This window comes from Mirounga angustirostris, unplaced genomic scaffold, assembly GCF_029215605.1.
Source record: "Mirounga angustirostris isolate CCGP_5_RB_7025 unplaced genomic scaffold, mMirAng1.0.hap1 SCAF_17, whole genome shotgun sequence".
NCBI lineage: Eukaryota > Metazoa > Chordata > Mammalia > Carnivora > Phocidae > Mirounga > Mirounga angustirostris.
In genome coordinates this window covers 48,712,302-49,219,621 of record NW_026991725.1, presented here as the reverse complement: position 1 = coordinate 49,219,621, position 507,320 = coordinate 48,712,302, and the positions used below count along the sequence as shown (strand labels likewise).

Sequence of the window (507,320 nt, the reverse complement as noted above, 5' to 3'; positions counted from 1 at the left end):
CTGCAGGATGTGGTCACGGTCACGGGGGAATTGGTGGGGAGGGGTCAGGGAAGGTGGCTCCCATGCGATTCTTGACAGATTGGGATGGGGTGTGACAGAGGGGCGCTGAGGATGACCTCAGGGGTTTCGGTCCAAGCCACCAAAAGGATGGACTGCCATTTCTTGCAATGGGAGGGCCGTGGGAGGAGCGTGCCTTCCCATTCCCCGCCACCCGCCCACCCTCTCTGCACCCCCTTTCCCGGCTCAGTGCAGAGTGGGGGGCAGCTTCTGGTTCCAGGCCACGGGAGGAAGGGCCATCTTGTCCTTCAGCCCAGAGCAGGGGAAGGTAGGGGAGTCGGGGTGAGTGCTGGGGGCTCCTGGCTTGGGATGGGTGCGACAGGGCCAGCCTCGGAAGAGAGCGCATCTCTCCGCAGCCAGGCCAGGATGGGGAGTCACAAACTGAGGTCCTCTGATTGGAGGACGGGCCTTCTCCCCAGCAGTCTTTGGGGTTTGAGGAGAGTTTATGGCCCCAGCTCAGACTTAACAAATCCATTCACAATACATCATCTCCAACAACTTGTTTGGTTAAGGAGCATAAGCATAAACTCTCCCTCTGATAGAAGATGTTTATGCAGGTTTTCAAACAAACCCCCAGGTCATGACCCTCTCTCAGCAGCATCAACACAGATGTCTGTGGTCCCATCCCGCGGCCCGGCCCCTCCTGGGCACAGCGGCCTGAGGAATGCAGGCCTCAAGTACCAGGCTGCTTCCCACCTGGGTCTGGCTCCTTCCTCCTCTCCCTCGGCCAGGGCAGAAGGGCCTGGGGGCCTCTGGCTTCCTCCTGCATTAACCCAGGATGCATCCCCTGTCTCCTTGCCCCCCTGGCTCTTCCAAGGTCACGGCGAACCCAGCCCCTCACCGACAGCCCGGTCGCTCAGGCCGCCTTGGGAAAGCAGTCGTTGTAATGTAATGAAAAGACCCCGAAGGGGGAGCCTGGCCACCCAGAGCTTTCCTTCTGGCTTTGCTGTTTAGCAGCCATTATGACCCCGGCAGGCTGCATGCCTTTTAGGGCTCCGTGCCTGTAACATTGGCCTCCCCTGATCTGCAGGCTCAGTGTGGACAGGCTTGGCACCAAGAGTCACTTCTTTTTTTTTTTTTTTTAAGATTATTTATTTATTTAGAGCTTGCAGTGGGGGAGGGGCAGAGAGAGAGAATCTCCAGCAGACTCCACACTGTATGCGGAGCCTGATGCAGGGCTCAATCCCCCGACCCTGAAATCATGACCTGAGCCAAAACCAAGAGTTGGATGCTTAACCGACTGAACCACCCAGGAGCCCTGCCAGGAAGCACTTCTAATTATCTCCCAAACCTGGTTTGGAGACAAGGGGTGAAGCCTCTGGCCTCACTTTCATGGGCTGGGGTGGGTTGGTTGGTTGGTTGGTTGATTTCTGAGTGTGGTGACTGTTCTATTTCCAACTGCTCTTGAGAACAAACACCTTGCTCCAGGATAGTGAAAGTCTAGGGAAAAAAGAAAGGTCTTCTATTAAGAAATAATACGCTCTCACAAACTGATGGGAAAAAATAGTAAGTACACACACACACACACACACACACACTCCCTTACCATTAAGGCCTCCTGAGAAATACTCTGGAACCACAGGGGTCAGGACTGAAAAATCTAGAACCACTGGGCGATAATCCCGAATGACCACATTTAAATGGCATTGAACATGGGCAGCCCCTTCCAGTGGGTGGCACTGGCCTCACCACTCCCAGTTGTCCCCGATTCACCTGCTTTGCTCACTCTCTCCACCTGCTGGCCCCTGCGGGCAGTTTAGGTTTTGATTTCTGTCCAAGATGAGTAATACCAAAAACTAACATGTATTTAACACTGACTGTGTGCCTGGCTCTGTTCTAAGTGCGTTGCACATATTTACTCAGTTTAGCCTCAAAATAACAATGAGGTAGACACTATTATTATGCCCGTTCACTCAAGGAATATTCACTGAGGGCCCCAACCTGCCGGGCACCCAGTCGGCAATGGAGATGCGACTGGGAACAAAACAGACAGAATGCCTGCCTTCTCGGAGCTTTTGTCCTGATGTGGACCCACACAGCACACGGGGTAATTCAAAGTGAGTCAGAAGGCGTACCTACAAGGAAGAAAAATAAAGCAGGCCTTGGGGTGTGCGGATGGTTGGGGGCAGGGGTGTGCTCTTGTAAACAGAGAGGTCAGTCCAGGCCTTGCCAAGGAAGGTGAAGGATTAGAAGAACATCCTAGGCAGAGAGAGGTTAAGAAACACACCTAGGGTCACGCAGCCAGTAGGCTGCAAAGCTGGGATTTAAACGTGGGCTGGCTCCGGAGCCTGGCTTTTAACGACTGCAGTGTAGAGCTCAATGCAAAACGCCACTCCTGCCCTGGGGACCCTTAGAGTTTGGGGGGAAGACAGGCCATGAGCGTCATGGTTCCTGGAGAGCTGGAGTAGGGGAGGAGGAGGGAGGGACAAGGGGCCGCAGTGAAGGCCAAGGATTTGGCTCTGCTTCTGACCTCCTGTCCTGTCCTCCCAGAAGGCCAAGATGGATTGGCCACCTGCTGTCAGCTTTTTCTTTTAATCTCAGGGTGGGGGTGGGGGGTATCTGGGAGCCTGGCCCCCCACCCCCATCCCGGCCCCTCCTCCCTCCAAGGACTGGGGTGAACCGGCCACAAATCCTCTAATCCACCAGGACCTCCGAGTCCGCGTCCAGCAGCAGTGCCCGGCCCTCGGCGGCCAGGACAGCGTGTCGCTCGCACCCGCCGGTCCAGCCGCCGCCGCCCGGCCAGGCACACGCGACCTCACCCATGGGGAACAGCAAGAGCGGGGCCCTGTCCAAGGAGATCCTGGAGGACCTGCAGCTGAACACCAAGTTCACGGAGGAGACGCTCTGCTCCTGGTACCAGTCATTCCTGAAGGAGTGCCCCAGCGGCCGCATCACGCGGCAGGAGTTCCAGAGCATCTACGCCAAGTTCTTCCCCGAGGCCGACCCCAAGGCCTACGCCCAGCATGTGTTCCGCAGCTTCGACGCCAACAGCGACGGCTCGCTGGACTTCAAGGAGTATGTCATCGCCCTGCACATGACCTCGGAGGGCAGGACCAACCAGAAGCTGGAGTGGGCCTTCTCCCTCTACGACGTGGACGGCAACGGGACCATCAGCAAGAACGAAGTGCTGGAGATCGTCACGGTCAGTCTCGGCCGGCCTCCCCGTGGTGGGCCTGGGCTCACCTGGGGTCCGGGGTCCTACGGCGGCTTCTCCTGCTGCCGCCGCAGCCGCCAGGGGTTCAGGGGGACACAGCGGGGGCAGGGCTGGCTGGGCCGAGCTGGGGGTCCAGGCGAGAGCATGGGAGGAGGGGTCTCCAGGACACTGACTTTAATAGAGGCTGGCCGCTTCCCCGCAGCTTCGTCTTCCTCCTGAAGAAGAATCTGGGTATTTCCTGTTAATTACATGTTGTTTCCTTCCTTCCTTCCTTCCTTCCTTCCTTCCTTCCTTCCTTCCTTCCTTCCTTCCTTCTCTCCTTTCATCCTTCCTTCTCTCCTTCCTTCCTTCCTTCTCTTCTTCCTTCCTTCTCTCCTTCCTTCTTTCTCTCCTTCCATCCTTCCTTCTCTCCTTCCTTCCTTCCTTCTTTCCTTCCTTCCTTCCTTCCTTCCATCCTTCCTTCTCTCCTTCCTTCCTTCCTTCTCTCCTTCCTTCCTTCCTTCTCTTCTTCCTTCCTTCTCTCCTTCCTTCTTTCTCTCCTTCCTTCCTTCCTTCCTTCTCTCCTTCCATCCTTCCTTCTCTCCTTCCTTCCTTCTCTTCTTCCTTCCTTCTCTCCTTCCTTCTTTCTCTCCTTCCTTCCTTCCTTCTCTCCTTTCATCCTTCCTTCTCTCCTTCCTTCCTTCCTTCTCTTCTTCCTTCCTTCTTTCCTTCCTTCCTTCCATCCTTCCTTCTCTCCTTCCTTCCTTCCTTCTCTCCTTCCTTCCTTCCTTCTCTTCTTCCTTCCTTCTCTCCTTCCTTCTTTCTCTCCTTCCTTCCTTCCTTCCTTCTCTCCTTCCATCCTTCCTTCTCTCCTTCCTTCCTTCTCTTCTTCCTTCCTTCTCTCCTTCCTTCTTTCTCTCCTTCCTTCCTTCCTTCCTTCTCTCCTTCCATCCTTCCTTCTCTCCTTCCTTCTTTCCTTCCTTCCTTCCTTCCTTCCTTCTCTCCTTCCATCCTTCCTTCTCTCCTTCCTTCCTTCCTTCTCTTCTTCCTTCCTTCTCTCCTTCCTTCCTTCCTTCTCTCCTTCCATCCTTCTTTCCTTCCTTCTCTTCTTCCTTCCTTCTCTCCTTCCTTCCTTCTCTCCTTCCTTCTTTCCACCCTTCCCTCCCTCCTTCCTTCTCTCCTTCCTTCCCTCCTTCCCTTTCCTTCCCTTCCTTTTCCTTCCTTCCTCCTTCCCTCCTTCCTTCCTTCCTATCTTCATTAAAGTGTCCTTCCAAACCTTCCACGGCGCATATTCAGATTCTTCCACAATTAGTTTTAAGTATGTAACACGTTCCGAATACAAAGTAGAAAAAGGCCAGCTTTGAGGGACATGAAATGTGGGTTCCAGTCCTCATGGTCTTCATCGCCTGAAGCAGGGTCACTTCACCCCGGGGCAGCTGGGGGCTCGGCTTTCTCACCCGTCCTGTGCTCTGGACTGAGTCGCCGGCCCCTCGCTAGCTTGCACTTCCAAACCACGCTCTCCTCCCTGCCCACATGGGCCCCGCATCAGATCATTTGTTGTGAAGATTTTAGGTGTCTCCGGAATAGTTTTATTTATTAGGTAAGGAATTTGTGAAATGTGGAAGCATATGCCAAAGACAATTGAAATTGCCTTTAATTCCATCATCCGGAGGGAGCTACTGTCAGTATATTGGTGTATACCTTCCCGACCCTTTATCTGTATATGTATATTTAAAAATAATTTTGGAACAGTGACATATCAGACCTTTTTTCAGTTACCATTTTGTCATGTTTTCCCTATCAAGGTATCTTCTTCAAAACCATTTTGTACAGCTGCTTAGAATTCCGTCTTACAGAAAGACCTTAACATTATTTAACCAGCCCTATAGTTTTGGACAATTGGGATGTTTCTATTTTTTTCTTCTGATGTCCTTTATATTGCCCTTCACTTGGTATCTTTTTCTGGCATTTTTGAACCCCCCACCCATGTCCTTGTTTTATTCCCCTAATTTTTTCCTGGTAAGAGGGAGAATGTCTTTTGTATTTTATCTCATCTTTTGGTACATTTGTCATCCTGCTTGTGTTTGCACGGTTCTCCCCCGGATTAGGAGAGACCATAAACCAAGTGGCCGAGCAGGCAGCCTGTGGGCAGTGGACTCGGCCCGGGTCTCCAGTTAAGGGCGGGAAGTCACTGGCATCTGGGCACGCTCCCCTGGATTGGCAGGTGGCCTGGGACAGGGAGCAGGACCTCAGAACCACCTACAGGATGCAAGGCCCTGCAGTGGCCTCCAAGCTGGTGCTCCTTGAGGAAAAGGAAGAGGGAGGGGAAGGGGAGGGAGGGGGAGGATCTATAGGACCCACGGCTGAGGCAGTGAAAGGTGATGCCAAGGCTCTGCAGTTCACTAGATCACATGGTCACTGCCCCTGGGGTCCGAAGTTATAGGTTCTAATCCCAGCGCTGTCACCAACTAGCTACATGGCCTTGGAAAAACCTCTGGGGCCCAGGGGAAGGACCGATGGCTCCGACAGTCTGTCCTTGGAGTTAGAAGCCGGGCAGGGCAGGCAGGCACTCCCAGGGTTTAGCTCTCCGGCCTGCACGTGGTTCCCCTGGCTCAGGACCCAACCAGGGGTGTTAAGGGGGCGACCCCCCTACACTTGGGTTGCTGGGCACCCCCGGGCTCTGAGTGCTGCCAGCCAAGCCTGCTCCCTGGAGCTTCTGGGTTTGCTTCTCTTGCTGTAGCACGAGGGGGGAGTGTGCTAATTTCACAGGCATTACCGCCCCTGCCTGAGTGTCTGCAAGGTGCCCCCTAACTCCCACGCAACTCACCTGCCTGCACCCCGAGCTTGCCCCAACGCTGAGCGTGCAGGCAGGCAAGGGCTCGGGACCACCATCGGAGTGTCCACTCTGGCCTGGCCAGGCCTGGAGTTACTGAGCTGGTGGGGTCCTCGTAACCTGGAGCTGGGAGGGCACACGGAGACCCCACCTTGTCCCTCTCCCTACCCCAGCCCCTAGGATGCCCTCCAAGCAGTGCAGTGTGAGGATGAAGGTTCTAGAACCAAACCGCCTGGGTTAGAATCTCTGCTTCTCTGCTTCTAGTCCAGGAGACTTCTAGCAAGCTGGTGCACCTCAGTTTCTTCATCTGTAAAATGGGGCCAACAATACCCACGTCATAAGGTTGCCGTGGAGGTTGCAGGTACAAATGCTTAGAAGTGTGGCGTACGTTAAGAGTTTGACAAAGGTTAGCCGTTATTACCGTCGGCGGACCCGGCTGGGCAACCAAGGTACCACATGGACCCCGAAGAAGCCGGTTGATATTCTACGATTTCAGGGCTATAGTGTTCAGGTAGCGGTTCCCAAACTGCCACCTTGAGGGCTGCTGTGGGATCATCATCAGAAAGCTTTTTGTTTCTTATTCTCATTTTTTTAATAAAATGAAAGTATTGTGTCTACATGGTCAGGAAATCCAAAAATTCAAATGCAGAAAGGGCCTGAAAGCCGCCTTTACCCCTCCACCCCGTTCCCTGTCCCTTCTGAAGATCTCAAAAATACAGATACTCCGACCCCACTCCCCCGCACTTTGGTTCAGCGGGGCAGGCTGGGGCCTGGGCATCTGCATTTTAACCTCTGCCACGGGGGACGCCTGGGCCCGGAGGTCGTCAGCCCCTGCTGCTCCTTCTGATGAGAACTTCCTCTTTATTTGGTGCAGGCTATTTTCAAAATGATCAGTCCTGAGGACGTGAAGCACCTTCCAGAAGATGAAAACACGCCAGAGAAGCGAGCCGAGAAGATCTGGGGGTTCTTTGGAAAGAAGGATGATGGTGAATTCCTTCCCCTTTCGTAGTGTTTGGTTTTATAGTCACGGGCTGTTTCCCAGAGAGCCCCGATGAGACTGGTCCTCCGAGGGCCCTTGTCCAGGCAAGACCGGGGACACTCCATCCCAGTATGCGCTGCGGGGCTGAGGGCCTGGGGTGCAGGGGAAGGGGGTGAATGGGGACGGGGCTGTAAGCAGACCGGTCAGTAGGGTCCAGCTCTGCTGCTGATGGGGACCAATGTCACATCCCCTTTGCACCTCCAACCCCATCACCACCTGAGCTCTCCGGGGCGGAGGGAAGGCTCTGAATTCTGGAGCGCTGGTGAAGGAACTTAGCGACTTTTAGAACAGCCTTAGCACCCAGGGAAAGAAACGGTCAAAAGTCAAGACAGCAGCTCTTTAGCTGTATAAGGCTGGCCTGGGGGGTTAGAAGCACGGCCAAGCAGTTTCTGTTTAAACGGATTGCTCTTTACTTGGGTGCGCTTTACTTGGTTTTAAGAATGCTTTCTGCACAGTTGGGACAAGGCAAACTTCAGCTCAGTCTACGTCTGAATTAGCATCGAGTCCCAAGGAAGTGGGATCACAATTTACCTGCTTTTACTCCAGGGAGTTAGTTTGGGTCCCCCCGAGAAGCACCGCCAGAAGGAATTGGGTTTAGATTAGATTTTTTTACTATGTTCTTTTTTTTTTAATTTTATTTTATTATGTTATGTTAGTCACCATGTAATACATCATTAGTGTTTGATGTGGTGATCCACGATCCACTGTTTTCGTATAACACCCAGTGCTCCATGCAGTAAGTGCCCTCCTCTATACCCATCACGGGGCTAAGACGGGCCTGGGAGGGAAAACGGGGAAGAAGCTGGAGGATGCTGGGAACGCCCAGACTGCAGAGAAGGTAGGGCCCCTGTGCATAGAGAGGCAAGGGCAGAAGACTTAAAGCCGTAGTACCACCGTTTTGAGAAAGCTTTGGCAAAGCCCCCCCGGGGCATCCTCAAACCCCCTTCTTCCAGGCTGGCCTGTCTCGGTCCGCTGCCCTGCTCCCTCCGTCTTGGGCTGGAAGCAGCCCATGGGGAGATGGTCTGTCACTGAAACCAGAGATAGATTCCAGAACAGGGCAGCTGGTCTGCTGTGGCATGATGCTCATGGCCAAGGCAGGGAGGATACGGTAGAGGGGGGCGGTGTCGGGCAGGGGGGGCAGGCGGGGCAGGCTGCAAGCTCACGTGGCCATGGGGGGCCTGGAAGGTGAAGGGAGAGAAGTGGACAGGAGCCCTACGACGTGGCAGGGACTGGCCAGTCGTGGACAGTGGACATCTGCTCTGGTGGTTTCTAGCTGGTTGCTGCCACGTGGGAGATACCCAGCCCACTGGGGCCTCATCACCTGATTCTCTAAAAGAGAGGCGGGCATGGGAGCTTTTGAACATCTCAAGTGTCTCACTTGAGGACCTGCAGTGGGGCCCGAGCGCCTCTGCGGGGCCAGCACGGTCTCCTTTTGTGTCTCCTTTTGTGATGTCGGGGGCAGGCCTGAGCAGGACGTTACCTAAGGGCAGGTATAGATGGCCCTGGCCCCACTAATCTGCAGTCTAGGAAGAAGACTGAGAAGCAAGGGGGGCCAGAAGCAGGGGGGAGGCAGGTGAGATCTGGGCATAATATTTAAGGAGGGGCTCATTCTCAGCTGCTAGCCCTGTGCTCGCACCACCCTGAAAGTGAGCGCCTCCTTCACCTTTGCTGGGTAGGTAGAGTAGTCCCAGTCCTGATGTGACCGCCCCCTTGAGCACCTTGCCCTCCTCCCCTGCACACTGTGGTTCCCCCACTGGCTCTTTAACCCCGGTCTGGCAGGTGCCAAGTCCCCTGTTCTACTTGCTAACGTGAAAACCGACCCATGGGAAGGTCACGGCCGCGGCCGGTGGGCAAGCGGTGATGTGTGGGGGCTGCCGTTTTCAGAGGGTCCCTCTGCAGACAGTGCCTCACTCCACATTGGGCTCTGACCCTGGGCGTTTCAAGCTCTGTGTGAGGCTGATGGGGCAGCTGGGACTTTAAAACCCAAATTTCACTGCCCAGACCTGTGCCTAAGCCGGGAGGGATTAAGGATGTCCGAGTGGAAATCCAGGTCGGTTCGGCCAAGCTGTGGTGAGCCCCCTCTACGTGCAGGTACTGTGAACCTCAGCATAAGCAGAAAGGAACCCCTGTCTCTTTCCAGAGTTATTTAGACGTGCGACTGTCTTCCCCATCAGACCAAGAGCTTCCTGGGGCAGGGGCTTTATCTCCCTCCTTCCTGGGCCACCCCCTGCGGTGGCCTCGGCTCCCAGCACAGTGGCTCTGGGACAGAGGAGATGTCAGCCCCGAGCTAGGAGGGAGGCGGAGAGACCGGTCCACAAGCCAGGCTCTCCCGGGCACCACGCTGGACCCCTCACTTTTCAGGCCCTACTCCCCGGGTGGAGCGACAGAGATTCTGTTTGCTCTGCTCCGTCCCCCAGAAGCTCCCCCAGAGCTCCAAGCTTGGGTGCTAGGGTCATAGTCAAAATATTTAAGAACCAGCAGGGCAGAGGCACTGACCAATCAGAAGAGTCCCTCACAAGGCCCGTCATTAACCCTCTCGCTGCTGGTTCCGAGGGAGGTCCAGGGGTCCCGGGAAGGAGCTGGGTATGGGGGCGGGGGAGGTATCCTCAGAGGTGGCACCTAGACTCAGTGATTTCATAACAGATACTTCCCCACGGGGCACGCTGGCCAGTGTCAGCCTCGCCCTGCAGCCTGAAACAGCCGATCCTGACTGCTGCCTTTCTCCCCCCCACGCACAGATAAACTCACAGAGGAAGAGTTCATCGAGGGGACGCTGGCCAATAAGGAAATTCTGCGACTGATCCAATTTGAGCCTCAAAAAGTGAAGGAAAAACTGAAGGAAAAGAAACAGTGATGTCCACCCGCTGCTTGGCCCTGCCCCCTCCCCTCCCCAGGCACAGAAACCCACGGGGTGAGCATGCACACATGTCCCAGGGGCCAAAGGGCCTTCCTTGGCCTTAGCCTCCCTCTTGTTCTACCCGCCACCTCCTCTCCCCCGCCCGCGGCCCGTGCCTCCGTGATAATCCCAGGATTAGGTCACCGGAGTCCTCAATATCACCCTCCCGCGTAAGCTCCTTTGTGGGTTGCTGGGTAAGCAGGTTCCAATAAATGCGAGAGGAGCTGGGCACCCAGCTGACGGGTCGTTCTTGAACTGGAAAAGGAAATGTTTTCTGGCGGCTCAGCCTCGGAGACAAGGACGACCCTGCAGTCACGGGCCAGGGTGCTGGGACCGTGGTGGAGATTGGAAGCTGCATGGGGTGGGGGGTGGGGGGGACTGTAGACCTAGAAGAAACCATTCCAGGCGGTGAGGTGACCCTGGAGACGTGCTGAGCGCTGTGGGAGGGGCTGGCTCCTCCAGAGGGTCAGGGAAGGTGTTCCCAGATAGACACGTTGAAATTAAGGCCCAGTGGACTGCGGGTGGGGGGCGGGAGGTGGATTGGCAGGGAGGGCAGGAACCTCAGTGTCCCAGAGGGCAGCCCACACAGAGACCCTGAAGCAGGAATGAACATGCCAAGTTCCAGGGTAGGAGAAGACCAGTGAAGCCAGAGAGCCCAGGGAGGAGCCCAGGGAGGAGGAAGAACCAGTTGTGAGTTATACCTAAAGGTAGGCATGGACCAGACCACGCCAGGCTTTTCTGCAGCCCATGGAAAGATGGGGGTTCGCAGTGGGGGTAGTGGGTATCATTGTGGGGTTTGAAGTAGGAGGGACTTATGTTTGTGGTGGAAATAAGTCAGAGGGGTAAGACTGTGGACAGGAAGCCGGAGATTACACTTATATAGTCACCCCAGGGGTCCTCGGCCGCAGGGGACGGCTCTGGAGATACTCAGGAGGTAGCATCTTCCTGAATGGCTGCAGGGGGGAGGGGGGAGGAGCAGGGATGGCAGCGAGGTGTGTGGCCTGGGTGCTGGGTGAATAGTGATGTCGTCTACCAAGATGGGAAACTCAGGGAGGGTCCCTGGTTTCAGGGGATAATGGCAAGTTCAGATTTGATAGGGTGAGAGAGGTGGGGGCCCTCATTTTAGAGACGAGGAAAAGGAGGCCCAGAGACAGCAAGCAGCTTGCCCAGTGTCAACCAGCTAATGAGCAAAGGTTGGCCAGGGCTGCCCACTGGCCTACACCACCTTGTCAGAGCTCCAGGGCCTGGGACACCTTGGAATTCCACCAATGGGCTCTCAACATCCTTGTTCTCATTGTTGTGAAGGCCCATCTACTCTCTAGCCTTAAGTTCCAAAATGAGGTCGGAAAAGTATACGGAGGTCCCAGACACTTGACCGACCTATATGCAACCCCCCCAAAGCAGGGGGGTCTTCACTTGTGGGTGTTGTGGGTGAGCCCCCTCTCTCCTCCCTGCTGGCTTGAGTTTAAAAGCAGAGACACTGCATAATAACCTTGTTGGTCTATGGCTCAATGAGAGGCACAAAGGGGCTACTGGATCTTCTAGGGCCAGTGGAGAGCTCAGCAGTGCTAACGTAACTAGCACATCTTCTGTTAGCTTGGGGGGGCAGGGCCACCACTCCAGCTGGGTCTTGTACAGTTCCAGGATTCTCTGTGGGAAAATGCTGAGAGAATCCAGAAGCGGTGCAAAATCCCAACTAGACTGAAGAGAAGGGAAGAAGGTGGGGGTGGTGTTGAGCCACATCATCAAGACTCTTCTGGATCCAAGGGACTGAAGACCCAACATGGATCGCTGTGGCACAGATAGGAATTTATTGACTCATGGAACAGAAATCCCAGGAGTAGCACTAACTGTAGGTCTGGCTTAATCCAGGGGGCTCCCACAATGTCTCAGGGCTCTTCTCCATCTCCTGGTCCTACTCTCTGCCGTGGCGTCTCCTTCTCAGGCAGGCTTTTCCCGTTCTGGCAAGATGGCCACCAGCAGATGCAGGCTTACTTCTTCACGGTTCCAATATCAGCAAAAAAGAAAAAAAAAAAAAATGGCTTTCTGCTGAGAGTCCCAGCCCGAGTCCCAGGACCACCTCTCGTTGGCTCTCATTGGTGATATGCCCATTCCTGACCCAGTATGTGGTGCCAGGGGAGGTCCTGCTGGGATTGGCTAAGCAGATTTTTGTGGCCAGCCTTGGGGCTGAGGGTGGAGTTGAGACAGCTCAGACGTCATGAGCTGGGAGTGGGGAGATGTATGGTTCCCAAGAGGAAAGTTTGGGTCTTATTAGTATAAGAGGAATAAATTGTAAAAATAGATGTCCATTCTAGGGACCTTGGGGAAAGTCACTTCACGTCTGAATTTCTGCTTCCTCACATACATGTAAGTTCAAGGGCAGAAATGGGTCTTCTGAAGAGCAGTAATCCAAACTGCTCTCAAAGGCCTCCTGTGCAATGCCCCTTGGCTATGTCTTAGCGTCCCTAGCTGGCGTCCCCGACAGATTCATCAGTAGGTTCGTCAGCACCAAGTGCAATTGCTACACCAGACCCCATTCTCACCGCAACCGAGGCTACATTACTTCTGATGTGCCCGGGCTTTGCGCTGGGCTGCTGGTGAACCTTCCGGGTTAAAATATATGGTTTGGGCCACGGCGAATGGCATGTGTCATGGAAACCGTTCTTGTCACTGTCTCCTGGCAATGGCTCTTTTATTATTTTTATTTTTATTTTTTTAAAGATTTTATTTATTTATTTGAGACAGAGAGAATGAGAGAGACAGAGAGCACATGAGAGGGAGGAGGGTCAGAGGGAGAAGCAGACCCCCCGCCGAGAAGGGAGCCCGATGCGGGACTCTATCCCAGGACTCCAGGATCATGACCTGAGCCGAAGGCAGTCGCTTAACCGACTGAGCCACCCAGGCGCCTGGCAATGGCTCTTTTAGACGTCATCTGTGGCTTCCCTTTGCTCGCCAGAGCTCAGACCCTGTCCGCGGAGCCAGATGGGGACACAGACAACATACCGCCCACTCTACCTCCATTTCTGTCCCTTGGAGGCTACACAAATTTATCAGATGAGGCCGGGTAAGGCTCAGCTGGGATGCCCACCCTTCAAAGAACAAAACAGAACAAAAAACCTCCACAAAACTGGACCAACCCCACCTACATCGATTATCACTCAGAGTTCTGAGAATCAGTTAAGTCTGTTCTTAGGGAGGGGCGCCTGGGTGGCTCAGATGGTTAAGCGTCTGCCTTCGGCTCAGGTCATGATCCCAGGGTCCTGGGATCGAGTCCCGCATCCGGCTCCCTGCTCCTTGGGAGCCTGCTTCTCCCTCTGCCTCTCTCTCTCTCTGTCTCTCATGAATAAATAAATAAAAATCTTTAAAAAAAAAAAAAGTCTGTTCTTAGGGAGGAATTTCTTTTTTTTATTTATTTTTATTTTTTTTAAAAGATTTTATTTACTTATTCATGAGAGACAGAGAGAGAGAGAGGCAGAGGGAGAAGCAGGCTCCCAAGGAGCAGGGAGCCGGATGCGGGACTCGATCCCAGGACCTTGGGATCATGACCTGAGCCGAAGGCAGACGCTTAACCATCTGAGCCACCCAGGCGCCCCATTAGGGAGGAATTTCTGAACTGTACGTGTCACAGGTGGAACGACCTGATTATTTGGACGTCAGCAGAGCACTATGAGTTTTGGGGGGAGGTTTCACCTCGAAACCTTGTCCGATGTCTTCAACCTTGGTCACATATTAAAACCAGGCTTTGGCCTCCAAAACACAGGCAACAGAAGAAAATAAACAGATAAACTGGACCTCATCATGACCGAAAGCTTTTGTCTATCAAGGGACACCATCAAGAGCATGAAGAGACAACTTACACCATGGAAGGAAATACTTGCAAATTATATATCTGATAAGGGATTAAAATCCAGAATAAGCAAAGAAATTCAACAATTCAACAACAAAAAAACCCCACACGGCCTGATTTTTAAAAACCGGGCAAAAAGGCGCCTGGGTGGCTCAGTTGGTTGAGCGACTGCCTTCGGCTCAGGTCATGATCCTGGAGTCCCGGGATCGAGTCCCGCATCGGGCTCCCTGCTCGGCGGGGAGTCTGCTTCTCCCTCCGACCCTCCCCCCTTTCATGCTCTCTCTCTCTCAGTCTCTCTCTCTCAAATAAATAAAATCTTAAAAAAAATAATAAAAAAATAAAAACCAGGCAAAGGGTTTGAAGAGACATTTCTCCAGAGAAGATAGGCCAATGGTCGATATTATCACACGAAAAGGTGCTCAGTATCTTTAGTTACCAAAGAAACACAAAGTAAAACTACCCTATCACGTCATACCCCTCAGGATGGTGATTATCAAAAAAAGTAGAAAGTAAGTGTTGGCAAGGACCTGGATAAATTGGAACCCTTGTGCGTCGTTGGTGGGAATGCAAAATGGCACAGCCGCTGTGGAGAACAGCTTGGTGGCTCCTCACGATGTTAAAAAGAAGGGCCGTATGACTCTGTCATTCTCCTCCTAGGAGTCTACCCAAAGAATCGAAAACAAGGACTCAAACAGAATCCTTTGCACACTCATGCTCATAGCAGCATTTTTCACAGTAGCTAAAATGGAGAAGCAACCCAAGTGTCCGTCAACTGATGAAGGGACTGAAAAATTTGTCCATACAATAGAGTATTATTCTGCCACAAAATGGAAGGAAATTCTAGTCCATGCTACAACATGGATGAAACGTGAGAGCATTGGGCTGAAGGAGATAAGCCAGTCACAAAAAGACAGATACTGCGTGATTCCACTTATGTAACGTGTCTAGAGTCGTCACATGCAGACGAGTGCATAACAAAGCAAAGGTTTGTTTGACAGGAAGTCAATGCAGAGACAGGAAGTACAATGGTGGTGGCCAGGGGCTGGGGTGGAGACATGGAGGGTTGGTGTTTAATGGGGACAGAGTTTTGGTTTGGGAAGGGAAGAAAGTTCTGGAGATGGTTGGACAACAGTGTGAATGCAGTTGAAGCTGCTGAACTGTAGACTTAAAAGTGGTTAAAATGGGGAATTTTATGTTATATATATTTCACCACAGTAAGAAGAAAAAAAAAATCACTCAATTTCTTTTTTTTTTTTTTTTAAGATTTTATTTATTTATTTGACAGAGAGAGACACAGCGAGAGAGGGAGCACAAGCAGGGGGAGTGGGAGAGAGAGACCAGGCTTCCCGCTGAGCAGGGAACCCGATGCGGGGCTCAATCCCAGGACCCCGGGATCATGACCTGAGCCGAAGGCAGATGCTTAACGACTGAGCCACCCAGGTGCCCCTCACTCAAGAATTTCTAACGATACCTATGCCCAGGCTCATTCAGACCAATTGCATCAGAATCTCTGACTCAGGCCAAGCCATCAGTGTTTCTAGAAAGTTCCTCAGGTGATTGTCATGCCAGGATTGAGACCTACTAGGCCAGATCTTCAAAGCAACAAGCGGAGCGAATGATCTAGAGGGTGGTTGAGATGAGGGGAGACACTTGCCTCCCGCCCTTTTGACCCCTGACCTCTGACCTCTGCCCCTTCCCCTCTGCCCACTCCCCTCGGTCCCCGAGGAGGCTGAGTGCCTTTTCTTCCAATCCTCTCCGGGAATAGCACACCAGATTCTCCAGGGCACGAGAGACCCTTAGCACCTGTACAAAACACGTGTCAAAGAATTGACCCAATACAAACCAAATTCATTAAACTTTTTACTTTAATCTTTAGCAAGACAAGAGCAAGCGGGGTGCGTGTGCGTGTGTGTGTGTGTGTGTGTGTGTGTGCGCGTGCCACCCCATTTATGGAGTGACAAGAGGGGAGGATATATTTACAGATGCTTTGGGGGAAAAAAATTTCCGTCTCCTATTCGGGGCTGGGTCCTGCATAACGGACCCTGGACAGCATCCGATGCTCCCAAAGACATCTCTGTCCTGTGTCATCGACGGGTCTGTGCTGGGTACCGACTCTGAACCCGCTATGCTGGGTGCAGACTGGGAACAAAGCATGCCCCAGCTCTCTAGGAGCTAACGGACCTGACCAGGAAAGGCAGGGACACTGAGATCAAGGAGAAATTAGAAGGACGTGTACTTTAATGATTGAACGACAGATAATCTGGACACCCAAAAATAAACCTTTGCTTTGTTATGCACTTGCCTAATGCCTCTGCTTCGGTTTCTCCTTTTGGAAAGCAGAGCTGGGACTCGGGGTGGGGAGAGGGCCAAAATGTGCAATCAACCAAGATAAATAATATTTTGGGGCAATCGTTGAAAAATAGAAATTCATAGCACTGTGAATTGCGTTAAGACTGATGAATCACAGACCTGTACCTCTGAAACAAATAATATATTTTATGTTTAAAGAAGAAGAAGAAGAAAGAAGAAGAAGAAGAAGAAGAAGAAGAAGAAGAAGAAGGAAGAAGAAGAAGGAAGAAGAAGAAGAAGAAGAAGAAGAAGAAGGGAAGAAGAAGAAGAAGAAGAAGAAGAAGAAGAAGAAGAAGAAGAAGAAGAAGAAGAAGAAGAAGAAGAAGAAGAAGAAGAAGAAGAAGAAGAAGAAGAAGAAGAAGAAGAAGAAGAAGAAGAAGAAGAAGAAGAAGAAGAAGAAGAAGAAGAAGAAGAAGAAGAAGAAGAAGAAGAAGAAGAAGAAGAAGAAGAAGAAGATAGTAGGATGAGAAAAATGAAGGGGGGGAAATCGGAGGGGGGAGACGAACTATGAGAGACTACGGACTCCGGGAAACAAACTGAAGGTTTTGGGGGGGGTGGGCGGATGGGTTAGCCTGGTGATGGGTATTAAAGAGGGCACGTATTGCATGGAGCACTGGGTGTTATACGCAAACGATGAATCATGGAACACTACATCAAAAACTAATGATGTAATGCACGGTGACTAACATAATAAAATAAAATTAATTAAAAAAAAGAAAAGAAAAATAGAAATTCATGCCCAAAAGTCCACGACGGGCGCAATACCAACATTTTCAATAAAATCAGGATCAGACTCTGCATTTGCATGAGCTGGCCTCGCTTGTCTTACCCTCATCCTGGCCCTGTTATAATAAAAAGTTGTCTTTAGAAATGGCCCATCCACTGTAGCTTGTGGATTTTAGTTTTTAAAATGTCGTGTTAAAATATTACTTATCTCGACAATGGGTTTTTTTTTTCAGTGCTGTCTTAAATCTTGTACCCAAGCTGAGTTCCTCACCTGCCTCACCCTAGTCCCCGCCCTGCAGCGGAGTGTCCTTGACAATGGAGTTGCCAGGTGAAATTCCAGACCTGCAACTTAATTTGAATTACGGATAATGTATACCCCACGGGAAGTACTTACACAATAAGGTTATTCATGTATCTGCAATGCAAATCGAATTGAGCATTATGACTTTTAACTGCTAAACCTGGCAACCGGACTTGATGAGTACCCTACTGTAGGCCCTCCCGCTAACATAAGGCAGTATCTAGCCCCTGGCACGTACCCACCCACCTACACATGCATTTTGCACACTCTAAAAGCCACACTCCTGGGCGTTAACCCGTGTTTCCCTGGAATGTTCCTTCTGGGGTTTTCCTTCGGGCCCCCTGCTGTATTGTTTCAGTCACTGAGCCTGACCCTAATCCCCCGGGCCCTGCTCAGCCTCCAGAGCACCCTCCATGCCGGGTCTGGAGCATGAGAGACCTGGACATGAACTTCATGCCAAAGTGCGCGCCGCGCGTGGGGAGACGGGTGACTGCGCGATCCCCGGGGAGCAGAGCCTGGGCGGTGGGCCTGCAGCCTAGATCTCGCTCTCTTCGAGAATCTCCTCCATGGTGTGGGTCAGGGTGAAGTCCCCCTCGCTGCTCTCGGACACGCTGCTGCCCTGGGGCCAGGCTGCGTGTCCCCGCGGGGGCCGGGCGCCCTGCCCCCCGAGGCCGTGCACGGACAAGTGCAGGAGCTGCCCATTGCCGCCGGATGAGGGCTGCAGCTTCTGCAGCGTCCCCGTGCCGTCTGCCTGGGACAGCTTCTTGGGACATTTCCCCAGGAATCGGAAGTTCTTCTCCAGGACCCAGGCCCTGCAGCCCGAGTGGCGGGCAAGCAGGAAGCGGACCCAGTGCTTCCGCAGCTCCGCCTTCACCTGCGGAGGAAGAAGAGGGGGGGTTACTGTGCTGGAGTCAGGTCACCGTGTGTGTGTGTGTGTGTGTGTGTGTCCTCTCGGCAAGTGTGCCACCGTGGGGAAACGTACCTTCTAACTGGGGGAGATGAGCAGAGAGAAGCGAACAAGCCTACATGTGTGGCCACGGAGCAGGATAGTGGGGCAAGGAGACAAAACTTAGAGATACCATGTTCCGGAAAGGACTGTGTGGAGGGGGCATAGGACACCTGCCTGGTGGACATGGCACCCCCCGCGGGAAGACGGGCAGCAGGAGTGAGCAGGAAGGAAGAGGGTTTTGCTGTCCAGAAGCCTGCATTCTGGTGGGTGAAAGGGGGCTGGAAATGTCACCAACTCCTAAAGCCAGGAGGAAGCCACCTGCCCTCCCCCTTTCAAGCCTCTTTCCAGCGGAGCAGAGAACTGGTAATAATAATAATAATAATAATAATAATAATAATAATAAAAGTCACCATAGTTAGCAAGGACTGGGCCCTTTCCAGGAGCCCAGCAAGCCCAGGGCCACACTATACAGCAGGGACAGCTATTATTCCCATTTTACAGATAAGAAGACTGAGGCCCAAAGAGCTACAGTAACCCAACAGTCTCAGACCTGCTAAGTGGGTGAGGCACGGCCAGAATCCAAAGTTCAAGCGGGTTCCCCCTGTCACGCTTAATGTTCTCTGGGTGTCCCCAGCAGGGCCAGGGTTGGGTTCTGAGCCTCTTTCATGCATCCCGACACCTTCTCCCGGCTGTCTGGGCTGCCTCTTGCTCTCCCTACTGGGTGCTCACAGTGCATATTTGCCCCAGTCACTACACATTCCCCCATCACATAACCAGAAACCTCTGGGCGCAGCAGGATGCCAGCCCCAGCCTCACCGGGACCTGGATGGCAGCTTCGGAGACGTACCTCTCCATTGGCAAAGCAATACTGCAAGGCCATGAGTAATCCCTGCAAAGAGAGGAGGAGGTACCGTGAGGTTTGACTCAGGACAAGATGTGTCTGGGAGTGGCCTGGAAAGTGCAAAGGCCCGCCTCGTCTTAGTAGCCCCCAAAGAGGTAGGCAACTACATTGCTAGCCCTAACTAGAGTTTGTCGTACTGGTTACATTAACTTGGGTTTCACTGGGATCTCTTCTGACTTTGACCCCCACTACCCGTATCAGCCCAGGTGTTTGCTTAGATGCTTGTAGGTTAATGATGATTAAATCCCAAAGACCCTATGTTCTTCATTCAATTATCCAAATACTGTACAAGACCACTATCCCATTTCTACTTGTCTATAGTGAGCAATGGCTAAATTTTTGCCTGAATTGCATCATTTCCTTTTGGGAACTGACCCTGCCCTACTCCCTGGGCTTCTGGCAAGGCTGTCAATCATAGTCCCCATGTTCTAGGATGGCCATCACCACCATAATCAGCCCAAATGGGCACGGGACCCAAGCAGGGCCAATGTGAGTTCTTTTCCCTGGGAACAGAGGAAGGGTTGCACTCTCGTCCCTGTGTTTGCCAACTTTACAGTCAAAGTAAGCCTAGAAATGGTAAGAGACGGATGCCCGATCTTGTTTGGGTACCTGGATCCAGCTACACCTGATCCTGAAATTTTCATTTATGCGAGATAATAAATAACCCCTTCTCCTGTCAGAGCATTTCTTTTGAGTAGATCATTTCCTGCCTGTGGTTTCTCATCACACGTAGATTAAAATAAAAATCCCCCAACCACAGAAGGCACTAAGGTGACCTGGGCTCTGTGTCTGCCTCGCTGACTTCATCCTGTGCCCTGCTTGCCCTCAGCTACTCTATTCCAGCCCCATTGGCCTTCTGGCTTCCTCCAGCATCTCAAGCTAATGTACTAGCTACCCATTGCTGTATAACTCAGTGGATCAAAACAGTCAAGATTTACCATCTCACACACTTTCTACGGGCCAAGAATCCAACTGTGGCTTAGCTGGGTATTTTGGCTCTGGGTCATCCTTCAGGTTGCGGACAAGATGTTGTCAGTGTTCTGAAGGCTTGACTTGCTTCCAAGATGGCTTACATGCCTGCCACGTTGTTGCTGGTTGGTGGTAGGAGGCATCAGTCTCCCCCACAGAGCTGCGTGAGTGTCCTTATGACATGGCAGCTGGCTTCCCCCAGAGTGGGTGATCCAAGGGAGCCAGGAGGAAGCTACAACCTTGATGACCTGGCCTCAAAAGCCACAGCTTCATGTCCACAATACCTCAACGGTCACGCAGGTCCACCCTACTCCATGTCAGAGGGCACTCCACGGGGCTGTGAATACCAGAAGGCGAAGATCCTTGGGGGCCATATTGGAGACTAACTAGCACAACTCACTACTTACTGAGGTCCTTTCACGCTTTCTGTCTTCTGGACCATTCCTCCCTCAAATCTCTGCAATGCTTCACTGCCAGGAGTCTGGAATCAAAGCTGCTCTAGCCAGTGTTTGTCTTCCAGCGTTTCCTGACTCATCTGCTTCCTGATGTGATACCCAGCTGCGCTAACTTGCATACCACAGCTTCCCCCGTGACGTGAGCATCTGTGGCCCCTGGGCTATGTGTCTAAGGTACTGGAGCTCCATACACGTGCAGGAACCAAGTACTTGAGTGTCTATGGAAAGAACCCTGTAAAATGCCAGGACTCACAAGGAAAGGACACATTTCCAACTGAAGAGTGAAGGTCACAGTGCAGGCTCTCTCCCATCTCTCTTGATCATGTTTCTCTTGCCCCCTGTGGCTAGTAAGGGCGGCCTGGTACTGGAAAAGGAGCTGAAATTGTAAAGGAGTTATAACATGTTGTCCTGGGGGGAAATTCTTATGCTCTTCCTAATGGAAGCTGGAGATCTTGCAAGCTGGCTATCCCAGCATCAGTCACATGTTTGGATTCTGCCCACCAATGAGGGATTTTCTTTCTCTTATGCACCTTTTATTCCATGGCGATAGCTCCTAAACAGGGGCATGGTGGTACCAGTTTATCACTGTCACATGTCTCAGTGGAGGTTCCCAGCAGCCATGTACAGTTGGCAGGGTGGGTTATATTTGCCTCTGGGCATATATTAGAAGGGGTACCTTTCACGTGTCAGAATCCTCACAAATGAGCTGGCGAAAATATGATTCCACATCACAAACATGTCTTTCACCTCTTTGGGTTCTTGATTCACTGTTTTAGGAGGCTCCTGGAGTCCAGTTAACTCTGATTCTAGATAAAGTGAGTGTGAAGGGAGTGGTCCCGCAGAACAGACGGCTCTCACTTCCTATGTCACCACCGCTTGGCAATCTCTCCAAAGATCCCTTGATGGTGAAATTCTTTAAGAAATAAACACTTGGAAGAGTGAAGGAGCCTCCAAGCATCAAGGAGAGGCAGCTATTGGGTCCATGCCAATTCCTGCTGATGCACTAAGATATGACTCACCGGATGTGCTCCCACACATCCGCCCATGCCTACTCTCACCTCTGCCTGGTGGGATGAAGGGGAGCAGGGCAGGGGTACTCAGAAGGTGGGAGGCTTCTGTCCATGCACAGGCTCTGTCAGTGTGTTTCCTGGCTCAGTCTGCAGAGCAAATCGTGGGTCCTCATGTTTCTCAGTGGGGCATGGTGGTGGGCAGAGCTCCAGCTGCAGGACCAAAGGATCCAGCATGGTGGTGAGTCTCCAGAAATTACCCCAAGGATCTCTCCCCTCCCTGTAGGCATATGCTACTCCTCACATGAAACCGAGGACCTTGTTTTCCCTCCCCTTGAATCTGGGATGGCCTTGTGACTTCCTCCTACCAGGATAACATGGTGGAAGTGACATTCTGGGACTTCCGAGCCTATGCCTTAACAGCACTGGAAGTTTCTACCTTCTCCCTCTTAGAACATTCGGGGAATGTTCTGAGAGTCCAGCTTCCAGGCTATGAGATGCCCAAGGTAGATGGAGAGGCCATGTACAGGAGAACCGAGACTCTGTGATTGAGAGCCTCAGCTGAGCCCCAGCCAACAGTTTGTGTCAATGTCCAGCCATGTGAGTGAATCATTTGGGATGTTCCCAAAGATGGGATGTTCCCAAATATGTTCCCATCTGAGCTTTCAGATGTTTGCAGCCCCATTCAAAAATTGCATGTATCAAAAGTATTGCTCTGCTGAGCCCAGGTGGCCCAGCTTATAGAATCATTAAAGATAACAACACGGTTCCTGCTTTAAGCCATGAAGTTTTGGGGTAATTTGTCACATAGCAATCAATGGAAGGACTGAAATAAGCTCCCTTGCCAGAGGAGTCTGATAGGCTGATTCCTTTTTTTTTTTTTTTTAAGATTTTATTTATTTATTTGAGAGAGAGACAGAGCATGAGCATGAGCATGGGCAGGGGGAGGAGGCAGAGGGAGAGGAAGAAGCAGGGAGCCCAATGTGGGGCTCAATCCCAGGACCCTGGGATTATGACCTGAGCCGAGGGCAGATACTTCACTGACTGAGCCATGCAGGCGCCCTGATAGGCTGATTCTTCCTCAAAATTTGTCCCCATAGCTCCCCTTGAGCATCTGGTCCTCAGAGGGCCTTGGGTGTGTGAGATCAGTTGACCAAGGGCTCACACGACCAATCAAGCCCTCAGAGGAAGAAAGGCCATTAAATACTGCTGACATAATAGGTATGAGTTCTTGTTTCGTTCTTGACATTTTTAATTTGGGATTACCTTTTAAAGAAGATGAACACCAAACAACATAGGAAACCCAAATTATTAAAGCTTCACCATTGAAATACTCCCCCAAAGACTGAAATACATTAATACGGTTTCATAATGGGAAAAAAAAAGAAAGGCTACCAATGGGTCCTGTGTCTCAGCTCAGAGCCACACACAATTCAGTTCCAACAGAAGGAAAAAGGAACCAAAGTTGCCCAGACCACGTGACCCAGGCTCTGTCTCTGGCCTTTGGGGAGAATGCAGTGGGCAGGAACATTCTCTCCACTTTGTCCCTACAATCTCAGCACCTGACTCTGCCCAGTGACAGTAGCTTTAAGACTCTGATACAGGGAACGTGGCGTCTCCTGGTTGGGATCCTCACAGAGCATCATGATGGAGTGCTTCCCTGCAGGGGCTTAACCTCTACAAAGAAACCTCATCTCTGATGGCTATTGGCATATGCAAGTTCTCCCGAGTCCTCTGTCGCTACAGCGGTAGGATAATTTCTCCCTTATGGTGACAATGTGAGGGTTCTATGAAATCAAAAGCGTTTGGGGGTAAACAGATGTTTTCTAGTGTTCCATTTTAATTCCTCTTCTGGTATTTTTTTTTTTTTAGTTAGTTATTTAGTTTGTGTGTTTTCCAGAGATAATAGCATGTATCTTAACATATCATATTAATACTAGCATAATTCTGGCAAAATATAGAAAACTTCCTTCACTATAGCTTCATTTCCTCCTTCCTCTAAAGATCTAATGATCTTTATAATATAGTTTATGACAAGAATACAATTTGTAATAATTATTTTATACAATCTAATGTCTTTAAAAACAGTTAGAAGAAGAGAAAACACATATATTTATAGTCTTTTGTATTCACTGTTGTGTTTATATTTTCTAGCGCATTTAATTTCTTCCTGTGGATTTGAGCTACTGACTGGTGACATCTTCAAGCCTGAAGGACTTCTTTTGATATTTCTCCTAAGGAGGGTTTGCTATCAACAAATTCAGTCTTTGTTTATCCGAGTATTTTTTTTTTTAATTTTACCTTCATCTTGAAACATAGTTTCAATCCTTGGTTGAATTGTTTTTCTTTCAATATTTTGATTACATCATATCACTGCTTTGGGACCTCTACTGTTTCTGATTATAGTCAGGTGTCACTTTGTATTGTTGGTCCCTGTGTGTAATGAGTCATTTTTCTCTTGTTACTTTCAAGAGTTTTCTCTTTGTGTTTGTCTTTCAACAGTTTGTAACATTTCTAGGTCGGGATCTCCTTGTTTTATCTTCTTTGGGATTCATTAAGCTTTCTGGATTCACAGATCAATGTTTTTCATCACCTTTGGGAAGTTCACAGCCATTATTTCTCCAAATGACTTTTCTGCCCCTTTTTCTCTCTCTCGTCCTTCTGGGACTCCCATGTGTAAGCTAGTATGCTCAATGGTGTTCTGCAGGTCTCTGAAACTCTTTTATTTTCTTCACCTTTTTTTTCCTGTTTCTCAAATTGGATCATTTCAACCAACCTATCTTCAAGTGCTTTGACTTTTTTTCTGTCACCTGATTCTGATATCAAGCATCTCAAGTGAAATCTTCATTTCCATTATTGTACTTTTCAACTCCAGAATTTTTCCAGATTGTCCTTATTTTGTAATTTCTCTCTGTATTAAGATTTCCTAATCGATGAATCTTTGTCATCATACTTCTCTTTAATTCCTTAAACATGATTTCTTTCAACCATTTGAACATATTTTTTAAGGATTTTATTTTTAAGAAATATCTACACCCAACATGGGGCTCTATTTCAAACCCTGAGATTGAGAGTCGCATGCTCCATCAACTGAGCCAGCCAGGCACTCCTGAACATATTTATAATAGCTTCTTTGAAATTCTTTGTCTGCTAAGAGACCTCTCAGAGAGTTCTATTGACTGTTTTTCTTTTTCCTGAGTATCGGTCACACTTTCTCTGCATGCCTCATAAATTTTTTTTTTTTGTTCAAAACTGGAAGTTTTATAGAATCTGATCCCCTACTCCCCACTCCCTGGGTGGTTGCTGGTGTTTGTTTGTTTAGTAATTTTCCTGGGCCACTAGTTCTGTGAAATTTTTCTTCCCTGTAGTCACAGCCACTGATGTCTGTGCTCATTTCAAAAATTTTTGGTTTTGTGGTTAAGTCTGACTTCCTGCCCCTGTTTATAACAGCTTAACAATTAGTCAATGATTGGTCAGAAGTTGTGCTCAACCACCTTAAACCAGTAAGGCTTCCACACTCTCTGACAATGGATCTGTGTGTGGCTTGGGGGACCCATTCCAAGTTTAGACAGTTTATAAGTCTTCTGTGGCTTTTACTTTCCACCTCCCTTGTCTTCTGGGTGTGTGTGCAGGAACTTGTGTTCAGCCATCGACAATGTGGATATTCTCTCTGGTATCTCCTGAGAGTATATGCAACCTTGTACGTGTACACAAGCCTCCAGCCCACCAGAGAGATATGTAGGAGCTGATCGAGGCCCATGATGGGTGTCTCATTCCTCAAATCCTCCTGTTAAATTTCTGGCTAGCTTGCCAGGCTGTTTCTCATCCCAGCTAGGATCACCGTCTCAGGCGGTGACATTTTCATTTCTCTATCCTTTGCTACCGAGATCACTACTGTATTTGACAATGGCCAGGGTGTGGGCTTTTCCTGCTCTTTGACTGATCAACATCAAGTCAACCCCTTTCTGCAGTGAAGCTGCTAGTTCTCACTAGAATTTCCTCACTGATGGAGAAGAGGTTGGAAGACAAGTGCACTTCAGGCTAAGCCAACAGACCCCACTGTTCTTACTTAGATTTAATAATTTTTCTTGAATAAACTCTTTTCAACATTTTGTATGCCTTTGGCTGGTTTCCAGGGCCCTCAAGGGGTTGCTGTTGTCAATTTTGTGCAATTTTATTGTTGCTTTCTGGGGAGGAGATTTGCCAAGCACCTCTCTCCTCCATTCCATAAATCCTGCCTTATACTAGCATTTTAAGATTATTAGTCCCAAGGTTACCACTGTATGGGGACTCTGCTGCTGGCGCTGTTTGTGATGGTCTCTTGCATTCATGGCCTTTGCTACTGAGCCATGCTTTTCAGGGAGAGGTTTTTGTGGTCTCCTCCCTTTCAGTCCAGGCTGGGTCTGGGATTTGCTTTAGTTTTTTTTGTGTGTGTGTGGGGGGGGGGTGGAAAGTGCACCAAGTGGCGGGGGCAGAGAGAGGGAGAGAGAATCTCAAGCAGGCTCCACAATCAGCATGCAGCCCAACCTGGGGCTCAATCTCACAACCTTGAGATCATGACCTGAGCTGAAATCAAGAGTCGGATGCTTAACTGACTGAGCCACCCAGGCACCCCTGGGATTTGCTTTAAATTTTAGAATGCAGCAGAAGTATCATTGTGTGAATTTCAGACCTAGGCATTTAGAAGGCCTGGAAGCTCCTGCTTTTGTGCTCTTGGGAGCTCTGAACAGCCATGTAGGAAGTTCAGCTTCCCTGCTAGACAGAGAAAGAACCTACAGCAAGGGAGAGTCCCTAAGACTGTATGGAGCTAAGGGATGTAGCTGGCAGTGAGAAATGAAGCCCCAGAAATTTGATCCAAATGAAGCCACTCCAGCTAGCCCCAGCCACGTGAGCCTTCCCAGCTCACGCACCAGACATAAGAGTGGTGAAGCATCTTGGAAGTTCCAGCTCCAGCAGGCATCGCGTGGAGCAGAGGTGAGCCATCCTTACTATGCCCACCTGGATTTCTGGCCCCCAGAATAATGAGAAATAATACAAATTATTGTCGTTGTAAGCTACTAAGTAACGGGTAACAATTTAAGGAATGGATAACCAAAATATTACGGTGAAGGAAGCACAGCTCTCTCCAACACATCTTGACACAACTATCAAGCTTCAGGAGCCTCCTGGTCTCGACTTACTGGTTCTTACCAAGTTGTATTGTGTTCTGAGTATGTCACCTGAAGCATAGACAATGTTCATTGTGCACAATGCCTTGCAGAGAACCCAGCAAAAATAGGCCCATAATAAAAGTCTTCACGTTGACGCTCACAGTTAATATGATTGTGAGTCACACCAACTATTATAGCTCAGGAAACAGACCACTTTCCCCTTCTTAGTCACTGAGTCATGCTGGCAGGATCAAGGCACCATTTTTGGTCTACACACCCTTCTCATGCCAAAGACCCTAAAGCTGTAGAGCCTGTTGACACTACAACTTCGTTTCCATCTGTGGGCTTTCTCAAATCTCAGCCTGTCTGGGTCAAGGGCGTTTGGTTTTCTCCAAAGCAAAGGAATCCTGGTTCGGATGCCTACTTACATGGAAGGAGCCCAGAGTCAACTGAATAAAGAGTCGTATGAGTTTTGAAAATCCTTCCACTTGATCATCAGTGATGAAAGAGAAGAGAATCTCATGAACACCCAACAGAGGAATGAGGACCAGTGTTGACTTTGCCAATCTGCAAATGACAACCAAAAAATTGTCATGAAGGTCGCTTTGGGAATAGGCAATGTTTACTGCTCTTCTGTGCATGACTTTATTGTAGCTCTTATCATCCTGATAAATAGTTGATCTTCCAGTTTGTCTCCTTGGCAACACATTGAATGCCTTAATGGCCAGTGTGGTCTTGTTTACTGATGCACCCTTACACCTGACTCATGGCAGACGCTTGGACAACACAAATTGAGTTAATGAATGAATGAATGGATGGGTGGATGAATTGATGAATTCTCCTATATAGATTATGAAATGCCTCTAGATCTTAATGTTTTGACTGATGGATAGATTTCCATGTGCATGGCTGTCACCCTGGGACACTACACCCTTACCGAGTTTGACAGATCTCCTAGTACCTGGCTGGCAGGTGCCTCTACTTCTTTCTCTATTCAGGACTTCCAATGTCAGTGCTTTACTGAACCTGAGAAGGGAAAGCAAATGACGTGTCTGGGGTCACACAGCCACTAAGTGACAAATCCAGCCCTGGAAGTGAGGCTTGCGACTTTACACTCACACCCTGCACACTCCATGCAGAGCTTGACCGTCAGCCCCCATGCCGCCCCTCAGCCCCAAGACAGCAAGGGCTGCAGGAAATGAGAAACTGATCCTCCTCATAAAAAGTGCTGTGTGGAAGCTTGCTGTTGTATACACTCTACATAAAAAGGACAAACATTCCTTTGTACCACCCACGTGCAAAGTGCACAGCTGGGACCCAAGCATTCCATATCACATGTTTGGTTCCCAAACATGGTTTACCATTAGAATTCCTTAAGGAACTTTAAAAGATGGATAGATGATAGATAGATAGATAGATAGATAGATGATAGATAGATAGATAGATGAATGGATAAATGGAGAGATAGATAGAGAGATGGATAGATGATAGATGGATGGAGAGATAGATGGAGAGATGGATGGATGGAGATATGGATAGTTGGACGGATGGGTAGATAGATGGATAGATCGATGGACAGATAGATGATAGATAGATAGATAGATAGATAGATAGAGAGATGGATAGATGGATGGATGGATAGGTAGACGGATAGATAGATAATAGAAGACAGAAAGATAATAAATAGATACAGCTAGCTAGCTAGCTTCCTCAGCCCCAGTGTCAACCTCCTGAGTCAAAACCTCTGGCTACTGGGTCTTGGGAATGTGAATTTTTAAGGAATTCCCCATGGGATTCTGAGAAGCAGCCACAGTTGGGAATGACTGCTGTTTTACTATTGAGGCGCTTCTTAATTTAAAACTACCTACATTAGCAAAAGTGACTCATATCTAGGGCACAAACAAAGCTACTGTCTTGTATATACACATTGGGAAAAAAAAGAGTTTAATCCCTAATGACTTTTTAGCCCAAGTCACTTGTCTTAAAGGGCCAGACTTGGAGAGATCTCTCCTCACCGCCGAACCCCATGGAATTAAAGATGTAGGAACATCAGCAGCTCATGGATGATGTCCTCGGGAAGGCTTAACTGTACGCAAGATAAAGTGTTTAGTATGGATCCTGCATCCGTGAGAGCCATTCAAGCGTACTGTTATCAAGGAAATGAAAGAAACCTCACCTTGCGTTCCTTGCTTGGCCCCTGCGAGTGCCTGAGTTTGCGACGATTGCTCTGGGTTATCTGGGTTTCAGTGACACATACTTACATACTTAGATGCAGATCCACATCTTACCATCAACTTATTCTTGGGGCCATGCTATGACATTATGTGTTTTGAATAAACTCTTTATGTTGGGATAATTTTAGATCTGCAGAAAAGTAGCCAAGAGAGCACAGAGAGTTCCTGCCTATGCTTCCCTCAGTTTCCCCTAATGTTAAATCTTCCCCTAATGTTAAATCATGGTACACTTGTCAAGACTAAGAAGCCAATATTGGCATGTGACAAATAACTATACTCGATTTCACCAGTTTTCCCACTTATTGTCCTTTTCATGTGCCAGAATCCCACATTTAGTATGAGATGATTTTTTTTTTAAAGAATGACCATCTTAGAATAAAAAAATTAAAAAAAAATAATCTAAAGAATGACCATCTTTTTATGAAGCTTTGGGCCGTTTTCATAACTGCCAGCTCCCTTGTTGGATGTGAAGGGGTTCCCCATTCCTGAAGTCATTCTAACTTCTCCTTAGACAAAACACCATGTGTGTCCCGGTTCAGATGGAAAATACATAAATATCTATGGCCGTTTACTCTTATGAACTGTATTTATACTTATTTTTCAGCTATAATCATTTGTTTATTTAAATTGTTTGGTTTATTGCAGTCATTCAGCGATCCAACAAATATTTATGGAGCATGAACCAGCGCAGTGGGAGAGGAGGTGTGTGGTCAAAGGCAGCAGAGCATAGGGACAGTATCTGTCCCTGGGTTCAAATCCCAGCGCCACCAGTAACTCGCCATGTGGCTTTGGGCAAATTAGTTAACCTCTCATCTGTAAAAATGAGGATTATACTACTGATAATATAATACAAAGCATTGAAACAATAAAAAAAATTATTACTGGTAATAATACAGTGGACAGTGTCGTTTTAAAGATTACCTGACAGGTGGCAAGTGCTGAGAATAATGGCATCTAATACTTGATGAATGATCAATAGTATTTAGCCATCACTGTTTTGGTTTTTTTTTTAAGATTTTATTTATTTGACAGAGAGAGATACAGCGAGAGAGGGAACACAAGCAGGGGGAGTGGGAGAGAGAGAAGCAGGCTTCCCGCCGAGCAGGGAGCCCGATGCGAGGCTCGACCCCAGGACCCTGGGATCATGACCTGAGCCGAAGGCAGATGCTTAACGACTGAGCCACCCAGGCGCCCCGCCATCACTGTTTTTAAAAGAAGCCGTCTTTGCCTTCAGGTTGCTTACAACCTCAATGACTTTGATCAATTTTACTTCCATTTGTGACATCTTTTGTTTTTGGTTGCCCACCAGAAAGTCTTTTCGGAAAGGGCTCTGGGGTTCAGCAGCTTAAGGAATGATTCTCCTTTATAAATTCATCAAGAGCTCTGCCCCACACACCACATGGAACATTAAGACCAGTCCTCCAGGGGGATAGTCACCTGGGTGCTGGGACCCACAAAAAACAGACAACTCTGACCACAGTGAGCATCACTGGTCTCTATCTGTCCGCATTCCAGGGGCCTGGCTCAGCTCTCGCGCTCCGGGCCAGGCAGGTGCGCCATGTAACTCTCCTCCGCTGGAATGGGGGAAACCCAGGGACAGGCCTAGGACTACAGAAGGTTCTCCAGCTCCTAGCAACTTGTCTTTTTGGCAAGACCTAGATATATTTAATTTAAACTTTCCTAAAATATACTCCTGGAGGGGGGCCAAATCTTGAGAGCTACATTCTGAAAGTTCTCAAAATCTGGGAGAGATGGAGGCAGGCCTGTTTCTACCAGAGTTTGGACAAAACGCACCGGCCCCCATTGCCCCTTCCTTCTCACCCTAGCAGGGGGCGACAAAGGAAAACAGACTTGGAGGGGGATAGGGAGGTGGAAGAGGGCAGTGTGAGCTGAGGGGTGACCCACTGGGGTGACAGAACGTAGAAATGAGGGTGTTAGCACTGCTCGCAGAGAAAAATGGGCAAATGCATTCATCAGTGCTGGAGGATTCACCAGCCCAGGCAGTAAAATAAGATGGCCTGGTGTGTCCTGAGAGGGCCCTCATTTTTGGCTCATTAATGAGCATAAACTAATCAATTGTACTATGCTCTGCATGGAGAAAGAGTAAGTAAACAGAAAGCAGATGGCCAACCAAAAAGGTGGGGAAAATCACAAAGAAGCAGCCCTATTTGTGGAGACCCTGGGGAATGAACCCTGCTTTTATCAGGCAGGTGGCACCGCAGGGCCGTGGTGGTTTCTCATGGTCAGTAATCCTTCGCAGCGACCACTCTGCATTGAGGATGTGATCACCAGCAACCTTCTGGTGACTGCTTTGAGTTTCTGGATTATTTGTTGTCAAGTGTGCTAGGAGTGCAAGCACCAAAAGGAAACCTCGCCCCACCCCCGCCTTTCCCAGCCTCTAAGAATGAACAATTGTATAGTCTGGTTTATGTATCAGTCTCTTGTGAGTTCAGCTGACATTAGTCAGCCCTCCAAAGTCTCAGCCACTCGGGAACACTGATAGGTCCCCAGCTCCATCCCCAGGTGGTGGCAAAGTCGCCAAGTAAGGTGTTTTACCCTGGGAAGACTCAAGGTGAGCCATGCACCCAGGTTCCTCTTTTCAAGCTTTATCCTTGAACAAGGGTGGGGAAGGGAAAAGAACTTTCCAGACAGGTTGTATATATCAGATAAGCTATTCCTTCTCCCCCCAAAACAGCTGTCCTGAATCATTGCTCAGTCATGAGGTTCTCCCCAGTATCGTGATTTATGCTTCCCTAGATCCCTGGCTCCCAGTTGGGTATGCACACTTCAGGGTTATGCAAGACAGTCCATTTGGCATCAGAAGAAAATATAGTAAGGAAAGATAATCGAAGTTTTATGTGTTAATTTTTAATCTATCCTTTATAATTTTCTATTCTTTGTTGTATTTTATAATAGCTGTATCAGTTCAACAGACCATGTACATATATGGTGAGGGGCACGCTCAAAATTTCTTCACTGAAAAAGATGCATGATCAGAAAAGTTTGGAAACCACTCTCTTGGATAACTCCAAAGGAGATCCTGCAGAAGGGGATACCGAGGCTGCTTAGAAACACATCTGCCATAGCCCCACTAGAAAATTCCATGCGTTATTTCACGAGAGCAGCTGACCCCAGTGGTCCTGCACTCTGTGTGTCAGAATCTCTTGGGGGAAGTCTATAAGAAGTCCATGTGGTGGGGCTCATTTCCACACCTACTGAGTCTGAATACCCAGTGGAGGGCCTCAGGAGTCCATGCTTTTGGGCTGGCTGGCAGGTGATGCTTACAAGCAACCAGAATGGAAAGCTCCTATAGGGGGTGCTGTGGGTCTAGAGCATGGGGAAAGCCCCAGTGGTACATGGTGGGCTTTGGGAGCAGAAAATAGCAGGGTGCAGGCTCTCGGTCTGCATGGAAACTGGTGTCTTGGGATTTATCTTCTTCCTGCTTCTGTCTCCTGGGAGTGCCGTCCTCTGTTGGGTTTCCCAGATGCCCCAGTGTCCCCTGAACAGACCCACGATGGGAGGACTAGAGCAGCTCTGACCATGGTTTTGGACCTCCACCCTCAGAGAGCAGTTAGAGGCTGAGCCTTGGGACAAGGGCCAAAGAAGCTTTGAGTCACTTAGAGTCTCCACCAGAGGCGCCAAGAAAGTCGGCGTGTCTCTGTGTTGTCCAAGCCAGCCCAAGTGCCTTGGGGATGGGGTGTTTGCAAAATATTTGGGCCAATTATAGCATATATTTGTCAGTGCTAAACAATGCGTGTTTGTCCATTGGGATCTCCTGGACAAACCCACTCACCATATCCGATTAGATTGAGAGCCCACACCTTTGGTCTTCCTAAAAAGCAAGAGATGGGTGTCCTGTGCCAATTCTCATTTCACACACCCATTAATCCGGCCCAGGGAGGCCGAGTGACTTGCCCACGGTCACTCAGAGGATCTGCGGCCGTGGCCAGCATCAGCCCTTCCGACATGCGTTCACACCAATATACTAGTTTTGGGGAGTTGGGATGTGTGCTCCTTATAGACAGGGTCCACACAGTATCTTTCTTCTGTTCCCAACACAGTGCCAGGCACATGGTAGGTGTTCATGAAATGTTTGTTAGATAAAGGGAAAAACTACCTTTCCAGCACACCTAGGTCAGGCCTGATTTTGGTGTTAGTGAGAGAGAAATAGAGTTCCACCCGTCCTCACTCACACCTCTGCCTGTGGCCAAAATCCTTACACTTAGAACCACTCTTTTGGCTCAACCAAGTGGCTCAACCACCCATTCTTTTTTTTTTTTTTTACTTTATCTCTTTTCTTCTTTTTTTTTTTATTCTTATGTTAACCCCCATACATTACATCATTAGTTTTAGATGAAGTGTTCCATGATTCATTGTTTGTGCATAACACCCAGTGCTCCATGCAGAATGTGCCCTCCTCAATACCCACCACCAGGCTATCAACCACCCATTCTTAGGAGCATTTTACGTTTCCTGCTACGGGGAATGTGTGCAACCTTGACCACTCCTTTCATTTCCATGGGGCCAGAAGGCCCTCACCAGTAGCAAAAGCCCCACACAACCCCAAGACACCTTTTTCAGAGGTTCTCTTCTTGATATTCTTGTCTTAGAAGATAGACATACTGATGAGGTGGCTCATGCCCCTCTTCCCAGAACATTAACCAGAATAGCCTGAAGGGTCAAAACAATCTTGGACCACTGGAGGCCGACCTCAGGCCACTTACCTGTACTTATAATCTCTGAAGCACATTTGATGGGCTTTGAGCTTAGAAATGAGAAGCTTGACAATTTTCAGGAAGATGAAGAAATTGACCTTGGAAAAAAGCAGATATGGGCAAATAAGTGGTGGACTCCACATGGTTATGAAATCAAGGTCACCCTGAGCCTGGCCATCGGATCCTTGTCCATATAAGCCAGGGGAAATGTGGCAGTCAGATGTTCAGGTAGTACGTGCTCGTGGTCATCCCCAGTCTTCCTAAAGCCACCTCAATACATCCACACATTATTTTATTTAATACTCACATTAATGCTCTGAAGAAGCCGCACTATTTTTATTTTGTGGTACAATGAGAAAACAGAGGCACGGAAGAGGCAAGTACAATTCCCAAGGTTGCACAGTTAGTAAGTGACTGAGCTGGTACTGAATATACCTTTACCTGAAAATAACCTGTTCTTCACTTAAACAGCCTCCCTTCTGTAAAGAACTCCAGCCCTATCGGTGTCTAACTTGAGTCCTGTAGCTGCCATGGAATTTACTGGAAAGCACACATTCTCTTCTCCCTAGACTGTATTCCACACCTGTCATAGGCTGGGACAGTTCCACCCTTCATTGTCAGTCTTGATAGAAATGATTAAATATGTCTGCAAATTCTTCAACACTGTTCCCTTTGAAAAGCAGAGCCTAATTTCCCCCTTCCTCTGGGATGTGAGCTAGACTTAGCTATGTGCATCTCATGAAAAGAACATGGTGGGAGTGAGGCTATGTGACTTCTGAGGTTAGGTCCTCAAAAGGATGGCATCGACCTGGTTCTCTCTCTCTCTCTCTCTGGGAAAAGCCAGCAGCCATGTTGTGAGGACACTCACAACCTGTAGAGAGACCCATCTGGGGGAACTGAGTCCTCCTACCAACAACCAACACCACTTGCCAGCCATGTGTATGAGCCACCTGGGAAGCTGATTCTCCAGCCCCCGTCAAGCCATCAGATGGTCGCAGCCCCAGCCAACACCTTGACAGCAACTACATGACACATCATGAGGCTCTTGGAGAGGTAGAAGGGCAAGTGGTTCAATGCGGCTGGGGCTTGGAGAATGAGAACAAGATTTGTGAAGAGTAAGACGAGAGTGGAGGTGAGGGGAGAACCAGCTCCTGCAGAGCCTTTCATGGTCACATGGAGGAGTTTGGGTTTCCTTCTGAAAGCAATGGAGAGCCAGTGATGAATGTCAGGCAAATGAGTTAGCCGATCAGATTTGCTTTTCTGCACTTCAGAAAGATCATTTTAACAACCATGCGGCGGCGGTTGGGGGGGGGGCGGGAGGGAGGGCGCGTATGAATTGGATGAAGGTAAAACCAGAGTAGGGGAGACTGGTTGGGAGCAGTTCATAGTTCCCAGGCAAGAATGATAGAGAGGTGATGTGAAGCCGTAGGTGTGGTGCACCAACGATGGGGAGTACAAGATGGATTTGAAACTTTTAAGGAGTTTGAGTCAAATTGCGTTCGATAGTGGCTGGATGTGAGGTCAAAGATGACTCCAAATTTCTCAGTAGAACTCAAATGTGCGGTAGTGTCATTCACTGAGAGTGGATAGAGGAGGAAGAGCAGTGCAGGGGGAAGAGGGGGAGGTCTAGTTATTTTGGATGCAAGAGATGTCCCAAAGCAGTGAGATATTTATGTCTGGATCTCAGCAGAGAGGTCCCAGCTGGAGCATGGAGCAAGCATTGGAGGAGGCGAGATTGTCCAGAAAGGCTAGGTAGACTGGGAGAGAAAAAGGGTTAAGAGACTCACCTTGTAATGAAGGGAAAGGTGGCAGAAGTGGAGGCAGTGCAAGAGATTCAGAAAGAGTAGCCAGGGCAGTGGGAGCAAAGAGAAGATTCAATAGGAACGAATGAAACCATCAAGTCAACAGATGGTTCATCCAATTCATTGGCTCAAAAAAGCTGTCAACTGTATGTTCAATTTGGTTTGGTTAATCAGTTAACTCCAGGGCAGTGGGAGCTCACGGCCGTAAGAATTTAAGGAGGTAAATGCTACATGGGATTTAAGCAAACTAAGACTGCATTTAGCAACAGGGAGCTGAGAAAAGGTGCAGTTCACAGGTGAGAGCACAAGCCAGATTGCAATGCTTTGCTTTGTGAGCTAGACGTGAAGAGGGAGACAGCCAGTGTAGACTACATTGAAGAGGCTTGGCTGTGAAGGGAAGCAGAATGATAGAGCAGTAACTGACAAGGAATGCAGAATGGGGATAATGTCTCCCCTCTTTTATGTGCAGGGCTGGAAGACGTTTGGGATTACAGTTGTTTTTAAAATGGAAAAGACTTAAGAATGCCTCTATGCAATGAGGAAAGAGCCAGTAGAGATGGTGATTGGGTGACAATTAGTATTTGTACAATTATACAATTAGTAATAATTATACAATTAGTGCTCAAAACTAACAGTCTGCAGTTTCGGGCAAGAGACTATTTATCCAATCCACCAGCAAACAGGGATGGAGCTTCCCAGCCAAAGAATATTTAGTAACAGAACACTTAAATACAAACTAAATGCAACCAAGTAATTTCTTTCTTTAATGGGATATCTGCTTTTCATCACAAAGAGAAAACGCTGTGTCCTTGGCTTTAGCGATTTGTTGAACTCAGGCATTTTTCTCACAAAGTGAGTTTAACCGGGGAAGGGAACATATTTCAGCAAATTAATTTCAATCGGGACTGTATCCTAGGAAATGAAGAGTTGTGATGAGGAGCATGTGGATTTGCTGTTCTTTGTGTCTTCCAGGGACCAGGCATGAGAAAATGGGCATCAACCCATGGGCCATATGGAGGCACTTCTTCAATGCCACGGAATGAAACACCAGCCTGGATGAGCCTGTGTCCATCTAGGTGTCCCGCAGGACAAGAGTCAGCAGGCATATTTGGATGGTGCTGTTCTTCATTCGTGCACAAGCAGGAAAAGGGGGCTGAATAAGGACATTTCTCAAGAACCCAGCCAACTCCTCTTAGATTCTGTCATCAGAATGGGGGTCCTTAGGACCCCAAACATGTAAGGCTCCTTTTCAGGTCCTAGACAGTGCGGAATGCATTATCATATATAACATTCTTGGTGAAACTCCTGTGGCACCCCAGCTCCTGTGCTTAGATCTGGGTCTATAGGCTGGCAGAGGTGATTGCTAATATGGTAGGGGGCTCAGAAGGTGGCTTCATCTACCCCTAAACTTCTCCATCAACCTCCATCCTCTCCTCATCTGGCCTGCCGTGTGGACTAAAATGCCTACTGTTAGAGCTGCTCCTTTGGGTTAAAATACTTCATCCCCAGAACCCTGCTGAAGTGCACACATCACATAGTAGGTAAGGAACACCTAGGAGAGGAGAGGGGTGCCCTTTCTCCATCTATTATTCATTCATTTGCTCATTTTTACAGTGAATAATTCAATCACTACTTATGATCTGACCTACTTTCACCACGGGAAGCAGAAGATGGGATGCAACAAAGCTAAGTTTTAATGGGCTGGGAAAGTACAGGGTATGGAGAGATTCCCACTGTAACTCTTAGAGGAGGGAAATGTGGAAATGAGGAGATGTTTTGGGGACACGGAGAGCCCCTGGGCTCCTGGTGAGGCAGAAGACTTAAAAAGGGACAAGGCCAGTGAAGACTAATTTTACTGATTTCTCAACTTTGCCAAGTCCTGAGGTTATCAGAGAAGATTCAATAGGAATGAATGAAACCATCAAGTCAACAGATTCATTGGCTCAAAAAAGCTGTCAACTGTATGTTCAATTTGGTTTGGTTAATCGGTTAACTCCAGGAATCATGGTGTGGATAGAACAATCTTGCAGTGTATGTATTTTGTAAGGCTGTCCATGAAGGTTTGGACTAATCAAAGCTTTACAGATTTTCTACTGGGAGCAGAGGAGACTAAGATATAAGAATATTATATTATTCCAGGATGGTTCTGTTCTAAATGTACACTCAAGGGTAACAGGTTAATTTAAGTAGTGGAGTCTTATATCCTGAAGAAGATGGGAATTCTCCAATTTCTATGTCTCATGAAAGACTCACAGAGCATCTAGACTCTATGCATTGTCACATTATGGTTATTTCTGAAACATAGAGAATCAAGAGGGCAGCAGATAAAGTCAGCTGGGATATCTGGAAACCCAGTGTGACGTTCATTCACATCAGCCCAGATGCAGATCCACAGATGCAGACCCAGTCTGGGGGTGGTGGGAGAAGCCCAGCTATGGTAATGAGGATGCTCACTGGGGAGCCTGAGTCTGGGGATGGGAGATTCTCCTTAGTCCCATAGCTCAGTTCACCATGCACAATTGGCTTGTCCCAGAAGCCTCTGCTCCATACTCCAGAAAATAGGAACCAGCCTCAAATTTGGACAAGATGAAACACGTGCCCTGAAATGCCAAATGTTATGAGCAACATCTTGATTACTATGATATTTTTAGTAGCTGGAAAATATGTGGGGTGGGGTCAGGAAATTCTTTTTTTGCCCCTAACACAATAAAGGTTTTGTTTTTTGCTTATGAAATACTCGATCGCAGTGAGGGGGAGCTCTGCTCCATGCAGACATTCAGGGACCCAGGCTCCTGCCGTTTGTGGTTCCAGGAATCCTATTTTGGGCCTTATATCTACTCCATGCAGATACTTATATCTGCTCCATGCAGACATTCAGGGACCCAGGCTCCTGCCGTTTGTGGTTCCAGGAATCCTATTTTGGGCCTGGGGTTATACCTACTCAGGTCAGTGGAAAACTGTAACATGTGGTCTTTTAAGCAGACGTGGAGACAATTGTTGGCTCAGTCATGGTCTGATGAGTCTCAAAATCATAATTATTAGGTTTTGAACTGCAGAAACTATGGGACATTCATCCTTTTTTCCCCTGAAAGAAATTAGCACCAAGCCATGCACACAGCAGGTGCTCAATAAATATTAAATGAAGGTGCAAGAGAGCAAATGCATGTGATTCCAGTGCTAAGGAAGCCCACCATGACAGTTTTGTTTCCATCAATCTAGAGTGGAGTCCAGGCTGTTTTGTTTTTTTCCCTTAACCTCTTGAGCTGTTCTGTGCAACCACTGTCTAGTCCAGGGTCCCTCAACCTCAGTACGATTGACGTTTGGGGTGGGACAATTCTTTGTTGTGGGGGCTCTTTTGTGCACTGTAGAATGTGGAACAGCATCCCTAGCCTCTATGCATTAGCTACCAATAGGACCCCCACCCCAGTTGTGATGATTAAAAATGTCTCCAGACATGGCCGAATGTCCCCAGAGGGCAGAATCCCCCTCAGTTGAGAACCACTGGTCTAGCCCAACTCTGATTTTACGGAAGAAACAGAAGCCCAGAGAAGTCAACTCACTTGGCTCAAGGGCACACCACAAGTCAGCCACGAAGCCCATGCTCTGTGTAGGGTACGTGAATCCCACCATCCTCGGAGCGTACAGAATAGGATCCTAGAGCCGGCGTGGGGCCGGGGGTGGGGTGGGTGGCAGGAAGACATCAGGTTCAGCAACCCATTTCTCAGGACAGAGTTTCTCCTCTTGGAAATTGATAGAGATGAATAATCCAAAGCCTTTCTCTGTGTTCTGTGTCAATGTTTTACCAGTTTATATTCTGATGTCCTTCCTTGTGACCAAAAGGAACTTTTCTCACTTCTCTTCAAACCCATTCCTCTTGTCCAAGCCCCTGTACACAAACAACCATAGCCAGCAAGGGTCTCTATAAGACCTTCGTAGACCTGAGGATGATTATGGAAGTGTCCCTTCCAAGCATGCCTGTTGACGTCCCTGAATTTGAGAGGTAGATTAGGAAAGAGCTTAGTCTCCAGGGAAGAAGAGAGTTCACCAGACGTGGAGCCATCAGATGGAGATTGCAGGGGGAAGGGCAGTGTGTGCAAAAGGCATAGGAGGAGTGAAACACCAGGATGGATGTGGGGAAGGGTGAGTTTCCCCATATAAATTGAGCATGGGGTGCTTGCGGTTGGATGGGTAGTCAGGGAATGACAATACTCACCATACTAAGGACTTTGGAAGCATGCCCGAGGGCAATAGTATGCCATGAAAAAGTCACCCATAGAAGAGAGACATCATCAAGTTCTGCTCAAGAAAGACCACTCTGACCACAATGCGGAGGATGGATTGCCAAGGGCAAGAGTGAAGGAGGGAGACCAGACAGGTGTGCACAAGAAATCCCAAGAGGCTGAAAAACAACAGAGACCGTGGGGTGAGGTGAGCAGGAGGAGCAGAAGGTGTAGATGGGAAAGAGAGGAGCCACTGTGAGCTAAGGTGACTCTGGCCCTTTCTGTGTTGCTGGTAACAGCTGGGGTGGTAGAAGGAAGGACATGTAAAGGTCGCTTTATCCAAGAAGAGAAGATAGAGCACATTGTCTTGTCCTGGTGAGAGAGAATGTGGCTACAGTAACTCAGAAGCAGCAGGAGAAACCAGCGCACCCGTCAGCTGGCCATGCACAACCAAGCAGCAAGGCCCAGAGCAGTGGCACCACCCTGGTCGAATCACTTGGGAGCTTTTAAAACTGCAACTGTCCGGGCCCCACCTCCAGAATTTCTGCTGTAATCCTCTGGGGTATGAGCCACCACATTTCTAATGCCCAGCCAGCTTGGAGAACCACCAGTGTGAGGGTAAAGAACCCCACAGACTCCCATGTGCGCCCCAAATCTGGGGATCTTGTTGCAATGCAAATTCTGATTCAGCAGGTCTGGGGCGGGGCCTGAGAACCTGAATTTACAACAAGCGCTCAGGTGACCACACTTTGAGCAGTGAGGATGCTCTCCAGCCCTGGCTGCACATTGGAATCCTTAGGTCACACCTGAGATCAATGAAACACAGATCTCTGGGCGTGAGACCCAAGCAAAAAAGAATTTGTAAAGATACCCCCGTCCTTCTAAGAGCAGCCAAGACCAAGAACCACTGATGTGGCCTTTAGAAAAGAGCAGGGTAAACACTAGGGTTTCAGCAACACTGAGCCTGAGCTCCATCCCAGGGAGGGCCTGCTGGCCTCCATCCTGCCTTCTTCTGCCTGGTTAGCGGGAACCTTCCGTGCCGGGGGGTGTGGGTCACAGGTGTTCATCGAATAAGTTCATGCAGGGCTGCCATCTGCTCGGGCTGGCTGCCAGGATGAATGGAACATGGGGCTTACTGTGGCCGCAGACAGGTTTTGGACAGATACGTGCAATGAAGCATTGCTGGGACCATAGCAGAAGTCTGTCCGGGGTCTGGGAAGGACGCAAAGGAGGGTGTGACCATTCTATTTCCTGTGGGGAGTGTCTGGGGACAGCAGTCGGGAGATAAGATGGCAGAGGGAGGAGGTACCAAGCTCAGGAGGGTCCAAGGCGAGGTACTAATGTGTGACAAGCCTGCATCAGGCACGTGGGTAGGAGGCAATAAAGATCTGGGGGCGGGGGGCAGTAGCACTGGGCTGTGGTTACAAGTGCTGGTGCCCCCAGTCAGACCCTTTGGGCTGAGATCCAGCGCCCCCACTTACTGGGACTTGAGGTAAGTGTCTTCCTATCTTCTCGGTGTCCTCGTGAGTCAAAGAAACAATAATGGCAGCTACCCATAAATGAGTTAATATACACCAGGCACTTAGATGGTGCTGACATAGAGGCAGCACTCAGTACAGGTCATGGGCGGTGGTGGGGGTGTCTGCCAGGACGGGGTGCTGGGGTCACAGTCGGCAGTGTGGCTGGAGAGGACAGGAACGTGGAGAAGTGACACGGGGGAGGGGCAGGGCAGAGCTCATGATGTGGCTCTCGCTTGGGGTGTGCATGGCCAGATTCACTGTGTGTGGAGGGACCGGAGAGGACGCAGCCAGCACACCCATGCCACCGCTAAGCCTAGACATGACACTGGTCTCGGAATCATCAAGAGCACCTCCACACTCCCCCTCAACTTCTATGGATGCTTTTCCCTCCCAGTCCCGAGGCTCTTTGGCAGATTGTGTCTCACACAGTATCATCCAAAAGAGCTTTATGACTCTGGGTCCTGCAGTCCCTCCCCAGCTGTAAAATTCTGGGGCCACTGGGAATAAGGGCCCGTCTTCCTCAGGGTCTCAGAGAAGCAGCATCTCTTGACTAATCCCCATCCCTGCTTTGGGTAATATTGACTATGCTTTTCTCTTCTAAAGAGGCTTCCTTTCACCCCCCCTCCCTCCTGCTAATGGTATTAAAATCCAAGCCAATAACTTTGCCATCCCTAAGCTCGTCGGTAACTGAAGGTGCCCGCGTCCCCAGGGGCCACCAATACAAGGTCACTGAGCTGGTTACAGGTTTCTAGACATAGTCTGAGGACCCAGAGAGAAGGAGGCATGTAGTTCAACCCTGCATTTGAGTCCTGAACCAGAACAAGGAGAAGCCTCTAACTTGTTCCTTCTCTTCTCAGTCAACACATCCTACTCACAACTCAACAACTCCTTCTCAAGGGAACTGGTCCAGGCTCACTCCAAGGCAGAGAGTTTTGGTAAGGTGGCAGGGGAAGGGGAGTGGGGTCCCCCACAGCTGCCAAGCTCAGAGAGGAAAAAAACAGGAGTGGGATGGTCCTTACCATTACATAAAGCAGCATGGGCCCTCGGATGATCCACCAGATTATCTTATTCCTGTTGGTTCCCCAGCACCTATGGCAAAGGGGCAGAAGAAGACTTAAAAGAGAGACAAGGTTGAATGAACAGCCTCTTGGCCTCTGGAAGGAGGATGCTCACACTCAAGACTCCCCCCTCCACCCCACTGTGAACAATGAAACAATAACCAATTTTGTACCCATATCGAGGGTCACTGCTAACCTATGCAGTGACTTTTTGTGTTAATTTGAGCTAATTTTGTGCTAATTTGCATGTGTAACTAAGCTAACAAACTAATCACTACAAGAAAGATCTGTGATCATCTTATCTGCATTTCTAAGTATATTCTAGGTGGCCAAAATGGAAGGGAATGGATATTCTCTTTGGGAAAATGGTATAAATCCTTGTATTGGGGCATATCTGGGAATTACTGGCTCATGGAAGCGTGAGAGCAGGTGAATTTCCTACCCTGTGTTCTCCAGCTGTGCACGGGCGATACTCCAGGGTACAACAAACAGCAGCGGGAAGGCTGGGGGTGAAAACAGGGAAATGCAGTCAGGAGCTGGTTGGCCAAACCTGCCTGCCTCCCACCCCAGCCCGATGGGCCAAAAGCATCTTGGTAAAAACTTATAAAAGCCCAAATATCACCGAACTGCAGGCTGAGAGCTGGAGAGACGTAGGGTGGCACAGAGCCCATCTGTTGTTTTACTGTCAGACAAACCAGGAAAGCAGAGAGGAGAAAACACTTGCCACATGTTGCAAAGCATCTCAGAGTAAATCCAAGACATTAACCCAAATCTCCCAGATTGTAGGCCAACCATATTTCTTCTGAATCCTGCAGCCTCACATTCTCCAAGAGTCTGTGGCAACTGGGGTTCCAGACCCCGACTTGAAGACTCAGTTGGCGTTATGGACTGAATGTTTGTGTCCAGACCCCACCCCATGTTGAAGCCCTAACCCCCAATGTAATGATAATTGGGGATGGGATCTTTGGAGGTCGCTAGGATGGGATCTTTGGAAGGGAGAGTGGTGGTCATCTTGATGGGATTAGTGCCCATATAGGAAGAGACCAGAGAGCCTTCTCTCTCTCTCTCTCTCTCCACCATGTGAGGCTACAGTCAGAAGGCAGCTATCTGCAAGCCAGGAAGACCTCTCACCAGAACTCTGATCTCAAACATCCAAGTCTCCATAACTGCAAGAAGTAAATGTCTGTTGGTTGAGCCATGCAGTCGATGGCATTTTGTTACGGCAACCCGAGCAGATCACTACAGCTGGGGACAGGGTAGGAGTAAGGGCATCTGATTCTATCAAAAACCTTGTCAGTTTTTGAACGTATGCATCGGGTCTCCAGTGCTTGTGTGTAACTGCATGTGTGTACACACACCCCTTTCTTCAGTATCTTGTCGCGGGAGGATTCTCTGTCCCAGAGCCTCCCTCCAATTGGGAAACCAAAGGCTCTATCAAGTTCCTCTGTTCTGATGGGCCCCTAAGAGAAGAGGCTGGGGGTTCAGGTCACTCACCCCAACCCACCAGCATGTATCTGGGCCACAGCCGCCTCTCAGAGAGCACTGTGGGCTCCAGCAGCGTGTGGAGGTAAAGGCCTTCGACCAGCAGCCATGAGTGATTGGCGCCCACGAAGTAGTGCAGCAGGACCTGGGCCGAGCGGCAGGAGGCAGATACCTGCAGAGGACAGAGCATCTGAGAGTGAGGCCAGGCATTCTCATGTGGACCCGAGAGGATGGAGAAGGGCCTCCCCATGCACAGCCATCCCTCTGCCTTGCCTCACCCCTGGAATCTGCTGACCATCTCAGAGAGGCTGGCAACAATACCAAAATGGGAGGGAGGGCTTCCGGTAGGTTTCAAAGCCCAGCCTCTTCCTTGACATTCTAGATATTTGTAGACAAACAAAAACAGAGAGAACTCATCAGCAGCAATTTCCCTAAAAGAAACACTGAAAGGTATGCTCTTTGATCTTAGTTCAACTCAGCTAGAAACCAATAACTAAAAAAAATCTTTGTATGATTGGAAAGGAGGAAATAAATTTCTAAATAATCCATGAATCAAAAAAAGAAATAATGATAAAAATTAGAACTTATTTCTGAACCGAATGAAAAGAAAATACTGGATATCAAAATGTGTGGTATGCAGCTAATACCACATCGAGAGTAAAACCGATAACCTTAAATGACTTAATTTAAAAAAGAAAAAGGCTGAAAATGAATTATCTTAAGTATCATGTCTGAAAAAGAAAGCAAACTTAACCTATAGAAAGGACATGGCAGGAAAGCATAAAGATAAAAGCAGAAATTGATGAAAGAGACAACATAAAGAGAATCAACAATGTTAAAATTTTGTTCTATGGAAAGTCTAGTAAAGCCAAAAAACATATGGCAAGGATTATCAAAAGGGGAGAAAAGAGTGAAAGTATAAATAATCAATATCAGGGATGCAAAAAAGCAATACCTCCATAGCTGCAACAGACCTCAAAAAGATCTTAAGAAACTAGGAACAATATTATGGCAAGAAATTTGAAAAGTTAGATGAAGCACACAAGCTCCTAGAAAAACTCAAGCTACTAAAGCTGACACAAGAAGAAGTAGAGAATCTGAATGTGAGTCGAAACTAGTCCATAATTAAAAGCCTTCCAATAAGGAAAACTCTGAGCCCAAATGGCTTCACTGGAGTGATCTATCAAATGTTTAAGAAAGAAAAATACCCGTCTTAAATAAGTTCTTCCAGAGAACAAAGAAAGAGGTAACAAGTCTGATTTGTTTTAAGAGGTCAGCATAAACTTTATCTTCTTTATCACAAGAAAAGAAACTTCCTCACAGGTGCAGATGAGGGAATGCTGAACAAAACTCAGCATCAGCTAATGAATCCAGCAATATAGGAAAATGAGTAATGTGTCAGAACCGAGTTGGGCTTATTCCAGGATTTCAGGGTTAATTTAACAGGTTACTACCATCATTATTAACAAGATAAAGGAAAAACCATCACAACAGAAGCAGATTTCAATGTGGAAAAGCTTTGCTGCTTTAAAAAATAGTAATAATAATAAATAATAATAATAATAATGGTAATAAAGGCTGGTCTGGTTCAGTTGTTTTATTCACGGATGAAGAAATTTCCCACCCAAGGACACACAGCACCCTGTGGTGGACTCTTCCATGACAATTTCCTTTACCTGCCCCAGTCTTGGGAGGTTTGGTTTTTTTTGTTTGTTTGGTTTTTGGGGTTTGTTTTTAAGTCAGATGATGCTTCTCTAACCAGAAGGCCTTTGACACCCCTTTATCTCCCTCTTCCTCTTCCCAGCTCCACCTTCCCGCCCCACGATTCCCAGGATTGATCCACCAGGTGGGAGGCTATGGTAGGGAGGGACATACCTCCGACATGTAGGATATCCACCCTTTGTCACTGTTGGGTCTCCTGGAATAAGAGTTGGAGTGGATGGCATCCTTCACCAGCACAGCCAGGGCTCTCAGGATGAAAGAAGCAAACAAGTTCATGTGGATGTAGTTGCGTGTGCAGTGGAGTTTTCTGTGGAGGGAGAAAAGCAGGTGTCTTCCCTCAGGAAAGAATGGTTCAGACCAACAGGTGTGTGCCCGAAACACCTGCCCACCTATCACTAGAGGGCAGACGTTGATAACATAGACTCCAGAGCGATACGGCTGGGTTATGTGATTTTCTCTGTGCCTCATTTCCCTCATCTGGAAAATGGGGATAACATTTACACATTGAGTAAAAATTGAGAAATTGAGGCAGAAGGGTTAAATCAGCTGTCCAAAGTCCTAGAGAAGTAAGTGGTGGGGCTGAGATTCAGACCCCAAAATTCTGAGGCCAAAGCACCACTCTCCAAGGCTCTACTACCTGTAAGGACAAGAGTGCTTACCTCAAGGATTGCAGGAGTACCAGTCCGTTAATGGGTGCAAAGTACTCACACAGTACCTACACATCATAAGTATCCAGAAAATGTCAGCTCTCATTACCTCCTCCTCACCTACCTGAAGCCTCCTGTAGGCTTTTTTTTTTACTGGCTGGTGTAAAACTGTGTGTCCTCAGTCTCTCTAGCCAAAAGGACCCTTTTCCATCACTGCCCTCACAGCCCTGCTGCACAAATAAAGGAAAAAGCATCACAACAGAAGCAGATTTCAATGTGGAAAAGCTTTGCTGCTTTAAAAAATAGTGATAATAATAATAAATAATAAATAATAAATAATAATAATGCAGCCCCCAATGCAGCACAAATCTGCCTGGTTTTAGAGCTATTATTACTTTTTAAATTTCTAAACAGTACTTGAGTCAGGTCTTGTGTTTTATTATGTATGCACCTTTCTCCCAAATTAGATTGGGTGCCACTCAAAGGCAAGGACTAGATCTTACTTTCTAGCACATGAGACAAAATGGACATCTGGTCAACCAGACTTAGGCTTAGCTAAAGTAACTTTCTCCAGGGTTGGGCAGCTACTTTCTCTGAGCTTGCTTCTGGGATTTTAGGAAGGTGAGTGGAGGAGGTCATGGATAGCAGAGGGTACAGGCTATGGAATTCTCCCACTGCTCAAGAATTGCTCTCTGGATGGGGCATATGGTCATGACTCTGCTCCAGGAGCCATAGAATATCCTGGGATTGAGGGGTCAGACATGGAGTTAGAGGATACAAGGAGGGGAGCTGTTATGGAGCTAGCATCCAGGTCTCCAGAGTGCCCATCTAGGTCTCCTGCATCTTTATTGAATGCTCATTCTGCCACATTATACTCAATTAATTTGCTGAATGAAGGCCAAGAGGCAGCCTTGGAGGGCTCCCTTGGGGGTCCATAAATATCTCACTTGGGTGATTTCTAAAAACATGATTTAGCAAAATGCACTCAGGCTTTGAATTCTGAGAAATAATATAAGGGAATGAAAATGCTCAGTCTCTGAACTGCCTGGTTGTGAACCTGCTCCCATCACTCACCAGCTGCATGACATTGGGCAAGTTACTTGATCTCTCCATATTTCAGTCAACACACTTATAAAATGGGGCTAATAATAATGCTAATATCCTAGGATTAGAATAAACCTTAATTCTGATTAGCAAGAAATTTAAATGACTTAATACATGTAACGTGCTTAGAAATGTGCCTGGGGAGTCACTCAAATGACTGATAGCTAATTGGAGTCTGGGGGCCCAGCTCTACCACTTGCTAATTTGCTTTGGGGAAGTTTCTTAATCTCTTCTGTAAAAATCATGCCTCTGGTAGGGTGGGGTAGACAGGAGGTTATCCAATCCCAAGGAGGCTAAAGCAGAGTTAAGACTCCCAGATTCCAGTTCCAGCTGTACTCTGTGACCTCCAGTGACCCAGTGCCTCTCACTGGGCCTCTAATATCTCTTTCCCCTTCACCTGCACCACCTGCAAAATAGAGTTGTTGGGCTGGAGACTCTCTCAGATCCCTTTCAACTCTGATGGGCCATGACATCAGCCAGCCCAGTCTTCTGCCTTCTAGAGGGAGCCAGTGAGCAAATTCCAGGGTGGACACCTGAAGATGTGCAGGCAGAAGTTCCACTCACCGAAGAAACAAGAGGAGGGTGAGTGCCAGGAGGAGAGAGATGATGGAGAGAGAGTACCCCACGGTGTACAACACCTTCAATGTCGACAGCAAAGCATGGTGTTCCACCTGAGCATAGACAAAGAGCAGATATGACCACCAAGCCAGGCAGCTATGATCTCCACCCCCTAGTTCCATGCCCAGGATGACCAAGGGTCTAGGCATGCACTGTAGCCTTGTTGACACCCAATTAGAATAACTTAGACTGCTCTCTGGCACATCTCAGAGGCCAAAGAGCCTTGATGAATGAAATACCCACTGGGGGTCTCACCTCTATGGCTGGTCCTATAGCCCAGCATTGATGCACCAAGATTCACAGTATCATGGAAGAATTGTGCCCAGAACAAGAGGGTACCTTAGAAATGAGGACAGTTTTTTTGTGGGGTTTTTTTGTGCCTGGGTGTGCTGTCCCTAGAGTGTAGGTGTTCTTCTCTCTGGAAGATGGGGCCAGGTTCTTATCTGGATGTTCCCTCCTAAAATAACTTGTCATGCATGACCACTTAGGTGAATACCTCATAGAACAGTGGAATATTTTCTCTGAGTCCCAGGGTACCTCGATTGTGAACAGAGGATAATTTATTGGAAACTCTGTATTATTGTGATTTTCCAATGAATTTCACCTTCTCACTCAATCCATCATGCTACTAGCCATCAAGATGATGTTTCTCACTAAATTTTTGTACAAGAACCCACAGCAAATATGTATTACATGCTAAATCATGGCTTAAACTTCTCCACATAACACTTTTATCAGCTTTATTGAAACATACCTGGTGTACCATAAACTGTACATATTTAAGGAATAAACCTGGATGAATTTAGAAATGACTATATCTGATTTCATCATCACATTCAAGATAATGAACATTTCCATAACCTCCCAAAAGTTTCCTTGTGACCCTTTATAATATTTCTTCTCTCATTCCCTCCGACCATCTTATGCCCGAGTAAACACTGGTCTGCTGCTCTCTCTGTCAAATAAATAAAAAAATCTTTAGGAAAAAAAAACTGGTCTGCTTTCTGTCATTAGAAATTAATTTTCACTTTCTAAAATTTTATATAAATGGAATCCTATGATATGTACTCTCCCTCCCTCCCCCTTTCTCTTTTTTCTTTCTTTCTTTCTTTCTTTTCTTTCTTTCTTTCTTTCTTTCTTTCTTTCTTTCTTTCTTTCTTTCTTTCTTTCTTTCTTTCTTTCTTTTTCTTTCTTCCTTCCTTCCTTCCTTCCTTCCTTCCTTCCTTCCTTCCTTCCTTCCTTTCTTTCTTTTTCTTTCTTTCTTTCTTTCCCAAGCTTATTTACCTCAGAATAATTATTTTAAGATTCATCCATGTCATAGCACGTATCAATAGTTGACTTTTTATTGCTGAGTAGTATTCCATTGAGAATATACCACAATTTATTTATCCACTCACCTATTGATGGACATTTGAGTTGTTTTCAGAGTTTGGCTTTCACAAATAAGGTTGTTATGAAAATTTCTGCATAAGTCTTTATGTGGATATAGGTTTTTATTTCTCTCAAATAAATATCTAGAAATAGAATGGTAGAGTAGTATGGTGTATGTTTTAACTTAAGAAACTGCCAAACTCTTTTCTAAATAAGTTGTAGCAATTTATGTATCCACCAACAGTGGATTAGGAGTTTCAGCTGCTCTAGATTCTACTAACACTTCATATAATCAGTCTTTTAAATTTTAGCCATTCTACTGGATATGTAGTACTATCTTACTGTGGTTTTAATTTGCTTTTCTCTAATGATTAATGCTGTTGAGAATCATTGAATGTGCTTATTTGCCATCTGTGTATCTCATTTGGTAAAGTATCTGTTCAAATATTTGGCCATCTTTTAAATTGGATTGTTTATCTTAATTTTGAATTGAAAATGTTCTTTATATATTGTAGATACAAATCTCTCGTCAGATAAGTGTTTTGCAAGCATTTTATCCCATTCTATGGCTTGCCTTTTTATTTTTTTAACAGTGTCTTTAGAAGAGCAGAAGTTTTTTATTGTGATAAAGTTCAATTTGTCAAATTTTTCTTATATAGTTGTGCTTTTTGTGTCTTATTTCAAAAATCTTTACCTGACTAAGAGCCCTCATATTTTCAGCTGTGTTTTTTTCCTAGAAGTTTAATAAAATGAGCTCTTAAATTTAGGTCTATGATCCATTTCTAGTTAGTTTTTATTCATGGTGTGGGGCAAAGGTTGCAGTTCTTTTTTTTTTTTTTTTTTTGCGTCCAATTGTTCTGGTGCTATTTTTGGTAAGATTACTCTTTGCCCCACTGAATTGCCTTGGCATTTTTGTCAAAAATCAATTGCCTGGGTCTTATAGACAGAATAGAGTTGGATTTTATTTTGTTTTATCTTCTTAATGCAATTTGATAACCTCTGAATTAGGGTGTTTAGATCATTTACATTTAATGTGATTATTTATTTGGTTGAGCTTAAATCTCTTGGTTTTCTCTTTGTTCCATCTTTTCTTTGTTTTCTTTCCTTATTTTGGTTTGAGTGTATTTTTTTATTCCATTTTTTCTTCCATGACCTACTAGCTATACCTCTTTGTTTTGCTTTTTAGTGGTTGCTTTCACATTTACAGGATACATTTTTAACGTATCATACTTCCATGTCTCTCATCCTGGCCTTTGTGCTACTGTGCCAATTTTACTCGTACATATATTAGACCCCATAATACATTGTTACTATTTTTACTTTAATTTATCACATCTCTTAAAAGATTTTTAAAAATAAGATAAAAAAAAGTTTACCCTCATATTTACTATTTCTGGTACTCTACATTCCTTTATGTTGATAAAAAAAATTCCATAGGACGTGTATGTCTTTCTGTGTTAAGGAATTTCTTTAACATTTCTTATAATGGTGACCTGGATGCAGAAATCTCTGTGTAGCCTTTGAGTCTTTCCAAATCAAGCCCAACTATATTTCCATCTAGAATTATTTTCTATGGACCCCATCAAGAGCTCTATAATCCTGTCATATCTCTAACTGCTCTTGTTGGTCTCTCTTCAACTCCAAACTAAATCTATCCTTCTAAAACCAGCACCAACCTACCTCTTACAAGAAGTCCTCCATGAATGCCTCTGTGTGTACTGTCAACTCTGAACTCCCAAGGCACTTGTGGTCTGCTTCACAAATTGGGGCATTAGTTATATTATTCACTAATGGTTGTTTGCATTTGTTTTGTATTTCCAGATAGGCTATAAATATCTTGAAAGCAGAGAAATGTTTAGTGTCTCTCCACACAGAGTGGCATGATTTCTTTAAATTGATGATTCAGGCGGCATATCAAGACCTTCATGAGTCATTTGAGCATCATTTATATTATATGGATATGTGAGGATTTATGAGGTTAACACATTTAATTAAGTAACCTAATAATCTGTTTCTGAATTATTATTTTTTAAAACATGTCTGTGTTTTATGCTTTCTGGAAACAAATTAGGGGAATTGCTTGTTTTTTTTTTTTTTTTTTTGAATTGCTTGTTTTTTATTCATCTGTGTTTTAGTTTGAGTTCCCACAGAAGTACATCCTGAGACAAGGATTTGAATGCAAGTACTTTACATGAAAGTGAACAAACCCTCAGTAGGGGAAGGAAGAAATCAGGAAAAATAAAATGGTGCGTTATCAAGGCAGTTACCACTGTGGGCAGCTGGAGCTTAATCCCACTGGGGAAGTTCTGGAAGCCTCAGAGTTAGCCATTTACATACCAACTCCTGGACCACTTACATAGCAACTCCTGCCAGTCATTGGTTAAGGGCTATTCTGTGGCGGGGTGGGAGGGGGACGTTAATTCTTTGGTGCTTCTGGCCTGCCCTTGAGTGGACTAAGTGGGCTCTGAGAACCAGCAAAGACATGCATGTGCTAGTGATAAGAAGTTAGACAATTGTGTACTGAATTGGTTAGGGCAAGGGGCTATAGATGGGCACCAACAGTCCCCGGTACAGTTGGTTTCATTGCACTCCTTCAGAGGAGTTTCTTAAACTGTTCTCTATGTTCAGAGCTCCAGTAAAATCTAGCCACTTCCCTAGTGACCCTAGAACACCCAGATGGTTTCCAGCTCACTCTCAGTACCAACAGGTGAATCTTAAGTCACTTAGACTTCTTTATGAAATGCTTCATAATTAGCGTGTACCATGCATGCACCAAGGAGATAGGCATCTTCACACACTGCTAAAGGGAGGGCAAAATGACACAACTCCTATGGACAGGAATTTGACAATATTTAACAAAATTATATATGCCTCTACATTTTATTTTTTATTTTTAAAAGATTTTATTTATTTATTTGAGAGAGAGTGCACAAGAGAGAGCATGAACAGGGGCAAGGAGAGGGAAAAGCAGGCTCCCTGCCTAGTAGGAAGCCACACATGGGGCACGATCCCAGGACCCTGAGATCATGACCTGAGCTGAAGGCAGACGCTTAACCGACTGAGCCACTCAGGTACCCCTGCATCTACATTTTACTTTTTCTTGTAAAGATTTTATTTATTTATTTGACAGAGAGAGACACAGCAAGAGAGGGAACACAAGCAGGGGGAGTGGGAGAGGGAGAAGCAGGCTTCCCGCTGAGCAGGGAGCCTGATGTGGGGCTCGATCCCAGGACCCGGGGATCATGACCTGAGCTGAAGGCAGACGCTTAACGACTGAGCCACCCAGGCGCCCCTGCATCTACATTTTAATCTAGCAACCCCATTTCTGGGATTCTTCCAAAAGCAAATATGAACCAATATACACATACAAGGTTATTTGAGGTGGCATCATTAGTAATAAAAGACTGGAAATAACCCCAATGGTCAGAGGACAGTGGCTGAATAAACTATAGTAGATACACACAGTAGAGTACTATGCAGTTGTGAAAGAAAAAAAGAGAGAAATGTTTGTAGGTACTGATATAGAGTAATTCCAGGACACGCTGCTAAGTGAAAAAGGCAAGATGCAGGATAAAGTATCTGGTATACCTCTTTCAATGTAAGAAAAATGGTAAAACAACATATTTGCTTAGTTTTGCAAAAAGAAACATAAGATGTATATTATAATTTGATAAAAAGGAAAGAAAAAGAAAAAAAGGAGGGAAAAATAAGTCAGAAAATAATAAAAATGTTTATCATTCGGGGGTGACCACAAATAGGGTAGAGACAGTGATTGGAGCGTGGTTTCTCTGACTGGACTTTTTTATATCATCTTGGCTTTCAAGCCCTGTCAATATTTTATTTATTAAAAATAAAATTAAAGGGGTGCCTAGGTGGCTCAGTCGTTGGGCATCTGCCTTTGGCTCAGGTCATGATCCCAGGGTCCTGGGATCGAGCCCCACGTCAGGCTCCCTGCTCAGCGGGGAGTCTGCTTCTCCCTCTGTCTCTCCTCTCCCCCTTCATTGTGTGCTCTCTCTCTCTCTCAAATAAATAAATAACATCTTTAAAAAAAATAAAATTAGGGGCGCCTGGGTGGCTCAGTCGTTAAGCATCTGCCTTCAGCTCAGGTCACGGTCCGCGGGTCCTGGGATCGAGCCCCGCATCCGGCTCCCTGCTCAGCGGGGAGCCTGCTTCTCCCTCTCCCTCTCCCCCTGCTTGTGTTCCTGCTCTCGCTGTCTCTCTCTCTGTCAAATAAATAAATAAAATCTTTAAAAAATAATAAAAAATAAAATAAAATAAAATTAAATTAAAGACAGAAGAAGGCAAAGAGAGAAGAAAAAGGCCAATCCTTAACACTAATAGAAACAATGGAATAAAACTGTATATCTAATCAGTACCATGACCGCATAGAGAAAACAGTTATTTCAAATAATTATGAACACAGTACTCTGAACATGGGATACAGTCTAAGGACAAAACATGCTGAAAATCTGTTTTTTCCCCCTTTAAATCTATATGCTACAAAGCTCTTAGGATATAGTAGTGGTGGCAGTGAACACACCTAGCATTCAGATCCTGGTTTCTTTCTTCCTTTCTTCCTTCCAAAGATATTTATTTATTTATTTATTTATTTATTTATTTATTTATTTATTTATCAGAGAGAGCGGGAACACAAGCAGAGGGAGAAGCAGGCTCCCCCGCGGAGCAGGGAGCCCGATGTGGGGCTCGATCTCAGGACCCTGGGATCGTGACCTGAGCCGAAAGCAGATGCTTAACTGACTGAGCTACCCAGGTGTCCCGGGATCTTGGTTTCTTTCTTTCTTTCTTTTTTTTTAAAGATATTTATTTATTTATTTATTTATTTATTTATTTGACAGAGAGAGAGATAGCGAGAGAGGGAACACAAGCAGGGGGGATGGGAGAGGGAGAAGCAGGCTTCCCATGGAGCAGGGAGCCCAATGTGGGGCTCGATCTCAGGACCCTGGGATCATGACCTGAGCCGAAAGCAGATGCTTAACTGACTGAGCCACCCAGGTGTCCCGGGATCTTGGTTTCTTTCTTTCTTTTTTTTTTTTTTAAAGAAATTTATTTATTTATTTATTTATTTATTTATTTATTTATTTGACAGAGAGAGAGATAGCGAGAGCAGAAACACAAGCAGGGGGAGTGGGAGAGGGAGAAGCAGGCTCCCTGCCAAGCAGGGAGCCCGATGTGAGGCTCGATCTCAGGACCCTGGGATCATGACCTGAGCCGAAGGCAGACGCCCAACGACTGAGCCACCCAGGCGCCCCGGGATCTTGATTTCTAATAACATTCGTCCACTTAGAGAATCCAGAACTCTGAAGAAATAGCTGATTTGGGCCCGGAACAGGGAAATCATGAGATGAGTTTGGACCATTTTCTTATGCCAGAAAATAAGGAAGTGCTCTAAGACCAATGAGATTATCACAAAAGAACACAAGAAGGCAGTTTGGAGGGATTTCACTAGCTAAATTTAGAAAAACATTGAGCATCAAAATTATAAGTGAATAAAGCAATTTGGAAGTTCATAGTGATACTCAAAACTGGAGGGAAGGGGAAGAAGTCTTCTTTTCAGAAGAATGCCAGCTAGTAAATGTAGAAGAAATGACAGAGCTCGAATCAACTCAAGCCAGCATCATCAAGGAAAGTTGTAACACTGATGGTTTGTTAGTGAACAAGACACGCACACACACACACACACGGTTCCAAAGTATCATCCCACCAATTACTGACCAGATAGAAAAGGAGAAAGTACCTATACCGTGGAGAGATCTGGCTGTCACTACCAAGACCAAGTGATCACACAGAACATCACTGTAGTGACACCTGACATTTTGGTCTCCTAGCGTGATGCTATGCAGTGTACCCAGAACCTATGAGGATTAACTTGAGCCTTACCAAGCCTCTAAACCCAACTTCCGGCTTAAGGAAATACAGAAGATGCAGGAACACATGTAATAACAACAAAATTTTCTGGGGGTCTTCAAAAAGCCAGTGTCCTGGGCTGTCATGCGCTGGAATGGGGGAGATTCTAGATTAAAACTTGCTAAAGTGATATAAAATGAACTCCAATATATGAACCAGGACTAGACTCTGGTTCAGGGGAGAAAAGCTATAAAAATTGGACGGGAAAATTGGGGAAATTTGAATATGGATAAAACATTAGCTGATATAGGGGCGCCTGGGTGGCTCAGTTGTTAAGCATCTGCCTTCGGCTCAGGTCATGATCCCAGGGTCCTGGGATCGCGCCCCGCATTGGGCTCCCTGCTCAGCGGGAAGCCTACTTCTCCCTCTCCCACTCCCCTTGCTTGTGTTCCCTCTCTCGCTGTGTCTCTCTCTCAAATAAAGAAATAAAATCTTTAAAAAAAAAACATTAGCTGATATAATGTTAATTGGAATAACGGTATTGTAGTTACGTGGAATGATGACTTTGCTTAGGAAAGATCTGATGAATATTTAAGGGTGAAACCTCATGATGCCTGCAAATTTTGTTAAATATTTCACAAAGAGAGAGACAAAGCAAAAGCAAATGGTGTTGGGGGGGATGTTGATACATTTTGAATTTAGATAGTGGGTTTGTGAGTGCTTCTTTTATTATTCTTTTAATTTTTCTATGTGTTTGGATACTTCGAAATAAAATGTTAAAAAATAGGTATATATCAATTGATATATCTTATGTGGTATGGGAAACTAAATTTTTTCATTAAAATTATATACACACACATATATATACACACACAAACACAATTTCCTTAAAGAGTATCCTTTATCATGCATAAGGAACCCCACCTGATGAGATGGAAGAAAATCACATATTTTGTTTGCTAGCACCCTGAAGAGCAAAGATCTACTATATCACTAGCCTTTTGTGGGCAAAATGTCAACCCATTATTAGAAACACAGGCCAACATGGCCAGAAGCTGTTTTTTTATGTTTGGGGGATTTTTTTTTTTTTAAGTACGTGAATTCTTGGAAATATGGCCATTTGCAGAGGGGAGGAGGCAATGCCCCAGTCCTCACCTTTCTAAAGAGAGAAATCTTAACTTCCGGTCTTGGGAAGTACAGTTTTCAGCTCTGGTTTTGCTGTCCCTGCCCCCTGTGGGCCTGAGCCCAGAGGAGGCTGTAGGCATCCCACACCTGCTGGCAGGTCCCTCGAGATCACCTGAGTCCCAGCCTCAGCTGCACATTGGCATCACCTGGGGAACTAGGTACCAGTCTGATGCCCAGGCCCCACCACATACCCACTAACTCGGAATCTGTGAAACCATTCGCTGAGTACTTATTAAGTGCCCACGGTATGTACACGCTTTTATGCACCCCAGTACTAGTCCAGGGGTGAGAAACTGAGTGGCCTCAGGGGTCCGCACATCACCCTCGTTGCAGAAGAAATTCAGGGGCCGCCAGAGGTTGCTATCATGTGACTGTGGACCTTCCCCAGGGGAGTCCGGGCAGACTAGCTCTTGGGGGACGGCCCTTTGTGTGGCCACCAAAGCCAACCGGGGGTGGGGGGTGCCTGGTGGAGGGTGGTTGGGGCCCGGGGCCCATCATCACCGGGCCAAGCTGACTCACGTTGTATTGGGAGCTGTGGTTCTCGGAGCATTCGGAGTCATCCTGCCAAATATTTGTGGAGTTTTCCAGCGTCTGCCAAGTGCCCGGAGCCAAGCAGTATCTGTAGGCCCTTCCTGAGTTTTCTGAAAGTAAACACAGCTCTAGGGGAAAGGTCAGAGCACGCAGCCCGTTCCTGAGCACGTGGTGAGGCCCTCGTCTTCACCACAAAGCTGTGGAAAATCCCAGGGAAAAGGGATTTTCACTTCCCTTGGGGGGGGGAGGGGCTCATTAGCATCTCTCCTGTTTATTTGGGATGGAAAGAAAAACACGGAAACCTCTATGTTTCGTAACAAACCATGGTCCACTAATGTCTGCTGTGTTTACCCAAAGTCTCTGGAGCTAGAATAGTCCCTGGTGACTCAGGGACGGGAGAGCTCTCAAAGGTGCAGCCCAGCTGGGAGATGCGGACCTGGGGCTTCCTGGTGCGCCGTCAGAGAGGGGCGTCGTGTCTCAGGATGTGAAGAGAAGAGGTGAAGGGGGTGGACAGAGCCTGCTCGGCCACCTACAGGGATGGTGGCCTTGAGCTTGTCACCCTTCCACTGTCCAAGACTTCCAGTGTCTTCATCAAGAGCTGAGGATCATCATGGTAATGGTACCAGCCCTCCCCAGTTTGGGGGAGGTTAAATGTGTGTGTGTGTGTGTGTGTGTGTAAGTGACAGGCCAGCTCTGTGTCCACGATGATGGCTATTGTGACCCAGTCACATCCATTCCCAGAGCCCTCCCCCAAAGGGACTGCCCTCCCCCCTGGAAGACCAGGGACTGGACTTGCAAATGAACAACAGAACTTGTCCGAACTTCCCACTCCTCACCCTGCACGGCATGGACCAATGGTGACTATTTGCTGAGTATAATGGATGGACACCCATGGGGTACTTCCCCTTGCCCACCTAAAGCCTCTGTGAGGGTGTCTAATGGCCCTCTCAAACACCATTCCCCAAAGCAAGCTCTTCATCTTCTCCCCAAATCGGTGCCACCCACACATTTCCCAGCCTCTGTTGATGGCAAACCCATCATCCCAGTCCTTGGGCCCCGAACCTTGGAGTCATCCTTGCTTTCTCTCTGTCTCTCCTACCCTTCACCTGGCCCATCAGCCAATCCTGTCACCTGGACCTTCCAACTACCCAGAATCTGAACACTACCTTTTGGCTTTCACCCCCTGCTCCCTGCTCCCTGGTGCCACCACTCTCTTGTGACCGGATTATCACAAATGCCTTCGACGCTCTTGCCCCACATGGTCTACGGTTAACACAGCAGTCATGCCACATCATTCCTCGCTCCAAATCTTCCAAAGACTGCCTGAAAACAAGTCAGAGCACTTCCCGGGCCTCCCACAAAGCCCTGTAAAGTCTGGCTCCCAATACTCTCTGACCTAACCTCTTACTGGCTCTCTTTCCCCTTTGGGGCAGCTACACCCACCTCCTTGCTCTTTGTGGGACACACCAGACGTGAGCAGTGGGGGCCCTGAGCCACCACCCAGATGATGGTGAGCATGGGTGGGACCAGACAGGGTGTGAGCTCATTTCCTCTCCTCCACCTTTCAGCCCTCTCCGTCCCTCATCTCCTGCTTCATCTGACAATCTTGATGGTTCATCTTGCCTCTGCCTGCATGCACACTCTCATGGTCCCTTTCTCTGGATCCCTGCAGTCACTTCCAATGTCAGCTCCCTGCCCCCCACCCTGTTCTTCCACCCAGAGAGCCATCAACATCATATCCCCAAACCACAAATCATATTAAGTCTTTCTCATGCCTCAGCGCCTTCGTGGATCCACGGGATCTCACCCTTCAGAGGAAGGTTGAAACACTTGGTGTCAGACAACTTCTATGCAATCAAGCTCCAGGCTTATGTATAGTCAGGCACCATCCCGCTTCCTGCCCTCCGACTGTAGTGTGTGTTCCTCTGGTCTTATCCGCCCAGACTTTTTCTCCTTCTTTCTGCTCTAAACCCTTCCACTGCCTCCACGTTTTCTTCTCACTGTATGGACCCCTTTGGATTCTAACATTTAACGCACAGGATGTTGAGTGGAAGAGTAACTTCCCACCTTCTGTGAATCACACTCCCTTTGGGACACTCTAGAGGCCCAGAACCCATTAAAAAAAAGTCTTTAACTCAACTTCTTTGTAAGTTTAGATTTTTGACCACTTTTTCCCTTCAGGTTTAATAGACCTCCATTTTTAGTTCATGGGAAGAACGGGTAAGCGGAGGAGCCAGGCAGTGGTAGTCTGTTCCATGTGCTTTAAGATCCATGGACATTCAGGTCTTAAAGACCTTCAGGAGTCTGAGGGCTTGACCTTGGTCTCAGCTTCAGTTCCATTTACAAAGGACCTACTGTGCAGCTGACTCTGTGCCTGTCTTCTCATTCATTCCTCAACTGGACCTCAAGAGTTGCTGTTGTTCACTTGACTTAATAGACAAGAAAACAGCTCAGAGGGCTCAGGACACTTGCCCGAAGTCACAGAGCATAAAAGAGATGGACGGGCTCTAGACTCCACGTGCAGTGCTCTCCCTACCCCACTAAGCTGGCTCCCAGAGGGGTGCTTCCCTCAATTATCCAGACTCTCTGGTCCAGCAAACTCTGGTATCTTCCCTTAAACATCACTCCTGGGTCACTTCCAACTGGGTTTCACCAAAGGATAGTTTCATAGAATATATCACTAGCCCTCCTATCCAGAAATGTACCTCTCTTCTTTGGAAACTCTCTCTTTGCACTAGAGGCCTCAGGAAATCGAAACCAAATTTTAACCGATGATTTACTGAGCTGAAATTAAATACACGATATTACCATGTCACCTGCTCAGTAGCCCATTCCCACTTGGTTTTGCCTGGAAATTTGTAATCGCTTATGTTTCTTGAGAATAGTTTTTTCTTATTCTTTGATGACCTTCAGTTCAAGGCAAAAGAGTTCTAACTAGTAATTGTTTCTCTCCCCCTTCCAGAATAAACTAACCAAGAGGCTGGCCTGCTGGGGCAGGTGGGGGCAGCATATCCTCCTGGGGTCCTACATAATAGCCACTTCCTTCAAGCAAGATGGGGGCAAGCTGAGCGGTTAAAGACTCCATCCAAGTCCCATGGGGCTTTAAGGCACCATCCAGTAGCACTACTTTCCAATGCTATCGCAAGGGTAGTTTTGATGCCCTTCTTCTCCATACAGCAAACCCAAGTTGTGGATGTGAGCATCCCAATCTCTCCCCCACCTCTTTCTCCTCTCCATAACGACCCTCACTGCATCAAATTCTGTGGTAGCTGGGCCTGGACTCTCCAATCTTCAAAGAAAAGAGAACTATTGTATTAATGGAGCACCCAGACACAGAAGAATTTCAGGAAGGCAAGAGGAGGTGCCCAGAGAAGAAAGAGACCTTCTGTGGGGAAAGAGGACTTGAGAAAAGCACTTGGTTGGAGTGTGCTCTCTCTAATCGCTCCCTGGCTGGTCTACCCAGGAGGGGCCAGCCTTTAAAGGAACTGCCAGGAAATGGTAAAATAAGACTTACTACCTTCACGCCACCAAGGTAAGTATGAAGGGCAGGGAACAGAGACATTTCCCGGAGAAGAATGAGGCCAGCACACATATCGATCAAAGGTTCCGTTACAAAAGGTCCCTGTGAAGAGAAAAGGTCCCGAATGAGAGCAATGTTGGAGCACCAGGGCCACTGATGGAGGTAGAGCTCCCTTCCTGGCATGGGAAGCTGGTGTACCCTATTCAGGAACTAGCACAGGTGTCCCACTGTCCAGACAGGTCAAGGATGAGGAACAGCGTGGGGAGGAGGGGATGCTTAATGCACCCCCAAGCACTGTGGCTTTGTCTACCCAACCTGACCTTTGGCAGTGGTCCTGTCAGTTATGTTAGTGTGCACGTCATGCTGATGTTGGTTTATTTTACATGGGCTGAACTATCACACAAACTCGGGGTCAGAAGGACACTTGGAAGTTCAGCCAGTGCCTTCTGTTCCATAATTAACTAAAGAATTGTCAAACTTTCATCAGTAAATGCTGGAGCACCCTTACTGTGAAATGTGCAAAATGACCTGTGGATCTAGGGGGATCTGCGAAGTTGATGCTCTTGGCTGCATGTATCCAACATAACCTCTATCTGGTCATATTTCTCCATTTGAAGACCAATCCAACAATCATTATGAGACATTTGCACCATCTCCAATTCAGGGGACAATTTACACCCTGGCGCTTGGCGATGAGACACTAAAAACACATGGCACAGCCTTATGGACCTCCTGGAATGAAATGAAGGGGTTTCAGGCTGGATCCCAAATGCCCATATTGCAAGCTCCTCACTCCTGGGAACTAAGCATCATTCTTGTCTGTTCCTTATTGGGGCTAGCATGCAGGGGCCACTCAGTTTGAACAACCACGTTCCTGGCATCAGGACCCCACAGATGCAGATCTGCCAGGTTATGAGCTGGCTCAGGGCATCTTGTAGACCTGGCTGCCAAACGTCAGCACATGGTCTGTGTGAAACAGTGCTCACCTGGCCGAGCTGCTCATGGCATGACTCCAAATAAAGAGGACATGCCCTACTTTGATTTCAAAAAGCAGTATTCCCTAAAGTGAGGGCTAGTTCTTATAACAGATATCAACCTTTGATTGCCACTAAAAGAAATATTCAGAGGGAGAGGGGTATGGCTTGAAGGCTGAGATTCTTTGGGTCCGGAAAAGGAAGAGAGAGTTTATGGTATCCTGTCCTCCTCCAAGCCCCTGAATGAAATCATCTGAAAGCAGCCAGGAAGATAAGGAGAGGCCAGATTTCATCATTTAAAAAAGAAAAAAAAGAATCTGGATGCACCCAAAGAGTTAGCATGAGGGCAGGAGAGGCCATGGACTGATCAAACGATTAACATATTTTCTAGAACACTCTAAACCTAGTGTAGACCTGGATAGGAGAAATATTATCACTCAGATTCAGATAACACCCCAGGGGATGAAGACCTCCTCCCACCCACCTACCTGATAGAGTCCCAGGTTAATCTACGACAGTTGCTCATGTCATGCGATTTGGTGGTGAGTGTGCTGTGACAGATGACTTTAGATAAATAGTCACATCTATGCATCTATGTATACCCTGTCTCACATGCTCTTTTATAATGAGAGGTGGGGGTCTCTCCTCCCTTCCCTTGAACCTGGGTAGGCCTTGGTAACCATCTGATCCAACTGAACGTGGGAAAAATAGCTTCCAAGGCTGGGTCATAAAAGGCAACATGGCTTCTGGTCATGGTTGCCCTGGAAGCCTCACCACCATGCTGTGAGGACCCTAGTCTGTATGGACAGGCCACGTGAAAGTGTTCTGGCCAACAGACTCTCAGCTGGGAACCACCATCAGCCATCAGTTGTAAGTGTGAACAAGCCTTCAGATGATTCCAGCCACCAGCCATTGAGCCTTCCAGCTAAACTCTAGATACTGTAGAGCAAAAACAAGTCATCCCCACTGTGCCCGGTCTGAATTCCTCACCCAAAGAAACTGTGATGATGATGATGATGATGATGATGATGATGATGATGATGATTGCTTTAAGACCCTAAGCTTCGAAGCTCTTTGTTACACAGCCATAGATAACTCATACACCTGCTTACCAGAAGGTTCCTTGAGCAAGTCTCTCAGACACTTCTCTTTGTATTGAGCCCACTTGCGAGTTGTTTCCTCAAGGCGGGATCCTGTAACCTGGGCAGAAGAAAACCATGGTGACTCCCAGTTCACTACAGAGGCGGCCTTGTGATCATTTCACCATGAATCTCAAAACTTCCCACTGAAGTGGCCATAATGGCCAGCACCAAGAAACAGAACTTCTTTGGCATCTTATGTTCTATCTTAAAGGTACATACAAATTCTACGTTCACTCCATAATCTAATCATATTGGTTTTCATACAGATATGAAAGACTTTTTCCCCCAAAAAATCTTCAAGTGAGGCTGACATTTTAAGAGGAGGCAATATGCTCATCTTGAATGTCACACCCTATCAGATGAATAGTTGCATGCTCCTAAGACTATGTGGATCTGAAGAAGAGAAGCATCACAGTAAGAAGGGCCCAATAATGTGTCAGGGAAAGGCTAGAAGAATTGTGGGGACCTGGGCCATCCCACCTGGCTGCCTGTGGGTCCAAAGTCAAAGACCAGGTAGAGAGATGGTCTGCTACTATACTGAGGCCTTGGGGTATTTGCCTTTCTGACATTAACTATCCCCTCCCATAGAGCCTTGGGCTTTCCAGATAACTGAGTTGTCTAACAACATCTAATTGTGTATCTGTACTACTCGTTTTGTTTTGTTTTTAACACAACAGGGGGGTTTAAAGGGGTTTTCTCTTCTTCAATTTACTCATCTTTATTGAGCACCTGAGGCTTTGCATCAGGGAGGAATTGAAGGGGATGCAGTGATGGACAAAACACAGTTTCTGCCCTAAAGGACTTAGAATCTGCTAAAGATAAGACAATGTATGATTGGCTGGCTATCAAAGTCGAGTGACGTTCATACCCTATCGTTCTCTGATCCCAAAGAGGCTCATCCCCTAGTGGCTCAGTATTGGCACCATCAGTCACAAACCAGAAACCAGGAGTTGTCCTTGGTTCCTCCTTCCTCCTCCTTCCACATCATCCAACCAGGCACCAGATTCTGTCCTATGCCTCTCTCCTGTCTAACCCTGCCTCGCATTTCCTCCACCTCTGGCCTTGTCCACACTGCTCCAGAGGGATAGGTCCACAGGGCTGTCCTGCCTAAAGTCTTCCCCTCATGGCCTATAGAGCTGACATCACATCTCAGCCACCCTGGGGCCAAGCCTCTTGACTCCAGTCATGTTCCTCTGTGACTCTGCATCTTTGCATTTCCCACTGGACCTCCCTTCCACCCTCATCTTCATCTGGCCCACTCCCTGCTTACCCCAGAAGGTTCAACTCAAGCCTAATGACCCCGATCATACTTGACCACCTCTGTCACTGAAGTCTTGAGCTAGGAACCCTTCTCCCCAGCGCCCTGTGACCCCACACATGACTAAGTCTTATGTCCCATCATGTTGTATATCATTGGTGGTTCATTTGTCCATCCTCTTCGCTACCCCATACTTTCCTTGAGGGCTAAGACATGCCCTCCATCCCTGAATACAAGCCCCTAGCACAGGCCAGGAGTTACTGTCCTCATTTTCCAGCTGAAGAAACAGAGGAACAGGTGTGGGTTGGAGTCAGAGGGAGTATGAACATGGGAAGGGCTAGATATGTGATCTGGGATAAGATCATCCAGTTCAGTTGGCTTTGAGGCTTTGTGTCCTCTCACAAGGGGTAACAAATTCAAATGCTTTCTTGGGCCAGGTAGACAGCCTGAAAGAATGAGGTGAGACAGGTATAACAACAGTGAGTGGAGAAGCCCAGTGTAAACTGGGGCGATGCTCCACCAAAAGGCACTCAAACCCACACACAGATACACAGTCAGCACCACAACCACTATGCTCACCCACCCCACCCCCACAAAAAAAACCCCAACACCTATGAACCCAATGGGTAGTAAGCTTCCACCTTCTGAGTCATTAGTCCAGTCTACTCTCTGTCTCCTCTGCCCAGCATGGCCCACCCCCCGATACTATGGAATACTATGGAATGCATGATGGGGTCTGTGAATAGCTCCTTTGCATCCTTTCCAGAGAATCACAAGGCCAACATTTTGAAGAAGAACTGTATAGTCATGGTTAGACCAGAGGTTACCAAACTTTCTCAAATCATGGTGCCCTTAGTGACTCCATCATTTTCCACAGTACCCCAAGCTGAAAGAAATACCTAAAGTCCCACTTTTTGAGTAGTTAGGGCCAAACAACTTAAGTATTTGCATCCTAACAACTGAGTGCCTACTGGAGATTGCACAACTTCCCAAACTTGGGAATCGGATTGGGCACCATCGTGTTCCACACTGATGTTTATGCAGTACTTGCTTTTCATCACAGCAACTGCAAGAAAAAAATAAAACAAAAACAAAAAACAGCTTTGCAGAGATACAACATCATCAAAGGGAATGGAACGTGATCTAATGCTGAAACCGTGAACTACTTGAGCTAGTAATTTGCAGGGTCTGGCAGATCATGTATCTCTTTGCTTCCCTCGAAAAATTAAAATATCTTACAGCAGCCCTGTGAGCTCAGAGTGGTGCCTTGAGGCAACTTAGCACACAATCTGGAACCCATGGGATGAGCCCATAAGTAATAATAATGATGAGGAGGAGGAGGAGGAAATAACTGGCATTTATCCTTAGGCTTCAGTTTCCAATAAACTTTCAATCTCCCACAATACTTTCTGTCTCTGAGTTATAGCACAAGAGTCAAGATGGAAGCTTATTAACACGTTGTTTAAGAAAATAAACATCCTAATGGGACTATAGCTGGGTCTATATTATTTTTCACAAGTTCAGCAAATAAGTTGATAACCAAATCATCAGCTTCCAGAATCCTCCAAGCCTCCGAAGTAAGACCCTTTCTTGGATAAAGTGCTATTTATATTGTCAGGGACCTCACTGGAACTGGCGAAGGAAGAGACAATAAAATCAGTCATGCACATGAGCTGTGTCCCTGGACTAACCCTCTTTCCCTGCCCTTTGCCATGACTGATGGCCATGGTCAGAAGAAGAAAAAGGAGGGGAAGGAGAAGGAGAAGAAGGAACCCTACAAAGCACCAAATTTGGTCAATCTAGGGGAGCTGGACAAACAGACTCTCTTCCCAGGTACTTGTCCTAAAGACACGAAAAACACAAGAGGCAAATCCAAGTTCAGATCCAAACAAGGTAAGGAGGAAAGGAAATAGCACAAATGGATGTTTTCTAACTGGAAAAATCGACTTCACCTTGATTCCTCTTTCCCTTGCGCAGGCAACCAGCATCAAGGACTAACTTGGCTGAGGAAGGATCGAGGGAAAGGGAAAAAAGACCTTCTGTGCATTGCTTTTAATACATTCTATTGTATTCTTCGTTCAAGAAGGCATTCGCCTCTCTGTAAATCAAACAAAAATTACAAGAAAGCCCCCAAAGGGGAGAAGTTGGAATATAATCTCAGTATCAGAAATTACCATCTCCTTCCGGACTCTTCTCTCGGTGCACATGCTTCTGTTTACTTTTTTTCTTTTTCTTTCCATTTTTATTTTAACCAAAAAAGGAAATCATCTAGTTTTATGCTTTCACCAGAAGATGCACTGTGAATATGTATCCATTTCGAGAGCCATACTTCTAAAACACCATTTTAACAGCTACGTGATGTTCTGTGAATGACTGTGATATGATTCAGTTTTCAAATCCTCCAGCATCAAACACTTACACTGGCTGAGATGCTTGCTAATATAAATGCTGTTGTACTGAAAATATTCACAATTAAACATTTGAGCACATCTTTATTTGCTTAGGAGAGATTCTTTCAATTGGAATTTCTGGGTCATAGAGTATACACATTTTTAAAGGCTTTTGTTAATGGACTGCCAACCTATCCTCGCCAAGCTTTTTTTTTTTTTTTTAATTTAAAAATATGCACCTTTTTACGCTCCCATCGGCAATCTAGGAAAGAGCCACAAATTCACTTCTCAAAGAGCCTTAGAGAGAGAGTTTATGTTTTTTGAACCCAAAGCAAACTGCTAATTAACTTAAATGAGTCCAGCCGGGGAGGAGGGGTGGTGGTGGACTGCTCGAATTTAGAAACTAAACTATCCCTGAGAATCTCTCATTAAGTGAATTTTAGGAAGACTTCCTGCCAGAAAACATGCCACGGTCATTTATATTCCGTGCAGGGAACGCGTCTGTGAGCAAAATCCATCATGAAAGTCTAGCAAAGCCTTGTAATGTAAACATCTGGAGGAAAAATATGCGATTTAAGACCGAGAACCAAGAAGTGTGTGTAGGGGGTGCTCATTGGGGTTATAGACGCACCCGGGAGGACAGACAGACCAAAGAGGTTCTGAGGACAAACGCGGTGGCAGAGAATTTGGCAGGTGTTTTCTGCCTGTCAGGTTCCAGGTTAGAACCAAAGAAAGCCCGATGAGGTGAACACTTACAAGATCGGGCACCACGGCCCTCCCTAGGTGGGGGCAGGAGGGATTTAGAATCCCAAAGCTACACACAGGGATGAACTCCACCCATGGACCAAAGGAGGAAGAGAACCTTTCCTCAAAGAACTTTCATTACCTGCATTTCTCAGATGAATGGGACTGGGGTTCCTTCACGTCGTGGTCCAATATGAAAATAGAACCTCAAATGGGAAAAGGGGCAAAAGTTTAGTCTCCCTGGATAAGAATAAAACAAGCTGGGGCACCTGGGTGGCTCCGTTGGTTAACCGCTTGCCTTCAGCTCAGGTTGTGATCTCAGGGTCCTGGATTCGAGCCCTGCATCAGGCTCCCTGCTCAGCAGAGAGCCTGCTTCTCCCTCTCCCTCTGCCTGCCGCTCTGCCTACTTGTGCTCCCTATCTGTCAAGTAAATAAAATCTTAAAACAAAACCAAACAAGGTACCAGAATGCCCACCTGCAGAGGCTGGTCACATACATTATAAGACAACCGTGAAGCCCTCAAACATCACGCCCTGGGGCTACCTTTGCCGCCACAGAAAAGCGTCTTCATCTGTAAGTGGGATTAACAGGAGGGACTGCACTGAGGGGCACGAAATGAATTAATACGAGGGATACAGCTAACACTGGCCCTAGAGCATTGTGTGTTCAATAGAAGGGTTAGTTTGTGTTAGCTCTTAGTGTATTTCCTTAAGACATAAGCAGATAGCGAGATAGTATTTACAGTCTGATCTTATGTTTGTTGGGGGGAAAAAAGGCCCTATATGTAAATAAGTAGCAGGAGAAAGGTCTGGAAGTATAAGCCCCCAAAGGCGAATGAGGGTGATTTCTGGGTGGTGGGAATACAGCGATTTATAGTTGGTATTTATACCTCTTTGGATTTTATATGTTTATTTTTTTAAACAATGAACATTCTATATTTTTATACTAAGAAGGAAGGAAGGAAAAGGAGAAAGGAAAGAAGAGAAGAACCCCACAGTCCATCAACCTTTAAATACTCAGGCCTGAGAAAATTGTAAAAGCAGACAGGAGCATATATGGGACGAGTTTAAATGCTATTTACAGAGTTCGCGATGACACTGGGAAAATGTTTATAAAATGGTGTAAAGGGGGGAAACCGGGATACAAAACACTTTATGCATCGTAATCCCGGCTGCCCAGAAACACGCACAGAAAAAGGATTTGCAGGAAATATGCCAAAATATGAACAGCGATGATCTCTGAATACCAGGCTTATGGTTAATCATTACTGCCTCAGTACTGTTTTATATTTCCCAAACTGCCTGCGAGAGCCCGAAACTGCTTCTAGGATCAGAAGAGATGCAGAGCTGACCCTAACAGCAAGCACCATGACAATCCAAATCATAAACCGCTCTTACTTGCTTGATGGAGACCAGCAGCAGCAACAGGGCGAGCATGGGCCTCGCAGGGGCCGGGGGCGAGCGCTTCTTGGAGGGAGGGGGAGGCCTGGCCCCCCGGGCAGCGGTGGTGTCCATGGGCAGCGCGCGGACTCGGGGCGGGGGTCCCCCTTTCCTTCTCCCGGGCGCTGCCCCACCCGGTGCCGGCCTCGCCTTTCCCCCCGGCCCCCTGCAACTTCACAGGCGCGGGCACCTTTCTGGAACAGTCCACGATGTACCACAGGCGGCCCCCTCCGGCATTCCTCCCGGCACCGAGCGGGGAAATGTTTGCACAAACCCTCTCCACGCCGCGCGGAGAGCGTCTGAACCCGTCTAGGGCCACCTACCGATGATTCTCCCGGGTTTCTCATCAGCAGTGGCTCATCCCCCGCCCCGGCCCCCCCAAAGGCAGGGAGATTTTTCCCAGACCTTCCCCCAAGTCAGCTGTGCTCCCAGAGCCTGCCTCGGCAGAGGCGAAGCCAGGCGGCCGGTGGTTCTGCTCCCCGAGCCCTGCTCAGTGCACGAGGCCCGCGGGCCGGAGCCTCGGGGTTCCAGCTGCTGAACAACAACTGGCTAAGAGGATGGGCCTCGGGCCAGTTGTGCGGTGGGCGTCTTGGCGAGGGAGCACGTTTCTTGCAAAGGCCCCAAGGGCAGGGTCTCCTCCGTGGGGGGGGTGGGGAGAGGGGGGCTGTCTATGCAAACAGTTCGAGGGAGATAGCAGCTTCTGGCCCAGGCCCTGAAGCAAAACCCCAATCAGGACTCAGGTCCCGTCTACCCGAGAGCCAAACGACGTGCGGGAAAGTCAAACACACCTCACGGTGGCCCCTTGTGCCGCCCGGCCCACCCGGCAGAGGCTTGCATGCAAAGCACCACCAGCGCTTGCTAAAGAACCCATTTGTGCGGGCTCACCGCTTTCACATGTGCAGAATCTTCCAGCCCATGACCACCGGCTTCATCGGTCCTCGCAACAACCGGCTGAGGGTGTGAGGATTTCTCCACCGGACAGCGGGGAGAATGAGGCGCAGAGAGGTTAGGTTGCTGGCCCACGGCCCCACAGCACTAAACGGCAGGGCCAGGAGACCCAGCATCACCTGACGCGGCTTACCTGGTCAGGTGCTGATTTTCCCTTAACTCCCCACCGACATTCCTATTCTCTAGCAGGCCCCTCGCGGGGTCTCTGAAAACCTCTGCTCGGCCCTTCTGGCCCCACCTCTCCACGTCCAAGCTTCCCAGCCTCCAGACCAGAGCCGGGGAGGATGAGGTCCTGCCCAGCTGAGACGCAGGTGGGCAAGAGACAAGAAGACCCTGTTGGGATTTAGGTTAGTTTTGTTTTTCTCTCCATTCAAGTCGGACAGAGGAGCTCATCTTCGCTAACTTATCTGAGTGAATGAATTCTGAACGGTTAGGGGAAAACAAGTAAGCATTGCTTCCTAGAAATCCTTGGAAATCTTAAGATCCCCACGTGGCGAGATTTTAAACCTTAGAGGTCAAATGTTCATAGTGAACCAAGACCCCGAAAATGGACTGAGACAATAGTACGGACTCTGGAATCAGTGTGGTCTTCTCTGGGATAGCAGGACAAAGAGCGCCCAACGACGCTCCGATCCTTTCCTTACGGCTGGAAAGCCATTCTGGAACAACACGTTAACGACTATGTCTTCCAGGCTGCACACCGGCAAAGGAAATGCCTGTCCGGTAAGAATATTCTAGCAAATGTCTTTGAACTTATTCTCAAAAACATTCTTTTTCTGAAGGGAGAGGGGTTAGGGCCACCCAGGACCTCCCCGCTGTTAGACAGATGCCATCTAGTGATAAGACGTGATAAATCCTCTTCCCGCAAGACCAGTGGCCAAGGCTGCAAACACAGCGCTCACAGGACGTGTCCCCTTGCCCGCGCCGGCAGGAAGTAGAGAGTCAGAGTGACCCACAGGGCACCGCCCTTCTCTCCTACCGGCCCAGTCCAGTGATTCTCCATTATGTCTGCAGGTGTATCTGGGGGTCCTCAGGGAGTGCTAATATGCAGTCTAGGACCTGTGTGTTTCAGATGCCGCATGGACATCTTCTGTGACACTCTTCCTGCCCTCGCTCCTGCATCGATGTCCTCTGCCCAAGAAGCGGCTGTAGTCCCCTCTGTGTCACCACTCCCGGAGGGCCCCCTTGGCGAGGGCAGGAGTGAGGGCGCCAAGGGCTGTGCCTGCCAGCTTTTGAGGCCCCAGGACGGTGCTGAATGCTGCACCCTGCGGGGTGTGTGCCGCCCACCCCACCCCTGCTCTGCAGAGCACTTCGGTCCTGGGCCAGACTACCCGCACCTCGAGTCTCTCAATCCCTGAAACAGGACGTTGTCCTTGGCCATCCCTGTCTCTCTAGGGCTGGGCAGGGAACAGGCTGTGTGGGCTGTGAGATTGCGCATTTCTGGCACCCAACACTGAGTGCCCTGATGAATGTGGAAGGCAAGGGTGGGGCGGACTCACCCAGACACCTGCCCAAACGCCCTTGGTCTTCAGTCAAGCACCAGCGCCCTCCGCAAGAGCCGAAAGGTGGAAGGAACCTGAGTGCGGACAGGGGAATGAATGCACAAAATGTGGTCTATCCGCACAATGAGAGGCTACTGAGCATTAGAAAGGAATTAATTCTGACACCTGCTGCAACATGGGTGAGCCTCGAGGACATTACGCTGAGTGAAATAAGCCAGTTGCAAAGAGACAATACTGCATGACCCCACTCACAGGAGGTCCCGGGTGCGGCCACATTCATAGGGACAGGAAGTAGAGTGGCAGGTGCCCGGGCTGGGGACAGGGATGGGGAGTAAGTGTTCACAGGGGCAGAGCTCCAGTGTCACGAGATGAAGAGGTCTAGAGATGGGATGCACAATAATGTGAGAGTGAAAAATGGTCACCGGGCGCCTGGGTGGCTCAGTTGGTTAAGCGACTGCCTTCGGCTCAGGTCATGATCCTGGAGTCCCGGGATCGAGTCCCGCATTGGGCTCCCTGCTCAGCAGGGGGTCTGCTTCTCCCTCTGACCCTCTTCCCTCTCGTGCTCTCTGTCTCTCATTCTCTCTCTCTCAAATAAATAAATAAAATCTTAAAAAAAAAATGGTCACCAGGGTAAATTTCATCCTCTGCATATTTTACCCCAGGTTGAAAAAGACAAAACCAGAGAGCCAACCTCCTCCTGCGCACCCTCTCCCTGGGGAGGACTGAAGGGCCGGCTCTGCTGATGGGAATTTGTCCCCACTCTGTGCTTTCTCCTGTGGCTTCTCAGGCCACAGATGCCACATGCTGGGGGGCACCCAGGATCCCCCCCGGGGGACATGAGAGAAGCCTGTAAGGGTGCCAGATGGCAGGGCTGAGAGGGGCGGGTAGCATCTGGAGGCAGGGAGGGGGCCCGCTGCTCATCCCGATGCCACACGCCTCCTCCAGCCATGGACAGGGCCAGGCGGCAGCAGGTGCTGACCCTCCTCCCCGTCTGCCTCGCCCTGGCCTTCTCCCTCGCCGCCATGGGCAGCACCCACTGGTGCGAGGGGACCCGGAGGGTGGCGAAGCCTCTGTGCCGGGACCAGCTGGGCAGGATGCACTGCATTCACTTCATCGGGGGCCACAGCAGCGGTGGCAGGAGGGACAACAGGAGCCAGGCTGTCCAGTACATTTGGGAGACGGGGGACGACAAGTTCATCCAGTGCAGGTTCCACGTGGGGCTCTGGCAGTCCTGTGAGGAGGGCCTCGGCAGCGCAGGTAAGCACGGCCGCAGGGGACAGGGGTGGGTGACAGGTGCAGGAAGCTTTGGAGCTGTGCTACCCGGCTCTGAGTCCCAGCCCGGCCACTGACTGCCTCTGTGTCCTTGGGCAAGCTTCTTCACCTCTCTGAGCCTGTTTTCTCGGCTGTAAAATAGGAAGGATAACGGTGCTCGTGACCCAGAGTCATTATAAAGACTGAATGACTGCGTTCACGGTCTTGCAACAGTGCTTGCTGCGATGTGTTAATAAACACTCGCTTTTACCATTTGCTACTGTTACCCGATCCCTAGAGAACCCGAAGTGGCCCTGTCGCACTCTACTGTGTCCTTGCACTTTTAAAGGGGTCCTGGAATGGCAGGTTCTCTTAGAAAACTGACTTTTATCATCATCGGTGGGAAGGGAACTCCCTCTGTGGAGCAGCTACCAGAAGTAAGATTCCTTAACAAGCTAGACCTTTGTCTCTGGAAACCCTTGAAATAACCCTACAGAGTAGTATTGTTTTCGCAGCTCACAAATGAGGAAACTGAGGCTCAGAGTTTCAGGTCACATGGCTGGTAAGCCCAACCCCTTTCTCACCGTATTATTACGAAGCTCTGATCTTTTGAGCTTCTGTGGGTTTGGCAGAATGGTGGTGAGGGAAATGGGGGAGGGGGAGAGAGGAGAGAGAAGAGGGAGGGGAAGGGTTGATATTTGGAGCTCTTATATATCAGAAAAAAAATTTTTTTTTACCTCCTAAGGAACAGAGGAAGGAGGACCTGGACTCCCCAATGTCAGGTAGCCTGGCCGCAAACCCAAGCCCATGCTTGGGGCCAGGATGCTCTTCCCTTCCTGCTAGGAAAGCACACCCCTCAAGGTGGAAAGGAGAGCCCCCCCAGCCCCTTTTCTCTCTTGATCTTGGGCTTAACACGTTAAATTTCTTGACTTTTTACTTTCCCTGGAGTTTCTAACTGCCTTTTCCCATCCTCATAGCATTAGTGGTTTATTCCTGAGGTCTAAGTAAAAGACTCCAAGTAGGAACCCTCTGATATGCTGCTTACCCCTCTCCATCCTGTCCCAGTGGGGGCCACAGAAGGGCAGTGCCTAGTCTTACTCTTCTTCATGTCCCAGTCAGTGTGAATGGCCTTTGCTTTAAGTATGGCTCATACACTGCCACAGTACCTAGAGATAAGCCTACCAGAAGCACCTCCCTACCCCTGTCCTCTGGGGAGTGCAGCTATCTTCCTATAAGTCTGCTCTCTCTACCTCCACAAACAGGCGCAGGAGGCTCATGATCCCGCATTCTGGAAAGCACCAAAGGCAGTCTCAGATTTTCAGTTTGGAAACTATGGCCACCAAACCCATAGGCAAGTTGCTTGGAGACTTCCACTCCCTTCCAAGTCCCCATCTGAGGACTGCCTACTTCATTTTCCAGAGCTGCATGTAAGCATCACACGGGCTATCAAATGTTTGCTGTGTATGATAGTCGCCCAGGACGTTAATACAAATCCAGGTGCCCAGCCCTGGAGATTCTGATTCAGTAGGTCTTGGATGGTGTCTAAAAATCTACAGTCCTTTTTTAAAAAATATGTTTAACCAAGGTAATATTTACACGTGGATAAGAGATAAAATCATTTTGAAACGCTTATAAGGAAAACCAACAGTCCCCTGCTGCCTTCCAGCTTCATAACCTAATCCCACCCTTCAGGGAAACCACTTTTAGCTTAGTTGTTTCTTCTGGTATTTGCTTCCATGTTTCAAAAAACATGTGCTGTCTTCATGTTAGACATTATTTATTGAGTTCCTGTCATAATAGATAAGGCTAAATCTCTCATACGACCACATCCCACACCTGTTCTGCCATCTTCCTAATAAATCAATAAACCAATAATTTATTTAGAGTATATAAATATTGTTCATCACAGAACCAAAGAGGTGCTATCATTACATTAAATTTCTTGTACAGCTTTTTGCTTTTCCTAGAGTTCCTAATTGCCTTTTCTTTTCTCATCCTCATAGCATTGCTTTTTATTCCTCTCAGCTCTCCTTTCCATCTGGTGTTATCCGTATTTCTAATAAGCTCCCCTGGTGATTAAGACACACACCAAAGTCAGAGAAACATGACCCAGGGTACAGCAAAGCCCTCTGGAAAGAGGGCACTCACAGCAGCATGGAATAAATTTGCTAAAAGCCATTTCCTTGTTAAGCACAGGAAGAATGTGCTAGGAGAATGGAAGGATAGAAAGACGAGTGAGCCACAGTGGTGAGACCTGAGATGAAACTAAAACAAGGAAAAAGATGATAAGTTATCACAAAGACTGATCTATGATATGGGAATAGAAAGGACGGAGAAGTTCCTTACAGCTCTGGGCATGGCGAAGTCTTCATAAAGGAGGTGGCCACGGTACCCAGACCTCCAAGCAGGACTATGATTTTAATAGATGGAGATTAGGGCTGAGATTATTCCAGGCAGACAGGACAGAGTGAGCAAAGTTCTGAGGCAGAACAGTTCTGGTATTTGCATTAGAACACAAGGCAGGGTGGAAGAATTTAACTCACATGGAAGAATTTAACTCACATGGCTCTTCAGTGTCACCTGAGGCAGCTTCTCCTCCCCTGCAACACAAGGTCACGGTCACTCCAGGACAAGGAACTGAGCAAGACAATGTTCCCTGGAAAGAAAAACCTAATAACCTAATTGAGGAACATTAGAAGCTTCTGTAATGTTAGGGGAGGTTGGGTCACAGTGGAACCTGAACCTGAGGGCGGGAATTAGAAAATTAGACAGTTGGGAGCTGCTTCCCCAATGACCAGGGAACTGGGAGAAAGGATTCTGCAGGGGTTGGACTCAAGGGAAGTCTGGGCTTTTCAGGGACTGGAAGCCTCATCTCTTAAATGATGTCAAAGCTAGGGGCTTCAGGCAGGGCTGGAAGCAGGTGCAAACTGTCTTCTGGCGTATGGCACATGCCTGACATACTCACACAAACACTGTGCAGATAGATGATGTAAACTGTCCCTGAGCTTTCTGATAAAAAACTATTACCAGGTCGGGGGAGGGGGCCTTCTCGACCTAAAACAGGGACCAATGGCTGTGTGAGGGTCTTTCAAACTTCTTCCTCTAGAGACCAGGAGTCTCCTTGGCACTTCTGCTAACGCAGGGTGTGTTTACTACCCACACACACACACACACACACACACACACCACCTTCTCATGGATCACACCACTAAAAGGTTTTTAAATATATTGTCAGGAACACAGGCTGAATTCTAAGGAGGGTTGAGGTTCTCAGTGATTCATGCACAAAGCCAAGTAGAAATAAAGAGTGTCATTCTTGACCCCTTTTGGATTTATGTGCATCATATATACTTGATGTCAAGCCAGAAAGAGGCTTTAACAAGTGCCTCACTGGATTTTCTCAAAGATGACACCCCCCCCAAGAGATGCTTTTTGAGATGCTTTTTGTAAAATTAAATAAAAAGTTTCTCGATTGTCAAAAAAATTGGAAAATGTTGCATATTACATTTTCTTCTTGAAAATTCGCAATGCACACTAACATATTAACATTTCTAAGAAGTCTCACAATAAAGAAGTCTGTTTACTATGTATTACATATCCCAGGGTTTCCCAAAATTAGTTGACCCCAGAAAAAGAGTCTGCTCGGAGGAACATTCTTTGTGAGAGACTTACCTAAAACAAGAGGTGCATTTTATAGATGGGAAAACCGAGATCTAGAGGCAGAAGTGCCCCCTCGAAGACTGAACAGTTAGATTCTAGTAGAGCAAGACATAGAGCTCAGATTTCTTAACCCAGACTCCCTGTTCCCCCCCAAACATGCCCAAAACTTGACCGAAAAGCAATTGTCTTATAATTGCCAATGAGTACATTTGTATCCATCAATCCAAGAAACCTCTGCTCACATTTTAATATGTTTCCTATTATAATAATGTTGTCTGGGTAAACCACAGTCTCTAAATATTGTCATCACTTTATTAAGAACCAAGAAGAGGACATCTTCCCCAGAACACCTTTTTTTTTTCCTTTAAGAGAAACGTGATCACCTTCACATGTTACAAGATGCCCCCAGAGCAAAAAGTTTAGAATTAAGTTTTTATTAAATAATAGCAAACATACAAGAGAATAAAACAAAAGATATTCATCACAGGTCGAAAAACAATGCCCACAGAAAGTGGTAACAGAAGCGAATGGAGCAAGGCCATCAGGGAATGTCAATGACCTTGACACCTCATCCCCAACTCAAGGGGTCAGCCCCTTGCTCAGTTCAGCTTTATGGCCACATGGACTTAAGCGCTCGGTGTTGTCAGAACCTCTGATTTCTCGGAAGTAAGATATTTGTATTTCCATGTGAAAATTCCCAGTTTTAAAGTATCTTGAAGGGGGACCTGGGTGGCTCAGTCGGTTGAACCTCTGACTCTTGGTTTCAGCTCAGCTCATGATCTTGCAGTCGTGGGATCCAGCCCCACATCAGGCTCCGTACTCAGCAGGGCGTCTGTTTCGGATTCTCTCTCTCTGCCCCTCCCCCCCACTCAATCTCTCTCTCTCAAATAAATAAATTAATAATCTTTTTTTTTTTAAAGATTTTATTTATTTGACAGAGAGAGCGAGCGAGGGAACACAAGCAGGGGGAGTGGGAGAGGGAGAAGCAGGCTCCCCGCTGAGCAGGGAGCCCAATGCGGGGCTCGATCCCAGGACCCTGGGATCATGACCTGAGCCGAAGGCAGACGCTTAACGACTGAGCCACTCAGGCGCCCCAATAAATTAATAATCTTAAAAAAAAAAGTATCTTGAAAACATTGCATCGGCCCGAGAAAGTATGTCTGTAGCAGAATATAGCCTGGGGCCCCCAGTTAAAGATCACTCCACACAAACATCTGCTCTTAGTGTAATTTATCACAAGTGCCTGGGAGATTCGGGGTACATGAAAGAAAAGGATTATAGCTGGAGGTGAATGGGAAGGCACCCAAATGGTGCTCGGAGAGAGGGTCAGAAGGGGCGCGGGCTGCTCAGGAGACCTACCAGTAAGCACTCCAGCCTGGAGAGAGTACCCCTTGATCCAAATAAGCCCAGGAAAGGGGCCTCGGGAAGCCCATCCACCCCCAGCTCTGCGGCACCATGAGGCCTCGTGAATGTTTTCCCTCTGAATCAGCTTCATCTCCCTCCCTGCAAAAGCTGACCCTCCAGGGAGCCCTTGCCTGGAGTGTGATTTGGGGACATCCCCTGCTCAAGCCACCTCTTCCTATCCCCATTCCTGCTGCCAGGATATCTTTCAAGGGGGGCGGCACCTCTGATTCCCTCCTCTGAAATGGCGAAGTGATGAGTCAAAAAAATGTGCTGGTTTCCAATTCTTCACTGTTCTGCTAAACTCCCAAAAGGTCAAGGACAGAGGGGCCTGGGCACCCCATGGGCGGTGGGAGTGGAGGATGAGCAGACGGGGATGCGAGAGCCCAGTGCGGGGGACCTGGCCGCCGTGTCCCAAGCTGGCTTGTCTCCCCGCTTGGCTGGTGAAGCCCTTACCACCGAGCTATGTAACACCCGCCTCTCTGGCTTCATGGGATTTATGAAGATTTTTCCTTTTAATCCTGCTGGCCTCATTCAAAAGGAACACCATTTCTGAGGATTCAGATTAATCAGGGGCTCACTACGGCCTGACTCTTTGCCCAGGCTGACCTCAGACTTCAGAGCTTTGGTGAATTCTCCTAATCTCCTTGGCTGGCCTCCACTTTCTCTTCGCCCCGCCCCTGGTTCTGTACCTGGCCCCCTCTTTATTCCTGTGACAAAGGGCAGTCCTCTTGGGAAGGCAACATAGACAATTACTCCCCCATGCATTATGTAGAAAGACAGCAGGTGGTGCTGTGCAAAAGGATATGGAGTCTCAGGTGGGAGAGCCCAGTCTCCGATTCTGACTCTACCAACCTGTCTGAGCCTGGCCTCCAAATCTGTCAAAGACTATGGGTACTTGCCTTTATGGATAATGAAACACTCCCCCCCCCCCAAAAAAAAGTGTCAGGCAGTTCATCAAATACTTGCAAACTTTCTCATTGGAGGACTTGTATGACACCCATTTCACAGATGAAGAGAGCGAGGTTTAGAGTATGAAGTCTCTCTGAGAGCAGCGTGTGAATGTAGAGATGTCCCCCCCCCCATGCTGTGGGGGCCTCCTTGGTAGAACCAGGGGGACGTGGACAAATTTGGGGGACTGTGACCATAACATCACAGCCACTGCCTCAAATCACAGAATCTGCGAGGAGAACGGACCCATCGCCTCAATCCAAAGTTGACTTAATTATAAAGCTGAAGAGGCCACTGTGGCTTTAGATCGGCAGATGGGTCCCCAAGGCTGTCGTCCTCACCCCAGCTGTGTAAAATGTTTGTTGTGGATGGTTATGTGACAGGTGAGAATGTATCCCAGCAGTGCGGCTCAAGCAAATGGCTGTATCATAAACCCAGGCTTTGTTCCTCTTTCTCCTATAGCCCAGCAGAGGTGCACTGCAGACGTGCAAAGCAATGAGGCCCCAGGGCACTTGGAGTTTCATGAGGACAAGCACGGCAAATCTCAAGGATTATGGTCTTTAGACAAGCACTGCCACGAATGTGCACCTGCTCATGCATAGGATCCTTCCCGCGTGAGCCTGACCAGGTGGAAAGTGAAGCCAAGGGAAGGGCTCAGTGTTGGGAGGACAGGGAGAGGAGGCTGGCCATAAAAGAAGAGGAATTTTGACTCAGTGCTGGAGGAATAAGGAGCCACAGTAGGCTCTTGAATAGGGGACTTATCTGGGATTTTCTCTCCTCCTCCGAAGAAGTAATTTCCACAGTCGAAAGATGCTCCCCTGAGCTTATTTCTGTCCCTGAAAACTTCCAGCAAAGGCAGGTGCCGTGATCCTGGCCCTCAGGGTACTTAGAGTCTATTGTAATTAATAATGATGGGTGCTAGTCACATGCAAATAGGGCCCAGCGGAACTCATTTATTTCAGTGCGATTTCAGTGCGTATTATGTCATTAAATCCTCAAAGCGAGGCTACTGCAGGGACTCCCGAACCTGTTTTAGGGACAAGAGAGCCATTCCTTTGAAGAGGCAATGATCTGTGCCCTGCCTTGCCCTGTTTTAGTTCCTGGCAGCCCAGGAAGACCCTGAGATCATGACCTGAGCCGAAATCAAGAGTTGGATGCTTAACCGACTGAGCCATCCAGGAACCCCTGCTCTAATTCATTTTTAAAAATCAATACCTGATAGACACTGGGGAGGGTATGTGCTCTGGTAAGCGCTGTGAATTGTGCAAGACTGTTGAATCTCAGATCTGTACCTCTGAAACAAATAATGCAATATATGTTAAGGAAAAAAAAAAAGAAGAAGAAGAAGGTAGCGGGAGGGGAAGAATGAAGCAGGGGAAATCAGAGGGGTAGACGAACCATGAGAGACGATGGACTCTGAAAAACAAACAGGGTTCTAGAGGGGAGGGGGGTGGGAGGACGGGTTAGCCGGGTGGTGGGTATTGAGGAGGGCACGTTCTGCATGGAGCACTGGGTGTTATGCACAAACAATAAATCATGGAACACTTCATCTAAAACTAATGATGTAATGTATGGGGGTTAACATAAGAATAAAAAATAAATAAATAAATAAAAACACATTAAAAAAATCAATACCAACTTTGTTACTTTCCCTCTAACTGGAAACAAACTATCTGAGGCTCACACCATAACGGATGCTGTTGGGGAAGTTGAGAACCCCTGGTCTCAGGCTCGCAGTATCTGTCCAGATGGGCTGGATTATGCTGCAGTAACAAACAACCCCCAAATCCCAGTGGTTTCAGTCAACAAATTCATTTCTAGTTCATTCTGTGTGGATTTTTCAGGTCGGCAAGGGGTGAGCCACAGCCCTTGTGGCTCCCCACAGCCATTCAGGGACCCAGGCTGATAGACACTCCATCCAGACGTGTTCTTCTGTGATCACAGAGGCAGGGAAACAAGAACCAGTGGGCAGTCCATTGGCTCTTAAAGCTTCTGACCAGAAGTGACGCATCTCACAGCAGCTCCCTATTCACTGGCCAAAGAAAGTCATATGGCCAAGCCTGGACTCACGGGATGGGATGGGATTGAATCATGCTCCCGTAGGGTGGGTGGGGGGCACTACACGTCTATGAACAATAAAGCAATCTGCCACGTTCCCCAATCCTTGTTCAACATGACCAGGGATAGATAGTAACACAGTCCGTCGCTAACTGTCACAGCTACTCCTACTTATGACTATATTCTCCTTGTGTTCTAGGTGAAAAGTGTAGGAGTTTCCAGAGTATAATACCAGCTGAAGAACAAGGTAAATACCTTACTCGTGTTCTGTCCACCAGCCACAATTTGGATAATTTTTTCTGTCCATAATTTGGATAACTTTTATTGTTTTTGTTGGGACGCAGGAAAAGAGGAGAGAGATATTTATGGTTTTCCCATGAAGTCAAATCCAGAAGCTAGAACCGCTGGCTCTCTCCACATGCCCTATAGTCAGTGGTGCTGGAAAATGTCAAACCATCCATTTTGCCGGTGGGAAGCCCCGACGGGTAGTGTTAGCTGTTTTCCAGGGTATGAATAATCCCGCCGTGGCTCACTGCAAACTACTAATACAAGGTAAATGCAGGGCTGGGAAGAGATGAGCTCCAGCCACCACTGCCTACAGCACTTTGTCTCCATAACACTCATCAAATCCGCGATGACTTTCTCCGTATCTGTTTCCCCAGCTGGGATAAAGGTTTTGTGAAGGCATGAATCATGCCTGTTTCATCCACTGCTGGGTCCCCAGCCCCTAGCTTGCTCTACTGGAGGACTTCCAGAAACATTAGCTTCCCTCCCTGTCCTCTTGACCCATTCGCCCCCACCTCCAACACAGTTCCCTGGAGCCTCAGGTGGGATCCCCTCCAGAGGGCAAATAATTGGCTCACATAGAAACAAACAAGGTTTTGGGATCTCTAACCAGGGCTCTTAAACTCTCAGACATCTCTGTCCTCTTGTTTAAGTGTGTGTATCTTCTTTAAAAAGACAAAGTCTTCTGGTGAAATCTAAACAAGACATTAGCTGTGGAGCTAGAGAATAAAGACCCCCAGCATCTCTCGTGTCTTCACATCAGACTCTTATTCTATTTCTTTTCCCTCCCAGCAAAGGACAATATTTACACAATCCTCTCTCAACACCAAGGAGCCCTCTGTGACTGCCAACTTTCAAGATTCAACAGACATAGCTGTGGTTTTTTTACCCCTTGGTGTTTGGTTTTTATTTTTAAATTTTTATTTATTTCTTTTGTTTTAGAAGTGAACTAAATCAAAGGGCTAGACATGGCAGTACTTCTGAATTCTCAGTGCTCAACATCTCTGACATTCTCACATTTTTGCAGGTGTTCTGTGGTTGTCCATTGGGGCTGAAATCCTGAATATCCTTCTGTTGTTGACAAGTGCCATCCTCCTGGGCTCCAGAGTGAGTTATCATGGCTCTGGGCTCCACTGGCTCAGGGTGGACGCATCTGTGGCCATCCTCATGGTGCTCGCAGGTACTTGCCCACAGCAGTATTCAGACAGGCTGACTCCCCGCACCCTGCCCCAGTCGGAGGGACAGAGCTTCAGCCAAAGTGCAGGCTGGCTCTTTTCTGTCGATGGCCAGTTCATCAAGACAGCTGGCTGGTCTACCGGAGAAGTCGCTGAGTTAACCCCATTGCGGGGAAAGCAATGATGCTTTGGGTGACTGATGAAAAGAAATGGGGTAGGCATGGGGCTTGGAGAATAAAATGTCTTACTGTGTCTTTATCACAACTCTGGGAAGGAGATACACTGGCTCTGAGAACAGAAATTGCCTAATTTAGTAGGGTGGTTGTGCATGAAAAATTCTGCCTGGGTTCAAATCCCTGCTACCTAATGGTTGTGTGGCCCCAGGCAAGTCACTCAACCTCTCTGAGCCAGCTCTCTCAAGAGACTATGGTGATGACTAGGTAAGAATGCACCTAGTATGTAGTAAGAATGCAAGAAATGGTCACTTGTTAAAAATCATCATCCAAGTTTGGTGTACATATAAGAACGAAGAACACCCTTTTTGGGGGGTGGGGTTCTTCTGTGTCCTCCAAGCAACTTTTAGAGCAACTTCATTTGGTCTCCTGAGTTGGCCTTTCCATCAAGAGAAGAACCCCAAACAAATGACTTCCTTCGATTCTCTGTCCCGATACTTGAAGCTCTGTTAATAGTGCATCAGCCCAACTGGGAGCTCACTTCTGTGCTGGTAAGTGTCAGGTGTCTTTCCCAAGCCTTATCACCAGTGACTAGGATGATAAAATCCAATTTATGGATCTTCATAGCAAAGAGGCAGGCCATGGACTCTTGGAGACTCTTCCCCAGGTTCTGGCATCCCCGAGAGCCCCCCAGGATCATGAGAGTAGGCTTCTTTCCGGATGTCTGATCATTGGGATCTGCGAACACAATGTCAGGTAAAATGTTTGAGGATTTACATCACAAAGACTTCAGCCAGCCCTATTAACATATAATTGCCCCAACAATTAAAACTATTTCTATTTGGACCCCTGAAGCCAATCCCTAACTGGCCACCATTTGCCATACATTTATTAAATTAAAACACCATATGTGTAATTAGAGTCCCTGCAAAAAGAAAGACAAAACAACAAAACAACTAGGGTTTAAAAGTAAAATTCAAGAAAGCTTTCTTGAACAGAAGACCAAATTCTCTATATAGAAAGCTCCCTCCAAGTACCTGGAAAAATAGACACAGTGCACTCAAACCCTCAACATATCCTCCAAACCTATGGGGAAAAAAGTCTTCGGGGGTCTCCAGGCAAAAAAACCAAGACACTTACAAAGGAAAGAAAATCCCCTTGGCAGCTGATTTCTGTTCCTCCTGAATACTGCCACGTGAGTCTAGTGTGGCCAGAACATGCTCAGATTTTTATCTAAAGTATCCCAGTGTTGAAGCCTTAGCAAATCATCCACATGAAAAAGAATAACATGACAGAAGACTGTAGAATGTGGCGTCAGGCCAAATGTAGCTCAAGGACCCCTCATCTGTGCTGGGAAAGAGAGAATGGAACATCGGAGCCTCTGAGCATAGGGAGACAGGGGTATTATAGACTGGGGAGAGTTCATCATGGGAGGAATTACCTGGCCACTGTGCGAATTCATGAAAATAAGGAATTAGTGCATATGTGAAACATGAAGGCAGCTTGAAAGGACTCAAGGAGGATGCTACTGGCTTTCTTTCATCCAACTCACATAAGGTAGAGAAACTCCATTCCTAACTCTGGCTCACAGAGCTCTCCTTATGCAGGGCTTCTCAGCATGGTGGCCCACATGATGTACACAACCATTTTTCAAATCACTGTGAACCTTGGACCAGAAGATTGGAAGCCTCAGACGTGGGACTACGGCTGGTCCTACTGGTGAGTTCTGGCTGTGGTCCTCAAGTCCTGACGGGCTGTCAGGGATGCACACGGGTTTTATAGGACTACGGACCTTGGCCATCATTCCGCCATCTGACTTTGGATGAATTTCTTAACCATTCTGTAGCCCCGCTCTCTCCTCTGTGAAGGGATGATACTTGTCTCATGCATTCATAGGCATTTAAAGAGATTAGGTTTGGTAAAATCTTTGACCCAGAGTCAAGTCCTCAAGCCACGGAGACACTGATGTTATTCCATTCTTAAACACAGCTGGGGGGAGAGTCCCGAGTAATAATGCCTAGTAAATACTTCAGTGTTGGGAGACCCAGCCCCAGTTTCTAATGGACAAAGCCAGGACATAAAAGTTCTGTCTCTTAACGGAAAGACTCAGCCATGCCATATAAGATCACAGCGGTTCTTTTTGATATGGATCTCCGAAGTACAGCGGCAGTTTTATACACACACACACACGTACATTTTCATCCTGTATAACAATCTCTTATGTTACTTTTCTCTTTGTAAAACAAATAACACATTCTAGGTTTACTCCCTCATCTTACCGTTCTGGAGTTTGGTGAACATGTCCATATACTGTTACCCGCATGATTTATTAGATTTTGTACTCTTCCCAGTTTGTGTCTCAACCTGAAGAAGTTTTTTTTTTTTTACAAACATTTCTTTGTAGCATCACACCATTCCCTCGACCTGTGTGTCACTTTAGTTGCCTCCTTCCAGACAGGTGTCATTGTTTCTGAGGTGACGTCACTGATGCTACCCACAGTGGAGAACCCAGCTGCACTAGAGCTCAGATCACTGTCAGGTGGGCCAACAACTATAGTCAACTGATGCTGTGGGTTGAAGTAGATCCCAAACATCAAAGGAATCTGTAGAATGGTCTATTTGTTTCCAATATCATTTTGTTTCGTTTCCAATTACTTGTAATTACTTAACTCTTAATCAAAGAAATAGATGCAAATAGTTTTTAAAAATCAAATAGTATTAAACAGGGGCACCTGGATGGCTCATTCTGTAGAGCACACAACTCTTGATCTCAGGGTCGTGAGTTTGAGATCAAGCAGAGATCACTTAAAAATAAAATCTTTAAAAAAAAATCAAATAGCATAAACATAGCAATCTCTCAATTCTGTCTTTCCCTAACCCACTCCTCTAGCCCCACCAAAGCCCCCCATCTTTCTCTCCACTCGGGACGGCTATTCTGAGGCATGTCACATGACACTTCCTTTTGCCACTCCTTTGTACAGGAGAGCTGTTTCCTAGGTTCCATATCATTATCTTACTTATTTTGCATTCACATTTTGTGGGGGCACATCCCCCAATGATAGAGAAATTATTTTATTTCTTGCATATTTGGAAAGGTACTTATTCGATGCTCCATATTTGATTGATAGTTTGGCAGAGTGTAGAATCCTTTGTTGAAAATCATTTTCCCTGAAAAATGTGAAGGCATAGTTCCATTTCCTTCTAGAACTTACTGATTCTGGGAAGAGTTCCATACTCTTCTGATTCATGTTCCATTATAAGTAGGCTGGTGTTTTCTACTCTTTATTACTGGTGTTCAGAAATGTCAGGATAATGCACCTTGGAGTCTTTCATTCACTTTCATTCTTCTTTCCTGTGCTTGATTGGTCCTTCAATCTGAATATTCATGTCCTAGAATTCTGGGGATTTTTCTGTTATTATTTCATTGATTATTTCCATTCCTTAGCTTTCTGTTCTCTTTAGAAACTTCTTGTTAGTTCAATATCGAGACTCTTGGATTAATCATCTAAATGTCATCGTATCCCTCACATTTTCTAGCTCCTTCTTTTTGTAATCTTTTCTGAAAATGTTCCTCTCTTTGTCATCTAACCTTCCTATTGAATTATTATTTGGATCTTACTTGAATTTCCAAAAGGTCTTTCTTGTTTTCTGGTTGTTCCTTTTTCATATATCCTGATCTTGCTTTGTTCATGCACCATCTTCTCATATCTCTCTGTAGATAATGATCAAAGGGTTTTCTTCTGGTTGCTGTTTTCTTCTGTTCCTTGTGCTATCTCTTTTCTTTAGATGCCCCCCCCCCCGCTTTTTTCTGTTTACTGTTGGGCCTTTCCCCTAGATGTTGGTATCTTTGATGTCAAGTTATATTTAAGGATGACTGGAAACTCTAGAGTGGGCTTAGAAATTAGTTATGGGTAGGTTTCTTTGTAGGTAATCGGATAAGGGGACTTCTATTTTACCTGGGAATTTCACCCCCTGAAAACACACAAATGCCAGTTGGCAGAGGTTGTTTCTCAGCAACCATTCCACTGGGTTCCATAGAAGGTGAAAAGTATAGATCATCATATCAGAATGCAACAGGCTTCCAGAGGGTAGAGATAGAAAGTAACAACACCAATGTCGTGCCCTGGGTTAGAGCCAACCACCACCACAACTAAAAGCAACACTGGTATGTTAGCAGATACTATGCTGAGTACTTCCCAGCATTAGTTCATTGAATTCCTCACAACCACCCTGTGTGTGGTGTTACTATTAGTCAAGTTTTGCAGATGATGAACCTGATCCAGAGAGATGAAGTCACCAGCTCAAGAGTGCACAGCTCATAAGACATAGGGGCAAACCCACAGTGCAAACTTAGCACAATGTCCCCGGAGTCCGTTCTCTTAACCACTGGGCTACAACAACACTGTTGGCTGGTCTCTGAAACTTGTGATCCAAAGGCCAGGTCCAAATTGGGTGGAAAGAGGCGCTGGTTTTTCACCAGACTGACCACCAGCAGGAAACCCTGGAACCACAGCCTCTTTCCTGCTCCTTCCTAACTGTGCCTTTTGTTGACAGCCTCGCGTGGGTTTCCTTTGCCCTCTGCATGGCTGTGTCGGTCATGGCCATGAACAGATACACAGCAGCCCGCCTGGAGTTCATAGAGAAGCATAGGATACAGAAGGGCAGTCGGCACTCTCAGCAAAACTTCCCAGAACCCAAGGCTTTGGAAAGTGTTTGGGAAACAAAAGCTGCTCCCAGCCCTGACAGGCATGCCCTCGTGAGTGTGTCAGAGCACCTGCCACCAAATGACCCAGGCAAAGTGTCCATGTGCTAGCCAGTGCTTGTGGATGTCAAATCTGCACAGACAGGCAAGCCAGACACTTATGTCCGCAATGAACATCTCTGGGGTGGGCTTCAGAAGGCTGTGGTCCAGGTAAACTTTCTACCCACCATCTTACCCTTTATTAAACAGCTTTGGCTTCAGCTAATGATTCCTGGTAAAATGTCAGTGTCTTTAAGTGAGATTACGCTTACAGAAGATATCAACCATTGACACTCTAGTATAAATGAGCATCTCAAGCTTTCATGACAGTGGGCTTAATAAGGGTAACCAAAGAAGAGGGAACATGTAAGCACTAAAGGTAAGAGAAGTTGAAGAAAGGGGAAAGCAAGGTTCTAACTACAAAGGGTGTGAAATGTGTTGCCCGCACTTGTTCGTTGACAGAAGAGTCCAGAAAATTTTCCCTTAATGAGCACACACAAATTGATAGTATGTGTGACTATCCCATACTTTCTCTGTTATTTTAATTAAGAAAGCACAAATTTAAATTGAAGGAATTGGTTTTGTGTTACTTTAAATATATATTTTCTTTGCAATTTCCTAATTTCTACCTGTAGTAGAGTCTGCTTGGAAGGATAATCAAATGATAAAACAAAATAAGAAGAGTCGAATGGAATGACATCTTATCACAATTAAGTAGAACAAATGTTGGAGTTGTTGTGCTTAAATTGCCAGGCGCTTTTGCTTCTAAAAATAAACATTGCTAAATGTGCGAGTTTTGTTTGAAGCAATGGGGTTCTGCATGTGTCTTAATGTGTTCAGTTACAGTATTATATAAGTTTATCTTGTATTTTAAACTAACATATTATCGAGGCCACAGGTTGTTAGACACATAATTTGGGTTTTTTGGGGAAAAAAAAAACTGCTAAATTATAATAACCCTAAATATGTCCTAACTTAGATTCATTCTTAAAAAAGTATATGTTTAGTGAACACATTATTTCTGGGGGAAAAAACACAAGCCCTCTGAATGTTTCAAATAAAATCACTCAATCTACTTATGCTAAATTGTATTTATACTCTCACAGAATAAGGGGAAATCGGCTAACTTCTTCAGGTTTGGGGCTCTAGTCAAGTACCCGTCTAACAAATGATGGTCCCACGGGATTTTATGTTTTGTCGAACCAAGCATATCTGAAGCGATGTAAAATGGAATTTTGCCAGAATAAACCCAACTCAGAAAGGCGTGCTGAGACTCCTCTGGGCCATTTCTTCACCTGGAGCAGGGGGATCTGTACCCAGTGGCTTCTGCCCTCCATAGTATATGGGTTATTTTCTACGGTTTGTCACCCCTGTGTATCCATGTAGCTAGATGCTGTGTCCCTGTCACAATATGAAATCAGAGTCTGATCCTAGAAAGAAGGAAACATGGCAGAAATGTTCACAGAGACACTCGGTCCTCTTTTATTTTTATTTTTTATTTTTTTAAGATTTTATTTATTTATTTGACAGAGAGAGACACAGCGAGAGAGGGAACACAAGCAGGGGAGTGGGAGAGGGAGAAGCAGGCTTCCCGCGGAGCAGGGAGCCCGATGCGGGGCTCGATCCCAGGACCCAGTGATCATGACCTGAGCGGAAGGCAGACGCTTAACCGACTGAGCCACCCAGGCGCCCCCTCGGTCCTCTTTTAAACAGCAATGCAAAACCAAACGTATCTATGTAGAATGTGGCTGAAGGTGCCAAAGAAGAAATGAATTTCTTTGCTACATCCTCTGAGCTCCCAAGGCACTTTTCTTCCTTTTAAATGCTTTAAATGTTGATTTTATTACAATATAACATACATAACCCTAAGAACACACAAACCCTAAGTGTACAGCTTAGTGAATTTTCAGACAGTGTATGTAGCCTTGTAACCAACCACCCCTGAGATCAAGAAACAGAGCCACGGTGTCTCATTTTCATCTAGCTTTGCTCTAAGACAGACCTAGGTGGATTTTGATTCCTTAGTCCTGAAATAATCTATGTATCTGTTCCCCTCTTAAAGATTTTAAATTACTTCTCTATGGCAAGGACTGTTCTCTGTACCTCTCCCAACATTTGAAACAGTGGTTAGCAAGTAGAAAACCCTCAGATATATGTGTGTGTGTGTATATATGTGTGTCTAGAGAGAAAGAATATCATGTGAAGATATATATATATATATATATATATATATATATATATATATATATATATACTATCAAATAGACCTTTTTGTTTTTTACTACTTTGTAGATTTGAATGTCGTTTATGATTAAGGGCATGGATTCTGGAGCCAGAGTGCCTGACTAGAAACCCTAGCTCCTCGCCTTGACCTTGGGTGAATCACTTATCTCTCTGTGCCTCAGATTTCTCATCTGTAAAATGAGAGAATAATCCTCCCCATTTCAAGGATCGTGAGGACTAAGCGCATTAGGATGTGTGACGTTCTTAGAATAATGCTCGACACCTAGTAAACACAACAGGAAGATTAACTGCTCAGATCTGCCATGTGCAAAGCACTGTGTCAGGTCCTGTGGGTATTTAAGGAAACAAGATAAAGTCTGAGCCCTTGCCAATGAGTTGGGGAAACAACGGTGAAATCTCAGTGACCATGTCCAGGAGAAAGCCAGGATCGAATGAGTGCCAACCCACCAATCATTTTTAGTTTGGACACCATCCATCCTTAGTTAACCATTCAGTAACTTTCATCAGGTGTCTAGAATGTTGCAGGCACCACGCCATTCCTCCTAGAAGTAAGGACTCAAGCTTCACTCTTTTCTGGTATTAGCAAGACGCCCATTTGGGGTCAGTTGTTAGATAACCAGTCCATATCTACTGCCTACTTATTGCACAGACAAGGCAGTTTCCAGAGTGTCAAGTGTTCTAACAAACCCATCATGAGAAGCAGCCAACAACGACTCTCCATGGACTTCCCCAACCAGGCTCGGGGGGACTCAGAGGCAAAGGGTCCAAATCTCCCCTTACAAGGTGGGTGGCAAAGAAGGGTGACAGCTAACTCCCAGTGCTTGGGCAAGAATAAACAAGGTGTTCACAGATGAAGAACCGAGAAAAACAGAAATCTCAGGTGAACCTAAACTCATTGTTTGGCCCTGAGTCTGTTTTACTGATTGTTTTCATGGAATTGACAACTCAGCCTCATTGCTGTCATCAGACAAATCCTCTTGGGGAATCACAGCTGGGTGGTCTGGGCTGAGAGGGACTTCTCTGAAGACCAGAATAAGGTTAGTAGACCTACCTAGTGAGATGCGTCATGTTTGCTCATGTCAGCGTTGTTCACTCCTTAAACGCTGTGAGGTGTACATATATGTAAAAAGCACTGGGTGTGTCATGGAAATACAAGTGTGGCTGAGAACATGCCCCCGAACCCATGACGCCATACCCTGGCCCTATAGAAACAATTTAGTGTTGTTCCCCAGGAAGAAGGTTGGGAGAGACTGGAAAACAGCCAAGGTTAAAGTTTAAGGGACATGTCCACCACTTGGTGGTTGACCAACAATATCATTCACTTTTGTTAAGTCAACTGTGCTACATCAGAGAGACAGAATATCTGGGGGGGGGCATGAAATCCTAGGGCTTTTTTTTTTTTTTTTTTTACTTGTCACACAAAGCAGGAGAGAGACATCTTTTGCACAGTGAAAAGACGGAAGAAAAGAAGGCAGCAATCTGAAAACAGGAGAGTTTGGAGGTCAGGCGAGGTTAGAAGAATGTCAGACAGGATCCATCTGCTTCTACCTTTCTTTGATTATTCTATTTTATTTTCTCTTTTCAACTAAGAAATATTTTAATATACATGAGCTGATGTAACAGAGGTGCACGTGGACACTGGTCAATGGAACAGAAGTAAATGCTTTGTCATGGTTGCCACAGATCTCTCTTTTTTAAAAAAGAAAAATACATTGTAAGAGATATAATGAATACCTCACATCCTCTCCCCATCTCTTCCTCCTTCTCTCTCCCAGGTCATAACCACCATCCGGAACTCACTTCTATGCACTGTTATGCACATGTACTGTGCACATCTGTATCCACAAACTACAGATGAAAGGGTCTTGTTTGGCTTCACATTTTATTTTATCTTTTTTAAGATTTTATTTATTTTCTTGACTGGGAGAGAGAGCACGCACAAGCAGGGGGAGTGCGAGAGGAAGAAGCAGACTCCCTGCTGAGCAAGGAGCCCAATGCAGGGGCTCGATCCCAGGACCCTGCAATCATGACCTGAGCCGACTTGGCTTCACATGTTATATGAATGGCCATCATCTTAGACTCAGATTGTCTCCTCAAACGAGGTCGGACAATTTTTTAACCAATTTTTTTATTATGGTAAAATACATATAAAATTTACCATCTTAACTATTTTTCAATGGCACAGAGCACATTCTGCTGTGCAACCATCACCACCATCCGTCTCTGGAACTTTTATCATCTTGCCAAACTGAAACTCTGTCCCCATTCAACACTAACTCCCTACGGTCCCCTCCCCCTGGCCCCTGGTACCACCATTCTGCTTTCTGTCTCTATGACTTTGACACTCTGGTACCTCCTATAAGGGGAATCACACAGTATTTGTCCTTTTGTGACTGACTTATTTCACTCAGGACAATGTCCTCAAGGTTCATTCATGTGGTAACAGGTGTTACAATGTCCTTCCTTTTTAAGGCTGAATATTCCAATTTTTTTAATATGTCCGGCGAGTCCAATGACCCACCATCTTGCCCCATCCTTGCTTCTCCTCTTCAACAGCCCTGTTACCCCCGCGATGTTGCCTCTAGGCATTGGGAGCACCCACTCTTCCAAAGGGAGCTCAGGAGTGGGAGCAGTTTTGAGCAGCAAAACAAGTGCTGGTCTTGTCTGGAAAGAAGGATCAAGCTAACAGGACCTGCGTTTCAGCCCAGAGAACACGCATGGGGGGTGAGGAGGTGACAGACACAGCAATGTCCTGGTTATGGAAGTATGTGCACACATGTTACCTGACTTAGCCCTGGCACCCTTCACCACCGAGTCTTGCGCAGAGTCCTCAGGAATGGGTGCTGACATGCACTGAGATAAGGCAATGAGATGAACAAATACAGGTGAGGAAAAAATTGCCAAGTCAAAGGGAGAAACTCAGACCATCAGGTGCAACGATGGGCCAGACCCCTTCTGGGTGTTGTATGCATGCCACCTCTTATATTCTATTTCTGCATGATGATGAAGGTGGTAGTATTAGTGTTTGCATTTCCAGAAGACTGCTGTGAGGTTCAGGTTTATAAGGGTGCGCTTGCGGCTGCGCACAAGTCAAGAGCAGAACTGAGATTTGGACTTCAGCGCAGATGGATTCCAAGCCCATCACGCTGCCTTTCTGGGGGCAGAGTGAGAGACAAATCCTCTTGTCTCCTCCTCCCTCGCCAGGTGGGACTGTGGAAGAGCAGGGCCCTGGGGCTTCTTGGGGGAGGAGTAAAGGGGTTGAAAATGCAGGGAGGAAGCCACTGAGGGAGCACTTTCCTCTGATCCAGAGACGGGTTAGGGCAATCTGAAGCTACCCTCATGGCTTGAAACATGGCTTCTGCTTGGAACCAAGGGGACTGAAGAGGCTCCTAAGGAGAAGGCAGGCTGGGGCCTGCTCTGATCTAGACTCTGATTTTCACACCCCAGATTTTCCAGGATGGCCCCCAACCCCACAGATGCACATTCACACTGCTCAATCTTAGTTCTCAGTTCTTGGGCTAGAAAATACCATTATTTCAGGGTCAGGCAAATTCTCAAGATTCTCTCCTAACCGTAAGGTAGACTGGGATTTGGAGCAAGAATCTCTCTGTAGACTGAAGAGGGTGATTTTGGTTGGAATCTCCCTTGTCTGTGGCAGTCAAGCTGAAAGAAAAGGAAATCCCCACCACCCTTAGCAGATGTGAGTTTTCACTGGTACAACTAAAGTTCCCCTGAGAGCTGTGTCTGAGCCCAAACACAGTTCCACGTCTGAGATCCCACTGTCCTGTCCTGCCTCTTCCCCATCACTAGTGTCATGCGGCAAAGTGGTAGCTGCCTAACATTATTCAACCAAGCTCTGAGGATCTTGTAGCCGGTGGCCCCGGGCATCTCTTCGACACGGTGAGGCTGTCATCCAAATGTCAAGTTGTGCAGAAGACTGTGTTGTCAAAGCAGAAGGTGCAGGCAATTTGGGTGGATCATGAGCCACCTTGGAGGGCTGGCTTGCTTCAGAACCACTGACAGTAAGTCTGAAGGAGAACTGAATTCATGATAATCTTCACACAGAAGTTCCTGTCAATGTCACCAACGGCTCCCCACTACTAAAGTCAAGGTCACTTCTCAGACCTTATCTCACTTGACCAATAAGCAGTATCAGATGCAAATGGTCACTTCCCCTCTTCGAACACTGTCTTCACTGGACCCCCAGGACACCGCTCTCTTGAGTTTCCCCCAGCACACTGGCCACATCTCTTCGTCTCATTTAATGACCCTCCTTCAAGTCCTCAACCTCTGGATGTTGGAGTACCAAAGAGCACAACCCTCCAATTTTCCCCCTGTCCACACTCATGTCTTAGGTGACCTCATGCCATTGTATGTCTGGCAATACCACCAACCTGTGATAGCTCCCAAATGTAAAACCTGAGCCTAGACCTCTCTTACCTGGACATGCCTCCAGATTGGCTTTACCAACTTCCTTCTCAACACCCCCGCTCAGGTTTAACAGACAAAAAAGAAGTTGTAATTCACCCACATCCCCAATCTCTGCTTCCTGTAGCCTTATCCAACTCGAAGAAGAAGAAGAAGAAGAAGAAGAAGAAGAAGAAGAAGAAGAAGAAGAAGAAGAAGAAGAAGAAAGGAGAAGAAAGAAGAAGAAGAAGAAGAAGAAGAAGAAGAAGAAGAAGAAGAAGAAGAAGAAGAAGAAGAAGAAGAAGAAGAAAGAAGGAAGGAAGCAAGAATGGTAGGAAGGAAGAAAAATTATAGTAACTTTATCCTATTAGTCACTCAAGTCAAAATCTTAGAGTAGAGGTGACTGGGTGGCTCAGTCAGTCTTGGTCTCAGCTCGGGTCTTGATCTCAGGGTCATGAGTTCAGGCCCCACGTTGGGCTCCATGCTGGGTATGGAGCCTACTTAAAAAAAATCTTGGAATGATCTTGACTCTTCTCTTTCTTTTATTCCCCTCTATCCTACCTATGAGCAAATTCTGTCTGCTGTACCTTCAAATATGTCTGAAAACAGGCATTTCTCACCACCTTGACTGCTACCAATGAAGACAAACCAAGGCCACCATCACTGCTTACCTGGGTTACTGTTGCAAAAGTCTCCAGCTGGCCTCTCTACTTCCATTCTTGTCCTCACACAACCTATTCCCAGTACAACAGGTATACCTGAAAGTCAAATCACATCTTTTCTCTCCTCTGAACACCCCAAGGATTACCATCTCATTTAGAGCAAAAGCCAAAATTCTAATCATGTCCTATAAGATATGTAGGCCCTCCAACAAACACATGATAAGATGCTCAACATTACTCACCATCAGGGAAAGGCAAATCAAAGCCACACGAGATATCATCTAACACCTGTTAGAATGGCTACTGTCAAAAAGATAAGAAACAAGTGTTGGCGAAGATGTGGAAAAGAAGGAACACTTGTGCACTGTTGGTGGGAGTGTAACTTGGTGCAGCCACTGTGGAAAACAGTATGGAGGTTCCTCAAAAACTTATAAATAGATTTATCATACAATCCAGTAATTTCACTATGGGATATTGACCCAAAGAAAACAAAAACACTAATGTGAAAAGATATATGTGCCCCTATGTTTACTGCAGCAGTATTTATGATGGCCAAGAGATGGAAGCCACCTAAGTGTCCATCGATAGATGAATGGATAAAGAAGATGTGGTATATATACATAAAATGGAATATTGTTCAGCCATTAAAAATAATGAGATCTTGTCATTTGTGGCAACATGGGTAGATCTTGAGGGTATTATGTTAAGTGAGATAAGTCAGAGAAAAACAAATACCACATGATTTCACTTATATGTGTAATCTAAAACCCAAAACAAACAAAATCAAACTCTCTTTTTTTTAATGTTTTATTTTAGATTTTATTTATTTGAGAGAGAGAGAGCAAGAGCACGAGCGGTAGGGAGAGGCAGAGGGAGAAGCAGACCCCTTGCTAAACAGGGAGCCCGACGTGGGGCTCCTTTCCAGAACCCTGAGATCATGACCCTAGCCAAAGGCAGACCCTTAACCGACTGAGCCATCCAGCTGTCCCGCAAAACCAAACTCTTAAATACAGAGAACAAACTGGTGGTCTCCAGAGGGGGATGCATAGGAAGATGGGCAAAATAGATAAAATGGACTCAGAGGCACAAACTTCCAGTTATAAAATAAATAAGTCATGGAGATGAAAACCACAGAATAGGGAATATAGTCAATAATATTGTAATAACACTATATGGTGACAGATGGTGACTACACTTATCAAGGTGAGCACTGAGTAATATCTAGAATTGTTAAATCAATATGTTGTATACCTGAAACCAATATAACATTACATGTTAATTACACTTAAATAAATTTTTAAGGATATGTAGGCTCTCAACTGCTGTCTAACCTCATCCTACTCACCTATTCCTGTCACTCTGCTCCCATGCACTGGCCTCCTTGCTGCTCCTTGAGAATCCCAAGCATATTCTGCCTCAGGGCCTTTGCACCATGCTTGTCCCTTTGCCTAGAACTTCTGTCCTCCATATATCCTCATCACTTCCTCAGGCATCCACTCAAGCATCATCTTTTCACCAACACTCCATGAAGTGAGAGAGACCTATTCTCCCTTTGCCTCCTCCCTTCCCCCGTGATAGGCCCTGTGATGTGCCACTCAGATTCTTCTTCACTGATGGACTTGTTACCCTAGCTGCCAGTGGTGCAGTCAGCGGATAGCCAGCTCTCAGCCCCTTCAGGGATCACCCCAGTTAGAGAGACCTGACCTTGGGCCCAAGCAGGTAGAGAAGGCACTGGCCCATTGCATTAAAACTCCATGACACCCACCTGTGCTGATGGACTGCTTTGGCTTTCTGTTAAAGGAAAATGGTAGGGCTGGCTTTTGGATGAGTCTGCCTGATACAGTGGCATCAGCCGGAGGTGGACAATTCTGCTCAAGAATGTCTCTGACACACGGTGGAGAAGGAAGACCTACCATGCACAGAACTTTGAGAAATACCTATTGTCCACTTCCTTTGGGAGGAAACATGGCCTGAGTTACAGATCTGCACAGACATATTGGTAGTTGGCTAATGGATTGGCCAACGGGTTGGAGACTATGGAAAAAAATTGCTGAGAAGGAAATTTGGGGGATAGATGTGTGGACATTCCTCTTGTAATGACACTGAGTATCAAGATGTTTGGTCCTGTGAGCATGTCCTCCAGAGACTAAACATTGTACAGGGGCTGTTGTTAATCAGGTGGACAAAATAACCAATGCGGTTGGTGTTGGTCTACCTCTCTTCCCAGCCTGCCCCATGCTTGTTCAAACACACCATGGTGTCAGAGACTGGAAAGAGAGCCATCGAGGTATTTCTTCCTGGTTTGGCCTTTTATCATAGCCAGTAGCTACTACAGAACCCACTGGGCAAACCCCTCTCCAACCCCCACTCAAGTTCTAGCTCTCATTGGGCTGCAGTAACTCTTTTTCTATCCCTTGTCTGACGAGGTACTCACAGCTTCTCACTGTTGCTGGCCTCTGGGTCTTAGCAGCCCTTGTGTGTTTCCTTAACCCTTCCACAGCCCTGCAAGTGACCCTTCCATTAAAGTCTCTTGAACCATCCAGGATGATTTAGTTTTCTGTGCCTGGACACCAAGGGATTCCCTGGGTTTTGTTTTTCCCTTATAGGACTTAACACTTCCTGACATACTGTAGGATTACTTCCTTGCAGATCCATTGTCCACTTCCCAACACTAGGTGGTTAAAACGCTCCATGAAGGTAGGTACTGTCTTTATTTCATTCAGCGCTGTGTTCCTCACACTTAGAACACTGCCGGGCTCATGACAGCTGAGCAATAAGGAATGGTTGAAAAAGAAAGTAAAGAATCAATGAATGACATTCACAGACAACTTGGAACATCTTCTGGAAACATTAAGCTGAAATCTGACGCCATGATTATGTTTACTAGTCTTTGGGTGGAATGTTGGCCTATGACCACTGTTTACAGCAGCAGAGAAACTGCACCTCGAACATCTGTACTATTGCATGGAAGAGGCTGATGGTCTGTGGTGTACCTGGTCGTGGATCACCATTGCCTTCCGCGAGTACTTAAATAGAAAACTGCCATTAACTATTATAGGAGACCCAGGTACTTCCTCTTTTATAAAGGATCTTGTACCATGGTGTGGTTTGTCCTCAAACAAAGCACTTGTGAATTGTTCAACCACAGCCATGGCCACACTTGGACAAGATAACCCAAGAACTTCTATGTTGACCAAGCCAACCTTGGCATGTAAACATTATACCGTTATTAGTATTTTCAGCCTCTCCAGCAAGCTGTTCCTCTAAAAGAAAAAAATGCTCATTGGGAGTTTTCCCATTCCTAATTTCAGTGAAGAGTTTTATTTAAAAATACCTCCATCCCAAGTGCCACTCTCAGGAGAATGAATTAAAAATGTGCGGTATCAGGGCACCTAGGTGGCGCAGTCAGTTAAGTGTCCGACTCTTGGTTTTGGCTCAGGTCATGATCTCGGGGTCCAGGGATGCAACCCCGCATCAGCTCTGTACTCAGCTCAGAGTCTGCTTGGGATTCTCTCTCCCTCTCCCTCTGCCCCCCCCTTTCTCTCTCTCTCTCTCCCAAATAAATAAATAAATCTATTTAAAAAATGTGAGTTATGTCCACACAATGGAAATGAGTGATCTCCAGGCTCACACAACAATATGGATGAATCTTACAAACATAATGGTCAGCAAAACAGTAACAACTTTATGAATCTATTTTTTTTTAAAAAAGTTTAAAAATCACAGGTAAAACTAATACATGCTTTTAAAAGCTAGAAAGTAGTCTCTCCTCAAGGGCTCGAAAGGGACATGCTGGGGAGCAGGTTGACAACGCTCTGTTTCTTGATCTGGGATGTATTCAGTTTACGGAAGCTCTACTTATCAGATATGCACATTTCTATATGTATATTCTATACCCATAAAAAGTTGGGTTTTCTTTAATGTCCCTGGACATCCTAACTTCTAAGGAAGAAATGCTATTTCCTCACTCCCACCCCAGGGCACTGCCCCTCACCCTTCTTCCTGCTCAGCCCAACACAAAGTAGGACTGATTTGTCTTCCTATTTCTGGCCGTTTGAACACTTGAACAGATTTTTAGCTTCTCATGTGTCTTCATTTCTAATCCTACCGCATTCCCTTATGTAACTGAAAAATTTAGCATTTGGGATAAATTCTTAGTATTCTTTTTTTTTTAATATTTTATTTGTAAGTAATCTCTGTGCCCAGCTTGGGGCTTGAACCCACAACCCTAAGATCAAGAGTTGCATGCTCCACTGATGGAGCCAACCAGGCGCCCTAAATTCTTAGTGTTCTTAATCATTCAGGAGGACAACAGTTATCCTCTTGTGAGCTGAGTCTATGCTGGGTTAATACACAGTATCTTAGTCTGTCCTCCCAAGAGCCCTGCAAGATGAGATTGCTATGCCCATTTTACAGACGAGGAAGCTAAGACCCAGGGAAGTGAAATAGTTTAAGTAAAGAGAAATACCCCCAAACTCTGCTCATGTCACACTTCCCAGTGGTTCATTCTGCAACAGGCTCCATTCTGCTTAACAATTTTTCTATGCTTTTGGTCCCCAACCAGAAAGGGAAGGCCAGATGGCTCAAAGCCACACTGGTCTGAGCTACCTGGAAGCTTCCTGATACAAGGGTTATAGGAACGGAGGGCGGAGATGTTTGCGTTGACAATCCCAGGTCCTGATCTCTAATGTCCAGTCCTGAACTGCAAAGGAAACCTCCAATAGTCAGGCATGTCAGAGGGCTTTAAAAGTCCTGGCAAGAACTCTGAAATCAGACCCGACCAGCATGTGTCCCTGAATATCAGAATAGACACTATATTTATCTTGAAAAGCCCTTCAGTGCACTGAGAGCTATAAATAGTCATTAGGACCTAAGCAAGGGGCCTTAACACATGGATTTCCTTCCAAAAATGCCGACCCATTTTAATTAAATTTGTAATTAACCTCCGGGAGGGCAGGCCCCGAATTCCGTTTGGTTTTGGACACACCGTGAGTAATTTCCTATTCACTGAACATTTGGGGATTAGCATGCTTACTGGGTGTTTAGCCCAGAGGCGGCCCTCCGGGAGCTTGCACAGAACCTGGCTCCCTGGAGAGGACACACGGGTGCCCGGTGAACGCACCCTGTAGCCTGGGGCCTCCCCCTGTGCCCGATGTCCTCATCGGAGTCTCTTTGCGAAGCCAAGTCCTTTCCCCTCCGTTTCCCCCAGAACAAGATGGGAGTCACAGCCGTGCTCATGTTGCCTCTGCTACTCCTGGGAATCAGTGGCCTGCTCTTCATCTACCAAGAGGTGTCCCGCCTGTGGTCAAAGTCAGCGGTGCAGAACAAAGTGGTGGTGATCACCGATGCCATCTCAGGACTGGGCAAGGGTAAGCCAGCCTCGCCCCCTACCCCGTGCCCACTCCCGACCTGAGGGACGAGAGGTGGCAGGACGGCGTGTGGCCAACCTGCTAGGTGGGAGGGCGATGGACGCTGTGTCCTCTCCCAGTGTCCCTCATTAACCAGCAAGTGTCTTCCCTTTTGGGGACTGCAGCTCCCATGTCCGAGAAATGAGGGGATTGGGATGACCGGCCTTGCAAACTCACAACCTCGGGGCCAAAACAGGTCTGCAGATGTGATTTGTTTTTGCCTTCATGGGGTTCTGGAGATTTTGAAATGCAAAGTCCTCAGCTGGGGCAGCATGCCAACGAGGAGCCCAGACTTGGGCGCTGGGTTGAGTTCCGGGCCCCATCACTTACTAGCTGGTGACTGCACAGGTCTGCTTTGCATTTCCCGTCTAGGAAAGTGAAGATACTAGTCGTCTCTACCTCATGGTGTTGTTGGGGAATGAATGAATGAATGAATGAATGAATGGATGGGAAGCATGTAGAACCACTCAAGTGTTCATAATGGTAATAATGATGATGAACACATTTAGGCAGAATATGTGTGTTCTAGAGTGTCATACACCCCACTCAGCCCTAGCGCATCACACTCAGGCTAATTAGCTCAACCATTTACCTCCTGGACTTGAAGGCATGTATGTTTGTGACCCCTGAATTGGATAGTTTCAGGGGCTTTATGCTGGTAGCATCTGTGACATGAGGGTAGTCAATGTCCTTAGGTTTGTAAGATTCTGACCCTATCACTCCTACCACTGGGTGTACTTGTTCCTGTTGTTTTTGTTATTTTTAACCGAACATCGAACTCACATGGCCAAACGTTCATTAGGTCGCTCAACAAGCATCCACTGAGTCCATCAGGTGCTGTGTATTGAGATGAGCATCGCCCCTTCCAAAGAGCCCCATCATGAGAACGTTTGCAACCTCCTGTCTGGGAATTCTCTAAGAACTTCATTCCCTTGGGTATCCCAACGGGAGCCAATCCACATGCTTTGAAGGCGGGTTCAATTTCAGTGGGTGGTTAACTCAGGCTCACCATGTGACATAAAAAAAGTAAAGCACGAGGCAGATAAACTGGGTTCTCCGTGTGGCCCGCCATGGGTCCCAGAAGCAATTCCCAAGGAGGACATCCTGCATCCTTAGACTCAGTGCTCAAAAGCAAGGAAGGGTACAAACTCCAACTTCTGCATGCACAAGCCATGCAGAAGGGCTCATGCATTTGTCAACCAGACCAGATACAGGACAATAGGGAAGAAGGTTTGCCCGGGGGGAGACACTCACCTGGACACACTCAGAGTCAGTCTTTGGGGAGACCTGCTCTTCAAACAGTACCTGTCCATAGACCATCAGACCAGCTGCCAACATGAGACGCCTTCCTCGTGAAGCCTTCCCTGCCACCCTGCTCCTTCTTGGATGGTCCTCACAGAACTGGCTTTTGGGGTCCCATGGCTCCTCCCCTCCCTGTGCTTTCCATCTATTCGTTCATTCATTAACACATGCCTCACATCGTGCGGGACACGTGTGTTTCTCAGTTGGTCCACCAGACACAAGCTCCCTCGTGGTGGAGTCTGTGTTTTGTTCATCCGGTGTCCCACCACCTAGCTCGGAGCCTGGCATAGAGTAAGCACTCAAAAAAAAAAAAAAATTATTGAATAAATGCCTTTAAAAGCCACCATCTTATGAGGGAAAGACACTCACATGGCTAAGTATGTGGTTGTATATTTGTTTTGTCAATTTCTGGCCAGATTCCAATATGATCAGAGAACACATTCTCTACGATTTCAATTCTTTTAAATTTATTGAGGATATGGCCTGTCTCAGTGAACGATCCGCAGGTGCCCGGAAAGGTGTGCATCCTGCTGTCTTTGGGTCAAATGTCCCACAAAGTGTCGATCAGATCCCACCGGTTGAGAAGGCTGTTCAACCCTGTATGCTCCCGATTTTCTGTTACTAGTTAGTGCCATTCTATCTACTGTTGGGAGACGTGTATTTGTTTTAGTAGCCTCTTTATTTTTGAAGTCTCATTCGGTTAAGGTGACGCACTGTACAAATCGAGTGCCCGGGAAATACACCCCAGGGGCAACACGGCATCTTCAGAGGAATGCGGTCCAGTCTGTGTCGTGACTCACGTGTCTTATGGACCTACCCCGGAGAGAAATGCAAAGCAGGGAAAAAGTAAGTCCAAATATTTAGACGTAACCCGAGAAGCTGGGCGTGTGTGGCCTTAAATAAACGCCTCCCCAAGATCGTGCGGCTGACCACAGCGATTACGTGTTCGTGCGGCTCCGTTCCTGAGGTCTGAGGCAAGAGAAAAAGTGAGGGTCACAGCACCTACGACACCGATCCCACAGCACACCCCCCATTCCCTGGAACCTGCGCGCACCTGGCGGGTAGTGCTGGAGAGTTGCAAGGAAGCAGTACGAGGACATCGGACCCTTGCCCAAGCCCACACAGCTCAGCCACATCGGGAATCGGGTCACTTTGTACCCACTGTGTCTGCAGCAAGAGGGACTCTCGAAAGAGTGCGCTTGAACTTGAAGTGTTTCTGAAGTTGAGCTGCTTGCCTCTCAATCAACGGCCTTTCACGATGGCCCCCCCCCACCCCCAGCTGTCCTTTTGCCTTGTCATCTCCCTGAAATCTGGAGGTGGCCCCAGCGAGGCAAGGAAAAGGGCTCAGCTTGTGTTGGCTGCTCGAAAAAGAGAAAGCTTGGTGCCAACCTTCCCGACACGGGATAAACTGAGCTGTGGTCATGAGCTGAGCTGATCAAGAAGCAAACCAGAGCACAGGAGTCTACCAGGGCCTGCTTTAGCAGAAATGACATATTTGGGAGGGTGCCTTCAGGCTTACTGTCCCCCAGCAGTGGTCACACCACCGGGCTCCAGGCTCCCGCACCCCGCACCCCACACCCCGAGTGGCTGCTACGCAGAGTTATGGCAGAAGGGAGGGAAGGCTGGGCTTTTGGCCTCCGGATGAAGTCTCTTTTGGTGAATTCTGTTATAAAATACAATATATTAAAAAGGATTTTCAGGTAAAAAGAACAGGAAACACACCTAGAACCCCACCCACTCGGGAATACTTCATCCTGTCTCCTTTTGCTCCTTTATGATGCTTATAAGTGTAGTTTGCATTTATGGTCTGATGGGCACGGTATTCTGGGCTCACAGGAGTGTGGGGGGGGGCTGGTAGCTAGACAGCCCTCCCACCCCACTCTCAAATTCAGGCAGCAGAGAAAACCCTTCCTCTGCGTCTTGATTTTTTAAAAGCAATCTGATAGTCTCATAAGTCATGATCACTTCTGATCACTGTTTGATTATGCAAAACCCTTTGACCATGATAGGTCCCCTAACCTACCATCCATCCATCGATTCAGAAATTGGGATGCCCAGTCAAATACGTGAGAAAATATGTGGATTTTCATTGAAGTGAACGCCCCCTTCCACCCACTCACCCAGGGCAAGTGGCCGCCCAGCCTGCTGCTCTTCCTGACCCCTCTGGGGCTGGAGGGGCAGGAAGAGGACAGAAAGAGAGCAGGAGGAATCCTTACCTGGCTGACACTGTCATGGGAGTGGCCTGGCACCACCTGTTTAAAACCAAGTCTGGCTTTTTCTCTGTGGCCCCTTCTGTGGGTCCTTCCGAGGCCCACCCTGGGAATATCCGCCCACCCTTTCTGCAAGGCATGGACACTCCAGTTGCTCAATCCTCACCCGGCCTCTGGTGTTAGGGCAGGTGCTTCTCCGGGGCCCTCTGTTTTGTTTTGTTTTGTTTTGTTTTGTTTAAAGATTTTATTTACTTATTTGAGAGAGAGAATGAGATAGAGAGAGCATGAGAGGGGGGAGGGTCAGAGGGAGAAGCAGACTCCCTGCTGAGCAGGGACCCCGATGCGGGACTGAATCCCGGGACTCCAGGATCATGACCTGAGCCGAAGGCAGTCGCTTAACCAACTGAGCCACCCAGGTGCCCCACTGATTATGATTTTTTGTTTTTTAAAGATTTTATTTATTTATTTGAGAGAGAGAGAGAGAGCACATGAGAGGGGGGAGGGTCAGAGGGAGAAGCAGACCCCCCGCTGAGTAGGGAGCCTGATGCGGGACTTGATCCTGGGACTCCAGGATCATGACCTGAGCCGAAGGCAGTCACTTAACCGACTGAGCCACCCAGGCGCCCCTGGGGGCCCTCTGTTTTAATAAGACCTGACCAGAGTTGATATCAAGAAAAGAGAGTTTATTACTTGCCATAAGCAAGGAGATCACTGGGGCTAGCTCCCAAAGCATTGTCTCCCAGAGCAAAAAGCACAGTGTGCATTCATTGACCAGCCCCATGAACGCATACACCATGTCGGTATCAGCACATGCAGAGGAGGGGGTCTTAGGGGCACCCGCCTGGTGTAAAATCAGGCCTGGACCTACACCCCACGTTATGCTAATTGGGAACAAGCCCCGCCCACGGGTGGAGATTTCAACATTACCATGAGCAAGGTCCCACACCTTTTATCTAGTTGCCCTTGAAATCCGGACTCCTCTGGTTTTAGCCAGCTCTGTGGTCCCCTCTGCCTCTTCCTGGGACCTTGAGTTCCCGCTGGTCAGCACCTGCAAAAACAGCTAAGCCTTTGGGGTTGGTTCTAATTAGCTAACACCACTGCCCTGCTAATGGAACCTTGGGCAGAATTCAAAATAGCTCCCGAGCAACTCAGGGCTTAGGTCTGGTCCACCGTGCTTGTGGGGCAGGGCCTTTGGGGTGTAGACCAATCCCCTGCGGCAGCCCGCCCCTCCTCTCCTCTGCTCTGCACATACCTGGTGGCCCCCCCTTCTCACATTAGATTTTGCAGGTGGAACTCAGACCCCCCCCCCCCGCCCCTGCTTTGCAGGGAACTGAGAGCTTGCTGTTCAGATGGTCCTGGTGTGGCTCCTTGCAACCTGGGACAGAGATAAAGGGCAAAACACATCGCAGTCCCCTCCCCAATTCCTCCATCAAAGTCCACTCTCTCTCTCCTCTTCCTTGTCCAATTTGTGTCCTATTTTGGGGGGCAAGGGGTACTGAACTCCATAAAACAGGGTTTTAGTGATTTCCTTTGAAAATGTGCATCTTGGGTTCGCAACTAACTTCAGAATTTTATATCTGTTTGATCTCGGCGCTCTGGTCAAACTTTCCGTTTAAAACCCCGTTACACATGCGAATGCACAATTTAACATCCAATTATACACACACAGAGTCAAGTGCATGGCAGGGAAACATCAGTTTTAAAGGCTTCAGAATATTCGATAAATATCATCATTTATCGACCAAGCTCCTGTGATATTGGACATTTACCACCATTTCCAACTCTTTACTGTTGTAATAGTACCGAGATAAACATCGTAACTATGTCCACGCAGACGTTCTTAATTTTCTCCTTAGAATAAATGCCCATAAATGAAATAACCAGGTCCAAGTCTACAGTTAGTTTTAAGGGTTTGGTCCAATTTTTCTTCCAAAAGATTGTGGCAATTTACACTCCACCAACAGGGAATGTGTGACTATCCCCAATTTTGTTTCTGATTATCTGATAGATTAAAATTAGTGTCGTGTTTCAAACTGCATGTCTTTATTCTTGGCACTGAACTATTTTTTGTACATTAGCTCTTTGTGCTTCTCTTATGAATTGCTTACCCATCTTGCTAGCCAATTCCTTCATTAGGGTCTTTATCTGGTTTTCTTATTGACTTATAACAGTTCTTTGTAGCTCAAATAAATTTGCCCTTTTCTGACATATGTATTTTAAATAGGCTTTCTCGGGGCGCCTGGGTGGCTCAGTCAGTTAAGCGTCCAACTCTTGATTTCGATTCAGCTCATGATCTCAGGGTCGTGAGATTAAGCCCTGCATCCAGCTCTGCACTCAGTGGGGAGTCTGCTTGGGATTCTCTCTCCCTCCACCCCTCCCCCTGTTCATTCTCTTGCTTGCTTTCTGAAATAAATAAATAAAATCTTAAAAAAAATAAAAATAAATAGGTTTCCTCAGTTTCTCTTGGTCTTAATTTTCATTTCTGTTTTCTGCTCTCAGAAAGGTTTTTTTTTTGAGGATAAAAAAATCTATAAATCATTTCTGTTATGATTTCTTCCTTTGGGGTCAGGCTTACAAGATCTTTCCCCAAAGCAAGGTTATATATTAATTTCTCCTTTCTTCTAGTTCTTTTATGGCTCTGTGTTAACATTTAACTATTTAATACATTTTACTGTATCGCATTCTCCCCAGTAGTTAGCTAGGAGTTCAAATACCATTTATTTTATTTTATTTTATTTTATTTTATTTTATTTTATTTTATTTTATTTTATTTTTCAAATACTGCTTTTTCAATAGTGTGTTCTTTACCCACTGATTCATCATGCTAACTTTACGGTATACTAAATTCTTATGAATTCTTGGCTCTATTTTTATTCAGTATTTCTATCCTTACTTGAGCCACGAATAGGCTGCTTTAATTTCTATAGCTTTATCATCTATTTTAATAACTGATAGAGTAGGTCAATTCCTATTGTTGTTCATCAAACTGTGCTTTGCTTTTCTTGTGCATTTGTTATTCCAAACAGGGCTTGTCAAATATCCCAAGTAAAGTTTAGGATCTTGTCATCCCTTTCCAAGACATGTTGGAATCTTGATTTACTGCATCAAATTCACTTGGAGATGGATCGACATCTTCATTGAATTCCGCCATCCCGAATGGTCATGGACAGCCTCCTTCTCAGTAAAGCACTTACATTCAGAGAAATCATCCCTTCCCTGTGGCCCCAACTCAAGGCAACATTAGCACAGTTATTTCTTGATTCAGGTTTCCCTCAGTCAGCAGCACTGCTCACATCCTCCCTCCTCCCTGCTCTCAGTCACACGCAGTACACCTGCTTCTAGACCTCACTGAAACCTTCCATCCATCCTCCACCCCTGCTCCAATCTGGCTGAGCCTGCATGGTCCAGCACCACAGCTGTTCTCCAATACAACAATCCCCCTGCCCACGATGCCCTCTGATCACACCCCGGCCGGACCCCTTCTTTCCACTCGCACACAACCATAAGATCACTTTGAGCCATTGCATTCAGGATATCCAGGCTCCAGTGGGCACCCAGGGCTGCCCAGCTATCCTTTGGCATCCTGGCTCAGTCAGGCCCACTGCTGGTTGGCATAAAATAGGCGGTCATAGGTCCTGAGCACCTAGTAGGTATTGGTGGTGCCCTTCCCAGGTCCCTGTACGAGGCCAGTTTATCTGTTCCACAGGTGCTGTGAATGTCGGCTGCATGGCTCACAGACCTGCCCTCTGCCAGTGAACATTGCCTCCCCTGGGAGTTACACACCCTTGGCCCCCAGACCCGGAGGAAGACAGCACACAGTCCGTAGACCCAAGCATATAAAAGGCTGGTCCTCTTGCCTCCAGGTGGGACACCTCTGCAGTTGGGTTTACACCCCAGAGCCTTCCTTGGATCCAACAGAGGCTAGACTTTACCTGAGATCTTACCCCCTCATGGATTTTCTCTGAAGAGCACACCCTCAAATCTTGATTGCTTGAGTCCCTATCTCTGAATCTGCTTCTGGGAACCCCACCCAAGACACCACCTCATGTGGTTCCCATGGGCATTAAATGAGCTAATATATGTAACTCTCTTTCAAGAGCCCCTAGAACAAGTAAACACTCAAAATATATTAGCTTTTATTGTTCTTAAATATCAGTATTATTGCTACACAAGAATACTGGGTATCTATTTTTTTAAGTAATCTCTATGCCCAACGTGGGGGCTGGAACGCACATCCCTGAGATCAAGAGTTGCACGCTCAGCTGACTGAGCCCATCAGGTGCCCCCATAAATATTTTGTGTCTACCAGTCCTTGCCCAGTTGAGAAAGACCTATGTTGGGTGAGCCAGGAATGCGTTCAGAATAAAATTAACTAGACACAAGGCAGGTTTACTTTTTAAATAAAAAGAATCCTGGCTTGGGCGCCTGGGTGGCTCAGTTGGTTAAGCGACTGCCTTCGGCTCAGGTCATGATCCCGGAGTCCCTGGATCGAGTCCCGCATCGGGCTCCCTGCTCGGCGGGGGGTCTGCTTCTCCCTCTGACCCTCCCCCCTCTCATGTGCTCTCTCTCTCTCATTCTCTCTCTCACAAATAAATAAATAAAATCTTTAAAAAAAAAAAAAAAGAATCCTGGCTGGAGTATCTATCCCCAGAGAAAATGTGCAGGAACCTGGCGGCATTATGTCTGAAAAAAACCCACGATGGTTGTTTCCAGTATCTTTAGATTAAGATATATCGAGGGCTTTGATCCTGGAGGGCTAGTAGACAAAGTCATCCTTCTGTCCAGCTTAAGGAAGAATATCCTAATGATCAGAACCATCCCAGGAAGGAAGGGCTGTCTTCACTCTGAGCTCCCCTTCACAGGAGGTAACCACGCGGAGGCTGGAAATGACAAAAAAAACTTTCAGTCCTGGGAGGAGGTTGAATGAAATGACCTAGGACTCATGGCTTTAGGACTTTGGAATTCTTTGAAATCTTGAATTCCTATGAGAGAGGCCCATCGACCATGGCTTCATCCACACAGTGCGCCCCGCCCTCTTTCCTTCTTCCCCCACAGAGTGTGCTCGGGTATTCCACACTGGTGGGGCAAGGCTGGTGCTGTGTGGCAAGAACTGGGAGAGGCTAGAGATCCTGTATGACGCCCTCATCAGCGTGGCTGACCCCAGCAAGGTAAGGCCTTCTGGCAATCGGCTTGGGGAGGTTCTGGGCACCCTTAGCCTTCACTGACTGCTCAGCGTTAGCAGCTCATGGACCAGGTGGGTGAACTTTGGTGATTGCTTTGTGGGAATGGGAGGCAGTGTCCTTCCTAATCTTGACCCAGGCCTGTCTGCCAGGCACAAGGGCTGGCTCATCTGGAACATTCTCCATGCCAAGAACTTGCTCTCTGGCAACTCACCCTCCCCACCCCCTATTGTATTTAAGTCAGAGTCAAAGATGATCCAGAAGCTTTAGCAAGGCACAGGTATGGGCATGATTATAAACGCTTACGGCTGATTTTTTTTTTAAGATTTTATTTATTTATTCATAAGAGACAGAGAGAGAGAGAGGCAGAGGGAGAAGCAGGCTCCCCACTGAACAGGGAACCGGATGCGGGACTCGATCCCAGGACCCTGGGATCATGACCTGAGCTGAAGGCAGACGCTTAACTATCTGAGCCACCCAGGCGCCCACGGCTGATTTTTAAAAATAATATATCAGGGGCGCCTGGCTGGGTCAGTTGGTGGAGCATGCGACTCTTGATCTCGGGCTCGTGAGTTTGATCCCCATGTTGGGTGTAGAGATTACTTAAAAATAAAATCTTTAAAATAAAATAATACCTCAAGTGATATTTCCTTCCAAGAAGTCGGGGAAGTGAAGTCACTTTCCACGAAACCACTGGGAAGTGAGCACTTTCCGGGAGACTGCAGGTTTCAAAGTGTTTCTGGAGCATTGTTTAGAGAATTACCTTCAGAGCTGTCTTCACGGTTTGGTTCAATTTGGACTCGATGTTGAATTGCTTTTCGGAGATAGCCAAAAATAATTCACAGCAAAGTCCGGTATTTGAGGAGATGAACAAATGGGACAACACAGCATTCAAGTTCTGTTTTGGGGGATGTTAACAGGCATTGAGTTAAAACGAGGTTCTGAGGTCAATTGAGTGGGACATACTGAGTAAAGCCAAGCTTGTCTGGTGCGTTCCTTTACTGCAGGACTTTTCAGAGCCTTTGATATGCTAATGTGCATTGTGTATCCCCAAGAAGGACATGTAATAGTCCGTGTTTCCCAAACAAATTTGACCAGGGAACCTTGTTGGGACTAATGTTTGTCAAACGCTGGGATTGCATTTGTCACATGGTATCCTCAGTTTTCCAACCTGTTCCCTGCTCTAGACCATGAGAGTCTCAATGGCAGTTGAGTGTCTAGGGCTGAACACAATGCCTGGCATGTAGATCATGCTCCAAAAATACTGCATGGAGTGTACGATTTGGGTCAAAAACAAAATGTGGCTACAGGGCACAATGATGACTCTTAAGCCAGTTTGGAAAGCCATTTGCAAAAAGGAGCTCATAAATATTGTAATGGCGTCTCCATTGGAATCCATGCTCGGCCTCCTCTATGAAGGGTGATATTCATTTGGCTTTATCAGTTCTGGCCCCTTTGGCCAACAGTTCAGACTTTACTGCATTTTTGCACATTTGGATTACTGGTGGTATAACCATGGTACCCACGAATGGATTCTCCAACAGCTTCCTTCCTCCCAGAGCCATCTCCGCTCTTTCCTCTTCATTTTTATTTTGCAGTCATTCCATAAGCTCTGAATTTCAAAACGGTTGGTTCTCAGCTCAGGGGCCCCCAGAGTCTGCAAGAGGGACGTCTTCCCACACATGCCTTGACTCTCTCGTTGGTTCAGCAGACATTCACCCCAAAACTGGTCCTCTTGGACCTCTCGGACATCAGCTGTGTCCAGGATGTGGCCAAAGAGGTCCTGGACTGTTATGGCTGTGTGGACATCCTCATCAACAATGCCAGCATGAAGATCAAGGGGCCTGCCCATAAGATTTCTCTGGAGCTCGACAAGAAGATCATGGACGCCAATTACTTCGGGCCCATCACACTGACCAAAGGTCTCGTGAGTTTGGCCTTCCCATAGATTTCTGGGCCACTGGCTGCTAGAGAAGGCTCTGTTACATAGTCAGACGGTCTTCCAATTCTGGTTGGAGTCTCCAGCCCCCCTCAGAAAAATCCCTACTTATTTGGTGAAAGCTTTCAGCATTCTGGCTATAAATGTTGATAAAAGAAAAGGGATTTTGAAAGTATCTTACTAGTATATTCCAACCTCCCTCTCTGGGAAATCCCCCTCCCCACCCAAGCCCTGCTCTTTATCCCCTCTTCTCACTCATGTCCATGGCTCCCCCCACCCCAATCCCACGTCTCTGGACCATTGTCTTCATGCTTCACATATATTTTGATATATCGACCTTACCCTTGATCTGTTCCTACCCATGTCAGTTGGTCAAGGGTAGAGATTCTGCCCTCAGAAATAAAGAAGAAAAGGGTTTACCCCCCAGGCTAAAAGAGACCCAGTGTACTGTCAATCCCTTTGCTGAAACAGGGAGGGCAGAGTCCCTTTCAAGCGTAAAATGGCTGCTCTGTGGAGATATTTCACTGCCAAGTTCAAATGCAGCTCTGGAGCCTAGGGGGTTGGGGCTGCAGATGACATGGAATAGAACCAAGCACCCCCCACCCGCAAAGTTTATCAAGGCAGAACCCCAACAGGGAAGATACATGCATGGAGAATTTCTGATCTTTGAACGTGGGGTTCAAGAAGTATAATCTTAGAGCTGCCTTCTTTACGGCCACAGTCTCCATGATAATGGGGTTTGGGGCACCAGGACAGAGGAAGGGAAAGTTATCTGAAGCCGAAAGATGACTTTCCAGAGCTTCTGAAATGATCCCCCAGAGATAATGGTTTCCCCCAGTCCGGTCCCTGTGGACACACCGTGCAGGCCAGGCAGCCGGTGACAGGTGCTGGGCAGCCTCTGAGAGTTCCGGGTTCATTGACATCAAAGTGAAGGATGCAGGGAGTGGAGGGGGGGAAGGCAGGGCCGGGTCATCTTCTTGGTTGGGCCTCTAACTTGCTAAGAGACCTGAGTCTAGTCACTAGCTCTGGGCCTCAGTTTGCCCATCTGTAACACCCCAGGGCTCAATGTCAATGCCATTCTGAAAATAGTCTTTTGATTTTTTGCCATATCCCCATTCCACCTGCACTGTGATTTATCTCACTCTCTAAATTTCTGCATTTTCAAATGAGTTCATTTGAAGGGGGAACCTTTGTCGTATCACCATAAATTAAAAAAGCCCCCTTCCCTCTCAATAAGTAGAAGAACTCTGAAAACAGAACGAAGTAGCGGGTTCTCCCACGGCGCAAGGCTGAGGCCTTTCCTCTCTTTGCTAAAAGATTCCCACCTGCAAGAGAGGTGTTCGAGACACAGTAGAATTGCGGTGGACTGAAATGGGATGACCTGTGACCTTTCTCACCACTGAGATCCGCACATGGGCGGGTCACTGAAAACCACCCAGAAATGACCAGCTGAGCCTAGCCCACTCTTAGGAAACATGGGATCAGTGATGTCCACGCTCCTGCCCACCTGTGTCCTGCAGTAATCCAATCGCCAGGGAGGTAGAAGGGCCCTGGGCGAGGAAGCAGGTCTGGGGGAGGGGTCTCCCACCTGTAACCGCGACTCCTTGTCCTGTGCCTTTCAGCCCTGCTTCCCGACATGATCTCCCGGAGGACAGGCCAGATTGTGTTAGTGAATAACATCCAAGGGAAGCTTGGAATCCCATTCCGCACAGCTTGTAAGTTGCCCCGACAGAAACATTTCGTCTTAGGTTATAATCTTATAAGACAAGGGATGTCGTGTCTAGCACTAAGTACGTGGTTATAAGGGAGGGGACGTCCAGAGGTGAAACGGTCTATTGGTTTTACTTTCATCCCTTCAGTTCCCATTTCTGAGCACCTGCGGTATATGCAGGTGACCAGGGGTCCCTCTCCGCCAGAGGCTCACGTCCCCACAGGTGGTCAGGGCCGGCCCTGGCTGAACCCCATCAGTGCCTCTTGGCCTGAGCGCACAGCCCCGGCGCAAATGCCCTACCTCCATAAAGATGTCCTTGAAGGACAGGAAAGGCTGCAACCCAGAAAGAGGAGATGGGTGAACATCATGCAACGGTAGAGGGACGGAAGCTTCGGAGGACGGAGGAAGGGGAGAATGAAAGACGCAGAATTGCAGGAGAGGTAGAAAGAAGTCCCAGGGGCAGGAGTCCTTTAAAAAAGTCCAGAGAGGAGAGAGACTTCTCCATAGATATTCTTGGGACCCAGCTGGGGAACCTCCCTCCTCCCATGAGGTACTTTGTGGGAGGGCAGGGTGCAAAGCTTATACATTTCTTTTCTTTTTTTTAGAGAGAGCGAGCAAGTGTGAGCAGGGCTGGGGGGATGGGCAGAGGGAGAGGGAGAATCCCAAACAGATTCCCCACTGAGCATGGAGCCCAATGCGGGGCTCGATCCCACGACCCCAAGACCATGACCTGAGCCGGAACCAAGAGTCAGATGGTCAACCGACTGAGCCACCCAGGCGCCCCCGCTCCCAACTTCTTTTTAATTCCCTAATTAGTATTGTCATATAGTGGTTTATAAGAAATATATATTTGGTCTTTGTCCCATTTCTGGCACAGAGCTCTTAAAACCCTTGAATTTCCTAAGTGATGAGAGTGATCGAAGTGTCTTTTGTTACATCAGTGAGGCGATTTTGGCCGTCACCTAAGGAGGGGGGCTGCTTGCCAGAGGAGCTAACCATGTAATTAGGGGGTGGGATGTTCTAGTCCCACCCCAGCCTCTGAGGAGCAGAGAGGGGCTGGAGATTGAGTTCTGTCACCCAAAGCCCATGATTTAATCAGTCATGCCTATAATAGAGTCTTCATAAAATCCCGAAAGGACGGGCTTCGGAGAGCTTCTAGGATGAACACGTGGAGAATCGGGGAGAGGGGGGTGCCTGGAGAGGACATGGGACCTCTGAGCCCCTCCCCCACACCGCATCCCCCCACCCCCTGCATCTCTTCCGGTCGGCTGTTCCTGAGTTCTGTCCTTTTGTAAGAAACTGATGACCCACTAAGTAAAACCTTTCTCCGAGTTCTGTGAACTGTTCCAACAGATTAGTCGATCTCAGGGAAGGGGTCATTGGAACCTCCGATCTCCAGCGGCTCAGTCAGAAGCACAGAGGACAAGGGGGACTTGTGATTGGCCTGAACTGAGCGGGGACAAGGGGCAGTCCTGGGACTGAGCCCTTAACCTGCGGGCTCTGACTTCATCTTCAGGTAGACCGTGCCAGAATGAAGTGGTAGGACACCCAGCTGGTGTCGGGGAGTCAGTGCTGTGGGCAAAAGCCCAGGCGTTGGAGTGAGGGGCGGAATTGTTCAGTATTTCACTATTTAAGTACGAGGACATTTCAGTAAAAATCAAGCTTTCCAGCTTCCCGAGCAATAGAAGATCTAGCACCACGAGACCCACCTTCCCTTCTCTCCCTGACTGCCCCTGTTGCCCTCTGTATGCATTATTGCTTGGGGCCCTGCTGAAAACCGAGTGACCACTCCTCCAAGGGGTTCCCCAGGCCGGGCACGGCGGGATGGTCCCACCTTGCTGGATCCTCACAGCAGCTCCGAGAAGCTGTCATGTCACTGTCCTTGTCTTTTGGGAGAGGCCCCTGGGCCCCTCGCACCTGTGTTCCTAACCCTGCACGGTGAGGGTCAGGTAGCTTACGAGGGCCGTCTGGGGAGCACGCATCCCACTCCTCACTAGGACTGCCTCGGAGGGGGCTGGGTCTGCCGGCCGTTATCGGTGTGGAGGCAGGGACCACAGTACCCCCACCCCCGCCTCATTCAGCCTCCAACTGACACCCCCGAAATGGGAAGCTGAGATTCATCATACCCCAGATGTGGCTCTAAGCCCCCAAGGCTTTAAGGAATGTCCACTCTACTCTTGTTGAAATTCCTGGAAACATTCTTATTTACCCAACCCATGGCCTCATCCGTTTGGAGTGAATTCGGTGAGTAGCTGGGTTGGACAGGACCTCGGAGGAAAAGGGCTGGGAAGTGGGAGGGGATACCTGCTCCGGGCTCTCCGGGGCCACCAGCTGGTACCCCCCCCACCCCGCCCCACACCTACCCCCGGTTGGTTTCTCTTCCAGATGCTGCCTCTAAGCACGCGGCCCTGGGCTTCTTCGACTGCCTCCGAGCCGAAGTAGAAGAATACGATGTTGTCGTCAGCACCGTGAGCCCCACTTTCATCCGGTCCTACCACATTGATCCAGGCCAAGGAAACTGGGAGGCCTCCATCTGGAAATGTGAGCGTTCTGAGGGAGGCCGGAGGTACAGGGGCCTGGGAGGGGGCCAGCCTGGTGTCATCGGGCCTGGGGGTGTGTTCCTGAAGCCTGAGACTAGGGTGTTGGTAGGGACCCCGCACCTGGCTAACAGCAGTCCCCCCAAACTTCAGTTCCGAGGCACCAGGTAGAGAGAATCCTAACCTGCAACCGGCAGACCGAGGCCCGAGCTAGGCTCTGTCACTCATAGGCTCTGTGACCTTGGCCAGGTGACTGCCTGTCTCTGGGCCTCAGTTTCTTCTGTGGAATGACCAGATTTGGTTTTCAAGACCTTCCAACCCTCCCCCGCCCTTCCCTGGGAGGCCGCACAGAGTCAAGGCTGAGTCTGGCACGGGACTGCCTACACTTGGAGCTTGCCTCTGTTGTACACTCAGTGTTCGAACACGGGCAAGTCCCTTCATCTCCGTGCCTCAGTTTCCCCGTTAGAAAGTGAGGAATGATGGTGGTACCAGTCTTGCCCAGGCATTGGGAAGACGGGAGGTTCCAGCTCAGAGAGGCTTTACGACAGCAACCAGCACACAGCGAGCGCTCTGTAAATGCAGTCTAATTACTGCTCTTCTAGAATGCTCTGAACTGGGAGCTGCTTCACCCTGCCCGAGGCTCTGTCTCCGCTAGGGAAGCCAGATGAACCAAGATGTGGGCAGGTGGTTCCAGGAGGCTCTTGACAAGCTCAGCTTCCCAACAGCTATAAACAACAGCTCCTTAATTTATCGGGCACCTTCTTCCTTCAGCTCTGTCTCCTCCCTGCAAAGGCTCGCAACCACCCTGTGAAATGAATAGGGCAGGAAACTATATGCCCACTTTACAGATGAAAAAGCTGAGGCTCAGGGGGTGAAGAGTGCCCCCCAGGGCGTCACGGCCACTGGAGGGCAGAGCTGGCTGGGAGCCCACGACTCCAGGCCCGGCCCCCTCCCCTTTCCCCCTCCTTGGGCGCCCAGAGGCTGTAACCCCTGCCCCTCCTGGGGCTGTTCAGTCTTTTTCAGGAAGCTGACCTACGGGGTGCACCCTGTGGACGTGGCCGAGGAGGTGATGCGCACCGTGAGAAGGAAGAAACAAGAGGTCTTCATGGCCAACCCCATCCCCAAGGCCGCCATGTACATCCGCACCTTCTTCCCAGAGTTCTTTTTTGCTGTGGTGGCCTGTGGGGTGAAGGAGAAACTCAATGTCCCAGAGGAGGGCTAACTGCTGGAGGCCAGATGGGTCACCTCGATGGGAATAAAGGCTTTCCTGGCAAGGTGCTGGTCCTCTGTCCTCTCAACATGGGGGCCCAACTCGAGCCATGTCCCTAACCTATACCTGCCTATGTGTTCTCCACCCCAGTAAGGATGGCCCGGATGCCAGCCCAGTCTCTGCAGGGTCTCTGGGTCTCTACTACTTGACATTCCCAAGGCACACTTCCAGAAGCTTCCCGACTCCGTAGGGCGACACCGAGCAGAAAAAGAGGAACCATAATGGGTCCAACCCCCATATAGACATGCATGCACGCATGCACGTGCACACGCATGCATGCATACACATGCACGCACGCACACGCATGCATACACAAGCACCCGCACACGTGCATGTACGCGCACACACGCATGCATACACGCATGCATGCATACACATGCACGCACATGCATATACATGCACGCACACACGCACATGCATGCATACACATGCACGGACGCACGCATACACATGCACACACGTGCGCAATGCATGTATACACATGCACACACATGCATGCATGCACATGCACGCACACACACATGCATACACATGCACACGCATGCATGCATACACATGCATGCACACACGCATGCATACATGCACGCACACACGCATGCATACACATGCACACACACGCATGCATGCACGCACACACTGTGCCCATGAGCCCGCTCAGGAACTTAGGAAGCCACCTCCAGTTTATACAAGACTGACCTGCCCGTGTCAGCCTCCATCAGAAGCAGGACTTGGCAACCCTCCAGGGCAGCCCTGCCAAACAGAACTTTCTGGAACGGTGGAGATACTCGATCATCTGCATTGTCCAAGGTGGTGGCCATGAGCCACAGGTGGTTGTTGACCTCTGGAAATGTGGCCTGTGTGCCAGCGAGGCTGAATTCTGAATTTTATCTCATTTGCAGGAATGTGAATTGAAACAGCTGCACGTGGCTAGAGGCTCCCACGTTGGCTGCACGCGGCAGAATCCGCTTCTTGCCTGGAATTAGTGGGTCCGAGGAGGGCCCCAGCACAGCTGTTTTTAAAACATTCCTCAGTTGATGCTAAGGTGCCCTGGGGGGTTATCTACCTCACGCCAGCCTTTTGATGCATTCTCAAAGCGAAACTCACTCAAAACCGGCATTCTGGTTATTGGTGGGCATCTCTCTGACACAAAACAGTTTTTCTTTTCTTACACAAAACAGTTCATGATTCTTGGGATTTTGGAAAAGCATATGGTATTTTTTTTGCACTAATATCGTAACTGCTGACTCAAACTTTTCCAATATTTATAAATGAAAGAGGGTTCAAATGTCCCCCTGCCGGACCTAAGCCGTTTACAAAGTTGACATATATACTGAACACACAGGCACGTGTACAAACCCAAATCTAAGCAGCGAAATGCCCAGGGTCATGTGATCACTGTGGATCTGAGCCCACCCCAGGATAAGGCTGATGGTCAGGATGTGGCGCCAGAATTTAGGAGGGTCAGCTGAGCAGCAGGTAGGGCAGGCTGGGAGTCAGCCTTCTGTCTTTGGGGGTTTTTATTCCTGTTGCTGGAGGATCAGGAGCTATAGCAGTGCTCGGGCCAGAACCAGCGAGAAAAACAGCTGCAGGAAACCGGAAACCTGGTTGGTGGGCACAGAGAGAGATGCGCCTTCGGGGCAGGAAGCCCGGGAGCCATGAGGACTCCAAAGGGGGGCGGTTTAGAACTCCGACCCTGGGACTCCCCCGGAGAAGCCATATGCAGAACAAGGCAGGAAGAAGGACCTCCTGTGTCTGTGATCCCGTGTCTGTTCCGATGTCCCCCTGCCCACTGGCTGCCCCGCAGATGAGGAGGTCAAGGCCCTGCAAGAGGACGCAGCCTCAGCAGGACTGACTGGCCAGCACCCCAAATGCCCTGAAGTTGAATTTCCTGTCCCTGTACTTTGGTTTCCCTCCGGCTGGCTGGCCCCTATTGCCTTTCAGATGTCCCTGTGTCCACTCGGAGTCTGCTGCCCTCTGGCGATGGGGTATCTCACCGCCTAGCAAAGGAAAACCCACTACCCTTCCTGAAACAGAGGGGGAGAAATTGAGTAAGTTGGGGGTTGGGGGAAGTGTCATGCAATATGTGGAGTGGCCACCAGATGTCACTGTGGCTCTTACATCCACCTTCTCTCCACTGACTCCCCGCACAGCCCAGGTGTAATCCTGCAAAATTCCGGGCAGGTCCCAGTTTCCAATGAGCATCCCCCTCTGGGACCTTGTTTGGACTTCAGGAAACTTGAGTCGCTGGCAGGGCTGACAAATCCACTTCACAGATGAGGAAATTCAGTGTGACCGTGCTCTGTGAGATACTCAGGGCAGAACAGGGACAGCTTGGGGACGGTTAGGGGACTGGACTGAGTCAGAGTCACGGAGGCCAGTGACCATCCCAGACCACAGAGTGATGCTGCAGGACCCCTAGCTCCCCCCTAGTCCTAGTCCCTTTGAAATGCGACCTTACTTGAAAATAGGGTCATTGCAGATGTAACTGGTTAACATGAGGTCAGACCGGAGTAGGTCAGACCCCTAATTCAAAGTGACAGTCGTCCTTATGAGAGCGGTGTGAAGACAGACACACAGGGAGAGTGCCACGTGATGACCAAAACAGAGACTGGACTGCTAGAGCTACAAGCCAAGGAATGCCAAGGATTGCCAACAACCACCAGGAGCTCGGATGAGACCAGGAGGGAAGAGCTCTCCCCTATGGGTTTCAGAGGGAGCACGACCCTTCCACCCCCTTGACTGCGGACTTCTGGCCCCCTGTGTTGTCTCACAATACGTTCCTGTTGTTTTAAGCCCCCGAGTTCGTGGCAATTTATTACAGCAGCTCTAGAAAACAAATACACCCCACTTGAGTGTACATCTGTTTCCAGCCTGGATCTTGACTGATAGCCAATGCCCAGAAGAAATCTGTGAGGCTCCCTTGGGGACAGTCAAGAACTGGAAGAAATGGGGCCAATCTCTCAAGGAGACACGAGCACCCTCTAGGTATGCTTACTACTGAGCCCAAAGAACTAGCAGCTCTGTATGTCATCAGAGAATCAAGTAGCACTTAACCAGAGGGCCCTACTTGTTCCAAAGTTGCTAGTGGGGTTTCCAGACACCAAAATAAAGCCCTCTAGGGTTCAACTGTCCATCTCCAGAATATTCCAAGCAAGCGTACTCAGTGTCATCAGCAGAGGAGTTGGCTGTGAGGGCAGGGCTGAGGATGGAGGGTCAGAAACACAGAGGCTGGTGCCCTGGAGGAGGAGCATCCAATCAGCATGGTGGGCCAGGTCCAGGGCAGGAGGATGGACCCCAGGTCAGCCGCCTAGCAGCAACCAGGCAGATGTGGTCTCCTGAGCCAGGAAGGACCCCGCCAGCTGCCAGCCCCTTTCACCCTTCCTGAAAATAGATGGTCTTCTTGGACTTGGGATCCCTCAAGGGATGGTGGAGACATAGGAATCAGAGTGGGTCACCCTGGTTGTCCTGGGCCTCTCACACTTGTTACCACCCCATCTCCCATTTGAATCCTTGAGAATTCAGTAATGACTTTGGGGGTTACATGTGGCATAAACTCAACTCAAACATCTACTCACCTAAGTCACTGGAAATCCTATTTCAGGCATGGCTAGATCCAGGCAACCAAATGGCGCCACGCCACCAGGATTCAGTCTTTTTGTTTGTTTGTTTCTGCATTTTTGTTTTTTTTTTTTCCTCATCTCTCAGAAACATATTCTCCTGGGTAGGTTTCACTCTCAACAGATTCCCCCCTTCATCAGGACAAGATGAACACCAACATTTCCAGGCTCACGCCCTACCTGCTTAAAACCTAAATAGAGAGAGATTCCTCTTTCCCAGTAGTTCAAACTAAGGTACTGACACCCACTAGGGCCATGTGATCATCTTGAAATCACCACCACGTGTCAGATTACCCAGGCCTGGGCCACGTGTCCATTCTAGGGCAGGAGAAGAGGACAGATGTGCAAAGCTATAATATAAACAAAAAGGTCCGGAAGGGGTCCACCTCCACGGCTTACGGGTCGGGTGATGGGCGACATGTTACATGGCTTTTGCAACATTAATGTCATTGATAAAATGGGGACAAATCTAGTGCTTATTTCACAGCATCTTGACTATCTGAAGGTAAAGGGGTACTCATGACAAGTGTTCAGCCCCACACCATCAACATCAGAGAGCTGTTCTTACAGCATCCTGCTGTAAGACCCATGGGCCATACACGTCAAATACAGGGGTCACATAAATAAGGATGAGAAAGGGCATTGTAGGCAAGGGTACCCAGTGATGGGGACAGACGGCCTCTGACACCTGACTGATTTCCCCTCCCTGGCTCTGGAGTCTTGTTAAGTCTTATTCTGGAGAATCGATCACAGTGAATTAGTGAAAAAGACCGACCTAAAGAAAAGTTGAAAGTAATGAGCCAAAACAAAACACTGACACTAACTTGAATAAGTCCTTAGGAGTACTTTTATTATTTATGTGTTTTATTTTAAATAGCGTCCAGTGAGAACCTACCACGTGCCAAAGGCTACAGACACTGCAAAGATAAAACAAGGCTCAGGCTTTGGTCTCAAAGAGATCCCAACGAACATGACTGCCTAAGATTGACCAAAATGCCTTACATCAGTGTGTCCATTAATTTTATTATTTCATAACTAACTTGCCCATTTCTTTTTGCTTTTTATAATTATCAAATGGATACATGTTCACTCTGGAAAAGTCCCATGCAGAAAAGTATAATATTGAAAATGGAATCCCCACCACCTCTCAGAATTCTGGCCCTTACATATACAATTAAGGAAATACATAAGTAAGGAAGAAAAAAAGCCAAGTTAGTGGGTAGATGGCTCTCCAGTCTTTTTTTTTTTTTTTTTTTTAAGCATCATACTATACCATACTGTTCCACAGCTTGTTTTTTCTCTTAGAGGTTTATCTTGGGCGTCTTCACTATGTGCATATATGAAGGTCCACTTCCTTCTCTCCTTGTAGTTGACATGCTGAAAATCCCTATAAATATCATTTTATAAAGTAATACATCAAAACACAAAGAGAAAAAAATAACAGAAGGCTATAACGTGAAAAGTAAAATTCTACATCTTATCTCTCAACTCACAATCCCAGTCCCTGAGGTAGCTACATTTTTTGTAAACTCTTTGATTGAAGCATGTGATACACGTGGAGAAAAGTGCCCGGAGATTAAGCAGACAGGTCAGTGGGTTTGTGCAAGAAGAAGACACCTGCTCAACAGCACCCAGAACAAAAAGCAGAACATTACCAGTACCTCCAAAATGCCCGTTTAATATTGCCCATTTGTCTCCATTCCCTTTTAAATAACAAAAATTGGTATAGAACACTTGAAAGTAAAACAGACACAGAGTATAAAAAGTCAGAGTGTAACTGACTCAGAGTATAATGGAGAACTACAGTCTTATACCCCAGCTCTTCCCTTCTCCGGAGTCCACGTCTTGGGGTCACCCACCCTCGCCTCTTTGAAGCTTCCTTAGTCTTCTGATTCTTACCACTGTGTAGACCCAACCTAGGCCAACATGTCACATTACACGGGATGTGACAAATCCCGTTCGTAGAATGACATTAATTTAAACCCAAAGTGAGCCACTTGCTGTAATCAAGACAATGTGTATTGTTGAAAAGTAAAAACAGAGCAAAGATTCCAGAAACACACGCACTTAATATGGCCCATTAAGACAGAGGTGCAAAAGCAACTCGAAGGAGAAAGGATAGTCTTTTCAACAAATGCTGCTGGAATATTCAAACTCTGTATGCAAAAAAAAAAAAAAAAAGTATCTCAATCGAAATTCTCATACCTTATACAAGATTAATCCAAAATGAATCATAGATTAAAATGTAAAACTATAAAACTTTTTGTTTCACGAAAACAGAAAATCTGGGGGACCTAGGGTTAGGCAAAAAAGGTTTTTGACATGACCAAGAGCAAAAACTCTAATTTTTTAAAAAATAAGTTGGACTTCATCAAAATGAAAACATTTGCCCTGTGAATAACACTTTTAAGAGAATGAAAAGACAAGCTACAGTTTGCATTAAAATGTTTGCAAACTATGTATCCCACAAAGGATTTGTATCCAGCATATATAAAGAACCCTCAAACTCAACAATAGGAAAACAACCAATCCCAAAAGTGGACAAAAGACTTGAACAGATACTGAATCAAAGAATATATATGGATGAAAAATAAGTCCATGAAAAGTTATTCATTGTCATCCATCATCCTAGTCATGCAAATTAAAATCACAGAGAAATACCACTCTTTTACCTGTTAGAATGGTTAAAATTAAATATACAACCTTAAGTGCTGACAAGGACACAGAGCAACCAGAATTCTCATACGTTGCTGGTGGGAGTACAAAATGGTGCAGCCACTTTGGAAAACAGTTTGGCAATCTCTTAAAAGCTAAACCATGCACATACCATGAGACCCAATGATCCCACACCTAGGGATTTGCCCTCCAGAAACAAACATATGTTCATACAGACACATGTACATAAATGTTCATAGATGCTCTATTTATAACTGCTTAAATATGGAAGCAATCCAACTTTCTTCAACAGGTGAATGACTTAACAATGTAGCTCATCCATACAATGAAACACTATTCAGAAAAAAAAGAACCAACTATTGATACATGCGGTAGGCAGGAGCTTACACGAATCACAAAGGCATTTTAAGTGAAAAAAAAGCTAGTCTCAAAAGGTTGCGTATTGTATGAATCCCTTTATAGGACCTTCTCAAAAAGATACAATTATAGAGAAGAAATCAGTGATTGCCAGGGGTTGGGGGGCATTTGGGAAGAAAGAAGGAGGACTATGAAGGGATAACACAAGAGAGATTTTGCGGGGGGTGGGGGGGTGATTTGGATTGTTCTGCATCCTAAATGTGGTGGTGATTACGTGAACCTGTGCACGGTTAAAATGCAGAGATCATACACGTTCCCCGTAAAAGTTCACTTTACTGCATGATAATTCTTAAATTTTAAAGAGTGAACCCAAAGTTCTAGCTGATGAATAACTCTTGTAAGCAACAGGTGATCTGAGCCAATTGTCACGTGACATAGCAACTATATTTCATTAGTACTATGGTTTTTAAAAATATATTCTTAAGGAAAAAAATATATAGCTGCCAAGTGGGCTATGACATAATGCTGAGATGCCATCAATGTGAGACACATCCCAATTTCAGAGATGGTGAAGTGTGAAAACAGGCATGCCCAGAACCAATGAAATAAAGTATTTCTTTTAATGAAGAAACTATTGCTCAGTCATTTATGGAGAAGCATGCTAGTTAGGGTTTTCCTCTATGACTGCTCATGATCCCAAGGCCATCTTGGACAAAGTTACAGTCCCCTTGCAGATGCCCTTGCTTAAAACTTTTCTCCCTCTTTTCCCTGAACAGAGAATAGCAGTGGGAAGGGTAGCAAGTCATATATTTAGAATGTCACTCACCCTTTTCTGAGACCTGACTCCAGCTGCCTGCTCCCTAGACAAAGAACAGGGAAGATGGTGAGAACTCCCATGGTCTGAAATGACATGAGGCCAAGCAGAGGGCCAAGCTCTGCTGTAAGCCTGAGGTTCTGTCCACCTGCACAGGGTGGCTGCCATGGCCTGGTGGTTGAGACCATCTGCTGCGGAAACAGTAAGACCTGGACCCTGTCTTGGCCTCTTCAGCATTGTGCAATCTCAGGCGAGTCACCTGGCCTCCCCAAACCTCCACTTCCTCAGCTAATTTTTTTTTGTTTTTTTTTTTTTAATTATGGTAAGAACAGTTCACAATTTGTTCGGAGATCTACCTTCTTAACAAATGCTTAGGGTACTATACAGAATTGTTGGAGATAGGGACAATGTTGTACAGCACATCTCTAGGGCTAACTCCTCTTGCTTAAATGAGACTTTATGCCTGTTGATTAATACATCCTCATTTCCCCCTCCCCCAGCTTCTGACAACTACCATCCACTCTTTGATTCTATGAATTTGGCTATTTTAGATACTTCACTTAGGGAAATGGAAGTTCTTGCTTCCTGGGGACTGATGCAGGGATTAACATTGATGATTAATACATGAAAAGAGTGAAGGGAGGTGCTTGCTTCTACAAAACTCTTGCCAAAAAGCATTCCAGGGATAGACACAAAAGGCTGTAAATAGGGGTGATGGCTAATCCTATATGTCATCTTGGCTGGGCCACAGGGTGCCCAGAGATTTGGTCAGACATTATTCTGGGTGTTTCTGGAAGGGTGTTTTTGGATGATATTTACATTTAAATGGACTCTGAGTAGAGTAGATCACCCTCCATAATGTGGGTGGGCCTCATCTAATCAGTTGAAGGCCCAAATAGAACAAAAGGCTGCCCTCTCCAGAACCAGCCTCCTTCCTGAGTCTCCAGTATGTCACCCTCCCCATTCATGTGAGCCATTTCTTTGAAATAAATCTCTTCATATATATACAAGCATCTTATTGATTCTGTTTCTCTGGAGAACCCTGACTGACAGATAACATCTGTAAGCCAAAGAAGAGTTCTCTTTCACTTCACCCCTTAGTAAAGGGGTATATTCATAGTATATTAGTGATAATATATACTTAGTAGTCTATCAGTGACAATATGGAACAATATTTTCCCCAAAGAGTGCCTACAAAGAGAAAGTAAGATCTGTGCCTTACATAGTCTTGTCCACACTCTGTGCCCCCCTGTATAGGAAACACACAAGGAAAAGAGAAAGAGGGCAAAGAGAAGCAAGAAGGTAGAGGTGTTGCATCTTGGCACAGGTAAGAGCTCCTTGAGGTCTGCAAACCCTAACTTCTTACAAATGCAGGGAAGCCAGTATGACCTCCCAGGCCACTCCTCGGCGAGGCAGCCCATCCAAGTCAGTGAAAACTAAAAGAAAGGGTATCCTTTTAGGAAGCCAGGGTCTGTTTCCTCACCTTGATTCTAGTCTAATCATCAAGGGCAATTCAGAAGAAATTGAATCCCTCTTCCATTTGGTACCCTTTCAATAACTGGTAGACTACCGTCCCAGCTCATGATTCTCCTCACCAGGCTTTGTTTAAAATCCCCAACTTCTCCAACCCTTGCCCATACAACATGGTTTCCAGTCCCCTCACCACCCACCTTTCGAATATGGTAACAATTTGCTAATGTTCCTCTTAACACAAGGCCCCAGGAGCTCAAAGCACGGTCCAAATGTGGTTTGACTAGCCCAGAAGATGCAAGGATGCTTCTGCCTATACAAAGCTGTGCTTACAGAATTGACTTTTTAAACCTAAAACTAAGTTGGATACATGGATCGATGTTACATTTCACCCTTGAGATTGTGTCAGCTCATAACTGTTGAAGGAAAAAATGTCTGCAAGATTGGTCTGTGCCTCCATCAAGCTATGGATAAAGTAAGCCAGAAATGGACAGCACAATGGCTTGAGCCCCATAGCATCTCTGTCCTTATTTGATGCCACTGTTGAGACCATGAGCAAGAAAATAAATTCTCCTTTTGAAAGCTTTCAATATTTTCTTTCTTCTTTTCTCCAGTCTCAGAATGGTTGACCCTCAATCCTATTCTCCTAGTCTCCATATACACCTGTCATGGTCATCTCTCAGCTGAATCATATTTCATCTGTCAGGGTGTGACTGTGGCCAAGGCAAATAATCATGCCCTTTTCACAGCTGCGAATGGGCTGGAGTGGACCAGATGCATTCCAAATTCCCTTCTAATTTTATGGTCCTTTAGATCTGTGATATCTTAGGTCCCGGTATCTGTTTGACAAGCTCCTCCCACCCACCCACCCACCCGCCCAAATCTACTCACCGGTCAGAAATATCTGCTGCCCTCCTGGCTCCCACAAGGGTCCTTGAGCAGAATCTGACCAAGTTGTGGGTCAGAGCAGGAATTTTGTTTCCTCTCTTCTTTTTGGCTGTCTGAAAATAATCACAAGATATCATTTAGAGTGAGTGAATGGTTCTAGGCATACGAACATTCTAAAGAGAGCTGAGCCAGTGGATCTGTCTACTTAGAATACCAACTTGAATCCAATCAGTAAAGTTTTTGGGTTTTTTTTTAAGTTTGGGGAAGGTTGGCAGAATTTAATAATGCATCTTTGGGTCTTCATAATGACATATAGCTAGTTTGACTGGATATTTTACTTCTCAATAACCTAAGTTAAGTTATTTCATGGATGAAGCTCAAAGAGGCAAGCCTGCTATGAGACAAAGGACCTGATCTGAGCTCAGTGAATGTGCAGCCCTGGGCAAGTCACTTGAACTTCTGGTCCTAGTTTCTTCATCTACAAAACAAGAGCCTCAGAGTAGACCGACCTCAAGGCCTCTTCCAGCCCCTGGTCTCACTGTTAACAGAATGAAGAGACAAGGGGCGCCTGGGTGGCTCAGTCATTAAGCATCTGCCTTCAGCTCAGGTCATGATCCCAGGGTCCTGGGATTGAGCCCCGCATCAGGCTCCCTGCTCAGCGGGAAGCCTGCTTCTCCCTCTCACACCCCCCCGCTTGTGTTCCCTCTCTCGCTGTGTCTCTCTCTGTCAAATAAATAAATAAAATCTTTAAAAAAAAAAAAAAAGAGGGGCACCTGGGTGGCTCAGTGGTTAAGCATCTGCCTTTGGCTCAGGTCATGATCCCAGGGTCCTGGGATCGAGTCCCACATCCGGCTCCCTGCTCAGCGGGAAGCCTGCTTCTCCCTCTCCCACTCCCCCTGCTTGTGTTCCTGCTCTCGCTATCTCTCTCTCTGTCAAATAAAAAAAAAAAAGAATGAAGAGACAAGACACAAACCAGCAGAAAATATTTGTAAATCACCTACCTGAGGGAGAACTTGTATCCAAAATACATAAATATCTCTCAAAACTCAACAGAAATACAAACAACCCAATTCAAAATGTGTGAAATGTTTGAACAGACACTTTACCCAAAGAGATAGAAGGTAGCTAAATAAGCACGCGAGAAGACTTTTAACATCCTAAGGCAACAAGGAAATCAAAACCAAAGTGAGACATCACCATACACCTAACAGAATAGCTACAGTTAAAAAGGCTGAACCATACTAAGATTGGTGAAGATATGGAGCAACTGGAACTCTCATTCCCTGCTGGTAGAAGTGGAAAATGCTATAACCACCTTGGAAAACAGTGCCACCGTTTCTTAAAAAGTTGAAACATGCACCTCGCTTTTGACCTGGCCATTCCATTCCTATGTACATCTCCAAGAGAAAGGAGAGCATATGTCCACCCAAAGACTTGTACACGAATATTTAGAGCAGTTTTAGTAACAACCAAAGAAGTGGAAACAACCCAAAGGTCCACCAACTGGATGAATGGATAAACAAACTATGGCATACCCATGCAAGGGAAAACTACCCAGGCATAAAAACAAGTCAACTATGGATTCATGTATCAACATGGATAAATCTCAAAAAATTATGCTGAATGAAAGAAGCTAGAAGTGCATACTGCATGATCTTTTTTTAATATAGTATTTTAGAAAGTGCAAGTTGATCTGCAGTGACCTAGTGACAGAAAGCAGATGCATGATTGCTTGGGGACAGAGGGGAGCAGCTGGGGTACAGGGAGCAAGGGAGGGAGAAATTACAAAGGGATTTGAGGATACTTTGGGGAGTGATAATACATTTATTATCATGATGGTGGTGATAGTTTCGTGGAGATAGGTGTCAAAGCATATCAAATTGTACACTTTAAGTATGTGTTTATTGTATAATAACTATGCTTCAGTAAAGCTGTTTATAAATGAAAATTTTTAAAAACTTTAAAGACTTCAGGAGGAATTAGAAATTCATACTACGAGGGGCGCCTGGGTGGCTCAGTCATTAAGCGTCTGCCTTCAGCTCAGATCATGGTCCCAGCGTCCTGGGATCAAGCCCCACATCGGTCTCCCTGCTCCACGGGAAGCCTGCTTCTCCCTCTCCCACTCCCCCTGCTTGTGTTCTCTCTCTCACTGTGTCTCTCTCTGTCAAATAAATAAAATCTTAAAAAAAAAAAAAAAAAAAGAAATTCATACTACAAAAATAAAAATCCACAGATTACTTCCTCGTTGCGAGGGATGAAATGGAATGCACCATGGAGCATCAGTCAGTCATCACCATCATGGAGTGGTAAATGTCAGCACATAGTTAGGCAGGGTCGACCAGATATTATGTGTCTTATGATGGACACAGTAAGAATACCAAACCTCACCTATGAGGTGTACTAACAGAAATCCTTAACATGAAGACTGATGATGTTAAACCCTCAAATCCAATTCCAGGTATAGGGTACCAGGGATAAAGGAATAAGCCAAGGGACACCCTGAGGAAGCACCATCCAGAACGGGGGACATCTTTTGTTTAACTGGCCTGTTCTCATCAGCAGGCCAGTGTGGTGAGAAAAAGGGATGAGGTTAGATTGGGAGCTTTAGAAGACCTAACTCCAGATACAAAGTGTGGAGCTGGATTCTGGAAAGGGAACTGGGACCCAATTGTGGAAATCTGAATATAGCCCAAATACTAGAGAAGACGGAAAGGTATTGCCATGGGAAGGTGAAGATCATTAACCATAAAATGCAGGGTACAAGACATACACACATGGAAAGACAGAGCTTTGGCATTAACGGCAATTTTGGGGTGGTGGGAATTTTAAAATTTTTGTTTATCTGTATTTTATAATGATCTAAAATGCACATAACACTACTTTGAGGGCAGGAAGATTTTTTTTTAATTAAATAAGAGCCTCAAGAATTATTTTCATGAGTGTGCTTCATGAAAACATGAAAGTGAGGCTTAAGCGTTCCCCCAGTCATGAGTTCCTGATTGGGACCTTGGATCAGAGTTGTTTTGTATCTGTCTACTGACCTGGAACATTGAACTTGATCCGAAATGGAGTAAAACCAGACCACACAAGATGTACACTTGCTTCAAATGGCACATTTACTATTCTGGGGTAAGCAAAGGTTGTATACTGCACACACACACACACAGGGCACCTCATTCTCTCTGAGGTTGAGCAAGAAAACTGCCCAGCTCTGTCCTCTGCTGGGATCATGGCATGCTGGACTCAGGGGATCCAAGAGCCCCTTATGTAACTTGGTACTTAGACCTGAGATAAAAACGTCATTTTGGGGGGCATTTTCCAAGAAAAAAACTAAACCTCTCCCAGTAAAACTATGGTGGTAGTTCTCACAGTGTGGTCCTCAGAAAAACAGCGTCACCCAGGACTTAGAGATACGAAATCTCGGGCTGTACCGCAGACCTGCTGAATGGGAACCTGGGGGGCAGGGCCTGGTGATCTCTGTTGTAGTGAGTCCTCCAGGTGATCTCACTGAAGTTGGAGAACCACTGAACTGTGCTGTCCTCTCCTCTCCCCTACTCAAGCTCTGTGCTGATAAACATTCCCACCAGAGAAGAACGGGCAGTAGAGTCACCTCGTAAGCCCTTAGATCTCACAGATTCCTAGGACTTACAGCAGCAAGTAATATGTGTATCACACTATATAAAAACCTATGGATGTGGGCGCCTGGGTGGCTCAGTTGGTTGAGCGACTGCCTTCGGCTCAGGTCATGATCCTGGAGTCCCGGGATCGAGTCCCGCATCGGGCTCTCTGCTTGGCAGGGAGTCTGCTTCTCCCTCTGACCTTCCCCCTCTCATGCTCTCTCTCTCTCAAATAAAAAAAAAAACCAACCTATGGATGACAGATCAGATGCATATTTATGGTGCTGTTTATAGGTGATTTTATGCGTATTGAGAATAAGCCCGTGCTTTTTTTAAGTCGTTCACAAACCTTTAAAAAAATATACTGTTCATCCACTTTAAAATGAGACTTTGGGTAGTAAAAATGCTAATGCCAACTGGTGGCTTTAAAAAAAAAAAAACCTAGAAGATTAAGAAATAAATTAAGAAGAGCGTACATCAGCGTTTCTCAATCTTGGCACTATGGACATCTAGGGCCAGATAATTCTTTGTTGCTGGGGGCTGTCCTGTGCATTGTGGGATGATTAGCAACGTCCTTGGCCTCTACTCGCTAGTGGCACTGCTCTCCTGTTCCCAGGAGGTGGCAACCAAAAATGTCTCTAAAGATGGCTGAATGCTCCCAGGGAAGCAAGATCACACCCCTATCCCACAGGTTGAAAACCATTGTTATACATAAAGGTTCACAGAGCTTGACTTTGATGTGATCAAAGATATCTCACTTACCCTCCTGATGTGAGCTGTTCCTAGAAACTCATCTCTACAAAGAGAGAACGACAGAATATCTCAGTTACTTGCATCTTTTAGAGAAGGAACTAGGGGCTGGGGTGAAGGCATGGCCCTGCCTTCTTCCCTGCACCATGAACTCATCCCCTTATCCCTCTAAGCCCACCTGGAGCCAGCCCACCTGCTTCCTGAAGCTTTTCCCAGCTACACCTTTCCCTATTGTCAGTCTGGTTTCCCCCCCAGAATTGGAAGGGAACTAAGAAAGGGTGGTGTCCCAAAAGTCAAAGAAAAAGTGCTTTCCAGAAGGAATAATGAGCCAGTGTGGAGCGTCATAGAAGTAGAACAAGCCCAGGACAGAAAGGAAAGCATCATGTCTGGCATTTATAGGAAGCCATCAAAATGGCCATTGAGGAAGACACTGACAATTTGACTCAGCGTTGGGTGTGGATGGCTGGTTTCAACAGTTTGAAGGATGAAAGACAAGGGAGGGAAGAGGGAACATGAGCAGGGGAGAGAAGTAGAGGGCAAGGATGGGGGAGGCCTTGCCGTCATGGCTCACAATCTACTCACCTTGCCCTCCTGGCACCCACTAGGGTCCGGGGTCCAAACCTCACCATGTTGTGTGTGAGCACATGCCTCTCCTCCTTCCAGCAATGAATCATCTGTACAGAGTAGCAACGTGCCAGTGAGTCACAAGGACTGGCTTCCCCCCTTCTGAGCTGAGAGGAACTTAATACGCCCTCACTGATTTACATATGATCTCAGGGGACTGAAAGAGCTATAAAGTAAACTCCGTGTCTGTCTCCTGTTCCAGAATTCCACAAGCCTCTTTATCTTGATGGGTTCCTTCCTGTGTGCTTCTTCAGGCAGACTTTGCATACAAACATATTTGCTATCAAGGAAGCACAATAAATCCTGCCCTACCACTGCAATGTACCCCAAAAAATCTCGTAAATTGGACCCAAATGTTCACTGCAGAAGAATTCAGAAAACTATGAGAGAAGAATGTCTCTAGTCAAAGGGGTCTGAACTGGAACCCAGAGTAATCACCAATCATCCTCCAGCTGTTTTGTCATCACTCTTATTTTCTTTGTAGCACATAAGGAAGCATTTACTTGGTTTTTTTTGTCTGTCTTCCTGACTAAAATGTAGGCTTCATGAGAGGAAAGGCTTTTTCTGCCCTGATCAGCAGAGTATCTCTGAAGCCTAGAACTGTGTCTGGCATGTAGTATATAATCAATAAATGTTGATTGGTGGATGGATGGATGGATGGATGGATGGATGGATGGATGGATGGATAGATGGGTGGTTGGATGGACAGATGGATAGATGAATGGATGGATGGATGGATAGATGGTTGGGTGGGTGGATGGATGGGTGAATGGATGAATAGATAAATGGATGGATGGATGGATGGATGGGTGGATGGGTGGGTGGGTAGATGGTTGGATGGGTGGTAGATTGTTGGGTAGGTGGATAGATGGATAGATGGATGGGTGAATGAGTGGATGGATGAATAGATAAATGGGTAGGTGGGTGCTAAATGAGTAGGTAGATAGATGGATGGATGGGTGGATGGGATGGTTAGGGAGGTGGACTGATGAGTCCATCTGTCTCTATCTCTCAGGCCTAATTATGCAACCCTACCTAATAAAGGCCCACCACGGTTTCTATTGTAATCTAATTCCATCCTAACTGAATGGAGAGTCTTCAATTTAAACAAACAAAAAAATACATTGACTCACTTTTTTATCTTTTGTTCCACATGCCTCCTCACTAGGAAACAGGAAAGTGGATCCATTAGAATATTTCCTTCTTTTGATCAGTCACGAGTAATTCAGAATATGAAGCTACCTTCTCAAATCTACAGAATTATTTAAACCTGAGGTTTCTTGGTGAGAAGAACTTTGCCCCAGATTCCCCCCGATTCCGTAAACCCTGGAGGAGAAGGGGGGCCTCAGACTCATTCTATTTCCATGCCCTGGCTTGGCATTACCTGGCTGTCAGGAAATGAGGGAATTATGGCCATTTCTAGAGGTTCCATCCAACAGAAGGGGAGAGGGCTCAGGTCCACCTCATGTCATGTGTATTCAATAAGGACATGCTCATTTTTGATACTGATGCATTTTGAGGGTTTACATAATGAATAGCCTAGTGTATGCATAAATATCCTCCCGCTTTCTCTGTCCGCAATGTAAATCATCTGAAAATGCCAAGCCAGCTAAGCCTTCTCGTACAAATGTTTTAAAAGCAAGCAATTCAAGAATTTGATCCGGCTAAAAACTTGGACTGGTCTCTAGTGACTAAAAGGGGGCTCTTCCTCTCAGCTCAGCCACAAAGTCTCAGCCTGCCTCCCTTCAAAGGCAGTTCTTCACCCACCAGTTCTATCAAATCCCTCCTGATTATCTGTACTTCCCACTTAGAGACTCAACATGTTCCTGCAAATCCAAACAGAAAGCCAGTAAGGCAGAACCTAGCTACCCATGCATCTGGTCCAACAGGACCATTCTGGTGGTTTGATCTGTCCTAGAGGGAAATGCAGAGAGGGAAAGTAATGACTTGGAGGAGTGAACAGCAGAACTTGGCAAAGTAACATGGAGTGAGCAGAGGTGATCTGCATTAGAGTCCCCAGGACCTCTTCCTCCTCAGCCACAGCTCCTCCTGCTGCCCTTCAGTTAGGGGCTAAACACTTCCTGACTCTTCCCATGAGAATGTAAGAGTGAATTCCCAATAACGCCACAATTATTCCTTTTAAATTCCTCTGCAGCATATCGTAAGACCCAAGAGATGCTGACTGTACATGCGCGTGCATGTACTTTTAAAGACTTAAAAAAGTCTAGATTACCTTTTGCCAAAGTTTTCTAGGGTTCCTGAAGTGCCATCATCCCAGTACTTCTAAAGAGGCGTGTTTACTCACCAGGGAGCCAAGGTCTTGACCTTCTTCCTCCAGACTGCAGAGTAGATGTTCTCCAAAGATGACTTGACTTTTCTTACCTCCAAGGGCACTGACCCATGGTACATGCTCTGCAGCTTTCTGAAGGCATTCAAGCCCCTTCCTCCTTGGAGGACTTTCCAGCATCCGTAGAAGTAACTGAAGATACCAAGAGGCCTTCCTTCCAGTATAAGAAAGGTGAGAAAGAATAAAGAGGGATTATATGGGGAAATATCTTTTCTGGTATTTTTTAAATTGAGCTATTTCTAATACACAATAAAGTATACAGACCTTCTGTGTCCAGCTCAGTGGAATTTTACGTGTCTGTACCCACGTAATCACTGCACAAATCAAGTTACAGAATGTTTCTAGCACCCAAGAGTGTTTCCTCCTACCTAGTCAATAGCTGTCCCCCAGAAGCAACCACCAATGATGTCTACCACCCATAGACAATTTTTACCTGTTGGGTTTCATAAAAATGAAATCATAGAGTGTACTTTGTGTGTGTGTGTTTTGCTTCTTTTGCTTACACGATTTCTTTATGAGTCAATTCCGCTTGTTGCATATGTCGATACTTTGTATTTTTTAAATTGAAATATAGTTAACACACAAGGCTACATTGGTTTCAGGTGTGCAACACAGTGATTCAATCTCTCTATACATTATGCTATGCTCACCAGAAGGGTAGTGACCATCCGCCACCGCATTATGCTATTCCAATGCCACTGACTGTATTTCCCTATGCTATACCTTTCATCCCAATGACTTACTCCTTCAATAACTGGAAGCCTGGACCTCCCACTCTCCTCCACCCATCTTGCCTATCCTCCCATTCCCTCCTCTCGGGGCACCCACCAGTTTATTCCTTGTATTTATGCACCTGTTTCTGCTTTTTGTTTGTTCGTTCGTTTGTTCTGTTTTTTTTAGATTCCATATATAAGTAAAAGTACATGGTGTTTGTCTGTGACTGACATATTTCACTTAGCGTAACACCCTCTAGTTCCGTTCATGTTGTCACAAATGGCAAGATCTCATTCTTTTTATGGTTGAATAATATTCCATTGTATATATACACCACATCTTTATCCATTCATCTATGGATAGACACTTGGGCTACTTCCATATCTTGGCTATTGTAAACTAATGCTGCAATAAACATAGGGGTGCATATATATCTTTTTGAATTATTGTTTTCATATTCTTTGGGTACATACCCAGTAGTGGAATTACTGGATCTATGGTATTTAATTTTTTGAGGAACCTCCATACTCCTTTCCACAGTGGCTGCACCAGTTTTCATTCCCACCAACAGGGCACAAGAGTTCTTTTTTCTCCACATCCTCACCAACGCCTGTTGTTTCTTGTGTTTTGGATTTTTGCCATTCTGACAGGTGTGAGGTGATATCTCACTGTGGTTTTGATTTGCATTTCCCTGATGGTGAGTGATGCTGAGCATCTGTTCGCATGTCTATTGGCCATCTGGATGTCTTCTTTGGAAAAAATGTCTAGTAGTTTGTATTTTCGTTTTGTTTTGTTTTGCTGCAAGGTATTCCATTAAATGAGCATTTCACAGTATATTCCCTCCAGGGATATTTTCTATAGACCTGAAGTTGCATTTACTCATCTTGTCATCTGCCACATCCGTTCTGCTCTTAAATCCACCTACTGCTACTCCATTTATGTTTCATTTTTAGAATTCCCATTTGACTAATTTTTTAAAGATTTTATTTATTTATTTGTCAGAGAGAGAGCACAAGCAGGGGGAGTGGCAGGCAGAGGGCGAAGCAGACTCCCCGCTGAGCAAGGAGTCTGATGCAGGACTCAATCCCAGGACCCTGGGATCATGACCTGAGCCGAAGGGAGACGCTTAACCAACTGAGCCACCCAGGAGTCCCCCATCTGACTATTTTTAAACAAAGATTCTAGTTTTCTGGTGCAATTTCTATGTTCTTGAGTTAATTAGAGTTGTTTTCAAGTCTTTGCCTGCTCATCCTAATATCTTAATGGAAACTACATTTCACATGCCCTGCATTACATGGATTTCATCTTGGCTTGCAGCTCAAAGCAATAAAATCCTAACCTGAACTGCTGAGCATCACTGCCAAGAGAATTTCCAACAGATCCTTCTAGTTCCTTCATAAATGATCTATGGGCTCCTTCAGAGGCAAAATGACCCACCAAGTTTTTTTAAATAAACCAATTCTTGGCAGGTTAATGCGCTGGCTCTATTATGTTTGAGAACATCCTGACTGAGGTCATTCCAGGGCTCCCATGAAGCAGTTCCCAAATGAAATGGCTATAGTTTTGCAACAACGGGTCAGAAAACATCAAAGTCAAAAATTGCTTCATGCCGGATTCCACCCCCCCCTCTTTAAGCAGGGCTTTATGACTTTAGATTCTCTGTCCTCTCAGCAAATGCTTCCAGTAAGAATCCCCCCTACCTGGTTCAAATCTTTCATTTGGATTTGGGTGGGATTCGTGCATCTTGGTTTTCTAAAATAGAAAAAGACAATAGGTTATAAGATAGAAATTTTCCTGAAGTACAGCTTTTATTCTGTTGCTTCCTTGGTCCAAAGAACTCAGTGGCTCCTCACTGCCCATCCCAGCACCCACAGACCTCTCTTTCAGATTTGTATTTAATTAACATCTTATGCAAACCTACTGCTTCAGCTAAGCTAGCCTGCTCCCGAAACATCTCTAGTGTCACATGCTGGCTTACATGTGACAATACACCCCCACCCCCAATCAGGAGTTCTTCCTCTGCATATCCCCTGTAAAACTCCTTATCTGAAGTACACAGTGTCTCATTCATCTCTGAAATCCCGGTAAGTAACATAATGACCAGTAGACAGTGGGAACTCTAAATATGAAATCTCCACCATTATTTTGGGATGTGTAAATACCAACGTCATCTTATTCTTTACTGAAAATGACTCTAAGATCTCAAACTCTGAATTCCACCCTCCTCCCCTCAATCACTAGGTCATCAGTGGATCACATGTTAGAGGGAGGTTATGTTATAAAGCCAGTTCAAATTCCAAATATTAAGAATTGTCAAATTTACTATAAAGGCGTAAAACTGCAATAAATCTTGTGTTCAAATTAAAAAAAAAAGAATTGTCAAATTTTCCCTCAAGAAATCCTACAAGTCACCCATAAAAAAGAATGTTGATCATTTTAAGTGTACTATGACTTCTTTCGGGAAGTTCAACACACCCAAAACAGCCAGCTTGTCCTGACATTGGACAAAGTGGCTGTTTCTCAGCTGGGAAACATGGTAGATGCTTGGCTTATGTTCAGAAGCCATGCTGCATGAAAAAGATATTTCCATTCATTTTTCATGTGTTGGTTTTGTCTTCTTGCCTCGGGATGCACAGTTGGTTTCCCACCAATGACCTGTTCAAATGATGAACTCCATTGGGGTCCCTTACTTCCCACCTCTCCAGTTCTGCCTCCCCTTCTTGAACCTGCTCTTCAACAACATGGGGATCTGGGACCAAGTTCTCAGCTTACTGGCTCCACCTCTGCTTTCCTTGTCTTTCTTTGAAACCTTTCCAATGGTCCTACCACTTCCCTCCTGTTACATCCATTTTATCAATCTTCAAACCTGTGTTTTCATTGATTTTCTTTAATACTGTAATTTCTTCTTTCTTGGAACTTCCACAGCCCATCTGAGGGCCTCTACTATGGTCCTGGACAATTTTATTTTGCTCAAGTTGCAAATCATAGACTAGACTGCAAGTGCCTTGCGGGCAGGAGGTATATCCCATCCCGCTCTGTACCACTCCCAGCATCTGGCATGGTGCCATGAACACACTAGGTGTTCTATGGTGTTTATGAAATGAATATGAATTAATGACATATTAGGAAGCATATATACCATGGATTCAGGATGGAGCAGAGATGCAGAGAGACCAATTGGCAGCTGAGTATTCTGTACATAAGGAGTTAAAGCCTTCAAAGTAGAAATGGAGGGAGTGACAGATAGACACAAAGGGACATCTTTGGGGTTGGAAACAGGGTACAAAAGAGGGCTCCCAGGTGTCTAAGAGATTGAATTTACTATTTATAGAGTAGGGGCTATTTTTCCACGGGGAAGGGGAAGACCTGTGAGCTAAACATGTTGAGTCTGACGTGCTATGGACAGCCAAGTGAATATGTCTAGCATGAAGTCAGAAATAAGAATGAAGTTCTCAGGCAAGGGACCTAGATCTGACTGTGGATACGGGAATCCTCGGTTGAAAGTGAAATGGAGGAGACCCCCGAGAGAGAGTGTGGACACAAATGCAGGTGGACAAGGGCTCACTCTTGTGACATCCTTGGGACACACACACACACACACACACACACACACACACATAACCAAGTAGTTTTTAAAATGTCTCATTCGGGCGCCTGGGTGGCTCAGATGGTTAAGCGTCTGCCTTCGGCTCAGGTCATGATCTCAGGGTCCTGGGATCGAGTCCCTCATCAGGCTCCCTGCTCCTTGGGAGCCTGCTTCTCCCTCTGCCTCTCTCTCTCTCTCTGTCTCTCATGAATAAATAAATAAAATCTTTAAAAATAAATAAAATAAAATAAAATAAAATGTCTCATTCATCTCTGAATGTAGCCACCAGCCACATGGAGCTTTTAAAATTAAATAAAATTTAAAATTCAGTTCTTAAGTCATACCAGTCATATTTCAAGTGCTCAGTAGCCACATGTGGCTAGTGGATATCATACTGGACAGCACAGATAGATATAAAATTCCCATCTCTGCAGAAAGTTCTAACAGACAGCACTGGTCTATACTGAAGGAAAAAAGAATGACAACTAGAATGAGAACTGCTGCACCACCCTAAGGATACACTAGGGTTGGTTTGCTAAGTGAATATGCTAAATCTTAGCTCCTTTGCTATTTGCAGCAAAAACTTACTTAAAAAAAAAAACCAACTTTTAATTATGTGACAGATGGCTCCATGTAGAAAAATATCAAAAAGTTGGAAAGCAGAAAGAAAAAATTAGAAACCCCCCCCAACCTATCTACCCAGATCGAGCCATTGTTAACATTTTTGAGTCAATCTGTCCAGTCTGGCCTTTTTAAATATTTACATTTGAATAATAATGGAAATCATATTATACGTATAATTTTGTAAACCACCTTGTTCACCTGAAAGTATATCATTAACATTTTCCCAGTGATCAGCCATCTCTAACCTGGAGCAATTCCTAGAAGTATAAATGCTAGGACACAAATGTTTTAAAGACTTTTGTCACATCACACAATTTTATAGAAAAGTTTCATTAATTTTCGCTCCCAGCAGTAAATGTCTGAAAATTCTGGGTATCCTCTGCCTTTTCTTAGCTTTTCCCAAGGTCATTTATTTTTTAAAAAGTTTTATTTAAATTCCAGTTAGTTAACATATTTATTATTTGTTTTGGGTGTATAATATAGTGATTCAGTACTTCCATACAACCAAGGTCACACGATTGCTTTTTATCTTTGTCAGTCTTGTTTCAAACACTTTTTGTGATTGTTGGCCAATTACACTTATTTTATGTACTTTTTGTTTGTGTACATACCTATTTTACTATTTGCCTATTATTTATAAAACTGCACTTCATATATTAAACGTTGTGTCAGTCTATGTATATAGAGAGACAGAGGTAGAGCTTTATAGCTATCTCCCCAAGTTTTTTTAGCTTGCTTCTGATGTACAGAAAGTTTAAAATCTGTATACAATCAAATAATTGTCTTTTTCCTCTGATCGTTCTTCCTTTGCTTTTTCTATTAGATTTACCCAGGTGCTCATCACTGTTTTTTTCTTCCAGTTCTTCCATAATTTCAGTGTTTGGAAACAGTTATTTTGACACATGCTGTCCATGCTACCTCGCCATGTTCTTGAAGATGAATTAGAGAAAAATCATATTAAAACAGTATTTAGCCATTATTTGCCCAAGTAGTCTTCTTACCACTCATTTAAAACTCCTTTGAGTTTTAGGTGGTTGACTGACAAGTAGGCTACTAAGGGTTAGAAGAGATTTGAACAAGAAAAGAAATTTTAAGAATAACATGGAATCAATAAGGGTTACTGCAATATTAATCAGTCCTTTCTTCCAGCATGCACTGCACTGGATAGGAAAATTTTGTATATCCCATCCCTCTGCCAAGGCAGCTCACCTTCCTTCTATGGGGAATCACAAGAAGCAAGACCCAGCATGGCCGCACGTATCCCTCAGAGATGAGCGAAGGGTGAAGGCAGCTGGGGGACTGAGGAAGGTCTGATGGGGGGCTATTACTGTGATCAGTCTTCTGATTCTGGAAAGAGAAAGGATGCAATACTTACACTCACTGCTTCCGAGTCTGACTCGGTTAAAGAAAAGGACATACCCTGCTTCCTTATTTACTCAGTGTCCCCTCCTGTCACCCTCATCTCTGACCTCCCCTGGAAAGTCAAAGAATCTCCCAAATGACTATAGGACAGGGGCTCAAGCTGAGCCCCCAAATCAATCCTTTTGAACCCAACTTCCCATGGCTAGAATTTTATGTCCTATTGTTTGTTGGACAGTTGCTTTGTACCACAAATACAGTTCAGAGATTGTTCTGGGGCAAGGTATTTGTATCTTACATTGATAAATAACCCCATACTTTTGGGAAGATTTTCACACACATTCATGAAAAGGCTACTTGAACTAGATGTCCAAAATCCTGAAGTTGGGGTTGTTGAGTTACTGCTATAGGGGACTATAGAAGATCACTTAATTCTTGTTCCCTCGTCCCAGTTATGGCCCTAACCAGCTCCCTGATGTAGGTCCCATCACCTTCGAGGTCTTTGTATCCTCAACCTGGCCCAAGATTCTGCCCTGGCATCTTACTTTCACCTCACCAACACCCACCATCATTGTTGCTTGGTTTGAAGAAGATCACATCTGCTGAGAGCACAGGAATGCAAACCCAGACCACCCCTGAACAGCTGCATCCAAAGCAAGCAGATGAAGATTGGAGGAATAAGCAGCACACATCACAGGGCACCCAATTACTCAGTCCCGTGCAAAATAAGGAACTGGTTAAGTTTGCATTTTCTTCTTTCTGACTATATTCATGTGTTGTGGAGACAGACTCAGGTAGTTCAATGGGTGTCTAGGGGAGAGCTTATTTTCACAGGGAATGAGGACATAGACAGTCAGGGAAAACCATTCATTCTGTTGTAGACAGGTAATGCATTTGACTTTCACTGTATTTTCAAAAACTCCTATTTGGAAATCATGAAAAACAAAAGAGATGGATAAATGGGTCGGTGACAGATAATCTTCCAATCATGTGAAACTTGCTTAAGTAACTAGTTCAGAATGGTTCTTACATCCTGAGAAAGGCGTAGTCAATCCCCTAAAAAATCACTTTACGTAAGTTACTGGGTGAGTACATACGCTGAGCCTCAGCCATCAGCCACAAGATCAATCCAATAAATGCACGGCTGCCCTTCTGCAGAGGATAGGACGCTCATATACTCTTACTTTGCTGAGGAGTAACCTGACAGGGGTCATCCAGCTAAACCCACTAAGACAAGGTGCTTGTTAAGATGCTCAGTCACCATTCAACCCTTGCTTTATTTGATGTTTTTTATGAAAGGTACATTTAATTCATTTATCCTTGTTAAAGTGCATGAGCGTGTGTGTTTCCATATGGGCGCCTGTAGAACTCTGGTTGACTCCAAAGGACAGTGGGGTTGTTGCATGAGGGCCCACCATGCCCAGGTAAGGAAAAACACAGCAAAACCATGAAATGCTTCCTTAGAACAGGCCTAGAAGCTCAAGAACTAAAAAATTATAACTAACAATCCACTCTCCTATCTTGAAAATAACAGAAACTCCAAGACTGGGTTACTCTTGCCCTACAGAACTTTCTACAGCATTTGTGTTTAAATAAAACACTCTTTTCTCTCTGTCTTCCCCAGTGGCTGGATAGATGGATGGATGCATGATGGGCAGATAGATGACAGACTACAGACTACATAGAAGAGAGAGAGGGAGAGAGAGAGCAGGAGAGAGAACCAGCCTCTTTCTCATCCTCTCATCCCATATCTTCAAGTAAAAGCACTATTTGTTGGCCAATGAGTCATGGACACTGAAATGGCCGCTGCTTCATAAGTTTCCACTTACCTTCCCCTTGGGTCCGGGAAGTATCTTCAGTCTAAAGAAGGAAAAGAAAAGACCCGAAAGAATTTGTTTTCCAAGGAAACAAGGCAGCACTGGGGTCGGTAGCTCCTGTCAGCTCTGGGGACTCCTTTTCTCTCAGGATCCCAATGGCAAGACGTGTTCAGATTTTGGCAAGCCCGTCTTCCCCTGGCTCTCCCTCGCTGAACTCGTGGGAAAGAGCTCCTTCAAGGTGTGGTGTTGGGAGGGTGGGATCTGGGACAGGGAGCAATTGCCCAAGCAGGTGTATTGGGAGAGGAAACAGATCCAGTCGCCTCTGGAAGAAAAGTGAGCCTTTGCCCTGGGGGCCCCTTGGGGGAGCCGGTAACACCGCCCTCATCGGGGAACCCCCTCTTACCTCCAAGTAATGGTGAGGCCATTCCTGTCCCCTGAATCAAACCTGTACTGCCTCTCGACTGGAAGATTAAAAAAAGAAATAAGAAAGAAGGAAATGAACCACGTCCTCTCTGCACCCCTCCAAAAGAAGGAATCTGAGTCAGAGGACTGTAAAAAAAAAAAAAAAAAAAAAAAATTGCCCACCTGAGGGAAATACTCCTGGAACTTGACATTCAGAAGAATGCCCCAAACAAGGTAAACTTACTGTTAAAGGTTAAAAAAATAACATCTGCAATATTTTTTTTTCAGTCTCCAGATGTTTTTTTCGGGTGAAGTACCTCTAAGTGTAAAGTAATGAGTATGACTGTTTATATGCTACAGAGTATCCAGAAAATCTGGAAATATAGGAGAAATCATGTGTTAATTGTACTTTTCCCAGGCGAACAATTGGACACTTTGGTGGTTGAATGAGCTAGTCATTACCTTTGCTTTTACCTTTCTCCCTGCCCTGCTTGATTATTCTTTTTTAAGATTTTATTTATTTATTTGAGAAAGAGAGAGAGAGCACAAGCAGGAGGGGCAGAGGGAGAGGGAGAAGCAGGCTCCCCACTGAGCAGGGAGCCTGACACGGGGCTCGATCCCAGGACCCCGAGATCATGACCTGAGCCATGATTTTCGCTGGTGTTGGCTTTGTATGCCTGGGTCAGTAAGACCTTAGGAAACTTGAATCACCAACAAGCCATTGTTGTTTCTACTACTATGGGGCTACGTCATCCATGCATTGAATTTATGTGCATGTAATTTATGAGAAATCAATTTTGATGGCTTGGCAAAAATAATAATAATAATAATAAAAGGAAGAAATAGCCGATGCATGCTGATAAAGCCTGTAGAAATACATTGTAGGTTATTTTAAGGGTTTTCCAGCATTCGAGAAAGAACTAGAAGGCATTGTTTAGGTGGCCAAACAGAATTAGTGATGGGTGTGAAGACATCCTATAGAAGAAGCGGAATAAATTCCTAAAGAAGAGTCCGAGGGACTAATCAAAGCAACTGCAGGATGCCATGGGGACACAAAACTGGTGCCCTGCCCTTCACGTGTGACATAAAGTAATCCCAAGGGCAAATTTTGACTCTGACTTTCTAACAGACTCCCCATGTAAGACGCATTCCACTGCACAAGCCCTAAAGAAATGGAATCCTTCTCAGATGCTGCACGTGTGTTTGTGAACTTAGGGAATTCATGGGTGCTCATGAGCAATGTCTCAAATGTCCTGAGAAACAGCAGGATTTCCTCACAAAGAAGGAAAAGCAGATATAAATCCATTAGGAATTTGTTTTGAACCAGGATTCATGAAGTACATTGCCTCTCACTCGGCAACAACTATTTTGAAGAATAATGGACAGGTACGCCCACCCTTCACCTGAAATCCCTCAATTTTAATGATATGTTTCTATTTGGCTCTGAATGTAGATCATGAAGATGTTTCAGAGCTTTGGACTTCTCACAACAGCTATACGCTAAATATATGCTGGATACTCATTCTCACTTGCTTCAGCCAAAAAAATAGAAATTTGATATTTAACGGGCGCCTGGGTGGCTCAGTCGGTTGAACGTCTGCCAGGGTCCTGGGATCAAGTCCCATATTGGGCTCCCTGCTCAGCAGGAAGCCTGCTTCTCCCTCTCCCTATGCCACTCCCCCTTATTGTGCTTTCTCGCTCATACTCTCTCTCTCAAATAAGTAAAAATCTTTATTAAAAAAAAAAAGAAATGTGACATTTAAGAAACATTCAAAACAGCATTTAAGAACCAGCATTGTTGGGTGCCTGGGTGGCTCAGATGGTTAAGCGTCTGCCTTCGGCTCAGGTCATGATCCCAGGGTCCTGGGATCGAGTCCCGCATCGGGCTCTCTGCTCCTTGGGAGCCTGCTTCTCCCTCTGCCTCTCTGTCTCTCATGAATGAATAAATAAAATCTTAAAAAAAAAAAAAAAAAAAGAACCAGCATTGTTGTTGTTTTAATGAGGGATAAAATCTGGGAATTTAAGACCAGCCTGGTCCAACACTACAGCCAAATGGAAAACCTGTGAATGCCTTGTTAACTCATTCATTTCAATGGCTATTTCTGAGCATCTACTCAGTGCTATTTTCACAGCTCCTACAATGCCTTGGAGACTAGAAGCCCTATCACAGAAATTACACGGGGTGAAGATACATTCAGATTGCGAAGAATACTACTAGGGAAATAAACAAAGGGGATGCTACTTTAGAGAAGGGGAGGGGAGGACTTCTCGGAGGGGTGATATTTGAGAACTTCCTGAAGGCTGAGAAAAAGCCCAGAGCTGGGAAGGGAAGGACTGTTGCAGGCAGAGAAGCAAAGACCAGTGTGGCCAGAGCCCAAAGAGGGGACGGGGTGCAAGACGGGGATTATCCATGATGGGTCCTCCCAGTGGAAGGTTTAACGCAGGGAGAGTTGTGATCCAATTGCACGTTTAAAAGCTCACTCTGGATGTTTTGTGGAGAAGGCATTGTAAGAGGCAAGACTGGAAACAGACAGACAGGCAGACAAATTAGGAAGCTAAGACAGTCGTCCAGGAGAGGGTTGGTGGAATATGGACCAGAGTGACAGTCATGCAGATGGGGAGAAGTAGTTTGATTTTAGATGTTCTTGCATCTCAGAACAAATCTGTGCCCATTGACTGGGCTTTGCTCCCCGACTGCTCTTGGCATTTGAACATGGCTCTCATTATGAATCTACTAAGCTCAATACCGTGCCTCCCATTTATACCAAGCGTTCCATTAGAAAAAGTGGGTCAATAGTATCTTATCTGATTCTCATAACATCTGAATGAGGCAGAAAAGTCAAACATTAGTCCTACCTAAAGAGGTTAAAAGTCACACAACCAGAAAGCATCTCGCCTAGCCACTCTGATTTCGAATCTAAGTTTCTCCCCTCCCCAAATAATACCCTGCCTATCCATACAAATCAAATAAACAGGTCTTGCATGGCATTGTGACGAGGTAGCCCCCATATTGATGAGGAGTGTGGAGTCCAAGGCCAGAGTAAGTTAGGGAAATATCCCAATATGTTCTGACTGTATGTGGCTGGATGTACCAGATACACATACAAACCTATTGGGTATGGATATGTAGGCTTTCACAAGACCAGGGGAAGTGACCAGAAGGGGGCTTGTCTAAATTCTGGAAGATGGTCATAGGGGATGGGAAGGTAGATGGAGCTTGGCAGGATACAGAGAATATTAGAACTGAAAGGGAATCTAAGGACAAAGCAATGCTATTTCATAGATGAGCCACACAAGGTCCAAAGAGGGAAAAAAGAAAATGCTGAGATCAATCTGTTGAGTGGATGAAAGGCAAGTGGGTGGGCTGGAAAAAACAGCAGGATGAAAAGCCATTGAAAAAGTAATTCTGTCTAAATCTGTAAGAGAAAGAGGGAGACTAGAAGAAAATGAGGTGAGGAATAGATCAGAGAAAGAAGGAAGGGCAGGAAAATGGCACTCACTGTGGGTGACAGTCACTGTGTCCATACTAATACCCGCAGGCAGACACCCTATTCTTCGGTGAGGGTCAGGAGCTCCCCGTGGATGCCCACTTCTGGGCGTCACCCTCTGAAACCAGAGTCTCCGCCTCTTGCGCTCTCGGGCAGCCCCTGGTTTCTGCTTCTTGTCCACTCCTTTGATGGAATGATTTGTATCCTGAGCCACATCAGTCAGCTTTTTGCCTCGGATCCTTTCCTTGAACTTCCTGTCCTTATCATTGGTCTTTCCCTTCCGCCTGGTAATTCTGGAAAGGTAGAAATTTGCAGGAAATATTTGAATGAGGGGCTCCCCATTGGCTGCCAAATAAGGTCGAAATGTCGGGCACCAGGGTGGCTCAGTCGGTGAAGCGTCTGCCTTCGGCTCAGGTCATGATCCCAGGGTTGTGAGATTGAGCCCCACATCGGGCTCTGCACTCAGCAGGGAGTCTGCTTGAGACTCTCTCTCTCCCTCTGCCCCTCCCCCCACCAAAATAAATAAATAAATCTTTTTTAAAAAAAGAATATGCGTTTTTTAAGCACACATTATACATTGGCCGAAAAACAAGAAATAAACTAGCCACGATAATTTCACTACGAAAAAGTGTTGAAAAATTAAAACTTCTTCCCAATCTAAGGAAATATTATCAAAAGATCCCTTAACTTCTTAAAGGACAATCAAGGAAGGATATTTACAATAAATGTTATACCTAAAAGGTTGAAAGGTTAAAGTCATAAACTTGACCTAAATGCCAGCAGGTAAGCAATGTACTGCTCATCCTAACTGGTGCAGTAAAATAAGAAAATTAAGAAGAAGTAGGAATATTATCCTGGGAGAGACAAATTGACATTAATAAGAGAAAAAACTAATAAAAAAATGATAGTCAACAAATTGACCAGATACAAGATCCACTTAAAAAAAACTAGTATCAAAGCCATTAATTAAAAGTATAATAGAAAAAAAGATGCACTGCCATAGCAATAAAAACTATAAAATATTTGCAAATAAATAAAAGACACACATAAGACCTAGATGAAGAAATATGGAAGGATGGGGAAAAAAGACCCACATTAAAGAACCTAATCATGTTTGTTCCTGCAAACAAACCAAAACCCCTGGGGATAAAATGAAATGTCCATCAATAGGGGTTAAAAACCAATGGTACCTACGCCCTATAGGCCCACAGAGCATGAGTTGAAAAGAAGGAGTTGCGTCCTTACACACCAATATGGAAACACCCCCGAGCCCTACTGTTCAGTTATAGAAGCAAGTTGCAGAAAGGCAAATGTATGTGTGAACACACATACAAACCAAAATTACATGCTTCTTCCTAGAAAAGCAATGCACAACAAACTGCGGAAGGAAAAATTCCAAACAGGTGACTAGAGTCACTTCTGGGGAGGGCAAGAGGATTCACCTTGGGCCAGGAGGAAGGGATTCACTTAGATACTGTACAACATTTTGTAAATAAACTATGTCATTTTAAAGCAAAACAACTCAAAATAAGATAAAATAATAGTATAATATAGATAACGCCTTAGAATTGTTTTTTTTTTTTTTTTAAGATTTTATTTATTTGAGAGCGAGAATGAGAGATAGAGAGCACTAGAGGGAAGAGGGTGAGAGGGAGAACTCCCTGCTGAGCAGGGAGCCCGATGTGGGACTCGATCCTGGGACTCCAGGATCATGACCTGAGCCGAAGGCAGTCGCCTAACCAACTGAGCCACCCAGTCGCCCAACGCCTTAAAATTGTAGTTGAGGAATCACATTGTGTGGATGACTGCTATCCCAGTACCTTACATATGACAGGAAATAAACATTTATTAATCCATCAAGAGATCTATTAGTCTGTAATGAAGAAATTTTTTTAAAAAAGATTTTATTTTTTAAGTAGTCTCTACACCCAACCTGGGGCTCGAACGCACGACCCTGAGATCAAGAGACACACGATCCACCGACTGAGCCAGCCAGCCACCCCCCTAATGAAATTTTTAAAATAGCTTTGTGGTTGGGGCACCTGGGTGGCTCAGTCGTTAAGCAGCTGCCTTCGGCTCAGGTCATGATCCCCAGGTCCTGGGATAGAGCCCCGCATCGGGCTCCCTGCTCCGCGGGAATCCTGCTTCGCCCTCTCCCACTCCCCCTGCTTGTGTTCCCTCTCTCGCTGTGTCTCTTTCTGTCAAATAAATAAATAAAATCTTAAAAAAAAAAATAGCTTTGTGGTTAACCAGCCAGAAATGTTGAAAGAATTCCTTTGAGGGAATTGATCGATCATGAGGAAAATAGCCCTAGAAACTGGATTTCATATCAAAAAGTGAACAATTCAGTGATTCCCTTGACCCATATTTATACTTTTCTGTAGTTCTTGACTTTCCATAAGTATACTACTTTCATTTCAAAAGAAAAAAATACGCTTTAGGTCCCTTGCCACCCACGCCAATGCCCCACATCTCACCCAGATTCTGCCCGGGTCCTTGTGCTGTGTTCGCTTTCTGGAAAAGAAAAGATCACCAAAGTTACACTGTGCTAACTGGATTAGGGCTATTCGCTTAGGGTGGTATTTTTGTGGTGAATGCAATCTCTTCATGGGTCCTGGGTATTTTTCCTAAATGACTTTTTCCGTGTCACACTTGTATTCAAAATTTTCCAAAGTCCGTGATTCTTTGTTTTTTTTTTTTTTTAAGATTTTATTTATTTACTTGAGAGAGAGAGAGGCAGAGGGAGAGGGAGAAGCAGACTCCCCGCTGAGCAGGGAGCCCAACGCAGGGCTCGATCCCAGGACCCCGCGATCATGACCTGAGCTGAAGGCAGATGTTTAATTGACTGAGCCACCCAGATGCCCCAACCCTGATTCTTTTTAAAATCAAACCTAAATACCTCATCGTGGCATTCAGGACTCTTCAAAATATGGGGTCCCTGAAGCTTGTGTGTAGGTTGTAAAAAAGAAATCTATCTATTAGCTATACTACCATATACAAATACTCTAGCTATATATAGATACATTGAGATAGATTTCGACTCACCTGATTCAAAGATCTGAAAATCAGAAACAACAGTGCCCTTCGTTACAAAACAACTATTTGGAAAGTCGACTTCGGTTCCGTGTTGTGGACTAGCTGCTCGTCGCCCCAGAAAGTCTGCGTCTCCAAACCCTGTTATCGTCCTCACTGTCTTCGGTCTCTGACTCGGACCTTCCTGCCTGTGTCTCATGAGGACGCTGGGCTTGCGATGGGGCCACGCACATCATCTAGGTGATCACCCCACCTCACTGTCCTTAACTTAATCACATTTTTTTCCCTGCAAACTCCGTTTCGCCACATAAGGTAATGGTCTCAGGTTCCAGGGATTAGGACGTGGGCATCTTTGGGAGCTAACATTCCGCAGATCACACGGCCTCCACTATGTATCCCTGCTCCCTAACTGGGGCTTGGAGGGGGCGGCCACAGGGCAAGGAGCGGCCCTTACCTTTCCCTCTGGCCCCCTGGAGCCCAGCACAGAGGCCAGCATCTGTGAGGCCAGGAGGAGGGATGGCCACAGGCTCTGCACCTGCTGGAGCAGACCTCTGCCTCACTGAGGACGACTTCCTCGCCTGGGTGACCCCGGGAATCCGCGTTGTTGGGGACACAGCCATCAAGCGATGGCTTCCTTCTGCCCCCCATCCTCCGACGTCCTGGGCCCTGTCGCAGGAGAAAAAAAAAATTACACATGGTTGAAAGGCCTTTTGGTCCCTAGACTGCCACATGCACAGTTTAACAGGCCCCGGAGACAGCTGATGGCTCCCTGCACCTCCCAAGGTGGGGGCTGCCATCCTGGGTTCAAGGACCTCCTCACGCCTGTGATGGGACGAGAAGGCGGGAGAACCTTCAGCCCCTAAATCAGGTTTTTCAACCTTTTGACACGTTTAAGTAAACGTGGAAGTCCTCCGCTTGCCTCTCGGTGAAATTCAGGTTAAACGAATCTAATTAGATTTCACGAAAACCCAGTGCAGGTGTTTACGGCGCAATCTCCCCAGCTGGGAATCAGTTTTTCTTTCCCAGCTTGCTAGCCTCTTTTTCCAATTTGCAAATATACATTTAAAACACTGGAGATGCGGGGCGCCTGGGTGGCTCAGTTGGTTGAGCATTGGACTCTTGGTTTCAGCTCAGGTCATGATCTCATGGGTTGTGGGATCGAGCCCCACGTTGGGCTCCATGCTCAGCTTGAAGATTCTCTCCCTCTCTCTCTCTGCCCCTCCCCCCACTCGCTCTCGCTGTCTCTCTAAAATAAATAAATCTTTAAAAAAATAATAAAATAAAATACTGAATGTTTGCGTGAGCTAAGTGGGCATTTTGACAACATGGCTTCTCCTTTGGCATATGTCTAATCGTGATGTTTAACGGACATCCTTGCAGTTTAAGATGACACTTTTAAAATAAAACTCTCTCCTAATGATGACTTGAGCCCTGCCATTCGATGGGGGAAATAGCAGAACCTGTAGGATCTTACTTGGAATTGACATTCTCTACTGTCATTTTGATCCTATTCATTTTTAAATTTTCTTTTTGTTTCACTGGAAAGGAAAGATGATGCTCAGTTTTAAATGTTAAAAGTGTAGAAGTTGCTTTGTTACAATAAAACTAAATGTGTACACAAAGGGAAAAAATCAAATACTGAAGATGCTTCCCCAATGGCTTCATCCTTTGCCCCCATTTAGTTATGAAAGCACTGTTCTCAGCTTCCTCCATCATGGGGAGACTCTCTCCCCTACAGACCATGTGCCAAGACATGGTCTTTCCAAGACCCTACTTTAAGCCTGAGCACCGGCAGGTTTTCATTGCCCTTAACATGCTTCTGGATTTTTCCAAGTAGCCCACAGATGCGCTCAGCCTCTGTGCTTCCTCACATTCCTGGCCAAGACGGCAGGGAGCTCGGTTCTGAGTGTTCTCCAGCACTCGAGTCTACCGAAGCGTCGCCCTCCTGTCCTGTAAAACAAAGAGGGACTCATAGCTGTGAGCTTGTGGAGAAAATTCAGCCTGTCGGGTGGCTGGCCTCTGCAGGGTGAAAGGGGGAGGCCCATCCCTGGCCACCTGGGACTGACTCAGAGAAGTTTCCAGAGTGTCCAGGAGGAGACTGTCCTGAGCAGACAGTTTCAAGGGGACTGCTCCTACCATCCTGGGCTGGGGTATCCAGGCTTTTACTTTCTGGTCCTCTTCTGTTGCTTAAGGAGCTAGACTAGGTTAAGCTTCTCAGTCGGGTGAGACGGACACACAGCTCGCTGAGCACGGAGCCCGATGCGGAGCTCGATCCCAGGACCCCAGGTTCATGACCTGAGCTGAAGGCAGATGTTCAACCAACTGAGCCACCCAGGTGCCCTCTCATTTGTTTCTAATGGTGTTTATTGTTCTTTTATGATGATCAAATAATACGAGGCCCCTTCCGACTATCAATTTACCTGGAAGACATTGCTAAGAGAGGATCCTATCTAAGATTGTATTTATAAAACCGCATCATGGATTTGCAAATTAATGTGTCAAGTATCCTACCCCCGTCTCTGTGGGTGTGTTCAATATTTCTCTGTGGGTGCCTATTACTTTTGGGTCAACTCCAGTCCACACAGCAGACTGGACTCACGATAAAGAATTTCACCTTCTGGGGCGTCTGGGTGGCTCAGTTGGTTAAGCGACTGCCTTCGGCTCAGGTCATGATCCTGGAGTCCCTGGATCGAGTCCCGCATCGGGCTCCCTGCTCGGCAGGGAGTCTGCTTCTCCCTCTGACCCTCCCCCCTCTCATGTGCTCTCTCTTTCTCTCATTCTCTCTGTCTCAAATAAATAAATAAAATCTTTAAAAAAAAAAAAAAAAGAATTTCACCTTCTGATTCCAGACATAAAGAAAACAGTGAACCGTTGTAAGGTGTTACAATGTTCACAATTAAGAAAGGGATCTCTGTAGGTACCAGTAATGGAAATGAAATTGAAAACCAGACTACAGCCAGAACTGAACAGCTCAGAGGACTGGAACCGCACAGAGCTTGGAGTTCATGCCCGTAGGGGTCTTCTTACACCTTTGTGGGGTTAGGAGAGGAACCCCTGCATAAAGGTAGGACCCATAACAGGTTCCCTGCTCATCCAGAGGATGGGACTGGGAAAAACACATCTGGTACCAGTTATCAATATATTGCCTTCTAATGCATGCTTCATTATCTGCTCTGTGAACGCGCATCTGGACCCTCTAAATATCTCTCCTTTTCTAGCTGGTATGACGCTAAGCTTTGTCAGTAAAGGACATCGGAGAGGTATTGCAGAAAACAGGGGGTTTCTCATCCTAGCTCTGGATGCTTCTCTCGGCAGGCTCCCGTGGCACACGGATGACTTCCCAGTGCGGGGTATGCATGGTAGCTAGCAGCTCCCAATAGCGGGCGCCCTCCTCAGCAACCCCTCCGGAGGGGCACCTCCTGTGAATGGCTTTCCCGCACACCCTCGAGGGCAAATTCCCTGCAAATTTTGTCTGTGCAAAACCACACACCACCTCTACTGTTCACCGGGCCACACCTGCCCTGCAGCTCAGGCGAGCAGCTCAGCCCTAGGGAGGTGGGGGCTCTCCCTTGAATTTCTATCCCCATCCTACCGGCGGAGGCTGCTCCTTCTAACTGGGACTCCTGTTCTCTTTACTTCTTACAAGCCAGTTCCTCAACACGGCAATCGTGCTATAGTTAACAGAGTATATTTCTCTATATTAAACTTGTCCAAATTCCCCTGTGGTTTCTGTCTCCTGGTTGCACTCCAACAAGGTCGGGGACCGAGCAAAGGCATGGAAAGAAAATGGTCCCACCGTTCTGTCACTCTGGGACCCAGCAGAAAATGCTGGGCACACAGACAGCAAGTTGAGGGGTGGTCTCCTTTCCTCCTTCCTAGAGACCCAGGGTCCTGGTGGGGAGCTGAAGAGAAGGGCTCCCTCGATTTCAAGAGAGAATTAAGAATGTCCTATGTCCTCCTCACCACAACTGAACCTTGTCCACTAATGACATGTTCCCAGCTGAACTACTTTCCTTCGTCCTGCACGCTTTCTAAATCTTCCTTTGGTATTTATTACGCTCCCCTCGATGAGAAGGTAAGAGGCATAATAAAAACAAACACCAACTGAGCATTTTTATGTGCTAGGCATGATCGTGACTCTTTCAAATAAGTATGATCCTTACGATAACCCCGTGGGGTAGACTCTGCCACCACCCTCGATCTACAGAGGAGGAATGTGCCCAAACTGCAAATCTAGTAAATTACAGATCTGGTCACTGACTCCAGAAAGTTCGGCTCCAGAACCACTTTCCAGTGCAATCAAAGAACTATCAGAGTTAGAAGGACCCTTCCTGTTGCAAGGACCTCTTTCTGCATTTTGCATATAATCACAGTGAGAACAGGGAGATGAGGTGACTGGTTCTAAACTCAGACTTGCCACATCTCCAGTTGAAGCTCTCCTGAATTGTTCTTAGTCTCCTCAGTGCTGTCTCTAAGCCTGTCCCTTTTTCCCCACATTGTGAGCCTCTTCCCTTTACCAAACTATGCCTTCCTCTGAGCTGCCTTTATCTTCAGAAGAATCTCGAAGGAACTTGTTTGTTTTGTCAAACCTTCCCCAGGAGGCGCCTTACTGTGTTTTGGCTGCACTTGAGGGTCTGAGACCTTCCTCCAGGCTGGTGTGGATGCTTCTATTTGAGGTGTCATTGTCCTCAGCTCCTGAAAGAAGATGAAGATGTGGGGTCACCTTCGCAAGGTTGCCATGGGTGCAGTGGTCTGATGGGACAGCGCCGGGGGGAATTGGACAGTCACCCCAAGCAGGTGCGTGCCATTCTGAAAAGCTCATCACTGATACCCAGCTTGAGTGATTCACTAATGGCAAGAATTAGGGAAAACTGAAAAGCCAATCACACATTTCAATAGTCACCACGTAAGGAAAGGCGACATCCCTAAGAAGTTCTCTATATTCTGCCACTAACTCATCTTTCTCTCCATTAAAAATGTCTTTCAGTATGCAAGTTCCTTCACATCAGAACGTAAATCAGTACAACCAGAAGTTTTTCTCCTACAAGATGTCAGATAAGGATATTCAGGGCATCATTTCTTTTTAGAGCATTATTGCTTTTATTATTTATTGAGTTATTTAATTTTTTAAGGAGGGGGGATATGGGGAAAGGGGCAGAGGGAGAGAGAGTCTTAAGCAGACTCTGTGCCCCATGGGGCTCAATCTCACAACCCCGAGATCACCACCCTGAGATCATGACCCAAGCAGAAATCAAGAGTCGGATGCTTAACCCGACTGAGCCACCCAGGCGTCTCAAGAGCATCATTGCTTTTAATAGCAGAAATGGAGAAACAATGAGAATGCCCCTTTGTTAAATTTGTGACACATTTGCATTAGCAAGTTGTAAGCAGCATTCAAAAAGAATGGGGCAAATCTGAAGTTAGAGATCTGGGAAAAAGCTCCAAAAACTTAGATGAAAAGAGAAAGCAAGCGTAAGAGCACAAACTTGCAACTAACAAATAATTAAGTCCGGGAGATCTAACGCACAGCATGGTGGTTATAGACGGCGATACTTCAAAGTTGTTAAGAGTCTAGATCCTAACTCTTGCCACCACAGAAAAAGAAATAATTACAAATAATCATGTGATGCCCAGGAGGTGCTGGTTAACACTAGGATGGCAATAATATTGCAATTGTATAAATGTATCAAATCAGCATGTTGTACAATTTATTTTTATTTTTTTATTTTTAAAGATTTTATTTATGTATTTGACAGAGAGAGAGACAGCGAGAGAGGGAACACAAGCAGGGGGAGTGGGAGAGGGAGAAGCAGGCTTCCCGCCGAGCAGGGAGCCCGATGTGGGGCTCGATCCCAGGACCCTGGGATCATGACCTGAGCCGAAGGCAGATGCTAGGCAATGGTCTAGGTCGATTATGTCTCAGTAAATTTAATAAATAAAGTGAAGTTCAAATAAAAAAGGAAGTGGCAAGAACAATAATTATTGTATGCTTTTATATGATTTTTTAAAAAAAAATTAAAAGAAGAAGGCAGAGGGGGGACGCCTGGGTGGCTCAGTCAGTTAAGCGTCTGCCTTCGGTTCAGGTCATGGTTCCAGGGTCCTGGGATCGAGCCCCACATCGGGCTCCCTGCTCTGTGGGAGACCTGCTTCTCCCTCTCCCACTGCCCCTGCTTGTGCTCTCTCTCTGTCAAATAAATAAAATCTTAAAAAAACAAAAACAAAAACAATGGATCGTGGGTCACCACATCAAAAACTAATGATGTATTGTATGGTGACTAACATAACATAATAAAATTAAAAAAAGAAGAAGAAGAAGAAGAAGAAGAAGAAGAAGAAGAAGAAGGAGAAGAAGGAGAAGAAGAAGAATCAGTGAGCCCCAGGAATGCAGGAGTAAATGTTCCTTGGTGGGATGGTCGTCATGGTTTACCTCCTGAAGCTAATAATCAGATAGCTAGAGCTGCCGGCCATCAAGTTATGCCCACGGAGGCTGGAAGCTAGAGAAAGAACAAATTCAGGGGGATTTCTGAAAGACTATAACATACTCTCTAATAAATATGTGTCTTAGAATCCAGCCTACTCAAATCTGTATGTCTTCCTTTTGGGAATAAGCCTTATAAGAGAGGCTGGGAAATAGGGGGTCCTCCCTCTCCTCCAAAGCCATATAACTCTCCGCACCCAGAGCCAGAGCATGAAGGACCGTAGGCTGTCCCAACCCTGCAGATTTCCAGTCTCTGACACAGAGGAATATGGTACCAAGACAGAGAGATCTGCCTAAGAGCGGGCTTGCTAGCCTTGCTAGACGCACCAACCACGTTGGAATGTGTCCAAAAAGCATCACCAGCTGATGTGCAAGTAGGTGATCAGTTCCGACAGTCTATGAAACCCTCTACGAAAATCAGAGAAGGTTCCTGCTCCTCTTAATAATCTTTTCTCAGTGAATGGTGCTTGATCCCTTGCAAAGCGTAGCAACTGTTTCTTGTTCAGTGTTACGAGCGCCCACTGTTAACGCATTCAGTTCTCACATCAACACCGCAAGCTGGGTGTATTATTATTGTCACCTCATGTGATGAAGCTCTGACTCAGACTGATGAAGTGAGTGGCCCAAGGTCACCAACCGGGAAGTGGCGAGAGTTCGAGGCCACACTTGGTTGGTTCCAAATCACAGACTCCTAACCGCTTGGTCAACACTCACTTTCCAGCTTTCAGATCCGTTTTCCTAAATGATCCTATGAAGTAACAAGTGATGGCATCATAATGTCGGTGGTGTCCTGGCAGACTGGCACTCCAGGGGAGGAAAGAAAAAAAAAGAAGGCCTGATTCGTAGCATTTGCTGATCTCTCTCCTGTAAATAATTGCACCATGGCTGATTTCGACGTACAGATGCCTGGAATATTTTTTTTTTATTCTTATGTTAATCCCCATACATTACATCATTAGTTTTAGATATAGTGTTCCATGGTTCATTGTTTGTGCATAACACCCAGTGCTCCATGCAGAATGTGCCCTCCTCAATACCCATCACCAGGCTAACCCAACCTCCCATCCCCCTCCCCTCTAGAACCCTCAGTTTGTTTTTCAGAGTCCACCGTCTCTCATGGTTCGTCTCCCCGTCCGATTACCACCCCCTTCATTCTTCCCCTCCTGCTACTTCTTCTTCTTCTTTTTTTTTTTTCTTAACATATATTGCATTATTTGTTTCAGAGGTACAGATCTGAGATTGAACAGTCTTGCACAATTCACAGTGCTCACTAGAGCACATACCCTCCCCAGTGTCTATCACCCAGTCACCCCATCCCTCCCACCCCACCCCTTACTCCAGCAACCCTCAGTTTGTTTCCTGAGATTAAGAATTCCTCATATCAGTGAGGTCATATGATACATGTCTTTCTCTGACTGACTTATTTCGCTCAACATAATACCCTCCAGTTCCATCCACGTCGTTGCAAATAGATGCCTGGAATATTTAACAGTGGGCTCCTAGGAGCTGGTGACAGCCTACCCCAGCACGCCACTGCAGAGTTCCTGTTACACGGATGAACAGACCAAGTCTCCAAGACATCAATGTACACGCTGTGAGGCCACATGATTAACAGCGAACCCTGAATTTGAACTTGGATCCTCTACAAAAAGGCCGTTGTTCGCGTGCACGACTCTATTTGTACTTACCATCCTAGGGAAGGAAAAAAGAAAGCATCACTACCTGACACATGGGTCAGACCGCTTTCTTGACAAGTGGAGTGTTCTTTAAATTTGATATTCCCCCCTGCCACCCCTGATTTAGACACTAATGGGGGCTCTTCATCTGCTGGATGGACTGAATTGGAGGGTCCTCGATCAGTGAGCAAAGAAATGGGAAGAAGGGATTAAGAAAAAGGTAGAATGGGAGAAGAAGCAGAGATGTCAGCTCAGGTGGAAAGTAAACGGAGTGAGAGAAACACATTCCGGGTGCCCACAACTGTGGGCGTGACCTGCTCTGTCTTCCCGGATTCCTAGCCTTATGCAAAGAGCACTGCGTGTTCCTCCTGGAGGGTGGACATTTTCAGTCCATGTAGCTTGGCTGGAGCTGGCTGCAGCCCCTGGCTTGTGGCCTCGGTCTGACAAAAGGGCGTGTGAGACAGCCCTGGGCACCGGGATGCCCCATGCACCTGCAGCCAATCCACTCAAATCCAGCCTGTTGGAGGGAATTCTGGGATGTGGCTAGAATGACAAGAAATGGGCTATGTCTGGAAGTCCTTTGCTTGAATAGTACCCCCTGGCCGGGACTTGTGCCCCCCCTCTGCCAGCCCCCCACTTAGGGTCGAACCCACCTGAAAGAAACTAGGATTTGGGGTAACGTGAAAGTGATTTCATGAGCATGACTCTTGGTATTTCTTACAGATTTGTCAGTTGATTTGTCAACATTTCAGTTCAGAACATTCCCTGGGTAGGAGCTGCTTGGGTTCGGCCAGGAACAAAAATAAATACAGCCCCTAAATGGGCTGGAACGGCAGACAGATGAAGTTACAGGATCTCTAAAAACGGAGTCAACTTTAGTCCACTTCTAAGGCAGTGGAACAGAAGGCTTTTAAACCTCCTGAATCAATTATATGTCAACGAAAGTATTTACCCGGCTTCCTATGAATGCCTCTCACTAGCCCTCTTGGGATCTACCCTCTGACACCCTCCGATATTGTAAACCGACTTGTTCCGAGGACTGAGGACCTTTGGTTCTCAGAGCATGCCTGACTTGAATTATCTGCCAGCATCTCAGGCTCCTGATAGCAGGGATTAACTAATGTTTGCTAACTAGCTCCTTTCGTACTCTCAACCACCCGATGGATCGGGTCCTATTATCATCATCCCCACTTCGCAGATGAGGAACGCGAGGCACAGCGGAGTTAAAGTAACTTCCCAAATTCAAACAGCTAGACGGGGGCTTTGAACGCCAGGCACTCCGGCTCCAGAGTCTGGTCTCTCAGGGTCTGTGCGAGGCAGTAAGTCAAGACTCAGGGCCAAGGTGAGGGAGGGGGGATCTGGTCCAGTGTCCGCCTGGGACTCTCGAGTGGCTGCTCAGACCACCTAAGTGACTCAGGTCCGGTCCTTCCATCCTCCCAAAGTCTTGTGTTCTCTAAGGGAGAATCCCCAACCATAGTGCCCTGGTCTGAGTAGAATTACCCTTGAGTTCCATCCTCCATCCTGTGAAGACACCGAGCCTCTGTCTTGGTCCTGGACCACAGCCTATATGTCTGCGTCCAATCGGAGGCCTTTCTTTGCAGGAAATGTGTGACCACAGAAACCTTCGGGACAACGGCCCCCAAGGCTCTATTGTGACCTCATTGTGACGTCATACCAAGTGATGTGGGTGTCACTTTGGAGGTATTTGGGGACCACAAAGGGCCATGAAGATGAACTTTGATCTACGGCATCGTAACATATAGCCATAGGTAGGGAGGACATTCCAGAATTCAGCTATAGAAAGCCAGATCTGTTGGCTTTGGTAAGCCCAAGGGACCTCAGGCATCCCCGAGGAATACCTGGGAGGGCAGATGTAGCCACCAGGGTCCATGTGTCATTGCCTCTTACTAAACCTCCAAGTCTGGCACCCAGGGAAGATGCTCCAGCCCGTGGTGCATTATGGACAACACCACTAACACTTGGGACCCGCTCATGGTATCCAAGGGTATCCCCAAAGTTGAGACCTTCTAGGGGAGAAGCCAAGGGGGTAAACATCGGAGTCACCACCCAATCCCTTAGAGGACCAAGGAAGGGAGGCTGAGCTTAGAAGGGCATGGGAGCCAAAGACGACAAATGAGCACCAACACAGGAGAAAGAACCGGAAATAGCAGCAGAATGCCTAAACCCCCATAGCCCAAGAGGTCACGTGTGTTGCATGTTGCCTGAGATTTGTGAACTCACACTTGAGAACGTGGACGTCTTTTGAAATCCGAGCACACGGGTCTACTGGCCTCCATATCGCCCTCCGGGGCCAAGTGGCTGGGTCCTCCTGCTTCATCATCTCAGCTTTTCCTATCTCAGAACTGTGGTTCAAAGCAGTCTTCCTCAGGGCACCTGGGTGGCTCAGTCGGTGAAAGTATCTATTGATTTCGGCTCAGGTCATGATCTCAGGGTCATGGGATCAAGCCCCATGTCAGGCTCCACGCTCAGCAGAGAGTCTGCTTGATATTCTCTCTCCCCTCTGCCCCTCCCCCTGCTCACACACTCTCTCCCCCAAAATAAATAAAATCTTAAAAAAAAAAAGGTGGTCTTTCTCACTAGGGAAAAAAGGGACTTCATCTTCCTTCTTAAGGAAAAAAATAAAAGTAGCAGAGACATACCAATGAGTCACGCAATATGTATGAAGGAAAACTTAATTTTTGGAGTCGGATATCTCATACAAATGGTTCCCATCAGAGGAAATATTTCTAGAAAACAGACCAAGTACAGACCCAGGGTTGGGCGTGGCAGCTTCCCAGTAAGAAGTGACAGGATATTTGTCAGAACAGCTACCGAGGATCGAATAAAGCTTGAGGAAACGGGACAGTCGACCACCGGGGCGTGGAGACAGATTCAGACTCTTGGGCCTCGTAAGTACGAGCCCTCCAGACAGAGAGACCTGAGGGGACTCCTGTTTCTTTAGAAAAGAGCAAAGTCATTTTATTTAAAATGTCAGAAACAACTCAAGTCCCTACTTTGATATCGACAGCAAGGAGCCAAGCCAACATAGCAGGAAACGAACAAGATCACTGGTTGGGGTGCCTGGCTGGCCCAGGCAAACTGTTGATCTCAGGGTTGTTGAGTTCGAGTCTCACGCTGGGTGCAGAGATGACTTAAAAATAAAATCTTTCGGAAAAAAAAAAAAAAAGATCGGTCATTAAACGTGAATAACTCAGACAGCCATTTGTATGGTTCACCAATGGGCTTTTATTAAAATTGTACATAGATCTCAGACTTAATTTTTTTTTTAAAAAGAATTTCCTCTATGCCTAAGTATCAAAATAGTTCTCTTTTTTAAATACCTTGAAAAACAGTAACATAATTATTTTGCTATATATTAAATATCTTCCTACACTCTCAATCATTTCTGTTCCATCTCTCCTAGAATCCTACTTGAAGGTCACTACCATGTTTTTTTGGCATCTTGAAGGCTTTATCCCAGAGACGCATTAGAGATTTGAGAAAGGTAAGCAATGGCAAGAACTGATTTGATGTCGAAGACTCTTATTTCCGAGGCTTCCCTGCAGAGTTATATGCTGTCAGGCTGGGCCGCATCCGAATCTCTCTCGAGTGTAGGTACTCAGGCTGAGGAATTTAGGGAAATAAATCCGTTCTTGCCCTGAAAGGGTAATGTTGACTCAACAGCACCATCTTGCGGCCAACAAGTATAAAAGCACCCAAAGGTACAGGACGGTATTCGGACATGCTGTGTTGAAGATCTAGAGGTGGGGACCAAAAACAAAAATTTTTTTTTTTTTTTTTCAGGGTCACAAGACAACTGGCTTCTAGAAAGCCCACGCTCGACACAACACAAGCTTCTTCCAGCTGCCCCGTCTCGAGGATCACCAGCCTCGCGCGGGACTTGAACACACACCATCAGAAACTGGACTCGGGTAACGTTTTCTTCCGGCTTAAGGAAAGAGTGTGGTATTTCACCTTCTGCAAGGTGCCAAACGGAGTGTGGTCCCCGGGAACCGTCCTCTGTGGCGGGCCCAGGGCACCGGCCCTCGTGGGCCTGCCGGCTTTGCGAGGGAGGCGGAGAGAGCTGGGGGCTGACCAGACGTCCCTCTCCTGGAGGTTGGCGGGGGCCCTGGCCAGGCTCTCTCGGATCTGGAAGGAAGGAGAGGAGCCTCGGGCGTGCTCATCCATAGCCGGGCTCAGCCTGCTGCCCACCAGGGACCCTGGGGACGCCCGGAGGGCCACCTCCGCCTTGTCATGCTTGGTCTCCTTCTTCCAAAACACAGATCTCAGAAGGGTGAGGGTCCCCTGTGGGAATCTGTCTGTCTCAGGGTCTCTGGCCTCCACACTGGCCCTCATCCTGGCCAAGGTATTCTGGCGCTTGTCTGCGCTGTTTCTAGATAATGCCGCGGCGCCCAGGGGCTCCTTGGCCGGGGAGGGTGCCCCGTCGCAGCTCCCTGCCAGGCCACTTCCCTCGCAGTTCGCGGTCTTCTGGCCCTCAGGCTGAGCTCGTCTGTCAGTCCCTGCTGAGGGCATCATGGCGAGGGGCAGGTCAAACTGTTTGGGGAGCCTGATCTCCTGACTTGCATGCTCCTTGGCTTTCCTCGCTGCGTTTAGACCATCTGGGACTCCAGGGGCGGCACAGTGGCTGGGGTGGCCCGAGGGGCAGGGCACTCTGGCCAGCGCTCTCTCGGTGGCTTGCCCACCACCTTCCCCCTTAGCAGAGCCAGTGGCATCTGACTCCACGTCCTCGCCAGCAGCGCCCGTCAACAGTGGCACGATGGACTGGCTCGTGGATCGGGGTCTCCGCCTGGATTCCAAATACTCCACCAGTTCGACAGACGCACCCACTGGTTTCTCCCGGGGTCTGAAAGACCATCGGAGGGGCATGGTCTTGAAGGCCCCCTGCTTGGCTCTGGAAGGGGTCGGTTCTTTCATGCTGATGCTTCGGCCTCGTACGCCCCGCACCAGAGGCCTGGACTCCAACCCTCCTGAAAGAGACACCAAGAGCATCAGTGCCCAAGTATCCCTCCAGGTGCAATGAGGGACTACAGTGATGCCTGTCATCTAGCAGACATTGATCAAGCATCCCTGATGCATCAGGCAGTACCATGCTGGGCGTCGATGACACAGCAGTGAGCAGGACCCTGAGGTTCTAGCGCTCGGTGCATCGATGTGTGCACCCTCTGTCCCACGGAATCCATTTACATATTCAAAGCCACAGGGCAAGCCAGTGTCAAAAAAGGGAGCTACATGCCCGGACAGCACAGGCTGCTGAGAAAGCCCGGTCTCAGAGGCATCTCGCCCTAAGGCGGAGCATCATTTTCATTTATATTTAAATATTTGCATGAAGCAGAATGCTCAGCAAAAGCCCCTCCTTTTCTGGGTCAAATTAGGTGCTTCTATCTTTCAAACCCAAGAATCTCAGATATCCTACCCTGGGCTAAAAAATAAATAAATCGTGCATTTAATTTTATCAGATCTGTGCCATTTATGTCTCCACTGTGTTTCGCGACACCTGCCTATGGTTGGAAAGACATTTCTGACATGTAATGTGAAATGAGAGACTCTAGAAAAACAGTGTAATCCCACCTGCAAAAATATATACACGTGTGTGTGTGATGCATGCATGTGAAGACGTACAAACAAGTATGGAGCAATAAATACTAAAGTGACAAGACGTCGAGGGGGCCACGGGATGCTGTGTGTGACTGATTTTCTTCTTAATTCTTTCCTAAATCTTAACGTTTCTAAAGGGCATACGCACATAACATGGCTGTGTATTTCTTTTTAAGACACAGCCATGAAAACAATTCCATTTATGATGGCATCAAAAAGGATAAAATACTCAGGAATTAACTGAGGAGGTGAAAGACTTGTTTAACACTACAAACATTAATAAGAATGAAATTAAAGATGACAGAAATGGAAAGACATCCCATGTTCATGGATTGGAAGGCTTAATATTGCTAAAATGACATTACCCAAAGCGATCGATCTACAGCTTCAGCGCAATCCCTATCAAAATCCCAATGGGGATTTTTTGCAGAGATAGAAAAATCCATCCTAAAATTCATATGGAATCTCAAGCGACCTCCACAGCCAGTCACAAAAAGACAAATACTGCAGGATTCCCCTGCATGCGTGAAGAACTCAGAGTGGTCAAAACCAGAGGCAGAAGTATACAGGTGGTGGCCAGGGGCTCGGGGAAGGGGAGAGCATGGTGTTATTGTGAAATGGGCGGAGCCTTTCAGATTTACAAGATGAAAAGAGTTACAGGGATGGATGGTGGCAATGACCGGGCATACCACCACTGAAACGTGCACTTAAAAATGGTCAAAATGGGGTGCCTGGGTTGCTCAGTCGTTAAGCGGCTGCCTTCGGCTCAGGTCATGATGCCAGGGTCCTGGGATTGAACCCTGCATCGGGCTCCCTGCTTGGCAGGAAGCCTGCTTCTCCCTCTGCCGCTCACCCTGCTTGTGCACCTCTTTCTCTGACAAATAAATAAATAAATAAAATCTTAAAAAAAAAAAAAAGGTCAAAATTATAGACTTCGTTATGTGTTTTTAACATAATAAAAGCAAAAAAGAAAAGCAACTCACAGTCATCAGTCACTGTACCATTATACTGCCTTGATGTGTAAGATGCCTATCATCGCGGAGGGAAAAAAATCCTTCCCCCATCGAACCACACAGTGCAAGGACAGTCCCGTGCATTTAGACAAAGACCTGATGTCAGCCACACAGCCTTTCGTCCACAGACGACACTCTCATTGGTGAGTATGAGAACAACCCTCCTCCTCCTCCATAAAACACCTGTCAGCAGCAGAGCCAACTGGGATGAGCTAGATGCAGAGGGACCTGGGGCTCTCAGGGGACGGGCGACAGCTCGGGGCGTGCCGGCCGGGGAAGTGGGGCGCACCATCAGCCAGGCTCCCGGGGAAGAGGTGACTGGAAGGCAGTGGCCAATGCCCACCGGTGCCCCGAGGGGTCTGCCAACATCTCAGAGGTTCCTGGGGACTTTTACCTGCCCCGGATCATTCTGGCAGTTTTTAATCATTTTTTTTCACTACTTGGTACTGTTGTCCTTAAAGCATTTCCTTAGATCAGTCAGCAAGAGATACAACGTCACCCAAAATATTTTGCAGCTTCACTTTCGATGGGCCCTGTCATTCCCCCATCAGGGTCCCATCCCTTGGGGGAGAAGCAATGCGCTGGGGTCTCAGACACACACACACGGCGTAGGTTTTTTTTTCCCCTCTCGTCCGCAACCCTGGGCAGGGCAGAAAGCGAAGCTTTTATTCAGAGGACAAAGCTGTGACTTTCAGCTTTCCAGAACGAGAGGGCACAGCCTGCAGCCTGGCAGGTGGCTTGGCAGCGCGTCCCCTCTTCCCGGATGAAAGGCCCGGGGCCTGGCCCACATCACCCCCGCAGCTCCCTTGCACGGGGACTGCAGATGCCCACGCAAGCCCTTCCTCCCCTTTCTCCCGACGGCAGCGGGGGGAGGCAAGGTGGGCATGGTGCATGGACAGAAGGGACGAGAAAGAGCCCGCACTGAAGCTGTGCTTTCTGCTCACAGAGCTCTCCCTTCTGGGGGAGGGGAGGGTGCGCCCCCTGATCCTCCCGGGGCGGTGGGGGGGGGTGGTCCTGGAGGCTGGGAGCCAGAGGCAGAGGTGGCCTTCAGAGATGCCCGAGCGAGGGTTACTTCCTGCCCTGGAATCGGTGGCCTTGCTCACGCTCAGTCGGCTTGAGAAGCGGGAAGCGCCTAGAGCCTTAAGCCCCACGGAGGACGTAAGTAGTTCAGGTCTTCCTGAAGGTTATATCAGCCCCAGAGCCTGCATGATGGTCTTCCCAGGTCCTGCAAGGCCTCCTAACACAGACGGCAGCTGGACAGCTTGGGGTCACAGCCCCCACCCACACCATGGCTCTGGAAATGGCAGATGCTACCCTGAGAAATGTCCCATCTGTTCCTCCGTGACTTTGTATCCTCGGCTAATGAAATCAGGTGTCACTCTGACCTCACGATGTGTGCTGTGAGCAGGGGCAGCCTCCGCCCCCCCCCCCCCCGCCCCCGGCCATCCTTAGTCTGCCTGGAACAGGACCAGCCGCCTGGTCCACTGGTCTCAGTCTGTCCAAGGGTTTTCACTGTGCCTCTTACAGCCACCCACGGACGCATTCAAGGGACACGCAATGAGAGCCTGCTGGGTGCCAAGGACAGTTTTCGGTTCTGGGGATACAGCTGTGGAAAAAACACCAAGTGCCTGTCTCCGTGGGAGTTTGCCAGAAAGCAGCAATATTTGCTACCGTGGAATGTAGTGCTGAGAGCTATGACAAAGAATGAGGGGGTACAGCGGGGTCAACGACTGAGAAGTGAGGACAGACCTGAGTGAAAGGGAGGAGGAAGCCGTGTGGAGATTGGGGGGGAAACCAGCCTGCCTGCCAGCAGAGGGAGCAGCATGTGCAAAGGCCCTGTGGCATTAGTGAGCCCAGTGGGTCAGGGCAGCAGCAAAGAGACCACCATGGCTGTACCCAAGGGAGAAAAGGCTCCCCGCCAGGGGTCTCCATCTTCTGAGCCCCCATCTATATTTGGAGACATCTCTGTCTCTAGGTGCAGAGGACAACCTGGGGCAAGCCGTCCTCTGGTCCCCTAGAGGGTAAGGACAAGCTACATGGCTGAGCCAAGCCTTGTCTGCCTCCGAGGCCAAGTCAGCAGCATAAGGCTGGTGAAGGGGAAAGGGCTGCCTCAGGGGTCAAGGCCCCAGCCCCTTCCATCACTCCAAGAATCGCCTCCACTCAGGAGGCTGTGGAGGGGAAGCCCCAATGGGCAAAAACAGAAAAAAACAACACACAGAAGGGGGTCTGGGAGTCAGAGAGTAAGAACCAACAGAACCATCAGAACGGGGCCCTAATGAAACAGAGCCACTGGAAGGAACAGACAAAAAGAGAAGCTCGGGGCACCTGAGTGGCTCAGTCGTTAAGCATCTGTCTTCGGTTCAGGTCATGGTCCCAGGGTCCTGGGATCGAGCCCCACATCGGGCTCCCTGCTCAGCGGGGAGTCTGCTTCTCCCTCTCCCACTCCCCCTGCTTGTGTTCCCTCTCTCGCTGTCTCTCTCTGTCAAATAAATAAATAAAATCTTAAAAAAAAAAGAGAGAGAGAGGCTCTTGGGGAGATTCAAGTATAGAACAAAAGAGGGCTGAAACAATTTCTAGGTTTTACGATGCAGTAAATGCATGGAAGGGGCAAAGGGTCACTGTTGAGACTCAACTCAGTGGCCAAAAATATAAAGGGAAAGCAGCATCTCATGCCTTAGAGCAAAATGACAAAGAGAAATCACAGGGAAAAGCTAGAAGATCCGGAGAATGGATCCAGGGGACCCGCCAGGCAAATAACAGAGGAGTTTGAAAAGTCAGACAATAATTAAACAAACAAAAGAACAATTTCCCTAAAGAAAAGCCTGTGTCTGCAGACGGACAGGCTCTGGGGGTTCTAGGTAGTGTATGAACAGAAACGCAGACCTAGGCATATACTGGTGGAATTTCTAAATTCCAAGGTCAACGACAGAATCTCAAAGGCTTCCAGCCAGAAAGAACAAGTGATTCTCACGTAGAGGAAAGGAAAAAAAAAAAAGGCTGCTCACCTGCAAGCCTGGGGCCCGGCGGACCGTGGGAAAACATCTAGAGACACTGGAGAGGGAAGAATTCAAATCCAGGAGTCCTCCAGCGAGCCAAGCTGCGACTCATGCCCCGGCCACAAAAAATATTTGTGCCTCCACAGAAGAAGGAGTGTCACCCATCCCTGGAAAGAACTCTGACCAAACACTAAAGATTCAGGACCCAGACCTCACGACAGAGGGGGAGAGAAAGAAGACAGATGCGGTGGCCCAGCAGAGCCTGCCACCCGTGTACCATGCACCCGCCTCGGGGGCAGATGGTCTCAGGATGGGGAATACAAAGTGATGTTAGCGTGTGTGGGATCCGCAAAGGTACAGCGCTCACAGCCTGAAACCGAGGGCTGAAGCGTCTCAGAGAATCTAAGAACTGGGGATTGAAATGGAGGAGGGCGGTTCCTAAAACAGAGGAAACACGTGCAAGCATTTCAAAGCACTCACTTTGGAGGGGGGTGGAATGACGTGGAAGCATTATTAGTCTCATCTCACTGCGGGGAATGAAATACCACGACTCACAGAATAACATGACCTGGCTTCTCATAGCCGCAGAACAGGAAAATGCATTTGATCGTACACACTGCGAAGGATAAAGGGACAACTGACAAGATGGAAAAGCAGGGCAGAACTTCCAGACAGACAAAGGAAAAAAGGAACAAAGAGCAACATGATCAACTCAGCAAAAATAAGGAAAAAAGAAAAACGAAAACAGTAATAAAAATGAAACAAAATCAAGTTTATGGTTCTTACAATAAATATGAATGGACCAGGCGCACCTGGGTGGCTCAGTCGTTAAGCATCTGCCTTGGCCCCAGGTCATGATCCCAGGGTCTTGGGATGGAGCCCCACTGTCTCTGCGCAGCAGGGGGTCTGCTTTTCCCTCTCCCTCCCCTGCCACTCCCCCTGCTTGTGCGCTCTCTCTCTGTTAAATGAATAAAATCTTGGGCGCCTGGGTGGCTCGGTTGGTTAAGCGACTGCCTTCGGCTCAGGTCATGATCCTGGAGTCCTGGGATCGAGTCCCGCATCGGGCTCCCTGCTCAGCAGGGAGTCTGCTTCTCCCTCTGACCCTCCCCCCTCTCATGTGCTTGCTCTCTCTCAAATAAATAAAATGTTAAAATATATATGTATGGATGGACTGAATGCTCCCCTTTAAGGCAGGCTCTCAATTTTTGACATTAAAAAAATAACAAAAAAATAAAAAGTAAAACTGCAACAGTGTTTACTGGAAACCACTTAAAATTAACCCTAAAGGAAAAATTCATGAAGCAAAAGATAATAGCAAAATTATACCAGGCAAATGCAAACAAAAAGGGGGGAAGGGGGAAGTGACTAATCTTGAACAAGGCAGAATTTTCTTTTTTAGAATTTATTTATTTACTATTTTAGAGAGAGAGCATGAGCAGAGGGAAGGACAGAGGGGGAGGAGAGAGAGACTCTAAAACAGACTCTCCACTGAGCATGGAGCCGGATGTGGGGCTCGATCCCATGACCCTGACATCCTGACTTGAGCCAAAATCAAGAGTCGACACTTAACCGACTGAGTCACCCAGGCGCCCCCTTAACAAAGTAGAATTTAAGATGAAAATCATTAAGCAAGATAAAGAGCCGCATTATAACGAGAACAGACAATTTATAGTCATCAGCTTACAGATACCTGTTAACAAGGCAGCAAACAATATAAAGCAGAAATGATTAAAGTCCCTGGCATACTTGATGAAAAATATGGCCATACAGGAAGGTTGCAATAGACCTCCTTTCTAGCCAGGCAGTCCTTGATAAAGTCAATTTAAAGACAAAGTGAACTGAATCCAAAAATCAACTCACCTCATTTAATAGTTACAACACAAAGCTCGTATCCCTCCAATAGACAAAATAGGCATTACTTCATGTGTACGCACAGAACACTGACAAAATAATAATTGTGTACTTAACTTGGTCACAAAAAAGGGAACGCTTTTTGAAAACCACATTCTTGGATCACAATCCACAAAATTAGAAAGAATTAAAGGGAGACCCCCGCCAAATCGTAAGTGCTTGAAACTCCCGGATAACCTTCAAAATGGAAATAAAAACCAGAAATAAGGGTGCCTGGGTGGCTCAGTTGGTTGGGCGACTGCCTTTGGCTCAGGTCATGATCCTGGAGTCCCAGGATCAAGTCCCGCATCGGGCTCCCTGCTCAGCAGGGGGTCTGCTTCGTCCTCTGACCCTATCCCCTCTCATGTGTTCTCTCTCTCTCATTCTCTCTCTCTCAAATAAATAAATAAAAAATCTTAAAAAAACAAAAACAAAAAAACAGAAATAACCCAGTCTCTGGAACTGGTAAAGCACTGATAAAGTGAAAAACAAAGCCTCCAAGGCCCAATAAAAACCACAGAGAAAATTTACCATCAGAAGCACATCTGCCGAAAAGATGAAGTCCCAGGGCCCCTTTATGGATTGGGGGTGGGGGTGGGGGGACAGTCATTGGTTTTCACAGGCTCTTGCTTTTTTTAATAAAAGTTGCAAAAGGTGTTTTTATATCCTCCTTCTCGAGGAGCTTCTCCCTATACTCGTCCCCAATGACAGAAGTTGCAGTCCCCACAAAACTTGGATCCATCCCTGTTGGTTAAAATGCCTTTAGGGGCGCCTGGGTGGCTCAGTGGGTTAAGCGTCGGCCTTCGGCTCGGGTCATAATCCTGGGATCCTGGTATCGAGTCCTGCGTCGGGCTCCCTGCTCGGCGGGGAGCCTGCCTCTCCCTCTCCCTCTGCCACTTCCCCTGCTTGTGCTCTCTGGCCCTCTCTATCTCTCTGTCAAATAAATAAAATCTTAAAAAAATAAAATTAAAATAAAATAAAATAATATGCCTTTAGAATTCTAATAGCATAGCTACCGGAAGGATGGAGCTCCCCAGGTGCCCATGTTTCTCTCCAGAGAACTAGAGTACTCCTTTTGACGATGACAAAATTCTCCCCCAAACCCACAGGGACAGGGCGTGGTACCAACCACCACTGAAACCTATGTGCTGGAGTCGGAGCTTGCCCAGGCCAGAAAATAAAAAAACGAGGCTGGATTTTTTTCAACCGTCTCAACAGGTTCCAAAATCCCACCACCATTTCAGTCAAACCTCAAGTGGGGACGCTCCCTTTGGAAGCAAGGCCCTTGCTGAGGCCACATGGAATAAACTCGATTTTAGAATTTATACCTAGCAGCATGGAGCCAGGATGCCGGCAGCCAGAGGGAGCTGGGGGGGTGGTCTACGTGCAGCCCTGCCCCTTTCCAAGGTGGTGAGCTGGCGACTGGTGGCTTCCAAGGCTCAGCTTTCTCATTTCACCCTCCTGGAGATGCTGATGACTGGCTGAGATAGGACTATTCTTCAATATTACTGCCCTCCGCTACCCTAGCCCTGTCTCTCGGGGGAGTTCTCGAACGCTGGGCCTGACCTTTGTCTGGGTACCATGTTGAGAAGTTGGGCCATCTTTTGAAGTTGCCTCCCTGGGGGAGTGAGGGGGTGGGTGTGCAATGCATTTGTCCCCGGGAGAAGGGAGAAGTGAGAAGTGGCCCGAGGCCCCACGCCACTGGGCAGAACCGGGACGGGTTTCTGAGCTCGCCCGAGGCTCACGCTGATGGGGATGGACAGGCTTGGGAAAGAATGCCTTTTCTGTTCGCCAGGCGCCACCTTAAATGTGCATCATGAGAGGGAAGAGGAATGCTCAGACTGGGTGAGTCAGAACATAATGCATTAAACCATTTGCCTCCCCAGAAACGCATTCTAAGGAAATTTGACAAATGTCAAATGCACGTAGGGGCGCTCCTATCAGTATTAGGTCTAAACGGGAAATATGGGGAACCAACATGCCAAACCTTGAGCAACAGTTAACCGAACTGTGATACCTAAACCACTATCCACCAGGGGGTAGGATTCAACGCTGCTCTAAAACCACCTGGAGCTTTAAGATTACACTATCACATTTATTCACTTGCAAATATGTAACCAGAGTCCGCTACACACACAAGGGACTGTGTGGGCCACTCTGATACAATGATGACCTGAACCATAGAGAAGTCAAGGCCGAGCAATAAACACACTCGAAGTGTTTCCCTCGATGATCAAGCCAACCTTTCCCAGGTCAGCCTCAGATCAGTTTCAGAACCCACGGAGAGAAGGAGGTGGTTCTCCCCACCCCCACCCATCGTACTTTCTTTCTTTCCCAGATCCCTGCTTTTGGTTTTTATGGACCATAGTCAACAGTCAACAGTCAACAGATAACAACAACGTTTGTCTGTCTCTCTCTCGCTCATGGACACTTAAACTTCTGTGCAGAGAACTTTATGTGTCCCAGTTGTTTGAGGGTGTTAGAAGTTGGAATACCACTCCCTCTGGAAAGGAGGGAGACAGTGATGCTGGAGAGAGACACCAGGGGGGAGGGGAGGGCCTGGAACTTTCTGTCTTCATCTGGGTGATAGTTACAGGAGTGTGTACGTGTTATGATAATTCATTAGACATTTGTGATGAATGCACTTTGTTGTATGTATGTCATACTTCCATTAAAAAAAAAAAAAATCTTATTTTAGCAACGAATTCAGGAGCTAACAGAAACATGGAAACTGTAAGTAACCAGAGCGTGCTGCCACTTTCTGAGGGAAGGAAGACACAGCCTGAATGACAGGCACGCACGCGCACATTCGCAGTTTTTCCAGAAAGACTCTGCTTTTGTAGGTATCCCCTGGCTCTCCTGCCCTGTTGTCGCTTTTCCCTCTGCAGAGGGGATCATCTGAATCCTAACTGGCTCATCTGGACGCTAACGTGCTCTACCTTGGTGTTCCTCGGCGGCTACTGCGTCTTTACCTGCAGCTCTGGATGGAGCCCGTGACCCACCGGCCCGTCTTCAGCCCGGTGTCTCCTCCACCTGTCACCGCGGCTTCCGTGCTCTCCAAGCACATGCAGGGGCAGGTCCCCTGGGGTGACCCTCCAGCCCGATGGCCGCTCACCCACCCTCCACAGTGCATGACACCGCTGGGCCACTGGCTTCCTGCAAGGGCGTCCGTTTGTGTGTCCGTGAGCCACAGGTAGCTGGTGTTCTTGCTCCCTCCCCAGGGGCCGCCCCGTGCTTTCTTGGCTGGCCTCTCTGTCTGCTCAGTCGCCTGATGTGGGGGGAGCTGCAGGGCTTGGGGGCAGGCTCTCCTCTTTTCTGTCTTCCCAGTTTCCCTGGGCTTTCGACGCCATCCACGTGCTGACGGCTCTCAACTATTTACCTCCTCTCCTTGGTTATCATCTCGACTCGGATGTCTTACAGGAGTGTCTCCAAATGACCGTGTTGAAAAATGTTTTGGTTTCCCTCCAAAACTGACCTTACTCGACCTGCAGTCCTGGCCACCTAGTTAGACGCTCAGCAAAGAGTCCTCCCTGAGGGCGCCTGGGGTGGCTCAGTTGGTTGGGCGACTGCCTTCGGCTCAGGTCATGATCCCGGAGTCCCGGGATCGAGTCCCACGTCGGGATCCCTGCTCAGCAGGGAGTCTGCTTCTCCCTCTGACCCTCTTCCCTCTCGTGCTCTCTGTCTCTCATTCTCTCTCTCTCTCTCAAATAAATAAACAAAATCTTAAAAAAAAAAAAAAAAAGAGTCCTCCCTGACTCCCCTCCTCCCCAGCAACAAATCCCGCGAGCTCTAGCTTCAAAGGCACCCAGAATCTGACCACCTCCTGCCCAGCACTCGAGTGCCTACGTTACTCTCTGGCTGGGACAACCACCGTCAGCCCTCCACCTGGCCTCCCACCCTTGTTCCCGCCCCCTGTGATGAGGACATCTAACAGGGCGGGGCGCCCTCTGCCAGGCAAATTTGTCCTTCTGATGATCTACCTCTTCCCCCTCGTCCCTGCTTCTCATCACGCCATCATCTGCATTGATTCATTCACGCGTCATGCTGCCCGTTAGACAGAAAGCTCCAGGGAGCCGAGAGGGAATGCACCTGCAGCTGGAGGGCGGGGGACGGGGGGCGGAGCTGAGGGCCGGTCACAGAAGACTGGCACTTTACACCCAAAGCCGCGAAGTACCAGCACTTTCAGAAAGCTGAGGAGTAATGGTCGTCACAGAAAAGGAAAATCAAAGCAGGCAATCTGACCGACGCGAAAGGACGTACCCTTTTCCTGATCAGAGAGGCTGGTGGTGAGGATGGGAGGGTCCGGCTCCTGGGGCCGGGAGGGGCCGGGGCTGGAGCTCCAGGACAGCAGGCTTCCCCTGGCACTGCTGTGATCGCTCTCCAGCCGAAGGAGCCAGTGATCGGAGAAGGAGGAACTGGTAGAGCCTGCAGGGAAGCACACAGAGGAGGCTGGACCCAGCCTCACCCGGTCGGGGTCCCCGGAGGAGCCTCTCGCGGCCAGACTCCCACCCCCGAGGCCCTGGGACTGCAGAACCAGAGCAGAGGGACATAAACAAAAGTTGGGACCAGAGGAGAAACCCCACAACGGCTTCACTACGTGACCAAGTGAAAACGTAGGGAAAGGCATTCGGGCACAGAGAGGTCAGCGCGTTGACAAGTACTGAAACGCGTCTCCTGGCGTTAACTTGCCACGACTCCGGTTTTCTAAATAGGCTATGTTTTTCATTCATTCATTCTGTGTCCTACAAAAAGCCACAGGCTTCATTGGGGTTGATTTAGACCTCTTGGGGCATTGTGGTTTAATTTGGCCACCTTCCAATAATTTTTAGGAAGAAAATAGGAGTATTAAAAAAAAAAATAAGGGGCGCCTGGGTGGCTCAGTTGGTTAAGCGACTGCCTTCGGCTCAGGTCATGATCCTGGAGTCCCGGGATCGAGTCCCGCATCGGGCTCCCTGCTCGGCAGGGAGTCTGCTTCTCCCTCTGACCCTCCTCCCTCTCATGCTCTCTGTCTTTCATTCTCTCTCTCTCTCAAATAAATAAATAAAATCTTAAAAAAAAAAAAATAAGCTCTCTCATTCCAAAGATAAGGATAGGATTGTGAGTGAAATACATCACATAAGAAGGTCAACTTTGACCCCCCCGCCTTTTTTTTTTCCCCCCTCCAGACTTCCAAGTTTGAGGCTGTTTAGTGAACATGTTACTGGGTACGGTCAAGCCGCTAAGTTTCCTACTGAGGCCACGCATCCCTAACCACCACCCCGCCCTTCCTAACAGGATGAACGCAGGTGTGTGCACAAATGTAATTAAAGTCTGGCTCAAGGGGCGCCCGGGTGGCTCAGTCGGTGGAGCATCCGACTCTTGGTTTCGGCTCGGGTTACGCTCTCAGGGTCGTGAGCTGGGGCCCCGCGTCGGGCTCGGCTCTCGGCGCAGGGGTCTGCTTGGGATTCTCTCCTGCCCCTCCCACTCATGCTCTCTCTGTCTGTGTCTCTAAATATAAAGAAATAAACCTTCTAAGAATATTTTAAGTCTGGCTTGATGAGAGACCGGAAAACTGAAATCCCCAAACCGCCAAGAGTCCCCTGCTACACAGTATTATTCCTTTCCCCTTCTTGGGTTTCACCGTGTCCATCACCCAAACCTACGAACGGGACACTCGCCTGTCGTACCCAAATCTCCGCGCTGCAGGAAGAGCTCCCCGTTCCAGATCACATGCCTCCTCTCCTGGTCCCTGTCGTTCGATTGAGTACCTTCCAGCTCCCCTCCCCTTACTGAGAGGTAGCACCTACCTCTCAGGGAGCTGCTGGCTGACCAGAGAGGGATGCTGTTCCGTTTCTGATAAAATAGGATGTAAGCCCCGCGGCTATTGACCTCATCCTCTGGGAGCGGCTCTACCGTGCTGTCGTCGTAACTATACCACTGGCCATCCAAAGAGTTCCGGCAGTAGGCTGCAAAGGTCCAAACCCCAAGTGTCAATTACTGGAGGCCCCCCGCTCCCCCCCGAAAAAAACCCCAGAAAGGCGTTTCTCACGAACAGAGCTGAAAAATGGACGTATTTGTAACAGAATGAGAAAAATTGGTCCATTCCTGGCCAGAACTGCATTTTGCAGAATCAGAAAGATCAATCCGTTTCGCTCCCCGAGGCTTATTGCTAAGTGTGCTGTGACTTTAGCTGAGCCCTTATGTGGTGGCCCTTACTCAGGCAAAATCTCCAATAACAGGGAGCCCTGAGTTACTTAGCCAGACAATAATGTCAACGTTCACATGGCTCCTTGAGAAGTTTCGAAATGCACATCTCTGATTCAGTGTGTGATAAAAACAAACTCATTTGGGATTATGCTGTGCTTCTTTCCTGCCTAAGAACCGAAGCCAAACGTTTAACGAAAAGACCATAAATAAGGTTCTCACCACCTTCTAAGCAATTGTGACAAAATACTCTCCTTTCCCTCCACATCTCAGTGAATGGTGCCATAACCCACTAGCCCCGAGTCAGCCCACTTTTCTGTAATGAGCCACAGAGCAAATATCTTAGACTTTACAGGTCACGTATGGCCACAGACGATCTCTGACATAGATTCTCCTTGTTCTTTTTTTTTTAACATCCGTTTAAAATGTAAAAACCATTTTTAAGTCGTGGGCTGTACAGAAACAGGTGCCGGACTGGATCTGGCCCGCGGGCCAGTTTGCTGAGCCCTGGGCTACTCCAGATCAGGCACCTAGGGGCTCATCTTTGCTCTTCCCTGCCCCGCACCCCCCCGCCCCGGCCATGCCCCAGTCCAAATGCCGGTCTTCCTGATTCTACTTATGCATCTCAAATACCTTGATTGTCCCCTCTGGAGTCCCAGCCAACACCATCTCTCACTTGAGCCCCAGAAATTTCCCCGAACTGGAATTCCAACTTCCACCCTTGCTCCCTTCTACCTGGTTTCCATAGAGGAGAGCTACACCCTCAATGTGTGAACTAGACTATGTCTTCAGCGCTCTGCCTAAAGCCTTTCACTGGCTTCCCGTTACCCTTTGGAAAAAATGCAAACTCTCATCCATGGCCTCCATGTAGTACTCACCTCTCCAGCCTCATCCGTGTTACTTAGCCCTGGGTCACTATACTTCCGCCATGACAGGCTTTCATCATTTCTTAAACACACCAAACTCTGCCCCAGGGCTTTTGCACATGCTAGTAGCGCTTCCCATCATGGTCCTCCTCCCATTATTCACCCGGCTAGTTCCTTTAGCTCTCGGCGTACAGGCGCCATCCTCAGAGAGAGAGGCCTTATCTCTAGCACAGACACGGTCAGTCGAATACCCTTTATAATGCCAGGCAGTGAACGAGCTAAAGCAACAAGCATCATGTCACTGTGTGTGTCCCCATGAGGCCAGCACTCCCGTCTGTCTTGCTCATCACAGAAGCTCTGGCACCGCACACAGAGTCTACACAGAAGGGGTACTTGCCCCCGCCCCCCGTTCTCTGGCAGGTGCCTGGTGTATGATGAGGGGTGTGCACATGCCCAGGGCCCGAGGGAGCTCGGCATTCCCGGGGCAGCTTGAAGCTCGGGCCACGGACACGACGCATGACCACGGCAGCCACGAGCCGAGAGGCAAGGCTCACCTGTGTAATGCCCACCTTGCAGACTGCCGTGGTGGTTGCAGACGGCATATAGGTCGTATAGGAAGTCCAGTGGGTAGCCGGCGGGCAGGCAGGCCGGGGGCTTCCAGGGGGGCCAGGGGCCCGTCACAGGCGGGGGGCTGGTGCTTCTCTGGGCCACGTGGGGAGCCATGTTGAGGCCAGAGAGCGGGAACTTCACCAGTGTGGACAGCTTGTTCCTTCTCTCGCCCACTTGACAGAACCTCTTGAGGTGGATGATGAGGATGTCCGGCAGGGTCCACAGGCTCAGCTTCACCATGCCCTGCTGGAGGGCCTTGCAGTGCGGACACTTCCACGCATCGTCCTGAGCCAGCTGGAAAGGAAGCCACGGGGACCGTGAGCCGGCCCGGCCCGATGCACCGTGGCCAACCCACCAGTCCCGGCCCGGGGGCGTGGACCCTCCGGGCACCACCTGCTCCTCCTTGGTGTAGAACTGAAAACACTCGTCCAAGGTACAGCTGTGCTGCTGGTGGGCCCACCGCTGCCGCCACACGCTGTCCGCATCCTGCACCCGCTCCTCCTGGAGGCTCCCGAACAGGCTGCGAGGAGAGGGGACCACGGGCGTCGGGGCTTCTCGCCGCCAGGGGGGCTCCCACCTGGACTCCGCACAGCACGCGGGTGGGAAGGCATCCACCAGGGGAGGCAAAGCTGCCCCGCCCGGCGCCTCGGCCGCACTCGGGCTCCCGGGAATCCCGCTCTCGCCCACCAGCTCCCGGAGGGACCCCGCGCTCGGCCGATCCGCCTCGGCTTCCTCGTCCAGCGCGGGGCCCGGGACCTCACAGGGGACTCGTGAACGCTTGCTGGACTGAACGGGGTCCTTTTTACAAAGTAGGGCCACGTGCACTTGGGGTGACAGGCACAGCCACGCTGAGCGCCTGAGAGCGTGGACTCGAACCAGACAGCCTGGGTTCGAATCCGGGCTCCGGCACGCGAACGAGCTGCGGGACACTGAGCAATCGGGTAACCTCTCTGTGCCTCGGTTTCCACAGCTGGAAACTGTGGATTATGGTAGTGCCAACCTCACGGGGCGGGACCAAGAGGAAATACACCGCATCTATGCGGAGCGCTCAGAGCCGGGAGCGGGTCGGCGTCACCTAAGTGGTTACTACTCTTACCACCACCGCTCCTCACAGTCATGGTCATGGTCACGGTCACTACTGTTTACATACAGACACTTGTCATTAGGGTCTCTCAGATGCAGGGCCCATATGGGATCAAGGACGTGTGCATACTGCCTTAGGCATGTCGGGGGACCCCGGGCACGGGAAGATTTATTTGCACAGGCAGGCCCCAGTCTCCTCCGCGGGAGCCCCAATCTGTTGAACTCACCGCTCCTTGGCACAGATGTCCCACTCCACGGCCAGTTTGACGTGGGGGGGGCCCCCCGGCCTCCTGAGGTGCAGAGCCCTGAGGGGAGAGAACACGGAGCCCATCAGAAAGCACGGGGTCTCCTTCCCACAGCTCCGCCCCCAGGCCCGGGGCCGATGTCCCGAACACAAGTGCCCGAACTAAGGGTGAACTAGGGGTAAACCAAGGCCGGGCGGGCAGACGCGTGACCAGAAGGGCCGTGGCCTGGGGGAGGCCTTCCTTCAGCGTGGTCCACTTTCCAGGGCTTCTCAAACTACCTACGACGAAAGACCCGTTTGTTGATCGGTTTCTAAACCACTACAGACGGATCCTTTGGCAAAATACAATAAAAATAATGGGGGGGACAAAATAAAAGTCCAATTTAAAAATTATTATAATTTTAGATTATAGATAATTTAATATGTATCTATATACTGTAGATAATATATATTCATCATATTTTCAATTGCTCTGTCCTTTTGTCTTAACACACCTCAGTGCTTCCTCTCAAGTTCTGTCATGGGCCAGGGACAATGAGTGGTCAGGTGGGCATCAGTCTGTGGAACTCACTTGGAAGCCAGAGTCCCGTGAGGGGGGCCCCTTTCAGAGCTCCCCAAACCCCTGTGCTCCCCTTTCCCGTTAGACCAAAGCAGGATGAGCCAAAGTTTCTCCAGCTTCCCTAACTCTGTAAAGCAGCTCCCAAGCAAGAAGGGTGCTTAGAAACTTTGGGCTTATGCCCTACTCTGCTGGTTCCTGGTTTTTAAAAAGGAGAGGGGTCCTTCCTTACTATGATCCTGACACCTAGTCGGATTCTGACACCAATTCCAGTGTGGGCTTTCTGTCAACACCACCAAGCAATCAACTCAATTCCAGCATCATCTACCAGAAGACTAGCATCAGATTCCCACAGGTGAAGGGCTCCGTCCTACAGGACTGCCCCCTCCCACTTTAGACACCAACCGCAAGTCTGGGTTGTCATCTGGGCGTTCTGACCCCCTGGCTGCAGACGGGAGGCTCCAGGGCCCCCTCCTTGGGTTTGATGAATTTGCTAGAGCAGCTCACAGAACTCAGAGAAACATTTCACTTGCTAGATCGCCAGTTTATTACGAAAGGATGTAACTCATGAATAGCCGGATGGAAGAGAGGCAGAGGGTGATGTGTGTGAGAAGGTTGCAGAGCTTCCATGCCCTCTGTGTGCCCACCACCGGCCCTCCCAGCACCTCTGAGTGTTCACCCACCTGGAAGCTCCCCAAACCTGCCCTTCTGGGTTTTTATGGAGGCTTCATTATACAGGCATGATTGAATTGATTAATCAATCTCCAGCCCCTCTCCCTCCCCTGAGGTCTTCGGGTAGGAAGGAGAGTTCCAACCTTTATCCCACAGTTGGTTCCCCTGGCAACCTGGCCCCATCCTTAGGTTCTTTCCAAAAATGACCTCGTTAATGTAAACTCGGGTGTGGCTGAAAGGGGCTTGTTAGGGAGAATAAGGCACCTTTATCACGTATCACTAAAAGCATTCCAAGGGTCTTACGAGCTCTGTGCCACAAGACCAAAGACATATTTCTTATTATAAATCAGAATTATCACACCTCTGTTAAGGATTCACTCGGCTTTGGCTGGCTCAGTCAGAAAAATCAGAGATGTTTATTGACAATTTTGTGTCTGTGGGGAAAATGACCAAAAGTACTAGACAGTTTATAGAGCAAAACCACCTCTCAGATACTTTGCTGCTCATGTGCATTGCTCGGCAGGGCCGTGCAAGGTGAAAGCCGTGGGGTGGGGGGGATGGGGGGCACACTGGCATTACCCCTCAATCACAGACACAGTGTTCTACAGCTTGAACCAAAGACTCCGTGGCAGAATTCTCCCCTACCCCAGACGGGACGGTCAGGCTAAATTCGGCAGCATGAGCTCACTGAACCAATTTGGGTTTCTCGGTCAGACTGAAGTGGGTTCAGATTCAGGCTGGGCCATCAGCTACCTAAGTAGGAGCAAGTTAGTGGACCCCAAGTGGCTCTGTTGGTTAAGGGTCTGCCTTTGGTTCAAGTCATGATCTCGGGGTCCTGGGATTGAGCCCCGCTTCAGGATCCCTGCTCAACGGGGAGCCTGCTTCTTCTTCTCCCTCTGCCCCTTCCCTCTGCTCATGCTCTCACTATTAAATAAATTAAAAAAAAAAAATATGAGCAAGTTAACTCATCTCTGGGAACTTCAGTGTCCCCTCATCTTCGAGATGGCCATCACAGCCCCTCTCTAGACATAAGGGCTGAAAGCACAGAATGTGTCTAAGGATCTAACATACCAGGAGGTGAGTAACCGGGAGTAGATAGGATGATAATCAACGTACGGACACAGAACCTCCAAGGACTCCAGTCAAAATACAGTGACACCTCTTCTCTTACCAAATCTGGAATGTGCCCCCTTACCTGTCCACTGCCCAGTGACAGAGGGGATGGCTGTCCTGTGGGGATAAGTAGCCGCAGGCCAGAGAAAGCCCCACAACCCGGACGGAGAACAGAGATCCCGGGTTCTGACGAGACATCAAACAGAGACAGTGGGTCAGCATCGTGTTGACTGCACTGAGACTCTCAAGGGCAAATAAGTTAGTCAAAGACTGTCCTCCTTTTTGTTGATGGTGTATTTTGAGTATGCCCTTAAAAAAAATTAGTATTCAGGGGCGCCTGGGTGGCTCAGTTGGTTAAGTGACTGCCTTCAGCTCAGGTCATGATCCCAGGGTCCTGGGATCGAGCCCCACATCGGGCTCCTGGCTCCGCGAGAAGCCCGCTTCTCCCTCTCCCTCTCCCCCTGCTTGTGTTCCTGCTCTCGCTGTCTCTGTCTCTGTCAAATAAATAAATAAAATCTTTAAAAAAAAAAAATTAGTATTCAAAACCTGCAGATATAAAGATCTTTTTTTTTTTTTTTTTTTTAACAAGATGCACACTAGGGGCGCCTGAGTGGCTCAGTCGGTGAAGCGGCCGACTCTTGATTTTGGCTCAGGTCGTGATCTCAGGGTCAATGGGATCGAGCCCCGCGTCGGGCTCCGCACTAGGCATGGAGCCCGCTTGAAATTCTCTCTTCCTCCCTCTGCCCCTCCTCCCTCTAAAAAAAGATACATGCTACACCTTTTAGCATAGCAATCTAACACGTTTAACATATTAAATTAATAGATAATTTACCTGACTTTAAGATGATTATCATCATCACCAAATGGCCAAAATGAGGCGAGTATCTAAAAGAAAGCTAGTGTCTACTTTACATACCAAATGCTTCAGAAGTATTTATATGCTTCAAACAACAACAACAACAACAAAATAAGCCACATAAGGAAATACTACCTATGTTTTCATTCTAAGATGTATGTTTTTTTTCATATTCTAACACTTCTGAAGTTGGAAGGGAGCCTTAAATGGCGTCATTCACAACAGTCAAAATGTGGAAACAACCCAAGTGTCCATCAACAGGTGAGTGGATAAACACAATGGGGTCTACACACACAATGGAGTATTTATTATTCAGCCTTAAAAAGGAAGGAAGTTCTGACATGTGCCCCAGCGTGTGTGGACCTTGGAAATACTCCACACCAGACACAGAAGGACAAACACCGTATGATTCTGCTTCATGAGATACCTACAGCAGGCAAATGCATCAGGACAAAAAGTGGGATGGGGGTGATCAGAGGCCAAGGGCTGGGGGATGGGGAGTTTGGTTAAACGGGCACAGAGTTTTCGTAGGGATGCTGAAAATTTGGGGTAAGGATGTGGTGATGGTTTTACAACATCATGACTATAACTAACGTACACTAACGAATGGCTAAAATCAATGTTGTGTATATTTTACCACCATTAAAAATAATCAATAGAGCCTCCAAGTAAAATAAATACAGTCCCTTTTTTTTTTTAAGATTTATTTATTCATCTGAGAGAGAGAGAGAAAGCGTGTGAGTGCCTGGCGGGGAGGGGCAGAGGGAGAGGGAGAGGGAGAAAGAATCTCAAGCAGACTCCGCGCTGAGCATGGAGCCCACGTGGGGGTCGATCTCACGACCCCGAGCCGAAACCAAGAATCAAACGCTTAACCCACCCAGGCGCCCTGCAAATACAGTTCTTAAAATAGTCACTGATTACCTCCCCGAGCAGGAAGGAGCATGAATTATGAAGAAGTTAGCTTAAATTAGAAAAACAATGAAATTTCCTTGCAAACTCTGACGATGATAAAAGGTAGACACACATCTACTTACAAAGCACTGGTGAACTATATAGGTTGAATTCAGACAGGGGAGGAGGGGGAGGGCACTGGAATTCCAGGAAAGAGCAACAGTGTGTGGGCACGACCCAGCACAACCTCAAACAGCCATGACCCCTCTTCTGGCTGTGACAGCTCGCATGTGCGGGGAGCAAGGGGACACTGGTAAGGTGAATTGGAACCCAGTTGCCTTGAGTGTGAAGTCCAGGGTCCATGCCCGATTGGACCATAACCACACTCCGGTTGACCTACAGCTTCAACAAAGACAAAAGCAGTGGTGGGAAGCAAGCTGCCTCCAGAAGCTTGGATCCAGGGGTGGCCACGGAAGGGTGTACTTCCTAAGGAGACCGTTTCTTAAATCTGGGGGCGGCGAGGTGGCGGTGGAGGGCGGGGGGCGGGAGGGGCTTTTTTCCTAACTGAGCCTTGCTGTTTGGAGAGCAACATGATCAACACAATCAAGACACCAATACCGCATGCAGGCAGCTTACCCCGTCTGCACACAAAGCGAGTTTACAACGTGACCACAGAAATGTCTCGGCAGTGATAAATCTCCGTTTTTCAGAATTCAAACAAACTCAATCTGTCTAGCAAATTGGTCATTTTTGGAAGACATTCTCCTGTCTTCCATTCTTAGCTAGGAAAATTCCTTTTAGGGCCTTCACTACTTTTCATCTCTTCAGCTCCAGGTTGAGAATTGTGAATGCGTTCAAATCATGACCATAGCGAGCCAGGATTTTATATGGTACTTAAAGCATTATGGGTTAAATGGGTGGGCTATCCTAGGAACCCCACAACCATTTATAACACCTTCCTCCTACAAAAAATCAGGCCACACATTGCCCAATGAGTCTGCAGAAAAGCATCCCTGACCCGCGGGAGGTTGCCTCTATTAGAATTTTGCTGGCCCCACTGGTTGCCTTATGGGTTTCTGCAAACCTATTGACCAGAGAGGTGCAGAGGCAGGCGTACATGTGTGATCAGGTGGAGAATAGGGACGGCTGAGTTCAACGTTCACATAAAAGTGGTTTCATCCACTTGCAAGGATCAGGAGCACAAGGTCTGCAGAAGGCTAGAGCTATTATTACAAGATATTCTGACCTATTTAGAGAGAAGTCAGAGGCTCTAATTTGGACACCACGGGGAAAAAAAATCCTTTAGAGATAGAGGTTGGTACGAATGTAGAGAAGGTGTTTGACAAAATGTTATTTCATGTACTTCCTGAATCAAACGTACGGTCTTCCCCGAGCAGGCAGGAGCATGAATTATGAAGAAATCACCTCTGACAAGTTCTCCCGTAGGGAAGCAAAATTCTGGGGCTCCTGACCTGTCCCCCAAAATGTCAACATCTTCCGAACCATCGGAATGGTTTCTGCTACTCTAAGGGCCAAAAGGAATGGTTTTAGCGTGTGTTGTGTTTATCTGTTAACTACCAACCTGAGAATAAATAAAGGAGCAAGGCAAAAAGGTGTTTTGCCTCAAGTTTTTAATCTCCGTTTTTTAAAAAACCGGACAATTTTTTTTTCTAATATCTAGATGTTCGCATTTGGACATAAACACCCATTTTCATTTTCCACAGAAGTTAGGCCTCAAGTCCCCTGAAATTTTGGATGCAAACGTGTAAGTTACAATTTATTGTAATACACCACGCTCCAGGAAGAACCACAGATAAGCCATAAATATAGAAAATAGAGAAGAGGGCGCCTGGGTGGCTCAGTTGGTTAAGCGACTGCCTTCGGCTCAGGTCATGATCCTGGAGTCCCTGGATCGAGTCCCGCATCGGGCTCCCTGCTTGGCAGGAAGCCTGCTTCTCCCTCTGACCCTCCCCCCTCTCATGTGCTCTCTCTCTCTCTCATTCTCTCTGTCTCAAATAAATAAATAAAATCTTAAAAAAAAAAAAAGAAAAGAAAATAGAGAAGAACAGTGTAAATGCTATCCCAGTGGTGTTTTTTTTTTTTTTTGCAAAAAGCAGTTTTATACGGCAATGTGAACACTCTCATTAACAGCAAATGCCCATCTATCCCGAGCTCCTCCTAGATCCCTACCCCCTCTCCATCCCCCACAACACACATACTACACACACGCACACATACACACTGACCTGGATGGGGGCCTCACTCTTCAGGACACAGCGGACCTTACTGAGAATGCACTCTTGCAGCTGGACCCAGGAAATGGCTCTGTCTTCCCTTAGCAGGAAAGGTGGCCCAAACCTGAACGATTCAAGGGCAGCAGGTTAGCTCAGCAAAGGAAAGACCAACACCACTCAACAATCATGAGCGTTTGCTCTGCTCAGGAGCACGTCTCCACTGAGTACGGGTTGAGCACCAAGCACGGTTCGAGAATGCCCATCAGAGACCCTCACTGCAGACGGACACACTGCGATATATGCAGAGGTCCAGAAATGCAAAGCCAGAGAGAGGCATGGTGGTCAAAACAGACGGCTGCAAACGATCAGCCAGCTGGGGAGACTCTCTTCCCCACAACAAGGTAAGAGAACTTTGTAGCCAGAGGAAAGCGAGGCAGGGATTAATCCAGAGGGAAGCCGGTCCGGCGGACGCTCTGGTTATGTGCATCAGTATTCTCGGGAGAATGTTTTCCATGACCCAAGCTGATGAACGCACTGCGGTGAGCCTACACTGCCCGGATCGCCAGCACAGTCCCGGCTCAGCCACGGGTACCACGGGACGAATCACCAACCACTGATGTCCCGTGGTTGCACCACACAAGGTTCTACGAAGAGCCAATGGGAGTATGAATGTGACGCTGCTGAATAAACTTTGCTGAAAGCCAGCACGAACCTGAGCTGGTGTGTCTGGAACAGCAAAGGGACCGTGTTGTCCACGGTCGGTTTATTCACCTTATCCTCTACTGTCAGGCATTCAGATTGTTTCTGATCTTTTAATTTTAACAGTGCTTGCTTATAGCAGGAGCTCTATATGTCCGTGTGCAACACCTTTGTCTGCACATGACTGTTTTTTTTTTTTAATTATTTTTTTTTATTTGCAAGAGAGAGAATGAGAGAGAGCACGAGAGGGAGGAGGGTCAGAGGGAGAAGCAGACTCCCTGCTGAGCAGGGAGCCTGACGCGGGACTCGATCCCGGGACTCCAGGATCATGACCTGAGCCGAAGGCAGTCGCTTAACCAACTGAGCCACCCAGGTGCCCCCAATGCATTTGCTTTTTTTTTTTTATTATTTGAGAGAGAGAGCATGAGAGGAGGGAGGGTCAGAGGGAGAAGCAGACTCCCTGCTGAGCAGGGAGCCCGATGTGGGACTCGATCCCGGGATTCCAGGATCATGACCTGAGCCGAAGGCAGTCGCTTAACCGACTGAGCCACCCAGGCGCCCCTTTTTTAAAAGATTTTATTTATTTATTTGAGAGAGAGAGAATGAGAGAGAGAGCATGAGAGGGGTTAGGGTCAGAGGGAGAAGCAGACTCCCTGCTGAGCAGGGAGCCCAATGCGGGACTCGATCCCGGGACTCCAGGATCATGACCTGAGCCGAAGGCAGTCGCTTAGCCAACTGAGCCACCCAGGCGCCCTCCAAGCTGGGTTTTATACAATGGATTATGCGCCTTCCACCTGTCACATGATGTAAATATGTTTCTCGTTTGTACGTAAAATTTTAAATGCGTCTAAAACAGTAGCCTTTTCCTTTAGAGCCTCCTGCCTGCCTTAGGTGTTAAAATAGTCCTCCACCCAAAGACGTAAATATTTCCCTACATTATCTTCAAGTTATTTTATGGTTTCCTTTTAATCACTCTAGAATTTAAACATGTGAATCTATGGTGGAAGTAAAAAATTGATTATATAAAATAAAATCAATTTGCCCCCCCTTATATACTACATAATTTATTCACTCTTTAATAATATGAAATGTACCATTTTTATCATACAATACCTAAATATACTTCAGCCTATTCTGTTCCATTGATTTAAGTGCATATCCTTTCAGCTATATGATGATTTTTTTAGCTTTAAAAGTTTTTCTTATATAGCCTTTATTATAATTTTTTTATAATTACAACTTTATTTTGGTTTAATAATGCAACCCCTCTCCCTTTCTCCTCTTTCCTTCCCCCAATATTTTCTGACTGTCCTTATGAGTTTATTATTCCAGATGAATTTTACAAACATTTTATCAGTATAGGCATGTTTGATTAGAGTTATAGCTTTCGAGCGTTTTATTTGGGCTAGTTACGAAAATGATCTGGTTTTGTCTGTTACATTACCATACCTGGACCCTTTCACTTCTGATCACTTCCCAGTTCCTGGCTTTCTGGACAGGCCACAGTATAATCTGCAGACAGTGGTCATTTTTTTCTCTTTTCTTATGGCCAGTTTTTTCCCCTTGTCTTACTGTACTGCCCAGGCCTTATGACACCGTATAAAATGATAGCAGTGAGAGCCATGATAATTGTTCCTGAAATTAATAGGAAAGTCTCTGATGCTTAATTGTTAAGGACAACGTTTGCCATCTGTTCAAGGCAGTTACTGATGATCCTCTTGATCAGAAAGTACCCTATTCCTCACTGATTAACCTTGAGAACGGATGTTTGATTTTATCAAATTAGAATTATCCTAGATGGAATCCCAAGCACGTGTCTACACAGCCCAGACATCACATAAGATGAGGTTATACATACCTGCTGGCCTGCTGCCCTGACCCCACCAAGTTACAGAAGAGGACTAGCACCTTGTTCTCGCTATGGACGGGCAGGGATGACTGCAGACCCTCACGGGCTACCAAGCGTGGGGAGACCGACAGACCAGATGGATGAGCTAAAGAGAGAGAATTATGTTTATAGTCTTAAAAAAATTCGCTGGGCCACAACCCTGGCTTCTCTAGCCACTTCTTCTCTTTGAGCATCTATCAATCACCATTGGGAGACACTAGAGTGCTTTAAGGAAAGAGATATTAAGGTACGAGACACTTGTGCCATTTGGTACCTGGTACACGAAGATCATATACGTGGTATTGAATTTGCCATTGTGTTCAGCCAATAATAGTAAAACACGGGCACGGATGTTAGTGAAGCCTTCCCAAAGTTGATCCAAAAAATACTCCTAAATGACTTTGGTTGCTTTTATGCCTGGAACAGAGAGCCGCAAGTTGGCTCTGGCTTTCTCAGCCCACAAAAGAAGTACAGAGAGAAGGTGAGAACTTTTACCCTTGAGGATGTGGAAGAATTAGACTCTCCTCAATTTCCAATCATTCTGAAAATCAGACTTTTAAAGCACAGGGGTGTCACCTTTGATTGAACTTGAAATGAGGGTCTTTTCATTGAACTAGGATGTGATCAGGGCCAGTCAAGGCCCTGCTCCAGATTCCAGGCCCAGGGGCTCCCTGTTGACTCAGAGCAACGACAGATCCCTGGTTCCCACAGTCTGCCACCAAGGCTGGCTGAGGATATGGACCAGGGTACAGGATTCACCTGGGCTATATGGCAACACCGGCAGAGGGTCCTCCAAATAAGGGCCTTCTTGACCAGAGAATTGGGCCAGAATATATACTGAACTGCAATCAAAGGCAGTCAGATACTGATCTTCTTGGCCAGTCCAAAGTTCAGCAAGTGGGGCTGTTAACAAAAGTCATTTAATAACCTCTTTGGTCATCTACTGCTCCAACTTGTAAACATTTGGCTTCAAGCACAAACCTTGAACTCTAAGAGTCCTGAAGACAAAGATCGCCCTGAATAATGATCCTCATTCTCAGAGGGTGTTCTCGGGACCAGCAGCAGCAGCATCCCCTGGGAACTTGTGAGACATGCAAATTCTCGGGTCCCACCCCAGACCTACTGAACCAGAAACTCAGTGCATAGGACCCAGAACTCTGCCTTAACAAGCTTCCCACATGATTCTGTATTCATCAAGGTTTTGAGAACCCCCGACTGATTGAATAATTTTTAATCATCAACCATCTATACAGCAAACGTCAGAGAAAATAAGCCTGACAGGTCCAAGTACCAAAACAAAACGTCTTATGCCTTAGCACACAAGGAGTACCCTCTCAAACGTGTAACTCATACTATCCCAATAAAATTATGCGAGGCACTACTGTACCTGAGAGCATCTCCTGGCCAGGTGGTGGGGGCGCGTGGAAGGCATACACATTATCTCCCTCTGAAATGGTATTCAGGTCCTCTTCATCAAAGAAAGACCGCTGGAATCCACTGGGACACAGTTCAACCAAGATCACCTGGAACGAGGAGGATCATTTTCCCTTTTGATTCCTCAAAGGGAACTTGAGCCAGAAATCTAAAAGTGACTAATAGTCTCTTACCCTTTCCTCCCTTCTAAGCAAGAAACACTACTTATTAGTAGTAATAAAACAGAGGAGGTATAACAATTAGATTGACTATAGACTATCTCAATGGCAACAAAAGAATCTCAAACTGCTGAGGGAAGAGATGGGGGAAGACAATTGAGGGGGGGAAAAGAAAAAAAATCTCAAGTTTATACCCAGCTAAACTATCATGCAAGCACTAAGAATAAAATAAAGCTCTCTTCAGACTAAAAGTTAAGAGTGTCTACCATTTACGATCTCTACTGAAAGAACTTCTAAATCGTTTTGCCAACTTTTTTCACATCCTGGCAGATGAGGTACATATTTTTATGGAACACTGAGGTAAGCAGAAGTTGCCCTCATAGCAGAGAAGAGGGGTGACCACCTTAAGGATCCTGTTACCTTGGGCACTGAAGGAATTGACATCTCAACACACCTAAGCCATTCAAGGCACACTGGCTGGGAAATTCTCTTGTAAGAGATACATTTCAGGGTTAAAACAAATAAACTGACTCCAGGAAAAATAACTTGCGTTGTAAGAAGAAATGATGAGCCAAAGAAAATGGTAAACATTGGCAAATGTAAACACACACTGACTATATAAATCCGTAATAATAACTCATACTAGTACTACAACCAGGAGGAAAGGGCGGGAGGGATTAAAATACTGGACAACAATATCCATCCGCAATAATAATAAAAAAGGTGGAAGGGAGATTAAAGCACACCAAGATCCTTGTGTTGTTTCGGAAAATTAACATAGGACTTTGCTAATAATTCTACATGTCGGCATGTTAAGAATAACCACTAAATAAGCATAGAAATAGAATATATAGGTCCCAAACCAGAAGAAATGGAATAAAAATTGCTCAAGAGAAAAGAAGCAGTAAAGGAGAGGGAAAGGAAACAAAGAAAAAGCAGGGTAAATGGAAAGCATAAAATAAGAGAATATAAATAAATCCCAATATATTCATGGTTGCAGATAATGTAAAAGGAATAACCCTGCCGGTTAAAATATCAAAACAGGGGCGCCTGGGTGGCTCAGTTGGTTAAGCGACTGCCTTCGGCTCAGGTCATGATCCTGGAGTCCCGGGATCGAGTCCGGCATCGGGCTCCCTGCTCAGCGGGGAGTCTGCTTCTCCCTCTGACCCTCCCCCCTCTCATGCTCTCTCTCTCTATCTCATTCTCTCTCTCAGATAAATAAATAAAATCTTAAAAAAAAATAAAATAAAATATCAAAACAGATTTTAAGTTCCAATCAAAATGCCTACACATGCACTTAGGAATCCCTAAGTGACTCCTATCTCCCTGAACAAACACATCACACTCTGCAAATTCCTGACAATTCTTTGATTCTTGTAATTATTCAAACTCTAAGTCGCATCCCCCTTTTGGCATTTTTTTTTTTTACGGCCATTTCTTCCCCAAGACTCTCACCTACTGTCCTATTCTCTCTCTTGCTCTCTCAATATACCCCTGAAGAGAGCTTTGAGTTCACTGAGCAAGATACACACCTTTTTCCTCATATTCATTTTTTATGAATCCTCATAAACACGGTGATACGATTAGAGACATTGACTGGGTGGGGGCAGGAAGGAGCCCACACAGTGAGTAATCATGGTGGCTACATGTAAAAATTCAACAAACTATAACCTCAAGGCGTGTGCCCTTTATTATATGTGTGTTATTCCTCAACAGGAAGGCTAAAACACATTTTTTTAATTTGAAAAAAATGCCATGAGGTCATCAGGGAAGTGTAAAATTTGCATTTTCTAGTTAAAGACACAGGGGACCAATTGCTTACTTCGTCTAAGGTCACAAAACAGAAGAGCCCTATTCCAAACCCTTCCCATTACGCACATGGCTGTTGACCACAGTCACCGCCCCCCTGCCCTTGCCTGGGGGCCCTGGTTAGGAGTTCTGCCCTCAAAGTCACAGTAAATCCAACCTCTTTACCAAGACTCCTTAAAATAAAAAAATAAAATTAAAAAAAAAGTAGCACATAGCTATCCCACTCTTTCCTAAACCTCCTCTCTCGTGTTACACATCCTCAGTAGCTCCTCATGTTTCATTTACGGCCCCTTCAGTCTCCTGGTTTATATTCTCAGGAGTGAAAATACACAGCAGTGTCTCAGGCTCTAAATCAAACCACTGGCATCAAATCCTGGGTCAGCGTTGACTAGCTGTGTGACCCTGGGCAGGTTACTTAACCTCTCAGTGCCTCCTCTTTGCTCACTGATAAAAATGAGGATAATTGGTATCGACTGTACCAACCACAATGTGGTTGTAAGGATTGAACTGGCTATGAATACCAAGGTCACAAAATGGCACCCAGCACTTGGGAAGCACTACTGAGCGTTCGCGGTCATTGGAATTATTAGCATCGTGATTGTCATCATGGTCTTCATCCTTTTCTGGTAATTCTGTGTAAATGCAGGGAAAGGTCAAGGCTCAGTCATCAAGACACCAATCAAACAGAAACTCATGAGTCACGAGGGAGTCACCTGGGAACCAGAAATTAGTCTACACAGCCCTACACAGCTGGCCCAGTTAGCGTTCCGACATTCAGTGACCAGGCCCCCATGCCATTCCATCACACCTCATCCGCAGGGACGCCGCCTTCCTCTGCAACCATCTTCCTCAGGGCTGCCACTGTGCTGAGGATCGGCACGGCCAGGCCCACCCGCAGGAACTGCTGGCTCTTAGAGGGGAAGACCAAGGTGACGCTCAAGAATCTGGAAAATAGGAAGGCGTCCACATCCTTAAAGGACAGACATGAACTGTCAACACCATTGACATTGGGTCAAGTCCAACACTTGGGCTCACATCTCTGCTTCCTGCTTGGGTCACTGTACTTTAGGTATACTGTCACCAGGTGGCAGCGGAGAGCCAAATCTCCAAAGGGTCTCAGCTCAAGTATAGTTTTCCATAGTGAAAAATTAAAGGTACTTGATTAAGAATCACAGTACAGACCTGTGATCTCAAGGTTCTGTTTGTCCAATAGATCACGGTAAGCCAAAACAAAGTTGGAAATCTGAGATGGGAAAGGGTCAAGCTTCTTCTATCAGGGTTCAACACTATTATGATGCCCTCCTTACTGAAACTGCCCTTAGTAATAGGACACTTTCCCTTCTCCCCCTCCCCGCCCCCACACTCTCTGGAATCTCTCGTTCTACTTCCTATTGTCCCCACCAGCACACTGGGGCTCCCTCCTCCAGCTTCTGCTTCTCCTGCCCCTTCCTGGAACACCTGTTGGATTCACGCAGCTCACTGCCACAGCTGGGACTGGAACCCCGGGCAGTCCAGCCCCAGAGTCAGTGGTCCCAACCCCTGTCCTCTGGCGCATGAGGCCAAGAGTCTTAGCTCACATCCATCAGTAGGCATCCCCTGGTCGGGTCACCCAAGAAAGGACAAGCCAGTGTTATAGGGATAGCACGGATGATGAACAGCACAGGAACTTGGAGCAGAAATGGGGTATTACGTAATGTTGCCAGGAAAGGCTTTATGAAGCTTTGGCTCTTCATCTGCATCCTAAAGATGGGGGACTGTCAGCAGGCGGAGGGCAAGACAGATGGTATTTTCGGAGATGGAGAACACAAGGAAGAAATGCCACCGTCTCAAGACCAGTGGAGGACTCACCAAACTTCCATGACACTGACGTTGGCCAGATGCCTTAATGGCTTTAAGACCTAGACTTCTGGAATGCCTGCCCTGTGTGCCTCTTACGCTTAAAAAGCCGAGCCCACCACACCTCTTACCCGACCCTACTACTCTCCTCTTTTCTGTTTTTCTCCTCTCCTTCAACACCCCCTCCCCTTTTTCCTTTGCTCCTTAGAGACACCGTTTCCCTGCACCTTCACAGTGAGCCAAAAGGCCGTGGAAACAAAGCCGGGAAAAGCAGGTGGCGATAGGCTCCCCCCCCGCCCAGATTTGCCCCTGGTTCTGCTGAGAGGTCCAGACCGGCCACCGGCCCATGCCCGCTTCTGAGCAGGCCCAAGACTTCGGAAGCCCCGCTACGGCGTGACAGACGGAGGCACTGCGGATAATCCCTTCGTCAGCTAGAGAAGGGACGCGGCAACCTTTTACTTTGTCACATTCGGTCGCCAAACATCACCAGCCTTCTAAGGCTGGTTTCTACAGAAATGCTGGTTGAGACTCGCAAGAGACCGAGCCGCAGGTGCGAGGCCGTAAGGTACCCAGGGAGGACTAAGGACTGAGGGAGTCAAGTTCACGCTCACGTACCTCGTCTGGCGCAGGGGGATGGGGAGTGACACACACAGGAAGGGGTCGAAGGTATTGCTCTGTTTCAGGCAGTGGGGACAGGTCAAGGAAGATCTGTAAGGGAAAAAAATAAAGTTTCAAGCTGAATCGCACTCAGTTTGGCAGATCCTCAAAAAGTCAAATATAAAATTGCCATGTGATCCAGCCATTCCCCTCCCAGATACGTACCCAAAAGGAGTTGAAAACAGGGATTCCTACAAGTACTTGTCCTCAAGTGTTCATAGGAGCGCTATTCACAAGAGTCAAAGGGCGGACACAACCCGAACATCCATCAGTGGATAACTGGATAAATCCACAAGAGGTAAAGCCACAAAGATGGAAGGCGGATTGGTGGCTGCCAGGTGCAGGGGAAGGGTGGGGAGGGCTTAACGGGTATCGGGTTTTCTCTTGGGGTGATCAAAATGGTTAGGAACTAGACAGAGGTGCTAGATGCCCAACACTAACGTACGTGCCACGGAACTCTACGCTTTAAAATGGTTAACTTTACGTTACGTGATTTTACCTCAATTTTTAAAAAAGGTTTAGTCACACGTGGCAATGCGCTGAGTTTGGGAAGGGAAGCAAAAACCCCGCGAGACAGAAACAGTGGGCTGACTTGCAAGCTGGAAGGAATCTTAGGACCATGCCTTCCCCTAGTTCTTAGCTTCACTGTGCCCTAGAATGACAAAGGAAGCTTTTCTAAAAACGCAAATGTCTCAACCCTCCTCCCATAGAGTCTGTGGGGGGTGGGGTGGGGGGCCGGGAGAGGCTCAGGCAGGATGCAGAACCACCAAAGGAGTCCACCCTCTTCATTGTACCAGTGAAGCAACAAAGCTCAGAGAAAAGCAGCTAATAGTAAAAGAGCTAATATCGAAACAGCGTTTACTAAGAAGTGGGCATTATTCTGACCACTGGGCTTGTATTAACCCACTTACTACCCATAACCACCAGGATCATCCCCGTTTTGCAGACAAGAAGACTGAAGCACAGAGACGTTAAGCAACTTTCCCAAGGACCACACAGCTCTTAAGTGGCAAAGCTAGGCTCAGGTTCCAGAGTCTGCGCTCATCACCATTCCTCCAGAGTCTTTAGTATAAGCCGATGAAGCACTGATTGTCAAGAGTAGATATACACACAGTTGACTTACATTCTTTAAACTTTCAAACTCAACACTCCCTTACTTAAGAGCATGTTGTCCCTGAAAGTAAAATGCAATTTTTATATTCCACATGGGGACTCCAGTTTAATTTCCTTAACCATATGACAGACCATATTCTTCCAAGACATAAGGGATTTCTGGATGCTATGTGTGCATCCTGAAATCTACACGGCCTTCTTCCTTGGGAAAATGGACCACCACCCAGCCGACAGTCATGCTCCTATATGATAGTCAGCAAGGAAAATGGGGCTGGTATCACACCCAGGTTTCAAGTCTCTGCGGGGAGTCCAGCTGCAGCGGTTTCCCGCTGAGCAGAGAGAATGGGAAAAACCAGGGACAAGCAAGAAACCCCGAGGTTTTCAGGGTGCTGGCCAAGGCGACCCTAAGCGAGCTGGTCAGAGCAGGTCAGCTCCCCAGGGGACAAGTTAACACCACACCATCCATGACTTTAGGTAACAGACCTGAGTATTTAATATCCAGTAACTTGCGGCTTCCGGTAATTTTCCCATTGGGAAAATGATGGTAATGTGTTGGTAAAATGGTGTATCAGACACCGAGCTCCAGGTGGTAGGGAGACCCGATGGTTGTGGGGTCCCCCCTGCCACCCTTTCTCCTGATCCTTCTCCTACCTTCACCCATTGCGTACCTGAGAAAGCCTAACAGGGATTGCCGCCTGTCATGGGGACCAGACCAGACTTTCTGTGGATAAAAGCCACGAGTGACAAAGAAATGAAAACACACACGCACGCACACACATACACCCTCCCATAGCCCAAACTCCAACGCAGCACTAATCCTTGGTTATTAAACTCACCGATGTTTTTAGGTTGTGGTGATAACCATATGGAACAACCAATTATTTCTCCTCTAGTCCATAACCTAGTCCAGCACCCTGACCCCATTCCTCCTCCTCTCCTCCGGCCAAGGTGAAAAACCTGACACCCTAAAAAGGAGGGGAGGGATAACCTCAGTGAACAGGGGTCTCTGAATTAACCCACAATAAATCCCCCAGCTTCCAATTTCATACAGAAGGGCTGACATCACAGCGACTTTCCATCTCTGGGCCCACCGGCCACCCCAGAAAATCACTTCCCACAGCTCAGAAGCCCTCACCTAGACAGACATTTTTTTTTTTACTCAATTTTTTCTTTACTCCAGACGATCCGGCACAAAGCGGGTATTTTTAGCTGTCACTGGTTCCTTTTTGGAAGCTTGAACACCTTGCTTCTTACTCATCATCCTACAGGAACCTACCCAAAGGGCGCTTGCAGTCCTTAATATCGGATCGGCTTAAACGTCCCTTCCTCAGGAATCCTCCCCTGACTCACCCCACACCAGTCAGAGACCGTGTGATATTTTGACTTATAATGAGAAATATATATTTGGTCTTTGTCCCAGTTCCTGGCTCAGAGCTCCTAAAACCCTTGGGATTACCTAAGGGATGAGCCCCGAGGCAAAAAGGTCCATCTTTCTAATAAGCCCCAGACAACCATATGCAGTTCTGTTAATGAGGTGGTTCTGGGATGGCCCCTGGATCACCGAGGATGGGGGCTGGTTGCCAGGGGAACCAACCCAGGATTAGAGGGTTGGCACTTGCAGGGGAGGAAAGGGGCACCAGAGGTTGAGTTCATCACTAAGGGTCAATGATTCAATCAATCACAGGTAGGTAATGAGACCTACACAAAAACCCTAGCAGGAGGGGTTTGGAGAGCTTTGAACCCCTGGAGAGGCTGGAGGGCAGGGCCCCCCGAGAGGGCACAGCAGCCCTGCACCCCGTCCCACACACCTGGCCCAGCGCAGCCCATCCCCGCTGTTCCTGAATCGTATCCTTTTATAACAAATTGCTCATCCAGTGAGTAAATGGTTTTCCCAAGTTCCGTGAGCAGCTCTAGCAAACTACGGAAACTGCGAGGGGGTCGGGGGAACCTCCGGTCTGTAGCCGGCCAGTCAGAAGCACGGGAGACAATCTGGGACCTGGGGGTCGGGGGCGTGGGGGGGAGCAGTCTTGTGGGACTGAGCGCTTCAGTGTCGGGTGGGAGTTACACTGTAGGACACCCCGTCCCTGTGTGCGCAGAGCAGAACAGCCTGGTGTGGGGAAAGCACCCTGCACCCACACATCTGGTGCCGGCAGGTTTGTAAGCATGGTAGGAGGAGAGAGTGTAAAAGAAAACAGTTTTTTTTCCCTTCCCACCAGGAACACGCACCTCAAAGCACCTGCCAGCTATAAAAACCCAGGAGTCACCCTAGCTTCTCCCCTTTCCCTCAGTGCCTCCCCCTTGCACCTTTAAATTCATGAGCAACGCATCTGGCCACCCCTGGATCCCAGGCACCCTCCCTCTCCCAGGGTCCCTCAGCTGCTCCAGCCTCCCTCCAGCCCCCAAAAAACCACCAGCGTAATCTCTGAAATTGAAAAGGATAGCACACCCAGCTTCAAATTCTGCAGCAGCTTCCTGGGCCCTTCAGACGAAAACCCACACCTGGCCAGGACACCTGCCCCGTCCACTGCTCCAGCCATACCTCCCGCCCCTCCCTCCCTGGCAGCTACCTTGCCCTTTCTGTCCCTTGCGGTGCCAACGTCATTCCAACCCCAGGCCCTTTGCCTCGGCCGTTTTCTCTGCCTGGATGACCCTGTCCCCAGATACGTGAATAGCTGACTCCTTGTCACTCGGTTCTCGGCTCACATGTCCCCCCCACCAAAAAAAGAAGCCTTCCCAGACCACCTTATCTAAGGCTGGCTGCCTCCCCCACACCCCGAGCTGTGTCTTATCACCATCACGAGCTGCCGTGACGTGTGTGGTGTGTTACCGAACACCTGCCCCAGCAGAACGTGAGCTCCATGAGAACGGGGGCCGGGCCTTGTTCACAGCTCCCTTCCAGTGCCGAGAAGGGCAGTGGCCCGTAGTAGGTGAAACAGTAAACATCGAGGGCGTATCTATCTGGAATTAAATATCCAGAGAGCACATGGGGGTATTTGGTTGGTATTTCTCGCTCATGGGCAAGGAGTGATGCTCCTCGCTGTAACCAGTGGACCAAGCACAAGCACAGATGCTCAAATGTTGGGAAGAAGGGAAGAAAGTGAGCATGTGTGCCCAGGACGGGGAGTGGGCAGAGAGAACGGAATGAGCCGAGAAATAAGCAAATTGATTGTACAAAGACACCAAGAGCGGTACCTGGTGGCAATTCTTGGTGTCCCTGCCCCACAGTCTAACCTACCCTGACCTTAAACTCCCCTTATGTTCTTTCTCCTCCTCTCTTCGTCTCCTGTCTCATTTTCGTTTCAAGCAGCCTCCGCTCCGGGCAGGTAAGTAAGGCCGATGCCCTGGGCGTAGCTTCGGTGGCTAGAAAAGGTCGGCAGCTGTGAAACGGAGGTTGGCTCTGTGCATGCCACCGCAGGAAAGAAATGGGCCTTACTTCGTGTACAACAGTAACACTTAGGCTCATTTCGAAGAGTTTTTTTTAATTCCCCAGTATGCTAAGCTACCAAGGGTAGCGTGTCACCAAGAGGAGGTTCTCTGTAACTGATGGCTTCCCCGAAATTCTATCACGCTCATTCCCACGTGTGAGCAGGTTCCGTGCTGGCTGAAGACGCTCTCACCCGTTCAATCCTAGTCATCCTTCAGAGCCCATCAAAAGGCACGCCTCCTCCGAGAAGCCCAGGGGGTTTCTCCCCGTGTTGCCCTCTCACTGCAATCACTACCTTCACTAAATCATCATAGTACTGGGAAATATGCTGCCTTATCCGAATCTCTGAACTGTCACATATATAAAAAGCCCAAAGAGAACGTTTCTGAAGTCAAAGGCCGTGTAATTATTTTCTACGTCGTCCATGCTGCTGGGAAATCTTGAACTTGGAAGAACTTGGTAATCTGGGCTCTCTGGCTGCAGGAACAAACAAGAATGATTGCCTTGCCTGCTGGGGAAGCCCTGACCTCCACAGTCACGCTCTAGAACCCCCTGGGGTTGGGATGGGAGGCCCAGGAGCCAGCAAGAAGGGAAAGAAGAAACACTAACCGCCAGACCCGAGAGGAGTGAGTGGTTAACTGGGATCTATAATGGGAGAGAGAAGGGCACTGGTGTTTCTGTTGTCTTGTCATCAATAGGAGACCAGTTATCGGCATACGAGTTTGGGCGACCCATTCCAAGCCCATCCATCCCACTCTTACCCAGATTCTTACCTATACTGAGCTTGAAAGTGGCTCTGCACAAAGCTTGGGCCTAGAGAAAGCTGAGCCAATGGTGACGGGAGGTTCTCGGGGGTTCTGCTGGCTTCCGGCTGAGGCTGCAAAGAAATGAGGGAAGGAAGCAAGGTCAGGCCCGGCTCCCAGGGCTCCGGCACCTCCGGACCACTGAACCCTGGCCCTTCTGTTGACTTTCCACAATTCACAGCTCCTTCGGCCTCCAGACCTCCCAAACTCCCCCCGACAGAGAAGGTGCTGAGGGAGCAGAGCTGAAGCGGGAAGCCTGGGAATGCTCCCACATCCTCGGCCACCTCTGCTGTGACCTCTGTCTCGACTGTCCTGTTCGCATCTCCATCCTGCTGGGCCCCGCGTGTCGACACCGGGCAGGCTGGTAGGCTCTGAACACCTCCGCACCACACCTCCCTGCTTCCACCACCCCGCCCCATCCGCATCTCCTCGGGAGCCCTCTGCACGCGAGCACCAGGCACACGAGGCTTCGCTCCTTCACCCCACATCAGTCCTACTGTGCCCCTCTTTGCATCCTCTTCTGTACCCACCTTCTGGTGCTCCTGCAGCAAATTCGCACACACTGGCAGCTTAAAACAAGCAGAAATGTATTCTCTCATAGTTCTGGGGACCAGACATCCAAAATCAGCATCCCCATGGCACAAACAGGGATGCGGGAGCTCTGGGGAACGCACCCCTTGCCTCTCCCGGCCTCTGGTGGCCGTGAGAATCCCAAGGCTGGTGGCCCCGTCACCCCGGGCTTTATGGCCAACATATTCGAAAAGCCAGGAGAAAGGGACGCACGTGAAGTGTGTGGGTGAAGCATGCCAACATCTGAAATGTGGATTTAAAACACATCGCGAAGCAGTAAGGGGAGGAAAACCATAGACTGAGGAATATATAGATGGACAAATACAGGATAATGCAATTTTAGTAAAATGTAAACTATAGAGTCTAGGCGGTGGGCAGGAGGTATTCACTGTATCATTCATTCAACGTTTCCATCTGTATGGAATTTTCTGTAATAAAAGATTGGGGCAAATACTCAGGACGGAACATTCTCATTGGCCCCGTGGTTTTGTGAAGCTCAAGTTGACCAGCACATAGATGTGTGAAGGGAGGTGGAAAACGGGGCCACGCTGGGGGGGTGGGGGTGGGGGCCCCCTTCCATGTCCTAGAGATGACTACCCAGTTCAGTAAACAGCACAAAAGCAGGATTGAGAATCTGCCTCCGGACTCCAGCGGCCAGGGTCCCAATCCCTCCGAAATGGCACTCCTCTGGGAGCGCTGCCCAACCTCTGAGCCAGCCAAGTATGTTACTTAACCCCTTGGCCCCCCGATTTCCCGGCTTCTAGAAAGGGATGCTGAATGACAGTGCCTACCTCAGGGGGATGTCCTGAGATTCAAAGAGTTGACATACATGTAACTCAGAACAGGGAGCACGGTCTGTGGTCGCCAAGACACGGCGGGGAGTATCCGATGGGTTTCGAACCCACGTGGTGGCGCCATGCGTGGAGAGATGCTTTAACTGACCACCGTGCACAGGATGCAGGAGGGCGAGTCTGGGGGAAGGACACAGATCAGGAGGCTCGAGGGCCCGGGGCATAATGGGAAGAGCTGGAGAATGAGCCATGAGCATGGGAAGGGGGGATGGACTCAAGATGCCCTGTGTCCGCGGCGCACAATGGAACACTCAGTGGGGCAGCAAAGGAAGGGGGAGGGGACAAGCAGGAACAGCTCCAAGCTCCCATCTGGTGCCCGGAGAATGCATGTCTTCCATTAGCGTAGGAGGGGAAATCGAAGGCAGAAGTGGGTCCGAGAAGGGCATGCCAGAGTTTGAGGTGATGGGGGGCTGGAAGGGGTGGACCCTGGATGCAGAGCAGACGCTGGCATTTGTGGCTGCTCAGGGCTGAGGCCCCTTCCTTGGTCACGGCGCCCCTTCTGGAATACTGAGCCCAGTCCATGGGGAGGTGGGAAAGCTCTTTAATCGGGGGTCCCGCCCTCCCTTCGCAAGGGACAGGAACGTGACCCAAGTGAGACTGATGGGGTGGTCCTTCCCCGTGAATCACTAGCAGAGTGACCGAAAGCCTGAAAACACGGATTCCAGCAGCGGTGTCTGGGCCAGAGTCCAGCAGTTTCTGCCACTGTGAACCACCCCCCAGCCCTCACCCCCCTCCAAGGGCTGTCTGATTCTCACCGGGTCCAAGCCTGGTTCTCATCTCCCCTCTGATCCTGCCTGCTACACCTCCATCCTCTCTCCAGTCATCTGAAGTTGGTTGCCGTTACTTGCAGCCAAAGACCTCACAATGATACAGGTGCTTCTGCATCCGGGTGATAACGTGGGGGGTCAGGCGTGGCGGTGGGCAGGATCGCCCAGGAGCGGGTGTAGAAGGAGGAAATCCCCAGAGGCAGCGGGGTCATTCGAGAAACGTGGACCAGGAGGTCCGGCCAGGCTGGCTCCACTCTGCTGGCCAAGCTACCCTGGGCATCTCTCTGAGCCTCATTCCACGTCTAAAAGGGACAGGAGTGGGGCACCTGGGTGGCTCAGTCGGTTAAGCGTCTGCCTTCGGCTCAGGTCATGATCCAGGGTCCTGGGATTGAGCCCCGCGTCGGGTCTGCTTCTCCCTCCCCCTCTGCCGCTCCCCCTGCTTGTGCTCTCTCCCTCTCTTGCTTGGTTAAATGAATAAATAAAACCTTAAAAAAACAATAGATAAAAGGAACAGGAATGTCACATCCATCTCACGAAGGCACCATTAAAATTTTAAAAAATTATGTGTGTCCTGCAAGGCACACACTAGGTGCTTTATAAATGGTAGCTTCCTGGTCCCCCCCCCCCCCCATTCTTGATTCTACAAGAGTGGCAATTCCTGGAAAATTAACTGCCCAAAAGACTGCCTACGTGAGGCTGTCTATAGGATGGTAAAAATACGCCCTTTTCACCGGATGAAATCATTTGAGAACCCATCCGGATGACAGAGAAGAAAGTGATCCTTATGTTTTCTCTTCCAGTTTCACATACATCTAGCTGTATGGCCTTCACATGTTTTGAAACAGAAATAACCTCAAAAAGAAAAAAAAAAAAGAAAGAAAAAAAACCCGCTCAGTTACAGAGGACAGTGCCTTTCCTCCTGGAAAGGGAAAATGAAGTTTCGTGCCGGGTCTGGCTTTACCTTCAAGCGTCCCCAGCCAGGCCTCCGCAGGTGGCCCAGTTTTCTGAGAGCAAATTTCAGGAGATGCTTCCACCCCAGGTGGAGAAAAAGATCTTCTCTGGTCTCAATCAGGTCAAGCGAAGAACCGGGCAAGCTCCTCTCTGTGGCCAACAGCCACCCCACCCCCCGTTCTTGCCTGGGTCCTGAAGGCTTGGCCCGTACAGGAAATTGAAAGCAGGCAGCATGGCCCAGAACAATCAATGAGCAAGGGGCAGAGGGGCCTGAAGGCAGGCCAAGCGGTTGGCAGGCCCGGCCAGAAGTCTGGATTTTGTGCGAGGTACAACAGGAAGCCGCCGGAGAAATTTAAGAAGGAGAGCGACATGATCTTTTTGTCCTTTCTCAAAAGGCATCTCCGACTTCAGTGTGGAGAACATCTAGCAGAAGGACGCCTTGGAGACTGGAAGGCCAACTGTGGCTGCTTTGGTGAAATGGTGAATAGTGAAATGCTAGTAATGGTAAAGAAATGCTAGTAATGGTGAAAACCATTACTAGCAGGTCCTCTCGGCTTAGGGAAATGCTAGTAATGGTAAAGAAATGCTAGTAATGGTGAAAACCATTCTTAGCAGAATGCTAGTAATGGTAAAGAAATGCTAGTAATGGTAAAGAAATGCTAGTAATGGTGAAAACCATTCCTAGCAGAATGCTAGTAATGGTAAAGAAATGCTAGTAATGGTGAAAACCATTCCTAGCAGAATGCTAGTAATGGTAAAGAAATGCTAGTAATGGTAAAGAAATGCTAGTAATGGTGAAAACTATTCCTAGCAGAATGCTAGTAATGGTAAAGAAATGCTAGCAATGGTGAAAACCATTGCTAGCAGGTCCTCTCGGCTTAAAGAAATGCTAGTAATGGTGAAAACCATTACTAGCTGGTCCTCTCGGCTTAAAGAAATGCTAGTAATGGTGAAAACCATTCCTAGCAGGTCCTCTCGGCTTAAAGAAATGCTAGTAATGGTGAAAACCTCTCGGCTTAAAGAGACTCAACATTAAAGAAAGGCCTGGGGGCGGCGTGCTGTGCTTGGGAGCAAGGGCTCCAGAGCAGAGGGTCTCAACCAGTGGGTGCTTTTGCCCCCCCAGGGGACACTGGTTGTCAGTCACAACCAGGGGAAGGGTGTCACCAGCATCCTGTGGGTAGAGGGATACTGCGGAGGCCACATTGCACAGGACGGCCCCCCTCACCAGTAAAGAATTACCCAGCCCCAGATATGGACTGTGCAGAGTTTGAGAAACCCGGCTCTAGAAACCCATTTCCTAGACGTGGGTCCTGGCTCTCCCACGTACTTGCTGTGTGACTTGGGGGAAGTTACTTAACCTCTCTGTGATCTTTCCCCACCCACTTCCCTAACTTTTCATGAGCTGTGCAACATGAGCCAGCCTCACAGACATTACAGCAGGGTAGCTACATAACGTATTCAACCATTCAAGAGTTTACTGGAGGGCGCCTGGGTGGCTCAGTCGGTTGGGCGACTGCCTTCGGCTCAGGTCATGATCCTGGAGTCCCAGGATCAAGTCCCGGGATTGAGTCCCTGGATCGAGTCCCGCATCGGGCTCCCTGCTCAGCGGGGAGCCTGCTTCTCCCTCTGACCCTCCCCACTCTCATGTGCTCTCTCTCTGTCAAATAAATAAATAAAAAATCTTAAAAAACAAAACAAAACAAAAACAAAAAAACAACAACAAAAAAAGAGTTTACTGGATGTCTCTTATGCATCAGGAGTGAAATAAGTCACAAAAAGCATCAAGCAGGATGTGTGGCACAAAACGAATATTCAATACACAGTATCTTTTTAAAAAATACATCCTTCTGCTTTCAAAATGTGTTCACTGTAAGATTATGGAAATACAGTGTGGACATAGTTTTGGTGGGCAGGCATAGTTTTCTGCTTAGCATTCTTCTCTTTGGAGAAGCGACCCAGCCCAAATACTCTAAAGAAGATATTGAGTACTGGGCGTCTGGGTGGCGCAGTCAGTTAAGCGACCGACTCTTGATTTTTGGCTCCGGTCATGATCTTGGGGTCATGAGATCAAGCCCCGCAATGGGCTCCACACTGGGCGTGGAGCCTTCTTAAGATTCTCCCTCTCCCTCTGCCCCTCCCCCCAACCCCCACTTGTGCATGCAAGCACGCTCTTCTCCCTCGCTTTCTCTCTCTCTAAAAAAAAAAGGCTAAGTGAGCACTGTAGAGGCTCCTCTTGCCACCATGTGTGCAGAGCCAGTCTGAGAATGAAGCCAACAAGAAACAAAAAGCCAAAGACCCGGGGGTATCATCTGAGTCCCTGGATCCAGCCTTACCTGAAGCTGGTACAAGCCTTGGATTACACAGTATAAAAGCCAATAAATGCCCTTCCCTTAAGTTGGATCAAGGTAAATTTCTGTCGCTTGCAATGAAAAGGATCTGAGTAGGATCAACAGAAAATCACTGCATTTCAAAGAAGAATCCCCCATAAGCCCACAGCCCAGACACACAATCCCATAAAACACTGTTAACTTTTGAGTTGTGGTGATGTTTTTGCTTTGTTTCATTTATGTGTTTTAGGGGTGGCTGGGGTGGCTCTTGTTAAAATAAGAAAACAGGCTTTCAAGCCAGACCCCCTTGTATGTGAGCCCTAGCTCTGTTTCTTCTTGAGCTGTGTTGCTTTGGGAGGGTTACTCAACCTCTCTGATTCTTGGTTTACCCACATATACAATGGAGGTAATAATCCTAGCAGCACTCCATAGATGACAAGAGTTACTCAGACTATAGGAGATGCCTTAGTGGCTCAGTCGGTTAAGCGTCTGCCTTCAGCTCAGGTCATGATTCCAGGGTCCTGGGATTGAGCCCCACATCAGGCTCCCTGCTCAGCGGAGAGTCTGCTTCTCCCTCTACCTGTTTCTCCCTCTGCCAGTGTTCTGTCAAATAAATAAAATCTTAAAAAAAAAAAAAAAAGAGTTACTCGGACTGTATATAACGCTCCCAAGACATGATCTGAGGAGCATACAATCACTACTTTCCTTGTTCGATGCATTCTGCAACTGCCTTCCTGAGCATAAGGGCTGTTCTTGCAGCTCTGTCCAACTCTGAGCTTTTAATTACATTATACTGTTTAAAAGAGGTCTATTCTTATTTGAGACATCTAAGCTTCTGCCCTCCTTTTCTTAAACTTGCAACTGGTTGTTTTATAAGAGAAAGTAACAAAGTTACAGCCGGCTTTGTGGACACGTTAAAAAAAAAAAATTACTCAGCTTCCTGAACCATTCATTTCTTTTTTAAATAAATATGGTAGAGTTAAGGTGTATAATGTGACAATTTGATATGCATATACATAGCAAAATGAAGCCTACAGTCAAAGTAGTTAACATTTGCATCTTCTTGGCTACCTTTCTGTGTGTGGTGAGTGCCCCTGAAATCTGGTCTCTTAGCAAATTTCTGGTATTCGAGAAAGAATTATTAATGATAGCTATCAGGTGCGCGTTAGATCTCTAGCCTTGCTCATCCTACGTCACTATGACCACCATTCCTTCTCTATTACTCTAGCATGATGGGACACCAAGCAAATAATGCAGGGATCGGCAGGTGACCCCCGAAAGACATGCTTCCAGAGGGTTCTTTTTAAATTGAGAAGCACAGGAATAAGGTGTCCAGATTTAAAACAAAGAAAGTTTCTTGTTCTTGTGGCTGCATCTGGATCAGTTTTGAGACACATCAAAACCAAGGTGTCTGATTAATTACCAAAGCTTGTGACACCTCTTTAAATTACAGCCAATTATTCATGGATGTTGTTAGAGTAACTTCGCTCACTCAAGGGGATAATGACTTCACTCGCTTTGGCTTTTTTTTTTTTTAAAGATTTTATTTATTTATTTGACAGAGAAAGACACAGCGAGAGAGGGAACACAAACGGGGAGTGGGAGAGGGAGAAGCAGACTCCCTGCCGAGCAGGGAGCCCGATGTGGGACTCGATCCCGGGACTCCAGGATCATGACCTGAGCCGAAGGCAGTCGCTTAACCAACTGAGCCACCCAGGCGCCCGACTTTTTTTTTTTTTTTTTTTAAGATTTTATTTATTTGACACAGAGAGAGAGACAGAGAGCGCACAAGCAGGGGGAGAGGGAGAAGCAGGCTCCCCGCCAAGCAGGGAGCCCGATGCAGGACTTGATCCCAGGACCCTGAGATCATGACCTGAGCCAAAGGCAGATGTTTAACTGACTGAGCCACCCAGGTGCCCCTCGCTTTGACTTTCTTAAGTGAGAGATAAAAGGACAGCGTGAGAGCAGAACCCTCATTGATCTTTATTTAGCGAAGCCCGCAGAGAACACAACTGATATATCAATTAACTGTGGCTCTTACAGATGATTTAGTGCTTTCTTACTCCCAGAGATTTGGGGCTTCATCAAAATCTAGGAATGCTGAGTGCACACATGTAATCATCCATCCTGTGTTTGGAGAAAAAGGACTGGAAGAGGTAACATCGTACCACCTGAAATATTGACGGCTGGTGCAGCTGGTTAAGTGTCTGACTCTTGGTTTTTGCTCAGGTCGTGATCTTGGGGTCGTCGTGAGATCAAGCCCCACGTCGGGCTCCATGCTGAGCATGGAGTCTGCTTGAGATTCTCTTTCCCCCTCTCCCTCTGCCCCTCCCACTTGTGCTCTCTCTCTCCCTAAAAATAAATAAATCTTAAAACGAGTGGAAAGAAAAGAAAATAATGATTAAAAAAACCTGAAATACTCACGGCCTCCTATGGCACCATACTAATGCACAGAATATAGACAAAAAGGAGATTGTCAAACTTTAAAATGAAAGGAAAACCCTATTCACTAGATTCCTGGGATGACAGAGGATGAGAAATCCTGCCATGGGAGGAAATGTCACGCCTACAGCCAACAGAGCTAAGAGAAAGGAGCATGGAACAGCTCTGCGAATGCAGGAGCCAAAATACACAGGAGCCCAAGAAACTGAATTTCAAGACCGAGGACATATTCAAGGGAAAAAAAGAAAACCAGATACGACGTGGTGTTTCATGAGTGACCCACCTTCTCGGACCCCGGTCCTCGGGACGAGCCCTCCAAGTCCTCGTGCACCCGATCCAGCAACCAGAGCAGGAACTCCAGGGCGTCGTGCTGGGCATTGCCTTGGAACTGAGAGCCATACTTGGAAACAGCGTTCTGGGAGGAAAGTAGAAAACCAGAGGGTCAGTTTGGCCCCGCGAACAACCAAGTTGGGACCTGTAAGCACCACTCAGCCCTGAGCGGGGCTGACAACATGGAGACAGCATGGGCTGAGAACGTTCTGGCCTGCACCTGCTGATCTATGTCCTGTCCTTTGGAAACCCACAGGGCTGTCTCGGGTGAATATCTGGACGCTCTTGTCCCTTGATGGCGAGGGCGCTTGCTTCCCTGGCCGCCTCCATCAGTCTATCTCTGTCCCTGGCACTCAGCTCCCACCACCGGTGGAAGCATCTTGTCTTACTCTCTCCGTCGGTGACTCATTCACTCCCATGGCTTTGGTGCTCTGTTTGGGAAAGACCGCAGGGTGGCGGCACGGTGAACTGGGCTGCCCTAAACACGCATGCACCCACCCCCCCATGCCTCCTTCTAGTGGGTGTGAAATCACACTTCTGTGGTCAGATCACACGATGGCTGAGCCAGTCCTCCACCCCTTCTGTCCATCAGTGCCAGATACTATTGTAGGGACTGGGGTTACAACAGGGAAAACAAGGCAAACAATAGGTTCGGCGCTTACGTTCCCTCTGTGCAGCAACGTTGTCATTTTCTACGGGAAGGCATATTCCAGGTTTTGTTTTTTTTTTTTTAAAGGTTTATTTTAAAGGGTAACATATGGACATACTTAAAGAATTCAAGACATAAAAAAAGACGATCATGAAAAGTCTTCCCTTCACCCAGCCCCCCGGCACCCAGCATTTTCTCAAGCATCTTTCCAGGGAACTTTTTTTTTTTTTTTAAGATTTTATTTATTTATTTGAGACAGAGAGAATGAGAGAGAGGAGGGTCAGAGGGAGAAGCAGACTCCCTGCCGAGCAGGGAGCCCGATGCGGGACTCGATCCAGGGACTCCAGGATCATGACCTGAGCTGAAGGCAGTCGCTTAGCCAACTGAGCCACCCAGGCGCCCCAAGATCTTATTTTTAAGTAAACTCTACACCCAACCTGGGGCTTGAACATACAACCCCGAGATCAAGAGTTGCACGCTCCACCCACTGAGCCACCCAGGCGCCCCCCCCCTTTTTTTTTAAATGCATGTGCAAGCATGAACATCTGAGAGGAAGCAAATCCCCTCGTCTGCGTGTTTGCACACATGCACGTGCACACAGTATACTTGTGGTTGTTTGACCCCACCCCCAGCCCCACCCCCTTAGATGCAGCCAGGCGTCAAGCCCCACCCCGTCCTGGGAGCCGTCGGAGCTGTGGACTCACATGATCCTCATCACTACTGCCAACCGAATCAAACCAGCCTGGGCTTTTTCCTTTTTCCTTCTTTAATCCTTCCACTGGGATTTAAAGGAAATTTTAGGATATGACAAAGCACAATTCAAGACTGAATTAGCTGAAATACTGGCTGGGAGTCTTTATCCCTGTCACTCCAGTTCGGGGTTCACTGGAGGATCTAGTTTGGATTCTTCCTCCAGGCTTCTTTGTCCTTTGACCTCCAAGTAGGGCTGCCAGATCTCGCAAATAAAAATACAAGGGGCTCAGTTAAATTTGAATTTCAGATAAGCAATGACTGCATTTAGTATAAGTATGTCCCATGCAGTATTTGGGATATATTTACACTAAAAAGTTATTCGTTGTTTATTTGAAATTCAAATTTAACTGGGCGTTGTGTATTTTACCCAACGCCTAGCCACCCTCAACATCCCACTCTATCTATCCTTAGTACCAGCATTCTCTCTCTGGGGGCAGCAGCCGCCTCCAACTCAAAATCTCCAAAACCTGCTCTTCCTCTTAACATCAGTGTCCTTCTTTCAGATTCTCTCTTGAACCCACGTCAGTGAGTGCCAAGCATTCTGGAATCCCGTTCCCAATTTGTCTCTGTGGCCCCTCAGTAGAAACACATTCCCACCAGAGTCCTAATTGCGGCTGATCCACACAGGAGCCCGGCCCCGGGACTCTCCCCCCTGCCAGCCCTCAGCCTACACCGGGGCACAGCCCAGCTGGGTAACTTCATGCCTCAACTCAAACCTCCCCTGACTCACCACCTAACAATCCACCCTCCTCCCGTCTGGCCCCGTCCCCATCTTTCACCACCTTCCCACGTTGTTTGAGAGCTCCAGCTAATCCAGCCTCTCAGATGCCCCAGACCTTATTTTTCCAATTCTACAGTCTACACCTTGATGTTTTCTTCCTTCCATGTGAACCCCATTCCCTTCCGGCGAATCATGTTAATCCCTTGAGACAGACGATCTTCATTTTAGCCTGGCTGGGAAGCCATACAACCCTTCCAGAAAGAATGTGAGAATTCCAAGATAGACAGACAGACAGACAGACAGGATAGGGCCTTGAAAATGTCCTTCTATAGAAACAGAGTTAATTCTGCTTTGGGGGATTTGGCATAAGGAAATGAGAGCTATGAGCAAAGATAACTGCTAAGTACTGAAGTCTCCTGGGGAAAACTTACAGCACACTCAGCTGGCCTTAAAAATTATGCTTGAGAAATAATGAGAAGAAAATCAATGATCCTATCATTTTCTTTTAAAGTGCAAAAATACCTACTTGAGCTATGGATATATATATATCCATAGCTAGAAAAGCCCAGAAATACATGGCAAAATATTAACAAATGGTTATCATTGAAGGATGGGGACCGTAAGTGATGACTGTTGTTTTTTTTTTTGTACCCTGCAAAATTTTTTTACAGTGAATTTTGTTCTTTGGTTTTTTTTCTGATTAGAATGGTCTCTGGCAGGTATCTGTACAGAGTTTGGGCTTTTTCAAAATAACCTGACCTATTGATTCCTAACAGAAGACACTCACATAGAAAGTCTATGAAAATGTGACCGGAGCTGTATTAAAGCGAAATCCTCCCTTGGAAGAGATGGATGGAAATATCTAGTCCTTCTACCCTGCAACCTGACACAGCTCTATCTGCGTGTGCACATGCGTTTCTCTCAACACTCAATTTTTAACACATCTCTTACAAAATTATTCCTAATTATTTCCTATTTCCAGGGGTTTTCGTGAATGAAATCTAATTTTCATACATTCTAAATGGTGATTGCTTTTGATTTTCTGTCTTGACTCTGACCTGGTTAGTGACCGCCGTAATGCTACAATAGGGATTTCTAGACCCATCTAGCAATTTCCTTTCTGTTCAATCTCTTTTGTCCCATTTCCATTTCGTGTCTTACTGTTTCATCCAGAACTTCCAAAATATAAGAGCGATCATCCTTGCTTGTAAAAGGCAATGCGTCTAGTGTATCACGTGAAGCATACTGTATGTCTAAAATTGTACGTCTGAAAGTGATGCTTAAGTACATAAGCTAAGATAAACTCCAGATGGCTGAAATCCTTAATATAGCCATGGGAAAACTAGAAATACATAACACAGAACCTTTATCAAAAGGTATGATGTAAATAAATCTACAACTTCCAGGATTGGGGATAGGAAGGAGAGTTTGCGGAAAATATCTGTGGCAAGGATGAGGGTTGAGGAACTCACAGAAACAAGTAAAAAGAGCGTTGAGAGCAGGCAGAATGGACAGTCAACATGGACAGGAAAATCCAGGCGCAGTCTCACCAGTAAAGAAGCATAAAAAACCTGTGCCTCACTCTTAATCAAAGAAATAAAAATAAAAGTGAGATGCTATTTCTTTGTGTTCAGTGAGTTGAAACATTACACTCGCTAAAGATCAGCCTTTAACCGTTCCCAACACTGGAAAAAATGATCACCGTGTGACCCAGGATAGAGATGTTATCTGATGCTAAATACACCAATCATATTGCAATATAAATGTATCAAATCAATTCGTTGTATACCTTAAACTTACACAATGTTGCATGTCAGGGGTAGCTTGATTTTTTTTTTTTTAAGATTTTATTTATTTATTTGAGAGAGAGAGAATGAGAGACAGAGAGCATGAGAGGGAGGAGGGTCAGAGGGAGAAGCAGACTCCCCGCCGAGCAGGGAGCCCGATGCGGGACTCGATCCCGGGACTCCAGGATCATGACCTGAACCGAAGGCAGTCGCTTAACCGACTGAGCCACCCAGGCGCCCCTAGCTTGATTTTTTTATTTTATTTTATTTTATTTTTTATTTTTTAAGATTTTATTTATTTATTTGACAGAGAGAGAGAGCGAGCGAGAGCAGGAACACAAGCAGGGGGAGTGGGAGAGGGAGAAGCAGGCCCCCCGCGGAGCAGGGAGCCTGATGTGGGGCTCGATCCCAGGACCCTGGGACCATGACCTGAGCTGAAGGCAGATGCTTAACGACTGAGCCACCCAGGCGCCCCCAGCTTGATTTTTTTAAATGGGTGCACTGCACGGGACATAAGTTATACCTCAACGATGATGATTCAAAAAGAAAAAAACACATAAAAATAAAACAGTCCCATTGTTGCTTTGACCACATAAGTTCACGTCAAGGGATCAAATTTAGGAAATGGTCAGAGCGGAGGACAATGATTTAAGCAAAGGGATCTTCAATAGTGTGATAACTAGAAACTTGTACAGTAAATGCCTCTGCAGGGACTGGTTCATTGAGGGAAATATTATGCAATCATTTAAAATTAAGTTTTACAGAATGCTGTAATGGCCAGGAGAGAGCCTTATGACAATATTTACGTGAAAAATGCAGGATACAACACTGGAATTTCCAACGTGTAGACGCTCTGAAACGCAGCAATGCTTCCGAAGGTTGTCTCTGGAGGATGGAGTTCCAAATCACTTTTTGCACTTTTAGCACCTTCTGAGTTTTTATACTAGGCACGTATTTAATGACATCATTAGAGAAGCAAAGTGTCATAGATAACACTGCGGGCAGGATTTGTTTCGATGTATTTATTCATGTGCTATTCAAACAGAGTGGTCCTACTGTCTATAGGCTGAGTGCCTGGGAGGTCAGGAAAGAGGACACTGCGAAGCCAGCCCATCTGCATGGCTGGGGTTGGGGTAACTCACTCCAGCATGCTGGGCCCTTCTCCATTCCCCTCTTCCTCGGTCTGAAGCTACCAATCCCTCCTCAAGACCCAACTCCTTGGGCGCCTGGGTGGCTCAGTCGGTTAAGCGACTGCCTTCGGCTCGGGTCATGATCCTGGAGTCCTGGGATCGAGTCCTGCATCAGGCTCCCCGCTCAGCGGGGAGTCTGCTTCTCCCTCTGACCCTCCCCCCTCTCATGTGCTCTCTCTCTCTCTCATTCTCTCTCTCAAATAAATAAATAAATAATTAAAAAAAAAAAAAAAGACCCAATTCCTTGACAAAACCTGTGGCTTGTCCCCAAACAATTCTCCAGTCCCTCTGCCCAGGCACAGAGGCTCCCATTAATTAATTAATTATTTAAAAGATTTTATTTATTTGATAGAGAGGAAGCGAGCATGAGGTGGGGGGTGGGAGCGGTAGAAGCAGACTCCCCACTGATCAGGGAACCCCATGAGGGGCTGGAGCCCAGGAGCCCAGGATCATGACCTGAGCCAAAGGCAGAGGCTTAACCGACTGAGCAACCCCAGAGCCCCTTCCGTTATTTTATTTAATCCTGCATTTATGCTGCCCCGCCCACAGAAGGCCCCCCCAGCTCCACCTGCCCTGGTGATTGGCGATCCTGGCGATCAGTGAACGGCAGGAAATGCGCATCCCCACCCTCCCCTGTCCTTACTTGACCTCTCCTGAAGGTTGCTTCTCCTGGGACACCCCCTCCCACGTTCCCTGCATCCATCACCTGCTCCTGCCGGAACTGCTGTGAATGCCTTGTATTTTGATTTTCCAGCACTTGTCACCAGCTCCGATCACGTGCCTGTGTGATCATTTCATTAACACCCACCTCTCCCGCTGGACAGGGAACTCCTAGAAAGCGGCCCCAGGAGGTTTTGCACTCAGGGCTTCTCATGCGTTCCTTGTTCCTGGGAGAGCGTTGGGACGCTCCAGAAATATTTGTTGGGCGAAGGGATGTTTCGTCATCTATAAAATAAGAGGAGCCCACCTAGATTTGCATCAGCAGGGTTTATTGAAAGCCCAGATGCTGGCCTCCTCTGCTCCATCCAAGCTCTTTTTGGCTACCCAGAAAGTCCCAGGAAACCTCGGATGACATCACCCTCGTTAACAATTAACAACCTGACTATCCTCCAGTCCCCCGGGGCTCCCAGGGAGCGTCCAGGTCTTGGGGATTCGAGAGCAGGGGTGAGACAGGAAATCCTAGTGAGTCACTGAGAGCGGTTACTAATTTGCAAGATTTTTTTCAAGCTACTCCAGTCTCTCCCACTGGGGCAGGGCTTGCGTGAGAATGCACCTGGCAAGAGGAAAGGTCTGCAAAACATTACCTCCCTCCCTCCCTCCCTCCCCCTGGTCTCTGTAGGTGAGCAGGCTGAATGGTAGGAATGACAAAAGCTTCCCAGGGGTCAGGCACTGTTGTAAGCGCTGTGCAGAGAACTCAATGAATCCTCCCAATGATCTGATAATAAGGTAGGTACCGCTGCCATCCCATTTCACAGAGGAGGAAAGTTGAGGCACAGTGGGATTTGGTAACTTGCTCGAGGTCACGGAGTTCCAGGGACCTTGCTCTTAACCACTACACCCTACAGTGGTCCCCCACATCCTAAGTTTTCTGTGGTTTCAGGTACTCGCGGTCAAACCTGACTTAGGTCAGAAGATCAACTGTGTGTCAACGCCTACATCCCTCGCCTCTCCTGGCCTCATCACCTAGGCATTTTATCACCTCGCATCCTCGCCGGAAGGATGAGTACAGCATATAATATTTGCAGAGAGAGACACCACATTCCCACAGCTTTTATTACAGTATATTGTTATAACTGTTCTTTTTTTATGGTCAGTTACTGCTGTGCATCTCCTCCAGTACCTGACTTATATAAAGTAAGCTTTACCGTAGGTATGTACGTGTGTGTAGAAAGAAACATAGCTATTAGGTAGGGCTTGGTATTTATCTATGGTTTCAGGCACCCACTGGGGGTCTTGGGATGTATCCCCCAAGCATAAGAGGGAACTACCGTACTGCCTCATTATTGAGAAGGCGGATGCTGCCAAAAGGAAATATTAACGACACCCGGTCGACCCACTAACTCCTGCAGAACGGTGCTTTAGTAGCGGAAGCGGGAGAGAGGAAAGGGGAGGCTGACACCCTGTGGATCACATGGCAAGGACTGCTCTTTCGGGCTGAAACTCAAGAGCGGTGATGCCTGTGGAATGAACACTGACAGGTTCCCCTCCCCCAAGAACAACCCCTAGTCTATGGGGAGCTTCAGCTCTCCGCCCAGAGCTGTGGTTTTGTAGCAGGAAGCAAGTCATGCGCATCAATTATCGGGAACTCTGTAATCCAGCTGGGATCCCAAACACACCGCTTAAGCCCGGGGGATGTGACATACATAACTTCCAGCGCTTCGTGACCCTACAGCGCAGGGTAAGTAGACGGTGATCCTGGGGCCAGTGAATGCAACCCCAAACCAAGGCATGGTGGGCGATTTAACGTGCACTAAAGAAAAGGATGCCAATTCCAACAGAGCACACCCACTGCCCCCCTCCCCGGGGCACTCAGCACAGTATCCGGCGCACGGGATCTCAGCTTCCACTGGGTTCAAGAATAAAACCCAAACTCCTTACCACTGCCTCTAAGACCTTGCAGGATCTGACCAACCTCATCCACGCCCCCAGGCCACTAGTTCTCTTTTCGCGCCCCCAGGCCTGTGGCCCCGGCGCTCTCTGTTCCCTCTCCCCGGGCACTCCTGGCGCCGTGACCCGGCTGCGTGCTTCTCATTCAGATCTCAACGCCAGCGTCCCCCTCCTCCTTCCTCCGAGGCCCTGGCCTTGGGGGTCAGGCCTCCCACACCACACGCCTGCAGACTGGAAAGTGCCCGTGGCGCTAGAAAGACCCAAAGGCCTTCAGTACTTCAACCCAAGTTTGTTGAATGCAAAAATGCCGAATCCCTCAAATCGACTCCCCCGCCACCACCACCCCACCCCCCAAAAAAAACACCTGGGAGAAATTCAGAGAAGACGTTTGCAAGCGATAGCGCAGAACATCACCTCGAAACAAAGGCGTGAGGCGAACGGCGGCGCGAGGTGCCATCTGAAGGCCCCCAGAAGACCCTTTGCGGATGCGGCGCGCGCTTCGGCCCCGCGGCCCCGGCGCGAGGAGGGCGCGCTGCCTACCTTGAACTCGGCGGAAAGTTGGGGCGTGTACTCGCGCGTCCAGAGCGCGCGCACTAGCGCCGCCAGGTGCTCGGTGACCTCGGCGCGGCCCGGCGCCGCCCGGTAGCGCCCCAGCGCCAGGAACTCGGCCAGCAGGTCGGTGTTGCTGAGACACTGCACCACGGCGTTCATGAAACAGGTGTTGCCGTGGTTCTTCAAGCCCTGCGCGCCCGGGGGCCGCGCGCCGTCGCCGGCGGGGGGCTGGGGCTGGGCGCCAGGCGGGCGCTCCTCCCCGGGGCTCCCGCGCGCGGCCGGGGCGGGCCCCGGCGCGCAGGCGAAGCCCCCCTCTCCGTCCCCGTCGCCATCGCGGGGTCCCGGCTGGGGCTGGGGCCGCGGCCGGGGCGGCGAGGCCCCCGCGCGGGAGCGGCTGCCCAGCGCCAGCAGGAAGCGGCTGAACAGGCGACGCAGGGAGCGGCGGCGGCGGCGGCGGGGCCGGGGCGCGGGCGGCCCCTCTCCCGCCGCGGCCCCCGCGCCCGGGTCCATGGCTCCCGGCCCGCGCGCCCTCGGGCCGCGAGGCGGGCGCCCCGCTAACCGGCCCTGACGGCCCCGGAAAGGCGGCGGGCGCCGGCTACCTGCGGGCCAGGTGTGCCGGGACCGGGCGGAGGCGGAGCCAGGGGCGGAGCCGCCCCGCCCCGCGCGGGAATCCGGCCGCAGGGCCCGCCCAGGGCAGCGCCACCGGCCCCCGCCCGCCGGCCCCGGCCCCGCTGCGCCGCCCGCGAGCGGAGGCGCGGGACTCGGCGGCTCTGGGTCCCCACCCTTCCTGACCTCTTACACACCGACGCCCCGAATTTCACTCCCACTCCCGCCAGCCTGCAAGCTGTCGAACAGTAGAGGGGTGGTACATTGGAAAGCGCCTGGTGGGTTGCCCAGCCCCGGCTGGACTCAGTTTCTGGAAATCCCGTGCAGGTGAATATGCAGAACAGGGAGAGGAGGACTCTCCAAAGGGCCGCCTCTTGGCGCAGCGAGAGACGCGCACCGGCAGCTGGGGCCGGCTGGGGGAGTGCGCGGCGGGGTCCGCCCGCCTGCAGGAGCAGGTGTGTGCGGACAGGTGGCGCCACCTCCTTCCAGCCCGCCTGCCCGGTCCGGGAGTCCTTCCAGAACTGGGAGCCGCGCGTTGCCCTGGGAAGAATCATCCGGGATGGCTGTGGTTTGCTTGTTCAAACTGCAGGCCAGGTCAGAGTCGCTTCCCCAAAACTTGCAAGCGAGACTTCACCGTCCTCGCTTCAGCTGGAGGAGAAGCGGGCCCAGGGAGGTTCGCGCCTGTACGGAGGCCAAGAAACCGGAACTCGACCCGCCTCTGCGGGCTGCCGAGCCCACAGGTTGGCTCTTTCCAACCTCGGTGTTTGCTTACCAGGAAGTTTTCCGGCTCTCAGGCACGCCCCCCTGTGCAGGCCCCTCGCCGAATTGGTGCCCAATCAGAATTGGCTTGGCCTCGCCCCGCCCTCGGTTCCCTGGGTGACCCTGGGGGCCTCTGCTCACTTGACCCTGTAACTGTCAGGTTTATAATTAATCAGGCACAGTCTCGCAGAAGAATTTCTCATCAATGTCTGGCTCAAAAAAGACATCAGCAGGACGCATTGTTACATCAACGCCCTGAAATGTTACTTATTTGATAAGTGATCATTTATTAAAATATCTGCCTTGATGTGTCACATAGGGCCCCAGCAGGTGATCTCATGCACAAAAAAAAAAAAAAAAAAGGAAGCATTACTTAAAGAACGGGCTTAGAACAAAAAAGTGTACTGTGCATTGGAGACGTAAAGTGTTCTGGAAAATGCCATGATTTACCCTCTCTGGAAAAAAGACACCCATCCGGATGATTAATACACAAGGGCCATTCCCTTGCCTTCCCTTGCCCAAAAAAGCATCTACGAAATTTCACCTTTGACGGTTACCCCAGGATCTCCAAGAACCCACGGTTTCTTTGAGAAAGCACCAAAATTTACATTTAATTGTCCACTCCGTCAGGGATTCTGCCGATGCTTTAACACATTACTTCACTTAATTCTAAAAATAACCTTTTATGCAGGTATTCTTGCTTTACAGAAGGCTAAACAGAGGCTCAGAGAGTTGGAAGGAAGGAAGGAAGATCCTAAAATCCTACCCAAGATCTGGACTCAAACCAAGTCTTGCCCCATTGCAGCTTGACGAATGAAAGTCTGATTAGGAACGTAAGCGGACCCTCCTTATTTTTAGAGAACAACAGCAGTGCTGTCTGTGGACAAATTATGCAGAAAGGCCGTGGGTTTTGCCGTCATAGAGCAGAGATTAGGACAGGAAACCAACAACAGGGAATTTATTCATAATAAAAAAACTTTCAATTACAGTCTCGACAACTTATTCTTGAACACATTCCCATTTTAATATACAATTTAAGAAGGTAAAAATGCATCCTCTGAAGAAAAGGAGAAACTTCAAGATAAAAATATTTTGACTCAAAGACAGAAGCACGGATGTGAGAAATCAAAACCAGTCTTAAGAGTTATCTGAGGTCAACCTTCAACAGAGCCGTAGGCAGCGCTGCGGATCCCAGAAGTCTTTGCGGCCTCAGGAGGTAAAGGGGTACTTCCATCTCAGAATCGCTCCATCAGCACTTACACTAACGATGTACTGATTTCCTGGACTTACCCGGATGCGGGTGATGTTGCCGCTGTGTCCTACCCCGACATGAGTCACTTCACCCTCATTATAGTCCCACACTTTGACCAGATGGTCATTTCCACCTGAAAAAGACAAGCAGGTGTATGGCATTGCTGCGAGAGGATGGGGAGGATCGGCCCTGATTTCAAGTGGCCGGCTAATTTTCAACACATTCCCCACGTTCCCACGTAAAGGAAGAAAAATCCATCTGCATAGGAACTCATTTCCTTGGTTATAAAAACCCAGGTCTGTGGTAGCAGATTTGGGGGAAAGAAACACAAAGAGGTGACATCCCCTTTTAGCCCACCGCCCAGAAATAACCACTGAGAACACCTCTGGTTTAGCTCCTTCCAGTCTCTTTGCTCCAAGTACACAGGTTTACGTACGCACCTGTGTGGGTGGGTGGCGGTCTCACCGTGCGTAGTTTTCTATCAGGCTCACAGTAAACGTGTTTGTGGAACTTTAATTCGTTCGGAGCATTTATTTGTTAATGCCCTGAAGAATCAGGGCCTGGCAGGAAATGATTGTCGATGATGTTCCAGAAGGCATGTTGTATGGTCAATGCCCGCCCCCTGGAAATGCTGATTTAAAAGCCTGGCATTTAAGACTTCCAGAGGAAATCACGGAGCAAGGCACGCCGGATAATCCAGACCATTTAAAGGCCCATTTCCATCATCAATGCCACCACCAAAAAAGGGAAGCAATGCAAGGCTTAGCTTTTCTGTGTGCCCCCAAGGCTCATGGGCAGGCGCGTCCTCCCACTGAAGCATGACTTCTGGAACTTTCTTTTCCAGCCACACCGGCTGCAGCGTTCGGGCCTGACTTTAACCACGGGGCCCTCTAGCCACTTCTGTTGTCACTTCCTGTTGCCTCCCGCCTTCTAGGGAGTTCTAGGTTCCCATTTAAATAAGCAGGGCTGGGCTTCCTTTTCCCACCCCAGGACTCACCTGTGACAAAGTGCACTCCTTCCAGGGTGATATCCATTCCATTGATGGACCCAGACAAGGAACCTTCCAACTCTCTGATTACTGACCCATCAAAGATTTCCCAGTAAGCAATCTGGAATTCAGAAAAGCAGCATCCGGGAGGATTCAGCTCGGTGGAAGCCTCCGCGCGCAGGCGCACACTAACAAAAGATGGTTCTACTTTATATAGAAGGTGGCAAAAATACACCCCGGGAGGGTAGATGGCTGAAATTATAAATAGGCTCGAGCAGGGGGTGGAGAAAGGCATTTTCGTATTTTTAGCGTTGGTTTTTACATTGGCATTCTATTTAGGGAGATGGTGATTGTGCCAGCCGCCCGGATTGTGACAAAAAGTGCTTTTGGTGAGACGAAGCGCTTGGGGGTCCGAGGCAAGCTGTAAACGAAGGAAGAAAACAGCCACGGCATCCACGTTCCCACCTCAGCTCTTAGAGGAGGGCCTGGTGGAAGGGAAGCACCCCCCTCCAGCTGCTGGGGGAATGAGCAGCCCAGAGAGTTCTGCAGGCTCAGGTCCCTGCAGCTGACCCCGCGCTCTTCCCCACCTCACCCTATTTCCAACTTTCTCTTCAGCCTCAAAGCAGTGAAACACCCCCCAGGTTGGGGGCTAGAGGCAAACTGATAATATGGTCCCCTCTTGGGTTAGGGGACCCAAATCTACTGCTCAAGGGAGGGAGATTTTTCTCTGAATATACTGCTTTTATACTCTTTGAACTTTGAAACTTGTAAATGAACAACCTGTTCAAAAAGAAAATTTCTTTTTTTTTTTTTTTTTTAAGATTTTATTTAGTTATTTGACAGAGAGAGAGCGCGCTGCAGGTAGAGGCAGAAGGAGAAGCAGACTCCCCGCGGGGCAAGGAGCCCACGACATGGGGCTCTGGGGCTCTGGGGCTCCATCCCACGACCCTGGGATCATGACCTGAGCAGAAAGGGAGATGCTTAACCCACGGAGCCACCCAGGTGCCCCAAGAAAATTTCTTTCCCAACAAAGCACTTGACCAGGACTCAGGAGTGTGAACCTGGGCATGCATTTTGCCTCCTCTTATTTCGTGTTGATAGAAATTTGCTGTTTAAGTCATTATGCCAGGAATCTATATTCCTCTGAATCTAGCTAGAAATTGTGTACGCTATTTAAAAAAAATTTTTTTAGCTAATTTATTAATTTCTATTGATGCTTTAACCAAGAGTTGTTTTCATAGGAAAAGCATAAAGGAATATAGACACACGCCCAAATCCTTGTTTCTCGGGAATCACACCCACTTAGGCAGCTGGTGCCTGACTGCCTGCTCTCTTGGCCAAAGTCACAGTGACCCTCTTCTGGGCAGCCTGATGGCGCCTCAACTTTCCCTCAGGCTTATCCTCTGCCTGCGACGGTCTTCCCTGAGAGCTAAGCATAGTGAGGTCCTCTGCCACTCAGGCCTCAGCTCAGGTGTCACCTCCTTGAGGAGACCTGCCCCAATCATCCTAGCTAAAGCAGCTTCCGTCCACTGAACCAGGATCTTATGACCTATTCTGCTTCCTTTTTATCCCCTTTGCCATCTGATGTCGTCTTGTTCACCTGTGAACCCGCTGTTCATGGACAGGTTCATTTCCAAGTGCCCGTCCATTCCATCCCCTCCCGCCTACGATAACTATGGAAAGTTGGCCAGCCCTTATGGTGGTTGTACTGATTCATGATTTATGTTTTGAGTATTCTGGTGACAATTCCCAGATGATGACAGTAGACTGTTTCGAATCTCATAAACTCATAAACCATTCCATTCCCTGGAATATGGGAAACAGGACACAAATCTAGAAGTTTTATGAACCACGTTCTAAAGCATTTATGGTGACGTCATGACTAACTTCCAAATCCTTTCTGCCCCTGTTCCAAGAGGAAGTCTGCTTAGACCGGAAGTGAAACGGGTTTGGGGGTGGGCAGACGTAAGCCAGTTTGGGTGGGTGAGACACAAAAGAACTAGCAAGGCCAACCTCACAGAGACTAGAGCAAGGCAGAACTCTGGGCCCCCCACACAGTCTGTCTGTGTCAGGCAAACCCTGGCCCACACCAGGGGGCATTTCTTGGGTTTTTATGACAAAATATCTTCGGACAGTAGTTCCCAATCACCTGGGCAGCTTAAACAGGGAAAAGTCCCATTCCTAAATTCTTTTTCTTTAAGATTTTATTTATTATTTGAGAGCGAGAGCGAGCATGAGTGGGGGGAGGGGCAGAGGGAGAGGGAGAAGCAGACTCTGCACTGAACAGGGAGCCCGATGTGGGAGTCGATCCCAGGACCCCAGGATCATAACCTGAGCTGAAGGCAGATGCTTAACCAACTGAGCCACCCAGGTGCCCCCCACCCCATTCCTAGGTTCTATCTTCAGTGTTGGGGGAGCGGAGAGACGTCCCTCTAGTATTTTTCCTACAATTATTTTTATAGTTTGAACTCAACTTTTTCTGTAGCTGGTAAAAAGATAAATACACAATCTCTTCTTCAGTGATCTCAAAGTCATCTCAAAGTCTGAATTAGGGGACTCCAAATCCATTCATTGGATGTGCAGGTAATTAGACTGACACCTGGCTGATCTGATTTGGCCAGGAGGATAGATGACACCCTAGCGTCCTTGCCCCACATGCCTCTCTCCTGAAGCCTTTCGTTTGCTCCAAGAGGCAAGGTTCCCCCCCAAAGAGGGACCAATCTTTACCCAAGGACATGGACTCCCCAGCTAATGAGATTTGTAGTACAACGTTGATGAAGTAGAGGGGATGAGAGATAAGAACTCTATTGTCATTCAATTTGAACAGTAGTCAAAGGGTTGGGCCATTGGGTTCTAGCCTCAGAAATTCCCTACTAATGAAAACCAGCACTTACTGAGCAGCTACTATGTGCCAGGCCCCCTGCTATCAGATGCATGACATGCAAGCATGACTAACTTTAATGCGCTCTGCAACTCTGTTGGGTCAGCGGTATCATGTCCGCTTTGCAGACACGGAAGCAAGGACATGGGAAGGCAACGCAGAATTTTCAAGTGATCACCAGCAAAACTGGGCTCTGACCTCGTGGGGCTCAACTCCAGAGCCCACTCCCTTGGCCACAACACTCGGCTGCTTCTGTCGGGTCCTGGGAGGATCCTGACTCCTGCTGGGAGTGCTTACCTTTCTGTCTGTCCCGCTGGTGATGATCTGGAACTCTTCGGGGTGGTAACAAACACACTGGAATAAGGTATTCGCCAGGATCATCTGATTCCTCCGGAGACGTCTGGAAATGAGACACAGAAGCTGTAACTTTGCCTTCCCTCAAAGAGGTATTTACTGTCCAGACGGGATCTGGTACAAGCTTGGCTTGCCCTGGCTCATCTTCCCCAGACAGACTTCTGGCGATTCTGCCCACTGCACCTTGGTGTCCTCCCCTCCTCTGTGCACCTGTGGGGCAGCCCAAAGACCCTGGGTGGGCCGTTTTCCAAAGACAGAGCACGGAAGTCCAGGGGAAGCCTTGCGTTCTGGTAAGCATGAAGGAGGAGAGGCTGAATTCAGAGTCACCCTGCGGTCTTCCACACAAGCCACCTTATTCTCGAGGCCACTGCATTGAGGTGAAGGTTCCTACCACCTGAGTGGCAAATTGTGGGGGATGGCTTCTTAAAAACGGATATTACTGAGCTTCCCCTCTAGGGATTTGCATCTAGCAGCTTGGGATGAGGCCCAGAGATGGGCGCTTTTCATCAGCATCCCAGCTCATTCTCCTGTGTACCACGGCCTGAAAACCATTGAGTCCGATACCACGCTAACAAATACGTACATATGGCTTCCCCCCCCAGCCCCCCAGGAGATGGGTGCGCATCTCACAGGTCGGCCTCTGCTGGCTGAAAACATGCACCTTCTGCACGGTTTCTTCTCAATAGGGCAGTTTTCAAACATGGTATCCGGGGCTGACCATGTTTTAAAGGTTTGGGCACAAATTAGCCAAATAGTCCTGCAGTGTGGCAGGGAGGCTTTAGGGATTTGAGGTGGTCACAGACAATCCATGGAAATCAGCTTAGACACACCCTTGCTTCTAGTTCTGTATGTTCCCAAACGGGAGTTCCACTGGAGGCTAGGACCTCCAGCAAGTGTGGTCCTTGAACCAGGGGCATCCCTTGGGAGCTGGTTAGAAATGCAGGATCTCAGGCAGCCCTCTGGACTTACTCAATAAAAATCTACATGTTGGCAAGATCTCCAGGTACTTCATGTGTGCATCAAAGTGAGAGACGCACAGGACCAGTAGGTGGGTTTGCTTTGGTTTGGGTTTTTGTTTTGTTTTGTTTTTTTAATGCATTAAATGAAAAGTGTGCTGCCTTTGCCTTAATTCCCTTTCTCTGCACTCTAGAATGTTCCGTACTCTTTGGCAATACCTATATCTGTTTTCTATATTTAGATCTCTTTCCTCCTGCCTCTGGACTTCTTCTGAGTCTCTCTAATGCAGTTAGATGCAGAGGCAAGGCATCTTCGGAGCGGTAGAGAGGGGCTGGGCAAGGAGAAGTTTAGGGGAATAGGGTCTAATTCCAAATAAAAACACACAGCTAAAATGCTTATAGTAAAAAAAAAAAAATGGCCCTTGAAAATCCTTTGTATGACTCCCAACAATAAAGTTGACGTGCTTTGGTCTAGTTGGCTTGGAGTCAGGCGCTCTCCAGGGGCCATGACAAGCTTCCAGCATGAGAGGACCCTAGGAGTGCGGCCGGCCAAGGGGAAGGGCAAATTCACACCACTCCCCCTCTTCCACCTCGATAGCAGGCTTGTTCTGGGTGACGTGACAGGAGGAACTGCCTACAACATCATTTCCCTTCTCCCTTTTTGGGGGCAGTTCTTAGAATTGCATTCAGAGAAGTTCAGTCAGGCTTCCCTGTGTGCGCCGGAAAGGTACTTCCCTCTTCCAGAATCTTCCAACGTCCAGCCCTTCCGGGAAACTGTACCCTTTCTACCAGTATCTGGAAACCCGAAACAGCCCCAGGGAGAGGAGTGGCCTCAGATGAACATCCCTTTCCTGTCACCTTAGAGAAGATTTCGACTCTTGGTTTGGATCTGCCCTCAAGTTCAGTGAAATGTGGCAACCCCTGAGTTTTGTGTCATGTTGTCCTCCCCATCACGGGTACCTACACGAGGTCCCAGATGATGCAAGTCCCGTCCGTGCTGGCTGTGACACATTCCTCGTTGTTCTTCTTCACCCTGATGCAGGACACAGAGGATTTGTGCTCCTTCAGGGCCTCCTCCAGCTTCTGGGTCTGGCAGCCGATCTGCCAGACCCTCACCTGAAAGCCACAAAGCACACGCTCCCAACACAAGCTTGGGACTTTGGAAGGGATTTAAAAAAAAAAATACACACACACACATATATATGTATATATGTTCCAAGAGCTTTTTCAGCTCTGCTGTGCTTATTATTTTAAATTCCCTGTTCTTGTCTCAGTTGAGTGGGGTGGGAACGCTAAGCCGCAGAGCAGGAATATTCTTCCACGGAGCCAGGAAAATGCTACCTATGATCCTACACCTACGTCTACTTTTCAGGCTGAGAAATGCACCAGACACCTGCTGTGAAACCAAGCAGAATAGTGTATCTGCTCAGTTCTGCTGAGTGTTGGCTCTCAGACTTCCAGGGCCATCAGGAAGGCTCTTGGGGACCCAGAGCCATATTTAAATGTCACACCAGCTGCTCAGTTTTAATCATTTCCACTCGATGGTTCCTAGCCTCATCAAAGCCAAGACCCACTTTCTACAGCATAATATTTTCTGACCACCCCATCCTCTGCTGTCCGGAAGTGAAATTTATATCATAGGTCATAGGTTCTACCCACAAAATTTCAAAACAGTCAATAGGATGCTTTAACTGTAATAAAAAGGATATGTAAAAGGAAAGTCATTGTATGTCTTGTAATAGATAAACATTCTGTCATGACTGTACCAGAACACATAATAATGTGGTCAGATGCTTACACTTTCTTATAACGAGTATGTTGGAAAAGAAGAAGAGTAGAGATTATTTTGTGTGAGTAACATAAGACAACACAAGAATACAAGAATAGTAGGTCCGGGTGAACACCCGGCTAGAAACTAGGGTTAGGATTAAGTGATAATGGACTAACATATTTGTACCCAAAAGGGGAAAGTAGCCATAAACAATGGAAGAAAAAGATTCTAAGCCTTTTCTTTAGTAAGGAAGATGAGGAAGCAGGTACTTGCCCCAGATGAGCTGTGTCCAAATAATTCTCTGATCTTGTATGCCACTATATGCGGAGGCACGCAATCTTCAGCAAGAGTAATTCTCAGATTTCTGAATGAGAAATTCTCATATGGTGTGGGCACCAGCCAAACAGCATCCGGGCCTGGAACTTTGGGTGTTCTGGGGCATTACTAGCCCTTTAGTGGTGGGATTGCAGGGGGTTTGAGGAAGGGGATAAGATGGTGGGGCTGGGGTCTTTGCAACTCCAGCGAGGCCATTTACCAATGAAAATGGAAGTACTAGAGTATTTCGGGAACTGCTGAATTGATACCCGTGCACACCTGCTGACCAGCAGCGGTCTCCAGCACTTAACAAAGGCCTTGAAGACCAGGTCCTCCAGAAGGAAGGTCTGTAATAGCTGAGTGGGGAGTGGCAGGAAGAGCTCTTGTGGTGTTCTTAAAAAATTGCCAACGGCAATGAATGCATTTGTAATGTACGATTTCCTCCCACAGCTCTCATGGGCTACGGCTCAGGCACCTAGAAGCAGATGATCTGGTCCAAGCCAAGTCTGGGCATGAGCAAGGCAGACGCCCCCAAAAGTTTGAGGGAGCAAGCAAGGATGCTGAGGGTGTCAGCAACAGCGTGGCTGAAGAGCTAAGGGAAGGGATCTGAGCGCTTGAGGGGGTGGTGGGCAGAGAGCAGGGGAGGGTCCAGGGCTAGATGTGTCCATGGAGCACCTGCCACGAGACTCGTCATGTGGGCTCTGAATGTAAGATGCACATCAGATTTTGAAGACTTGCTACAAAGTAGTGCAAAATATCTCACAAAGTGGAGTCTTCATTGTCATTTTCCCTTTATGCACAAGAAACGGAAGCACAGAGAGGTTGAAGAGCATGCCCCAGGTCACACAGCTGGGAGGTGGCAGAAGTGAAATTTGCACCCAGGCAGTAGGACTCTGGGACCCAAACACTCAGCCACGAGTCTGCTTGGCTCAAACTCTGCTAGAGGCCACATCAAGATGCTGGATCTTTCTCCTCCCTGATAAGTTATTCCTACAATAGCATGAAGAATAGAAAGGAAAAGAAAATGTCCTCTCTCGAGAAGGGAAGGCTTTGGCAGGGGGAGGAGGGCGGAGAAACCCAGGGAGTGGGGAGGGGCAGGCGCTGAGAAAAATGTGTGAACAGAAGATGTTTCAGGTTCCTCTGAATGATGGAAGGGAAGGTCAAGTGTAAAGACTTTAAAATAACGGTCAAACATCTGGGTGGATGAAAGAATGGAGTCTAAAAATAGCATTTCCTTTAAAAGATACGATGAAGACAATTTATATAAGTATAGTCTTTGAAGGAAAAAAGAGCAAGCAATTCCAAAACTCTGGCGAAACACTAACTTGGATTCATAGCTCGATTCCATATAGAATGCTTTCATGTCTGTATCTTGAATGTTCTTTCATGAACAAATATATCTAGATCTGTGTTTGTTTTATTAGAACTTTAAGATGTATTTTAGGGTTTCTTCAAAATCTTGCTTTGGTCCTGCCTGACTCCTCGTATAGGTTAAAAAATCAAGTTAGTGGTTTTCTAAAAGGCAGTTTTCGAGAACGATACCTCGCCTTCCCCGCCGCCGCTGATGACCCGTTTACAGTCACTGGTGGTAGCGATGGCTGTCACTCCGATCCTGTGGGCATTGTTAATGACATATAGCAGCCGACCAGTCTCTGGGGCGAAGGCTCGGATTCTCCCATCGTCCCATGCTGGCATGCAAGGGAAACAAAAGGCAGGCAGGATCAGTACGCTCCTACTCTCTGTGCAGACCGTGGCCCTCTTCAATCATAAAGAAGTCAGGACGGGGAGCTGTGGTGGTGATGGAGGAGAGAGGCCGGTCCCCCACAACTGCCAGGAATTCTGTCCCCCTTTCCCCTGACTCCCCAAATGGGCTACACTTGCTTCCTTTAGGCATACCCCATCCCAGGAGAAGACATTTGGGGTGGGGAGAAAGGAAGGAGGCCGGCTCCCACCTCTCCTGTGAGTTGCAAAACTTGTGCGTTCAACTGGCTAGCTGACATTGCACCTGGGCCGGAGAATTTGACATCTCCAAACACATGTTGGCTTCCTACCCCTCCCTCTACTTTAAACCTGATGCTCCTTCCCCGACTCCCACCATCTTCCCCATCTCAATAAAAGTTGCCATCAACCATCCAGTTCTTTAAGCCAAGAACTTCAGAGCCATCCTTGATTCCTCACTATTCTATCCACCCAACTCCACCCAACCCAACCCAACGTCCAACCCATCAGCAAGCCCCACCACCAACTCTATAGTTAAAAAACATCTCGAATCCAGCCACTTCCCAACTCCTCCGCTGGGCCCACCATCATCCAAGCCACAAGCACCTCTCTCCTCAGTGATTATAACAGCTTCCTCCCTGGCCTCAGACTCTTGCTCCCCTCAATCAGTTATTGATGCAAGGGCTTGGGTGCATTTAAAATCATGTCACCCCCTTGATCAAGAAGATTCAAAAGGCGTTCTCACTAACAGTGAAAATCCAACTCCTTTATCCTCCGTGGTAACTACTCTCCGCTCCCTACCTAGCTCTTCACCTTCGTCTACCACGCTTCGTCTTCTCCCTCAACCCTGACCCCAAATCTACCCGCTGAGCTCCAGACACACGGGCATCTTTCTATTCCTCCAACACACCAAGCAATTTTCCACCTCAGGACCTTTGCCCCTGCTGTTCCCTCTGCCTGGAATGCTCTTCCCCCAGGTCTTCATGGGGTTGGCTCCTTCTCATCGGCCTTAGTGTCACCTCTTGACTTGGGCAATTTTCAAGAATATGTTCAAGGTCGATCCCATTTCAGCAAAGACTTGAGGAACTGAGGGGATGAAGTGAGTAGGTCATGGGACCGCCTGGGGACAGAACAACCCAGGCAGACCGAATAGCCAGAGCAAAGACCCTATGCATCATGTGCTTGAGGAATAGCCAAAGAGCAAGCGTGGCCACAAGGGGCGAGTGGTGATAAGAGACAAAATCAGAGGTAGGAAGGTGGAGGTGGGGAAGGAGAGAAGGTCACGGGGGGGGGGGGGGGGGCTTTGGGGGCAACTCTCCCTCTGCCCCTCCCCCGATCATGCTTGCGTGCTCTCTCTCAAATAAATAAAGTCTTTTCTTTTTTTTAAAGATTTTATTTATTTATTTGAAGAGAGAGACACAGCGAGAGAGGGAACACAAGCAGGGGGAGTGGGAGAGGGAGAAGCAGGCTTCCCGCCTATCAGGGAGCCCCATGCGGGGCTCGATCCCAGGACCCTGGGATCACGACCTGAGCCGAAGGCAGACGCTTAACGACTGAGCCACCCAGGCACCCCTCAAATAAATAAAATCTTAAAAAAAAAAAAAAAAAAGATCCACTTGACTCTCCCCTGATGTGAACAAGGGAATTTACTTTCTGACCACTGGGGAAATTTGCGTATGAGTTGAACACAAGATGATATTAAGAAATTATTATTTCGGGCGCCTGAGTGGCTCAGATGGTTAAGCGTCTGCCTTCGGCTCAGGTCATGATCCCAGGGTCCTGGATCGAGTCCCGCATCGGGCTCCCTGCTAGGCGGGGAGCCTGCTTCTCCCTCTGCCTCTGCCCCTCTCTCTCTCTCTCTGTCTGACTCTCATGAATAAATAAATAAAACATTAAAAAAAAAAGAAATTATTATTTCGTAGGAAAATATTACTTTTAGGGATGCATATACTAAAGTATTTGGAGGTGGAATATGATGGTGTCTGTAATTTATGTTAAAATATTTTGGCACGACGGGATCAGTGGAGTTAAAAGTGGATTCCCTTTGAGGCATAACATAGTTGAAGTCAGGTTTTTCTCTCTCCGCCAACTGAAGGGATTCTAACACAGGCGCCCTGTACTGGCCAAGACCTCAAATCCGTTGGGCCGTCGAATTGCTAAACTCTCCCACGGGAGAGAAAGCGGCACCCTCCGTGCAGCAATGTTTGGGGGGGCGACATTGCTCGTTGGTTATTCTGAGCTCGCAAAGTCTCCTGGCTGGAAGGGGCTCCATAGGGAGGCTGGGTCAGAAGCAAGGAGGGGTGGGCAGCGGGAGAGACCACACAGAGAGGCCAGCGTGGAAGGGCAACAAGGTCCCAAGCCCCAGCCAGAGCCCGCGCCAACGCCCGAGACGTCAGCGTTACCCGAGATGATGCTCTTGCCGTCCCTCATGAAATCGATGCCGTGGCAGGTCATGTTGGGCACAGTGATGCGCAGCAGCTCCCGGTTGGACAGCGTGTGCCACACCCTGATGTCCCTCTTGGCACAGGTGGCGAATAGTTCGGCGGTGCTGCTGCAAAGGAGCCACCGTGAAAACAAGGAGGGACAGCCACCCAAGACGCACACTGTGTCTTACATGCGGGCTTGACTCTTAGACACATCGCGCAAGGATATGGGGAAGGATGCCTTCCAGGCACCCAGCATCTCCGAGCCTGGCGGCCTCACAGAAACCTTGTGCAAAATGGCATTCAACGCCCACAAGTCATCCGTGGACCATCTTTTGTGTAGTCCTTTGCCCGGAGGACGGGCTGGGACAAAGTTGCTCAAGAGGAAAATGTCAATTCCAAAGTCTTTAAACGTCCTGGTAGACTGGAGATCAAATAGGGCTGTGGAATATTGATGCCAAGAGAGGCTAAACAAAACTTTTCCCATCATTGTAATTTCAAAGAGAAAAAAGACACAGGCGCTAGATTTCAGGTCTGCAGATAACCTAGAGCAGAACTTTGCGTGGTTGTGAGAAAATACGAGATTCTGGACAAGGACGTGAACCCAGGGTAATTGGTCTGTCCTTTTTTTAAAAGGTTTTGTTTATTTATTTGAGAGAGAGAGAGAAAGAGAGAGAGAGCATGAGCAGAGGGAGGGGCAGAGGGAGAAGCAGACTCCCCGCTGAGTGTGGAGGCCGATGCAGGACCCAGTCCCAGGACCCCAGGATCATGACCTGAGCCAAAGTCATACACTTAACTGAGTCATCCTGGCGCCCCCCACTTTTTTTTTTTTAAGGAAAACTTGTAAATAGAGTGTAAAACACCATTACATCAAAAATTACAGGTTATTGCAATTTGGATAAGAAAAAGAAGTCCTACTGGGGTACAATAAAGTCCACCTACTTTATAAATATGAATTTACAGTTTTATAGTCTCTATGGAGGTTGAGTTAACTTTTAGTTTAAATGCTTCTCAAGAAATGTCTGTATTTCATCAAAAGCATATTCAGGAAAAGAGAGTCCCTCTCATGTTTTAAGATCTACTCGCTTCGGAATTAATAGAAAAATAAGTGGATCTTTTCCATATATTTAGTTTTGGGGCTCAGAGAAAATTATAATGCTGGACTAGTTACTTAGAAAGAGTGCGTGCTGGAAGGGGACAGCTGAGATGCTGCTGCTTGCTACTTGATCAAATCAAGCCAACCTTAGAAGATGATGTTCATTTAAAATAAGAGAAGCTTTATATATGATGCTGCCTTCGGTGAACGACCCCCTTCTGTGGGGAAAGTGAGCTCTGAACGACCCCCTTCTGTGGGGAAAGTGAGCTCTTAAAGAGGCATGTGGACTCCTCGTGAAAATCAAGTATCACGGAATGAGCGCACCCAGAGAACTTTCCAAACTCTCCCTACCCTGGATGGACAGTCTACTTCTAGCCCAATCCTGAGCTTTTCAAATAGCCGATTGTCTCTAGTTTAGGATCTGAAAGGTTAAGTTCCAGAAAAAAAACAAACTGACTGGATCAAGATGGCACACCAGGCCCACGTGCCTCCCATCGAAATGAAGAGACAGATACAGAGGACAGAGACAGGAGTAGAGGTAGAAGATGCAGAGGTAGCCTCCAGGGAAGCAAGACAGATTATCATCAAGTAGACCAGAAACATTGAGGACAAAGAGAAATCAGCCAGATAAAATCTGTGAAGAGACAAAATTGGAGAGAAACACAAAATATCAAAATCACCAGAAGGGAGTAGTTCTCGTAATGTTGGAGCAGTGAAGTGGTCACACAAACCTTCACACAGGCAACAGTTAGAAATACTGGATGGAGGGAGGCCTGGGTGGCTCAGTCGTTAAGCATCTGCCTTTGGCTCGGGTCATGATCCCAGGGTCCTGGGATCGAGCCCCGCATCGAGCCCCGCATCGGGCTCCCTGCTCTGCGGGAAGCCTGCTTCTCCCTCTCCCACTCCCCCTGGTTGTATTCCCTCTCTCGCTGTGTCTCTCTCTGTCAAATAAATAAATAAAATCTTAAAAAAAAGAAAAAGAAAGAAACACTGGATGGAATTAACAACAACAAGAACCTAGAATCCTAAAGATGCTGAAAACATTTAAAAGTACACAGAAATCAAGAAGCATTTGCTCTTGTAAAAATGCAACCAGAAAGGGTTAAGAGTCATTACTGTGTTGCTGGCTAATCTGAGGGTGCCCCCAAGTCCCCCAGCTACGGTGGCCACAGAAGAAGGAAAAATCACAGCCTTACTGGCTGAAGGTGTGCAGAGATCGGAGCTGAGGGCTGGAAAATTTAGAGGGGAAATCCTGGCAGCGAGAGATCCATCAGAGTAAAACCTAAATTCAGATTAGAAACACTGCCCAAGTTCCCATCTGACAGCTAAATTCTACATACATGGGAGAAAACCCAAGAGGAAGAAAAAACAGAGACCAGAGAGGACTCTACTTTCCTTTCTTTTTATAAAATTCTATTGATTTTTTTAAGGAGTCTATTTTTGAAGACAGAGCTACATGGGATCAACCTGAGAGGGTTTTTTGCCTTTTTAACTGAATACATTCCCCAACTGTTCAGCTTGGGGGGCAGAAAGCTGGACCTTACAGGCTTAAAATACCAGAAGCCAGGGCCTGAGGGCATAAGAACACCTGGAAATTATGGGGTAATCCCTAGGAGCAAGGAAACCATGGAGAGGATGAGCTTCATCTCTGCACAAATCCCTGGGTGAATGCTAAATTCCGGCAAGCCCACAGGAGTACCAAGAACCTATATTAAAAAAGTAGCACTGGGAAGCCATGAGAATGTCAGCTGCTGCATTCTGTGAAAAAGACAAAATTACAGTTTGAGTCCAGGCCAATAATCCTCAGAGAACACTAGGGAAGTTGGAGTCACTACAATGTATTAGCTATCATGCTGAGTTTTCAACAAAAAGTAAGCAGACATGCAAAGAAATAGGAAAATATGATTTGGGAAAAAGGTAGTCAAAAGAAACGGACTCCAAGTAGATCAAGATGTTGGATTAGCAGAGAAAGGCTTCAAAGCAACTAATTTAAAATGCACTCAAAGTATTAAAGGAAACGATGATACCAATGAATTAACAGACAGGTAATATCAACAAAGAACTAGAAACCACATATTTATACTATAATTATAAATTATTATAACAAATATATATATTTACAACTTAAAGATTTATGACTATTTAAAACAAAAATTGTGATTTTGTATTAATGGGTTTATAATTTTAATGGGTATACATGAAAACAACAGCACTAAGAATAAGGGCGGGGGTAAGAGAAATAAACTGTCGCCAAGTTCCCAGACTGCATTTGGCTTGAAGTCATTCAACATTAACTCTAAGCAGACTGTGATATATTAAAAATGCATATTTTCATCCTTAGAGCAACCACTAAAAAAAAAATTAATGCAAAGGTATATAGGTAGAAAGCCAATAGAGCAATTAAAATGGAATGCTAACAACATTTGATTAGAGCAAAAGGTGGCAGGAAAGAATAGAAGAACAAAGAACAGATGTGACGAAAGAAAACAAATAACAAAACGGAAGATTTAATACCACCATATCAAAAATTACATTAAGAGTAAATGGACTAGGGACGCCTGGGTGGCTCAGTCAGTTGGGTGGCTGACTCTTAATTACGGCTCAGGTCATGATCTCAGGGTCCTGGGATTGAGCCCCGCATCGGACTCTGTGCTCAGCAGGGAGGCTGCTTGAGATTCTCTCTCTCTCTCCCTCTGCCCCTTCCCCCACTCACATTCTCTCTCTAAAATAGATAAATCTTTAAAAAATCTAAAAGTAATTATTTGTAAAAGACAATAACTATGTAATTCTATAGGTAATTCATAACTACATAATTCTGTAATTCTAAACAATGTTAGCATGAGAGATGGTGAGAAGAAGATAAAGAGGGAAATAAAGTACGTTGAGACTCTTGCTTCTTTGGAAAATATGATATAAATGTTGGTGAACTCTAGTCTTTGGCAGAAAAATATGTTTAAACATGCATATTAAAAAATCAAGGGTAATCACTCTGTGAATAAAAATACAATGAATGGTTTCCAAGTCATGTGAAGTAGGGGAGGGGAAGGCAGGACCAAAAAACATGATCACAACACAACAAAAGACAAGAAAAGGAAACACGGAAACATGTTAAATAGAAAATATCTATAAACTCATTGGATAGAAATAAGTACAAATGGACTAAGTTCTATGAAAAAACCAAGACTTAAAACTAAACAATACCAATAGGTTGGAAAGAGACATAGTTTCTTTTGCTACAGCCCATGTCTCTGTAATGTGCATTAGCTCATATGCAATTGGCAAATAGGCGCATGATAGCAGAGTATTGCAGAGGTCGCTTTGGTTCACACATACTTCTTCCCAACAGATTAATGCCTTGGCATACAAAGCCATAGCAGCTGAAAACAATGTACATTAACAAAGCTGAATCCCCAAGGAAAGGAAAAACACAGTCTTGTACATGATGCTCACGTACCCCACGTTCTCCTCTTAGCTCAGTTTTCTCCACAGCTCAGCAGGGAGAGAAGAGAGAGCAAAGCGGGAATGGGTAGTGACTCTTAAGAGGTTTCTTTTTGGGATAATGAAATCTTCTAGAATTAGATTATGGTGATGGTAGCACAACTCTGTAAATATGCAAAATAACCCACAGTGAATTACACACTGTAAATGGGTAAAATTTATGGTATGTAAACTCTATTCCAATAAAGCTCGTTTTCAAAAAAAAAAGAAAGAAAGAAGAGAAAAAAGGAGGAGGGGTGAAAAAGAGGAGTTACAAATCCTGAATAGGTCAATGACTATATAAGAATTCAAAAAGATAGGGCGCCTGGGTGGCTCAGTTGGTTAAGCGACTGCCTTTGGCTCAGGTCATGATCCTGGAGTCCCTGGATCGAGTCCCGCATCGGGCTCCCTGCTCGGCAGGGAGTCTACTTCTCCCTCTGACCCTCCTCCCTCTCATGCTCTCTGTCTCTCATTCTCTCTCTCTCAAAAAAAAAAAAAAAAAAAAATCTTAAAAAAAAAAAAAAAGAATTCAAAAAGATAGGGCGCCCAGGTGGCTCAGTTGGTTGGGTGACTGCCTTCAGCTCCGGTCAGGATCCCAAGGTCCTGGGATCAAGTCCCACATCAGGCTCCCCCTGCTCAGTGGGGAGCCTGCTTCTCCCTCTCCCTCTGCCTGCCACTGCCCCCTGCCTGTGCTCTCTCTCTCTCTGTCAAATAAATAAACAAAAATCTTTAAAAAAAAGAATTCAAAAAGATAGTTAAAAATCTACTCTTATAAAAGGCCCCAGGGTCAAATAATTTTACAGATTGATTCTACTGAGCTCCTTAGAAAAAGAGGGAAAAAGTAAGACAGAAAGAAATGACCAACCAATTTTCAAAAAAAGATCCACCTGGTGGGAAGCATAGGCCATTTTCACTGTTAGAAACATTTATTTTTATTTATTTTTTTTTTTAAGATTTTATTTATTTATTTGACAGAGAGAGAGAGAGCACAAGTAGGCAGAGAGGCAGGCAGAGGGAGAGGGAGAAGCAGGCTCTCCACTGAGCAGGGAGCCCGATGTGGGGCTCGATCCCAGGACCCCGGGATCATGACCTGAGCCGAAGGCAGACGCTTAACCATCTGAGCCACCCAGGCGCCCAAACTATGACTTTTTTGATACCAAAACTGCTGATGGTTGGTTGTTTCACTTGTTTCAAGTGGGATTTATCAAGAAATCCGGAAGATTACCAAGAAGTCCAGAAGACCCCTTGTGTCCACCTCCACTGCATGCTCCAAGTCTGGAAGACCCAAAAGGCATAAACCGAATGACTTGAAGGAAGTCTGAAAAAAGGCCCTAGTAAGCTTTTTCCAGACAGCACTGGGAAAACAGAAAAGTTTCCATGATAGCTTTATTAAAAAAGCCAACATTCTAAAGTAGCCCAAATTTGGACTGTGAAAGTTAATGTAGCCAGCCATAGGGTAAAGACAACAGACATAATTATTGTTAATAATTATTAAATACTAATAAAACATCAGTATTATAGTTCTAATTATTATTATAATTAATATTAGATGATAATTGTTATTAAAATAACTGACTATAATTGAGAAATTTAAGGACAAAAGATCCTAATCATATTAACACATGTTGAAAATGCATGAATAAGATAAAATTAAATTTCTTGGCACACTGCATCAGACCTCCATGTTTTCACTGATTTTAGGAGCCAAAATATTTTGCTCTTCTACTTACAATGGGAAGACAATGTCCTGGAGAGCTTCAAAGTGACAAGTTGCAATGAGAGTCTCTTTGAAATCCGTGAAGTTGACACGATAAATGTGTGATTCTTCTGTTCCTACAAAAAACTGGTGTCCTTCCCCTCGAACTGTGATTGACGTGACGCCACCTTGTAACTGGATTTTCCTTTATGGAGAAGCAAGAAGGTGAAGTAGATTTACTCAATCAGTGAGGACTCGTTACAGAGGATACAAATCAGGCATAGGGCCTGGGGACATGCCTTCAGGGAGAGGACACAATTGGAAAGGCAGGAGTGACTCACAGTACTGGGGGCCCATGGGCAGCAGAGGGAGAGGCCAGCCTGGTTTACAGTAGTCAGGGGGTTTCCTCAGGCAGAGTCTAAAATGGGTTGTGGAACATAGGCAGGATCTGGACAGAGGGAACATTCCAGGAAGGCAATGGGTACAAATGATCATGGCAATTAAATACTTTATTAAGTCTATTTCTGGGAAATAATCCTACAGTTGGGAGGGGAAGCCGTTATGTCAAGGGAGGTTATTGTAACCTTAGTGAAAAGAGTAAAAGGTTGGAAACAACCTAAATACCCAATTGTAAGGCAATGGTTAAATCATCTATGGGATGGCAGGCAACTTCTTAAGATATTTGCCTAGCCAGTAAAACCACGTTTAGAAGATTATGTATATTTTACCACAGTAGTTTTTAAAAAAGGTATTAACACTGAAAATGTTTATGACGTTTGCCTTAAGTAAAAATAAACCAGAATATAAAATTTTGTATACAAAGGAAGTACAATTATTTTAAAATGTAAGCGAAGAACACAAGACAAGAAGAAATAACAAAATGTTAATAGTGGCTCTCTTCCCCAGAACTGTCAGAGACTCTTGTCTCTCCGTCCACATTTCAAATCCCTCTGCTTCATAAACGTCTAATGAGTATGAACTTTAAAAAAAAAAAAAAAAAAAAAAGAGGGGCGCCTGGGTGGCTCAGATGGTTAAGCATCTGCCTTCGGCTCAGGTCATGATTCCGGGGTCCTGGGATCGAGCCCCACGTCGGGCTCCTGGCTTAGCGGGGAGCCTGCTTCTCCCTCTCCCTCTGTCTCCCCCCCTGCTCATGCTCTCTCTCTATATATATCTCTGTATCTCTGGGTTTCAAATGAATAAATAAAATCTTAAAAAAAAAAAAAAAAGTACATAAATGAATGTGTCCCTAAAAACCCAACCTTGCTCTGCAACTAATTTAGTTTTGACAATAAGAACGCAATGGAGATTCTTGTGCAAGGGATCGGCGTGGGAAATGCAGTATTTTACAAAGATCCATTTGTTGGTGGGACCCAGGACGGTTAATGAAGAAAGGATTGACCCTGAGTTATTTCCTGGCTTCTTCACTAACTAGATAGATAGAGCTCTCCGGCCCTGGATAAATTGCCAGAAATCTCCTGGCCTCACTTCACCCAAGCACAGAATAATTTCTCCTTTGCTGGGTCGCAGTGAGGATCAAAGCTAATGCACAGGAGGCCCCCCAAGGGCAGCCAGTAGAGATACTGGCTATTGACATGTGGGCTCCCTACAAGACAGGGTGAAGCCCAGGGCTATGGGGGCGAGGCCAGGGGTCCCTGAGCTCCAGCAGTCTGCTTCCTCATACTACTTCCTGACTTCACACGGGAGCTACTTTCTCAAACCACGAAAACCCAAGGAGGCAGAAACCCCTGCAAGTAATGGGAGGCTATGCTGTCCCACAAGGTTAGTATGGGGACAGGCACGGCACAAATCCTGTAATAACGGCCTTGAATTAATCATTCTCATCACAATGGGAACATCTGTGTATTCAAAACAAGGTGTTCACAAATGAGGGGGATAATGTCTTATACTCCGTACACATATCCAGAGTCTAACCACCACTCTCACGCAGCCTCCCTCTCTTATTCCCCTTCACACAAACACAGAACCGGTCCGAATGCATTCTCAAGAAGACCTATCCGGAGCACGGAATTTAAGATGACAGCCTGTCTCCTGTCCCCAGTCCCCCCTTAGTGTACCTGCAACTCCATTTGTCCCCTCTGCTCATCACCCTCTAAGATGATGTAATTACTTGTTTACTTTATGACTGTCTCTTCCCTCCTGCTGGAATGCCAGCTCCATGAGGGGCAGGGACGTTTCCCTTCATTTCTGTTTGCTTTAGTCATGGCTTCTCCCAAGGGCACCTAGAACAGTATCTGGTACGCGGTGAATGCGCAGCGCGGACGTGTTGGAGTGAAGACAGCTGATACTCGTTCTACAGTCTACACTCTAGCGTCCCTGGCTCTGCTCGAGCTGGGGGAGGCTGCATGGGGCATATCCAGGGGTGCCTGGCTTGGTTGAAGGTGAGCTCTAGCTCCACCTCTGCTTCTCTGGGGAGTGTCTTTCCCAGCCTCACCACCACAGTGGGGTCACCCCCTTCTCTGATCCCCTCTGTAATATCCATGATACGTTTTACTTTACCTGGACCACAGGATCTGTGTTTATATACTGTCTTGAATTACAAGGACTATTTCATGCGCATATTACCTTATCCCCAGATCGGACTGTTAGTTCTGGGAGGACAAAGACGGCATCTTGTTTTATTTTTTAGTAGAGCACCTGGCACATTGGCTTGGCCGGAGGTACTCAGTAAATCCGTGTTAATGACAGTGGATAAAGTTTTATTTCATTTCATTTCAACTGATGCGATAGATAACCCACAAAAAGTACATGGCACAGCATCCGGTACGTGGAAGCAGCTGGTGAATGCTGGCTATTTGTATTAACACTTGTATCCAAATGAATTAACCACGAGCATGGTGCCCGACACACAACCTGTCGCAGAATAAATGTCACTGAACAAACAAATTTTGAAAGTTTGAAATTTGAGGCCATTTGCTGGACATCTTTATAAACAGCATCTTATTTCCTCGGTCATGGCTCCACGTATTAACAAAATAATAATTGATGCATTTATCAGAAGGGCAAGGTCCCCTGGGGTAATTAATTGTGGGCTACTTTGGCTTGATTCAACATAAGCTCCTGTCTTTTCATTGGCAAAGAAATCAGCTGTTGTGATTCCAACTGCTCATTTTGACGGTAAGATAAAATTCTTTCACCAAGAGTTACTTTGGGAATATTGCATCGTCACCGGCTTGAAGCAGACCTCCCTGCGGTGGTGGGTCTTTCTCCACCCCGACCCCCGTGGAGTCTGGAACTTACTTGATGGGTTTGTAGCTGGGGCTTTTGCAGAAGACCAGCAATCCGGCTCCGGAACCCACCAACAAACCCGCCATCTTCAGGCACTTGATGGCGGACACTCCCTAAGGGGGAGGAACAGCGTTGAGAAAAGGCCAAATGGTTTCATCGTTAAGAACAGGCGTGTGAGCTGATGAGCTGGGTATAGGGCATGGCCATGCCTGGATGAAATGCAGGAAGGCATTGCCTGTGATGTACCCCAAGGCTGTCCACCAGGGCTCAGTGCCGGCAATGGGCTCACGTGCTGGAAGTCATCCCCCGGGGCCTGCAAGGCGCAAGCACGCTTCACCAAACTTCCTCCCTTTACAACCACCTGTGCATTGTAACTGTATTAGAAATTAACACTATCTATCGGCTCAAATGAAGTTAGAGCAGAAGATAGAGAGAGGCACAGGCAACATTATTTCCTCAGTGCCTACTGTTTAAGCCAGAACATAATTCTTTTTTTTTTTTTTCAAAGATCTTATTTATTTATTTGAGACACAGAGAGAGAGAGAGAGAGAGAGAGGGCACAAGCAGGGAGGAAGGGCAGAGGGAGAGGGAGAAGCAGACTCCCCACTGAGCGGGGAGCCGGATGTGGGGCTCGATCCCAGGACCCTGAGATCATGACCTGAGCCGAAGGCAGATGCTTAACCAACTGAGCCACCCAGGTGCCCCAGAACATAATTCTTATACTACAAAGAGATCATAGTTGACATCCCAAGAAAGGACAAAGAGCCCTTATTGTTTGGTGACTAGTTCCTGAGCTAAAGCATGCGGTATATAGTCTTGCGAGTAATAGACATAGTTAAATTCAAAGCCATCTGCAAAGTTTGGGGACATATGATGGTCATTTTATAGCATCCACTATGAAATTCTAATTTAATTTAATTATTTTATTTTTAAGTTCTAATTTTAAAATGTGCATGGCCAATATTTCATCTTAAAGTTTTCAACAATAACACAGCTAATGGGGTGCCTGGGTGGCTCAGTGGGTTAAGCATCTGCCTTGGGCTCAGGTCATGATCCCGGGGGCCTGTGTACTGTTTTTAATATTAGTATTGTGACCATCAGCATCTTTGTCTTCATATTAGTGCTGTATGCCTACCAGGTCCATCTGAAGTCATTCCAATCCTTCTACCCTTCTAACCAGAGAGCGACCATTTAAGTAGAGTTTCAAAACGGGTAACTGCCCAAGATCACATAATATTCCAACCAAATGTCTTCAGTGATACCTCCTATCCCTTCATCCCATAAGAATTATTTTCTTTCCAGGCACCTGGGTGGCTCAGTTGGTTAAGCGACTGCCTTCGGCTCAGGTCATGATCCCGGAGTCCCGGGATCGAGTCCCGCATCGGGCTCCCTGCTCAGCAGGGAGTCTGCTTCTCCCTCTGACCCTCCCCCATCTCATGCTCTCTCTCTCTCTCATTCTCTCTCTCAAATAAATAAATAAAATCTTAAAAAAAAAAAAAGAATTATTTTCTTTCCATGGGTATAAGAGGCATCTTGGAACCACTGCTTTGTGGAATTTGCCATCCAACCCAAATGCCTCCATGGTTAGGACTTAGAGCATCCACAGTCCCGCAATCAATGGCACTGAAGTACCCAAAGCTTGAGGAACACTAAGACGGCCAGAATCTTTTTTTGGGGAAAGGCACTTAGATCCCAAGTGCTGGAGGGGGAGGGTGCCAAAAATATCCAGATCGGTATTTTTCCGTAGTGTTTCATGGAGCCCTTTGGAAGGATCTCAGGAGTTGGAGACGGCAAGGCTCTGAGTCTTGCCCTCCTTCAACTGATCTGCTTTGCTTTTATCTGTTTCATATCCTGGAATCCCCCTCCTAAAAATAACTTGGACTACACCTCAACCTCCTGTAGGATTATTTCTAAACCCTTCTCTACCCATACTATAGCGTTCCCTCATTCTTATGCATGCCCTTAAAAGTTTGAGCATTTAATGATTGCATGATTAAGAAAACTCTAACATCTTCCCTGGGCATGCGGTGCAAGATTTCACGTCTTCTTGGGAATATCAGCTAAGTGGGAAGGCATTGAAACTGAGAACCATCTGTTCTATTATCAGACATGAGACAGGCGGGTGCAGAATCTACCACAAGCTCTCAAATTCAAATTCAAAGGTTAGTGGAAACAGCCCTTGTAACTTTCTGGGGGTCCTGGAAATAGCAGCACTTATTCCACAAGATGATCCTCTGATTGTAGGCTTTTTATTTTGGCTTAAATATCGAGGTCTTTCTGGACTTTTAACCAGAATTGTTAGGAACTCTGCAAATAGAAAACAATCCACAATGTCTAGGTCTTGCTTATGACTTTCAGTGCTGGCTGGGGCTAGAATCTAAGATCTAGTTATTAGATTAGGACAAAAATGACATACCTCTGTATGTATATTTATGGCCCTGTGCTCGGAAGACGTAAAAAACGTGTGGTCTGATTCCCTAAGTGGGGACCCCAAGGAACACGGCATATAATTGGGTTTGTAGCTGGGGCTTTTGCAGAAGACAATAATAAGTCAGTGCACCTTGCAAATTTCGGTGTGGCCTTGGACACAACATACCCTTTGTCCTTTTTCCACAGACTCTTCACACAGGTGCATGCTGCAGTGGAGGGAGGAAATCGCCAGAAGCGAGCAGGGCAGGACAGAAGTTGGCGGTCTCCACTCACCAGACTGAACTTGTCCTTCGCGGGCCCAGCATCTGCTAGCAGTTTGGTCATTGGGTTCATTTTCAGAATGTCTCCAGTTGTGGTGCCGAGGTAGAAAAAGCTACCGTCATCAGCCATCTGGGGATCAGAGAGGAGAAGAGGCCCAGAGACCTGTGTTTTCTCAGGGATGCCCTTGAGCCCCGATCAGGGGTGGGAAAGACTTTCTCTGAGGCCCAAGGAAGACCTACAGATGTGCTCGTGACGACTTTAATTTCCTTAGACTCTAAGATGGGTACGAACAGCTCGGAGTGGGGCGCAGAATCAGGGCCAAACTCAGAACTGGAGGAAATGTGAGACTCCCACTAGCCTGTGCATTTCGCTGGAAGACTCTTTGTGTCTGATGTTAGATCCGCATGCATAGATAACCTGCCAGTCCCGTTCTGGAGACACCTCCGAAGGGTGCCTAGGATGAATTCTTTTTTTTTTTTTTTTAAAGATTTTATTTATTTATTTGACAGAGAGCACATGAGAGGGGGGAGGGTCAGAGGGAGAAGCAGACTCCCCGCCGAGCAGGGAGCCCGATGCGGGACTCGATCCAGGGACTCCAGGATCATGACCCGAGCCGAAGGCAGTCGCGTAACTAACTGAGCCACCCAGGCGCCCCTAGGATGAATTCTTCAAACAGAATAGGTGTTTGCTTTATCTCATACTTTCCAAGTCTATCTGCGTAAAACAATGATGTGTTAGATAAGAGAAACAAGTCAGTGGAGGATGGAGTTATCTGTACGAGTGTGTGAGTCCACATTAAAGACAGAGGAATAGGGGCGCCTAGGTGGCTCAGTCGGTTGAGCGTCTGCCTTCGGCTCAGGTCGTGATCCCAGGGTCCTGGGATCGAGCCCCCACATCGGGCTCCCTGCTCCGTGGGGAGCCTGCTTCTCACTCTCCCTCTGCCTGCCGCTCTCTCTGTCAAATAAATAAATAAAATCTTAAAAAAAAAAAAAAGAGGAATAATTCCTCTTTATAGAAGGGACTGTGTGTCAACAATGAGTTTCATTGTTAGGAACTTTAGGTCCAGTGGCAGAAATAAGAATTATTTCGTATCCAGTGCCATTGGGAGGCACTGTGGCCACGAAGCGCCTACTGGATAAGCTGCTTCTGTCCAAGTGGGGCAGGCGTCTGGGTCCGATGGCAGAGCCCAAATCCCAGTAAAACAAGACTCTCCCGGAGCTGCGTCCAAGCAGCTCCTCTCCAACTTCTGGAGGGAATGAGACTCCGGAAGTGAGACTCCCCCTCACATGTGCCCCCTCAGTTGGCATCCCCGAGGTCCAGACCTCACCTCCCTACCCTCAGCCCAAGGTACCTATGTATGTGCACACGTGTGTGCATGCATCCACGCGTGCGTGCATGCACACACACACACCCCTCGGTCAATACTATTGAAGGGATTTGTTCCAGTAGTTGCTGACAATCACACTTAGAGTAATACTTACTGTAATACTCATGACTATTCTTTTCATCTGACCCGTTTGGCACTCAGTTGGCCAGATTTTTCTATTCTGAAGATCCAGTTCCCATACTCGGATTGTCCCGCTATGGAAGAGAGACACAATCAAATGGATACCCACTTAGGAATCTCTCGATCTCTTCTCTGTTTTCTGCCTTCCCCTGAAGAGGCGGCTGAAGGGAAGAGAGCTGGATATTTCTGAGGGTTTGTTAGGCCTCGTGTTCTACTTAAAATCTTCCAGTCGATCCTTACGACCACCCTCTGAGGTAGGATTTACGCTCCCCCTACTCTCCAAATGAGAAAACACAGCAGAGCAAGGATTTACAGCCAGTGAATACTCTCTCCAGTGTAGGGAGAGCAGACATAAATGCGAGCAGATAAACAAAGAGCAAACCAGAGTTCACTAAGATGTTTCTTTCAAGGCTTACAGCTGTAAGGACATCTTTTCAAGGAAAGTGCTTCGCTATGGAGAGTCCTGTCTTCGCAAGAAATGAGACCAAGTAACCAAAGGGCCTCACAAAATCAGCATCTGACATAAGACTTGGCCTACAGTTGGCATTTAATCATTGCATGTTGAGTTCATCTGAATTAATAACTGTATAAACATATCGCAGTCAACATCATAGCTGAAGCTAATAGTCGAAGGCAGAAAAGGTTAATTTAAAAATAGATTGATCGGGGCACCTGGCTGGCTTAGTCAGAAGAGCCTGTGACTCTTGATCTCGGGGTTTGAGTTCGAGCCCCACGTTGGGCATAGAGAGTACTTAAATAAATCAACTTTAAAAAAATAAAATTAAGGGTGCCTGGGTGGCTGAGTTGGTTAAGCGTCTGCCTTTGGCTCAGGTCATGATCCCAGGGTCCTGGGATCAAGCCCCACATCGGGTCCCTGCTCCGCGGGAAGCCTGCTTCTCCCTCTCCTACTCCCCCTGCTTGTGTTCCCTCTCGCGCTGTCTCTCTCTCTCTGTCAAACAAATAAATTAAATCTTTAAAAAATAATAAATAAAAAAATTAAAATTAAAATCAAAAAATAAAAAATAAAAAATAGAACAGTCAAGTTCGGTTTTCCTTTTTCTTTTAGCCTCCAGAGTTATGCACTTAGTAAGTACTCATTAAGTATTTTGAATACTTTTTTATTTGAATACAAATCTATTTCTTGTTCAAATATTTTTTTTTTGAGTACTTGCAAAATTAAAAAAAAAAAAACAGCTTCTCCGTGGCCTTCCTGGTGGATGTCAAATTTGGAATTTGCAGGATCTCTCGTGAAGGACAATATCATGGAACATCTGCAGTTGGGACCATCATGGAGGATGTTGTGGGTGCCGGACCAGAAATCTTGCTTGAGAGTCCTCGTTCTCAGTTATCACTGTCCTATGCAATTAAAGCCAATCTAGAATACAGATTGCCCTAAGAAAAAGTTTGGGGGAGGGGTGCGGCTTCACTTCAAGTTTTGGCTCCTGGAGAAACTCTGTCCGTGGACACCAGGCTGGGCTGACATCTGCAGCTATGGCAGCTGCTGAGGGGCAGCTGAACCCTCATCATGCAAAGGCTGCGTGAAACCACTCTGCAAACCCAAGGAAGTGAACACACACATGGTCATCAGTGGCCTCGGAAGACAGGGCAGGACACGGCTAGCTGCTTTGGGCGCAGAGCACTCTCCTAATAAGACTCGCCCCTTGGGGCGCCTGGGTGGCTCAGTCGTTAAGCGTCTGCCTTCGGCTCAGGTCATGATCCCAGGGTCCTGGGATCGAGCCCCACATCGGGCTCCCTGCTTCGCGGGAGGCCTGCTTCTCCCTCTCCCTCTGCTTGTGTTCCCTCTCTCGCTGTGTCTCTCTCTGTCAAATAAATAAAAATCTTAAAAAAAAAAAAAAAAAAAAGAAGACTAGCCCCTTAGGGGCTGGCTCCCATTTAGCCAGCTAGTTTCATGGCTGCTAAGTGAATCCGTCCTCATAATTAGCCCCAGAACAAATGCATGTTGCGTATCACAAGGAGGGGCCATACAGAAATTCTTTACTCTGGCTGGAAAAGTAGCCAGTGGTGTGTGCCTTTCACAGATGGGAGACCATCATCCATAGGCTGAAAAAGATAGTTTCCACCCAACAGGTACTTCGACCCCACATTCACAGCGTTTGGACCTTTGAACTGGCACACCGCGTAAAAGACAACACTTTTGTGTGGGTTTAACCTTCAGCTCAGACACCAGGCAGGGCCCTGAATTGGTGAATTTGTAAGTTAGTGTTTTCTGTTAGACAGATGTTGGCTTTCAGCTTGGTCCCCATTAGCTGGTTAAAAGTTGACTCTACCGGAAACAATCTCATATGGCTAATAGTCGAACATCTGAAGCTTCCTGGCACAGTCCATTCGCAAACTATCATTTCAGGAGACCTAAATCAATAGCAGGTGCTAAGAAACATGGACCAGTAAGTGAATCCGTGCAATCGCGCACATTGCTCTGTGGGCATGCATTGTACGTAGTGTGTTATCAGTCACAAACAGACCAGAACCTGACATGAATTTCGCCGAGGAGCAGAGCCCTCCTCAGGAGGAAGCACAGAATTCTCAAATAACCAGATTTAAAAGACTTTCCGTTAAAAGGATTTTTAAGGACTACAAAATCATGCAAATTAGGAATTAGGACGGAAGGTAATTTTGCAGGACTAATTTTGCAGGGGAACCCCAACTGGAATGACCTGGCTTTCCATACAAGCAAATATAGTGATTTATGAGTTCTGAAAACCCGACTGCAGGCACGTACTTTCCAGCAGTAACAAACATCTCATCCCGGCACGTCGAGAAGATCACTGTGGTGGCATTCCCCACGTTGAGGCCGGCCGCAGGACTGCCACAGATGGCTTCTCTCTTGGCTATGCTCCACACGACCACACTGCCAAAACAAGAGGGACCAAAGAAGTCAGGGGGAGACAGGCTCTCAAAAGAAGTGGTTCTAGAAAGGAAAAAAAAAAAAAAGGAACGAAAGAATTACACTGACCCCCAGATGTCTCCTGCGTCACACTGGATATTAGAAGACAAGCAGGTGACACTTCAAAGGTTTTGAAGGAAAATGATAATGAGGCTAGAACCCAGTGACCCCGTCAATGAAGCCTGATGCTAAAATAAAGACATTTTCAGATAAGCAAGGCATAAAAGTTTACCACCCATTTATCTCATGTAAAAATATTTACTTGGAGAAGTATTCTAGAAAAAAGACAGTGCAAGGAAAAGGATGACGTCAGGCAGTGCTCCCAAATGTGACCGCATACCAGAGTCACATGGAGGACTTGCTCAGAGGCTGCCGGGACTCACCCCCAGAGCTTCTGAGTCAGCAGGTCTCGGGGGGGGGGGGGTGCCTGAGATTTCACTTTTCTAAAAAGTCCCCAGTGACACTGATGCTGCTGTTCTGGGGACCACACTTGGAGAAGCACTGCGTTGGGTTCCATTTCCTTCTCTCTGGGTGCAATCACACAACTTAGTCCTAAATTGAATGTGTTTAGACAATAATACCAAAAATGCTGGGGAACATCTGAATCAAAATATTAAAGAAAAAGGAATGCAGATGTTACAAACTTTGTTAATGTAAAATCATGTCTGGCTATGCTTCCCAAATGTCCTCCATGTAGAAGGTATTATCACAGGGGTTCTAAAATCCAGGTAGAACCAAGATCGGTAGAAATGGGGAGGTAGGAGGTAGTGTAAAAGCCATAATTTTTTCTTTTTTCTTAGTAGGAAATTGATAGATACCACCTGAAGTAGAAAACTTGAGAGGCATATCACCTCCCCCCACAAAAGACTCTTAAAACCAAGTACCTCATGCCCAAGAGAAATGAAAACATACATCCACACCAAATCTTGTACATGAATGTTCATAACAGCATTATGAACAATAGCCTAAAAGTGGGAAAGACCCACAGCCCCATCAACTGATGGATGAAGAAAATGTGGTGTAGCCATACAATGGAATATTACTGGACACTAAAAAGAAGGAAGGACTGAAACATGCCACAGTATGGATGAACGTTGAAAACATTACACTTAATAAAAAAAATCAGTTACAAAAGGCCACCTATTGTATTATTCTACTTATGTGAGACAGTGAGAGCAGGCAAAACTATAGAGATGGAAAGTAGATCAGTGGTTGCCCGGGGCTGAGGGGGTAATGGTGGAGCAGGAATGGGAAGTGATTGCTAATAGGCAGAGGGAGTGTTTTTGGAATGTTTAAAATGCTCTACAATTGTTTGTGGTGGTGGTTGCACAACATGACATGTAAAAAATGTCTTTGGGGAAGTATTTCAGCAAAAAGAAAGAAAGAAAAGAAAAGAGAAAAGAAGAGAAAAGAAAAAAGAAAAAGAAAGAAAAGAAAAAGAAGGGAGGGAGGAAAGGAAGGAAGGAAGGAAGGAAGGAAGGAAGGAAGGAAGGAAGGAAGGACCCACTCAAATAACCACTATACCAAAAAGCATACAGCCATATACTTTAAATGGGTGAATTTTATGGTATGTGAAATATATCTCAATGAAGGTATAAAAAAAATCCCAGTGCTCCCTGGGAGAGCTCTTCACGGCGGAAGGGCTATGAATTCTGAATTCTTGTGCATAGCAGGATGACATCCTTTCTTTATAAACCATGGACATGGTATAGCTTCCATTTTCCAAAAACAAGTTTAAAATTTAAAAACAAATAAAAGGCACTGATATAGTGCATTGGCCAAACAAATTACAGCATATCTGTACAATGGTACACAATGCAGTCATTGCAAAGAACAAGATCTATGTCTGCACAAACCCACAGGGAATATGACATTGGTATAAAGTTAATCAAAAAGCAGGTTGTTGTCAGTAGATGCAGAGAAAGCATTTGACAAAGTACAACATTATTCATGATAAAAACGCTCAACAAAGCAGGTCTAGAGGGAACATATCTCAACATGATAAAGGCCATATATGAAAAACCTACAACTTACATATCACACTTAATGGTGAAAAACTGAGAGGCTCTTCCTCTAAAATCAGGAACAAGACAAGAATATCTTCTCTCACCACTATTATTCAACATAGTACTGGAAGTCCTAGCCACAGCAATCAGACAAGAAAAAGAAATAAAAGGCATCCAAATTGGTAAGGAAGAAGTAAATTGTCACTATTTGCAGATGACATGATATTGTATATAGAAAACCCTAAAGATTCCACCAAAAAAACTACTAGAACATATAAGTGAATTCAGGAAGGTAGCAGGACACAAAATTAATATACAGAAAAGACATTTCTCCACACTAATAACAAAGCGACAGAGAGAGAAATTAGGAAAACTATCCCATTTGTAATTGCACCAAAAAGAATAAAATCCTAGGGACAAATTCAACCAAGGAGGTGAAAGACCTATACTCTGAAAACTATAAAACATTGATGAAAGACATTGAAGACAACACGAACAAATGGAAAGACATGCTATGCTCATGGACTGGAAGAACAAATATTGTTAAAATGTCCATGCTGGACTCAAAGCAATCTACAGATTTAACGCAATTGCTATAAAAATACCAGCATTTTTCACAGAAGTAGAACAAATAATCCTCAAATGTGTATGGAACCACAGGAGACCCTGAATAGCCAAAGCAATTATGAGAAGAAAGAACAAAGGTAGAGGTATCCCAATTCCAGATTTCAAGATTACTACAAAGCTATAGTGATCAAAACAGTATGGTACAGGGACAAAAACAGACACCTAGATCAACGGAACAGAATAGAGTTCAGAAATAAATCTGCACTTTTATGGTCAATTAATCTATGACAAAGGAGGCAAGGATATACTGGGTGGCTCAGTCGGTTAAGCATCTGCCTTCAGTCATGATCTCAGAGTCCTGGGATTGAGCCCCATATCAGGCTCCCTGCTCAGTGGGGAGCCTGTTTCTCCCTCGCCCTCTGCCTACCGCTCCCCCTGCTTGTGTGCTCTCTCTCTGTCAAATAAATAAATAAAATCTTTTTTTAAAAAGGAATATACAGTGGGGGAAAGACAGTCTCTTCAATAAATGGTGTTGGGAAAATTGGACAGCTACATGCAAAAGAGTGAAACTGGACCACTTTCTTACACCATACTCAAAAATAAACTCAAAATATATTGAAGACCTGAATGTGCAACCTGAATGCATAAAAATCCTAGAAGAAAACACAGGCAATAGTTTCTTTGACATCGGCCATAGAAACATTTTTCTAGATACATCTCCTCTGGCAGGGAAACAAAAGCAGAATTAAACTAGTGGGACTACACCAAAACAAAAAGCTTTTGCACAGTGAAGAAAACCATCAACAAAACAAAAAGGCAACCTACTGAATGGGAGAAGATATTTGCAAATGACATATATGATAAGGGGTTAATGTCCAAAATATATTTAAAAAAAAAAACTTATATAACTCAATGCCAAAAAAAAAAAAAAAATCCAATTAAAAATGGGCAGAGAGTCTGAATAGACATTTTTCCAGAAAAGGTATACAGATGGCCAACAAACACATAAAAAGATGCTCGACATCACTCATCATCAGGGAAATGCAAATCAAAACCACAATGAGATACCACCACACCTGTCAGAATGGCTAAAATCAACAACACAAGAAACAAAAGGTGTTGGAGAGGATGCGGAGAAAAAGAAACCCTTGTGCACCACTGGTGGGGATGCAAACTGGTACAGTTACTGTGGAAACAGTATGGAGGGCCCTCAAAAAGTTAAAAATAGAATTACCCTATGATCCTGGGCGCCCGGGTGGCTCAGTTGGTTAAGCGACTGCCTTGGGCTCAGGTCATGATCCTGGAGTCCCAGGATCGAGTCCCACATCGGGCTCCCTGCTCGGCAGGGAGTCTGCTTCTCCCTCTGACCCTCCCCCCTCTCATGTGCTCTCTCTCATTCTCTCTCTCTCAAATAAATAAATAAAAAATCTTAAAAAAAAAAAAAAAAAAGAATTACCCTATGATCCAGTAATTCTGTTCCTGGGTATTTACCCAAAGAAAATGAAAACACTAATTCAAATAGATATATGCACCCCTGTGTTTACTGCAGCATTATTTACAATAGCCCAGATCTGGAGGCAGCCCAAGTGCCCAACAATGTATAGAATTGTTGAATCATTATATTGTGCACCTGAAACGAATATAACCCTGTTCATTATGCTTGAAAAAAATATTTTTAAGAAATAAAATTTAAAATGAAAATGCAAAACACCCCCCCAAACCAAAAAGCAGGTTCCATTACATTGATAGCATAACATTAATGCAAAATAGTTCCGTAAGCAGGTTACAAAATATTTAAAAATATATATATATGCATATACAAACTGCAGAATGTCCAGTGCAGTTCCTGGCATCCTTTCTGTTCCTCCTCATCTGTGGAGAAGCCTGGTGGTTTGGGTCCAACGGGCCCTTGCACAAGTTCAGGGCTGACCCCTGTCTGAAACCAGTGGACAGAACCCCACCCTCCTTGCCCCCACTGTGACTATTCATCTTCCGGGCATCTCTCTGGTAGGGGCTGGGCTGGGGGTGGCCTGATTGCCAAGCTCTAAAGAATCTCTGGGGGTGGGATCCAGGCCTCAGTTGTTCCAAAATGTCCTCAGGGGATTCCAGGGTGCACCGAGGATGGAGAACAGCCACTTTAAGTTGAGCTGAGACTGGTAATGGTTGATTTCTGGATACATGTCTTATGAAAAACCTTCAAATGGGGACGGCCCAGGGAAAGTGAGCATACTTACAGGATGGGGGGAATAATCATCAAAAGAGGAGTCTCATGAAAATTCTGCTGATTTGCTATCTAGTAAGAGAACTGTCAAGATATAACTGCACACAAATGTAAATTTCCTTTGTGGCGCCTGGGTGGCTCAGTCAGTGAAGCATCTGCCTTTGGCTCAGGTCATGATCTCGGGGGTCCTGGAATCGAGTCCCGCGTCGGGTTCCCTGCTCAGCAGGGAGCCTGCTTCTCCCTCTTCCTCCCCACACTTGTGTGCTCTCTCAAATAAATAAATATATATTTTTTAAAAAAGGTAAATTTCCTTTGTAATAGACCCGCAAAGCTTGAGTAAGAAACTATCTGTAAGAGTGCACCGAAGTATTAAATCCAAAACAAACCTGGGACGTTCCTGTTTTTCTTCTACAGATTATGCCCCTTTAGCATTCACATGGGACTATGTACCTCATTGATTGCTCTTTCTAACACAATGCTTTTACATCTTCTCCCCCCTAATCTCATGTGTCTGTATTCTCTGCCTCCTACACTGGACTCTTGAGTTCCTCAGTGGGGACAAAGACCGTGTCTTGGGTGAGGCAGGTTAAAAATGCCACCTTTGGAGTCACATTGCCAGGGTGGCTCTCCCAGCTCTGCTACTTACTGGTTGGTGGTGCTCGTCGCTCACCTGTCACCCAGCCCCAGTAGCTCCGACCTCAAGTTAAGGAGATAACACAGCTAAGGTGTTCAATACACATCTGTCACACAGTAAGTGCCCCCTCCCCCGCCGCCCCCAAATTAGCTGTGGTCATTGATGACGATGGTGATGATGATGATGATGATGTCATCTTTCTTTTACAGCAAAGGTGCTCAAATTCAGCTGCACATTGGAATCACCTGGGAAGTGTTGGGGCTGCCTAAAGCCCAGGCTCATCAAATCCAGCTCTCTGAAGGTGGAGCCAGGTATCAGTGATTTCTAAAGCTCCCCAGGGGCGCCTGGGTGGCTCAGATGATTAAGCTTCTGCCTTTGGCTCAGGTCTTGATCTCCAGGTCCTGGGATTGAGCCCCCGCCCCTTCCCTGCTCAGCGGGGAGTCTGCTTCTCCTTCTCCCTCTGCCTCTCCCCCTCCCCCTGCTTGTGCTCTCTTTGTCCCTGTCTCTCCTTCAAATGAATAAATAAAAATAAATAAATAAAGCTCCCCAGTGGGTTGCGATGTGCATCAAAGGTGGAGATCTGTGGCCCTACGGTATTTTCCCCATGGGCTTTTCACATGACGCACAGCTGAATAGGGACAGGCCAACAGAAAATGTCCAGCGGGGGTGGGTGGGTGCCGGGGGAGAGGGTGCATAACATACCTAGAAATAAACGTGCTGAGTTCATTACCTTCCGTCATCTGGGCCTCCGAGTGATGCCAAGTACAAATCATTTGGTGAAAAGGCCAGCGCTTCAATTTTGCCCTTGTGAAGTGACAGTCGGGCAATCAGCTCCCTTTTCTTATAATCCCACAAAATGATGTCTGCCTGGGAGCAAGAACACACTGTCAGATCACAGACCAGCTTCAGAAGAGTCCGAGGGGAGAGCTCCCCGTCTTGGTGAGAAATAATCAGTAATCGCACTTTTTCTGGAAATCGGATCATGTCTTAACACACACAACCGCAAGAAACGGGCAAGAGTTTTAAATTAAGCAGGGACTAAAAAAATAAATAAATAAAAATAAATTAAGCAGGGACTTTTGGTTTCTGAACATTATCAGTCCTCAAGCTGCAGGGTCTGGTGTGAACACCGAAATACTTTACTCCCAGCCAGAGGAATGAAGATGAGCTCAAAGAGGAGGCAAGAGGAAGAAGAGGGAGGGAAAGGACAGGTGCCCGCACAGAGCTGAGCTGGAAGGGAGTGGGCTTTCGGGGGGGGGGGGGGTACCTCTCTGCTGATTTACAGGGGGCTATTTTCAGCACACTCACCTTGAAGCCCATGAACGTGACCTGTCCGGAGGCTATGTAAGCCCCACTCTTGGAGATGGTCACACAGGAGACATTGTTGCCGTGACCGTGCAGGAAGTTCTGTTCCTGTGTGTTTATCGCCTGAATCAGGATTGTGCAGCCCAGAGGGTAAATCAGATGCTCCTGGTCAGGATGGCATTTCAGGCCAGAGGGCACGTGCCCTGAAAGACAGAGTAATCATTAGAAAAATAAGTAAATAAGAAAAAAATTGGACACAAAAGAGCACTTTTGGAATAAACCTGATTTCAACTAAAATAAGTGTATTGTGTGTGTGTGTGTGTGTAATGAATGTAATTTTATTCCACCGACAAGGTCAGCCTAGTGGATCACTTCTCAGACTCTAAAGTGTATAAAATCACCAGGGGATCTGGTTAAAATGCAGATTCGGATCTGACGTCTGGAGAGGGGCTGAGATTCTGCATTTCTGACAAGCTCTCAAGAGATGCCGATGCTGGTCCAGCAACCTCACTGCTGGATAGCAAGGCCCCAGGGCCAAGTTCGCAATGCTGAGAAGCAGGATTTTCTCAGTGCTGGAAATAGGAGAGCAGCCTGTCTTGGTGAGTGCAGAGGCACAGGGACTGTGAATTCACTGCCTGGGGCAGAAGTTTGGTAAAGGGACACCTGGGTGGCTCAGTCGGTTAAGCGTCTGCATTCAGCTCAGGTCATGATCCCAGGGTCCTGGGATCGAGTCCCGCAGCAGGCTCCCTGCTCCTGGGAGTCTGCTTCTCCCTCTCCCTGTGCCCCTCCCTGCTTCCTCGTGAACTCTTTCTCTCTCTCTCAAATAAATGAATAAAATCTTAAAAAAAAAAAAAAAGAAGTTTGGTAAAGATAATTTGTTTCTAAGGCACCACCAGGCACTCTAAAGAAGCCAGGCCTTCTCAGTGTGAGACCACCCCCCACCACCATCCTCCAGGTATTTGCCAAGAACCATCTCAAGAATTACAAACCTTTGTTAAATGTTTTAATATTACATAGACAGAAGTCCTTCCTTATCACTCAACTTTGGGTCAGAATTTTTGGGGTTGTGATGAGGGAGCAGAAGCCTGGCTGAAGACAAAGCATAAGCTGACACCCTACAACCTCCCCTCACCCCCCACTCCTGGGTGGGACATGTGTGACATTCTTCCAGGAAGCTCCCAACTATCTTAATGTTAATGCCTTGCTAGAGGGGAAAAACAATCTTAACTTGACAATGGCAAGGTCTCTGGTACCTTGTTGGTATCTTGTAGGTCGGTCCTCTTTAGCATATGAAAGTTCTTTCGAAACCTCCCTTTTCCTTACCTCCCCCAACCCTATAGTATACCATCAGCCACCCCTCACAACCTTGGGGCAGCAGCTCTTTCTGCCCACGGGTCCTGTCCCTGCGCTTTAATAAACCACCATTTTGCACCAAAGATGGCTCAAGATCTTTAGTCATCGGCTCCGGACTCCACCCCACTGAACCTCACCTATATTCCAAAACCACATCATTTGTGCTTGATACTATTTTACAATATAAACTGTAAAGTCAGGTTGATTAGTTAAAAATCATTTCCAGTGGAGTGGTATTCAATGTGTAGATTAAGGAAAAATAATTTTTATAATAATACATTCGATCTCCTTTCTAAAAGCAGGATGTGTTTTTCCATGAAGTCTCCCTTCAGGGTTTCCAGCGGCATTTTCAGTTTTTCCTCATAAAGATCTCACACATTTCTTAGTACATTTATTCCTGGGTATTTTAAAATTGTTCTATGGCTATTTCCTACTCCATCAAAAGAGTCATAAATATTTATTAATATCATCTTCTGGTCTTTTAATGAATTCATCTTTTACATTTAATTCCCTCTAGAATTTATTTTGGTGCATAATGGGATTCCAGTAGCTAAATAGATATTTTTTTTTTGCTCAAATTGCCGAATATATTTATTGAATAAATGATTTCTCTTGCTTTGAGATCATTCCTTTTTCATGCAGTAGGTTCTCTAAAGACTAAGATTTGTGTCTTTGGGAGTGATCTATTCATGTATTTATTCAGTTGCAGTTACCTTACAAGCAATCATATGGCTATCCATATGGAAAAAGTAAAATTAGATCCAACTTCACACCATCCATAAACAACACATTTCAGGTAGATCGAGGACCTAACTGCAACAAACAAGACTTAACAGGTACACAAGTTGTAGGAAATGACTTCTTCAACATGCCACAAAAAGAGCAAATCCTAACAGAAAAGGCCAATATATTCATCCAGTTATGTTAACAATTTAAATTTTTTAATGACACTTGACAAGATGAAAAGAAAAACTGAAACCAGTTGAAGATACCTGCAATGTCCATGACAGACGGGTATCCCATCCAGAATATACAAAGAGCTATAGCAAACAAACAAGACACAAACTGCTTCAACAGAAAGATATGCCAAGGATGGGAACAGGCAATTAATGAGGGGGGAAGCTCAAAAGCTAATAATCATATGAAAAGATAGGCAACTTTGCGAGTATCAGGGAAATGCAAATTACATCCCAAAGGAGATACCATTTCATCTCCATCATAATGGCTAAAATTAAAAAGGCTGATAATATGGGGCGTCTGGGTGGCTCAGTTGGTTAAGTGGCTGCCTTTGGCTCAGGTCATGATCCCAGGGTCCTGGGATCAAGCCCCACATGGGGGTGGGGAGGGTGCCCTGTGGAGTCCGCTTCTCTCCTCTGCCCGCAGCTCCCCCTGCTTGTGCTCTCTCTTTCAGTCAAATAAATAAATAAATAATAAAATAAAAAGGCTGATAATAGCAAGCATTAGTGGTGATGTGGATCAAAAGGGAACACTCATACATTGCGTTGTGGGAAGGTACATTAGTGGAATTGCTTTTTGTAAAACAATACACCCGTATTCAGTATGGCTGAATATGCACACACCCTCGGACCTAGCTATTCCACTCTTCGGTATATAATCTAGAGAAATACTTGCAAGGGTGCCCATGGGCCACTACAAAGGTGTTCACTGTTTGTATTAGCAGAAAGTTGCAAATAAACTCAAAGACCCTCAACAATAGATAACTAATGCTGGCCTATTTACACGGGGAGTAGCAGAGGTAAAATAAATTAATCAACATGAGTAGATTGCACAAATGCTGGGTGAAAAAAAGCAGGCTTCAGGGGCACCTGGGTGGCTCAGTCAGTTAAGCGTCTGCCTTCGGCTGAGGTCATGATCCCAGGGTCCTGGGATGGAGCCCCACATCGAGCCACCCATCGGGCTCCCTACTCTGTGGGGAGCCTGTTTCTCCCTCTCCCTCTCCCTCTGCCTGCAGGTCCCTGCTTATGCTCTCTGTCAAATAAACAAATAAATAAAATATTTAAAGAAAAGAAAAGCAGGCTTCAGAATGTGTCCAGGATGATATTTCTAGAAAATATAGAAATATGCAACTTTGTACTATAAATTGTTTATATATAGCATATCTGATATTTTACATGTACAGTAAAATTTAAAAACATGGCTAGAAAGAGTACACATTAACTTCAGGCTAGTGGTTGTCTCTAGAGAGGGAGAAAGGATAGGATTGTGTGTCAGGAGAGAGGACTTAAAATGTGTATTTTTTTTTCTTAAAAAATTAACTCAGATTAGAAAAACTGTCAAGGGGCGCCTGGGTGGCTCAGTCGGTTAAGCATCTGCCTTCGGCTCAGGTCATGATCCCAGGGTCCTGGGATCGAGCCCCGCATTGGGCTCCCTCCTCTGCGAGGAGCCTGCTTCTCCCTCTCCCACTCCCCCTGCTTGTGTTTCCTCTTTCACTGTGTCTCTGTCAAATAAATAAATAAAATCTTAAAAAAAAAAAAAAGAAAAAGTGTCAAAATTTGCTAATTCTGCGTGCAACACTCGGTATTTATTGTAGCATTCTAAATTTCTGTTGAAGTATTTTATGATAAAAATAAAAGAGCCCTATAATACCCCCTGCCCAGAGTAAACCATTGTTAATAAGCAGATATGTATTTCTTCAGATGTATTTTCTTTGTGTTTAGTAATTAGGGTTCCTGGTTGCAAACAAGAAAGGTCATTTCTGGCAGAACTTAAGAGGAAAAATAATTTCGTGGATGGAATACAAACAGCTCACAGAATTGGTAGGAAGTATGGGAAATCACACTTGAAAAAGAGGCAGGACCAGTAGGTGGGCCGGACCAAGTGACATGAACTAAGGAATTCTCATTCCCACCGGGCTCTGCTCTTATGCTGCACTCCTCCTGAAGGGGGGAAGCTTTGGGTCGGAACTTCCCGCCGGCTGAGCCCATGATGTCACCTGTCTCTGAACTGGCTGCCAGAGTTAGGAGAGGAAGCATTTGCCCCTTTTAAGACCAGAGCAAAGGCAGAACAACTCCCAGCCCCTTGCCTGTTTTGGGATTCTCCTCAAATAAAAGGATATCACACATGTCCCCCAGAATGAATACATTTCCCTCTTTTTTCCATATATACTCAGCCCCACTTCTCCCTACCTCTCTGTCTCTAACACACACACACACACACACACACACACACACACACACACTTAAACTATAATAGGCTCATACCATGCATACTATTGGGCAAGTTGCATTTTACACTTAATTTATCTTGGACATCTTTCCTTGTTCTTCCCCTATAGATCTTTTTTTTTTTTTTTTTAAAGATTTTATTTATTTATTTGACAGAGAGAGAGAGAGAGAGAGCACAGAGATTTTATTTATTTATTTGACAGAGAGAGAGAGAGAAGCAGGCTCTCCACTGAGCAGGGAGCCCAATGCGGGGCTTGATCCCAGGACCCCAGGATCATGACCTGAGCTGAAGGCAGACGCTTAACTGACTGAGCCACCCAGGCGCCCCTTCCCCTATAGATCTATTTCATTTTTCTTAAGGGTTATGCAGTATTTTGTTGTACAAAAGGACTATAATTTTTTTTTTAAAGATTTTATTTATTTATTTGAGACAGAATGAGAAACAGAGCATGAGAGGGAGGAGGGTCAGAGGGAGAAGCAGACTCCCCGCCGAGCAGGGAGCCCGATGCGGGACTCGATCCCGGGACTCCAGGATCATGACCTGAGCCGAAGGCAGTCGCTTAACAAACTGAGCCACCCAGGCGCCCAAAAGGACTATAATTTTAAAAATAATTTACTGGGATGAAATTCACATAACATAAACCATTTTGAAGTGGACAATCCAGTGGTAGTTAGTACATTCACACTGTCTACAACCACCACCTCTGTCATCACTGGTGTGACCCCCTGCACTCGGAGGTCACTCTCGCGCTTTACCAATGACCTTGTCACCGGCCGACTTCTCAGAAGCACTAAGCACCCACTTTCTATCAGAAAGTATTAAACTAAAACGAAGAGTCGAGATCCAAGTCCCAGAATGGGCCTAAAACTTTAGTCTTTTGTTCTGCGTCTGCATTACTACAATGTTAAAACTTTCAGGCAACACAACGCGCTTAAAAAAAAAAAAAAAAAAAGTTTGCTTTTCTAAAATGTAACGCATTGCTTGTTTCCATCCTTCACACACAACATCAAAGAGCACCCCCCCCCTTAATGTTCAAAATAACAGGCAGTCATAAAGAAGATGTGAGCTGAACCGGCAGGCATCCCCAGATCCCGAGCATCTCCCCCCTCCAGCTCCCCCTGGCGTCCTTTCCGCCTTTTATCGGGGTCTGAAATCTTCACCATTACGAGTTCTTGGGTTAGGGCCCAAGACCATCCCCTAAAGCGGCTGCTCACACCCACATTCGGTCCCCAGCCCTTTCTCATCGCGCATCAGCCGGGATTCTAGGAGTTTCTTGGTCCCAGCGGCCGACCCGGACTTCGCAAAATCCCGCGGTTACCGAGGGGCAGGCAGCTTCAGGCGCTGCGCTGGGGCGTAGGGCCAAGGCAGAGCTAACCAGGGGGAGAAGGGTTACGGCCACCCTACTCATCCTCGCGCCCGGGGAGGGGGCCCTTGTCCCTTTTAGGTGCTGCGAAACCATCCTGGTCCCTGAGACGTGGAGCGAGGAAGTGACTCGCCAGGGCTTTGGGGCAGGAGGGAGCTCGGCCCCGGCCAGGATCCCGCGCTGCCTTCCAGGTGCACCCGGTGTCCCACGGTCCCTGTTTGCACTACTCGTCCCCGGCGCTTGCGAACCGCCCAGCCCAGACACGCTCGAGGCCTCACCGTTGAAGCCGATCACGGCCTCAAGCTCCAGCTCGGCCACCTCGGCTCTGAGCGGAATTTGGTTCTCCATCCTCAGGAGACTGGGCTCTCCCGCCTCTGGGCCTCCAGCGGCGCAGCGTCTTCTGGTCGGTATGGTAACGGACGTGCGCATGCGCACCAGACCCAGGCTCGCGCGGACTCCCGGCTGCCTCGCCCCGAGCTCCCTCTGCAAAAGCAACAGGGCTTCCTTTCTTTGCTATTTCCCTGGAAATTGAGGGGCGCCGAGTGCACGCTTTCCCTCCACGTCTGTGACTTTTCCTCCTAACCATGGAATCAAGCACCGAGTGTCATCTAAGGAAGGATGCTATAAGATAATATATAATGGCCACTTCCTTGGGTCCCTTGTTTGAAGTAGCATCGAAAAGACTTTTTAAGCTTTATTGAGCTATCACTTTACATATAAAATTCACTCTAAGGGAGTTTGGGTAAATTTATACAGTTGGGCAACGATGCCCACGGTCCAGTTTTGCTTTTGTTTTTTTGTTTAAAGCACGGTGAAATTTCAGGTAGCTGCTGGAGGTCTTGAGATGCTCCCACCTTCCCGGGAAAAATGCTTAGGTGTTAGTTCTAACCATTTTATTTAAATTTTATTTAAATTTTATTTAAATTTTATTTAAATTTTATTTAAATTTTATTTAAATTCGCGTCCCTCGGTGGGAGCACATTAGGTTAGATTGCTCCAACCTAATGTTCCCCCGGGGCCGCTTCCCTTTCTCGATCATCCTTCTGGGGCCCCCCGTGCACGCTCCGCGGGCGAACTCCGGGTTCCGGTCGCGCCCGGGCCGAGCCGCGGGGTGTGAGCCGCGCGGGCCGCCGTAGTCAGCTGCCGCGAGCCGGAAGTGTCCGACGGGGGGCGGAGACTGCACGATGGCCCCGGACCCCTGGTGAGCCCCGGGTGAGGGCGGCCGCGCCGAGGGCCCGCGGGGGAGGCCGGGCTTCCGGGGAGCCGGCCGTAGCCGGGCTCTGGGGCCGGGGAAGCCCTTCAGGGTGAGGGGTGGGGCAGCGAGGCCGCTTCCCGCGCCCGGGGGGACCGCGCCGCGCCCCGCCGCCCTCGGTGCTCGCAGGGGTGGCCCGGGAGGGGGCCCGGGTGGACTCCGGGGAGCGGGGGGCTGGTACCGAATCCCGGACACGTGCCTTTAGCCCTTCTCGGCTGCACCTGGCCGCGGGGATACCCCGCCCGTCCTGGCTGCGGAGCTGGCTGGTGCGGGCTTCCTTGGACCCCCGGGAAAGCGAAGTTCAAGTCACCTTTTGGGGGGAATTCCGGTCCATCTGGTGACCTCCCGTCTCTTACTTCCCAGGCGGAGAAACCGAGGTTCAGGACCCACGGTCACCCGCCAGTTAGTAAGCAGTTCGCACTAGGGTGCTGTGGGCCCTTCAAAAAACTTAAGAGGAATCAGGGAGGGAAATTACGCATTTGTTTCTAAGGCATTTAACCCTTACCTGAGTCAGTATCTTGAAGGCCGTTTCTACTGCGGCGACTCTGCTGTAAAAAAAAAAAAAAAAAAAAAAAAAAGCTGATAAGGGTCGTTCCTTCAACAATTAAGCCCTAAGGACTGCATGATGAAAAGACACAAGGTCTGATCCTAAGGAACATATTACTAAGGCATGTCGGACTGGAGTTTTTGTTTGCTTGTTTGTTTAATGATTAAAAGCATATTCTAGCTCTATAAAGTTCTTGTTAATATTTCTGGTTTAGTTTATAATTGTTTAAATTGTAGGCAGTGTGACTCTTAGGAGAATGGGTTGCAGGATCAAAGCTAGCACTACTTTGGATCTAGGTTACCTGCGCCAATGGCTCCCTGGATTTAGCTCTAATTTTTTTCCACCTAATTTTAACACCTGTATACACTCTGATAGCAAGTTTAGAAAATACTGAATATTTGCAGAGGAAAAAAAAAACAAACCCACATCTTCAACTCTATCATTTGGAATAATAGCCGTTATTGATTTTAAAATGAAAACATGAGTTTATATAATATGCATATGTACATGTATGCATACACATATATATATTATATGTACAGGTATCTCCGCTTCTTGAGACTTCACATTATGCCCCTTTGCTTTTATTGAAAGACTTACCTTAGTACCTGTTTTTGCTAACCAGAAGAAATCAGAAGAGGATTTTTGCTTTTGAAAAAAATGGGGAAAGCAAAAATAGCATTCAGCGTTTGTTTTGCAGCGAGCTGTCATAGAGACATTGCACACCCAGTCAGCGAGAGTGACCCCCACCCCAAGCTCCTTCCCTGGCAATTACACTCAGCATCTCAGCATCAAGCTGTCATAGCTTTGTCTGTGAGCATCTGGGCTTTATCTTGGTTTATTTTGTGTATCTGTTAGCAAGATGGGCCCTAAGGTATCAGAAAAGCCCAAAAGAGGTTATTTTTCGGGGTCTAGGAAAGCTCAAAAATTTTTCCATATATATTTATGGTAATTGGCCTCTTTGCTTTACTCCATTTTGGCTTGGGAGAGTTTTTTTGTTTTCTTTAAGACTTTATTTATTTGGGAGAGAGAGAATGAGAGACAGAGAGCATGAGAGGGAGGAGGTCAGAGGGAGAAGCAGACTCCCCACTGAGCAGGGAGCCCGACGTGGGACTGGATCCCTGGACTCCAGGATCATGACCTGAGCCGAAGGCAGTCGCTTAACCGACTGAGCCACCCAGGCGCCCAGCTTAGGAGAGGTTTTATAGGAAGACTGTTTTTGGATAGTGAGGGAAACCTGCATGTTTTACAAAGCAAGGAACATTTCTCCATGTCATTAAATATTTACTGAAAACATGATTTTTTTATCGTGCGTAATAGTGCATTGTATGAATAACTGTAATTTATTTACTTATTTCCCTCTTTGTAATGTCAGAGTTTGTTTTTGTTTAACTATTGCAAAGACTGCCCCTTTGTTCCATTCCTTATTTCGTCCACTTGCTTTCTGGAAGTGGGACTGTTAGATTGAAGGATATGAACATTTTTTTTTTTTTAAAGATTTTATTTATTTATTTGACAGAGAGAGAGAGATAGCGAGAGCAGGAACACAAGCAGGGGGAGTGGGAGAGGGAGAAGCAGGCTTCCCGCCGAGCAGGGAGCTCGATGTGGGACTCGATCCCAGGACCCTGGGATCATGACCCGAGCCGAAGGCAGATATGAACATTTTTAAGGCCCTTGATACGTATTGCTAAATTGCCGTCCACCTCCTGGGAGCTAACCCCCTCACTTTACACATAAGGTGGGAAATAAAGCTCAGAGACGGTTATCCATTTAGATTGGTGGAAGCGATCATTGGACCCCAAGCCTCTTCCCCAGTTTATGCTGAGAGCACATCATGTTTCCTGTTACTCTCAAGTAGTTTGACCCAACGGCTTTCTCATCTGACTGTTGATGGTGAAACAGTGAGGGAACTCCTCTGTGTTGGCATCGGGTACCTTGCAAAGTAGGTTGCTCATGAAGAGGGCGGAAGGGAGTATGGAATGGGACTTTGAAAAAAACCTATAAAAACAGACTTGATGACATACAGTTTTGCCTTTGTGCTCTTGAAAAATCATATGTCAATGATGCTTTACTCCTGAGTGATATAATGGAATATATTTTGGCTAATTGAACATAACAATGACAAAAATGGAATATAGCAATGACTGCTTTAATGGCATATCAAAGCAAGTGACAAGCTCACTTTTTAATAGAAGTAGCAAGTGATTACTGCCTCTTAACTGGTTCATTGCTAAAGTTAATTAACTTTACTGCTGGGGCAACGTATTTGTTGATGATACATCATTTCTGGAAAAATTACGGTTAAACAGACCCTAACAGTTTTATATTCTGGTTGGTCCTTTTTTGGGTCTATTCTAAAAACTGTTATGGAAGGTAAAATATATACAAAGTGGACTAGTATAATGAACCCCTTTATACTCCTCACCCAGTTCCTGTAATTACCAATATTCTGCCATACTGGTACCATCTCTGCCCTCCACGTCTTTTTTCCCTGAGATTTTTTTTTTTTAAGTAAATCTCATACACGTATGAATTTAACTGTTGTGCATTCAGTTTTTGTGGTAGAACAGGGGCTCAGTTCATAGTCTGGGAACTTCCTCTTTGCTCCCCTTTGTGGCTCGTTGGTCTCTGCCGGGGCATCACCATCCTCTGAGTCACTTAGGCCTGAAAACTCCAATCATCCCCTTTTTCTTCACTCCTCCTATCAGATTATTAAGTCTTTGGTTTTTCTCTTAAATGCCTCCGGCATCTCTTTTATGCCATCTGTTAATGCTGTGGCCTCATCCTTTTAGCCCTGTGCCTCGCAGACACACAGTAGATCCTAGTGACCAGTTATAGAACTGGAGAGCTGGAGAAGCTTTCTGGTCTCGCGCCAACCCCCTCTCGTTCCCAGCCATTTGTGTAAACGAGTTCAGGTTCCTAAACTAGTGGTGTAGGCACTAATGTGCTTGATAACCGTGATGAGGCTGCCCATGACCTCTAGGCCCGTGGTTCTCAAACTTGGGTACGCATCGGAAGACCTGGGGGAGTTTTCACAAGTCCTCGCGTCCAGGTCAAACCCCATTCCAGTTTAAACAGCATGCGTGGGGCTGGGGCCCAGGACTTAGCTGCGATGTTGTTGTTTCAAGATTCCCCTGGTGATCCCAGTGCCAGCAAAGTTTTAGAACCACCGCTCTCCAGGGCTAACGTGGGAACGTGAGGAGTGGGAGCAAAACATCTGGGATTTTGGCCTTCTGCATTTCACAGAACCTCTTCAAGGGCTCACTCGATGTGTGAAAGGGTCCCCTACAGCTCTGAAGCCCTCTTTCAAAAGTCTCACCTGATTATCCTGGTGTTTGAGGCTCTGCAGAAACTAGCTTCCACGCACCTGTACCCTCTGATGCCGTATCCTCCCACCCAGGACCGCGCAGCCGAATGCACCAGGCACATGTCCTTCCATTTCCTTCCTTTCACCCTTGCTTGCTCCTTGTGCCTTTTGCCAAGTCTAGGATGTGCCCCTCCCTCCTGCTTCAACCTTGCGGTTCAGCCCAGGATGTACCCTCTTGGCCCAGCCCGGTCAAGTCTGAGTGTCCTCGGCCGCCAGTTATTCCTCTCACTTTCAGATTCGATGTTTTGCAGGAGCTGTATCGTAACTTATTATTGATCTTCATTGGTATGGTCTGGGACTACAGAGCCAGACCTAAGCTCCTCTTTTCAGAGAGGACAGTATGGAGGGGTAAAGGGGAAACGTGGCAAAGAGGGGCCAGGACCCAGTTTCCTTACCAGCTTCCCTCCTATTTTCTTTTTTTTGGTCGGGGAGAGGGGCAGAGGGAGAGAGAGACTCTCAAGCAGGCTCCACGCTCAGTGCAGAGCCTGACCCGGGGCTCGATCTCACGACCCTGAGATCATGACCTGAGCTGAAATCAAGAGTCAGACGCTTAACTGACTGAGCCACCCAGGCGCCCCTTCCCTCCTATATTCTTAATTATGTGTTGTATCACCTGCTCTTTTTCTGTATATGTGAACATACACACACTTACACACGTATATATGCATGATGCTAGTTTAGCATACAGAGGGGAGTTGTTAAAGATCCTACCTCATGGGATGTGACGTTCAGAATGTAACCCTCTTAGCCCGGGACCTGGCCCAGAACAGGTACTCAGCTGTTACCCATTGCTGCAATTACTGTAGTAAGATCGCCAGGGGAAGCAGTTGGAGATTGTTTTTCCCATCACTGAAAAACACATTCGCCAAGTTCCCTCAGTGTAGGAGTAACGTGTGGGAGTTCAAAGATTTTAAGAAATGGATCGTTTAGTTTTTTCAAGCAGAAATTGGGGCATTAGGTGAAGCAGCAGTTTTCAGTATTTGGTACTGGGACAGTCCTGGGAAATACGTTGGTCGTATCAAGCAGACTACCTGGTAGGAGAGATGCAGCGTGTGTGCGCGCTTAGCTCGTCTCTGTGAAACGAATAGAAAGTAAGGCCGTCACAAAAGGACAAAATAAGAGACGATTGTGAATTCACTGTGAATTTTTCAAAGCCTCCAACGCTTTGAATGCCAAATAGAAACTCAGCAAATGTTCTGAGAGAGTTCTTGTAAGCTTAGCTATCAGGAGGGTGTGTGTCCCATGTCCCTAGAACATTTAGTTGTAGGATAAACAGTACTTCCTGTCCCTGTTTTGTAAAGCTCTTCCCCTGCCTGGCTGCCTTCCTCACCTTGCCTGTCACTCTCTTGTTTTTTTTTTTTTTTTTAAAGATTTTATTTATTTATTTGAGAGAGAGAATGAGAGAGACAGAGAGCACATGAGAGGGGGGAGGGTCAGAGGGAGAAGCAGACTCCCCGCCGAGCAGGGAGCCCGATGCGGGACTCGATCCCGGGACTCCAGGATCATGACCTGAGCCGAAGGCAGTCACTTAACCAACTGAGCCACCCAGGCGCCCTCTCTTGTTCTGTTATCCTGCTTTATTTTTCTTCTTAGCGCTTGACTACTCCATATTTATTTATCTTATGCCTTTCTCCCTTCGCTAAGCTCCTTGAGCAGGGGCTTTGTCCATTTTGTTCACTGCTCTGTTCTGCAGGGCCCAGAACAGTGCTTAGTACAAAGGAGGCCCTCCATAAATGTTTGCTGAATGTTCTAGAAGTGAATGAATTCAAACACCTGACCATGGGCAGAATGGCGAAGCGGTTAGGAGCAGAGTCTCAGGGCCGGACAGCCTTGGTTTGCGGCTGGTGGTACCTCTTGGGCAAGTCGCTCTACCTCTTTGTGCCTGATTTTCTCCCTTGTAAGGTGGAGATGGTAATGGGACACATCTCCTGTTGTTTTTGTGTGGATTAAGTGAATTATTACAAATGAAGCATTCAAGATAGAGCCCAGCTCATCATTATTTACTGTAATAGCAACACATGTCCCTATGACTGTCACTATTACTACCCTCCCCTTCTGTTTGAATCTGCGGCTAGAATTAAAAAAAAAAAAAAAAATGAAGCTCAGATAATGCGGAAATCATCTTTTAAAGAACCTTAACATTCTTCTCCCTTTACGACTTCGATGCAGGTTCTCCACATATGATTCTACCTGCCAGATTGCTCAAGAGATTGCCGAGAAAATCCAACAGCAAAATCAGTATGAAAGAAATGGTGAAAATACAATCAGGGTAAGACCAGGAGGAAATTAGTCCTTGGAATGATTTCTTTGAGCTTGGAGGTCTGAAAACCCTCCTGCTGAGGCTCCGTGTGTGTGTGTATGTGTGTGTATGTGTGTAATGACCTCCAAACTTACACGTGTAGAATTGACATTACAACCAATTAGTTAATCATTATAACTGAGACTAAATGAAGCATGACACCTGTTTAATTCTCCTACTTCACCTTAAAAGTTTCTAACAATTTCATAATCTAGTTCAAACCCAGACAGTAAATCTCCCAGGCTTTGCAGGACAAGAGGTGACGTCTTCACCTCTTGGAGGATCTATTCTTGCCAAAAGGATAATAGCCTTTTTTACATTTTACATGCAAAAACGTAAATAGCTTACAGGCTGTACAAAAACAGTGGCAGGATTTGACTAGGAAATATATTTTTTAGACGCTCATGAGTTCATGCTAGCACCTTCAAGTCTAACACCATGAGTTTCTAACCTTCTCCATTCTAAATTCGTATTTTTCTTTTCCAGCAGTCAGAACTTTGGTTTCCAAAAACAATATCTTTTTGCCCACTTTATAGTTTACAGAAAACAGTTTCAGAATTCCTACACAGGTACCACCACAAACACTAAGTTTGAATTTGTCTTTTTTTTTTTTTTTTTTTCAACTTTTTAAAACTAATATCCCACTGGGTGCCTGGGTGGCTCAGTTGGTTAAGCAACTGCCTTTGGCTCAGGTCATGATCCTGGAGTCCCAGGATCAAGTCCCACATTGGGCTCCCTGCTCAGCAGGGAGTCTGCTTCTACCTCTGACCCTCCCCCCTCTCATGTGCTCTCTCTCTCTCATTCTCTCTCTCAAATAAATAAATAAAATCTTAAAAAAAAAAAAAACCTAATATCCCACTAATAATACCGAGGTTATTCTGTTCTAAAGTAATTAGGATGGATTCTTTTTTTCTGTGTTTTATGCTATCCTTTGCATCTGTTTATATTCATTTTTTTTGTACTTAACTCTTTAATCCCCATCACTTATTTCCCCTATCCCCCCACCCACCTGCCCTGTGATAACCACCAGTTTGTTCTCTATAGTTGAATCTGTTTGTTGATCCATCTCTCTTTTTTGTTTTCCCTTTGTTCCTTTGTTTTTTTCCTCAGATTCCACCTATGAGTGAAATCATATGGTATTTGTCTTTCTCTGACTTATCTCAGTTAACATTATACTCTCTAGCTCCATCCATGTCGCAAATGGCAAGATTTCATTCTTTTTTGATGGCTGAGTAATATTCCATTGTATCTATATACCACATCTTTATCCATTTATCTATCAATGGACACTTGGGCTGCCTCCATAGCTTGGCTGTTGTAAATAATGCTGCTATAAACATTGGGATGCGTGTACCCCTTTGAATTCATGTTTTTGTATTCTTTGGTAGGATGGCTGTTTGGATTGTTTCTACTATTTTGCTGTTATGAAAAATGTGGCAATAAATACCTTTATGCTTTTTCCCTCCTTATATTTGTGGAGGTGTCTTATAAGGGTGAATTCTCAGAACCAGTAGGGTGATTACTGGATCATTGGGCAGTTTTATTTTTAACTTTTTGAGGGCCCTCCATACTGTTGTCCACAGTGATCGCACCAGTTTGCATTCCCACCAGTGGTGCACGAAGGTTCCTTTTTCTCCACATCCTCGCCAACACTTGTTGTTTCTTGTATCGTTGATTTAACCATGCTGACATGTGTGAGGTGATATCTTGTAGTTTTGATTTGCATTTCCCTGATGATGAGTCATGTTGAGCATCTTTTCTTTTTTTTTTTTTTAAAGATTTTATTTATTTATTCGAGTGAGAGAGAATGAGAGATAGCGCGAGAGGGAAGAGGGTCAGAGGGAGAAGCAGACTCCCTGCCGAGCAGGGAGCCCGATGTGGGACTTGATCCCAGCACTCCAGGATCATGACCTGAGCTGAAGGCAGTCGCTTAACCAACTGAGCCACCCAGGCGCCCATGTTGAGCATCTTTTCATGTGTCTGTTGGCCATCTGTATGTCTTCTTTGGAGAAATGTCTGTTCATGTCTTCTGTCCATTTTTAATTGGATTATTTGTTTTGGGGGTGTTGAATTGTATCAGTTCTTTATATATTTTGGATACTAACCCTTTATCAGATATGTCCTTTGCAAATATCTTCTCCCATTCAGTAGATTGCCTCTTTGTTTTGTTGATTGTTTCCTTTGCTGTTCGAAGCTTTTTGTTTTGATGTGGTCCCAGTAGTATATTTTTGCTTTTATTTGCCTTGCCTTAGGAGACATATCTAGAAAAACGTTGTGGGGCACCCGGGTGGCTCTGTTGTTAAACGTCTGCCTTCGGCTCAGGTCATGATCTCGGGGTCCTGGGATCGAGCTCTGCATCGGGCTCCCTGCTCAGCGGGAAGCCTGCTTCTCCCTCTCCCTCTGCTGCTTCCCATGCTTGTGTTCCCTCTCTGACAATTAAATAAATAAATCTTTAAAAAAAAACAAAAACAAAAAAGAAAAACATTGCTATGGCCAGTTTTTACTGCCTGTGCTCTCTTCCAGGAATTTTATGGTTTCAGGCCTCATATTTAAGTCTTTAATCCACTTGAGTTTATTTTTGTGTGTGATGTAAGAGAGTGGTCCAGTTTCCCCCTGCATGTTGCTGTCCAACACCATTCCACACCTTTCCCAACACCATTTGTTGAAGAGACTGTTCTTTCCCATTGGATATTCTTTCCTGCTTTGTCAGAGATTAATTGACCATATAATTGTGGGTTTATTATATTAATTTTTAATACTTCTTATATGTAACCATTTTCATTAATTTTGGTTTATTCTTCCTGTGTTAACTTTTTGCAGAAATAAGCATCTGTGTATATGTGTATGTGTTCTCATTTCTCTTCCTTTTACACAAACAATACTCTTTTGTATCTTGCTCTTTTTATTTAATACTACATTGTAGTGATCCCTCCATATTAATTCACTGAGATCTTTGCTGTTCTTCTTTAGGGCTACATAATACTCTATTGCACAGATGTGTCATGTCCGTTTAACCTGTCTATAAAGATGGATGTTTGGATTGTTTCTACTATTTTGCTGTTATGAAAAATGCTGCAATAAATACCTTTATGCTTTTTCCCTCCTTATATTTGTGGAGGTGTCTTTTTTTTTTTTTTAAGATTTTATTTATTTGTCAGAGAGAGAGAGAGACAGAGCACAAGCAGGGGGAGAGGCAGAGGCAGAGGGAGAAGCAGGCTCCCCGCTGAGCAAGGAGCCGGACGTGGGGCTCGATCCCAGGACCCCGGGACCATGACCTGAGCCAAAGGCAGCCGCTTAACTGACTGAGCCACCCAGGCGTCCCTGTGGAGGTGTCTTCTAAGGGTGAATTCTCAGAACCAGGGTGTATGTGATTTTTTTTTTTTACCCATTGGCAAATTCCCCTCCACAAGTGTGTTGACCTTTGGCGCCCTGACCAGCAGAACACAAGTTTCTGTTTCTTCACAGGCTGGCTAACAGATGGTGCTCTCAGTCTACCAACTTGTTGCCGGTCAGATAAGTGAGACATGGTATTTCAGTGTAGTTTCAAATTTGCATTTTTTCATATACGAATCGAGGGAAGTATGTTTTCACATGCTTAAACATTATTTATATACATTTTTCTGAGAAGTTCTTATCTTTTGCCCTTTTTTAAAATTGGATTGTTGGTCTTTTTAGTTTTTAAGAGTTCCTTACATAATACGGAGATTTAGTTCTTGGTGATAGATTGTAATTTATTTTCTTTATCATTTGTTGTTTGGCTTTGCCCATGGTATCATCTGCCATGTGAAAGTTTTGGGTTTTTTTTGTTTTTTTAATAATTTTTTTTTTTTTTTAAGATTTTATTTATTTGACAGAGAGAGACACAGTGAGAGAGGGAACACAAGCAGGGGGAGTGGGAGAGGGAGAAGCAGACTTCTGGTTGAGCAGGGAGCCCGATGCGGGGCTCGATCCCAGGACCCTGGGATCATGACCTGAGCCGAAGGCAGACGCTTAACGACTGAGCCACCCAGGCACCCCAAAGTTTTGGTTTTTTTAAACAGAGTTGGCTAATGATCTTTAATTGCTTCTGCATTTTCACTCATAACTTTTGCAGTTTCTGGGATGTAAGGAATTTATTCCTGTTTTCTTCTAATAAACATATGGTTTCACTTTTTACATTTAGATCTCTGATTCATTTAACTGGTATCATCTTGGATAGTTAGATTATTTCTAATTTATAAGTGAGTTTTCAGTGTGGCTAAATTATTGCCCACGTGAGAGTAATTTCTCAGTGTAGACTTTCTGGATTTACGTCGTATGAAATCTTTTTTTTTAACTTTTACTTATTTATTTTTTAAGATTTTATTTATTTATTTGACAGAGAGACAACATGAGAGGGAACACAAGCAGGGGGAGTGGGAGAGGGAGAAGCAGGCTTCCCGCTGAGCAGGGAGCCCGATGCGGGGCTAGATCCCAGGACCCTGGGATCATGACCTGAGCCGAAGGCAGACGCTTAACGACTGAGCCACTCAGGCGCCCCGGTCGTATGAAATCTTAAGCCTCTTGTACATATAATTCTGTACCAATTCTGATTATCTTTTAAAAATCATTCTCATTCTGTTAGGTGAAATTATACAATAGATTTTTTTTTTAATTACTTATGCCATTGAACATGTTTTCATATATTTATTGGACACTCGTATTTCTTCCTTTGTGAATTTCCAGTATATGTCCTTAACCTAACCTGTTATTTCTTTTTTTTTTTTTTTAAAGATTTATTTATTTATTTATTAGAGAGAGAGACAGACAGCAAGAGAGGGAACACAAGCAGAGGGGGTGGAAGAGGGAGAAGCAGGCCTCCTGCCGAGCAGGGAGCCCAATGTGGGGCTCAATCCCGGGACCCTGGGATCATGACCTGAGCCGAAGGCAGATGCTTAACGACTGAGCCACCCAGGTGCCCCTAACCTGTTATTTCTTAATCTCAGTGCTCTTTTTGTGTATGTTGACTATAGTAATGCTTGATCTGGCGTATTTGGTACCAATATTTTTTCTCTTAATTTGGCCTTTGATTTTATAAATGACATTTTTTTGGACATGTACTTGTTTTTAAACTCTATTTGAAATTTTCAATATTTTTATTTGTGGTCTTTTCTTCTAGAAAGAGGGGAGATAATGCTGAGAAAGCTCTTTCATACCCAGAGATTGTATAAATATTTTATCTGATCACCTAAATCTTCTTCAAGATTTCTTTCAGTTTTTATTTTTAAACACGTATGTTTAAAATATTTGAAGTTTATTTTGGTATGTTGTGGGCATCTAATTTTACTTTTTTTTCCATTTGCAAAATTATTCCTTACCCTACCCCCCACGATCTGAAATATTCTGTATTTCATTCACCCAATTTTTGCTCAGCTGCACTATTCCTGGACCTTCTGTTCTGTTGCACTAAAGAAGCTTTGCTAACTGCCAGCATCATACTCTTGTGGTTATTATAAAAACTTCAGATCTGATTGTCAAAGTCCCCCTCTATCACACATATTCCTTGTCTTTCTCTATTTCCCTTTATCCATGTTTTAGAATAATTTTGCATAGCTTCATTAAAATTCTTTTGTACTGAGCCTCAATTACCACCTCTTTTCCAATAAAAGAACTCCAAATGGGACTTTGAATAGATGTGTAGTTTATTTATAGATTAAATTGGGGGACATTTATATTTCTACAATATTAAGTGTTTCCTTTTACTCATTCCTCCATCGAATATTTCCCGTGCAGTCACTGTGTGCCAGGCAGGCACCGTGCTAGATATTTTTTAGTTGTTGTTGGCATTGTTAATGATGTTTAAAAATAATAATTAAAAAAAATTCTCCCCACCTATTACTTAAATTTAGAAATGCCCTAGATTTTTTTTCATTTTACAGTTGATTACTGTACTGATTTCTTTTCCTGTTCCTAGTAATCTGTCAGTGGCTGCACTTAATTTTCCCAAACAGACTAATCCATTTGGAAATAATGGAATTCCTCTCCTTCTTTCCAGCCCTTGTGTATTTTTTTTAAGATTTTTAAATTTATTTATTCGACAGATAGTGCGAGAGAGAACACAAGCAGGGGGAGTGGGAGAGGGAGAAGCAGACTCCCCGCTGAGCAGGGAGCCCGATGCGGGGCTCGATCCCAGGACCCTGGGATCATGACCTGAGCGGAAGGCAGACGCTTAAGGACTGACCCACCCAGGCGCCCCGCCCTTGTGTATTTCTTTAGCTTGTCTTAGTGCGTTGGTTAGAACTTCTAGACCAAAGTTGGATAATGTCGTAGTTAAGGCAATAGTGTGCCATTCCTAGTTTTCTTTCTCTGTTTCTGTTTTGTTTTTAATTAATTCCCCCTATGCTGTATTAATCATTAACGCTGTCAGCGTTATTACTAGATTTTCTAACATCAAACTGTTCTTAAATTACTAGGATAAATTCTACTTGGTGATGGCATATTGTCATTTTAACATAATTCTGAATTTGCTTTGCTAATATTTTTTATTTTTTTTATTTTTTATTTTTTTTTTATTTTTTTTATTTTTTTTTATTTTTTAAAGATTTTATTTATTTATTTGACAGAGACAGAGACAGCGAGAGCAGGAACACAAGCAGGGGGAGAGGGAGAAGCAGACTCCCCGCCGAGCAGGGAGCCCGATGTGGGACTCGATCCCAGGACCCTGGGACCATGACCCGAGCCGAAGGCAGTCGCTTAACCAACTGAGCCACCCAGGCGCCCTTGCTAATATTTTTTAAAGACTTTTGTATTTTATAATCCTTATGGGAGATTGGCATGTGGTTTCTTTTTTTTCCCAGTATCTCTGTCAGTGCTCGTTACCAGGGTTATGTTAAGCTTAAAATACAAATTAGGCTTTCTGTCTTTTTCTGTGCTTTGGAAAGTTTCTGTTGAATTATGATGATGGAAAACTTTTCCTGATTATAAAAGTAATCATTTTCTTATAAAATATTTTAAAAATCCCACTACCTAGAGATAACTTCCCTTGGCATTTTAAAGTATTTAGTTCCTGGATTGGTTTTTCTCAGTGTGGATGACATTTCAATTTTTTTTTCTTTGAATAAATTATGATGGCTCTCTGTGTTCACAGATTGAGATTTCAGTCATACTTTTTTAATGGCTGCGTTCTCTTTCATCTCTTGAATGCTTTTGAGCTTTAATTTTATAGACTCTTCTTAGGTTGGATGTGCGTGTGTGTGCGTGTGTGTTGTGCTTTTTTTTTTGTCTGATTTGCTCTTTATTACTTGAATGACAGGAGATCTGCTTTCCTTGGTATTTCCTCATAAACATTGTGGGTGGTTTTTCCATGGTTCCCAGAGGTATTAGAATAGTTAAGGTTAGACTTTTCTTGGCTGCTGATACCTTTGAGGATTGCTTGATGTGTGTAACCCTTGGCCAGCCTCTGTTGTCCTGCTCTTTTTTTCCTTAGTGTGACCCTGCTAATCTAGGGAGGGAGCCCTGGATTCCACTGCAGGTTTGTAATTGCTACTCTGAACAAGGTAGCAAATGAAATCTGTGATAGTCTGTCTTTTGAAAACATATCTCTGATTTCACCCATGGCTGACCGGATTTAATTTACATGGGCAATTTTATGTTTCGTATTTCTCAATTCCTGAGAGCCTCTCTCCCCACCCTCCTCCATCCTTCAGGGCAGCACTCAGAGTCACAAACCAAAGTTTCCTCTGGGTCTGTAGAGTGATTGAGAAAATTCACACACTCTTGGAAAAATAGTCACGTGTGGTTAACGTTGTATAAGAAGGGCACACCGCTGTAAAACTTTTAAATGGGTTTTAAGTATACCAGTGTATTTAGAGAAGACTGGTCAGGATGGCAGTGGAACTTGATGTCTTGTCCTTTGAAGCATGGTTGAGGGATCTTCATTCACTGGTGAATGAAGACTAGGGAACCCAATTTCCTGCATAGCTCCAAGGTGGGCAAATAGGATCGGAGGGTAGGGGGACAGAATTCAGACTGTGAGGGCCAAGTGGCAGTTTCTAGTCAGTATCTATCCAGGTATGGCCCAGCTTACCGCCTGGTCACAGCAGAGAGTGGATACAAGCATCAGGTGGGTGACTGGATCAAAATTTAGATACCTCCTAGCCCTGAGGGTATCCTTGGGAGGTTAGGCGTCTCTGCCAGCTTGCCCTTGAAGGAATCAGAGTATGTTTATGTGCTATTTTTAGTAGACCCTACACCTCTGGACCAGCATACTTAGGATGTGTTCTTTTCTTTCCAGCTTACCGTGACAATCAGAACTTTGTTGCAGAATCTGAAGGAAAAGATCGCCCTTTTGAAGGACTTATTGCTAAGAGCTGTGTCAACACATCAGATGTATCCATGTAAACATTTCCACCTCTTTTTTAGAGTGGGAGGAAAAGCAGTCTTATTTGAAGAAAGGAAGGAATCTGGGCCACCCAGATTTTTCCACAGCTTGAGGAAGACCTGGTTTCTAAAATATTGCCTATAATCTCGATTTCTATTTTAAGTGTCTGTTACATGGTTTACAGTGAATATGCTGGCGAAGCAAGACGTACTGACGGCATCAGCTTATTTGGGTATTTATTTGGGTGTAACCTTTACCGTGTAGGAGGCGAGTGCTTTCTGCCAGTGCTGTGTCTCCTCCGAGCCCTGCGCTGCCCCCGGTCTAGACTTGTCCTGAAGGTGGTGAACCACTGCTCCCACAGGGGACCGTCCCTGACAGTCCCGAGCTGCGATTATGCTGCAGCGTCCAGGCTTTTGAGTGATCCATTCTCTTTTCTGAGAGGCCAGTACCGGTAGAAATCATACATCGTCGGGGATTTATCCCTGTTTATGTAGATTATTGAGATGGGCCAAGTTTGCCTTCATAGGCTTCGAGAAGCACAGAGGCCGCCCTTGGCTTGGGAGTTTTTGGGTGGGGGAGGGGTGGGCAGGAAGCACTTGCCTCCCACCAACACTGTCAAGTACTGAAACCTTTTTTTTTTTAGAAGTTCATAATCTGATCAATTTAGGAAAATACATGTGACCTGTTACCTAAACCAGCCCTTTAAACGTGAGTTTATATGGGTTTGAAAACTGGCCTCAAACTGCTCCTCTCTCGTTTCTTCAAATTATCAGTTCATACCAAAAAGCCAGATTTGAGTATCTCAAGAAATGGCTATTACTGCCTGATTTTAAATGGGAAAATGTAGGAATATAGCTTTTTGACAAAATAATAGAAAATGTTTTAACAGTTATTTTCTCCCAAGTGTAACCCCTTATGCTACCAGGGAGGTTTGCTTAGATTAATGGCATGAGTTTCCAAATATTCAATTACTAACACACTAACGTTTCAAGTAAAAGTTTAATTTCGATAAACAATGGGGGCCTTATTTTTAACACAACTGGAATATTCTGGTACATTTAGTTTGTAACTTTGCTCTCCATCTGTTATCATTTATTTTTTTAAGATTTTTTTTTTTTTTATTCATGAGAGACAGAGTGAGAGAGAAAGGCAGAGGGAGAAGCAGGCTCCCAAGGAGCAGGGAGCCCGATGCGGGACTCGATCCCAGGACCCTGAGATCATGACCTGAGCCGAAGGCAGATGCTTAACCATCTGAGCCACCCAGGCGCCCTGTTATCATTTATTACTGCACATCTTTTATATACATATGTGCGGCGGGATCCCAGAACTCTGAGATCGTGACCTGAGCCGAAGGCAGACGCTTAACTGACTGAGCCACCCGGCGGCCCCTGCACATCTATTATAAAGAGGGTTTTTATTTTATCAAAATCAACAAGTCGTAATATGTAGACCTTAGATGGTTTCTGATTGGCCCGGCTACTGTCTGCACGTAAGGTCCAGCTACGCACGCTCATTTTCTTGTTACCTAAAGCACACATGTTAGGAAGGTAACTAAATAGTCCTTTCACGATATAATATTAACAACTATGTATTTGCTAACTTCCATTAAGGTAACTGATTATTATGCATCTTATAATATTTATGTGCTAAACTAGAGGGCAAAAAAGAAACAAATTAAGAACTCTTACTTTTTTCTATTGGTAACTTCTGCTCTTTATTAGTTATAGAGAAGCATGTGGCGGTAATAATTGACTCGACTTTGTTCTGAATGCTTTCAGCCTGACTGTCTTTTGAAATCTCGTAGACTTTGGTTTTGTGGTCATCTCAGAATTTGCTGAACGAAGCATGAAGAATATATAAAAATATTTTAAAATATTGAACAGAGTTATTAAACACATTTTGAAAATATTTAAGGACATTACTGTGGATAATTTAGAATGTTGTAGGATAAAGCAGAAACTCAGCTGGACTGTAACAGCGTTCTTTAAAATCTTGAGTATTTTTTCAAAACAATGGGGTCTCTTTCTGCTGGAAGCGGGACCTGTACTAAGGACAGAATTCCAGTCACCCACCCCAAGGGGGCGCTCAAGACCTCTGTGTTTTCAGGGAGACCACTTCTTTTGATAGAATGGAAAGGCGGTAGCTTCTCTAATATGAAGGCCTCTTTTTAATTCTCTTTCTGTTCCCCACATCTTCCCGTCCCTTGACCTTCCTCTTCCCAGCTATTCCAAATAACTCGATGGCAGTCCTCCTCCGGATTTAAGCCATATGGGATAGCTACTTCTGTTGGTGGTTCCTTGTTTTCTTTACAAAAAAGGTACTGAGGCTAGGTCAGCCTTTGCAGCCCAAGTCACGGGCGGAGCTGGAAAAGGAATCCAGCATCCCAGCAGAGGAGTGTTTTACCCCGAGGAGAGGAATCTGAGGGCTGAAGTAACTTGCCCCAGACCCCACAGCTGGGAAATGGAAGAGCTTGGACGCAGAGTCAGGGGTGTCTGGCCCCCAAGCCAGTTGTTTAAAAGCCGAATTCTACTTTAGTAGAAATAATACAGTCATCTGTCACCTGGCTTGTCTTCAACTAGAATTCCCTAATAATTGGCACGTTGCTCTCATGCCAAGACAAATCCTGTTTATAATGCAAATCCTCAAGACCCTCCTTAATCATCAGAAAGATTAAACACTGTTCACTGTGGTTTATTAGGTATACTTTATGATGTTGTAATTCTTAGAAAAATTTTTGTCCGTAAATCGCCAACAGAGTGACTGCTTAATCCTTTTTTTTTGGAGGCATAATTAATGTTGGGTGACTTTTTTAACGTGAATATTTGAATACCACATTTCCTTACTGTGTTGGGTAGTTGAGAGTTTACAGCACTTTACCTAGTAAATTTATGCATTTGTGCAGTTTTCCAAAGAACACTAGGGATTGCCAGAAAGATAAGTCCTCGGAAAATGCCTTCCAAACAATTAAACTCATGGAGTGAAGGCATAAGATATTATTGCTCTTTCTTGGAAAAAGTATTTTCTCCTGGCAAGAATTAATGTGAAGTTAAAATGAAAGTTCCATGCTTTTGAATTGGTTAGTTTGCAATTCATAAGCCAAAGCCCTGCAGCCAGAGAGTTTAAAATTGCTGAAAAACATTAATTTCTATTCACTATGTTTCTTGGAGACAGGAATTGTTCATTGCTCCACTGGTTGAGAAAAGTCATGTGCCACGGGTGGGCTGCACGTAAAATGTCAGGTAGTAGTAAAATTATTCTTAGAATTGGCCTAACCTGAAGCTTGTCTTTTTGTTGGGTTCTCAAAGATAGCACTTTTACTACTTTAAGGAGAATTAAAAAAAAAAAAAATCTCTTTACAAAGGGGTTCAGTATGAAAAGGTATTTTAAAATAGGTGTCTTGGGAGAAGTCCTATAGAAATGATTTTTTAAAAACTACAAATGACTTTTCTCCCCTTTGTCTTTTGCGGGGGGAAAAGATAGGTAGTAGACAGGTGGGTGGATAGACAGATGCAGCAATCAATGTAACCGAATGAATGCAGGCGTTGGCTGGCTAACCAGGTAGATTTTAGGGAGAGCCCCCGTGGAGTGGTTGGTTCTCAAGCACTGTGCTTGTACTTGGCACTTTTCACTGGTGCCTGGAATGGTGAGGAAAGTAAGGACAAGATAGTATTGAGGTCAGTAGGGATTTTCTGATTTGTAGTCTTGTTACCTTCTTTCCAGTGTTCCACGTTAAGGTCTCCTTGCTTTGTTCCCTCGGTAGTAAAAGTAGATGGTGGTTTTGTCTGTTGTGGTTGTTTTGAATATTCATACCTGGCAAGACGTAGATGGGTAACTTTAATGAAGTCTCCCGTCACCCCCCAGTTTGGAAGTATTTCTGCTGCACGAAGTCCATTGCTATAGCGGGGACAGCACTGGCTTTGGAACCAGACGGAACTGAGACTGAGGACTAGCCCTGCCACTTCCTCCAGGCCAAGGAGCAACTTAGCCTTTCTGGACCTTCATGTCATTTTCTGGAGTAGGACTAAATGTGCTTACATTGCAAGGTTGTTGTTAAAGCTGGAGGAAATCAATGGAAAGCACCTCACGGGCCCAGCCCCTCCTACTGGGGGGATGTTGAATACAAGGTAGCTCTCAACCTTTACTAACCGTGTGAACTTGGACAAGTTACTTAACCTCTTTGTACCTTATTTTTTTGTTTTTTGCTTTTTTGTTTCCATCTGAACTAGGGATAATAAAAGTACACTTGCTTCATAGTATTGTCGTGAGGATTCAGTGATGTGCAGGGAGGGTGCTTGGCGTGCAGTGAGCCCTCCTTCTGTTTTGCAGTGAGGATTACCTGCTGCTCATTATTTTGTCACTATTGTAAAAATCCCAGCTACCGTGGAGAACCTACAGGTAGTCCTTATGGAGTTTATCATCATGTGAAGAGGTCATGTCAAAGCACACAGATAATGACAGTATTGAAATAGTACTTGCAAAAGTGATCAGTGCTTTGAGGAAGGTAAGGCCCTGGCCTGGTACATAAAAAATACTCAGTGCAGTTGGTTAACTTAAAAAAAAAAGGATGAAGTGCATGTGAGCCGGAAAAGTCTGGCCTCTAGGACCTTAAACTGTCCTACCGCAGGCACCAAGAACTAAGTGTTATCTGCAAACTTCTTCTTTATCCAGGGCGATGAATTCACCAGCAAGACTTGCCAAAATTCTTTTTTTTAAGATTTTATTTATTCACTTGAGAGAGAGAGAGACAAGGGCACAAGCAGGGGGAGAGGCAGAGAGAGAGGGAGAAGCGGACTCCCCGCCGAGCTGGGAGCCCGATATGGGGCTCGATCCCAGGACCTGGAGATCATGACCTGAGCCAAAGGCAGGTGCTTAACCATCCGAGGCACCCAGGCGCCCCAGACGTGCCGAAATTCTTAAGCCTTTCTACCAAATAAAGAGAAAGTCCAGGAGCTGGAGTGGGGGTGGGGCATGCTGTGGGACCCACAGCATCTTGATTCCACTTCCTCTTAGAATCCACGTGCTTCTGCAGTTTTGGCCGGGAAGCTGGGCTGAAGTGTATTGGTAGTAAGTACTGGTAATACGAAGTCAGCTTCCGATCTCAGGTACAACCTCACATCCTCATCACTTGGCTTTCATTATATGTAAAACCAGCCTAGCCAGGGTACTATGGTTTTGTCTGTTCTCCGACCTTCCTCTTTGGTTATTCATCCAGTTGGTGGAAGAGGGGGTCCCAGCGCTGGCCACTAACTCTGTGCCCTCCTTTCTGCTTGTCCTTCCCTGCGTGTAGTAGGATCCTTGCCTGCATGATTCTTGGACCTCCTGTTAACAACAACCCCCATATAATACGTGCACCATGCAGAAGGGCTATTACTCTATGATTTCTCCTTTGGCCCCCTTTCCCCCATCTCCTTACACCATGTCCTCTCAGTAGATTAAAATACAAGTAAAACAAAGAAGGAGGGCATTCCTAATTGGTTAAACTTCCAGTTTTCCCAGGTTAGCAGGGAGTCTCTGGGAAAATTCTGAATTAGTATTACTAGCCTTGTTCCTGGTTTTAGCAGGCTGCTGAGCAGTGGCAAAGTTAAGTCGGCAGTCCTGGGAGCCCCAGGGTGGAGAAGCCCCCGGAAGGTTTGGTGGTCAAGGCCAGCACGATGTGGTGGAAAAACCCCTACCTAAAGCAGAACGAGCTGGGCGAGAGTTGTCATTAACCAGCCAGGGGACAGCCGCACTGGGCCAGGCTCCTGGTCGGGAGGGCCAGGCTCCTGGTCGGGAGAACCAGGAGAACCCTAACTGGCTTAGGGGAACCCTAAGGTTTCCTGTAGCCATAACTATCTGTGATTCTGTTCTTTAGCTGCTAACCTACAAAACAAAATCACCACGCTTACCGCTCTTGAAACTGACGTGACTTAACGAGATTCATACTGTAACAGGTGTCTGCTATATTTTAAAAACCTGTCTTTTCCTATTTTTATTATAAAAGCACCTTCTACCCGTATGCTTCTCCTGGTTGGTTTTTACCAGCGCCTCTCCCCTCTCTTCGTCATCCCCACCCTCTCCACTTCCTTCTTCAGGGTTCACGGTGTTGATGGTGGGCACCCGTCATCCCAGACTTTTCTAGGCACGCATAAGTATGTATCCATGTAGATATAAATTTCTTTTGACTATATAAAGGGATCATACTATACAAATGGCTCTGAAACTTGTGATTTTATTAATTAGCATTATGATTGGCAAACAATACAAAACAATATTCCATGAAAAGTAAGTCTCCCTCACACCCTGAATCCCCAGCTCCTCCTCCTTAGAGGCAGTTGCTGTGTATCCTTCCAGAAATTTTCTGTGTAGACAGACAAACGTATGTGTGTCCAGCTGAGTGGTTTTTAAATGTAGTGGGAACACACCATTCACTCTTTAACTCTTTGCTGCTGCCTGTTCTTTTGTTTCGTGTTAACACTGTGTTTTAGAGACGACTCCATATCAAATAATCCATGTAAGTACTTAGTGAGTGCTCGGCAACGTTAATCACCATCATCAGCCCGTAAAGAGTGTTGCTACTCTTTTTTTCTTCTAGGCTGCAAAACATTCCACTGTGGGGTTGTGCTAATTCCCTATTGGTGGACGGCAGGACATTTCTGCTGTTTGGCTGTTATAAATAATGCTGCGGTGAACACCTCTGTTCCAAAGTCTTGGTGTAGATGTGTGAGTATATCTGCAGAAGGTCCTATTGAAAGAATGTGCCTTCTAAATTTTTTGTCATTTAGAAGGCAGTCTGGCGATTGGCTGAGCTTGTTTATGTTCCCACCAGGAATGTCAGAGGGTGCATGCTTCTTCTGCCCTTTCCAGAACTTCCTGGTCACGCTTCCTAACTGATAGGTGAAGGTGATACTATGTTTCCATTTGCATTTCTTTTACTAACGTGAAACTGAATGCTTTTCCGATATTATTAGGGTTTCTTTTTTCTGTGCTCCATTACACCTTTGCCTTTCTTTCCATTTGTCACTATTCATTTGTCACTTATAAATTTATTTTGCAGATATTTACAGTTTTCATATAGTCAGATTTGTCTTTTCCTTCATGGCCTCTACGTTTTCAATCTTTTTTTTTTTTTTTTAAAGATTTTATTTATTTATTTGACAGAGAGAGACACAGCGAGAGAGGGAACACAAGCAGGGGGAGTGGGAGAGGGAGAAGCAGGCCTCCCACCGAGCAGGGAGCCCGACGTGGGGCTCGATCCCAGGACTCTGGGATCATGACCTGAGCCGAAGGCAGACGCTTAACCGACTGAGCCACCGAGGCGCCCCTCTACGTTTTCAATCTTGATGCGAAAGATTTCTCCTCCTCCAAGATTATCAGAAAGGTCCCCCTATGTCTTCTCTAATGATACTTTTATAATTTTTTATTCTTTAAATCCCTGAGCCAGAGAAATCTGTCTTTGATTTTAAGAATGGATTGTGGTTCAGCTTTTGTTCGCTTGGGTAGCTGGACACTGTAAAACCACAGGTTGCTGGAGTAGGCCGAGCACAGAACACAGGACAAGGCGAGTTAGTGTTGTGGTACAATTAATAGTTTCCACAAATTAAAATTCCCATTTTGTCGTGTATAATTCACGCCACAGCTTCTGCAAGCTGCTTTTCCCTCTTCCTCCCTCCCCACCCATGAACTTCTCTTAGGTAGAAGACAAGCCTTCTGCTCTGTTGACAATTTACCACTAATGGAAACACATTGATACTTACTCTTGATGTTACATTGATCAAAAGGCAGATATTTGGCCTTTTCTTTTTTGGCCCAGAGGAAGTACTTCAGCCCGCTGTTTGTTGTTTGTTTGTTTCCTTTTTTTTTTTTTTAAGATTTTATTTATTTGACAGATAGAGACACAGCGAGACAGGGAATGGGAGGGGGAGACGCCGGCTTCCCGCCGAGCAGGGAGCCCGATGTGGGGCTCAATCCCAGGACCCTGGGACCATGACCTGAGCCGAAGGCAGACGCTTAACGACTGAGCCACCAAGGCGCCCCTGTTTGTTTCCTTTTTTAAATGATTTTTAAATTTATTTTAGAGAAAGAAAGAGAGCATGAACAGGGGGAGGGGCAGAGGGAGAGGGAGAGTCTCAAGCAGGCTCCCGACTCAGCATGGAGCCTGACCCTGAGATCATGACCTGAGCCGAAATCAAGAGTCGGACACTCAACCGACTGAGCCACCCAGGCGCCCAGCCCACTGTTTCTTTTCTTTTCTTTTTTTTTTTTAAGATTTTATTTATTTATTTGACAGAGACACAACGAGAGAGGGAACACAAGCAGGGGGAGAGGGAGAAGCAGGCTTCCCGCCGAGCAGGGAGCCCGATGGGGGGCTCGATCCCAGGACCCTGGGATCATGACCTGAGCCGAAGGCAGACGCTTAACGCCTGAGCCACCCAGGCGTCCCCAGCCCGCTGTTGCTACCTTATGGTTTCCAAGATGGGATACTGGGTGACATACAGGCAAGAAGGAAATGGGAGAGCAATGGAGCGATTTTCCGTGGGGAAGCGTGGCATTCTGGAAAGTTGAGAGAATTCATTCATTTATTTATTTACTTATTTTAATATCTGAAGCCACTGACACTGCTTAGCTATGTTGGTTTGGGGGTTTATGATATTACCACTGTCTGTTACCGGGGAACTTTTTTACGGATTTTTAAAAAATTATTATTTTGGGGCGTCTGCATGGCTCAGTCGTTAAGCGTCTGCCTTCGGCTCAGGTCATGGTCCCAGGGTCCTGGGATTGAGCCCCGCATCGGGCTCCCTGCTCAGCGGGGAACCTGCTTCTCCCTCTCCCACTCCCCCTGCTTGTGTCCCCTCTCTCTCTGTCTCTCTCTGTCAAAAAAATAAAATCTTTTTTAAAAAATTATTATTATTTTACTAGCAAGCTAGCTCTTTCTATTCAAAATTAGCAACAGCCGTTGTGGCTTCCCTGGGCTATGGTCCTGCGCTCCCTGCAGGAAATGGTGATGCTAGTAATTGATTTTGCCAATTTCTCGGAAATATTTTGGGCCTCCATGCAGCATTTGCTCTCCCTCTCTTAAATAGAAAAGTGTCTCTAAATTTAAAGCAGCAGGCTCACTAATGTCTTCCTGTTACCAGCACTAGGTAATTGTGGCCGGGGTAACTCTGGATTACCAGAGTTTCAGGTCCAATAAAACAAAAGCCATCTAATAAAAAACTCAAAGCCAGGGAAGATCTATGCTGACGTGGCTTATTTCTGTACTTACTTTTTATGTCTTGTGTCAGATATGTCCTTTCAGAAGGGTAGGTTAGCTTTCTCCCCTTGTTCTTTTTACGGCAGAAATCTTTTTCCTTGAACGCTTTGTTTTTAAACACGCACGTGCGCGCACACAAACACACACTCACTCAGCCTAGAAGAACTTACTTAGCTTGCTTCAAGAAAGCTAGTGCAGAAAACTCTGGATTTAGCCCCGATTTATTTTTTTAGCCATAACTCAGGAATTGTGCTGGAGAAGGTGTTAGAGATTATCTGTTATCTGGCATTGCATATAAAGAAATGGAGATCCAAAAAGGGGATTCAAGATCATAGATATTGGTCAAAGTAAGACTACAGGCGTTGGACTCCTGGTTTCGCACGCTTGCTAGAATAACACATTGAAATCCGATTCTTTCTTTGTAATTGTCTTTAGAGTTAAACATCATGCAGTGTATTTAAGTAATGAACCTATGGGAGCTCCTTTTAGAGCAAATCTGTCGCATAGAGAAGCACTTCACAAAATCTAGTGTGTTAATAGGCATTAACATGGAAGAAAGAAGGCAATGTAGAGAACCTCTTTCCTTCTTTACAGAGTATCTAAGGGTACTAATGTCTAGGAAAACACCCTTGAACACCGGCACCTATAACTCGAAACCCGAGGAATCCCTGAGTCAGATGGCTCTGCTGACAGGAATAATCATTTCAGTGTTGGTCGCTGGGAGGAAGATAATTTCGACCTGCTGTATTTCTCAGTGGTGGGTGTGTTTCAGAACCCTGCTATGGTTCTGTCAAGGTCCTTTACTTGGAAGATCTGCAATGTTGAAGGTCAGAGCAGGAGGGGGAGAAGAACAGTTCACATCTCTTCTGGCCACTATTGCTTAGAGCCTGTAATGGTCACAGCTGACTGGGAGAGCTCGCTTAATAACAGAGTAGGTAAACTGAGGTAATCCACCCACCGTTGGACCTTAACAAGACGCCCCAGAACACAGCTTGAAGGAGACCGAAGACAGAACCTGCTGGATGAACTTGTAACTCGAGAGAGACTACTCGTGGCATCCTTTAAGAACGAGGGTGCAGAACCAGATCTCATCAGGTAGGACGCTTTCATTTTCAGGGATTACGTGGTGGGTGAAGATGTGTTTGCAGAGATTACAGATGTGTTTCCTGAACGGCTTAATTTAACTAGTAAAATGTACTCAGCTCCTTTATAGCGTTTGACTATCCTTTTCTTTCAGTTTGGGGTTCTTTAATGTTCTAGATATAGTAAACCGGGTGGGTTCAGCCGAATCTCATCCTGAGGGAAGAATGTCTGGGGAGAGTACAGATGATGTCAGCAAATCTCCCTTGCCATTCTTTAGTTGCTTTCTGCTATGTGAGCTGTCTTTTTTTTTTTTTTTTAAAGATTTTATTTATTTATTTGTCAGAGAGAGACAGCGAGAGAGGGAACACAAGCAGGAGGAGTGGGAGAGGGAGAAGCAGGTTCCCCATTGAGCAGGGAGCCAGATGTGGGGCTCGATCCCAGGACCCTGGGATCATGACCTGAGCCGAAGGCAGACGCTTAACAACTGAGCCACCCACGTGCCCCATGAGCTGTCTTTTAAACTCCTGAAGTCATGTACTCATCTGTGGGGGAAAAGAGGTGGTTTTTTTTTTCCACTGGCACGTTGGAAAGCTGTGTCCTAGTAAGACTTGTCGTCTGTGGCTCACGAAGGTAGGGGAGTGGGGCAGGTGGATTCTTGCCCATTCTGTGCCCAGGAGTGATTCACATGCCAACGCAGTTGACGGTCGCTCTGTACCCAGTTCTGTTGGAAGACCCGGAGAAGCCGTCCAGCTTTCCAGGGTTGGGGTTAACGAACCCTGTTATATCTTTAGAACTGACCTCCCCCCCACTTCCAGAACTCCTCTGTGGGAACCATCACAGAAGGAAATGAACTTAGGGTAGAAACTTGCTTCCCTCCCTCTTCCCCGCTACGATGATGCTTTCGTTCTGGAGAGGAGCTTGTTTCTGCCGAGTTCCTGGTCAGGAATAACGTGGCTTCCCAAGGGCAATGTTGTTTGACCTTCGGCCACATGTTCCTAGGCCCCACCTCAGACAATTAAATCGGGGTTGGGGGTCGGGGAAGGAGGGTCCGAGGTGAGGTCCATAGGCAGCTGCCAGGATTGCAGACCACTGCTCTGGGGCAAGCTGAGGAGGATGAAACAATTTACTGTCCTCCTTAGAGCTCTCTGGAGCATGTGATCAGGGTTTTTAACCTGTCCTGGGCAGGGTTTGTGAGAAGCCTCAGGTGGGCAGGATGTTTCTCTGGCGGCGGTCCAGGGCCACATGAGCAAGGGATCCCTGGGCACAGTCAGTGCCATCTGTCAAGAAGGGCCTTTACCCTGAGGAAGAGGTCTTTGTAGTCCAGAAAGTGAACCGAGGCATACTCAGGAGGCAGAGTCCAGTGCACGGGTGATGGGGGGCATCTACACACCCCTGCCTTGTGGTCATGGAGGTTGTGATCACGACGGACGGTGATAGTTACCCCTCGACAAGAGTTTGCCGTGTGTCAGGCTCTGCTTATCGCTCTTCATTGTGTCACGAAAAGATGCCGAGGGGGCTACCGCATGTACTAGGTCTCCGTGGGTTTTGTGGGTTTTCTAGTCCCCCTCTTGCTTGTCACCCGTCTTCTCTCCCATGATCCTTTCCACATCCTTGTTATGTAAAGTGTGACCTGCACATAGGTGTCCACACCACCCGGGAGTGTGTTAGAAATGCAGAATCTCAGACCCTGCCCCCGACCTTCTGGATCTGCGTTTTAAAAGAATTTTATTTTAAGTAGGCTCCACGCCCAACATGGGGCTTGAACTCAGGACTCTGAGGTTAAGAGTCACATGCTCTACCCACGGAGTCAGCCTGAATCTGCATTTTTAACAAGATCCTCAGGTGATTTGAATGCACCTTACAATTTGAGAAACACGGCTCTGTATCCTTTGTTCTTAAGGGCGGCACTTGGCATCCAAGTCACCCAAGAGGCTTATAAAAACAATAGAAAGGGAGGAGAGAGAGAGGAGAAAAGGCGTACACGTGTCAGGACCGTTTCCTTGCAGGGTTGAGTTAGTCTGGTGTGAGGCTGCTGGCTCACGTCTGTGTGCTTTCGGGGTGCCGGGCGCCTGCTGAGCTCCGCCTGCGCATTCGCTTGGGAGATCTTTAGCGCATCCGTCCATTTTATGCTAGAGAAACTGAGGTCTGGAGGGGTCAGGTCACTTGCACAAGATTCTAAAACCAATCAGTGTCAGAGCTGGGGTTTCACCCAGATGTGAGCGTCTTCAGTTGAGAACTCTTTGCCCTTGTCCCGCGAGCAGGGCGGGACCCGGCATCAGGACTCAGCTCTGTGGCTTGCTGGTCTCCCAGCCGTCTCGGCTTCAAAATCATTGACCTTGAAGTGCGGATATGTTTGCTGCTTCTCTTTCATTGTCGTGAGGACCAGATGAGGTGATCAGTATGTGAAGGGCTTCGTGAACTCCAAAACCTTTACAAATAGAAGATGTTATTCCTGGCGCCTCGTTCTGCCATGGGGCCAGGAGGAAGCTCACGCTGCTGGCTCCCTCCTCCCCTCCCCCAACCCTGGAGGGCTCCTGTCCCATCCCCGGCCTCCCTGACTGACCAGTCTTGTTCCAGCTCATTCTCCCCTTTCCAAATCTCGTCATGTCCCCTTTCCTCAGTGCCCGGCTTGCTGCTCGTTGTCTTACTAGCAAATGGTCACACATGCACTCTAGCCATGGAATCCATGGATGGCAGTGACTTATCTTCTGGAGGTTTGTCACCTGAAGCCTCTTGGGCCCCCAAGTAAATTGACAGAAGGGAGAATTTTAGAGTAGTCGGTGGATTAGTGGCAGAGGTGTTTTGGGCGAGACGTCTGAAGTCCTACTATGACTGCCTCCTCCTCGGCCTAAGGCTGATCCACACGGTGGGCCTAAAGCTGTTGCTTGTAGGGGAACGGTTGGGGTGGTGTGGGGTGGCCTGGGGACAGAGAGGCCACACTGAGGAGGAACCACGAAGCGGTGATGACCAAAGCCCTGGGGGTTTGAAATCACTGAGGTAACCGGCCAGGCTTATCTACATGCTCTCAAGATGAGACTGAGGGGAGCACGTATATTGTTGAGTCTTGTTTGCTTGCTCAGGAGCAGTAGTCTAGAACAGCTTCCAGAAGAATTCTGTTAAAAGTGGCGGAGATGTGACTCCTGAGGAGGGATTTGAAGAAGGTAGGAATGGCTAGAACAGAATGGATAGAATGGTCCGGTCCAGGTGGCACGGGGCTAGCCGAGAGTGAGAAACCTCCATGGAGACGTATGGTAAGTGCAGGTAAACCGAGGAGAGGTAATGCTAGGTGGCCTGGAGGGTGAATTGTTGGTGAATCCCTATCGGGCCAGGATTGCTGTTGACTCACCGTACCTGTCCTAACAGGAACATGTGCATACACACCTGTCTGTAGGAGTTGGCTAGAGCTGCTGCAACAGGGCATCACACATCGGGGGGGCTTAACTACCCCGAATGTCTTTGCTCACCGTTCTAGAGGCTAGAAGCCCAGATCAGGAGTCATGGGCACGGTGGTTCCTTCTGAGGGCCGTGACGGAGGGTCTGTTCTAGGCCTCGATCCTGGGCTTGTAGTTGGCCGACTTCATGTGGTTGTTCCTCTGTGTGTGGGCCAGTGTCCACACTCCCTCTAAAGGTACCAGCTGTGGGGCGCCTGGGTGGCTCAGTCGGTTAAGCGACTGCCTTCGGCTCAGGTCATGATCCTGGAGTCCCTGGATCGAGTCCCGCATCAGGCTCCCTGCTCAGTGGGGAGTCTGCTTCTCCCTCTGATCCTCCTCCCTCTCATGCTCTCTGTCTCTCATTCTTTCTCTCTCAAATAAATAAATTAAAAAAAAAGAAAATCCTTTAAAAAAATAAATAAATAAAGGTACCAGTCGTGCTGGTTCATGGCCCACCCCAACGACCTCATTTTCATTTAATTGTCTCTCGAAAGAACCCGTCTCCAGATATTGTTGCATCATGAGGTATGTACTAGGGGTTCGCACTTCAATATCGGAATGTTTGTGGGGACACAATTCAGTCCCAGAACTCAGTCCCATAGACACTCCAGGAGGATCTGGCCAAGGAGAGGATGCATGCTAGATAAAAGCAGTCTCAAGTGTTTGTAGGGAAATCTGCTTAGGGAGCATGGAAGGGACACCCACATGGCACTGACCTAACTCGTCAGGGAGGACAGCACCTGTGTCAGAGTCAGGAAATAAGTGTCTTGGTGAGCGTATGAATCAAAGGATGTCAAAGTCTGTGCTAGAAGGCATTGTCTTAGGTTGGAAGTCAGAGTTTCCGGTCTTTGATTTCACTCACCTGCCTACGTCAGAGTGTTATTTTTGCCCTCTGTACCCCTGATCCCCACACTTGAGGCCTCCCCGGCCCTCCCCAACTTCTCGAACCATAATAATTCTTTCTATAATAGCCTTCTGAGGATCTGAGTTCGGATGTAGACATGAGCAGTTTGGGTTCACAGTTCAGCTTGTCCTCTTGCCTCCTGACCGTCAGGACGCCTGGTCATTCCCGATACTGGGACCGTTCAGCTCCATCTTGGGAGAAACCTCATTTCCTTCTCTGCCAGTCAGTTTCTCTGACTCAGTCCTCCCCATGGCTGATTCCTGGTTCTGGGCTTCTCCAGCGCTGTTTCTACTTCTCCGATCTCTAGATTCCTCCAGCATTTTTGTTTGCTTCTGTCATCCTTTCTGTCACTGCGGGTGGCTTTGTCACTTGGGGGGGTGGGGGCTGGGGGCTGGGTGGTGGCGCATGCCTTCGCCTTAGGTCACGACCTACAGAAATAACATTGGCCAGAAAGCCTTTATCAGGACTTAAACACGTGGTAGATGCGCTCTCTATGCACAGTTTGTCATAACGCCACCACGGCGCGCTCCCCATGGCAGACCTGGGGTGAATTTGCTCATCAGTATCTCGAAGCCCCATGATAACTGGCAGCCAGAGCATGAGATCACGTGGACCCCCACCCCCGCTTCCGGTTTCCTTTGTGTGACCCTGCTCCTCTCTTGCCCGCACCCGAACCCTTAGCCTCCTCTCTCCCAGGGGTCCCCCTCCCCTTCCTCCTCTTTTCCCTTCCTCCTCATATGTGGCCTTATTAAGGAGAGGAGAGGATTGTCAGGCCTCAGTTTGGATTAGCATTTCCTCGAACCAGACATTAATGTGGCAATCACGCCCTTGAATGCGGAGCTGTCATGTGATGGAATCTTAGTTGTACCTTACGGATTAACCGGTCATTATTCAAAAGCAGTAAACCTTGAGGTACGACCAGGGTCTAAATAAGCAATGGTTGACTAATTTAGGGCATTTGGAAACTTGTTAAAGAAGTCTCTGGGTAACAATGTCTCTCAGAAGATAAGCCGTGACTTAGAAAGCAGTGACACAGCTTCTGATTTAAAATCCTGCTGCCTTTTATATCTGAGAGCATTGTTGAGTCTCACAATTAGTTAAATCTTTGTCTGTAGAGAGGAAAAAAAAAATCCTTGCATACTCCACTGCTCGGTGAGCATCTCAAAGATTATGTGATTAACTCAGCTGTAGTGGGTGGCTAATTGGCTAAGCTTTAATCCTCACACCACCAACTATATTGAGGATTATAGGAAATAGGAAGTTATTTAGATGTCGAGATGGTAGCTGTGTGTCAGGAATGGCATATGAAGAAGCAGACCGATAGCTAAAATCAAAAGAATAATGATGATAATGGAATGTTCACATTTTCTTAGAGTGTGAACTTTACACTTGATTTCAGATATCTCTCTTTGAGCTCTTAAAAAAAAGTAAGACACCTCCAGTTTGTATTTCATGTCAGTGTCACTGTATCGGAAGCTGGCGGGGGCAGGGCGGGGGGGAAGGGAGCGAAAGAAAAATCTACATGAAATTTTACATTAAAAGCACTGCTCCCCCATTTTAAGTCACTGAAAGTTTTATTTCAAATTAAAGCCTGAGTTATAAGAAGGATGACTTGTATCTTTCCTAAAGAGTCATTGGCTTATATTTTACGTTGCTTCGAGTTATTAACACACGAGCAACGTACTTTTCTAGAAGTAGGAAGTAGCTAAAGAATGCATACCTGCATAAGTAATATGTTCACACGGCTGAGAAATTTAAAAAGCATTTACAGGATTTGGGGACAAGCCTCCCTCCCGCTACGTTCCCCACTTCTGGACATAAATATCACTGTTAAAAATTGTGGGCGTATCCTTACAAAGTTCTCTTAAGCATATACCAGCAAATATGAATATGTTTCCTTATTTTCCTCTGTCTCTTATACTAATGATACATACCATTTCTACCACACTTTCGGTCACCCAATCAAATATATTAGAGAGCTTCCCAAACCAGCAGATTTGTCATTCGTTTTTATATAGCCTTATAATAATTCATTATATGCATGTACCATAATTTCTTCAACTAGCTTCCTGTTAACAGATGTGTGTATTGTTTCCAGTCAATTACACATATATTTTAGATGTATGCATATATACTTAATGCATATACTTTTTTCTACTACAAAAAGATGTTGGTGAATAACCTTACACTGAAGGGAGTTCACATTGGGAAAGTCTGTCTCTAGATAGGTTCTTATAAGTAGGATGACTGGATCAGAGGGCATATGCACTTGTAACTCTCACAGAACCAGTGTAGACCTAACCTAGCCATTCATGTGAGTGCCTGTTTCCATACAGTCTGCCCCAGAGATGGTGTTATTAAACTTTGGTTTCCTATTCCTATCTAATATATGAAGATAGTTCTTTCTTAGTGGAGTTTTATGTAGTTATTATATATAATTTAATGAACCAAGGTGATTAGGAAATTCTCCTGTGTTTCTCTTTAGTACTCTCGGGCTCTTATTTTATAATCATTAAATACTTGACCCACTTGGAATTTAATTTGGTGAAGAGTATGAATCCCACTTTTTTTCCCTACTTGGCTATCCTATTTTTTTGACTGACTACGTTTTTTTACCAAATGATCCACTTTCACAAATTTTGACATGATGAGCTTTGTAATATCATACATCTGTGTGTTTATATATTTGGATCTGTTTCTGGACTTTATGGTGTGTTCTGGGATCTCTCTCTGACTACTCACATGCTCTAGCACCTTTACTCTCGAGGCTTTATTGTACGTTTTAATACATGATTGGGCTCGCCTCCTGTCATTACGCTTCTGTTTTTATTTTTATTTTTATTTTTTTAAACATGAATTCTAGAATCAGCTAACCTGGTTTTTTTTAAACTTTTTTTTTTTTTTTAAGATTTTATTTATTTTTTGAGAGAGAGAGAGAATGAGAGACAGAGAGCAGGAGAGGGAGGAGGGTCAGAGGGAGAAGCAGACTCCCTGCCGAGCAGGGAGCCCGATGCGGGACTCGATCCAGGGACTCCAGGATCATGACCTGAGCCGAAGGCAGTCGCTTAACCAACTGAGCCACCCAGGCGCCCCCTAAAAAGGTTTTAAAAAGGGAAAAATCACTTTTTTAAAATTGGCACTCCATTAAATCTTGAAACCCTTTATAGTGTTGACTCTCCCTCTCTAGGAACATGTCTCCATTGGGCCAAGCTGTCTTTCAGGGCTTTCAGAATGTCTTCAAGTGAGCTGTACACATTTCTGGTTTAAGGTATTTTTAGGTATTTTGTGTTTCTGGTGGTTTCACGTTCACTTTTTCACGCCATCATGCTTTTTGGTTGTCGTTTATATGGAAGCTGTTCATACGCTGTTAATATGATCACCACTCTTACTGCTCTGATTGCTTCTAGACTTTCTGTTGATTCTCTTATATTTTCCAGTTATATTTGTCTGTTTTTAAGAGAAAGGAAGCAGTTTCTGGAAGCTTCCCAATCGGTAAACTGGCTCAAGATAGAACTAGACTGGGCTTGAATCACATGCTAGGTTATGCCAAAAACCGTGGAAGAATGGAGTTGACATGATTGGCTTGGGTCTGCCCAGGAGACGGGTATCCCTGAGCTGAAACTGAGGATGGGCTCGTGTTCCCCAAGCAATGGAGCCTCGAACAGAAACAAGGTTCTGATATGGAGTGAGAAGAGACTTAGCAAAGTTGGGAAGGCAAGCCATAGTGACTGCATCAACCCCCACAGCTTTTCCAGCAGTGTTAACTCAGTGCTAACTCACTACATCTCGAAGTGTCCTCTGACCCCGGACATGGAAGGTTCTTGAGTTCTGTGACCGCACTGAGGACCTTCATCTCCTTTACTTCTCCTGTTCCTGAAGTCCCTGAGAAGTGGTAGCTCACTGGCTTTCTGGGATTTTATTTAGGTTCACGTGGAACTTAGATAATCACTTTAAACCTTCAATTCACTTTTTAAGGAAGCCGGGATATTTACCGCTACCACCTGTCTTGCTTGAAGAGGTTTAGGAGATACGCTTTTGAAGTTCAACAGGGTTCTTATAGTGACACATTTGTGCAGTTCCGTAGAGCTGGTTTCTTCTGCAGACAGATGATCTTGTGCATTTTATGTCAGTTATTGTTTAACTCTTCGTTTGGGAGGTAATAGCTTCTGAGCTCGTCTCCACATTCTGGAGAAATGCAATAGGTTAATTCGATGCGTGGACTGATACTTCATATGACAAGAGAGAGTATTTGGAGTAGGGACTGACCTGAAAAGTCTGGAATATATATTGGCTTAGTACATTTTTTTTTTTCCCTGTATTAACTGCTGGTCCGATAAGCAGCCATGCAGGGTGTATAGTGACCATGTTTCCTTGGGGAGAAAAACTGAGTATGTCACATGACAGTGGCTTTTGTGACTCCTTTTGTGGAGGAGGCAGTTTGGTTGAAGGGTTAGGCCAAAATATTGACACTTTGAGATATTCCTGCGGTTTGTGGGAACTGACAGAATTTTTAAAAATATAAACAATCTAAAAGTGGTGCATCGTGTAGTAAACACCCAAAGTATACAAAAGAGTAGTCGATGAAAACTGGAGCTCCCTCCCACTTCAACAGATGTGAAGTTCCTCATTTCTTCCCCAGAGGCAACCACTTCTAACAGTTTTTTAATGTGCCTTCCAGAGAGATTCTACGTATTTACAAGGGTGCACGCACACACACACATACACACACGCACGCACGCACATGCATACACACACACAAACCTCCGATCTCCCTCTCACCTCTTATTTTTAATATGAATTATAGTATAATATGCTCTCTTGACTCTCTGCACTATCTTTTCAGCTCTAAGGGATATCTTGGAGATTTTGAAGTAGAATGTTTAAACTAGTACTCAGAGTCTCAAAAGTGTCTCAGAACTTGACAGAGTAGTTATTCAAAGTTTTTTGGTGATGGATATACTCAGAAGACTGACGATCACTCGAATGGATCTCTGTAAGTCATTTTAGTCCAGATTCCAGATTTTTTTTTTCTCTCCGTGGGGTAGGAAAGGAACTCTGTCAGCAGCCTGACTTCCAAATAGATACTGAGTGGAAAGAAAGATTATCCATTTGGATGACTGATCGAGCAAGTGAATCTAAAGACCTTGAGATGTGAATAAATACTAGTCATTGCAATCCCACGCTGTTGATCAAGTCGACAAAGCTACCCTGTGATACCCCGTGAAATGAACGTAGTCTGTCCACAAACAGGTTAGCAGCAGCAACCTGGTAACTTCTCTCCTCAGAAGGTTTTGAAAGCTGGACAACAGAAATATCAAATAAAAAAAAATTTTAAGATGCCATTTATTATAGCATTAAAAATATGAAATATGTAGGAATAAGTTAAATGAAAGGTGTATGAACCTCTACACTCAAAATTATAGCATTGTTAGAGAAATTAAGGAAAAATTACAACATATAGCACGTTCAGGGATTGGAAGACTCAATATTGTAAACATGTCGGCTCTCTCAAGATTCACCTGTAGATTCAGAACAAACCCATTTAGAGTCCCCAGGCAGTTTTTTTTTTTTTTTTCTTTTTGTCATTTAAGAAGATGATTCTAAACTTTATATATAGGCATTTAAAAGAGCCAGGAAAAGCCAAGGCAGTTTTGAAGAACAAAAGGCATGAGGGCTCACGTTATCAGTTATCAGGACTTGCCATAAAGCTGTATTATGATGTGGGCACAAGGGCAGATAAGCCAGTGGAACAATACAGAGTCTACACACATATTGCCACTTGACTTATGACAAAGATGCACTGCAGTGTAGTTGAGAAAAGACAGTCCCTTCAATAAATAATGTTAGATCAACTGGATATGCATATGGAAGGAAAAGAATCTTAGCCTTTGCATCACTCTCCATAAAAATCTCCATAAAAATACCAAAAGGATTGTAGATCTAATGTGAAAGGTGAAATGAGAGCTTATAGGAGAAAACATAGGAGAATGTCTTTATGACCTTGGGATGGGCAAGCATTTCTTATAGGACACAAAGAGCATTCAACATGAAAGAAACACACGATAAGTTGGACCTCCTTAAAATAAGGAATTCTGTTTACCAAGAGAGACCACAAAGCATGAAAGACAAGCCACAGAATGAGAATCTGTATTTGCAGTGCATATATCTGATACCGGAGTTGTATCCAGAATATATAAAGAACCCCTATAATTTAAGAAAATGACTGACAACCCATTAGGAAAAAGAGGCAGAAGACTAGAATTTGGACATCACAAAAGAAGATGCCCAGTTGCTGGTGAGCATATGAAAAGATGTGTGACTTAACTAGTCATCAGGAAAGTGCGAAACAAAAGCATGATACCAGACCATCGCACCTGACAGAATGGCGGGAATTAAAACGGCAGACGGGTCAAGTGTTGCTGGATGTGGAGTGGCTGGAATTCTCACACCCTGCTGGTGAAACTCCCTCTCAACTCTGCAGCCACTTTGGAAAACCGCTTGACTGTATCTCCTAAAACTGAGCTGTACAAAAGCATGTTTAAGACCATGTGAAGCAGCATTATTAATATTCCTACCTCGCAACAACTCAGTGAACACCTGCACTCTGGCGGGTAAATACATGATGGCATATTTATACAGTGATACTACGCAGAAAATTTATAAAGCTGCACGCCGTACGATGGATGAATCTCACAAACAGCACATTGAGCAGAATGAGTCTGACTTAAGAGCACCTATTGTAAGATCCCCTTCCCGTAAAGGCAGAACTCTCCTTACAGTATTACAGATCCCGAAAGTGGGTCCCTTTGTGGGAAGCAGTGAGTAAGAAGCGGGCACAAGAGAGCCTGGTGTTCTTCGGCGCTGTTTCTTGACAGGGTAGTGACCAACTGGGGGTGTTTGCGCTGCAGATTACCTTTGAGCTGTACGCTTAGCGACTTTTCTGTTTATATGTTCTACTTGAACTTAAAAATATGTATGTAAGTACATGTATACATACATACATTTTATATATTACACATGCAGACAAGTTTGTATGTACCTGTATGTATGTATATTTGTATATGTGTGTATACTTACATATGTAACGTAATATATAGTGAGTGTAATAATACATACACTGTAAGCTCATATAACACACGTATACTTAGAAACCTTTGTAATATATATATGTACATAACCGTATGTACTTATGTGTGAGTATACATACATACATACACTTACATACCTATGGATACATATGTGTACACAGACATGCTAAGAGCTATGTCCTGAACAGACCACAAGATGGAGACGTGAGTCTGCAGAACGAGAGGAAAACATTGCTCAGGCCTTCCCAGTGTGTAGATTTTGAGAAGTTGGGATTTTTCTCCCTTGAAAGTGAGGGAGGAGCGCTCAGCTTGCTTGTGCTGCCCACCCTCAGAAAAGGAGCCGTGTCCCCCTTGTGTTCTGTCTTCATCTTCCTCCTCCTTCCCTTCCCTTGTTAACTGCAACCCTGTTTGTCATTTGAAAACTTCCCCTCTGTGACTGTAGACCCCTGCCCAGCCTTTCTGCCTGTTCTTGCTTCTCTCTCTCTTTCTCCTTCGTCTTCTTTCCTCACCTTTAGCTCTTTCTCTTCCACTGCTCTTTCCCCGGCGGGGAAAAAAAAATTTGTGATTCTAGCATTTCTTGATTTTACTGTTTGTTTCCTACACTTAATTTTAAAAGCAGAGGGATGCATTTAATACCACTTTCTATTAGTCTTCACTTAATGTTGTGGGTCTTTATTCCCCTCATATCTTCCCTCCCCTTGGTCCCCTTCCCCAGGGAAATGACTTATCCTTAATTGGATTTGAAACAAATTATCAACACGATACAGGCTCATTATAACAAGTCAAACCATACTGAGGTGTAGCCAAAAATTAATTCTCTCCCTTTCTTTCTCTCCAGTACCATTATCCTAAAGTAACTAGTGTTAACTGTTTGGACGGTTTCCTTCCCCACATTTATCTGTGTTTATACAAATAATTGCAAATATATTTACATACATATGCGCTTTCCTTTCCTGTCCTTTTTTTTTTATGAAAACAGAGTTGTCCTGTACATATTACCCTGTAATTTACTTTTTCCATTTAAAGTTGGACAGTCCTCCAAATCAATAGATCTAACAAATTCCTTTCAATGGCTGCATTATTCCATAATATAAATACGCAGTAATTCATCCAGCCACTCGCCATTTGATGGATACTGAGTTGTTTAGTTTTTTGCTATGACAAGTAAATGCAGTAGTCAGGATTCGTGGTGAACGTGGCTTCTATTTCCGTAGGACACGGTCCCAAAAGTGGGGTGAGTAGAACAGAGGGATGGGTACCCTAGTTCCACAGGCACTGCCAAGTCTGTTCCTGAAAGTCCCAGTGCCTCCCAGTCCCCCCAGCGCCATATGGGGGAGTCCTGTTACATAACCGATTGGGTGTTTTTGATCTGATGGGTGAAAAATGGTATCTTGTTTTGAACTGCAGTCCTTAACCTCTGATATATTTGTGACTTTTGATGGGAAGATAAAAAGATTCCCTACCCCCCGTGTAGTAATTTTAAATTCTAAAAACCATGTGGGAATTGAAAAAGAAAATTCCAGTCTATGGAGAAGCAGGGAGAAGAACCCAAAAATCACCTACATGCACTGTATCATAAGTTACTTATGTTGATTTTTTTTTTTTTTTTTAAAGGCCTATTTAATACTTTCCACCTTGGGCTTTATATAGGTGAAAATGTGTGAGAAACTGAAAAAAAAAACCATTTTCTGGTTTTTTAAAGAGCACTTTCAGGTAGTATTTGAGCCTCATAATAATCTTCGGGGCTAAGAGAGGAGAGAGGAGTGCTGGTTTGCAGATGGGGAGACTGATCCTCCGAGAAGCCATCGTACCCGAGGTGAATATGTGGGAGCGAAAGAAAAGAGCTCAGGTCTCCCTGTCCTTTGTTGTAGGCTTTGTCTCTTGGGCCCCCCTCTCTTGATTTTGGTCTCCTTCCATGGTTCCCTTGTAGGGACCCTCATTGGTTTGTTTCTCACTGGCTTCCAGTACTTCATCCTTCTTCCCAATCCTTGTACGTAACACACAGCGTTCCCTCCATACGTTCAAGCCATGTACTGCAAACTCTGCATGTATAATTCAGTGGTGGGAACAAAGGGTCCGGTAACACAAAACCTGGGTTTCGATTTTGACTCCATCGTTTTTTGTAAAAATGTAGGTCATCACGACTCTACAAAATATTGTGAAGTCCAGATGAGATAAACGTAGAAGAAGGCGTATGTTTATGCTTCTGTAAAGTGCTTTGTAAACGGTGCTAAACGTTTAACGTGCTGTCACGGCTCTTAGCAGAGGGGAATCCAAGAATGGCATGCCCTTTGGAGAGAGAGCCCTTTCTGTCCTGCACCGATTAGAGAACGGTACATGAGAGCTGTTACGTGAAGTGCTGAGTCGTGTGCTCTGGGCCATACATGGTCTAGAAGATAAAAACAGGGAGAGAGCCAGGTGAGGCAGAGGAAGTTGAGAAGTCCATGTAATATATGAGATTTGACATAGCCATTGTAGAGTTGGTAGAATTCGCGTATTTTCCCTCTTGTGTGCTTTCTCGAACCCTCCTCTTTCTAGACTGATCACGTCCACACCAGTCTGCATATTGGAGTCCAGCTGGCTGCAGAGAGAACACCTCAGGGCGCTTAGAGGTTCCTGGGCCCTGTCCCCAAAGGGAAAGTGAAAAGCACAGTTAAAAGTGTGGGTGCCCATCTCGAGAATTTGAGTTTTTAGATAGGAGCTAGATGAATTGATATAATTCAAAACAAGATTGTTGAGATGGAAATGATGACCATGCAGGTGGTTCATGGCTTTGGCGCATCTTGGATGTATGCACATTATTCACTGATACCCTCAGATTGTCTTTTAATGCCAGGTTTGGATTTTTGTACGTCAGCTGACAGGTACAAATTTCTACCACTGTTGGTCATCCTTCTGCCAGCTAAAAATTTCATTTTATCACACTTGCATCTTTGTTGTGGAACACTCTTAATTTACACAATTAAGTGAATATTTTACTGCATTTTATCTTTATTTTATAAGATGAGTGAGAACGGAAGCAAATAAGGGGGGAAATCGTAGAGTCGAGACGAAGATCAGATCATTGGTCATGCCGAATGCTTAAATGCAAATTGTTAACCTCACATTGGGCGCCCACTGGATATGTTGTCCAAGTGTGCTTGGTCGTGAAGAACTGAGTGGGAGATGTAGGGCCATTGTTATTGAAGGCTTCCCCCCCCATATATAAGCATATTGTTGACTTTGGCTTATTCTGTTTCCAAACATGTTTTCAGGAGTGCTTTGTGTCCTCAAGGAAGGAGCTACTTAGAAGTATAATGGCAATTGGGCATCGCTGAGCATTTTGTAGTTGAATTGTCACCAGCAACCAGCAGATGGCTCTCAGTCACTGTAAATTTAGCAGAACAGCTAATTCATCTCACTTAGAATTTTTTTTTATATACCACTCCTGCGTCCCCCTCCTCTACTCTTCAGGAACCCCGACAATCAAACACTTAGGGTAAAGAACTGTAGCTTTTGGTTTTATTTTCTTGATTTGGGGCTGCTTGGATGACTCTTTGGAAAAGCACACTGGAATTTCTGAACTATGGTTTGGAGGTCAAAACTTGCTGTGACCTTTTCCAGCCTCCATTGAACTGTCTTGTCAAGTTTGTAACTTAACATGAAAACTTGTTTTTGGCAATGTGGTCGGCAGTGAGGAAGGAAAAAGTGAGATTGGTTTAAAACTAGAAAAATATTTGACTGCAGTAGATTTTAAAGATGCCATGGCAAGAATCTCCTTGGGTGATTATGTAAGAGGATATTTTCCTTGTTTGAGTTCTTACCTGTTCTGGCCTCATACTCAGTAAAGATGATGTGTTCAACTTCACAAAAACAATAATTGAGTATTTGCAAAAGGCACAGTGTGAGGCCACTTACGGTCCCCAGAGTATCTGCTCCACGAGGTCGGATATTTGTCTATCTCGTTCACCTCCAAGCCCTGAGATTAGAGCCTGGCATGTAGAAGGTGCTCAGTAAGTACCAGTAGGAAGGATGGATGGACGGGTGGATGGGATACAGAAAAAGAACAGGACAGAGTCCTGGACCTAGAGAGGTTAGCCACCTAGCAAATAGGGCTACAAGATAGTAGCAGGAGCAGTTTTACTTTGGGGTTGCTCTTAGGAACTATTTGAAGTTTGAGAAAATTCTAGAAGGAAATAAAAAATTCCTCTTCTGCTAGGTTGTGTCACTTTCCCAAGTCCCCCATGTTTGAAAATCTTTATACCCTGTCTCCAGTCTATTCACCAACACTTGGGAGTTCTCCTGTGATTCACTGTGGGAATTGTCCGTCTCTTGCTGTTCCCTCTTGTCATTTCCCTCATCCAGACCCCCTTCACCTTCCCCCTGAATTACACCAGCCTCCTGGCCCACCTCCCTGCCTGCGGCCTCTCCTCAATGTAATCCAGGCCACATATTGTTGCCAGATTTTGCCTCCCAAGAATTTATGTCAAAGAATCTATTTCTGATTGAAATTTGAGCCCCTGTGCATCTTTATATTCATGGAAAGAAACTGACAAAAAAGAAGTTCAGAGAAAGGAATTACCCTTTGCATACCGCGGTAGCATTTTCTCATCTTTTCAGACAAGGCTAATTGCAAAGCTTTGCAGACTCAATTCAGTTCACCGACACCCTAGAAATACCTTCTCCAGTCCTATCTGCACACCACCCTGTGGTCTGTGACTATGCAAACGCTGATACTGTTTTAGACAAAACAAACATTTTATATAGTCACTTTGACAACTTTTTGAGATGCTAAGAACAGCGAAGGAAAACTACCTCTTGGAATTCACTGCTCTTTCAATTCTGTGTTTGGTTGATGAGAACGCCCTTCCCTATGAGCGCCCAACAAGCTTCAGCCACGTTTATCAGCAGAAAAACATGGGTTACCTGCACTGTCCCCCACCCCCAGGTAGTATCATCATAATTTAATGTTCATCATTTGCTTTGGGGGATGAAAAATGAAGTATTTTTATATCTTTAGAAGCAGCTGTGAAGCCTTTTGGTATAAAATCTTTATAAGACAGATATCCAACCCATTTACTAATGTGGTGTTCCTTTCAGAAGTTCTATTCGTTAGGTAAGTTCCATCCTGAAATAATATGGAGGAAAATTAATTGATATATTAAACAAACAAACAAACATCTCCAATGTCCCCTAGCCTCCGGAGCATAGTGTTTAGCATTTCCCTTCCTTAACTTCCTTTCTAGAGGAGAAGCACTCTCCGTGTCATTCCAGAAGCAGGGTTGAGCTATAAGGTGTTTTAGTGAAAGAATTCTTTCAGATACCCTCTCCATTTGCTCGAACAGTATCAGTCTCTGCTGCTGGAGTCTCAGAAGCACATAACAGTTGATTACATTTTGTTTGCCCCCCCCCCTTTTTTTTAATCTCTCAAGATGAAGATGTTAAAATACTCCTCTCATTTTGTCTCTCTCTTGCCTAAAAAGCTCGGTGGTTTTCCTCGTTCTGTTGCATAAACATGTACTGAATGCTTATTCTCTGGCATATTCCAACGCACTGGTTTTTTGGGGGTTTTGGGTTGGGTTTTGTTTTTTGTTTTTTTTTGGCTACAGAGGGATATAAACATGACTGTCATGTGGCCTCTTTCCTTGCAGAGCTCATAATTTAGGAAGGGAGACAGATAAGTAAATAACTCACTACAATCCTGCTTGATAAATGCCACGTTGGAGGTTTTGAACAAAGTACCATGGGAGCACCAGCGAGTGATTGATTCAGGGGAAGGGGGGGGTGGGGATGGGGATCAGGAAGGACCAAACAGGAGAAGTGACATTTGAGTTGAGCCTTAGGGGATGAATAGAATTTTGCCAGATGGACAAAGGGGTGGGGGTGGGGACCCTCCAGACTCATACAAAAACATGAGAGTGTGGAAGTTTGTGCCTTTGTCTGAGAAGCCATGAGCGGTGTGTAGGGCTGAAGGAAGAGTAGGGTATGGAAGGGGGTGTTGGGAGACGAAGTGGCAGAGATCCCTGGGGCCATGTTGTTGAGCTTAAGCATCATATGTGGCTTCTAGGGAGCTGCGAAAGTTTTAAGACGGAAATGTCACAGAGGCAAGATCTCTGTCTTAGAAAGAGAGTTCTGGCCGCAGGGCACAAGATGATTTGGATGCGGGTGACCGGGAGCAAGGGAACCAGCCACAAGGCTGTGGCCGTGCTCTGCAGGAGAGGTGATTAGGGTCTGAAGCAAGGCAGTACCGGGGTGGGGGTGGGTGGGAGGGGGGTGGAATGAGGGCTCAGACTTGAGCACGGCCCTGAGGGAGGGTTCGGGGAGGGATGAGATGGGGGGGCCAAAAATCATACAAGGGAGGAAGGTTTGGGTGATTTGGGAATACAGTGGTACTGCTCACCAAAACAGCGCATGCATGTAGAAGAAAGGTTATGGGGTGAAAGGAATGGGTGTGATTTTGGATATATTGGGTTTGCAGGGGAATACCCAGTTGGAGAGTCCCAAACATGCAAAGAGAACCTGCAGGAAAATTTCATAGGTAGAGGTAAAGCTGAAAGTGTCGAGCATGGTGATTTTCAGTCAGGATGAGAGAGGGGAGAGGACCTGCCTCCCCTGGATTTTGGTATGTGGGGTTTCAGATTCAGATCCTGCCTTGCTAGGGAGGGGAGCATGCCTCTCTCCCATCCCCCAGTTAAGAACCCACCACCATAAGGACCCGTGAGAATGTGTCCTATTTCATTTGTACTGGGGCAGAAAAAGTGCATAAGCACCTGCTAAATCCTGTTTGTTTGTTTTTTAAGATTTAATTTATTTATTTGTCAGAGAAAGAGAGAACAAGCAGGGGGAGCTACAGGCAGAGGGAGAAGCAGGCTCCCCGCTAAGCAAGGAGCCAGACACAGGACTCGATCCCAGGACCCCGGGATCATGACCCGAGCTGAAGGCAGACCCTTCACCGACTGAGCCCCCCAGGCGTCCCTGCCAGCTCCTGTACTTAGAGCCCACAGGCACAGGAACAGAAAGCATTGCCCAGAGAGAGGTCAGACGGCAGGAAAAGAAGGTCCAAGGAGAACTGCTGAAGAACATGACTATTTAAGGGGCAGATAGAGGAAGAGGTCCCTACAAATTACAGGGAAGCGGCCGCCTGTGGACGAGAGTAGCCTGGAGGAAGCCAAGGGAGGAGTGGCTGGGACACGGATGAGGGCTACGGTCAGCGGTGACAAACGAGGACTGGCAAAGGGGCGGGGTGGCAACAGGGGACATTGGGCAGTAAGGAGACCATGGGTGAGAAGGAAGAGTTTTGTAGAGCTGCAGGGCAGCCTGGGACGGCAGCGGAAGCCGGGCGGGTGGGCATGGTTCCTTCTTTAGGGAAACTTGGCTGTGAACGGGAGGATTTCTAGGACAGGAAACAACTCGTGCGCTAAAATGACAAGGTTGTGCAGGAGTGCGGATGAAGGGAACGAGGAGAACAGAGGCAGGTGTGCCATGGCTGCCTGCCCGGGAATTAATGCTGTCAGACCCAGCCTTGCACATTCCACCCTCTCCTCTCGTGTCCTGTGCACCTGTGTGGCTCACCTCCCCTGCCCCAGAGACCTCATCCATGTGTGTGTCCTTTCCGGGAATGCCCTCCATCCTGCCCTCCCGGTACTGCTAACCCTTACCCACTCTGCAGGGCTGGGTCCAGTCTCCCTACCTTCACGAAGCCTCCCCTGCGATGGCAGAGAGACAGAGCCTTGGGTTGAGCATGAAGAGGGGGGCGCCTGGGTGGCTCAGTTGGTTAAGCATCTGCCTTCGGCTCAGGTCATGACCCCAGGATCCTGGGATCGAGCCCCACATCGGGCTCCCTGCTCAGCGGGGAGTCTGCTTCTCCCTCTGACCCTCCTCCCTGCTTGTGCTCTCTCTCTCTCTCAAATAAATAAGCAAAATCTTAAGAAAAAAAGAAGAATGCGAGGAGGTGGGTCTTAGCTCAGTGCGTGACCTCCCGAAAGTCACATGAGTCTCTTTTCCTTGGTTATCTTGTCAGTAATACCTGCCTTGACTTACACACAGGCTTGTGTATGATGCAAATGAAACCAGGGCTGTAAAATGCCTCTGAAATCACACAGAACACAGCACGAGGGTGCGATACTACCATTTCCTGACTACGCTGACTGATTTCATTCATTCAGGTCTGGTTTTTGCCGAGTAAGTTAATTCTCTCAACTTTGTTTTTTTCTTCAGTGCCTGTTACGCCAGGCACTGAGGTTATCGTGAGGAGCAAGACAGTCCCTACCCTGGGGAGCTTCTAGTCTAGTGCGGGAGGCAGAAAGTAAACAAATACATCCTATCTAATAGCTGGTTGTTGAAGTGCTACAGAGAAAAATAAGGCAAAATGAGGAGGTGGGCTGAGGAGTTACAGGGAAGGGTACTAATTTTATTTTATTTTATTTTATTTTATTTTTAAAGATTTATTTATTTGAGAGAGAGAGAGAGTGTGGTGGGCGCAGAGGGAGAGAGAATCTCAAGCAGACTCTCTGCTGAGCTCGGAGCCCAACACAGGACTTGATCCCATGATCCTGAGATCATGACCTGAGCCGAAATCAAGAGTCAGACACAACTGACTGAGCCACCCAGGCGCCCCAGAGACAGAGTGGTGAGGGGCACATCTCTGAGGAGGTGATATTTCAGCAGAGGAGAATAGAGTGAGGGGGTAAGGCCACGTGGCTGTCTGCGGGAAGAGTGCCTTAACCCAGGGGGACAGCAGGTGCGAAGGACCTAAGATGAGAATGTGCTCACTGTGTTCTAGAAACAGTAAGGAGGCTAATGTGGCTTGTAGGTTATAGTAAAGGTGTTGCATTTTATGCTGAGGGTCCTGGTAGATTGTGGAGGATGGGAGCAGAAGCAGGAAGCAGGAAGGGATATGGCGTAGAAGCAATAGAATGAGAAGAAATGGTCAGACTTAGGTATGTTTTGACAGATTTGCTGATGCAGTAGATGCTGTGGGGTATGAAAGAAAGAGTCAAAGTTGATGCCAAGGTTTTGGGCCTGAGCCAATGGGTCAGTCGTGCTCTTGAATTAAAAGTGGGAAAATGGGGGAAGAGGAGAATAGGTTTTTGTGGGAAAAATGTTCTTTTATTCCCCCTCCCTGCTCTTATTTATACAATTTAGTACTTCATCTAACTCAGTGATTTCTGATAGAAAGTCATCTGCAGGATTATAAAGAACACCTGCTCCCCCCCTCCCAAGGTGAGTCTTCCCTATTAATGAGGAACTCATAATGAGGAACTTCCTCCAGAGTTGGGCCAGAAAGCAGGTTGGACATCATCGACCTACTTAGTTTGCTTGTTTTATGGGTGAGAAGAACAGAGCAGAAGAGGTTGTTGGAATGCCCAGTGATAACAAGGCTAGCTGTGGTCTTCTGGTTAACAATTCATTTGTGTGTGGTTAGTTTCTCTTTTCAATTTGATGGTAAACTCTTTGAAAGCAGGAATCATGTCTTAAAGTCTTTCACGTTTTCCTTCTTACCTAGGAGAGTGCTGAGTAATAACAGGCATCATTCCAAATATTAGCTTGAACGTAAAACCTAACGGAAAGAAAATCAAGTCTTCTGCATACGCTGATGCCTATGATCTTACCAGCTCTCGTAGGTAAAGACATATCCATTGCTGAGTTTCCCACTGGAGTTGGGGCATCAACAAAGTATAAACACCAAGGGGAGAGATAGATGAAGGTCAGCCTTGAACTGCCAAACTTTCTTTTCAAACTTCCAATGCAAGGAGAGAGGCATTAGGGAAGAATTTTCACTTTGGTCTACTTTGGCCAGTCACAGCGCAGCTTACTATTGCTTTTATATCGAACTGTGTGAGTGAGACCAAAACCGTTCTTTCAGTGCTTAGGGCCTTCATAGCTCTGCCTTCGGCCCCGGGAAATCTTTCCTGTATGTCTGCTGGCTCGTGTGTGTTTGATGTTAATATTAAACTGTGCCCACATTGTACCGTATTCTCTAATACGTGTTAAATATATATGTAGATATAAGTAAAGGCTGTAGTTCTCATTTGTTGTTTTTGAGATGCTCAATCAGTTTTATTACATCTGTTTTATTTTCTCCTTCAGTAGTTTGTAAAAATATGCTCTTGGTGTGGCAAGAGCCACCAGGGGGACAGTCCAGCTTTAACTTTGGAGGGACAACGTCTGCTGTCCGCGCAGGTGCAATGTACTAATTTGGGTGGATGGCTGCTCGTAGCTGGGGACAGACGCACTGCCGAGGTTACTCTATGTACCTCTGACCCATTGCACTGGTCTTTTTTTTTTTTATGTGTGTTTTATTTTATTTTTTTAAAGATTTTATTTATATGACACTGAGAAAGAGAGAGAGCACAAGCAGGGGAAGCGGCAGGCAGAGGGAGAGGGAGAAGCAGGCTCCCTGCTGGGCAGGGGGAGCCCGATGCGGGACTCGATCCCAGGACCCTGGGATCATGACCCGAGCCAAAGGCAGACGCTTAACCGACTGAGCCACCCAGGCGCCCCCCATTGCACTGGTCTTTAGCACTTGCTTTTTTCAGTGGTCCATACGCAACCTCCCATAGGAGTCCTATTTTGAACCAGAGTGGTGCTTGCAGGGAAGTGGTAGAGTCAAGGAATGCGCTTTGTAAACTCACCCTTCCTTTCCCTTCTCCGATGCTTTCGTCCCCCCATCTTCAGAGTCAGGTGAGACTGAATGATTACTCTAGGGAATAAATCTGGCATCTTGACGTCTTAGATCCTTGGGGCCCACCAAGTAAAGTAAGGCTTTAAAGAAATACATCTGCCACTTTGACAAGGTGGAAGCAAGTTGTGCTTCTGTTTGGCACATTTGTGCCCTTGAGTAGAGAGGGCAGCCCTGTGTTTAAAATCTTAGTCTAAAGAGTCTTGCCTGGGTTTGTTTCTCTAAACGTAGCATCTTCTTCTTCTTCTTCTTTTTGAAGATTTTATTTGTTTATTTGACAGAGAGAGATACAGCGAGAGAGGGAGCACAAGCAGGGGGAGTGGGAGAGGGAGAAGCAGGCTCCCCGCTGAGCAGGGAACCCGATGCCGGGCTCTGTCCCAGGACCCCGGGATCATGACCTGAGCCGAAGGCAGACGCCTAACGACTGAGCCACCCAGGCGCCCCACGTAGCATCTTCTTCTGTAGGTTCCAGAGTGCTCAACTAAAAATGCAGTTGATACAGCCCCTTGGGGGTATACTCCCTTATTAAAGCATAGTATTTGCTTCGTGTATGCAGTGCATTAAGTGCTAGAACGAGACTAGTTGACATTTGTTGAATGACTCTTCTCTTCCAAGAACTGCATCGAACACTTTCTACACATTTCACACCTGGTCTCCCTCCCACCTGCCACCACCAGAATAGAAGCAGCACCTGTAACAAAAATGCATACCTTGTCAGGACAGAGATTTTGATCTTTCTCCTATATTCCATTTTTTCCTCATTCCCACGAATGAGAACAATGCCTACCACATACTAAGTACCGAATAAAGGTTTGTTGGATAAATGGATTATCTTATTTACTCCCCGGCAGCCCTCAGAGGTAGAATTTGCTCTCCAGATTTGCTGGTAGGTGGTGGGGCCAGGATTTGAACCTGTGTTAGCTGCTTGCTGTGGGTTGGGGAGCAGCGTAGAGTCCAGCCAAGGGTGACTTTCGGTTCCTGCCTTCGATCTCGTAGACATGAGGCTCAGCTACATAAAAGGTTCAACAACAGGGTAGCAGTTATTTCCAGGTAATAAGAGAACTGTGCAAAGTGCTAGAGGGGTTATAAGTGAGGGAGAGGTGAATGAACGTGTGCACATCGTCTGGAGCTGTGCTCGCTGCGTGTGCTTGCTACGTGTAACCACTGTTTTGACCGCCACTATGGTTATGTCACCATCATTTTCTGTGAATCCTATGAACCAGACTCCCAAATGAATGACTGTTCATTTGTGGGTTGAAATGGCCAGAGATGGTTTCGTGAACAAGATGGTCCTTGAGGCTTAGACGGAATGTGGGCAGGTGGGGACAGGAAAGGAGATACTTGAGATGAAAGTCCTATAGACTGAGGCCGAAAACGTGTGTTTTCTGTTCCTGGGACAGCAAGGAGGCCAGTATGTCTGGTGCAGAAGGGGTGGGTGGGCTACTAAGGCGAGTAGAGATTAAGACTGGTAATTCAGAATTTGTTTATTATGTTGGGAGCGCCACATTATATTTGTGAGATTGGATTCGAAACCTTGTATGTGTTTCTGTCTGTACGCAACCCAACCCCCTTTAATAAGAAATTCTGTGGTCATTTTTAAATGCCGTAATCTGTGGTCGCAACATTGTATCTTGTTGAGAAATAATAACATGTGCCTTTGGTGTTACGTAGCTTGTGAGACAGACTTTGTCCTAATAAAAAGGCCACTTCTATTTGGCCTTATGTTTTTGAAATTTAAGACCCTCATTTATGATTATTGGCTCTAATGTATCTTGGAAGATGAGTGAGGGTATTATACGCTGCTCTAGTCTCCTTAGCAGGCTGTAAGTCTCTGGGGACCGGGCCTGTGCCTCATTCTTCCTCGTACCTCTTCCAGTACTGGGCACGGTTGCTGGCATAAACGGAGGATGCAGTAAATTGTGGTTGAATTGAATTTTCAGAGCATGTGAGGCTGGCCACCTCTGCATGGTGTGGGGAGTAATTTGCAGCAGAGCTATATTTTTTGAGTTATGTAACACATTTAATCTTGTTCCTAGGTCCAGCCTGATGACTGGAGGGGCTAAGCGAGGAGTCCCCAACCCTTGGCTCTTTGAGGAGCCGGAGGAGATCAGAGGTTTGGGTTTTGATGAAATCTGGCAACAGCAGCAGAAAATTATCCAAGGTACTGAACCCCCCAAGAGTGTGGGCCTTTGTCAGATATTTACTGCAGCCTTGAATGTTCCTTACACACATTGAAGATCATAGGGAGAGCCGTTGGTCCTTTAAAACTCTTGGTGAGGGGCGCCTGGGTGGCTCAGTCGGTCAGTGTCTGCCTTCGGCTCAGGTCATGATCCCAGGGTGCTGGGATCAAGTCCCACATCGGGCTACTGGCTCAGCAGGGAGCCTGCTTCTCCCTCTCCCTCTGCCTCTTCCCCTGCTCATGCTCTCTCTCTGTATCTCTGTGTCTCAAATGAATAAATAAAATCTTTAAAAAAATAAAAAAATAAATAATAATGGTGATTTTGTGCCTCAGGTCCTGAGGCATATAGACAGATGGTGTCATCCATCAAGATGGCCCATGGAAGTGGTGATTCTCCACTGGTGGGGGGGAGCACTCACACAGCTCTGACTGATACACCCAGGTGGGAATCCGAGGTACGTGCCTCCCTCCCTTTACTCCCTGGTGGGACTCATCCTCCAAACACAACACTCCCACCTTTTTCTTCTACAAAATAAACCCACTTGGCTTTTACCTCCAAGTTCATCTTGTCCAGTGCCTTTTTAAGCCTAATTGGTTTCTTACGTTCTTCTCTTTTTTAAATTGCAGAAGTAATGCATGATTGGTTATGGAAAGTTCAAACAATACAGGGATGTGTAATGGGGAAAGTTCTCCTTATTGGTTCTCCAGTCTCAAACTGTAAACAGATCAAGGTGTGTTTCCTCGGGCTTTTTTTCTACACACATATACACATGTAAGCACACATATTTTTACATCAGTGAGATCATGATATAGGTAATATGCCATAGCTTTTACTTTTTTTTATTTAATGTGTGTCATAGACATTTTTCATGTTCCTGTTTTTGTGCATGGTTTTCGTGTATTACAGATACGTTATTCTTTCTAATTCCTTTTTTTTTTTTTAAGATTTTATTTATTCATTTATTTGAGAGAGTGAGAGAGAGAGAGAGAGCACATGAGGGGGGGGGTCAGAGGGAGAAGCAGACTCCCTGCTGAGCAGGGAGCCCGATGCGGGACTCAATCCCGGGACTCCAGGATCATGACCTGAGCCGAAGGCAGTCGCTTAACCAACTGAGCCACCCAGGCGCCCTTTTCTAATTCCTTTTAAAAACAGTTTTACTGAGATATACTTGACATGTCATAAATAGCACATATTTAAAATGTATGATTCAGTAAGTTTTGACATATGTATGACACTGTGCATGTCCTGTACATTTTTTTATCAGATTTATTCCTAAGTATTTCATGGTTTTTATTTTCTTATTAATGGTATTTTAAAATCTCTACTTCTGATTGTCGCTAGTGTATAAAAGTACAACTGATTTATGTATATTGATCTTGGATCACGCAACCTTGCTAAACTCACTAATTTGTTAAGGGCTTTTTTGTAAAGTCCATAGGACTTTCTTTTTTTTAGAGCAGTTTTAGGTACATAGTAAAATTTAGTTGAAGGTCTTTTGCATGTGAATGTCTAGTTGTTCCAGCACCATTTGTTGAAAAGACTGTCTTTGCTCCATTGTTTTACCTTTGCTGCTTTGTCAGAGATCATTACTATATTTATGTGGGTCCATTTCTGGGCAATCCGTTCTGTTCTATTGATCTGTTTGTTCTTTCATCCGTACCACAGTGTCTTAATTACTATAGCTTTAGAGCAACTCTTGAGGTCAAGTAGTGTCGGTGTTCTACTTTTGTTTTCATGCAGTATTGTGTAAGCTATTTTGAGTCTTTTGCCTCTCCATATACATTTTAAGAAAGTCTTTTTTTTTTTTTTTTAAGATTTTGTTTATTTATTTGACAGAGAGAACAAGAGAGCACAAGCTGGGGGAACAGTAGGAGGGTAAGGGGGAAGCAGGCTCCCTGCCAAGCAGGGAGCCCGATGCGGGGCTTGATCCCAGGACCCTGGGATCATGACCTGAGCCGAAGGCAGACACTTAACCATCTGAGCCACCCAGGCGCCCCTCTCCATGTACATTTTAGAGTCCGTTTGTCAATATCCACAAAATAACCTGCTGGGATCGTGACTGAAATTGCATTAGGTCTATAAAGTGGGGGGAAGACTGATGTCTTGACAAATTGAATCTTTCTGTCCACATACATGGAATATCTCTCTTTTAGTTCTTTTTTGATTCCACTCATCAGTTTACAGTTTTCCTCATATAGATCTTGTACATATTTTGTTAGATTAGACCTAAGTACTTCATTTTGAGGAATGCTAATATAACTGGTGTTGTGTTTATTTCAAATTACACTCATTCATTGCTGGTTTATAGTAAAGTGAATGCCTTTTGTATATTAACCTTGTATCCTGCAACCTTGCTATAATCGCTTATTAGTTTCAGGAGATTTTTGTTAGTCCTTTTTGGATCTTCTCCATTACATGACTGTGTCATCTCCAAACAAAGTTTTATTTCTTTCTTCCCAATTTGTACCTATTTTTTTATCTTGTCTTGTCTCATCTAATTGCATCAGTAGAACTTCCAGTACAGTGTTGGAAAGGAGTGTTGGGAGAGGACATCCTTTCCTTGTACCTGATTTTAGTGGGAAAGCTTCAAGTTTCACCCCAAGTGTGATGTTAGTTCTGGGGATTTCGTAGGTATTTTTTATCAAGTTGAGGAAATTCTCCTCTATTCCTAGTTTACTGTGAGTTTTTAATCACGAATGAATGTTGGATTTTGTCAAGTACTTTTTCTGCATCTAGTGATAGGATCATATGATTTTTCTTTTTTAGCCTGTGAATATAATGGATTACATTAATTGATTTTTGAATGTTGGACTCGGCATACATACCTAGGATAAATCTCTCTGTTTGTGGTGTACTATACATCGTTGGATTTGATTTGCTAATATTTTTTTTGAGGATTTTTGTGTCTATTAACATGAGTGCTACTGGTCTGTGTTTTTCTTTTCTTTAATGTCTTTGTCTAGTTTTGGTATTAGGACAGTGGTGGCCTCAGAAAATGACTTAGGAAGTATCCGCTTTGCTTCTGTCCTCTGAAAGAGATTGTAGAGAATTGGTATAATTTCTTCCTTTGATGTTTGGTAGAATTCACCAGGGAGGGGTGCCTGGGGGGCTCAGTCTTTAAGCATCTGCCTCCAGCTCAGGTCATGATCCCAGGACCGCATCGGGCTCCCTGCTCCACGGGGAGTCTGCTTCTCCCTCTCCCACTCCCCCCACTTGTGTTCCCTCTCTTGCTGTGTCTCTCTCTGTCAAATAAATAAATAAAATCTTTAAAGAAAAAAAAAAAGAATTCACCAGTGAATCCATTTGGGCCTGGTGTTTTCTGTTTTGGGAGGTTATTCTTAATTCAATTTCTTTAATAGATACAGACCTATTCAGATTGTCAGTTTCTTGCGTGAATGTTGACAGCTTGTGTCTTTCTAGGAATTGGGCCATTTCGTCTAGGTAATCAAATTTGTGGGCATAAAGTTGTTCATAATATTTCTGTATTATCCTTTTGATGTCCATTAGATCTGTAGTGGTGTCCACTTTTTTCATTTCTGATTAGTCATTTGTGTTCTCTTTTTTTTTAGTTAGCTTGGTTAGAGGCTTATTGATTTTATTGATCTTTCTGGTTTCATGATTTTACTCTGTTGATTTCTTATTTAAATTTCATTGATCTCTTATTATTTCTTCTGCTTACTTTGGATTTAATTTGCTCTTTTTTAAAAAAAGATTTTATTTATTTAAGAGAGAGTGAGCGAGAGAGAGCACAAGTGGGGAGGAGAAGGAGAAGCAGGCTCCCGGCGAACAGGGAGCCCGACACGGGACTGAGTCCCAGGACCCTGGGATCATGACCTGAGCTGAAGGCAGATGCTTAATGGACTGAGCCACCCAGGCACCCCTAATTTGGTCTTTTTCTAGTTTTCTGAAATGTGGAAAAGACTCTTGATCTTAGACCTCTCTTCGTTTCTAACATATGCATTCAGTGCTATAAATTTCACTCTATGTACTGCTTTTGTCATATCTGGTAAATTTAGTTTTGTTTTCATATTCATTTACTTCAAAGTATTATTGAAGTTCCCTTAAGATTTCTTTTTGATCCTGTGTTATTTAGAAGCATGTTGTTTAATTTCCACATATTTGGGTGTTTTCCAGTTATCTTTCTGTTACTGACTTCTAATTTAATTCCGTTGTAGTTTGAGAGCAGACATTGTATGATTTCTGTTTTTAAACATATGTCAGTGTATGTTTTATGGCCCAGAATGTGGTTTATCTTGGTGAATATTCCATGTAAGCTTGAGAAGTATATGTATTCTGCTTCTGTTGGATGAAATAATCTATAGATGTCCATTATAGCCAGTTGATTGATAGTGATGGTGAGTTTAACTTAGTCCTTACTGATTTTCCTGCCTGCTGAATCTGTCCATTTCTGATAGAGGGATGTTAAATCTCAACTGTAATAGTGGATTTATCTATTTCTCCTTACAGTCCTATCGGTTTTTGCCCCATGTCGTTTGATACTCTGTTGTTTAGGCATGTACACATTAAAGATTGTTGTGTCTTCCGGGAATCAACCACCTTATCTTTAGGTAATGATTCTCTTTGTCCCAGATAACTTTACTTTCTTTGAGGTCTGCTCTGTCTGAAATTAATATAGCTACTCCTGTTTTCTTTTGATGAGTGTTAGTACAATTTGTCTTTCTCCATCCATTTACTTTTAATCTATATGTGCCTTTATATTTAAAGTGGGGCTCTTGTAGACAACATGTAGCTGATGCTTGTTTTTTGGATCCACTCTGACATTCTTTTTCTTTTAATTATTGTGGTTTTCCTTCTTCATTTCAATCTGGAAGCCTTTTATTTCTTTTTCTTGCCTTATTGCTCTTGCTACAATATCCAGTACAATGTTGACTAGAAATTGGGAGAGCAGACGTCCTTGCCTTGTTTCTAATCTTAGCCGGGGAACATTCATTTGGAAGCCAGGTGTGAATTTTTCTTTTTTGGGTACTAGATGTTTTTGTATTTCTAGAAATATTCTTGAGATTTTGCGGGGGTGTTGCAGTTATTTGGGTATTATTTTGTAAGTTGGACCAGAACAGTGTTTATTTTAGAGGAGGAGTCAGCAAACCACGACCTGTGGGCCACATCTTATCCACCACCTGTTTTTGTAATGGGCTGCAAGCTAAAAACAGTTCTTCCATTTTTAAGTGGCTGAAAAATAGAGGAAGACAATTTCATGACTTGTAAAAATTATATAAAATTCAAATAAAGTCCTGTGGGAGCACAACCATGCTCACTTATTTTTGTCTTACCTACGAATGCTTTCCTGCTGCAGTGGCAGAGTTGAAAGCTGCACTGGAGACCATATGGACCACAGAGCCCCAAATGTTTACTGTCTGGCCCTTCATAGAAAATGTTTGCTGGCTCCAGTGTAGAGGTAGTCTAGCCCGCTACAGAGCTAAAAGCATTCTGAGCACTCTGATGCCCCGTAAATCATGAGGCAACCTGGTTGGTGAGAATAGGAATGATGTCCAACCCAGTTTGAGCTCAGAGGGTCATTCTCTCTGGCTTGCAGGTGGTTCTTTCCCTTATGCACGTGTCCTGGTTAGTGGACACCCAACTGACGCCTCAAGGTGGACCCCGTGCAAACCTCAGAGATTCTTGTGTACGCAGCCCTTCCCTCTGTGCTGTGCCCTGCATACTCTCCCCTCCTTGACCTATTTGGATGCTTCTCAGTGCAGGGCTGGGCTCCCCCTGGGCATATGCGCCCCCATCCCCATGCTGGGCAATATTTGGGAGCACTCTAGAGCTCATCTCAGTTGTTTCCTATCCCTCGAGGAGCACTGTCCTTCATTTCCTGATGTCCGCGTCTCTCTTGAAACTGTTGTTTTATATATTTTGCCTGTGGTTTTGTGTTTTTGTTTTTTTTTTCCAGTTGTTTTTTCAGTTGTTTCAGGCCAGAAGTAAATCAGGTCCCTGTCACTCGCTCTTGGCCAGAAGCAGAAGTCTAATTCTGTCTTGAACTCCCTGTTCACAGTGGAATTATCTAGTAAATGGAGCTCTGTGCCTCCCTTATCTCTTTAATTGTATGTACTTCTCCCATTATTGTGTCTGAAGCAAAATGAACCACACAGAGCACTGTGCACAGCAATTCACCTACAGGGCTTTATCCTTCCGGATTCCCGGTTCCTGAAAGGAGTGTCTTGCTCACTAAGAGTAATGAATTTTCTAGCATTGTTTCGTTTTTGTTTTTTTTTTTTTTTTTTTGCCCAGAAAAGCTGCTTTCAGCCAGGAGAAGTATCCCCATCACTGAGAGGGCGCTGCGTGCAGAGACTGTGGTAGGTCAGGTGCGAGAGGATGCCACCTGCAGGTTTTTGTGTCGAGCCTCCAAAGCAGAGAGCATCCTTATTGAGATGCCCGCCCTTTGAAGGCCCCACCGGCCTTTGGGGTGTGTGGAGGGGTGGGGACAGGACGGGCAGATGAAGGAGTGGGGGACAGTAGCTGGGTGCATTCAGGACATTTTCTTCTTCTCCCCTTACCTTGGTGTTCTGAAATGCTGTATTCCTCTTCGCTTTCCCAGCAAGCTGTTTTTCAAGGATAAGCACACACACACACACACACACAAATGGAAGCAATCTTGACGTTAAACCATTATTAGCCTTTTCTCTGCCTGAAGAATCTTGGGGATGGACTGAGGTTGCCATGGTTTTCCTTCATTGCCATGTCCTGCACTGGAAGAAATAAGGGACCATGAAGGGTCATGTCTAACTTCCTTTTGCCCATGGAATCTGTTAGCTTTTCTGTACTTTTGTTGACCCTTAGAAAACACTTTGAAAATCATCCTAAAATAACAGTTCATTGGTAGAACTTAGACTCAAGGCAATGAATGCTTTCCTTTTCTAACCTAGAAACGAAGCCTCATGACAACCAGTTAGCCAGCTTTGGCTTCTGTGCTGAAGCTGTAATTTGAGGCACTGATGGACATTAGGCAGAAGATGGGTGAGGGGCTGACATTAACCAAATCACCTCGAAAATCCCTGAGATACAACAAAGGAGGGTGACTTTTTGGTTAGACCCTTGCCTCTGAGTCGGATGGCAGACTGTGGAGGAGGAATGAAGTGCCCTTCTACCTTTACTCAGGGGCTCTCTGTAGATAGGTTGTTGGTTTTTTTAAATTTTTTATTGTTATGTTAATCACCACACATTACATCATTAGTTTTTGATGTAGTGTTCCATGATTCATTGTTTTGCATAACACCCAGTGCTCCATGCAGAACGTGCCCTCCTTAATACCCATCACCAGGCTAACCCATCCTCCCAACCCCCTCCCCTCTAGAACCCTCAGTTTGTTTTTCAGAGTCCATCATCTCTCATGGTTTGTCTCCCCCTCTGACCTCCCCTCTTCATTCTTCCCCTCCTGCTATCTTATAGATAGGGTTTTAGTGCCGTCTCTTCATACCACGATTCCGTCGACGTTCTTTGCAGATTCTAGCAGAAAGTTGGGCACTCGTTCTGGACTTCTGTGTTCTTAGGTCCCTCCGGGTCATCACGTGAAATAGCAGCAGGGAAGGTGGCCAGCCAGACTGGCAAAGCTGGGCAGCTCATCTTTGAACCCTGGCAACCGTAACTTCACAGACAACTTTCTTGGAAGATACCCTTTCCGGTAGCTGTCACCCACACCAGGATTCCTTTCCTCAAATCTTAAAATGCAAACAAAAATAGAAACATCTGCTCTTAGGACTTGCTCTGGGAGTTTTCCCAATGGAGTAATTAACTTTATCCAGCAGATCCAGCTATCCTCGTCTGTCCCTTACTTACCCTTATCCAGGGAGAGCTCCTCCTTGTGTCAAATGTGAGAATTCCCGTTGCTTCTGTCCGGGCCCTAACTAATACAACATTAACTAATTTTCCTTATGATCTAAACTCAGAGGGCTATCTAGTATTGCCCACAAGCCCACCCCTGTGTCCAGCAGAGACTGAGGTACGTTCTTGTGCAAGCCTAGTGGGCCCTCTGTGGTCATTCCTTGATTGAAGCATATGTATTAAGTATGCTCTGTGCCACCACCTGGGCTCAGAACTAGGGCAAAAATACAGGAAAAGAAGACACAGCTCCAGCCATTGGGGCCTTTGTCATGTACTCGGTCAGGGGCCTGAGGTTGCAGCTCTTAGGAATGTCCCTTGGTTTTCTTTATTTGTTAAAATGTTGCTAACTGGGGCGCCTGGGTGGCTCAGTTGGTTAAGCGACTGCCTTCGGCTCAGGTCATGATCCTGGAGTCCCGGGATTGAGTCCCACATCGGGCTCCCTGCTCAGCAGGGAGTCTACTTCTCCCTCTGACCCTCCCCCCTCTCATGTGCTCTGTCTCTCTCATTCTCTCTCTCAAATAAATAAATAAAATCTTAAAAAAAAAAAATGTTGCTAACTTTTTGCTGTAGACAGTTGCAAAACTATGTAGGTAGAGAGAGTAAGATAACGATCCCATTTTGCCCATCAATTGCTTCAACCATTACCAACTCCTAACCGGTCTTGTTTCATCTCTATGTCTATCCACCTCCCCATCCTGCCCATCCCCGGGATTATTTTTGAAGCAAATCCTAGATGTCATATCATTTCAGTGGTGGATATTCTGGAATATATCTCTAAAGTATATTTATAAAAGATAAGGTTGTTTTTTAAAATATAACCACAATGCCATTATCACCCTTAATAAGTTAACAGGAATTCCTCAATGTAATCAAATATCCAGTGTTCAGATCTCCCAGATTGCCCACGATGGACTTTTTTTAGGTCATTCGATTCAGGATCTGAATGTGGTCTATACATTACAACTGATTGGTATGTCCCTTAAGTTTCTTTAATAGATAGGTACTTTTGCCAACTCTCTCTTTTTCCCTTTGCAGTTTCTGTGTTGAGAAAGCAGGGTCATTCGCCCTGTACTTTCCCACTATCTAGACTTGCTATTTGTAATCCCATATATTGTTTAACATATTCCTCTGCCACGCATATTTTCTGTAAATTGGTAGTTAGATTTTGTGGCTTGATCAGAATCAAGTTTGTTATTTTTGGCAAGAACACGTTATGATGATTGTCCCTTTCTGATCTAGAGCCACCAGATAGTCCTCCCACAATTACATGATGTTCAGTTAGAGGATGGTTTTTCAGAATGTCTAAAGATAGGAAGGATCCAAACACCTAATTACTCCAAAGGGATTTTCAAAAACAATGATTGTATTAGTTTTTCGTTGCTGCAGCAATAAATTTGCACAAACATAGGGAAGTTTGTGCAAGTTTATTATCTTACTGTTCCACAGGTCGGAAGTTCAATACAGCTCTTCCTGGGCCAAGATCAAGGTGTTGGCAGGGCTGGTTCCTTTCTGGAGGCTCCAGGGAAGAATTTGTTCCCTCACCTTTTCTGGCTTCTCAAGGCCCCCCACATCCCTTGGCTCACAGTCCCCTTCGGTGTTCAAAGCCAGCAACTTGCATCTCCTGACCCTCTTCGAGTCTCCCTCTGACTGCAGCTGGGAAAGAGTCTCTGGTTTGAAGGACTCATGATTACACTGGGCCCACCTGGATCATCCAGAACACTCTCCCATCTCAAATTCCTTAGCCTTAATCACAGCTGCAGAGTTACTTTTGCCATGTAAGGTCTCGTAATCTCAGGTTCTAGGGATTGGGATGTGGACATCTCCAGGGGGCCGTTATTCTGGGTAGCATGATGCTCATCCATTCTTAAAAATTAACACCATTATAATACCGACAGACGATTGATAGAGTGTGGTATGTTGCAAATGATTACGATATCATAGTGACGGGGGTTATGTGATGGAGGGCAGGCTAGGGGCAATGAGCTACGAGTGTGCCATTAGCATAGTTTTGCATGGCTCTGCATAATTGCGTGGGTCTTTATTGTTTCTGTCTCTGTGAGTAGCAGCATTTTCTCTTGCTCATTGTCTCTCGGGTGACCGCACTGCATCCCCTTAGAAATGCCACTGTAAGCCTGGAGGAGCTCAGGTCGTCAGTATGATCATTAATACATACACAGCATCTCTGTTACTTGGACCCTCTGTGTCTTTGGATTATGGAATGGAAACTTATCGTAGCACTTTACCGTAGTGAGGAGGTACCAGGTTCTTACAGAAATGAGCCGAGGAGCACAGAATTTTTGACCCTCGTTCTGTTTTGCATCAGCGAGATAACTTTTTGGTAGTCAAGTCAGCCAGTGAGTCAAGGTGGAGAGAAGAGAGTGCGGTAGTATCAGTTTTTCCATTCATAATCTATGACTCTACCAGATAAAGCGATTTCGGAGCATTCATGATTCTTCTCCTAATTGAAAACTGTAGAGGAGTCTCCATTCCTCTTGTTAAATTGTTTTACCTTTTAATCCACATTGACCCTTGACCCCTGATCCTTTATGTAGATTATTCTTGGGATGCATTTGGAATTTTACTGTAACATCGGCCATCCTAAGGCAGCACTAGGTTGACGATAGATTTACCTTGGAGGCCATCCAAAAGGTTGTTGCTAAAGACCAAAAGGACCTCATTATAAAGTGATTTTGCTATAAAGTGGTCCCTTGGAACAATCCCTGGAGACGGCAGGTCATTTGTATAGTTAAAAATGTACATAGTGTCAAAAAAATGTTACTGAGGGGTCCTTACCTCACACCGTTAGTTTAAATAAATTCCAGATGAATTAACAAGTTAGGTGTAATGGCTTAATTCCATAAAAGGACAAGGAAAAAAATAAGTAAACGTTACTATGCTCTTGGGTAAGAAAAGACCTTTGTGATTTCTGCTTTTGTAGATACGATTTTCTGTGACACAGCCATTTAAAAATCCCCATCAACAAGTGAAGTTGTGAATGGCTTGTTGCCCTCACCTGGCATATTGCTGGGGTAGAAAGAGTCCTTATCATTAGACTCAGCCCCAGAACATTCTTCCCAGTGCACCTGAAAGTGAAGAAGAAAGTTCAAAGAGCCCACCGAGACTGCCCAGTGAAAAACAAAAACAGAAACAAAGAAAATAACATCACATTTTAAAGAAAGGATCTCGAGTAACTTGAATTCTTTTACCTTTACATTTTCAAAATCTAGTGAAGTAATATATCTTCAGTTTTTAAAAGAAAAATGCCATTTTCCTATACATTATTCTGTATCCTGCTTTTTAACTGACCTATGTATCATTAACTTCTTTTAACATCAAAATGTTCATGTATGATATCATTTTTAATAGCTATCTAGTGTTTTACTCATGAATATACTATATGTTTTTAAACAAATCCCTGTGTTTGGGCATTAGATAGTTTCCAATTTTCCACTACTATACATGTATGCCTCTGGGGTCCAATCAGGAAAAAGATTTGAACAGGGAAAATGTAATATTTTTATTAACCTGAGCAGGGGAGTAGAGGAACAAGGCAGGATACTCAGTGACTGGCAAACCTAAGTCCTACCGGCCGCTCTGGGGGAGGGACTGCTGGTCGACCAGGGCCCCAGGACACTCAGTGGCCAGCGAGCCCAAGTCCCACCGGCCACGTGGTGGTGGTGGGGGGGCAGTAGCTGTAAGCACTGCAGGAGCTTGTCGAGGGAGCAGGCGGGAGCCCAGAAGCCAAACACCATCCTTCTGCCGAGTCTCTGCAGTCCCGCCTATTGACAGAGCTGGCAAAGGAGAAAATACTTAAAGGATCCAGATGCATTTTCACTGAACAGCCAAAAAGGGTGACTTTGGGACTGAGAGGCAATAAACTGATAACCAGCCTAGGAAATGTTTCAGGGAATATCCTTGTAAATACTTCATTGCATACCGTCTGAATGTTTTCTTACGTTTGTACACATGGAATTGAGAGATGAAAAGTTGGCACGATTTGCTCTGTAGAAAGGTATGTTTCCTGTCCTCCTGTGACAATTCTTAGGAGCTTCTCCTTCACACGTTTGTTAACCCTGGGCATTAGCATGCATTTCAATCCTTCCAAATATGATAATCCAAAAAAAATCTCATCATTGTTTCTTACCGATATTTTTTAAAAATCAGTGCTCTCCAGACTTTTATTTATTTTTCCTTTGGTATTCTTTTGTGAACTTCATGTCTCTATCCTTTGCCCATTTATAAAATTGGAATATTTTTCTTACTAATCTGCCTATGCTCTTTATGTATTGAAGTTTAAAACGTTGATGTAGTCAAATCTTATCTTATTTCATTTGTAATATTTAAAATTTTAATTTATCTGGGAATCATTTTAGTTTAAGGTATGAGGTAGGTATTTCATATTTTTTTTCTTTATTTTCTCTTTAATATTAACTGTTTTTTCTCTTTTCCTGACCTAAGTGTTATTTTTACAGTATATTGAATTGTATTACATGCCTGGGTATGGACTTCAAGTTGTTTTCCTTTGGTATTTAGTGGCCTCTTTTACTTTTTCTTTCAGAACAGGATGCAGGCCTGGATGCCCTGTCCTCTATTATAAGTCGCCAGAAACAGATGGGGAAGGAAATTGGGAATGAACTAGATGAACAAAACGGTAAGAACATGTCTGGGGTTGACCACGTTTGCCGTTTAGCATAAATACTAAAGGCTCGAATATTTGTTAAATGATTTTAATACTACAAAACACGTAGTTTAGCATTGATGGATTATTACAGTTCAACACAGTTGAGGGTGCTTTGTGGCAGGTTTAGATTCTAGTTAGCTGAACACTATGTAAAAAAATTTGGTAAGAAATTTCTAGTCCTTTGTCGCTGCTTTAAAAAATACTTTGTTTTATGAGCCACATGTCCCAGGAGCTTTACCTTTATGTGATAATGGGATGAAATTGCTCAGAGTGTCATACACTGGTGTGTGGCACTTCGGGCCGCGGGGACCCTGTGTCATCCACATACCCAGTGGAGCTGGCTCCTCTTCCCTCATAAATTCCAGACTGTGGGACAGTGCTTGAAGATCTCTGTTCAGGACTTGATGTGACAGGTCTGGTTGGAGCAAGATTAATTTGCAAACCACAGCAGGATGGCTTGGGGAAAACAGAGCTTTGTTGGGGCCTACCTGAAAAGTTCCCATGCTTGGGGCATGTGGTGCGAGGGGACAGGGCCTGGTAGGAGCCCTGCGGTGGTTGGAATGGAGAGGAAGAGGACAGAGGCAGGTGACTGATGGTACTTGTACTGTGATGGACAGTTGCGGGGCCGGGGGGCCAGTGGTCTGTAAGTGGAGATCCCAAGTCCAGTTGGGACATGTCCAGTTAGAGATGCCAGTGAGCCATCCGAGTGGCAGTGTTGAGTAGACAGTTGGAGGTTTGGTACCAGAGCTCAGTGAGAGCACAGGACCAACAAGAAGGGATGTCAGAAGTTTCTGACATGTGGAGGTGACGTGTGAAAGCATAGGAACGATGGGGTCTCCATCTGTGTCATTGCATTTAATCAGTACGCAGCATCATGAAGGTGACGCTAGCCCTCTTTGCTAGCGATGGAGCTCAGAGTGGCTGAGGGGCCTCCTAATGTCATATCACTTGTAAGTGACAGCATCGAAATTCCAGCACGGGTCATCTGATTCTCGTGACTGCTTTTTCTACCACATTGCCCTTCCTCTCTGAGGAAGACAACAGAAGGAGAGAAAAGTGGGAGGTTCTAAGGTTTTAGCTCTGTTGGCAGTGCCATGGAGGCTCACGGTGGCATGGCTTTCAAGAAAAATGACCACAGACCTGGGAGCACGGCAGCCCTGGGAATGGACGATGCTCACTCTGAGGGCAGGGCTGCACCTGTCAGAACTCTACAGCAAGTATTTCTTGTCTCGATCTCCATAAAGAATGAGTTCCTTTCTTCCCCTAACAGTACTGCATTTATCATAAATAAATAAATTCATTTATTTATAAGTAGATTGCTAAAGCAAATGGAGAAACCCTCTATCTTTATAATGCTAATAGTGGTTATTACTAGTTTAAGCACAGAGGGGAGGATATTTGAGTCCTTTTCCTGATGGTGCTAACATGAATGTACTAATTAATATATTTGCGTATAATTCAGTGATTGGCCAGTTCCTTCCTAGAGAGAGTGTTAGTAAGAAACTAAGCTCTAGAGAAAATCTGCTCATCATAGGTATAATTGTTCTTTAAAAAAAAAAATTTATTAATTTTAGAGAAGGAGGAGGGGCAGAGGGAGAGGGAGAGAATCTTAAGCAGGCTCCTCACTGAGTGCCCAGGCCTACCTCAGGCTCAATCCCACGACCCTGAGATCATGACCTGAGCCAACCCAATAAGCCACCCAGGCGCCCCTGATCATTCTTTCTCTAAAGGAAATATAGCCTATTTAGCGGTCAGACTAGGAAGGATTCTAGCCACCAGGATGGTGAAGCATGCCCATCCTGTGATGTGCCTTGGTAAGCCACTGTGTAGTCATTTCTGGGTAGGTGGCTAAGAACGGATGGTACATTCTTTGGTGGGTGACTTGCTGACTTCCCGGGTGAGATCACCATGCATCTTTCCAGCATAAGCAATCATACCAGCATGTCCTTGTCTTGTCTTCCCTGTAGTCTGGTGGTTATCATACTTTGCTGCCCATTAGAATCACCCGGGGGGCTTTTAAACTCCTGGAAGCTCAGGCCATCCCAGTGTTTTAGATTTCTTTTATTGTTGTAACAAATTACCACAAACTTAGTGGCTTAAAAACAACACACATTTATCATCTTATAGTTCTGGAGGTCAGAAATCTGACCCAGATCGACCTGGGCTAAAGAAAAAGCAAGGTGTGGGCAGGGCTGCATTCCTTTGTGGAGGCTCCAGGGGAGAATTAATTTCCTTGCCTTTTCCAGCTTCTAGAGGCTTCCTCCATTCCTTGGCTCATGGCCGCCTCCTCCATCTTCAGAGCCAACACCAGTGAACTGAGTCCTGCTAAATCACATCACCCTGACCTTTAACTTCTGTCTCCCTCTTCTGCTCTTAAGGACCTTTGTGATTCCATCTGGCCCACCCAGATAATCTAGGATAATTTCCCCATTTTAAGGTCAGTTGGTTAGCAATGTTAATACCTCTTGGCCATGTACTATAACATATTTACAGGTTCCGGGGACTGGAATGTAGACACCTTCCAGGGACCATTGTTCCACTCCCCACACTACTTATACCAGTTAGACTAGAGTCTCCAGGGGTGGGGCTCAAGCTTCCACATCTTTAAGGCTTCCCAGATGTTTCATTGTGCTGCCGAGTTTGGGAACCAGTGTCTCCATTGAATGTGAGCACTCTCCGTTCATGTTGTCTCTCCCGTGCCCACATTGCAGCTACAGATCCCACTCACGTGCACAGAAGTACACGCAGAGTTACATAGACAAACACGTACCATCCTCACCATGGTTCTGATCTCATATTTTACCCCCATCCTTTTCCCTTCTTCCTCCATACCTCCCAGTCCTCAGCTCCGTCCCAGCCCTGGATGCATACATGTGTACATAGGCAAACAGGAGGTATTTTTCCACTTAGTTGCCAAAATAAGCTGTGTTTTCTCTGTGGTGGCCTCCCAGAGAGATTGCAGTTATGCTGGTGGTTTTCTAATGTGCACATTTGCTCCTCAGAAATAGGGCAGAGTCAGCCATTTTCCTTCAGAGGGACTGAGAGATTCTCTGAGGATAAAAAATTATATCCCTGCCAAGACTACAATCAGCCTTTATTCCTTTTGTCAAAAGCAAAAAGGCCATTATATCCGTAGGTATTGAGAACAGGGTGGCAGCCCCATCTGGATTTTTATTGTGACCTGAGTGTATAATGAGGAGCCAGGGACACTGGAGAAGGATGCCACTTTTGTTGTAAATATCTCTATTTGATTTACTGACCTACTGAATTAGTCTTTTGGTTTTCATTAAATGAGAAAAACAATAGGGTAAGATAATGGCCAGCTGGCTCTTTTGGAATCAACTACCAAAACCTTACTAACAAAATACATTGTATTTAGGACATAACCACAAAGCTAATTATCATCAGTTTAGGAATTTGGGTTCCAGTCTTCTCACATAGATTTAAAAAGGGCCAGACCAACACCAGTAACTGCCCTGTTCATATGCCGATGACCAAGCCTAATGAGGGAAAGGATTAGCAGTTAAGTGAAAATCCCAGTACTGGAGACCTAAACTGTGCCTGGGACTGAGGGTTGGGGAACCGAGCCAAGGAGATCACCTTGTGGAAATACAGAGTTCAGTGCCCTTCAGTTCAAGCCGAAATGTATGGATGGCTGGGCACAAAGGGCTCATGTCAGACTACCCAGGTGCCGTTCCAGAATGGGGAGTCATGGTGCTGGTTTACCAAACCGTTCCTTAAAGTTCATGCTCAAGAGGACAGGGCCTTTTGAAAAGAGCACTAACACAAGAAAATGATTGGGATTGACTTGACTAACATAGTAGTTCCTGAGACCTCATTTTGGCATTGGCCAAACCTTAAGGTCATCACCAAGAAAGACCACAGAGGCATGGTTCCGATGGTAGAAACAGCACCAAGAACAGACTGTTCCATGAAGTTTTGCTAATGTGTGCCAATCCTCATCATTCTTTTTGATGTTCAGATGTCCCAAATTTGGCCCAATCCTTCTGATGCTTCTCTCTTAACCTTTGAGCACTTCCTTGTTTTCTGAAAGAAACCAAAATGACAAAGAGGGACATCTGCCTTCACAGTGTCAGTACTAAGATTGAGGAGACCAGTGTGTCCTTTCAAAGAGCTAGAAAATATGACTAATGTCCTTGAAGGACATAAGATGACCAAAGATTTCATATACACATCAGTGAGTTGCCATTGTAAAGGTCTGTTAGAGCCCCTCAACTGAATTTTCATGTTGAACATTTAAGAAAGTAATGTGGTAGACTGAATAACAGCCCCCTCCCCCCCCCCAAAATATGCACGTCTTGATCCCTGGAATCTGTGAATGGCACCTTATTATGGCAGAAGGGACTTTGTTGATGTGTTAATAATAAATTAAGGATATTGAGACAGGGAGATCATGCTGGATTATGTGTTTGGGTCCCAAAATGTGATCACAAGTGTCCTTATAAAAGGGAGGCAGAGAGATTTGAGGCAGAAGAAGAAAAGGTGGCGACTGAAAAGATGCTATTCTGCTGGTTTTGAAGATGGAGGAAGGGGCCACAAGCCAAGGGATACAGGGAAGCTGGAAAAGGACAGAAAATGAGTTCTGAGCCCCTGAAGGGACACCTTAACTTCAGTCCAGTGAAACTGACTTTGGACTTCTGATCTCCAGGACTATAAGGGAATGAGTGTGGTTTTTTTGGGGGGGGAGGGCGGGTAGTGGGTTTCTTTTCTGGGTCTTAGATCACACTTTATTCCAGAACATGCATATATTTGACTCCTAGAAAACCTGGTGCATACTATTGGGGAGGAAGAATTTTCCTCTGTCCTTCAAGGTCCTTCCAGCTGGACTGGAAATCAAACTGACGTGAGAGATTTACAGGAGAAAATCAAATTTAGTTTGGTACATACAGGGAATTCACACAGACATGAAATTTGAGTGTGTGTTAAGCCCCTAAGTTTGTGATAATTTGTTAGAACAGCAACAGGAAGCTAATATAAGTAATAATGGTGTATTTTTATCAATTGTCAGTGAATTCTGGTTAACCGCCCTTATGCCAAAAAATGTATTTTGAGTCTTCCAGGTGTCTGTAGCTCTTCTTCTCAAAGAGACTTCTTCAAAGCAGGCTTCACAGAAGGATGTTTGCATTGCTGATGCCCCAGTCAGTCTCTACCCAAAGGCCTCTCAAGCTGTTTATTTATTTAGCACTTTGATAATAGAATTTAGTCTTGTATTAATGAAATAAATGTGTGGGCAGTTTGGTGAAGGAATCTTTTTGCGGTGTATCCAGGATCAGAATTTCCCAAAGTGTGTTAGGCAAGGTGATTTTCGAAAATATGTTGAGAAACACTTTCCATTTTAATAGTTGCATATTTCAATGAAATAAAAATGAGTAACATTTGAAACCTGTAATTTCACAGCAATATAAAATTTCCTTATTCAATTAAATCGTATAAGCAGAAAAATAAGCATCATATGTACCATAATAAGCTTAATATTTATGTAATAATATATTATTATAGAAGCATAATAGTGAGTTGATATAAAGGAAAACATTAAGCATATATGGTGCAGGTGAAATATGAACACAGCAAAGAATTCTAAAGGTGGTATTTGAAAAGCTGACATTTGGGAAACACCGCTATAAGAAGACTCTTTTTGTTCAAGTCTGGGTTGCTGTAGAGTACTTACTTGGTTTTCAGCCTCGTCCTGGGACAGTGCTCTGTGATTTAATAAGTGCCCCCTTTCCACTTGGCCTTTGCGGCGGTGAGATCACACGTTAGACAAGCAGAGGGGTTGGAGGACCAGCTGGAGTGATGCCTCCCAGCCCTGCAAGCTTGTAGCTCTGTAAGGCAGTGGCTGTGGTAGGAGCGATGTTGTCGGGTCCTGCACCCCCAGAACCTAAACACAGCTGCCCTTTGAGGGAAGCAAGACAGGCGGGAACTGCTTTTCTTTCAAGGAAATATAAAATGGCCGGAGGTGTAGGGAATTCCCATGACTGCTTGGCAGGTGGCATGTGAGAAAAGTGACATCCGGTCCACTGCCCAGAGCTGTGTCCCAGGGGAGCGGCGCCCAGACTTGGCGAGCATTTCCCTGTAGCATCAGGCACTTTACCGGTCAAGTGGGCTTTTATGAATTGATGTGGGAACCTAAGCCCCCACCCCCAAATTTGTAATAGAGACATGTAAATGTCAGGTGGGGAAACAGTTTTCTCTAAGTGGCTGTGCTGATCCGGATTCGTTTCCTTTACTGGGATTTCATTCGGTGGACTTGGCCGACTGCTAGGATTAGTGGAGCGGGCTCTCATGCCTGCACTTCATTCATAAAGAAGCTTGTGAGTTACTTCATCTCCGAGATTCTGAGGGTGGGAAGGAGTTTGGGGTCATCCGTCCCCAGGCCTCCAATCCGCCTGCCATCTTTTAGAGGAACGGCGCTCAGTCATCTCTGACCTGTGGTCATCTGTGCTTGCCTCTGAGGTCTCCTGGGGGTGGAGGCTGCACCGTGAATCCTCTTGATGCGCAGAATCCCCAGGGGCAGCTCACCTTTCTTCCGTCCACATTTGTGCATATGTTTGCACGTTTGAGATGAAATCAACTTTTTTTTCCCTATTACACCTAGTAAGGTCTTTGCCCTAAATCCAAATTAATATTTTTCCTTCCCTAGTGCATCCTCTGTTCTCTCAGCAAACATGGAGTGCCAATTACGTGCTAAGCTCTGCTGGAAGGCATGCGTCCAGCTGTGGTAAAAGACACGGCTCCTGCCCTCCTGGAGCTTTTGTTCTAGTGGGGGAGGCAGAGATCAGACAGATCACTACACAGATCCCCAATTGGAGACCACGGTGAGCAACGTACAGGGTGCTCGCTGGAACACACAACAGGAGAGCCTGACAGAGTTTGAGACTCGGGAAAGCCTTCCCTGAGGAAATGATATTGGTACTGAGATTTAAGGGGAAGAGCATTTCAAACAGAGGGAACAGCATATGCAAAGGCCCTGATGTGGAGAGGAGCACAGCAAGGCTGAGGAATGTGTGAGAAGGCCAACGTCCCCAGAGTGCAGAGAGCCTTGGAAGACGAGAAGGGAGGGCAGGCTGAGGGAGGGCAGGGGCTGTGTAGGGGAGGCCATCGACTGCCACTGTGCAGTGCCCTGAGCATCCATCACGTTAGCGCTGTCTGTTGTGCAGAATTGCCCAATTTCTTACTTCGTCAGTCCTGTAATTTTGCCTGTGTAACTCCCTTAGACTCAGGGAGACAGGTCTCTAAATGCACGTGTGTGCTTTCTGCATTGTTCCACAGTAGTTAGTGCGTCTAAACTGAGAGTGTCCAGTCACTCTTGGGGAGGAGAAGTGAGCACATTGGTGGCGGCATTTATTCATTTATCAAACATGGTTCTTTATATCGTGAAAACTAGCAGTAGCACCTAAAAACCAAATCCGTCCCCCCCTTTTTTTTAACCGCTTACTGTCTGGCTGGAGGAGACGGACATTAAGCAGGTACTCGCCCACATCGGGGTGTTTTCTCTGATTGTGGTAAGAGCTGTGAGGGAGGAGACCAGCTGCTGTGGCGGAGCTGACACAGAGCTCTATGGCCAGATGGTGGCTGAGGTCTCGGGGAGGGGCCGAAGTTGGCCAGGGAAGGGGGAGCGGGCAGTTGCCGCCTCCAGGGAGTGGCCAGACGTCCCATGTGAGGTCTCAGAGGCTGGAGAGAACCTTGCAAGTTTGAGAAATCCAGAGAAGGCCTTTGTGGCCGGGGAAGAGTGAGTCAGGAGGCAAACGGACCAAGATGAGGTTGTGCAGGGATCCGGAGCCGGGGCTGGGAAGGCGTCACAGTGTGAACACCTAGTAAGCCCTGAAAATTACAGAGGTTTTATATTTTCCTGGGAAGGACTCTGGTTTATTTTAGCCACAATCAACAGTCCTAGTCAGGAAGCAGTTATGTTAACAGTAATTTTGAACAGGACTGCGGCTCTGGGCTCATGTGTACTATTTCTTCTTTTCAAATATACAAAAGCCTATATACATCCTCCTTCGGATAGCACTTCTGTGCACCACAAATACTGTGTTTGGTGCCTTTTTTAAAAAACTTTTTTATCACTGAGTCCATTACATTTTATAAATGGCCATTGCTTTTTTTTTCTTTTTTAACTCCTTGTTTCTTATTTTCCAAACATATGTGTTGATTTTCTCATTGAGTTGCCTAGGGGCCAGAGAATTATGCCCTATACCATACTGGTTCTTCTCTGCTTGTTCGGATGTCCTCTGGGGCGTGGAAATGGTCCTGAGTAGTCACTGCCCCATGTGCGCCTGAGGAGAAGGTGCCGTTTCCACGCCGTGGAGACAGGGCTTTGAAAATGCTTTCTAGGGGACCAGCCTTCTGAATGCTCTTGTCCACATCTTGACATGACCTCCCACCTCTCTGCTTCCTCTGTCAATTTCTGCAAGAGGCACGTAAAATCTGCTTCCTTGTCCGTGACGTTAGCAGTTTTTCCATGTGATCGGGTCTTTCTTTTTTATTGTCTACCTTTTAAGCAAAGGCTTTTAGGCACGTATATGCACAGGGTTATTTTATTTTTGGTGGTTATATCTTTTTATCACTATGGAAAGATCTGCCTTTATCTCTAATGTCTTTGCCCTTTCGGGCTGTTGATCTGGTATTAATATCACTCCCTAGGCTTTCATTTGGTTAGTGTTTGCCTGGTATAGCGATTCTCACACATTGTGGTCCAAGGACCGCTTTGAATTCTTCAAAAATGTTGAGAACTCCTGAGACGTTTGGTTTCTGTGGGTTAATCTCTATCAATATTAACTGCATTTGAAATGAAAAGTAGGCATTTTAAAAACATTTATGAATTCTTTTAAAAAGCAGAAGCACACCTTACTTGTTCACGTAAATAACTTGAATTTTATGAACAATAACCCCCAAACATCAGCAGCTTCAGCTAGGAAATGGCTTCTATTTTTTATCTTTCGGTGCTTGTCCGTTGTAAGTCATTGGCGGGCATAGTTAATTGAGTCCTTGGCTGATGCAATAGCCACCATTTCAAACATTGCGGGATACTGTGTCAGAGATAAGAGAGCTCTCCAGGGACTTGTTCGTGTGATGAAATGCTCTGGCCCAGAAGCGACTGGTCAACCTCTTTCACAGCTCATTGGTCAGAGCCATCGTGTGCCCCCACCCAGCCGCCAGGAGGTGTAATCCTACCAATATGTCTAGTTGGATGTTGGAGGGGACAGAAGGTACTGGTTCAAGGGCACATAGGGTATCATGGGAACAGTCTTTAGCAGTTAAGAGCCAAACTGCTTCTGATACTTACTAGCTGTGTGACCTTGAGCAAGTAAGTTACTTCTTCTCGCCTAAGCTTCTCATCTGTAAGATGAGGATTTTAGTGCCTATTTCAGAGTGTTGTTAGAATAGTGCCTCACGGGCACCTGGGTGGCTCAGATGATTGGGCGACTGCCTTCGGCTCAGGTCATGATCCTGGAGTCCCGGGATCGAGTCCTGCATCGGGCTCCCTGCTCGGCGGGGAGTCTGCTTCTCCCTCTGACCCTCCTCCCTCTCATGCTCTGTCTCTCATTCTCTCTCTCTCAAATAAATAAATAAAATCTTTAAAAAAAAAAAAAAAGAATAGTGCCTCACACACTGTAAATGCTGTAAAACTGTTTTATTCCATTATTAACTATATTTGTTCACAGTACAGACTTCTGGGTCAAATGGTAGGCTGAGCTGATGGGGGAGTCCTCCCACTTCCTCTTCCAAACACATGGAAATGTAAGATGAAACATTTTTTTAAATTGTTTTATAATTCTTAGCTGACCTCGAAGGCAAGAAAGGGAGTTCTCCAGGTGTCAGAAATGAAGGCACTTCACCCTTGTGGTGAGCGGAATTGAAGACTCGTGGCCTTCAGAGAGAGCTGAACCCGACGTGTTCCTTGGGGATCAGTGTGTAGACACCCATGCAGGGATGGGAATTGAGGCTGTGAGCCCTGTGCCCTGTGAAGGGCTGCAAGTGGGTCCTCGTGTAAAGCCAGGAGCTGGGAAATGACACTTTGGGAAAGCTAATGTCCCCCACCCCCACCAAGAATGAGATGCTCAGTTAGGCCACCCACCTCGGGCCACAGCCACCCTTATATTTTTAACATGCATACCTAAGTTTACATTTTTCTAAGAAAGTCTAAAGCAAATAAATATCTCAGAATAAATCAAGTTTAGAATGCTTAAACTTTCCTTCAAACTCCTCATCTTTTGTGCTGTTTTCAATGGAGCCCCCCCTTTTTCCCTACAGTCAGTATTTTATTCTGATTTACCAGCATAGTTTACTGATTTCTGTTATAATTGTTGTGGTCATTCTGTTACTCAGCCCTTCTGGTTGATTTTTTTTTCTATTTTTAGAAAACTATACTTTTAAAACACCAATACACTTTAATGCTCACAGCTTTTTTTCCACAGAAGTATGTTTTGTTTGTTTGCTTTAAAGAGAGAGAGAGAGGAAGGGCAGGGGCAGAGAGAGAGAGAAAGGAAGGGCAGGGGTAGAGAGAGAGAGAATCTCAGGTAGGTTCCATACCCAGTGTGGAGCCCGACGCGAGGCTCAGTCTCACGACCCTGAGATCGTGACCTGAGCCGAAACCAAGAGTCAGACACTCAACCCACTGAGCCACCCAGGTGCCCCCAAAAGTATGTAAAGTTGTAAAATCTATTAAACCTTTGAGTAGTACTAGTTAGAACATAAAATTTCTCATTTAGCTCCTCATGTTATTTCTGTTTCTTCTGGGTGAGTTTTGGTTTATTCATCTCGGTCTTTGCCTTTCATGCTATTTCGGGCTGAATTACATACCCTCAAAATTCATGTGTTGAAGTCCTAACTCCCAGAACCTGAGAATATGAGCGTGTTTGGAGCTTGGGTCTTTAAAGAGATGATTTAGCTGAACTGAAGTCATTAGGAGGGGCCCTCATCCGCTATGATCGATGTCCTTCTATGAAGAGAGGAGGACATAGACATACATGGAGGGAAGATCATGTGAGGATGTAGGGAGAAGGGGGCCATCTGCCAGCCACAGAGAGAGGCCCTCAGAAGAAGCCAGCCCTGCCCACACCTTGATCTCATACTTCTAAAGCCTACAGAATTGTGAGAAAATAAGTTTCTGTTGTTTCAGATTCCCATTCTTGGTACTTCGTTGTGGCCACCCTAGTGGACCAATACCCACGGTATGAAATTCTTTATTGACTTCATATTTATGAATCAAAGACCATGTCAATGAGTATGGGTAGCTAACATGGGCTTTCTTTGTATTTAGGTGGGTTTATTTACTCAACAGTCTTCTTTCTTGAATGGGAGGATTGGTTGTGTACTGTGTTTCGATGGACAGGGTATACCAGTAGGCAGGTTTCCCTTTAGGGTGTGTGGTTAGGTAGAAGAGATTCAGGACCCTCCCCTATAACCCTCATCCCAGGATTAACTAAGGTAAGGGGAACTTTAACCTTCGGGTGACATCTTTTATATATTTTATTTCTTTTCCCCTCTCTGTCTGTTCTAGAGGCTCTTTGACTCGTTCGCTAGCCTGGCCACCAACACCATGGGCACTCACCAGGCAAACCTTCCCCTCTAGAGAGAGCTGTTCTAGGGGCTCCAGCTAGGACCCAGTACTGCAGACTTTAGTCTACAGAGAACAGGCCCAAGAGCCAACTGGCCTAGCGTTTCTGTAGACAATTCTCCACTCAGATGCCCTGATTCCTGCCTGACAGCCACTTCTTTGTAGGCCGTTCTTTGGCTCCCAATAGCCATTGACTCACTCCGAGCTTGGAGGCTCTCCAGAGTTCTTTCAGGAAGAAAGAGCTCCTATCTGTAACTCTGATGATGTATTGCAGGTTCCAGTTTTGGTTGACTTGTCAATACAGTCCCAACTATCTTCTTTTTAGAAGAAAGCCTTTACAATGACTTATTCACTGATAGCACTCTGTGTTTTCAGTGCCACCATGGATTTCTTCTTTCGAAAAATATTTTTACTGGCATTGCATTGTGCTCTTGGGAAGAAAGGGGGCAGCATGTATGTTTACTCTACTGTCCTGAGCTCAGAGTCTCTTTTATATTTCTTTACAAGGTCACAATATCTATAGAAATTGTTTTGCTGAAACAGCTAGTGTTCTGGAAGCTTCAATTAAACAAGTTTTTAATATAGTCTGTGAAAGTTGTTCTCTAGGGCTTCTGTGATTTGAGTGATACCTTCAAGTTATCACTGATGTGTTTGTTTATAGATACATTTTTGTAAAGATAAGACAATTAGAGATATCAAAGAAGGTGATTATTTTCCATTCACTTATGGTATTAAATACTGGTAAATGTAAAATCAGTTCTTTATCAGAACATTTGTTAAAAAGAAAAAAAAGAGGATTAGGGCGCCTGGGTGGCTCAGTTGGTTAAGCGTCTGACTCTTGATTTCGGCTCAGGTCATGATCTCAGGGTGGTGAGATCGAGAGCCACATCAGCCTCCGCACTGAGCACGAGTCTGCTGGAGATTCTCTCTCTCCCTCTCCCTCTGCTACTTCCTCCCCCTCCCTCTCTAAAAGAAAAAAAATCATTACTCATCTCTAGGGAGGGGCTAGTTTATATAATGGGGTCTGGTGGGGGAGAGAAAGAGAATGACTTAGCGAGAGCAAGTGTGTTGTTCCAACAGTAATTGTCTGACACCACCTGGGTGTCCAGTAATTTAATTCAGTGTTGACACTATACCTGGAGATAATATCAAACTCCTGGAGATAATATCAAACTCCAGAGGTTTAAGGGCTCAGTTCCACGACTGCCCTTGCCTTGGATCCCAGACTCAAGTCCTGAATGTCCTCAAGTACTTCTGCCCCACTGGCTGCAAACAGGGTTTCCACGACACCCCCTTTGGGATTCAGTAGTTTGCTGGCCCCACTTACAGAACTCAGGAAACACTATACGCATGATCACAGTTTTGTTTTATAAAGGATACAACTCAGGAAAGCCAAATGGAGGAGGTACGTAGGGCAAGGTCTTGGAGTAGAGGTGTCCACAGAGCTTCCATGCCTTCTTCAGGCACATCACCCTCTGGGCACATCAGTATTTTCCCCATCCCAGAAGCTCCTCAAGCCCCATCGTTGGAGAGTTTTTATCGAGGCCTCATTATATCAGCATGGTTGATGAAATCTTTGGTCACACGAGGAACCCAGATTCTTTTAACTTGCTGACTCTGCAAAAAAAGGATACCAGAGGTTCACACGAGTGATGTTTATCAACCAGCTTTAACTCTGATGATGACCTGGGTTGGACCCAAGCACTTACATGCCCGTCTGGTCTAGGGCCTCCTTTATCCCTTTCTTCTAGGCCCACGTCTTGGTCTCTACTTTGGCCATGAAGCCAGTGTGGAAAGCCATCTAATGAGAGAGAGGCAAGGATTTTCCAAAGGAAGGATCTGTGGAAACAGTTGTTACGGAAAAGGGCATTTATCCTCCAGCTGTAGGATAGCCGGCCTAGGTGATTCATCAGGCTTCCTCTCTCCCCGGTCTTCACCACAGTTCCGATTTGACTTCCAAGAGGGAGGCTGTGAGGCCAACCGTAGCAGCTGAGCTGGAGAATGGATGACGGAAAAGCAAGCCAAATGAGAGACCAAACAGAATCTCAGAAGAAAGGCCAAAGCAATCACAGATGGAGAGAGGTCAATCTGGAAGCTCCCCATCCTAGCACTTGGGTCCAATGATAATACTGTTTTTCCGCCTTGGTGGCTTAGCAGGAAGGGGAAACTAGAGCTCTCCTTGGCGGCTATGTTGGGGGTCCCCAGGACCACTCCAGAATCAGCGATTTGCTGGAAGGTGTCAGCATATACATGCCTACCCACTAACACATTTTGTAACCCTCAAATCAGTAGTCACATTGCTTTTGCAGTTGTTCACAGATGCGTGTGAAGAGGTAAAAACTTGGAGTCATCCAGTGCACACTTTCTTGGCCAAGGTCAAATGAGGCTATGCTCTGCCTTTTTATTTTCACACTTACACAGAGATAAGCAGAGGATGGAGACCCCAGCTCTGGGGCCAAGTGGACAAAGTTGGAACTCCAACTCTGAGCTGCATTCAGAGGTGGAGGGGGGGCCTCAGGCAAGTCATTTAACCCTTGTGAACTTCATTTTTCTTTTGAAAAATAAAGAAAATAGAATCTACCAGGATGAGTTGTTTTTAGGATTTAAGATACAATCTTTATGAGATTAGACACACAAACACACACACACAGGTTTCCTTCACTATCCAAAACTAGAGCATTCCTGTGAAATCTTTCATAAGCCAAAATGGCATTAAGCAAAGAAGCAATTATCATTAATTTACATGGAAAACATTTTGAGCATTCCCACACCTGAAAAATAACCTCTCTCAGGGGCGCCTGAGTGGCTCAGTCGTTAAGCGTCTGCCTTCGGCTCAGGTCACGATCCCAGAGTCCTGGGATCGAGCCCCGCATCGGGCTCCCTGCTCGGTGGGAAGCCTGCTTCTCCCTCTCCCACCCCCCCGCTTGTGTTCCCTCTCTCTCTGTGTCTCTCTCTGTCAAATAAATAAACAAAATCTTTCGGGAAAAAAAAAAAAAACCTCTCTCAGGCTTTTCTGATACCTTAGGACACATCTTGCTAACGGATACACAAAATCAAGATAAAACGCAAATGGTGACAGACGCAGTTCCTAAGTATGGCAGCTTGATGCCGAGACGCTGAGTGTAGTAACTGGGGAAGGAACATGGGGGCGCTCCTCGCACTACTTGGGGTACGTGCTCCCTCTATAATAGCTCACTGCAGAACAAATGCTGAATGCTATTTTTGCTTTTGTATTTTTTTAAAGATTTTATTTATTTATTTGACAGAGAGGGAACACAAGCAGGGCGAGTGTGAGAGGGAGAAGCAGGTTCCCCGCAGAGCAGGGAGCCGATGCAGGGCTTGATCCCAGGACCCTGGGATCATGACCTGAGCCGAAGGCAGACGCCCAACGACTGAGCCACCCAGGCACCCCTATTTTTGCTTTTTTAGTAAAAGGGAAAAAATCCTCCTTCAATTTCTTTTGGTTAGCAGAAATAGATCCTAATGTAGTAGGCCTTCTATAAAGACGGAATGGCATAATGTGAACTTTGGAAAAGTGCAGGATATTTGTATAATGTACATACACACACAAATCCTTTAGGAACAGTGGTTCAGTATTTGCTAATTCAGCATCCTTGATGACTTTATAAGACTACCATGAATAACAAGAATTGACTCTGGTTATACTCACAGTTACGATTTATTATAGAAAAAAGTACAGAACAAGCGTGAGCTTCTAATGGGCCCCTTGCAGGGGAGTCACAGAGCTTGAATAGCCCAACAATGAGTTGTGACTTGTGAAGTGTTGACAACCAGGAAGCTCATTAGAAACTCAGGGCCCAGGGTATTTTGAGGGTGTTGGTCACGAAGGCACTGTCTGCCTGGCATGGTCCCCACTTTCAGCCTCCCAGAAGGAAAGCAGGTGTTCCGCATAAACTGTATTATTTATATAGTTTAGGAACACTGATGACCACTCTTATCAGTTAATGGTGGGAACCCTCTGAAAATCCAACTTCCCAAACGCTAGCCAAGAGCCACTTTTGTAAGTAGGCCTTTCTGAGAAAAGCACTTAGGTCTGCTGTGTCAACTCTTTTTTTTTGCAGAGATTCCTACACCAAGTACGATTTATTTATCATACTATTGGGTCTGTCTGTGATCGGAGGATTTGCGGGAGAATGAGAGAGGTGGGCGTGTGCTCTTGAGAAGGCAGGGACAGAGAAAGAAGGTGCAGGCTACTGAAGACAAACATGAGCCCTTCACAGTGTCTTCTGGAATAGTGTGGGGGGAGCATTTCCATCCCTGGCAGCCTTCCACGGAGTCCAGCTTCTCTTCAGGAGTGTCAGAGAATGTGCTTTCATCAGTGGAAGTTGTTGAGACTATGGGGTGGGGAAAGGGATGGAAGAACTTTGTTAACAAAACCCAAAGGCAGCAGGAAGGAAGTGGTCTGATTAGAACCAAGTGCTCAGGCAGGGAAAGACAGCGTAAGGGAGGAACGGAAGGGCTGAGCAGCAGTGTGAATTGACTTAGAATCCATAAAGGAGCTTGAGCAGGAAGGTGCTGCGGTCCGGACCGTTTATTTTGGGGAAAGACACGATGTTCTCTTTCCATCTGGATGGTCCTGCCAGGAGAGGGAAATCTTGGAGAAAACATTTCAAGTGCACTGATAAAGACCTTTAATTGTATTTCTATTATTTACTAAAATTATTGTAACCATTTTAAGCGGTAGTTTAGGAACTGGATTGATACCAAAGATAAAATCGTTGCGTCAGCCAATTTGGTTAGTGTGAAATCCATAAACACAGGTTAGTTGTATTAAAGAATTAACAGCTAGTTGTTTAGAGTATGTTTATAACCATCCTCTGAATATTTTGAGTGATGTACCTACTGAGTGTATGTACCTACGAATAAAGGAACTTAAGGAGATCCTGGTGTGTATCTGAACCCCTTAGGGTTATTTAGGTAAGATAATTTGAGGCCCTGTATATAAAGTGACCCCCTGGGGGGAGGTGCCTGGGTGGCTCAGTTGGTTAAGTGTCCCACTCTTGGTTTCGGCTCAGGTCATGATCTCAGGGTTGTGCGATCGAGCCCTGTGTGGGGCTCTGCGCTGAGCATGGAGTCTGCTTGAGATTCTATCTCTCTGTCTTCCTCTGCCCCTCCTCCTGCTCGCAATCTCTCAAAAAAAAGAAAAGAAAGAGAAGTGATCCTTAGGATTCACTACTAACTCATGTTTGATTTGTGCTACTTCACTCATTCCAAGCTTGGCCAGTCTCTAGGGGTGGAAGTATGGTGAGTGCTCACTATTTTCAGTCAAAGAGCCTAAGAGTAGCCATTTTTGTTTCTCTTCGTTCTCAAAATAGTACTTTCTCTTGTGCTTGTTCTTGTCAGAAATGGGAAGAGGATCTAGGAAGAAGTCAGTCGTTGGCGTTCTATGGGAGATGTGTCTCGGGTAGGCTCATGAGGAGCTCGGGCTGGATGTAGTGGTTTGGGGTGTAAATTAATGAGATGACTGTATTCATTTTCCATCTTCTATGCACTTGTGTACATAGATGCTCCCTAAGAGCTCTGTTGTGCTTCTTTATCTGAATGGAATAATGCACAAGACCAACCCAGGGCAACTGCCTCGTCTTTCTAGGCTGACTCTTAAAGCACCGTGGAGTGTGCACTGCATAGAGGAGGAGTGCCAAGAGAAGCAGGAAGACTCTGTTTCAGCCTCCTTGTTTAACTTGTCCTGCTTAACCTTGAAAATCAAGCATCCTTTTCTTTTCCAGAAAGGCATCGAGTCACACCTTGGATTCTCTTGGGAGAAGACTCAGGAGGGAGTTCAATTTTTAAAAATTTTTATTTATTTCTTTTGGCTCTTCCTGCCTTTTCTTTTTATTTACAGTTTGTGTGCAATGCAAATCAATTCTACAACACGAGAAGTTACTGTGAGTCAAAGCATAAATACCTAAATACAATATACAACCCAAAATGGACACACAGCACTCCAGCAGGAAACAAAATGGAATGTTCATTCACACACACACACACACACAGGAGCTTGAGATCTGTTGATATGGTTGTTCCGGTGCCATCTTTTTTCTAAAGACCGGAAAAATTGATTTTGGTTATCAAGACTGCTGTGGCCATCGTAGATACCAGAACATCTGCGTACTGGTGTGTGACCATGCGAACAAAAGACCTTAGAGTGTCTGTTTTCAAAAAGCTTTCTGTGCATCGAGGCAGCTGTGAAAAGATTTGCTTTCCAGAGTCAAGCCCAGATTCGGCTCAGGACCAGGTTCTAACTATCTAAAAATATTGACTGAGAACAGAAAGTGTTCCAAATGTGGCTATTCTGATTCACGGTTTAAAAAAAAAAAAAAAGGTACTTACAGAAAGTATAAAAGTTTTTCTGAATTTAATGTAAGTGAGCTTCTGGTCAGTCTTTACTTCCCAAATACTTGATTTACAGTTTTGGCTCCTGCACATATTTTGCGTTTTCAATTTCAAGATTGGTCAATTTTACCTTCAAAACATCTTTTTTTTTTTTAATTGTAAAAAGTATTCAATGTATGCAGAGATTGAAGCATTTTGGAATTAGTTGAGGTCAACGTACTTCTAACTCTTTGGAATCAGTTTAACAAAATATATCTGGCACTCTTGTTGAATTGGAATAGGTGGTAAGTATATAAGCAGAATTTACCCATTAGGCTTCAATCAGAGGAAGATTCCAATCCATTATTGCCCTGGCATATGTCAATTACTATATAAAAAAAATCAAAGGCAATGTCAAATCCAAAGCCTCAGAGGAAAGCATACAGTTCTGAAGAAACAGTGAGAGCTGAACAATGTAAAACTTTATCCAGAGTACATAGGCATTAAACAGTGCATTGAGGATTACAGTAACACCAGGAAGTTCCTTCTAATATACATATAAGTAGAATCATGGAAGCTTTTTGTATTACCTAACTGTTTTATGGCCTTAAAGATTTAATGAACCAAATGAAAACAATCTGTTGACATCCCATCCTTCAGATCTAGGTAAGATATAAAATCTCTTCTCATGTTTAAGGTAGAATTTTACATGTCCACGCTTCTTAAGCCACATTTAAAGAAATCATCTCTTAACTCATCTTGGATGTTGTCTCTTCATCTTGTTTCTGAAACGCCAGTAGATTCAAGAGACATTCATCATCTAGTCAAACGCTTCACATGTTCTTCAAACCAATCAAATTTGGGATCCTCAACATTTTCTGAGTCAACAAAATACAGGGTAGAATTAGCAGCTTCAATGAAGACCTGTTTTTTCCTTGTCACACTGGATGTCTAGATGCCGTTTGGATTGGGTCTAGAAGATGGGGCAGTATAAAGGTTTCTTGACCTGAGTCTCTTAACAGTAGCGATATAGGAGGGAGAACGAGATCTCAAAGAGTGGCTGTTGGCTGCAGACCACCGCCAGTTGCTGCAGTGGTGGCATTATTTGGATTTGGGGCAGTCAAGGTGTTCTGGGGGGAGTTACTTGAAAGTGTTGCAGCAGTTGTTTGGTTTGAATAAATCTGTATGGAGAGGAGTAGTGCCAGAAGCAGCAGCCAGCCCAGTCAGAACCCAGCCCCTGTCTCTTTGCCCACGTCTGCCCCGTCGGTGTTGGGGTGCAGTGCGTCTCGCTGGATGCAGCATGAGCTGAGAACCACTGGCTCGGGGCAGGCTCGGGCAAGGTTCTCAGGAGGGAGTTTAGTGTGTAAGATGTTTATTAGGGAGCACCTATGGGATCAACTCCTTGTGGGAGGGCGATCACGTAAGCAGGAGGGGCAGAAGGAGAAGCTGAGCTTGAAGACAACCTCAGCCAGTATTGTGGGAAGCTTTGCAGCCCAAATCCCTTGTCAGCGGCCATCTTGAATTCACACGGCTGAGCCTTTATACCCCCATCTCGAGCAGTCATTGGATATAGAATGCCCTGGGAAGAGTGTGTCCTTGGGCAAGATAGCTCTGTGCCCTTGAGACAATCCCTAAGGAGGCTGATGGCTAAAAGCCATCCGCTCACAGCGTTCCACATAGCTGGGCAAAAAGTCCTTCCTTGAAGGGGGAAGTGGGTGGTGCATCTCCTTTGGGTCCACCACACATTGGATCAGTTTTAAGCATTTGAAGTTTGCTGGGTCTCTAGAATCAGAAATCAACAGGTCACATGGGATGTGCTAGGATGCAAGCCTCTGGAAATGACTGATCCATGTCCAGCATTTTCAAAAGATATTTATAAATCCTTGAAATTGAACAAGAGTATTTCACCCAATTTCTAACCATAGCTTTGTTAGTAGTTAGGATGAAAATATGGAACATTGTCTTTTCACCTTTACTTTTTATAGTTAAATGTGTATTATTACGGGAGCTTTCTATTTTAGGGCCTTCTATGTTTCAAAACTTATCCTGTGAAAGCTTGTTCAAAAACAACTAGAACCTGTCAGCAGACATAAAGGGTTCTTTTCAGGAACCTGGGAAATAAGAATAAAAACCCCAGACCCGATAGAAATGATTATTCATTTGCTTTGTCTTAGATGTGCCAGCATCCTACGCACTGCATCTTCATTATCACACCCCTCTTACTTTACAAAAGGAAAACCAGTCAGACTTTATAATTCTCTTTTAAAAATTTCACATTTCATTGGTAATTCTTTTTTTTTTTTTTTAAAGATTTTATTTATTTATCTGACAGATAGAGAGACAGAGAGAGAGGAAACACAAGCAGGAGGAGTGGGAGAGGGAGAAGCAGGCCTCCCGCTGAGCAGGGAGCCCGATGCGGGGCTCGATCCCATGACCCTGGGATCATGACCTGAGCCGAAGGCAGACGCCTAACAACTGAGCCACCCCGGCGCCCCTCATTGGTAATTCTTACTATTAACTAATTAATCGAGGGAAGGATTAAATGGGCAGATTTTTGTTTGGAGACCTGTGAACTTCCCCACAAGAAACCACTTACAGAGCCCAACTCCCTCGGTTCAGTTGGAAAGGCGATGGTTTTCCTTAGGCATTAGCTTTTCTGTTCTTTTTGCCTTTTAAAATAGCACAGAGTTATTAACTCCTTTCCACCAAGTGTCTTCCTGCATCTGACGTCCACTTGAGAGCCATTCTGAGTTACCATTTGTGGAAGTAGCGAGGGGTGGTCACTACTGTGTTGGATGACGACCCTTGACGAGATGGGAACGACTGGGGGGGCCGGAGCAGGTGGCCTCTGGAGTCTCTTACTGGAGGCTTCCCGCACCGTGAGTGGCTCTGCATAGTTGGGGGTGCGCCATCACTCCCCCCGCCAGGGGGTAGGTGTCTTGCATTTCAGAGAAATAGGAGCTTGTGGAAGTCATGGGTTGGGGCACCTCCTCTTCTTCCACGTTTCCTCTCCCTCTTCCCAAGTGAGCCCTTCTCCGGAAAGTTCTTCTCCCCCTATGATGAACAGAGCCCACCTCCTACTTCTCAAAGAAGAGAAAGGTCCTTCTGGCCGATTTCCTCCAGTTACGGTGTTGTCAGCGCGGGAGGTTCCCAGAGGTGGGGGAACCTTTATCTCTATGTCACTGGGAAATCTAGAAGGGCAGGCGCCGTGTTTCACCCCAGAGCACCTGCAGCACGACCTAAGTGATGAAGCCCGAGACTCTAGCAGATGACTTAATTCCTCTGTGTGGCTCAGTTATCTCATTTTTCAAGTGGGACAACAAAGTGCCCACCTCACCGGGGTTTTTTGAGGATGAAATGAGAGAAAGCGTGTAAAGGCCACACTGCCTCGCGTATAGTAAGCGCTCAACAGCTGTTGGTGGTGATGGTCATCACGATGCCTTGCGCTTCGTAGGTGGCGGTTTGTGGAGCTAAGATCCCATGGGTTCTCGTGAAGCAAGTGGGCCCCCCACCGCTGTCCCCGTTAACCCCGTCAGGCTGAGGGAGGTGGGACAAGGGCTTTTTTGGACACAGGTGTGTGTCACTTCGTTGTTGGAAACCAGTGTGGGAATTTAATATCACTGTTCCTTTTACAATAAAACTGGCTAGGAATCCGTAATGTACTTCTTGAGTTTTTCATGTTCTTTTTTTTTTTTTTTTTAAAGATTTTATTTATTCATTTGAGAGAGAGAACACACGAGGAGGGGGTGAGGCAGGTAGAGAAGCAGACTCCCCACCGAGTAGGGAGCCTGATGTGGGACTCAATCCCAGGACCCTGGGATCTTGACCTGAGCCGAAGGCAGACGCTTAACCAACTGAGCCACCCAGGCGCCCTTATGTTTTACATAGAATTTGAAGAGCTAGCAAACATCTCTCCAGTGCTTATTTCTGCGTTCTGTTGTTGACCCGTCTTGGCAGCCAAAACACCAAAACGTTTTTCGTCTTGGAAATGCTCCTTAATTTATCTCTCGAGATGATTAGTGAATTTAGTCCACTCCTTGGAAGACCAGTAGCCCCCCCATGGATTTTCCAAGACCATTCTGCACACCCTGTACCTGTTCATGTCCATCTGATTTTCCCAGTAGTTTTTGTTTTGATTTGCTTTATTTTTTTAATTTTTATTATTACTATTTTTTTACCCTTTTCTGTGACCATCAGGGCACGAGAAAGGGGAAGAAGAATACTGAGCAGTATGGTGGGCAAGAACAAAGGCTTTGGAATTGGAGCCAACACCCCCCTCCCCCTGCAGCCCCCTCCTCTAGCTGTGTGACCAAGAGCAATTTACTTAATCTTTCCAAGCTTCGTAGACTGGGGATGATAACCCCTACCTTATGGGCTGTGAGGATTACACCAAATAGGATCATGCAGACGCGGCACTTAGCACGGTGACTGCCCCACCCTAAGGCCTGGAAGTCCTCAGTCCGTGGCAGCTCTGGGTGCTGGGGCGCTCAGATACCGTGGAGGGGCCGTTCAGTGTTTCATACCCAGTGATGACAGGCGCACCGCTTGAAGAAATGTTTGAACTCGCCCTCCGGAAAGTTCAGTTTCTCCAGGTGATCCTGCACACCTGTGATCCAGCTGATCTCAGGGTATAAATTTGTCCAGTGCACAAAATTCCCTTTTTCACCACGCACAGTTCATTTCTGGTATTAGTCACAGAACTGGGAACTTTCTGGTTTTGATTGGCCAGTCAGGGTTCACCGAGGCAGATCCTTTGCCGAGATGGCTCCATATGTTCAGGAAAGGGAGTGTTTGTGAGCTGCCTGGTGCTTTAGACCCACAGCGGGGAGACAGCACTGTGTTGTCGTTTGCAGCTACTCTCGGTGGACGACTGGGCAGAATGATTGATATATTCACATCTTTGTTCTTTCTGTTTAGTTATAACACGAGAGCTATTTAAATCACTCTGAAAATAACATGCCTGACATTTCTCCGGTTGGGAGGGAAAAAAACAAAAAACCCGAAGCAATAATCCTCTACCCTATTACCGAGGAAGTGCTTTTGGTGAGAAAGGAAAGAAAATTGGATGACTTAGGGGAGAGGAATTCTGAATAGTTGCATGGCAGAGCATACATTAAAACCTTAAAAAGCTCAAAGGCATGACTGAAAGTGTGTATGTAAGAGGCTGAGATTGGCATCAGAGGGCACTTGGGTCCCCGGGTCTGGCTACTGCACTTGCTTTGAACGTTTATTACGTGCCCATGTCTGACACTCTTCACTTAAGACACACACTTGACATTTTTCGGCGCGGAGAGCCCTCGAGGAATTTCAGTGTTACACTTAACAAGTACTGGAGACTAGAGATCATGGTTTGATTTCGGGTTTAAATAACTTTTCTTTCCTTCTTGTGCTCCTTTGTGTAAACCGGGAAAGTTGTTCGGCAGTCACTTACCCAGCCGAACTCCGTGTAAGGCGCGCACCTGACTTTGAGCCTCGATGAAGGATTTTACCGAGCAGTCGGCTTGTAATAGAGCCGTAAACACTTGCCTTGTGTCGTGGCAGTGTTCCTAAGATAATTGCGTATCAGCGTTGAGAGACTGTAATTGCAGGCCATGATCTAAATCCCGCAGGACACCTTTGTATTTATAGGAACGCCTCAGAAAATCTTTTTCTAAAGCAACTGTTCTCTTTGATAATCGCCTCTTGCAGCTGCTGATTTTTAAGAATCAGACTTAAGGTATATAGCATGGATGGTTGCGGTCGCAAATAGACTATATTTCAGTCCTGTGATAAATAAAATGTCTCACTTTGAACTGGGGAGGTCAAATTATTGTTCTTTGGAGGAAAGAATTTGTCTGTGAATGAAATGGATCCCAGTGATACCTTTTATTATCAGTAGTTCTATGATAGGGACACAAACATATAATTGTCGCTGTGACCATTTTGGGTGCCCACTTTGTTCCAGGAACAGCTTTTCCTGGTTTCCATCAACTGTTGTATTTAGTCCTCGCAGAAACCCAGTGAGTGGCAATGCTATTCCCAGTTTACAGATGAGCCAACTGCCAAGCAGAATCGAATCCTTGCCCAAGATCGCACCACGGTCAAGCGTCAGGGCCCACTCAGGCTCCGTACCATTAGACCAAGTAGGCATGCGATGTGTTCAGGGATGAGGATTCTTTGATGCTACTCCTCAGTGAGACCTTCTTCCCACTCTGTAGAAGATTGGGGGGGGGGGGGTGGCTCTTGCTTCCCTATCTGTAGGGCCCAGCTTGAATGGGTATTTCTTCCTTGGACTTAGTAGAACTGTGGCCTACACATTGGGTCCCCCTGTGTTGGTGCTGGGGGAGGATGGCCAGCTCCTCAGCTGGGGCGTTTCTGTAGCTAGTTCTCTGTCTCACTTCCTCACCTAATACTGCCCTGGTGGAGAGGAATCCAGAAGGTGCCTCCAACAAGCCTTCCGTGTTCCAACTCACTTCAGTAAAAGGAACGTTGTTCACCGATGATTGTTATTTAGGGTTGTGCGGCATATATTCCTGATCAGAATCCTGGAAAGGGAAGAGAATCTGGGGTTGCAGTGAGGTTTTGTTCTCTGTTCAGTCATGAATGATCTCTGCTTTGGTTTGCTTAAAACTGTTATCAGGCTACTAGGTTAGTTGTCTTTATTATGAGGTCGAACTGAGGGTTCCCTGCTGCTTTTACTGGGAGCTTTGCACTTCCATATATAATTTTCCCGTGCTCTGGGTTCCGTCTGTATGTGACTGAGCAAGAGACATATCTGTGCCTCCCTCCAGTAGAACCAGCCACCATGGTACCTGTTCCTCCTGATGCCCTCACCCACTTTCCACAGGCCCTGGCTCTCTGTGAGGTCACACTGTCGCCTCGCATTTGGGTCTGGATACCTGGGCTTATGGCAAGCCCACTGCTACTGGGAAGGCAAGGCTGTCTCTTCTTTATATTGGCTTTTGGTTCCACCTCAAGCTCCTGAAGGGATCACGTCTTAATAATTTCCTTAAGGGGGTTGAGCCAAAATCTAGGGTGATGGTAGGGGAAGGTTTGTGCCTTTGGAAAAAAAGTCCCAGGTGACTCTCCTACACACACCCTGGTACACTCAGCCCCCCCCCCACATACACAATGAAAATCACCCCTCTTCTGCTTTACCTGTGTGCCTTCCCAGGGTGGGATTGTATGGATTAGCTCATATTTTGAATTGGTCCATGTTAGGATCTGTCAGGGAAGTGAACAGCATTTTTTTCAGGAGCTGTGTACATGGTGGGAAATATGCAGTTCCACTTTTGAGCCACTCATTTTAGTTGGAAACATATTTGTAAAAACGTAGATATAATACACTTGAGATCAGAGCCGTCCTAGCGGTAGGAATGCTGTGGAGGGCTACAAAGCGGTTTTATCAGAAGCAGGCATGGACGTTTTTTCTCTCGTCGGCTGCTGTGTGACTCACATAAATACAGAGAACAAAGTGGTGGACGCCAGTAGGGAGGGGGGCGGGGAGCAGGAGGTCCAGGCTTCCAGGGGTGGAACGGATAAGCCACGGGGATGAAAGGCACAGCATGAGGAATAGAGTTCCTGGTGCCATATCGTCATGTGGTGACAGGTGGTAGCACCACGTGTGGCGGGCATCGTGGTGTGTGGACTTGTGGAATCACCACGTTGTACGCCCAAAACTAAAGTAACGTTGTCACAAAACCGACTGATGCTAACGTGGTGGTCATTATTACTTGGATCTCCACAACAACCTTATGAGGTCGGTACGGTGACTCCCCCCATGTAACGTCTGGGAACGTGAGGCTGAGGCGGCTGAAGTCCCAGTCCCACACGGCTACTGAGTGTCAGAATCAGGATTCGAACCCAGATCTGTCTCGCCACAACGTCTGCTCTTGTAACCATGCTGCGTATTTCCTGCCTCTCCGCCTGATACCCAGGAATTATGGTGAACCCAGCGGTATTTGTGGTACCAACGTGCCTTGCCCTTGCCCACCCTGCGCCCCCAAGAAGGAGTGTGAGTGAGAATATCGAGGAGTGAGCAGTGAACATTGGGGTGTGACCATAGAGGGAGGAAACAGTTGCAGTCCAAAAAAGCTAAATCAGTGGGCCCCAGATGTGAAGGATTTGATGCCTTTAAACCACTGTGTATACCCTGAAGCCCACTCTGCCTTCCGGGAAGCTACGCTGGCAGGGAGCCCAGGAAGGACACGGCCAGGCCGGAAGACAAAAAGGGCCTCGCGCTTTCCAGTGTGCTTCCCACCTGCTCATGGCACACCAGCAAAGCCTCTTCACCCCGGCAGTGGTATCCCTTCCTGATGCAGTGGCTGGACTCCATCTGCATATGGCACTTGCGGGTCCTGCCTCTCCGGGCACCCCCCTACCCCCCCGGAGACCAGCACCAGCTGAGCAACACCTCTTCCTCAAAGGGTTGAGTTGCATCTCCACAGAGCCCACCTCCAGGCTTCTAATCTTTTCTTTTTTAAGATTCTATTTTTAAGTAATCTCTACACCCAATGTGGGGCTCGAACTCACAACCTCGAGACTGAGTCGTGCGTTCCGCCGACTGCGTCAGCCAGGTGCTCATGCAGGCTTCTAATGTTAATAATTCTAACTGCTTCCTTTTCTTACCTGTGCAGCTTCCACAATACCTTAGATTTGTGCGTCCACCCTTTCCGTTAAGCTAGTTGACGACTTTGTATGGAGTTAATGATCCCCTGTATTAAATTCTCGCTGTTAAAATTACCGGTGTGAGAGACGTCTCCTGATCAGACCCTGACTGATACGCCCATAAAATTCAGCCTTCTGGTGCTCTGCTTCAGCTTCCTTTCATCACGGGTCGTGTGTGCCTCTGGGGGAGCAGTCCCGTGGGCAGCGTCTTAGGCACGCCCGTCTGGCTCAGGGGATGCTGGCTTCCAGACAGCCTCAGAGCAGCACGAACATGGACAGACTCGAAGGTGGGACCGCTCGCTCATCTTTTTCTAGCAAACCGTAGGGTGGGCTTCTCAGAGAGTCTTGATGGAAGACTGTGGGTGTGTAGTCAGCCCACTTTGTGAATAATACAATGTTCCATCTCCAAGGCATAGGACCATATTCCTGGAGTGTCTGTATTCTTGTCCATATTTTGGGTTCCTCCTTCTCTACCTTTCCCTTCCTCATACCATGACCACTGTTGACAATACCGTTATCATGTCCAAAGGCCTTTTTTTGGTAGCAAACAACAGATTTCAAACCAACTCTTCCATCCTTCATAAATAGCCAGCATGTTTGGGTTTGTATCTCTATGTAAAATAGTTTATACAGAAGTATCTGTAACTAGAGGAAATAGTAAAATTCAAACTGAGTGTTGGTTTTCTTGGTAAAGCTAGGGTAATACCCACCTGGCACAGTTGATGCAAAATTAAGGGGGATGACATATAAAACATCAGCACGGTACTGGGCCTTTAGTTTGCAGTATTCTGTAGATCGTAATTATTTTCCCTTCTGGGCATTTGCTACATTATAGTGAATTTGATGGCTGACTCTCTGACAGCCATCCCCGAATTATTAGTCATGCCAATCACAGTGAACCTACTCTCCTTGTCAAAAATCAGATTGATAATGGGCAGGTGACCCATCCCAGACAAAGGAGAATCTGTTCTAGGGCCCCTGGCAAAGGTTTTCTTTCTCTTCTAAGAAAGAGATGGCTCCCCCTTTTCTTTTTCTAGAAGGCACATCTGGACGTGACACTTAGAACTACTCTGGGTACTGTTTTATGTCTGTGAGCGGAGCCAGCCTGGGGACAAAGCCCTCACCGAGGCTGGAGGAACAGAGCTCATGGTTGGCCCAGTAGCGGCCCAGAGAACCCATGCTCTAGTCCGTGGCACCTGCAACCGGGCCTTTGCACATGTGATTAAGGGTGTGGGCCTTGAGATGGGGAGATTATTTTGGATTATCTGCACGGGCCTGGTATAAATCAGAAAGGTCCATAAAAGTGGAAGAGGGAGTGAGGGGGACAGTCAACATCAGAGTGAAGCGACGTGAGAGCCTCGAGCAGTCTTTGCTGGCTTCAAAGATGGACGGGCCACGCGCCAGGGAGTGCAGGCACCTTCTGGAAGCTGGCAAAGGCGAGGAAGCAGATTGCTCCCCCCGGAGCCTCCAGAAAGCACCGCAGCCCTGTGGATGCACTGATTTTAGCCTGTGAGACCCGCATCAGACTTCTGACCTCCAGAACTGTCAGATAGACAGTTTGTGTTGTTTTAAGACACTGACCTGTGGTAATTTGTCAGAACCGCTGTAAGAAAAACAGAAAGGTGAGAAGAACCTGGGAACTTGATGACTTGGCTGGACTTCTGCTTCGGCCGACCCTGCAGTGCCCCCCGAACGTCTCAGCCCTTGAGACAAGCCTTTTCTGTCATCTAATCCAGCCTGAATTGGATTTTCTGCTACTCGCAGCCCAAGCTGTCCTAATCGATACCTCCAGGCTTCACGGAATACTGCATATAAATACTGTAGACTCTATGCAAGTGTGTGTTGAACTGTGACAAAATGTTAGAGAAAACCCCCAGAATCCACATCTAAGGAAGCAGGGCTGTTTTCTGGCTCATAGCAAGTGTAATAACTTACAACTCTTTTTTTCTTTTTCATAAAAGACACAAAAGATGTATGGAAGGACGGACACGTTGTTTGAATGCTGAGGTAGCCTGGAACTTCAGCAGGTGTGCTTTGAAATTGCCAGATTCATTTCCTATCGTGACCAGCAGGCATCCACGTTCTCTGCTCCGAAATAACATTTCAGCAGACCCCGTGGACATGCCAAGAAGTGATTATTTGTACAAATCCAGATGATTTCCTAATTTAGGATAGCTCACGCAGAGGAAGAAATGGAGGGAGACACAGGCTCTTTTTCCATCCACACAGAGTAGGAGCGGTCCGAGCACTGGCTTTGACCAGACGTTGCTGACAGCAATGAAAGCAGTTATCACCAAACAGCTGCTCGGTGGCCCCCATGAACTCAGCCAGAGGCTCAGCCCAGGTTCAGAGCAGAGAGGCCAGAGGTCAAATGCTGTTTCGGTTGCTTTCCAAGCCTTCTCTCCACCACTTCTGGCTTTCAAATTAGTTTCTGTAATTTCTGCTCCGAAGACCATCCTGAGCCCCGCGAGCACCCTCTGCACTTCCCAGCTACACTTGCTCCGTCTTGCTGCCTCCTCCTCTTCCCCTTCACCAGCACAAGGTCATGTCCTTGGAAAACAGCACTTTCCTCAACATGGCTTCCAGCCCTGCCTGCCCAGTGGAGGCCTCCTCTAAAGGTTGCATATTTAATATACCGAAGGTCCTTGGTCATGATGGTCCCTCCCAGGATCTGGATCTTTGGGAGCCACAGTGTGTTGTTGGGGTTGAGGGGGGGGTGTGCTAGGGGTAGTAAACCATACCCCAAAATCCCAGACCATGCCACAAAGGATTTGTTGGTACGAGTCTTTCATAAGAGAAATGGTCAGGACCCTAATTAGACTCACTGGTTGCAGATTTCCCCTTCCCATTGTAAGTTACAAAGTGTTGTAAATGAATTTGAGAGTCTTGGATGGAAGGCTGTGGGTGTGTAGTCAGCCCACTTTGTGAATAATACGACGTTCCGTCTCCAAGGCATAGGACCATATTCCTGGAGTGTCTGTATTCTTGTCCATATTTTGGGTTCCTCCTTCTCTGCCTTTCCCTTCCTGATACCACAGGAAAAATCTTTTTCATTCAACTGCTGTTGTAATTGCTGCGTTGTAATGTTTTCATTTGTGCTTTTTGTTCACACCCAACCTGCCAAAATTTTGTCCTTGCTGTGCATTTCCTGGTGTCCCCCAGTGCCTTTACTGTTACTTATCTACTCTTATAAAAGCGCATCCCTAAATATAAGATAATTCCTGTATTTCTAAAGAGAAGGCCCCACCCCCACCAAATTTCTTGCCCAACTTGGAATATATGCTTTTAGGGCTATAGCTGAGATAATCAGTTACCTACTTATGATCTCTGATTTGTCATTTAATTATATATATTTAAGATACTTTAAAAATATTTAGAAATATAGCCTTTTCTGTAGCCTTTTCCACTTTCATTTTACAACATAATTTTCTCAAACTCCACCTTTGCATCTTTGATGTCAGTGTTTTTGTCACCCACATCGTGTTGGAAAGGCTCCCCATAGCCTACCCTTCTCTCTTCTTCAGCTGTAATCCATATCTCCCTATCACCCCCCACGCGGGGACTCGAGGGCCTTAAAGCAAGAGACCCATGCCACCTTTTATTTATTAATTCAACAAACCTGTATCCAACATCCATTCCTTGCAGAGTGTGCCAAATGCAGGGTACAAAGATAAATTGGAACTTGTCCTCCTGGCCTTCTTTCCTCCCCTTGAAGGAATCTACCCTCTGGTGGCAAAGGCAGCATTGTGAACAGAGAATTACAATATAAGAAAAATGAATAATAGGAGTCACAAAGTGTTGTTGGAAGGTTCTGCATAGTGTCTGAGTTCCTGTCTAATTCAGCCCTGAGCATCTAAATTTTTCACAATCTGTACAACCATTGAGCACAGTCACTGTTAATAACAATAGTGTTTTCTCCTTGGAGTAAACATGTTTTCGCTGGAGCTATGGCAACTAAGCTGATTTATACTTACCTTTCTTGGTTTTCCTGGAGCTTTACAATGGAGTGGATGAACCTACAGTGCGAACCAGTGTCGGTGAGTTTCGGGGCCTAGGAAATTTACCTTTTGGATCCCCATACCAGTTGTCAGCCAGGTTGGGCCATAGAAATGAGACAGGCCTAAAAGAAGACCGAGGTCCAGCCCATCCCACTGGGACACTCAGTCAGAAGCTTTATAACTGAGTAACTAAGAACCAGTGTTGAGAAATAGAAACACTTTGTATTTATATTTCGCTTCTAGGTGAGCAAAGATTTTTTTTTCTGTATTTGGCATCTAAATTACATATGAAATTGAAGAGAATTGTTTTTCCCTATTCCCCCACCTTGCTCCATCAGTCTTCCTGTCACAAGCACTCTTATGTTTGAGAGAAAGGGAAAATAGGGCTCATTGTTTCAGGCAAAGACTTCACCAAGAAGCTTTCAGGTGTTGGGAATGTCTGGCATGAGAATCAATTAAGAGACTTAGAATAAAACATCAAAGATGGTACCAGATTATGTTACGGTTACTACCAGATTATGTTACAGGTTACTAATAACCAGAATCCGAGTCCCCTAACAGCCCAGTTGTAATGAAGATGAAATTGCCGTGGAGACATATCTTCTCTGTTATATCTTCATATGGTTACTCATTTGACCCTAGTAGAATAGTTCATGCACCTAATATTGAGAGATCGCAGTAAGTGCTTCTGAGTTTTATTTTACTTTATTTTTAATTTTTTTAGAGAGGAAGAAAGACAGAAGGGGGAGGGGCAGAGGGAAAGGGAGAGAGAGAGAGTTTTGGGTTTTTTTAAAGATTTTATTTGTTTATTCCAGAGAGAGAGAGCAGAGGGAGGAGAGAGGGAGAAGGACAAGCAGACTCCACGCAGAGCCCGATGTGAGGCTCAGTCTCATGACCTGGAGATCATGACCTGAGCCAAAATCAAGAGTCAGATGCTTAACCCACTGAGCCACCCAGGTGCCCCTAGTGCTTCTGCATTTTAAACATAAATGGTCAAGATAATTTAATTGGATTAAGAAAAAAAGCATACATCAGATAACACCTTGAATTAAACCAAATAAGAAAAAAAGAAGCAAACCATCAAGGGCAGATTTCCAAAGCAGTGAGACTTTGGTTCAGTTTTCCAAGAATCCAGGGACTGTGTGTGTATGTGTATATGAGTATAGGGGTGTGTGTGTGTGTATTTACCTTACCCGTTCATTTCTTCTGAGGTATCCAAAAGTCAGTGATCATTTGGGGAAAAACCCGATGCCTTGGGTTATCTTCCCATTCTTCCTTAAATACTCACTTTTTGTTCAGAGGAAAACTTAGAGATGCTGTATTTATAAGATTAGAAAGATAATTTGGACATATGTATTGCAGGAGCTAAATTATAACTCTTGGAATAGGGATTCTAGTTACTTCTAGCTGACACAGAGTATATGATATTTTAAGTCCTGTAAGTCATTAGAAACCATGAACTCTAGCAGAGGCCACGTCTATGTCAGAGGCGCTGTTCACTTAGGAAAATTACGAAAACCATTGCACCCAAAGGGAACTTGTGCTTACTTTGGAAGGTTACATTAAACACGGAAATGATGCTTTGCAGTGAGTTCTTGAACTGGGACCACTGGTCTCCGTAGATCGTGCACGCTCGGTAAGAGAGCGTGAGAGGAAAAGTACCTGTGACAGCACTGATATGTGTAGCCCTGTTTCTCTTCCACAGGGAGACAGGGTTTAAGCACAATGAGCTGGGACTACCCTTTGAGTCAAAAGTTCAGACGTTAATGGGATTACGGTGAGGATTAGGCCTGGAGAAAGGGAATAACTCGAAGATAAATGTTGGAAGGGAGAGAGTGTAAACAAAGGAGAGAATCGTAACATGGAGCGCAGGCCAGAGGTTTTGAGGGATCAAGTTTGTGCAGGCACCCTTGCTTTAAGTGATAGGAGGCAGGCTGTCTGATTCACTTTTGGGTTCCCCGGCTGCGGCCTGGGCCCGGTACACAGTCTGTGCTCCGCACACACTGGTTCTGATGTCGGAAGCGGGAGAAGGTTCCTCTCCTGCAGGAAGGCCACAGAAGAGGCCTTGTTTCAGGACCGCACTTGGCCTTCCTCCGTCATTGGCAGTTAGGGGCAGATCATGCACAACATGCTGAGAAGAGCGCCCAAGAAATAAAACCGCTCCTGCACGAGAAAGATGCCAATTGGAAGCCGATTTGTGGGTCCCACCTGCCAAGGCCTCGTGCTAGTCTTCGCCAGAGGGGCAGGATGAACCGGATTTTCTAAAAGACAAACTAAATCATCCACTTATGCGATGCTCGCTAAAAGCACACTTGTGAACCTTGGTAAAAAACAGAGGAGAATCTGAAGGCATGGCTGTCGTCAACGCGTCACTGTCCTTTGTTACCTTGTATGTATGTATGGTGGGTTTTTTGAGATATGACTTACCTATAGTAAATTTTGTCCTTTTTTGGGGAACAGTTCTATGTGTTTTGATAAACATGAGCAATCGGGATACGGAACAGGTCCATCGCCCCCAGAAACTTCCCTCATGCCCCTTTGTGGCCGATTCCTCCTCTGTCCCCCCGTGTCACCGATTTGTTTTCTCTCCTTGCAGCTTTGCCTTTTCCAAAATGGGATCAGGCACGGTGTGGCTTTTGCATCTGTCTACTTTCACTAAAGCGTAAGCGTGTCTGAGCTTCATCCAGATCAGTGCCTGTATCGGGAGTTGTTCCCTTTTCTTGCTGGAGACTCTCCCACTGTATCACTGTACCAGTTTGTCGACTCATTCACCAGTCCAAGGACTTTGGCTTGTTTCCGATCTTTGGTGCTCTTGAATAATGCCGCCACAAACATTTGTGTTCAGGTTTTTGTGTAAATCCATGTTTTTATTTCTCGTGCGTATTTCCTAGGGATAGGCAAGCTGGTGTACTTGGTGAGCGTACGTTTAGTTTTCAAAGACACCATACCATCTGCATTCCCACCAGCAGCGGAGGAGAGTTCCGGTTGCCCCTCAATCTTGCCAGCACTTGGTATTGTCATTAAAAACATTTTTTTAAAGCCATTTTTAGCACCTCTTTAAAAAATTGGTTCCTGGGGCACCTGGGTGGCTCAGTTGGTTAAGCGTCTGCCTTCGGCTCTGGTCATGATCTCAGGGTCCTGGTTATGAGTCCCGCATCAGGCTCCTTGCTCAGCGAGGAGCCTGCTTCTCCCTCTTCCACCCTCCCTCCCCCACTTGTGCTCTCTCTCTGTCAAATAAATAAATAAATCTTAAAAAAATAAAAATAAAAATTGGTTCCATGAATACTTTTGATAATATAGAGAGCTTACCCCTTCCTCTTCAAAAGCAAAGTCTCTCTTTCTCTGAATAGTAAAAGGTCATTTAAAAAATAATTAGCCCCGGTTCTCATTATTTATTGTACATATGGGCTGTAAAGTCACTGTGACCATTGAATTTGTGATTACTGAACCATTGATCCTAGGGGAAATTCAAGGTTAGGTTCCCAGGAGGCTCCGGTCACAACATTTTGCCAGTTGATCAATACGTAATCTTCTCTTAAGTGTGTTTCTGTTTAAAGACACATTGTGTAATACATTTTTGTTGATTCAGTAACATTGAACTCATGCTCAACAGCCCTAACAAAGCTTATCTAATGAATGAGTTTTCTCTGTAAGGCACATCACAGACTGTGCTGGGGGGCCATGCCTAGCCACCCACAAAAAGCACAAAAATGTGAAAACCGTGGCACTAAATCGACCAGGAAACAGACAGTTACAGTGTGAGAACCGACACAAGAAGGCAGAGCATTGTCTTGCTTCACCTCGGCTGGGAATGTGCACGTCAGATGACTCAGATTTCTCTCTGCTCTGTGCGTGGCCAGGAATGACCACACACGTGCCATGGGTATTATTTTGGGGGTCGCAGATACATTTCAGCAAGTGGGCGAATTCCCCTCTCTTTTTACGTCTTCGAAAATGCTCACATTCGGCTTAATTTAAACAATGATTTATAGTGGTTTGGTCTCAAGGCCGAGCAGCACCAAGTATTTTTATTCCGATAAATTGATGAGAAAATTAACTTGCCAAACCAGGACCACTCAGTATGAAGGTTGCTTTAAAAACACCTCAGGACCTTCCCAAGATTTCACTCCCGTTGCAAAGACGTGCTCTTGAATTATGTTGGAAGATCTCCTGCACCATTCAAACATGTTAAGCACACACTTCGTTCTTAAAAAGTAATAAAAAATGTTGAACTCTGAATTTTATCATAGTAATAGCTATAGGGTATGGGTTTAAATTCAGAGAGACAGATTAATGCACTTACCAAACCCCCATTGCCTAAAAGTGATTATAAGTGTTCTAGATTGACTGCCAATATGATACAGGCCCCAAAGAAATCACCCCTCTTTACCGAGACAGAACAATAAATTGGTTTTCCTGAATACAGTGGGTAAAGAATCCAAGTTCCTGACCTCGAATATTTCGCTGGTAGTATTCTGTGCAGTAGGGAACAATCAGGATGACATTTGCTGAAATGTTTGAGATTTATAACATAATAGCTTGAGCATATGTGCCAAAAAATAAAAATCTTAAATCCTATCAAATCAAGATTAATCACCTATTAAAATACTAACAAATAGTATGGTGCAGGTGGTGTCATACGCTGTCTCTCTTCATATATTGTTACAAAACAAACTATTTTGGCAGTGACATGAAACATCACACATCTTCTGTCTTGCTCTCAGTGGGAAAAAGGGAAAAAAAAATGCTACTCAGTCATTCTCCGTGTGGATCTTGGCATTTCATTAGGAAGTGCTATCACAAGCCTTTTCACTGAAAAGCATATGCAGCTTTCTGGAAACTGCTAAATTTCCTGGCTTTGTACTACTGCCAAAAAACTGTTGCTTCTCCCCGTCATTAACTAGTACATATTTATTCCTCTCTATCTTTGTAGAGAGTAACCCATACAGTGCGCCCATGAAAAGGAAAACAGTAGTCTGCTTCCTCCCTCTCGCTGGCTGTGCAGAAATTAATCCCAAGGGCCAACATCTTCTTCACATTCCGCTTTAATTTAGTACTTGTAACCGTGGACCCGAGTCGTAATAGAGGAATCGGTACACTGCTGATTGTGTCTCTTCGTGAAGATGGTTTTTGAAGCTTGTGGGAATGTGGCTCACGAAACTTGGTCATTAAACATTCCTAGGAGGCTAGAAGAACAAGTTGCTAAGTTGGCTTCCAGCGAATAGCCAGGCAGTCAGCAAATATTGGGTGAGGATCTACTATGTGCCAGGCATTCTTCTAGGCTTTAGCAATCCCGTGGCGAGCAAGATGGTCCCCGACGCCCGTGTGATCACTCCCATTTTCGTGGGCTAAATGTCTTTGGTTAAAACGTCTTCTTGGAAGCCGATGGAAAACAAGTGCAGAAAATGACTTTTGGAGTATTCATGTACCTAGAGTATCATCACGGTTTAAAAAGGTCGATCAGGGGGCACCTGGGTGGCTCAGTGGGTTAAGCGACTGCCTTCGGCTCAGGTCATGATCCTGGGGTCCTAGGATCGAGCCCCACATCTGGCTCCCTGCTTAGTGGGGAGCCTGCTTCTCTCTCTCCCTCTGCCTGCTGCTCCCCCTGCTTGTGCTCTCTCTGTCAAATAAATGAATCAAATCTTAAAAAAAAAAAAGTCAATCAGAGGGTGGGAGGCATGTTATGCTTTTTTTTTTTTTAACTGCAAAATTTTGGAAAATTTAATAACTCAGACTTACAGAAAATAAAGCCCATCGGCAGGTTGATCCATTTTTCAAACTTGTGACTCAGGTACCAGTTTTCTTAAGTGAATGTGCCTTGCCTGCTTGCGTCGTGTCTTAAAGCTCTCTCCCTTTCTCGAGAGTTTTGCCCTCCTCCCTGTCCTCAGAGACACCCAGCAACATGCCGTTCTTTTCCCGAGACCCTGGCCTGTCTCACTGCAAATGGTGTCACAAGCCGTACTTCTTCATTTGTTTTTACAAAACAAACTCTTTAGCGGTGACATGAAATATCATGTCTCTTCTTTCCCACTCGCAGTGGGAAAAGGAAAAAAAAAAAATGCGCCATGGTCATTTCTCTTTGTGGATTTTGGCATTTCATTGCGAAGTGCCAATAGGTACTCATTTTTTATGCTGCTCTGGAAAGCTGTACACAGCCTTCCAAGTCACAAAGCAAACTCAGGCCCTGACGGCTCTCCAAACTCAGGTCAGCAAGGTGGGAAACTTTTATTTTTCTAGGCAGGGAGCGCATGAATAATACACTTGCAACCTGCTTAGCTGCCCCAAGCCCTCCTCTGCAGCCAGCTTCCCCGCTCAAAGAACTCCACATCAATCTGTCGCTGATGGTCAGCCCCAGTGTTATTGTGAACCTCCAGTGGAATGCCTTGCTTCCCAGCTGGTGATCAATCTGGGTTAGACGGCAACATGTTTGCCTCTACAAATGAGCTGGACCCCTCTGCCACATATCTCTGCCAACTTTTGAAAGAAAGGGTCTGTTTCAATTCTTTTCGGGGGTGAAGACAAAAAGTCTGTCTCCCTTTACACAACCAGCTATTGAAAAGCCCATGCAAATATCCACAGCCAGGATCCTAAGGAAATCATCTTGAGAGGTCAGGAAGTTGCCCCCCCCCCCAGCCCCCAATAAAAAGAGAGAACGCACGTTAAGGGTGTATTCTCACACACACACATGCACGTGCACGCTCACGTGATGAACAGCTTTTGGTTTTCTTTTGTAAAGATGATGCACTCACGATACAAGTTGTACCATTTCTCGAGACTTCTCACTTCCATATGAGAAGGTCCTGGGGTTTAGGATTTTTAGTTCACATCTCTAAGCTCCAGGTGAAGCCAGCATTGTGATCTTGCCGTGAACATTATGAATTAAGGTAGAATGACCAGGTCTCGGCTAGAGATGATTCCACCGAGTCAGTGCTAATTGGACACGATGCATCTTACTAGTTGTGAACTTTGTTTTTTTTTTAAGATTTTATTTATTTGAGAGCAAGAGAGTATGAGCCGTGGGGAGGGGCAGAAGGAGAGGGAGAAGCAGACTCCCCACTGAGCAGGGAGCCCGATGCAGGGCTCAATCCCAAGGTCCCGGGATCATGACCTGAGCCGAAGGCAGACGCTATGGCTGAGCCACCCAGACGTCCCTCTAGTTATGTACTATTAAGAGATCTTTCTTAGAGTTCCCTATGCAGAAAGGGGCCAGCGTAGTCCAGGAAGCGTGGCACAGCAGAAGGACTGAGTTGGTGGGGATGAAGGAGCAAGTAAGAGCACAGTGTGTGAAAGGTCAGCGGATGAGGGACGGAGTGAGTACCTGTGCACGGAAGTGGACGTGTGAGGAAGGTCTTTCTGTGGGGAACTGGCTGGGGTACAGTGCTAGGTCTGGGGAGGGGGGTAGGTGTGAATGAATGAAGGACCGTAGGCTTGAGGAAGAAGGCAGAGCGGACAACTTTGCAGAAGAGTCAAAAAGAAGAGTCCTGTGGGGTGCCCAGGTGGTGCAGTTGGGTGTGCGTCTGGTGATTTTGGCTCAGGGTCGTGAGATCGAGCCCCGCGTCAGGCTCCACGTTTGGCATGGAGTCTGCTTGAGATTCTCTCTCTCCCTCTGCCCCTCTCCCCACTCAGCTCTCTCTCTCTTTCAAAGAAATAAATAAATAAAATCTTTTAAAAAATAGAAAAGTCACGTATCGTTTGGTGGGGGTTTAGTAACACAAGTGACTGTTCTTTCTTGTCTGTGATCACCTCAGCCTGCTGGATGAACAGATTCTGTTGTCATTGAGTACGGAGGAATAAAGGAGCAGTGAGAGTTTTTTGCACTTTGGTCAGTGCAGGTGGGATACATCATTTTTCCAGAGAGAGTGGGGCTCTCCAGACCCCGGGAGGAGCTGATAAAAATAAGGTTAGTGGGCACCTGGGTGGCTCAGTTGTTAAGCGTCTGCCTTCGGCTTAGGTCATGATCCCAGGGTCCTGGGATCAAGCCCTACATGGAGCTCCCTGCCCAGCAGAAGGCCTGCTTCTCCTTCTGCCTCTGCCCCTCCCCTGGCTTGTGCTCTCTCTCTCTCTCACTTGCTCTCTTTCTCAAATAAATAAAATATTTAAAAAAATAAAAATAAGGTTGGATGAGCTAGAAGGAGGGAGCTCTGGAAAGAGAGGGTGGGAATCCCTTTGGCCTCAAATTGCTGCTGAGCTGGGCCATTCTCCTTGAAGGAAGACTGGGTGGTAGCTTTGGGAACATGGGGCCCACATTTTAAGTATTGGGAAACTCCTGAAGATTGTTCAGAATGACAGTGACAGCAAAAGAGAAAGAAAAAGCGGTTCGTGTGGATTTCATTGGGCAGTAATGTGGAATATCATGGATGTCTGTGGTCTGTTGGATTTGAAGGGAAGCATTGACTAGGATGGTGACAAAGAATGGAGGGAGGGGTACATCGGAGAGAGAGAAAGGAGGAATCTGCAAGCTTTGGGGATGGATCCAAAGGGAGGTCTGAGGACCCTGGGATGAATGAGAGGTGGCTCCCAGCCCCAGTAAGTAATGGTACCAGGGACAAATCTCTATATTTTAGAGTCAGAAAATCTCTCTAATGTCATCTCATTCCGTGATTCCCCGTATAGGATCTCATGGAGTAACTCAGGTCGGAAGTCATTAGACTCTGAAAGTAATTCTACACTCTTTTCTTTATGGCTTCTCTTCTTGCTGCCTTTCCTGGTGAGATCTTCCAGGTCTCTGGAGATGGGCTGGTTTATGCCACCACCGTGCTTGGCTGCTAGCCTTCCCTTACCTGTCCCGACCAAGGTTTGAAAAATCCCACGTGTCTTTATTTTTCACATACACCAGGGAATATTCTGGTGAGAATTTTTTAAATGGATTAAAAAAGAGGAAGAAGAAGAAAAGCATACGGCAGAATGTTCCAGCTCCATACCTCCCCCTCGCCCAATCAGGAAGGCTAGTCAGTGGTGCTTTCCTGATAAAAATGACAGAATTTATATGGAGGAGAGTATAGTGGTGGTAGTTAGTAACCATCCGTTATCCCGGTGTGGAGAAGTTAACGCCTATTGAGGATAAAAGTTCATTTTGCAAAATTTAAAAAAAAACAAAACAACAACAACCTTTTAATTGTTCATGACTCTGATATCATCCAGCTGTGTCACATCCTACGATGCTAAAATAAGTATTGTGTTAAGCCTTGCTCTACGTTAAGAGAAAGACTGTGTTAGAATCAAAAGAAAAAACGGTCTTGCCCTACCCTGCATTATGAAAAATCATCCTTTGTATTTGATTCAGTTATGCATGCCACATTAAGGGGCTGGAACACATTATCTAGACTTAGGGACCAAGCCCCAGTGGAGTTGGCAAATGATGCCATCCACATGAAGTCCCGGGGTATAGAGCAGGGCTCAGCAAACTGGGGCCCACTGCCTAGTTCCGTACGGTACACAAGCTAAGAATGTAGGTTTCTATATTTTTAAAGGGTGGAGAAGCCCAAAAGCAGAATAATATTTCATGACATGTGAAAATTATATGAAATTCAAATGTCAGTGTCCATAAAGTTGTGTTTTTTTATTTTTTTATTTTTAAGACAGCCATCCTTGTTTGATTACATATTATCTATGGTTGCTTTTGTGCTAATTGCCACAGAGACATAAGGCCTGCGAAGCTTAAAATATTTACCATCTGGCCCACTGCAGAAAATGTTTACCAACTCCTGGTCCCAGCCTCGAACGTGCATACGAATTACCTGCGAATCCTGTTAAAATGCAGATCCTGAGTCAGGAGGCTGGAGGTGAGGCCTGGGAGTCTGCCTTTCCAACAGCTTCTAGACGATGCCAGGACCACTGGTCTTTGGGTCATACTTGGCTTTGCAAGGGCCTAGGTATTTAAGGAACAAACAAAGAGGTACTCTGCAAAGGAGAGATTATAGAATTCTTCTTTTTTTTTTTTTTTTAAAGATTTTATTTATGTATTTGACACAGAGAGAGAGAACAAGCAGAGGGAACTGAAGGCAGAGGCAGAGGGAGAAGCAGGCTCCCCACTGAGCAGGGAGCCCAATGCAGGGCTCGATCTCAGGACCCTGAGATCATGATTTGAGCTGAAGGCAGACGCTTAACCGACTGAGCCATCCAGATGCCCCTTCTAGAATTTTTCAAATAGAAATAGGCTTGTTCTACTTTATTCCAGAGGCCAGAGCTGGGACCCGGGGGGTGACAGCATTGGATTTTTTTTTTTTTTTTTTTTTTTAAGATTTTACTTATTTATTTGACAGAGAGGGAGAGTGCACAAGCATGAGGAGCTGCAGAGGGAGAGGGAGAAGCAGACTCCCCGCTGAGCAGGGAGCCCGATGTGGGACTCGATCCCAGGACCCCGAGATCATGACCCGACCAGCATTGGATTTTACTCCAGGAAGCACTTTCTAACGATTAACTGGAATCATAGAATCATTGCCATGGCTGCAAGTAAATGTCAAGCTGAGAGAGAAGTTTCTTGAGTTGCGCAGTGGCTGGACTTTTCGAGTGGAAAGTGGTGATTGAGATCCTTCCGGGGTCGTGCCTTTGACAGTGAAAAGAGGAGGAGACAATCCTTAGGAAGGCAGAAGCGCTCATTGCACGTCGGGAGGAAGGGCCCAGTCTAACAGGGGGGGCATCGTTGCATTGATCTCCCTCAGCTGGTGCAACACGACCTGTGTGACAAGCTAGCAAGGCCTGCCGTTGAGTACACTCCTCAAAATCCGCTGTGGTTTTTAGAATTCAGTTTGTACTTCCTATCCCTCGAGTCACCCCTTGTGTGCGCTGAGAAGCCCGCACTTGCCTGACTCATACAGTTTTCCTGCTCACTTAGGAAGCAGGTAGAGGTGATCCCCGCCCTTGTTCCTCTCCACTTGGGTCCATTTCTCCCACATCCCTTCCCTCTATTCTTTTTTTTTTTCTTTAAAGATTTTACTTATTTGACGAGAGAGAGAGCGCACGCACAAGCAGGGGGAGTAGCAGGCAGAGGGAGAGGGAGAAGCAGGCTCCCTCGAACCCAGGACCCTGGGATCATGACCTGAGCCTAAGGCAGATGCCCAACCGACTGAGCCACCCAGGCGCCCCCCCTTCCCTGAAATCTCTTAATCCCAGCCCCAGGGGAAGGCTCCGTGCTTGTGGGATCCCCCAGCTGCAGGCTGTTGTAGGCTCTGATGAGTGAACCCTCTTGTTCGTGGCTCTGTGAAGAAGTCCTTAAAAACGAAACCAAACAAAAAGCGGGAAAGAAACTAGCCATTTGGAGCAAGACGATAAATGTTGGAGACTGTAGCACATTTAGACAGATGGGTGAGTCACAGAATAATTGAGCAACCTGATACGTAGCTATTGATGAATATGTTCAGAACCATAAAACTCATTCAGTTAATAGTACACCAATCTGCAGCAAATCCAGTGAACGGCTGTAGCCGTGGTCTTGTGGCGTTTCCTACTTGGAGAGCTTTTCATTTCAGCTTGTCACGGGCCTTTAAAGACATGATTTATGCTTCCTAATCCCCCGGGGAGGTTAAGTATTTTCATATTTATTGCACGGAAGAGCATTCTGTGATTGCTTGCCTGTCCTGAAATCAGTTTGGCTGGAAAAGGACACAAGAATTCTGACCTCAGCTCGGTATCCAAACCAGGAGTCAGCACTTGAAAAATGTGAATCAATATCTTGCCCAGAGAGTTTGTTTCATTCTGCTAACCTGGGGGAAGAACAGATGGTGGGAGGCAGCGTGCATACAATGCGGCTTTTTTTTTTTTTATAAATCCGCCTGTCACCCCCACATCTCTGGGCCCGGCCACGTCGATACAGGCCAAACATCTTTCAACTCGCTTGGGCTTTTTAGATGGTTCTTCATCATCCACTCGATTATGTTCATTGCCACCAAATTGTTATCCTGATTATTAAAACTTGAGTAGCCCAGAGTCTAGATTCTGTCCTAAGCATGTTGGCAATCCTATGTAACCTCAGTGGATTAAAAAAAATTTTTTTTTGGTGCTTACTGATATTTTTCAAAATCCTGACCCTTTTAGGGGCGCCTGGCCGGCCCTGCTGGCCGAGCGCATGTAGACTCTTGATCTCAGGGTTGTGAGTTCGAGCCCCACGTTGGGTGTAGAGATTCCTTTTTTTTTTTTTTTAAGACTTTATTTATTTATTTGACAGAGAGATGCAGCGTGAGAGGGAACACAAGCAGGGGGAGTGGGAGAGGGAGAAGCAGGCTTCCCGCCGAGCAGGGAGCCTGATGGTGGAGCTTGATCCCAGGACCCTGGGACCATGACCTGAGCTGAAGGCAGACGCTTAACAACTGAGCCACCCAGGCGCCCTGGGTGTAGAGATTCTTTAAAGATAAAATCTTGAAAACAAAAAATCCTGACCATCCTCACTTCCATTTATCTTGTGGGTGCCACATCCCACCACTTTTACCACCAAACAGATACCCTCAGGTACCCTCCCCTGCCTTTCCCATTCTACCCACCCACTTCTTGGGGGCATCTCATGCAGTCCTTGGGTTGATTATGGTTCTCGTTCTCTCTCTGTCTGCAAGTGAGAAGTTCATTTTAAGAAAACCATTTTAGGACCCATGCATATTGTTCCATTCAGTTAGTGGGATGGATTATTACCCCTCTGGCGCTTGCTTTGATCACTTCCCACAGTTACTTCCTAGTCGTTCCCTCATGGCAGAGTCTCTAGTTTTCTTCTACCCAGTGCACCACTCATATCAATCTTTCTAAAAATACCATTTTTTGCCACATGACTTCAATGCCCAGAAAGCTTCAGGTGTTTTCTTATTATCTGATGGATGGTGTTAAAACCCCTTGGGTCAATACTTAAGGCCTTTTTAATTTTATTTTTAAATTTAATTTAATTTTTTTTTTTTTTTTTTTTTTTCAGAGAGAAAGCATGAGCAGGGCAGGGGAGGGGCAGAGGCAGAGGGAGAGAGAATTTCTAGCAGACTCAGCACCCAGAGCGGAGCCTGATGCGGGACTCGATGCCACAACCCTGAGATCACCACCTGAGCCAAAATTGAGAGTCGGATGCTTAACCGACTGAGTCACCCAGGTGCCCCTTAAAGCCCTTTTTAATTCCAGTTCTAATTTTCTTTGACGCCATATACATTTCTTCTGTTTCAATTCCAAATGTGTCTGGTGCTCTCTAAGCAGTGGGAATGAAGCACTGTTTTTAACGTCCCTTGGGGAGACGATGTGTTTTCACAATGCCGTTAACTAATGATAAAGGAACGTTAAGAACAGCTGAGTCACATAGGTAAGCATCCCTTAAATCCTGGGCTGTCCAGGACCCTGTCCTCGGTTTCCACTTACTCTGCATGCTGTCCCCACGTCCTCTCCCATCCCTACCGGCTGGTCCATATCCTCATCCATCCCTGTGCCCCCAGCCTCGCAGGAGTGCTGATCAGGTTTCACTGTTTCCCTGCAAGCCCAGATCCGCATTTCTGCCTTTACTGAGCATCCGCACCTGGAGGGGGACTCCCAGTGCAACATGTCTAACACTCTACCCCTTACCTTCCCCTGCAACCTGTTCTGCTCCTTAGCTTCTTTCTTGGTCATCAGTGTCGCTATCCCTCTTATCTTCTGGGTCAGACTGCTGTAGCCTGTTGCTAAATTCAATTCATTTCACCCTTCCAGCAGCCTCTCCAGTCTTTTCTCCCCACTTGTGCTGCTTCCTCCTCGTCCCAAGGCCCCAACTTCTCCCTTTGAGAACCGCTGCTGCCCCCTGGCAGGTTCACCTGCCACCAGTGTTCAGTGCCCCAGTCTGTCTGCCCCTCTGTGGACAGAACTGGATTCTTAGGAACAACCAGCAACCTCTAGTGGCTCCTTGTCCCATTTAGGGCAGAAGAGTAGTGTTCAGAGGCTGGCATGCTAACCCTCGGCAGCCTCACCTGTTGTCCATTTCATTCCTCCGCCTTCTCACATGTTGTTCCCTGTCCCTGTGATGCTCTTCCCGCCTTTCCTGCCTAAAAGACAGTCAAAGCTCAAACGTCATCTCCTCCATGAACCTCTTTTGTTGGGTTCTCACCATTCTCTGTGCAGCCACTCAAATACTCACTATTTTGGATCCCCCTCCCCTGCCCCGTTTTGGTATCTGTGACCCCAGAAGTGCTTCGTAGTCAGGACAAGGGATTACATCAGTCTTGTTGTCTCCAGTAGGGACAATAGACGTTTTCGACTGAGGGAGCGAGTGTGTCCTGAGCAACAGTTGTGGGCTGGGGACACTGGGGAAGGCTTTGTGACGGAGGCTCTTTGGCTCCGTCGAAACCACTCATTGAACGTCTGTTCAGTGCAAGTGCTCACAATAAAGTTAAAAGGAGGGAGTGATTATTTCCATTTTGCCGAGCTAGAGAAACCAAGACTCGGGTTAAATTATTGGGGCGCGACTCACTAATAAGCAAAGGAGTCCTGATGTGCACCCAGGTTGGTCTGGGGTCTGGGCTCCTGCCTTGTCTTTACCATGTCAAAATGCTGGTGTCACAGAATAAATCTTAAGAGTGCCTTACGAGGCCCTCCAGGAGGATGGCGATTTTGTGATTATAAAGCACTTGGGAACTCGCAAAGGAAGCCCGTGGTTTTGTAGAGGACTGGAAATGTTTTCACAACTGCTTCCCTGCTTGCATCTGTATCTGTGTGCCCTTAATATTGTCTGACTCACAAAGGAAAATTGTTGATCCACAGAGACCCGGCTCAACTTTTCTTCTCCTCCATCTCAAGAGTATCCCATGGAGGAAAATGTTTTAAGCCGCACCTGAGCTATAAACAATTTATTCTGAAGGTAACAGTGTTCGTACTGCAGTATGTAAACCTTTAGCTAATAAAAATCAAAGTAGCCTAATTTGGAAAGTACACCGAAGGTTAGAGGGAAAGCTTGTAAATGTTTTCAGAGACTCAGTATTTAATTCTATCACCAGCTAGCAAAATAAATAGTCCAGCTGCTAGCTCTGAAACAGACACGGGTTGGAAATGAAATGTTAGTTTAAGCACATTGGTCATTAGAAATCAAAAGGAACGTGAAGTACACTTTTCTAGTTTATGAGAAACAAGGGTGAAAGTTCCTCAAACACATTTGTGGTAACTGGGTTTAAAATTGCTTCCTCATCTTTTAGTGTCCGATACTTAGTATGGTCTATGTTGGGACAACGGGGGCATTTTTTTTTTTTTTCATTTTCCTTTCCTGTTGAGATGCAAAGGTTTGGGAATAAATGAAGAGTGGAATCAGGAGATGTGAAATCTCACTTTTCCACGTGTCCAAGCTGCTCGCCGGAGATTGCAAGCTGCCCGCCAGACTCTTTGAGGAATGGAAGGTTACTCTCAATAATGTGCTGAGATTGACCTGAAATATTTAGCCAACACATCTGCTTGCAAGCACCGGCCTCGTGTGAGGTTATACTGGAATTCATTAACTCTGGTTGGCGCTCCGAAAAGTTTTCTCCACATCTCGTTTTACCATCATAAGCCTGAGAAAGTCCATTGGAACTTTATTTTTCCTTGAGAACTGCTTAAAAAAAAAAAAAAAAGAACAAGAAATAGGTGAAAGAACCTGGAGAGCAGTGTGTTCTGGCTTGAAACCGATGTTAGAGAAAAGCGTCTGAGTTTCATTTCTTCGAATGTGGGGTTTTCAACTTCAGATTCTGGTGGAGCTTTATCTCTTTCATCCGTGACAGTAATGTTGCTTAAAAACACACTTGATCGTGTTGTTAGGGAACCGGAGACTGAGTCCAGGGGAGCAGACAAGGTGCTGAGCCACTCACAGAATTCCAAAACGTTTTGTGAAACTTCCCAACTTCAGAAAGGGAGGGAAGGGAGGTTTCCGGGAAGTGTGTGCGCGCACAGCACTCCCCGTCCCGACAGCATGAGGTTAATGCCAAGACGTTTGTCGTTGGTGTTGCTCGTAGCCTATTAATCTTACGCAAGTGCACTTTGCCCTTTTGCTTTTCGTGGTAAAACGGAGAGGCCGCCTGCCTTCTAGATGGAGAGTTTATGTTTGAGGCAAGGACACAATTTTGGAAATAGACAGTGGGGAGGGTTGTGCAACACTGTGAATGTAATTAATGCCCCTGAATTGTGCACTTAAAAATGGTTAAAATCAGGGGGCGCCTGGCCTGTCCGTCAGTGGAGTGTGCGCCTCTTGATCTCAGGGTCGTGAGTTAGAGCCCCACGTGGGGTGTAGAGATTACTAAAAGAAATAAACTTTAAAAAAAATGGTTAAAGTGGTAAATTTTACGTTATATATGTTTTACCCCTGTTTTTAAAAAATATGTAATATACCAAAACCCATTGCATTGTATACTTTACATGGGTGAATTTATGGTGTATGAGTTATATCTTGCTCAAGCTGTTAAGGAAAACTAAGTATAGTTAGGGAGTGTGATGTTCTGATTAACTGAATGTTCTAGTAATTAAGGACGAGTGCATTTGCACCAAAACTAATAAGTGAAAGGTATTCTTTTGTGGGGTATAAGAAGAAGAACTTGAAAAACATTGATTTGTGCTTCAGTGGGTTGTATATTCTGTTAATTATATATCTTCAGAAATATGATGCTTAGCTATCTACAGAGAGTCTGAATAGATCTGGGTTGTCTAGTCCAGGGCCCACCGGCCGCACATGGCTGTTGAGCACTTGGAATGTAGCCGGTCTGAACTGAGATATGCTGCATGTGCAAAATAACACTGAATTTTGAAGATCTGGTATGAAGGATACAAAATATCTTGCTAATAATTTTTATATTGATTGCATGTCGAAATGATGGTGTTTTGGATGTATTCGGTTATATAAAATACACCATTAAATATATATTTGTGTCTTTTTACATTTTTAATGTGGCTACTCACAATTTTTTAATTGTGGATGTGACTCAGGTTACACATTTTTTTTTTTAAAGATTTCATTTATTTATTTGACAGAGAGGGAGAGAGACAGAGAGAGGGAACACAAGCAGGGGGAGTGGGAGAGGGAGAAGCAGGCCTCCCGCTGAGCAGGGAGCCCGATGCAGGGCTCGATCCCAGGACCCTGGGATCATGACCTGAGCCGAGGGCAGATGCTTAACGACTGAGCCACCCAGGTGTCCCTCAGGTTACACATTTCGATGGGACAGTCTGGTCTAGAAAGCAGACTGACCCCACCCAGGATTCATGGACTTTGAGAGAGATTCAGAATCACTTCTGATGACCGAGTAGAATACAAAAGAATTTTCTGAATCGGCCTGAAGGTTCAGAGAATTTACCTTCCGAACAGTGGCTGTGCCTTCTCTAAATTGGAGTTTTTGCAAATGGCAGACCTAGGAAAGGTCCTTGTCTCACCTGGTTGAGGGAATGCACTTTGATCTGCTAGGACACAAGGTTCCGTAACACAAGGGAACGTAATCGGAAAGTCGAGGAATGGTATCAGTAGGCTCTCGAGGTTGGATCGGTTCAGAGGCAGTTTTTCTTTGGCAAGAGGAACAGGAACAGCAGGACCAGAATTACAGCCTTTGACAAGAAAGGAAAGAGCCCTCACAGGCAGCAGATGCACTTTCAACTCTGTTTTAAGAAAATTAAAAATGCGCGCCTCAACCGAGGGCCCCCCTCCCTAGAGAAGGCACCCCCAGCCGAGCGTGTAGGACTCTGGCTCTGGGCGGGGAGGGGGTGTGGGTGCAGGGGTGCGTCCCTCTGGCTCGGGACCTCAGTGCATCTGTCTGCACGCCAGCCTTGCCGCTCTGTTGTCCCGTGCATGTTTAAGATCCCCAGAGACAGTCACGGCCACGCTGCTTGCCTGGGCTGTCCAAGTCCTCTCCCTAGGTATTAATTATTCTTGTGGTTAGTGCTCTGGTTACAGAGTTACATAGGTTTCAAGTGGTCTGGCCCTCACAGTGTTTTCCACCATAAACCCTGTTATTTTTAGAGTGTGATTTTGCAGGATGTGAGGATTTTCAGGAACGCATGTATCATATTATAGCCAACCCCACCCCACCCCCGTGAACTGTGTCCTGCGCCTTCAGTAGGCAAGTCTCAGGATGCCCAGGGGACACTGCTGCCCCCCGGTGAAGGTGTGCTCTTGGGCATTTCCCAGCAGGTTGAGACCGTTGTGTATGTTGACCAGTATGGCTGGGTCAACACTGTCACTCCTAGGATATGGTGTATGTAAGTCTGTGGGCTGCCCGCGGACCGGTCTTCTGTATATACACCATCATTTCTATGAGAAAGTGTATTCTGGCATTGAGTCCTAAACGGTCAACTCACTAACACCCTTTTGTTCTCTTTGCAAATTGGCAAATGCCTGTAAACTTTAGGAAGCGACTCTCTTACCTCCACCCCCACTTAGTAAGGAGAAAGTGGGAAATGTGAACTTGGGGAGCTGAAGGTGTTGTGAAAATCATAGAAATGGGAGGATAGTTTGTGGTAAAATATGAATTTCAGACTGCCTTCCCACCTCCCAACTAATAAATACATCTAGGCATAACTTCCATTGAGTTATCTTGTTGTCTCGGGTCAGAACGTCTGAAAATCTTCAGAGAATAGGTTTTTCCACCCCAGTTCTTTATCAGCCTAGGGGGAAATCCTTCAGAATGTCGAAATTCAGGATTTGGGAGCTGCTTTGGCACTTCGGAAATTAAAAGGCAGATTGGGTTCTAATTTGCAGGGTGCCTTTTAGGTTGGCTGATGCTACGTGAGAAGAGAGGGAACAAGTAGTACAGGATAAAAGGCGTGACCTCGAAGCCATGTCTTCAGTTGTGTGTGTGTGTAAGAGGGAGGGGCAGAGATCGACTCTGATTTGTCTATAGAAGTTCAGGCCTTTAGGTGTGTGTATTGGGCCTTTTTGTGCAGGGACTGACCCGCACAGCTCCACCGGGTGCTGGGGATCTGAGCTGAGCCGGACAACATTAGCAGACCATCTCGGACGATCTCAGGAGAGCGTGTGAGGCCGTGCAGTTCACCTGTCACTTATCCAGAAGGAAGAACCGAATCCTGCCCTTACTCTGCAAGTGTTACAAAATTTTGATCATAATGGATGATAAGGAAATTGTTAAAAGCCCTGTGAAAACCTTTAGGTGGTAACATTCGAAGTCCATGCAGTGTTCTATAGCTGGTAGCTATTATCTGTCATTATTAAGCGCAGCTGTTAAATGGGGTCCCCCCCCTTTCCAGGCACACATCTTTGTTTTAATGACAGAGGAATCATGTCATTTATCGTGCAGATATTAATAGGATACATAATTTTAAATTACAGTGAATATGTGAAATATGGCGAGTTAGGCTTTCGAAAAGAAAGAACCTGGATGGGGGCGGGGGTGTGCTTGATGGAAGTTTTTGAGATTTCGTAGAGGGTTGAGTGATGATTCCCTAAAAGATATTTTTCTCTCTGCACAACTTTGGATGAAATGGTATAGTGTTTCAGACAAAAAGCCAGCTGATTAGAAAGAACATATAGACAGGAGACCAGATTTGCTCATTATTTATACACAGGGTTTGAAAAATAGCCCTTCTCCTCATCAGAAACTATGGCCTGCATCCCACCCAGCAGAAATTCTGATCATTCATCAGTATGAACCACAAACGCTGCCTCGTTCGTGGACCTCTTCCTGTGCTTCCTGGGCGGGGATGATCTCTTCATCCTTTAACCCCGGAGTACTTGGTACCCCTCCAGCATCCCAGGTCAGAGAGTATCCCTTGTGTCGGATGATTTATCCTTATTTCTGACTTTGTTCTCTCTCCACTGGATTCCAAACTCCTCAAGGGAAGAGCATCATCCTATCTCTGCAGCCTGGAAGATGCACAGAGTGCCTAGTACAACAGGCAGCTTCGAGAAAGAGAACGATTTTCAATTTGGAGTTGGTTCCTCAGTTCACTTTTTTTGGCAGGGGGGTAACTTTGAAGAAAATATGCTGCAACGATCCACCTGTCCAGCATGCTTCCATGAGAAAGGTGGTACCGATATTTTAATTAGGGCTTGATCAATAATGGGCCAGGCCTGCTGGGAAACCAGTTTCACAGTGGGAGGAAAAGCATCAGGGGGGAAAGGATCTCCAAACTGGAGGCAAATAGGGGGCCGGCTGCTCTATGTTAGTCGAGGCAGTTCTAATGTGGGCTTCTGGGGAGGCAGTGGGAATGCAGTGTTGGTCCATCTGGGCGTCTGTAGGGGATTGATAGTCCGTTGACAGGGAGCTTCAGCAGCAAGTGATGGGGACCCAGCCAAAGGCAGCAGGGTTCAGACACAGGCTGGGTGGGGCAGTAAGGCGGGGTCCCAGAGCCAAGCGAGTAGCCAATGCCCCGGGGAAAAGGACCAGGCAGGCTCCTGGCCTTGGGACACAGTGGAGCTGGGCAGGTGCAGGAATGCCCTGCTGGTGAGCCGCTCTGCCATTGTTCTGTTGTCAAGGCTCAGCACTGGCGCCCAACCCAGTGTCAGAACCTTGGGGGTGACCCAGCCGGGGAGCCCAGGGTGGGGCTGCAGTTGAGGGATGGGAAAAATACAGTCTTGGAGCAATTCTTTCACAGCCTGTGGTAGGTGGCAGTTTTATGAGGTCAGCACATCTGGAACACGTTTGGGGACCATCAGAAAACATCGATAAACCCTGCAAGCCAGCCTGTCATGGCTGACTTGTGTGCTGAGGCCCGGGTCCCCGCCGTACGGAGCTCTGTGGCCAGACACGACCTTCAGTGTCCTGTGTCTGACAGATGCAGTATGCTTTTCAATAATAATCAGCAGAAAACTGGGGTAGGAACCTGGTCTGTGACCGACAGGGACCAGCATGTGAAAAAAAATCGCCTGGTGCCGTGTCTAATCTTCTGGCAGATAAAAATCTAACCACTGGTAGGGGTTTTTTCCTTTTTCTTTAGAGGATCACTGACCTTCAGGGGTTAAAAAAAAATTTAAAAATGGAAAGTCATAAAAATACGTAACTTCTATCGGCTTTTACCGTAGTGTTTTGTTTTGAATTTTCCTTGTTCTTCTTTACACACATGTTTATTAGATTGGCTTCTCTTTATTACATGGAAATGCAGAGATCTCTAAAGAAAAATAAACAGACCATCATTTCCTCGTTCAGTTACTGCTAAGAAAGGAAGGCGTGTACAGAGGTAGAAATTTCAGACAGTAAAAAAAAAAAAAAACAAAAAAGAAAGAAATTTCAGACAGTACTGAAGGGTACAGTATGGCAAGTGAACGTTTGTGATTCTCAGGGAAGTTTTATGCAGAGGTATACATATGTACTTATTTATGGGCCATTATTATTTAAGGAAAAGGAAATACATGCTACGCGTATCGTATGCCTTTGCATTTTTTTAAAACCTAATCAGTCCCAGAGATCGTTCCCTGTGAGCACGTACAGATTTACCTGATTCGTCCGAGGAGCCATATAGTATTACAAGTCCGGACTCACCATAATTTAACCGAGTCCCTAATGGTAGACATTTCATTTCCAGTGTTTTTCTGTTCCAGATAGTACCGCCGTGACCATTAACAAGCTGATTCTCAAAACCACTACTTCTGAAGGTCAGGGCATGTGTAATCCAGGGCTCAGCAAACCTTTCCAGCGGAGAGCCAGATAAGTATTTTCAGCTTTGCCACAGGCAGTGGTCTCTGTTTCAAACACTCACCTCTGCGATTGTAGTGCAAAGGCAGCCAGCCCCAGCTGGGCGAACAGGTGATGGTATGTCCATACAGTGGGATTCTATGCAGCCGTGAACAGGATGTAGCCCTGATGCATGGGTAATGAGCCTCAATGACATTATGGCTAAGGGAAGAGGGCCAGACACGGAAGGTCGCGCACCATATGATTCCATTTATACTAAGTGCCTAAAATAGGCAAATCCATAGAGACAGGGTTCAGATTGGTGGTTGGCAGGGGCTGGGGACAGGGGACAGTGGGTCGCAACTGCTTGATGGGGGCAATCGGGTTTCCTTATGGGGTGGTGAAAATGCTTTGGAAGTAAAGGTGGTGTGGTTCGTCAACACTGCGAATGTATGAAATGCCACTGCATTGTTCACTTTGACATCGTTAATTTTGTGTTATGTGAATTTCACCCCTATAAAAAAAGAGACGCAGTCCACACCTGGGGGGGGGTGCGGGGGAGAGTAACCATAGTCAATATGTAGATGAGTGGGCATGGCTGTGCTTTCCGGTACATTGTAAACTTGATTTACGTATGAGAAGGCAGGCTGGCTTGGCCCCTGGGCCGTAGTTTGCCACCCTCTGGTGGTATCTGAAAAATGCTTTTGTTAGTAATGTGAAGGCTGGATCAGATGGACCCATGTAGGTATAAGGATTGGGTAGATGTAAGGACTTTAGTCAGGGAGGCTATTGCAGGAGGCCACAGACCCTTTGAAGAAGTTGCTGAGTCTACAGACCCTTTGCCCCCCAAAGCTTATTTATGTGCATGCACGTACATTTTCCCGAACAAATGCCTGGTATGGGTCCCAACTTGAGAGACCCTGTTCTGGTTGGAGAAGATGAGAGCCCAAATTCCTAGAGAATGGCAGTGAGGAAGTAGGGGGCCCAGGTTTCTGGGAGCTTTCCAGTTCTGTAGAGAAGCCAATAGGATGAAGGCTGGGAAGAAGCCATTGGAATTCCCAGTTAGCTCCTCGATTTATCTCAGTGGGAGCAGAGTCTTTAGAACAATGGCACCACGGTCCAGTGGTCACAGGTGGAGAGTGAGCGAGGGCTCATGTTGTGGAGGTGGAATTGTAGACCGCCTTCTCCAGCAGGTTGGTGTTAAAAGAAAGAAGGAAGCTTTAAAAAGCATGAGCTTGAGGGCTGGTTTTTATAGGAAGGGAAAGATCTGAGTGTGTTTGCAGGCTGAGGGAGGAAGGCCCAGAGAAGGAGGGCATATCGAGGTCCAGCAGCTGGGTGGTAGATCCTGCATCGAGAAGGAGAGAGGACATATAGACTGCAGGAAAGGGCGTCTGTAGGTGAGTTTAGAGGTGGAGAGGAGAGTTTTTTGCTAAAGGACCTCTTACCTCTGTGAAATAATTGACAAGAGTGTGGACTATAAATGAGAAAGTTGATGGATAGGGGTCAAGGGTGTAAGGGAGTCACAGAGGTTGGGCAGCTCCTGTGAGCAGGGATTGAGAGTCCCTGGTGGCTGATGTTTACCACCACGGGTGAGTTCCCAGGACTCACTAGTCAGCAGATGCTCACTGCATGTGTTCTGGGTGTCAGGAGGTTACCCATCTAAGAACACTTGAGATCATGTCTGATTTTTCAACGAGACTGTCGTGAGGCAGAGTATAAGAAGTGTCGCTAATTCTTCACCTGTGCATCCCAAAGCTCATATTGCAGAAGCGGCTTTGGCAGGTAGACTCATAATAGTTGAATCTGTACAGCCCTCCGATAGGTTAGTCAAATGGGCAACAGGGATGACCTTTACACAATTGCCGAAAAGTTAACTATACCAACATGAAAGATAATTCCTAATTCACACACAGGTGGTTCCCAATTCATGCAGGGTTTTTGTGAATCCTATGAAATTTGGCAGCTAGATTGGACATGTGTTCCTCCTCTCTCTCCCCCTTCCCCTGTTCTGTTTGCTTGCTTGCTTGCTTGCTTTAGCAAAAACCAGGTACTGTGCGAGCAAGATAGAAGTCTGTGAGCTCAGAAAACTCAGTCTTTTTAGTGGGGGTATAAGTGGCCCTTTAAGTTAGGGGTGAATCTTCCTAACGCCGTTGCTTGTTGATGACCCAGTGACCAACAGTCTGATAAAAGGTTTCCAGGACCCAGTGTGAGTAGCCTCCAGTGTTCTTGGATATAGCATTCTTGACACTGAACATCTACCCCCTATTTGTTGCTCTTGCCCCTGACATTCAACTCCCTCCTTCCATGTTTCTCCAATGAATGATCCCAGCGGATGCCACATATTTTCTGGAATACATGTGCATCGCCCCTTGTTAAAAAGTAATCGGAGTGCCTGGTTGGCTCATTGCATAAAGTGTGCGACTCTGGATCTCAGGGTTGTGAGGTCGGGCCCCATGTTGGGTGTAGAGATTACCTAAAATCTTAAAAAAAGAAAAAAAGATCGCTGTTCTAGATTCTGTGGCCATAAATAAATAAATATTTAGTGTAAAAAAATGCAAAGAACCACTATAGCTGTCCCAGGAGACAAACAGAAGTGTATGATTCAGTTAGTTCCTTCAAGAAGCCTTAACGTAGCCAGGGATTTGGTGTTAGGTTCAGGTTCAGGCAGCGCCACTGCCTGAAAAGCAGTTTTGAATCCGCAGTATATGCTGAATGCTGAATACCTGCTGTATGCCTAGCTGTGTCGTTGACGTGAGTTTTGAAAGAGTTACAAAATACTGCCTAAATTTTCAGAGCTTGTGTTACGGGCTGGGAAGGAAGATTAATACAGGTAAAACAATCAGCAAATAATAGAGGATGGTATGATTGAGCACTGAGTTGCACTGGTACATTTATTTTTAAAAACTCGTTCACTGTGGTTGGGAAGTGAGGCTAAGAAGGAAGAGCTTGCTTGGACTGAACGGCAAGTTCAGATGTGCGCACACGATCTTGGGCAGCGGTCCTCAACTTTTGCTGTGGATTAGAATCACCTGCGGAATTTTTAAAGTCCTGATGTCCAGGCTCTATCCAATACCAGCTCAAGGGTTTTCCAACGCCAGTTCTCAGATCCTCTGACACCAACTGGGTGTCCTACAGTGCAGTTCAATTCTGACACTAATTAGCGTCAGACCACACAGGTGTAAGGGCTCAGTCCCATCGGACTGTCCCCACCTCAGACACCAGTCACAGGTATCAGGTACTGAAGTATTGGGTACCTGCACTTCTGTCCAACTTGACTACAAATTTGGGGGTTCCCACTCCCCCCCCCCCGTTGGATAATTTACTGGAATGACTCACAGAATCAGGAAAATGCTATACTTACTAATATAGTTTAGGAGCAAGAATACAGATGAACAGGCCAGATAAAGAGATACATAGGGCGAGATCTGGAATGGTCCCATGTGCAGGGGTCTCTGTCCCCTCCCAGCATGTGGATGCGTTCACCAGTCCGGAAGCTCTCAGAATCCCATTGTTTAGGAGTTTTTACAGTGATTCCATTACACAAGCAGGATTGATTAAGTCATTGGCCATTGGTGATTGAACTCAATCTCCACCCCCCTTTTCTCTCTCCCAAGGTGCAGGGGTGGGACTGAAAGTTCCAATCCTCTAATCACATGGTTCCTTCTAGTGACCACCGGCTCTCCTGAAGGTGACAAGAGTCACCTCCTTAGCATGAACTCCAATATGGCTGCAAGGGCCTTGCTATGAATAACCAACGGCGCTCGTATCCCTAAAGAAATCCCCATGGGTTTCAGGAACTCTGTGCCAGGAACCGGGGTCAGAGACCAAATACATCTTTTTTATTATATCACAACCAGCCCAATTAGAATTTCTGGGAGCGGGAGCCAGGCATCTGTATTTTTAAAGCTTCCTGAGGTGATTCCCGTGCACGGCCAAGTTTGAGAAGCAGTCTTCTCGGGCAGTGTTTTCAAATGCTTAATATTAAAGAGAAAAAAATATTAAAACTGTAGCTCCACCTCCAGGCCCATTAAGCCAGAATTGCTGTGAGGCCCAGGGATGGTCTGACTTAAATGAGCCTCAGGTGCCTCAAGTGCGAAAGCAGAGCTGGGAAGCACCCATAAGGTACTGGTGGGACCTCCCCAGTGCCACAGCTCTGGGGCTCACAGGAAATGACTGTCTGGACCTGTCCACTTGGGGGTCACTGTCAAGTTATACATAAGTCCAGGAGGGGTGCTTGGGTGGCTCAGTCGGTTAAGCATCTGACTCCTGGTTTCAGCTCAGGTCATAATCTCGCAGTTGTGGGGTTGAGCCCCGTGTCAGGCTCTGCGCTCAGTGTGGAGTCTGCTTCAGATTCTCTCTCTCTCTCTCTCTCCCTCCCCCTCTGCCCCTCCCCCCCAACATGAATAAATAAAATCTTTTATAAATAGATAAATCCAGGAGGGCCCATTACCAGCAAGATGGGCCCAGGACAAAAACTTGGGTGATCAAGAAGAAAAGCTATTGCTTTTGAAATGGTTGTATTCCCAAGGGGGTTGATGCGGGAGCAGCTTCAGCAGCGTGGGCTGGGGTAGATCCTAGGCTAGATTCTGGAACCTTCTCTGAAGAGCCCACAGATGCCACAGGGGTGAACTCTCAGCGCCTGGCCATGTTAGTGGAAGGAAGGTGCAAACCAGACGGGAGAGAACTCATGAGGGCATCAAGGTTAAAGTGAAGGGTCTTGAGGTTTTGTTTTAGAATCAGGTGAAGACACAGGAGAGGAACCAGACTGAGGTGAGCGTTTAAAGGGAGAGGGAGAGGGGCACTGGGTGGCTCCATGGGTTAAGCATCCAACTCTTGATTTCGGCTCAGGTCATGATCTCAGGGTCCTGGGATGGAGCCCTGGTCAGGCTCCATGCTCAGCTGGGAGTCTGCTTGAGGATTCTCTCTCTCCCTGTCCCACTCGTGCACTCTCTCTCTTTCTCTCTCTCTCTCTCAAGTAAATAAATAAATCTTTAAAGAGATAGAGGTGCTTGGGGAAGGGAAAAGAAGATTGAAGGTGCTAGGAAAAGAGGCGGTCGTCCACCAACCCTGTCACATGTGTGTGCTGGGGCCCATTGTTCTTCCTCGGGCTGTGCAAAGGGGTGGAATGCAGACATCGGGCATCTGGTAGCAAAGCAAAACAAGCGTCAAAAGCTATGTTTTGTGACCGAGGAAGATCTAAAAAAGACATGGAGAGATCTGTGCCTGCCTGGTTCTCGTGACTGACCTGGTGAGCACTGTCTGGCCCTCTGGCACCCTGAGCTTTGGCTACAGTTCTAATGGAGCACTTTGGAAGTACCGATAATGTTCTTGCTGTGTGAACTTGGCTTGGAGCAAGGCCCCCAACCCCAGCTGTGCTTACCGGACCAGAGCCCACCCTTGAACTGTTTGTTTCTAGCCCATAATGAAGTCAGTACAAAAATTTGACAGTAAGATATTCAGACTTTTATATAGCATTTTGGCATTGCCATGACATCCAAATGCAGTACCACCACATTGCTCCTGTAAGTGCATCAGTTACAGTGATCTATGGCAGAGAGGGGAGAGGCGGGGGTATAGGTAATGTGACTATGGGTGCCATTTTAGGGTTTACTTCCTCTCTGCTTTATTTAAAATAATTTGCAAATTTTGGTGCTGTGATCAGTTACAAATCACTTTTTTTTTTACAATTTTATTTATTTTTTATATGAGAGAGCAGCACGCACAAGTAGGGGGGCGGGGAGGGGAGGGGCAGAGGGGGAGGAAGAATCTCAAGCAGGCTCCACACCCAGAGTGGAGCCCAGTGTGGGGCTCGATCTCACGACCCTGAGATCATGACCTGAGCCAAAATCACGAGTCGGTTGCTTAACCGACTGAGCCACCCAGGCGCCTCAACAAATCACTTTTAAGTGTTTTATTTTGAACTAAGTTTAGATTTATAGAAAAGTTGCAGAAGAAGACGGAGAGTTCCCATATATCCCTCAGTCCACTTCCCCTAATACGAACATCTTAACCACTATGTTCCTGGGCTTGTGTGTTTGTGTGGTCTTTAACCCTCCCCCCACTCAAGCTGACGAATGCATGGTTATTACTCTTAGGACTTATGTAATGTTTGCTTGAACAATGACAAAGATATTTAACTCTTAGATGCTTAGGCTGCATGTACTTGTATTCTTTTATAGATAATCTGTACCACTCCTAACACGTGGCCTCCAACACTTTGAGATCATGTATCACATTTGTAAAAATTATGACCAACCCTGGGGTGCCTGGGTGGCTCCGTTGGTTAACCGTCTGCCTTTGGCTCAGGTCATCTGGAACTGAGCCCCACATCGGGCTCCCTGCTCTGTGGGGAGTCTCCTTCTCCCTTTCCCTCTGCCCCTTCCCCTGCTCCTTCTCTCTCTCTGTCTCTCTCAAATAAATAAAATCTTTAAAAAAAATTATGATCAACGCTCCAGGATTTTTTTAAAATAATTGCCTCAATAAGATTATATGTACTACTGTGTTACATATTATCTCCTAAAATTAGTAATGGTTGAAATTAAAAAATAAATACAGCATATTAAAAGAAGTTTTAGTTTTTTTCTTGCCGTATTTCAGTGAATCACCTTGCACCCCCCAGTTTGTAGATTATTGGCTTAAATTATCATCTTGGTTTGAATTTCTCTCTCCTTTCCCAACAGAAACGGAACCTAGTGAGGAAGTGATGCTGTTATGTATATTGTTTTTACACTGATTATCCTGGACTGTGTAATGTAGGAATTTTCCAGTGTGTGATTTGGAAACAGCTGAACTGTTTCTGAGAATCTCAAAGAACAGAGTTTACTTGAAAGCTTTGTGATTAATAAGGTAAAACTATTTCTCTAAAGCAGAGCTATGGATTACTTTTTTCTGAGGGTTAAGAGAACATTATAACCAGGGATTTCATTGTCTTTATACTGGAACAAATGCTTTTTTCAGATCTAGACACAGTATGAAAAATAAGACTCTTTGCAAGGTGCTTGGGAAAGTTCTGAGCAGCTCCCAAGTGGGGAGGCCTTTGTTCTGGGGTTAATCGGAGGGACACTGGGAACATCATTCATTGCTGGTATAGGTCAGAGAGAAAAGTTCACATCTGGGTGTTACTGACCACCAAGCCCTTTCTTGTGGTGCTTTCAGAAGTGATATATCGTCAAGCATCCCAAGAGCACAAACCTTTAGTGTAGATTTATCGGGGGGAAATGCTCCTTGTCCATATGATAAAGTTTTATATTTATTTACTTTGAAACTCAGGTAGGTAACAATGAAGGAATTTGTGATAGTTATTTGAGCATATACGTTGGCAAACAAAACTCGCTAAAGTGTTGAAATCTGCACTTAACTCAATGCCTGGCATATAGTTTGCTGATTGCCAGGTTGAGTAAATGGGCTTAGATTTTTACTGGGTCGGTTGGTAGAGCAGGCTTGCAATGGTTATACAGTTTTTGCTTTGTAACCGTTTGTTAAGCTGTGCACTCAAGTCTTGCTTTGCTATTTGCATGTTGCATTTCGGGATAAAAATGCTTTTAAGCATTTCAGGAAAAAACGTGATGAAGTGAATACCATACATGGACTTTGTTTCCTTTAGAGGTTTCTGGGTAATGCGCTTAAATTTCCTTTGTCAAGTTGAAGCATAAACATTAGAGTGTTTGCTTGTCAACACACGGAATTCGGGAATTAATTTATAGTTAGAAAAACCCTTCGCAATTTTGAACGTTTCCCGGGAACAAGGTTTCCAAGCATATCTTGCTAACAGCCAGGAACAGCTGCATTTTTGCACAGTTTTTCAGATGGCTCTCTGTGAAAACAGACAACTCCAGTAACTAAGCATGCTGGGATTGCACAGCACATTACAGCATTTTATGATGTATGAGGGCCCGAGTCCCCTCTGGAACCGAACAGGCTGCCAGTTTGTGCAAAAATGCTTACTTGACTTACACCTGAATTCTAAATGGACATTTATTAGAAAAACGGGAAGGATGGAAACTTTTGGCCAAAAGCGTAGAATACGTCACTGCATTGTTTGTGCATGCTTAAATAAGAGAATAACAAGGTGATTCCTTATCAGTACATTGAACTGGGGACACGGGTTAGCGCATCCGTGACAAACGGTTATGGCTTACCCGGCAGCCTCATTCCGAGCGTTACTAGTCAGGAATAAGAGTTCAGAATCGGTGCTGTTCACACCAGCACGAAACAGGATTGAGGGTATTTGGGTGGGATGGGGTTGGGGCGGGGGGAGAAGAGCACCTGCACATAAAGTATTTGGTGGATTTCTTTCACGTGAGTCCATTTCTCCCACCCCCCTGCCCCAACCCCAGTCCTTCGTGTTTACGATTTACAGGAAAAGAGAAGATCAGTCTTTTAAAATAAATCAGCTAGTTAATTACAGGTGACTACGGGGCAGTTTCTACATTTATAGATGTTCAGATGATTCACTGTGGCAAAGGAGCTTTCTTTTACTCTAGGACGGACTCTCTTAGTTTTTACTACTGAAAAGCATTCACTAGGGAGACATGTGGACTGATCTCCACCCCCCACCCCCAGTGCTTCCAATTAGGGATCTGTTATCTCATTCAGATAATTGGAAAAGGATATTCAAAATACGACTTCGCGTAAATATAGTTTTTGCCTGCATTAGATTACTAGGAGTTCTGAGCACATCTGGAGTGAGGGCGGCCCCAGGGACCTTGAAGCGGGCTGTTTGGGTTGGCACAGTGACATTAGAGTATATGCCAATTTGTAATGGCTTTTGGAAACAGGCAGTTTTAAACTCTCCCTGAACTATTCCCCCGAGAAATTATTCAATTAAGTACAACTAAAATTAATGTTTAGCATTTTTTGTTTAAGTAAAATAGGCAGCTATAAAGGGAAATCTGCGGTTCATGCCCGAGTTCTCACTTGAGTCTAAAATCAAGCTCCTAAGAAATCACTGAGTGTCCTGGAATCGGTGCATTTTCTAGAAGAGACAGAGTCTCCAGCTGACCACTTCCACGCCGTACACACGTCTCTCTTGCTGCTTTGGTGGTTTTGGACATCTGGGTGTGTGTGCGGTTTCCAGCACCAGCTGGGGAGCCCCTGGGGATCACAGATCCAGAAGGACTCCCTTCCCTTCTTCTAAGTTTGTGCTTCTCAAACCTTAATGAGCATAAATATCACCCAGAGATCATATTTTGATTCATTAGGTGTGGGGTGGGGCCCGAGATTCCCCCCCAAGCCCCTGTTCTAATAAGCTCTCTGGGGATGCCGCAGGACCACATGGGAGCAGTGGGGTTCTAAACAGGCGTGGGGTGGGCGGGGGTGTTGGGGGTGGAGTCCCTGGGCTTCATTTTGACTTCCGGTCTGTGGCTTGGCCCCGAGTGCATTCGGGTAGGTATGACTCTTACTTCGTAGTGCACCCTAGTACTCATTTCTCAGAATCCCTGATGCTCACGGACCTTCGCAGGGCCCCCATGGGACTGTTTTGTGAACTAGGATGTGATTCTGATTGATGAGCCCCAGAAGGTCATACCTCCAGTCCTTCTTGCCACATGTCTTCCCGAAATCCAGACACATCGTCTGCCTCGTTTTGTCTGATGCATCTTTTGGTAGCCATGGGATAAAGAAAAAATGAACTGATGTTCCTTAGTCTCTGTTTGTAAACACGAAGGCCAGAGCCCTGGTGAGCAAAAGGATGTATGAGTAAGTGTGGCTTTGCACTGTTTAATCAAGCATCCTTACTTTTTTTTTTTTTAAAGATTTTATTTATTCATTTATTTGAGAGAGTGAGAGAGAGAGAGAGAGAGAGAGAGAGAGCACATGAGAGGGGGGAGGGTCAGAGGGAGAAGCAGACTCCCTGCCAAGCAGGGAGCCCGATGCGGGACTCGATCCCGGGACTCCAGGATCATGACCCGAGCCGAAGGCAGTTACCCAACCAACTGAGCCACCCAGGCACCCCAAGCATCCTTACTTTTAAGGTTTGGCCTCTTCAAGCCTTGGATCCAGGACTTTGATGGCCAGGTTATTCAAGGGCGGTCAGGTTAGGACATGGTTAAAATCCACACTAGGGGGGCACCTGGGTGGCTCAGTTGGTTAAGCGACTGCCTTTGGCTCGGGTCATGATCCTGGAGTCCCGGGATCGAGTCCCACATCAGCCTCCCTGCTCGGCAGGGAGTCTGCTTCTCCCTCTGACCCTCCCCCATCTCATGCTCTCTCTCTATCTCATTCTCTCTCTCAAATAAATAAAATCTTAAAAAATAATAAATTATTTAAAAAAATCCACACTAGGTGACAGCTCTTGAATGACTGATTCATAATCCAGGGCGGTGCTTTATGCATATGTGAGAGGGTGTTCTGCTAGAAAGACTACAATATTAGCATCTATCTGACCGGCTGTCCCCTCCTTGTACTGAATACTGACTCACCGTCAGAGAACCACCGGATTGAGAGAGATTGAGACATCCTTATGGTGGCCGCCACCTCTACCCTTCTGATATTTCTACCACAGATGCGGTCCACAGGGCTCATAGGTGCCCACTAGAAATTTCTGACTATTTCCTTTAACTCTCGCACTATCTCCTTTTCATCCCATCCTTTGTTTTTTTTCCCCATCTCAGTAATTTTTTTTGTAAAATACAGTTCTGTTCATGTCGCCCGCCTGCTGACACCCTTCAGTGGGTTTTCGCTGCCTACGCCGTGTTTCCAAGACTTTGACGATTTTTGTCACCTTCTCCTGTGGTGTCACTCATGTAAAGTCCTACTTTGGACTTAATTTTCAAAAATTTTTATTTTTATCAAAATACTACCTCTACATAGTTTGACAAGTCAGAGAGTTTTAGAAAGACTAGGAGAAGCAGGGCAGGTCAGTATCCATAGTGCAGTTACTATATTTCAGTAATGCCACAGTGTGCTTCCTATTTCCTGATGTTTTCCATCTCAGGCTCTGTTGACCTCCCCACCTGAGGAAGATGTTAATTTAACCTGTAGCAGCCCTACCCATGTGCCCTTCTCCTCTCCCCCATGCTCACACATATTAGCCAAGTCAGTGTTTACGGAATTATGACTTTGAAAATGTTGTTCATGGCTGAATCGCAGTGCGTACCAGAATCAGATTTCATTTCATTACACCTTTTTTTCTAAAGTTAGGAATTATACCTGTTTCTTTTTTTTAAAAAAATTTACTTATTTACTTCAATGAGAGAGAGAGAGCACAGGGGAGGGGCAGAGGGAGAGGGAGAGAGAATCTCAAGCGGACTCTGCACTGAGTGTGGAGCCCAACACGGGGCTTGGTCCCATGACCCTGAGATCATGACCTGAGCTGAAGCCAAGAGTCAGATGCTCAACTGACTGCGCCACCCAGGCGCCCCTACCTGTTTCTTTTTTGTTTTGTTTTTTTCACTTGCTTAGTTGCCTTTATCGTTTTTCATTCTTTCCCCACTCCCCTCCTGTTACCTCTGACAGCATTATGGAATCCCTTTCTAAAGACTGATACCGTTCACGCTGTCTTGGTCTGTTCTGGCTACTGTAACAAAAGAGTGCAGACTAGGGGGCTGATGAATGACAGACAGCTGGAAGTCTGGGATCAGGGTGCTAGTGTGGTCAGGTGAGGGCGCTCCCAGGTCGCAGACTTGCGTCTCATAGGGCAGAAGGGGCTAGGAAGCTCTGTGGGGTCTCTTTATAAGGGCACTAATCCTATTCATGAGGGACCCACCCTCATGGTTTAAGCACCTCCCAAAGACTCCCCCTGCCTCCTAATACCATCACCTTGGGGGTTAGGATTTCAACGCATGAATTTGTGGGGGGGTGATGAACACACATTCAGACTGGAGCAGTAGCCCACCAGTTTCATCTTTTTGGAGTCCTCTCTCTCCCTGTCTAACCTAGACAGACCACACTCAGGCGACTGCCTCCCTGTCTGGGATGGCGCACATTACCACAGTGGGAACACGATGCCCTGTTTTCTGGACTTCTTTCTTCCCTCTCGCCTCTTTGGTGGAACACATTCTCCAGGAACTTACAAGAAAGGGTGCGTGGGAAGTCAAAACAATCTAAGACTGGACACATTTGGAAATCACCTTGTTAGCCCTTTCTGTTTGATTGAAAGAAGGAGCGCGTTGCAGGATGGAGTTAATTCTCTTGGAATTCTGAAGACATTCCTCCATTCGCTTCCAGTTTGCCGGGATGCTCTAGAAAGGTCTGCCGTTCCAATTTCCATTATACATGAGCTTTTTTTTTTCCTCCTGTCTCTCTGAAAGCTTTTAGAACCTTTTCAACTCTAGTTTCTGAAATTTCACAATGATATGGGTGTGACATTTTTTCCGCCTCAACTCATTGCTCTGAGTACTTGGTACTCCCTTTTCATCTGGGAGCTCGTGTCCTTAAATTCTGGGAAATTTTCTTGTATTATTTTATTGTTAATTTCCTCCATATGATTTTTCTTTTTCCTCTCTTTCTCTTTGTAGTTCCATTGTCAGCGTCGGGCCTCAAGAAGTAATCCTCCACTTGATTAAAAAATGTTTTCTCTTTTTGTTCTCACTGCTTTGTCATATTGCTTTATTTCTTAAATAATGTCCTCAACTTTATCTTACAATTAATTCTTCCTTTCCCCCATCTCGCTCACTATCCATCCAGTCTTTTGTAAAAAAAAAAAAAAGTTTTTTTCTTATCTTTTCATTTTGAACTAATTACAGATTCACAAGTTGTAAAGATAGTACAGAGGTCCTAGGGACCCTTCACCCCCTTTCTATCAAGGGTTCTATCTTCTGTAACTACAGGACAATGTCAAAACCAGGAATTTGACTTTGGTATAGTGTATGTGTGTGTATGTGTGTCTAGTTCCATGTCATCTTTTTTAATTAAAGATTTTATTTTTTTATTTATGTGAGGTGGGGGAGAAGCAGAGGGAGGGAGAGGGAATCTCAGGCAGACTCCTCACTGAGCGCAGAGCCCAACACAGGGCTCGATCCCATGACCCTGAGATCATGACCTGAGCTGAAACCAAGAGTTGGATGCTTAACTGACTAAGCTACCCTGCTCCCCTCCATAACATTTTATCACATGTGTAGATTCATGTGACCATTACCACAATCAAGACTCAGAACTATTACTGCCATCCTAATTTTAAGAACTCGTTCTTGTTTTCTGAAGGTTCCTCTGACATCCTTTTGTTACAATTTTGTGGAGACATTGTCTTCTCTCTCTGAGGATATGTGTGTCCGTGTGTCTGTCTGTGTGTATGTGTTTCTTTTGCTCCAGAAAGGTTTGTTTTGGAGCCTTTCTACAAATGTCTGCTGATTCTAAATGCTCACATTTAAAAAGGAGGCGCTGCAAGTTGAACAGAAGGACTTTGGGTGAACTTGAACCGGTGGGCCTCACTTGAGAGCAGTAGAGGGGAGACTCAACCGTTTCACTGGAGGATTTTCAGATACCAGAATATATACGTCTTTCCTCTTAGGCTAGTCTATTCATGGAAAATAGCCCTCCAGTCCTCTCTTAGGGGGTATGTGCAGCTCGAGCTCTGGATGCTGACTAGAAAGAGATTCAGGGGGAGGGCTAGTGAGCTGGGCTCACATACCTTACAGGCACACTTGTACTTTTGCTGCCCCAGACCCCCTCCCTCACCAGTGCCTAGTGGCCCTGACAAGGAACCCCCCAGCTGGGATTCAGACCTCATTGGGGAAGGTACTGCCCAGAGGGCAGAGATGTTTGCTGGGTTCCCTAGGCCAGGGCTGGTCCACGGAAAACACTGTTCTTGGGGTGAAGGTGCACAGAAGCCAACAGATGAAAGAGCCACAACCAGGATTGGCGAGCAGGAAGCCCCCCTCCAGCTGGCCGGGGTGGTGGGCAGGTACACAGTGGGAGTTGGGCAGTGGGAGCTGGCTCCCTGCAGGATGGTACAGTGCCCATGTGTGCAGGGCAGTGGCAAGCTGGTCACCAGGCCTGGGCTCCGAGCCCACTGGGAGGGGCTGTCCACCCTGGGCTCACCGCTGGGACCCAGCCCCACTGGATATTATGTGTATCCATACTCTCGGGGGGGGCAGGCACAGCAGCAGGAAAAAGAAAAAATGCTAGCATCCCTGATCCTGGAGCGGCCCCTTCCTCTTGCACGGTCCCTCCCTCACCCTCTGCCAAGAAGGCAGCACATCAGGCTCCCTGCAAAGGAGAGCAGCTTGGCACCATCCATAAGCGCTGAGTCAGTTCTCCAGAATTTGGAGCCGAGAGGCAGTAAAATGACCATCGGCATAAAGGAGTAAAATACAATGCAAAGTGTCAGTCTGTTGATGCATTTTATAAAATTGGGACATTTTCTTTCATTAATGATTTTTACTTGTTCTGTGCTTTCCGTGGTACTTTGCATTTGGATTTCTTTTCTGTGCTTGGAGAGTTTAAAAATACCTATTACGGGGCACCTGTTGTGGCTCAGTCGTTAAGCGTCTGCCTTCGGCTCAGGTCATGATCCCAGGGTCCTGGGATTGAGCCCCGCGTTGGGCTCCCTCCTCAGTGGGAAGCCTGCTTCTCCCTCTCCCACTCACCCTGCTTGTGTTCCCTCTCTCGCTGTCTCTCTCTCTGTCTGTCAAATAAATAAATAAAATCTTAAAAAAAAATAAATAAATAAAAATACCTATTACAGTAAAACAAAAGGAGTATTACAAATGCATTTATAGTCAAAAAGTCAAAGACGCACTTGTGAACTGTGGCTCTGAGAGGCCTGCCTGTAACTACCTGCCTCAGGATAAATGCGGGCATAGATCTCCTTCTGTGCCCCCTTTCTAGAACGAGAAACACGCCCAAAATATGTCTGAAGTGTGGAAACATGTTGGAAAAAAGGCAGGTTACTCTTCTGCAAAGGAGGAACATTTTCTCCTTAAGTGGAGAAATGTTTCTTCTTCAAGTTCTTTGTTGTTTTTTTTTTAAACCAGAGTGCATGGTTAGCATCTGCCTTCTGACTGATAGATGCCGCGGTTCTGAGTCTTTCAGAGTCCAAGTCTTCACCAGCTGTCTGGGCTTCATCAGAGATCTTCTTGCGCTTCTAAAAAAAAGGGAAGTGTGGAGAAATCAAGGTGATGTACCTATGGAATGGGAAAAATGCAGACGGTGTTTAGTCTGAAGTCAGACATGAGCTGTAATCTGAGACATGAGCGGCATGCGCTACCAAGTAAACTCGTGGATCGAAACCCAGAGACGCATCTTCCCGTGCCCTCCTACTCACTCCCCTGGTGACTTGGACAAGTGACATGATATGCATGGGCCCATTTTGACATCTTTAAATACTATAACAGTTTCCCCATCTACCTTTCAGGGTTGTCAGGGGGATCCGAGAGATACACAGAGGTGGTGCTTTAAAACTGTATTCCCACCATCAGAAGTATTTTTAAAACTCTTCATTTAGATGACACCAGATTGAAACAGGGAATGTAAGCCCAAACATAGAAAGGATGCCATTTCATGCATTTCACGAAAAGCTAGTCTGTCTTTTTGAGATCTGAGAGGCAGAACCCAGAAATCATGTTCAAGACTCTCTCCGTTCCTAATATTCTCTTCTTGGTGTTATACATTTTGTTGTAGGTTATAAGAATTTGAACATGCTGTAAATACTCAGTAGCAGGGGCAGATATGGAAATGTAAGGCTGTGATTCTATTAGCATTTTTGAGTCCCAGAGGAAAGAAAATGACTCAGGCAGACAGATCCTTTTGGATCGGAGAAGTAGGCTGTTTTTCAAAGGGGGTAGAGACCTACTAGTTTGAGTCCAGATACTTCATGAGAGACTCTAGAAACTTAAGTGATAAATGGAGGTATAAAAATTGTCCAGGTTTGGGGCACCTGGGTGGCTCAGTTGTTAAGCGTCTGCCTTCGGCTCAGGTCATGATCCCAGGGTCCTGGGATCGAGCCCCGCGTCGGGCTCCCTGCTCCGCGGGAAGCCTGCTTCTCCCTCTCCCACTCCCCCTGCTTGTGTTCCCTCTCTCGCTGGGTCTCTCTCTCTGTCAAATAAATAAATAAAATCTTAAAAAAAAAAAAAATTGTCCAGGTTTTTATTTCTTTTTTGAAGATTTTATTTTATTTTTTAATGAATAAGTCTTTTAAGATTTTGTTTATTTATTTGACAGAGAGAGAGACAGCAAGAGAGGGAACACAGGCAGAGGGAGTAGGAGAAGGAGAAGCAGGCTTCCCGCTGAATAGGGAGCCCAATGCGAGGCTCGATCCCAGGACCCTGGGATCATGACCTGAGCTGAAGGCAGATGCTTAATGACTGAGCCACTCAGGTGTCCTGAAGATTTTATTTTTTAAGTAATCACATGCAGTGTGGGGCTCGAACTTACAACCCCAAGATCAAGAGTCGCATGTGCTACCAACTGAGCCAGCCAGGCACCCTTTGTCCAGTTTTATATAATCAATTATGAGAGGGGAAAATACTAGCAAATGACCTTGGCCTACCATTGAGGGTTGTATCCTTGACCAAAGTCATGATGGTAGATAATCATGGTTATGACCAACAAGATAGAGCATAACAAGTAACAAGTGTACATTTATATAACAATTAAAAATTGTTTTTAATTATATTTATATTTTTAACTTTATGGCATTTAAATAATCCCACTGCCTATGCAAAAAGCCCTAAGTTTATACAACATAGATTCACAGCATATAGACACACTCAACTGGATCAGATATTTGGTCTAATAAACTAATACGTTCATTGTAGTAAATAATAATTAAACATTTATTTAACAGTCACTTAGAAGATATTTATGGGGAAAACTGAATGATCTCCGCTTTCAAACTGAGCAAAACAAGCAGTCTTGAGGTGGTTGACTGGGTGCCCCCTTTCCTTTCTGAATGTTACAGAAAAGCATGGGGACTCATGATTGCACAGACCAGCTTTGCGGCTTACCAGCGCTGTGCCTTTGGACAAATGACCTCTTTGAGCTTCGCCTCTCGTGCACTAGTCTCACAGGGTTATCCTAGGGATTAGCAGGAATAGTACCTTGCTCCCAGGGGCCACTCAGGAACTGATAAGTTCCCTTACTGTGTTCTCACTCTTGCATATGAACAGGGATCCCACGAAAATTGAGGAAGTAGGCCTACTGACATTTCTTTCTTTCTTTTTTTTTTTTTTTAAGATTTTATTTATTTGAGAGAGAGGGCAAGAGGGAGAGGACAAGTGGGGTGAGGGGCAGAGGGAGAAACAGGGTCTCCACTGAGCAGGGAGCCTGATATGGGGCTCAATCCCAGGACTCTGGGACCATGACCTGAGCCAAAGGCAGATGCTTAACCAACTGAGCCACCCAGGCACCCTGCCTGCTGACATTTCTTATGGAACCTGAGGTTTGGATGGATATCCTTGGTGGAAACCCATTTGGCCACACGTGTGAGTCTACTTCTGGACTCCCTTCTGTTCTGTTGACCTTTTGTCCTTACCGTACTGTCTTGACTACTGTAGCTTTATAGGATGTCTTGAGATTGGAGAGTATTACTTTTCCAACTCTGGGTTTATTTTTCCAAAATATTGATTAGAAGTGGTGAGAGTAGACATTTTTGTCTTGTTCTGATCTTAGGGGAAAGTGTTTAGTGTGTCATCTTTAAATACGATGTTAGCAGGGCGCCTGGGTGGGTCAGTTGGTTGGGCATCTACCTTCAGCTCAGGTCATGATCCTGGGGTCCTGGGATCAAGCTCCACATCAGGCTCCGGAAGTCTGTTTCTCTCTCTACCTCTGCCTGCCACTCCCCCTGTTTGTGCTCCCTTTCTCTCTCTCTGTCAAATAAATAAATAAATAAAATCTTAAAAAAAAAAATAGGATGTTAGCTATAAGGCTTTTTTTTTTTTTAATGGACCTTAGTCTTTAGAACAGTTTTAGATTTACAAAAATTTAGCAGATAGTACAAGAGGGCTTGCATAATACCCACACCTAGTTTCACCTCTTATTAACATCTTACATTAGCCTTGTATTTACATAAAATGAGTCAATATCAATATATTATTATTAACTAATGTCCATAGTTCATTCAGATTTCCTCGTTTTTTTACCAAATGACCTTTTTCTGTTCTGGGATCCCATCCAGGATACCGTATTACATTTCATAATCATGTCTCTTTAGGCTTCTCTTGCCTGTGACAGTTTCTCAGACTCTCCTTGTTCTTGGTGATGTTGGCACTTTTGAGGGAGACTGATCAGGTATGGTGTAGGATACACCAGACTTGGTCTGATGGTTTTCCCATGATAAGACTGGGATTATGGGTTGCTTGGAGGAAGATCACAGAGGTGCAGGACCTCTTTCAGCCTGTCATATCAAGGGTACGTGCTATTGACATGACTTGTGACTGTTGATGTTGACCTTGATCGTCCAACTGAGGTGTGTTTGTCAGGCTTCTCCACTGTAAAGTTACACCTTACCCCCCACCCCCATTTCCATACTCTGTTCCTTGGAAGGGAGTTACTACTTGCAGCCCACATCCCCTTTTCGAAGACAGAGCGTCTACATAAAGTATTTGGGACTCTGCACAGGAGTTTTGTCTCTTCTCTCGCATTTATCAGTTTATGCAATCATGTGTTTATATCTGCATGGATGCATGGATATTATTTTGGCTCTGATCCAGAACTACTTCATTTATTTTGTTGCTCACACTTTCCCTGTTTTGGTCGTTGGAAGTTCTGTCATTTGGCTCCTGTACCTGTGTTCCAAGGACATACCCCCACTGATGGGGTTGTTTTTGTTTGTTTCTTAAAGCAATTCCTTAGTTTCTGGTGCTACCAGATACTTCAGGCTCATGTTGTGTATTTCCAGCCCCAGTCCAAGGGTTAGCCTATTTCTCCAAAGAGCCCTGGCTCTTTGGCTCTTTTTATTGGAGAAGGGGATTAGAAACCAAGATCTGGATGCTAAGTGTGTTCCTTGCCCCTGCAGTGCTTTTTTAAACGCCTTCCCAGTTGAGGAAGCATAGAAATACAGTTATGTTTAGTAGACTGTGCATATACACTTAACTATATGTAACCATCTGTATCTATCTTAAGCTAAACTCTCTATCATCCATTATCACATGGATTGTCCTAGCCTATCTTTAAATTCCCGCTCCAACAGTGAGAATTTGGCTGCCGCCATTCATCATTCATCTCAATTGTTCAGTTCCAGTATACAAATTGAGCAGTATCTGAATTGTTAACTCCAACTCCCACCAAAAACAACCTTATCAGGGGCACCTGGGTGGCTCAGTCGGTGAAGCATCTGCTTCCGGCTCAGGTCATGATCTCGGGGTCCTAGGATCGAGCCGCACATCGGGCTCTGTGCCCATCATGGAGTCTGCTTGAGGATTCTCTCTCACCCTCTCCCTTCGCCCCTCTCCACGGTTGTGCTCTCTCTCTCAAATAAATAAGTAAAATCTTGGGGCGCCTGGGTGGCTCAGATGGTTAAGCATCTGCCTTCGGCTCGGGTCATGATCCCAGGGTCCTGGGATCGAACCCCACATCTGGCTCGTGGCTCAGCAGGGAGCCTGCTTCTCCCTCTGCCTCTCCTCCTGTTCATGCTCTCTCTCTCTCTGTATCTCTGTGCCTCGAATGAATAAATAAAATCTTTAAAAAAAAATAAATAAGTAAAATCTTAAAAAAAAAGAAAGAAAACAAATTTATCAACTAGAATTTCATTCTAATATGCAGCCACTTTTGCCTTGAGTCTTACAGATTTTGCTCACATCCAGAGTAACTAGGATCAGCACCTTTTCTCTATCCCTCTCAGTGACGAAGTTTTATACGTTTGTAGTACAGCTAGATTCTCTCACCACAGTGTGCATTTCCGCCTGGAATCCTCCACCTCCGAAATGACTTTTTTTTTTTTCAATTTACATTCATTAAGGCTCACTCTTTGTGCTCTAAAGTTCTGTGGGTTTTGACAGTTGCATAATGTCACATATCTGCCATTACAATATCATACAGACTGTTTTTAGTCCCCTAAACATCCCGTGCTTCACCTACTCATCCCTCCCCTCTTCCTCCCGAACCCCTGGCAACCACTGGTCATTATATTCTCTCAATAGTTGTGCCTTTTCCAGAATGTCATATAATTGGATTCATACAGTACGGAGCCTTTTTATGCATGCAGGGTGCTAAGAAATACATGTTGATTATCAGTCAGCACCGAGCATATTATCACCAGGATTCCAGTTTCCTAAAGTAATGGGAAGTGTATTTTTGTTGTTACCTTATTTAGCAAGGGTTCCAATGTAGCTTACATTTTTTAAAGTAAACTTTTTATTGGGGGTCTAGGAAAACTGGCGAGGGCTTTATTTTCATTCCTATCGTAGGGTTGTTTAATGCCTGAACTCAGATAACATGTGGTATGCTTTTAGATCTTGTCTTCAAATTAGGGCTCATGGTGTCTTTTCTGAGCTCTGTGATTTTTTTAACGACTTTTTAAATGTGTTTCGGGCGCCTGGGTGGCTCAGTCATTAAGTGTCTGCCTTCGGCTCAGGTCATGATCCCAGGGTCCTGGGATCGAGTCCCACATCGGGCTCCCTGCTCCGCGGGAAGCCTGCTTCTCCCTCTCCCACTCCCCCTGCTTGTGTTCCTGCTCTCACTATGTCTCTCTCTGTCAAATAAATAAATAAAATCTTTAAAAAATAAAAAATAAAAAATAAATGTTGTGTTTCTGTGCTGATGATAATATTTAGAAATTTAAAAAATATTCTGGATCATCAGGATGACCATGGCAATGTGTCTTGCTGTCCAGTTCCAGCCCACATATGTATATGTGTGTGTAATTGTCCTCGATCCCAGCAGTCTTGGCTGATGAGAAAAGAAGGTATACTCAATATAGAATGATGTCTTTGCTTCCGTGAGAAGTGTATAAAGGGTGTCTCCACAGCTAGAATGAAAAACAGCAGGACAAGCCCAAAGGACGCATACTATATAGTCTGTGTCACATTCACATTTCAAGAGCAATTTAGCATTAACGACACAAGCTTTATCTGTCAACATTAAATTATTGTTGTTAAGTAGAATTTTACTTTTATAGCTTTTATTTTTAATATGAATATTTATGTTTAGAACTATGGAATACGGAGCCAGAAACAGAATACGTATCCAGATGTGTGGTTATATTTAATGAAATAATTTAAACAAAATGATTAATGCTGAGGGGTGTCGAAGAATTTGTTTTTTAACTTTCTAACTATATGCAAGATAGGAAAACAATGGCTGAGCACATGGCAAGTTTTCAGTAAATATTAGTAGCTGTTGTTATGGTTTTACATAATGGGCGCTTTCTGTAATACGCTAGTCTAGCCTGGCTGTCTTCCCTTCCCCACATTTTGGCATTCACTCTATCCTGCAGCTCCAGCAAATTGTCCTCTCCCTCCGCTCACCCCCCACGCCCAAAGCAGCAATTATAGCATGGTCCACACCGGCTTCCCAGATGTCACTGCACTAGATGCAGTCTATCCCGCCCCCCCTTTTCTGCAGGGCTGCCCTCCGGGGTGGCATTCTTCTCTTGGTCTTTCTGCCACCACCACCCCCTGCTCCCCACTAGCTTTTTGCTCTTCTTATTCTTTAAATACTAGTGTTCTCTGAGATTCCCCCTTTACCCGAACCTCTTTTTGTTTACTCTGTCGTCCTTAACTCTAATTTTTAAATTAACACACAGCAACATTGATTTTGTGTGTATACGTGTAGCATGGTAAATTTTAACACGTGTGGATTTGTGTAACCATTCCCACAAACAGGGCACAGACCAGTGCCATCCCTCCAGAGACCCCCTTGCCCTGTTGTTTGACAGCCATACCCTCCCCCATCCCTAACCCATAGCAACTACCACCGACTGCTCTGTTCGCCATCACTTTGGGTGTTTCTGAAAATATCATATAAATGGAATCATACATAGGAACTTTGTTGGTATTCCACTTCCATTTTTCTGTTGTGGTTTTTATTGTATGTCTTTGTACGGACTGTATTCGTGGTTACTAGGGATGACGATGTATACACTTAACATTCTATAGTCTACTTAGAACCAGTATTTTACCGCTCAGTTCGGGCATAGAAACCTTACCAGCATGCAGCCCCTCTACCCTGCCCTGTATGGTGTCCTCGTCTGTGTATCACCCTTCTGTGCATTGAGCACCAGACATTGTGACTTTTGCTTTCAACCGTCAAATACTAAAGAGCTTAATTAGAGGAGAATCTATGCTGTTTACCCAGGTATTTTTTACTTGGGTTGCTTTTCCTTCATTTCCGACGTTCTAGATCACCTAGACTAGACTGTCTAAAGGACTTACTTTACTGACAACAAAGTCTCTTAGCACTTCTTTATCTGAGAATGAATTTCTCTCTTTCCCCTTTACTCCTGAGGGGGACTTTCACTAAATACGGAGTCCTGTGTTGACATTCCTTTCTTCTCAGCAGGTTAACAATTGTTGTTACCCTTCCTTCTGGCCTCCCTGAATTCTGATAAGAGCTATACAGTCTTTCAAATCTCTGTTCACCTCTAAGACTTTCTTTTCTTGGGGTGCCTGGGTGGCTCAGTCATTTAAGGGTCTGACTCTTAATTTCAGCTCAGGTCATGATCTCAGGGTTGTAAGATCGAGCCGCACGTCAGGCTCTGCACTCAATAGGGAGTCTGTTTGATATTCTCTCTCCTCCCTCTGCCCCTCCCTGCTCCTCCATGCTCTTTCTGTCTCTTTCTTTAAAATAACTTAAAAAAAAAAAAAAAAAAAGACTGTCTTTTCTTTCTTCAGTGCCCAGTAGCTTGGGTACAACATGTCTAGGTCTAGGTTTCTGTGTGTCTGTGTTGTTTGAGGTTTGCCAAGCTTCCTGAATGTGTAGGTTTACAGTTTGTTGTTGTGTTTCACCACATTTAAGAAAGTGTCGGCCATTACTTCTTCAAATATTTCTGCTGCCCCATACTCTTTTCTTCTTTTTCTGGGACTCTGATAATAGGAATGTTTGACCTTTTGCCATTGTCCCACGGGTCCCTGGAGCTGTGTTCATCAACCCCCAACCCTGCCCCATGAAGTCTCCTTTCTTCTTGTGCAGATTAGATCATTTCTATTGACCTGTCTTCCAGTTCGCTGCCTCTTTCCTCTGTCATCTCCATACTGCTTTTGAGATCATCCACTGAGTTTTTCTAATTCATTTATTGTATTTTTCAGTTTCAAAATTTGCATTTGGTTCTTTTTTTTTTTTTTTAATAGAGAGAGAGAGCCCGAGTAGGGAGGGACAGAGGGAGAGGGAGAGAGAGAGAATCTTGAGCAGGCTCCATGCCCAGCACAGAGCCCAGCATGGGGCTTGATCTCACGACGCTGAGATCCGCACCAAGAGTTGGGTACTTAATTGGCTGCACCACCCACGCGCCCCCCTGCCCCCCGCATTTGGTTCTTTTCCATGTCTTCTGTTTCTTTGCTGAAATTTTCTGCCTTGTCATTTGTCTCAAGAGTTTTCACTTTTACTTATGTGGGGCATGTTTGCTCTGATTGCTTTAAAGTCCTTGCCAGATAACTCCAACAACTATGTCACCTCAGCATTGGCATCCATGGACAGCATTGGTATCATCTTTTCTCACGCAACTCGAGATCTTCTGGTTCTTCATATGCTGAGTAATTTTGGATTGTATCCCGGACATTTTGATTCTTATGTTATATGATACTGATTCTTGTTTAAATCCTACAGGGATGTTGATACTTTTTGGTTTAGCACACATATGACCTGATTGGGTTGAGGCCACAAGTTCCAACTAGCTTTCTATGGGTTGTGGTTCCAGTGTTGACTAAGTTTTCCGTTTTCACAGTGCTATTTGGATCCATCCCATTTGTGCACCCACAAGTGGCCAGTCTGGGAGCTGGGTGTTTTTCTGTTCTGTAGTTCATATCCATGGATGCATAGCTCAGAGGGGTCCCTGAATTCAGAAACAACCTTAAGGGGGTTTCTTTCCTAATCTCCTTCCAATGCTTGGTCTTCTTGGCACTTTCTGGTCTCTAGGGCTCCCTTTTTTATTCCTCCAGCCCCAAATCTGGGGCTTTAGTTACCCCACTCTGCTATACACTTCCCACTATATATTGTAGGGTTCCTTCTCATTTTCTTTAACCTGATCTGAGTCTGATTTTTTTATTCTTTTGGCTTTTTATTTAAAAATTTTCTCAAGCCTACAGAAAAGCTGAGAGTATGCCCTTCCTGCATATCTGATCACTATTCATCTACATTGACCAGTTTTTACCATTTTACACCTGTTTTCTTCCTTTTTTGTACACTTTGTTTTCCAGCAAACCATATAAAAGTCAGGTGAATGTGTCTCCTAAATACTTCAGCATGCATTTCCCAAGAACTAGCATGTTCTCCTACATAACCACGGTATCATTAGCAGCCAAGAAACCTAACCTTGACATGGGATATTGCTTAATATGGAGCCCATATTTAAATTTCTTCAGTTGCCCCAGCAATGTCCTTTAACCACTTTCTTTTTTTGAGGTGTTTTTCTCCAGCGTTCATTCAAAATTTAAGCATTGCATTTAGTTGTCATGTGTCTTTAATGTCCTTGAATTTAGAACATCTACCTTGCTTTTTTTTTCTTAAGAGAGAAAGAGAGTGAGAGTGAGCAGAGGGGAGGGGCAGAGAGAGAGGGAGAGGGAGAATCCCAAGCAGACTCCATGCCCACCACAGAGCCCAATACAAGGCTTGATCTCACAACCCTGAGATCATGATGAGCCAAAATCAAGAGTTGGACGCTTAACTGACTGAGCCACCCAGGCGCCCCTTGGCCATTGATGTTTTTAAAAAGTTCATGGCCAGTTGTCTTGGGTTTCCCACAATCTGGATTTTCCCAAGTGTTTCCTTATAATAAGATTCAGAGTAAACATTTTTGGTAAAAAGACCACGTAAGTAAAGTTGTGTACTTCTCACCGTATGACATCAGGAAACCTAAAGTGACAGTTTGTCTCGTTATTGCCGACCCTAAGTTTGCTCACTTGGTTAAGGTGATACCTGCTGTATTTCTTCATTGTGAAGGTACCTTTTCCCCTCTGTAACTAGGTAGGAATTCATGGGGTGATACTTTGAGACTGTGGATACACTGGTTCCCAGCAGCCCTTTACCCAGTGGTTGGGTGGTTGGTTTTTTTTAATTGAAGTATAGTTGACGCACAATGTTACTTTAGTTTCAGGGGTACAACATAGTGATTTGATAACTCCATATGTTACTGTGGAATAGTATGCTTACCAGAGGTGTGGCTACTGTCTTTCCAGGCAACACTATTACAGTACCACTGAGTATTCCCTGTGCTGTACCTTTCATCCCTGAGACTTACTCCTTCCATAACTGGAAGCCTGGACCTCCCACTTCCACCCATTTTGCCCATCTCCAGGTACCCATCCCCTGGGAATGCCCAGTTTGTTTCGTGTATTTATGGATCTGTTTCTCCTTTTTTGTTATTTGTTTGTTTGCTTTATATTTTAGAATCCACATATAAGTGAAGTCATATGATATTTGCCTTTCTGTTTTTGACTTATTTCACTTAGCATTGTACCCTCTAGGTCCATCCAAGTTGTCACCACGTGGCAAGATCTTATTCTTTTTATGGCTGAGTGATACTCCATTGTATACATACACCACATCTTCTTTATCCATTCATCTGTCAGTGGACACTTAGGTTGCTTCCATGTCTTGACTATTGTAGATAATGCTACAATAAACATAGGGGTGCATATATTTTTTCAAATTAGTGTTTTTATTTTCTTTGGGTAGATACCCATTGGTAGAATTACTGAATTATAGTATTTCTATTTTAAAATTTTTGAGGACTCTCCATACTCTTTTCCATAGTGGCTGTACTAATTTACATTCCCACCACCAGTGTACGAGATTCCCTTTTCTCTGCATCCTCACCAGCACTTGTTCTTTCTTTTTGAGCCTAACCATTCTGCCAGGTGTGCCTCATTATGGTTTTAACTTGCATTTCCCCAATGATGAGTGATGTTGAGCATCTTTTCGTATGTGTCTGCTTGTCATCTGTATGTCTTCTTTGGAAAAATGTCTTCTCAGGTCCTCTACCCATTTTTAATCAAATTATTATTATTTTTTTGGTGTTGAGTTGCCTAAGTTCTTTACACATTTTTAGTATTAGTCCCTATCATATATGTCATTGCAAATATTTATTCACTGTGCAAAGGCTTTTTGTTTTGGTGTAGTCCCAGTAGTTTATTTTTGCTTTTGTTTCCTTTGTCTCAAGCAGCATATCTAGAAAAATTTTGTCAAAGAAATGTGACATGTCAAAGAAACTCCTGCCTCTGCACCTGGTGATTTTAACATCTATTGATGCTCTTTCCCTAAATCAATCATGGTTACAAAATGGTGTGAATCTTTGACTTTTTATGGGTGATAAAACTATACATAAAAGCCTGGAAGTGATTATGTAAAAGTCATAATGGCAGTTACTTTGGGGGAAGAGGGAGGTAGTGATTAGATAGTTGGAGGCATGGGGGGCGGGAAGGAGAAGAAGGGTGTTGAGGTGTTTGCACCCACCTTTTTCTTGACCTAGGTGATCATTAAATGGATATTTACTTTGTAATAATTCACTGAACTGTACATACATTTTCTGTACATGTACTTTCTTGTATGTGAAAAAGGTTAAGATTTTAGCATGGAAGTTTCACGATAATATTTACATTTGTGTTTCAAGGATTCATTGCTCACCATGACTTATTTAATATTTTATATTATTTTACCATGACTTAATCTGGATTTCTCTTTTTTCCATTCAATTCTTCATCATCTGAAAATACTTCTTCAAGTAATTTTTTTTTTTCAGGAAGAAAAAGTACATATACACACATACTTTGGGGGATGTTATAAAGATAATTGTCTCTAAAATGTTTTTCTAAGGGGCACCTGGGTTGCTCAGTCAGTTGGGCTTCCGACTCTTAGTTTCAGCTCGGGTCATGATCTCGGGGTCTTGAGATTGAGCCCCGCATCGGGCTCCATGCTCAGTGGGGAGTCTGCTTGGGATTCTCACCTTCTGCTCTGTACTGCTCCCCCTGCTCGTGTGTGGGCATACGCTCCTTCTCTCAAATAAATAAGTTAATTTAAAAAAAAGTTTTTCTAAGATACATGTATCGTTCTCTCTTAGAAAAATTATATGTAAAATATATCTCCTAAGATACATATATGCAGATATATGTATATATAAGCATATAGATATATACACATGTACATACAAACATATAAAGTATCTGTGTGCACATACATACACACGTACATGCATGCACTCACATGGGTACGTAGAACCATCCATTTTTGCACACCGTTCACTTCTATTTTTCTCCAGCTCTGAATACTTCTGCATGCTTTCTACAAATGCAGGCTAGTCCAGCAGATTATACCCTCAGGCACTGAGTATTAGTGCAGCATGGGGCAAATGCACTCAGCCACTTAGCCCTCTTACACCGAATGTGATTTGCATATGTTATTTACTCCGCTAGGTCTGTCTTCCTACCGCTGAGTTTGTGTTTTGACAGTTCAGAGCTATAACAGCTAATGGAAGTGTCCAGGTGATATTGCTAAATTTATCATGGAGAAATATAGGAAGACGATCTTACTGGATCTTAAAAGAGGAGTTGTAGGGCAGTCCAGGTGCTTTTGCAGTGCAGTGGGGTTAAAGATGGGCAGGCAGTTTAAGGATTTGGGGCAATTCTCCAATGCTCTGGGAAGAGCGAATGGAAAAATCACTGAGTGGTGGCTGGATGTCACTCTGGCCCAAGGCCTGGCGGTGGCTCCGGGGCCCCAAACAGATGTGAGTGCTTACCTGTGCACTATCCTGCAAGAACCTGACTGTCAAACACTCTTCAGTTCTGATCCATTTAACATCCTGTTTCCTGGAGAAACCAGCTGGGCGAGCGCTTCCCGACTCCCTCCCATCCATGAGCCTCCACCACAGCTCAGCTAGATTTTGAATCCTTAGGTCACAGCCTGTGTCCCTCACACCTTTTTACTAAATATTTAGTGTTTCACACTACCATTTGAGTGCGTCAGAATGTTTTTTTCCGAAATTCAGAAATTTCACGAGATCTTTCTAGACCTTTCAGAGCTCAGTGAGGGTTTTTTTTGGTTTGTTTTATTTTTGTTTTTTTGTTTTTTTCCTTGACATGAAGACTCAAGTGTTTTGTCAGCTCAACGAAAATTCATTATTTATTCGGCCATTGTTCCTCCTTCTGTTTTCCTGGATTTTTTTTTTATCCCTGTCTTTTTGTGTTTTCCCCTCCCGTGTTTTGTCCTCTCTAGCCTTTTTCTCTGACTTCTGGGAAATCATTCAAGCTTGTTGTCTAAATCTTGTATTTAGATTGCCATCTGTTTAATTGCCTTCCTTGTGGTTTTTAATTTGACAATTGTACTTCTGTCTGGATGCAGTGTGTCTAGTAACAAAGTTGTTACTCACTGTGGCTTGCACTCAGTTACTGTCCTGTGGAATCTTGTTTTTTTAAAAAAGAAACTGGCTCCTCAAGATTTCTCCTTTTCTGGAAGGAATTGTCTTCTCTTGGGCAGAAGAGGTGAGGGAGGGAGAGGATGCTCCCTCATTTTGAGCTCTTTCTTTACACCTGCTGCCTGTTTGCTCCTCTTCATACAAGGGAGATCAGTGTCCATCTGTTAGAAGTGGGGAAGGTTCAGGATGCCTGGGTGGCTCAGTTGGTTGAGTGTCTGCCTTCGGCTCAGGTCATGATCCCAGGGTCCTGGGATCGAGCCCTGTGCCGGGCTCGCAGCTCATCGGGGAGTCTGCTTCTCCCTCTCCCTCTGACCTTGCTCACTGCTTGTGCTCTCTCTCTCTCTCTCTCAAATAAATAAATAAAATCTTAAAAAAGAAGAAGAAGAAGTGGAGAAGGTTCCTCTATGTCAGCATAGGCTTTTGGGACAGTTTTAGGCCCAGATGAGGGAAGAAGGAAAGGGGCCTGTGCTTTCTGCTTGGACTCATTTACCTGTCCCTGCTGAAGATGTGAGCAGGTGTAGTAGCCAAGGGGGTTTCTCCTAGGCCTCCAAAGTCTGAGCAGGTCCCAGAGGCTCTGGTTGGGTACGCTGGAGTTCCCCACCAACTGCCCCTTTTTGGAGTGCCATGAGAGTTAGAGCTTCTTTGCTGAGTCACAAGATTGGTCTTCCCTTCTGTTCCCAGTTTCTGTTCCATATTTGACTTCTTTTCCTAGTGATATTGTTAGAGGTTACCCCCGCCCCCATTCTAAATCTCCATTATAGGGAATAGAGGGAGTAAAACGAATACCCTCAAGAAAAGCTCTTTATTCACTCTTTGTTTTAACATTTGTCTTTAAGTGTGATGAGCAATAGAAGCAAAAGGCCTGATAGCATAATGACTTCACAACCACCAGCGCCCACCGTGAGTATAAAAAGGCCCCAAACTTATCTGAAAATACGTAGCGCGCGTTCTGCCTTTAGATAGAATGTACCGACACTTGCAGCTGGGAGTAGAGAACATTTACGAAGTATAATTGGAGTCCGATATTTCAATATCATGTATTCCTGCTTTTGACCCCATCCGTTGTATGTCATACTTTACATTGTCCGTTGTTCCTTTCTGCATTGTAACGGCCACTCCACTCGGTGTCTCACATTAACACAGGATGGAAATAATAATTTTCTCAGAACCCAATGCAAATCCTTACCAGGAAGCAAAAGATCAGTTTCTCTCGGGAGGCTGGACTGTCCAGAATCCGAAAGAGTCACCTGGTGGTTTCTCCACCTGTTCTCTGCAAGTTGTGTTTAATTTGCTGGTTCGAGACTGTGGTTGGGGGAATTCCCACCTTAGCTTGCGGGCTGCAGGGTGGGGATTCCCCCAGGCTCCCTGCCCTTGGAAATCTGGGAAGTTCCTACCAGCTGACGCCTGCAGACCAACCCCCCAGTGGCAGGATAAACCTTTTAAAAATGGATCTGACAGTATGTTTCAAAGTCCACGCAGCGATCCTAACCACAGGTTGTTAACTTAAGGAAATGAGACAAAAGAAGGAAAATGATCACGGAGGAAAGAATCCGTTGACTCATTATGTGTAAATATAGAAGCATGTTCTGTACCCCACAATGGGCTATTTTTAATGAGTGTTTATTTAATGGAATGAATATTTTGTAACCATTAGAAATTATAACTGTGAATGGAGACTGTAGCAACATGAAAGAGCACAAAAGGTATCATGTTCATGGGGCAAAAGGATTATGTGTTGCAATTATATAAAAATAATATGTTTATGTCAAATCTTAGGAGAGAGCACATAGAGGTGATTACTGGGGCATTTGGATAACTTTTGACTTTTCTCCCCTCTCATTTATAAACTGCTATTAAGTAATTTTTACCGCTTAAAAAAATAGAGTTGGTTTTGTAAAGAAACAAACAAACTAGTAATCAGAAGAGGTTTACCAACCAAATGAAAAGCTTTGTGTTCGGTCTGAGATTAAAAACATCAACCCCCTTGGGACGCCTGGCTGGCTCCATCCGAGGAGTCTACAGACTCTTGATCTCAAGGTCATGAGTACGAGCCCCACCATTGGGTGTAAAGATTACTAAAATAAATAAATAAACTTAAAGAAAAAGAATCAACCCCCTCAGGGTTGCCTACTGATCTTTGCTGAGCTCATCCACTACAAAGTCTTGATTTACCTCTAAGTTGTAAATATTTACATAAAGTTTAAAAGGAATCTATCTAGAAACCCAATTAACCCATAACAACTGACAAATACTTAGTGTCAGACAAGGCATGTGTCACACTTGACTCTCTTTAGTGACAGAGGCTGATCAAGCCTGAATTTTATATTACATACTGCAGCATTAGAACATAACTAGACTGTAATCAATTGCGTGTACCAAGCAACTATATGGAACAGAACTGTTAACTGTGGAACAGCCAGATAGGACACGAAGAATGGGTGCTAAAAACATTTGCTTTTGTATATGCTCCTATGTATAAGCTCATCTGTGTTCTGTGCAGACTTAGACAAAAGCTTAAGTGGCATGTCCAGTCCTCACATCGTATTGTAGGATGAATTCTGTGCCCAAAGCATCAAGATATCACAAGATCTCAAAATCACTTCCTCTGAGGGTCCACCAAAGTTTTCAGCTAAGTGCTTTTATCCCAGAAGAGAAGACTAGGGAGGTAGATGAGAGGTGTCTTGTGGAAGAAAGAACACTGGTGTTGTGTTCTGGAAATGACTGAGGTGGACCATGAAAAGCAGGCAGGTTTTCGGCTCAATGTATAGAACCTTAATAATTAGAGTCACCCTCCAGCTCAGGCAAGGAACTGATTTCCTCCTGAGTTTCCAAGTTACCAGTCGCAGGGAGCATTCAGCAAAATGTTTAATCATCCTGCTGCCCTGGTTGCTATAAAAAAAAGGAGAGAAACTGCGGGACGATCACATGACCTCTAACCGCTCTACAGTTTTGTGATTCTAAGGTATTTGCTTTGTCTTTCTAGAATGCATGCCGGCCTGCCTTCCTGGAGAATCGTAGGAGTATCATAATACTGCAAACTTAATTTTTTTTCTGGTTTACATATTTAAATTGAGGCACAGTTTACATACAGCAAAATGCACAGATCTTTAGTATTCAGTTCTGGGTGTTTTGACAACTGTATGCAATTGTGTCATCATTTAGAATCTTTCTGTCATCCCAGAAAATTCCCTTGTGTGCCCATCTAGTCAGTCCCCCCCCCGCCCACCACCACCCAGAGGCAGCTACTTTCTGATTTCTGTCCAGTACTATCCTTATACTTCATATAAATAGAATCAGGAAATAAATATTGATTTTCATTTTCTTCTTTTAGCCAACAAAATGCTTTTGAGATTTATTAGGTTGTTGCATTAATAAGCAGCTCATTGTTTTTATTGCGGAATAGTATTCCATTATACAGATATGCCTAGCATGCAGATTTGCTTAGCGATTCTCCTACGGAAGGGTATTTGAGTTGTTTCTACTTTGGGGTTCTAAGGAATAAGGCTGCTGTGTATATTTTTGTGCAGGTCTTTTTGGGAAATATGTTTTTGTTTCTGTTTGGTAAATGCATAGGAGTGAAATTTCTGGGTCGTAAGTTAGATATATGGTTAACTTGATTAGAACTGACGAACACTTCTACAGTTACCTTTGTGCCAAATCATCCCCAGCAATTAGCATTGTCAGTCTTTAATGTTAGCATTCTAGTGGGTGTGAAGTGTTATCTCATTGTGGTTTAAAATTTGCATTTCCCTACTGACTAATGATGTTGAGCCCCTTTTCATGGGCCAATTATGTGTCTTCTTTACAAAACATCTGTTCAAATCTTTTGCCTGTTTTAAAATTAGGTTGATTGGGGTGCCTGGGTGGCTCAGTCTGTTAAGTGTCTGCCTTTGGTTTGGGTCATGATCCTGGGGTCCTGGAGTCGAGCCCCACGTCGGGCTCTCTACTGGGCAGGAGCCGGCTTCTCCCTGCTGTTCCCCCTGCTTGTACTCTCTCTCAAATAAATAAATAAAATCTTTAAAAAAATAAAATAAAATAAGATTAGGTTGATTGTCTTTTTTGTTAATAGATGGGTGTGTTCTTTATATATTCTAGATATGAATACTTTGTCAGATGTATGTCCTGCCGATATTTACCAGTCTGTGGGTTGTTTCTTAATTTTTGTCATGGTGTCTTTGGATGAGCAGAAATTTTTGATAAATTCCAGTTGACCACTTTCTTTTCTTTTGTGCATAGTCTTTTTATGTCCTATCCAAGAAATTTCTGCCTACCCAAGGTTATGAAGAAATTGTTCTATTGTTTTCTTCTAGAAGCTTTACACTTCGAGGTTTTACGGTTAGGTCTTTGAACCATCTCAAATGAATTTTTTGCTTTTGATGGGAGCAGAGTCAAGATTGTTTTCCTCCTATGCGTATTCACTTGTTTCAATATCATTTGTTGTTGAAAAGACTTTCCTTTGTGTATTTGACTGACTTATTGTTACCTTTGTTGAGAATTGAGTACACACACACACACACATTCTCACTCACACACACATTCTCACTCATACACATTCTCACACACACACACACACACACACAGGGGTCTGTCTCTGGACTCTCTCTTGTTCCATTGATCCATTTGCCCTTCTGCCAATACCACACGGTCATGATTGCTATATATTTATAATAAATCTTGGATTTCAGTAGCATAATACCTCCAACTTTTATTTTTTCTTTGGCAAGATTATTTTAGCTCTTCTAAACCATTTGCTTTTCCATGTACATTTTAGAACTGACTTACCAGTTCTATTTTTTTTTAATGCTAGGATTTTAAATTAATTAATTTTTTATGTTAATACCAGCGTAGTTAACCTACAATGTTAAATTAGCCTCAGGTCATAACACAGTGATTCAGCAGTTCCATACATCACCCTGTGCTCATCACAAGTGCCCTCCTTCATCCCCATCCCGTTTCACCCCTCCTCTACCTCTCCCCCACCCCCTACCCCTCTAATAATCATCAGTTTGTTCTTTTTTTTTTTTTTTTAAAGATTTTATTTATTTATTTGAGACAGAGAGAATGAGAGGGAGGAGGGTCAGAGGGAGAAGCAGACTCCCTGCCGAGCAGGGAGCCCGATGCGGGACTCGATCCCGGGACTCCAGGATCATGACCTGAGCCGAAGGCAGTCGCTTAACCAACTGAGCCACCCAGGCGCCCAGTTTGTTCTTTATAGTTAAGAATCTGTTCTGTGGTTTGTCTCTTTTTTTCCCTTTGTTCTTTTGTTTTCTTTCTTAAATTCCACATATGAGTGAAAAACCTGCTAGGATTTTGATTGGGACTACAATGAATCTGTAGATCAATTGAGAGAGAGAAAACGTATCTTTAAAACACTGAGTCAATCCGTGCAGGTGGTAGACAGCTGTCCATTTCTTTAGGTCTTCTTGAATTTCTCCCAGCACTGTTACAGTTTTCCGTGTAGACATCTTGCCCATCTTTGGTTAGATTTATTTCTAAGTGTCACTGAATAGACTGGGGAGACCCTGGGCCCTGGGGCCTCAACCCAGTCCGTCCCAAAGGTGTTGCCGAAGGTTCTTGGTCTTGTTAGAAGGAAGAATTTAAGGACAGACACAGCACAGAGGAGTGACCCAAGCAGGAACATTTGTTAAAGTGAAAAATACACTCTTGAGATGTGAGAGCAGGTGAGCCCTGGGGGTTGGGTTTCTATCTTTTATTGATGATTGACGGTTGATGGTTGTTAACTAAGGGGTGGAATATTCACCTCTCCAGGCAGGGATGCAGGGGTTTGCACCTTTTCTTCCTAATTTAGTCAGGGGTTTCCTTCATGGCAGCCGCCATCTAGGGCCTGGTAGGTTTGATCTGGCTTCTTGTGGAGTGCTGCCAGGACAGGCCTCTGACCTTCCCGAGAGCTGGCCATAACCTCCTCATTGTTGGCCTCCAGGTAGCCTGTTAGAACCTAACTCACCACCTACTCTCACATAAGCATTTGGTGTACTTTTTGATGCTATTATAAATGGTAGTTTTTTACTCTGACTTTTCAGTTGCTTGTCACTAGTATATAGAAATACATTGCTCTTTATAATTGACTTTGTGTCTGCAGATTTGTTAAAGTCACTAATTAGGTCTAGTAGTTTTTAAATAAATCCATCGTTTTCTCTGTACACAATCATGTCAACTGCAAATATACGTATTTATATCTTCTTTTCAAATCTTTTGCCTTTCTTTTCTTGCCTCCTTAAACAATGTGGGACTTCTAATAAAATGTTCAGCGGAAGTCATCAGAGCAGATGTCTTCACATTGTTCCCTGATCTTAGAGAAAAAGGGTTCAGTGATCCACCGTTAAGGATAGTGTTAGCTCTGGTGTTTTCACAGATGTCCTTTGTCAGGTTGAGGAAGTTCTCCTTCAGTCCTGTTTTGCTGAGAATTTGTATCATGAACGGACACTCAGTTTTGTCAAATCCTTTTTCTGCGTTTATTGGAATGATCATGAGCATCTTAGTCTGATCACTGATTTCATGTATTTCTCCTTTTCCAATGTTTGTGTTTAGAGCAGTGCACTTCTGTCCAAGCTCTGCTTTAGTTGCATCCCACAGACTTTCATTTTGAATTCTCATTATCATTCAGTTCAAAGTATTTTCTGTTTTTCCTGTGATTTTTATTTTTGTCTCATAGGTTTTTCAGAGGTGGTTTCCTTAATATTCCAATGTGGGGATTTTTTTAGTTTTCGTCACATGTGCTCTTTCACCATGAGAAAAGGTTTCTTTTCATCTCCGATAATATTCCTTGGCTTGAAGTCTGTCTGGTGTAATATAGCGTAGCCATGTCGGCTTTCTCAGGCACACACTTTATAGGCTTTATATTCAAAGTGAATTTCTTGTGAAAGCATATGTTGTTCTTTCTTTCTTTCTTTCTTTCCTTTTTTCTTAATCTTGGCTGATATTTTTTTTTTAAAGATTTTATTTATTTGACAAGAAAGAGACACAGCGAGAGAGGGAACACAAGCAGGGGGAGTGGGAGAGGGAGAAGCAGGCTTCCCGCCGAGCAGGGAGCCCGATGCGGGGCTGGATCCCAGGACTCTGGGATCATGACCTGAGCCGAAGGCAGACGCCTAAGGACTGAGCCACCCAGGCGCCCCATTGACTGATATTCTTTGTCTTTTAATTGAGGAGTTAGTCCATTTATATTTAATGTGACTATTGATATAATTGGGTTTAGGTCTGCCTTCTAGGTATTTGTGTTCCTTTTGTCCTGTTTTTTGTTCCTTTGTGCCTACTTTCCTCCCTTCTTTTGGGTAAATCCTGCATTTTTTTAGTATTTAATTTTATTCCCTCTGTTTTTTGTTTTTTTTTAAATCTATACCTTTTGGGGTGTGTGTGTATGTGTGTGGTTTTCTTTCTTTCTTTTTTTTTTTAAGTGATTGCTTTAGATCTGTGTTGCTCAAGACAGTAGTCACCATCCACACACAGCTTTTAAGTTTCAATTAGTTAAAATAAAAAATTAAAATATGTTCCTGGCTTAAGGAAGGCACTATTGTGATGAGCACTGGGTGTTGTAAGGAAGTGATGAATCACTAAATTCTACACCTGAAGCTAATATTACACTGTATGTTAACTGGAATTTAAATAAAAACTTGAAAATGAAATAAAACATGTCCCTGGCTATAGTATGGAGAATGGATTGAGAAGATGCAGAACTAGCAACAGGAAGATAAGTTAGGACATTGTTTTTGGAAACACTGGCACGATTTTGTGAGATATGAGTAACAGAATTTAAGCGATATCGTGGGATCGAGAGATCCCAGAGGCAGGGTCACCTGAGTGACTGCAAGTGGCATGTCCGAGCTGGGGAAGAGGGGGAGGCCGAGTGACTGAAGATTTCTGGCGTGGGCCAGCAAGTGAATGCCGGTGCCATTGATGGGGACAGGGAATGTAGGAGGGGACTCAGGTTTAGGGGAAGATGAAGAGTTTAGTTTCAGAGACCTCGAGAGTCCGATATTTGTAGAAATCTCAGGGTACAGATAAGTAGTAGGCAGTTCGCTGCCTGAGTCCAGAATTTTGGAGAGCTATGTGGAGCAGATTTTCAAGTTTTTAATTTACATATTGAGGACACCAAAAGGTATGTAAAATCACCATGGTAGTACTAGAGTAAAAATACACAGCAGTGTGGGATTGTCAGCATTTAAGGGGAAGAGGAGACTCTAGACAGAGCTTGGAGACAGATGGAAGGAAGACGGGGAGAGAGAATGTCACTGAATATGAAGGAATAGAGAGTCACGAGTGAATTGTTAAATAGCAGTGAAAGGTTTTCTAGGCAGGTGTTCTATAGGTAATATTTGACAAATTTGGCTTAGTCTAAGATGCAGCAGAGTGCTTTGAAATTATGTCTCTCTTTTAGACTTCATCCATTTGTTGCCTTTATCTGTGTTTATCTGTATTTATTTTATCTGGCTGTGTACTAGGCACTCTCCTGGGCATCACAGGTAGAGCCATGAATGAAAGGGAGTCTCTGTCGTACTCTTCCCGCAAAGGAAAGACATGCGAGCAAATCATTAGATGCGAAGTTTAAAGGTCCGTAAGTAAACAGATGTGGTAGGAAGGGCTGCAGGAGCCAGGAGAGAGCAGCCAGCTCTTCTGTGCCTCCCACATGCTGTTCATTGCATACGCGTTGCTCTCTTCCTACCTGTTCACCAACACGGCCTTCGAAACTCAGCTCCGGCATCCTTCTGGAAACTTCCTTCGATTCCTTTTATTTCTTTAACAGAAACAGTGACTCGTATTGGATAGTGTATCTCTAAAGCAACAACAACAACAACAAAAAAGAGCAAGGGAGGAAGGAGTGAGGAACAGGAACCAAAATTGAAATAATAATGTGTACTCATTAGAAGAAATTCAAACAGTACAGAAAATGCAAGGAAGATCATCCAGGATCCTAGTACCTAGAAATAATCATTATTCACATTAGGTTGACGTCATCCAGAAATATCCTTGTAGGTTTGTCCAATATGAAAGGGTGGATAGAAATAATTTTATATCATTAGGATCATGCAATATATACTATTTTAAGTGTTGCTAAGTGCTTAATTTCACTTTAAGGAGATTAGCATAGTGTCAACGATACTTCCAATTTTAAAAGAAGAGGATTAGTGTTTAAAAAAAAAAGAAGAAGAAAAGCTGAACTTCACATAAAGTGTTCTTGACAAGAGATAGTAATTACTAAAAGATCCATCTAAGGTTGACAAAAAAAAAAGATGGTGGTTTTGAAAAGCCGTGGGTCTCCATGTTTCCCTTTTCAACAGCTCAATAGGACTCCTCTGTGAAGTGATGGAGAAATTAACACCTCCAACTTCCTTCCACCTTTCTCCCCCCAACCCCAAACCCCCCAACCCCCCAACTGCTTCCTGACTTTCAGTTATAATTATAGCATCACTGTTTACAACATTTATCTACCTTTTTGTAAAGTAATCCATGTATCTGCTGATCCCCAGCTCAGTATTTCGATGGCCCCAGATCTCTCCAGCATCTCTTCGGTCATGGTCTCTGGCCTCTCCATCCTAGAGTTCTTTATTTCTACTTGCCTCTTGGTTGGCTAGATTTCATCATCAAGCTGTTTTCTCGAGAAGGACCCCAGTAGTCCCTGGAGTCTCCCATAGTCCATCCACCAGCTTTATGCTGGAATGACAACTTGGCCAAGCATAACTTTGCTGGGTCCTGCTTTCTTTCCCTTGGATTTCTGACAGTCCTTCTCTGTGTCCCAGTCTCACGGGAAATCAGTTTTCTTCTTTACTACTACTCCCCCCACACCACCACCACCCCCTTTTATGAATCAGAATTGCGATTTCAAAGAACATACATGAGCTCTTTACCTTTCCCCTCACTGCACAGGAGAGAATTGATTAGTAGGGAGGCCACAGCTCTGACACTGTGATGTGAGCTGGAGTATTTCTGGAGTATTAACTGCGCATCTCTGTCTTCCTTTCTAGAGATAATTGATGACCTTGCCAACCTGGTGGAGAACACAGATGGGAAGCTCCGCACTGAGACCAGGCGTGTGAATATGGTGGACAGAAAGTCAACGTCTTGCGGTAAAGGATAGCTACCCTTATTGTTCTTCCTCTCTCATTGCTTGCACATTTACTCTACTTTCAATTTCCCACATTGCCTAATTATTGCAGGGATTTGGTTGCCCTTCTAATGCAGACAGTCCCATTTGATGAAGCACTGGAATTGCTAAAAGAGACCCAAATCTTGCTAAAATGAAGTGAGTTGTAAGGGCGCCTGGGTGGCTTGGTCAGTTAAGTGTCTGACTCTTGGTCTCAGCTCAGGTCTGGATCACGGGGTCGTGAGTTCAAGCCCCACATTGGGCTCCATGCTGGGCGCGGAGCCTACTTTAAAAAATAATAATAAAATAAAATGAAATGAAGTGACTTGCTACAAATGTGGGAGAAATCCAATGCATTGTTATTTTCTTTTTTAATTTAAAATAGGAGACCTCTGTGTATGCTTACAGAGAATACCAGTTTGGGAAATTGTGAGACAATATACAGGTTGGTGCTGATAGATCCTCGTGGGTATTGAAAGCCATCTTGCTTACTTTGTGCCTTTTTTTAGTCACAAGCTTAATTGTTGGAGCTTGGACCACAGAGCAGTTAAGAGGCCAGGTTCTGAAGTCTGGTTGAGTTCAAACCCTACATGTAGTGACGTTATCTTTGGCGATCGCCTTACCGCTTGGTACCTTGTACATAAAGTGGGGATACATGGGCCAAGATAAGAATCCCTTGGTGGGATTCTAACAATACTGATTCTCTGGCTTTGCCCTAGAGCTTCTGATGAAGTAGGGCCGCGTGCCGTGCGGTTTGAACTATTTATCGCCTGTGTGCAGTGCCCTGCCCGAGGCCAGCAATGATAAATGGTAGTGACAGGTCCACAGTGATCATTACTGGGTGCTTCGTCTCACAAAGGTGCACGAGGTTTATGAAGCTAATACCTTTATTACAAGCAGCAGTACAATAGCACTCAAAACCCCAGTGATCTGAGCCCATGCTTTGCCTCTTAGCCCTTTTGATATGAAAAATGCAGTGGATCCCTCTGATCTGTCCAGTTTTAGAACAAGGATCTCTGTGCAGGGGAGACCTGAGGTGTACGGCCCGACAGGCATTACCTTCTTTACCTGATGTGCTGGCTAAACGGAAGTCTAGAACAACAGGGTAGCTGAGGACAGGCAGCCATGGACTCTGGGACCTCCGGAAGGGGGACTCTGAGGGGCCTCCCTGCTCCCCTGTTATCACCTGTCTGTGCTCCCCAGCCCCGGAGTTCTCACCCGCCAGATACCAGCCACGCTGTGCTTCTGTTCCCATGGACGTGCGCTTCTTTCCGCTTCCTGCCGAAAGCAACACCTCCTTGTTTCTTGCTTTACCCACCTTCTCATGTAACTTCTGCCCAGGGAGACTTTGTTCTGCACTAGATCATTTGGAAGCAGAGAGATGGCAGGTGCACCCCCCCCCTTCCATCTGTTACTGTCTTTGATCTCTATAGAAACTTAATCTTATTGACTCTTAAAAGAGTCGGTAACCTGGTTATCAAAATTAAACTGTATAGAACATGTGAGGGGTCTAAAGCTGGCCATCTTCCCTGACTTTCCGTATTTATGTGGAGAGGCCCTGCAGTGGCGGGGGGGGGTGAAGAGTGGGGGCTCTAGAGCCTGGGCTTGCATCCCAGCTCCACCAGTCACCAGCCATGCAACTTTGGGGAAGTCCAGACTCCCCTTTGCCTCAGTTTTCCTGTCTTTGAAATGGGAATGCTAATGGTATCGCCTGAGAGCATTGTTGTAAGGGATAAAGGAGTTAATATAGATAAAGATGTAGGTATAGTTACAGATGATATAGATACAGATCGATACAGATACGTAGCACTTAGAACAGCGTGCAGCACATAGTAAGCTGTAAGTAAGTATTAGCTATTATCTCTGTCTGTCTAAAGTAGGGATAGTCTGGGGCACCCCTGTGGCTCAGTCAGCCCGGATTTGGGCTCAGGTTGTGATCCAAAGGTCGTGGGATCGAGCCCCGCATTGGGTTCTGCACTCAGCACACTGAGTCTATTTGAGATTCTCTCTCTGCCTCTGCCTCTGCCTCTCCCTGCCGCTCACTCACTCACTCTCCAAATAAATAAATAAATAAAATGTTTAAAAATAAATGAAGTAGGACTAGGCTTCCCGATTCAGTGACAACTTTCTCAAAGTCTTTGTTATGTGCGCAGCTGTCATGTTGTTAACTATTTTGGCATGAACGTATTTATAGATATGTGGTAAGCTTCTTGTATTTGCAAACCAGTGGCCCTCAGCACACGTTACTCGTGAAGTTGTAATGAGGAATGTTACTTCTGTTGCCAGTTTTTTATTTTACGGTATTGCTTATTAGTGTTGGTGTTTATACCCAGAAATGTGCATAAAATCTTCTAACTTGAACTCTGTTCCATTTTTTTAAATAGAAGAAATGTAGAGACTCCCATAATTACTAAAATGCGTGTTTTTAAAATAAGTTAGCTGTAAATTTATCTTATGTGCCATTTATATTTAGTTATATATAATGTGCAACAGAATTACAGTTGGCCCTTGAACAATGCAGAGGTCACTTGCAGGCAAAAATCTGCATATAAGTTTGACTCCTCCAAAACTTAATTAATAGACTACTGTTGACTGGGAGCTTTACCCATAACATAAACAGTCAGTTAACACGTATTTTGTATGTTATATATACTGTATTATTATATATTACATATGATTATAAGCATATATTTTATAATTAAAGTATATATCATACAGTATAATATATTAATATAATAATATATAATCATTAAGTATAATAATATTATATATTATGTACTGTATTCTTACATTTAATAAAGGAAGCTAGAGAAGAGAACATGTTAAAACCATAAGCAAGAGGGGCGCCTGGGTGGCTCAGTCATTAAGCGTCTGCCTTCAACTCAGGTCATGGTCCCAGGGTCCCGGCATCGAGCCCCGCATCCGGGCTCCCTGCTCGGCGGGGAGCCTGCTTCTCCCTCTCCCGCTCCCCCTGCTTGTGTTCCCTCTCCCGCTGTGTCTCTCTCTGTCAAATAAATAAATAAAATCTTTAAAAAAAAATCATAAGGAAGAGAAGGTGCATTTATAGTACAGTCCTGTGTTTAATGACCAAAGTCCACGTGTAAGTGGACCCACACAGTTCAAACCCGTGTTGTACAAGGGTCAGCTGTATATGTAGGGACTCAGAAGGGAGAAGTCCAGTAGTAGAGCAGCGTTAAATAGACATTTCTTCGTTCTTTCAGTAGAAATACTTTAAAGAGAATTCTTTTATCCTGTCCATTTGTTTCCCTAATATTTACTTAGCAGTGCCATCAGTAATGTTGATCAACACCCTAATAACTAACCTTATAGCATTTCTGACACCTGATATCTCTAAAGGAAAATTTATTGCATTTACATTTTTGTAGGGAAATCTGTAATTATATATATGTTTGTTGGCAAGCAGTGCTAGTTTTTGCATGTTGATAAAGGTTCATCATGCGGCCTCCCGAGCTCTAGAGAGGTCAGACTGGTTCAATAACACCCTGCTGTCACTGATCAGTATTAAGCCTGTGAAGTTATTATGCCCTGTGGAATTTACTGAGTGGGTCCATCAGCCCTTGCCAAAATTGACCTAACTTGTTTTTGTAAAGATTTCATTTTTATTTATTTGAGAGAGAGAGAGAGAGAGAGAGAGAGAGAGCACGAGTGGGGGGAGGGGCAGAAGCAGAGGGACAAGCAGACTCCCTGCTGAGCGGGAGCCCCACGCGGGGCTCGATCCCAGGACCCCGAGATCATGACCTGAGCCAGAGTTAGGCGCTTAATTGACTGAGCCACCCAGGCGCCCCTATTAACCTAACTTAAAAAAAAAATTATTATGATAAAAGATACATAAATATAAAATACATATAAAATTTGCCATCATAACCATTTTAAGTACGCAGTTCAGTGGCATTGAGCACATTCATGTTCTTGTGCGGCCGTCAGCACCATCCGTCTCCAGAACCTTTCCATCTTCTCCAACTGAAGCTCTGACCCCGTGAAACACTGACTCTTCCTTCTTCTCCAGCCAGCCCCTCTCAGCCACCGCTCTACTTTCTGTCTCTGTGAATTTGACAACACCAGGTACCTCTAATGAGTGAATTCACACGGTATTTGCCCCTTTGTGTCTGGCTTATTTCACTCAGCAGAATGTCTTCAGTATTCTTCCATGCTATAATAGAGTGTGTCACGAATTCCTTCCTTTTTTAGGCTAAATAATATTCCAGTGCATATACATACTACATTTTGTTTATCCATTTATCTGTCAGTAGACCTTTTTGGCTATTGGGTGAATAATGCCAGTATGAACGTAGGTGTACAAGCATCGATTAAAGTCCCTGCTTTTGTGTGTGTGTACGCAGAAGTCCTGTTGCTGAATCAAATGGTAATTCAGTGTTTAATTTTTTTTTTTTAAGATTTTATTTATTTGAGAGAGAGAGCATGAGAGACAGAGAGCACAAGAGGGAAGAGGGCAGAGGGAGAAGCAGACCCCCTGCTGAGCAGGGAGCCCGATGCGGGACTCGATCCCGGGACTCCAGGATCATGACCTGAGCCAAAGGCAGTCGCTTAACCAACTGAGCCACCCAGGCGCCCAAGTGTTTAATTTTTTTTTTAAGGAACCATTATATTAACCTGTCCTTTTGTTTTGCTTCCAGTCCCTAAACTCTCTCCTTTTTTTTTTTAAGATTTACTTATTTATTTTAGAGAGAGAGAGAGCTCCTGCAAGCTGGGGGAGGGGTAGAGGGAGAGGGAAGGAGAGAATCCCAGGCAGAGCGCTCCACGCTGAGCACAGAGCCAGACGTGGGTTCAATAACACCTTGCTGTCATTGAATAATAAGACCCAACAAAGGGCTTGATCTCATGACCCTGAGGTCACAACCTGAGCCAAAATCAAGAGTTGGACACTTACCGGACTGAAGCACCCAGGTGCCCTCCAGTCCTTAAACTCTTAGGTACTTTCTGGTGGTTTGATTTTTTTCCTGATAAAGCCCATTTGCAGGCAGGAGTCAGGGACTTATGTAGCCTGAGAGAGGCAGGCAGGTGGGGTAGAAGTTCCTGTCCTGGGCCCACTCCAGCTGAAAAGTGTAACAGGAGACCCTTCCCCTATTGAGGTGGGTCCCCAGAGAGCACCCTTAGGGTAAAAGTGAACTGGAAGTAAGGTACCTTTGGGAAGTGTGGAGACGCAGCCTTGGCACTGAGAAGATCGGAGAGGGAAAGAGACAAAACCATAGTTCCTGACAAGTTGGGGGCACAGAACGGCCCTCGTGTGGATTTGCATCGTGAGCATCCATCTCAGCCTGGGCCAGGAAACCCCAGACTCTGCATTTGGTTCAGCGTTCTAGATTCACACGCTAGAGCTCCAGGTGCCTGGCAAAAATAATGACATGCCTGTCTGGAAGAGGACATCTTTATCCCTGGTCTCTAAGAATCACCCCAAAATGAATTGTTCAGAGCAGTGACCAGCACACAGTCAAAGATAACCTAGCAGATGTGGAAACAGCACAGCATGAGCCAGAAGCAGCCACAGACCACACTTCCAATCTGCACAGACTGGCAGTAGTAGAATTATCAGACGGAGCTAAGAAAATCACCTATGCTTGGTATATTTATTTATTTATTTATTTATTTTTAATTTTTTTTTTTTTTTAGATTTTTATTCATTTATTTGAGTGAGAGAGAGAGAGAGAGAGAGAGAGCACATGAGAGGGGGAGGGTCAGAGGGAGAAGCAGACTCCTCGCTGAGCAGGGAGCCCGACGCAGGACCCGATCCCGGGACTCCAGGATCATGACCTGAGCCGAAGGCAGTCGCTTAACCAACTGAGCCACCCAGGCGCCCCATGATTTTATTTATTTGAGAGAGAGAGAATGAGAGAGAGCACATGAGAGGGGGAAGGGTCAGAGGGAGAAGCAGGCTCCCCGCCAAGCAGGGAGCCCGATGCGGGACTCGATCCCGGGACTCCAGGATCACGACCTGAGCCGAAGGCAGTCGCCCAACCAACTGAGCCACCCAGGTGCCCTGCTTGGTATATTTAAAGAAAGAAATGACAGGCTTGAAAGGATCTTCAGAAAACAGGAAACCATAGAAAGTAGCAGAAAATTTGAAAAGGGGCCAAAATCAAGCTCCTAGAAATTTAAAAAAAAAATACCTGAAATTCAAAACTCCGTGGGCATATTTGGTAGCAGCAGAGATAATCAACCAGCGGGCAGCTAAGAAAAATATAAGCCATAGTCTCTCTCCATAATTGCCAGCTAGCATATACAGGAGATGTCCAAACGCTATGGAAGTTACATTATGATCTCAATAAGAAAGGGTCTGGAGGGCTTGGTCCAGGAGCCTCGAGACACAGCAAAGGGTCGATCCCCTGTACTTCCCAAATGCAAGACACAGTTGATCGTTTCCACGTAAACACGCGCACGCGCACGCACAGGAAGCGCGAGCGAGGTATATTTTAACTGTTTGCGGGGTAGATGTTAAGCGACCCACTCAAGTGTCCCTCGGTCACTGTTCACGTGGCACCCCATTTGTTTAACTCCGGGGACGTGAGTGAGCCGAGGGTAGCAGCGGGCACATCATTTTCAGTGCAGAAGTAGGTTGTGAACCGTGAAATGGTCTTTTGTTTCCCTCCCCGCAGCACGTCTTCTTTGCTGATCTGATACATATAAGTCATAGCTGCTTTCGCAGGGAGGAAATTTCCAGTTGTTAGCACACACTGAAGTGCAAGGGGGCCACACAGAAGGGCCTGGCGATGAATTTGTTTGTGCAGTCGTTAACAAAGGATTCAAGCACGTCTTTGTAAACCTTTCACTCAGGAGCCCCGGCTGCAGAAATTTTACTGAGATCTTTGTGTGGCTCTTCTTCCTTTTTCCTTGCCCACCCCTAGCCCCCAGATAGCATCAAGTAGAAAACAATATTGTCTTTTTCCAGCGTCCGAACGCAGATGAGATTGGTATTTTCCATCGGTCCCTATATGTACTTTCAGATCTGTTACTTGTGTCAGGGCGTCTCCACAAAAGCAAGATCTTTGTCATCGCAGTTAAATATTCAGTGTGCCTCCTCCTCATTAGAATTCAAAATAGAACCTCGTCTGAGTCTGACGGACGAAGCCAATTGTGAGAGGCCAGACTGAGAGTTCTGAATGACTCGGGGTGAGGGACAGTGTTGCTTCTCAGCATATTGACTATTACGTAATGTTGTCTAAGCACGTCGATTGTGGTTTTAGCCACATTTCAGTGATGTGGGGAAGAATCCGCCCGGCTGACATTGCACTAACACCATCCGAACACGGGACCCTTGATGGGCCTTCCGCGTTTTGGCGTGTGACTCTCTTAGGGAGGCTTACGAATAGCACAACACAGTGCTGTGGAGCCTGAGCTGGGTCACAACGTGGCCTCTGCCACTTGGGACCCGGGTGCCTGAGAGAGCCACCTGCCTTGTCCGCGTCGTTATTCTGCACATTCAGTGAAAGCAAGCTGGTGGCCCAGTGGCTGGTTCTAGTGCGTCCTCAGCAAACGCCAGCCATGGGAAAGCGTGGGTCTCAATCGGTTGCCCAGAGCCGCCTTCATAAATAAGACTCAGAGGCTCTGACCCTTGTTGGAAGGCAGCATAGAAGGGCTTTTAAGGAGAACAGTGATGACCTGAGAAAGTTTCGCAGGGATAATCTGGAGCTAGGAGGTTCATGTCCTCATTGAATTAGAAATGGAATTGCTTTCTTTCAACTAAACTGCAAAGTGTAATTTTGTGGCTGAAGCCATTACCGGGCATGAAATTGGTAAGGGGCACATCTAGTGCGCCCGGGATGGTGCTGGTTTCCCTTGGATAAGCATGAACATATTTTTTCTTACATTAGCTCTTTTGAACAACATAGGTAGGAAGCTGAATTCTAAGTTGTCTGGTTTATTTAACTAACCTTGGAGACCATTTAATCTCTCAAGGAGTTGTTTTTTAAAACCCTACCACAGGGGCACCTGGGTGGCTCAGTCAGTGAAGCGTCTGCCTTTGGCTCAGGTCATGATCCCAGGGTCCTGGGATCGAGCCCTGCATCGGGCTCCCTGCTCCGCGGGGAGCCTGCTTCTCCCTCTGCCTGTGCCGCTCCCCCCCCCCATGCTCTCTCTCTCTCTCTCTCTCTCTCTCTCTTGCTCACTTTCTCTCTCAAATAAATAAAATCTTAAAAAATAAAATAAAACCCTACTGTAAACACAGATAATTAGATACCTAATTATGGGGCAGAAGAATAACTGTGCAGATTCTTTTCTCTTACTGCTTATCAAGAATATTTTTCTTGCCTATTGTCTGCTTCTTTCTCTTCTCCTCCTTCACTGAGATAATCCAGGTAAGTTCCTCCGCTCCCTTATTCTTTACAGACCTGCATGTCTGTCTCTATACCCAGTGTCGTCTTTCATTCCATGTCTATGGAGAAATGCCCAGTCCTCCACTGATGCATGTCTGCCCTCAAAGCCATCTTGTCCTCAAGCTTCATTCCCCATCCGTTCTTTTCATTTTTCCCTGTCAACACCGGCATCATCTGCGGGCCAGGCACTGGGCTCTGTCCCAGAGCTGAAGGGTGGGTTGGGCACGGTGCCTGCCATGGAGTGGAAGAGAAGGACGCAGTGTAGATCCTGGTGACTACAGGGTGCCCAGGCGGAGAAGTATCTCAGCCAGCCTAGGGGCTCAAAGGTTCCAGGAGGACACAACATGGGAACAGAGGCCTGAGGAGTGAGTAGAACAGGCTTCCCCTGGGTCTGGTAAAGTGGAAACCCAAAGTAAGCAGGATGTGTATTCTGTGATCCCATGGCAGCGGGGGGAATGAGGGAGGGAAGAAAGAAAGGAGGGAGGGACGGAAGGGAAGGTGGGAAGACCCATGTCAGAACTGTAGAGGACAGTTTGCTCGAACATACAGAGCTAACACTGTTCCTTCAGAGTGGTGTGAGCTGGCCAGGCAGCCAGAGACTGTCAGTGCCTGGGGTACTTTCCTAATTGATTAATTGAAACTGTAAGGAAAATCTTAATATTAATCTTATAATTCTATCTTAATATTTTGGTACCTCTCTAGTCATTTTTTTCTACCCATAGTATTTTTACACGATGATGATGATATTCTATTTTTAACACTTCTGTCTTTTTAACATGTTCTTATAAGCCCTTTTTTCTTTTGGTGTCATTAGTACCCTTCTGTCAAATAGATACACCGTCCTTTACTTGGGTACTCTTGTTTGGGGGCTTTTAGACTGTTTTCTCATTTTACTGTATAAGTAATGCTGTATTACATACATAAAGCTTTTCTCCATATATAAGACTTGTTCCGGTCATGTAGGCTATCGGTTAGGATGCTTCCAGGTCCAGAAACAGAGACTGGGTCTGGCTCTTTTTTCACCAGGGCCCTGATTGGGAGGTTGTTGGAGCCCAGAGAAGGGACAGGAGGCTGGAGGGCCAGGGATAGAGCAGCCGTCCCTGGACAAAGAGGCCAGGATGCTGCAGCCAGAGTAGCTGAGCGACGCCCCCACCTCTCTTGGTCAGAGGACGGGTGCTGAGCTGGCTGGGCCTGGCCTTTGGCGGTGGGCCGAGGAGGAATCTGACCATGTTGGGCTTCGTGTGATTGGAGCTCCCTCAAAATGGACATTAGGGTTGGTTCTGGACAGCCAGGGAAAAAACAAAGCAAAACAAAACTTGGCCATTACAACCACATTACTTATTTCCCAAGTCGATTTATTTAGGCCCAGGGTGGGAGCGGTGTTAAGTTGATATATATTGCCAAATTATTTTCCAGCGATGTATCAGGAACCAGCCCCCACTCGGACTTATTGGCCACAGTACGTTGCGAAAATCCAGTGCCGCCCATCACCCTTGAATAATTTCTGGTATTGAGAAGTTTCTGTCCACCGGAAATCCCTCTTCCTTGATTCCTGTGACACAGCTGGGCACCGAGGAGAGGAAGTCAGAAGACCTGGTAGCCAGCCTCAGGGAGCACGCACTCAGACAGGAAGGCAGTAAGCTCAGGGCAGTGCGTTTACAGAGCCTACCAGATGGTCACACGACACCATCGAAGCAACCTCATTGGGGCCGCTCATTCTGGAAAGTTGGGTAGAAATCTAGCAGAGGCAGGCTAGCGTTCCAGGCAGTAGGAAATGCAGGTTTGCAGGAGGCACGAAGGCCCGAAACGACACTCGGTTTCTCAAACAAGAATTGGGGCTGGCCGGCTGGGCCCGAGGGTGCCTGCCGGAGAGGTGTGGCGGTGAGGCTAGTCACGGAGGCTAGGCCAGCTCAGGGGGGCCCAGGCCACAAACCCAGCCCCCTTTTGGCTTGCATTGCTTTCCCTCTTCCCACTTCCACTGAAGACCTTACGTTGGGCTCAGTCCTCTTGGCACTTTATCTTTAAGCTTCTTCATCTGCTCTCTTGGATGGCTTCATGGTCAACCGGAAGTTCCACAGTCTCAGACCCGGACTGCACCTGAAGTTCAAGGTCTGTGTCTTCAGGTGCTGCCAGTCCCGTTTCTCTGGCCTGCCCCCCAGCTCCCTCTCAATCTGGGCATCTTCTTTGTACACTCCTTACCTGCAGGAGAGACCAGACAGGAACCTTCGTAATGAAGCAGGCCACCGCGATGACCTCCAGGGACAAATGGGAGAGTAAACAACAGATTGTCGCCAAGTGGGAATGCCGTGCCGGTCATCTCTCTGCTTGTTTTCTTGGGAGAAGCCTGAAATCTGGATCTTCAAGTGAGATCTCCCAGTATTTTAGTGTTGACAGTAAATTAACATTTAAAAAAATGTCCATGTGGGCCAAATAAAACATGGCACAGTGTACTTCTTGGGGACCTCTCGGTAACATGCATCCAGTCCGTCCCCCGGGCCTATTTGGAAATGACTCTGAGATCTCCCTCTTCCCTCTTCATCGCTTGATGTTCTCACCACTCTGTTTCTGGCTCTTGTCACTTTTATGTGGCCATTAAAGATAATAATGACAAAGCCTGTTTATCGGGACAGGAAAATGTGCATGAGTGGAGTCTTGATCATATTTATAGAAACTGTGGCCCACATCTTCTGGTTTTGGTGTATGAATGCAGCAAACGTGTCCCCCTTGCCCCCCGCCCAGCTGTCGGCGTTACAAAGAGAAATAAGATGAGTCTCTCTGCTTAAGGTGCTTATTTTTTAAACTTGCTTTTCCCAATTGATTTTAAACTGTTTCCCTCCCTTAGACCCATCTGCTGCATTTTAGACAAAATGACTTTTCTCCGTCACGGGGCTGATAGAGACCAAGTAGCAAAACCGTGCAGTGCATGACTCTTAGACCTGCTTCTGGAACCCAAGAGAAATCTGCGGCACTCTGATGACTATATTGGGATTGGCCCAGATGCATTTCAGGGGCTAATGTGTACGGCCCACAGATCTCTCCTGCTCTGGGCACCCCTTACGTCCTCCCTTCCTCCTGGGCCCTGTGGTCGCTCGTGAAATGTGTAAAATGCATGTGTGAGGCGTTTGTGGTCAGATGTCTCGTATATGTGACCACATCACTGTTGTCTGCTTTGATTTTGAGTTCCTACTGTGGAAAAGCCCATTTTTCTGCTAATGGCATTTATTTGGGAAGCAGGAATAGGAGCAGTAAGTTCAAATGTTGATGCTTCGGCTTAATCCAGGCAAAATGAAGCCTTTGAGAGAAGCGCAAAATTGGAAAACCTTTATTTAATGGAAGGTGATTGATAGGGGCTGACAGCCTCAGAGGCCTCCACGCTTCTGTAATCTGCTACGAGGCTATCATCAAGGGGTCAGAAATGATCACAAAGTAGAATCATTTTTTGATTATTGTTTTTGCTTGGTGTGGTTTGGAAAGATAAGGTGTGATTTCCAAGGGTGGCTTCTGTTGTTACGGGAGTAATAATTACATCGTATGGGCCTCGGTCGGTGCTCCCCCCCTCCAATGTACATGTTTATGCGTGTTTTCTGGTAATGTGTGTTCACCAGTGACTTCACGTGCTTTCAGCTGGCCCTGCAGGACCCATAAGGACTGACTGGGCTGAGAAGGACCGTCAGGAGGCCTGGGACAGAGTATGCTTTGCGTACTTGAGGTATACTTTACCTCTGTTATTTGCCCACTGCCCATGGCGGGGGGAAGAGTGCCCCAGCACCTGCTCGACATGTCTTGTCAACCCAACCTAACCCTTCAGGACTTCACCATTACACCCGTGTGCTTCCATTCGTATATGGATTTTCTTTAATATTTGTAAATTGAAATGAAATGAAGAACTGGATTCTGGTCGTGACAGAGATCACCCAAGCTGGGTAGGCCTGGGAGCGGGAAGTGACTGGACATCTCTATACATGCAAAACCGGTGGTTTGGACTAGACGCTCTTTGAGGTTCTTCCAACCCTGGCATCCTCTCCCCCCCCCTTTTTTTTAAAGATTTTATTTATTTATTTGAGAGAGAGAGACTGAGAGAGAGAGAGCATGAAAGGGGGGAGGGTCGGAGGGAGAAGCAGACTCCCCGCCGAGCAGGGAGCCCGATGCGGGACTCGATCCAGGGACTCCAGGATCATGACCTGAGCCGAAGGCAGTCGCTTAACCAACTGAGCCACCCAGGCGCCCTTTCCATACCCCTTTGAAGAGAATCAGGCACCCCCTCGCAACCCCGCCGTACCCTACACACACACACACGGAGTAATAAATCCGAGACGAGCCAGGGGTCTAGGCCAGAACTGTATCCGTCTCATTTCCTACAGGCTGGCCAGCACCAAGTTAGATACTTGCAGGATTAAATCATAGCTGAATAGGGATTTTTACCTGCATCGTCACGTGTTCCTGTGTTGATTGCAAATGTTGTTAGCCAACGTCTATCATTTTTCTCATCGGAACAAAACAAGAAAGATGGGGGAGTTTTTAATGGAAGTTACAGAGGAAATTTGGTAGGTTTATAAAGGTGGAAAATAAAGGAATGGGGTAATGGGAGTAACTCCTGGGTTCTGTGTTCAAGAGTAGTTGCTAGAAAGAGATTCCTAACACTTCTCTCTCAAGTTGGGCTATTTTTAGTTACTGTTTTAGAAGTGAGTTGGTGGGGGCACCTGGGTGACTCAGTCGTTAAGCGTCCGCCTTCGGCTCAGGTTATGGTCACAGGGTCCTGGGATCGAGCCCCACATCGGGCTCCCTGCTCCGCGGGAAGCCTGCTTCTCCCTCTCCGACTCGCCCTGCTTGTGTTCTCTCTCTCGCTGTATCTCTCTCTCTCTGTCAAGTAAACAAAATTTTGAAAATAAATAAAAAGAAGTGAGTCGGTGGAACATTTTTTTTTTAGTTTTTTGGAAAACATCTCTAAGATTTAAGTTTTTAGCATGGTTTTCATGCCTCTCTCCTCTTAAAAAATGTAACTCTAGGGGCGCCTGGGTGGCTCAGATGGTTGAGCGTCTGCCTTCGGCTCAGGTCATGATCCCAGGGTCCTGGGATCGAGTCCCGCATCGGGCTCCCTGCTCCTTGGGAGCCTGCTTCTCCCTCTGTTTCTCTCTCTCTCTCTCTATCATGAATAAATAAATAAAATCTTCAAAAAAAAAATGTAACTCTAAAATGGGTTAAATGGACACGGAGCTGAGTTTAGGGTTGTTAAAGTCACAGTTGTTCCCAAGTGGATTGTCTTCTTCGTGTGTTATCAAAACAGAAATTCAGGTATCAGATTATCTTCCTGATCTCCTGTGTCTACCCTGTTTAGGGGGCCTCCTGGCCCCAGCCAGTTTTTGGTGGGTGCTCAGAGAATGGGGCGGTTTTACTTAGGACATTAGCTGTAATAGCCAACATTGCTTAGGAGAAACAGCAACCACCGATAAATAAAGTTGAGCAGTTGTCATGGTTTTAGAAATGGTCATAATTAATAGCTGGCCCTAGTACTTTCTGACTCTGTCCAGGCACATGTGTTGTTCCGTCCACGAGTGAATCCCCCCTCGCACCTGCTCTTCAGCCTGCAGCCTGCGTGAAAAGCAGCTCAAGTGCAAAGTAATGCTTACGGTCCAGAGAATCTGCCCTTGTGACTTCCTCTTGATCCTAATGAAACATGCCCACTTGGAAGTGCACATGTTGGAATGAAGTCAGAGGGATTGGGTAGTTGAAGGGAATGTGTAGTATTCAAAAAATAACTAGATAATTCTCCCTTACCAAGCCCCTTGGACGTGCAGTGTTATCAGCCAGATATTAACCTTTAAAGAACTCGACTCTAGACGTTGTCACATTAATGAGAAATTGAGATAGCCCTTCATCGTCTCCAGCACAACCTCACCAGTGACTCGGTATTTAATCTTTGGCTCCCCTTTTCTTTCTTTCGCAGGGCCAAGCAATCATGACAATTTCCAGTCATTGAACCAGCGTTAAATTCCTAAGAAAAATTGATTTGGGTCTCATTTTAAATCACTGATGAGTTTTCTCTGCCCATGCGTGTGAACAGGGAGATCAATTTCTCCGGATTAGCAGTAGAATGCTCTTTGTATTGGACTTGAGTCTCAGCTGTTCGTGACACGAGCCATCTCCCGCAGCAGGCACCTCAGGTCTCTGCTCGTCTCTGCACGTCGGGCATACACCTGTGTCGGCCTTGTGTCTCCTGAGCAGCCTCCACGTGTCCGCTCACTTGTGCTTATTGGAGACGTTGGCCCTTGAAACAATAGCTCCTTTCAAAATGACTTTGGGATTTCTGGAAAGCCTTATATATTTTAAAAATTTCTTGTAGATATGGATCTGAGAGTTTTCATTGTTGTGTTGGCATTGGTTTGCTGTAGCTTCGTACATGTAAGTACAGAGAAATGAAAAGAAACTGGGAAATGGTCATTTTTTGAAAGAATATTTTTATTTATTTGAGAGAGAGCATGAGTGGGGAGAGGGGCAGAAGGAGAGGGAGAAGCAGACTCCCCGCTGAGCAGGGAGCCCGATGTGGGCCTCGATCCCAGGACCCTGAGCCGAAGGCAGATGCTTAACCGACTGAGCCACCCAGGTGCCCCAGAAAATGGTCACTTTAAGAATGAATAAATACGGTGGTCACGCAACACTGTGAAAGGACTTAGTGCCAACCGAACCACACACTTAAGGATGGTTCATGTGGTAAATTTCATGGTACATGCATTTAATCACAATAAATTTTTTTAATTTAAAAAGCAGATGGAATTTCATTTCATGAAATTATGGCAAAGTTACAGTAATACAATTTCTAAAACTCCTTGGCATGATTATAAAATACAATACTCTCCCGTACAACCGTTTTTTATGTGATGTGGTAACAGACTCTTAATTATATCGATATAGATTTGCCTAAGCAAAATAGAGAAGGGAACAAAAATGCCCTCAAAAATTAGAGGACATCTCACAAATAAATGTAGGGGAATTAAGCTTTATTGTTGCCATATCTTATTTTTGTCATTCCTATTAATACTGGGGAAGCACAGTTACCTGATCACTGATACATCCCTATATCCTAAGTATTGGCAGTTTATTTCTGAAACCTGAAAGGAAAGTTTTCTGCCTTGAATGTTTGATTTACAGAGACTTCCCTCTTCCTGCCATCAGCCCTCTGGCATTACACTTATTCATATAATTTCAGTAACGTGACTCCTAGCATATTTATCCTTGATAAATCAGGGATGCCTTTTGCCCCACCTTGCTGCTCTGACTTCCATTTTGTTTACAGGTAATGAAGCCTCTAAGAGTTGGGGCACGTGCTTTTTCACTTTGGTCAGGAAGCAGGCTCACCTTAACTGTGACATCGAGTCTGTTTTTTCACCGTGCCTTCCTTAGCAAAGTTAAACTTCCAGTCCTTCCAAACAATGGTCATCCTCTTTGTGATCCAAATTTACGTCTCTTCTCCCTGTCTTTTCAACTCTGCTTCTCTTTCTTTCTGTTTTATAATGTGACCTGGAGCGGCTTCTGTGGTTTTCCTCCTTCCTTAAGTATTTCTTAGCTGTGTCTTACATTTTTGGTAGCATGTGCTGGCTCCAATCAATTTAATAGCCAGATGTGCTGGACTTTAAATATTCTTCCCTCACCACCTCCCCCCACCCAAAGCACCTTTATTGCCAGGTGGCGAAAATTCTAGACCTTAGGCAAATTTTTCAGAACAAGAGCCCTTTTAGCCTGTCAGTACTAAGTAAATATTTCTAAGCACTTTGCAAAGTGGAGACTATAATTGTGATACAATTTTATATGTGAAGGGAGAGGGAAAGGAGAGCCATCTGGAAGGAGCTTCTCTTTGTCCTATGGCTGTTCTAATGCTCGCAGAGCTGAACATAACAACTCGCCTGTGGCAAATTAGAAGATTTAGGTATTTAAAGGCGCATATTACATGGGTTTTTTTGTTTTTGTTTTTGTTTTCTTGGAAAAAGATCAAATTGCTACTGATTATACCAAGAACGCTCAGAATGAAGCTGGTAGTTTTACTGAGTTTTTCTGTCCGAGCAACATACAAACTTGTTTATCTACACTGCTCATTTCAAAGAAGCCAAATCAGGGCCTCTGGCATTGCCAAATGCCTGGAACACTGTCGGGTTTGTAGGTGATGGAAAGTAATAAGGAGCCCTTTGGAGAACTTGTGCCTACAGATTTGAGGCTCTCTGTTCAACCTTTCCTCCCTGGGCTGATGGGTTTCTTTTGCGGGTATTAACTCCCACAGGAGGTACTATCTCTTCTCCATGCTGATGTTCCAAGTCGGGCTCAAGCTCCTGAGGTCTGGTGGGAGGGTGTCATAAACACACTTGACCCTGGAACAACGTGGGCTTGAACTGTGCAGGTCCACTCATACATAGATTTTCTCTTTCAATAAATGCAGTATAGTCCTGTGAATGTATTCTCTCTTCCTCATGATTTTGTTAAATAACATTTTCTTCCCTCTAGCTTCCTTTACTGTAAGAATACAGATAGAACACATACAACATACTGAACATGTGTTAATGGACAGTTATCAGCAAGGCTTCCAGTCAGCGGCAGGCTATTGATAGTTACATTTTGGGGGAATCAAAAGTTATACACGGATTTTCAATAGCATGGGGGTCAGCGCCTCTAACCCCTCTTGGTTCAAGGGTCAAGTGTCGTTCTAAGTAGGTTCCTCTGAGCTCACAGGCCTGAAGCAGGAGAATCCCCCAAGGGGCTTATCTTAATGGGCTCTGGACCGTGACAAGCAGTGGAATCCTAACCCATCACTCTTGAAGATGCATCTCTGGCTCTGGGTGCTGGGCTCTCCCTGTGCGCTCTGTACTCTCCTCTCTCCTCTCTTTCTAGGCCTTTTTCTTCTTCTTTCCTGTTTTCTTTCAGGAAAACTCTTAGACTTCTGGTCTTCCTCTCCCCACTGCTCTTCTCTGTTCATTATCTCAGTAAAGAATATACCTTCCAAAGGCTTCCCTCCTCAGCCTCTTCCTGCCCTCTCAGCCAGCTTCTGCAAAGCCCTGTCCTCCTCTGCTCTGTTCTGTGTGTCCCAGCCAGCCACTTTCTCTCCTCACTGCGTCATGGAGCATGGAACCATCTGGAAGTGTGCTACCGAATAGAAGACAGGAATAGTCAAGAAGTACATTTTTTAAAATGTTATTGTATCATATCTTTATGATCTACTGTACAGCTTACTTTGTAAAAATATCTTTTGTATACATTTTCTTGCCATATCCATGACTCATTTTAAAGTGTGTTGAAGCTAGTGAATTAGTACCTGAGTGATCCTGCATGACTGTGTTTTTGCCAAATTGAAGACTGAAGCCACCTTCTCCCAACTCATTTTTGTCTCCTCATAAAAGGTGTTTGGGGTTTTATTCTTTGGTCATCTTAGCAGTATGCCAGCCATTTTGGTATCAGTCAGACTTTATGGAGAAGGGCCTGTCATGCGTCTGGCTACTTAGTTTGGAAAGTGGTGGATATCCTCTTTCACGTAGGAATTCGCATGAGGGTTTGCTTTGCCATCTTCTAGAGTTGTCTGACTTTATCTAAATAATAAAGTTAGATTGTACTTTTGCAATCATAACCATAGATGAGGCTTCGTGCCCTTAGCTCTTTCCGGTAATGAAGATGGGTAGCTGCTTACAAAATCTCTCTTAATCCCTCAGGGAGGCTCTACCAGTCGCTGGCCAGTCAGTAAAAAGGGTAACCGTACTAGGCATTTCACCCAGAGGAGACGTAATACAGAGAACTAGTTGCAACACTGTCGGAAGGACTGAGAGAATAAAAAAAGGAGGGTGAGGTAATCCGGACATGAGTACCTGTGTGAGGCAGCTTCCACTCGTAGACATGGGAGAAGGAAGGTGTGGAAGCATGTTCTAGAGCACAGGTGTATAGTCACTGCTGCCCTCCCAAGACTGCTGCCTGGCCAGGCCTGGAAGAGCAGGACCATGGTTAGATGACAGCAGACCAGAGGAGAGCTGCCTTGCTGGCTCTGGGACCACGAGAGAGGCCACCGTGGCTGCAGCTGGGGTCACTGAGGGAATTTAGAAACTTGCAGAGACACTGCTAGAAGCAGAGGGGGAAAGAGAGGAAGAAGAGCAGCTTCCATCCTTCTTCTTGCTTTCTGAACTCTTTTTAGCACCTAATATTGGCAGAATGTAATAGGAAGCTAGCTGGCAAGGGAACCTGGGAAAGGTGGGGTGGTTTGCAAACTCCAGCATGACAGAACAGAGCGAAGAAGAGCAGGTATAGTGCTAAGAGACAACAGGTAATTCCTGGCCCATTAGCTCTTTACATGGGGACCATTGAGATGTTCTATACATCTGTCTCACTGAAATCATCTCAGGTGTTTTCCCAACTTTTCATGTTTCTTCCAGAATTGGGAAGTTCCTCATGGACCTATTGAACTGGAAAAAGGTTTATATGTATTCTAGAAAACTGTTTGGTTACAGCTGTTCATCCCTAGCCATATGAATCTCAGACTTTCAGACAATGTATACATTGTCATTAACAGAAAAAATAGTGTTGCTGTCACACTGAGCTACCGGAAGAAATGATACCGTTTCCGCTGCTTGGCAAGTGGACCTACCGTATTAAATAATAATAGATATGAACAAACGTACAACAGTTGGACTTAATGTCTTATAATTAGATTGGCTTATATCCTTCAGTTATTTCCTTTGTATCTCTTTGTGAAAGAAAGAACTGTGAGAAGTTATCTGTGAAAAAAGTGACAAACAGAAAGGACCATGGGCCACCCCCTGTAGTTTTAGAGATTGGAAAGTAAAGTTGAAGAAACTTTCCAGAAATGAGAACCAAAGACAAGGGAGGATATAAAAATTAAAGGATCAGTCCAAGATCCAAACAGTAGGAATGTCACAATGAGAAAATAGGGGCAAGGAAATTTTCAAAGGAAAGAATGCAAGAAATTTCCCTAGAACTGAGGGACAGGAGTGACCATCTTGAAAGAATCTACTAGATACCCAGCTTAATAAATGAAAAAAAAGACCCATGTCAAGGCACAGCATAATGAAATTTCAAAACATACGGATAAAGAGGAATTCCTTTAAGTTTCCCAGAGTAAGTAGAAGGGGGCACAAGAGGGTAGGGGGAGAGAATGTTCAAAGGATCTGAAATCAGAATGGCATCCAATATCTCATGAAAAACACTGGATGGCAGTGAAGTATTGCAGGAAGCTCCTGGCAGATGTACTTTCCTTAAATGAGAAAGTAACTCTAGAAGGGGGATCTCTGATGCCAGGAATGAAGGAGAGAAGTAAAAGAGCATTCTCTGGATGATAGCAGTGGGAAGACCTGGGATATCAACTGTGCAACAGACCCAAGAGAATCACCATTTCCGAATAGATTTAGAGGTCAGGGAGGAAAATAGAATGCTATGTTTTCCTAGATGAAAAAATACACTGAGAGGCTGTTGGAGAGTGTAAGATTTGGTAGCTGGGAATCTAAGCAATTGAAAAAGAAAGGCAGTTATTAACTCCAGGAAAACAAAAGGTAATACCAAAAAAAGGAAACATAGTTATAATGCATTACTTATGAATGAATGTGTACATAGCCATAATAATTTAGACATTAGTTGTTAAAATAACCTAAATGTATGATCTAAGTGTACGGTAGATGGGAAAGAGAAGAGGTGGAGTTTAAAAGAACTAAATCCTCCTACAATGAAAGAGGAAATGACTAGGTAATATCTAAAATTGATGGAATTTAGAGATTATGGTCTAAGCACATGATTTTAAATTATGGAATAAAAAAAAATTGTGGGGACTAATGATGGAGTAGTCAGAAGGGGGAGACATATTACCTTTTTTTTAAAAGTAAGCCTTTTTTAGAATTATTTGAATTTTTTAGTTTGTGGCATAAATAATTTTGATACAGTCATTTTTCTTTAATGTTGAGGTCTTTAGGTTTGTAGGTTCTGTTGTCTTAAAGGATAAGCTTCTAAATGGCAAAAAAACTTAATTAAAAATATAGAGTTTATTAAGTAAAAAAGAATTCAAGTAACTTTTGAATAGAGTTCTTTGTATACCCTTAGTTGAATATTCCCAAAATGATGAACTGCAGAAATCTCAGGCTCTACTAAGTAGGTTTGTTGTTGGGAATGGTATTAGTAGAGTAATTCTGGTTGTTTTGTTTTGTTTTGTTTTTAAATTAACATATAATATATTATTTGTTTCAGGGGTACAGGTCTGTGATTCATCAGTCTTACACAATTCACAGCGCTCACCATAGCATATATCTTCCCCAATGTCCATCACCCAGCCACCCCATCCCTCCCACCCCCCTCCACTCCAGCAACCCCCAGTTTGTTTCCTGAGATTAAGAGTCTCTTATGGTTTGTCTCCCTCTCTAGTTTCATCTTGTTTCATTTTTCCCTCCCTTCCCCTATGATCCTCTGTCTTGTTTCTCAAATTCCTCATATCAGTGAGATCATATGATAATTGTCTTTCTCTCATTGACTTATTTCGCTTAGCATAATACCCTCTAGTTGCAAATGACAAGATTTGGGGGGTTTTGATGGCTGTATAATATTCCATTGTATATATAGACCACACCTTCTTTATCCATTCATCTGTTGATGGACATCTTGGCTCTTTCCATAGTTTGGCTATTGTGGACATTGCTGCTATAAACATTGGGGTGTATGTACCCCTTCGGATCACTACATTTGTATCTTTGAGATAAATACCCAGTAGTGCAACTGCTGGGTCTTAGGGTAGCTCTATTTTCAACTTTTTGAGGAACCTCCATACTGTTTTCCAGAGTGGGTGCACCAGCTTGCATTCCCAAGTAGAGTAATTCTGAATCTACTTTGTGTGTTAGTAGGAGAGAGTAAGTGAGTAAATATAGCAATGCACTTAAAAACTGGGGAGATACAGGGGCACCTGGGTGGCTCAGTCGGTTAAGCGTCTGCCTTCGGCTCAGGTCATGGTCCCGGGGTCCTGGGATCAAGTCCCGCATCGGGCTCCCTGCTCAGTGGGAGGCCTGCTTCTCCCTCTCCTGCTCCCCCTGCTTGTGTTCCCTCTCTCGCTGTCTCTCTTTCTGTCAAATAAATAAATAAATAAATAATCTTAAAAAAAAAAAAACCAAAAAACTGGGGAGATACAAATAGCAAATGGGAAAAGTAAGAACGAACTCTTTGGTATTAGATTTGAATTCTAAGTATCATTGTGGACTCATGATTAAAGAGTAATAGATCTCTGCTTTTAAACAGTGAAAGAGCCTAGAAGCCATGATATTCCAGTAGCAGTGAGCACAATTAGCACCCAGATCTTGGTTTCTAAATACTGTTTACCATGAAAAGGAACCAAGGCTCCTTGCAGAAACAGCTAATTCTAGGTCTAAGGCAGAGAAATATAAGTCAAGCCTAGAATATCTTGTGTCAGGAGTCAAGGAAATGCACAAACAATGATGAAGGCAAATCAAAAGAATATAGGAGCTGCCTTAAAGGGACACCCAGTGGTCAGATTTGGGGCAATTGAAGCAATCAAAATAATGATGGTAATAAACACTGGGTTTAAAAAATGCATTCTTGAGTCCACATCAATAATCATCAATAATCAAAAAAGGCAGAAGTGATGCTGGGGAGAGGGTCTTCTTGCCACCTAATAAATGTAGAAAAAGAATAAAATCATAAAATCACCATTTTGCAACTGCTAGTATAATTGTTTCAGAATCATCAATGGATGCTGAACTATTACGTAAAAAGGTTATGGAAAGCGGGATATTCACAATCTCAAATTATGACCCCACAGTTTATTTATTAATTGTAAAGGAGGAAAGATACTTGAACGAAGTGAGCACCTAGCATCACCAGCATTGGAGACAACTTAGCATTACATGGCTCCAGGTGTGATGCAGTGGGAAGTAAATACTCCATCGCGTTTATGTCATATTGTTAACTCGAATCTGATCAAGAGAAATAATGAGAAGAGTGCAGATTGGTGGATGATCTATGCGACAACATCTTAGACCCTTTGAAAGTGTCATTGTCATGGAAGAAAGAGAAAGATGGAATAATTGTTGTAGATTAAAGGGGACAGAAGATGCACCTTGTGGTTTCTGTTGAGTTCTGGATCAAACACACACAGCTGAAAGAACATTATTGGGACCTTGAGGGGCATTTGAATATGGACCGTGTATTAGATAAAGTTACTGTGTCAATGTTAAAATTTTGGGTTATAACAGTAATTTTGTGCTCTCTTGGAGAATGTCCTTGTTCTTAAAAGATGCATGCTAAAGCATGTGTTTGCTGCTTGCTTTCCAAAATCTCAGCAAAACACACACACACATATAATACAAATACAGAGAGAATAGATACACTAATTATTATTTACTTATTAGATAATTAAATGTGACCAATTGTTCACCAGTGTTACTTGGTGTCTCGATGAGGGGTATACAGGTGCTCTCTGTAGTATTTTTTTTTTTTTAAGATTTATTTATCTATTTGACAGAGAGACACAGCGGGAGAGGGAACACAAGCAGAGGGAGAGGCTTCCCGCGGAGCAGGGAGACAGATGCGGGGCTCGATCCCAGGACCCCGGGATCATGACCCGAGCTGAAGGCAAACGTTGAATGATTGAGCCACCCAGGTACCCCTGTAGTATTTTTTTTCTACTTTTTGTAGGTTCTAAATCTTTCAAAATTAAAACATTGGGGAGGGGAAAGAAAATACAAACAGGGAAGTTTCCCATGGATTGCTGTCTTTGTTCACATTTTAATATGTTTTCTAAGGAGGGAATGAATAGCTAGTGAAGTTTCTAGGTGTATTGCTAATATACCCTTTCAAATCTGGTCTAAGCCATAGGAAGACCTTTAAAGATGAACGCACTTTAGTGTGAGCAAGGTGGTACATTAGGCAAACCTGGTATATGCTACACATACAGGATCCAGCTACTCAGGAAAGCAACACCTCTCTCATTACAGGCTTTTCTCTGAAGACCCTGGCCAGCAAGAAGGTAAGATGGGAAACCGAAGCATAACCTGTCCACATAGTAAGCTTATGTGCTCCCTCAGGTGGAATACTTTGTGGACTTAACTCATCACAGTTTAGATTTCCATCCTGAAAGTCATCCCACTGTGGTGAAATTGTTTGGGTGTTTATCTTCTTGCTAGACCTTGAACTTCTTGAGGTCTTCTGACTGGATCTGTTGCTCTGATTCCTAGCAGTAGGCGAGATGATTGGCTCTGAATTGGATTTATTTGGAAGGCAACTGAAGTCATGGGGGTGAGGGTTTTCTGTGTCTTCAAACTATTTTTAAGGACTTGTCAGCCTGGAAAGGTGAGATTTGAGTAGGCATAGAACATTTATTAGATTGTAAATGGTACGGATAGGGTACACTTGGATTTGGTCTAATACTCAAGTACCTAGGACCATCAAAAAGAAAGTTTGGTAGCTTGCGGCCACATAGTCTCCAGCCACCATCAATCATATTGCAAAAACTTGCGCACATACCCTACAGTGGTATACTATTCAACCAGAAAAGGAATGAGTACATGAAAAGGAATGGGTACATGCTACAATATGGATGAACTTTGAAACATTCTATTAAGTGAAAGAAGCCAGAATCAAAAGACCACATCTTGTATGATTCCATTTACATGAAGTGTCTAGAATAGGCAAATCCATAGAGACAGAGGGCAGATCAGTGGTTGCCAGGAGTTAGGGGTTGGGAAGAATGGGGAGACATTCCTTAGTGGGTATGAGTTTTCCTTTTGGGATGTCGGAGAAGCTCTGCAATAAGGTGGTAGCATTGGTCGTACAACATTGTGGATGTGATTAATGACAATGGACTTGCACGTTAAAATGGTAAATTTTACGTTACCTGTATTTAAGGGCGATTTTTAAAAAGCCATTAAAAATAAGGACTAATTGTTACAAAGACTAATTTCTCTAGGGTCCTGTAGTTTCAAGCACCATAAGCAACTTGGGAAGGCTGGGGGCTCCTGGTTTAAAAGTCCTACTAAACAGTTCCATACAGAATGACAATAGGTTCTCCAAGTAAACTAAGTGAAGTTGGGGGCACATCTAGCTTTTCACATCTAGCTAACGAGGAGACGCCTTTCTTTCTGAGTAGGTCCCTCCTTGTCACTGTCATAAAAGTGGCAAGGATAGAACACTGGATCTGACTCAGTGTGGCTCTCGTCTGGTGACTGACTACTGCCAGTCAGCAAGTTAGAAGCTCCAGGGAGACTGTTGGCTTCCTGGCCTCCTGGTTTCTGAGTTTGTTTGCTTTTCCCTAAAATACTTGATTTGGGTGCATGTGAAACCGGCCCTTAGATTTGCATAGGCTGGAAGGCCCCCCCAGCGAGTGTTTGATAAAGTTTTCGAGTTTTGTAAAGAACAGTGACCAGATGTGGCCAGTGTTCGTGGTTTGTGGCCATCGCGTTGCTGAACTTTTTCTTCCTATGGTACCTCTCAGAAGTTCTTAACTTTCCATGACACGCCAGAGCCTTGAGGGTTGGGGTTAAGTGGAATGGCCCCGCAGACCACGGAGAGACCTGTGTTCCCGTGGTAACACATGGCTGGTCGAGGGCGAGATGGAGAGGGCCGAGGAGGACAGGGAAAGGAAGGAAATGTGGGAGATGAGCCAGGAGGAGAGGGAAGAGGGCTACTGAGGGCAAAGGAGAGAGACCCCCCGATAATGAGTGCCTCCCGTGTTCCCCTAAGAAATCCCCTTCCTGTATTGTGATTCCTTTTCTTGGTCTTCGTAGCGAAGCAACCAACAGTGACTTGTTTCTAGATTTCCTGAATCGATGAGAAATGAAAAATAGGGATGTTTGGGTTAGGGCTTTGCACACGGCCAGATCTGTAGCCAAAGGCTAGGAAGGACCCATACCTTGAAATATGTCTTCTCCTCACTTCCATAAAATTCTGTATTTCTCTGTGTGGTCGTTTAGAGTCAGGTAGGCCAGGGCTCACAAATTCAAATGCCAGTCAGGTAAAGAACATGAGAGCCGCAGACCAGGTAGTCAGCATGTGGGGGAGGCGGGTACATCACGTGCCCATCCAGACAAGATGGCTGCGCCTCAGGCACCAGGAGTCCCTGCCATCTGGAATTGGGGGCCCCGGGCTGCCAGATCAGCTGCCGCCTCTCCTCTCCTTTCCCTTTGGAGGAGTAGAGAAACCCGATTTTATGTCAAATTTGCCAATCTTTAAAATTCTGCCCAAGTGAAAACATCACTGCCAACTGGACCTGGCTGTCTGGCTGCCAAGTTATGACCAGTGACTGAAGTCAACAGATTACTAATACAGACGCAAAGGCTGAATATGGGGGGGTGGGGGTAGTGGAGAGGCCGAAGAGTTTACCTTTCAGAGTAGCATAATTTGATTTAAAAAATACATATCACCAGGAAATCATCCATATTAAGGAAATTGGAGTTTGATGAGAAATCATTTTGTACCATGGTGGGAGGTGGGGTGGATGAGGAATGACACTGTGGGTCTTGGTAGGCAGGGGCAGTGGCATGGGGTGTCTGGGTGCTGGGCAGGGCAGAACCAGGCGGTGGGAACAGAGCACAAAAAGAAAGAAATCAGTTGGGCATCAAAGACAGAGGGCCAGACTTCCCCATTTACCTGGAGCCTCCTGGTCATGGGCAGGCCCAACTCTCCCTTCCCCAAATGAAATGGGAAATGCCCCCTTTCCTTATGGAACCTCCAGATAAACGCAAGGAAGAGCCCTACACCTCTGTAGCAGAAACCCCGAGACGTGAACAAGGTAGATAAACTTTGCCTTAAGCTCTTTTATGTTTTGTAACTTAACTCACTGTACTATTAGTCAGTTCTTGTGCTTGGGCCTCATTGTTCGTGACTTGCGTATTTTCATCTGCTCTAAAAAAAAAAAAGAAAGAAAGAAAAAAATTTTAAGAAGTTAAGGGAACACAGGTGAACTTTATTTTTTAATTAGTAGGATTAATTAACCTGGTATTTTTAAAAAAAAACAAAAACACCTAAACCAAGATCAAACAGGAGTGGAAGCATCATCCGCGGTGCAGGAGTGGGCATAGCCAGGAGCTAGAAGCCGAAGAGAGCCGTGGGCTGGCAGATGGGGAGGGCCTGGAGGATGGAGGGCTGCTGGCCCGTTGAGTCGAACTAGAACATTCTGTGAGAAAGCTGCAGGCCAGGTTTGGCCAGCGTGCATGCCTGTCTGTTCCCAGTCGGGAGCTGCACTTCGCCTTCCCCAGCCCCTGGCCCACCATCCATCACCACCACGCCTGCCTCCCCTGCTCTAAAGGCAGAATTTATAGTCAAGTTCGGAAAAAAATGGAAAGCGGGAGGTGGGGTGCATGGGAACCGGTTGTGAAATGATAAATCAAGGCCTCTTTAAGGTCTAGGATTATTTTGGCATCTTTCACTTTGGGGTTCTTTATTAGAGAGGCTTTGAGAAGCAAGGGTAGGGCTTAAAACATGAGTTTATTTATTTTTATTTTTTAAGAGACAAACAGTTAAAATGATCAGTTTGCCGGTTTAAATAGATGTTGGCTTCGTTATGGCTGTTTTGCTCGTAGGAGTAGAGGGAACGGCTGCACTTAACCCCCTTCCTCTGATTTTACTATCTCTGGGTAAACTGAGCCCCATCCATCATGCCAAGGGCTCAGGAAAAACTTGGAGTGGTTGGGAGTATCCAGGGCAGCAGTTTGGTTTGGTTTCTAAGGCTAACCTGGGGAAGAATGAAATCTCCACTATTTGGAGCAGAAAGGCCTCTGGTTTGGTGGTACACATGTCATCTGCTCTTCGTTCTCAGAAAGCAAGGCCATCTCTTGGTCCCAGTTGTCCTCACCACTCAGTGGCTCCCTGTGTGCGCGCCCCTGGCCTGCACATTTGTCTTGTAGGATGGCCGGTCATTTCCTGACACTTACTGGGTCTCAGACCAAATTCCTCACTTACAGCTGCCCCCCTCCCACCACCACCCAGACACACATCCCACACCCACAACCTTTAGACACTTGAAGCCAAAACAGTGTACCCCTCTCAGGTACTTGTGTGTGGCATGACCTTCCCAGTCCTTCCTTTCCCTCTTCCCCCCGCCCCCCGTTTATGCCTCATGCCTCTGCTCTGCAGGCCAGGGTGATTCTCGCACACCGAGCACCCACACCCAACCTCTCCCTCTGCGTTCCTGTTTCTACCACTCCAGCAGGCTGGCTGCTGCTACTGTCCCTTCCCGAGAGGCTCCCCAGTGTCCCCGTTTCTGGTCCCACTTTTCTCCCGTGCATCTCCCATAAAGCCACCCACTTGATTATTACGAAACCCCACTGTCCTTTGTCAAGGTGCTGGCCGTAGACCTGTCAGATCTAGCCCGCCCCTGGAACACAGCCCACAGCCCACAGCCCTTGGCTCTGGATCTAAGGCCCTGTGCAGCCCCTCTACCCTTTCTCCCGTCTGCCACCTTCTTCCTTTCCCCCTGTGGGAACCCTGCCCTCCTGCCAAACGGGTGGTCTCCAGCCCCCTCGTCTGCTTCTGCTGCCCAGCACTTGCTCACACTGGTGGCCTTCCCTTGGTGGCCGTTCCGTTTCCAGTCTTCCTCAACTCCACTTAATCGTTGGGCCTTATTGTGACAATACTCCGTTTTCCCTCTTCGCAAGCATGTATTTTTACTCTTTATTAACAATACACAAACAGGGGCGCCTGGGTGGCTCAGTTGGTGAAGCATCTGCCTTCGGCTCAGGACATGATCCCGGGGTCCTGGGATCGAGCCCCGCATCGGGCTCCCTGCTCCGCGGGAAGCCTGCTTCTCCCTCTCCCACTCCCCTGCTTGTGTTCCCTCTCTCGCTGTGTCTCTCTCTGTCAAATAAATATATAAAATCTTTAAAAAAAAAAAAAAAAAAAAAAAAACGATACACAAATATAAGTATCTTTGGGAGAGGAGCCTTGCCTCCTCCTCTGTGGTCACCAGAAGGCAGCCAAGTCAGGCAGGTGCAGGAGCCAGTGAGCCTGGTAGGGAGAGTCCCTCCCTCGAAGGGCTCAGCCCCCGGGGGTGATTGCTGCCCCTTAGCCATGTGGGTCCACCTTGATTTTTCCAGGAAGGCCACAAGTCTTCATTTCCATGTGAAATGGCTTAATTTACATTTTTTCACATCATACTTTAAAGGTGGCCCCTCCTGGAGAAACATCATCCCTTGCACTTACAGCTTAAAGACTACTACATGCAGGGCTCCCAGCTGGCTCTGGGGGTGAAGCGTGCAACCCTTGATTTTAGGGTCGTGAGTTCCAGCCCCTCATTGGGGGTAGAGATTACTTAAAAATAAAATATTAAAGAGCCAAGATGTCCATCAACAGATGAATGGATAAAGAAGATGTGGTATATATATACAATGGAATATTAGGCAGCCATCAAAACAAACCCGAAATCTTGCCATTTGCAACGACGTGGATGCAACTGGAGGGTATTATGCTGAGCGAAAAGTCAATCAGAGAAAGACATATATCATATGACCTCACTGATATGAGGAATTCTTAATCTCAGGAAGCAAACTGAAGGTTGCTGGAGTGGGGGGTGGGGTGGGAGGGATGGGGTGGCTGGGTGATGGACACTGGGGAGGGTATGTGCTATGGTGAGCACTGTGAATTGTGCAAGACTGTTGAATCTCAGATCTGTACCTCTGAAACAAATAATACATTATATGTTAAGAAAAAAAAAGAAGAAGAAGATAGTAGGAAGGGGGAAAATGAAGTGGGGGAAATCGGAGGGGGAGACGAACCATGAGAGATGATGGACTCTGAAAAACAAACTGAGGGTTCTAGAGGGGAGGGGGGTGGGAGGATGGGTTAGCCTGGTGATGGGTATTGAGGAGGGCACATTCTGCATGGAGCACTGGGTGTTATGCACAAACAATGAATCATGGAACACTACATCAAAAACTAAAGTAATGTATGGTGATTAACATAACATAATAAAATTTAAAAAATAAATAAAATATTAAAAAAGAAAAAGACTATGGTATGTGCACCGTGGCTATGAAATAGCAATTCATTCCGTGGGCAAATACCAAATAGGGTAAGAATTCTGCTTTTCCGAATGGGTTTGGGATCTCGAAAAGGAGGTGGTCTGGAAATTCAGGAATTGAATTTGGGATTCAGATGACAGGAGAAAAATAGGGCAGTGTTTTGTCCCTCTTTCCGTTTGCAGATGACTTCAGTAAGACAACCTCCCCCCCTTAAACCAGTAAAACCGGATGCCTTTACTATGCCCTTGTTGTTTTCATTTGTGAAAATGTTCCAGTGAAACAAACTTTTACGTGGAATTTTACCAGATTGACATTAAAGGGCAGGTCTCTTTGGTGGGGGGATGGGGGGCAGCACTGTTACATACTGAGAGTGTCAGTATGTTGGGGAAGATCACAGCCCTTTCCCGGCAGATGAATGAAAGGTCACGGGAGGGAGGGAGGGAATGAAGCAGCTTCCCTCTTTGATAGGCTGAGAAAACAGGAGGCTCTGGCCTCTGCAGGTGCTCGGGGAATTCCTACGCAGGTGCAGATTCCAAATGAACTCTTCTTTATAGCATTTGGGCCTCTGTGACATAGTCATCTTTCATTCATTCATCACACTTGTATTGAGTCCCCTCAGTGATGCTGAGCTGTCGGGAGAGTCCCTGGGGTGCGTGGGCCAACGTCCCGCCTGCAAGTTGCTTCAGATCTAGTGGGAGGGGAGGCGCCTGGGTGGCTCAGTCCCTTAAGCGGCTGCCTTCGGCTCAGGTCATGATCTCAGGGTCCTGGGATGGAGTCCTGCATCGGGCTCCCTGCTCAGCGGGGAGTCTGCTTCTCCCTCTGCCCCCCCCACCCTGCTTGTGCTCTCTCGCGCGCTCGCTCTCTCTTCTAAATAAATAAATAAAACCTTAAAAAAAAATCTAGCAAGAGGGACACAGAAACATCACAAGCACAGTGATACAAGGAAGAATTGTGTTAGTGTTCCTTAGGTCCTAAATGACCGATCTAGAAAGTTAATAGTAATTAAGAGGAATATTTCTCCAGTGCTTTCAAAGCTACCTGATATCTCTGTAGGTCCTTCCCTCACCTCTGTGGGGAAGTTTGATTCCAGTCTTGTGCATCTTAAACGCATGATGAGGGAAACCAGACCCATTCCAGGCTCTTGTGGAAAAGCCTTTTCTGAGCATAGACCAGCAGACTGAATACAAATCAGGAGTGAGGAAGTACGTTTCTACCGTATTTCATTAAGTTCCCATAAGCTTTCTTGGTTTGTTTTCGGGAGCACCTTGATTTGTTACTTAATCACGGATGGGTCGAGGGAAAAAGGGAAAACACTTCATTTACTCATCTGCCTGGCCACGGTTGTACGCAGAGATGAAGTGTCGACACTAGGATTTCTGAGATGCCCCGGATCTTGGGGAGCCCACAGTCTTGTGCCCTGAGTCTCTAGCTAGGGCCCTCATGGAGTCCTTGAATGCAGACATCTGGGCCCCACACAGTGAAACCGATTCAGGGAGCCTTGGGTTCTGTCATTCAACCAGCACCCTCGGATGTCCTGAATTAGGTGATGCTTGGAAAAGATTCTTTGAAAAGCCTTGGTCTAGAAGCCGGAGAGATAAGATGGCAGACAAAATATAACTGCAAGAATAGAGCAGCTGTGTAAGGCCACTTGGTGGTCCACCCCACGTGCCACCAAAGTTTGGGGTCAACAGAGAGCTCCTTTCCGGCCTCGGGACCTGGAAGGCATTTGAGTTAGTGCAGAAAAGATGGGTGGGGTTTTGATGGTGTGAAATGAGGAGAGCACTTTAGCCAAGGGAATGGAATGAACGGAAGCACTGACGTTGCAGGGAGCAGTGTGTCTTCAGGGGATCCGAGCAAGTGGCTCCCCAGCTTAAAAACCCTTCAGTGGCACCCTGGGCCTCAGAATAAAGTCCAGACTCCATAGCATGGTTCCCGTAGCCTAGAAGGGTCTAGTCCCCCAACACTCCCCTGCACCCCCTAGGGACTCTGATCTAGCTGTCCTGACCTAGTTGGCATTACCCTTTATTTCCCTGGCTTTGCTTGCTTTTTAGTCCTTCAGGATTCAGTATAAAGGGCACATCCCCCAGAGCAGCTCATACATAGCACCCGGGAATCTTCGTAAAATGCAGATTCAAAGGCTCCTCCTGGATGCCTGGATTTCCCATCCATGTAAATTCTGATTTAATTCCTCTGGAGGGTAGTACACTGGGATGTTGACGTGTTCCAGAGGACCCTAACGTTCAAGTTCAGATCCACTACACCAGGAAGTCTTCCTGAGTCCCCAGGTCTGGCTTACGATGGATGCCTACAAGATGCTCATCCTCGGTCATGGACTGACCGTTTGCCTGTGTCCCTCACTGGACCCTTAGCCTCCCAAGAGCGGGGGCTGTCTCTTGTTCATTCATTCAGGAGGAGTTCCCAGGCCACCTTTCCCATGCTGTCCTCTGGGCAGAGTTCTAAAGACAAAACAGACCTGGTCCCTGGACTCAAACAATTCACAGCATAAAAGGAGAACCACCATTTTAGCACGGCGCCTTGGCATGGTGGGCCCTTAGTAAGTATTGAATGAATGAAGGAGGGGCGAGGGGGAAGGACAATGGAAGGAAAGATGGGAGTGGGTAATGGTTGTCATCAAAGCACCTTGAGCACTCTAGGTACCCCATGCCCGGTCCCTGGATGGCCCGGAAGCTGGGAGACAGCCTCAACCAACCCTAGAGCATCAAATTAGCGGATTCAGCACTTGGAGAGAGGGACAAGCACAGGAGGAAACAGCGTTGTTCAGCATATGTATCGGAGTATCAGAATGCATGGGCTAGCACCCGGATGAGAGGAACATTCCAAAAGGTCTTGTGAGCGGGTTTGGCAAATGGAAAGTTCTCGTTGGTGCCAGGTATTACTTATCTCCAGTATGTAGAGCACCCCCCCCATCATCTCAGTATTCAGAGTTCTGTCTTTTATGTTCTCTTTTATAGGAGCATGTTAAGGTTCATTTAAACACCCATTTCCCCAGTAACATTTGAAGTTCTAGAACTGAATTCTCTCCAGCAGTGGGGGTTTTTAGGAACTCCAGCCCTCATATTCAGGGAGTGGTTATTACGCTTGAATTATTACACTGCACTTGAAAAATTAAAAGAGTAAAGGGCTTGAAAACCCTATCGGTAAATAAAACAAATAACAAAAAAGAGGGAGGGGCTCAGAAGAAGTGAGATTCCTGGTGGAAAGTGAACAGTCACACGGAAGGAGAAGCAGATGGGGCTGGGAAGAGGCAGGGGAAGGGAGGGGACCGTGAGCCATCCCTTGGGTTTTTGAATGGCTGGCCTCCCGCCCCAGTGGCTGCAGAAATTAGACTGGCAGCACCCTTCTTTGAAATACTGATGAGCTCTTTTTCCCCCACACCTTAATCAGTGTCTTGTAGTCTGGGAAACAGCTTTTTTTCTCTTTAATTTTTGTACGCCCCAGCTTCTTTTTTCAATGGGTGTGTTATATTCTTACGCTTTTGTGATCATTTGAACTTGACCTGTCTGTGGTTCTCTCAGATATTCTAGATTCCTTCTTCTGGTTGATTTGAGCCTTGACTCCCTTCCCCCCGTCCCCCCCTGGTCTGTATTAGGTAATAGTAATAGCTCTAATTGAATACTGGTGGAGAAAGGGGGTTTATTTATTTTTTTAAGATTTTATTTATTTATTTGAAGGAGAGAGAGTACATGCAGGGGAAGGAGCAGAGGCAGAGGGAGAAGCAGACTCCCTGCTGAGCAAGGAGCCCGATGTAGGACTTGATCCGGGGACTCTGGGATCATGACCGCAGCTGAAGGCAGAGGCTTAACTGACTAAGCCACCTCGAGAAAGAGGGTTTAAAAAGAAATTGACCCACTGAGATAATATGGATGATAGGAAATGTACACCCACTATGTTTTAAAGGTGTAGATGTGTCTGTGTGTATATACACACACGCACAACTATTACAGAGGGTCCTCATAAGCACAGATTGTTTAAAAGAGAGAGAGAGAGAGCTCATCTGTGCACTCACACGGTCCTGTCAAGGGAAGTGCCTAAAAGTGACAAGAAATCCGAGGCCAAAGTTCCAGGTGTGGAGAAGCTAGTCTGAGCAAGGAGCTCGTCAGCAGAGAGAATGTCACAGTTCAAATTCAGTAGAACAGTAGATTCTCGGAAGGAGACTCAGGGAAGCGGAAGGCAAAAGTATCAGGACCAAGCTTTTTAAATAAATAAATGGATGCATGGATGGATGTATGTTTTTCCCGAGGAACCCTCAAGATGGTTTTTGCGTGCCCATGAAGGGATGACGTGTCTCAGAAATGTCTTTCCAGCCGTCTTAGGCGTTGTCTGAAGGCTCTCCGTTGGGAAGCCCGCAGGTACCCGGGATCGGTCCCTGCCTACTTCCCTATCACATTAAAGTGACATCCTCAAGACAACACTGTGGTTGGAAGTAGGTACAGACTGTTGTGAACTCCGCTTCCCCCCTCCCGTTTCCGGCCCGGGCCTTGTAGGAACCCTGTAACAGAACAAGTGATGGTAAAGGGGGCAGGGGGAAGCCGGGGAGTAAATGTCACAAATGTCCCACATCACCCTATGCTTTCTCCCCAGGACAGTCACTACCCCACCCCCGCCTCGCCCCGCCCCGTAAGCAAGCACCCAATGACAACTTTAAGGCAATGTTCTAATTCCTAACTCCTGACACGGGAATGTCGGACCCGTAGGTCTGGGAAGCTGTGGTGGGCAGTTGGGTCTGGAAGATTCCTTTTGGTTACTGCTCCCTCCCTGAAAGGGTTTCCCTCAGGCTCGCGCTCAGCCTTTGCTTTCCCGCGGGGTGCTGAATCCTCAGACTGCAAAAGTTCCTAAGTCGCGTTAGAAGGGTTTTGAAATGCTAATGCACAGCTGTTGACAGGTATGAATACCCATCAGCCTGGAATGTCACACCTATTCAAAGTAATTGAGCATCCTTGAATATAATCTCCTTTAAAACCCAGAAATGTGAAACCAGGTCGCTTCAAGCTGGGAGAGAGACTTCCTCCGGGCTCCTTTGGCATTTTATCTCAATAAACTCGAGAATAAATAAATAGCCACAGACACCCCCCCCCACACACACACAGTGTTTCTACTTAGCTGTCAGGCGTGTGTTTGCAGGGAGCACACGTGTGTGATTTGGGGGGGGGTGCATGCCTACACCAGTGCATATAAAACACAGCACTTGGGTACCTGTTGTATTACGTGAGCCACAATTTATTTTTCAAAACTCTTGAGGTAGACACCTTGCTCATTTACTAGCATATTTTCTTACACAAAAGCTTATTGAAGGTTTGTTATTTTAAACAGAATAGGTTTACTGTAGGAAAGTGGTAAAGTAGAGAACAGGAAACAAAATAAAAATCCACCACCTACAGATAATCACTATTAACACTTTGGGTGGATCTTTCCAGTCTCTTTTTGGGCACACATAGAAGAATACGTCTACATGCGTTACCTTTTTAAAACGTTTTGAGGATCATATCTCATAGACCACGTAATTTGCCTTTCTCATTCCTGGAGTCTGAGAAATTTCTGTCCTTAAGGCGTTTCCAAGACAGTGCCTCCAGTGACTAACTTTTCGAGAAAGTGTGTGTATTCTATCCTTTTCCATGACGTCCTGCTTTAAGCAGAGTGGACGTTTCTAGTATTTATGTTAAGATATAGTTTAACTTGGAAGTTCAGAACCACCGCAGACGTAAAGTCATAGGCCCTTTTGCAGTGGGGAAATACTGCACAAAAGGAAATGTTGCCTCGTCTTCCTATTGGGTGGGGCAGCTGAAAGCTTTGAAAGATGTGGCCTGTCTTCCCAAAGGCGGGCCAGAAAGAGCCTGGCCTCCTTCGGCAGGCTGGCCTTGTTGTCTTGGGTGCTGGGTGCTGTGCTGGGTGAAGAGAGGCCAGTCCTTGCTCTCTCGATGAGCTTCTATTGCGGGGTGGGGGGGGAAGGCGAGGCAGTAAACTGTAGACAGACACACAAATGTAAGAATTACCCATATTGTGATAGTCTAAACAGCTGGTAGGCCCTCTGGATCCAAAGGCTCTGAAAAAAAAAAAAAAAAAAAAAATCCAGGTCTGCATCACTTACTTTATTAACAGCGTCAGGATAGTCACCAGAGAGCGGTGTGGATAACCTGAGCGCGTTTAAGTAATTATGACAGATGAACGCAATCTGATACCATTAGCTCCTTTTGAATGGGTTATAAAATGGTCTCCAGTTGCTCATAAACTCGGGGTAAGTGAAATGCCATCGAAGATCTAGATCTCTAGGGGCAGACCTTTGCCACGTTCGCTCTTGGCTTCCGTGAGCCTTACCTTCCTTGCCGACTTTGCGGCTGATGTTGGTTGGCTAAGTTACCCAGAAGGCCAGCACACTGATTCGACGATTTGTTAAAATCTGCCCTCGTTGTCCGCTGGTGCTCTGGACGAAGGGAAAAATGATGAGATCGCCTCTAGTTCTTAGTCATTCTCTCTGACTCCAGCCCAGCCCTCATTCCCATTCACCCAGGCCCCATTATGAAGCAGAAAACACTGCTCAAGGCCTGGTTTATTTACCTAATAAACTGACTCTTGTATCGCCTGGGAAATGCTAGAATTTTTGAGCCAAGAAATCCTAGTAACAGGCAAACAGGGGTCCAGCAGTCAGGTCTGAAGAGACAACAAAATGAAGGTCAGCTAATATCGCCTTTCTTCTCCTTCCTGGTGGCCGTGACACAGCGCTGGGCTTTATTTGAAGATCCCAGACTTCGACTCATTGCTCGCATTGTTCGCTCACTAGTCCTGCAGGCTGTACCAACAGTTTCAGATATTAATGTATTCGAGAGATCAGTGAATGAAGAATTCCTCTGCACTTTTTTCCTTTTTAATTTTTTCTCCCCCTTTCCATACACTTTGTTGGTCGTGTCTTTGTCTGCCAGACGTTGCTGGGCATTTCTAATGAGAAAGCAAAGAATTGCCGAAGGAAAAAGGCAAAAGGAGGCAGGGGGGTTAGGGAGAAGAGAACAGGCGCGGAAAAACAGGGCGTGTTTAGCACTTTAACGGTGAGGTGACATTTTTACAAGCTAGTCAGGTGCACAGGACCCACTGGGGGAGGCAGCCTTGGCGAGGCAGATTCAGAACGGAAAGCGCATTTTTTTTTTTTTTTTTTTTTTTGGAAACGTCTGACTCATTGATTAGCTTTCTCGCAACGGAAAAAAAAAAAAAACACGCACTTTTATTTTTGAACATCATTTTCCCTGCAGGACACCCAGCCTTAGTGCTGCTTTCGTATTCATTCCAGCTTCATTATTGCGGCCCCCCTCCCAACCCACCCTGGGCAGCTGCTAAAAGGGGGAAAAATTAAAGCAATTCATACTCCTGGTGACTTACTGCTGCAGAATAATTGGTTTCTGTTTGCAAAGAACATTATCACAGCAAAGCCCAGAAAACAGAAAGGTCTGTCTGAGAGAGAGGGGTTGCTGAGACCAGGGGAGAAGCGGGTGCGTTGCGGGGGGGAGGTGGGCGGTGAAAATCACATTTTTGCAAAGGTAATTAGCTAATAATTAATTTTTTTTGCCATCCTCCCATACTCGGGTTTGTCCTTCTGTGATACATGTACCCATGCTGGTCTGGAACACACCCTTTGATACCTCGTGGAAATGATAATGAGACCAAACCAGTTAAAGGGCTCTTTAGACAGTGCGGTGCTTTGGGGAAGGCCGGGATAAAATGCAGACCCTCCGAGGGTTCCTCCAACACACAAGAAGTCCCTTTGTTTCCTGTTTTAGAAACCAGAGGCATGTCTAAAATTGCAGGGAAAGTGAGAGGGGCCGAGGAGTTGGCGCCGGAGGCTTGGCTTTCTGTATTTAAAAAGAGGGAGGAAAAAAAAAACTGTTCACGAGTTATTCGTGCCTGGATTTGATAGGGCAGTCTCTTGGGTGTTTTTGAAGTTCTGAAGGAAGGTTCTCTGAAGATGTAAGCGGGATCTGTCTTTCACTTAGACTTAATTAAGAAACTTGCTGGCTTTGTCTGTAGGGGGCCCATTACGCGCAAGCTGCAGCCCCCGCTGAATAGGGGCTCAGCCTGGAAAGTGTATACAGCCACAGCGCCTTTGTGTCGTGTTGCCAAACTGGAGACAGGAGCAAGCGCGGACCAGGCTCTGCCAGAGGTCATCCCTTGTTGTTCCTAAATGTGAGCCCCCGGCCCAAACAGAAAGCTCCAGCAAGTGCAGGGACGTTCCGGAGGGACCTAGAACTAATGAACCTTTTATAAAAAGAATATTAGTAAACAAAAAAGTGGGGGTGGGGGAGTACGAGAGAGGCTGTCTGTTTTCCAGTGGCCTATTCCCAAAGCATCCGGACGGGCCGAGGGGCTCACCCCGAGCCCTTTGCATGGAAACCGGGGACGGCTCGAGCCCGGCCTGGGGCACAGTCTCACCCCCACCTTGCTTCCACCCAGCCCGGGGACCAAGTTTGCTGTGGTCACTGTTCTCGTAACCTTGAGAATAATTTCCCCCTGGTGGGCTACTGTGGCCTACCCTATTTAGAACAAAGTTGCTGAATGCGGGAGAATAAAGAACAGTGGGAAGGCTGTGAGCAGTGGTTAATCAGCTAATTCGCATTTCAAAAGACACTAATAAGAGGTGATAAATTCAAATAAAGCCCCGGGTATGAGTACTTTACTCACTCTGGAAAGCCTTCGGAGAGGCTCCCGGTTCCCTCTCTCCCCCTGCCCGGCTCTCTTCCTTTCCCTTTGAAGCTGCGGGACCTCCCGGGGTACCTGCTCCTCGGCCTGCCCCTCCCTGCGAGCGGGTGGGGGGGGGGTGGGCCTGCAGGCCTTCGCCTTCCTTCTGCCCGTGGCCGGCTGCACCCTCTGTCGCAGGAGCGGGTGCCCTCGGGGGTCTGCTGCCGCCTGGTGACCCCAGCCCTGGCCCCTTGTCTGCCTGCACCCTCCGATCCCCCTCCCTGCCCTCCACCTTATGGACTTCATGAGATCCAGTCCTCTTCCCTCGTACATAAATGATGACTGCCTTCATCCTTCATCTCTGATCGCCAACAGCGCTGGGCCAACCCTGTCCCGGTGCCCTTTGCTGGGCTGTCTGCCCCGGCTCTGCCCGAGCGGGGTGGGCCCGTCTTAGACTTTCTAGGGAGGCTTCTCATGATTGGGTCTTTCTGCTGTCCCAGGCTAATGGCCCTGTCCCGCCACCAGGGCCACTCACCCAGCCAGCCAAGTGGCACTGGAGACACAGCTGTAACACCAACCTTCAGTGATTTCATTTCAGGCAGAAGTTCAGTTCAGGTGTTGGAAAATGAGCTCGTCCAAACTCTTTTCGCCAAGTCTCCCAACCCTTGGCAAAACGTAGAATATTGTGGTCCTTGATAGAACATGCCTCTAGAAGGAAAAGAAACTGCCCCGTAGCATCGTGATCCAGATGCCGGAAACAGCATCATCCTGTTTGACGCTTACGGTTTTTTCTGTGGCCATGATATCCACAGGGGGACCCTTCCCTGGTGGTCCCTAGTTTCATAACCGCAGAGCACCTAAACCCCATCATGCTCTGGAAATGCATCAGGAACTGAGTGAGCCACCATCCTAGTTACATACTCAAAGGCATGGCCTTCCATCTTCTGCCCATGAGTGATGTGAAGGTCCCCTGGACTTCATCGTTGACAACTTGATAGTTGGGGATAGCCTCACAAGCCCTAAGGGGACCACTGGCCTGACAGGGTGTACCTGGGAGCTGGACAGCCTTAAGGTTTGTCACCTATGACAGAGGCTTTCTGCGTAGCACACCCTCTAGTTATCTGGAGCATCTTAATTTGCGTCTTATTTGGACTCTGAATTATTCCAGAAGGATTCCTACTTTCGGAAAGGGTGTGGACCACATGACCTCCAAGTGCCCTTCCATGTGGGCACGCACCAGCACTCAGGCCTGTCTCCAGGGGCATATGGCCCAACGGGTTCTGCCTCAGGACACAGGATTCCTTTGCTGTCCGTCAGCTGAGGGGATATCAGGGTAGAAACTCCACACAGAGTCCAGCTTTATATCTGAAAAAACGCCACCGTAAGCAACAGAAACCATCTCTGGTCACTTAAGTGCAAAAGGAATTTACTGCAAGGGTGTTGAGTAGTTTGAAAAATAAATCACCGAGAAGGCTGGTGGATCAGGCTACAACATGGAGAGAAACCAACAGTGGCCACCACCTCACCACAGAATGTTCTGGTGAGGATCTCATTGCCGCACCTGCTGAGTGCCCTGCATTGGCCAGCCCTCCCAGTGCCAGACCCCAGGGGCCGTAGCTCGGGGGGCTCCCACTGATGCTCCTGGAGGATGTCCTCGCTGCCACCACCACCAAAATGAATGTTCCACGGTCCTTAGTCCTGGCACCCGAGTGGCTGCCCACTAGCTGGCGGGGGTGGGGTGGGGGAGTGCCAACATTTGGCCCTTTTGGCCCTGCCTCCTGCCAAAACTCAGGTAGCAAAGAAGTCCTCAAATATACGAAGTGGATTCAGATGCTGAGCAGCTGAAAACCGAGCTCATGTCCACTCAGCTCTGCTGGGAGTCATTTGCCACAGACGGACGTCTTTGGCTCCTCTCACTGAACTGGGCAGCTTTACCCAAGACGATTTACGTACTTTGTGGGGCCCAGTGAAAGATGAAAATGCAGGGCCCCTCATTCAGAATTGATTAAAAATGTCCAGAGGGCCACAGCGGAGCATAAACCAAGCATGGAGGCCTCCTGCACACAGGGTCTGTGCCTCTCACCGCTCAGGTTACACACCCATGAAGCCAGCCTTGGCTTGTCCTTAGGTCCCCAGGTGGGTCTTGGGGCCTCTGTAAAGCCATACAAATGATTTCTGATCTATCAGTGTTATTTCATTTCATTTCCTGCTCGCAATTATAATCATCCCCATTTGACAGTTAAAGCAAACGAGGCTGTGATTCCTGCTGAGGCCTTCTGACTCTCTGAATCGACCTTTCTCCACACCATGTCCACTGCTCATCAGGAGCTCAGAGCGGACGCCATGTGGTGTCCCCTGGGCTAGACACAGCGCTCTCGGGGCACCATCGTCTAGAGTTGCTACTGTTGTAGAAAAAGGACCGCTCGCTCCCTTTAACACTTCGTCTTTCACTTCCAAGAACTGCATTGCAGGAAGGAGGGAGCACAGTGCTCCCCAGCGAGGAGCGGGACCCACACTCCAGTGGTTCCCAGAGAACCGACCATAGCACCTTCTTGTTGCCGTCCTTCCCCTGTGCCTGTCCCTTTCTCCTTCTCCCCTTTCCTTTCTCATTCCCTTCCCTGGACAGGACACAATATGAGATTAGAATATTTATGGTGTTCTATAAAATACGAGGTTCTGCGACATGGTTTTAATTTAAAACTCATAGCTCTCGAACAAAATACAGCTCTCTTTAAAAAGCTATAATGAATTTCATTGTTTTTATTGCTATGCAGTCTTTCATTGATTTTTTTTTTCCTCCCTCCTAAAGTTTTTTTTTTTTCCCCTATTTTAAACCCAGGGAAGGAAAAATTTCCAAGGGTTATTAGTTCATTAGCTGTTAGAAGGAATAATTGATCTGTCAACTCAAAGGATTTATAAGGATTTGGCTCACAGAATTCATGAAAGCAGTAGCTTACGTTTAAGTTCTGCCTCAAAAGAAAACATTTCAGTAGGGGCTTCTCCTTACTTTTTGCAAGATAAAAATTAGCATCCCTCTAGTGATGAAAAGGCCCCCTATGTTTTAAGATCCTCCCAATCGGTAAGAGCTATAGCAGCAATATTTGCACCTACACCTGAAATAATTGGATACGTATGTATTTCACCCAAATGAATGGATTATAAATATTAGAGTTTTTGGTTTCTTCCACTGGTGGGTTCCCCCCCACCGCCCCAGTAAAAGGGATGGAACACAACATTTCTTCAACCTCAAATGAGGTTTTTGCTTTCTTTTTTTTTCTTTTTCTTTTTTTTTTTTTTTTTAAGCAAATGCACCCAAATTGGGTTTGGTTCACAAAGGAAAGACTGACTGCAAAGCTAACAGACCCATCATTAGGCACCCTGCCCTCTTAAATGGCCTGTCCATTCCACTGCTCACAATATAGGACTAAGGCCGTAAACAAGGGATCCAAGAGAACTCTGGACAAGAAACATACAATGGAGTGGGATAAATTTCTTTAGCATAAATAGCAGTCTCCAAGGGTGACTGGTGTGAATGGATTCCTGCTGCGAGGGTCTCTGTGCCTACAGAGGAGATCTGTGGCTTTAAGAGCTGTGGTCCCACCCCCTGGGCTGTGGAAGTGCTCAGTCTCCCCTGCTGGGCTTGGTCCACAGGCCCCCTGTGGGCCTCCTCTTTCCTTTCAAGCTGTGAGTCCTAAGGAACTCGGTGACAGCTCCCCTTTCATTCTGCTGTGCAAATCCTTGAGCTGTTCCTAGTGCTTTCAAAAGGAAAATATAAGACATTTTACTTATTCTGTCCAGCAGGAGCATGGAAGTCTGGTAAGACCCAGGGTTATTCCGGCAGTAAGCCTGGGGGAGATCTTCCTCTTTGTAATGACTTGTCGCAGAAATTCCCTGAGATGGCTGGTAACCCACACTTTATACTTCCTACATCCTTTACATCCTGCGCTGTGGGATGCCATCTGGGTACTGTTCCCCCCCTAAGACTTGTGTCCTGCTAGCCGGTGTCTGGAGAACCCAAGACAGAAACTATGCTAGTAGAAATAAGTATATCCTAATAGTACGTGTCAAAGGTTAATTTCATAGCGGCCATGAGCCAAAATGTGCAGGTTCCAAAGTAAATATTTACTTTTAAAAGAATTAAATAATGCATGGACACAGTTTAAAAAAAAAGAAATCAGCCAGTCCTCTGCCCCGGCCCTCCTCATGCCCTGTCCCAACCCAGAATCAATCACTCTGAATCCTCTTTGCTTTTTCTCCTTCTGGTGATTGCCTGCATATTATGGAATGATATATTTATACACACCATTTCTAATTTCTCAACTTTGGATATTACCTATTGATTTCTTGATCTGATATATAGGGTTTTACTCAGACTCTATAACCCTAATTCTTCTCTTTCCAATACCCCAGCTTTTATTCCTCTGTATATTATTATTGTAACTTTAAGTAATATACTTAAATCTCTACTTCCTGTTACCTTGATTGCAGACAGGACATTTGCCTCACCTTTCTGCTACTTGATTTCTCATCTCTCTACCCTTCACTTCTATCAGCTGTTGATAACGCTTCCCTTCCATTTTGACCACAATTAAGATTTCTGTACTGTGATTTTAGGTTGATTCCAATGTTAGAAGCTAATAAATAGCTTTCATGTTATTATATCAATATGAATATTATATACTGCAAAACCAAGACCTGCACTATGGTTGATTATATTTACTTCTCTATAATTCTAAATCATAATCCCTGTTGAAATCTGTTTTCTTCCATTCCATCACTGGTAAAAAAAAAAAAAAAATCAGAGTTTGTTTGTTTGTTTGTTTCTTGGCTTTTTTGGTTTTCTGATTTCTCCCCCCCTTTTCTTTTCTTTTTTTTTTTTTTAAAGATTTTATTTATTTATTTGACAGAGAGAGAGATAGCGAGAGCAGGAACACAAGCAGGGGGAGTGGGAGAAGGAGAAGCAGGCTTCCCGCCGAGCAGGGAGCCCGATGTGGGACTCGATCCCAGGACCCTGGGATCATGACCTGAGCCGAAGGCAGACGCTTAACGACTGAGCCACCCAGGCGCCCTCCCCCCCTTTTTCTTATTGGGAAAAGAAACATGTCTTTTCCACCCTACACCTGATATCTTCCAACTTCTAACTCACTCTGTTATTTTGAAACCATTCCATTCTTCTGGAAGCCCACCAACTTTCTGTTCTAATATGCTTGTTCTAAATTGCTTTCCACATATACCAACAAACAGAGTTTATACTGCCATATACATACCCTGGAGTTTCCAGTTGCCTTTCTTTTTTCCTTACTTTCTTTGCCTTTATTTTTCTCTTGAAGTTTTTTTGAACTGAATCCCTCTTTTTTTTCCAGGAAACCTAAATCCTCTAGCCCTCAGGCTTCCTTTTCCAATCTGGATAGTATTATGACTCTAAATATTGTTTACTGCTGAATCAAGTGGTATGCCACTGTTGTATTTTCTATCTTATATATTTTTTTTATTTTCCAGATGTTGATAATTCCCTTTTTTCTCTTGCTCAGTTTTCAGTGCATTTGGAGTTTTTCCCAATATATTAACATCTCTTTAGAACGCCTAACAATACTGATTTCCACATGGGAAAATTCCTCAAATAATCTCTCAAGGTTTTTATGTATTTATTTTGGTTTGTTTGTTGTTTACTTATTTGTTGGTTTGTTGGTACTCCTAGAGGTTTTCTAGAACCTTTTTGGTCCAATCTAAATTAGATTGTTTTTAGTTTATGTGGGGAAGGGGGAGGTTTTCACTGCTTATCATCCTGATGTTTCTGTTTGTTGTTAACCTGTGTGCTTATACCATTTCTCTGTTCTCATGTCTTCCTTTTTCTGAAAAATTTTAGCCTTCATTTTACTGAACAGTATCCTCAACTTTCTGCAAAAGGGCCCAAGAGTGGTATGCCTAATGAATTCTCATGTGTAAAGATGCTTTATTCCGTCCTCATGCTCAGTTGGTAGTTTGATAGGGTGTAGAATTCTAAATTGCAAATTCTTTTCCTTCAGAACTTTCTTTAATGTCTAGTAATATCCAGTGTTGCTGCTGAGAAGTTCACACCAATATGGTTCTAGTTCCTTTGTTTGCGACCTGTTCTTATTTATCTTTTCATTGTCCCATTGTTTGTTTTTTGCTCTGGAAGATTTTAGGATCTTTTATTGTTGCCGTTTTTGAAATGTCAAAACAATGTGTCTGATTGTGGGTCTTTTAATTTCTAAAACTCTTTCTTATTCTTGATCGTTCCTTTTTTTATTGGATTTTGTCCTTGTTTTTATGGGTGCAATATTTTTCCCAAATCTCTTCCAGAATACTAACTAGTTGTTTGTTTGTTTTTTGTCATGCTGTGGTTTGTTTTTAAATTCTTGTCTGTTATCAGAATTCTTTCTGTATCCTCTAGTGTCAGCTCTTTTATTTGTTTATCTGTGTTTTCTATGTCATACTATGGGCTTTGCTTAAATGCTTGATGAATCTTGGGGATGAGCTCATGTGTATGAATCTGGAAGTAGAGAAAGGCTGATGAGAAGCTCTGTATAAATAGATAGATCTTGTTGATTGATGGGCCTCATGCCCCGCTACCCCTCAATATGCCAAAAAGCAGAGGACTCTAAACTAGGACAAAAGCAACCACAGTAGCAGCTCTAGTTTGCAGGGTTTCTTTAGAGAAAATACTCCAGCTTTTAATGTAGACATAAACACTTGGCTGCCTGGTAAGTGGGGGAGGGTCCACAGAAAGATCTTCAGTGAGTCCTGTTTTTTGTTCAGCTTCCCACTGTCTTCCTTACTGTCTGTCTTACAGTCTGGAGCCTCTCAAGAGTTGTGTTGGCGGGTTGGCGCCCTCTTCAGTTACGGCTCTTCCCCATGTCTATGAAGCTTCCTCTTCACTTTTGGCCACCAGCCCCACCCTGTTGGTCTTCTGTCTTCAAGAAATTAGCGGGGGTCTCTCTTCACTGACGGTGCCTCACCAGATCTCCTCTCATTCTTGCAGGGCTACACTACTCTTTTATGCCTCTCATCCTCTTTGCCCTTAAACCATACTTTTTCCACAGTAAAGCTAACCTAATACCTGTTACTGCCGTTCATCTCCCCAAATATATATACAGCAGTTTTCGTAGACATCCTTAGTAAGACGAAGTTCAGGGCCCATCCACATGTCCCACATAACCTCGGGGACTTAGACGAGTCAACAAGTATTCTTTGTGTACTAAGTAGGTATTACAGGGACTAGAAAGATACAAATAATGTATTCCCAATCCCATAATCCAGTGGCAAGCCCATAGTATAGGTAGAACAAGGCCCAGAATTACAGGCATTTTAGAGATTTAGCGTTTTGGTTAGAATCAACCTGAGTACAGATTGGCTAAGTATCTGGTGATCTTTTTCCTCACAGAAATTGGAAATCATCACATGATGCGGTGAAGAGCATATGATGGATGTAACATATTCATTCTTCACTCATCGAAGAATTTTAGAGTGCAAGGGATTGTACTAGGAGCTGAGGAGAACTCGAAGTCTGTCCGATTAGTCACTCTGCCTCAAGAAGGAGAGGTGGCACGTACCTAAGTCTCAAATACAAGGCAAAATGAGATCAGTGGTGTATGAGGACTATAAGTAAAATGTTATGGGTATTCCGAGTAAAGGGAGAGATTACTTCCTGCCAGTTTACGTGTGGTGTAAGGGAAATGAAAACAGGCCAACTGAAGAATGGCTCACTGAAAGACAGAGGATTTGGATCAATGGGGATGAAGGTGAGGAATTAACTCAGGTGAGTCCAGGGTTCAAAGAGAAATTCGTCTTGACTGGAGCCAGAATTTCAAAGGTGCTCATAACATGTCATCATGAAAGTAATGCCCTTTTCCTAGAACATTGCTTCTAGCACTGGCTTATTAATTAAAGCATAGATTTCCTCCAATAGACCTTGTTCAATTGAGGGTCTTTGTTCTCCCCTGACGTTAATATCTCAGAACCACAGAAATACAGCCCCCCCGCCCCATCCCTGCCAGCACTCTGTTCTCCTGTTAGCCCAGCCAAGGAAGTCCATGCCATGTGGTGCCAGCATTCCTATCCATCTCCTCGCTGCCACTGCTGGGGGGTAGTTTGGGTCAGCTTCCTGACCTGCTGCTTCAGCCCCCTCCCACCGCCCCTCCCTGAATCACACAGGTTGGAAAGTTAAAAGCTCCTTGGCACGACGTTCCACGTGTGGCCCGGTTTCTACCCTAGAAGACGCGGAGATAGGAGAGACCGGTGCGAGGTGTTAGTGACGCCCAGGGAGATCAGATCTCCCGATGGGCACGGGGATGGAGTGTGTTCGGCTCTTTCAGGGAGCTCCGCGAAGATTCTAGCATCTAGCGCCTCTCGTCCCACGAGACTTACGGCAGGCAGCTGCAGCAGTGGTGTGGAACTGTCCTCCTGTATGGCTGGCTCTTTGGTCCTGGTCATTGTATATCCTCCTTATCTGGTTTTCTGGTCGTCCTGAAGGTTCCATAAGCTCCAATACCCCTTTTTTTCTTTTTCTTTTTCTTTTCTTTTCTTTCCTTTTTTTTCTTTTCTTTCCTTTTTTTCCCCTTCCTTCCTTCCTTCCTTCCTTCCTTCCTTCCTTCCTTTTTCTAAACCAGCTAGAGTGGATGTGGTCTCAACAGCTAAAAACCCCTGCTGGTATCATTTGGTTGGACTTTCCAGTCACCCACCCATGTTCCTTGAGGTTTCTGGCTCTCGATTCACCATTATCTCTCTCCCCCCATTTTCCTGCCATCATGCTAACGGGCGGAGGAGTCTGCGTGATGGTCTCTGCCACACTGTGGTCTCATCGCCTCTCCCTCTCCACGGCTACAGCTGGAACTGTGTCACCTGTAAGAGTTCCCCTCTCTGGCCCAGCCTCCTGTCACTCCACTGTCTCCCCGCGGACCTGCGCTCTAACCTCAGAGCATCCTTCAGTGTCCTTCCCTGCTGTCGTAACACGTCAGTCCAGCTCTCTTCCCCGGTGAGCTGCAGCCCACCGCAGCCCACCAGACTCACTCACAGTTTACTGCCTCTTACGATAACCCCTAAAATGCTCCGTGCTGGTCTAGATGTATAGATACCCTCGCCCCATATTTTGCACTGAGAATATAACATTAGCTAATGCTTATAAGGTGCTTATCGTATACCAGGCACTGTTCCGAGCACATTCATATATTAAGTCATTGAATCCTCACAGCAATTCATTGAGATAGGGACATTTAATGTCTACATTTTACAGATGAAGAGACAGAAGAACAGAAAGGTTAAGTGATTTGCCCAAGGCGACACAGCTAGTAAGTCCTTGAGCTGGGATTCAAGCTGTCATGTTCTTAGTAGCTGTTCTCTATTTGCATTCCCTTCGCCTGTTTTAAGGGATGCCAAGATATCTGTGTATCTTTACATGGATATGAAAAGCACTTTTTCCTCTTTAACCATATATGTGATTACTGTCCTACTGTCAGCATCACACATTGTAGTTTCTAAAAGCAGAATTCCATTCATATATCCACCAGGTTTTTCTTTTTTTAATGAAGTGTTTTTTCTTTCTCTCTCCCATATTATTTCCTTGCTGTGCATTCTGATTTGAATCTCAATTCTGCCGTGAAAGATAGGGTCACACTATTGCAGATAAATGTTTCAGGCAGCTGTTGACTAGCGAGGGTGATGGATTTTCTATACTACCCTCCTCTTTCGAAATATCCCTTGTGTTACATCCGGAAATGCGTCCTCTGATAAATGAAATATAGCAGTTTGGGATATATCAGCTGGTATTTTTTTCTCTGATGTCTTCCAGGATAGGTCTTGTGCAGTATTTACACTTTGGGTTTCAAAACCCGACTGTAGGTATGAATCCCGGCTCAAGCATTGAGACTTTGGGCAAGTTATGTAACCTGTAAACGTCAGGTACTTCATCTGGATGATTGGGGGTAGCCTACTATAAATTGAGTGTGAACAGATCACCATGGACCACCCCCCCCCCCCCGTGCCCCAGCCTTCTCCCCACAAGGTTAATCCCAGCACATCCTATCACACTCCCCTCCCCAAACAAGCACGTACCCATTGCATATGGACAGAAACAGCCTAGAGAAATTTGATAAATTGCATTTTACTGAAGGTTTCACATGGAGACAGAGGATCAGGTTGTATTGTGCCCCACTAAGCACATCTTCCCTTTAAAAAAAAGAAGAGTCCCTGCTTTGTCATCTGCTTCTCTTTCCCCAGCAGCCCCCTTCAGCCTCCTTCCTCCTCACCCTCCTGGCCCGCCCACCCTGGCTCAGGCCACACCTGCCCCTTCCGTCGGTTAAGCATCTGCCTTCGGCTCAGGTCATGATCCCAGGGTCCTGGGATCGAGCCCCGCGTCAGGCTCCCTGCTCAGGGGGAAGCCTGCTTCTCCCTCTCCCACTCCCCCTGCTTGTGCTCACTCTCTCGTTGTGTCTCTCTCTCTCAAATAAGTAAAATCTTAAAAAAAAAAAAAAGGAGTAGCTCTCTCTTACAAATTATGTTCCTCTAAGCTTGACAGAGAGCCGACAATTCTTTAAGTGTTGCCCAGAGTAAGGGGGGGGCACGCCGCCCTGTTTCGGGGGCCTCCGGCGCTGCCTTGCTTCTCAGGGGGAAATGTCATGCTTGTTTATACCGGCCGCTCACAGTTCAGCCACTGCAGCAGGAAGTCAGCATTGATACCAACAGCTTCCACCCCTGACATCGTCTTACTTAGAGTTTGGTTATCAGAGCTCCCTGGCTGGTTTATTTGTTTGTAGGTTTTCCCCTTTTGCTGGAAAATCATGGTACATTTTCTGTCTCCAGCCCCTGGTTACATTTAAGTTACTTTAAGCTAGTCATCGCCTTCACCAATAGTTGCCAATTTGACTACTGATTTTTGCGCCCTATAAGGAAGTACTTACTACAGAGAAGATAGAGTGTGACCGTGGCCTTGACCATGGCCATTAATCGAATTCGAAATGGTTTCTACTGATGTGGAGTTTATGAAGTTAATACAAAGAGGTCAGTAAGACCATATTTTCCCAGAGTAATCATTTTATTGGCTATAGTGTTTGTGCTTTTATCTTAGAAATTTTTAAGTATCTTACAAGTCTGGGGCATCTCAGTCGGTTGAGCATCAGACTCTTGATTTCGGCTCAGGTTATGATCTCAGGGTCGTGAGATCGAGCCCCCGAGTGGGGCTCCGTGCTCAGCTCAGAGTCTGCTTGGGTTTCTCTCTCCCTTGCCCTTTGCCCTTCCCCCTGCTCGCTCGCTCTCTCCCTATAAAATAAATAAATAAATCTTTAAAAAAAATGTATCTTACAAGTCTGATAACTTCTCCCCTTTCCTTTAATTCACTTTGTCTGTGGTGAATCTCACCCGTAAAACTAAAGAACTCACTGTTTGAAAAGTTAGATGGAAACTCAGCGGAATGGGAGTATTTATTGCTTCCAAAGAAGGTTCTTCATTGTAGATTATCCAGGAGCCAGTAATGAATGTGTACTCTCAGGGGCCAGGGATTTCGGGGGATGAATTTCCCAGGGTTTAATCATCTCGTAAGGCCTCTGAGTGTGACTTTTTCCCAATAATCTACTTATCTCAGTAATTTACCCCTCCTACTGCATTGCAAGGAAAATGAGTCCCCCAGGTTGTTTGCATGATAAGTAGCTGGGAATTGTGTGAGCCTTTCAAGAAACAGCCCTGAGTTAATTGTAGCAGCCTGAGCTAATGGTTTCCCATGTTGGCTGGCAGGTTACAGGGAAGAAGGGGCTTGAAAACACCCTTTATCACAAGTACCATGCATTTGAAAAGCTGAAATCTTACAAATGTTTGCTTCCTGGAAGATATTTTCCCTTGCACTATAAATGGGTGAGAAAAATGTCCCTCCAGAGATAGGACTGGCCGCTTTGCAGATGGCTCTGGATGTTGGCTACTTGGAGGAGTTCAGGGAGGTTTTTGTTTTTGTTTTTGCCAATGGCTCACACTAATTTGCCCCCACCCCCTCTTTTTTTTTTTTTTAAGTCAGCACTAAAGAATAAGCTGCTCCCTGCAAGCCAACAACCAGAAATACTACTTTAGGAAAAGTAAGATATGTTTCCTAAAATTTCCTGATTGTATTTTTTTTTTTTTTTTTTAGCCTCATATCACATTTATCCTGGAGTTTGTTAATACGATAATGCATCAAACTAACAAGTTCAAAATGGGTTTTCTACTGTGGAGGAAGGTCACTGAAATACCATTCACTTTGGGGGGAGGGACCTAGAACATTCTGCGCTGTGCCCGTGGAGGACAGAGGAAGGTTGCATGAGATCTTACCTAGACAGGAAGGCATGGGAACGTGCTGGGAGCAGATCCCGGTTGGGGCAGAACAAAGATGCTCTCTTTCCCACATTACGTAGCCACCAGGCAAAACTCAGCAAGTTTATAGGGAGGGGAGCAAGTTCCTGCTGGAAAGAAGGCTGTGTATGAAGGAAGCAGCAGAAGCACCTGCTTTGCTTGCTCCATTTACCCTCCCTGCTTGACCAGTGCCCTCCCGTCCTTCCAATCGATCAGTCGATTGATCAATTGCAGCTCAAACATCGCTTTCTCCAGGAAGCCCTTTCTGATCCCCATCCCAGAGAGTCCTGGGCTCTCTCACTGCATAATTTCATAGCGTTTTCATAGTTATAATTCCACATTTTTTGGTATGATCAAATTATTTCTCTCTCTCCCCACAAAATTGGACCTTCCATGAGTACGTAAGGATCTTGTCTGTTTTTTATGCCATTAGAATCTCAGTAACTCATTTCTCAGAAAGTATCTGCCGATAGATGGGTGGATGGATGAGAGTACAATCGTTGAAAGTATTTCTGGTGGAGGACATCAGGGTGAGGTCCTGGGTTAACTGATGGCTGCACAGAAAGAATTTCAAGGCTTGTCAAAAGCAAGAGAGAAAGAGGAAGAAAATAATCGTGAGCCTGGAAAGTGTAGAGATAGATACATGGGAGCAGAAGTGTGTGTGTGTGTGTGTGTGTGTGTGTGTGTGTGTGTGTGTGATATTCCATGAATATGCTGGCCCTGGGATACAAAGATGAGAAAAGAATGAGTTTTGAGTGTTTTTTCCAAGAAGCAGGTGACTGAATAGATGGGCCAGGTTTCCAGCCTACAGTGGATGGCGGACTGAGTTGGGCAGTTTACAGAGGTGTAGGCAGGGATGGGGAAGCCAGAAGACAGACCAGTCGCTAGGAACCCACAGTCATTGGACACTATTACCCACACCCACCTACCACCCCACCCCGAAGGAGCAAGGTGGGGCAGCTTAGCAAGAGCTCCAGCCCTAGAAGGGGACAGCAGACCAGAAGGGTCACTGCTAGAGGGTTGTGCTAAAGCAAGGGGAGAACCAGAGAAGAAATCCACCAGCCTCTCTCTCTCTCCTGACCTCTCCCAGCTAAACCCAATGGGAATCCCAAGGCAGGGGAGCCCCAGTGATGCAGTATGTGGAGATCAGCCCCCCTGCCCTGCAAACCGTAGTATAGTAGAGTGACATTGACTAGTTAGGACGGTGACAGATGGTCAGTGTCTTTAAATACCTGCAATCTTACTTCTTAACTTTTCTACTTATTTTTTATTTTGAGTATGTATTTTAACTGCCAATATAGCCAACAGTGTATACCCTGAGAAATTTGGCCCCTCTCTCCTCTCTTCTCCTCTCCCCCGTTCCACATATAGATAACTACTTTCATCTGCTTCTCATGTCTCCTCCTAGATACAGGGGCATGTGTGTGCGTGTCTTATCACGTCCCTGTATATTTATATACCTCATATCCCTGTCTCCCCATAGGAAAGATAGTGTATTACATACACACACACTCTTCTGCATCTAGCCCATTATTTTATATATACACGTAAGTATATCCGTGGGAGAAATTCCCAGGGGTGGACATGCTGATAAATTTTCCCGAATTGCCCTCTGTAGGACGGCACGGTTTGGTACCTCCAAGCAATACCGTAGGAGAGCATTTCCCCACAGCCTTGCTGAAAGAGTGTGTCGCTCAGCTTTTGGAATTTTGCCCATCTGAGAGTGAAAACTATCATTTCATCATATTAGGTGAAACCACATGAAGTTGTAATTTATGTGGGCTAGAAATGGTAGGCCATTACTACTTTCATATGGTTCAGCCTAAGAGCTTTATTTTGTATTTTTTCTCACGAGTGAAACAAAATACCTTTTGATAGATCTCAGCTACCATTTGTATTCCTTTTTTGTTCTGAACATGCTATTGACCTTGGTGCATTTTTCTATTGCTGGCCTTTTTCTTATCAATTATAAGGAACCCTTTAAACATCCAGGAGAAGAATCTCTTGCAATAGTGAGTTTCAATTTTTTTTCCCGAATTTGTTTGTCTAACTTTGCTTATGATAACTTTTGCCTCCAGAAGTCTCTGATTTTTATGTAATTGTAATGATCAGTCTTTTCCTTTATGACACGCAGATTTTTAAGTCATGCTAAGTTTGCCTCTATGCCAAAGACGTAAAGGAATTCTTCTGTGGATTTTTTTCCCCTAGAACTTTAATGGTTTTGTTTGTCACATTTAAATTTTGGATCCGTTAGGAGTTTCTCCTGGTTTGAGGTAGAGACACAACTTTTTCTCTTTCCAGATGGCTACTTGGTTGTTCCAACACCATTGGTTCAATAATTCCATCCTTAGCCCTACTGATTACAGATGTCACCATGATCATGTACTAATTGACAAGATCAATTTTAAGTCCTGGCAAGGTATTCTAAATTAGGTGACATTCCTTAAAATATCTTTTTACATGTGAAATTGGTACAGGTTTGAAAAAATGAATACATGTTTGCTGAACAAAATATAGACAAACAAAACTTGGACAAAGAAGTGATCCTAATTCTACTATTTCCCACTGTTAATATGTTTTGTGTATGTAATAGCCACACGCACATACATCAGGTAAAGAATAATCTATAACAGGGGCGCCTGGGTGGCTCAGTTGGTTAAGCAGCTGCCTTCGGCTCAGGTCATGATCCTGGAGTCCCGGGATCGAGCCCCGCATCGGGCTCCCTGCTCGGCGGGGGTCTGCTTCTCCCTCTGACCCTCCTCCCTCTCATGCTCTCTGTCTCTCATTCTCTCTCTCTCAAATAAATAAATAAAATCTTTAAAAAAAAAAAAAGAATCTATAACAGCTATGTCCGTACAATATAGTGGCTTATGCAACATAGAACGGTATTTCTTTTTTTTTTTTTTGCTCCTCGGGGTGTGGCAGTACTTGGCCTTTCCATCCAATCTTCTAGAACTTTTCCTTCCATCTCTGCTCGTAAATTGGCCAACTCTTGCTTGAGCTCATCTCCTTCCTGTAGTGGCTTGCCAAAAGTTAACAAATTATGTATAAATATTTATCTCCTTACTACCTGTGTGTTATCCCTAAATATATTTCATTATATTATTATAGTTCTTTTAATAGGAAACTGTTAAGTAATCTCCTACCACCTAATTTTCAGGATTACGTTGGGCAGGTGTGAATGAATTCCTTAAGAAGCAGACCTGTGAAATCAAGCATGTAACGAAATGTCATGAGCCCCATAAAAGGCAGCATTACCTGCCACACCGCTGTGTGGCTGCACCAGAAACTTGGGTGGACACAGATGGTGTCCAGCATTTACCAAGTCTTCTTGATGAGAGATGCTATTATACTGGTTCAGATGAGCTATCACAACACAGAGGATGTAAATGTCATCACTGTCCGCCAGAAAGGTCTAATTGAAAGCTTTTAAAGGAGGATGACCATTCTGTGCATGTGGAAGCATATACATAGTAGACTTACTTGTAAATATCAAAGCTGTCCATCCAAAGAGGCTAATTAAATAGATAAATGTGGGGTGCCTGGGTGGCTCAGTCATTAAGCATCTGCCTTTGGCTCGGGTCATGGTCCCGGGGTCCTGGGATCGAGCCCCGCATTGGGCTCCCTGCTCCGCGGGAAGCCTGCTTCTCCCTCTCCCGCTCCTCCTGCTTGCGTTCCCTCTCTCGCTGTGTCTCTCTCTGCCAAATAAATAAATAAAATCTTAAAAAAAAAAATAAATAGATAGATAAATGTATGCCCAGTCCAACAGCAAAAAAGAAAAAATCCAAAGCACCTCTCTTTCCCAAAATGCTCTGGTGGTGGGCAATTTTATAGGCAAATTCTTTTAAACTTCCCAGGAAAAATAATTCCTGTGTTATATAAACTGTGGCAGAATTCAGAAAAGAAGGAAGACTTCTCGTTTCACTGTGTGAAGTTGGAATGACTCTGATGTCAAAACCCAGCAAAGATGACGTATATGCTGAATGTCAAAACTAAAAAGGCATTTAATAAAACTCAGTGTCTGTTCTCAGTTTGAAATTTAAAAAAAGCACACAGCAAACAAAATGAAAAGGCAGCCTACTGAATGGGGAAAAATAATTGCAAACCATGTATCTGATAAGGGGCTGATATTTTAGGACTCTAACTCAATAGCAAAAAACCAAACAATTCAATTAAAAATCGGTGGAAGATCTGAATAGACATTTTTCCAGAGAAGACATCCAGATGGTCAACAGGCACATGAGAAGATGCTCAGCATCACTCATCATCAGGGAAATGCAGATCAAAACCCCAATGAGATGCCACCTCACACCTGTTAGATGGGCTGATATCAAAAAGACAAGAGACAAGTGTTGGCGAGGAGGTGGAGAAAGGGAACCCTGGTCCTCTGTCGGTAGGAATGTAAATTGCTGCAGCCATTATTGAAAATAGTATGGAGGTTCCTCAAAAAACTAAAAAATGAACTACCATAGGATCCAACAGTTCCATTTCTGGGTATATTTCTGAATAAAATGAAAACACTAATTCAAAAGGATATGTGCACCCCCATGTTCATTGCAGCATTATTTACAATAGCCAAGACATGGAAACAATGTAAGTGGCTCAATAAATGAATGTATAAAGATGTATGTAGAGAGTGTGTGTGGGGGGGAAGAGGTGCCACATACACCCCCACGCAAATGGAATAGTATTCAGCCATGGAAAAAAAAAGGGATGAAAACTTGCCATTTGTGGCAATGTGGATGGACCTGGAGGGTGTTACGCTAAGTGAAATAAATCAGCCAGAAAAAGACAGATACCATATGATCTGTCTTGTGTGGATTCTTAAACAAAACAAAAACCCAAGCTCATCAATACAGAAAACAGATTGGTGGTTGTAAGAACTGGAGGCTGAGAGAAATGGGTGAGCTGTTTTTGTTTTTTTCTTTTTTAAGTTTAAATAAATTAAATAAAATGTAAAAACTAAGAAACACTCTTGAAAGCAATGAAAAAAATAATTCACTCGAGATATATTTCTTATTCATGACCAAGAGGCACAATATTATTAAGATACCAGTTCTTAAATTGATTTGAAGTTCGGTGCCATCCCCATAGAAATCTCAGCAAGCTGTTTTGTAAACAGCAACAAACTTGTGTTAGACACTGAGTAGCGTCGGGGGTTACTGCTGAAGGACAAGTCAATGAACTCACACTTGCCCGTTTCAAGATTTATTATAAAGCTACAATAATTAAGAGAGCATGATGTTTTGAAACGAATGGACACGTAGATAAATGGAACAGAACAGAGAGTCCGTGGACAGACTTACACAGATACAGTCAACTTGACCTGGGTCAAAGGAATAAAGGCACATCAATGCAGAAGAGATTGTTTAGTTTTTAGTCTTTAGTCATCATCAGCAAATGAGGGTACAAATGGACAACCACAGGAATTTTTTACACAAACTTTGCACCTTAGGCATAAATTCACTCAAAAGTATTCATTGCCTTAAATATAAAATGCAAAAATATAAAAATTATAGTGGGGGACTTAGGAGAAAATCTACATGGGTTAAAGTTTTGTGATTAATTTTCATATATGACACAGAAAGCATGGTCTGTGAAAAGAAATGATAATGTGAACTTATTTACACTGTCCGCTCTGTGAAAGACTGCATTCAAAGAATGGAAATACAGGCTGCTGGCTAGGAGACTATGTCTTCAAAACACTTACCTGAAGAAAGATTTGCATGAAAAGTATTCAAAGAACTAGAACGCCACAGTAAGAAACCAGACTTCCCAAATTAAAATAAATAGGGCAAGACAAGTAGACACCTAACCAAATAATATATATAAATGGGGGAAAAAAACCATGTCTAATTTGCTCAACATTGGGGAATTATTGGAAAACAGTATATATTGTGCACTAGGGAAAAGCAAATTAAAAAAATAAAAATTTAAAAATAACTCTTCAAACTGGGAATTAAAGAGTACTTCATTATCATACCCAGTAATAACTATCACAGACTAAATGCTACCATTTTGCTTGATGGTAAAAAAATTACAAGATCAGATCAGGGACAAATAAGAATGTCCTCTTTCACTGCTGATGCACATCATTCGTCTCTACAATGTGCAAATAATTAAGGCGGAATTAAACTTACCATGTTTGTAAACATTTGTAAGAATCTACCTCGGAAATTCAAGAGAATCAACTAAAAACCAAAAAGAAAGCCAAGTCCTTTGCCAGTTATAAGATAAATATACAAAAAGTGGTTCTCACAAATACCCATAATCAGTTAGATAATGTCACAGAGAACAGAGAGGGCACATTAACAGTAGCTCCAGGGACACCTGGGTGGCTCAGTGGGTTGGGCGTCCAACTCTTGATCTCGGCTCAGGTCTTGATCTCAGGGTCATGAGTTCAAGCCCACTTAAAACAAAACAAAACAAAAACCCAAAACCAAAAAACAAACCAGTAGCTACAAAAACTCAACAAGAAATAGGGGACCTTGAAAAAAACAGAAACCCTACTCAGGTTCAAGACCCAACTGTAGGAACGCCTGGGTGGCTCAGTCGGTTAAGCGGCTGCCTTCGGCTCAGGTCATGATCCTGGGGTCCTGGAATCGAGCCCCACGTCCGGCTCCCTGCTCAGAGGAGAGCCTGCTTCTCCTTCTCCCTCTGCCTGCCACTCTGCCTGCTTGTGCTCTCTATCTCTCTGTCAAATAAATAAATCAAATCTTTAAAAAAAAAAAAAAAAGGACCCAACTGTAGCTGAAGCAAAAACAAAGGAGGGGCGCTCCCCCGAGCTGGAAGTGGGAGAAGGTCACACCCAGAGGAACTGCAGGTCACAACTAGAGGAACTGAAGCCTTAGGGAGCAGAACAGGATTCTCAGAGCCCCAGGACTGTTTGTGCTAGGACCGTAGGGCTCAGTTGTTGGGAGTACGCACAGCTCCAAACCCACGGGCTTGCCAGTTAGCACCATAGTCATCACAGATTTATATGTTTTGGGCAACGGGTTTAGGACATGCAAGAAGTACTTGTTTCTGATGCACACAGAGGCACCATGGGGGTTAGTGGTGGGGCTGTGTACCGTTCCTCCTTTATCATCTCTGCGTTGGCTTCCCCCTTTCCTGCCACAGACTGGCTTTCTCATGGTGGAGAGCACAGCGCCTGGCAGCCCCACGTTCAAGTACTTCTTACTCTGTGGAAGGGTTCCTTCCTTAACAACAATCAGGAGAGTCGTGGGAAAGGTTTCTTTGGGTCCTGGCTGGGGTCTTGCATCTGTCTGTGAAACATGAGTGCCTGTGTTTGGCTTCAGCCTCCGGTCAAGGGTGCAGGCAAGCTATTTTATCAGGAGGGTATGCGGGTTGTTTGGGGTGTTAGTTGGTAGAAAAATTATAGCTACCGACAGAAGATTTGAATAAATGTAGGGATCTGCCATTTAAAGTGTAGAGATGTACATTTCTCCCCAAGTTACTTTATAAATTTCACAGTCTGATTCAGAATTCCAGAGGGAGTTTGGGGGCTCCTGGACATCACGATTCTAAAGTTTATCTGCAATAGCAGACATACGTAGTGAGATTAGCTAGGAAAATTCCGCCCAGTGTCAGGGAGCCAGGTTAATTTGTGTATTTTTCATCTCGGTCTTATTTTATCATCTGTCCTAGGCTTAAAATACGATCCAGTGTTGACACCTAATTTTTTTTTTTTTAAAGATTTTATTTATTTATTTGACAGAGAGAGAGACAGCGAGAGCAGGAACACAAGCAGGGGGAGTGGGAGAGGGAAAGCAGGCTTCCCGTCGAGCAGGGAGCCCGATGTGGGACTCGATCCCAGGACCCCGGGATAATGACCTGAGCCAAAGGCAGACGCTCAACGACTGAGCCACCCAGGCGCCCCTGACACCTAATTTTTAAAGCTTTTCTCCCAGGACAGTTTTTATGTAAGCCAGGGAACTAGGAGTTAGGTATTCAGAGATCTAACATCTCATACTCTAATGTCACTCAAATTATTTTGAATGCTGGCTCTCCACAAGGTGTTGTGGGGTTTCATTAGATAGAAGGCATATTCCCTCCCCACCTAGTACTACACTCAGCTTTTCCAAACAAAGATGGGTATTAGACATTGTCAGTTTGTTGTCATTCCATATGATTCAGGGAATCAGTTTGCGAATATGAAAGGAACCGGAAGAAGGTACAAATGATCTGATCTGAAACTACAAGTATACAAAAGAAATTGGGGGTTAGTTAGTTACTGCACATCATTGGGGGTGGTATGGATGACATGGGTTTTAAATGTAAGGATCTCTATATAATAGTAGTAAAAGCCTAAAGTTGTACAGAATTTTCAAAGATGCCAGAGATGGCTTAAAAGAGAGCACATGCTGGCCACCTTGCCAATGGAGGAATAAAGAGATGGAAAGGAGGGGCGCCTGGGTGGCTCAGTCGGTGAAGCATCTGCCTTCAGCTCAGGTCATGATCTCAGGGTCCTGGGATCCAGCCCCACGTCGGGCTCCCTGCTGGGTGGGGAATCTGCTTCTCCCTCTCCATCTGCCCTTACCCCCTAACTCGTGCTCGCTCGCTCCCTCTCTTTCTCTAAAATAAATAAAATCTAAAAAAAAAAAAAAAAAAAGGACAGAGAGGAAATGTCAGTTTAAAAAAAAGTGGTTACATGGGAAGTAAATGCAGGTCAGAAAAAGTGACGTTCGTGATTTTGTTTTGTGTTTGTAAATGGCACTCTTCTTGGGAAAGTAAACCCACGCCTGAAAAGGAAAGCAAATGTGTAATGCCCACGTGGTAATGCCTTCGTCGGTATGTGTCATGTCCAATTTCTTTGGCTTTGGAAACGATGGGGGAATATTCAACCCTGGAAATTTGTAAAAAAAAAAAAAAAAAAAAGGCAAGATAAATGTTTGTCTTCTGTGATTTACGTTCATACCGAGCTTGAGTTCCAAGATCTCAGCTAGATAACCACTTACAGCCCTCTTCATCTCCAAGTGTCGGGAAAGTTGGTTGATTAAGGCAAGCCCAGACTGAAAGTAAGGGAGTTTACATGGCCTTCACAGGGACAAAGGACTTGAAAGCATGACCTTTAAAAAGAGAAGTAGCCCAGCTCCTCTGACTGGAGGCCAGAAGTAGCCTGATCACATTAAACAGTATAAGAACGAAGACAGAAACAGGCCGTCCCCTCCTCCTTTCACAGCTCCAAATCAGTTCCTCAGTTTGCCTTGTAAGCGATGTGCAGATATGTATGGTAAGGCCCAGCGTGCTGTGCGCGGCATATGTTTAGAATTAATCATGTAACCACATTTGCCCCAGCTGCAAAGCTAGAGTTCACAGAAGTGTGGAAACAATGTTGAGATACGCATCTAGAAGCAAAGGTCATGCAGCTTGTGCCAAGACATATGTCAGGGGGAACTCGTGGTGGTGGCCAGTGCCATCTGAAGTCCAAGAGCATATGTGAACCGACACAGCCCTCAGACCATGAACCCCCAAGGCCAAAGGGAAATGACCTTCCACGGATGGGGATGCCAACGAAAGTGAGAGAGCTCACAAAATGCCGACAAGAGAAAAACCAGGTGGGAAGGTTAGCCCATCTGGCTAATTGGTCGCAGACTGTAAATTCCCCTCCAGCCACATCTGCCCTTGCTCCTTAGGAGAACCTGGATCTTCTGAGGACTTGCAGAGGAATGTTTGCAAGGATGGGTGCCACTCAGGCTGGGGGGTTGGTTTTTAAAGTTGAACGACAGAAATAGATCGGCTGATGGAGCGTTAGTGAGAGAGGCAAGAGACGAGGCAAGAACGGGACAGGGTGAGGAGGAGGGTGGGGAGCCACTCAGGAAATCCTGGACTATTTGCTCCTTCGGCCTTTCAGTTGCCAGATTCTGTCCCGGGCCTGTGGGTCCCAGGGCCGGACCGGGGCCAAGGTGCAGGGGTCAGGACGTTCCGCTCCCGCTCTGCCAGCTCACACGCTCCTACACGTACTCGCATGCACTGTTCTTCTGTCATTGCGTGTGTCCACTGTCCACCCTCTTCTGCTCAAGAGCACAGGAATCCCAAGTGCATTCACGCTCACATACCGGGGACAGAAAGTGTCGTCCCAGCCAGCCATCTTGCCATTTCAGATGGGAATAGAGTAAGGGAATGACAGATTCATAAACAGAATTCCGCACCCCCCCCCGCCTTGGTAGAATTTCGGGCACCCTAAACCTGAAATCCAGGGAGGGAAGACATTTGGGAGCAGAGAGGACTTCTTTCTACTCTTCAGGTTATCCCCAGTCAGGTGACCATTCGATCTGGCCTTGTTCGGTACATGGAGGTTGTCTGGTTTATAGGCATGCTGCTTAAAATACACCGGAGTCCCCAACTGTCCATCTTCTGATTGTGTCCCCAACAAACATTACCCAGTACCTGCTGTTGCCCAGCCCCAGAGCCCTTACTTGCTTGTTTGAGAAGTCACGCATCCTGAAATTGAGAGGTTTTCTCTCTCCCTCCCTCTCTCTCTCTCTTTCTCTCTCATGTGCTGACCAAAGAAACTTCCAGATCTGTTGCCTCCGTTAGCTCTGTTTATAAATCTGAACTTAGTTGGCATTTTAGGTAGATGAAGAGTCCCTCCATTAAACCAGCGTGGCGGGAAGGATGGCCGAAAGGGGATCCTAATGCTCAGCTCTAATGGTGAGTTGCTAGATTTGCAGGTGTATTGGGAGCAGGATTCATTGTTTCTCTTCCTTGAGTCTGGGGAATAGCACCAAGCTATATAAAAAATGATGCAGGGTTCGAACATCTATGAATCAAGTTTAGAACTGCAGTTACATGCGGCAGAGGTCATTGTAGGAGAAGTAACAGGCTCCCTGCACACCGGGCACCAGCCTGAGGGCTCCGTACGCATTACACCATCTGACCTTCACATCTGCCCTCCGCAACAGGTACGTTCATTATCTCTGTTTACAAGATACGGCAACTAGAGAATTCCTTGAGCTCTTCCCCGAGCAACTTGTGTCCTTTGCTGTGTGTGTGTGTGTTACACTTCGGCAAAATTTATGTTTAAAAAAAAAAAAGAGGAGGCCAGTGAAGCCCAGAGAAGTTAAGTGACTTGCCCAAAGTCCCCTAACTGGCACCAGAAGCAGGATTCAGCCACTATATTTGTCCCCCTTTAGAGCCCACTTAACTTCTCCTCTGTGCTGCTAACCCTTCCCATTTAATTATACATTATCGTCACTCCACACGTACATAGTTCATACAAATGAGCAGTATTTGTATTCTCTTACGCTGCCAATCCTTCATCTTGTCATTTCTTCATCATCTAGAAATGTCCTTGTGTTTTTAGCTTTCTCTCTTTGTGATTTACTTCTTTGTTCCCCCACCCCCAAACTATTTACTTTTTTTTAGGATTTTATTTGACAGACAGCACAAGCAGGGGGAACGGCAGGCAGAGGGAGAGGGAGAAGCAGACTCCCTGCTGAGCAGGGAGCCCGATGCGGGGTTCGATCCCAGGACCCCAGGATCATGACCTGAGCCAAAGGCCGATGCTTAACCAACTGAGCCACCCAGGCGCCCCCCAAACTATTTACTTCTTGGTTGTCGAGTAAATGAGTGAACAAGTCTTGTCGTAACATTTACGCTAACGCACGTTTTTAAGACAGTGTCCTAGACTCATTCATTTCTTTGTTTATTCCATGAAGTTATTAGATGCTCGCTACACGCCGGGACTAGGAATATAAAGTTGAATAAGACGGTGTCTTCTTTCAAGAGGTTTGGCGTCTAGTAGGAGCAGACGGACTTTTCTTTAAAAAATAGGGGCAGACAGACTTCCTACGGATTCCCAGACAGAGTCTCTTCGTGTAGAGTGGGAGCATCCAGGAGGAAGTGGCAAGGGTAGGCGAGGAAGGCCTCACGGAGGAGGTAACTCTGAGTGCGGAGAGGTGAGGGAGTGCTGGTCAAGGGCTGGGGGTTGCAAGGCCACGGGCTCGCCGTGTCCATCTGCTGAGGCTTCCATAACAAAATACCATGGGCCAGGTGACCGAGATAACGGAGGCCTGCTTTCTCACAGTTCTGGGGGCTGGGAAGTCCAGGATCAAGGTGCTGGCAGGGTTGCTTTCTGTTGAGGTCTCCTCCTTGCTTTGTCCTCACGTGGCCTTCCCTCTGCTAGGTGTGCTGTGAGGAGTGGGGAGGAGGAGGAGGAGGGCGAGGGAGACGGAGAGGGAGAGAGAGCCCTCCGGTGTCGCTTCCTCTCCTTATAAGGACACCAGCCCTTGTAACCTAATTTAACCTTCATTACCTCCTCCTAATCAGCCATACTGGGGGGTGAGGGCTTCAACATACGAATTGGGGGGGACATAATTCAGTCCAGAATGCACACCGACACCCAGGATTCCCTGGCCCCACAGTTCCTCCTGATGCCTCCTCACGGAGGCACCCCACAGTCCCTCTGTTCATGCTTGTTTTAAGAGTCCTTTCGCATGCACCCTGCCTGTGCCCAGAAGTCTTAGCGTGGTGATTCAGTGTTTCCAGTCTGTTCCTTGATGTCTGTTCTAAAGAGCATAAGGCTGACACAGCTCCGACTTACAAAACCCCGGGCTTCAGATGTTTCCACCATCGTCCAGAGCTGGCCATGGTGGGGAAGCTGCAGTTGCCTCCTTCCCCACCCCAAGGAATCTCCCTTTCCAGGGACTCTCTTCTCTGCCTGGCTCCCCAGAGCATTAAGGGCACAGCATAGTTGTACCCACAGTGAAAAAATGTGACTTCTCCCACTTCTCCTGTAACAAGTGACGGCAGAATGCAAAATGGATCATATATGTAAAGGCTCTTTGCAAAGTGCAGCGTGCAGTATTCAGTCCATAAATTATTAGAGCCTTTTATCTTTGCAATCATGTTTTCCGGGCGCGTCATCGGACCCTCTCCCATCCCCTGTGTCACCATAGTTAGGTACCCAAAAGGACCTTCACCGGGTCTTTGAGAATTCCCCGAAGCCACCTTCCCGCTCACACCCACCCTTCTTGCGTGCTTGGGTTATGATGCAGTCATTTTCAATACTAGTCTCTAAATTCCAGCCCTTCTGTGAAGCCTTCCTGGCCCGACGGGGGAGGAGCGAACGACTTCCTTGGGGGGCTTGGGATGTGGGGGCCCCGGGGACAGTCACGCAGCCCGACTCTGGGTCTGAACTCCCTCCATGACTTACCAGCTGTGTGACCTGGAACAGCCCTTTGTTTTTCCTTCGCCGGAAACCGAGGGTGTGGGTCATCTGGCCCCTAACAGCTGCACTGTTGGCCACGGAGTCTTGCTAACTTGACCCCAAGGCCAGCAGAGAGCTACCAGGGACAAGGGTGGCACAATGCAAGAGGCGAGAGAGAGAAATCCTTCTGGTGTGAAGATTTGTGAGGATGACATGAGTTAAGACACAGCTGGGCCCTTAGAACAATGCTTGGCCCGCAGTGAAGGCTCCGTAGGTTTTGTTTCCCCATCCATCAGTAGACATGGCGGTCCACGGCTATGGAGATGTGTGCTCTTAGTGGTCCGACCCATTTCCAGAATGTTGCTGGATTGAATTTAAGTTTGCCCAGCCAACCAATACCCATCATGAATGATCCGAAGGCTCCGTGCTCCGTCCCATTTTCTGTCGGATACCTTTCGTCTGTATTGCAAATAATCTCCGGAGAGCCAGCTCGCTGGCCCCGTGGAAGGCCATGTGCTTGAGGACAGGGCATGACATTTGAATACTCAGTGGTACCTGAACATTTGGAGCATGGGATCGGAGGGGCAAACTGAAAAAGAGCCAGTGACGGGAAGCCTTTCTGGCCCAAAAGGAAACCTTGCCTTTTCCAGACCTGAGGCCAGAAGTGAGCACTTCGGTGCTGAAAGGGGTCCGGATGCACAGCTAGGGGGGATTCTTTCCCAGGGTTGGTGGGAGGAGGAGACTTCTTTCTGTCTGGCGTGGGCTCAGAACGGAGCATGCTGGAGGTTAGGCTTGCACAGGTAGCCAGAGAAACACGCGATGCTTTCTCTTTATTGTGTCTGCTGAGTGGTTCTCTTTCCCAGCCTGTGTTGTGTTATGAAAGAGACAAGTTTAATAAACAGATTCTATTTTTACTCCAAGCCACGGCTTGGAAAAGCATTCCGTCTCCCAACCGGGAACCAGGAGCCCCCTTGGCCCTGCGCGCCTGTTACTCTCTCTGCCACCACTTGGTGGTGACATACCGAAGCTTGCAGGGGTAGGTCTCAAAAGCCCGTCTGCCTGAAGCCCCACCACCTGGCACCAACGGCTGAGACGGTGCTTCAGACTCTCAAGATGCCTCTGCTCTTAGCCTTATGAGATTCATGTTCGGGGACTGCTTGTCCGATGTGTCCCTTTGACCAGGTGAAGAAGCTGCTTGTTCCCGAGTCCCAGTTCTGGTCTGGTTAACTGGCAGCTTCCAGCCCTCGGGAACACATAGGCGTATAAGAAAAACAATCCTGCTTCCCCTTAGTTCAACTAACGCAAGGCTGGAGGATTTCAAACAGAACTTTTCCTTGGAAACAACAGCAAAATATACACAACAGCATAAATAAATGGATAAGCTCACAGGGTTTGGCCGGCTGACCAGGACTTAAGGATGGAACAGCACACGGTGCAGACCGGCCAGCAGGGCTCCCAGACTGTCCAGAGAGCCTCGTTTCTTCTCCCACCTTGGAATCTAAGAACCTTGTAGAGCAGATTGGAACGAGGTTAGCCCAGCCTCGATCCCAGAGGAGATCTTATTTATAATTCGTAACCTCCGTATTCCAAAGAAGATATGGGGTAGTTTACGATAATGTGTGTGTGTGTGTGTGTGTATGTTTAAAACCAAAGCTGCTGAAGAAATTGAAAATGTTTACACGTAGACAAGAGCATAAGTAGAATATATCAAAGCACTAAATTAATACCATGCTTGAACACCAAATTTAGCGCCAAGAAGAGAATCCTGGGAAACCAGCATGCAGAAGGAACCGTCAGGTATTTACACAGTGACAATAACTACCAGAAAAGAAAAGGGACGTCCCTTTTCAAGAGAAGCTAGCCTTGTCCCGGTCCTGAGTATTTATTGGTAATGGCAGCACGTAATTCAACAGTGATTTCACAGAACACCCAGAAACTGTCTCGTTCAGTTGGCGAGCAATGTTTGTTTGTGTTGATAACTACTTTTAGATCCGATGGACGCCTCCTTTCTTCCCAGAATTTGCTCCACAGCTGTGCTGCATCCCCTTCTTGCGGCTGACCTTAGGTCAGGTGGGAAAGCCCCCAAAAGGGGCGTCCCTGTCCCCCCCACAGAGGACACTAGACGGGAATGAGCCTGGCACGGGGGGCGGGGGGGGCAGTCAGCACAGCCCCTGGACCAGTGAGCATTGTGCTCTCTGTACGTGTATGCAGGACATATGGAGGATGATTATGTTATTTACTCATGATAAGGAGAACTCGAGATGCCCTGGATTGAAAAGAATACCTATCAGCCAGAGATCTGGGACTCGTCGAACAGCGGCTCCTTGACGTTCCTTCTCTATTCAATAGCGTGATGTGATTTGAGATTTTTCTCCCTTCGGGAAGGAAGCAAATGCAGTTTTGGGTGCACTCGGAAGTCCTGTGATGATCAATGTATTGTCAGCTTGTTGAAATCGTTTATGTGTGTGGCAGCATGTTTGCGGGACAGCTAAGCAGAGGCCGTAATGGGTCTGTGTTTCTCTCCTCTCTTGCACCCAGGACCTGCTCGATCCATATGGTCCAATATGGTTCAGATGGGGGTGGCATTCACCCTTCCTCCTCCTCTCCCCCGCTTCACAGCTGCTGTTGATCCCCATGCCAGGCAGCAGGGTAGGCATTTCACACAGAATCTGGCCTGGTGGTGAGTCGAAATAGTGTCCAGGCATAGTTCACAAAGACAGGAGGGCAGGGTCCATTTCAAACCGGGAACAGAAAGCCACAGTGACCTGCCCCACCTCCCTTCCCCCTGGGCTCCGGTCTCCAGAGGAGAGCGCTTTCAGCTCCTCCCACCTGTTTCCCCTGGATCGTACTTTCTTACTCCTGAAGAATATGCTTGTACTCATAGCACTCGATCTGATTGCAGTTTGAGATGTTGTCTGCTAACTTCTGCCGTGGAAGATGGACTTAGTTCTTTCACTGGCTGCCCCCCAGCCCCTCACACACACTCCCACTCCTCTCTGCTTCCGACAGAGTTCAATCACAGTTGTTAGGTAGATCACGATTCAGCATTTTCATTTTGACTGTATTGGTGTCTTTAACCGAGCCACGTAGCTTACTATAATTAGATTTCCTTTCTGACACAGGATTTTGGGTTTCCTGGACTTAGTGTCATCCTTTCCCTTTGCTTATCCTAACTCTTGCCCTGACTTGCCACAGAGCTAAGAAATGCCTGTGGATCTGTGAGATGCACATCAGATAATCCATCTTGCCCGTGTTCTGCTTGGGAGTCAGCCCTCCTGGGCCCCAGGCTTCCGTTCCAACCCAGACTTCGAGCTCTCCAGGCCCCCTGCCCCTCCGCTACCGTGGGACTTCTCTTCGATGTCTTCTTGAGACTGTTCATCCCCTCGCTCTCCCGTCAGAGCCCCCTTTCTTGGAACTCGTATCTTCTTCCTTGGTTTACCTCCTCATGTGATGGAGCACAGCCTCTAGCTCTCTGATGGGGACTGCCTGCGAAGCACATTTCTCGAGATATGGCATGTCTGAAAACATCTCTGTTCTGCCTCTCGCAGTTAACGGATCGACTGCATATAGAATTTTCGGTTAAAGATGATTTGTGCTCAGAATGCTAAAGGCATCTTTCATTGTCTTCTAGCTCCCAGCGTTGCTACCGAGAAGTCCAGTGCCATTTTGACTCCTGAGCCTTGTTATATGTCCTGCTTTGCTTTTAAGAGCTTTTCCTTAGCGTGAATATTCTAAATTTCACGCGGAAGGCCTTTGAGTAACGCCAGCCCCCTGTCCTGGTGTTGGAGACTTGGTGGACCCTTCCGGCTGGAATTCGTGGCCTTCATCCTGAACATTTTTTCTTCGTTATAGCTTTGATAAGTACCTCCTCTCCTTTTCCTTTCCTTTCCTTCTGGCACATTCTATGTTCATGGTTGGATATTGGGCCTCCTGGTTTAATTTGTTCATTTCCTTGTTTTCTCTCCTGTTTTTCATTTCTTTGTGTTTTTGTTCCTTTCTGGGACATTTCTTCAGCTGCTTCTTCACATCCGTCCCTTGATTTGCTTTATTGCTGCCGTCTTGTTTTTGTAACTTGTGTTTTCTGATTTTTAAATGTTACTCAGTTCTGGTTTCAGAGACAAAATATTTTAGTAGACATTGTATCTCTCAGGATATTAATTAGTGTTTCTTTGATGGCTCCTTCTGTTGTTTGCTTTATCTTTTCTCTCAATTCTTTTTTCTGGTTTGGGGGGGTGGTTGGCAGGGAGAAGGGGGATGATGGGGGGGTTGTTCTCTTTTTCTCTTCCGTCAAATGTCTAGTGATGCTTGGCTACCCATTACTGTTTAAGAATGAAACACCAAAAAGACACCCAAAAGTTATGTATGCATTGGTGGGGTCTGTTGAGTTGTAGGTTTCCCCCAGAGGATGATCAGACAGGGAAGGACCGAGTCATTTTATTGGGGACCCCAGATGTCCCCTAGCATCTGTAGGTTTTTTCTCTTTGGTAGGGCCTTTCTGCTGAGAGGAGACCTATAGTCTCCTGCCTGGTGAACAGAAGCTTAGCCAGCAGCATCTGGGAGCCCAGTAGGGGGACGGGACAGCCAGCTCTCCGGTCCACATGAAAGCTTATATGTAATTTCCCTATTTTCAACCTCTCACCTAATCTCTTCCTTCTCCTGTGCCTGCTACCCCCGTGTTTACAACTCCTCTGGTCCACTTTCTCCACTGAACCTCTTTCCCGAGGGGATAGTGGGGAGGTAGCTGCCTGGTTGTAGGGGGGTGACAGAAGGGGGTCTGGGGTGTAACTGGGACTCATGTCGTTTGTAACCAGCCCCCCTGTTTCCAGCTCTGCTTTCAGAACTACCTGGTGCATCCCCATCCCTGAGCCTTTCCAGGGACCTGGCGTACCAGTCAACTTCCCACTTCGGATTCCCAGCCCCATCCGTTGTTTATTTCATTTGTGCTCTATCCTTGTCCACTGACTGTCTTCCACCATTTTACTGACATATCTGAGTGGATATCACCTTCTCCCCTGTTCTTTTGGTTTATAGATGAATCCCCTTCTTCCCCCTTTAGGGGGGGATGGGGTGGGCAGTGCAGCCGTGGGTATTCGGTTTTACTGAAGTCAGCACGTTACATACATCATCCTCCCCAATGTCCGTTACATCCCCTCGAGGTAGTAGGTGGTCTTATTCCCATATCTCAGCTAAGGAGTGCAGACCCCGAAAGGTCAAGGCCCTTTGTCAAGGTCACATTGGCTGATCAGGGGCAGAGCTGTGATCCGAGTCCAGGTATGCCTCTGAAATCCACTCTTTTGACTACATCACACTTCTTCTGATGCTCTGGGATTGTTCAGGGATTCCTCTTTACCACACTGAACAGTATTAATCAGGAACACATACCACACACAGTCCCAAGGGGCCAGCCAACAGAGCGTTTTTTTTTTTTCCTTCCCTTTGTTCCCCGAAGCAATTATTTCTTTATTTCATTTCAAGACCCGGCCTCTGCAGCTGCTGCGAACAGCTTAGAGTTGTCTGAAGGCTGAAGACCAGAACCAATACCGTGCACTTACAAGCCATCAAACTTGAAAGATGTGTTGAGGTGAAATATCACTGCAAAGCCTCCCCACCACCACCACCCCCCCTTTTTTAGGTGCCTTTTCTTTCCAAACTGAAAGAGAACCATTTGTACTCGTCATGCGTAAGAATCTTCAGTTCTGGCGGCATTCAAGACGAGATTTTTATTTTTTAATTTTTTTATGTTTTGTAACTGCCCACCCGAATGAAGCAGAGAGTATGGTCGTCCAAAGCCAAAATAATGGTGTGTTGCGCATCGATATTTACAAGTCAGAGATGAGTGCCTGCGTGTGGGCTGAACCGTGTACCCTTCCTTGTCCCTTTTGGAGAAGCAGCCTGCCTGTGCTAGCAGTTAAATAACTTTGTTTTCATACGGAATATTTAAGTTGCAGATGTGAGCCATGTGGGCAGAGGTTTGATCAAGACAGCTGAACTGCCCGGGTACTTTGGGAGTTCAACCGCTTGGTTCGACTTGGTTAGACTGACTTCATGGGGAAGCATTCGAGTGTAGTTGTTCATCCCATTTATGATCTTGCCCTATTTTTTTTTTTTTTAGCCCCTCCAAGTCTGATATTTCCCTTGGCGTTCCCAGAGAGAGAGGTCCACACAGTTACTGGCAAGGGTGCAATGCAGGAATATGGGGTTTCCAGAAGTTCATTACGACTTTTCACAAGTATTGAGTAAAATTAGTCATGTTTGAAGGGAAAATGTGAAGGTATTGTTTGTCTTTAAAGTATTTATTTTTTCCAAGCACGAATGCCCTAGCAACTGTTGGTGAAGACAGGTTTATTTCAAGCAGACTTTGTAGTAAGCGGTGTGTTCGTTTCCTGACCAGGCAGTGGACGTGTGACAGCTTTATTTGTGACTTTCAGGCGTGATAGTCCCAAGCCATGACCCTTCCAAAAGACATTCTGCCTCTTTTCCCCGAGGCGATCGCTGTTTCTGACTACCGGCGGCCGTTGTACCCCTCGGCGTCCTAGACCCGCCCCTGCGCGGGGCCACATAGGCATCTTAGTGTTTGCAGTGCTTTGGCCTTAATCCTGGCCGCTGCTGGAGGCCAGCCTTGGAGAAGTGGCCCAACTAGGTCAGATCAGGAACGACAGGAAGCAGTCCCGAGCCCCGGGCAGACCGAGATGTTCCGGATGCCCAAGCTTTGTATCAGTACTTCAGACCTTTCCGGGGCTTCCTCCTGATTCTGGTTGTTTGTGTCCAGCGCTCAAGTCTGCAGCACAAGGGCAGTGTTTCTGTCAACCAGATGTTGCCTGAGGTGCTCCTTGAAAATGCAGATTGCCGAGCCCCAACCCAGGCTTAATGAACCTGCCGCTCCAGGATGTGGGGCCCGGGAATCAGCTTTTCCCTCCCAGCACCATCACCCCCCTCCTCCACCCCCAGGCCCACCCCCATGATTCTTAGGCAGATCATATTATCCAGGGACATATTTTCCAAATTTCCTTAATGATAAGAATCACGTGATAGTCTTTCTAAAAATACAAATTCCTGAGCCCCATCCCAGATCCACTGGCTCAGGATCTCCAGCGGGGTGGGCCCAGGAAGCAGGGAGAAGGGAACCTAGCATTCCAGAAGACTCAAGATCCTGAGGCCAAGGTTGCCTGCTGGAAACCATCAGAGGAAAGAAACCAAGCCCCACCCATGACTTTGAAAGACTTTGCATCTGGTAATTAAAAGACAGCTAGAGACGTAGAAACTAGCAAGACTGAGGGCAAGTCAAACCAGAAAGTTCCTTCAGTTACTTTTCCCCATTTACCTGTTACATTTCTGAGAATCTTTTTTTTTTTTTTAAGATTTATTGAAAGAGACAGAGAGAGAGAAAGAGTGAGCAGGGGGAGGAGCAGAGGGAGAGAGAGAGAATCCCAAGCAGACTCCCTGCTGAGCTCAGAGTCTGATGCGGCTGGATCTCATGACCCTGACATCATGACCCGAGCCAAAATCAACAGTCGGACCCTTAACCGACTGAGCCACGCAGGTGCCCCACATTTCTGAGAATCTTTGAAGCTTCCTAATTCTGCCAAGCTGAAGTCAAGATATAAAGTCAGTCTTTATTTTCTGCTGGTGAAAAGAAAGATCTGGGGGCAACTTTAAATTTATTTTCTTTTCACTAATTATGTCAAAAAGTACATTTCACTTGCCTTGACTTCTCAAAAGCAAGGTAGCTTTTTACGCTTTTAAAGAAAAAATTTTTAAACACCTGCCACTTCTCGTATCTTCTGAAGTTCTCAACTTTGCCTATATGGAAACTGTGAGCCTCGAAGGTCCGAAAAAGCATGTATTGTTTATCTCTGTCTCCCCTGGGTGCAGTTTGACGCCTAGCATGTGAAATGAACGCTTCATGGATTCAGAGGAATATATTTTATTTTCCTTGCTAGGTTTATTTTCTTTAGCTGGAGACTATCAGTGTGAAATTTAAGCTTTTTTTTTTTTTTTCGTGAGGCCTCTCACATGTGCTTGATTATTGGTTTATTAATTTGAAGATTTATGGAGGAGCAAAATGTTGACTTTTTTTCTTCCAAAAAAAAAAAAAAGTCAAACCGAGAGACAAAACATACAGTTGTACATACCTGCAAAGAGATGTCCAGATCCCCTATATCCTGCTGAGGAAATTTCATTGCATAAATGGGTTACTATTAGTTGATGGAAAAATTAAGTTAACTGGAATCCCCAGTTCGCCAATCGTGCCAGCTAACTGAGGTATTAGCGTCCTGTTTAAACTCTCAGAGCTATTAAATTAAATGGTCATGACACGAAACCTCAGAAAAGTCTTATTGTTGTCTAGAAAGATTGTGTACAGGTGTGGCTGGTCTGCGTTAGAATAAAAAAGGCTTCAGTATTCTCAGAAATCATTTCCTCTCCTGAGGAAATGCACCATAGTAAAATAGTCTTTTCCAGTAGAGTAATTGCTGGTTTTCGGCTTCAAAAGAAAATCCTTGAATATTATTCAGGTTACTGTTTCCACCAGGCTCCGCTGAATGGATAGCCATTTTGCGTTTGATTAATAAAATTATTCCAGAAAATTAAAGGAACTCTGGTTTAATCCTTACAGACAGAAGTTGTTGGAAACATTTAGCTGCTCAAGAAAATTGTTTTTAATTTTAAAAGACGCGTGCGGTTTAAGCTTATAGAATGAAGGGGATCCTTCGGTGCGTTGCAAAAGCTCTGCGTTGCAAGTTGGCATGCTGAGTACTTTCCTTGAGTTTATATTTTCACCCCATGAAATGAAAACCTGGAGAATTTTATTGCAAACGCAGAAGGTTAAATATTTATAGAAAGGAAGAAAACTCCTTCATATAAGAAAAGGCATTTCTAATTATCCACAGCTTTTTGTCAGCGTAAAAAATATTCTCTGATGGTGAAGGGTTTGGAAGTTACTCTGGGCTGCCCTGTGAGCTTCGTAAGATACAGTCTTTCAGATGGTAATCACCTGGAGGTCACAGTCAGTTTGGGGATGTGTATTTGCGAACACCCCGTTTTTCCTTTTGAGGATACCTGTGCGATTTCCCGGACTGCCTTACCCCAGCCCCCCAGCCCCTCCCTAGTCTCTACACCAACCACAGAAGCGCTTTCTCCCACCTGGGCTGGCATCTCGGATACCCATTTGCCACAAGATAGATACATGCATTTCTCTAGTTTGGGTAAAGAAAAAAAAAATTCATCCCCATAAAGCCACTCTCTCATTTCATAGATTCAAATTTGCAAGTGTAACTCTTGCTTGGACTTTTCCTTCAGATTCTTTCGGTTGAATAATCTGCCACAGGTGATCAAGAGCGCCTCAGTTCTGCTCTTCCTGGCCAATAGGTTGGCCAAAGGAGTGTCAAGTAGAGAAGAAAAGCTAGCTTTCCTTTGGCTGACCTTTTTTCCGTACGTGCTGATAAACAGCTGAGTGTAAGGATCAGGACGATGAAGATGGTTATAGGTTAAGAAAACAGACCCCACATACACTTGTGTCGTTGATAAAAAGGATGGCTTTCAGTCACTTGCTTTTCTCTTGACAACTGTCATACCATACTTGGAAACAATATCATGTCTGAAGGAATATAACGAATGAAGGAGCACACTCCCGGATGTCAAAGAGGAGAGAGATTATAGTAAGAAAATGTCATCAGTCGGGACGCCTGGTGGCTCAGTCGGTTAAGCGTCTGCCTTCAGTTCCTGGGGTCCTGGATCAAGTCCCGAGTTGGGCTGTCTGCTCAATTCATGAAGACTTTCATCCTGTCAACTCTCTGTCAATTAAAAAAAAAAAAAGACTTTCGTCCTGATTAAACCTATGGACGTTGTAGGATCTGGATTTGAAATAGCAGTTGATATTAAAAGGGGAATGACTAAAACCTGTTTAGACAGGTTTATTTCAAGCCTCTTCCCCCCTGCTCATGCTTTCTCTCTCTGTCTTTCAATAAATAAAAATCTTTAAAAAAAAGAGGGGAGGGAGGGAGGAAGGAAGAAAGGAAGCAAGGAAGGAAGGAAAGGAAGAAAAAGAAGAGAAAAGAGGCATCGAGTGCCAACCAACAGTTTATCAAATATACAAAAACATAAAATGAATATCTGGGAGTCTTGGGGTAGAGGGGAGAAAACCGAGAAGCAACATCAGACTGCCTCTCTGACAGAACCGTGGGAAGACCCCAAAGAGGGTCTCTCCAGGGAGGCCTTTACCAGCCATGGATGCCAGACCCACCCCCGAGCCCTTTTACCACTTTGAGAATCACTCCAAGCTATATGTCTGTTTCACATTTGGGATATGTAAAGTAGGTGTGGTTCTGCCTCCAAGCCCCCCACCAAAATAGGAAAATTTCCCCCAGTGCCTTGCTAGCCCCAAAGACAAGTTCTCTATAATCCCAGTGGAAGAAAAGCAATACTGTGCTGTCAGAATTTGCTTGAAATAATCCCCAAGATGTCCAAACTTGGGCTCGTGATCCTCTCCAGCCCTGCTTCTTCTTCTTTGTTTTCTGTTTTGATGAGCAGACCCACCGACCATTCCGTTTCTCAAGCCAGACACTCAGGAGTTGTCCCGGGCTCTTCCCTCTTGCTCAGCCCCCCATATCGCATCTGATGCCAACTTGTGTTGGTTCTCCATCCTCAGTGTCTGTAGAAGCCATGCGCCCCTGTCCATCTGTCCTTCGGATGCCTGTCATCTTCTGGGTCCTCCTGTTGTTTTCCTGACTCATCTCCTTGTCTGCAGAACTGCCCCCTTCCAGTGCCTTCTCTACACTGAAGCCAGGGTGAGCTTTGAAGACCATGGACTTGCTCTTGTCAGCCCTTCCCTCCACCACCACTGCTCCCCACTAAGCCTTCCAGAGATTCCCCACAGCCCACATTCCTTGTGACAACACTTAGGGCCCCCTGTGATCTTCTGTCCCCCTCATCTCCTGCCCACACACGTCCACACACAACTGCAGCAAACATCACACAATTACCATTTTGTGCCTCTGAGTTAATTTCCTTAGAATCTACTCCACTTTCTTCACCTGAGCCCTTGGGTTCCTTATCTGCAAAATGGGAATGGTCCGGTTGCCTCACAGTAATTTGGCAGGTTCCTGAAACATCCTGTTTCTGTTTTTAATATAACTGAGTTAAATGTTTGTATTAGTTTGGAGAGAGTTGACATGCGCATAGCCTTAAATCTTCCCATCCAGGAACATGGGATGTCTCTTTCTCTCTTTATTTGAATATCCCTTTATAGACCTCAAGAACATTATAGAATTTCCAAAATATCAGTCCTGTCCATTTTCTTAATTCCTTTATTCTCTGTTCATTTGTTTAGTTATTAATCAATTTTTCCATAGTGTTTATGACTGCCTCATAAGAAGGGGTTGGAGTTTTATCAGTGTATTTGTTTATTCATTTTATCAGTGTATCTGTTAACTGGCCTCTTTAGCTCAGAGAGGTTTTCTGTTGGTTATTTTGTTATTTCCAGGTTAGGTGCTCCAACACTTGCAAGCAATCATTTGTTCTCTTCTGGTTCTTGAAGGGAAACTAAGGAACAGATATGGTTTGGCTTTGAGTTGACAGTTAAGAAGAAGGGGGTTGACTTGGGTTCCTAGAGGGAGAGGGGGACACTGGATTGCTTTGTGGCAGGAAGATGGTGAGAAGTTCATAGTTTCTTGCCTGGAACAAGGCAGCTGGCTGTGAAAGCAGAGAAGATGACTTGGAAGGTGTGTCGTTGGTATTTGTACTAATATACGGTTTCGACGTTACTGTAGTCTCCAGGACTCTGACCGTCGGAGCTAGTTCCCAACACTGGAGAGCTGTGAAACCTTTAGATAAATTGCTTAACTCTTCTGAGCTTCAGGTTCCATCATTGTCATCATGATCACGGTCATTGTCACCATCATCCTCATCATCATGGTGCTATCAGTTCACAGGACTGTTATGGCGGTAGAGATGGTGTATCTGAGACCTGGGCACAAGGCTTGGCACACGGGAGACCCTCAGTCCTGACTGTAGATGCTGCTCAGTGACAGAGCCAGACATCTCCCTTCAGTCCCCCTCCACCAACCCTTGGCCTTGGTCTCCCGAGTCCCGAAGCGCTGTGTTCCCTCCCGCCACCGCCCACCCTAACCTCCTCCTGATATTGCGCCTCTTCAGTCCCTGCTGCTCTGCCTCTCCTGTGACCTTTCCTCCCAAAGCTCTTCTTTGGCCTTTTGATCTGTAACCATCCCTACGGCACCAGCCAAGACCTGTCTGCTGAGCTCCAGATTTCTACTGCACACCCACATGCTTGTTTGAGATCTCAACCAAAATCCCTCTGCAGCCGATCCAGAAGCCCCTGGTTTTCTCCCTTATCCAAAAGGAAGCCTGGTAACTCTCTTCTAAAATATTGTTCAAATCCGTGCATCTCCACCACCACCTCCCTGTCCCATCCTCTCACCTGGAAGCCGTCTGTGTTGGTTCTCTCAGAAAGGTCTTGTTGACTTGACTTGTACGCAGAGACGGGACAATCCTGTCCAGTCTTCTCACAGTGGTGTAAATGACTTCATAACATAAATGAGATGTTGCTGCTCCCTGCTTAAACCTAGCAATGGCTTCCCTTGTGCTTAGAATAAAACCCAGTGCCTTACCGTGACCCCCAAGGCCCTGTAAAACTTAGCCCCTGGCTTTCTTACCAAACTCACCTTGATTTCTGTCCTTGTCATTGGTCAGTTCCCCATGTGTCCTGTGCTTACTACTCCCTCCAGCTGGGATGGTCTTTGCCCACCTTGTCTTGTGACTAGATCCTTCATCTGACCACTCCATTAACATAGTTCTTATCGTAGCACCTTGTTTGTTTCTTCCTTAACATTTATCTATGATCTGTGATTGTTTCACTGTGTGATTATTTGAATGTCTGTCTCCCCCATTAGCATGTAAATACCTTGGGGCCAGGTATGGCGTCCATCTTGACCATTGTTCTGTTCCCAGCATCTAACATGGTACCCGGCATAGAGTGGGTTAGTGATGGGTGGAGGATGACTGGCTCTCTTCTCTCTGTTCAGCCTAGACTCCATCTTGAGCCCTCACTAGCCTTCACCAGCTGTCATTTCCGGCTGTTTCTTCTCTTTTACCTCCACCCACGTCCCTAGGTCCAGAAAGCTCCAGGCTTCCTCATTTGAGAAAAAGTGGTAGGGACATTCTCCAGAGTGACAAAGAAGTTAACCAGAAAAGAGTTTGCTCTGTACTTACCTTAATTCATGAAGACTTTCATCCTGTCAACACTCTGTCAATTAAAAAAAAAAAGACTTTCATCCTGATTAAACCTATGGACGTTGTAGGATCTGGATTTGAAATAGCGGTTGGTATTAAAAGGGGAATGACTAAAACCAGTTTTGTTCAAGTCTTAGCTATTTCACCGATGGCTCTAAAAAGTCTTAATTTCAAAAGTGACGGAAAGCCTTCCAACCATCTCGCTGATGACCCCAAATTTTGCAGCTAGAAATGTGTTCCTTTAGTCAAAATCTGTTTTTTAAGTGCATATATCTGCAGTGTGACATAGATGAGCTGTATACGAATTAAACTTTTGTTCCTTGGGCGATCTTTCAGCTGGGGACAAAAGAACAGAGAACCACTCATATTATGACCCCCCAAAAAGGTGGATTTATCATAAGGACACCAAGCAAGTCTGCGTTGCTCCTTATTTCCTAGTTCAAAAAGAGAAAAGAATCTTTTTACTCAGCTGAGCTTCATGTGCTGGGTCAGAAGCTGCTGGCCAGCCTGTGGATCGGATTACCTCTGAGTGCCCAAGTCACTATGGCTCGATGGGTGGGATCCTGAGGTATAACCATGGCTCATCCTCAACCAGAGCCTAGATCAAAACAGAGCCCATCTGAAGGGGCTGTAGGTACACCACAAAACATGTCTGGTGAAGCCTTCGCCGTGGGGGAAGCACATGTTCATTGAGCACTTACCCAACAAATATACCTACTGCTATTATGCCTGTTCTGTGGGTGAGGCCCTGACAGGTTAAGTAGCTTGCAGATGGGGAGTGGGACAGTCAGGATTTGAACCCAGGCCGTCTGGCTCTAAAGCCCTGGGCTTCACCACTCCTTACACGTCACTGGCACCGTCCAAGTAAAGACAAGACGATAGCATATGTTAAGTGGTTGAAGGGGCAAGAGGTAGAGAGTGGTGGCTCCTGGCATCATGGGGGCCAGCCCTTTATTTAGTCAGCTCCAGACCAGGAAGTGAGAGCCAAGGGAAAGGAGTCCCCATGATGCGTGGGGTGAGAGTGGACACTTGCTGAGGAGGAGACCCGAGAGATCTGGATCAGCCACTCAGTCCTGCTGGGCTGGAGCTGCGGGGCTGTCTGTGTGATCAGAAGCAAACGTTGTCGGCAGATCACTGACCGTAGTAGCCACGTACCAAAGACTTTGGGGGTCCCCATGACCTAGGGACGTTGTAAAGAAAACGTTGAATTTTATAAGACTTTTTAAAGCAAATATGAATATCATCCATAAATCTGGGGGCTTTTCGAGGGACACTTACTGGTAGAAGTGGGTGAACACGACAAAGCCCATATCAGATCCCTTCTAGAACATTGGTCGAGACCTTACAGACGCCCAGTCCAGCAGGCAGGTGACAAATCGGAACAGGAAGGCCCGTTAGTCTTAGCACAAGGCCAGATGAGGTCGAAATGCAGAGTGGCAGCCTGGCAGAGCTAGACTCCTCGGCAAGTTTGACCATCTTAATAGGAGAAGTTGCTTTCTTGCAGAGAAGTCCCGTGACCCGCCGGTTATGGTCATTTCTCCAGACATAGCATGAGACCAGGATGATACAGTGTGGGTCGTGACTCAGTGACCCCCATCTCGCACTCCTGTCGCTAAACAAGGACAGAAAAGCAGCAGCTCCCCTGCTCCCGGAAACTGTCGGCAGGGACCACTTAGAGCAGATTGCAGGGCCACCAAGCTGAGGTCTGGCCACGTGAACACGTGCCTTCTCCGTGGCAAGCCTGAGCAGCTTGGATTTCCAGTGCGAGACTCGGAATGAGTGGGAAGTCGCCAAGGCAGCGAGGCCTCAGGCCAATTATGCAATTAGCCAAGAGTCGATGCTGACCTCCACGTTTGTTTAGATAAATTTTGAAATCATCAGCGAGCTCTTGAGCCAGATTCTGCCTCTGTGAGGAGAAAGTCAAGACTGTATAAAGCTGCATAGTGCCATGCCGTATGGGGGTGTGGGACGAGTTCGGCCTCCCACCCCGCGGGCGGGAGCAGAATCCTTCCACGGAGAGACCTCTGGCTGTGTGTGGCCTGGCTTGGTCCTCCGGGGGGGGTGGGGGGGGAGGGTGGCCCCCAGGGCCCCACTTCAGGGCTCCTCCCCGGGCCCCCCATCTGAACTGGTAGAGGGGACATTAATGAGCAAAGACTGGTGCTCCAGGAGAGGAGGAAGGCTTTTAGCCCCTTCATTCCAAGAAGATGACCTTTTGGACCCAGCCAGGAGAACTGGGCTCTAACTGCTTCCATTCGAGGCATCCAGAGTGCTTCCCACGTATCTCATTTATCCTCATGACACCCCTGAGAGGTAGGTTTGTTTGAGATTTATATAAAGTTATGATTATGCCTATAGATTCCAGTTCCTACATCTGTGTCATTCTAAACCCCGAGTCTCATCCCCATCTCACTTTTCCTAACATAACTAAGCCCTTTGGGGGGAGACGAACCGGCCCAGGCTTTAGGCTCGCCAAAGGGTGACCCCCCCCTTCCTTTCCTTTTTTGTTGTTGTTAAGTTTGATTTATTACTTCGCATTCTAGCCAGGCTCGATGGATGTTCAGAATATTATAAATAATGTGGATTGAAAAGGCCGTGCTGAAATGTTTATTGCATTCTTAGAAAGAGAACAAGGAATGGCGGGCATGGGGAGCTTGGCCATGGCCAAGGAGGGGCGTGCGGGGCAGCGGGGGGGCAGGTCTTGCTCCGAGGATATTTTAGTGTTTCAATAAAAGCGCTCTGAACAGAAGGGACTTCTATTCTGGTCCTGCTATCAAGAATGCAGAAGCGTTCCAGCGGGTGTAAAGAATCCCCTTCAAGAATGTGAGGCCCATAAGGAACTAATCGGTAGACATTCCCTCTCTCACTTCCTTACCCACCGTGCTGGAGGAGGGTAAGCTAGCAGATGGGCTGCCCATGCTTCAGGACCAGCTATCCAGCGGGCCAGCTCTGGGGCACTCTCTGGGAGCTGCGTGTGGGTGACAGCACCCCCTGTGGACTTCCCTTCCCCCCCCCCCCCCCCGGTGCGCCCTGTGTGTGCGCGCAGGTGAACCTTTGCTCTTTGGGTGTGCTAGAAATACGGGCATCGTCCAAGATCAGGAGGACCCGTGATGCGTGAGAGTGAGCGTCACAGTGGCCCCGTCCACCTCCAGCCATCGTGGTAGAAGCTGGATCCTCCCAGCTCCTCCCTGCTGTCCTTCCTTGTCACCTCTGGTGCTTCTTCCTATCTTGGGCCTTCCCTCAGGCTTCCCTGAGAAGGAGAGTCAACGTTGCTTAGCAGCGCAGACCATCTGGGTCAACCCAGTGCTAAATAGGAAGTCTGGCAGTCCGTGGAGATGGCTCTGTGTGTTCTGAGCAAGGCAGTCTTGGCCATCGCATCTGCTGCTGGGGTCCCGCCGACCGCCGCAGAACAGAGCTCTCTCTGTCGAGAGGAAATGGGGCGGGGGTCGTATTGGCGGGGGACAGGGGCGTTGTGACAGCCAGTGAGTTTTGTGCATCAGACACAGTCCAGGCTATATACCTCTTCCTCACCAGGCTGAGTGTCATCAGCAGGAAGTCATTGGGTACCTGCTTTGCCCCCAGGACAGTGGCCCTCCTACCCTTCATCTCCATAGTGCCCAGCGAAGGCACAGCCCTTCCTGGCATGTTAGTAGTTGATATTTTACTTTACGGGCTGGAGAACTTGTGGTGAACTTTTGATCCTGCCTTCTAAGACATCGTTCCCAAATGGTGGTGCCAGAAGGATGGTGTGGAGGGCTTGTGACCCCCAGCTTCCCGGGCCCCACCTCCGGAGGTCTGGACTCTCGAACCATCTCCCCGCGGAGGGACTGACGCCCCAGCAATCACACCGGTGTAACACAGCTCCAAACGCCAACCTGGCGTCTCCGTTGTTAGGTGGCTTTAGGTGATGTCCTTCTCAGGAATGTCTGCAAATAGAGAGGGATAAAAAGTTACAGAGAATGGCTAAAATGTGGGGTGTTCGTTCAATACAGAGGATCCACCCTGCTGAAAACTCGGAGTCCAAATCCTCTGTGTTAAAAAGAAACCCATGGGCCTCTAATACTCCCAGCATTTCACTAAAATGTGACTCTGTGGATTTATTTGAAGGATGCTAGTAGAATATGTTCTTCTGGAATTTTATATTCAGATATTAACCACTTAGGGTTAATATGTTGATCTTGAGTTTGGCAGGACCAACTGTACTTACTTGTATCCCCTTACAATTCTTAGAACCAACACTCCATAATAACCCGTTTTATGGATAGTTTATATATACTCTTCCATTCATTCATTCGACACATATTCATTGAGCACTTAGTATGTGCCAAGTCCTATTCCAGCTGCTAGAATATCTCCACATTAATTATCATCAAGTAAAAGTGCCATTTGAAATCCACACTGCTGGACGCCTGGGTGGCTCAGTTGGTTAAGCGACTGCCTTCGGCTCAGGTCATGATCCTGGAGTCCCTGGATCGAGTCCTGCATCGGGCTCCCTGCTCGGCAGGGAGTCTGCTTCTCCCTCTGACCCTCCCCCCTCTCGTGTGCTCTATGTCTCTCTCGTTCTCTCTGTCTCAAATAAATAAATAAAATCTTTAAAAAAAAAAAAAAAAGAAATCCACACTGCTGACTCTCAATACCCCCAGGCAATCAATATTTGAGTCTAAATGATGAGCTGCTTTCCAATCAACCAAAACACAAGTGCAGAACAGAGTTAAGTGTGCATTATATGACATCTGTGCTGGGCGCCCGTGGATAACATCATGGGGACAAGAGTCGTGGCAGTGCATGGCCTGTCCTCTCAAGAATTTACAGACGATCAGGGAAGGGCTGTGCTTTCCGTGAACCCAATCGATTGTTAATTTACCCGAGTAATGGACTAATTTCTGTAACGTGTGTGTTGGGGATGCAGAAGAAGCCAAGGAAAAGCAGTCCTAGGGTCCCTTGGGCACGGGAGAGGAGGTGTCACTGGGGAGGGAACGTTTTTGAGCCGAGGCCAAAAGCCAGCATCTGTGTGTTGGGTGAGTGGAAACCGTGGAGGGCTGTGGAGCAGTGTGAACAACCCCAAGCCAAGGCACGGAGGTGTGAGAGATGGTGGAGCACCGAGCGGGAGCAGCCAAGGTGGGAAAACTGGATCCTCGCACTGGGAATGTGTCATAATTCAACTTTGCTATTTGGCCTTGAAATGATTGCTGAAATTATCTGACAGACCAAGTTCAGTGTAAGTCAACAGATGTTTCAAAGCCAAATCTGACATTTTGGATCGTCTGTACTACTTGTTTCCAAAAGACTGGATCAGGAGAAGCTGATGACATCATTGCCACGTTCTCCTCAAACACCTTTTATTATTTGCACCAACGACACGCATCTGAAAGGCAGGTCTATTTTGTGCATGGCTTGTGACAACGGGCACTTACCTGGTGTTGGCACAAACGGTCTAACTGGTGAGGCCTGGGACACTCAGTTCTGTCATCAAGATGGCCTTTCTCGGACTGTATCTTCGTCCACACTGACCACCTTCAGGGGAAGAGAGAGGAGGACTTCTCCTTAGGTCGCCTTATCCCCGAAAGTGATATAAGCCCCCTTTCGTATGGACGGCACCCCAGGCAGATGTCCCCTGTTTTGCGCTCTGAATCCTTGGGCCTCAAATACTTCCCTGTTCATCCTTCTTGCCACAGAATCCTTGCTCAACACTTTTTAGGCTGGCTGTGTTTGTGCTAGAGTGTTCCAAAAGTGAGGGAGGGTAGTCCCGTCCTCCTCAGGGGTCCCCTCTCCTCCTGGTGTTGGTGTTGTCTAGTGGGAGGATGCGGCAGTGTTGGCGACCAGAGGGACTTGCGGATAGGGTGCAGACCGAAGCGTCTTCTGTCCAACGAGTACAGATTGTGAAGGCCTCTTTTGTAGCCAGAACAATTTCCGGCAGGAGTCATGGCAGCTGATGTCAGTTGAGAACGGGCCACGGGCCAGGGAGGGTGCTCAGCACGGAGCATCCTACCTCATTTCGTCTCCGTGGCAGCTCTGGGAGCTGAGGGCTGGTGTTCCCCCCGATTTTAGGCGCAGAGGATGGGGTCCCTTCCCCAGACGCCAGAGCCATGGTGTGAGGCAGGCTGCGCCACTGAACTGAGGGATCATGATGTACATTCTGGCTCTTTGGGAAAAGACTTCGCTCTTCCAAGGAAAGGACCATGTCGGGCAGCTCTCTCCAGCCCTTACTGCTTCTTCCTCCCATGGCTCTTACCGGTCGCGTTTCTCCTCTGTGGCTCTTGGTTGTACAGGGTCCATGTCACCTCGGAGGCCAAAGGAATGCTGAGCTTGGGGGGGCAGATGCGGCCTCGGGGTTGACAGAGTGGCTGACCGCCTGACGCCCCAGAAGTGGTACTGGCAATCCCCCTGAAATGCATTCACCCCAATTCTTCCAAACTTCTGGTGACCCCCTGGTGCCTACCCCCTCCTCCTCCTTCTGCAGCCAGAGCCTGGCTTCCTCTAGATTTCAGCAAGCAGCGGGGGCCAGCGCCCCTCTAAAGTGAACCGGCCTCCCCCAAAAAAGACAGCAGCCATCTGTTTCCGAGGCACACTGTTCATTTGGGCACAGAGCTGTCAGAACAGGCCGTATGGGGAACTCGTCCTGGAAAGTGCCGGCGACCCACTGACAAGGTCTGCCTCGCCGGCCCGCCTTTTTCAGCGCTCCAGAATAAGTCCCCTTTCTGTTTCCACTTGTCATGACGTCACCCGTCGTTCCAGCCGACTTTCGTCATGTGTTATTGCTGAGCTTACGTGTTACTAGCGTTCAGGGATGGCTGTTTCCTGATGCCACGTAGGAAGGCACCCTCATCTTACCCGCAACACGTTTCCAGATCCCACTGTGGGATGGCTGTTTTCTGGAAAGTATTAGCACTCCCTCCCGCTTTTGCCCCCAGAACCAGAGGGAGGGGGGATCTGTGCCTCTGAGCTACCAGCTAGCAATCACAATGGGAAGAGGTAAGCTTTGTTCTTCTCTGTAGCCCTTTGCACCTCCGAGCACACTATGTAATTTACTTATTTTGGTCTTTGTCTGTCTTTACCCACTGTACCCCCCTCCCCCCGCCGCGCGCATGAGCGCAAACACACAAATAGCAACTCAGTGAGGGCAGGGATTTTTGTCTTTTTGTTCGCTGCTGTATCCCCAATGACTAGAACAGTGCCTGGCACTCTGTAGATCGATCAGTCGATATTTGTTAAATACATCAAAATCCAGGGACGCCTGGGTGGCTCAGTCAGTTGGGCATCTGCGTTCAGCTCAGGTCCTGACCCCAGGGTCCTGGGATCGAGCCCCACGTCGGGCTCCCTGCTCGGTGGGGAGTCTGCTTCTCCCTCTCTCTCTGCCCCCTGCCATGCTCCCTTCTCTCTCTCTCTTAAATAAAGAAATAAAATTCTTTTAAAAAGATAAATAAATCAAAATCCATTGTAGAGATGCAGAATCCAGAGGCTCTCGATACTGTTTTTGCTTTCCTAACCACATCAGGAGTGGGGACCTCCTGTTTCCTTGTTGATCGAACATTTACCGAGCACCTCAATATGTAATGCACGTGATGTGGATAAGCAACTCACTCACCCCATCCAAGGGGTTCTTGTTCGCCTTGTTTACAGGCGGGGGGCTCTCCTGTCCCAACCTCTGCTCCCAATAACCTCTTGCCCCAGAACCCGAGCGCATCTCCTGTTCGCTTTGACTCTTTAGGACAGCATCTATAGCGTTACCCCAAGAATATCTGTGACATCATTGGAGGCGTGACTGCGAGAGAGTGTCTGAGAAGGCCTCTTGCTGGCGAGGTATTTCGATGGGAACCTCAGCCCGTGGCGCCTTCGATGTTCTTTCAACGCCATACAGTAAAGCGAAACCATCCTTGCGTCGCCCTTCCATTTTCCCAAATAATTGGAGACAACAAATAGTTATTTTTGCTGATGATCTCTTTACTGAAAGGTCTCGGTTACAAGTCAGAGGAAAGGGCTCTGGCTCGTTTAGGTTAAAGAACGTGTCATTTGTTTGCATGATATCGGGTGACTTTCGAGAATCCCAGGGATAACTGAGCCAAGAAGACTCAGAACCACGGCACATCCGGGGACCCCCGGGCCCATTTTCTTGGCCACCCCCCCAGAGTGTCCCCGTTACGGTGACTGAGCCCCAACTCCACTCAGTCCGAACGTCGCAATTCCTGGGGAAGAGAGCCCGGTGGCCTCACGCGGGCTTGGCCGCTGGGCCCACCAGCTGTGCGGACGGCAGGGTCAAGTTGAACAGACACATAGCTGCTGCCCCCACTCCCCTCCCGGGAGGATGTTCTCCTGGGTTTAGAACTCAGAGCCTCCGTTCAAATATACCACCCGGTGGGCTTCTGCATCTTGGGCAAATGATTTGCTTTAGAAAAAAAAAAAAAAAATCCGAGGGATAATCATCTGATGTATTGAAAAAGTATCCCCTTGATGGCCATACCTCCGTGCCCTTTCTTTCTGTACCTGACGTAGAACTTTGGCAGGCGGCTTCTTCCTGTCGCCTTGCCCGGTCTCCCTAATTGATGCCAGGTGATGTTTGTGAGCGCAAACAGCGCAAACGGAGGGGTTCGTAATGGTGAATCCATAGCCTGACTGGAGCCATCCAGAAATCTTTTGACACTTAGTCAAGAGGGAATTGTCAAAACAAGATATCCATAACAGAGTTCCTGACTGTCTTTTCAAAGACACTTGAATTTCTGCCAGATTCCAGACAGCCTTGCTTTCCCAGGGGGAGCACGCAGCCCAACGAGGGGATATTTCTTAGCAAATATTGATGCGCCAGAGAATTGGCATTAAATTATTGACTTGACAACTCCTAATAAGCTGCTTTTGATGGCCAATATGAAGGATCGTCTATTTACAATGGAGTTCTGCTGTTGAACTGTGGTGATTTGCTGGACTGAACGTACTTCGGGGAAGGGAAATGAGTAACACTTTAAGAACACAGATGGGGCCTAGGAACTCGTCAGCACTTTTCTGTGCAGGAAGCAACAGGAATGGCCGAGTTTTTACATACTCCCTCCAAGGAGCCCTATCATCAGCAGAGTGTTTTTGTTTTGTTTTGCGGAGGCAGGGGCCGGTTGATTTTCTGTCCCTCTCTTGAGACTGGGAGGCCCGTGAAGAGCCACATGCGTGTCTTTGCGCCCATCGGACCGTTCTGCTGTGGTGAAATCTAACTCTCTTGGCCAGACCCTTACCCTGGGGTCAGACCTGCCCGGGGTTGGCTGCCCGTCAGAACAGCTTGACCCACAGGTCTGACCCCTTGGTTGCGACATGATTTGCCCTGGCTGGTGAGATGCACTGTCCTGTCCCATCTCCAAAGACCGAGCGTCAGGGCTTGGCCTCATGGGGGCCTCGTGGCTGTGACAGAGCCACCGGACGCCCAGAGAGGCAGGGGCCTGGTCCCTGGAGCCCAGAGCCTGGGAACCTGCCTTTCCCTAGGCCTGCATCCCGCTCCTCGCCCACCCCCGCTCTTACAGTCTTAATTCCTTTCAATTTCCTGTTTCAGGCGAGCCCGTCTTTTCGTCCCATCCCCCACTCTTGTCAGGCTACCTTCCCCAATTCCTGCTTCCTGCCGAGGCCGCTCAGTCTCTCTGGCCCCCAGATGTCTCCCCACACCATCCTCCTTCCCCCCAGTCTCCCGCCTTCTCTCCAGAGTTGACTTTCTTCCAGCTTCTCTGTGGATGTGGAGCTTGCCTCTCGTTCGCATCGAGATGGGGTGGCAGCCCCGGGACCGGGGAGATGGATGGTCCCCAGATGGGGCCTGGAACTTCAGAGGGCAGGGTGAGGAAGGTGTCCCTCTCTCCTCCCCACATCACTCCAGCAGAGATCCCGCACAGACCCCCTCTGGAAGGGGCACCAGGCTTGCCCCTTCCAGAGCCCCTCCAGACAAGAGTACAGTACCTTCAGGAAGCTTGGCCTTTCCACAGGAGCCAGGGTTTGGTCACGTGGGCCCGGTGTGCTTGTCCGGGGGCCGTGATCCTGTCCAAAGGCAGAGACAAACACTCAGGGTGATGTAAATGCCAAAGCAACGCTAAGATCTGTTTCATCTAAATTTTCTTGGTTTTCGATCAGAACCAAAGCACAGGCCGATTCTGGGCCGATCCTTTGCCTTCTTGTGTGTCTTTTTTTTTTTTTTTTTTTTTTAAGGTTTTATTTATTTGAGAGAGAGACAGAGAGAGTGAGAACACGAGCTGGGGGAGGGTCAGAGGGAGAAGCAGACTCCCCACTGAGCAGGGAGCCCAACGCGGGACTCGGTCCTGGGACTCCAGGATCATGACCTGAGCCGAAGGCAGTCGCCCAACCAACTGAGCCACCCGGGTGCCCCTTCTCACGTGTTTCTTTGAGGAGTCCGTCACTCGGTGTCACAGACACGGCCTCCTACCGTCGCCCTGGTTGGGTCCCCTCCTGAGCCCGCTCCCCGGCCGGGCCTAGCCCCGCGGGGCTCCCTCCCAGGGAGCGTGGCCTGGAGCCAGCCCTGCTGTTGGCCTACGGCCTTCCTGGGGCTCCCGTAGGGCCGGCAGGGCTAAGCCCTGAGCCCCCACTTCCTCACCTACAAACTGGGGGGGGCACTGTTCTGGTGGGAACTGCACAGGATGGGAGCATGGCACGTTCTGAGCCCACGTATGTCTAGCGGCACGACGGCAGCCCTGCCCCTGTGTTCCTTCTGTTCTCGCTGCAGTGCTGTTACTTGTGATACCTTGTGCGGGCGCTGCTGGGGTGCCCGGCGTCCCCCCGTGGGGCTGACCGGCTTCCAGGACCGGGCACGACTCCAGAGTCAGGCTTCTTAGGTTCCCCTTGGGTTTGCTTTGTGCTTCTCCAAGTCCTCCTGCCCGTGACCCCGGCCTCGGCACTGCCTTCCCCTCTGATCCGGCCTTTGTTGCGGGGCCCCCCTCTGCACCCCACCCCGGAGCCCGCCACTCCTGTCACCTGGTGTCCCCTTGGCTGGTTCTGCTCGCCTTCCTGCTGCAACCAGCCCACGCCCAGCCCAGCTGCCCTTCCTGTGGCTGATGACCCAAAGGGCTGCCAGATATTCCGCCCCGAACTTCCAACCTTTCCTGGATACCCGTCATCACGGCTGGGCCACAGCTGGAACGGGGCTCCGTGTCTGAACGGAGTGCCACCCGGGGGTTCCCTCCGGCTCTGCTCCTCTCCCTTCCCTTCGGGGAGGAATGGCATCTTGAGTTCTGTCGTTAGGCCGTGAGCCTGGCTCTGTCCGGGACACTGGGCAGCACCTGCGTGCAGACACGCGGGCTCTCTTCTTGGGCCTCGGGTCCCATAAGCAGGAGTAATTACTGTCATCCGTGCTGCCCTTTATGGTGCGCCAGATTCGCCCTGGGAGCCTCCCGCACCTCGTCTTACCGAATTCCCCCCACACCTCTAGGAAGTCGGTATTCCGGGGCTTTTACAGATGGTGGAATTGAACTGGCCGTGAAGGAATGGAGGTCGGGCCTCCCGGACTCCCCCGACCAGCGCCCCTGCCACCACATCAGACCACAGGATCCCTGTTGTTGCAGATCATTCGGCCTAAGGGAAGGAATATTAGTAACTAATGCAGGCATTGAAGGGTGGAGGACGAGCGTCTCTGGCTGCAGGGGCAGTGAGGAAGCAGGGTCCCGGCCGAGGGTCCCAGGCTGTGCCCTGCGGAGGGTGACGGGGCAGAGGGCAAAAGCAGAGGGGAGAGGGGGGCCAGGAGGTCTGTTGAGGGGACGGAGCCCACCAGAGCTACCCAGGAGGGCTCACCCTCCAATGGAGAGCAGAAAGCCCGGGGATGGGTTGAGTGCCAGGTGAGAACAGAACCAAAGTCAGAACATCAGAGAAGACTTGTGCTTGGTTTTTTAACGAAAGCACTGTTTGCGGAACTGTGGTGTGAAGGAGGGGCTGCAGGGGAGGGGTGAAGCTGTCCATGCCCCTTTCCCAAGTCACCTGAACTTCACGCTGGGGGCAGGAAGGCTGCTGGGGGCCCACCCCGTGCCGCCTTGCACCCAGCTCCCGCGTGGTGGGGGGGGGTCTCAGGGGCACCTGCTGTTCTGCGCCCTCTGGCCCAAGACTCAGAATGTAAATATGCTCACCTTCTCTGCTGGGCGTCTACTCTTTTCTTAGCTTATTTGCCCAGTAATGGGATTAAAGGGAACATTTACATGAACTTTGGAAAACAAATATTCCAGTTTTGTCTTTTCTCCTGCTCATCCCCCACCTCAGCTCAGGCAGTCTGTTGCAAGAAATCTGTTTGATCAGGGAGAACCCACTGGTTAATGCATAAGCAAATGTCACCTGTCAACAGGCACAACTGGAAAAAGCCCAGCCAGCCACGGGAGTCTTTCCTAAATGTCTGCCGCGGAGCTCCGGTGGTGATCGCGGGCGCTAACAGTGTAGATACACCGGGGACAATCACAGGCAGCCTGTGATAAGCAAAACCAGATCAGGAGACTTCAGATAACATTGCCCTTTGCATCCGCCTCCCTGCTACCCCGTCACCCCTTCGCTCCCCCTGCGCTTAGAGCTTAGCTGCGCGTCCCCTACAGCTGAGCGCTGTGCTGAGGTCCGCCCTCACTCTCCCAAGAAGAGACAGAGTCCGTGTTCCTCCCCCTCCTCCCCCCTCCTCCCCCCTCCTCCTCCCCTTTCTCCTCCTCCCTTTCCTTCTCCTCCCTTCCCTCCTACGCCCCCTCCTCCCCCTCCCCTCCCTCCTCCGTAAGCAGCAAGAGCTGTTACCTATGCTCAACTGTGGCAGATGCATTGCATTAATTTGCAGGTTTCCAGTGTTTCACTGGAAAAAATATGGGCCATTAATCCCGATGAACAATCTTCAGAAAACACAGCACTGTTCCAGAGAGAACCATGTCCCTTCCCAGTCCGAAAAGGAGTTTGTTTTCTTACATCTTTTTTTAATTGCCATGAGCTGGACTTGTAAATATTGTAAGGGGTTGAGTAATCCCCATCTGGTAAACTGACCAAAGGCAATGGCCATTTTTTTTCCACGCCTGGGCCTCCGGCTCCCCGAGCCTGCCCCTGCGCGGGGCACGTGGGTGTGTGTGCCTTGCCCAGCAGTGCGTGGAGCCGAGCGAAGCGTGGCGGGAAGGGTCCTGTGCTCAGGAGGAGCCTCGCCAGGTGTTTCTGTGCTGGGGCTGGGGGCAGAGAGCCTTCATTGTTCGAGAAGTTGGCAGGTTCCCAGAAGTTCAACTGTCTTTTGCTATTCTGAAATGTCAAACATTTCCTTAGCTGGGGGATGGATGAGCAGACCCCCTGAGGTTTACTCACTACTCAGAGGCAAAAGAAAGAAGTTCTCTCTCTCTCTCTCTCTCTCTCTCTCTCTCTCTCTCTCAACAATACTATTCCCTCTGGCCATGTGGTCTCCTGCGACCTCTAGGCCGGAGCCACTTTCCTGTGTCTCAAGGGCTGAGGCTCTTCCCTGCCTCTGTCTTGAAGAAAAGGCAAATCGTCCGCCCTTCCATGTGGGGGTGACTTTTTTTGTGTTAATGATGCTTTATCTGTGAGTGATCCGCACTGATATGTAGTGGGAGAGGAAGTATGTGTGGGGTTCACTCCAAGAGACTCCAGGGCATGGGGGAGGGCACAGGTAAAACCAGACTGGCCACGAATCGATCCTTGTGCATCACGGTGCATTATGCCCTCCTGTCCACTTTCGTCTCTATTTAAGTTTCCACCATACAAAGTGCAAAGTGGGGAGGAGGAAGGAAAAAGAAAAGAGAAGAGGAGAAAACTGAGTCGAAACTCTGTATCCCCATTTTTCAGCCCCAACGAGCCTGGGGCCCCCCCGTCCCTGATAAGCCCCACTTTGTGTCGGGGGCCAGGATTCCCCCTGCACAGGCCCCGTGGGTGCAGAGAAAGGGGAAGAGATGGAGCAGGGATGGGTCCCACCTGGATTCCTGGGCTGGCTCTTGGGCTCACCAGTTCCAGAGCTTTCCCTCCCAGGTGACATGGGGAGCTGTCCCTGGCTGAGAAAGTCAGTGAGCAAGGCGATGTGCCCACTGTCCCACCTGGGGCCCGCGCGTATTCCATGCCTGGCACAGCTTAGCCCTCCCTGGCTTCAGTACGAGCCTTGGTCACTCTTCCCGAAACATCCTTAAGAGAAGAGAGACTCCATTCAAGGAGGGTGCCAGAGCCGGGGCCTCACTCCAAGAAGGCCAGACTCTTAAAGAGAAAGTGCTGCCGTGGGGTAAGGTGTGTGAACACCTGCTCTTTGGGAGAATCCCAAAGGCTGCACTGGCCTCAGCTGGTCACGGTCACTTGCCATCTCAAGATGACTTCCTCACTTGACTGCGCGCACCCCTTTACCGAAACCTGGTGAAAATGTCGCAGCCAGAGGGCCCCCGTTTGCTCCCATGCAGTGTGTGACTCGCAGTTTCTGCGATAGAATCATTACCAGCTTACAGAGGAATTGCTGTATTAATGATGGTTCCAGGAGGCTCACCCACCTGGCAGCTGAACTGTCCCATTAAAGGACTCCCAGCCCAGAAGCTTCTGTTTGGCCTCCTGGTGTCTGTCGATTGGCACTGACCGCCTTTTGAATCTTCTCTCCCTTTGGCATCCTTGACACACGTTCTCAGCTTCTCTCTCTCTCTGTTGACTGTTCCTGCTTTGTCTTTCTTATTGGTTCTCATCCCTTCCAGATAGTCAATACATGTATGTGTTTATATAAAAAACACCCAGCAAACGGTCCACGCCTCTTCTGTGGGTGAGGCTCTATTCTAGGTACGGGGGATGTGGCGGTGAGCTGGACAGGCTCAGCGCCTGGGTCGGACCCTCACGTGCCAGTGGTGGGGACCATGTCTGAGCACCTAAATCGTGATTGAAGAAGGGGCACTGCGGGCACATAGGAGGGACAGCCCAAGCACAGTTCATGGGAGGCCAGGGAGGAGGTCCTTGAGGAAGTGACATTGATGCTGGGTTCTGGGGGGGAGTAGGGAGCAAGTAGGCCAAGGGGGAGCAGGAAGGGGCGTAACCCAAGGCCGAAGACCGGATGGCTGGAGCCCAGGTGCAGAGCGTGGCTGCCGGGGTTGCGGGACCCAGATCATGCGGGGCCTTCGAGGCCCCTGTAGAGTTTGGATTTCAGCTGAGCCTCTGAGAGTTGCAAGGTAGCCAGTAACCTGATCTGGTTTACACTCTGGCTCAGTTATGGGGAACAGATTGGGCAGAGCGGGCGGCAGGTGGGCACGCCACCGTGGCCCAGGAAGGGGGTGGAGGTAGCCACTGGCTCGTAGAGGCCCCTGCCCTGGGATTGTGTATGAGCTCAAACCGGGCGTGTGGTTTCTTCTTCCCAGCCAGTCACTGTCCTCCATCTCCTCGCTCCTGTCTCTTGTTGCGCTGTGCTTGTCACCACCCACTGTGAATCTCAGGGTCCCTGGTGTCGGCCTCTCCTTCGGCCGTCCCCTCCCCCCCCAGTCCAGGACCCCAGCTGCACAACCAGCCTCGCCGCCCCAAGCGCTCCCCCAGCTCCGATCCTGCCTGAGCAGCAGTAACTGAAACATCATGCCTCGTCTCCCGTCTTTTCTCAGCACCCAGGCTTCCCCCTTGTCTTTGAGGTTACCCTGCGTTCTGTAGTGCTAGCAGGTGCCCCCCAACGCTCCTCAGTCCATCTTTGTCCTCCAGTTCCATGCTGGGTCCCTGATGCTAAACAGGACAATCTCTCAGCCCAGCCAGGAAGTCGTGGGCTTCCTGCCCAGGGGGAGCTTTTGGTCAACCTGAAGATGTTTCTGGAGGCAGAAGTGAATGAAGAGGAGATATATTCTTCTGGTTCTGGCCAGAAGATGGACTGAGATAACGTTCACCCGCACACAGATGCGCGCACCTTACTACACGCGTCTCGAAACGCAGGATGAAATATCCCAGCCTCGCCCCTCAAATGCTGATGCGTAGCTGAATTTACAAGGAAGAGAGAAAATCCCCAGAGGAGAGAAGTGGAGAGACAGCTGGAAACCAGAGCCTCCGTGGATGAACCGGGCTGCAGCTGGGCCGTTACCGGCCACAGTGATGTAGAGCACAGATCTGCACACTTCTGTGAAAGACCGGATAGTAAATAGTTTAGGCTTTGCAGACCACAGACAGCGCGTCACATCTTCTCCTTTGTCTCTTTTGACAACCCTTAAAAATGTACAAACCATTCTTGGCTCAGGGGATGTACGAAAACAGGCCAACAGCCAGATTTGGCCCAAGGGGCCACAGTTTGCCGAGCCCTGATGGAGAGGCTTGGGTTAGTGTCCATGTGAAGTTGGGGAGAAATCGCAGGTCCCGAGAGGGGTTACTCGTGAAAGGTCAGGTCATCAGAGAAACAGGGGGTGTTAGAAAAAAATCATCCACTGTCACAGGGAGATATATTTGTATGTCCCTTCTTAATTGACACTGTGCCCATGCTGTGCTTCACAGGGGTTGAGTCTGAAGAGCATGCTACGTGGGGCGCCTGGGTGGCCCAGTCGGTTGAGTGTCTAACTCTTGGTTTTGACTCAGGTTGTGATCTCATGTTCTGAGATCCAGCCCTGCATCAGGCTCTGCGCTCAGCAGGGAGTCTGCTTGAGATTCTCTCCCTCTGTCCCTCCCCCCACACGCTCTCTCTTTCTCTCTCAAATAAATAAATCTTTTTTTTTTTTTTAAGATTTTTATTTATTTGAGAGAGAGCGAGCACACTTGGGGAGGAGGGGCAGAGGGAGAGGGAGAAGCAGGCTCCTCGCTGAGCAGGGACCCCGACAGGGGGCTCGATCCCAGGACCCGGAGATCATGACCTGAGCCGAAGGCACACACTTAACCCACTGAGCCACCCAGGTGCCCCTCCACTGGATACTTTCACCGATGAGTGACATTAAGTATCTTGGGCTCAAGAAGAAAAGGCAAAGCCATGTAGACAGTGGAGAAAATGGAGTCTAGATTTAACTTTTCCTTGCAGACCCTAAAGCCCTTTGCTTTCTCGATGCTTCATCAATGCAAACTGAAAACAGAGCCACATGCGCCGTCCCCCATGGTAGTTCGGGGCTGCATGATGCCCTTCCGGCATGAATCGCTAAAGCGCTCTCCGGTGCTTCTGTTTTCCAGGGATGATCATGGTGATTTTACTGCTGCTCGTGGCGATTGTGGTCGTGGCCGTCTGGCCCACCAACTAGTGGCAGGAAGGGGACCACCAGCTGTGAAGCCGGGCAGCGCTGGAGAGAAGCCCAGCATCCCCGTGGTGTGCAGACCCACTCTCAATAAATCCCCCCAAAGCTCTGGACTGCGGCTGCGCGTTGCTTCAGTAAAGGTGTGTGGCGGGGCCGCCCTGGAGCTGCCTGGAGCTGCCGGCCCCGTGCGACCCCTTTGCCCGCGACGGCTGCCCGTGGGTTCTGGCCACCCTGCAGCGTGCTGGGTGTCCTTCGGTTGGCGGGGGGTACCAGATTAACAGGCATCGTCTGCTTGGGGAAGTCGTGTGCCCGCAAAGGAGACAGTGAGTGAGCAGCCAGGGCCTGGGGTGTCCAGGCGGGGAGGGAGGGCGCGTGTCTGCGTGTGCACCCGTCACCCCGCCCCCCTGCCCAAGTCAGTGCTCCCGGGGCTTGCTGCCATTACGCAGGAACCTTTCCGGAGCCGCTTTCAGACCCCGAAGCACCCCCCTCTGCTTTTCTCAGTGACAGTAAACCCATTTTCCCGGCCTGAAACATGGCTCTGAGCACCCCGTGTGTGTGAATGGAGGGCAGTGTGCGTGTGCGTGCGTGCGCGCGTGAGTAAGGGCAGACGGGTGGGGTGGGCCTGCAGAGGACCCCAGGCCCGTGGGAGCCTCGGTGAGTTCCAGGTGCCAGGGTGCCCTCTGTCCCGTGTGTAGAGAGAGCAGGATGGCCAGCTGGCCGGGCTTTTGCTTTCCCGGCAAAGGGGGAAAGGATGAGGGTTGGTGATGGGGCCCTTCCCAAAGCCCGAGGTTTCACTGAGGAAAAAGGAGAGAGTGGGCCTCTGAGAGGGGAACCCTGGGGTCTCCTATGGATTTCCCAGATACTGCGGACAACCGCTCTCAAGAGGGCACGGCCGGACCCTCGGGGGCAGAGACAGGCTCAGGGAGAGTCGCGGCACCGCCCAGCGCAGGGCGTCCTGGGAGCCCGAGACCTGGGTCCAGAGGCCCGGCCCTCAGTCAGAGGCTGGGGAAGTCGTAGATCGTGCAGAAGCGGGGGGGTGACCAGCCCTTCCCTGGGGGTGTGGGCTCACTTCAAGCTCCCGCCGGCCCCCACTCCACCTGAGTGGTCCCGCTTCCCCGTGATGTGTGCGTGCGGCCATGACCCGCCTGCTTCTCGTCGGCGAGGTGGTCCAGCCCTGGACCTGGCCTGCCTGGCTTCACGCCCGCACCCTGCCCTGTGGCAGCCGGAACAGACAGGATGGTGCTGCACCCACAACCGCCCAGACCCGAATGGCCGGGCTCCGTCCCGGTCGCGGGTGTCTTGGCCCTGCTGCCTGTCCATCGTGGGACCGGTCTTCTCGCTGCACGCCCCGAGCCAGGGGGACAGCCAGGGGGACAGCCACTGCGGGCTCTGGCAGAGGAACGGGGGACTCCGGGAACCTTCACAGCGGCTGTGGAATGTTCAGAACCATTTGCTTCTGCTCACAGCTCACTGGCCGGGACCAGTCACCTGGCCCTGCTCAACCACGAGGGGCCCCGGACGTGGCCCAGAAGGCAGAGAGCCCGAGCTAGGTGGGGAGCGGCCCGGGGGTCAGCCCCAGCGCCGACCCGCTGTGTGACCGCCGGCTGGGTGTCACCGCTCCCCCAAGCGTCGCTGTGAGGAGTCGGTGAGGCAGTGCATGCACGCACAGAGCATACCCCCCAGTTCTGACCCAAGACGGAACCCGTCGGGCCGCGCGGTCTCCAGATCGGAGCCCCGGGATTCTACCGCACGCTCTTGGCCACGTGCGGGGAGCAGACTGGGGAGGCCGTGAGAGTGAGCCGGACCGGAGAAGAGGCTCTCCTGCCTCGTTGGACCCTGCTCCCCGCTGACCTCCGGGGGCGGCCCACACACCCGAGCGAGGCTAGACCTCGGGGAGCAGGGGGAGCAGGAACCGCGCTGTCGGGGACCTGGACTGGGACGCCGAGACAGGAAACTGATGCGGGCTTGTCTCAAGGTGGGGGTGTTCTCGAAGGAGAGGGGCTGTGCCGGACAGGGGGCCAAGGGCTCACGGACAGTAAGGCGCCCCAGGATGCGTGTTCCTTGTCGGGACGGGGGGAGGCGGGTGGTTGCTAATGGATCACCCAAAGGCCGATCAAGAATCCGCAGAGCCGGTCTTCCAGCCTTGTCGTGCGAAACCCCCGAATCCGCATAAACAGCGTCTCCTTGGAACCCCCCCCCCCCACCTTGGGGCTCATGGGAGGCGGCATTGAAGGTCTGTTTGACTTTCTCACCTCCTCTTGACTTGCTCAGCACGGAGCCCCGGCAACTTGTGGGGCGTCTTTGAACCAGAGCCACGGCGTCCTGGCTCAGTCACACGGAAAGGCCTTTTCAAGCCAAACACTGAGCTGAGGTCTGCACACAGCGGCTTCTGTTCTTTTGACGGAGTGGGCTCGGGGCCCGGCCCCAGCGCTGCTAGCTGGGCGCCCTGGACAAGTGACTTCACTTCTCTGGACCCGCAGGCAGGGGAGGGGGCGAAACGTGGGCTGGTTCGGCCGTGAGGACCTCTGTCTGAGCCCCGGGGTGGTGCCAGGCAGGACGGATCCCCCCTCTCCTTAGCTTCCTGACGGCTGAGTTTCTCATGGGAGATACCCACCTCTCTGAAGCAAAGGGCAGCTGGCTGGGATGAGCCACATTTGGGGGGCTGTTGCGTCGAGACTCCCTCCGGAGTTAACGTGGCTAACGTAATGGGGGCGTTTTCCAGCTTGGTGTGGCAAGGCCTGGTCTCCCGCTGCCCCCCGGCCCCCAACCCCAGGGGGGTCAGGACTGCAGTCCCAGGGGTCCCCCCCTCCCCGCAGTACTCTGAATCAGCCATGTGAGCAGTTAGGACCTCACCCTAAGTATAGAGAAGTGAGACAACATAGGGCCCTTTTTCGTGAAAATAAACTATATTAAAATAACAGTATAAGTATTGTTTAACTTAACTCATTATGAATGATAAGCATTTAAAGGCTGGATACCATATAAAGAAGTCCAGATACCTGCTTATGACTGGTACTTACATTCTGTTAAGTTTCCTTATTATTAATAACTGTAACTAAACCTTAGTCTTAAGCAGCCCCAGGACCCTGTGGCTCCTCTCAGGGCCCACGGGGCCCCAGCAGAGCCCTGTCCATCCCCGGGGCTGCTGCGGAACTCCCATGGGCCCCTCTGCTTCTAGAACTGCCAGCGACAGAGGCCGGCTGCGTGGCCGGCCTGTGGCTGCGTCCCCCCTCCCAGTCCGCAAGGCCAGCCCCAGCCTCTTAGATCCCTTACTGCCCACATCTTCAGCTTCGGGGTTACCCTGGAACCTCTGTGCATAGACCACAGATCTCCTTTTATCTGTTGGGTTTTCCAGCCTAGCCCTGCTCAAGTTAAATGGGGATGTTTTTCCCCCTTATTTTAAAACGTGGGCCAAGACTCGTCTTCCCTCTAATTGCTTTGTACAGTTTCAGACTTCCTCCCAACCACCTGCCCATCACAAGAAGCATTTACCTCTTCCCAGCAGTGAGCTCATGCACCCATATACCGTGTGTCTCATTCTGTCCATCCTTCCCTCCCCATTTCTCTTGGCATGTGCCCTCTGTCTTTATTTAGTCTTTTTTTCTTTTTAAAGATTTTATTTATTTATTTGAGACAGAGAGAATGAGAGAGAGAGAGCACATGAGAGGGGGGAGGGTCAGAGGCAGAAGCAGGCTCCCTGCCGAGCAGGGAGCCCGATGCGGGACTCGATCCCGGGACTCCAAGATCATGACCTGAGCCGAAGGCAGTCGCTTAACCAACTGAGCCACCCAGGCGCCCTGTCTTTATTTAGTCTTAAGAGAGCACGGAAGGAGATGTCTGTTCGACATAATCTGAAACCCACGGCGTCTCGGCCGTGAGCGGGCAGTCCCTGCACACTGCCTTGGGAGGGGGCGGCTTTACAAAGGCGGGGGCCTGGCCTCCCGGAAAGTCGGGCAGACCCCGGGAAGCGTCCCCGCCCCAGAGGGTCTTGGCTTGGGACCTGGAGTCCTGGACAGGGTTGCTCAGCTTCCTTGGGCACCAGCGGCCATCTC

General features: G+C 46.3%; 7 protein-coding genes and 1 long non-coding RNA gene across 19 annotated transcripts; 4 read left to right on the top strand and 4 right to left on the bottom strand.

Annotated features, from left to right (window-relative positions):
- Nucleotides 1-2,689: 2,689 nt before the first annotated feature.
- RCVRN (recoverin) lies at nt 2,690-10,189 on the top strand. Its single transcript, XM_045888157.3, has 3 exons — nt 2,690-3,199; nt 6,898-7,009; nt 9,801-10,189. Exons 1-3 carry the CDS (start codon nt 2,819-2,821, stop codon nt 9,914-9,916), a joined length of 609 nt encoding a protein of 202 aa, XP_045744113.1. The 5' UTR covers nt 2,690-2,818; the 3' UTR covers nt 9,917-10,189.
- Nucleotides 10,190-17,700: 7,511 nt separating this feature from the next.
- Nucleotides 17,701-68,228, bottom strand: GLP2R (glucagon like peptide 2 receptor). The gene is made up of 13 exons (XM_045890279.2): nt 68,112-68,228; nt 62,293-62,380; nt 60,204-60,308; nt 56,675-56,796; nt 47,681-47,787; nt 45,519-45,672; nt 43,656-43,815; nt 42,604-42,664; nt 42,123-42,192; nt 33,571-33,659; nt 27,041-27,179; nt 18,978-19,019; nt 17,701-18,055 (listed from the first exon to the last, which is right to left on the bottom strand). Exons 1-13 carry the CDS (start codon nt 68,226-68,228, stop codon nt 17,717-17,719), a joined length of 1,593 nt encoding a protein of 530 aa, XP_045746235.1. The 3' UTR covers nt 17,701-17,716.
- A 3,322-nt stretch (nt 68,229-71,550) lies between these two features.
- GSG1L2 (GSG1 like 2) lies at nt 71,551-86,370 on the top strand. The gene is made up of 5 exons (XM_045888158.1): nt 71,551-71,860; nt 80,124-80,171; nt 81,237-81,389; nt 83,165-83,276; nt 86,112-86,370. The coding sequence occupies exons 1-5, from the start codon at nt 71,551-71,553 to the stop codon at nt 86,368-86,370; spliced, it is 882 nt and encodes a 293-aa protein (XP_045744114.1).
- Nucleotides 86,371-98,490: 12,120 nt separating this feature from the next.
- On the top strand, nt 98,491-115,172 carry DHRS7C (dehydrogenase/reductase 7C). 3 transcript variants are annotated; one of them, XM_045889861.2, is made up of 7 exons: nt 98,491-98,599; nt 98,821-98,980; nt 107,587-107,699; nt 109,420-109,633; nt 111,273-111,365; nt 113,747-113,902; nt 114,912-115,172. In XM_045889861.2, the coding sequence occupies exons 2-7, from the start codon at nt 98,827-98,829 to the stop codon at nt 115,118-115,120; spliced, it is 939 nt and encodes a 312-aa protein (XP_045745817.1). In that variant the 5' UTR covers nt 98,491-98,599; nt 98,821-98,826; the 3' UTR covers nt 115,121-115,172. The 3 variants fall into 3 exon arrangements, with proteins under 3 accessions (XP_045745817.1, XP_064438184.1, XP_045745818.1); XM_045889862.2 differs by having other exon boundaries at nt 98,499-98,599; nt 109,423-109,633; XM_064582114.1 differs by lacking the exon at nt 111,273-111,365.
- A 4,362-nt stretch (nt 115,173-119,534) lies between these two features.
- Nucleotides 119,535-130,034, bottom strand: LOC135362949 (uncharacterized). Its single transcript, XR_010408447.1, has 4 exons — nt 129,940-130,034; nt 124,994-125,103; nt 122,645-122,678; nt 119,535-120,172 (listed from the first exon to the last, which is right to left on the bottom strand). It is a non-coding gene; the product is annotated as an uncharacterized LOC135362949 (long non-coding RNA).
- Nucleotides 130,035-158,739: 28,705 nt separating this feature from the next.
- On the bottom strand, nt 158,740-213,155 carry USP43 (ubiquitin specific peptidase 43). Of its 2 annotated transcripts, none has more exons than XM_045888159.2 (15): nt 212,634-213,155; nt 204,340-204,471; nt 196,119-196,222; nt 190,767-190,859; nt 189,124-189,259; nt 186,302-186,437; nt 184,885-185,020; nt 182,340-182,451; nt 178,429-178,532; nt 175,989-176,066; nt 175,072-175,198; nt 174,624-174,972; nt 172,807-172,965; nt 171,281-171,445; nt 158,740-160,493 (listed from the first exon to the last, which is right to left on the bottom strand). In XM_045888159.2, exons 1-15 carry the CDS (start codon nt 213,153-213,155, stop codon nt 159,421-159,423), a joined length of 3,426 nt encoding a protein of 1,141 aa, XP_045744115.1. In that variant the 3' UTR covers nt 158,740-159,420. The 2 variants fall into 2 exon arrangements, with proteins under 2 accessions (XP_045744115.1, XP_045744116.1); XM_045888160.2 differs by having other exon boundaries at nt 174,639-174,972.
- A 1,914-nt stretch (nt 213,156-215,069) lies between these two features.
- Nucleotides 215,070-256,270, bottom strand: CFAP52 (cilia and flagella associated protein 52). 2 transcript variants are annotated; one of them, XM_045888161.2, is made up of 14 exons: nt 256,201-256,270; nt 250,024-250,223; nt 249,446-249,582; nt 243,123-243,251; nt 240,357-240,456; nt 238,888-239,004; nt 236,197-236,297; nt 232,973-233,143; nt 226,649-226,797; nt 224,070-224,215; nt 221,406-221,557; nt 219,429-219,531; nt 216,260-216,371; nt 215,070-215,395 (listed from the first exon to the last, which is right to left on the bottom strand). In XM_045888161.2, exons 1-14 carry the CDS (start codon nt 256,268-256,270, stop codon nt 215,220-215,222), a joined length of 1,863 nt encoding a protein of 620 aa, XP_045744117.1. In that variant the 3' UTR covers nt 215,070-215,219. The 2 variants fall into 2 exon arrangements, with proteins under 2 accessions (XP_045744117.1, XP_045744118.1); XM_045888162.2 differs by lacking the exon at nt 250,024-250,223 and having other exon boundaries at nt 249,446-249,578.
- Nucleotides 256,271-256,974: 704 nt separating this feature from the next.
- STX8 (syntaxin 8) lies at nt 256,975-503,381 on the top strand. Of its 8 annotated transcripts, XR_008507235.2 has the most exons (10): nt 256,975-257,123; nt 263,258-263,357; nt 271,639-271,733; nt 281,939-282,049; nt 306,157-306,281; nt 318,701-318,793; nt 409,294-409,395; nt 432,255-432,392; nt 432,727-432,758; nt 503,207-503,381. XR_008507235.2 is itself a non-coding variant. In XM_064582128.1 (9 exons), the coding sequence occupies exons 1-8, from the start codon at nt 257,107-257,109 to the stop codon at nt 432,350-432,352; spliced, it is 741 nt and encodes a 246-aa protein (XP_064438198.1). In that variant the 5' UTR covers nt 256,975-257,106; the 3' UTR covers nt 432,353-432,392; nt 503,207-503,381. The 8 variants fall into 8 exon arrangements, 6 of the variants coding, with proteins under 6 accessions (XP_064438198.1, XP_064438201.1, XP_064438199.1 ...); XM_064582128.1 differs by lacking the exon at nt 432,727-432,758; XM_064582129.1 differs by lacking the exon at nt 432,255-432,392 and having other exon boundaries at nt 256,976-257,123.
- The last annotated feature ends 3,939 nt before the right edge of the window (nt 503,382-507,320 follow it).

Excerpts from the sequence above, each read along its gene's own strand:
- STX8 (XM_064582128.1), top strand. Across the intron at positions 263,358-271,638 it reads ATGGTGAAAATACAATCAGG|CTTACCGTGACAATCAGAAC; the intron begins GTAAGACCAGGA and ends TTTTCTTTCCAG. Across the intron at positions 282,050-306,156 it reads GCAGAACCAGATCTCATCAG|GTCCAGCCTGATGACTGGAG; the intron begins GTAGGACGCTTT and ends TCTTGTTCCTAG.
- RCVRN (XM_045888157.3), top strand. The coding sequence starts at position 2,819 with ATGGGGAACAGCAAGAGCGGGGCCCTGTCCAAGGAGATCCTGGAGGAC. Across the intron at positions 3,200-6,897 it reads AAGTGCTGGAGATCGTCACG|GCTATTTTCAAAATGATCAG; the intron begins GTCAGTCTCGGC and ends TATTTGGTGCAG. Across the intron at positions 7,010-9,800 it reads CTTTGGAAAGAAGGATGATG|ATAAACTCACAGAGGAAGAG; the intron begins GTGAATTCCTTC and ends CCCCACGCACAG.
- GSG1L2 (XM_045888158.1), top strand. The coding sequence starts at position 71,551 with ATGGACAGGGCCAGGCGGCAGCAGGTGCTGACCCTCCTCCCCGTCTGC. Across the intron at positions 80,172-81,236 it reads AATACCAGCTGAAGAACAAG|GTGTTCTGTGGTTGTCCATT; the intron begins GTAAATACCTTA and ends ACATTTTTGCAG. Across the intron at positions 81,390-83,164 it reads CATCCTCATGGTGCTCGCAG|GGCTTCTCAGCATGGTGGCC; the intron begins GTACTTGCCCAC and ends CTCCTTATGCAG.
- USP43 (XM_045888159.2), bottom strand. The coding sequence starts at position 213,155 with ATGGACCCGGGCGCGGGGGCCGCGGCGGGAGAGGGGCCGCCCGCGCCC. Across the intron at positions 176,067-178,428 it reads TGTCACTGGGCAGTGGACAG|GGCTCTGCACCTCAGGAGGC; the intron begins GTAAGGGGGCAC and ends CTCTCCCCTCAG. Across the intron at positions 160,494-171,280 it reads CCTCTCTGATCAGGAAAAGG|GAGGGTTGGAGTCCAGGCCT; the intron begins GTACGTCCTTTC and ends TGTCTCTTTCAG.
- CFAP52 (XM_045888161.2), bottom strand. The coding sequence starts at position 256,270 with ATGGAGAACCAAATTCCGCTCAGAGCCGAGGTGGCCGAGCTGGAGCTT. Across the intron at positions 243,252-249,445 it reads GGAGGCCCAGATGACGGAAG|TGTGGTCGTGTGGAGCATAG; the intron begins GTAATGAACTCA and ends TTGTTTTGGCAG. Across the intron at positions 224,216-226,648 it reads CGGCAAGAGCATCATCTCGG|CATGGGACGATGGGAGAATC; the intron begins GTAACGCTGACG and ends CTTGCATGCCAG.
- DHRS7C (XM_045889861.2), top strand. The coding sequence starts at position 98,827 with ATGGGAGTCACAGCCGTGCTCATGTTGCCTCTGCTACTCCTGGGAATC. Across the intron at positions 107,700-109,419 it reads GCGTGGCTGACCCCAGCAAG|CAGACATTCACCCCAAAACT; the intron begins GTAAGGCCTTCT and ends TCGTTGGTTCAG. Across the intron at positions 111,366-113,746 it reads AATCCCATTCCGCACAGCTT|ATGCTGCCTCTAAGCACGCG; the intron begins GTAAGTTGCCCC and ends TTTCTCTTCCAG.
- GLP2R (XM_045890279.2), bottom strand. The coding sequence starts at position 68,228 with ATGGACACCACCGCTGCCCGGGGGGCCAGGCCTCCCCCTCCCTCCAAG. Across the intron at positions 62,381-68,111 it reads TGCTGGTCTCCATCAAGCAA|GTTACAGGATCCCGCCTTGA; the intron begins GTAAGAGCGGTT and ends TCTTCTGCCCAG. Across the intron at positions 56,797-60,203 it reads CTTACCTTGGTGGCGTGAAG|AAAACTCAGGAAGGGCCTAC; the intron begins GTAGTAAGTCTT and ends GTTTACTTTCAG.